Source organism: Trichoderma virens, assembly GCF_000170995.1.
Source record: "Trichoderma virens Gv29-8 chromosome Unknown TRIVIscaffold_87, whole genome shotgun sequence".
Classification (NCBI taxonomy): domain Eukaryota; kingdom Fungi; phylum Ascomycota; class Sordariomycetes; order Hypocreales; family Hypocreaceae; genus Trichoderma; species Trichoderma virens.
Genome location: NW_014013662.1, coordinates 474,367 through 989,012, shown reverse-complemented (window position 1 = coordinate 989,012; position 514,646 = coordinate 474,367). Strand labels below are relative to the sequence as shown.

At 48.3% G+C, this 514,646-nt stretch overlaps 172 protein-coding genes across 172 annotated transcripts; 89 read left to right on the top strand and 83 right to left on the bottom strand.

The window, feature by feature from the left end:
- Window positions 1-5,670: 5,670 nt before the first annotated feature.
- On the bottom strand, window positions 5,671-7,208 carry TRIVIDRAFT_216749 (uncharacterized protein; the record flags this gene model as incomplete). Its single annotated transcript, XM_014096874.1, has 4 exons — window positions 5,671-5,993; window positions 6,305-6,501; window positions 6,610-6,840; window positions 6,906-7,208. 3 exons carry the CDS (start codon window positions 6,826-6,828, stop codon window positions 5,801-5,803), a joined length of 609 nt encoding a protein of 202 aa, XP_013952349.1.
- Window positions 7,209-8,111: 903 nt separating this feature from the next.
- On the bottom strand, window positions 8,112-10,389 carry TRIVIDRAFT_89201 (putative phospholipase C; the record flags this gene model as incomplete). The annotated part of the gene is made up of 1 exon (XM_014096873.1): window positions 8,112-10,389. One exon carries the CDS (start codon window positions 10,169-10,171, stop codon window positions 8,426-8,428), a length of 1,746 nt encoding a protein of 581 aa, XP_013952348.1.
- A 1,013-nt stretch (window positions 10,390-11,402) lies between these two features.
- Window positions 11,403-12,761, bottom strand: TRIVIDRAFT_67355 (uncharacterized protein; the record flags this gene model as incomplete). Its single annotated transcript, XM_014096872.1, has 2 exons — window positions 11,403-12,054; window positions 12,118-12,761. The coding sequence occupies 2 exons, from the start codon at window positions 12,759-12,761 to the stop codon at window positions 11,403-11,405; spliced, it is 1,296 nt and encodes a 431-aa protein (XP_013952347.1).
- A 1,435-nt stretch (window positions 12,762-14,196) lies between these two features.
- Window positions 14,197-15,072, bottom strand: TRIVIDRAFT_67354 (uncharacterized protein; the record flags this gene model as incomplete). Its single annotated transcript, XM_014096871.1, has 1 exon — window positions 14,197-15,072. The coding sequence occupies one exon, from the start codon at window positions 15,070-15,072 to the stop codon at window positions 14,197-14,199; it is 876 nt and encodes a 291-aa protein (XP_013952346.1).
- A 1,978-nt stretch (window positions 15,073-17,050) lies between these two features.
- On the top strand, window positions 17,051-17,859 carry TRIVIDRAFT_226259 (uncharacterized protein; the record flags this gene model as incomplete). The annotated part of the gene is made up of 2 exons (XM_014096870.1): window positions 17,051-17,154; window positions 17,229-17,859. The coding sequence occupies 2 exons, from the start codon at window positions 17,051-17,053 to the stop codon at window positions 17,857-17,859; spliced, it is 735 nt and encodes a 244-aa protein (XP_013952345.1).
- Window positions 17,860-21,039: 3,180 nt separating this feature from the next.
- TRIVIDRAFT_159440 (uncharacterized protein) lies at window positions 21,040-24,286 on the bottom strand (the record flags this gene model as incomplete). Its single annotated transcript, XM_014096869.1, has 2 exons — window positions 21,040-23,138; window positions 23,236-24,286. The coding sequence occupies 2 exons, from the start codon at window positions 24,284-24,286 to the stop codon at window positions 21,040-21,042; spliced, it is 3,150 nt and encodes a 1,049-aa protein (XP_013952344.1).
- Window positions 24,245-26,367, bottom strand: TRIVIDRAFT_123746 (uncharacterized protein; the record flags this gene model as incomplete). The annotated part of the gene is made up of 2 exons (XM_014096868.1): window positions 24,245-25,181; window positions 25,388-26,367. Coding segments are annotated over 2 exons (1,917 nt in total), but the record flags the coding sequence as incomplete, so codon positions are not given.
- A 1,150-nt stretch (window positions 26,368-27,517) lies between these two features.
- Window positions 27,518-29,470, top strand: TRIVIDRAFT_133076 (uncharacterized protein; the record flags this gene model as incomplete). Its single annotated transcript, XM_014096867.1, has 2 exons — window positions 27,518-28,260; window positions 28,330-29,470. Coding segments are annotated over 2 exons (1,884 nt in total), but the record flags the coding sequence as incomplete, so codon positions are not given.
- Window positions 29,471-32,250: 2,780 nt separating this feature from the next.
- Window positions 32,251-32,675, top strand: TRIVIDRAFT_57903 (hydrophobin; the record flags this gene model as incomplete). The annotated part of the gene is made up of 3 exons (XM_014096866.1): window positions 32,251-32,416; window positions 32,481-32,566; window positions 32,634-32,675. 3 exons carry the CDS (start codon window positions 32,251-32,253, stop codon window positions 32,673-32,675), a joined length of 294 nt encoding a protein of 97 aa, XP_013952341.1.
- Window positions 32,676-33,368: 693 nt separating this feature from the next.
- On the top strand, window positions 33,369-34,622 carry TRIVIDRAFT_45169 (uncharacterized protein; the record flags this gene model as incomplete). Its single annotated transcript, XM_014096865.1, has 1 exon — window positions 33,369-34,622. One exon carries the CDS (start codon window positions 33,369-33,371, stop codon window positions 34,620-34,622), a length of 1,254 nt encoding a protein of 417 aa, XP_013952340.1.
- Window positions 34,623-35,332: 710 nt separating this feature from the next.
- TRIVIDRAFT_45218 (uncharacterized protein) lies at window positions 35,333-37,273 on the top strand (the record flags this gene model as incomplete). Its single annotated transcript, XM_014096864.1, has 2 exons — window positions 35,333-36,604; window positions 36,671-37,273. 2 exons carry the CDS (start codon window positions 35,333-35,335, stop codon window positions 37,271-37,273), a joined length of 1,875 nt encoding a protein of 624 aa, XP_013952339.1.
- A 562-nt stretch (window positions 37,274-37,835) lies between these two features.
- TRIVIDRAFT_44478 (uncharacterized protein) lies at window positions 37,836-39,619 on the bottom strand (the record flags this gene model as incomplete). Its single annotated transcript, XM_014096863.1, has 3 exons — window positions 37,836-38,613; window positions 38,673-38,813; window positions 38,874-39,619. The coding sequence occupies 3 exons, from the start codon at window positions 39,617-39,619 to the stop codon at window positions 37,836-37,838; spliced, it is 1,665 nt and encodes a 554-aa protein (XP_013952338.1).
- A 1,229-nt stretch (window positions 39,620-40,848) lies between these two features.
- TRIVIDRAFT_67348 (uncharacterized protein) lies at window positions 40,849-45,162 on the top strand (the record flags this gene model as incomplete). The annotated part of the gene is made up of 7 exons (XM_014096862.1): window positions 40,849-41,284; window positions 41,383-41,477; window positions 41,529-41,836; window positions 41,912-42,573; window positions 42,642-44,313; window positions 44,400-44,446; window positions 44,609-45,162. 7 exons carry the CDS (start codon window positions 40,849-40,851, stop codon window positions 45,160-45,162), a joined length of 3,774 nt encoding a protein of 1,257 aa, XP_013952337.1.
- Window positions 45,163-46,382: 1,220 nt separating this feature from the next.
- TRIVIDRAFT_18969 (uncharacterized protein) lies at window positions 46,383-46,880 on the top strand (the record flags this gene model as incomplete). The annotated part of the gene is made up of 1 exon (XM_014096861.1): window positions 46,383-46,880. A coding segment is annotated over one exon (498 nt), but the record flags the coding sequence as incomplete, so codon positions are not given.
- A 98-nt stretch (window positions 46,881-46,978) lies between these two features.
- Window positions 46,979-48,460, bottom strand: TRIVIDRAFT_172991 (uncharacterized protein; the record flags this gene model as incomplete). Its single annotated transcript, XM_014096860.1, has 2 exons — window positions 46,979-48,192; window positions 48,278-48,460. The coding sequence occupies 2 exons, from the start codon at window positions 48,345-48,347 to the stop codon at window positions 47,075-47,077; spliced, it is 1,188 nt and encodes a 395-aa protein (XP_013952335.1).
- Window positions 48,461-49,944: 1,484 nt separating this feature from the next.
- Window positions 49,945-52,875, bottom strand: TRIVIDRAFT_45143 (glycosyltransferase family 20 protein; the record flags this gene model as incomplete). The annotated part of the gene is made up of 3 exons (XM_014096859.1): window positions 49,945-49,985; window positions 50,049-52,708; window positions 52,853-52,875. 3 exons carry the CDS (start codon window positions 52,873-52,875, stop codon window positions 49,945-49,947), a joined length of 2,724 nt encoding a protein of 907 aa, XP_013952334.1.
- Window positions 52,876-57,806: 4,931 nt separating this feature from the next.
- Window positions 57,807-59,825, bottom strand: TRIVIDRAFT_76530 (uncharacterized protein; the record flags this gene model as incomplete). Its single annotated transcript, XM_014096858.1, has 5 exons — window positions 57,807-58,083; window positions 58,151-58,328; window positions 58,392-58,552; window positions 58,624-59,535; window positions 59,601-59,825. 5 exons carry the CDS (start codon window positions 59,823-59,825, stop codon window positions 58,009-58,011), a joined length of 1,551 nt encoding a protein of 516 aa, XP_013952333.1.
- Window positions 59,826-60,094: 269 nt separating this feature from the next.
- Window positions 60,095-61,143, bottom strand: TRIVIDRAFT_44455 (uncharacterized protein; the record flags this gene model as incomplete). Its single annotated transcript, XM_014096857.1, has 2 exons — window positions 60,095-60,672; window positions 60,732-61,143. The coding sequence occupies 2 exons, from the start codon at window positions 61,141-61,143 to the stop codon at window positions 60,095-60,097; spliced, it is 990 nt and encodes a 329-aa protein (XP_013952332.1).
- Window positions 61,144-61,313: 170 nt separating this feature from the next.
- Window positions 61,314-64,651, top strand: TRIVIDRAFT_194557 (uncharacterized protein; the record flags this gene model as incomplete). Its single annotated transcript, XM_014096856.1, has 7 exons — window positions 61,314-61,363; window positions 61,919-62,405; window positions 62,466-62,787; window positions 62,847-62,887; window positions 62,942-63,299; window positions 63,359-63,759; window positions 63,824-64,651. The coding sequence occupies 7 exons, from the start codon at window positions 61,314-61,316 to the stop codon at window positions 64,649-64,651; spliced, it is 2,487 nt and encodes an 828-aa protein (XP_013952331.1).
- Window positions 64,652-64,872: 221 nt separating this feature from the next.
- Window positions 64,873-66,068, bottom strand: TRIVIDRAFT_205054 (uncharacterized protein; the record flags this gene model as incomplete). Its single annotated transcript, XM_014096855.1, has 2 exons — window positions 64,873-64,915; window positions 65,011-66,068. The coding sequence occupies 2 exons, from the start codon at window positions 66,066-66,068 to the stop codon at window positions 64,873-64,875; spliced, it is 1,101 nt and encodes a 366-aa protein (XP_013952330.1).
- A 2,170-nt stretch (window positions 66,069-68,238) lies between these two features.
- On the top strand, window positions 68,239-69,465 carry TRIVIDRAFT_134565 (uncharacterized protein; the record flags this gene model as incomplete). The annotated part of the gene is made up of 1 exon (XM_014096854.1): window positions 68,239-69,465. A coding segment is annotated over one exon (1,227 nt), but the record flags the coding sequence as incomplete, so codon positions are not given.
- A 2,804-nt stretch (window positions 69,466-72,269) lies between these two features.
- Window positions 72,270-73,355, top strand: TRIVIDRAFT_44914 (uncharacterized protein; the record flags this gene model as incomplete). Its single annotated transcript, XM_014096853.1, has 1 exon — window positions 72,270-73,355. A coding segment is annotated over one exon (1,086 nt), but the record flags the coding sequence as incomplete, so codon positions are not given.
- A 60-nt stretch (window positions 73,356-73,415) lies between these two features.
- Window positions 73,416-76,794, top strand: TRIVIDRAFT_132552 (uncharacterized protein; the record flags this gene model as incomplete). Its single annotated transcript, XM_014096852.1, has 3 exons — window positions 73,416-74,918; window positions 74,980-76,009; window positions 76,376-76,794. Coding segments are annotated over 3 exons (2,952 nt in total), but the record flags the coding sequence as incomplete, so codon positions are not given.
- Window positions 76,795-78,428: 1,634 nt separating this feature from the next.
- Window positions 78,429-81,106, top strand: TRIVIDRAFT_182748 (uncharacterized protein; the record flags this gene model as incomplete). Its single annotated transcript, XM_014096851.1, has 1 exon — window positions 78,429-81,106. The coding sequence occupies one exon, from the start codon at window positions 78,434-78,436 to the stop codon at window positions 80,942-80,944; it is 2,511 nt and encodes an 836-aa protein (XP_013952326.1).
- A 1,971-nt stretch (window positions 81,107-83,077) lies between these two features.
- TRIVIDRAFT_216746 (uncharacterized protein) lies at window positions 83,078-84,435 on the top strand (the record flags this gene model as incomplete). Its single annotated transcript, XM_014096850.1, has 1 exon — window positions 83,078-84,435. One exon carries the CDS (start codon window positions 83,224-83,226, stop codon window positions 84,241-84,243), a length of 1,020 nt encoding a protein of 339 aa, XP_013952325.1.
- A 174-nt stretch (window positions 84,436-84,609) lies between these two features.
- Window positions 84,610-85,873, top strand: TRIVIDRAFT_216745 (uncharacterized protein; the record flags this gene model as incomplete). Its single annotated transcript, XM_014096849.1, has 3 exons — window positions 84,610-84,913; window positions 84,991-85,683; window positions 85,736-85,873. The coding sequence occupies 2 exons, from the start codon at window positions 84,672-84,674 to the stop codon at window positions 85,088-85,090; spliced, it is 342 nt and encodes a 113-aa protein (XP_013952324.1).
- A 406-nt stretch (window positions 85,874-86,279) lies between these two features.
- Window positions 86,280-86,970, bottom strand: TRIVIDRAFT_45183 (uncharacterized protein; the record flags this gene model as incomplete). The annotated part of the gene is made up of 2 exons (XM_014096848.1): window positions 86,280-86,605; window positions 86,667-86,970. The coding sequence occupies 2 exons, from the start codon at window positions 86,968-86,970 to the stop codon at window positions 86,280-86,282; spliced, it is 630 nt and encodes a 209-aa protein (XP_013952323.1).
- Window positions 86,971-87,587: 617 nt separating this feature from the next.
- TRIVIDRAFT_44869 (uncharacterized protein) lies at window positions 87,588-88,509 on the top strand (the record flags this gene model as incomplete). The annotated part of the gene is made up of 2 exons (XM_014096847.1): window positions 87,588-87,610; window positions 87,690-88,509. 2 exons carry the CDS (start codon window positions 87,588-87,590, stop codon window positions 88,507-88,509), a joined length of 843 nt encoding a protein of 280 aa, XP_013952322.1.
- Window positions 88,510-88,683: 174 nt separating this feature from the next.
- TRIVIDRAFT_89180 (uncharacterized protein) lies at window positions 88,684-91,213 on the bottom strand (the record flags this gene model as incomplete). The annotated part of the gene is made up of 9 exons (XM_014096846.1): window positions 88,684-89,146; window positions 89,198-89,322; window positions 89,383-89,744; window positions 89,806-90,169; window positions 90,227-90,345; window positions 90,404-90,503; window positions 90,565-90,720; window positions 90,784-90,849; window positions 90,908-91,213. The coding sequence occupies 9 exons, from the start codon at window positions 91,154-91,156 to the stop codon at window positions 88,864-88,866; spliced, it is 1,824 nt and encodes a 607-aa protein (XP_013952321.1).
- Window positions 91,214-92,098: 885 nt separating this feature from the next.
- Window positions 92,099-93,415, top strand: TRIVIDRAFT_44837 (uncharacterized protein; the record flags this gene model as incomplete). Its single annotated transcript, XM_014096845.1, has 1 exon — window positions 92,099-93,415. The coding sequence occupies one exon, from the start codon at window positions 92,099-92,101 to the stop codon at window positions 93,413-93,415; it is 1,317 nt and encodes a 438-aa protein (XP_013952320.1).
- Window positions 93,416-93,665: 250 nt separating this feature from the next.
- TRIVIDRAFT_172975 (uncharacterized protein) lies at window positions 93,666-95,664 on the bottom strand (the record flags this gene model as incomplete). Its single annotated transcript, XM_014096844.1, has 3 exons — window positions 93,666-94,128; window positions 94,193-95,211; window positions 95,512-95,664. The coding sequence occupies 3 exons, from the start codon at window positions 95,542-95,544 to the stop codon at window positions 94,044-94,046; spliced, it is 1,137 nt and encodes a 378-aa protein (XP_013952319.1).
- A 744-nt stretch (window positions 95,665-96,408) lies between these two features.
- PAK6 (serine/threonine protein kinase, STE family, PAK/STE20-related) lies at window positions 96,409-98,849 on the bottom strand (the record flags this gene model as incomplete). Its single annotated transcript, XM_014096843.1, has 6 exons — window positions 96,409-97,104; window positions 97,180-97,355; window positions 97,404-98,207; window positions 98,272-98,588; window positions 98,673-98,703; window positions 98,768-98,849. The coding sequence occupies 6 exons, from the start codon at window positions 98,847-98,849 to the stop codon at window positions 96,409-96,411; spliced, it is 2,106 nt and encodes a 701-aa protein (XP_013952318.1).
- Window positions 98,850-100,127: 1,278 nt separating this feature from the next.
- Window positions 100,128-102,878, bottom strand: TRIVIDRAFT_210292 (uncharacterized protein; the record flags this gene model as incomplete). Its single annotated transcript, XM_014096842.1, has 6 exons — window positions 100,128-101,158; window positions 101,225-101,754; window positions 101,813-101,912; window positions 102,422-102,428; window positions 102,648-102,671; window positions 102,834-102,878. The coding sequence occupies 6 exons, from the start codon at window positions 102,876-102,878 to the stop codon at window positions 100,128-100,130; spliced, it is 1,737 nt and encodes a 578-aa protein (XP_013952317.1).
- Window positions 102,879-103,452: 574 nt separating this feature from the next.
- On the bottom strand, window positions 103,453-109,056 carry TRIVIDRAFT_45110 (uncharacterized protein; the record flags this gene model as incomplete). The annotated part of the gene is made up of 3 exons (XM_014096841.1): window positions 103,453-108,724; window positions 108,788-108,834; window positions 108,889-109,056. The coding sequence occupies 3 exons, from the start codon at window positions 109,054-109,056 to the stop codon at window positions 103,453-103,455; spliced, it is 5,487 nt and encodes a 1,828-aa protein (XP_013952316.1).
- A 1,718-nt stretch (window positions 109,057-110,774) lies between these two features.
- TRIVIDRAFT_205041 (uncharacterized protein) lies at window positions 110,775-111,286 on the bottom strand (the record flags this gene model as incomplete). Its single annotated transcript, XM_014096840.1, has 2 exons — window positions 110,775-111,142; window positions 111,172-111,286. The coding sequence occupies 2 exons, from the start codon at window positions 111,284-111,286 to the stop codon at window positions 110,775-110,777; spliced, it is 483 nt and encodes a 160-aa protein (XP_013952315.1).
- Window positions 111,287-117,222: 5,936 nt separating this feature from the next.
- On the top strand, window positions 117,223-119,158 carry TRIVIDRAFT_117191 (uncharacterized protein; the record flags this gene model as incomplete). The annotated part of the gene is made up of 5 exons (XM_014096839.1): window positions 117,223-117,377; window positions 117,439-117,546; window positions 117,667-117,807; window positions 118,163-118,429; window positions 118,579-119,158. Coding segments are annotated over 5 exons (1,251 nt in total), but the record flags the coding sequence as incomplete, so codon positions are not given.
- Window positions 119,159-120,745: 1,587 nt separating this feature from the next.
- On the top strand, window positions 120,746-121,509 carry TRIVIDRAFT_231769 (uncharacterized protein; the record flags this gene model as incomplete). Its single annotated transcript, XM_014096838.1, has 1 exon — window positions 120,746-121,509. The coding sequence occupies one exon, from the start codon at window positions 120,746-120,748 to the stop codon at window positions 121,418-121,420; it is 675 nt and encodes a 224-aa protein (XP_013952313.1).
- Window positions 121,510-126,060: 4,551 nt separating this feature from the next.
- TRIVIDRAFT_226229 (uncharacterized protein) lies at window positions 126,061-127,036 on the bottom strand (the record flags this gene model as incomplete). The annotated part of the gene is made up of 2 exons (XM_014096837.1): window positions 126,061-126,228; window positions 126,827-127,036. 2 exons carry the CDS (start codon window positions 127,034-127,036, stop codon window positions 126,061-126,063), a joined length of 378 nt encoding a protein of 125 aa, XP_013952312.1.
- Window positions 127,037-131,870: 4,834 nt separating this feature from the next.
- TRIVIDRAFT_67326 (uncharacterized protein) lies at window positions 131,871-132,843 on the bottom strand (the record flags this gene model as incomplete). The annotated part of the gene is made up of 2 exons (XM_014096970.1): window positions 131,871-132,324; window positions 132,722-132,843. 2 exons carry the CDS (start codon window positions 132,841-132,843, stop codon window positions 131,871-131,873), a joined length of 576 nt encoding a protein of 191 aa, XP_013952445.1.
- Window positions 132,844-133,073: 230 nt separating this feature from the next.
- Window positions 133,074-134,424, bottom strand: TRIVIDRAFT_76510 (uncharacterized protein; the record flags this gene model as incomplete). Its single annotated transcript, XM_014096836.1, has 2 exons — window positions 133,074-134,303; window positions 134,390-134,424. One exon carries the CDS (start codon window positions 134,265-134,267, stop codon window positions 133,335-133,337), a length of 933 nt encoding a protein of 310 aa, XP_013952311.1.
- A 1,989-nt stretch (window positions 134,425-136,413) lies between these two features.
- TRIVIDRAFT_44779 (uncharacterized protein) lies at window positions 136,414-137,179 on the top strand (the record flags this gene model as incomplete). The annotated part of the gene is made up of 2 exons (XM_014096835.1): window positions 136,414-136,655; window positions 136,714-137,179. The coding sequence occupies 2 exons, from the start codon at window positions 136,414-136,416 to the stop codon at window positions 137,177-137,179; spliced, it is 708 nt and encodes a 235-aa protein (XP_013952310.1).
- A 236-nt stretch (window positions 137,180-137,415) lies between these two features.
- On the bottom strand, window positions 137,416-138,693 carry TRIVIDRAFT_182728 (uncharacterized protein; the record flags this gene model as incomplete). The annotated part of the gene is made up of 1 exon (XM_014096834.1): window positions 137,416-138,693. One exon carries the CDS (start codon window positions 138,436-138,438, stop codon window positions 137,416-137,418), a length of 1,023 nt encoding a protein of 340 aa, XP_013952309.1.
- Window positions 138,694-140,775: 2,082 nt separating this feature from the next.
- On the bottom strand, window positions 140,776-141,831 carry TRIVIDRAFT_159843 (uncharacterized protein; the record flags this gene model as incomplete). Its single annotated transcript, XM_014096833.1, has 1 exon — window positions 140,776-141,831. One exon carries the CDS (start codon window positions 141,829-141,831, stop codon window positions 140,776-140,778), a length of 1,056 nt encoding a protein of 351 aa, XP_013952308.1.
- Window positions 141,832-146,596: 4,765 nt separating this feature from the next.
- On the top strand, window positions 146,597-148,440 carry TRIVIDRAFT_67321 (uncharacterized protein; the record flags this gene model as incomplete). Its single annotated transcript, XM_014096832.1, has 5 exons — window positions 146,597-146,610; window positions 146,710-146,937; window positions 147,028-147,429; window positions 147,475-148,055; window positions 148,121-148,440. The coding sequence occupies 5 exons, from the start codon at window positions 146,597-146,599 to the stop codon at window positions 148,438-148,440; spliced, it is 1,545 nt and encodes a 514-aa protein (XP_013952307.1).
- A 425-nt stretch (window positions 148,441-148,865) lies between these two features.
- TRIVIDRAFT_44387 (uncharacterized protein) lies at window positions 148,866-150,688 on the bottom strand (the record flags this gene model as incomplete). Its single annotated transcript, XM_014096831.1, has 2 exons — window positions 148,866-149,421; window positions 149,514-150,688. 2 exons carry the CDS (start codon window positions 150,686-150,688, stop codon window positions 148,866-148,868), a joined length of 1,731 nt encoding a protein of 576 aa, XP_013952306.1.
- Window positions 150,689-154,575: 3,887 nt separating this feature from the next.
- On the top strand, window positions 154,576-155,543 carry TRIVIDRAFT_45138 (uncharacterized protein; the record flags this gene model as incomplete). The annotated part of the gene is made up of 2 exons (XM_014096830.1): window positions 154,576-154,642; window positions 154,705-155,543. The coding sequence occupies 2 exons, from the start codon at window positions 154,576-154,578 to the stop codon at window positions 155,541-155,543; spliced, it is 906 nt and encodes a 301-aa protein (XP_013952305.1).
- A 3,571-nt stretch (window positions 155,544-159,114) lies between these two features.
- Window positions 159,115-159,735, top strand: TRIVIDRAFT_18556 (uncharacterized protein; the record flags this gene model as incomplete). Its single annotated transcript, XM_014096829.1, has 1 exon — window positions 159,115-159,735. A coding segment is annotated over one exon (621 nt), but the record flags the coding sequence as incomplete, so codon positions are not given.
- A 1,069-nt stretch (window positions 159,736-160,804) lies between these two features.
- Window positions 160,805-161,726, bottom strand: TRIVIDRAFT_67317 (uncharacterized protein; the record flags this gene model as incomplete). The annotated part of the gene is made up of 3 exons (XM_014096828.1): window positions 160,805-161,039; window positions 161,152-161,452; window positions 161,615-161,726. The coding sequence occupies 3 exons, from the start codon at window positions 161,724-161,726 to the stop codon at window positions 160,805-160,807; spliced, it is 648 nt and encodes a 215-aa protein (XP_013952303.1).
- Window positions 161,727-163,508: 1,782 nt separating this feature from the next.
- On the top strand, window positions 163,509-163,976 carry TRIVIDRAFT_8237 (uncharacterized protein; the record flags this gene model as incomplete). Its single annotated transcript, XM_014096537.1, has 1 exon — window positions 163,509-163,976. A coding segment is annotated over one exon (468 nt), but the record flags the coding sequence as incomplete, so codon positions are not given.
- Window positions 163,977-165,590: 1,614 nt separating this feature from the next.
- On the top strand, window positions 165,591-166,563 carry TRIVIDRAFT_67316 (uncharacterized protein; the record flags this gene model as incomplete). The annotated part of the gene is made up of 5 exons (XM_014096827.1): window positions 165,591-165,722; window positions 165,931-166,135; window positions 166,236-166,288; window positions 166,368-166,445; window positions 166,543-166,563. 5 exons carry the CDS (start codon window positions 165,591-165,593, stop codon window positions 166,561-166,563), a joined length of 489 nt encoding a protein of 162 aa, XP_013952302.1.
- Window positions 166,564-168,064: 1,501 nt separating this feature from the next.
- TRIVIDRAFT_44763 (uncharacterized protein) lies at window positions 168,065-169,837 on the top strand (the record flags this gene model as incomplete). Its single annotated transcript, XM_014096826.1, has 3 exons — window positions 168,065-168,387; window positions 168,443-169,629; window positions 169,683-169,837. 3 exons carry the CDS (start codon window positions 168,065-168,067, stop codon window positions 169,835-169,837), a joined length of 1,665 nt encoding a protein of 554 aa, XP_013952301.1.
- Window positions 169,838-170,623: 786 nt separating this feature from the next.
- TRIVIDRAFT_226216 (uncharacterized protein) lies at window positions 170,624-173,101 on the top strand (the record flags this gene model as incomplete). The annotated part of the gene is made up of 6 exons (XM_014096825.1): window positions 170,624-170,652; window positions 170,802-171,429; window positions 171,495-171,575; window positions 171,637-172,265; window positions 172,326-172,511; window positions 172,573-173,101. 6 exons carry the CDS (start codon window positions 170,624-170,626, stop codon window positions 173,099-173,101), a joined length of 2,082 nt encoding a protein of 693 aa, XP_013952300.1.
- Window positions 173,102-173,248: 147 nt separating this feature from the next.
- Window positions 173,249-174,155, bottom strand: TRIVIDRAFT_182727 (uncharacterized protein; the record flags this gene model as incomplete). The annotated part of the gene is made up of 4 exons (XM_014096824.1): window positions 173,249-173,522; window positions 173,582-173,703; window positions 173,770-173,831; window positions 173,892-174,155. 4 exons carry the CDS (start codon window positions 174,153-174,155, stop codon window positions 173,431-173,433), a joined length of 540 nt encoding a protein of 179 aa, XP_013952299.1.
- Window positions 174,156-176,444: 2,289 nt separating this feature from the next.
- TRIVIDRAFT_45164 (uncharacterized protein) lies at window positions 176,445-177,703 on the top strand (the record flags this gene model as incomplete). The annotated part of the gene is made up of 5 exons (XM_014096823.1): window positions 176,445-176,534; window positions 176,615-176,923; window positions 176,987-177,283; window positions 177,347-177,415; window positions 177,476-177,703. 5 exons carry the CDS (start codon window positions 176,445-176,447, stop codon window positions 177,701-177,703), a joined length of 993 nt encoding a protein of 330 aa, XP_013952298.1.
- Window positions 177,704-180,601: 2,898 nt separating this feature from the next.
- On the top strand, window positions 180,602-183,349 carry TRIVIDRAFT_194534 (uncharacterized protein; the record flags this gene model as incomplete). Its single annotated transcript, XM_014096822.1, has 2 exons — window positions 180,602-181,218; window positions 181,387-183,349. The coding sequence occupies 2 exons, from the start codon at window positions 180,602-180,604 to the stop codon at window positions 183,347-183,349; spliced, it is 2,580 nt and encodes an 859-aa protein (XP_013952297.1).
- A 2,202-nt stretch (window positions 183,350-185,551) lies between these two features.
- On the bottom strand, window positions 185,552-188,286 carry TRIVIDRAFT_231765 (uncharacterized protein; the record flags this gene model as incomplete). The annotated part of the gene is made up of 1 exon (XM_014096821.1): window positions 185,552-188,286. The coding sequence occupies one exon, from the start codon at window positions 188,284-188,286 to the stop codon at window positions 185,605-185,607; it is 2,682 nt and encodes an 893-aa protein (XP_013952296.1).
- Window positions 188,287-188,786: 500 nt separating this feature from the next.
- On the bottom strand, window positions 188,787-190,286 carry TRIVIDRAFT_172961 (uncharacterized protein; the record flags this gene model as incomplete). The annotated part of the gene is made up of 2 exons (XM_014096820.1): window positions 188,787-189,701; window positions 189,808-190,286. The coding sequence occupies 2 exons, from the start codon at window positions 190,069-190,071 to the stop codon at window positions 189,048-189,050; spliced, it is 918 nt and encodes a 305-aa protein (XP_013952295.1).
- Window positions 190,287-192,253: 1,967 nt separating this feature from the next.
- Window positions 192,254-194,420, top strand: TRIVIDRAFT_205021 (uncharacterized protein; the record flags this gene model as incomplete). Its single annotated transcript, XM_014096819.1, has 3 exons — window positions 192,254-192,643; window positions 192,718-192,885; window positions 192,966-194,420. The coding sequence occupies 3 exons, from the start codon at window positions 192,254-192,256 to the stop codon at window positions 194,418-194,420; spliced, it is 2,013 nt and encodes a 670-aa protein (XP_013952294.1).
- A 1,455-nt stretch (window positions 194,421-195,875) lies between these two features.
- Window positions 195,876-197,576, bottom strand: TRIVIDRAFT_44895 (uncharacterized protein; the record flags this gene model as incomplete). Its single annotated transcript, XM_014096818.1, has 1 exon — window positions 195,876-197,576. One exon carries the CDS (start codon window positions 197,574-197,576, stop codon window positions 195,876-195,878), a length of 1,701 nt encoding a protein of 566 aa, XP_013952293.1.
- Window positions 197,577-198,297: 721 nt separating this feature from the next.
- TRIVIDRAFT_67306 (uncharacterized protein) lies at window positions 198,298-199,139 on the top strand (the record flags this gene model as incomplete). Its single annotated transcript, XM_014096817.1, has 2 exons — window positions 198,298-198,973; window positions 199,036-199,139. The coding sequence occupies 2 exons, from the start codon at window positions 198,298-198,300 to the stop codon at window positions 199,137-199,139; spliced, it is 780 nt and encodes a 259-aa protein (XP_013952292.1).
- Window positions 199,140-199,436: 297 nt separating this feature from the next.
- Window positions 199,437-200,939, bottom strand: TRIVIDRAFT_67305 (uncharacterized protein; the record flags this gene model as incomplete). The annotated part of the gene is made up of 3 exons (XM_014096816.1): window positions 199,437-200,400; window positions 200,459-200,672; window positions 200,729-200,939. The coding sequence occupies 3 exons, from the start codon at window positions 200,937-200,939 to the stop codon at window positions 199,437-199,439; spliced, it is 1,389 nt and encodes a 462-aa protein (XP_013952291.1).
- Window positions 200,940-201,207: 268 nt separating this feature from the next.
- On the top strand, window positions 201,208-201,878 carry TRIVIDRAFT_67304 (uncharacterized protein; the record flags this gene model as incomplete). The annotated part of the gene is made up of 2 exons (XM_014096815.1): window positions 201,208-201,210; window positions 201,270-201,878. 2 exons carry the CDS (start codon window positions 201,208-201,210, stop codon window positions 201,876-201,878), a joined length of 612 nt encoding a protein of 203 aa, XP_013952290.1.
- Window positions 201,879-203,346: 1,468 nt separating this feature from the next.
- On the bottom strand, window positions 203,347-204,325 carry TRIVIDRAFT_194528 (uncharacterized protein; the record flags this gene model as incomplete). Its single annotated transcript, XM_014096814.1, has 3 exons — window positions 203,347-203,392; window positions 203,470-204,134; window positions 204,284-204,325. The coding sequence occupies 3 exons, from the start codon at window positions 204,323-204,325 to the stop codon at window positions 203,347-203,349; spliced, it is 753 nt and encodes a 250-aa protein (XP_013952289.1).
- A 2,808-nt stretch (window positions 204,326-207,133) lies between these two features.
- Window positions 207,134-209,214, bottom strand: TRIVIDRAFT_67302 (uncharacterized protein; the record flags this gene model as incomplete). Its single annotated transcript, XM_014096813.1, has 2 exons — window positions 207,134-207,469; window positions 207,523-209,214. The coding sequence occupies 2 exons, from the start codon at window positions 209,212-209,214 to the stop codon at window positions 207,134-207,136; spliced, it is 2,028 nt and encodes a 675-aa protein (XP_013952288.1).
- Window positions 209,215-209,686: 472 nt separating this feature from the next.
- TRIVIDRAFT_194527 (uncharacterized protein) lies at window positions 209,687-211,253 on the bottom strand (the record flags this gene model as incomplete). The annotated part of the gene is made up of 4 exons (XM_014096812.1): window positions 209,687-209,877; window positions 209,937-210,026; window positions 210,083-211,028; window positions 211,176-211,253. 4 exons carry the CDS (start codon window positions 211,251-211,253, stop codon window positions 209,687-209,689), a joined length of 1,305 nt encoding a protein of 434 aa, XP_013952287.1.
- Window positions 211,254-213,005: 1,752 nt separating this feature from the next.
- TRIVIDRAFT_210285 (uncharacterized protein) lies at window positions 213,006-214,460 on the top strand (the record flags this gene model as incomplete). The annotated part of the gene is made up of 1 exon (XM_014096811.1): window positions 213,006-214,460. The coding sequence occupies one exon, from the start codon at window positions 213,084-213,086 to the stop codon at window positions 214,233-214,235; it is 1,152 nt and encodes a 383-aa protein (XP_013952286.1).
- Window positions 214,461-215,372: 912 nt separating this feature from the next.
- On the top strand, window positions 215,373-216,727 carry TRIVIDRAFT_57880 (uncharacterized protein; the record flags this gene model as incomplete). The annotated part of the gene is made up of 2 exons (XM_014096810.1): window positions 215,373-215,434; window positions 215,509-216,727. The coding sequence occupies 2 exons, from the start codon at window positions 215,373-215,375 to the stop codon at window positions 216,725-216,727; spliced, it is 1,281 nt and encodes a 426-aa protein (XP_013952285.1).
- A 185-nt stretch (window positions 216,728-216,912) lies between these two features.
- On the top strand, window positions 216,913-217,853 carry TRIVIDRAFT_67298 (uncharacterized protein; the record flags this gene model as incomplete). The annotated part of the gene is made up of 3 exons (XM_014096809.1): window positions 216,913-216,961; window positions 217,245-217,373; window positions 217,555-217,853. The coding sequence occupies 3 exons, from the start codon at window positions 216,913-216,915 to the stop codon at window positions 217,851-217,853; spliced, it is 477 nt and encodes a 158-aa protein (XP_013952284.1).
- Window positions 217,854-218,458: 605 nt separating this feature from the next.
- On the bottom strand, window positions 218,459-219,277 carry TRIVIDRAFT_226201 (uncharacterized protein; the record flags this gene model as incomplete). Its single annotated transcript, XM_014096808.1, has 1 exon — window positions 218,459-219,277. The coding sequence occupies one exon, from the start codon at window positions 219,275-219,277 to the stop codon at window positions 218,459-218,461; it is 819 nt and encodes a 272-aa protein (XP_013952283.1).
- Window positions 219,278-219,763: 486 nt separating this feature from the next.
- Window positions 219,764-220,336, top strand: TRIVIDRAFT_226200 (uncharacterized protein; the record flags this gene model as incomplete). Its single annotated transcript, XM_014096807.1, has 1 exon — window positions 219,764-220,336. One exon carries the CDS (start codon window positions 219,764-219,766, stop codon window positions 220,334-220,336), a length of 573 nt encoding a protein of 190 aa, XP_013952282.1.
- A 3,831-nt stretch (window positions 220,337-224,167) lies between these two features.
- On the top strand, window positions 224,168-225,265 carry TRIVIDRAFT_67296 (uncharacterized protein; the record flags this gene model as incomplete). The annotated part of the gene is made up of 2 exons (XM_014096806.1): window positions 224,168-224,239; window positions 224,306-225,265. 2 exons carry the CDS (start codon window positions 224,168-224,170, stop codon window positions 225,263-225,265), a joined length of 1,032 nt encoding a protein of 343 aa, XP_013952281.1.
- Window positions 225,266-226,753: 1,488 nt separating this feature from the next.
- Window positions 226,754-231,764, top strand: TRIVIDRAFT_76499 (glycoside hydrolase family 13 protein; the record flags this gene model as incomplete). The annotated part of the gene is made up of 3 exons (XM_014096805.1): window positions 226,754-226,983; window positions 227,090-231,449; window positions 231,532-231,764. The coding sequence occupies 3 exons, from the start codon at window positions 226,754-226,756 to the stop codon at window positions 231,613-231,615; spliced, it is 4,674 nt and encodes a 1,557-aa protein (XP_013952280.1).
- On the bottom strand, window positions 231,735-233,666 carry TRIVIDRAFT_80784 (uncharacterized protein; the record flags this gene model as incomplete). Its single annotated transcript, XM_014096804.1, has 3 exons — window positions 231,735-232,622; window positions 232,692-233,079; window positions 233,137-233,666. 3 exons carry the CDS (start codon window positions 233,138-233,140, stop codon window positions 232,325-232,327), a joined length of 690 nt encoding a protein of 229 aa, XP_013952279.1.
- Window positions 233,667-239,885: 6,219 nt separating this feature from the next.
- On the top strand, window positions 239,886-242,723 carry TRIVIDRAFT_44505 (uncharacterized protein; the record flags this gene model as incomplete). Its single annotated transcript, XM_014096803.1, has 4 exons — window positions 239,886-240,020; window positions 240,098-240,262; window positions 240,329-242,478; window positions 242,534-242,723. The coding sequence occupies 4 exons, from the start codon at window positions 239,886-239,888 to the stop codon at window positions 242,721-242,723; spliced, it is 2,640 nt and encodes an 879-aa protein (XP_013952278.1).
- Window positions 242,724-243,347: 624 nt separating this feature from the next.
- TRIVIDRAFT_226195 (uncharacterized protein) lies at window positions 243,348-245,756 on the top strand (the record flags this gene model as incomplete). Its single annotated transcript, XM_014096802.1, has 3 exons — window positions 243,348-243,465; window positions 243,523-243,587; window positions 243,675-245,756. The coding sequence occupies 3 exons, from the start codon at window positions 243,348-243,350 to the stop codon at window positions 245,754-245,756; spliced, it is 2,265 nt and encodes a 754-aa protein (XP_013952277.1).
- A 168-nt stretch (window positions 245,757-245,924) lies between these two features.
- On the bottom strand, window positions 245,925-246,344 carry TRIVIDRAFT_44645 (uncharacterized protein; the record flags this gene model as incomplete). The annotated part of the gene is made up of 1 exon (XM_014096801.1): window positions 245,925-246,344. A coding segment is annotated over one exon (420 nt), but the record flags the coding sequence as incomplete, so codon positions are not given.
- A 682-nt stretch (window positions 246,345-247,026) lies between these two features.
- On the top strand, window positions 247,027-248,786 carry TRIVIDRAFT_226194 (uncharacterized protein; the record flags this gene model as incomplete). The annotated part of the gene is made up of 5 exons (XM_014096800.1): window positions 247,027-247,099; window positions 247,166-247,220; window positions 247,288-247,899; window positions 247,960-248,341; window positions 248,397-248,786. 5 exons carry the CDS (start codon window positions 247,027-247,029, stop codon window positions 248,784-248,786), a joined length of 1,512 nt encoding a protein of 503 aa, XP_013952275.1.
- A 1,785-nt stretch (window positions 248,787-250,571) lies between these two features.
- On the bottom strand, window positions 250,572-253,323 carry TRIVIDRAFT_159832 (uncharacterized protein; the record flags this gene model as incomplete). Its single annotated transcript, XM_014096799.1, has 2 exons — window positions 250,572-252,761; window positions 252,823-253,323. Coding segments are annotated over 2 exons (2,691 nt in total), but the record flags the coding sequence as incomplete, so codon positions are not given.
- A 917-nt stretch (window positions 253,324-254,240) lies between these two features.
- TRIVIDRAFT_45190 (uncharacterized protein) lies at window positions 254,241-255,362 on the top strand (the record flags this gene model as incomplete). The annotated part of the gene is made up of 1 exon (XM_014096798.1): window positions 254,241-255,362. One exon carries the CDS (start codon window positions 254,241-254,243, stop codon window positions 255,360-255,362), a length of 1,122 nt encoding a protein of 373 aa, XP_013952273.1.
- A 3,553-nt stretch (window positions 255,363-258,915) lies between these two features.
- On the top strand, window positions 258,916-260,277 carry TRIVIDRAFT_226191 (uncharacterized protein; the record flags this gene model as incomplete). The annotated part of the gene is made up of 3 exons (XM_014096797.1): window positions 258,916-259,758; window positions 259,809-260,163; window positions 260,231-260,277. 3 exons carry the CDS (start codon window positions 258,916-258,918, stop codon window positions 260,275-260,277), a joined length of 1,245 nt encoding a protein of 414 aa, XP_013952272.1.
- Window positions 260,278-260,919: 642 nt separating this feature from the next.
- TRIVIDRAFT_45226 (uncharacterized protein) lies at window positions 260,920-261,363 on the bottom strand (the record flags this gene model as incomplete). The annotated part of the gene is made up of 1 exon (XM_014096796.1): window positions 260,920-261,363. One exon carries the CDS (start codon window positions 261,361-261,363, stop codon window positions 260,920-260,922), a length of 444 nt encoding a protein of 147 aa, XP_013952271.1.
- A 1,081-nt stretch (window positions 261,364-262,444) lies between these two features.
- On the bottom strand, window positions 262,445-262,794 carry TRIVIDRAFT_159689 (uncharacterized protein; the record flags this gene model as incomplete). Its single annotated transcript, XM_014096795.1, has 2 exons — window positions 262,445-262,629; window positions 262,692-262,794. Coding segments are annotated over 2 exons (288 nt in total), but the record flags the coding sequence as incomplete, so codon positions are not given.
- A 1,831-nt stretch (window positions 262,795-264,625) lies between these two features.
- Window positions 264,626-265,567, bottom strand: TRIVIDRAFT_159950 (uncharacterized protein; the record flags this gene model as incomplete). Its single annotated transcript, XM_014096794.1, has 2 exons — window positions 264,626-265,276; window positions 265,349-265,567. The coding sequence occupies 2 exons, from the start codon at window positions 265,565-265,567 to the stop codon at window positions 264,626-264,628; spliced, it is 870 nt and encodes a 289-aa protein (XP_013952269.1).
- A 1,389-nt stretch (window positions 265,568-266,956) lies between these two features.
- Window positions 266,957-268,564, bottom strand: TRIVIDRAFT_45186 (uncharacterized protein; the record flags this gene model as incomplete). Its single annotated transcript, XM_014096793.1, has 4 exons — window positions 266,957-267,794; window positions 267,858-268,001; window positions 268,061-268,408; window positions 268,470-268,564. 4 exons carry the CDS (start codon window positions 268,562-268,564, stop codon window positions 266,957-266,959), a joined length of 1,425 nt encoding a protein of 474 aa, XP_013952268.1.
- Window positions 268,565-272,425: 3,861 nt separating this feature from the next.
- TRIVIDRAFT_44656 (uncharacterized protein) lies at window positions 272,426-273,622 on the top strand (the record flags this gene model as incomplete). Its single annotated transcript, XM_014096792.1, has 1 exon — window positions 272,426-273,622. The coding sequence occupies one exon, from the start codon at window positions 272,426-272,428 to the stop codon at window positions 273,620-273,622; it is 1,197 nt and encodes a 398-aa protein (XP_013952267.1).
- Window positions 273,623-274,301: 679 nt separating this feature from the next.
- Window positions 274,302-275,167, bottom strand: TRIVIDRAFT_67284 (uncharacterized protein; the record flags this gene model as incomplete). Its single annotated transcript, XM_014096791.1, has 3 exons — window positions 274,302-274,396; window positions 274,459-275,004; window positions 275,065-275,167. The coding sequence occupies 3 exons, from the start codon at window positions 275,165-275,167 to the stop codon at window positions 274,302-274,304; spliced, it is 744 nt and encodes a 247-aa protein (XP_013952266.1).
- A 2,714-nt stretch (window positions 275,168-277,881) lies between these two features.
- TRIVIDRAFT_194516 (uncharacterized protein) lies at window positions 277,882-279,668 on the top strand (the record flags this gene model as incomplete). The annotated part of the gene is made up of 2 exons (XM_014096790.1): window positions 277,882-277,983; window positions 278,040-279,668. The coding sequence occupies 2 exons, from the start codon at window positions 277,882-277,884 to the stop codon at window positions 279,666-279,668; spliced, it is 1,731 nt and encodes a 576-aa protein (XP_013952265.1).
- An 899-nt stretch (window positions 279,669-280,567) lies between these two features.
- Window positions 280,568-283,902, top strand: TRIVIDRAFT_194515 (uncharacterized protein; the record flags this gene model as incomplete). Its single annotated transcript, XM_014096789.1, has 7 exons — window positions 280,568-280,849; window positions 281,010-281,115; window positions 281,170-281,641; window positions 281,760-282,334; window positions 282,403-282,514; window positions 282,577-282,855; window positions 283,002-283,902. 7 exons carry the CDS (start codon window positions 280,568-280,570, stop codon window positions 283,900-283,902), a joined length of 2,727 nt encoding a protein of 908 aa, XP_013952264.1.
- A 56-nt stretch (window positions 283,903-283,958) lies between these two features.
- Window positions 283,959-285,816, bottom strand: TRIVIDRAFT_194514 (uncharacterized protein; the record flags this gene model as incomplete). The annotated part of the gene is made up of 2 exons (XM_014096788.1): window positions 283,959-285,457; window positions 285,747-285,816. The coding sequence occupies 2 exons, from the start codon at window positions 285,814-285,816 to the stop codon at window positions 283,959-283,961; spliced, it is 1,569 nt and encodes a 522-aa protein (XP_013952263.1).
- A 1,406-nt stretch (window positions 285,817-287,222) lies between these two features.
- TRIVIDRAFT_44486 (uncharacterized protein) lies at window positions 287,223-290,199 on the top strand (the record flags this gene model as incomplete). The annotated part of the gene is made up of 9 exons (XM_014096787.1): window positions 287,223-287,839; window positions 287,894-287,998; window positions 288,052-288,284; window positions 288,344-288,377; window positions 288,474-288,658; window positions 288,712-289,609; window positions 289,657-289,842; window positions 289,903-290,053; window positions 290,104-290,199. Coding segments are annotated over 9 exons (2,505 nt in total), but the record flags the coding sequence as incomplete, so codon positions are not given.
- Window positions 290,200-290,399: 200 nt separating this feature from the next.
- TRIVIDRAFT_67279 (uncharacterized protein) lies at window positions 290,400-291,533 on the bottom strand (the record flags this gene model as incomplete). Its single annotated transcript, XM_014096786.1, has 5 exons — window positions 290,400-290,537; window positions 290,602-291,003; window positions 291,053-291,141; window positions 291,194-291,453; window positions 291,505-291,533. 5 exons carry the CDS (start codon window positions 291,531-291,533, stop codon window positions 290,400-290,402), a joined length of 918 nt encoding a protein of 305 aa, XP_013952261.1.
- Window positions 291,534-292,426: 893 nt separating this feature from the next.
- Window positions 292,427-293,341, top strand: TRIVIDRAFT_67278 (uncharacterized protein; the record flags this gene model as incomplete). The annotated part of the gene is made up of 1 exon (XM_014096785.1): window positions 292,427-293,341. The coding sequence occupies one exon, from the start codon at window positions 292,427-292,429 to the stop codon at window positions 293,339-293,341; it is 915 nt and encodes a 304-aa protein (XP_013952260.1).
- A 2,870-nt stretch (window positions 293,342-296,211) lies between these two features.
- TRIVIDRAFT_45222 (uncharacterized protein) lies at window positions 296,212-296,914 on the bottom strand (the record flags this gene model as incomplete). Its single annotated transcript, XM_014096784.1, has 2 exons — window positions 296,212-296,471; window positions 296,530-296,914. 2 exons carry the CDS (start codon window positions 296,912-296,914, stop codon window positions 296,212-296,214), a joined length of 645 nt encoding a protein of 214 aa, XP_013952259.1.
- A 1,363-nt stretch (window positions 296,915-298,277) lies between these two features.
- Window positions 298,278-298,814, top strand: TRIVIDRAFT_44903 (uncharacterized protein; the record flags this gene model as incomplete). The annotated part of the gene is made up of 2 exons (XM_014096783.1): window positions 298,278-298,456; window positions 298,535-298,814. 2 exons carry the CDS (start codon window positions 298,278-298,280, stop codon window positions 298,812-298,814), a joined length of 459 nt encoding a protein of 152 aa, XP_013952258.1.
- Window positions 298,815-301,064: 2,250 nt separating this feature from the next.
- Window positions 301,065-302,431, top strand: TRIVIDRAFT_204989 (uncharacterized protein; the record flags this gene model as incomplete). The annotated part of the gene is made up of 3 exons (XM_014096782.1): window positions 301,065-301,267; window positions 301,330-301,708; window positions 301,772-302,431. The coding sequence occupies 3 exons, from the start codon at window positions 301,065-301,067 to the stop codon at window positions 302,429-302,431; spliced, it is 1,242 nt and encodes a 413-aa protein (XP_013952257.1).
- Window positions 302,432-302,779: 348 nt separating this feature from the next.
- TRIVIDRAFT_16209 (uncharacterized protein) lies at window positions 302,780-303,811 on the top strand (the record flags this gene model as incomplete). Its single annotated transcript, XM_014096541.2, has 3 exons — window positions 302,780-302,995; window positions 303,055-303,358; window positions 303,420-303,811. 3 exons carry the CDS (start codon window positions 302,780-302,782, stop codon window positions 303,809-303,811), a joined length of 912 nt encoding a protein of 303 aa, XP_013952016.1.
- A 1,407-nt stretch (window positions 303,812-305,218) lies between these two features.
- Window positions 305,219-307,126, top strand: TRIVIDRAFT_44412 (uncharacterized protein; the record flags this gene model as incomplete). Its single annotated transcript, XM_014096781.1, has 2 exons — window positions 305,219-305,933; window positions 306,126-307,126. The coding sequence occupies 2 exons, from the start codon at window positions 305,219-305,221 to the stop codon at window positions 307,124-307,126; spliced, it is 1,716 nt and encodes a 571-aa protein (XP_013952256.1).
- A 213-nt stretch (window positions 307,127-307,339) lies between these two features.
- Window positions 307,340-308,504, bottom strand: TRIVIDRAFT_44692 (uncharacterized protein; the record flags this gene model as incomplete). Its single annotated transcript, XM_014096780.1, has 3 exons — window positions 307,340-307,975; window positions 308,042-308,064; window positions 308,186-308,504. The coding sequence occupies 3 exons, from the start codon at window positions 308,502-308,504 to the stop codon at window positions 307,340-307,342; spliced, it is 978 nt and encodes a 325-aa protein (XP_013952255.1).
- Window positions 308,505-309,039: 535 nt separating this feature from the next.
- On the bottom strand, window positions 309,040-310,339 carry TRIVIDRAFT_172947 (uncharacterized protein; the record flags this gene model as incomplete). Its single annotated transcript, XM_014096779.1, has 1 exon — window positions 309,040-310,339. The coding sequence occupies one exon, from the start codon at window positions 310,337-310,339 to the stop codon at window positions 309,260-309,262; it is 1,080 nt and encodes a 359-aa protein (XP_013952254.1).
- Window positions 310,340-310,774: 435 nt separating this feature from the next.
- Window positions 310,775-313,679, bottom strand: TRIVIDRAFT_214004 (uncharacterized protein; the record flags this gene model as incomplete). The annotated part of the gene is made up of 3 exons (XM_014096778.1): window positions 310,775-313,313; window positions 313,459-313,484; window positions 313,582-313,679. The coding sequence occupies 3 exons, from the start codon at window positions 313,677-313,679 to the stop codon at window positions 311,251-311,253; spliced, it is 2,187 nt and encodes a 728-aa protein (XP_013952253.1).
- A 1,524-nt stretch (window positions 313,680-315,203) lies between these two features.
- TRIVIDRAFT_231757 (uncharacterized protein) lies at window positions 315,204-322,411 on the bottom strand (the record flags this gene model as incomplete). The annotated part of the gene is made up of 12 exons (XM_014096777.1): window positions 315,204-315,746; window positions 315,810-316,280; window positions 317,240-317,953; window positions 318,019-320,008; window positions 320,070-320,446; window positions 320,509-320,617; window positions 321,657-321,680; window positions 321,735-321,776; window positions 321,889-321,909; window positions 321,970-322,030; window positions 322,082-322,152; window positions 322,221-322,411. 12 exons carry the CDS (start codon window positions 322,343-322,345, stop codon window positions 315,204-315,206), a joined length of 4,548 nt encoding a protein of 1,515 aa, XP_013952252.1.
- A 333-nt stretch (window positions 322,412-322,744) lies between these two features.
- TRIVIDRAFT_159771 (uncharacterized protein) lies at window positions 322,745-327,349 on the bottom strand (the record flags this gene model as incomplete). The annotated part of the gene is made up of 5 exons (XM_014096776.1): window positions 322,745-322,941; window positions 323,752-324,340; window positions 324,608-325,179; window positions 325,234-326,867; window positions 326,955-327,349. The coding sequence occupies 5 exons, from the start codon at window positions 327,347-327,349 to the stop codon at window positions 322,745-322,747; spliced, it is 3,387 nt and encodes a 1,128-aa protein (XP_013952251.1).
- Window positions 327,350-329,046: 1,697 nt separating this feature from the next.
- On the top strand, window positions 329,047-330,267 carry TRIVIDRAFT_57874 (uncharacterized protein; the record flags this gene model as incomplete). Its single annotated transcript, XM_014096775.1, has 1 exon — window positions 329,047-330,267. The coding sequence occupies one exon, from the start codon at window positions 329,047-329,049 to the stop codon at window positions 330,265-330,267; it is 1,221 nt and encodes a 406-aa protein (XP_013952250.1).
- Window positions 330,268-332,232: 1,965 nt separating this feature from the next.
- Window positions 332,233-334,157, top strand: TRIVIDRAFT_76487 (uncharacterized protein; the record flags this gene model as incomplete). The annotated part of the gene is made up of 2 exons (XM_014096774.1): window positions 332,233-333,020; window positions 333,100-334,157. The coding sequence occupies 2 exons, from the start codon at window positions 332,233-332,235 to the stop codon at window positions 333,998-334,000; spliced, it is 1,689 nt and encodes a 562-aa protein (XP_013952249.1).
- A 36-nt stretch (window positions 334,158-334,193) lies between these two features.
- TRIVIDRAFT_26885 (uncharacterized protein) lies at window positions 334,194-334,754 on the bottom strand (the record flags this gene model as incomplete). The annotated part of the gene is made up of 1 exon (XM_014096773.2): window positions 334,194-334,754. A coding segment is annotated over one exon (561 nt), but the record flags the coding sequence as incomplete, so codon positions are not given.
- Window positions 334,755-335,804: 1,050 nt separating this feature from the next.
- TRIVIDRAFT_130872 (uncharacterized protein) lies at window positions 335,805-336,368 on the bottom strand (the record flags this gene model as incomplete). The annotated part of the gene is made up of 1 exon (XM_014096772.1): window positions 335,805-336,368. A coding segment is annotated over one exon (564 nt), but the record flags the coding sequence as incomplete, so codon positions are not given.
- A 2,356-nt stretch (window positions 336,369-338,724) lies between these two features.
- Window positions 338,725-339,778, top strand: TRIVIDRAFT_67261 (uncharacterized protein; the record flags this gene model as incomplete). Its single annotated transcript, XM_014096771.1, has 3 exons — window positions 338,725-338,862; window positions 338,919-339,393; window positions 339,462-339,778. The coding sequence occupies 3 exons, from the start codon at window positions 338,725-338,727 to the stop codon at window positions 339,776-339,778; spliced, it is 930 nt and encodes a 309-aa protein (XP_013952246.1).
- A 747-nt stretch (window positions 339,779-340,525) lies between these two features.
- Window positions 340,526-341,935, top strand: TRIVIDRAFT_57873 (putative G-protein coupled receptor protein; the record flags this gene model as incomplete). The annotated part of the gene is made up of 4 exons (XM_014096770.1): window positions 340,526-340,812; window positions 340,895-341,096; window positions 341,148-341,369; window positions 341,426-341,935. The coding sequence occupies 4 exons, from the start codon at window positions 340,526-340,528 to the stop codon at window positions 341,933-341,935; spliced, it is 1,221 nt and encodes a 406-aa protein (XP_013952245.1).
- Window positions 341,936-342,363: 428 nt separating this feature from the next.
- On the bottom strand, window positions 342,364-343,416 carry TRIVIDRAFT_83099 (uncharacterized protein; the record flags this gene model as incomplete). Its single annotated transcript, XM_014096769.1, has 2 exons — window positions 342,364-342,996; window positions 343,063-343,416. 2 exons carry the CDS (start codon window positions 343,322-343,324, stop codon window positions 342,458-342,460), a joined length of 801 nt encoding a protein of 266 aa, XP_013952244.1.
- Window positions 343,417-344,356: 940 nt separating this feature from the next.
- On the top strand, window positions 344,357-346,717 carry TRIVIDRAFT_57871 (uncharacterized protein; the record flags this gene model as incomplete). The annotated part of the gene is made up of 3 exons (XM_014096768.1): window positions 344,357-344,381; window positions 344,441-345,171; window positions 345,224-346,717. The coding sequence occupies 3 exons, from the start codon at window positions 344,357-344,359 to the stop codon at window positions 346,715-346,717; spliced, it is 2,250 nt and encodes a 749-aa protein (XP_013952243.1).
- Window positions 346,718-348,027: 1,310 nt separating this feature from the next.
- TRIVIDRAFT_226162 (uncharacterized protein) lies at window positions 348,028-349,257 on the top strand (the record flags this gene model as incomplete). Its single annotated transcript, XM_014096767.1, has 1 exon — window positions 348,028-349,257. One exon carries the CDS (start codon window positions 348,028-348,030, stop codon window positions 349,255-349,257), a length of 1,230 nt encoding a protein of 409 aa, XP_013952242.1.
- Window positions 349,258-350,461: 1,204 nt separating this feature from the next.
- Window positions 350,462-351,187, top strand: TRIVIDRAFT_204972 (uncharacterized protein; the record flags this gene model as incomplete). The annotated part of the gene is made up of 2 exons (XM_014096766.1): window positions 350,462-350,897; window positions 350,958-351,187. The coding sequence occupies 2 exons, from the start codon at window positions 350,462-350,464 to the stop codon at window positions 351,185-351,187; spliced, it is 666 nt and encodes a 221-aa protein (XP_013952241.1).
- A 409-nt stretch (window positions 351,188-351,596) lies between these two features.
- TRIVIDRAFT_44769 (uncharacterized protein) lies at window positions 351,597-352,136 on the bottom strand (the record flags this gene model as incomplete). Its single annotated transcript, XM_014096765.1, has 2 exons — window positions 351,597-351,813; window positions 351,880-352,136. 2 exons carry the CDS (start codon window positions 352,134-352,136, stop codon window positions 351,597-351,599), a joined length of 474 nt encoding a protein of 157 aa, XP_013952240.1.
- A 689-nt stretch (window positions 352,137-352,825) lies between these two features.
- TRIVIDRAFT_67255 (uncharacterized protein) lies at window positions 352,826-358,033 on the bottom strand (the record flags this gene model as incomplete). The annotated part of the gene is made up of 7 exons (XM_014096764.1): window positions 352,826-353,014; window positions 353,049-353,067; window positions 353,174-354,810; window positions 354,868-355,920; window positions 355,971-357,293; window positions 357,343-357,382; window positions 357,438-358,033. The coding sequence occupies 7 exons, from the start codon at window positions 358,031-358,033 to the stop codon at window positions 352,826-352,828; spliced, it is 4,857 nt and encodes a 1,618-aa protein (XP_013952239.1).
- Window positions 358,034-359,413: 1,380 nt separating this feature from the next.
- Window positions 359,414-360,292, top strand: TRIVIDRAFT_120623 (uncharacterized protein; the record flags this gene model as incomplete). The annotated part of the gene is made up of 2 exons (XM_014096763.1): window positions 359,414-359,678; window positions 359,964-360,292. Coding segments are annotated over 2 exons (594 nt in total), but the record flags the coding sequence as incomplete, so codon positions are not given.
- A 67-nt stretch (window positions 360,293-360,359) lies between these two features.
- On the bottom strand, window positions 360,360-361,510 carry TRIVIDRAFT_194498 (uncharacterized protein; the record flags this gene model as incomplete). Its single annotated transcript, XM_014096762.1, has 4 exons — window positions 360,360-361,013; window positions 361,077-361,163; window positions 361,223-361,365; window positions 361,420-361,510. The coding sequence occupies 4 exons, from the start codon at window positions 361,508-361,510 to the stop codon at window positions 360,360-360,362; spliced, it is 975 nt and encodes a 324-aa protein (XP_013952237.1).
- Window positions 361,511-362,441: 931 nt separating this feature from the next.
- On the bottom strand, window positions 362,442-363,632 carry TRIVIDRAFT_15210 (uncharacterized protein; the record flags this gene model as incomplete). The annotated part of the gene is made up of 1 exon (XM_014096540.1): window positions 362,442-363,632. A coding segment is annotated over one exon (1,191 nt), but the record flags the coding sequence as incomplete, so codon positions are not given.
- A 918-nt stretch (window positions 363,633-364,550) lies between these two features.
- TRIVIDRAFT_67251 (uncharacterized protein) lies at window positions 364,551-365,808 on the top strand (the record flags this gene model as incomplete). The annotated part of the gene is made up of 2 exons (XM_014096761.1): window positions 364,551-364,625; window positions 364,693-365,808. The coding sequence occupies 2 exons, from the start codon at window positions 364,551-364,553 to the stop codon at window positions 365,806-365,808; spliced, it is 1,191 nt and encodes a 396-aa protein (XP_013952236.1).
- A 146-nt stretch (window positions 365,809-365,954) lies between these two features.
- On the bottom strand, window positions 365,955-368,534 carry TRIVIDRAFT_67250 (glycoside hydrolase family 92 protein; the record flags this gene model as incomplete). The annotated part of the gene is made up of 1 exon (XM_014096760.1): window positions 365,955-368,534. One exon carries the CDS (start codon window positions 368,532-368,534, stop codon window positions 365,955-365,957), a length of 2,580 nt encoding a protein of 859 aa, XP_013952235.1.
- Window positions 368,535-369,388: 854 nt separating this feature from the next.
- Window positions 369,389-370,488, bottom strand: TRIVIDRAFT_172931 (uncharacterized protein; the record flags this gene model as incomplete). The annotated part of the gene is made up of 1 exon (XM_014096759.1): window positions 369,389-370,488. One exon carries the CDS (start codon window positions 370,486-370,488, stop codon window positions 369,466-369,468), a length of 1,023 nt encoding a protein of 340 aa, XP_013952234.1.
- Window positions 370,489-371,660: 1,172 nt separating this feature from the next.
- TRIVIDRAFT_129603 (uncharacterized protein) lies at window positions 371,661-372,578 on the top strand (the record flags this gene model as incomplete). Its single annotated transcript, XM_014096758.1, has 1 exon — window positions 371,661-372,578. A coding segment is annotated over one exon (918 nt), but the record flags the coding sequence as incomplete, so codon positions are not given.
- Window positions 372,579-372,635: 57 nt separating this feature from the next.
- Window positions 372,636-373,849, top strand: TRIVIDRAFT_67248 (uncharacterized protein; the record flags this gene model as incomplete). Its single annotated transcript, XM_014096757.1, has 4 exons — window positions 372,636-372,980; window positions 373,107-373,231; window positions 373,298-373,608; window positions 373,824-373,849. 4 exons carry the CDS (start codon window positions 372,636-372,638, stop codon window positions 373,847-373,849), a joined length of 807 nt encoding a protein of 268 aa, XP_013952232.1.
- Window positions 373,850-374,373: 524 nt separating this feature from the next.
- Window positions 374,374-378,537, bottom strand: TRIVIDRAFT_226151 (ankyrin repeat protein; the record flags this gene model as incomplete). The annotated part of the gene is made up of 2 exons (XM_014096971.1): window positions 374,374-378,082; window positions 378,134-378,537. 2 exons carry the CDS (start codon window positions 378,535-378,537, stop codon window positions 374,374-374,376), a joined length of 4,113 nt encoding a protein of 1,370 aa, XP_013952446.1.
- Window positions 378,538-381,218: 2,681 nt separating this feature from the next.
- On the top strand, window positions 381,219-383,012 carry TRIVIDRAFT_15200 (Ca2+ transporter; the record flags this gene model as incomplete). Its single annotated transcript, XM_014096539.2, has 4 exons — window positions 381,219-381,478; window positions 381,669-381,864; window positions 381,927-382,130; window positions 382,485-383,012. 4 exons carry the CDS (start codon window positions 381,219-381,221, stop codon window positions 383,010-383,012), a joined length of 1,188 nt encoding a protein of 395 aa, XP_013952014.1.
- Window positions 383,013-383,415: 403 nt separating this feature from the next.
- TRIVIDRAFT_182690 (uncharacterized protein) lies at window positions 383,416-384,215 on the top strand (the record flags this gene model as incomplete). The annotated part of the gene is made up of 1 exon (XM_014096756.1): window positions 383,416-384,215. The coding sequence occupies one exon, from the start codon at window positions 383,416-383,418 to the stop codon at window positions 384,124-384,126; it is 711 nt and encodes a 236-aa protein (XP_013952231.1).
- A 559-nt stretch (window positions 384,216-384,774) lies between these two features.
- TRIVIDRAFT_182686 (uncharacterized protein) lies at window positions 384,775-387,645 on the top strand (the record flags this gene model as incomplete). Its single annotated transcript, XM_014096755.1, has 3 exons — window positions 384,775-384,808; window positions 385,123-385,472; window positions 385,534-387,645. The coding sequence occupies 3 exons, from the start codon at window positions 384,775-384,777 to the stop codon at window positions 387,199-387,201; spliced, it is 2,052 nt and encodes a 683-aa protein (XP_013952230.1).
- Window positions 386,906-389,459, bottom strand: TRIVIDRAFT_210272 (uncharacterized protein; the record flags this gene model as incomplete). The annotated part of the gene is made up of 4 exons (XM_014096754.1): window positions 386,906-387,642; window positions 387,699-387,745; window positions 387,873-389,066; window positions 389,126-389,459. The coding sequence occupies 4 exons, from the start codon at window positions 389,457-389,459 to the stop codon at window positions 387,547-387,549; spliced, it is 1,671 nt and encodes a 556-aa protein (XP_013952229.1).
- A 997-nt stretch (window positions 389,460-390,456) lies between these two features.
- On the top strand, window positions 390,457-392,434 carry TRIVIDRAFT_45125 (uncharacterized protein; the record flags this gene model as incomplete). Its single annotated transcript, XM_014096753.1, has 2 exons — window positions 390,457-392,308; window positions 392,367-392,434. The coding sequence occupies 2 exons, from the start codon at window positions 390,457-390,459 to the stop codon at window positions 392,432-392,434; spliced, it is 1,920 nt and encodes a 639-aa protein (XP_013952228.1).
- Window positions 392,435-392,965: 531 nt separating this feature from the next.
- Window positions 392,966-394,013, bottom strand: TRIVIDRAFT_44802 (uncharacterized protein; the record flags this gene model as incomplete). The annotated part of the gene is made up of 2 exons (XM_014096752.1): window positions 392,966-393,795; window positions 393,866-394,013. 2 exons carry the CDS (start codon window positions 394,011-394,013, stop codon window positions 392,966-392,968), a joined length of 978 nt encoding a protein of 325 aa, XP_013952227.1.
- Window positions 394,014-394,276: 263 nt separating this feature from the next.
- Window positions 394,277-395,331, top strand: TRIVIDRAFT_89141 (uncharacterized protein; the record flags this gene model as incomplete). Its single annotated transcript, XM_014096751.1, has 6 exons — window positions 394,277-394,362; window positions 394,486-394,529; window positions 394,670-394,723; window positions 394,969-395,062; window positions 395,113-395,169; window positions 395,229-395,331. The coding sequence occupies 6 exons, from the start codon at window positions 394,351-394,353 to the stop codon at window positions 395,235-395,237; spliced, it is 270 nt and encodes an 89-aa protein (XP_013952226.1).
- A 378-nt stretch (window positions 395,332-395,709) lies between these two features.
- Window positions 395,710-398,558, top strand: TRIVIDRAFT_76479 (glycosyltransferase family 59 protein; the record flags this gene model as incomplete). The annotated part of the gene is made up of 4 exons (XM_014096968.1): window positions 395,710-395,945; window positions 396,000-396,088; window positions 396,143-396,735; window positions 396,790-398,558. The coding sequence occupies 4 exons, from the start codon at window positions 395,724-395,726 to the stop codon at window positions 397,995-397,997; spliced, it is 2,112 nt and encodes a 703-aa protein (XP_013952443.1).
- TRIVIDRAFT_231748 (uncharacterized protein) lies at window positions 397,504-401,558 on the bottom strand (the record flags this gene model as incomplete). Its single annotated transcript, XM_014096750.1, has 2 exons — window positions 397,504-398,919; window positions 400,832-401,558. 2 exons carry the CDS (start codon window positions 401,556-401,558, stop codon window positions 398,402-398,404), a joined length of 1,245 nt encoding a protein of 414 aa, XP_013952225.1.
- A 1,578-nt stretch (window positions 401,559-403,136) lies between these two features.
- On the top strand, window positions 403,137-404,369 carry TRIVIDRAFT_216733 (uncharacterized protein; the record flags this gene model as incomplete). The annotated part of the gene is made up of 1 exon (XM_014096749.1): window positions 403,137-404,369. The coding sequence occupies one exon, from the start codon at window positions 403,172-403,174 to the stop codon at window positions 404,078-404,080; it is 909 nt and encodes a 302-aa protein (XP_013952224.1).
- Window positions 404,358-405,128, bottom strand: TRIVIDRAFT_226140 (uncharacterized protein; the record flags this gene model as incomplete). The annotated part of the gene is made up of 2 exons (XM_014096748.1): window positions 404,358-404,746; window positions 404,840-405,128. The coding sequence occupies 2 exons, from the start codon at window positions 405,126-405,128 to the stop codon at window positions 404,358-404,360; spliced, it is 678 nt and encodes a 225-aa protein (XP_013952223.1).
- A 456-nt stretch (window positions 405,129-405,584) lies between these two features.
- Window positions 405,585-406,768, bottom strand: TRIVIDRAFT_194484 (uncharacterized protein; the record flags this gene model as incomplete). Its single annotated transcript, XM_014096747.1, has 3 exons — window positions 405,585-406,165; window positions 406,265-406,685; window positions 406,748-406,768. The coding sequence occupies 3 exons, from the start codon at window positions 406,766-406,768 to the stop codon at window positions 405,585-405,587; spliced, it is 1,023 nt and encodes a 340-aa protein (XP_013952222.1).
- Window positions 406,769-408,487: 1,719 nt separating this feature from the next.
- TRIVIDRAFT_44652 (uncharacterized protein) lies at window positions 408,488-409,387 on the top strand (the record flags this gene model as incomplete). Its single annotated transcript, XM_014096746.1, has 1 exon — window positions 408,488-409,387. The coding sequence occupies one exon, from the start codon at window positions 408,488-408,490 to the stop codon at window positions 409,385-409,387; it is 900 nt and encodes a 299-aa protein (XP_013952221.1).
- A 626-nt stretch (window positions 409,388-410,013) lies between these two features.
- On the top strand, window positions 410,014-411,129 carry TRIVIDRAFT_44441 (uncharacterized protein; the record flags this gene model as incomplete). Its single annotated transcript, XM_014096745.1, has 1 exon — window positions 410,014-411,129. The coding sequence occupies one exon, from the start codon at window positions 410,014-410,016 to the stop codon at window positions 411,127-411,129; it is 1,116 nt and encodes a 371-aa protein (XP_013952220.1).
- Window positions 411,130-411,979: 850 nt separating this feature from the next.
- Window positions 411,980-413,023, top strand: TRIVIDRAFT_159674 (uncharacterized protein; the record flags this gene model as incomplete). Its single annotated transcript, XM_014096744.1, has 3 exons — window positions 411,980-412,533; window positions 412,591-412,687; window positions 412,742-413,023. Coding segments are annotated over 3 exons (933 nt in total), but the record flags the coding sequence as incomplete, so codon positions are not given.
- Window positions 413,024-413,564: 541 nt separating this feature from the next.
- On the bottom strand, window positions 413,565-414,747 carry TRIVIDRAFT_67231 (uncharacterized protein; the record flags this gene model as incomplete). The annotated part of the gene is made up of 2 exons (XM_014096743.1): window positions 413,565-414,091; window positions 414,150-414,747. 2 exons carry the CDS (start codon window positions 414,745-414,747, stop codon window positions 413,565-413,567), a joined length of 1,125 nt encoding a protein of 374 aa, XP_013952218.1.
- Window positions 414,748-415,792: 1,045 nt separating this feature from the next.
- On the top strand, window positions 415,793-416,644 carry TRIVIDRAFT_137553 (uncharacterized protein; the record flags this gene model as incomplete). Its single annotated transcript, XM_014096742.1, has 3 exons — window positions 415,793-416,033; window positions 416,094-416,507; window positions 416,577-416,644. Coding segments are annotated over 3 exons (723 nt in total), but the record flags the coding sequence as incomplete, so codon positions are not given.
- Window positions 416,645-418,138: 1,494 nt separating this feature from the next.
- Window positions 418,139-418,704, top strand: TRIVIDRAFT_45019 (uncharacterized protein; the record flags this gene model as incomplete). The annotated part of the gene is made up of 4 exons (XM_014096741.1): window positions 418,139-418,229; window positions 418,282-418,362; window positions 418,424-418,586; window positions 418,641-418,704. 4 exons carry the CDS (start codon window positions 418,139-418,141, stop codon window positions 418,702-418,704), a joined length of 399 nt encoding a protein of 132 aa, XP_013952216.1.
- Window positions 418,705-418,902: 198 nt separating this feature from the next.
- On the bottom strand, window positions 418,903-425,338 carry TRIVIDRAFT_45173 (putative ankyrin repeat protein; the record flags this gene model as incomplete). The annotated part of the gene is made up of 2 exons (XM_014096740.1): window positions 418,903-423,493; window positions 423,585-425,338. 2 exons carry the CDS (start codon window positions 425,336-425,338, stop codon window positions 418,903-418,905), a joined length of 6,345 nt encoding a protein of 2,114 aa, XP_013952215.1.
- A 1,552-nt stretch (window positions 425,339-426,890) lies between these two features.
- On the top strand, window positions 426,891-427,990 carry TRIVIDRAFT_204945 (uncharacterized protein; the record flags this gene model as incomplete). Its single annotated transcript, XM_014096739.1, has 2 exons — window positions 426,891-427,008; window positions 427,059-427,990. The coding sequence occupies 2 exons, from the start codon at window positions 426,891-426,893 to the stop codon at window positions 427,988-427,990; spliced, it is 1,050 nt and encodes a 349-aa protein (XP_013952214.1).
- A 930-nt stretch (window positions 427,991-428,920) lies between these two features.
- Window positions 428,921-429,407, bottom strand: TRIVIDRAFT_67227 (uncharacterized protein; the record flags this gene model as incomplete). The annotated part of the gene is made up of 2 exons (XM_014096738.1): window positions 428,921-429,251; window positions 429,310-429,407. The coding sequence occupies 2 exons, from the start codon at window positions 429,405-429,407 to the stop codon at window positions 428,921-428,923; spliced, it is 429 nt and encodes a 142-aa protein (XP_013952213.1).
- A 1,401-nt stretch (window positions 429,408-430,808) lies between these two features.
- On the top strand, window positions 430,809-432,867 carry TRIVIDRAFT_226129 (uncharacterized protein; the record flags this gene model as incomplete). The annotated part of the gene is made up of 11 exons (XM_014096737.1): window positions 430,809-430,861; window positions 430,921-431,046; window positions 431,106-431,202; window positions 431,265-431,397; window positions 431,462-431,543; window positions 431,610-431,843; window positions 431,897-432,039; window positions 432,104-432,192; window positions 432,250-432,333; window positions 432,409-432,475; window positions 432,536-432,867. 11 exons carry the CDS (start codon window positions 430,809-430,811, stop codon window positions 432,865-432,867), a joined length of 1,440 nt encoding a protein of 479 aa, XP_013952212.1.
- Window positions 432,868-433,492: 625 nt separating this feature from the next.
- On the bottom strand, window positions 433,493-435,600 carry TRIVIDRAFT_67224 (uncharacterized protein; the record flags this gene model as incomplete). The annotated part of the gene is made up of 3 exons (XM_014096736.1): window positions 433,493-434,706; window positions 434,785-434,990; window positions 435,059-435,600. 3 exons carry the CDS (start codon window positions 435,598-435,600, stop codon window positions 433,493-433,495), a joined length of 1,962 nt encoding a protein of 653 aa, XP_013952211.1.
- Window positions 435,601-437,228: 1,628 nt separating this feature from the next.
- TRIVIDRAFT_204941 (uncharacterized protein) lies at window positions 437,229-437,773 on the top strand (the record flags this gene model as incomplete). The annotated part of the gene is made up of 2 exons (XM_014096735.1): window positions 437,229-437,270; window positions 437,402-437,773. 2 exons carry the CDS (start codon window positions 437,229-437,231, stop codon window positions 437,771-437,773), a joined length of 414 nt encoding a protein of 137 aa, XP_013952210.1.
- A 1,636-nt stretch (window positions 437,774-439,409) lies between these two features.
- On the top strand, window positions 439,410-440,705 carry TRIVIDRAFT_44621 (uncharacterized protein; the record flags this gene model as incomplete). Its single annotated transcript, XM_014096734.1, has 1 exon — window positions 439,410-440,705. The coding sequence occupies one exon, from the start codon at window positions 439,410-439,412 to the stop codon at window positions 440,703-440,705; it is 1,296 nt and encodes a 431-aa protein (XP_013952209.1).
- Window positions 440,706-440,972: 267 nt separating this feature from the next.
- TRIVIDRAFT_44392 (uncharacterized protein) lies at window positions 440,973-441,866 on the bottom strand (the record flags this gene model as incomplete). The annotated part of the gene is made up of 1 exon (XM_014096733.1): window positions 440,973-441,866. The coding sequence occupies one exon, from the start codon at window positions 441,864-441,866 to the stop codon at window positions 440,973-440,975; it is 894 nt and encodes a 297-aa protein (XP_013952208.1).
- A 2,038-nt stretch (window positions 441,867-443,904) lies between these two features.
- TRIVIDRAFT_57864 (uncharacterized protein) lies at window positions 443,905-444,927 on the top strand (the record flags this gene model as incomplete). The annotated part of the gene is made up of 1 exon (XM_014096732.1): window positions 443,905-444,927. One exon carries the CDS (start codon window positions 443,905-443,907, stop codon window positions 444,925-444,927), a length of 1,023 nt encoding a protein of 340 aa, XP_013952207.1.
- Window positions 444,928-445,902: 975 nt separating this feature from the next.
- On the top strand, window positions 445,903-446,865 carry TRIVIDRAFT_159562 (uncharacterized protein; the record flags this gene model as incomplete). Its single annotated transcript, XM_014096731.1, has 3 exons — window positions 445,903-445,991; window positions 446,060-446,609; window positions 446,692-446,865. The coding sequence occupies 3 exons, from the start codon at window positions 445,903-445,905 to the stop codon at window positions 446,863-446,865; spliced, it is 813 nt and encodes a 270-aa protein (XP_013952206.1).
- An 858-nt stretch (window positions 446,866-447,723) lies between these two features.
- TRIVIDRAFT_89136 (uncharacterized protein) lies at window positions 447,724-449,965 on the bottom strand (the record flags this gene model as incomplete). Its single annotated transcript, XM_014096730.1, has 2 exons — window positions 447,724-448,751; window positions 448,816-449,965. Coding segments are annotated over 2 exons (1,784 nt in total), but the record flags the coding sequence as incomplete, so codon positions are not given.
- A 3,421-nt stretch (window positions 449,966-453,386) lies between these two features.
- TRIVIDRAFT_122489 (uncharacterized protein) lies at window positions 453,387-458,119 on the top strand (the record flags this gene model as incomplete). The annotated part of the gene is made up of 5 exons (XM_014096729.1): window positions 453,387-453,623; window positions 453,685-455,310; window positions 455,379-456,182; window positions 456,206-457,720; window positions 457,805-458,119. Coding segments are annotated over 5 exons (4,497 nt in total), but the record flags the coding sequence as incomplete, so codon positions are not given.
- Window positions 458,120-459,287: 1,168 nt separating this feature from the next.
- On the top strand, window positions 459,288-460,847 carry TRIVIDRAFT_226121 (uncharacterized protein; the record flags this gene model as incomplete). The annotated part of the gene is made up of 3 exons (XM_014096728.1): window positions 459,288-459,947; window positions 460,019-460,421; window positions 460,486-460,847. 3 exons carry the CDS (start codon window positions 459,288-459,290, stop codon window positions 460,845-460,847), a joined length of 1,425 nt encoding a protein of 474 aa, XP_013952203.1.
- Window positions 460,848-461,675: 828 nt separating this feature from the next.
- Window positions 461,676-463,657, bottom strand: TRIVIDRAFT_194477 (uncharacterized protein; the record flags this gene model as incomplete). Its single annotated transcript, XM_014096727.1, has 3 exons — window positions 461,676-462,277; window positions 462,323-463,570; window positions 463,627-463,657. The coding sequence occupies 3 exons, from the start codon at window positions 463,655-463,657 to the stop codon at window positions 461,676-461,678; spliced, it is 1,881 nt and encodes a 626-aa protein (XP_013952202.1).
- A 2,248-nt stretch (window positions 463,658-465,905) lies between these two features.
- Window positions 465,906-467,312, top strand: TRIVIDRAFT_44422 (uncharacterized protein; the record flags this gene model as incomplete). Its single annotated transcript, XM_014096726.1, has 1 exon — window positions 465,906-467,312. One exon carries the CDS (start codon window positions 465,906-465,908, stop codon window positions 467,310-467,312), a length of 1,407 nt encoding a protein of 468 aa, XP_013952201.1.
- Window positions 467,313-467,732: 420 nt separating this feature from the next.
- Window positions 467,733-468,348, bottom strand: TRIVIDRAFT_111593 (uncharacterized protein; the record flags this gene model as incomplete). Its single annotated transcript, XM_014096725.1, has 2 exons — window positions 467,733-468,000; window positions 468,072-468,348. 2 exons carry the CDS (start codon window positions 468,319-468,321, stop codon window positions 467,789-467,791), a joined length of 462 nt encoding a protein of 153 aa, XP_013952200.1.
- A 1,957-nt stretch (window positions 468,349-470,305) lies between these two features.
- On the bottom strand, window positions 470,306-471,186 carry TRIVIDRAFT_67214 (uncharacterized protein; the record flags this gene model as incomplete). Its single annotated transcript, XM_014096724.1, has 2 exons — window positions 470,306-470,480; window positions 470,615-471,186. The coding sequence occupies 2 exons, from the start codon at window positions 471,184-471,186 to the stop codon at window positions 470,306-470,308; spliced, it is 747 nt and encodes a 248-aa protein (XP_013952199.1).
- Window positions 471,187-471,606: 420 nt separating this feature from the next.
- TRIVIDRAFT_67213 (uncharacterized protein) lies at window positions 471,607-472,952 on the bottom strand (the record flags this gene model as incomplete). Its single annotated transcript, XM_014096723.1, has 3 exons — window positions 471,607-471,717; window positions 471,994-472,700; window positions 472,886-472,952. The coding sequence occupies 3 exons, from the start codon at window positions 472,950-472,952 to the stop codon at window positions 471,607-471,609; spliced, it is 885 nt and encodes a 294-aa protein (XP_013952198.1).
- Window positions 472,953-476,064: 3,112 nt separating this feature from the next.
- TRIVIDRAFT_159631 (uncharacterized protein) lies at window positions 476,065-477,405 on the top strand (the record flags this gene model as incomplete). Its single annotated transcript, XM_014096722.1, has 1 exon — window positions 476,065-477,405. A coding segment is annotated over one exon (1,341 nt), but the record flags the coding sequence as incomplete, so codon positions are not given.
- A 1,784-nt stretch (window positions 477,406-479,189) lies between these two features.
- TRIVIDRAFT_44462 (uncharacterized protein) lies at window positions 479,190-480,464 on the bottom strand (the record flags this gene model as incomplete). Its single annotated transcript, XM_014096721.1, has 1 exon — window positions 479,190-480,464. The coding sequence occupies one exon, from the start codon at window positions 480,462-480,464 to the stop codon at window positions 479,190-479,192; it is 1,275 nt and encodes a 424-aa protein (XP_013952196.1).
- An 823-nt stretch (window positions 480,465-481,287) lies between these two features.
- On the bottom strand, window positions 481,288-482,550 carry TRIVIDRAFT_44704 (uncharacterized protein; the record flags this gene model as incomplete). The annotated part of the gene is made up of 1 exon (XM_014096720.1): window positions 481,288-482,550. One exon carries the CDS (start codon window positions 482,548-482,550, stop codon window positions 481,288-481,290), a length of 1,263 nt encoding a protein of 420 aa, XP_013952195.1.
- An 889-nt stretch (window positions 482,551-483,439) lies between these two features.
- Window positions 483,440-484,732, bottom strand: TRIVIDRAFT_67211 (uncharacterized protein; the record flags this gene model as incomplete). Its single annotated transcript, XM_014096719.1, has 2 exons — window positions 483,440-484,094; window positions 484,695-484,732. The coding sequence occupies 2 exons, from the start codon at window positions 484,730-484,732 to the stop codon at window positions 483,440-483,442; spliced, it is 693 nt and encodes a 230-aa protein (XP_013952194.1).
- Window positions 484,733-486,314: 1,582 nt separating this feature from the next.
- TRIVIDRAFT_44823 (uncharacterized protein) lies at window positions 486,315-487,244 on the top strand (the record flags this gene model as incomplete). The annotated part of the gene is made up of 1 exon (XM_014096718.1): window positions 486,315-487,244. A coding segment is annotated over one exon (930 nt), but the record flags the coding sequence as incomplete, so codon positions are not given.
- Window positions 487,245-488,428: 1,184 nt separating this feature from the next.
- On the top strand, window positions 488,429-489,967 carry TRIVIDRAFT_231744 (uncharacterized protein; the record flags this gene model as incomplete). Its single annotated transcript, XM_014096717.1, has 1 exon — window positions 488,429-489,967. One exon carries the CDS (start codon window positions 488,462-488,464, stop codon window positions 489,857-489,859), a length of 1,398 nt encoding a protein of 465 aa, XP_013952192.1.
- Window positions 489,968-490,470: 503 nt separating this feature from the next.
- Window positions 490,471-491,640, top strand: TRIVIDRAFT_57862 (uncharacterized protein; the record flags this gene model as incomplete). The annotated part of the gene is made up of 2 exons (XM_014096716.1): window positions 490,471-490,879; window positions 490,991-491,640. 2 exons carry the CDS (start codon window positions 490,471-490,473, stop codon window positions 491,638-491,640), a joined length of 1,059 nt encoding a protein of 352 aa, XP_013952191.1.
- Window positions 491,641-491,858: 218 nt separating this feature from the next.
- Window positions 491,859-493,534, bottom strand: TRIVIDRAFT_44451 (uncharacterized protein; the record flags this gene model as incomplete). Its single annotated transcript, XM_014096715.1, has 2 exons — window positions 491,859-493,367; window positions 493,439-493,534. The coding sequence occupies 2 exons, from the start codon at window positions 493,532-493,534 to the stop codon at window positions 491,859-491,861; spliced, it is 1,605 nt and encodes a 534-aa protein (XP_013952190.1).
- A 2,237-nt stretch (window positions 493,535-495,771) lies between these two features.
- On the top strand, window positions 495,772-496,581 carry TRIVIDRAFT_137111 (uncharacterized protein; the record flags this gene model as incomplete). Its single annotated transcript, XM_014096714.1, has 1 exon — window positions 495,772-496,581. A coding segment is annotated over one exon (810 nt), but the record flags the coding sequence as incomplete, so codon positions are not given.
- Window positions 496,582-497,386: 805 nt separating this feature from the next.
- TRIVIDRAFT_45059 (uncharacterized protein) lies at window positions 497,387-502,873 on the bottom strand (the record flags this gene model as incomplete). The annotated part of the gene is made up of 3 exons (XM_014096713.1): window positions 497,387-498,038; window positions 498,123-499,221; window positions 499,330-502,873. The coding sequence occupies 3 exons, from the start codon at window positions 502,871-502,873 to the stop codon at window positions 497,387-497,389; spliced, it is 5,295 nt and encodes a 1,764-aa protein (XP_013952188.1).
- A 1,040-nt stretch (window positions 502,874-503,913) lies between these two features.
- Window positions 503,914-505,290, bottom strand: TRIVIDRAFT_3383 (uncharacterized protein; the record flags this gene model as incomplete). Its single annotated transcript, XM_014096535.1, has 1 exon — window positions 503,914-505,290. A coding segment is annotated over one exon (1,377 nt), but the record flags the coding sequence as incomplete, so codon positions are not given.
- Window positions 505,291-509,670: 4,380 nt separating this feature from the next.
- TRIVIDRAFT_128755 (uncharacterized protein) lies at window positions 509,671-510,726 on the top strand (the record flags this gene model as incomplete). The annotated part of the gene is made up of 2 exons (XM_014096712.1): window positions 509,671-510,199; window positions 510,269-510,726. Coding segments are annotated over 2 exons (987 nt in total), but the record flags the coding sequence as incomplete, so codon positions are not given.
- A 453-nt stretch (window positions 510,727-511,179) lies between these two features.
- TRIVIDRAFT_76473 (uncharacterized protein) lies at window positions 511,180-514,103 on the bottom strand (the record flags this gene model as incomplete). Its single annotated transcript, XM_014096711.1, has 2 exons — window positions 511,180-511,791; window positions 511,861-514,103. The coding sequence occupies 2 exons, from the start codon at window positions 514,101-514,103 to the stop codon at window positions 511,497-511,499; spliced, it is 2,538 nt and encodes an 845-aa protein (XP_013952186.1).
- Window positions 514,104-514,646: the final 543 nt, after the last annotated feature.

Here is a 514,646-nt window from a genome sequence, read left to right as displayed (position 1 = left end):
TACAGGTACAGGTATAGGTATGGAGGAGTGAAGGCGAGGCAGAACGGAGGAGTCGACGGCGAGAAAAATCGGGTTGGTGGGCAAAAGGGCGAATGAATCAGGAAAGCCGCGGCCCTTTTAGCGGTCAGCCCCCGAAGACAAGGTGATGATGATCTGCTATAGCGTCGGCGGTGGTACCAGTAGTGCTCAAGTATACCGGCGTGGGTGTCTGTTTAGGCCTGGGCGTCTTTTCTGCGTGTCAGGCAGATCTCCTGGGATGACAGCTAAAGGCAGTAGTCCGGTTTAGTTGGTTGACGATCTGTCAAAGTGTCTTTTCCAGCTCGCGAATCGAGGGAGCAGAGAGGGCGGCGAGGCTAGAAGCAGAAGAACAAAGTCCAGGTTGGCGCTAGCAAGCCAAGGGGGCGTTTTTTGAGTCTCTCTTTTTCTTTTTGAGGGTTTTGTGGTTAATGTTCTTGGGTGGATTGTCTTCTTCTTCCTCTTCTTCTTCTTCTTCTTCTTCTTCTTCTTCCTTTTTTGTTAAACCGTCTTGTCCTGCTTGGGGGTGGGATGGGAGACGGATGGGAGAGGGACGCAAGAGATTGTCGACGTTTGATTGGGGATGCCGCGCTCTCGACAAAAGAAGTATTCGATGTACGTGAGTTGTCTGGGAGCACAGAAGGCAGCAGAGGGAAAAGATTCTCGCAGGCCCGCTCTTAGTGGCCAGGAGCTGACAGGGACGTCCTTGGGAGCGCTACACACACTGTCTGGCAGCGAGACGAATCCAATATCAATATCAGGACGGAGTATATGTAGCAAGCAGAAAGGGGGAGTGTGTCTGTCTGTCTGTCAGATACCTAGGACAAGAGCGGGTACCAGCAGCGCTACGGAGCGAAGCCGCAGTCCTCCGTATTACTGCTACTGTCTGGCTGGCCAGCACAGTTCGCAGAGCAATTCAGGCGGTGAATTGGCAATTGGATTGATTGGGGGTGGGCGACCAGGGTTGACAGCAGAGTTGAGTTGGGACCCAACTTGTGACTCCCATGTCGAGAGGACCCTTTGTGCGAAATGGGTTACGCAAGACGGAGAGTGGTTGTTCTGCCAGTCCCCACGAGTGGGAGAGGTACATGCTGGCGGCGCAGAGACAGGTAGCGGGTACATTCATGTCTACTTCCGCCTAGGTACTGCATGCTAGGTACCATCATTCAAGGCCCTTGAGGACTTGTTTCAAGCAGTAATTAACACTTTCAACAGTACATGTACCACCACCGCTCTCTCTTCTTGGCCCTCATGGGTACAATATCTACGTTGACAGCCAAAGGGTTGCTACAGGTACCGAGCACACACCAAGCATTTCCATGCATGCACGCACTGACACGTACTGACGTCCACAGATACAGTCGATTCTGTCTGGTATGTGCAGATATGCGTCTGCAGCTGCAGTACTGATACGGGCAGCGCGAGTACCGGGTACCTCCTCGCAAGTACACCCCTGCGCACTCCGCCCCCTGTTCGGTTGGTCTGTTCGCAATTCCCGCCAAGACGCCCGTGCGAGAACCTGTCGACAGGTACTGGGTACCGCAACACGTACACACACAGGCCCAAGGACGAGCACAAGGACAAGCACCCACACACATGGAGCTCTGCTTCTTCATACGCCCCCGGAGCTGGCAACCCTCGTGCTGGTTGGGGGCTAGGCAAACGCAGAGCAGCAATAAAAAATAAAAACAAAAATAAGATAAAATCAGAAGGAGAGCAATAAGGGTAAAAACGGGCAGCGAGGGGTGGAGGGAGTGCCAGATCGGTCATGTCCCCTTTCGCTCTCGCAACAGCTTACAGTAGCATGGCTATCCTGGTCCCCTGCTGCCGGGCCCTTTTCTTCTGCCCTCTTCCCCTCCCCACGATAACCCGGCGATGGACGGACGATTCTCAGAAGCACTCCATGCTTGCTGTGCTACTAGACCTGCAGTGCCTTTGTTTACAGAGGCCAGTGTTACCGCGGTGCCGTGCATGTCCCAGGCCGAACAGAGCACACGACGGTGCGACTACCAAGGACTAAGCAATTCCGAGTACAGTAGCGCTGTAGATGTTTAATCCCAGCGTCAGCCACGATAGCGCCATGCAGCCCGAAACTGGCTGAGTGGGCTGCGAGCATTCTGCATGTCCGAGGGAAAGATGGAGAAGTACGAGTAAAGCAGGCCGGAAAAACAAAAAAAAGGGAAAAAGAAAAAAAAGGATATCAGCGCAAGGGCCAGAAGGCAAAGTGGAAACGACACAGGGCTCGTTCGGGTTGCCTCTGTCAACATCTCGGAAGGCTGCATGTCGGCTGCGAAACCTGGCGACTGATTACACGGACAAAAATGGAATATGGGCTACGAATTGATTATGGCATCCATGGATGGCTTATGGGTACCGCGAGATGGAGATGCAGACGGAGCAGCCGCTGGCCAGTCCTGTCCTGACAGCTACTCGTACAGCATTGCTCCAGTATTGGCCATTGTCGACACCACTGTAAGACGGTAGCATCTCCTCTGTTCGGCCGTATACGCCGTGCCATCTGGCGCGTACGGAGTCGCCAAACGAAGCTGTCTAGCTCTGGAGCTCTCACGCGCTCCGCCGGTTGTGTACAATGCGAGGTCGGGTGTCATCAACAACGCTTTTGGCTGAGGCGCCACGCCAGAGCCGCGGCGGCGGGGACTCGCAATTTGGAAAAGACGATCAATGCCAGTGACGCCATAGCAGAGACCCCTTATGAGGTGCCAGCAAAGACACCCGGGCTGTACCTAGTACCAGGTAGCGCTGCTGGGGCGGCCGGCCTGGCACGTGCTACCCCCGGAAAGATAGCTGTCCACACTGTACTTTGCCGCGATATTGTGCACATATACAGTGTGCAACAAAATGTGACAGCACGGTATTGCGGATACCTGCCAGCGGCGACCAGTAGCAGGTACCAGCCAGGCGCTCCTAATCCCTGGACCCCTCCTAAAGCACAATCCATGCCTCTCCGTCACCCGTCGCCAAGGTACCAAGGTACATACTAGAGGCACTTGGCGACCTCTCCCCACTTGCTGCGTGCAGTGCAGTCCGATTTTTTTTCTCTCTTCTCATCCATCCCCCTCTCGGCAGATTAGCTCGCCAGCCTGAGCGAGGGTCATGTCAGAAGATGGTTGGACAGATATGCTGCCACCCATTACGAGCTTCCCAGCGATCAGCGGTGTTTCTGCACCAGCCAAAGTATGCAGCAGCATGACAAGGGCGGCCTCGGCGGTGCTCACTCACCCCAGGAGACCTTGGACCTTGGCAGCCCTGCCCTGATACTGTACTATCTATCTACAGCAGGCTTTGCTGCTCTTCTTTGCCATCACGACAGTTGACTCGACTTCGATTTCCCCGACGTCATGCCCTGACTCATTACTAATCTGCTGCCCAAGGGTCAAGGGTCGATAGCGGATAGCCGCACCAGCTACGCGACTGCTAGCTCCCACGGACTGCTCCGTAGTCTGGCAAATTTTCTCTTCCTCCACTCTGCACGACGCGATAAAAGACACCGGTCAACCGCGGCGTCGCAGCCGGCGATGCTGGTCCATCCCGCGCTGCGTCCGTGAAAGGAAGGGGGTGGGCGGACTGGCATTGAGGCCTCGAGGGAAACGATATGATGGACCGCGAGGCGTCTCTTTCGCTCCTCAACCCCTGCCAGTATCGAGTTGGTGCCTCACCCAACGCTCTCGGAAACGAGCCTTGCCCGGACAGGCAATCTCCCAGAAAATGAGCTTGACGTCGGCCCCGCCTGATGTCATGGATCGGCCGCCTTTGTCCAACAGAAATGCTGGAAGCCACCGCTCCACCACTCCCGCCCCAACCGCTTCATGGAGCGCCAGAGCCTGCGTGACTCGCAAACCCCTCGCTGCCACGAAACTCCCCTGCTTGGTATACAGTGCGCCGTCTGGCCTTTGCACTTGTTTCTGGCGTCACAGGTCTTCTCAGCCACGGAGTTGCGTCCGGAATCGTGAATGCCTTGCCTTGTTGATGCCAGAGATTCAGCTGTTCGCCCCGTCTCAATCGTGTTCGCCTCACTTCAAGGGCTAACATGACTGATGATGGCATGGCAAACGAGATTCGCCACGACCCTCATCATGCGGTTCGTCAGGATTCATGGGTGATGCCGTCTAAGCTGCTGGATGCCTCACACAGCTATGGGTGCGACTCGCACATCAGATGCCCTACCCCCGAGACACCTTCCCAAACCATAACTCAAACTTCTTACCTTACGGGGGGTGTTCTTTTTTTTCTTACTCTTTTATTTTTATCCTTTTTATTTTTCTTTCCTTCTTTTCTTTTTTAAGAAACGATGGGGGCATAAAATGCGCACCTGTTTGATGCCTGACGCTGCGCTTGATTATGCCTCACTCTTCGCCGGCTGCCTGCTTGCCTAGCCGCCAAGCATACAGTAAAGCCGCTGTTACCATTCTCTCCACTGCGTTGCCGTCATGATGAGTGCTGCGGATCTTTTGCTTCGTCTGCCTGTTCGTTCGTGATGCTCAGTTTCGCCTTCTGTTGCCAGCCCTGGTGCCGGTATTTCTCTTTCGTACTAGCCGAGGGCTCTCTCCTGAGCCATGCCGCCGTCACGCTACAGTCCTACCTTTAATCGCGGCTCGCCAAACAGCTGTTCATGGATCGACAAGTTTGTGTGAAGTGCTACTCCTTTGTATCCAATCACACAATCCCGTACGACCAACAACACCCTTTTTTTCCCTCATGGCCTTCTCTGATCGGCCACCTCCACCCACCTCTTTTCACTTTGACAAACTCTCAAACAACAAGCTGCGTGCCATGGTTCGGCTTGCTATTGATCCTCACCGAAAGCACAGCCCTAGTTGTCGTTCCGCCTATCAAACCCTGGACTTCCCCATCATCATACAAACCTAGAGTCGTGCAAGCACAGTATCCTTTCTGCCGGTCCTCGTGACAATGGCCGGTCTATGCGGTGGAACCACACGAGAAAAAGCATTGTTTCAGCGACCTCTCGGCAGCGGCTTTGCCGTCGTCTGGCTTTGCTAATGGCTTACTAAGTCGTCTTGGTGCTTCCATCGTGGACTGGTATTGGCTTCACTGAACTCGTAGGTTCGATCAATTAGACGTACAGCTGTCTGGATAAATCGTTGAACTCGTGGTGCGAATGCCAAGGCTCCTTCGACGCCGGGTTTCCTTGGTCATCTAGTCAAGTAGCAGCACTAGCTGCCGCAAGTTGATGTCCGACTCATTGCCCGTGCGAATGGTGTCCGGGGGCCCGGCTCTCATCTGCCCTGGAGGAGAGCAGAAAAGAGCGGCAAGCTGAAAATCTTATTTGACTGACTGTGTCCAGACTATGGTCCCCGTCTCAGCCACGTCTTTGAGCCATCCCGCCCGCCCTTGCTGGTGATTAGTGTCGCCTGGGATAGGTTAGGTTTAACGTTGTACTACGGGCCGTTTAAATCCATCGTGTAACGCAAAAGCTGTCGTCGGTTCGCAATGAGAGGCCGCCCTCTTAGCTGCTGGAGCACTTTACCAGAGGCTGCCTGCATACGCCCACAGCTCTGCTATCCGCGATTGGCTTACGAGGTTGTGATGGAGGCAGGAAGCATGCACGACGATAACAGTCACACTGTCCAGTCATCATCAAGGGGTCACCAGCAGCAAACCAAGGGGTTCGTAGGTGGGAGGGTTGTCAGCGCATGACAATCGTTGTGGTTCACAGCCGCATGCCGCGGGCCTATCTGAAACGAGAATGTGAAGAGAGAGAGAGGCAGAGAGAGAGAGAGAGATTAGGAGGGTGTTGTGCCGTCCATCACTCCGTCCAGCCATCGCCAGCACCCTTCATCCAGTTTAGACCGACCAGCTGTAGCTGATGCTTCTCGACAAACGTAACTGGATCGAATGAGCGTCGTTGTACAAATTCCTCGCCTCCAACGTCATCTTTCGTAAGAGCCAATCCATGGGGCTCGCGGAAGAGCAAGAACAGGTAACGGTGTGGTTGAGATCTTTGCACGACATCTCTCGCTTAGTAATTTGTACGACAATTCCATACTTGAGAAAAAAAATGTGCAGAGAAGAGAAGAGAAGAGGATATGAATGGAGCCGCACCATTAGTTTTCGGCTAAGGGGAGGGCCGGATACCACATGATAGGGGCAGCAAACAAGAGACAATCCACTCTCCTACATAACCACCCCCTCACGGATACGGACCACGGAGTAGATAGTACATAGGCAGAGAAGCAAGGAGGGGTGGGCTGCAGCATGACATGACGAAGAGCAGACGTGATCTGGAAAGGCAAGAGGAGAAGCGACTTACTCATCCTTGGGGCCCGGGGCGAGATACTCTGTGAGAGCCGCCTTCGTCTGGGCGACAACACCGTCGGCCCCGGCCAATGGTTTCAGTCCTGGCAGAACCCAATGGCGCCAAAAGGCAAACTTGGGGTCATCTGGCGTTGGTGCATCGGGATCGACAAGGAGAAGCATATAAGATGCATCTTCCAACGAATCCCCAACCTATATATGTGATAAAGTCGTCAGGATTCCGGCTCAACTCGATAGGCCAACTCAAACAATTGGAGTAGACGCGAAGACGCCCATCGCCTCGTACGAAGAACTACTGACCTCGGCTTCAAAGGAGACAAAGGGTGCCAGCTTGACCTCGTTGACTCGAAACAGATTACCCAATTCAACCTCCCGTCCGCCGAATGAGATAGCCAGTCGAGTGGCCGGCTTAAAGTCCCGGGGGATGAGTGCTTCTGCAGAGCCAGGCACAAGCTTTGCCTCGGCCAGGGAACTTGATAGCGCTTGCGCAAAGTCGTCGAGGGGTGCTGCTGCCGCCATGGCTAAAGAGGTCTGGCTGGGCTGTAAGCGAGAGAATCCGAAGTCCCCGGAGGGGGCTGGGTTGCACAAGGACAGACAAATAGACCGGGAGGGCACTCAAGGCTCTGGAACGCCGGCCGAACCTAGTAGGATGAGGGGGAAGCAGAGACGATTAGAAAGATATGCGGACGTTGGACGATCCGGAGGAAACGGAAGGGGGGGAGGGTGAAGATGAGAATGTGTTTTTTGCGACTGTTTTGCGCCCCCCGCGATATTAAGTCGACGGAAGGACAATGGGTTTTAGTCTTGATGATCGGCCTTGGCGATATCTGACTGGTGGAATAATTGGCTCTCTTTTTTTATCACACTGCCCGGAGACGCGAATACTAATATTCGAACTGAGCTTCTTTCACAGCGCATTAAAAAAAAAGCCAACGGAAATTTACTACGAGTAGTGAAGAGCTACTGTTATTGGCTATACTGGAACTGACGAGTGCATATTGGGCTGCACATAAGAAACCCCGTGTCAGAGGGGAGGGGTCACCGTTCTTCGAAGGCTCGGGATTTTCATATCACGACTACTTTTTCGAGATGCTCCTCTGGCTTGACGATTTGATAAATCTTAGGATTTTTTTCTTTTATCTGAGTTAGATTAATAGTGTCACCTACCTGTCCCGGGAGATTCTTGGATTCTGTTGACGTTTTACACTCGGGGCACCAGGGGGGGGGGGTTAAAGTTGACAGGTGTCGACTGGGGTGGTCCGGCCTATTAATAGAGCCTATCCCTCGGCGGCAAAGCCTCTTTTTCACATTGGAGGGGGATATAATATACATGTACAGATGATACGAGTAGCACTGCACTCGTCCTCTCCGGATGGCGTCTACCGACACACCCTGAAAGCGGCAAGTCAACAGCATGGGAAAAAAGGGCAGGGGGCAAGCCGAGACCGGGCATGGCTGATTACCGTTGTGTTTTGTCTCAAGTTTGGAGAAAGGAAATCTTACGAAATAGAATGTACATACTACATTGTCCGGGATTTCGTACGGACGTTCCGGCTGGGCTACGAATATGCACGGCGATGTCGTGCACTGGGCACACACAATGGTGCACGCAGGGGCAACGTGGTTGGCTACTGTACGCTTGCTTCTATCTTTTTTTCATCCCGGCCCTTTTAGCCAAACTCGAAGGTGTGTGTTTGGGGTTTTGGTGGTCTGGGGAATCCCGGTCCCCCGGGGTGGGGCCCTTATCTCAAGGAGGGACGGTTGGGGATTTGATCGAGACTCTTTTTGACGATAACGGCATGCATGGGTGGCGTTTTTTCTTCTTGTGATTTAGAATAGTAGTGGCGGGCCGTTGGACTAACGAGGTTTGCTCCACAGAGTTGTCTTGGGGGGAATATGAACAAGACATACCGAGACGGTTGATTCGTTATTGCCCGGGTATACCCCATTTCTGCTACGGACCAAGTATATGTACTGCTATCCGTGTGCGGGTATTTATACATACACTTCCTGTCTTGCCACACAGAGGTAGACATTGTCATCATTATCATGATATTCGTCGTCATCAGTCAACCAGTCATGCAGGCTGGTCCAAGGGCACTGGCCAGCAGCGTCCTCACAAATCCTCAAACTCAAACTTGACAAGCAGCGTGCAGTCCGTCTCCTTGCCCTTTAGGTCCATCATCCTGATAAAGGTCCACCCGGGGAGGGCATACGACAGGCGAACGGCCACGGCGGCGAACTTTGGGTTCCTAGCAAAGCTGTCGTCGCTCTTGATGAGCATTCGCAGAAAGACTAGCTCGTTGTCCTCGTACTCCCACTCCAGCGTCTCGTCCCAGACCGGGTCCGTCGCGTGCGGGTTCTCGCCGCGATGGAGGAACCCCAGCTTGTGGTGCTTGTAGGGCGCCGTCTTTCTCTTGGGGGGCTCCTGGTCGGCGTCGAGTGGGCTGTAGAGCGTACACGTCAGGTACGGCTTGATGGAGTCTCGTTCCCTGTCCTCGTGGAGAGGCACGTCGGTGGCTCCAGCGACGTGGACGCGCAGCCTTGTCATCCGGCCCGTGCCAAGACGGCCGCTGCCGCCGGCGCGCAGAGCGGCGGGCTTGAGGACGTAGCCGGCGGTGCCGTTGAACAGGGCGTCGTTGAGCTGGTTGCTGGTGCTAAACGTCTGCCAGTTGAGGGCGCAGATCTGGGCGCCAATGCCCCAGAACTTGACGGGATGGAGGTTGGACGAGGCGATGCGGGTGCCCTTGGGGAAGACACGCATGAGGTGGTGGGCGTTGTGGTTGGCGATCGGGACCGCGTGATGGGGGAGATGCGACGACAGGCCCGTCTCGGACACGTTGATGAGATGGTGATGCGGGCCGTTGACCAGCTGTCCAGGATCATACCAAGAGTTGTCCTTGGGTTTCACCGACTGAGCGTAGACTCCCAGCTCGGCTAGCTCTGGCACGATGCGAGTGGAGGAGGATGACGCTGCCTGCTTCCTCTCCTTGTACGCCTGGCGGGCCATCCTCTCCTCCTCGTCATCGGACTGGTCGTTGCTGGAGTCGCCGCTGTCTGAGGCCTCATCGGGCAGATGGAACTCGACAATGACAGAAATTTTGGGACCCAGATCCTCCAGCGTCACATGTTCACCGCTTCCCTGCTGCTCGCGGGTGCCTTTGCGTCGAACCGGCTCGCTTATGAGGCGGTGACCAAAGACTTCTCTCATGATCTGGACGAGACGGAGTTGTCCGCGAGGCCCGCAGTGGTTTTCCAGAGACAGCAGGATGGGGGACGCGGGATCGCCAGCCTGGCCCGCGGTGAATGTGCTGGCCGCCTGCTCGCGGTCGTAGACGTCGCGGATCGTCTCGCACACGGCGCGGAACGGGATGTGCGACACGAGCGTGTAGCCATGCGTCACCTTGGGCTCGTCCTCGTTCTCGGCGTCGTCCCACGCGTCGATTTCGATGCACCGCGAGCCCGTCGTCAGCGCTGTCTCGTACGCCGACACGGACGACTTGCCATACAGCTGGTTGGCCAGCAGATACGTGTTGTGGCTGGAGCTGACAAAGTACTCGGGCAGAGGGAACCGCGGGTCGACGAGCTGCGGCGGCGCCTCGAAGTTGCGGCGGCCGAGCAGCTCGCGCAGGGCCGGCGGCGAGTCGCTGCAGTCGAGGCCGGCATCGCGCTCCGAGAGGACGTCGTTGTCGACGAGAAAGGACCGGAGGGCGTGGCTGACTCTCAGCTGGGCCTTGTAGTGGTCCGATTTGCGCGAGAGGTGGCCGGGCTCTGGAGCGATGAAGTCGCCCTTGTCGTCGTCATCATCGAAGTTTTGTTTGAAGGGATTGAGGCCTGCTAGGCGGGCTGCAATGTCGGCCATTTTCTCTTTTATTTACTTGTCGATTCCGTTTCACTGAGTGAGGTCGGGTTGTGAGAGATAAGGTGAGTGAGTATAAGCTGTCGCGTGATTATGAGCTGGGATCCGGCCTGATGCTCGATACAACACTGTATCACCGGTTCAAGAAGACGGCTTTGAGATATTATGCTCCAGACACGTGAAATGTTGTAGATGACTGTAAATCCGAGGATTGTAGCTGTATAAATAAGACTGATGCTGTATCATGAAGGTGTTATGTTGATGTTTGAGCTTTATTGTTGTTTGGCGGGGTAATGGCATTAGCATAGCCACTCTCATCATCAGACCAGCAGATTCAATGCGCCGCCTAGTCATGGAATTTTGACGCTTTGACCGGGTATTCGTCCAGGCAGAATTCCAGAGGGAAGATGTAGCGGACGGAGCACATGAGTATATGAAACTTTGAAAGTAGGTATGCAGGCACAAGATCTTAGATCGGGAATCTGTGGCGTAGGGTAACTCAACATATGGGTGGCCTCGAGAGGTCACATCTCTTATAGCTGACGCAGTATACATGCACATATCATTTCAAAAAAAAAAAAACTGAAATTATTTAAATGAACTGTTAAAAATAAACAGTTCCTGTAGTTCTTTTACAAAATTGAGAGTAAATTGGGCGAAAAAGAAGCAAAAAGATATTTTAGGCCCGGGATTCGAACCCGGATCTTCTGGCCCTTTCGGGCACGGGTCGCCTATACTACTCAGCTATCCCGCGCGTCGCCTCAGATGTGCTACCTTTGCACCAGCCTGGCAGGAATAGAGAGAGTTTACCCTATATCCCCTCGCTCCAAATGAGTTGAAAAAAGTACCTAGGTAGTGGTCATAATGACGATTGCTATAAGTTATATTAAAATAAAAAGCTCTCGTAACGTAATATGTCAAGAGGGATGACGCTTCAGCAGTGGGAGGCGTCACTTCATCTGCCCCTCTGCGCGAGCAAACACCTTTTCAGCTGTGCAACGATTCTACGAGTACAACATCGTTGGCGATGCGATAAAATTAAACGTAGCGATATAAAGGAGTGACTGAAAATATAAAATTTGAAAGTATACAAGCGCAGCATCTAACATCGGGAATCTTTGGTGCTGGGTAACTCAAAACATGGCTCTAATAATAGCTTACACCTCTCTCCTTCGACGGAACAAATACGCGTATAAATCAAATGGTATAACCAACTCAGCAAAACTCTTCAAATCTAAAAGCTGTAAAACACCCAGTTGTCCTCTCCTATAATCCTATGATAGCCGCCTTCTCCCATCGTGCAGATTATCGGCATGGTCAAGTCCTTATTCCCCAGCCAGACCCAGTACCCTACACTCTCGCCAGCGCCCTTGAGTGGCCTCCAGTGTCGCTCAGGCTGACCGCGGTAATCCTGCTCTACCGGGTCATTGTTCTTGAGGGCCCTGTCTCTTTGACTCCTATAGAGCGAGCTTGGGATGCCGAGTGAAAAGTCCCGTCGTACGTCAGGCTTGAGCTTCAAGACGAAGTCGTCCACTGGGTGTAATATTTCGTCGACCCTATCGATGTTGTTATCCCAGCTGGTGGAGCCGTTGACGGTTTTCGTCGGGTATATGCGTCCTTGCAGCGAGATGTGCAGCCTTCTTACGGCGGGAAACGTGGATGGGATGGCGTTGAGGAATGCGTGGAAGCTTGCCATGTCTGAGAGCGGCGGCTTGACGACTTCCGGGTGGATGCTGGGAAACGGCGCAAAGTCCCACAGGAGCTCCACTGATGTGATGCTTGAGAGGCGTTGTGGGAGGAGGATGGAGGTGAGGCTGAGAATCATTTCCTTGCTGGCTGTGTGGATTGTGTTGGTAGAGTATAAGACATCAATGCCCTCGACGTATCTGACGCATGAACACAGTTAATAAGAGGGAAGCATGATATATAAATAATGAGACAAAACTTACGCTTGGCGACAGCTGCAGAGCCATCCCATCGCTCCTATCTGGCACTTCGTTGGAAACTCGCCAGGCCAGCCAAGACACCTTATATGCCATGGTGACTGGCCGAATCGACAGTAGTCTTCCCCAGGTTGGACGCCTTGACCGGGATGACAATGGGCTGGTGAATTTCGATGGCAGACGGAGCTTCGCCAAGCCCATTCCTTTGGTTGCGAGTCGTCCAGCCTGAGGTTCTTCCTATCGCATGTGATCCCATGGTGAAAGTTGACGTTGAAGTTTCCGTGTGGCCGCTGACCCCCATTTTTCCTCAGCGTCTCTTCCGTCTGCTCTTCTGCAGGTTGCGGCGGGTGGTCATAGATGAGATCCATGTGAACCGTCTGGCCGCCAAAGGCTTCTATCAGGATCTTGCGCCGGATCTCGATGGGCAGCTTGGTGAAGAAGGAGCTGTTTGCGGTGGCGGCATTGGAGGCGGCGATGAGGCTCTCGTGAGAGGCAGTGGGAGTGAGACGCCCTCTGCGCTGAGTGGGCAGCTTTGGGTGAGGCGGGATTGGGGGAGCTTCTATTAGCAGCCTCGTTGTGACAGCTCGTTGCTTTCTATTGCTTCTTGCGACGCGTCGGCGCCTGAACCAGCTGATGATGGCGTTTGGCATCGTCGACGATGTTTGTTTTGGTTTGGTTTAATCCAGAGCACTCGCACAGCCTATGATGAAGCATCGGACGTTTAAGTTCGCAGGAAGCACCACCACGGGCTTGCCATGAGGAAATTAGGCATTAGGCTCCCCTGCATCATGCGCAGTTCATGCGATTCGCTTCCGATTAGTCGTCACATGTTTGGTGATTTTGCCGTTCAGCTCGGGTGGCAGGGATTGATTGGGTATTGCGCCGGATTGGCTAGGCGCCTTGGCAATTGCGCGGCTTTAGGGACTGAGATGGCTGTTTTACTATTACTGTTATTATTATTTTCCTCTCTCTTGTTGTTGTTCTTTTTATTTTCATCAACCATTTCTTTTGATACGATACTTCTCTTGACTGGGGCTCTTCGCTCTTGTTTGGGTACCAACACCGACTGACTTACAGCCCAAACCAAACCAAGCAAAACCCACTGGCTGAAATTCTGCCTCGAAACTAAGGCGCCGACGCGACCCACTCTGGACGACCCGCTACCTATTTTAGAAAATTTTTGATGATTGAATCTTTTTTCTCTTTTCTCTTCTTTCTTCTCCATGAACAACGCAAATAACAACGTTCGGGTTCTTCCATCACTTTAAAAGTACCTAGTACGAGGTGCGCTTTCGAGCGTCTGCTCACGACTGCTGGGGACCTGAGGAACGAAAACGGAGAAGAAAGCGAGCAATCTTGGGTGCGGTGCTCCCCTACCAAAATGGAGAGGACCGCAATGATTGAGCGTACATGCATATGTCGTGTTACTACCAGTGATTGATGCTGTAGATGTAGGCTGATGCTTTGTGTAGAACGACGGGAGTTGAACCTGTTGATTCGCATGGAGTTTGCTGTCGAAGCTCGAGTTGTCTATGGCTGAGTGCCGAGTCTCTGCCTATGCGGTCTTGATATTGCATCTTTGCTGGGATTCTACGGAGTACCTCTTATGCATATCGTTGACAGAGTTGATCGACGAGCAAACATAATGCTGCTCTCCCTCTTGCAAGTTGCATATTCTGTTTGCACAACTATCACCGTTCATGCCTGCAGCAAACTTCTCCAAGTGGACGAGTGTCTCAAAAGCTAATTGTACGATTCGTTTTACGACGTATACTAGACTATATTACAACAAGAGAATTCATAACCATCGTATCATACTATGCCGCACTGGCCCATGACCCAGGCCTGAGGTGTTTATACCCAATAATAACGGAATGCGCTTCTTAAAAGAAACGGGTCCCGCCGTTGTTATACCAATTCGTTCCGAGAGAAGTGAAGTAATGCTTCCATGTTTTATGTGTTTTCTTTCTTTCTTTCTTTTTTTGACTGACGATGTAATCGCCGAGTTTCTGGAGACGGCATATTAGCAACTTTTGGGTCAGGATATCGAGTGAGGAGGGAAACCAACATATAGGATCTGGACATTTAGTACATGCCCTCGATAACGCTGCGAGCCCCGTTTTGGATAGCCTCGAGGTTGCGCTTGGCCTTCCAGCAAGGCTGGCCGGTTTGGTAGCACCATGACTTCTCAGAAATCTCCTCGACGCTTCGCTTCTCATCGCCTTCAATGGTGGCACTGAGAACGCCCTTGGCGACATGCTTGGCCTTCCAGCAGGGCTGACCGGGTTTGTAGCACCATCTCTTGTCCTCCTGGATCTCATCGGTTGGCTTGGCCTTCCAGCAGGGCTCACCGGCGCGGTAGCACCATTGCTTCTCCTCCTCGAGATCCTCATATCGCTTGTTCTTCCAGCCGCAAGTCATACCGACGCGGTAGCACCATCGCTTCTCCTCCTGGACTTCGGCATCGCGCTTCTCCTCCTGGACTTCGACATCGCGCTTCTCCTCTTGGATCTCCTCATCTCTCTTCTTCTTCCAGCCGCAAGTCATACCAACGCGGTAGCACCATCGCTTCTCCTCCGGGATCTTCGCAGCTCGCTTCTTCTTCCAGCCGCAAGTCATACCGACGCGGTAGCACCATCGCTTCTCCTCCTGTACCTCGACATCGCGCTTGGCGGTCGAAGTGTCGGTTACGTTCTGGAGAAAGGCAGACGGGTCCTCGGAGGCGTAGAGAAGCAGGCTGGAGAGCTGGTCAAGACCTTGGAGGGCGGACAGAGCAACCTCGTTGGGGATGCCCTGGTGCTCGGTCTCGACGGTGCCGATGGATCGAACTGCGCTAGAGAAAACCTCAGTCGCACGCTTGACCTTCCAACAAGGCTGGCCGATTTGGTTGCACTCAGGCTCGGGGTTGGGGGCAGCCAGAGCTGCAGTGGCGAGGACGGTGACAGTGGCGAGGAACTTCATCTCGAGCAAAAGATGATCAACTTCAGTAAAGGGTAAAGAGAAGAATAAAATCGTGAACTGAAGACAAGTGACTGGCCTGCAGATGGAGAAGAAAAGCGAGTCGAACAAGACGAGAAAATGCGAAGGATATATAGGTTCAAGTTCTCATCTGGAGAAGGCGGTTTTACTCTCTGCATATTTCTGACGAAAGCTCAGATCACCAGAGTTGCAGGTGAAGGAGTCCACTTTCGTTATTGATTCGGGGTTATTGATGGTGTTGTCAATAAGCCTCTCCGCGCCTTGCCTGGTGGACACTTTCTTCAATGCCCACGGGCTTTCCGCGTCCGGTATTCAGCTGGATTTTGGGATGTTGGTGGAAGAGATGCTGTTAGTCTTCAACCACGGTCAATTACGAACTACATATACTGAAGAAAAGTTTGTTATACAGAGGCTTCGCTGTTATAGATGACCAGATCGTGGTTGGGACGTGGCGCGATGGATTATGAGGACAGGGGCCATTACGGTTGGCCATTTCAACAGATCCTTTTTATGGAAATTTGCCAAGAAAATGCCATGAAATCTTCAATTATTCTTCATAGAGGAGATGTGCAATGTGCATTAGATCAGGGACCATCAACAGGTACCGGCGCAGCCTCAGGGGCCCCATTGAGTCCGCAAAGACGGCCGTGCCTGAAGCCCACAAAAATATGAGACGAAGCAAAGTAATTCCATACTAATCCATTCCATACTAATTATCCGAATACGCCCCTAGCGATACAGTCAATACCTTTACTTCAAGGTGAGGCGCGCTTATTTGCGCAGAGACAATCTGGTATTGAGGGCCGGCTTATTGACACCCAAATCCGGTAATTGACTCTGTTGTGACAACACGCCACAATTGACGGAGGCCGCTCTACGCCGCTTGTACACGCAGAAATGACTGGCATCTGAAAAATGAAGATGAAAGATGGGAATAAAGTTATTTACGTATTTAATACAGTGGAAGGCGGAATGGGTGTCGCCGGATGGTTAGATAGGATTACAGTCAAGATCTATTTTCAGGCTGTTGCTTGACACCCCTGTCAAATGTTGCTTGCATACTCCAAAAATACAGTGATGTTTATAATGGGCTTCCTCTTTTAACTCTCTATTAATTTGTTAATATATAGGTCTTAGTTTTAAGGTCCAAGTTAAAAGAAAATATTGTCAGAGGTGAGCAGCGCGGAGTGGCATAGGCGCCTAAGATCCTCGCAAAGATCCTCGCACCTGTCCCGACTGAAGCGCCTTACTTATTACATAGCGAATGCTGGAGACGTCGTTTTTTTCCAGCAATCCTTGGGTCTTTTCCGCGTATCAAAACGTAATTTTTGGTCTCCCTGGAGCTATAACATCTGCGGGGCGTGCCATCTAATGCTGGCATGCGAGTCCAGAGAAGATGGGCCCCTAACTCTTGCAACTGATGTGAGAAAATATGTAGATAGTCCTGCAAGTCTTCTGGGTTGCATAAGCTTCTGTGCCGCTTTCACGAAGCAGGGGCTGAAGCGGTGAGGAGAGGGACCTTATTCGATCTCCTGTTCTTAAGTTTCTTACCTTTCTTCTACACCAGGTTGCTTTCTGGTCGCCTTGCGAGTTACCCATCATGCCGTGTACAGCATACTTATATCTCTGTCGTGAACTTCTTGCGCACATTGTTGATGCTCTGTCGAATTATTGATGTAGTTTTTAAATTTGTCAACTGCGTTACCCGGGCCACTACTATTAATCCTCAGCCAAGCACACCCTGCAAACGCCGTCGTGAATTACATGGCGATTATCCGGTAAGATTTCTTGCTTTCTCATATCAATCCCAAGAGATCCCCTTTACCGGCTGGATTTCTCTCCCCACACTCCACCTCGCGCCTCTCATTGTCCACATCGTTTCAGGCGCGCCGAGGCCTGTCTACCTCTCCCAGATTCGCCCCAGATGACACGATCGGATCTCATATACAACCCCACAACCATGTTATGGCGTTGCTTTGCCATCACGGACAGGCGCATGCGGGCCAAGGCGTGGGGTCCGGCTGACTTAACCGCTTCGAACGCATACTTCTGGACGGCTCAGGGGTGGGACGCACCCGAAGAAATGATTGACCGGAGTCGGGCACATTGTGTAAAGCTCCCTGATCATGCGAGGACAGAATTGGCGTCCGAGACCTCGGCCAAACCCGTTATTGTGACGCTTCAGGGAGTGCAAGCTCTCTATACGATGACGAGAGCGTTGTGAGCAAAACGTTTGCGGGCACTGCCGCCATCGACACCATATTCTTTGGGCTTCTACGAGTGTGGGCGACGTTCTGGTTGACTGATGGTTATTCATATGCCACCGAGAACAGCGGTATCGCACTCATGAAGACTGGCAGCTCGACGTTTAATCTTTCGAGGCCGGGGTCAATATCCCAGCTAGAGGCGCAGCCTATGACCTCCATTGGCCTTCTTGGTATGGGAACGCCGTCATCTGCCCCCGAGAGACGCTTTCATTCAACTAACAGTTGGCGCGGCTGGGTCTTCTGCATCCTTTATATCCTACCAGTAGTCCGTCTTTGGGTCCTCTGCGTCACATACCTGCTCCCTTTCTCCAACAGCGAGAGCCTCACAATCACGACCCTCCTACTTGTTGCATTCTATCTCTTCTTCCTCTCGGCCTCTCTTGTTATTTACACTTTCTACTTCGTACGTGGTCCTTCAATGAGCACCATTATCCCCTGCAAAACCTCACTTTGGTATAAGATCTATACGTCTAAGGCGCCGTATATTAAAGAAAGATTATAACAACAATCACATTTAACCAGTAACATCTCAAACAACAGACACGATATACCTACCAAGAACTTAAGTGTCAAGCCATCCTCAATGCCTAATAAGGTCAAACGCAGCGAAAGAAATATCCAGAATGCCTTAAAAGCTGTCAAAGAAGGCATGTCGCAAAAAAGAAAAAAAAAAAAAAAAAAAAAGCAGCTAGGCAGAATGGTGTTTCTCGATCAATGCTCCAGGGTCGACTAAACGGTACAACCTATCTGAGAAAAGCAAAAGACAGCTTCTAACGTTTCTCTCCGTACCGGGCAAAATCATTGTTGATTGGATCTGGCATATCGAGGAGGATTTGGGCCAGCGACTAATGAATGAACAAATTGTACAGTTCGCATGCAGACTTCTCCCTGGGGAAGATTCGACTCTCGGCCTGAATTGGATATGGCGCTTTCTGCGCCGTAATCTAGAAGTTAATAGGATACTCTCCAAATCGAAGCGTATTGCTTCTGGGTTACCGCATGACAGCAAACTTTCGCGCCACTGGAGCAACGCGCTGCATTTCCAACTTGGCATCTTCGACTTAGCCAAGAGAGATCCCCAGTGGATGTCTACTTCCAAATTTGAATTTCAGGGGGCGACACAAACCTATCAAACTCTTAAATGCGTAATAATGCATTTTAATTATAAAGAAAACACCTAGGGTGGACGAATCCTCAGGACGGCATTTTGGACTCTTGCCGAAGAGTTGTCTGAGGGAAATTTGAATGCCATCCAGGATGTCTGTTCGAACATCCTTGGGGCCCTTGTCCGCTACGACTTTCTCCACATCGGCACTCTAATGCTCCAGCATTGCAAGCATGTATTCAAAATAACCAATAAACGGCGCCTGTATTTCGACTTCTTCGAATCTTGGAAAAGTTTTTGGCGCAGATAATGCTCAATCGGATTACTGCCTTCGTCAACTCACTGAGATTTACGCCAATGAGCGTCAGGAATATCGATGATGCGGCGACCAAAGTGTCATACAAGCAAAACGCCATCATCGCTTCATAGTACGGGATTCTGGGAGGGTAGTTCAACCCGAAGACGCTGATGAAATGATTAAATCTTCTGGGCGCCTTCTGGGATCGGCTATCTCGGAGCTCGGGAGGTTCACTGACAAAACTCTGCGAATCGAAAATGACACTCTGAGGATGTAAAACTACGTCGGCAGATACCAAGACGACTATATGACGAGAGTTGAACAGTCAATGGGTGAGATTGAAAAACATGCGTCTGAACAGGAACATGAACAGGAACCTGCGCCTTTTGAGAAATGGGGCAAGTTGTATCAATCTGCCTTCTTACGCTACTTGGAACGAAAATTCGATTACTATAAGTTCAATAACGAGGTAGATAAAGCAATAGAAGTGGCAGGGTCCATTTTGGAAAGAGAGGGTTACCAGATCGAATGCTGGATTGTGTTCTCTCTTCAGTTCGAGTCTTGGCTCCGGCAGATAGGATACGAGGAATGGTCCTTGTATTATCCGCAAAAGCGGCTAATATTAAGTTATTACCGCGAGTCAGAAGATAGCTTTGCCAAAGAAAAAGAGAGAATGGTTTCTGAGATAGTTGAGATGCAGAGCCTGGAATCAACAAGAGAATACCAATAAAACGTTATTGTTGGTGCAAAGGAAAGGGAGTTAAAGCCAAAGGAAAATAGGGAGGGGAAGGAGCGGGAGGAGTAGATACAAATGATATCAGAATGGACTCATGCATAGACTCCGTGAGCTCGAATTATACTACCAACTACTATTGTCATGTTCCTGTGCGATTCTCTGCTCAGTACACGCAAACCGTTGCTGACTTCTAAGTGGGCGTGCACTGTAATTATGTCCAGCACTTCGGATCACTGCGTCTCTATACAGATTCTCCAGACGGCTCACTCACTGCACAAGTATTCTGAAGCAAGAGATGATCTTGGTCTTGAAGCCTTTAATCACTGGGGGTTTGATTAGTATACACTGTGCGGCACCTAATCGTGGTGCCATGATTGTGGCTTTACTCCGTACAAAAGCGCCGAATCTGGTGGGTAGAGTGAAGAGAGGCATACGGGCTAGATTTCTAGTAGGTTCGCAGCCAATTCTGACCCAGTTAGGAAGCCCATTTCGCCTTTTACTGTACAGACTCTGTACACCAATTGTAAGCGTGAGTGTTGGCCACAAATGGCGAGTCTAAATCCCACGCGGCAGCAAGGAGAAGGCTAGAGGGGAAAAAAAATTAGATCATACTCAATAGACGATAAAGTACATGGTGAACCTACTTGCAAGCTCGCGCGCTTTATTCTATTACGACGTTACCACGTATATTGGCCGAAAGGCTCCCCTCCAACCCAATAAGCCATCTCCACGATGGAAGCCAAGATCTCAGACGTTAGGGCACGTGGTAGCTCGTACTATTCGATCCAGAATAATGGAAAGTACAAAGAGAATAGGATAAGACATAGGGGAGGAGAGGGGAGGTTTCCCCTAGATATATATTATATGGCTCTAAGTACATGTATATCAACAAATTTAGAGTCGGAAGTGTATTTTCTTTTTATCAAAATGAACTAGCTAACGATTACAGCGCACGTTCGTTCGTTTAGCGCATTCTAACATTTGAACAATCAATCTCTTGCATAATCGGCCAAGAGAGTCGACGAATGCCATTGGACGATCATGTAACGCATAGTGTTTGCCTTCTTGGTACTTTATACAGGAGCGGGGAAAATGTATCGTGGTCTAATATAAAGAATTGATACCCAAATGAATTCCACTGTTAAGACGATTGCTGCCGAATCCAAAAAAGTTACTTTCATACTACGCTCAACTTATCGAGTTGGGATTCATCTTACATTTGAGATAGAAAGTTTCCAAGCATAATCATGCCTGATCTGTATAAATAATCCGCAGACCCTTTCTCTTTCCAGTCATCAATAACTTACCCACTCAGGAACCGTCCAGTCCTGCTCTAGGCATGTAATGATAACATTAGATCAAAAGTATAAATTCCTTGGACCCCTTCAACTCATTCTAAACAAAGGTAGTAGAGTAGAAATAAAGAGAATGCAATCACAGTTATGCTATAACCACAGGCAACAGCCCATAGGTTGAAAATCACAAGGTGAAGGGAGCACTATCGTAGCAGACCATATAGCTACTATGTAGATATGGGCAAAATTTACTTACTATCAGCCCTCTTCTCGACCAGCAGCTTTACAATAGCCTCATGCCCATTCTCAGCAGCCTGTAATAGCGGCGTCCGGCCCATGATATCCTTTACCTCAATATCAGCTCCTTTTTCAACCAGCAACTGCATAATAGCCTCATGCCCGCTCTCAATAGCCCATAATAATGGCGTCCGGCCAAATACACCATCCTTTGCCTCAATATCTGCCCCATTTTCGACTAGTAGCTTTACAATAGCCTCATGCCCATTCTCAGCAGCCTGTGATAGCGGCGTCTGGCCAAAGAGATCCTTTGCCTCAATATCAGCTCCCTTTTCAACCAGCAGCTTTACAATAGCCTCATGCCCATTCTCAGCAGCCTGTGATAGCGGCGTCCGGCCCATACTATCCTTTGCCTCAATATCGGCCCCATTCTCGACCAGCACCTTAACAATAGCGTGATGACCATAGTGTGTTGCTATTAAAAGATCCGTAATATGCCCATCAGGGCTTAGATTTTTAGACCGCTGATAAGTTTTAAACCATGCTAAGAAGCTTTTTGAACTGGGATCACAAATTCTTAAGGTCGCAGGTATAATAGCGGCGTTATCAGTAATGTGAGCTTTGTGGAAGTGATAACCCCAATTTTCAGCCGAGTAGTTTAAAAAAGCGTTCCTATCTGTAAAGTAGCTGGGTGTCATATCCATCTCTATAGTAGAGGAATTAAACAAGTTTAGATAGAGGACACAGAGCTCTGCGAGTATAGAATGTGCATGGCGAGTAGTAATAGAATGATGCCAGTATGGTGTTGATGGGATGGATGTTGGATATGCTGCGAGGAGAAATTCGCGAGCAGTTTGGTGGAAGAAGTAAATTTTGCCACGATAGATTGAGATAACCAATCCGCACCAGGACCGTAAACGCGACTTAAAGTCCATTTCGTTCTCTAAATCAAGGTCGTAAAAAGTTTGTGTTGTATCATCTTGTGCCATGTCCTTTATATTCATAGCAATATTCATTTCCGATAGCGTCAGTGGTCGACTGGCAGCTAAGATAATACTTAAGGCTTTCCGAACCATACGCTTTTCCGTAGACTTATTGAGAATTTGCTCATATGCCTCATTAACACTTTTAGGGAGAGTTTGTATGATAGATTCAGCGCCTTGTAACGTCATTTTAAAGTTTCCCTGTTTTATATAGTCGAATATAAGGTATACCCAAAGATAGGTGCGGTGCGGAATTTCCTGCAGTCTTTTCTGAAGGTAAATTTTAATTCCGGCCGATAGTGGTAAATAGCTGACTTGGTATTTAATAAAGTCATCTATCTCCTGACAGATGACTGCTGATTCGTCCTCTCCTGGTATGTGGATATTTGGAAAAGAATTTAATAGCTTGTGGAATTGTGTTATAATTTGCTCGTATGGGCGACATGTGAGAAGATATTTTAGCTTGCTCTTGGTGCCGCTTAACTGATTGCCATTGAATTGACTTTCGATATTCCTCATTAAGTCCATAAACTCAGACTCCGCACATTCATCCAGAGCATCAAGGACTATAATTATAGACCCTGCCTCTGGGTCTCTGGTAACATCTTGTAAAATTGTCCAGAGAGAGTCTGTATGTGTAATTAAATTTTCCCCATTATTACGGAATGATTGCATAGCATGTTTAATTAAAAACGGCATTTGAGAAAATATTTGATGAAGCAGTGCGCAGAGTGCTTGGTGAGAGGTGTCTTGGTCTTCGTCTTTAAAAAAAAAGTAGCAGATATGTGTGGTTGCTGGTCGTGGTAGCCCGTGGTCGATAAGATATTTCGCTAAAACTGATTTCCCGCAGCCAGGATCTGCTGTAACTAGCAGGGGCCCGGACTCTTGTTTTAACCACTTTTGGTAGTGCTCGTTTTGTAGGAGCCAAAGACATGTATTCTCGACTCTCTCATCAATCCGGTCTTTATACCATTCATACGTAGTGTCTTTGCCACCAGATGTAAGGCGGAAAAGCTGGTGACACTCTTGTTCTTCTTTAGATAGCCTCTCATTTGCGAAATCTTCCAGGGATTTAGGCTCTTCCTTTGCAATATCTCGATGGTGTTCTGCAATATCCAGGTGGTTTTCTGCAATATCTCGGTGATCTTCGGCAAGTTCTTGGGGACCTTTATAAAATTAATACCAGGACATATTAAAAGTATGGGTTAAAAGCTTAGTACTGACCAGATAAAACATCACTAATCTTTTTCTGGGCTTCAACTTTAATTGGAGCTATTCGATGGAGAAGATCTTTTGCATATGCTGCAGCTGTCATCGCTGCATAGCCCTGCCACAATGTACTTTTGTGTGAGTCTGAGTAGTCGCAGATTCCACGTATAACCAGACATGGAAAGTGATTCATAAGACCGGCGGCTCCCATTTCAAAGCAAAGGATACCCTCCTTTGCTATAAGTTCATCTCGAACTAAGGCATCCTTCATAAGCATGTTCGCCGAAGCTATCAGACCATAGTGGACGAGCGGGTCATCATCATCTTCCTCCCGTTGGTGCCGCTTGATAAGGCTGGATGGATCGTCACCACAGACTGTCGCACAGGAAGTCCCGCTATTTAGAGGATGAATGACTTGCGACCGATAGAGCCTATCGGTAATTGCTTCAGGTCGCATATAACCTCTCTTTCGTAGTCTCGGATTCTTATTGAGTACGCTATCGACTGCTTCTCTTAGTTGATTCCCCTCAATCTCATACTGTGCCATCAGCCCATTAATAGCTGTTCGTAAAACCGGCGGTGGCTGATTTAAAAATCCTGTCTTGAGGAATTCCTGGCCTTGTATGGCCTTTCTAAAGTCATACTGGAAGACAGCACTTTTTCCATTGTTGGAAACACCCACTATAACATCACCAAGTCGGATGTCATGCGTCAAACTCGGTGCGCCGCCGCCGATTCCAACCAGCAGGCCAATTCTGATGTTGGGAAAACTATGCAGCATGTCTCTTGCAACGCCCGCCGCGGATGACACTCCGTATTTGCCATTTGGAAGCACAGCGATAACGATATTATGCTTTCCGATCCTACCAAGCGTATATTTGTTGTTATCGTTGGGGGGCAAACGATCGGGCCTCTCATATTTTTCATCAAGAAAAACTTGGGCGGCAACATACTCTTTCTCTATGGCGCAGATCCAGCCGATGGTGTAACCCATAGGATCTTGGCGTGCAGGCTCTTCGTGTTCATCTCGCCAAGACTGGTAAGCTCCAGATTCGATTATCTTCATTAAGAAAGTGTCATTCTCAGTTGCTAGGCCATCGTATTGTCTAGGGATATCCTTGAGATCAAACTCTGTGTCGGGGATTGAGATATTATGCTCCACAAAGCCATCATCCAGATCCATAGCATCTCCCGTGTCATCATCGTCGTCCATGTATTTTATAGTGACATCTGCCCTGGAGTCGATTTCTGAAAGTTTTCCTAGGTCGCTGCCCTTCGATACGCTACTTCCGTCATCGATATCGACGGAATTACTCTTGAAATCATCATCCGCCAATGCTCCGTTATCTCCCTGCAAGGCTGCAAAGCGTAAAGTTAAAAGCATTAGCACTTGTAAATGTGCCGCAATGTGCCGGGCTACAGCCTTCGAGTGGTCTTCAGTCTGTTGTGATCTGTGCTGATGAGACTTTTTGTCTGGATTAGAAGAGGTGTCCGAAAAATCAGAGTCCGAACTGTAGTGACCAGGGTGCATCATCTCATAAGTGTTCCTGGCACTTTTGAAAGGTTCTTGCTTTGACAGTGCTTTTTTTCGTTTAGGAAAAACAGCTGTGTTATTATCTCCCTCTTCCACTTTGAAACAACACAAAAGGCAGTTATTCCAAGGCCTTAGCTGCTCTATCTTACTCTGGCGTGAAATAACCTGAAGCTGTTCATTTGTAAAGGTATTACTGTGGGATTCTTTTAAATGTAAATATAGGGCTTGTGGGTTGCTGTAATCGCCTGGGTTAAATTCGCAGATAGTACAGACCCAGGTAGACGATGAATAAATTTGCTGATACCATCGCCGGTTGTGACAACCCATATGGCTGAACCACTCATCAAAGGTCGAATAAGTTGGGTGTGCCTCTGGACATTCCTCTGAGATACAAACGTAGGGTTTGAGATCTCGATCTATGTGTTGACTGGTAGTAAGTTAATATAGGTTATCCCTAGTGTTGAAGTGTATGCCAGTATCCTCAAAAGCCTATAGAAAAACCTTCCATTTGCTGTGCATAGACAGACACTATGAAGCCCTCTGTGGAAATTGAGGGCTTATATGTAAATAACACGTAGATTTATATGAAAACATTGCCAACATTTGTGTGCTTAAAGGGTAAATATTACATACCGCCATTCGCTCTCCGAGAGTGTTTTCTTATTGAGCGGCTCAGAACACCACTCACAAGTGAAAATATCGCTATCCCTGTTTGTGATAGGTAGCTGTGGATAATTACCCTGGTTTACTTGGACTGATGATGTTTTATAAAATTTTGTCGATGCTTCATCAGGCGGTCTGTGGCGGTTCCTAATGCGTTGAATGTTGACAGTAGATAAGTCAGACTGAGAGTGTGTAGTATGTCTTTTTTGGTGATTAGCTATAGCTGATATCTCCTTCGCGGGATGGATAATAGGAACGCTAGTTTGCAACTTTTCAGGTACTTCTGGGATAGGTGATAACCTCATATGTGACTCTCGGGGGGTTTTAAGCTTTGTGTAGCGAGAGTTGTGGTGTAGTATCTTCTTATATCTATTTAACATCGACTCTTGAAGATGATCCTTAAGAGATTGGTGGGCTCCAGGATATAAGGTCTGTATAACGTTTGCACAAAAAAAAGTAAATAATGCTAGATCAAGACCTGCACTAAATTTATTTGCTCTTAAATCGATCTTGTCTTGACTGGACTGGCGAATTGTAACGCCTAAACGGTTGAGTCGAGTGAGCGTAATATCAATTGCTGTGAGAGCTGCTGATGGCATTGGAGAAGCCTCAGGGCGGGATTTATCAGAGCCTATCAGAGCCTGATCTTCTTGACTGTTTATTTCATCCTTATATTGTTGTAAACTGCAGCGGAGGAGATCTAGTAATCGAGCAACAAGGTCTTGAAGGTCTGGGAGGTTTCGCAGTCTTGTATCTAGACATTGGCTTTCCTTAGCAAACACCCCGAGATAGGAAGCCCATATGGAAAATCGTTGCTGCAATTCTGCACATAGCTCGGTAGCAGCCTTTGGCTTTGCTTTTGGAGAGGCTTCCTGTAGTTGATTGAAGAGGTCTTCGCATTTACAAGCAAGCCTGTAGAGAACATCTTCGCCATCAAAGTTTAATTCCATGCTGAGAGATATTTGGAAAACAGTTCAGGTATCGAAAGATAAAGCAGGACACACGACGGTGATTCGGATGGAATATCATCGAGCTTGCTGTTAGGCTATGAAGGGACGAGCGGGGTGGCAGCAGATCCAACTGGTTTTGTGGGTCTTTTTAAGTCGACCCCAAACGACCACCGCTTTCCCAAGCGGGGATTAGTTGTGAACATTTATCTCCGCACATCCACCCGCGGAGCCTCTTCTTCCCCGCCCTCGCGCCATTTCAGGTATTCGAGCAAGCTCTGACGTCCACCGTGGTTGCATAGATGAGACTTGAAAACTAGAATGCCTTACCTCAATGACTCGAATGAATGGCGCTTGCTCGATGAGCTTGGACGCCTGCTGGACCAGAGGAAAGCGCGATACCATGTGCCAGAAGAACCACCCAGTGATCACAAACGAGTGGGGCCCTACCCTCAACTAATTGAAATCGAGCTCCGCTACGTATTTATGGTCAAGCAAATTCCTCAGGATCTGGATCAAGCAGATTTCGGCCAGTGTCAGGCAAAGTTGGAAAGCCTCTGTTTGTTGTTAGATGACCTTGTGTTGTCACCTAACGCTTACGGTGGCCCAGAACATGAAGGTTTGGCCTATCCCCGGTTACGAGCATTGACTAGGCTTCTGGAGTCCACACCCGGGAAAGTTGACCTAGCGTATAGTCCTAATAAGACAATTTTCAAACTTCCTTGCAGGGATGACGAGCTTCGCGAATGCTACAAGGTGATTACAGAATATACCGATGTCCTCCGTCAACTACTTAAAGCCCCCTCGCAAGAACCAGTTATTCGGCCACTCCAAAAGCAACAGAAAAGAAAGATATGGGAGAAAGCTATAATACGGAATCGGGCTAAATTGGTTCTCAAGACTTTATTTAAATATTTTAAATGCGAAGCGCCACACGAAGTGCTATTACAACTTATTGAGAATCCTGATGAAGATTTAATACCGAATCTACAACTTATGCTCTCGCCATGTCTAGAATTACAGTTTTGGCAGGAAGCCCGGTATGATTTCGTTAATCTGTACGTTTGCTAGCCTTAGCGTTAGTGGAGGCCACCTTTTTTTTTTTTTTTATACTTACATGGCTGTTAGACAATCTTCAGTTTCATCTATATCGGACATCTGTATGAATCTCCGTCAGCATACTGGTCAAGGAAAAGCGTTGGTGTTGCATATTAAAGATGTTGAGGAGTTTGATCTACTCGGTACCTGGTCAAGTCCTACTTCCTCTTCAGTGGGCCCATCCTTAAATGAGTCTCTTGACCAACTCATCCGAAAAGGATTTTTCAGGCCTTTTGACATCAACATATGCAACGAGGCGTTACCAGACAGGTTCAGCATTAAAGATAGGCGAGCACTTGCTGTTAAGCTTGGGCTTTGTCTTATGAACTTCTTTGATGCTGACCTGACCTCAAACAGGATCCATTTCCTAGGTCCCAAACCATACCTAGCTTTCAACTCAGAGCTTTCAGTAACAACTAACTCGGAAATTTTCCTGGTAGGTCACCCTGCACTGCTATCTTTTGCAAAGCTATTACTAGAAATGGAATATGGCCAAAATATGGACATCGATATAAGTCCTCATAATAGCGAAAATGGTCAAGCCTGGTTTCAGCTCATGCATCGCCTAGAACTCCTTGAACGAGAGAGAAACGACGTATATGTCGAAGCCATCAGAGGCTGTCTTACCGTTCATTATAAGATAGCGAGTGCGCTGAGGTTACGCGGCTCTGAGCACAAAGATGTGGATTCCATAATAAGAAAAAATCTCTACATGGAGATTGTCTATAAACTCATGATTGGACATGAACACTCTCAGAATGGCTACACGCATGCTCGAAAACGGCGACGACGAGATTCGTTATCTTCATCTTCTTCTGACAGCTGTGACGGGGCTCAAGCTTGTGGCTCTGTAAAAATGGCCGTGAGGCTTGAACGAACAACACCTGAATACAAGAAACGACACATCCCCGAGTCACAGGTACTTCCTGCTGTGTCTGGGTCAAGGATCATGTCCTCTGTGCGACCTTCTCACCGCGACGACTTCGAGATCGCAATCATCTGCGCGCTACAGCTTGAGTACGATGCGGTTTCCTACATTTTCGACGAATTCTGGGACGATCATGGTGACCCGTATGGAAAAGCCGCGGGAGACCACAACATCTATACGACCGGCCGTATGGGCAACTGTAACGTCGTTCTAGCCCTCTTGCCGGAGATAGGGAAGGCCAGCGCAGCCAGCGCGGCAGCTAGTATGCGATCGAGCTATCGATGCTTGCGGCTAGCCATCCTTACAGGAGTATGTGGTAGTGTGCCGCATCGCCAATGTAGAGAAATCTTCCTAGGCGATGTAGTTATCAGCAAGACCGTTCTCCAGCACGATTTTGGCTGGCAATATTCGGACGGGTTCATACGCAAGAACACTGTCGAAGATAATCTTAGCCGGCCAAATAAAGATGTCCGCAACCTGGTCACCATATTTGAGACTGATCGAGGTCGCGATCAACTCGAACAACTAACCACCCAATTCCTCCGACAGCTCCAAGCCAACGCTGCCTGGAAAAAGCGTCCGGGCAAGTACGACTACCCTGGAACAGCGGAAGACAAGCTGTTTGAGTCGACTCATCGCCACAAACATCACGTATCGCCGACCTGTATTTGCCGCAATTGCTTTAACGATTTAGACCCTGTTTGCGATGAGGCGCTTATATCATCATGCGCGGATCTCGGATGCGATGATGAACGTTATATTGCGAGGAAACGGCTCCAGGCAATGCATCAGTTCGAAAATGTCGGGGGCGATAATACTCCGCAGCCTGCAGTGTATGTGGGAGCTGTCGCGTCGGGAGATAAGGTAATAAAGTCGGCAGCGGAACGGGACAAGCTTTCGACAAAAGCAGACGTAATCGCGTTCGAGATGGAGGGCGCCGGGGTCTGGGATGAAGTGCCCTGTATCGTCGTTAAAGGAGTGTGCAACTATGCGGACAGTCACAAGCACGAGAGATGGCAGAATTTTGCGGCGGCGGCGGCGTCGGCGGCAACCAGAGCAATTCTAGCACGCTATATCCGAACTGACAAGCTCTGAAGACATGTCTATATCTAGCTTCGGAGAACGTTTCGTTATTTTGCTTGTTTTGCGGCTGGTTACAAATAGGACAAGCCTCATCACATCCTCCTCCCAACGGCTATTGGCCCTTACCTCTTAGTTTCAGTTGGAAAATGTGGTTCAGAATGTTAGTGACGATAGCACGATAACTCTAATTCGCCTCGTACCGTGGTTATTACAGAATGGTTGACATATACAGTTATGGGCCAAAAGTCTGCGAACGCAAAAAAAATAAAAGTACACCAAGTTTAGGAGGGGGATAGAAAACTAGGTAGTTGCAGCTTTAATCCAAAACAGGTGCTGCAACATGAAATATAACAGGGAGATATTACTAAAATATAAAATGCTTATCGACTATTCTTAGATTTGATTTTTAATTAGTTGCGTATATATTTTGTAGATTTAATTATTAATTTATCGATACCGTAACTTTTGGTGGTATTTAGTACAGCGTTCGCAGACTTTTGTGCCAATACTGTAATTTCCATTCCACATTAATCGTGCCTTAGGTTTGCCCATAATAGCCGCTCTGGCTCCTAGCCAGTGAATGGTATAAATGCCAAGACACTCCTTGCAACTCTCAGATGTCTTCTTAAGATACGTGCTGAGACTCCTCACTATATGAGAAGTTAGAGTCACATTCTTGAGAATCGCCTGCGCTGTTACCTAACCAACTAACTACCTGAATAATCATTTACGGTATCATTCTGATTTACGGTTGCTGGTCTATTTCCAGGTATTGCCTCTTCAACCCTAGACGTGAGCCTGCTCCTTCAGGTTCGGCCAATTATTCAGCAAACTAGTAACAACCGGAGGTGTTGACGTTGTCGCTGCTTGGAGCTTTGGCTGACAGAAGGAAAGAGAAAGGAAAAGGATCGCATAATTCTCCATATACCATAAAAGGGAAGCCAGCTTATTGGGAAAAACCTTATGCTGTTATCCATAAATTCGGCAGTCGGGCCTTAAGAGGTTGTCGGGCAGCGGAAGCTGCAGTTGAAGAGTCCATTAATGCGTGTTACGGGGACCGTGATCTTCGGGCGTTACGTATGTAAATACGAGAGTTACCGGCTTTTGCGACGATCAAATTATGCATTCCCATGCTAACTTGGTCAATCCATCCGATCACTTGAGCTCATGACTCATTATCCAGCATGTTTACGCCACGCCAAAATCACCCCTAGTAGAACAAAGTGCATCCAAGAGATGTCAATCTATTGGCCAAGAGCAATTGTGCGGTGCTGGAAATGCGCCAGAAGCTAGCACGATTGACTAATGATTGGCGTTGGCGGCTTGTATTTGTGTGCATGGCATCGTACCGGACGAAATTACCCTGCAAGAAGCCGGTTTGCTGTGGTTACGACGCTTTTGGTGTCCGCTATCTACATATGACTCTATACCTGGATGCTCAATTTCATGGTAGTAGTCGTGTTTGGTAGAAAGTCTTTTATTCTTAACATCCGCAAACTCGCCAGAGAAGTGGTAGCCATATGCTGTTTATTCGGGTTGCTGCGACAAAGGACCCTGAACTAAAAGAACAAATATATTCACGCAATGGCGCGTCTCTGTCAGAATAATCTAGTCGCGGGATACTGAAGTTACATCCATTGGATATTGACCGTGAAGTGCTAAGCCACAGGATCGACCCGTCATTTCTCATATCCAGGATGAGGTTGGTACCTGCATTACTGTTTGCATCATCGTCTTCACTAAAATAACTCATACTCTAGCGGTCATATTTATTAATAGCAATGGAAGTGGTTCGAGTAATGAAATATAATGATCATACAACAATCGAATTCTTAGGTCATTTGGAGAAGATAAATCTCCGTGTTTCTGACTCCTTGCCCCTGTCTCCGATGCAACAGCTAGGCTGTGGCTGAACTTCCTTAAGGTAGCATGTACTCCGTGGTTGTAGAAAAGCCTGTTTTCTGATAGGAGAGTTGCATAAAATCTATCGACTCATTGGGCAATGCACATTGAGCCGGTCTCCTAATGACCCGCTCAGCTCTCATCTGGAATCGGGCTCTTGCGATGCCCCTGAGGAGTTTGCCACAGAGATCCCAGGACAATGAAGAATCAGTTGGGATGCATATGGTTCAGATTCCGTACGAAACGGAGGCTGCCTATGATAGGCAAATCGATGCGTAAAATTGTTCAATGTCTGCTATCATCTTTGCCGTCCATCAATGTAATGTTGCTGCGATGTGTTCAATCTAACCAAGAGTTCAGTATTCTCATTTGCGACGTCCTTCCAGGAATGTGAACCCGAAGTGGCAAACGGATAAAACTTGAACGCTATCTATAAATAAGTCGCTCGTTGAAGAACGGCCCCCCCCCCCAAAAAAAGCGGTTGCTGGCTTTCAGATCGTCTCTCGCCACCTACCGACCATATCCATGCTCCTAGGGCTACTTTACAACTACAATCCCTGTATGATGATTGATATATGATGACAGAATATTATTATGAGCCCCCTTGACATCCAGTTATTGGTTCAGGTACGGCTCATAGTTCTCATGTTGATTTGATGGATAACGAAACAGGATGCAACCTCTGGTGACATAAAATCCCCCTAGCTTTAGTAGATGGGTTGGTGCTAGGAACGTGAAATTGGATATAAATATCTCTTTCATCTCTTGTCTCCAAATCAAAAAGCAGCTCAGATGACAAACACTGTAACGCACCCGTTCAAACATTCACACGTTCAGCTTTAGCTTTTATTGACAATTCATCCACTCGATTCAAGATGAAGTCCTTTGCTGCTGCTGTTCTATTCATCGCTGGCATCCTCGCTGCCCCTTCGCCCAATGCGAAGGCAATCAGAAGCCCACTTTGTCCCGGCGGTCTCGAATCTAACCCCCAGTGTTGTTCCACTGATGTTCTTGGTATCGCTGACTTGGATTGTGCAAATCGTAAGCAATCTCATGAAAATACATGGTTTATTCCATTTGAAGATACTGACTGCTCAAAAATTAGCCTCCAGCCCTGTCACTGATGTACAGTCTTTCCGGGCTGTTTGCGCTGCTGGAGGCCAACGGGCTCGTTGCTGTGCTATCCCAGTTGTAAGTTGCGATACGTATACCTAAACCACATGAACATACGGATCAGATGCTCACGACTTCCTGACAGGCTGGCCAAGCGCTGCTTTGTGAGAGCCCTGTCGGCATTTAACCAGAACCGGACCACCAGTAACAAAAGTCTCTACCTATACCGACAGAGAACACCGCTTGGCAGAATAGGGACCCAGAGTATAAGAAGCTAGGGCTAGAATGTACACATGTATCAATTGGCCTACAAGATAGTAAATAGTAAACGTTCATATAAGAGATTTGATTTGTTTATAATACGCTCGTATTCGTTTCCTGAATGTCAACTGTAAATATTTGATCAATATATGCAATACTGTTGGGAGATAAACAACTAAATGCCACCGTACCATCGTTACCCGACATATTTGTCTTGTAATCTACATCCAGGGCATTGAACGTAAATATGTGTTCAATGTACATTTATTCAGTATCTCAAAGCAAAAGGAAAAGCGATACCTCTATTTTTGTATACAATGAATGCCTTTTATCTCGCGCAAAACCTGTGTGCCTCTCTTGTGGCTGAACTTGTACAATCTTCAACATTGTTTTTGTGTTCGAAATGATGGCAAGCTAGGCAATTGTTCAGCGTCCACTTGGTTGAACAAAAGATGAAACGAACTCCTTCTTAAGATGCAAACTTATAAGTACTCCAATGTGGCATGAAGTTTAAAAATCACATTCGAATTAACGATTCCAGATATTAACCTGTTCGCAGTGTCCCTGATATCGTTGCAGAGGACCCCTATTTCCCCCCTCGACAATGGCCAACTCCGAGATGATCACCTTTGGCTGGGAACTAGAGCTGATTGTGCACTTACAGGAAGGAGAGCCTGCTGGTCTCGAATTACAGGCCAAAAAATTACGTGAGCTGGCATTAAGCCTTAAATATCAAGCGCCAGATCTGCCCGTGGCCGCTCAATGCTCCCATAACCAACTTTCAACTTGTTGCATCTGTGAGGATGCTCCTCCCGAATTTCGCAGCTTCTGTTTGAGAGTCTTCACACCAGCTGAGCCTATGTTTGAGCCCGGAGGAAACTCAGAAAACCTGTATTTTCACGTCAAAAAAGAATCACTTTGCGTCCCAGAGGATCAACACGGTAACAGGCTGGCTCATGGTTTTGAGATTACTTCACCTATTTTAGACAATGAGGAGCTCAAATCTGGGCTCCCACAGACTGAAAAAATTGTCTCAGCTATTCGAAATAGCCACTTGAGTATTTCGGCGCACGTAAGGTGTGGTCTTCACATCCATGTGGGTGTAAAGAACGGCATGACATTGAATGTCGCCAAGAAAGCAGCTACATTGGTCATGATGCTTGAGCAACCTCTTTTTACAACATTTTCATCCGTTAGCCGTTCTGAGATTCCTGCCTGGTTCAGCCACATTGGTAAGAAATGCTACTTTGCAACCAAGGCTAGTAGAGAATGCTGCTCCATAACGAGAGAAAACACGAGCCGACAGTTACTCGAACATTTGCCTATTCTTCCTTCGCAACTGCAACCGGCTGAGTGGAACGACAGCAATCCCAACAAGTGGTATCTTGCCCTGAATTATATCTGGCTAACAGACAATATGTGGAGGCTCTCAACTGGACTACTAACAGATGGAGGCGCAAAGGCCAGCTTGGCTTTGTGTACTCGCACAAAGCGTGGAAAACCAGCATACGAGAATGATGTTTCTAATCGCAATGGCACGGGCGGACTTAATGGATCGCCATCGACGATAGAGTTTAGGTACCCGCCAACAAGCTTCGATATCGAATTCATCAAGTGCTGGGCCGAGATCTCATGCAAAGTTGTAGAGATTGCTACGCGCGACACTTCGGCTTTTAGTAAAGTGGCTGCAGATTTGCTCCAGGAGTTGCAAAGGGATGAGAAAGAGTCTGCTTTACCTATGTGGGCACGAATTCTCAATGTTCTCGACTTGGGCCATCAGATTGACTTTTGGAAGCAGCAGTTGGAGCGGTTTGAAGCTGGCGAGATCATCCGGTTCCTTGATTCAGACGGTTTTGTGTTGCCGGACTATTAGCCAAGGATAAGGTTTTATTGCTTTTGATCATGTTTGTGTTTCGGGCGCATTTATTTTAGATGGAAGCTCATGTCTTCGGGTGTTGCAGAAGTGTATTTATTCAGCTATTTTAGAGGCGTATTGATCAGGCATCAATTAGCAATTGTCATTTTCGGGTTCTTATCACCTTCTCTTCTCCTCTCTCGCTCCATCTGCATAAGTGTGTATGTGTAAAAGCTTTGTCATTATCCATTACCAATCACAATGAAGTATTACTGGTCATTCCAAGAGCATCACGCACTGGTTGATGCTGGCTGGACTCCTGATTTTATATTGGAAGGATTATCATTTCTTAGGCTAAGTCGGGTGGTCGATGCCGCGATGCCGCAATATCCGACTTTCTCTAAGCGTTCAATTAGATGTCAATTTACGCCCTGAGTCTTTTATAACACCATGCGTTATATGAGTCGTTCTTTTGTATCATTTGATGCGCTATAAAACGATCTTCTTGCCCTTTTGAGAAGCATGGCTTGTTGTGTCGATCAGTCTAATGCAGCACAGCCTCTTCCCCCGCTTTCCCTATCATAGCGTGGCTAATCATGACCGAATTGGAGCAATTACACAAAATTCGACCCTTATATATAAATTTGGTCTCGGTCGACACAATAAACCCTACATCTCGTACTAATATCATTCAATAACCTCATTCGGTCGCATAAGTGAAACTTGATATGGCTCCTCAAACCCCCCAGCCACCACCGGACTTCACCTTAGATCCTGCGTCCATAGTTCAACATACTGAGCTGCTAATAGCGGCATCAGCAAAGGTTTGGGATGCTGTAGCTCAGATCTCTCCCGACGAAGCGACATTTTCCAACGCTATTCTGCCTTTAATATGCGATGAAAATGATAGGATGAGTATCTCCCCCCAACTCGGGTTCCTTCATAACGTGTCTCCCTTAAAGGAGCTCCGCGAGGCTTCCAAGGAGGCTAGGAAAATCCTGAACCGCGATAGCATCGGCAGATTTTCTCGAGCAGATGTTTTTAGAGTTGTTAATGCTGTATGGCAGAAACATGAGTCTCTTGATCCGGAGTCGCGGCTCTATGTGGAGAAGCTGCAAACGCAATTCATCAAAACAGGACAGGGGCTCACTGACGAGGCCGTGAAGGCCAAAGTGAAAGATAATCTTGTGAAGATTAATGAGCTCGAGAATGAGCACATTCGAAATCTCGATTCGGATGTCGGCGGTTTGTGGCTTACACTAGATGAGCTGCAAGGTGTCCCGCAGTCTCACCTTGACCGATGGAAGGCAGAGGGCGATAAGCGGTGGATTGATCACAAGATCCCCAACTATACAGCCGTGATGCAACATGCCTTAAGAGATGACATTCGGCAAAAAGTGTGGCTGGACATGGAAAATCGGGCAAAGGGCCTCAATGGAGCCGGCCTCAAAGAGATTCTTGTGCTTAGAGATGAAGTTGCTCGTGCGCTTGGCTACAAGCATCATGCTGAATTGCGAGAGAGTGACAGAATCTTGAAAACAGATGATGCCGTTCATTTCCTGAATCGCATCCGCGATGTTCTTCAAGAACTAGGCACGTGCGAACTTGAGTCTCTAAAGGCATTGAAAGCCAAAAAGACCCGAGAAGAACAATCTCAAGATGCACCCTTGTCTGAACAATTTTTTCCATGGGATAGACCGTTTTTCCAACGCATAGCAAAGCAGAATTCTTTGCAAGTGGATCAAGACGAGGTTGCCGAGTACTTTCCCTTTGACAGATGCCTTTCGAGAATGCTGTCTATTCTTGGTGCCTTATTTGGGGTGAAGTTTCTAAAGTATTCGCGTGATGCTCCTCAGATTACCACGTGGCATGAGGGAGTAGATGTCTACTCTGTATGGGATGAGGAAGCCCAAGGAGGTCATTTTCTCGGATACCTCTATATGGATGTATTTCCGCGGGATAATAAATATGGCCACAAAGGAATGTTCAAAATGAGACCAGTAAGTCCACAAGTACGGGTATCATACAGAGTAACAGCATTACTAACTGATGTACCTTTGTTTTAGGGATATGAACGGCAGGATGGCTCGCGAAACTACCCTTGTTCTGCTTTCATGACAAACTACTCACCCCCAAGCGCTACTCGCCCAAGCCTCTTGAAGATTGCCGAGGTTGTCTCATGCTTCCATGAGCTTGGACACACACTGCACAACCTTACTTCAAAGACCAAATATGCGCGATTTCATGGGTCTTCGGTTCCACGCGATTTCGTTGAGATTCCAAGTATAATGCTAGAAGAAATATTCTGGAACCCTCACGTCGTGCGCATGATATCTGGCCACTACCTGACAGAGCAAGACTCAGAGACTGAGAAGAAGCTGCCAGAAGACATAATTGAAAGACTTATCGCTGACCAGTTTGCGCATACGGGACTTGGCAATCTCTCGACTCTTCATTTTAGCATGTTTGACCTCCTTATTCACACACCTTCTGATCACCAGGCAATTTGTGACATGAATCTTGCGGTGGAGTTCAACAAGCTGCGTAGGGAAATTTGCCTGGTTAGTGGCCCTGAGGATATTGGCTACGAAGCCGATTTTGTTCACAGTTTCTGTCGTTTTCGTTTTCCTATTGGGTACGATACTGCGTATTATACCTATCTGCTGTAAGTAATTTGCGTCTCCATAACACCCGGGATGGCACTGACCTTGGCGCAGATCTCGCTCCCTCAGCTATGACATCTTCAAGACAAAGTTTGAGCCGCTATTGCCTTCTGAAGCTCTGCCCATCACAAAGTCTAATAATGTGGATGATATTATCTCTCATGAAATTCGTCAAGAGTTCCGACGGTATCGAGATATCATCTTGGTGCCAGGAAGCAATGTGGTGTCTTATATGGGACTGTTAAAGGAGTTTTTGGGTAGAGATGCTAATCATGAGGCATGGATTCAGATGCTGAAAGAGAGGGTCGCTGACCGCGCTGCTCAGATGTGAATTACATGGGAGTAATTCTTCCGCTTAATGGGGGAGACTGCATAGGAACATCAAAAGTTGTTGTTTAGGGAAATGCAAATTTGTTCAGATTATTACTAGATGATGCTATTATATGCCTGTGTATTGGCAACGTATGCCTGCTTCAATCCCAGCTCTTACTTTTAACTCATCTATGTTGATATAAGTGGTCACACCTATCGATATTCCTATCATCTCAAACGTGTGTCAAACCGCCTCTCACCTACTTGACTCGCCATTGTCGGCATCCTCTCCCTGCCAGCCCTCGACTGTATTCTTCTTCATCCTCACAAACAGCAAAGTCAGAACTATGGCTGCTCCTGCAAACCCTATCCCCAGGTAAGCTGCCCCCCGATAACCACCCAACAAGTTTAATCCATCCTTATTGATGTAAATCTCGACCGTCCCAGCAAAGCCCAGGCCTGTACTGAGGCCGTATGTAAAGAGAGTTCCAATTAAGGACCCCGCTGTTCCCTGATGTTTTCTCGTCACAATGCTACTGGCGATGATTTGACCAGCAGCAAATACCATATCTCCCGTACATCCAGCCAAGACCATGGCGGGGAATACCATCGCCCAGTAGATTTGGTGAACAGGCATCGTCGCAATGAGGGTGTTCATCACTATTGCACCCAAAGCACCGATACAAACCACCGTTTCCGCTGGTAGCTTGCGCACAACCCATGCCGCAAAGAAAGCGGCGCCCGTACCGCTGACTGCCATTGGCAAGAATGAACATCCCAGCAAGACAGGATCCCAGTTACGCAAGTTCGCCAAGAAGACGGTCACGTACCAGATGTATATGCCCAAGCTCATAAAGACAAAGAATAACACGAGGATAAGCGCACCAAAGGATGGTATTTTCCAGATGTCAAAAGGAATGATTGGACTGACTGCCCATCTTGATTCCCATAGTAAAAATACGGCAAAGTGGCCAATTGCGACGATGAGCAGTATGTACTCATAGGGATTCTTCCAGCCGACTATAGGAGCTTGGCTAGGTGTCCTCGTATTAGTATTGGAGCATTGACTGGTATAATGGGAGGTTTCGCTTACTTCCAGACAAAATTGAACAATACGAGTCCAGCAACGCCAAGATATGAACCTGTCCAATCAATTTTCCCCTCGGGATCCAATCGTTCGTCATCTGGGACTGCAATAATTGCTGCGCCGTAAACAACAGCCCCTAGGACAGCCCTATGTTCTAACATTAGCTCTATTATTTACGTATTTGACGTATTGTAAAAGAGGCCATACAAGAAGAAGAATAACCACGTCCAGTCTGTCCACTGGAGGAAAAAGCCATTAAACACACATCCGCCAGCGCCGCCAACTGGACCCATCGAAGCGAAGAGCGCCAGTGCCAAGTTTCGTTGTCTACCAGGAGGAAATGTGATTGTTAAAAGAGCTACCGCGTTTGGAACAAGGAGGCCACCTCCTATTCCTGCAAGCGCTCTCATGATGCTGATGCCGACGATGTTGGTCCCATACGCCGTGGCCAGTGTCCAAAAGATCCAAACGGCTGCTCCAAGCGTCAAAATTCTCTTATGGCCAAAGACAGTACCAAGCCGACCGCTGATCAAGACAAATGAGCCTTGGGTGAGCGGATATGCCGCGGCGATCCATGTCGATTGGACGTCCGAAGCTCCCACTGCGTGCCCAACTGTGAATGCACCAATGATACCAGCTCCGTAGGCAAACATTTGCACCGCTTGTGTGAGCACAATTAGTATCATGAAAGTATATGCTCTCTTTTTCGATATAGTTGTGGCTCGCGAGGCGGTGGCGTTGAGTGCAGGTAGTTGTCCGCTTTCCAGGTCGTTTCTCGGTATCTGAGACTTCGAACGTTTGAAAGTATTTGCATCTTGACTTGGAAGACTAGATTTCTTTTCGATGTTTGTAGTATTGGCTGTCTCTTCAGATAATGATGAAGAGTCGTACGGGGTAGTTTCAGAGGGCTCTTGCTTCGAGGAGAGCGTCGCGCTGGTTAGATGCGAAGCCATGTTGGCTGTGTGTAAGTGATAAGATCATACTACATAGGAAGCCGTATTCCATAATGTGCTTCGTACAAGACGCCGTTATAACATATTTTGACATCTAAAACAATCGGCTACTAGTATAAGCGATTTGAAGCATCACATAAGCGGTAGAGACGCCATTCGCATTTGTCATCGAGGTGTCTTGTTGCTTGCCTGAGTTACCTTGGCATGAAGTAACATTTTCATGCTTTTTGACTTATCTGATAGGGAGGCTGGGCCACCTGTTGAGACAAGGCATAAGATGCGTTATGTTATTTCCTATTGAGGAAAACCACCATTTCCTTGCAACAGTTAGCGTGGACATCGACGGTGGGGTGTTTTATTTGCTCCATAAGTGTAAACGTATATCCTGTCCTGCAAGATGGCAGGGGAAGGAGGTTTTGATGCCTGAATGGTAAATTAGTTACTTCATAGCATGCTGCCCGTGAAGCAGGTATCCGCAGGATTGTGAATGACTCTCCAATAGTCTTCTATGCCGGCACCATCTCCGGACCTAAGAGAGTAGTCAGTGGAATGGAAGCTGGAGACAGTGCTAGTCCCTAATAAGTGTGTTTACATAGGAGGCATTTGTTCTCGTCTCTTTTGTTGAACGGGTCAAAGATATATACAACATCTATTGCATCCTACCTAAGAGGTACCAAGTAGCTACCTAGTACATGTAGTCATATGCTGGTACGTAGTGGCCATTGTACCTCCGCGACTCTACGCTCTTTTCTTCAACGCGCTATCTGACATCATCCTCTGGTGGTTGGACATGCATGGCTGCTTGGTTCTTGGTTAGCTTGATAGTTGGAGTTTTTTACATATGTGAATGACCAAGTTGCAATGACCACTACCAAGGTACATCCACAGCATAATCCGAGTGTAATGTCGTAAAAGAGCCAGAGTCAGCCCTGGTGCCTGCGTTTATAGTGCGACTTTCACTTGCTCCTGGCCAAAATCGTTTCTGAGCATGGTCACCTAGCAGGATGGGAGTGAAGCTGGGTTCAGCCTTCTATCTGCGCATTTAAATGAGGTGAGTTGGCAGCTACAAGGCAGTGAGATAGGCAACCAAGAATACAAGTATCACTGCGCCAACCCGTATCCATTAGTTCGTCATCGATGGTTCATCAACATCTGCCGCGTTATCTTCCATTAACATCTCGCTCCCACTTATCTATTTTGCTCCTTTTCTTTATTCAACAACATCCATCATGTCGCTACTTTCGAAGCGCTCGCAGAGTCCGAATCAAGCCTTAGATGAGCAAAGTCCCTCCAAAAGATCAAAACAGGAAGAAAAGGTCGACCTCATTGGCGGACCAGATACAAACAAGCCTTTGTTGATCACAGCCGGATGGAAGCTTGCAACAGGATGGATGGAGGAGTGGTCAATTGGAGAGCCGATCCCAGCGGCACTGATTCCACCCAACTACGTACCTAGTCTTCAGTTTCGCGCGCAGATCCCAACAACAGTCCCAGAGGGTCTGATGAAGGAAGCAGTTGATAACTGGCTTTCGTCAGAGTGCAAGACGCGACCAAAGTTCTCACACTTGCTGTTCTCAGAGTCGCTACAAATAAACTTGCGGTTTTTAGCGGGATACCTTGGATTTAACACATCGAGAGAATTCCATGTCTTTGTGGACTTTGAAGGTAACAATCTATTGGAACCCTCTCCTCTCCCAACATCACAAACTCGGCAATCAATCTATCCACCTCGAGTGAATAACTAATGTTGACATTATCCATAGTGCCAAAAACCATCAAACAGTTCATACGACTACAGTATTCACGGAATGAATTGTGCAACGCTAATACCATGAGCATACTTCCTCAGGCGTCAGAGGTATAGGAACGCTTCGAAATGCTGGAGAAAGATCATGGTTGGCTCAAACAGTCTCTTGATGAAAGCGACTCGCAACAAATATTGATAACTAAGGGATGCCCGGCTGAGCTGGTGACAGAGGGGAGCTCCGTCCGTTTGCAAGACATCGATCTAGTGTTGTCGATTCTCTCTGCCGCGTATAAACTGATCAAAGAAAACCCTGGCCGATTTTGCCAAAGGTATCCCTCTGAATCGAACCAATATACCTGGGATATCCACCATGAAGACTGGATGCGGGCCCATGCGGTGACTGTTTACACGATAACAAGACAAATTGAGATGGCCGAGGCATTCAAAACGCCGATACCTGGAGATGAAAAGTACATAGATCTCTCACTTTTGGGAGAATATGACCCGAAATTGAGGTCTGAAATATATGGCTACACAACCACTAGATGGCTGTGCAGAAATGACAAAAAGAATTTGCTCAGCGAGTATAACACGACTACTTCAATGGACTTTATTCAAGAATTGGACATCCTGGATTGCGAACACGACACGGCTAGGATGAATATGACGTCGCAGCTTGCGGAAACCGATGTAACAGATGCATTAAATACAGGTCGGCGATATCAATCCGAAAACGCAGACGAACGGCGTCCTATTACTGAGGATAATACGTGCACCTTGGCCGAGTCTATCACAGATGCAGTATGTGCAGCACTTGATGCCATCTCCCCTGGAGTGGTTATGGGCAATGAGATATACTCGCCAGACATTCCCCTTACCATGAGGCAGCCTCAGATTACTAAGAACGAGGTAGATGCTCTGCAAGTGATGCTTAAAAGACAAGCGTGTCGGGCACAATTCCGTGAGCCCAGCCCAACGGCCGAAAGCACAGCAAACACCCATCCAGACGCTCTGCAAGAAAAAGGCTCCGGGAAGAGTTCTGCTACAAGATTTCGGGCTCTGGTGAAGATGAGAGCCCAGCTGGGAGATAGTCTGCCGCCGAATCAGGATCTGGAAAGCATATGCAGACACAGGCGTATCGACATGAACACTCTGGCTGTCAACCCACATAACCCATCAACGGTAGCAAAGGCGCCGCAGATCCCAGGTAAACCATTATCCTTTTGCTATACTACTCTATATTCTTGGAGGGTAACCCTAACATAATTTTGGCAGATGCGAATCGATTGGCGGAGCTCTTAGCAGGGCCGTTACGAAACGCCATGTTGCTCAGCGAAGGGGGCACCGACAAGCCGTTCGTCACGCTATTGACATTAAAATTCTTGATAGAAGAAAGAGCTCATCAGTTTAAGAATGATGATCTAATTGTTGAAGAAGATGACCGCATTTTCAAGCCTAGCATTATCTTTGTGCCGTCTGCGGTATTGGACCATGTCTTGGCAGAAGTGACCCATTGCTGGTCGGGGGTGGTTGACATCTGGCTGCTCCATAAGGCCAGAAACAACTGCATGGATCCTGATCGGAAAGTAAACACAATTGAGAAAACTGAGGAGCTCCAGAAGCACATTGACCACTGGGCAACAGAGCATCACGACCCCGCTACTGGGCGTGTTCTCCTTTTGACATCATATGAAACTTGGCTAGAGTTTACTTCTGTCTCAAAAGCCGACCGACCGTTGACTAAAAATGAGAAGATGGATGAAAATGAGGCTGTTCAATGCCATAGCTCGCTGAACGTTGACCATAACCACAGCCAATCTGGAATTCAGCAAGGTGCCAAAGCGCCTGCGAATCAGGAACCGCTGGCCCTCAAAAACGCCATGTGGAATGTTGTAATTCTAGACGAATGCCAGGTTATCCAAAACAAGGCTACCGCCTACAATCAGTTGGTAATGCAGCTTGATCGAGATGCTCTTCTTCTCGTGTCGGCCTATCCACTGGCCGCAATTCGAGACCTGTACGTCTATCTCCAATTAATGTGGGATTCAGCATGGCCGTTCAGTTACTCATTTGAGCTTGAACCGACTTTGCGCGAGACTCTTCATGATTCGGGCACATATGGTGCGTTGCTCAGTATTGGAAAAACCGACAAGGATATCCTATTGAATGTAGTTACCGGCGGAAACACTGTGACCGAAAGGTTGAACTGGCGACAAAGGCAGAGATACGACGAGTACCTCGAATTCGTTCTCGGTGGATATGGTCCAGCATACCTGCTTCATCCGGAGCTTTTCAAGGGCCCTGGGTTTTCTGCAAGATATGTGACGGATTCCTTAGTGGCCGTGGTTAGAACAATCCTGGAAATGGTATCCGTGAGACGAGGCCTGCTCACACCTATGAAGCTTCCCAGCGGTGAAGTTACCTGCCTGGGGAAGGACATTGGTGGTTTGGCCGTCCGAACTGTCGAACTCATACCAACAGCCTCGGTTTTACAGAAGATCCAAGATCATATATTAACGGTAGAGGATTACCTTCGTGATGCTAATGATCCAGAAGCGAATACTGAAGGATGCGCATTAAACAACACACTCCACTGCAGATTGTCGATGATGTCAACAGATGTCAAAAATGTAGCCTTGATGACTCCCACCAGGAGGCTATTGAAGAGGCTGTCACGCCTCCAACAAGGTGCGAACCGTCTCATATCCGAACGGCCAGCAGAGGACGACGACGAAGTAGATGTGCTTGATACCACTGGCGGTCTGCATTGGCTATTTTACAATACGAGAGACTCACAGAGCTATGGATTTCCCACGGACAAGATGAACCAAGTCAGATATGCTGTATGGGACAGTCCGAAATACTGCCACGTGCTATTGAGGGCTTTCGAGGCCCAGCAGCTGGGAGAGAAACTACTGGTACTGGCAAATAATCCATGGACGTGTCGGTAAGTTGGCCTATTTTCATTAATTCTGCTTGCGTCCTGGGCTTGAAGATTGTTTATTAACCAATGCCAATTCTTTTCTCGAATAGGATTATGAATGCACTCCTTGTGGCATGTGGAATAAAGAGCTTGCATTGTACGCCAAGACACTCTCTATCTGAGATTAAGGAAGCCATCGAGGATTGTAATGATGAGCTATCACCGTACACATGCCTCGTGACAACTCTGCAACAGTCGACCCATGGCCTGAATTTGCATGAATCATGTTGTCGAGGCATTATCATGGAACTTCCAATAGATTATGCCACAGTGGCGCACGCAATAAGTCGCCTTTGGCGTATCGGGCAAAGGAACGACGTCAGCTGGGAGATTCTCATCGCGAGACATAGCTTTGACTCTTTCATGGAGACGAAAATGCTGGATCGATACGCTGGTATAATCGAAGTTACAGGACGTATCAATGATGCAATTACTGGTGAAGCGCGAAAAATTTGCGCTTTTGAGATTATGAGGCAGCAGCTCGGACAAGAATGCTCACGATACCCCAGAGTGGGAGTTCCATGGGATCAATTGGACGAGGACAAGATGCGCCAAGAAGGATACTTTTACTCGGCGCTTGCCGAATTCTTTTTCAAGAATCCAACAAAGGCCTATTTAGTACGCCCGGACAACGTTTGCGAGATTGCTCGAGCCTGGAAGTTTGGGATGAAAATCACGACAGCCATGGTAGAGCATCCAATTCCGTTGAAGGATGGAGAGGGTTTGGCGATTCGGAACTTCACAGGCCTAATGAGACCTTGTGTGAGGAAGCAAGAGAGCCGTGAGGAGAAGAGGCCAAGATTCCTGCCATAATGATGGGCAAGGTGCTATACAGCACAACCATGCTAGGCTTCACGGGGCAGGGGGGGAATACATTGCTTTTCTATATGACTTATACTATGTTTAGCTCTAGATTAGCTGACTGGTGTGGATGTGGGGAGAGTACTCCATAGTGTCCGTAGAGTAGTCTTAATACATCGCTTACTTGCGACAAACGGTGCTGGTGATTCTTGCTGGTTATTTGGAGAAAGCCATTGATGGGCTGTAACCCATTCTTCTTATGTTTTCTGCTGAAGCTGTGCGTATTTGTGTCCATTCGTCAATTATTGTGTAACAGTGTAGTTATCCTAGACTAAAAAAGCTGTATACAACACATGCACTCGTCCTCACTAGGATGGTTAATTGTCACATGCCGAAACAAAAACGTCAATCTCCAAACCCGCCAATTCTCGCCAAGCACATGAAAGAGAAGACGTAAAAAAGGAGAAATAAAAGCCAAGAAGCCGCGGCTGCAACAAGTGCCTTTACCCCAGATCTCACCCCACACACCCATTTGATGCTCTCCCCGCTCTTTGCGCCTAAATTACATGGGATGTAATCCCAGCTCTTCCCCGCAAGTTGCATGTGAGTGAGTTGTTCCTGGGGAAAAAAAGAAAAACAAAGTACCGACGGGCTTGAAGGAATAGAGAATTGGAGGGCTTTGCTGGATCGCGGGCTGGGGGGCTTTTCCTTGTCTGGTTTGGTGTGTATGTTGTGGTGGGTTGGGAGCTGCCTGATTTGGGTATGGGTCCGGGGAGAGGGAGTGACGATCAGTCTTGTTTTTGGTGGTGATGGGTGTGTTTGTGAGGTTGTATTATTGTTAATGCAATTACATTATGGTTGAATGGGAGTGGAAGGGACTAGAGCTGATGGATGACATGGATTAGATGACGAGGATTGGGAGGATGAGTGGGAGTGGTTAGTTGGCTGGAGGGGAATACGAGGGTATATAAAGATGGCGGATGACGGCTGTGTTTTTTACAAGAGGAAGAGTTGATGCTGCACTGAGTGTTTACTTGTTGCTTAGCTTTCATAATATTGGGGCTCGAGCTGTGAAAGAGTTGATTCCAACTTGTTCCCTGTCGTTGATCACATATACTCACATCAACAACACAACAAGCCTCCTCCTTGTATATATCATCAACAACATCAACTCTATCACAAACATATACACCTGTCAACAAACCTCCAAAATGCAACTCCGTTTCCTCCCCCTCCTCACTCTCATCACCCCCCTCCTCGCTGCTACAACTCCCGACCCAAACCCCATCCTCACAGCCATCAACACAATCTCCACCGACACAACCGCCCTCAACACCACCGTCGCAAGCTGGGACGGCAACGTCCTCACGCTCCTCGAAATCACAGTCCAATCCGCCAAGCTCCTCGCCGCCATCAACAAGGGTACGAAGACGGCCAACAACGCCGCCAACCTCACCTTTGCGCAGACCCTGGACGTGGCTACCGCGACGCTGAACCTCGCGACGGGCGTCAATCAGACTATTACCACGATTGTGGGCGCGAAACCAAAGTTCGATAAGCTGTTGGTGGTGGATCCGGTGATTTTGCTCAACTTGAAGCTGGAGCAGGATGCGTCGAGGGAGTTTTCGGATGCGGTTGTAGCGAAGGTGCCGGCGGATTTGCAGAGCATTGCGAAGGGGCTGACGCAGGGAATTGACGATAGCTTTTCGGAGGGAATTGCTGTGTATGAAACGTGGTGATGATAATGATTTTTGATGACGATCGTGGTATTAGTTGATTCGTATCTATACAAGTCAGCTCATGAAATGAAAAATGCCACAAGCTGTTTGAAAAAACCATATGCCGTGATTGATATTCAACTGATACATGTATGTACAGCGCCATTGACTCTTTTCTTTCTTCTTCTTTTCTTTTCAGCCTTCTCTTAATCCATCTCATCCACCGTCTGCGCATCCACCTCGTGCGTCTCCGCTCCCGCAACGCCCTTGCCATCAGCCTCCGTAACGGCAAAACGCCAGCCAAACTTATCCTCCTTCTTACCCAGCTGAATGCCCTTCAGATCCGTCAACACCTTGAGGCAGACAGGTCCGGCATCCTCCTGGCCCTCAGGGATGTACGTCACAGTCTCGGCATCGGCCGTCTTCGTCACGTTGGCGCCGGCAGCAAAGCCGCTGGTGCCGCGGCGGGTGATGCTCCGGATGGGCACCAGCGCGGCGGCCGTTCCGGCGGCAAAGACCTCGCTGAAGGACGGCAGCTCGGCGTACTTGATGACGCGCTTCTCGACCTTCCAGCCGTAGCTCTTGGCCAGCGTTAGGACGCTGTTGCTGGTGACGCTGTCGATGACGCACTTGGAGTCGGGCACCACCAGCGTGATGTCGTCACTGCCGCCGCTGCCCGTCTTGACGCCGATGAAGCCGCTGGTGCTGAACTCGTCAATGTCCTCGTGCCTGGTGCTGTCCAGGTGCAGCGTGATTCCGTAGCCCTCGGTCCGCGCCTTGTCGCTCCATCGCAGGACGGGCGCATAGTTGCCGCCGACCTTTGCGTGGCCGGTGCCGTTGGGCGCCGCGCGGTCGAACTCGTCCAGGATCAGCGCCTTGACGGGGTGCGAGCCGTGGTAGACGCCCGTGGGGATGACGAAGACGCAGAAGGTGTATTCCTCGGGCGCAGACAGGCCCAGTTGGGCGCTGGATCCGTAGATCTGGGGGCGGATGTACATGGCGGCGCTCGTCTCGTGCGGTGGCACATAGCCGGCATTGAGCGCCACGGCGGCCTTGACGGCCTGGAGGAACAGCTCGACGGGCACGGGAGGCATGCAGGCAACCTCGGCCGAGTGTTGCATCCTCACGGCGTTGCGGTCCGGGCGGAAGATGGAGATGCTGTCGTTACCAGGCAGGCGGAAGGCTTTGAGGCCCTCGTAGGCCTGCTGGCCGTAGTTGAGCGCCGGCGCCATGCCGTGGATGCGCATGTACGGGTCTGAGACGTACTTGATGGGCGTCCATTTGCCCGTCGTGAGCGAGTAAGTCGATTCGATGTGGCCGTTGACTGGACAAGACGAAGAGACAGCCGGTTAGTCACAGGCAATGCAACAAACGAAGCTACATATCCATCATCGGCTTGGGGAACTAACCTTCGTGGACTCGGAATCCGACATTGGACCAGTCAATGGTGTTGACCGGCGGCGGAGGAAAGGCACCCATGATGGAAAGAAGCTGATTTGTCTCTTGTCGTCAAAGCTGCGACAAGTCTGAATAGTTCAATTGACTCGAAAGCAATTCAAGTCGAGAAAGCTCCGGTGGATCCTGGAATCGGTCAAAACCCAAACAAACTGGAGAACCCAGAATAAAAAAAGAGGAGAGTAAAAAAAGGCGCCACGTCGATCACAGTAAGAACTAAAAAAAAAAAAAACTCACTCTGCTAAAGAAGAAAAAAAGAATAACGTCAGAGTGTACAAGTAAAAGAAAAGCAGCCCAATTGTTGAGACCCAATTGCTATTTTGTTCCCCCCACAACGGGAGTCTTCGATTTCTGTTTGCATCCATTTCCCCGGACAAATAAATGACACCATCAAAGGCAGAGCCGATTTCGCTCGGGCCTCTCCGCTTCCGGCGATTGAGTTGCTTCAGGGCTCCGCAAATGTCCCCAGAAAATTGAATGCCTGGGACCTTCTAAAAAAGGTTCACATGGCAGAAGGAATCACGGCAGCACTAAGTTGTCTTGGGAAGTAGTAGAGCCTATTTGCGTTGGTTCTGCCGAGGAAAAATAAGAGTAAGAAGTCCGTAAGACCCGGTGTCAAGTTAGGCGAGGTATGACGGATGACGCCGCATTCTTTAAGAGCATACTATTCGAATAATACGAATAACCCGCAGCTTGATTGGACAGCTGGCTTGAGCTGTATCAGCTTCATCTAGAGACGCCATGATCCCGTATCACGCCATACATCATCATCATGATCATCTAGCAATATTGTTTACCATTATTTCCAAACAAGAGCCCGTGGCAAGAGCCATGTCCAACGCCCAGTTCTCCACCAGCTCATCCAATCATCCTCCAGATCTGTGTCATGGTGGCCCGTAGCTTCGACACAGCTCTCAGTAGATTAGGAACCAAGTGGCGAATTAGCTTTCTTAGCTACAGAAAAGAGACATATACAATCATCGAGATCACTCCATCGGTATGATTACTAGCCCGTTCAGGCTTGCACAAGAGTGCCGATGCCAAGCGAGCCCAGAGATGTAGAATGCATCTAATGTAAATCCATTGTTGATGCACGCGAGCGCTTATACCTAATAGCTATGTACCGTACGCATGCCTCCCAATTCGTGTCTATGTTGCCGCTCATGCCAGACAGAAAGAAGGAAAAAAAGCTAAGAATACATAGGAGAAGCACGAGGTAGAGGATATAATGTTTGTAGAGTTGAGTCAAATCGAAACACGCAGACCTATTCAAATGGTAATGACAGTTTTCACCCTTGCTTCTCTCTCGACTCAAATACTCCACTAAGTACGTATTGCGAAAGGGGGTGCTCGTGCTATGTATGGACTCATTCATCGTGTAAACGATCTTCATGAAGCCATGTCCAGGTATATAATTCAAACTCCACTCGTATCCATACGCCTCCATTTTCATGTACCTGAGACGCCTTGCACGACAAGAAAACATATATAGAGAGAAAAAAAAAAAGATAAGAAACATGGCCAAGTAAAAAAAAAAAAAAACAATAAAAAAACAGATAGAAAGAAGAGCGGGGGAGGGGTTGGGAATAAGGCGAACCACTGAAGCAATCAACTACGCTTCTCATGAAACAGACGCAAGTCGCTGAAGGCAGTTAAGGACACCTGTGTGAAATATTAGTCTCTCTTGTTTAATCATCCCAATAATTTCAACAGGAGACATCTTACCGCTCACGCCCTGTGTCAGAGTAGCTGTGGCCTCGGTGTTTCGGCTGCCAAGGCTCACTGTAATAACATCCTTGATCTGCTTCTGGCTGCCCAGGCTGTTTGCCCACTTAAACACCTTTTCGTCTTCTCGTCCGTCACCGACAACCATTAAGAAGTCGACGGGCTGCTCGTGTACCTCGTTCGAGTTCATGTGCTCTCCGAGTTGCTCAAACACTCGCTGCGCCGCAGTGCACTTGGTCCAATCCAAAGGCTCGACCAAGATGGCGCCGTCCACTGCCAGGGCATGTACTCGCTGCGACTCGCAGGCATCGTTGACGTGGCTAGCGCAGTCAGATGCCTGGCGAGATGCTGATTCGTAGTCCTCGGCGTTGTTGTAGTGGAAGAGCAGACTGCAGCGTCGCTCCTCGATTTGCGTGCCGGGTGTTCTCTCGAGGTAGTACTGCATGATGGGCTTGACTGATTCCTTCCAGTTAGTGATCTGGCACGCATCGGCCATCTCCACCCATTCATCTTTGCCGCAGTCCTTGAGGAAACAGCCGTTCTCAGCAATCAGGCCCAGGTTCGGCACGCGGCGGAACACTCGATCCAGCTCCTCCGGCCGTCGGCCAGACATGACATAGACAGTGTTTCGTTCGTCCATCAGCAGGTCGTTGAGCACATCCAACGTTCGCTGCGGGCTAACTGGGATGATTTGGTTCACAGGGCCCCAGCTGACAAGTGTGCCTTCATAATCCAGAATAAATAGTCGTCGCTGAGCATTCACGTACTTGGTGGAGACTGAGTTCATCGAGAGCCGGGGCACATAGGTCTGGTCGCGCTTGTGTTGCTCCTCGTATGACCGGTCCAGATGGCTGAGGAACTCGGTAAACCAGTGGGAGCCGGTTTGGTGCACCACGCACTTGTACAGCTTCTCCCAACGGCGTGTCTTTTCTTCCTCACCCATCTCGAGCGCCTGCTTGATTGCGTCGGCGCACTGTCGGTAATCCCAAGGATTTACCGACAACTCGTTCTTACCGAACAACGATGATGTTCCAGTAAACTCGGACAAGATGAGAGAGCCGTGCTTCTTATCGGGGAAGATCTTGCCATCCTGACAAAACAGGTATTCGTGTGAGGTGAGGTTCATGCCTTCACGCTGGCTGGTGATCATGAGTGCGTCGGCAATGGAGAGGAGGGCGAGGTATTGAGCATAGTCAATATCCTGCTTGAGATAGACGACCGGCTGGTAAGCCAGATTTGCCCATGACGAGTTCACGCGCGTAACAATGTCGGAGACGGCAGCATCAAGCTCGGTGGGCTCGCCCGAAGACAGCGCTACTTGGATCAAGACAGTGTTCTCGCGCCATTCCGGATTCTTATTCAGGAACAGCTCGTATGCCAACAACTTTTGCCTGACTCCTCGCACATGGTCGAGCTTGTCTCGTGCGACAATGAGTTTCTTTCCTTGGTAGCGCTCTTGCATGATGGCAAGCCATTTCATCACCTCGGTTTCCTCGCGGTGCTTGTTAAGGCTGACGGGATCAATGCCAATGGCATTGTGCACAACCTCAACGAAGCGGTCTTCTAGCTGCAGGCCTTCCGGTGTTGCTTCGACAGTGAGGATGCGGCTGCAAGTAAGCAAGAAGTGCCGAGTGTATTCCTGAATCTGGAAGCCAATGAGGTTGGCTCCCAGCATACCCTCGAGGAGCTCCTTTCGAACGGCCAGGCAGCGGAAGACTTCGGACGAGGGGAAAGCAACGTGCAAGAAGAAGCCAATTTTGGCCTCGGGCAGCTTCTTGCGGATCATGCCAGGGACAAGCAGCAGGTGGTAGTCGTGGATCCAGATGACATCGCCGCGTTTCCAGTTCTGGACAATCTTGTCGGCAAAGGCCTGGTTGACCTTGACGTAGTACTTCCAAGAGTGGTCCTCGTATGCCTTGCTCTTGGGGTTGTCGGGGATCTGGTAGTGGAAGACGGGCCAGAGCATCTGCTTGCAGAAGTGGCTGTAGTGGCCGTCAAAGTCCTTGTCGGAGCAGAAGACGGCCAGCATGTCGTGCTCAGTGGCTAGTGTGTCTTCAATGTCCTGCTTCTGCTGAGTACCCTCGAGAGCATCGGTGGGCATACCCAGAGTGCCAACCCAAGTGTAGTCGGAAAGCTTTCCATCACGGGCAGCGGCCATGGCAGCGTTGCGGAGCCCTCCATTGCCCTGGTCGGCGTTGACCACACGCCATTGAGCAGAGGCAAAGACCTTGTCGTGACTCTCGCTGCGCATCAGGGCCCTGGGCTTGTCAATGCCTCGACGACCCATCTCCGTTGCCTTTTGCAGGGTGCGGCTGCTCTCGAAGATGTCGGCTGGCGGCGGCGTGCTGGCCCGAGACTTGGGCTGGTCAGCACGACCGCCCCAGGACTTGGAGCCCTTGTCCGCGGGGGAGTTGTCGCTGTGTGGGAATTGAATACGAAAGCCATCTTCGTTGGCAAATGGATCGGGTGAAGTGGGCTCGTCGACCGGGGTGTGAGGCGGGGTGATGTCGGGTCGCGGTGTGAAGAGACTTGGCTGGACGTCGACAGTGGGAATCGCGGGCAGAGGCTTGGGCGGTTCAAAGGCCTTCTGGCGCTTCGAAAGCGTGTGTCGACGGCGAGAGTTGCCCGGCAGATTGAATTGGACCGTCTTGGGGAGAAAGCTGTAGAGGGTGACAAACGACAGATGACGTGCATTAGCCCCAGTAGCGTAGATGTCATTGCAGCTGCCACAAAACAAGGGAGGAGACGGGATGAAAAAAAAAAAAAGTCAAAAGAACCAACTCAATTGCAACCACTCAACTTACAGGGAGCAGATAAAGACTGTCATGATGGGCAATGGCTAGTGTGTAGCTTGAAGCCCAACTGTAAGACAGACAAGAGATTGTTCGTCGTCGATCAAGGTGGCGACGAGGCCGAGCGTGCAAGTCGGTGGTGATGGGCAGCAAAGATGAGGCCGCAAGAAAGCGAACGATGTCGGTCCGTCCGTCTCCGCTGAGATGGCAGGTAAACTAGCTATCGGCTATGGCAGAGACATATGGGCAGAGGGGCTGCTCTCCAAAGTCATCCGTCCAAGGGGAGGGGAGTGTCGTTGATCTTGTGTGTTTGGGTAGAAGGAGGAAGAAGAGGAAGAGAAAGAAGAAGAAGCTTCTGGAGACGAGCAGCCGAAGAGGTAGAAGTACGAGTAGCAGCGTTAGACGCGGGAAGCTGGATGCTGGGCAGCAAAAACGCCGTCCGGTGCTTTTCTTAGCTGGCAAGGGAGCAGCAATGCGGAGCTTTTTTGGAGGCGGGAGGGAAGACAAGAGGTCCACCTGCTTAGGCCTGCGGCTGTGATAGGCTGCGCCTAGGAAAGAGGGTGAGAAATGATATCAAACGGGACAAACTAGGTGAAAAAAGAAGCGATAGAGTTCAAGAGAGGCATGGAGGTGAGCAATAAAAAAAATAGACTGCATTGAGGGAGGCTTTGCTCTTGGTGCCGCAAAAACCAAGGCAGCGGGACTGATCGGGATGCTTTGGATTGGATGCCGTCAAAAAAATGTTTCGGCTGGCCCGCAGGTCGTATCACCATTAGTGATTTCAAGACACGCTGAGCGGGGGTCCCCTTGTCATTTTCTTGGTTTTTTTTTTTTCTCTTGACCTTTTTCTTTGACTCGATTTAGGCGTTTTCTTGCACCCCTCGCGACAGGGATACAGATCCGGTATGAAACGTGCACAGAATTGGAGAAGGACAAGGGTTTGGGATTCAAAGAGGGAAGGGCAAGGGGAGAGAAAAAAAAGAGATGAAGCAAAAAAATTCTACAGACGATGACAATAGACAGAAGAATAGAATCTTGCCACACTTACCTGGTTCAGCGCACGCAAATTCAAAGTGATGAATACAGTAGAATGGATGAGTATTGATGTTGCTGATTGGAATTGGTTTCAAAGGCAAAAAGCAATGCGAATAAGGATGCTCCTTGTTTAAAGGCAGACCGGGCTGCCGTCTCTGACGTAATCGTCTGAAATTACGAAGACGGGCTTGGAGCTGAGCAGAACCGATCCAGGTCGAATTGCTTAAAGCTGACGTCCTCGATGCCGGATAATTGTGGATAGCGTTTGGCCGGCTGGAGAGTTTGGTCCGTTTGCTGGGCCAGGGGCCTGCCAAGCAACGAGGAATGTTGAGATTGCCAGAGCTCTGCTTCTGCTTAGCCTCTTTGGAGCAGCATCATGGAAACGATGGAGAGGGGGGGCGTTGTCTTGTTGGCCAGATATATTACGACACGCCTCACCCACTCCCGTCCCGTCGCGTGGTATTTATACTGTACGGCATTACATAGTACGAGTACGGCCATGCAATCACATGTGCGTATGTGCTTCTGTCTTGTCAACTTTGCATCTATGTATGCCCGTCCGTAGCTTTCTTTTTCACCTGTCGAGTGTTTTCATCATTCGTGTTAGTCGTGCTCTCTAATCTGCCTCACCAGCGTTTTTCCCTCACACGGCACATGGCGCAAAAAAGGCCTCGGCCTACCGGAAGCCAGAATCCAAGCAATTTGACACAAGCCTCATTCTTCAGGGTTGGGTGTGATGACAGGCTTCAGTGTGTGAGAACCACCGCGCTTACACGACTGACTACCCATGACCCTTTTTGGGCCAGCTTGTGCACATCTTTCAGCGTCGTACACGCTCCGTGGCCCCGTACTGGATCGTAATTGGGAATCTCCAGAGTCTTGTGCTTGCTCGGCGCTTTTTCATACGTGCACAGCGCACTGCACTGCAGGCTGAGGGAAATGACAGGCTGGCGGCTGAGGTGAATCACAGGAGGCAGAGGCAGAGGCAGCCCACGACATGCCGTAGCACAGCATGGCATCACCGGTGCTTGCTCGTGCTACTGACTAGTTGCTGCTGGGAGCAATCCCATGTCCCTCGGAAGCTAAGCTTATTCCACATCTCTACGGGCCGATGACTCGGATTCGATTGCCCCGTGCCTCGCCTGCAAGCGCTGCCGCAGTCTTGATCCCGCCGTCGTTTGAAGGATGCCCGTAACATATCATCAAGGCTAAAAAAGAACGCTAGAGCATGACTCTTGGATGATGCTAGCGTCCGTAACAAGGACTGTCGAGGCCATCGAAAGCAAGCAATGCAAGCAAGCATCAAACGTTGGGGCAGTAACAGGGAATCGTCGTGCCGTAAATGTAACGTGCAAGACCCTGTCGGCCGGGTGTTTGCGGCCCGGGAGCGTCGTGAAGGACCAGGGCAGCTCCGGTCTGTGGCCCAAAGAGGGAGGATGGATCATGGATCCCATGAAAACTTGCTTGCAAATACGGAGTACAACAGCAGCGGTTCATCAGAAAAACACTATAGTAAAACAAAAAGAAAATTACAAAATTGCAAAGATAATTATAGTAATCCATTGCGAGTCCCTTTTTACCACATGTAGAATACAACAATGGTCCCTTCCCCCCTGCCTGTCTGTTTGACAACGGCTCCGAACACATTTATTTGCCTACCGCCACAGCCTCTGACCAAACAGAAGAGCCAAAAAGGTACCGCTACGGACAGACACGTGTGAGCGTTTTTTTGCCCTCTGCCTCCGCATCTTGCTCCCATCTGTCAAAAACGTGTCCCGGCCTCCGGGGTAAGTAAAACGCAATGAGATAAAAGCAAAAAAAATAAACCAAATTAGAAACCTTGTTTGTGCCCAACGACTCCCAACCGGCCCCATTCTGATGGAGCTCCTGTTATACCGCTTCCACGTACAGTACCTGCAACTTACCGCCACAGGACGTTCATTCTCGACCCTTCAAATACTCACGCGCCGGCGCCTGGGGTCGTCTTTGGCTGGCTCTATCGCAATGTCTCCTCCCCAAAATCGCTCTCCATCTTGTCTCATCATCTCCTGTTCCGAATCATATGTTTCCTCATCATCATTACCTCGCTCGTGCAACCCCAGAGCGCCTCTTGTTCTTCGTCTTGTCCTCTATTTGCCAATATCAGAACTCGCCCAGCAGAGTTTCAGCTAGGCAAAGCCATCGGCCCATGCCATCAGCAGTAAAGTCTGCCTTTCACCAAAAAGCCTCTTGACCCTAGCCGCTTGGTAGCGGATCGACAGCCCCATCGGCGGGGGTGGAGATGACCCATGCATTGACGTTGTTCTTGTCGTTGCTGCTTGGCCTTTTGTTACATCCAATTGAACAGCCGAGCGAGCTCCGGCCGTGCCTTACGGGCGTGGCAAGGCGCCCTCCCGTTGCGATATTGAGCCGTGAAAACACGGCATGGGAGTAATCAATACTACCTGTGAGATTACAGGCTGTACTTGGCCGTCAGGTATCGTGGAAACAAACAAGCACGGCTCCATACGCGGCTCGATGTACCAAACAGGCCTCCGTTTGTTACCAACGCCCGGGATCAAACGGAGTGCGCTGATCCGTATAAGCCTCATTAGCGATCTGCTCCTGCAATCCCCTGTTCGGCATGGAACAGCCTGCTTGCTTGCATGAATCAATCAATCCATGGCCCTGCTCGTCCCAACAATCACCAACACCAACACCAAAACAAATCTCACTCCAATAGAGATGGCCACACTCCCTCTCTAGGGCCAACATGTGAAGCACACACTTGCATTTGTCCGGCCGTAGCTTTACCGTCCCTCGTTCATCCTGGCCTTTCTAATTCTAGTCCGTCCGATGAGATGGTAGGCAAATGCACAAGGGTATGAAATTCAGGGAGACGAAAGATATCGCACTCAGACCCCGATCCCGCCTCCTTTGGGTCAGTAGCATAATACAAACCAATCTCGATATGATGCGCTGTTTTTGCTACTCCTGGCGGCATCTTTTTTTTCTCCCACGTTGTTATGCCGACATGTATCATTGGCCCTGTCGATCCCTGCATCGCCCTTTGCGGCAAACAGCTCAATCTATCCAAATGTCTTGGATTGGAGATTTGAAAAAAAAAATTGTACCCCTGGCTCACCGTACATCACCGCCTTATCCGGGTATTATGGAATTGTGCTCAAAATCCTACTCTGCTCTGCGACGCTCTGTAACTCGTTGATAGCGCATTATTTAGTACGTGTTCTGTATTATATGACATCTCAGTAAACATGCACTTCGGAGGCAGCTAGTACGTGTCCATGCTGTCCATGCTGTGTAACCTTGGCCGAGGCAAGATCCAGTGGTTGTCACAGCTCCACGCAGATGTCCATCATCCCGACTCGAGTCCAAACTGATGCAACAGGGTGCCAAGCCATGCCAGCGGAGATGCTCCTTCGCCTCTTTGTCATGGCTCAAACTCCGTGATCCGTGCACTTACAGTTTGGCATGTGGGAGATGATCATGCCAATGGACCCCCCTAGCCATATCAATCGCTCGTGATGCCGAAGCAATTTAGTCAGTATAGGCAGGCAATAGTTTAGGTTAGTACCTTGTATACACTCTAAAACAAGGTCGACTAGATGTCACGCCAGGCCATTAACACCACTTGGCGTATGTGAAAGCCTTCGTTGCCACCACTATCACAAAGCTTCTCTGTTTCTTACCCCGCACCTCTATCACAATATTAGGCAAGCAAAACAAGGAAAGCTGCCTGCTTGCCTGGAGGGATCGCCTGCGCCGCAAGAGTGTCAGCAGAGCTCCCCAAATGCCTTTGCTCATCTTATATGCGTCATGTAGGGCGTTGTCTTGATGTATCACAGGGCAGGCTCGGCAGTAATTGGCGCAGGGCTTGGCTCTCCTTGGAAATCCCCTTGGGCTAGCAGTACTCGTATACGACTGGTCCAATAGGCCTTGCACACAAAGTGCTTCATCTAAATTGCATCGACCATGCCCTTAGGCATTGCCACTTTTGCTTTTCTATCATTCGCGAAATGCTGCACAAACAACTCTACAGAGTCTAGACCCAGCGTATACACGTAATCAATCCCCCGACTGGACGCCGATAACACACATGCTATACCGTTTTAGATTCGTTCCCATCATCGTCATCAGTTCATCCAAAGGCGTACAGCCTTGTCTTTTCCTCCGCTGCCTACTCGTTGTCCGTCAGGACTCCAATCAACCTAGCACGCGGTCAGCTATCAATTCAGGGGGTACGAAGCTGGAAGGAGACAGGGGACGCAAACGTACTGCAAAAACTTCATCTTGGTGTCCCGGTAGGTCAACAGCCAGCTTACAGGTAGCCATTGACCACACTTTCAATGTGGTATCCTTGGATGCCGTCACAAGGAGCCGACTATCGGCAGAAAAAGCACACTGGTATATGGGCGCTACATGGCCTCGGAGCGTGTTGATGAATTTGCCGTCCCTATATCGGACATGACATTAGCACGTGCCAGACATATTCCCTTGGTGACCTCGAAACACAAACCTTGCGCTCCAGATTTTGGTGTGATTGTCCCATCCGGCACTCGCAATGAGACTGCCATCAGGGGAAAATGTCACGTGGTTGATGGCCTTTTGGTGTCCCAGGAGCCGTGCAACCGGCTTTGTGCCCTGAGAAGGATCCCAGAGGTACATGGTAAAGTCATCCTGTGGAAACACCAAAGAAGGTTAGAGAAATGAAACAACGTCATATGGATTGTTTGCCAAGTAAAACTTACAGAGGCTGATACAAGACGTTCTGCAATCTTTCCCTGGAATCTGGCTGCCTTTTCAAAACGCTCCTTTGCCTTGTTCCGCCTTTCCTCCTCGCCACTTGGTGTTGGCTGGTGGTCATAGAATGACGTCCGTAGTGCAAAGTCAGTAGACAGAGCTAGGTGATTTACCCAATGGGCATGAGAGGATAGCGTGTGCACCAGTGTTCCCTTCTCAGCGTTCCAGACTCTGACTGTCTTGTCATGGCTGCCTGAGTAGATCAATCCAGTTCCTCCCCACTTGACGCAACTCACGCTGCTCCGGTGACCGGACAAGATATGCTCAGTCCGTCCTGTGTTTACTGCCCAAACACGAATTGTTGTGTCCTTACTCGCACTCGCCAGCCGGGGAGACCCATTCTCCCAAAGATGATAGGGCTCCCAGGCAATGTTGGTAACCCACTTGGAATGCCCTGTTAAAGCTCCACCGCCGGTAGCTTTCCCCGTCGCAGGGTCCCAGAGTCGTACAGATTTGTCCATGCTTCCGGTGGCCAAACGCTTACCATCGGGGGACCAAGCTACACACAGAACCCAGTGCGCATGACCAGACAGGGTAAACTTGGGAGTGCCGGTTGCCGTATCCCATATCCGAGCGGTTTTGTCGCCAGAACCTGTAGCCAATAAACTGCTAGTGGCAGGACTGAACTGAGCAGCCAAGATTGCTTCGCCATGCCCAGGTATTCTATGAGACATCCGCGTGACTGCTTGGACTTTGAAAACCGCCTGGGGCTCGGCACTAAGAGTAACTGTCGTTTCAAATGGATTCTCAATGCCATGGCTGCGCAAGAGTTGGAGTAGGTCGGTCGGGTATTGGTCAACGATAATGTCCGTCTCTGGGATGTGTATTCGGAACCGATACGGGAGGAATTCTTCCCTTTCCTATTGTCGCAACACGTCAGCCAAAGCGCTCCATTGGTATGTCTGCGCAAGTGGTGGAGACAAACCCTAGCAAGAAGTGTATTCAACAGTAATGATAGATTCTTCTCAGATGCATCAGCAAGAGGCACTTCGATGACATCGGCCATCTGCTTTCCGTCGCCGTCGAGAAACCGGGCCTTGAACGAGCCCGCAGGGCCAGCCGCAACGGCGGTGACATCTTGCTGTATCTGCGTTTTTTCCAAGTTTTCGCGCTTTTGGCGCTTGGACGGAGGGGGTAGCACCGTCGCCATGGCAAGTTGAAGAGCTTCCTTGGACTGACGATATTTCGAGAAATGTTGTTCAAAGTTCGCTACAGAATCACAATGGTGGGGCCCAATGGCAAAAAAACTAGGAACTGGACGAAAAATTAAGGCGGTGAGAATGTGGGGTTTCGCCAAGAATGGTAAGCCCACGCCAATACCTCAAGGGCCCCGGTCGAGATCTGTAGTATTAATGGGCCAAAAAAGTTGCATCGGATGGGATATCCGATGCAATTTGAAGATGACTGTCAAGGAATGGCCTAGACGTCTGGCTGCGTCGCCATAGATGGCCGGTGGCCACGAATGCGCTTGGGCGTGCCGCCGAATACTGGAAAGATGGAGGTGGCCGTCATCCCACCAGGGATGGGGACGGGTGTGGCAGTGGGATTCTGGGCAAGCTGAAAATGCGACTCTTGCATCAACGGCTGAAGATGGCTGTTCTGTGCTTCTTGTTGAAGCTGGTGATGCACGGCCTGCTGATCCATATTCTGCTGATGCTGGTGTTGCTGTGATTGATCGTCTTGCCGTCCACGGCGCCTTGCCCGCTGTTTCTGTGCTGACAGCTGCCTGCGGCCTTTTTCCACCAGCAGATGTCGCTTGTCTTGAGCTTCCTGCCTGCGCTGGCGCTGCCAGTCCTCATTCTGCACGGCGTAGATGGCAGCAATTTGCATCTGAAATTGTGCCAGTGCGTTCAGTCGATCTGGCTGTGACATTTTTCGATAATCGGATTTGAGCTGGTGGAAGGTGTCGCCGGTTAAACGAAGTGTTGATTCAGAGATGCCAGCCAGCTGAATGGCCGTTGCTGTCTGCGTGTCGGGTCGTGGGCCGTCGTCGATTTCTATCAAGCACTGATTAGAACTCCAGCCTCGGACGCCATGAAGCCATTCCATCACAAACCTTGAAGCTCAGTAAGTTCATGCTCATCTTCGCTCATCTCAGTGGGTGTTGGTGGCTCTGGGGTCCCGGGAGCATGGTTGTGCTGGTCACAAGAGATGGTCAACACCCAGCCGCCAATGCTCTTGCGATTGACGGCTTTGGCTTTCCAAGGACAGTCCGTCTTTTTGGTGGTGGTCTTGTGCTTGGTTGCCATGCATTTATACGGGCGCCCGCCTCGATCACAGACAAGATCACAGCGAACGATGTCATTGCCAGGGATGTCGGCACCACCCATCCGTGAGCGGTGCGATCTAGCCTTGACAATCTTGTAGCCCTCCTTCTCCATTCGACCATTGAGGTCCTTGATCAGCTCCTCATACGTGCTGAAGACGCCGGCATGGGGCACGGCAACGGCCTCGAGGATCCCAAACATGGCTGTTCTGGTGCGCCGGCGGTTCGCGCTGATATCGCTAGACTGCGTGTGGATTTGAAGTCAAACCTGTGTGTGTCCAATGTGATTCGTGGCGTCACAGCGCGGTCAAGACGTGGAGAAGAAGGTTGTTTTGGGAGAAGTTTCGGGCTAAACCGCGGTCCCTACAAGCCATGACTCAGCTCCCTGGTCCAGGTACCTGGAGGGCTGCAAGAGCTGATTGGTACGTACAAGCAGCCAGTAACATCACATGCTGGCCGAGACAGGAGCTCCTTCCCGCTCGCTGATGTGTAGATAATCGATCTTTCATATCAGATAAGTGAATGGGCAGGTGCAATGATGACTTTATTGCTCCCAATTGTTCAGCTAGGTATATCTTGGCTATACGGTAGATTAATAAAACCATTGGTATCCAATCTTTCTGACTGCTTCATCCACTGTCCTTCAGCAGTCAATCATCAATCCAGACATCAGTGAGCCGTGGGCAACATTTACATGCTCTGCAGTGGCTTAGCAACTGTACCCTCTGCCACGGCAATTTTTTTATCTACCAACTCTACCCAAGTGCCATATCTCCGTCTTCGGCCATGTCGTTTCCCTCTCGAGCCTCGTCTCGCACAACGGGCACGGTTTCTTCGTACTTTTCAAGCTCGCTCCCACCTGATTCTCCCAACTACCAATCTGTTGCCAGCTCCAGCCAAGCCGGCAGACATGTCTTCGAGAGCGAAAACGATCGTCTATCCCGATATTCTCCATCAATCGCAAGCTCCAGACCTAGCACCGCCTACATAACAACGTCGACAACTACTTCTCGTCCCACCACTCCCTCGCGTCGTTCTCGAAATGGAGCCACCCCTTCTATCCTTGGCCAGAGCGACTCGTACGATGTCGTCTGCGCAGTCAGTGAAGCACGGGGCGTCACTCCTACAGTGGGAATAGCTATGGTAAACTTGTCTCTCGGTGAAGTTACTCTCAGCCAAATATGTGACAACCAATCCTACGTGAAGACAATTCACAAGCTTCAGCTAGCATGTCCTTCTCGCATAGTCTTCATGCCGTCGGCATGCTCTCCCAATGAGCCTAGCACATTTTTCTCTCTTGTCCAGAGATTGATACCCGAAGCGGAGATATCCTCTCACGACCGTTCCGCCTGGTCTGAATCTAGCGGCATAGAGTACATAGAGCACCTTGCCCCTGAAGGTGATATTGGACCAATTAAAGTGGCTATTCAAGGCAAATACTATGCCATCTGCTGCTTGTCCGCCGTAAGTTGTTTCTCTGTCTACCTGCTGTTCATTTCGGAGATTCATGTTTCTATACCCTAGGCCATGAAATATATCGATCATCAATTTAACCTCAGCTTCTCTCCTCAATCGCTGCGTATCCGATATCAACCCTCCGAAGACACGATGATGATTGACATATCTGCTATGCAGTCACTCGAAGTAATGAGAAACCTAAAGTCTGCCAAATCGAAAGAATGCCTGTTTGGGTTGTTGGATCACACCCTTACACCGATGGGTTCTCGCGTGCTTCGCAACAATATGCTCCAACCACCTACCGATTTTGATGGGTTCATCAAGACACGGTATGATGCGCTCGAAGAGATGGTCACCAACGAAGAAATGTTTCATGAAATTCGCAAAGGTAGGAAGCGCAACTGGAGTACCAACTAGTGGTCAAATTTGCTGAGTCAATACTCCTAGCACTTGAGCTTTTCCATGATGCTGAGAAAACTCTCACCAAGGCAAGCCTAAACAAGTCAATCTTTCAACATATCGGCGGTCACTGATGAATGCAGCTAGTCATCATTCGGAATACTACCGGAGTATTTGCAGTTGAAGAACAGATCAATCACATCCTCATGATAAAATCTTTTCTTGAATCAGTTCCTGATCTCTATAGAGCCCTTCACCCAGCACAGAGCGATTTGCTTGTCAAGATACGGAATCTGTGCCGACCGGAGACTACGGTTCCAATTCTACTCAACATCAAAAAGGTGATTGAGGCCGATGTTACTTACATGAAATCTCCACTAGACCTGCGCAACCAAAGGGCCTTTGCGGTCAAATCTGGCATTAGCGGCATGTTGGATGTTGCTCGTCAAACTTACAGAGAGCTTAATGAAGTAATTCACATATACTCGGATAAAGTCAGCGGTATGAGCAGTCATCATCGTTTATCTAAGACAAAGGCTATTGACGAAAAACATACACAGAGGACTATCGCGTTGCGGCATCCTTGAAATATGATAATCGGCGCCTGTACTGGTTTCGAATTCCTAGAGTAGGCCTCGACATGGAGGCGATACCACAAGATTTTATCAATGTGATTCCAAAAAAGAGCTACATCGAATGTCAGACTCTTGATCTCGTCAAGTTGAATCAACGGCTCTTGGACACTTCAAACGAGATAATCATGCGAAGCGATGCCGTCATTCGTGGTTTGGTGAAAGAACTGCGACGCCAAGTGTCTCCTCTATTTCGGGTATGCGAATCAATTGCTCTTGTGGATATGATATCGTCCTTTGGTCAAATCACCACCACACGGGACTATGTCAGACCTAATATCGAGGACACATTGGCCTTAAAATCAGCAAGGCACCCAATCCTTGACAAGGTAACGTGCTGCCTTGGAAGTTGGATACCTGTTGCTTTGCGCAGACTGATTGTTATTTCTGTAGAAAATGGTAAGTGAATATGTGCCCAATGATTATTATGCAACTGAGAGATATCGCTTTCACTGTGTCACGGGATGCAACATGAGCGGTAAGAGCACATACATTCGATCAGTAGCTTTGCTTCAAATTATGGCGCAAATCGGATGTTTTGTCCCAGCAGAATTCGCAACCTTTCCCATCATACACAATATCTTTGCTCGAATATCAACCCAAGATAATATAGAGGCAAACCTGTCGAGTTTTGGGGTAGAGATGAGAGAAATGGCCTTCATCTTGAAGAATATTGACAACAAAAGCCTTGCAATCATTGACGAGTTGGGCCGTGGGACAAGCGTCAGAGATGGCATGGCAATTGCAATGGCCATATCCGAAGCTCTGATTGACACAGGGGCATCCATCTGGTTTGCAACCCACTTTGTCGAGCTAGCTCGAGTACTTGCAGACCGCCCCGGGGTCCTGAATCTCCATCTTGCGTCCAACACCTCTGTTGGAGACGGAGGGATACCTCAATTGACAATGCTTTACAAAGCCACCGCGGGCACTGTTGATGACGAGAATCATTATGGAATTGCTTTGGCTCGTGCAATTGGAATGCCGGAGAGCTTCATTAATTGTGCGGAGTCTGTTGCAAATGATTTGAGAAAGAGGCGAGAATCGAACCGACAGAGCTCCGAGTCATATAAAGAAATACACCGACGCAAACTCGTATTGAACCTCTATGAAGCCATTAAGCAAGCCAACAATTCTTCAAACAAGGAAGCTCTCCCTGGCTACCTCAAGCGTCTCCAAGAAGAGTATATTCTGCGTTTGACGGAAATTGAAGAAATGTAATGTTGGGCAATTATTTGAGCCATCTATGGCGCTCGTTCTTTAGTGTGCAAACGGGCGCATTTAACTCTTGTCCCTCGGTCTTATAGCGCAATGTCCACATTCGTTCACTCCTTCGTGTATATATTGGCAGATAACGTCTATTTATAAAGTGGTTTGGCCACAGATCACCTGCTGTCCTTCTATCTTTCTCATAAACGAACAATCGCGAACTAATAAAAAAATCACATGTGAGTACGAATAATATGCTGAGAATCATTACTCGAACTATAGTGCCAGAGCACTTTCGGATGTATTAAGCCGCTTCAAAAGCAATCTTTAGTCTTACAGTCAGGAGAAAGATACTGGATTGGGATACGTACTTTAGCAAGTGTAAAAGCTTGCTGGTATAGCTCAGGCTATTGGTATTCAAATGGAGGTCTCTCTTGAGACTGTTCCATGATTGTGATGCCCTCTTGCCCATTTCTTCTGGAACTGACCGATCTGTATCGGCAAGTCGCCTGTTGAATACTTCAAGACTTAACCAGCCTTTGAATCCTACCCGTGAAATAAGAACCTGAAGTATCTCTCGGATAGGCAGGTAACCTCCGTAATGAGGTTCACCATAGAACAGTCTTGCGTTCCTAGACCAGCTCATACGAGGTGGCTGTTCCGGGTCATAGAACTCGTGGCCTTGCAGGAGTCGCTGTGCGAGTCGCTCCCCATCAGCGACTTGCAAGAGGAATATTCTATCGGCTGGGACAGACTGAACAAGGCGATCCAAAGACTGCGACAAGGTTCGGCCGGCGTCGGGATTGCGGCCGGTTGACATTGTGGGATCAGCATATATGCGGCCTGCAATGTTGAATGTGTCTAGGCAGATGCCAAAGTTTGGCCGGTTTACTTTGCACACAATGTCCCAGCTGGCCTCCCAGGTCTCAACACGAGTTCCCCAACAGAGAGCTTCGTATGCAAAGCGAATGACGGGTGATTCTTGAAGACCCATTTCTGCTATTTCTACCATGTCTTGGATAATACAATCCATGTCCTTGGTGATTTGATCCGGCGGTAGGTTGCTACTTGGCAACATGATAAGGTCGGTACCCAGCACGTGTGCCATTTTGAACCAGAGTCTCATCTCCTCTATGCGGCGATTGTGCAAGTTTCGGTCCACAAGTCCTTCATAGTGCATGAAAGGCTGGAGGCAAATGATTTCGAGGTTACGATCGTCGCAATACCCTTTAATCAAATGAGCAGACGAGATGTGATTTTCCGGAGTGGCTCCGCCAGGCATCTTCTTGGCGAGGTCCAGGAGGTCTTCGTAAAACAACTCTATGCCGGAGAAGCCGTATTTCATGGCCATGTCTAGTTTCTCTGGGAGAGAATGGCCAGCGTAGCATCTGCCCAGAGACATTGTGCATATGCTTGGTTTATACGCCATTTTGGGGACACGGTAAGAGTGAGGCGTTTGTAAAAGAGAAGGGAATTTAATGAGAATGAAACATCTACGATAGTACAGCAAAGAATTAAATAAAAGATCCGCAAAGGGATTCTCGCCCTTTTTCAATGATCTTCAATGAAGAGTCCTCATGGCGCCTCCTGAGTACCCACTCTTAGTACCAAGTGTGGCTGGACGGCGATCTTCGAAAGGGGCATTTGGATGGATGGAAAATCAACCAGGAGTCTCGTACTAGTTCTGCAAGAGTCTTCTATCTTGACTTCCTTCAACAACACTTGGCGGCTGGTCCCTGGTTATCAAGGCCAGTCTCGCCGACGGTCCGCCGTCGACGAACCACAACAAGAGCCAAGGATGATAGTGCGGGCAAAACTCGAGTCGAAGAAAGTGTGAAAAGAGTGAATATTTGCTCTCCTCGGACAGATTCAAATCCCCATGAACGAGAACTCGGGTCAACGATGTCCGAATCTGAATCATAGCGACGGCTCCGGCGAAGCGGCCGAAGAGAAGACGGCGATAGCTCCGCTAGTGGGGCCGTGTCAAGTTCAAGATCCCGTCGGGATAGGCTCGAAAAGACTCTGCCAAGGCTGTGTATATAGTGTGATGTCGCGGATATTTCCAGTTACGTTGTTTTGAGTGCTATAAATGGGCCGGAGAAGGGCCATTTCCCCAGTATCTTGGAGTGGACGATGTGACTGCATTGTGAGGTCTGCATGATAGGCTATCAGCCTATCACGGGGCGATGTCGAGTCCCCAGGTTTGCGGAGAGTAGCTGTTGAAATGGAGACGTGTCTAAAAAGTCTTGATATATATACATCTCGGGAATAGCATTGCTGTTTGCTAATAAAATGTCAATGTCCGTTGTCATAGGCAAATCGGACCGAGTAGCCTTATGACCGGGATTCCGCGATCCCTGTTGTCACAAGTAGGAAGGTGGAGTGCAAACGATTGGGTGCGAGCGACAAATTAAGCATCTTTATAGTCTTGAATAAAGCTGATAGCCGTATGAGATATTTACGAGAATTTCATGGGCACCGTGAATAGTTGGATAAAGAATGGTGAAGGATGGATCTATGAACCCCGTGACATTAGTACTGGGCCGGGATGTCTACAAATAGAATAAATGATTCAATTCGCGCAAGGTTTCAGATATTGCATTATACCATATGCTTGCTCTGAAGAATGTGTAATAAATCATGAGTGAATGGACATGTTGTCAACAGGAACACCTGCAGTTACCATGCTTGCAGTCCCGTTAATTGAAACCACGCGGCAAGTGCCAAATCAAGTTACAATTTCACTGCTCATTACTTGAATTTACCCTGCATCATCTCTTGTTTACTCCAAAGCCTAGGATTCTCTAATATGAAGAATCAAAGCCCGATATGATCGAATGCAAGATGCTGATGAGGAATTGCCACCGGGCGTCAGTTAAGAAGTTTGCAGGGTAGTCTATGTGATCGAGGAGAGCGCCTTGAGTAACGGTTGAGCCAGAGTACATTCAGTCCCGATTGTACACACGGTATGTTTCAAACGATATATTACATATATGATATATATTAACTGCGGCGTTGAGTATATTAGATACCCTTGTACAGTTTGTACTCCATGTGTTGAGAATGCATGATGCACGACGTCAGCTACACGCGTCACTTGAGTCTCCCTGGGCGAGTTATTTCTACGACAATCAAACAAATGGTCTTTTACTCCCATATAAAGGAGTCGTGCTTTAATACAATGTCAGACTCTCCTCACGGCCTCTTCAGTGGCGTGGCACAGCTCGCAAAGAGCATTGTCGCACCAGGCTGCGCTCTGCATTCGCTATATGTATGCACTTTCACATCAAGTGAACAGCCGTCTGCACTATTGTGCCAATCAAGACGTTGATAGGCTCACCTTTCGTGTACATGCACACAGCCTGGTCTGCAGGATGGAATATGGTTGATCCCTGGCCGGCAGGCTGGCAAGGCGTCGATTGGCTTGGCCGGCTGCTCGCACATGAATTTGAAACAGGCATCGTGATCCCAGCCCGACAGCCACAGCGGGGGTTCAGCAGCAGGATTTCAGCTTCACAACAATGGCTACCGAACCTCAATGTCTCGCTGGGCCAAGCGTCGCTGGACCAAGCACAGCAGCCAGCAACAAGTCAGCGCATCAGTATCAACACTTCATTCCTCAGTTCCTCCTCAAGAACTTCTCCCACAAATATGTTGCGCCCGACTACCCTGACGCGGCGAGGGGTAGGAGGCGCGACCCCAGGACAGGGATCTATTCTGGAGAGCCAGTGGTTAACTGCCTTCGCCTCTCTGATGGATTTTCCCTAGAGGAGTGTCCGGCTCGACGAGCTTGCGGCTTGGAAAATATGTACGAGGACACGGAAAATCCTCTGAAAGACTATAGCCATCTCGAGAACAAGTTTGCCGCCTTGGAGAGTACAGCGAGCCTCATTTATCGCAAAATCATCAAGACGTATAAAGATGGCAAGGATGACATTTGGCTGACAAGAGCAGAACAAGATGTCTTGCGCAAGTTCATGTTCTTGCTCACATTGCGTAGCGTGCAATACCACCGAAAGTTCAACCTCGACAGTATACAAGAGTATGAAGGGGAGGACAAGGGGTGGTTGCAAGAGTACATGGAAGGCTGCAGGGTCATTAAGCCGATTGATGTCTGGCTCCAAAGCCTGGAGACAATCATTGATTTGGAGATTGATACAGACGGGAAGTGGGAGAAATTCATCAAAGAGGCGATCTACTTCCCCATTGGCGACATGTTTGTTGATTATATCAACGAAATGTACATGACCATATGCACGCCGGATAACCACGTCGAAGAGTTTATTCTTACAGACAACTGCTGCAACGTAATCGAAGGGCGGACCCCAGCTTACCCCGATACCAATGCCGTGAACCATCTCGACCTGGCTCCCTGCTTTCACAAGTTTGCCCCCATTTCGCCAAAGCTTATGATAGTCTTGCGGTCCACCCTTTTGCCTGAGCCTCTTGACTCTGCGAATTCTGTCGTTACGATGTGGCGGCAAGTCCAGCAGCAGATTTGGATTGACACTCGCTTTGGAAACGGAACTAAATCTTTGCTAGAGGATCTCCCTATTCGAAAGGCAAAGACTACCTACATGGAGGAAGTCAATGGAGAGTTGAAGCCAAGAACGGGACAGAACCATAAGCCAGGCCAGCATGACAACTTCTGTTTCACAATTTTTAAAATACCCAGTCGCCATGTCCGAATAATCAACGGGCTGTTAATTGATCACGCGTTCCATGGCTCAAGGATCATCTTTTTAAAGAAGAAAGCTTTTTTGGACTTGGTAGAATGGTTTCTGGCGGAACCATGTGTGGTCGGAAAAAAGTTGACTGAAAAGTACGGTACTCAGCAGTTGGCCTACATCAAGGGGCTGTCTCAATTCATGGAGCGTGAGGGAAGAGAGGGCACTTGCAAATGGACAATCGCGTCAAGTGGAGGTCACGACCTTGAGCAAACCAATGTTCAGAATGTTGCTGCAGCGAAGTTTTTGGAAGATCCGAACCGTGCAAAGGACGGCACTGGTTTGGACTGTGAAACAATCTATCGGACACTAGGTATTGAAGCTCTACTGGTTTGCTTTGCTGGAGATGCTAATCATGCGTGGCAGGTGGAACAACAGATTCTTTCCAGGAAGATATGGCAGCGGCTGCCATCATGTTGGAGACCTGGACCATGAGCGTCGATTTAAATTATGGCTCCCCCGAATATGAAGCTACCTGCCGAAGAAAACTTGAGCGACTTTTAGCAGGTTATCAAAGACATCCTACTACTCGATTTTGGCTTTTTCTAAAGAAAATGAGACTTGCGCAAACAGTCGCGACCAGAGCCCTCCAGTCTGTACAGAATGTTACTCTGTTTGTCAAAGAAGAGTGCCAAGGATCCGAGGACTTGCTTGCCTACGGTCGGTTTTACCGTTTCTAATGTTCAATGCTCATATTATTAATGTAAGATTCACAGCGCACTCCATCATACCGGATAATGAGATCAATGTGGCCATGTACAAGGCTTTCAATGAGAGCATCGCCGTCGTCAGAGGTGCTGGCTGCGGTCTAGAATCGATGGGGCATTTCTCACTGTTCGGTGACGCGAAATGGAGAATTCCAAACCCCGCTTCTGGACAAGATGAGCCATTCAAAGTTGGTAAAGCGAAAGTGAATGGCAAGAGAGGCAGGAAAGGCAAGAAGACAGTTTGTCCCGCGGCACCTGATGTCGCAATCGGAAAGGTATCAACAGAGTCTCCCGGTCAGAATCAGCAACTTGACGTAAAGGAGAAGATTGATGCTCAGAAGGCAATCTGTTCTTCGCAATCTGGAGCCAATAAGAGGAAAACATCGACAGGTGCAATGAAGCCCTGCGATGATGACAAGACGAAAGAAGAAGCTGGTATAAAGAAAGAAGTCTGTACTGCAGTAAATAAGATCAGGAAGCCAGACTGTCCTTTGTCAAATGGAAACCAGAAGAGGAGATCAACAGGCCCTAACGGACAACAGCCTGCGCTAAGTCATGGCGTCAAGATGGAAGTTGGGCCTGTTACAGGACCGCCAAGCTATCTCTCCCAATTCCTCGCCTGGGGCCGGAAAACGCCTGCAGAGGCCATCGCTCGCAATAAGAAAGCCTATGATGCTCTTTTGCACGATAGGAAAATGATGTACGCCGGTATGACCACTGCATTCTTCCTGGTTGGCTCGCTCGGCCTTTATATAATCGGAGCTGTTGCATATGTTCTTTCGAAGGCTTTTTACGCCCTTGGCTATGTTCTCTCGCATTTGGTTGGCGGTCTTGTGTGGCTGTTGAATAACTTGGCCGCTCTATTGAGTATTCTTCCATTTTCTTGCTTCTTCATGGCTAAATATTTGCTTTTTGCAGCAGTCGTTTTGGCTGTGGTTTGCTTGGGAATTCTCAAGATTCGAAGAATCCTTTAGGGAGAGGGTTTTGAAGATGCTTGTTATTGCTGGACTTACTAGTGGATGGGCCAAGAATGCAACTATTAGTTCAAGCAGGATGGTTGTTACGGAACAATGAGAAGGGCATGTGTGTAGGCATTTCCAGGCATTGCTCTCCAATTCGTGAGTCGAGTTAAAGAGTAGTCAAATGAGCTTTATCCAGGGCAATAACAACATATTTTCTTTTCCATGATGTCGAACTTTTCTTTAACTTACGCTCAATAGATACTTGAAATGCCCAGATATTGTATGTACAATACATTTCCGCCCTTGGCTGATCAAATACGTCTCTCTACCTACCATCAAAATATCCCGCTGAAGCCATCTTATTAGGCATAAAGAACTTGAACACCTCTACTTTCGCCTCTTCAACTTCAACAATCACGCTCTCAACTTCAACTTTGTAGATCCCGTCCTATTGTACTTGTAAGCCTTATTCACGATCATCTGTAATTTGGAAATGCGTTTAGTGATTACTTCGAAGCCTCTGACTATGCCGAATTTGGTCTCTACGTTATGGTTAGAGAATTGGACTGATGTTCCTCTGCGATTCATTAAGAAAAACACCTCGACAGAATAACAATAATTCACAGAATGGTCGCGGTGTATACTTATAAACAATGTGGGGGCGGGCCTAGGACGCTCCGCCGGGGACAGCTGACTCAGGGAGAAAATGGAATTGGTGATTTGTACGATTAACAGATGATTTGTACTCTCTCATGAGTTTGTATGATTTGGTGTGAGTGTGCAAAGGCGAGCGAATAGGAGGTCTTGGTGTAGAGTTGGGCTATCAATAAGAATTGTTGAAGTACTGCAAGGAATATATATACCTTATGAGCTTTCGGCATATGATGCATCTGTAACATCAAGGTAATTTATATATAAATAAGAAGCTAAATTTTAAGATCTGACTAACTTAGGGTGTACTGCGAAGGAATATTCCTAATGCAAGGCCTTTGTCTCGTTCAATCATGAAGAGTGAGGTCCACTTTTGCAGTAGCTCTATTGGTGCCTAATGCTTAATAAGTATCCAAGGACTAGAGAGCCCAAGGCATGATAAATGCCCAAGTCCATTCTATATTAAATCCAAAGAAACCCCAATATTATCTATTAGTCTTGACTTTTGAAACCACTATTCTTTAAAACCTCTTTATCATAACCACTATATCTTAAACATCTTCTGCTTAATTAATTCGTTGGCATGACAAACTCTACAGTATCTCGCCCTGTCAGTCGCGAAGAGTTTGAGATCGCGATTGTGTGTGCCATACCGCTTGAATACGATGCTGTAGTGATTCTTCTAGACCAATGTTGGGATGAAGGATGCGACCCATATGGAAGAGCTAGGGGGGATTATAACACTTATACGACTGGATCTATCGGCAGCTTCAATGTTGTTATACTTCTTCTTCCTGGCACAGGAAAAGCAGAGGCAGCAAGCTCCGCAGCTAGCCTCCGATCGAGCTACCCGGGGGTCAAGCTCCTTTTTTTGAACGGAATATGTGGCGGGGTGCCGAATGTGAAGGGTGAAGAACTCCTTTTGGGCGATGTTATTATCAGCAAAACTGTTGTACAGTACGACATCGGCAACCAGTATCCGGACGTTTTTAAAATCAAAGATACGATTGAGGAAAGGCTCGGTAGAGCAAGCAAGGATATCCGAGGATTCACTACTATTCTAGAGACAGAACTCGAGAGCCACCGTTTGGAGGAGCGAGCTGCTTTTCTCCTTGATGTGATTCAGAGAAAATCCGAAGAGGGACATCAAAGACGCCGAAAGCTATACACATACCCAGGGTCTTCAAATGATAAGTTATTTGAAGCAAGTTATCGTCATAAGCACCGCATTTTGCCGACATGTGAATGTTCAAATGGTTATCAGGAGGAAGGTCCAGTTTGCGAGGACTCCAGAAAGCTTTCATGTAATGAACTGGGCTGTGATTATGCCCGCTTAGTACCGCGCAGTCGTCTTGAGGAGAAAAAGAAATTTGAGATGGACGGAAACATAAAAGACGCTCAAGCACCCTCTATTTTCGTTGGACGAGTTGGTTCAGGGGATACAGTGCTCAGGTCTGGCATTGATCGAGATAGACTCGCTAGAGAGCACGGTATTCTAGCCTTCGAAATGGAGGGATCCGGTATCTGGGATGAATTCCCATGCATTATCGTCAAGGGCATTTGCGATTATGCTGACAGCCATAATAACACAGACTGGCAAAACTTTGCCGCTGCCACTGCGGCGTCAGTTGTCAAAGGACTCATCGAGCGTTACCCCAAAACCGATGAGCCAGACACTTCTTTGCTTGCGAACCTGTCAATTTCTGCAAAAATTGAAGACTCCAAAGAAAATAGAGCATGTTTGAGAGACCTGCACAGTACAGACCCTGAGGACGATAAGAAGCGCATCCAAATGACCAAGGGTGGTCTGCTACGAGACTCATATGCCTGGATTCTGACAAACGATGCGTTCCAGCAATGGCGCAATGACCCCCAATGCCCCCTTCTCTGGATCAGGGGTAATCCTGGAAAAGGGAAGACGATGCTGTTATGCGGCATTGTGGATGAGCTGGAGAAATCCACTGCCTACAACCTCGCTTACTTCTTTTGCCAACAGACCGACTCTCGTATTAACCATTCAGTGGCTATTCTGCGTGGTCTGATATTTATGCTAGTCCGCAAGCAGCCGTCTCTTATGCCACATATCCGAAAAAAATACGACGATGTGGGCAAGGCCGTGTTTGAAGATCAAAATGCTTGGGTTGCTCTTTCTGAAGTTCTGATCAACATGCTTCAAGACCCCGGCCTAAAGGATGCAATCTTGATTATTGATGCGCTGGACGAATGTTCCCAGGGCTTGCATCAGATTCTCGACTTCATAGTGAGGAGCTTGTCTTTATCTGCTCAGGTCAAGATCTTAGTGTCGAGCCGTAACGAGTTAGATATCCAGAAGCGACTAGAAGACGCTGAATGTACGTCAAGTGTGAGCCTTGAGCTCAATTCGACTTCTGTTGTTGCAGCCATTTCCTCCTACATTCAATACAAAGTCTGGGATCTAAGGCTAGACGATGATGTCCAAGCCGAAGTCGAGCAATATCTCACCAAACATGCAAACGGTACCTTTCTCTGGGTGGCTTTGGCCTGCGATAATCTCAAGAGAGTTCCAAGTTTTCAAGTACGCTCCGCATTGGCTTCATTCCCTCCAGGACTTGACCATGTGTATGAGCGAATGTTGGAAAAGATTTTTGGTCCGAATGCGAGCGACCTTGGGAGGCGGATTCTAGCTACTGTTCTCGTTGTCCACCGGCCTCTGACCATTCTGGAACTAAATTCTCTGGTGGGTTTTATTCCAGAAGGGATTGGAGAAAATGAGCAAACACTCTACGCAATTTCCGAACAGGTGATGGGTCTTTGTGGCTCTTTTCTTGTTGTGCAAGACGAAACGGTTTATTTCGTTCATCAATCCGCCAAAGATTTTCTTATCAATAAAGCCGATGACATTTTCCATTTAGGGAATGTCCACCTTCAAATTTTCTCTGCATCTCTCTCAAAGATGAATATGACGCTAAAGAAAGATATATACGGTTTGGTTGAGCCAGGATATTCCATATACGAAATTCCCACTATGAATCCCGATCCACTCGGCGCTGTGCGGTATTCATGTGTTTACTGGATTGACCATTTTCTCAGCTCGTTTCCAAAAGACAGCTTCGGAATCGAATCGAATGACTCATACTACACACCTATCCAAGATTTCTTTCAGGCAAAGTATTTATACTGGTTAGAGGCACTGGTTCTCCTACGCAACATTCCGCAGGGAGTTATTAAAATGCAGAAGCTAGAGAAGCAAGCAGTAAGCTAACCCAGTCTGCACTATCCAACATGTTTGTTTTATTGACCCGAAATGACAGAAGAAGGCAGAACTAGCAGCGCCAATAATAGACCTTATCAACGATGCCTGTCGGTTTATCCAGGAGTTCGCAGAAGCCATACATGAGGCGCCTCTACAAACTTACGTATCGGCTCTGCTTTTCAGCCCGCAAAGCAGCCTCATTCGTCAGCTTTTTGAGAAAGACATGCCGAAGTGGGTTATTGTAGGGCCAAAACTGGAACCAAACTGGCGTCCGCGGATGCTGGAAGGACATCGAGGGCCCATCAATTCAATCGCTATTTCAGGCAAAGGTGACCGGCTAGCGTCCACATCCTGGGATAATACTATAAAGATCTGGGACACTGACTCGGGTATATTTGTGTGCACAATTTTCTGCGATGATGGGTGTGATGGAGCTGTGTTTTCACCTTTGGATAGTAACGAGCTGGCATCTTATAGTCGGATCAGCATAACACTTTGGAATCTTTCGACAAATGGGAATCAAAAAAAGCTTCTGCCACAATGCAACAGTCGTATAGGATCAATCGCGTTCTCTCCTAGAAGGCAAAACATCCTTGCGTTGTGTACTAATGCCGGTGTTGAGCTCTGGAACACTGCTACATGCGAACTTATATGGATGCGTACGGCGTGGTGTGCAATGAATCTCGTCTTTTCAACTGATAACGATTTACTGGCATGGTACTCTCGGAATGCTATGCAGATCCTAGATTTGACTACTGGCGAAATCATCCACAGAAGAGAATCTACAAATATCAAAGGCATTGTATTTTCGTCCAACTGCAACTTCGTTGTGCTCGAAACCTGTGGTTATATCGATCTCTGGGACTCAATGATGAACAGGATGATATTGAGGCTTCAACATGACGAGAAAGATGGTGTCAACAACCTTTGTTTCTCAGCCGACAGCAGTTTATTAGCGGCAAGTATTAAGACTGACATCTGGATATGGGACACTAGTTCAGGAAAATTAGTTCAAAAGATTACCGTTGAGATGTTTCGTCGAATGGCTTTCTCAGCAGACAATGAACAGCTATTTGTTGGCTCTCACTCGGGTCATATCATTGTGCTGGATATTGACGGAGCGAGCCACATAGTTGATACAGAGCTTAAGATACACAAGTTTTACGCGTGGTCAAAATTCTCCCCTAATGGCAATTGCTTCATTACGGCTATGAGGGGTGCAGTTATACTCCGAGATTGCATTTCCCAGACATCTACCCTCATTTTGACAGGATACCCTATTGTTTCGCCGGATTCCACGCGGTTGGCTTTTTCCCAGGGATTGGGCTTACAAATATGGAGCATAAATTCACATCCTCCAAGAATTCTATTTCAAAAAAAATTTGCCGGATTATTCACCCAAGACACCGCAGCCTTGTCTCAAGATTGGAAGCAAATGGCCATTCCGTCCAAAAAAGGCACTATTAATATATGGGATACCTCTTCTGGAAAGCGTTTGTGGAAGCTGAAACAATCTGTGGTAGACAATACGACGTTACTATTCTCACTAGATGGCAAAAGGCTGGCAGCATTTTCTCTCAAGTCAAATAGATTTGAATTATGGGATCTTGTATCTGGCAGACGTACGACAACCAGCTTCCAGGAAATTAGCTCACCAGAGTCATTTCATTCTTTTGTAATGGCCTTCAACACTATTTTTCATCTTAAAGGCTTGCCCAGCCCCAAAGATAGTTTTCGCGACATATTCGACAAGGCAGCGCACGTCTACGGAAATTTAGGTCTCCCGGCCAATGAAAGCAGCTATAGCATTACGGAAGAGAACACTTGGGTGACTTGGAACAATAAAAGAGTTCTTTGGCTTCCGCCAAGGTATAGGCCAGCTAAAAGAAATAACTGGGATGCTAATGGTAGGTGTATTGGCTTGCATACTTACGAATCGTTAATTATTGAATTCTGTTGCGATACGTGCCCAGCAGAACTTAGCAGTAGTTCGAACAAAATATCATGCAAGGAGAACTTCATTGGGAGGTATAGAAACATAGGGAAGACAAAGCGAGTATCCGCTAGTAATTTCAAGACTTTTTTGGGGCCCTTTGGAGATATATTCTCTTAGAATTGAAGGACCAAGAGATTGGCAGAAATCTTACATGAAACATGGATTGATTACATAGCCTTTGAATAAACGAGGTTAGTATTGGTGAGATCAAGTTACACGTACCGAATATTTAAAAAAGAACACGACACTTCTATGGAACACTTGAGTGTTTCTAATACAAAGAGTAAAGCGGAAAGTGCCTTGAGGTTTCAACCACGATTAACCTATGTGTAGTTTGTAGTCAAAAGCAATGCTGTTAACCACGAGACGAAGAAGGTGCATATGGGAAGTTGATCTTATCTAATGAGGCCAAAATTTTATAATACCCAGTAGCGTCAGTTGGCGAAGAGTGATCAAGATGTGTTGTTCATGAGTTAGACGTTCCAGGGGATAAAAAGGATGATATCGATGAATACGAAGCCGAGTTCGACCGTCTCATTAAAGAAGCCCTGGGAAAGAACGTACTTGAATGTACTTCTCCTCAGACATCTCCTTGATAGAAGGTCAACTATCTAGACAATAGGTTTAGTGCCAATTGGTCTTCTATTCGTAATTTTCTTCTGCCCGATAAGGGTAAAAATGACAGGGGCAAGATTATCAGTGGCCGCGCTCGCTACTGTTCTAGCTGCCACACTTCTTCTGGCTATAAAAGCGCATGAAGACTTGACCAAAGATGCAAAGGTAGATAATCGTCTGGAGCAAGCACGAACAATAGGAGGTATGAACAAGGTATTTAAATCACTTGGCCAGCAAAAGCCAGAGGCTGAAAGCACAAGAGGTTTCCAAGCTCCGACCATATATTGTTGATAAAACCGTGCTTCATAAAACTTGATCACAAATGATTAGCGATCTTTCTTTGAAGTAGCGGAAGACGCAAACTAGTAGCTTATCATTTATTTACTACTTTTCTTGCCGACAAGAGTCCATTTAGTCCTGTAGTGGTCAAGCTACTTAAGAGCCAAATCCCGAGAGTGCAAAAAGACTCGTCATCCTGATAACCTGTACTTGGAGGAAGTAGTAGTCGAAGCCTCGGTATAAAATTGCACAGCCACATTAGAGCGCCACAGACAACTTCGCCACACTTATATCCGGCTGCCTGCAAATGTACTCGTAATACGCAGAGTAGCGTACCCATCTCTAGCTCTCCATCCCATAAATCTATTAAATGGCTGCCTCGAGTGAATTCGTACGCAAACGCGTAACTCAGAGGCGAATCCGAAACACTAATAATCTAGCACAGCGGGGAGAGTGGCAAAAGATGGCGTTTAAACCACGCTGAGAGGGCCGTTCACAGCCGCCAAAGTCTGCCTGCAATGGTCGACTTGTTTCTGTATATAAAAAGGCATCGACTTTCTAGCAATTGACAGGAAGCCCTTTGATTAGTAAATCTTCAATTCTTCTACTTTTAACTTGCAAGGTGATGGGATCTATGCTGTTAAACTCTCAATCTGCAAATCCCGCCATGGCCCCAACGCTCGGGTCTTCGCTCGAAGCCCAAGGTCTCGCAGACGAGCAGAGGGGCCTGCTGGATCTCATCGATAAGCTCCAATTCGCTCAGCTGGACAATGTTAAGCTGCCCCAGATTGTCGTCGTCGGCGACCAATCCGCCGGCAAGAGCTCTGTTCTCGAAGCCCTCAGTGGCACCCCTTTTCCTCGAGATGCCGGAGCCTGCACTCGCTTTGCGACAGAGATTCGTCTGCGAAGAGCAAAAGAAACAAATCTCAAAGTATCCATTATTCCAGACAAAAATCGCCCTTATAATGAGCAGGCTCGCTTGCTACAATATGGAGGCGACGTTGGCATCGACACGCCCTTTGACGCCATGATGAGAGAAGCCACAGAACTCATTGCGCCGCGCAGTATACCAGGCCGCTTCGCCGCCCGCGATATCCTCGTGGTCGAAAAGACGGGGCCAGAAATGCCCATGCTAAGTCTTGTTGACCTGCCCGGCCTCGTCCGCGTGGCCAACCGAGACCAGTCCGAGGCGGACATCCAGACCATCGAGGCACTCTCCGATCGATATATGAAGAGCAGCCGGACCATCATTTTGGCTGTTATCGGCGGAAACAATGACTATGTGCAGGCGCCAATCTTGAAGAAAGCTCGCTACTTCGACCCTTCTGGCTCGCGCACTATTGGCGTCTTGACAAAGCCGGACATGACCGAAGGCATTGGCCTCGAGGACAAGTTCATCGAGCTCGTGACGAACAAAGATCGAGAAAACAACTTCAAGCTCGGCTGGTACATTCTGCTCAATCCAGGACCGGGAGAGTACTGGTCGTCTGCGGAAGAACGATCGCGGCGCGAGGCGGATTTCTTCACAAAAGGCAAATGGGCCGCTCTGCCGCCTCACATGTGGGGGATCGAAGCATTGCGACAGAAGCTCAGTTCCCAGCTCCAGCGACACGTGGGAAAGCATGTCAAGTCACTCCGACGACAGATTCAACAGGCCCTTGAGCAATGTGAAACCGAGCTCAAGGCCATGGGCTCTGGAAAAGACACCATTGAGGAGATGCGCTTCGAAATGGGCGAGCTCTTCTCCGCATCAGGCAATCTCGTCACGCCTGCAGTCAACGGTAATTACAAGAACCCAGTCGGAGAGTCCTTTTTCGCGAGAAGATCCAGCCCCAAGGGAACACCTCCACAGAAACTGCGGGCGCGTGTCCGTGAAGAGAGTGAAAGGTTCTCCCGCCTATTCCGCCAACATGGTAGCAAAGTCAACTTTTCCTCTTCTGGTTCTGGCATGAACCTACCAGCAGCAGGAGTTGTCGATGACCAGTCCAAAAAAGAGTTTGCGCAGAGGGAAGTCGAGCCGCTGCTCCGACAGATTCGCGGTAATGAACTGCCCCTTGATTCCAACCCCAGGGCTCCGTATATACTGTTTCAGGATTTTTCTCGAAACTGGCCCATTCTCGCTCAGGAATATAAGGAAAACGTCGGAGTCATTTGCAACGAGTTTCTTGCTGATGTGATTGATCATGTCTGGCCCTTGAGGATGAGAGATCCCCTGCGATTCCATTTCCTGGAGACAAAGATGAAGGAAATGATGGACGAGGCAGAGAAGGAGCTCAAAAGATTGACTGACGATCTTGAGTTGGAAATCCAGCCATATGATCCTGAATACGAACAACGTCTCATCAGATGGCGCTCGGAAGCTACTCAGAATGGCGGCACCTACACCGAGGCCGAGGAAGTGCTCGAGAAGATGCTCATATACTACGACCTCACGGCGCGGATATTCACTCGCAACACCATTACTCAAGTTGTCGAGAGGCACTTGCTTTTGCGAATGCTCGGGCTCTTCAACCCCATTGAGATTTTACGCATGCAGAATGCTACCGTCGAGGCTATTGCGGCGGAGAATAAGGAGACGCGAGACCGCCGGACGGCATTGAAGGCAAGGAAGGCAGCCATTGAAGAGGCACGAAGCATATGTGCCAGCCTGGCGATGAGAAGCGAGCTACGGGCATATGAAGATGAGATGGAAGACGAAGTTGCGACGGACGACGAAGGCCATTCCAGGAATGACTACAGCTCCAAGCGCTTTTCAGTATCGTCAACACATGAAGCCGTCCAGCAGCCTCTCACATCACAAAACCCGCCAGTGCGTCGCAAGAGACGAGAAGAGCGGCCCCGGCCATTAATCAATGTCGACACCACGCAGCAAAGGCCACTGGTTCCTCAACAAAGCCAAGAGGATTCCCAGACCAGCGGAATAACGGCTGCCCAGGAGTGGGATGAATCGTATTACACCACAGCCCAATCGGCACCGCATCATGCGCCCCCACCGCCTCCTCCACGGCCCCAAAAGATAGGATTCGAGGACGGCGAGAGATATGACGCTACTCCAAGAGTTGATCGGAACAAGGAGAGCGCGAGACAGAAGTTGGCTTCGGTGATGAGATTGGGAGCGCAGAATTCGCAGGGATGAGAGGATTGATTGCTTTATCGCGGTATAAATTTGACTCAATTTGAATTGTATATTTTGCAAAGGCAACTGGGTGGATATAAACTGGTAAATAGCTTTTTGGAATGTAAGATTTAGAAGGAATAACATCCTGCTCTCAAAGAATACAAAGACCTTATGACTGCCATTCATTATTGGTGAAGACAATTTGGCCGTCAAACGAGCTTATTGTTGATGTTATTTGCGTGGTACAGTCCTGCTGCCCTGCTAATAGCCCTGAAACTCGATACTGGGCCTCGGTCACATAGAACATGATGCAATATTCGGCCGGGATTTGGAGAGTAATTAACCTTGACACCAGATTTTTTTGCCGAGTTTTGCTATCAATTTCCCCTTCTAGATATGGCTTTTATTGGCATTGTTGGTTGAGCACCGGCTATAGCGGGATCGAAGTCCAGGAACAGCTTGCACTTGATACACGCTAACGCTCGATCCTTCAGGATGCTTGGTACGTGCGATGGCATGCTGAAAGGATGAGCGGTATGTAGATGGGCGCCGATTATTTGCGACTGGTCTGATGCATAATTTCCTTTTCCCAGATGTATCATGGGGGGCGCAGGAATCGAGGAGGGCATCTGCGATCTTTAGCATCCAAAGTACAATGACATGACTTGTCTTTGGCAAATCGTGCTGCTTGACACGCTTGACACGCTTGACGGCGATTCGTTATCCAGACTGCTCCACATTTTTGCAACTTCGGGATCCGCAAGACGACTGCCGGTTTCTTATGGAGCACTGTTGCAAGCGCAAGTGTTGGAAACCACCTCGTTATCGGATAGCCCGTAATAGTAAAGCGAAATATCGAGAGCGACAGTCGATTCATGGCCTTGCAGTCGATTGTACTCCGTAAAGCAAATGGGACAAGTGTCCTCTGAGAGCGCAATGATCGGGTATGATACCCGTCGTCCCTTCATGGGAGGAGATGCCCGTCAAATACCCAGGCAGACAGCAGCTGATGAAGTGGATGCGCAAGCCATATCAACTGTCACCCGGTAACTGACGATAAGGGGAAGACCGACAAGGAAACATGGCCTGTTGAGCATTTTCATTTCGGCATCTCGTCCAATGAGTGAGTGGGTGAGTCATTGCAGAACTGATTGCTTTGCATGACGAGGCATGTCTTGGGTCTCGAGGTCTCGAAGAGTCGAGGGCGTCGTCATCGGGCAGCGCGTCTAGTTGACGAGAAGAAAAAAATCTGCGCTTAGATTCGTTTTTCTTCTAGTCGAATCTCGAGACGGCGCAGATGAAGTACTATGTAATCCAAGGGCGTTGTTGGTCGGCGCTCGGAGGACAAGCTGCCCAGGTTTTAGCATCGCCAAGCTGCAGCCACCAGAGCGCCACGCGGGCAACAATCTACCCGAGCGGCAGCGGCTGGCACCGACATGTGGATGCGCAGAGGTACCTCCCAGGTTCCTCTAATACCGAGAATGATGGCTTGATGCGTGAATAACTGGACCAATTTTGTATGAATTATGCAGCAGAAAAATATACATTATGTTATGATACATTATCTACAATCTAATTAATATTTTTCATAGTTTATTTCTCAGAAATCATCACCATATTGTGACCATGTCCCATGATGTAAATCACCAACATCTACCTCTCCGCTACTCGCAACGGCATCTGTCCCCCAAAGCGCCATAAAATAAGCCACCAGACGCCACAAAACGCCAACCGGCCCAAAGTTCCCCCTCGCTAGTCTCCGTGCCGCCGACACAGACACGCTTCCAAGCTTCTCAAGCCAACCAGGGTCACCAAAAGCACGGAGCACGGAGTTCCACAAGGCTCGACCCTGACTCTCTGATTTCCCCGTCGGGCTGGCGTCTGTTAAGCTTATTGGGGCCTTCGTTCTCGCGATTTCTTAATCCAGCCTGCGCAGCCCATTTCCGAGCAGTCGGGCATGACCTCACTTGCGAACTGCAGCCGTTGTGGCGCATTTTGGGCTGGTCGCGATGTGGTCCGATGGGGTGTCGAAGGATGCGGCGAGACGAAAGAGATGGTCTGCGGTGACGACAGTGGGGAGGGAAGACGTCCAGGGGAAATAAATAGGCCGCGATGCCGCTGTCCAGGGAGATGGAAGAAACAGCTCAGCATCGCAACCAAACAAAGCAATCACAACTCCTCTTCTCTATTATAATACAAATACAACATCTCGCCACCTTTTGACAAAGAGTCTCACCACTTGCACACAAAACCTCAACACCATCATCACCACAATCACTCCACCAACAACTCACACAATGGCCCTCCCCAACCGCAAAGTCGTCATCACCTCCTTCGGCCCTGCCTCCACCAGCCTCGAAATCGTAAACTCCACCATCCAGCCTCCCTCCAAGGGCCAAGTCCAGGTCAAGATCCACTATGCAGGCTTCTCCGGCGCCGACATCAACATGCGCCTCGGCATCTACCCCCTCCAGAAAGCCGCCCCTCTCACTCCCGGCTACTGCTTCGCCGGCCGCGTCTCCGCCAACGGCCCCGGATGCTCCAAGTTCAAGCCCGGCGACATGGTCACGGCTATGACAAAGTACGACTCTGATGCCGAGTACATCAACATCGAGGAGAAGCATCTCATCCCCGTTCCCGAGGGCGTTGATCCCAAGCAGGCCGCCGCCCTTGCCCTTGACTGGACCACCGCCTACGGTATGGTCTACCGCGCTGCAAAGGTCAAGGCTGGCCAGCGCGTCTTCATCCACGGCATCAGCGGTGCTGTCGGCCAAGGCATCATGTACCTCTGCCTTCTCCAGGGCGCAACCGTCTACGGTACTGCCGCAGAGCGAAACCACGCTGCCCTCAAAGAGGCCGGCGCTCACCCCTTCCTCTACACCAACAAGGACTGGATCAGCGCCATGAAGGAGCTTGGCGGCGTCCACGCCGTCTTCGATGCCCTAGGCTTTGAGAGCTTCGACGAGTCCTACTCTATCCTGACCAGCACCGAGAGGAGCATCGTCGTCGCCTACGGCAACAACCTCTCTTCTCTGACTGGCGGCAAGAAGCGCTCTCCCTGGCCCTCTGTGTTCAAGCTGATGGCCAAGGCCCTGTACTTTTGGTCCAACAAAACGACCACCTTCTACTTCATTACGCGTGATCAGAGTACTTTCCAGCCCGAGTTCCGCCTGCTGCTCAACATGGTCAAGGAGGGCACCATTACCGTGCCCATCAAGGCAGTCTGGGACCTTGACGATATCAAGCAGGCTCACGAGGCTTGGGGTAAGGGTGCTGGTATGGGAACTCCGGTTATACGCATTGCCTCTGAAGCTTAAGACATTCGCTTTAATACTGATTTCCTTTGTTGTTGTTGAACATTATATCGAAACGTTGCCTAGATCTACAGTGGCTTTTCATTTGTTTTTTTGTTTTTTCTGTTTTCAATTCCCATATAGACCGATGTTTTCTTTTTCCCTTAGTGATAGCGAATAATAGCAAATAGCAAATACTAATACGCCTCATCTCTCAATCACTCAGAACCACAATTATGCTTACCTAGGTACTGAACCCAAACCTCATCCCACACAAGTGATGTCATACCCCCTTGACGTCAACACCAGATCACCACCCAAGGAGGCAAATCTCCAAATACAGCTTTACATACAACCCCAAAACCACCCAAATCTCAATTCCAATCTTCGCAAAACCGAAATTTCAATTCAATTCAATCCAAACTCATAATAAAATAAAATAAAACAAAACAATGGCTTCATCTCTCCACCTCCGCAAAATCCCCTCCACAAGCTTCATCCGCACCTCCATCCGCCCATTCCACCAAACCGCCCCACGCCTTATTCCCGCCATCAAAAAAGAAGGCGATTCAAAACCACAGCAGCAACCGAAAAACGGGACCGTGCCACAGCCCAAAATCTCCAATCTCAGCATGCCCGGCGTCAACAAGTCGGAGGACCTTACCGAGGAGCAGAAGGAAGAAGTGCGGCAGCAGTAAGGAAAATACCCTCTTACACCAGCACAAACTGTATAAATGAGAGAGGGAAAGGCTCACGAGTTATTGTGATTAGCAACAAGGACTTTGACAAGAAATTCGATCATGGCCACACCGCGCCAGACGACAAGGTAGACAAGAAGTTCTGGGAAGGGAGCGCAGGTAGCAAGGAATGATGCGCATCAACTCAATTTCCGGACATGTATTTTATAGCTGCAAGAGCACAAGAGGGCCGCAAGGATAGTGTAAACGGTGTTACGACATGAACACATAGGCTTTTTTGGGAATTTCCACACATGGCGAAAGGTTGCGACATTTGGTGGCGCTTGCAACCATACACGACAGCACGCCTAGTGCAAGACACGCGTTTGACATTCAATGATGATGATGATGATGGAATTGCCATTACACTCTTTTCGGGCTCAATGGCAGCTCCTTGAGAGCAATGGATAGGTCTAATATCAATAGATATGGGAAATTGTAAACAAATCTCTTGAATATTGGTGACAGATACTCCATATGACAGGTTTATCAGCTCATAGCTGCGTAAATTTTCCAAACATCTGCGGCTAATGCGGTGAGAGAACATGCCGCACGCTATCGCTGACAACCCCCAAACGCGAGCAACGCTCTCTAATGCAACGGGTTCAGTATCAATAGAGCGGTCACTCCTCCATCAGACTTTAGGTTGGTTAGTGCGTCCCACAAGCGGCACGGAATCAAGAGCGGTGATTCTATGCGACTTGTTATATCAACCTCCTAATCCCACCTATAAACATGTTATTAAAAGCTCCAACAGCCTGGAGCCACGGATAACTCACGAATCTATGAAATACAGCCAACACATAACGGACTAGGGAAGAGGTAGACCTCATCAAGTCAGTCTTTTCTTTTGTTGAAGCAATGGGGAGAGCTAGATGCGGTAGCTATAATGCCACTCCTGTTGCCGACGTCGATTCGCTCCGTGAAAGTAATACTACCATCAAGGTAGCTGACATGTATTATTGCCGAAACAAGGCCGGTTTCAGTGCTGGGATAACCACAGCCGGATGTATGCTATTAGCTTGGAAGAGCTTCGGGGTCCAGCCTCGTCTTCCACCAACCAGCCGAAAGTAAACAAACAGAAGGCTGTGCGATTTTCAATATAGGACATGAAACATTGAGGAAATAAGAGAGTGAGACTTTGTCTCCGCCGAGTCGGTCCCTTGCAAAGGAATAGACTTTGGCGATTAAAGCCCATTTATTTCTGTAAGGGTCTTTGTCCCAAAGAGATGTAGCATCCTAGATGCTCGGCGCGGCGCATATCCCAGAGACTCATTCGAAGCAGCGTAACAACTTTCTCCAAGAAATGGAACCATCATGTTCTCATGGCCTGTCCATTCCGGAGCCAGCCATGTCCCCGATCAAGCCGCGAACCCAGTCGACAACGGCCTTGACCATACCCTGAGGTTTACTCTTGCCGTCCATGCTGCGGACGGGCTCCGTGCCCATTGTAGGCAGCACATTGTCGCCCGCAGACAAGCTCACAAACAGTGCAAACGGCACCAGCCAGACACACAAGCCAAAGTATGACGCTATCATGGTGAAGGTAGGAACGTCCACCTGCTCGTAGTACGACGTTCGGTTGTAAGCTCGCGCTTGGCTGTCGGCAAAGTGTCGAAACCACACATAGTGATCAAACAACACCAACACTAGCATCCATATTAGCACATGCCACTCATTCGCGTCAAAGAATCAAGCTGGGCTGCATACCACACGACAGCAGGAACAGCGGGTCACTGAGCTGCACGTAGGGGAACCTCCTCATGTTGCCCAGATAGACGACATGCGACACAATCCCCAGGACGGTCGCCCAGAAGGGAAATCCATCAATTAGCCATAGCACCACCTGCACGCCGATGATGATTTGAATCAGCCGTGTAAGTAGCTTCTTTGCCAAGACGGTGTGTTCCTCCACAAGCTCTGAAAGGTAGTAAAGCCCCGACGCGATGGATAGCGTCAGGAAGCAGAAGCCAAGAATGGCGCCGGCGTAGCCCAGCAGAGGGAGAATCCACATCTTTGTTGAAGCTTATATCGACACGCGCAACGTTTAAAAACAGATGTATAGAAGAATAGAAGCTTTGGGAAAAAAGAAGAGTGGAAGAATAAAGAGAAGAAGAGGTCGTATTAAACAAGGTTAGCTGTGGACACGTTCATGTGCTCGTGAATGGGATGAGCTGCATGGGATCTCGTGGGTCTGTCGTCATACGGAACTAAAGCTTTTCCCGCTCCGAGGCAAGTCGAGAAGAATGCAAACGAAGCGATGCATGCAGCTGTGCGATGGATAATTGCATGAAAACGAAATTATTTATGTCGAATGGCTAAAAAAGATAAGAATTCTGTAAATAATGCCTTAATAATTGCTGTGAGACTGTTCCACTGCTATTGTAATGTAGACCGTCATCACATGTGAGCTTGGCTGTTACGGTATGTAGCATGCAGGTCATGCTTATCGATAACACCCACAAAAAAATGTCACGATGCGCCGCCCCAGCGCAGCCTCGAAGACCCAAAGCAGGAAAAAAATCAAGACAGCCAATACATCTCACACAACCCTTCTCACAGGGCGCATTGGACGGAATTACAAGTAACTACCGCCAATTCCTAGACAAACACACACTATAAACTCCCACAATGTCTCGCCCCGAGGACTCTCTGTAAGTTCCTCCCTTCAACCTTGTTCCCCCGCTATCATCATCATCACTTTCTCCTTCTTCGTTGCTAACTTGATCCCAGCGCGGCCGACGTCCACTATGACGACACCGAAGCCCGCAAATACACAACCAGCTCCCGTATCCAAAACATCCAAGCCTCCATGACCCGCCGCGCCCTCGAGCTGCTCGACCTGAAATCCCCGTCCTTCATCCTCGACATCGGCTGCGGCAGCGGCCTCTCCGGCGAGATCCTCTCCGCCGTCGACCCCGAGGACGGCGGGCCGCACACCTGGATCGGCATGGACGTCTCCCCCTCTATGCTCGACATTGCCCTGCAGCGCGACGTCGAGGGCGACCTCATGCTCGCCGACATTGGTCAGGGCGTGCCCTTCCGCGCGGGCACGTTCGACGCCGCCATTAGCATCTCCGCTATTCAGTGGCTCTGTAGCGCAGAGTCTAGCGAGACCTCGCCTACTGGACAGCTGAATCGCTTCTTCAACGGCCTGTATGCTTCGTTGCGTCGTGGAGGCCGCGCCGTCTGCCAGTTCTATCCCAAAAACGACACCCAGCGAAACATGATTACCCAGGCGGCTGTCAAGGCGGGCTTCGGCGCGGGTATCCTCGAGGACGACCCCGGTACCAAGAATGTCAAGCTGTATCTTGTCCTCACCGTTGGCAACAATGGCGGAGAGGGCGGCAACACGGATATCACCGGTGTCGTGGACGGCATGGACAACGTGGACGTTTTGGATGCCAGGAAGAGGCTCAAGGCGAATAACGCCCAGATGAAAAAGGGAAGCAAGGCATGGATTGTCAAGAAAAAGGAGCAGATGGAACGCAAGGGCAAGATCGTCAAGGCTACATCCAAATACACGGGCCGCAAGCGTCGGGTACAATTTTAAGAGCTGTATGTCGATGTTAGGGGCCGGACTCGTGATGCATGGTATAGGCGTTTGTGGCGCAATTGGCTTTTGGAGATTTTTTAGACATATATGATATATATGAAATTGTTGATACCCTCTATCAATCAGGTCAACTCTATCACTTCACAACCTTGTTAGAGGAATCTAGATTTTACTTCCGAGGAAAGTATTCATTGTTTTTATTCATCACTATGAAGATGCCGTGCTTTATAGAACAACATTCTACTCATATTCGTCAATATTTCATCCTTTTCCGAGATTCCCCTCGTCATGATCCAGTTTTTTTCTTCGTCTTGCTTTTTTTCCCTTTTTTTAAGCTTTAAGGTTCGTCTTCTATGCCTGTGCGCCCTCAGCAGGCTTCTCTGTTGAGCCGCTGGTCTGCTCTGGCTTCATGGTAGGGAAAGCCAGGACTTCTCTAATGCTGTAGTTGTCGGTCAAGAACATCATCATTCGGTCAATACCCATACCCCAGCCACCGGTGGGAGGGAGACCGTGCTCAAGAGCCTTGCAGAAGGTCTCATCAACACCCTGGGCCTCGTCATCTCCCTGGGCCTTCTGTCGGGCCTGCTCCTCGAATCGCTCACGCTGTTCAGCGGCGACGTTCAACTCGGTGTATCTTTACAGATGTTAGCAACTCATAACTACAAAGTATATGTGAGCCACTTACGCGTTGGCAATTTCCTTCTTGCAAACGAAAGCCTCAAATCGCTCGCAAAGGCCGGGGACGCTACGCGAGCTCTTGGCGAGAGGAGACATCATCTTGGGGTGGCCAGTAATGAAGGTTGGGTTAATCTAGACAATGGTGTTAGCCAATTTGGATATTTATAATGCTCGACCGTCAAATCAACTTACGCATTGAGACTCGAGGAACTCTCCAACAAGGGCGTCCAGCATGCGAGCGTTGGTCAGAGGAGGGTTGCACTCAACACCAGTCTTCTTAAGGATTCTTCGGAAGAACTGGTTGGCCTCATCGGTGTGAAGCTCGTCGGCAGGAGGGAACTTCTCGCCGACACATTCTTCAAGGGTGGAGATCATCTCAATTCTGCGCCATGGGCCCTCCCAGTTGATCTCAACCTCCTCACCCTTGATGTTGTGGTACTTGGTCTTGTAAGAGCCGTGGATGTGCTTGACCAGGCCAGTAACGAGCTCCTCAGTCATGTCCATGAGGTCATTGTAATCAGCGTAGGCCATATAGAACTCCAGAGTGGTGAATTCTAGAAAGGGAATAAAAATTAGTTCCATATTAAGCTTAGAAGTGACAAATTCAGAACATACCAGGGTTGTGAGTCAGATCCATGCTCTCATTTCTGAACTGTCGGCCCATCTCATAGACTCGGTTCAATCCACCGACAACGAGCATCTTGAGGTAGAGCTCAGGAGCGATACGGAGGTACATATCCAGGTCCAGATCGTTGTGGTGAGTAATGAACGGCTTGGCAGTGGCACCACCGGCCTGGGCGTTAAGCATGGGGGTCTGGACAGCGATGAAATCCCGGTCATCGAACCAGCGGCGGATGTAGGAGTCGACCTTGGCACGGGTGATGAAGACATTTCGGACGTTGTCGTTCATCATGAGATCGAGGTAGCGCTGGCGGAATCGCTGCTCGGGGTTCTTGAAGCCGTAGTGGTCATCGGGGATCTAAAAAGGAGTCAGAACAATGGAACATGGATGAGTCACGCGATCACAATGGCCTACCTGGTGCAAGCATGGCGACAGAAGAGTGACCTCAACAGCCGCAATAGAGAGCTCACCAGAGAAATCGCCGGTTCCCTGCTTGGTCTTGGGGTTGGTTCGAGTAGGGTAGCCTCGAATGCCTAGATCAAAGCGAGTTAGAGAGGTTCACTGTCAGACAACAAAAGTCAATCTACGAACCGATGATATCACCACGGCGGAGGTTGAGGTGCTGCTCGTCAAAGTCAGGAGTACCCTCCTCACGGTTATCAGCCTGGGCAAGAACTTGAAGTCGAGTGCCCTAATCAATATTAGCTTAAGATTCAACATTTTCAAAAAGCAAGGGCCGTGGTAAGACATACCTCGGAGCGGATATCGTAAAAGTACAGCTTGCTGCCTGCTGAACGGCGGACGTAGACTCGACCAGCGAGAGAAATCATCTTTTCCTTGTTGGTCTCGCCGTTCTTGAGGTTGCAGTACTCCTGGGAGAACTTGCGAATGTCATATGTGACGTGGAACTATGAATTGGTGAGCAACCAGTGCTGTCTTGGCTATTATTGCCAGTATCTTTAGGAGCGTACCTTGTGGGGGTAGGCCTTGCCCTTGGCATGGAGGTCGTTGACGGTTCTTGATCGGATCTCGAAGTACTATCGTCATCCCGAATTAGCATCTTGCTTCGCCGTATCTCGAATTAACACCACATACCTGGTTCGGGGTGAGCTCCTTCTCGGCAGCCTCGGCGTTCTTGCTGCCAGCGGCCTGCGCGGGCTTCTTGTCCTTGTTGGCAGCCTCCTTCTCCTTCTTAGCAGCCTCCTTCTCACGGGCCTTCTGGCGCTTCTTGAGCTCGGTCTTGGAGATCATCTCGCCAGTGACCTCGTCAAGGTGCAGCTTGCCAACAGCGGCAGCGGCAGCATCGACGGCAGCATCGCCGGTAGTGGGTTGATTGTCCGCCATGGTGCGCGATTTCAGTGGTATCTGATGTGGTTTGGCGGAAAATGGGAGGATATCGTGCTTGAGTCGGGTTAAATAAATAAGAAAAAAAAAAATATCACAGTCGCAGAGTCATAGCAGAAATCGGAGTCACCCCGCCATGCGACCAATGGAGGGGTTGGCTGCCAGGGCTTTTTTCCTTAAAATGGACGGGAATTCATTTTCCCCGATCCGGCCAATACTTTTGCACTTTGACTCAGGCTATGCGTCCGATTCTAGCTCCAGCATGCCTGAGGGATGAGAGTAGATATGCTGCATCTATTTTATCAGCAATTTGTGGAAAAATTGCTGGAATGAGATGAATACTACTACTAAATATAGATGGCATTTTTTCTGGTTAGATACAGCCATTGGTACCTTGCCTAGTATATTGAAACACCTCAAGCACTCTGTACCCATTTTGCACCTACCTATGTATCGCCACAGCATCAGCCAGAACCCCGCTATACCACAAGTTACATAGTAATGCATGCAGGTTGTATCAATTGATTATGTCACATCTGCCACTCAGCCGACGAGCCGCTCGGACAAAGACTCACCGAAACGGATGCACCTCCAAGAAAATCAGTTTGAAAGAGTAGACCCTGCGGGAATAAACGTATCAACCCCAAGTCGTAGCTTCAGTTTCTCTCTGTCAATCTCCGTATTGAGGGGCTGGGTCTCGTATCTCGCCGGCTAAATGACTAAAAGGCGGCCCTCAACTAATACCACTATCTACCTATCTCACTCTCACCAAAAACACCACTTATAAGCCCCCTCTCCTTCAACTCCCTTCTATAAACTTTACACAGTGCTCAAATTGTCTCATCTTGTCATCGCATCTGACAGTTTCTCAACAAGAAAAAAAACAGGAACAACATACAAGACACAAACAAGAGGCGCAACCACTTACATCAGCACTTCATCATGGCCCTCTCATCCAGAGCCTTCAAACTCACAACCCCAGATCCCTCTGGCCCCATCCTCTCAAACAACTGGCATCCAACCCTCAATCCATCCGGCTACGTCAACCTCGGCGTCGCAGAAAACTACCTCATGCACAGCTCCCTCCAGGAGCACCTCCACGCCAACCTCAAAGTTCCCACCTCCGCCTTTACCTACGGCGACTTCTTCAAGCGCAGCCGAACCGCCATTGCAAGCTTCCTCACCAAACATCTCGAAGCAGTGCTTCCTATAAAGCCCGAACATGTTGCTGTTGCGAGTGGCTGTACTTCGGCGGTTGAGCATATGGCGTGGGCGTTTGCTGATCCGGGAGACTTGATTCTTCTCGGCCGGCCTTACTATGGTGCCTTTCCCGGCGATGCGACGCTTCGCACGGGGGCAAGGCTCGCGTTTGTCGATTTCGGAGAAGATGACCCCCTGGGAGTGAATTGCGTCAAGAAATACGAGGAGAGGCTCCTCGAGGCACGAGCAAACGGCGAAAAGGTCACCGCTCTCCTCCTGTGCCATCCGCACAACCCTCTTGGAAGATGCTACTCTCGAGACGTCCTCGTGGATCTACTCAAGTTCTGTAACAAATATAAGCTTCACCTCATCAGCGATGAAATCTACGCCCTCTCGATATTCGAAAACAAAATCGACACGAATCCCCCTCCGGCACCATTCTACTCTGTCCTATCTATTGATCCCACGGGACTGATAGACCCAGCTTATGTGCATGTTCTCTGGGGCATGTCCAAGGATTTCGGCGCAAACGGTTTACGATTAGGTGCCATCATTTCTCAGCACAACGTAGATTTGATGACGGCGTTGGGTCCCGCCGTGCTGCTCTCCTCGGTGTCTTCCCTGTCAGAACATGTGTTTGCGAATGCACTTGAAGACGACGTCTGGGTCGAAAACTACATCAAAGAGAACCAACGAAAACTCGCCTCCTACTACGAATACATTGTGAACTGGGCCAAAGCCAACGACATCGTCTACGCCACCGGCGCCAACGCCGGCTTCTTCATCTGGGCCGACCTAGGCAGAACATATCTCAAGCATCAGGACGCCAAACCCGAAGATCTCGACCAGGTTGTCATGGATGCCCTGCTGAAACACAAAGTATTTCTCGCGTCGGGCGTGCGCTTCGGATCAGAGAAGCCGGGCTGGTTCCGCATTGTCTTCTCGCATGATATGGAGTATTTGAACGAGGGCCTTGGGCGGATCGTCGCTGCATTGACGACGCCTGGGCCTTCGAGGGACATGTCGAACTTGTCGATAGATTTGGATGTTGCTTTTTGAACGGATTAGAAAAATTGGTGGCAAAAGAGTATATGGTTTCTATAGATGTACTGGGTTGAATATTTTATACAGGAGGAGAGAAGAAAGAAAATATATCATGTGAGTGTACATGTAATAGCAACTCGATATCAGTCGCATGAAGAATCTAAAATCTGTACAAAACTGCATTGAATAATCACACAGTCGCAAGTCCAATAATTGTGCTAGCAATCCCTTTAGCAACAAATCTGCAGCACTCAAAGATGCAAGTGAAAAAAACAGCAGCAATCATGTACTGTAAAATTCTATGTATTCAGACTCCATACGCTCATTTCAAACATAGGTACACACTCCCTTTTCATTCTCCCACCAACCTCGCTTCTCAATAATATTCGCCGCCCAATAACCATTTTTATCTGGCCCTTTGAACTTTTTTTGCTCTGCCCCATTGTTTCATTTTCCAGCGGCGTCGCTCCGCATCGCCTCGGATTCTAAGGTTGAGGTATCATCTTCCCAAACACGCCGGTCGAGATGTGTGAGAAAGAGGTGTGGTTGTTAATTGGTCGTGTTTGGGGTTAATTTGTTTTGTTTATTTTTCAAGTATTGTTGGTTTTGCCTCTTGTTTTTGCTCAAGGCTTGTTTATGGTATTTAGATGGTCTCCATCTTGTCGAGGATGGCCTTGGTGAACTCGTGTGTTGTGGACTCACCACCCATATCCCGTGTGCGAACCTTGCTATAGAAATTGTCAGTAAAACTCGTACCATCTACAACGCTCTCAAAGGATAAAAGACACTTACCCCTCGGCAATAACGCCGTAGACAGCCTTGGAGATGCGGTTGGCGTGGTCGTCAAGGCCAAGGTGTCTCAGGAGCATGCTGCCGCTGAGAATCATGGCGGTAGGGTTGGCCTGGTCCTTGCCCTTGATATCCAGACCGACGTGACGGCAGCCGGGCTCGAAGACGGCAACCTCACGGCCCATGTTGCAGCCGGGAACAATACCGGGGCCACCAACCAGGGCGGCGCCAATATTGGACAGGATGCCACCGTACAGGTTGGGCATGACCATGACGTCGAACTGCTGGGGGCGGGAGACGGCCTGCATGGAGGCGTTGTCGACAATCATGTCGTTGACCTCGAGGGTAGGGTACTCCTTGGCGGTCTGGTGGAAGGTGCTGCGGAACAGACCGTCGGCCAGCTTCATGATGTTGGCCTTGTGGATACAGGTGACCTTCTTGCGGCCGTTGGCCAGGGCAAAGGCAAAAGCGAACTTGGCAATGCGCTCAGACTTGGCACGGGTGATGATCTTGAGGGACTCGACGACGCCGGGAACGCTCTGGTGCTCGAGGCCAGAGTACTCGCCCTCGGTGTTCTCACGGATGATGCACAGGTCGACGTCCTTGTGGCGAGTCTCGTAGCCGGGGATGTTCTTGATGAGGGAGATGCTGGCATAGATATCCAGCTCCTGGCGCATGGCCACGTTGAAGCTCTGGTGGCCGGAGCGGCTGACGGGAGTGTGCAGGATACCCTTGAGGCCGAGCTTGTTGCGCTTGAGGGAGGCAACGCTCTCGCGGAAAGCCTCCTCAGTTCGCAGCGCGCTCTCCTCCACACCAGAGACCTCGATCTGCTCCCACTCGACAGGCACATTGTCGGCCTTGAAGATGGTCTTGACGGACTCGGCAACCTCTCCTCCGATACCGTCTCCGGGGATCAGGGTAACGGTGTACTTGCCGCCAAACTTGGCAGGCTTGAAGATGTCGGACTGGACGGTGGCGAAGGATCGGCTGAGCTGCTGGGGCTGGGCAGCGGCGCGGAGGACCTGTTGATATCACTGCATGTCAGTTGCTGGTCATGGCTATGCTTTGTCTTTTTATCTTTTGCCTTCCATTCTTCAACAGCATCTTCCAAGAAGCCCCCATCGAGAAAAAAAAAATCTCGCGAGAAAGACCTCGGCTCAGAGGCAGCCCCTCCATCTCTTTCTGCTCTGCCACAAGGCTATCACAGCCCGCAGAGCACATTGCATTCGTTCCACTGCTCTTTTCCTCCCAATCCAACCTGCAACCCATTCCCGACCCTGCCATTGCAAACCACATGCAAAATAAAAAATAGTTGCACATACCTGGGCGGTCCGGAGAGAGCTTCGTGACAGCATCTTGACAAAAGAGACGATTGCTTCAGCCTGATGCTAAACAGTAGGTATTCGCAGGGAGCACGGTCCAAGAAACAAGGAACCTAGTCGAGGAAGAAAAGAGAGGAGAGCAAAGAGTTGTTTAGAAGAAAAGAAGGAAGAGAGGAGAGAAAGTTGTATTTTTTTCCGAACAGGTTTCAAAAAATCGCCCTGGGCCAAATTACCGCAGTGACCGTTTGATAGGCTCGCGCCAATTGAGCCGAGCCTTTCGGCCTGCGCCGGCGCCGCCGCAGCGCATATTATTTTCCGTTTCATTTTTTTTTTTTTCTCTCTCTAGGAGTTCCTTTGCCCCGGTTTTTGGCTGGAAAGTTCGGATCAAGCAGCGGAATGCGACGTCTTTCCGAGCGCAGCTCCGGGCTGGGGCTCTTGCCTTGTTTGGGCCTAGGGCGGCACCATTATCGCCAACTTGGGCAGTTTCTTATCGTAGATTTGCGCTGGGCAGGATGAGGTAAGCATTTTAGGTACCGTATAATAACAAGGACATCATCAATATAGTTCATCAATTCATTCATTGCAAAAACTATCGGAAATTCTATTGCTACTCCTCCGCAGGTATACAACAAAGCAAATTGTAGACTCCCCTCTAACAGTGTGTTCCAGCCCTTTGCCACGCCTGCGTACCCAAATTCCTGTTCCTTCGCTCGTACAATCACATCCACTCACTCATATCCAACATCCTAGTTCTACCATCCTGAGATTGGTCTCTTAGACAGGCCTCCTCTGTCATTGTTTTTCTTTTCCCTTTGTTGCAGCATACTTTACCTTGATTCCCGTTTCCCAAAAACAAAAGCATTAGGCCGTTAGCTCTTCATCATGATGTTATCTGTTCTACACCTCCTCCTCATCCAGCGGTTCAACGCGAACTAGAATCTCCTCAAGCAATCCCTCCAAAAAGTTTCCAACGTCCCTTCCCATGCCTACGGGCTCAGCTTTATCATAGTAGTCAATCTCTTTGCAAACATGTGCCAGCTTATAGACAAGTTTGCGAACTTTCTCATGAGCAGCTTCGGCTCGTTGCTGCTTCGATGACACAGTTGAACCGCTCGGCACAGGCTTGTACATGTGCTGGAGCCGAATCTGCCGTCGCTTAAGGGCCTCTTCAAGCGCAGGAAAGATGACGTCGTTGAGGGCATCGAGCTCTCCGTTGGGGTTCGGAGCAGGAGGGGAAGGAAATGTTTCCAACAGTCCTGGCGAATGACCCTGTGATCTCAACGAGGATACCGATGCCGATGCCGCAGACACGGGTGCATGTGCAGGTGCAGGTGCAGGTGCAGGAGCAGGAGCGGTCACAGGGGCGGGCACAGGGGCGGGAGCCGGAGCCGGTGCAGATGGAGCCGGTAGTCGAGACACTGGAGAAAGCGGCACAACTGGAGCTACCGTTCGCTGCACGGTAGTCTGCGGTTGCGGCAGCGGCTTTGGAGAGGGAGCTCTGAAAGGCGGGATTTCTGGCACGTCGTATCGCGCAATTTTGGAGCTCGTTGATCGTGGCGAAACCCCATGAGCAGGCGGCACCGGCTTTTCGAACTTTTCGAATCCAGGAGGTATCGAAATCTTCTTATGCGCAGGGGCTGGGGGAGGGGGAGGTGAGGGTGTAGGCACGGGGTCGGGTAGGTCTATATTCAGGTTCAGTATTCCCATGTCGCGCTGCAAGTGTTCTTGCAGTTCCCGGTCGTAGTCGGGCGAGGGGGGCTCCGGTGCTTGAGTTATGACCGGTACCGTCACAATCTTTGAAGATCTTGGCGTTGTCTCTTGAAACTCCCAGCTCGTAGTCTTTACTACTACAGGGCTAGGTGGAGGGGGGGCTGCTTTGGATACAAAGCCACGCTGCTGTTGTTGAGTGGGTGTGTGTTTGCGCTGCGGGCTCGCTTGCCGTGATGCCCCCGCGCTGGCCGGGTTCGCAGCTTTGAGAGTATCACTCGGCTGAAGGGCCTGTTCCCGCAGTTTTGTTGGGCTGGATGGCTCACGCCGCCTTTCACCATAATCGGCTGAGTTCCGCGTGGCTCTCGTGTTGGTAGCACTTGCGCCCAGGGGGTTGAGCCTAGGTGGCCGGTTGACTACGCCGCCGCGGTCAGTGACAAGCCTGACGGTGCCGAAATCCCACATGTCCTCGTTGACTCGCGGTCTCTCAGGTGGCACACTCTCGCTGACGTCCCAATTTTCTTCCTCATCCGTCTTGTGCGTCGCCGCCCATCTGGAATGTCGCTCTATCAGCTCGGTAAGATATGTTGTCTTCTTTGCCTTTCGGATAAAGGGGTGTCGCAGGAGGTCTCTGGCTGTCGGTCGTTCCTTGGGATCTCGCTGCAGGCACAGTTCGACAAAATCCTTAAAGGCCTTTGTAAAGTTTCCCTCTAGCCTCGGAGGAGGGTTTTTGGGGATAAGAAAGAGAACCTTCATGGGATGAATGTCGGCGTAAGGAGGCTCGCCATTGGCAAGTTCGAGGGCCGTGATACCGAGTGACCAAATATCAGCCTTGTGATCATATCCAGATTGTTTAATGACCTCTGGTGCCATCCAAAACGGAGTGCCGACGAACGTGTTCTTCTTCGTCATGGTGGCCGAAAGCTGACCCGACACGCCAAAATCAGCCAGCTTGACCTGGCCATTGGCTCCCAAAAGGACATTGGCCGCTAGCAAATAGCATCAGCAAACAGATTGACTCGGGACGCCCATCGAAAGAGCTCCAGCCCTCACCTTTAATGTCCCGGTGCAGTTTCTTGTCCGTGTGGAGATAGTCGAGACCCATCAGCAGCTCCCTTATGATGATGGCAATGTAGTCCTCGCCCATGATGCCCGGCTTCATAAGGTCGGCACAGCTCCCACCCGCGCAAAACTCCATGACAATCCATAGCTCGGCGCCCTTTGCATAGGATCCGTAGTACTTTGTCACATATGGAGACTGCAGCTCGGACAGGATGGCGATTTCCTGGATAATGTCTTCGACCTCGTCCTCGGCATTTTCGACGTCGATGATCTTGATAGCGACGGAGCGACCGCTTCGTTTATCGACCCTAGTAGGATGCAGAGCAGCAAAATGTCAGCGTATCCGCCACAAGCAAACAATCCCAGAGGCACCCGCACAGATCAAGACATACCCCTTGAACACCTTGCCAAAGCTACCACCGCCTGCGAGCACCACAGCATTAGGGACCATCGCCAAGACACCATCTCCCAAGACCAGCAGACTGACCAATGCAGTATTCCTTTGTGTACAGAAGCTCCGGATCCAGGGCCTCATTGGCCTCTTCCGCATACCGATGCGGTTCCGCCATGGCGCTGCTCCGATGCCTCCCTTTGCAGCCGTGACCAAGAAGCGGGAATGCGAGATGCGGCGCGGTGCTCTATGTGCTCGTCCAGGGCCAGCTCTCGTCGTCGCCAATCATAAAGCCATGCGCTCTGCTTGCGGCAAATGCTGATGCTCGCTGCGTATCACAAACCTAAGACAGACTCGCCTGCTCGAAACGAAGACAATGGCGATGCGATGGTGAATGATCAAAAGGCATGTGCTAACATGAATCAAAACCATGGGTTGAGTGTGATGAGCGGCAGTACCTGGGATTGGTGCATCGAGCTGCTGTGGCGGGCGGTGAACCCCACTATGGGCCGCTACGGGTGCCCTGTAACTGGAGGCCATGTTTAGTATTGATTCTGGCTGGCTGCCGTCGCACCGGCAACACGAGCAAGGAGAGGCATCTGATTAGCCAGATGAGCATCAAAGCAACAGCCAACGACGTCACATGGCGACTGCAACTTGTGCATTAGGCGCTCTACCAATCTACGTACTCTAGATCGATTACCGCTACGGAATAGAATAATGTATAATATGTGGACAGTGCAATACACACGAAACCGGCCTAACGTGCCCATTTCGCACCAAACAGGAGAGAGATCTTCATCGTCAAAACAAATCCACTACTGTAGCTGCCCGTTGTTTATCTTTCCACCGTTTCGTGGGGTTTTGCGGGGCAACGCCCATCACAGAGCTAACAAAGTCAAAATACTTGGCATCTCTTGACCTCAATTTTACAGCAAAGAAGGTGAATACTATACTGGGTTAACCACTGTCTAGCAGAGCTTGTTAATACACGATGTAACGTGTCAAAAGCACTTGCATTGTCTACCTGCCCATACTAGCAAAGCACGACGCCGATTGGCGCCTCCACGGTGTAAAAAAAGGATACAGTAGACTAAGAAGAAAAAAAACAGTGAAGTGATGAGGCCTTGAGAGGAGCAAGTATGTGCCCAGTCGTTGAAGCCGAATGCACACACAGTAGGCCCTCCACAGCACACAAGTTCCTCGCACTCCGTAAGCAGTAGGTTCCCCCCATATAGCAGTAGTAGCAAATAAACCAAAGCCAATCGTCATAAGACCGGTTCGCCCGTGATGGGTATTAGTATCCCATGTTGTCTATATCAAGTAGATGCCCTCATCGCCACCCCGGCTACGCCCAATAGGCGTTGGACAAGAGACATGTCGCGCTCCGGCATCACGTATGTCGTCATTCGTCATGCAATGGTTAAGAAAAAGAAAAGAGCCTGCCCCAATGCCATTACTCATCCGTAATGAATTCTATCATCACTGTTCCTTGCTTCAAGCCGGCCTCCTCGATGGTAGAATCGAGCAACTCAATCAAATCTTGGCCCTGGGGCATCCTCTTCAACTCAAACTGGATACCTGCCTTGCCCTCCAAGGGCTCCGCTTTGAGCCATTCATACATCGTTCGGACATCATCCTGCAGGTTGAACCGTCGGATGACACGTCCGTCTGGGTGTCGAAACTGGATACGTGTTGTCGTGGCAGGGTTGTTGGCTGGTTCGGTGTGGGGGTTTGTGCTCGAGATCTGGTCAAATAGACTCTGCTGCTCCTGATCTCCTGATTGCTGAGGCTCCTTGGTCAACGCATCTGGATCATGGACGCTCGGTGTCGACCCCGAGCCCGAGCCACTCGCCTCGGCTCCAGCCAGGCTGTTTTTCAGCGCCATCTCCAGCATCTCCTCCTCCGTCATACGGTCCACATCAATGACCTGAGGCTTCCTAGCCGCAGCCCTGGCGACAGGGTTCTTACTGTTTGCAGCGAGGCTGTATCTGTCCAAGAATTCGGCCACCTCGGCGTGGAACTCCACGGCACTGGGGAATGGCTTCCCGCTCCAGACCTTGACTTGCTCGCCCGTCCGAGGGTCGACGATGGACACATGGGGGTAGTTGTCCGGATTTTCATGCCCCCGGTTAGGGAAATAGAATGTTATGTATTCCTCTGCGTCGGGGTAATCTTTATCCAGCTGCAGGAAGAGAAAATTCTCCTTCACCAGCTCCTGAACCGCTCGGTCCTTCCAAACGTCTCGGTTGAGCATTTGGCAATTGAAATCGCTCATGTCTTGAAGGTTGACCATGATCCACTTCTTATCTTCCTTGCCCAGCGTACGGGCCTCGTCCCATGATAGTCGAGACATGAGTTCGTAGGGCGGTCGGAATAGGTCCTCCAGGCGTCTCGCATGGGCGGATGTGCCGTTCTCGCCCGAGGGCTCGGATCGACCCCCGTCATCTCCCCATATTCGATGACCAAAGGGGCCTCTGCTTGGGGCTATCGCGAGGTTAGTCTCTCCGGTCTCCCTTTCCTTTCCTGCACCCTGATTCTAGGCAGACTTACGAGGCATCTGGCGTCTCCTTCTAAGTTGTTCCAGAATAGCTGAGCTTTCTTCCTCTGACCAAGTAGAATCAGGAGCAACAAGTGTTTCTGTTGTCCGTGCAATGGGCGCCCTAACATCACCGCCAGCATTTCCTGATTCCTGGTACATTTCTGCCTGTAGACGCTTAGCCATGGCAGCATCCTCTTCCTCCTGCGCTAACGCGGCAGCTTGCGCAACAGCAGCTCGCTCGTCTTCATCGTTATCGTCAAAGTCATCGAGATCCATATTGCCATCGTCATCGTCATCGTCACTGATGTGAATCACCCCGCCGGCGTCTTCTCTGCCGATATTGGCTCTCTTGGGTGCAGCGCGAGATGTTGAGGCGGCGGGAGTGCCGTGGGACACGCCAGCTCCAACGAGATCTGGGCTCTCAAAGTAGAGCTCGATGGCACGCTGGTAGTCGCCGCCTGTGATTTCCAGGAAGCCTCGAGCCACATCGAGACTTGCCCCGGTGATGCTAACAAAGTGGTGGATGCTATCGTCCATGGCTCTGTTGCTAAGTGGTTCGTTGGCTGCAGAGGCAGCGGGTGGGATATTGCGTCTGTTACCTTGTTCGACCAGAGCCCTCGGTGTATCGCGTCGGGCCGTGCTCGTTAATCGACGTTTGACTGGTGGTGATTGGGTCGCCGTTGGACGGGATCTGAGAAGCTGCAAGAAATGCCAGTCAGACTCGACTTAGTAGATGGTGCCCCACACTGGCCTGGCTGAATCAGGCGCGATGCGAAGCTGCGTCGGACTCGAGGTGCAGCCGATCGAGGAGCTGGGGATGGATATGGAGGATAGAAATGCACTGAGCTGGGTGAGGCTGCTTCAGATGCCTCTAAAATGCTGAGGTGAAGATATCAACAGGAAGTGAAGTTGGAGGTCCAGGTTGGAGGCAGAATCACCACATCACACTGATAAAATAGCGGGCTTCAGCGCTGTTACGGAGCGCCACAGGCACCGCGGGCATGACGCAACAATTGAAGGACCACCCCGCCATCGACTTTGCGCAGGTACTTCCTGCGGCATCTCTTGCGGGCGGGTACCTGACGACGCGAAGAGCACCGGAACAATCTATCAGCCGGATCATTCCTAGCGCCGCCGTCTTTCGTCAGATGCTGCCCTTTTTGCCTTTCCTTCAAAGGCTGGGCTGTTGATGGATGCAGGTGACTTACCCTGCAGCTGGAACAAGGCAACAATGGGCCTTTCTATTTGCACTTGGGAAGTACAGCATTTCGTTGTGACATGTCACATGAATACTCATCATTTATGCGCAGAATCATCTAGAAGCAAGTGGAAAAAGATCTGTGCGGAAAAGAGTAGCAAGTCTTTGTTGCAAGTCTTTGTTGCAAGTCTTTGTTGCCAGCAACTTGGCCATCTCCAAGACGAAATCCCACTTACCCTTCCTTGTAAGATCATATGCAACTAATATTCATTCAGTTATCCTATTGAAGGCACTTGTACACGAAACCCGTAGATAGCCTCTCCGTAGTAGTATTTCAGAACATTCTGGGAGCATTTCTCCATTCTATGAACCCAAAGTATCCTCCCAACACCTCTCCTGACACTAAAAATGTCATCAATCACCTCCAATATCCCCAGCACCGCCTCCATCACCAATGCCATCACCATCTCATCCCAACAAAGTTGTCTATTCCCACAAACTCAGAGAGGCTCGACCACCAGAAGTGAAAATAAATGCTTCCGTACGCAAATAACCCGTCGTTTTTTCGAGTGTTTGATGGGCGAAGTGTTATCCTTTGTTAGCATACATCTCGTGACTTTCACACGGGCGAGTGAGTTATCACCTTGGTACCTGGTTTGGCCCGCATTGGTCTAGGCCGAGTCTTTGTTTTGGCAAACTTTCATGTTGTGGAGGGGGTGTTGCGAAAGGGATGATGTAAGGGTGCAAGCTTGCAAGAAAAGTCAGGCCGCTTCTGACGTTGCTTGTGGAAAATGTCAATCACTCGGTTCAAGTATGAAACAAACCAGCTCTCCCATTTATATCACCGCAGCCCTTTGATTTCATGTGCATGAATCATTCATTTAAGCGGCTATCTGCCTTGTTCAGCACTATCGGTATCTAATGATACAGGCACCTATGAACCTCAGTAAATCATGAGGACCTCCAAAATATATAATCTTGTAGCAACATTGTTTAAGCTAGAAACAAGCAATTCATTGTTTATTCCTCACACTCCATGTCTCAACCACGAGCTTCCTGCAACTCCGACAGCACTCTTTGCCAAGCTCTCTGCACTTCCGGAACACGCTCTTCCTCCTTGGCTTTAACCACCGCGGCCTCAAATTGCTCCATTTGTACAGTCGACTTTCCGAAGATGCCACTGCTATAAGCTTTGAGAGTCGCGGAAACTGCCTCCACTCTCCTGAGTCTCTGAGACTCAACGCCAACTTCGGCCTTGTCAACATCGAGACTGCCCAGATATGCCTGCAGAATACCGTCCTTATCCAGTGATGTAGGGTCCGCGGGGGGCTCAGATGTCGCAAGATCTTTCATTAGGTCAATGACAGATTCGTACCAAACTTCTCGTTTGATCGCGTTGAATTTGGGGCTTGAGAGGAACGGCTCAAGAGCCTTGATGACTTGGCTGGCAACAGTGTATGCCCGCCTATCCGATGAGCGGCTGTATCCGCGTGCCACGGCCTCGAGTCCATTCTTCGCAGTCTTGATCACAGTGTCTTCTTTGGAGTCCACATCCATTTTGTTATCATCCTTGAGGTCTTCCAAGTGAGAGGACACAATGTCCACAATATCCTGCAAAAGGTCAAAGGTGTCTACCGCTTTCGCAAATCGCCATAGACAACGGAAAGCATGCACACGATATTCGTCATTGTTTCGCTTCGCTTCACGGATGACAATCTTCTTCATTAGGGCTGCAATATCAGAGTTGTATCTCCACAGGGATTGGCCCTTCTCGATAAACTCAGGGAATGCCTCCAATAGCTTCTCCTTCCCGGGGAAAGTCTTCAGAGCAAGAGCCTTTTCAAAGACGGGCCATATGGCTTTCAAGTTGGCTTCTCCAATTGCTCCTGTCGTATCGCTGGCGCTGGCTACATCTGTGACCATAGCAGCAACTGTAAATGCACCAGTGTGTCGAAGCGCCCATTGGGTGGTAGCCAAGCAGCGTTCGATAAGGTCGACAATCTCCGGCACATAACGAACAACAGTTCGATTGCTGCCAGAATGTTGATCCCATACCTCTCGGAATACTTTGCTGGTGTATTCATCAACATCATGAGACCCAAGATAGGCAAATGGCAACAGGATTGTCTCCTGGGTGGTGAAATGATCGGGAGATATCTTCGCGAGAGAGACGATGACGTCCGAAACCTTCTGGCGACGGACCTCATCTTCCGATTGTAGGTAAAGTTTCAACATGCGCTCCGAAAATCGTTGTTTAGCGCTGTCTGAGACCACTCTCATGATATAAGCGGAGGCGCGAGCATACGCTTGGCTGACCTCATCGTTCTTGTCCAGAACCTGCTTGCCAAGTAATTCCAAAAACTGGGTAGAAACAGATTTGATCTCGTTCGTATGACGAGTAAAGAGAGTTGTCAGAACCCTGCTGCAGCCAATCTTGGTTGGCATTCCAATTGCAGTCTTGATAGTTGCCTCAAGGCGCGGGGCCAACTCAACCATGACATCTTCGTCAACGAAGCGTAAGATGTTGTCGATAGCTTCTGAGATGGGGGATTGATTGACCATTTGGGATCGTATCTTATCAATCTTCTCTCGGCTATCCTCCCCAACTTGCTGATAGTAGTAGTTGATGCGATCAGGCTCGATTGTGCTCAGCAGACCTAGAAGTTTCGGGATCACCTCTGGGATAAATGGCTTCAAGTGTTTTCCACCGTGTCGCGCAATCTTGATGATGGTGATGATTGCAAAGACCTGAACCTCTTGGACAGAGCTCTCCGCAGCCTTGTCTGACAGCAAAAAGGGCAGTGCCTTTTGCATCATAGCGTTGGCTGATGCTTCATGAGTTCCCTCTTCGAGCTGTCTGGCAAGAGTATTGGACAGGCTTCGGCAGAGTCTGAAAGCAGCTTCTCTGACACTCCCCTTTACGTCGTCAAAGACCTTTACTGCCTTTGTCCAAATGTCTCCGTAGAATTGCTCATATCGCTCAAACGGAACACCTGTTAAAAGTTCAGAAATGGCAGCGCAGCTGGCTTCTCGCATTCTCCATTCTCGTCCCAGTATGCTCTTGAGCAGCTCTTCCATGATGGCGTCAAAGTGAACGTCCATCACCGTCTTCGGGTCCTTGACCAAGGCCTTCCAAATCTCGTTCATGGATCGTTGGACGTTGGTATTGGGATCGAATCGGTATCTGTAGAGCTTCGGGTATATCTTGGGGTCGACTTCAGCGTCTGAGAGGATGTTTGTGAGACCAAACCGTCCAAAGGCTGATCTAGTTGACCATGTAGCTGCATTAACCGCTAGAGCCATGAACTTGTAGACAAGTCGCTGGTCACCAACTTCATTTGCGAGGCTGACAATGTCCTTGTACGAAGAAATCGAGCTCCCTTCACCAGTTGGTAATGCTCCTGGTTCAAACAACTCTGTGTCTTCATCCACCTTGAGTTGCGTGGCAGATCCGGTAAATGCAGCCACGAGATCTTTCACCAGGGCTGCCTTGAGCTGCTCATCTCCACGCTCATGGACAAGATTGAGGCCACGCGAAGCAGTTTCTTGGACCAGCTCATCCCTCGAACTCAGAAGGCGCATAAATGCTGCTTGTGCCTGGCGGAGGCGAGAGTTTACTTCATGGAGGCTAGAACAATACTGCACGATGCAGAAAAGCCAAATACCAGAAGCTTTCAGAAGAGACGGTTTGGTTGCCTTGCAATCTTCAAAGAGCTTGTCAAGGATGCTTGCAAGTAGTGATTTCCGACACTTGCTCTGGAAGTCACGGCTTCGATATTCGACATCCACCATGAGCTTCACATAGTCCGAGTCCCAACGAGCAGTTGCAATGGTTATGGCATCGCCGACAGTGAACTGAACCTCCACCCGTTTGATTTCATGAAGAGCAAACAACTCCGTCAGGATGGTGCCAACTGGGCCTTCTGACCACGAAGCAGGTGATTCTGGAAGGTCAGTGTCTGGTATACTGGCGGCCAGCATCCCAAGCGTAATAATCGCCTTCTCATTTCCCTTTTTAGCCTTCTCAGACAGCTTTTTGATTACCTTGTCAAGAGAAGTAGCTCCGTCTTTGGGAGGGATGGCAAGTTTTGCTAGCCATAGTTGGGTGAAAGCTTCGACGGCTGCGTCAAACAAGGATGGTGCAACATTCTCTTCGACGAGAATTTGAAGGGGATATTTCCACTCGGCCACGGATGCATGGTTGTACAAAACAGAGCGAGAGCAGAGATACCCATAGGCAGCAAGAGCTCCTTCTGCAGCATTGAGGTCTGGACCAACCGCCGTCGTGGCCTTGTCGAACAAGGAATTGAGAGTCATACCCCAGTTCTGAATCTCATCGACATCCATGGTTGGGTGGGCGGCCAAAATACCCAGGGCTCTGGCGCTCAAGTCCCGTATCTCGCTCTTGTTAGATTTTATAAGAGGCAGCAGATGGCCAACCCTGTGTTTGGTGAATTCCCCCACAATGACTCTGGGGGCGAGAGATGCGATATCGACAAATGAGCGAAGACACTCTTCTGTGATGGGGGCATCCTCGAGAAAAGCGCCAACGAGGCACGCATTGAGGTAGATTGTGAGATAAGAAGGGTTGACATATCGCAGGTAACCTCGGATTTTCTCCCGAGTTTTGATGTTGGTCTTCATTTGTGCGCTGAGCGTCTGCATCCAGTCGGGCTGAACCTTGAAGTCGGGCAACGCTGCGAGAAGTATCATATGCTTGCAATACTGAATGACCAGAGCAAAAGCATTGATGCTTGAGCCTCGGAAATTGTCAAAGGTGTTGTCATTGGGTAGCACTGTTACTCCAGGGCCTGGTTCGACGTCTGCGGGAGGTGCAAGATCAGGGGCGGTGGTAAAGTATTTGAAGACCATCAGTCGCCAATCAGGCATGACAGGAGCTATCTCGCTGTGAGCGGAGTAGGTCCATGGATCCAGGCCCTTTTGCCCTTGCTCAATCACGTCGCTCCTCTCCTTAAGACGACCGGCAACAGCCATGAAATTGATCCATCGAGCATCAATGTTTGTGAATGACAAACACTCATTAGCCCACTTGACTACGGCATGGCGAGTGCTTCGTACAGCAGGCGCCTTTTCAGCTAGAGACATGTAGTTGAGGAGCATCTTCCTCAATTCGGGATCTTCATCAGCAATGTGTTGAGGAACATTTGCTGTTAGACTTGAGAGCGCTCCGTCGATATTGACCACGGCATCATTGGTTGGGTCTTCTGACAAGGCTTGGAAGAGCCAAGAGGCCAGAGCAATACGCTCCTTAAAAGGCATATCGGCGGATCGCGCGAGCATGCCAATAGTCTCGTAACCTCTCGAGCGAAGCTGGACCTCATCGTGCGTGATTTGTTGCACAGGGACAGGCCATCCTTGGGACTCGATATAGCTTTGCATGCTCTTAATAAGGCTCGGCCCAATCGAGAAGTCCTTGCTTGATGGGCCTACTTGAGCGACCCAAGATAGAAACTGGAAAAGAGCCTTGTGCAGCTTTGTCTTCTCTAGGGCGCTCGATGGCTTGAGTGCGTCTGTCGAACCATCTTGCGTAGAACTTGGCAAAAAGTCAAGGCTCACAACGTCTGTGATATTCTGTGACATTGTCGAGGCAATGGTCGATTTGGCAAGGAGTGCAAGGATCCGTGTGCGATAGGCTGCAGGAAGCCGGGAGTGAGCCTCAAAGAGCTTCCTCACCAAGTCTTCTTCTTCTAGGGAGACTGTAGTTCTCTTGATGATCTCCTCTGCTAGGGATGCCACTCTAGTGTCTGGGCTGGAGGAGGCGAATAGCGCAGGGAGGAACTTTTCCTCATCAGTAAAGGCAGCACTGGCCAAGAATGAAACGGCTTTAGCCTTCAACTGCGATATGTTTTGGAAGATTTTATCAGTTCCAGGACCTTCAACAGTGAATATCTTGGTCTCTTGTTCAGAGAAAGTTGGATTTGACTCAGCCACCGTCCGGCTCGGGGTTGGGGGCCTTAGACGTAAGAAAAGGGATAACATGTTGGCGAGATAAATTGCATCAGCCGCATTTTCCAAACCAACAAAAACTCGAAGAGCTTCGTCGTCTTTGGTCCCGCGTGATGGTAGGCGGAGATCAATCAGTAGTTGAAGGATAATGTTGAAAAAGCTGGCAGCCCTTGGTTGGCCTTCATCCTTGGAGCAGCCTTTCAGTGCGGTGGGGACCAAGTCTCGTCTATCGTCTTCATCAAGACGACCAAGACTGTGTTGGATAAGTGGTAAATCTAATTGCTTGATGATAGCACTGTCAGTTGACTTGTACTGATCAAGTAATGCCTTTACAGGCAGGATGACGCTATCGAGAATTAGTAATTCATTTCTATTTGCTATGCCCAAAGGTACAGAAGTATGACTGTACCTTGGAGGCTGGATGAATGTCCTCAGCCGACTCAGCAATGTGATGACCTAAGAAGTGTTAACAAATGGAGCCCTCGGGTAGAAGATACGTAGAGGCTTTACCTTGTTTCTAACAGCTGCGTTGGGGCTCTGTGCCTTTAGAATGATGGGGGCTAAATAGCGCCCCAGGAGCTCACACAGTTTGTCTTCGACATTGGCAACGGCGAGGATTTTAAATTCAACGCTCTCCACCAACTGCAGCTCTCGCTGCTCTGGAGTCACGGCTGCCATGGCTGCAGATATCTGGAGGAGTGGCTGGGCCGAACCAGCGGCTAGTGTAGGGAGATACGGGTGCCCAACAATAGAAATAAGGGAAAAGGAGCACTATCACGACTCAATAGGATGGTAGGACAGGTTTTTGGTAATGCAGAATGCGGGTTGAGGGTTGTGTGATGGAGGAAAGAGGATGCAGAGGGAGTGCGTAGAGATGTCAAGGGGAGATTTGCTTGGGTCGAGGCTTGAGGCTCCCATCAGTGCATCATCACTTTAGGCCAGCACACTGGCGTAATGCCCATAGTAAACAATGACTAAGCAGTCATGCGCTTGCTGTGAGTGGCCACGTGAGATCAGGCGCAAGGGTGGCATCGAGCTCTTGGATATAGGAGACGAGAACATTCTGCGGTAATGATTTTCTGCAATTGGTATCTTGAGAAATATCTACGCCATGGCATGCAAACTGTAGTTATCGTCGTTCAGCAGGCTGTTGGAGGCGCTGACACAAGCCACAGCCTTCCAGGGTTGTTACTGTATTAGATCTGCCCGATCTCCCGAGCCAATCCTGTCAACTTAGTGGCGTGCGGAGAAGCACCTACATAAAGGCGAGCAGCCCCAGGCACTACCACTATGAAGATGAAAGGAATGTTTTATTGTGTAAAAGAGTAGGTAATTGCAGAGTTTACGTAGTGAGTGTATCGATGACTTTTCGCTTAGTAAATTGCTGACTTCTTCCTACTCTGTTTTTGCAAGGAAGTGTGCTAGGATCTGACAATGATACACCATGATTGATTCAATTGCTACCTAGACTGTGAGCAAGTGCAGTATCAATAGACCAGTATCTCTGCAAAGTAATGTTAGAAACGAGGATGCCATGTTATTACCTTTAGAGACAAGACATTCCCTCATGTTGGGTTACGGTGGAATAAGACAGGTACTGTCATAAAGCCCTCAGACATAAATCACCAACGGTGAAATTTGAGTCTTTGACCTCCGATTCGGCGACCTATGTCGGCCATCGTCCTGAGAGCCCCGGTTCCGACACAACAGCGGAACAATCGGGGGGCTAAACCTGACGGAAAAGAAGCGCGGCGGTTTAGTGTGGCGTCCGACGGCGAACCGTGGGACTTCTGGAGGCGATTTTTTTTTTCTTTGTAAAAAGCACTGTCTTGGCCCTCAGTCGAGCTTATACGAAGCAAGCATATAGTTCGTTCGCCCGTCAAATGGCCAGCATTGCAGTAGACTCTATCATATGCATTGTGCATGGGCTGGTCAGGTAAGCTGATGAAAAACCTGTGTGCGTAGGGCAGGACGCCGAGGTTTATTGGATGCCGAGACCCACGATGTCGCCAGTTACGCAAGTGACGGCCCAATGACATTGGTTTGTCCCGTACTACCCATGATGGTCGAGTTCACGATGTGGTGGTGTATGAAAAGCTTTTGCCAAACTAACATCCATTAGGTCATGAGCCCCGCAGTATAATAGAGACACGCCTCACCATTTTGATTGAAAAAAAGCTGCATTTACCACCATGCCGTCTAGGGATTATGCGAGATGGTGGCTGCCTTGTGTGTGGCCGTCACATTCTTTGCATGTCAGGGAAGCTCAGAGACAGCTGATAGTTGACGACATGTCATTGCCCGTCAAAGGGCGGCAAACAAAGAAGAGCGGTGACTTTAAATAACATCCAGAGCTGACAAGACGCATTGGTAGGCCGCTCGAGGGGGTGACCTTTTCAGCTGGATATGGGTGAGAGGAATTGCAGGGGTTGTGGTGGCAGATCCATGCGACCAAGAACAAAAGCTGCGAATCCGCTGACAATGCTAAGCCAAGCTGTCGCGGGCCGTACTCGTACAGGTAGGTATGCAGCGAGCTCGTTTTCTTCTTCTTCTTCTTCTGCTATCCCTGCTGCACTCCATACTCGACGAGTAGAAAACGTGATATTGAGCGATGCGGCTTGCTCGCACTTGGTTATGCTTGTCATAACGGCAGCATTAGAAAGATCTAACTCGCCCTGGCAATGGGGGGGAATCGCTTGAACCTTTTCCGAATTGTTGAAGCTGACTGGCTGAAGCTGTACCCTCCTGGCGGGATAAACCTGGCCTTTACGAGGTAGCAGTCTGCAATCCTACCTTCAAACGGCTGCAGGAGACGACGAGCTCCCATGTCGAAAGCGCACCAACCCAACACCTCTCTCACAAGGTTAACCCACCAGCGGCCATCCAGATACCTGGAAACGTCGCCCATTGGGGGGACTTGGACAGAGGGTGTTGTGCAGGAGCGCCACTCCTCAATGCCGCTCCCCAACCAAAGTCCACCAAAGCCCTGCGGTTCGAGGTAGGCGGACAAGGGAGGGGGTGGTCTCTTTGGCGTGCTGAGAAGCCGGGGGTGAGGAGGGGTAGAAGTGGTGCCCTGTACGATCGTGACGGGTCAGAAACAAGATCCATCCATAGGCGGGATGCACAGGCTGAATACCACATGGCAGACGGGCCTCTTGGATAGGCCTTGAGCTTTGCCCGGGAGCTTCGTTGTGAATCGCGAAGACGTACGAGTAGGAGCTTGGCCCGTGAGAGACGCGGTCAGAAACTCCCTGGCGGAGCATCGGGTACCTGTACTGCGCGTGCTTTGTAGTATACTTCTGCATGCACTCTCCCTTGTCAGCTTTTCGAGGCACATAATCATGCAGGGGGCTTGCTGATAGGACAGATGCTCCCGTGCGCATGTAAGTTTTAAGACACCTGGTGATCGCATTTGTCGCGAATTGCGACGGCAGTCTCAGCGCAAACGAAAATGCCATGGCCGCGCATTAACAAGGATTGGCGCGGGACGCAGCAGCATTTGCCGGGACCAGGTCCAGCAGCCACCTCAACCTCTTTTGTGCGCGTCTGGCGGGCGTGGGAGATGTAACCAAGTGTCGCAATACGCTCGTTGGCTGTTCGATTTGTCTTGTGTAGCATTGCTAGGGCCATCGGCGCAAACAATGGTGTGTCCTTTTTGCCTATTGCTTGTATGTATTTGTTTCGGTGGGAGACTTAATGCAACAGCAATATAGTATACAGGGATGACCGTTGAAAGACACGTTGCTTTTTTCTCTTGGCCTGGTGGTGTTGCGATGATCGGCATGTGCCGAAAATAAGGTGGTGGTTTAGCACCGCCACCATAGCTGTAGGCACCAGAAGTAAAGAAACACCAAAGCAAAGGAGACGAAAACATAATAATAATGAAATAATACTGAATAAGACATGACCTAATTTACCGTTATTATTAAGGCATCAGTTCGGATGTCATCTCTGGAAAGCCACATATAATGCATCCGCATGCAGGGACTGATCCGCTCCAATTTACACAAGCCGCCCTGTCGCGTTACAATATTGAGACGCGGGTGAGCACCCAAGACTTTGTGGCTGGCATTTCGCCTAGGAGATTAGCTCGTGATGTTGCTCTGGTCCGCTCCTTGGTAAATTATGCTGAGACAAAACAAGTTGTCTTCCATCAAATCAGACATGGCGGTTTGGGACATCTGCAGAAATGTCCACCTTCCTGTCCTGGCCACCAGCCAAACCGTTGTGTCTCTTGGAGAGAGGTTGGCGCCGAAAAGCACACTATGCCAAGTAGCAACAGTCTCTGCTGTAGCAGTTCTTCGACTTCGCTTGTACAAGTAGTTCTGTAGACGAGCCCGAGATCCATGATCTAACCGTTTCATCATAGGTGCTCTGCGCTGCCGTGAGTCGATCTGGCAATCAAAGAAGAAACACAGTTGCCTTCCCCACCTGTGACCTGCATAATCGGATCCTACATGACCTTGCCAGTTCCGTGCCTCTCCTTGTTTGTGTCTTCCCCTTCTTTCGGCTTCCAAATGTTGCTACGCAAGACGCAGGTCCACTGACAAGTGCCATGTCCTCCAGCCAGTCAGAGCCGCAAGCGGCGAGATGCCAGAGGCTGCACTGTTTAAATCGCCACATGGAATTGCGCACTAGGAATACAACGAACTGAGAATGGAGCCAACGTTGACAACTAGTGACACGCCGTCGGACAGTCCGCTGGAAGCTTCTGAGGTTTTTGGCCCACCAAGGCAATGGCACGGTATGGGGACAGTGTGTTTTACAGCAGCCGCGTATCGAGACCAGATGTTTCCGGCTCTTGTGCGGAGCTGCTTTCGTGGCTTTGGCACTGAGGAAGACAGTAGGTGCTCCGTGAACGATGACGGTGCGAGCTTCCGCATGCTTGGTGGCCAAGCCGTGTAATAGGCTCAATGGAAAGGTACCTCTTTTCACGGTCTGCTGCGGCAAATAGTTGAAAATTTCGTAGCCCCAACTCATCGGAATCCATCTCCGCGGTCTGACAGGGCGGAGTCCTCTCGGTGCTGCTTGTACTGTAACCGGATGAAGAGCAAGCATCCTTGCCGAGTTTGACGAATTCAAAAATAATTAAGCCGACAGTGGTTTGCCTTGCTGCATTTGCTGCATAGGTACTAGCAGTAAACGCAAATATCTGTGTCAAGTACTCGTACTTGTAAAGCGCAAAGCACGAGACCACATCTGAAGTAAACCTGGCAGGTACATCGGGGTCTGGTTGAGCTTGGAGATGCGCCACCAACGCTCCAACAAGAACCGGCTGCCTTTGTGGTGCCCACCTACTGAGAACTGGCTCTTTTTTCTCCCCTCGAGTCCCCGGTTATTGCAAGGCGAAGAGCCCTGGGCCAGTTGAATTGCCTGAGCCTATTCGCCGTCCTCAGCCAGACAAGGACTTCCGCCATGGCGCGTGGCGCCTCTTGCTCCGTACACGCCCTGAAGCAACGAAAAAAAGCCATGGCTTTCGCTCGAATCTGGCACAGGCCACAAGGTTTTGTACTGTAGCAGGACGAGAGGGCTTGGGGCCTCATTGCTGAGAACGGCGGCAGGCAGCAAGTGAATAATAATACTCACGGGCTCGTCGCTCCCTCCACGAGTTTCTTCTTTCCTTTTTTCCTGTTTCTTCCACAGCGTTATTTACTCTTTCCGTTTGTTGTCGTCTGCGAAGTACACAGGAATTGATTGATTCATCGCCGTGTGATTTGATTGATTGGTTGTGTGTCTCGCTCCGTCATCTTTGCACTCTGTTGTCTAGATCTGACAATTTCCGGCATTTGTTTGGCCAATATTGCTGCAAAGTACCTCTTTTCTTGGCTGCCTGATATATCCCTACCGCTGCTCCTTGTCCCCCATTGCCTCCCTTGCCTCTTGCTGTTTCATTGCAACTGCAGCAAAAGGAAGATCCCGAGCGATAACGCAGCAACGCTTCCTTGAGCAGCAGCGTCATCTGGTGCGACCCCTCTCGTCAAGTCAAGAGCTCCAGCAGCACCAGCAGCACCAGCAGAAGCTACCATCTGGTTTCTTGTCCGTGTGGGTGGAATTTTGACCTTGTGGGCTGTTTCAGCGCCCTTTGAAGCCAACTTGGCCAACCAACGGGCCCGAGATCGAGCAAGAGATCGCCTTTGGCCGCCAAAAACCAGCGCCCACATCGACGTCTCACACCAATACACGCACACCCCCCCCCCCTGGCTGGATCCTGGCCGATTATTCGACACTCGCCCTCGCCTAACCTAAGGCAACTAATCCCCGCGCGACCCGGTCGGTCCAGGCTGTGCAGACTCAACAGTGTGTGAGAGTGTGTGTGTCCACTAGACAAGTCCAAGTCCAACAAGAGGGCCAGTTAGCAGCACCAGCTTTGGACAAGGGAGAGAGAAAAAAAAAGCTCGCCCGCTCTCTGCCGCACAGCGTCCCGCGACTGACTCTTTCTTCCATCACACATTCTTCCTCTTTCATCTCTTTTTTTCTCGTCACGGCTGCTACGGTTCTTCCCTTGCGCGTGTTTCGGACTATCGGCTGAGAGAGTTACGGTTGTTTTTGCCGGCGCCTAAAAGTAAGTTGCACATTTTCCTGCCTGCCTCTTTGAATTTTTTTCTGCTTTTTTTTGTTCGTGTGAAATTTTTCCCCTCTTGTCCGTGCCCCGGTTCGAATAGCGTGTGGTTTGCGCGCGGAGCGATGGATCGAAATTCGAATTGGATGTCGCCTCTGGAGCCGCGGCGACGAAATCGCCAATCTCGACAAGGACCAAGGCCGAAGCAAGTGGCCAAGACAAATGCGCTTGGAGACAAGCTCAACTCGGCGACGCAATCGATCGAGCAACAAGAGAAATACTGCGCTGCGCCCTTGCAGGCGTGGCACATGCGGCGAAATGCGGCGTCGTATTCCCGGTTGCGCCATCGCCATCCGGCCGTGCCCCGAGGCCTCAACACCATTGCCGCGTCCAGATTCTGAGCGTCGCATCGGCCGACTCTTTCGCAAAGCATCGTGATTCCTCTATGCCATTGGATTTTCTCTCCGGGAGCACTTCGGCGTCTCGCGGGGCGATGCACGATCTCCATCCGATTTCACCCCACTTCGCCGGGTCTACCATGTGATTGCGGCAGCCGAAGAATCAAGGACGATAATCGATACGGGAGGGACCGGAAGGGCGTTACAAATCATGGAGAGTTGGTGGATGCGGCCGTATGTTTGGTGTCTTCGTGTCTATCGACGTTGATGTCGCCTGGAGAAAATGCCCGAGACCGCATGGTGGATGTTGGGGATGATGGTTGCTCGTGCTCCGAATAGCTACATCACAATTTTATGCCCGACAAATATGACCAGCGCATCGAGACTCTCTTATCTCGGATCGCGGATAAACGAATCTTTTGCCATTGGCAGACGACTTAGAACTGTGTCCACGACTGGACGGAGATTTCTGAGTGTGGAGTGTGTTGGCGTGCGATTGGCGCGTCGGCCGTTTGCCATTACCAAATTGGTCTTCTTTTATGGGCGCAATGCTTCTCAGGACGACTTGACGACTGTCAACATGGCCAAAACGGTGGATTGATGGATATGGAAAGCAGCCTGCGATATATCTGGTGTATACTTGACTCGGATCGTCCGAATGTCTACTATACAGTCATCTACGAATCTACAAGCACACTGCCACTGAGGACATGCGGCGCATTCGAATACGAAATTTAACACTACAAGAATATACTGAGGAAACCTTGGCGATCGATATCCCGATCAATATCTGGATAATGCGCAGAATGTCTGGTGGAGAAGGGAGAGAAAGATGGAAGTGGCTGTTGTGGATGTGCCACTGGCTTGTTGGCTTAGGCATCTCCGCAGGCATTTTGCGCAACACGTGGGATCGGAGGGCCTTTTTTTTTACTTTTCTTTCATGACTGCACATTGCACCGCTACTAGAAGCTTTGACCTGCATCATAGAGTGCTAATGGTTATATCTAGGTTCTTCTTGATTTCGAGAGCGTTCCAACTGTTTTACCACACTCCTTTAGGATTTTCGGTAGAACATACGATCGGTCCACGATATCATCTTTCGACTCCATCTTAAAGAAAGTCATTATCCGCCTCAAGCATCGCATTTGTCCCCTTGCCATCTTGAACGCGGCGTGACGGCGTATTGAGAATCTCTTATTCATACGGACACTTTTTTTCCTTTGGAGTCCCTTTAGCAAGACTGGATATCGGTCTTCTATTGCTTCGTTCTCGATCTTCGCTTTCGATTCGAACGCTTCATCTCTATTTCGATTCTATTTAGGTACGTGGTTGATTGCCTTTCCATGACATTATGGTGGACAGTGTTGACTGTTTGTCCCTGCATAGTCTTTGAGCATCTTCTTCGGCAAGGAACGAAATCCTGACATCCTGTTTATAATCGAGCTTGAAGCAGATTACAATTTGGTTTGCCAAAACATAAAGTAATTGGTATGTGCTGAGTTTTCCTTTTTTTTCCCCTCCTATGCTTGACCACGGTCACGCCAGCTAGATATACGTCTATATCATCTTGGGCTTGAAGGGGGACATAGTGAGCCAAGCGGCTTTCCCTCTAATTCCCCAAGAAACCTTCCCCAATGACGCCTACATTCGTCCACCTGTACATCCACCATCATCTACATCTTTATCCACCCCAAAAACTCTAAACTGGCTCTGGTGGAACCCATGCGAGATTGAGGGTACGAGATATGAGTAAAAGATGGATCAGTATTTAAGCTGGCACGTCACTCATATGACCCCACTCCTCTTCCCTTCTCTCTCCTTATTTCTATCGCCAATATGCCGGACTTGTTTGAGGTACTCTTTGCTGACGGGCAGCTGCAGATTAGTATGGATCTTAACTCTTCCTTTCCTGGTGCTTCGTCTAACGGCATCTCTTCTGCCAGTCCAATGGCTTTTCAAAACGGAACCCCCCCTGCCACCGACATGTCGGCTGTCCCTCCTCCTGCTGGTCCTACCCAGGATCAGGCCAAGACCACCCTGTGGTAAGATACGACCCAACTGCTGAGCATGCAATGTGTCATTTGTGATTAACAAGAATGATAGGATGGGAGAGCTCGAGCCTTGGATGGACGAGAACTTCATCAAGGGTGTTTTCCTTTCCGCCGCTGGCGAAACCGTCAATGTCAAGGTGATCCGCGACAAGAACTCGGGGTGAGTTTGTCTCCATGCTATGTTGTCTATCGTCCCTCATGACACAAGGGAAAAGATAAAAAGACAACGAACCCCAATCATAAACATCATCACTCGGCTAACTCTACTCTCCCCTCCCAGCAACGCCGGATACTGCTTCGTCGAGTTCGCGACTCCCGATGCTGCCACCAAGGCGCTTGGCCTCAACGGAACTCCCGTGCCTAACAGCTCGCGCCAATTCAAGTTGAACTGGGCGTCTGGAGGCGGTCTGGTTGATCGCCGGTAAGTTTGATTCCTGTTTGAAATTCTGCCATCCTCAGCCTTGCCCTTCTTTTTCTCGCTGCCTTGCACAGGTACCTCTGCTTGTACCTTCCCCACTGCAGCTTCTCATGTACCTGTCCGGGTACCGCGCAGAGTTTGTGGCAGTAACCGTGGCGCCTCGGATTTACTTTCTTCACCACCTTCAGGCGCAACTTCAATCTCCCGCTTCTGCCTTGCCTCGCCCTGTTTCTCTCGCCGCTACAACTTCCCCCATTTCCACTCTTCTCACCTAATTTCTCCCCTTTGTTACTTTCTTTTTCTGGACATCGCCCTCGCTCCTGCTGAATATTTGGTTTCTAATGTCTGCCAACGATAGAGACGATCGCGGCCCCGAGTACAGCATCTTTGTCGGCGACCTTGGCCCCGAGGTCAACGAGTATGTCCTGGTCTCTCTCTTCCAGGCTCGCTTCCCTTCGTGCAAGTCGGCCAAGATCATGACGGATGCCATGTCTGGCCAGAGCCGCGGCTACGGCTTCGTGCGCTTTTCCGATGAAAACGACCAGCAGCGTGCCCTTGTTGAGATGCAGGGAGTCTACTGCGGCAATCGTCCTATGAGGATCTCGACTGCCACTCCCAAGAACCGGTAAGTTGCGCCCGCCATCTTTTGCCCACGCACTTTGCCCGCCCACCTTCTGTCCCTTGCCAACTCTCCACTTATACCTATACACACCCCATCTATCTATTCATCAAACTGAGAACACTGGGCTCTAACATGACCATTTCGCATTATAGTGGCAATCACGGCTTCGGTCACGGACACCAGGGCGGCCCCATGATGGGTGGTGGTATGCCTCAGCAGCAAATGTGGGGAGGAGTGCAAGGATTTCCCTATGGCGGTGGTGCCGGTGCCGGTGGTGGTGGCTTCAACCCAGCTACCCAGATGAACCAGTTCACCGACCCCAACAACACAACTGTTTTCGTCGGCGGCCTTTCAGGATACGTCACTGAGGATGAGCTCCGATCTTTCTTCCAAGGATTTGGAGAAATCACTTACGTCAAGATCCCCCCTGGCAAGGGCTGCGGCTTCGTCCAGTTCGTCCACCGCCACGCCGCCGAGATGGCCATCAACCAGATGCAGGGCTACCCCATTGGCAACTCCCGAGTGCGACTCAGCTGGGGCCGATCTCAGAACAACTCTGGAGTCGGCACTCCCTACCGCCCTGCTCCTCCTCCGCCTCACTACATGGGCATGCCTGGCCCTGCCCACGGTGGCCCCGGTCCCAACCCATACGGTGCTCCCCACCACTTTGGCGGTCCTGCTCCGGGTCCCCAAGGTCCTTCAGGGCCCCCAGGTCCCGCCGTCCCCCCTCAGGTAGGAAATGAACATTGACACTCCCATAGAGAGACAGACCACAGAGAGGCTGACCGCTGATTTTTCGTAGTAAAGTTTGAAGAGACGGCCGGACATTATTGAGACGAGCTGGTCGCTCTGACCAGCCTCGGGGAACTGGACAAGGTTTTGTCGACTCTCATTTGATGCTCTCCTTTCTTATTCTTCACAGCCGATTGATGGGCTGACCTGGGGCAACATTGGGGCGTTGGACTGATTTGCGTCGTTCGGGCACGTCGTCTTTTGTCATTTTTTCTCACGTTGAAATTACCATTGCTCTGCGCTTTGACACGACACTATGCACCCCCCATTTTCTTGAGTCTCAAATCACGACCGGCGTTGGAGATTTCAGTTCTCTGGGGAACTGTCACCAGTCAAATTTGATTACGTGCTTGATTTTATGATTCCCCTAACAAAAAATTGATGCCGTGCTTTGTTTGCGTGTGATTGCCTCATACTTTTGTGATGTGTGCATTTGTTGTGTTGTATTTCCTATGTTCTCCTATGTCCTTGCCTTTCTCTCTCTTCCTTTTCCTTATTATTCTTTCCTTTTTTTCCTTGAGTATTTTTCTTAAATGTTTTCGTTTATCAATTAAATCCAGACTTTGCGCACAGCGGCAACAGAAATTCTCGTCATGAAGAATTTGCGCTGGTCATAAAACACTTTGCCATTATAAAAGCTTTTTTTTTTTTTTTTTTTTGCTTTCTTTCCTTTTCCTTGTGTATTTCTTACCCTTGGCTTTCTCTTGTCTCTTTTCCTAAGCTATCTTTCCTATGTCTTTCTCCTCTTTCTTTGTGCTTCTCGCTTTTCTTTCCCAGTCGTTACCGTTCATTTGTTTGTCTCTTGGACTTGGGGCAACGGTGGATGCTCAATCATTACTGGAGTTTCCTTGGGTATTATTTCTTTTCTCCATATTTCATTTCCTGTGTGCCTCCATCATTCGTTAGGCAACTTGGAATCTTTCCTTGTTCCGATGCATGGAGTCTTGATCCGTCCCTAGAGCTTTCTGCAAGTAGCAGCCGTGGGTGTATCCAGCGAGCTGTCAAGATAGCGCATGGCAAGGGGACTGGCATATATAGCTGCTCTATTACATATAGAGAAGAATATATCGGCGCATTTAGATGGGGAAATTTGGATTGCCTTTGTTGAACCCGTGCATGTCTTGATTGCGGCTGTTGTCTGTGCTTTGCCGCCGTAGGATCAAGAGAACTTTTGTGGTGGTCCGTGCCGAAATCCCGTTACAACGACACTATCATGGGTTATGTTACTCTTCTTAGCCAGAATCAATTGTCGAGCCCACGACTAGTGGTCTGGGGCCAATCACAAGATGGTGCATCGCCGGCGAGGAGTCACCATCTGTCCCACTTATGGCTGCATGCTTTGCGCCAAACTTGCCACGAAATAGTGATGGAAGCTATGGTGAGTTAAAAACCCTCTATAAATAAAGCCTTGATAACCTATCCCGTGGTATGTGTATAGATCTCATGAGCGTGTTTCTACGGCGATTTTGCGGCATCAGTAAAACTCAAAATATTCTACTCCAAATACAGAAAAGAAAATACACGGCCATGTCATCCACACAAAAGAATTTCCGTGTCGAGCCCGCTCGGGAGGAAGACATGCCACGATGCATGCAACTCGTCCTCAATGCCTTTGGACCGTTCCCAAATTTCGATGTCATTGGAGGAGGGCCAGATTCAGAAGAGAATCGGAGGCTGAACGCGGAGCGACACTTGCGCGGCTACAAGGAGCATCTTGAAAAATACCCTTCGGTGTCGCCGGGAGTCAAGTGTGTGTTTACGGATCCTGAGACTGGAGAGGAGAAGATTATTGGGTTTGCGGAGTGGTTTATTTGGGATCGTGAGAGGACTGAAGAGGAGTACATGGTGGAGAACTACATTTTGCGATTGGAGTGGGTTGACGATCTGGTGAAGAGGAAGGTTGTCTTGGATGCTATGGAGCCGGAATTTGCAACGAGGAGAAAACTCATGAAGGGGCGGCCGTTTGGGCTGCTGTGCTTTATGTGTGTTGATCCTGAATACAGGCGACGAGGAGCAGCGACGGCGTGTGTGAAATACGGGATGGATCGGTGTGAGGAGTTGGGCATACCGGCGTATTTGGAGGCGAGTGAGGAGGGTATGAAGACGTACAAGACTCTGGGGTGGGAGGTGTACGAGGGACATGGTGAGGAGTTGACGTTTCCGCCGATGATTTGGTGGCCTCCTAATGTTACGAAGGAGTGAATGGGCTGGGCTTTGTTTCTACTTTGGAGAGGAGCTTGGAAGAATTTGATCGCACTTTGATATAGCGGGTTATAAAATCATTTCGGTTGAGATGCCACAAATATTAGAATAGCAATGTGTATATATAGTCCCAGCGGGTTCAATGAATCTCGGAGCCTTTCGATCGCGTATCTTTCGACGGTTAAACAGCATGGGTAGAAAACCACCTATAGAAAAGAACTGTTAGCACAAGTTCGATAGTATGAAGCCAAATAGAAAGAAATGAGCTGGGCTTGGTAAACATACCACATTATTCCCTAGATTCTTTGAAAGGCCACCTCTGGTATGGTTCCCCTAATAATGGCATCCTGACTTCTCGTGCATGCAAAAGATGTCTTAAAAAAAGAAACATTTGTTCCAGAGGCCATGAGAGTCGTCCTGTAGACTCTGCTCTGATATCAGAAGTCAAGCCAGGATCAAATGCCATAGCGTCTGCGAATTCGAGCGGCCACATGCACAGAAAGATGCCAGAGGTGAATCATCAGCAGCAGGAGATTGAGCCAAAAGGTGACAGTCTCAAATATTTGAAACCACTGTTCTACTGACGACATTTTTCCCGTGGTGAATGGCTTTCGGCTTCGAATTGCTTCAGTGTAACGTTCTTTGGCGCGGATGGGGAAGGTGCTTTTCTGTGGGATAGTTATGTTTGGGGCAACTTTTGTGTCGCAAGCACTCGTGCATGGGTACTAGATAACTACCACTTGAAAGATGGTCCGAGTCAACTCTGCAGCGAGGCCAGCAGCTAGGGACAAAAGCTGACCAAAAGATGAGAAAAAACAAAGCTATTGTTTGCATTTTCCAAGCTATTATTTTCATTTTATTGAGTGCATTTCTTTCGGACAATCATTTTATCCTGCATCTCTCCGGGACTAAATCTCGCCGTTTTCTTTGACCCCTGACGGGTAGCCACCTACCAAGAGTGAATCTGCGAAGTGAAGAATCCTTCACTTACCTAGAGACAAGTAGAATAATAAATTACTGAACCTGCTGATTTTCGAATATTGTAAAGGCTATACTCCAATGCCAGTGAGTGATAGTATGGCTTTTGGTGGCCACGATACACTCGATTTCCTTGCGTATGCAACACGAAGCTACACTACAAACTAATCCTCTCGCCAATTTCGAGACAATTATCACGAAATAATACAGTTTTGAATGTGGACGAAAGAAACAATTACTTAGTTCTAAGAAATATGGTATCTGAATACATGGTTGCTCGAAAAACTACCAATTTACGAGATGTGGAATACAGTCACAAGAACTTCGAGGGCAGCCATCATCACCCACTACTAATATCAAACCTCGTCTGCATTGAAAGCCTCCCATACCACAAGAACTGCAACTCCCTCTCTGCCTACCCCCCAGCTCTCCGTCTCTCAGCCTGCACGCCCAAACGCACGCCCAAACGCCAAAACAATAAACCTCAACGCGGCCCACTTTGATCTGATCTGGGAGCAAAACAGCCGGCCAATGAGAAAAATCGGCGCAGCTGGCAGCTTTTTCGAAAATCATTTTCACAATCAGCAGCCTACCCATTTTCCTAAAATGGAATATGAGGCAGATGCAAAGGTACGTACCTGCTTTTGAAGAGGCAGTGGAACGGGCAGTGGTTGGGGGGAATTGGGAGAGGTGACGAGGGCCCTGGTGATGTCGTGGTGGATGGATTTGGAGAATGTGGTCGAGATGCCAGGACGCTGTACATAAGAGTAAACGTCCACTTGTAGTTCGTAAATCTCTGCTAGTATGTCTAGCTCCTCTAGATTATCTTGTCATCAAAGCAGAGAGTTCTCGTGCCTAGTATCGTAGAAAAATGTGAATCTTTTTTGCCAGTTGTTCCTGACTCTGGTTGCTACGTTTGGATAGCCACCCGGCACTCATTCCAAAATGTCTATGAAAATTCAAAGATCTTCCATATTGAAATACACTGAAAAGATGATGGAGGTTCTTTGGATATGCATTTCGCGCATTTTCTAGGGGAAATGTCTTCCTATGTTTGATCCAAAATGCGAGTTCATCATGCGCGAATCCTTCCACCGCGGCAATTCGGAACAGAGAAGATATTGTATAGTATTGAACAAGCAAAATAAATCTACATAGATCAGAACGTCTTGCCGTAGTGACTCCCCCAAACCCATTCTACATAGCTCATTATCGCAGCCTCTTGCCCCATCATGTCTGCCCGCCGCTAGCCCATGGTAAACCCCTCCGCATGTCTATGGCTTGAGTATTTGCGAAATATGAATGGTGCAAAGCGGGCATGTAGATTATAGGGAAGAGCAATCTCTTCTCGGCTCTCCACGTAGATGTCGTACACTCGTGTTCGATATCGGAGTAGGTTGGGATTTTCGATTTAATTGAATCTGCCTAGCACTTGACATGGTTAGCTGGGGACGTAGATACATCTTGTTGGACAATACCTGCAAATATTATTGGCACATGAGAATTTCGTACTGGGAGACATTGTTGGTAACCAAGAACAAGACAAGAACCTAAGACGCTCTTTTCTTGGAGAATCTATCCAGCCGTGAATGAAAATGACTGAGGATAAATAGGGAATAATGGATAATTGTTCAATCTCCTATTGAAGCGCCGTAAGTTTTGATGCAGTTAATGCGACGGAATCGGTAGAGCAGTTTTGCAGCAGCACCATGGTTTCTGCTCAGAGTCTCTGGGTAAACACAACCCTACGGCAAATTTGAGAGAAGACGAGCATTGGAAATGAACGCTGCTGAAAAAGCAAAAACATTGCATAGGTAGAATTGTTGGAAGAACTATATGGCTAGAGTAACGTGCTTGCGCTCATACCTTAGTTAAATGCTCAAGTGCAGCGGCAATGCACCCAACCGATGCGTTTCTAAAGTTCTCGATTTCTTTGAGCTCTCGACATTGAATCTGGCTCATACTTCATTGACATTATCTTTGCTTCTGATTTTTACGCACTTCTGGTCACTCTCTCTTCCAGAAACCAACCTCTACTGAGTCTCTGTTAAATTTCCCCCCTGACACGACCCTCTAGGGTAACATTGTCCAACTTTCAAATGGATGGATGCCTTCAAGGTATGGATATGAACTTTTTGGATTACCGAGCGCCCTTTGACAACTTTTGATACCAGACTGTTACTGAATTCCCGATAATCCAGTTTCTCCAAGACGACCGACCGAATACCGACACTCGATCCGTAGAACCGATCCAAGAACGAAACCGAAGCCTACCTCCCCGACGCTCGATTCCATTTCTAGGCATTTACTATGTCCAGCGACCGGTGGCTACAGCTTGATACGCATTTGAGGGCGTGGAGGACAAGATTTGTATGTGGATGGGTGTTTGGAGTAGGATACACTGCATGGTTAATGCTTCTGGAACGAGAAATGGTGGACGTTATCGCACATTTATTTCGAATTTCAAGTCTATGAAATATTTGTTCCATATTTTTTGATACAATAATCGGATTCGCTTTCGTGAAGCGACTACTCTCGCAAGCAAATTTGTGTCCATCATGGCTTTCTGACACCGATAAATCTGTCCCATCCTACTCCCATAGACTATCTAGTAGTTTTTTTGCAGCTTTGCAATTCAAAAGCATGGCCAAAACGAGACTGTGAATAGCCCTGTCGCCGTATCTTCTGTTACTTTTTTCAGAGCTCGACTCTGGCTTGGAAGCAGCCCGAGAAAGAGTTTCGTACTACCCCGATTCGAAGCACTGAATGCCCTGTCAATCAAGCAATTGGTTAGCTCGATCGATTACCGTTGGAGATCTAGATTGTGGAGAAAACTAGCAGGGATACACCCTTGGAGCGACGAGTCAAGAAATAGACTACGAACGACCACATCTAGCGTAACCAGATGACGAGAAAACAATTGACGGAAGATACTACGAAATGAATGGTTTTCTAGGTGAACCCAAGTGTATCACTATCTGTCTATTACTCGGCCCACCGTTACTACAGAAGTGTTCTCTGTCTTCTCAATGTGTATCGGTCGCATGAATATGGTTACTTTCGGGGATGGGTAGAATATGCAATCATAGGAAAAATAGGGGTAAACCAAATAACAATTACAGAATCTTTTCCAATGTTTGTGACATCTTTTTCAGCATGGACAGTAACGCAATATGCAACTTGGACAGCAATTGCAGCCGTATGGGACTGGGAATAGCTTCACCTGCACAAGAGTATCGTAGCAGTGCCCTGTACGTAGGCTCCAGGGGGGCTACAGAGGCCAGCAGCACTACACCTGCAATGCGATATATCCAATTCAAACAACTACACAATTACGAATTCCAGATATATGGCACAAATGACAATTGTATGGAAACTTTATTACTACCAATTGCTCTACACATCTACAGCATCATCAAAGCCTTGATACCAACTTGCCCTCCAATATCATCATGCCCATTGACGCCCTCAATTCCCTTGCCAGCAACCTCACATATTGCAACACCAATCCCTCCCTCCTCGAGAACAGGCAACTGCATCACATACGCAGACAATTTCAATATCAATTCACTTTTCTCGCTTGTCCATGCAGAGTCATCCCCTGAATGCCCCTCTCCTCCTCCAAGTCTGCCAATGATCGAGCGAGGAGGCCAACCCAGACTTCACTTCTGCATGAACTTGATACCGGTGGCGTTGACTGTGGAAGCTTCTGGCCAAAACAGCACGCGTTTGCCCTCTCGTTGCCTACGCGACTGCAGTGATCCCGAATTCTCATAGGCCAGAAACGAGGTGCAGGTGTTGATTTTCCAGTTCACTTTTTTTCCCAACACCTGACAGCCAGATCAGTAGGCTCCACTCCTCTGATTCCCACAACTACTTGAACCTCTCCTCCTCCCACTCTCTCTTCCTTTTTTCTTTCCTCCTTTCACCATCCGGATTTCCAGCTGAGTTTTCCCCTTATGTCTTTTTTGAGTTGTGAATTTTGTTGGTACTGCTAACCTCATAAACCCAGCTCCAATTCTTTGGCAGGAAATGATTAGAAAAGGGTTCTTCTGAGAACAACTCTGTCTGCCAGATCAGCAGCCAGAGGAGTTCGTTGACTACACCTTTAATATGATCCTGAAATCTCTTTTTCTTTTTCTTTTTCTTTTTCCCTTTACCCCCTTCCTCTTCCCTCTTCCCTCTTCCCTCTTCCCTATTGCCTCTTCCTTCTCTTCCCTCTTCATTCTCTTCCATTTTCCCTTTTTTCTTTTTGGTCCTTTTTTTGGTCTTTGTCTTTTTTTCTCCATCTCTTTCTTCTTTTCTTTTTCTTTTTGGTCATTTCCTCTTCTACTTCCAGTTCCAATCTCAATCTGAATTCCATTTTCATCTTCCACTTTCGTTTCTCTCCTCTATTTCTAGTCTTCATCTTTGATTTCGATTTCCCACTTCCACTTCTACTGCCACCTCCATCTTCCACTTCCATCTTCCACCTCCATCTTCTACCTCCATCTTCCACCTCCACTTCCACTTCCACTTCCACTTCCACTTCCACTTCCACTTCCACTTCCACTTCCACTTCCACTTCCACTTCCACTTCCACTTCCACTTCCACTTCCACTTCCACTTCCACTTCCATCGTCGACCTCCATCGCCCATCTTCCACTTCTATGTTTCCATTTCCACTTTCCATTCTCGACTTCTCCTTCCACTGTGACCGTCGCTTTCTTTTTCGTCTTCTCTTCAAAGGTATGTCTTCAAACTTTCATTTTTTTCTCTCTCTTTCTTTTCTGTTTTTCTCTTTCTCTTCTGTTTTTCTCTTTCTCTTCTGATTCTCCCTTTCATTTCACTTCCATCTGCCAAGTGATGACAAAAGGGTTCTTTTCCAGCTGCCAGCCAGCAATGGAATCAAATACTCTGTCTGATGGGCAGTCCGACTTCGGTTGTTCGACTTCGGTTGTTCAACTTCGGTTGTTCTGCGTGCGCTTCTCGAGGGTCATTTTCATTTTCATTTTCTTTTTGTTTTCCATCGACTTCTCTCTCGGTAAGTGTCCTCTTTTCCTCACTTTTTTTTTTCGCACTTCTTTTTTCTTTTTTCTGCTTCTTGCTTTCTCTTTGCCACACACAGACACATGGAATGATGACCAAAGGGTTCTGTATTCCAGCTGCTAGCCAGCAATGGAAATAACAAATTTCGTCTGACACTGATTGAATCACTCTGGCCTCTCGCTTGCTGTTGATTCTCTCTTTTTGTGTTTGTGGGTGCTGAAAAGAAAAAGAGAGCAGATTCAAGTTGGTTCTGACTTCAAAATTTTCTCAATTTCTTTTCTTTTCCTTTCCTCTCTTCTTTTTCCTGTTTGCCCCCTACATTTACCTTTCCTCCTTCTCCCTCTCTCCCCTTCCTTTCTTACCACTGCCACTGCCTGTGCTACCTCTACCCAACACACACACATCGAGTGATGACCAAGGGTTCTGTATTCCGCTGCTGGTCAGCAATGGAATAAAAAAATTGTGTCTGACATTGATCGATCCTCCCTAGCCTCTCGCTTGTGGTTGGATCTTTCAATTTGTGCTTGTGTGTTGGAACGAAAAGCACAGTTGCATCCATCCTAGTTTCATCTTTCTCGCGATATTTGTTTTCTTTCTTCATTCCCACCTTTTTGTCACTCCTTCTCTCGTTCATCCTCGTCGCTTCAATCCGTGCACACATCACATAGAGTGATGACTACGGGTTCTATATTCCGACTGCAATTCTGCAATGGAATGAAATTTTTGAGTCTGACGTGATTGAATCTCTCTGGCCTCTCGCTTGTTGTTGATTCCTTCATTTGTGCTTGTGTTCGCTGGAAGAAGCAAATTTGCATTCGCTGTCACTTCACTTCAAATTTCCAACTTTTGCTTTTTCTTTCCTCAATTCTATTCTGTCTTCTCTTTCTTCTTCTCTTCCTCTCTTTTCTTTTTATCTTCTTTTTCTCCCAACACATTCACACTCAGGATGATGACATTGGGTTCTAGTTCCAGCTGCTCGCCAGCAATGGAATAAAATTTACAAGTCTGACGCCGAAATTGACTCACTCTAGCCTCTCGCTTGCAGTTGTTTCTTTTTCACTTGTGCTCTGTGTGTTGGCGAAAAAGATGGTCGACATTTGTCGCTCTGATCTCGTCATCCCTATCTTCTCTCTCGCTTGTCTCCTTCCAACACATACACATTCAGGATGATGACATAGGGTTCTGTTCCAACTGCAAGTCAGCCATGGAATCAAAAATTTGAGTCTGACGCTGAAATTGATTCACTTTGGCCTCTCGCCTTAGCTGGTTCATTTTCTCCTGTGCTCTGTGTGTCGGAAAGGCAACCCATGCCATTCCATGTTCTCATGTTGGCCATTGATGAAAGAAATTGGTCTGCTTTCAATTCTCCCCCCTTCCTAGAGTCGCAATGATGAGCCAAAGGTTCCTTCTGATCTGCCTGGGGCTTATTGGCCACCAGCCAGACTGTGAAGACAAATTCCAATTCTGAGCGACCAAACTCAACTCCCCTTCTACTCCCTTTTTTGCGTGCTGGCTAACTCGACTTTAACAGGTAATTTCAGCATTTGTTTGGTTCGATCATCATCAGTAAGTCTTCATCTTTTCTTTTTTTTCTTTTTCCTTTGGGGTGATTAGACAGAATGATACAATACGATCCATAATGAGGTACAAAGTTATTAGGGTTCTTCTGACCATAGTTTCTTGATCACATTTTCTGACTTCATTGTTCTTGTTCCGACTGCTGATCTCTTTTCTGAAATAGCGCTCGACAACTCTGGTTCAAACAGTTCGGTAAGTGTCCTTCATCCCCCCTCCCTCTGATTCTTCCTTCACTTGATACGTATGGGATGATTACATCATTCCTGGATGATTGCCAATGAGTACTTTGAAATGCTTGAAAGTGTTTCGAGTCGTTGTTCTGACCATACAACTCTTTCCCCATTCTTTTTTGCTGCTACTTTGGAATTTGTTTACTGGCAGTTTTCTAGATCAGGGCTTGACATAAACCCGACATCTCTTCCATTCCTTTGCTCGCCTTTGCTTTTCTGGTAAGTCGCTTTTCTCTTCCACGTCATGGAATGATTACAAAAAAGAACACAATCTCAAATGAGTGCACTGGGACTCTACCAGTGAAACCTGGGTTCTTCTGACCATGGAATTTCTCAACATTATTTTTCTGCTCTCGCGTTTAGATCCGCATGCTAACCACTTTTTGGCCAGGTCTACCCTCATTCATTTCCGGTCGGTTCCCTCTCCTCTCCTCTTCGACGGCATGGGATGGTGACAATAAAGAACACTATATTACATGAGTGCGCTGAGAGGAGAGCCTTAACACGTTCTCCTCTCCAGTGGCAACAGGGTTCTTCTGACCATGAAATTTCCATCTTGGTGTTTTCTGATTTGGAATTATCTTCCTGATGGCTGACCATGTGTCTGGATCAGATCTCGGAAGAAATTTTCAGGTTTGAGATCCTTCTGTTCGAAGCTTTCCGGTAGGTATCTCCTCTCTTTCTCTTTCTCGTTATTTTATGGAGTGATTATACCAACGGCGCCATCATGGGATGGTTGTAGAGATGCCTTTAAAGTATTCTATTATTACAGCTACTGTAGGGTTCTTCTGACCATAGTTTGTTGCTGCTCTTTTTTCTATTTTAATCTTTTGTATTCAGAGGCTAACAACTTCCTAGCACGTTGATCAGAAGAAACCTGAACATGCACGTTTTCCAAGTCAATCAACTATGGTGAGTTTTCTTTTCACTTATTTTTCTCAACCGTAGGATGATGACAATCACGTAACTGGATTTCCAATGAGTGAGCTGCAAGACAGTGTCCATTGGATCTCCTCTGACTATCGCTTCTCTTAATGTTAATGTTTGACTTCAACTTCAATTTTCCGATTGCTGACTTCTCTTACCTAGGACACACGTAATTCAGGTAGTCAAAATGTAGAATAGACATAAAAAAAGAATATGTTTGGAAACAATCTCTTGCCCCTGACCCCGATCACGTGTGACACTTTGCTCTAGAATTGGTAACTAAATTTATTCTCTAAGCACGGCGGTAGAAGCTGAAACTTGTGATTTGCATCGAGACTTGACAGCAAAGTTCAGTGCCAGCGGATATTTCGCCTAGACGTTCGGCCTGCTCGATTGGAAAACGGCTCTGATTTGAATGCAGAGTTCTGCCTAAGCAGGAATTACGGCTTTCCCACTCTTAGGCGGAATCAATTTGGTCAAGGCAAAGCAAAGATGTTCCATATTTCATTCAGGCGAGGTTGAGAAGCTGACTACCTCTAGTGTCTGCGCTTAGAGAACATGCAAAACGAAGACAAACTAACAACAAGCGATGCCCCAACAAACGACATAGGCGAAAATCATACAGTGAAAAGGCCGATCAAGAATCGAGTAGAGCGCCTTGGATGGAGCGACAAGGCTGGGGCGACAAGGCTGGGGCACAAATACAGAGATGCTACGCGTATGTGCATTAGGGGGACGCAAAGAGCTTTTGGTATGGCACACATGATTGCTCCCAACTATGACGAACTGATAGCTAACGAATCTAATCTCTAGGCTACAGGGTACGGAATTGAATCGAAAATCGAGAATTCAAACTGCAAGCTAGAAACACGACAGAAACACGGAGAAAATACAACGAATGGTTACAGGCAGCCGTAAAACGAGCGAGCGCACACAAGGCCCTGTGTTCAAGGGGCCATATGGCAAGAGTTGGAAAATATAAACAAACAATTAGCTGGATGATAGTCAATCATCATGGGCGCAAAGAAAGTGATAAATTTGCAGTAGAGGGCAGGTCAAGAGAATTCTCAGGAGCAAAAGTTGCATAGACATGGGATGAGTTGCTACGAAGCTACGCACGCGGCAGAAGTCAATCTCGAAGAGACCATAATATAGAGAATACAGGCTATCAAGTGCAATTATCACAGAAGCAGCGGTAAATGGGACCTTTGTAGCAAAGAATGGGAAGATGGGATAAGCATCATACATCGGAAGAAAGAACAAGAATGCAAAACTACAAAACAAGACATCGAATAGACATCATAAGGGAGATATCTCTACAGTTCAATAAATAAAAAAAGAAATGACAGTATTTGAATTCCATTTTGTTTGGTGACAACAGAGATATCATTAAAGAAGAATAACGGAAAGAAAGAAAGAAGGCCCACAATCATGATTGAAACGAAACTCCAGCGCCGGTATCGGTCATCCTGGAGGAACACCAAGAGAGAATCCCCAAAGAAAGTCGAAAGGGATTGACAGCAGTGAAAATATTTTGGTAATGAACGACAGAAGAAGATTACAACGAAATACAACAAGGGACACAAAGGCATGCACATGTTTAATCACAAAGAGACCGAATAAAAAGTAGAAACTGCGTTTAACCCTCGCAGTTGAATTCCATTTAACCCTTAGCAAATATTTGATTTAGATTCCATCCTTGAGTTCCATTACTCGCAGCTGACGTAGTTGACTACAACCTGACAGAAGAGGTAGAGTAAAGCGGCTCCGGAGAGACACTGGAACCAAGTTCCTTTAGGATATATTATGAGGACGGTGAAAACACTGATGAACGAGCAGAAGATAAAAGAAACAGTCCAGAACTCGAGATCCGTGGGTGGATGCCGCATGCCGTTACGGTAGTACTCGAGCTCCTCAGTTCGGTTGGCGAAAAACATGGTTGCTTGATGAAGAGATGCTTGGTATAACTGAAAGTAAATTTGTTCTTTGGAGATGGTTAGCTCGCAAGGTCTCGAAGATGAGGAGATGAGTATATGGGTTTGTACGAACCAAGTTTTGCGGTTGCAGTAGAATGCAGCGGCTGGCTTAGAAATATCGCGAGAATGCTTGATGAACGATGCGAATGTGAACTTTTGGCTCAGCGAAGTGAACGCTCTTTGTTCCCTTGCTGTGGATAGAAAGGGGTGGTTAGAAACCTAGATGGAGGCGCAGGACTTGGTAAAGAAAGTAGAGAATGATCAAGAAGCACATGGGGATGGCAACGACAAGTAGGACGGAGAAGAGGAAAATATTGAGAAAGAAGGTTAAAACTTTGATGAGATAGACGAGGAACATGTTGGAATGGAAGAAGGTTGTCTTGCTTGAAGCTTGAAGAGGGTTATCTTGCTTGATGTTTGAAGAAGGTTGTCTTGCTTGAGGAAAGATATCTTTGGTTGAAGAAGGGAAGATGCCGCCCGAGGATTCCACGAGAGAAGAAGGAAAATATCCTCAAGGAAGGTCACAGAAGTGAGAAGAAGGTGAAAGACAGAAGCACAAAGCACAATACTGAAACAAGACTCACCTCTTGCGCTGGCGATGACGACGGAAAGGTTGAAAGCGGCTCTTGAGGAACTCGTAGAACTTGAAGAATTTGGGGAATCCGAGCTTGATGCAGAGAAGAATGAAAAGCATGACCACTCGCATTGTGAAGTTGTGTTGAGTAAACAAAGGGGAAAAAGGTAAACCTGGGCATTGTGGCCTGCGTGGGTAGAAGTGCGGCCAGCTGGCAGCGGGCAGCTTTGCCTCCCCTCCCTTTTACGGGCTGTTATTTTCAGAACTTCAATTTTCTAAAGAAACCCAACCCTGACCCAACGAGATGATTGAAATATCAACTACTTGTAGATGTATTATGTCACAATGGGGGAAAGAGGTGTATAAAAAAGTAAATGAAGATTTCGTGCTATGCTGTATATCCTCACTGTGTTACATATCCTAACAGCATTCTCAGAATTTTGATGTTCAGCATGCTAAGTGCCACCCAAAGCGACAAAAGTCCACAACGCCAAGTCCAACAGTAGAATAAGATACATTTTTGAGGCCCTGTGCCAGTCTTTTCCTCCTCTGTCTCTTCTTTTCATATCCCATATTTGCTTTTCCTCCTCTTTTTTTCCCTTGCTAAATCATATACATGCTGCTTACCAGCCGCGGCCGGCAAGCTTCTCCTCGGGCTTCATGGTGTCGCAGTTGATGCCGACCATGGCCTCACCGAGTCCGGTGCTGCACTCGGCAAGGACCTTGGGGTCACGGAAGTGGGTGACAGCGCGGACGATGGCCTTGGCTCGCTTGGCAGGGTCGCCAGACTTGAAGATGCCGCTGCCGACGAAGACACCGTCACAGCCCAGCTGCATCATGAGAGCAGCATCGGCAGGGGTGGCAACACCACCGGCGGCGAAGTTGACGACGGGGAGACGGCCCAGCTCGGCAGTCTGGCGCAGCAGCTCAACGTCAACCTCGAGCTTACGAGCAAGCTCGCGGAGACGAACAATGCCGCCCTCGGCAAGAGCAGCCTTGGCCTGGGCAATGTCCCTGTTGACAGTCTTCATGTGGCGGACAGCCTCGACAACGTCACCGGTGCCGGCCTCGCCCTTGGTTCGGATCATGGCAGCGCCCTCAGCAATACGGCGCAGGGCCTCGCCCAGGTTGCGGCAGCCGCAGACAAAGGGCACGCCAAAGGGGCTCTTCTCGACGTGGCTCTCGTCATCAGCGGGTGTCAGGACCTCGGACTCGTCGATGTAGTCCACGCCCAGGGCCTCGAGGATCTGACACTCGACGAAGTGGCCGATACGGGCCTTGGCCATGACGGGGATGGTGACGGCGTCCTGGATCTCCTTGATCATGGCAGGGTCGGACATGCGAGCAACGCCGCCGTCCTTGCGGATATCAGCGGGGACTCGCTCGAGGGCCATGACGGCGCAAGCACCAGCTTCTTCGGCGATGCGGGCCTGCTCGGCGTTGGTGACGTCCATGATGACGCCGCCCTTGAGCATCTGGGCGAGACCAGCCTTGAGGGCAAAGGTGGTCGCGGGAGCGGCAGCAGAGCCGTTGGTGGTGGAGGCGTCGTTGGTCATGGTGATGGTAGTAGTGGGAGGATGTGGATGGAGAACCTGGGGCAGCAGAGAGGAGAGATGGTTAGCACAACAGAACAAGCAGTCTCTCAGAGGGTTATCGGCATGTATGGAATTGCACACACAAGTATAGAGTTGTCCCAAGGGTATCAAGGAATCGAATTGAGTGGTTTGCAAGTCTGGACACGAAGTTGCTTCCGGTTGGCGATGCCTTCAATATATGAGGGGCAGTCCGGGCACTGGCGGCAGTGGGGAAAAGGCCAACCGCGGGGCACAAGCAACAGGTTGAGTCAATTTATTCAACTAAGAAGAATCTTACGGACCAACCCAAGAAAAATTTCAATACAGATTACGAAGGTACCTCGCCCTACGTCTCGCTCTTACTTGCTTCTAGCGTAGGTACACGCGGAGTACATCGGCACATGCGCTCCTCGTTTGTCCTTGGCACATGCTTTTGAAGGTACCGCTAGACTAACTTGGAACTTGTAACTTGCATGGCGGAGGCGGGCGCCGCGCATTCCTCTGCGGAGCAAGCGAAAACGGAGCCGAGATGGGGACTTTTTTGGGGTCTCTTTTGTTGCTATTGTTCGTACCGGTACAGTGACAGGCCGCATATGCACTCTGGATGCCGGCCGTAGCCTTGGGACCGCCTGTCGACGACGTTGCACCAGGGCGGGGGAAGACGAGGCAGAGAGATGAGGGCGAGGATACTGTACATAAGTGAATGGTTACAGGGGGTGGGACATGGCTGGTGGGCGTGGCGGCAAGCATCGGGAATTCAAATTGTACGAGTTGCTGTAGGTTTTTGCAATTACTAACTCACATCTCAATAGAACGTATTGGAGCTGAAAGAGGTACTCCAGCAGTAGTCGAAATGTCGTCGGGAGGGCGAAACACCACAGAAGCTCGCAGATGGCAACGCTCGCGGGCTTGCAGGCCCATCACGTAACAGGCGGGACATCTATTAACCACCGTCTAGAAGCCTGTCCGAGAGCCGTCAGAGCCCTAGCGGCGCGCCATTGACCCCTCGAGATCTCACTTGCTAGTCACAAATCAAAGATGGCCGCAGGAGTAGGCAGTGGATTCGAATCCGGACCACCGGACTGGCCTTGGGCTGGACGCGCTGCAGCTGGGCTTGGCCTCTTTGGGCGACTCCGTTGACGCCTCATGCAGGTGTAGCGCGGGTTTTGCATTTTGCATTTTGCATTTTGCACTTGCAGCTTGCATCTGCATCCTGCGGAGTGAATCTTCATCTCCGGAGCTGCGTTCTATGTACATGTATGTGCTTGTCATGCAAGGCGGAGGCAATTCAATGCCTCTTCCTCTACGGTACTCCGTACTACTGCTCGGATTATCAAGCAGACGCAACAAACATGGCAAAATCAGGCAATCCCGCTCCCAGAAATGCCCCCGAAACATCCCGATGGCGGAGCTGTATATTACTACATAGTAGTATGTACTCGTACATGCACACGCCCAACTCCTTACAGCAAGACAGAGCAGAGCCCCATCAGTGCATGTACCGGCGCCCTTTAGACCAGCAGAGATGCAGAGCTAGCGACGAGTGACATGGCGTGTAATATTATCGATCCCAGGCCCAGGCCATGCACTGCATGACTCTTCGGTGCTTTTCGATGCTAGACCCTGGCTTGTGCCATTCTTCTTTCAACGTCATGTACCTGTTGTGTAGCCAGACGCGGCCACCAGTTCCTATTGCCGTCGATAGCCTGCCCTTGGCCAATTGATAGCCGCAGCATCCAGATTCCGACCATGCGCAACTCATGACAACAGGTATTGCTTATTTCGACTTAGACTGTGCATTACAACACTATACCTAGTATCCTCCTTACGTACTACAGTATAATACTTGTGTACAAACAAGGTACTTACTTGTACTGGACCCCAATCCAATACCTGGGGTTCACGCCACCATTCATCTTTGTCAACCCCGCCACCACCAAAAAATTCATTCGCCAGTCCGGCTACCGGCGCCTCTTATCAGTCCTCAACTCACCTCGTCAGCCGGGCGATAAAAGATACCAGAGACTTTGCCTTGAAAACAAGCAACAGTCACCAAAACAACTTCCCATGCTGCATGCATAACGCCTTGCATCTCCCATATCGTCATCAACATCATCCTCGTCCGAAAATGATGGCCCTTACAGTCGGTGTCTTGGCCCTCCAGGGCGGCTTCATCGAGCACATCGAGCTGCTGAACAAGGCCGCCTCCTCCATCTTCTCCCAGGACTTTGCTTTTGAAGCCGTCGAGGTGCGCACCGCCCAGGAGCTCGCTAGATGCGATGCCTTGGTGATTCCCGGTGGCGAGAGCACCACTATATCGTTTGTTGCTCAACAGTCAGGCCTGTTGGAGCCGCTGCGTGATTTCGTCAAGTAAGATTGCCCTCCATCTTCGTTATATATATGACATCATACTAATCAGGATACGCAGGGTCCAGAAGAAACCCGTCTGGGGAACCTGCGCTGGCCTCATCCTCCTCTGCGACGAAGCCAATGGCACCAAGAAGGGAGGCCAGGCCCTCATCGGCGGTCTCAGCGTCCGCGTCCACCGCAACCACTTTGGTCGTCAAATGGAGAGCTTCGCTACGCCCGTCGATTTGCCCTTCCTCGCCGGTGAAGGCAACTCCGAGCAGTTCCCGGGCATCTTCATTCGTGCTCCAGTCGTGGAGGAGGTCCTCCCTCATGGTGACGGCCCAGAGGTGGAGGTCTTGGCTAGACTTGCGAACCGAGTCGAGAGGGCGAAGGCTGGTCTTTCGCTGGCTGTCACGAAGGGTGATGCCGGAGATATCATTGCGGTTCGCCAGGGCTCGATTATGGGTACGAGCTTTCACCCTGAACTGACCAGCGATGCACGTATCCATTCGTGGTGGTTGAAGCAAGTGATTCGTGGATTGTAAACTGAGCATCAGGGCGGCATTTTTTTTGGTTATTTTTTCCCCCTCGTCTTTCCGCGTTCAAATTTCGATTTACTAGAAAGATCAAGCATAGCTTTCATATAGATGCATAATTACGGTAGAATACGGCGTTCAAAGAGATACAAATAAAGAAATGATATAATACGCTATGCTATTCCAATTCTAAAACAAAGCCTTCGCTTGACCAAACCCAATGAAAATATTCCTCTGATTGTAATTTACTGTTGGATCTTCATGGCAGTATCGTAGTTTGGAGGATCTCCCTCAATGGGAGCCGGCATCCCCAGCGCCTCATAGACCTCTGCCTTGGCCAATGCCCTTGCAACATCCTGCACCTCTGGCACATTTACATCGGCGCCAGCTTCCCGTAGCAGACGCACCATATCAAGGTCCTGCTTCACAAGTGCCTGAACGAGAGGCTTTACACCATTCTCCCCAACACTGTAGTTTGGGTCAGCCCCATAGTGGAGGAGCGCCTCAGTGAGATCCTTTCGTCCCTGGTCGATGGCATACTTGAGTAGAGAATCGCCGTTCTGCATTGTCGCCGTCGTCTTGGCCCCGCTCTGTAGCATGAGGGAGATGATCTCCGAGATGCCAGCTTCAACAGCATAGCAGATTGCGGGAGTCTTGCTGAAAGCATCCACCACGTCTCCGTTGGCCCCCTTGGCGAAAAGTTGGCGAACAATGTCGATCTTTTCCTCGGCGGCTATCTTGGAGTTCTTGATCGCCAGGATCAACACTGGCTGTGAATGCCAGTCTTTGGTGTTGGGATCTGCGCCCCATTCGAGAAGTAGTTTGGCCGTCTTGAGTCGCCTATTGTTGATCTCATCTGCCAGCAATGGCATCCCAGAGATGGTGGTGGCATTGGGCTTCGCACCCTTCTTTAGAAGCAGCTCTGCCATCTCGTACTCCTTCTTGTTGAGAGCCACTGCCAGGAGATTTTGGCCAGAGATGTCTGTAGAAGTGATGCTTGCTCCAAATTCGAAAAGCAGCTCCACGAGTGCCATCTGCTTCTTCCGCACGGCGTTCGCAATGACGGCTTCGCCGCTTATGTTCTTGGTATTCGCGCTACAGCCTTGCTCAAGAAGGAACCGAATGCCTTCCAAGTTGCCAGACGAAACAACATCGACAAAGTAAGATTGTCCAGACGTGCTCTTTTCGTCGATGCTCGCTCCTTTACCAAGAAACATCCTGGCCGAATTAAGACTGCCTACCGAGGCCGCAAGAAACAACGGCGGCATGCCTGACCACCCAGAGCCAGAAGTGCTCGCTCCCGACGCCAGAAGCAGGCGAGCAGCATCTTCTTGGTCAGCCAATATGGCGCACTGCAGAGCATTCTTGCCGTTCTCGTTGCGGCCGTTAATGTTGGCGCCTTGGGTGAGGAAGCCTGCGATTTGCTGGATGTCGCCAATTGAAGCGGCTTGACACAGTGCTGAGACGAAAGGGCCTGGTTGTGGCACAAGGGAATTTGCTATCGCCTTGAATGAATTTTTGAAAACTGCGCCCCATGAGAATCCGGAGGGTTGAGGATTTGAGGAAGAAGCTGCGGCTGCGGTTTCAGTTTCGGCTTCGGCTTCGGCCTCCACTTCAGCGGAATATGGAGGTGGCTCAGCGGCTTCGTCGTCTTGCTGGGCATTGTTTGATGAATGTGGAGTGCTGTTGATTCCAGGTGTGCTGCTGCTTCCAGGTGTACTGTTGCTTCCAGGTGTACTGTTGCTTCCAGGTGTGCTGCTGTTCCCAGATGTGCTGCTGCTTCCAGGTGTTGTATTACTTTCAGGTGTAGTGTTGCTTCCGGATGCTTGTGATTCCCCCGCATCCAGCAAGATGCTCTTTTGGCTTGCTGATGTCTCGGTAACAGTCTCTACCACTACCAAGAGGTCGTTGGCCTGCAATCGTGAAAACTTGTCTTCCTGCTCGATTTTGTCCTCTCTGCCAACAGTCAGCCCAAAAATACACTTACGTCTTCTCTCCGCGGGATTCAACATACGTCTGGACAACATCAACCATGGATTCCAAAAGGTTGCTATTCGCCTTGATCGTTTGGTAGTACGCCACCAAAAAGTCGATGTTGATTCTCTCGACATTGTCCGCCTGTAGACGCATCAATTGCTTGTGCAGCACCGTCATTGTCCCATCGCAACTAGTCAAAAGGTCCTTGAAAGCATCCTGCACCAGGATGGCCACCGTCGAGGCGACAAGGCAAGCATCCAACTTGGTGGCCCATTGATTGAGCTCTTCCAGCGCGCTGGCCAGCGACGACAGCAGCGGCGAGATGTCTTGCCGGCTTGAATCCAGCGGCTGGACTAGAGATTGGATTTCATTGGCGCCTGAGATTGCTCGCTGCGATATCCCGGAGCATAGCGTTGTGAGGGAGCTGATTGAGCGGCCGTCCATGATGTGGTGATTGATAGATATGCGGCCGAGTGCAGTTTTTTTTTTCTTGTCGTCGCGGGGTAGTATTAGAGGGGAGAGGAGGCCTCTAGTGAAGCGTGTTCTATTGCCTGTCGTTATGCTCTCCCTCTCCAATTGTCGGAACGTCGATTTCCTTCACTATTCACAGCGGAAAAACACGCACAGAGTCTCCCAATGATATATATGCCACTCAATCAACAATTTTCTTCTTCCTTCTCCAAGCAAGATGAAGAGGCCCGTTGTCTTTATCGCATCTTTCAGGCGCGGCTGAAGTGGGCTCGGCCTCGTAGGCGATGACGCAGCCTGTCGTTTGCGTGCGTAACAGCGCCAGGGTAGTGTTTTTCCTCTAGCCAATGTTAGCCCTGCGACGGTAGATATGGAGGATTCTGTCAACGCATGTATATCTAATCATGCCGGCTGCGATCTTGTGATTCCCTTTGGGGTGGTTTGGCGAGAGGCAACCCGTCGATTGAATGTGCACAGAGAGGGTTAGGGTTGACAGAACTGTTTGTTGAATCGAGGCAAACAGACATTTGAAGCATCACCAAGCAGCACCTAGCAGTTTCCTTGCAGTACTGTTTCGAAATCACGCTTTCTGCCAGGCTGTAGTAGAAGATTGCTTCTATGCTTAATCACCATCGGCTGCCTCGCATTAATTTGGCAGGTTGTTTCCCCAGCCATGCGCATGTTTCGCAGACGACCCACCCTCTTTATTATTTGCTCTAGGTGAATGAAACTCTCGTGGTTTAATACCACCCTTGCATCGAGCTCAGCCCTTCACAGCCACACTTGACAAAATCATACTCGTATTTCGCGCCCGGGTTTGCTCGAGAGAGAAGAGATAGGCTCTATTTATAGATACTACATCTCTGTACCCCGTACTCCGTAGGTACGTGCACGAGGGATATTGTTCCCCACCAAATAGGAGCAGAATAACCTGAACAGAGCGCGTTGTGGAACTCTCACAGTTCGGCCTCTGGTTTCTCTCTGTTCTACAATCGACAGTATTCATGTCCATTTCCACTCGTAAAAAATATGCGCTATAGTTTGTAAATGGAATTTAAGCGAATGAGGATACAGCACTATGTATAACCGTAGAACAACACAACCTATCCAAAACACATTACCGCGTCTCCTCCATATATCCAAAAGAAACCTGTTCTCTATTAATCATCCTTCGCATCTTTCCACATATCTTCAATTGTCTTTTTCTCTTCGAAAAGATCACAGCCACCATCACCCCATTTATGTCTAAAGAGCTTCCGTCCGTCCTCTGCCATTTCCCACCAGGCAACTTGGAAACCAGCGGGGTCATATGTCCATGGCTCCCCCTTTCCTCCCTTTTGCATGTTCTGCCATGTATTACGGCCCTTCGAATCGCTGTTTTTCGCGTCTTGGATTTTCTGTAGCTCCTCTCGTAAAGCCTGGAACCTCGCAGAGTTCGGTGCATTGTCTTCGGAGGTGTGGTTGGCAGAGTCTTTATCCTTTTCCAACGATGGCTGAGACGCAGGCGGGAAGAACCTTGATTCGGGGTCGTCTACAAAGTTATTAACATCCCATATGTGTCCAGCATGGACGCCATCAATGGAATAGCCCAGCATCTTGACTCGCCCATAGGCATCGCAGTCTGTAGCGTAGTAGGGAATAAACACGTCCCATGTGCCAATGTGTCTCCATGCCTCGACGTTGATCAGAGTGAGGTAGTCAAAGTTGAAAAACTTGGCAGCCCACTTTTTTCCTGAGATTCGAGATGACTCGGCTTCGTCGAGGACTTTGAGAATGCGTTCGTAAAACGACGTGTAGGGTGTCTCTTCTTCGTGGCTCAGGATGCCGACATCCATGTGACTCCAGAAGTAGTATGGCCAGTGACGAGCCATGGCTACCCTCATCAAAAAGTTTTGTATTTGGGCAAAGTTGAGAAGCACAGACGTCTGTAATATCGAAACACCGTATCTGTATCGAAACAAATCATAGTCGAGGAAAAAGGGGTTGTCATGCGAAAGGAGCTTAAGGTTATTGGCATCGGCTGTGCCGCTGTTATCGACGATGATGATATCTTCTCTTGGCCATCCACTCGCGATGTATCCAAGAACGGTTTGTCGCATCATGGCGTTGTTTCTTGTAAAGGGGATGAAGAGCGGTGTTTTCGGTCGGTGTCGGGGAGGCTCGTTGTACGACGCGACAAGGGGGAAGAAGTTGTTTCCCTGTGCAGGAAAATACATTCCAAAGTCAAAAAACGACTCTCCCAACACGGGTGTGCCTTCAGTTTCTTTGTTTGATCCCCACATTGGGACAATAGAGGACGAGTATGATATTTGGGGATGGGTGAGGCTTTTGAGGCGAGCGGGATCGAAGAGCTTCGCGAAGACAACCGTAGCAGTGATTACTCCTATGAGTAGGAAAATCAGCCTAAAGTTTATATGGCATCGTGACTTGGAGGGCCGGCCCAAGTTTTCCTCGTCGCCATCTTCCTCGTTGCTAGGAAATCGATGGAGTCGAAGAGAATCGGCGTGCGCAGCAATCCAGCCTGGCCTGCGGGCGAAATTTGGAAATTTCGAAAAGACAGCGCTAATAAACGAAAGCAAGCCCATTTGAAATGTTTTGAGCAAAACAATTAGGATATTATAAAGTGATAATTCCAACTTTTCGAATGGAAGAAAACGAAGAGAGATGTTGAACGTAAGGAGAGTGTGCTGAGATGGGGAAAAAAAAAAGTAAGAGTGTCCAGAATCTCGTTAACCAATTTATTACCTCAGAAAGTATCTGCACAACCTTTTGGACCTATCGTTCAAGGCTCTCTAAAATTGGTTACAAGTCCGCTCTTCGGTTTTATCTCCATGGACGAAATATTATCCCGTGTTCTCTCGTATTGAACGGCCTAACGTGGGTAAGGTAGTAGAAACGGGTCTGATTCGCATTCGCCTCCCGGCATGCGGCTCGCAGTAACTCCTATGAGCAATAGGTAACCTAGTCTAGTTGTTTATTCCGTTTGAAGCCAAATTGTGGCTTAGACTATGCGTAGATAGAATGGTTGGACAGGACTTCCTTAGGCGCACCATATCGAGACGATAGATATTTGACCCATCTATTCGATTCTTCAATAGGAGCACATAGTCAATCTTAGCTACAGAAACCTGTCATATACGCGTAGATTTGAGTCTCTTGCTTTAAGTTCTGGCTTTCAACGTTAGCAATTCACCCACAGAACGAGAACAGTTAGAATTGGAATTGCTATTTGTGACACAAATCACCCCAGACTCCTCGTGAAACGCTCATTTCTCGTGTTTCGTTCAACAACCATGGCATGGAAGAGTCCCAGATCATTCATGCCGGTCATCCATATGGTATTACGGCCATTTGTATAGGGCTTCCAGGCACGGGGTTTCAAGGCCCTTGGCATCCAGGAGTAGGTAATCCCAGCGAAGTTGTCCATCGAGCCTTGTCAAAGTGCCCTGAAAGAGTTGCCTAGATTTTCTTGATCATCTAATCATCTGCTCTATGGGAGCTTCCAAGTCGGTGTAGATGCGGCAGAGCTTAGTGCGACGTGCCTGTAATCATGACATGATGCAGATTACGTAGGCTGTTGTGGACGAAGCATAGAAACGAGTCATTTGTTTGGTTGCATGAGCACCAGAGCGTCATGTCTATCAATGCCGTTTAAAATTCTCGTATTAAGTTTCCTTCGTTGTAACTGCAACGAATGGCAGGTCTCGCAGCCACATGCGTCTTCAAAACGGCCGCTTACAATCCACATCACTCCGTCCTGTAACAAATCATATGGTGTAATTACGAGTGCTGCAAACACAGAGTAGCAGTTTCGGGGCAAGTCGCCTGTCTCTCTTTAGCCGCTTCACTATGGAGCAAGTTTTGCAAGGATCTGGAGTAAAGTGGCCCTACCTAGCATATACCCAGCTTAGCATGGACACAAGTTTCTCCTTTTCTGGTCAACATTTCACATGGTGCATCTTATCTCCATTTTCTGTTTGTCCATCGAGGTGGCTTGGCGGCAGGGGACGTCATCTGCTGGCACATGGCTGTGCAGAATACGAGATCACGGCCCCATATCTTTCGATTTTGAGCTAGAATTACTGTTTCATCTACACAATAGCGTACGAGCGTAAGAACCCAAAACTCTCTACCCAATAGATGTAGTCCACTTCAACAAACACCGCTTCTTGCAAGATGCAGAGGCGCTTGCAAGGCAATAAGCCGCTGTTTGTCGGCTGCAGGACACGGGCTGCGGGTTGGGAGTAAGCCCGACACCCTGGATGACAGACCAAGATGGAGATGGGTGAATTAATTTTCCGGCATTCAGCTTGCACGGTGTTGCGCTATCCATATTCGCCTTTTTTTCCCACTTGCGGGCTCAAGGCTTGTACGTTTGTTGCCCGTGTTCTCGCATTAGTCTCCTCCACTCTTTTGAAACACACATCATCGAGCCCCGCTATCTCTTGTCCTCGCAGTTTCCCGAACAATCGAGAGTTACGATATCGGGCTAAAGACGGCAATGCTGTCTGACAGCCGTCAGAGCCTGGTGCCGGAAAGTGCCATGTTTCTCCATCAAGAGAACCCTTAAGCATGGCTCGCTCATCTAATGTCGTCTACAGCGTACTTTGATACCTCGCTGCCACGCTTTTCTAATGTGAATAACAGTCCTTTGGACCTCCTGAGTCATAAGGCTGTTCTTCCTTAACATGTTAAGCAGCTATAAGGGTTGCGCCCTCTGACGGATTCTTCTTCTTCGAGCATAGCCTTTCTCGGATCCGCATCCGCAAGCTATACTGCTTCTTTTCAAGTCCAGCACTCTCAGCTAAGCTTCAAAACTAATGTGGTAAGGTGCTCGGCCCGACCTCCCGATGTTTCCCTTGCACCAAAAAAGACATCGATGCTAACCGAAGGCAACTGTAGACTGTCGACCCGTTTTTTTGTTCTAAGCCATCCCCACAGGATGGGTTGTCTTCGATGTCTAAAGAAAGAAACAGTTCTCCACATCCTAATCGACAGGGCGTCAAGTCCCCCGAACGTTGAAAAAGAGTTGTTTAGTCGAAGGACCTCGGTAATAGCAAGAGCTTTAAACGGTTAATGGCCAGTAGTCTGCAAGATGACGTCCCCGGGGTGAACCAATCAGCCCTGTTGGTTATGTCGTATTCTACAAGGGGTACGTAATCACTCTAAAGGATCAAGGTTGTTGTTAACATTCATTCTTAGTCTACTCGTATGTGACTTGATGGATTTTCCACACCATGGATAGTCCCATATCAATCAATGTTTTGACCTGGACATGGCTCTTTGGAATCACCAGTCTACACTCTCAGCCTCAACAGGCTAGCTCAGTGATACATTGAGCATGCGAAATTGCCGTCTTTTCCGGGTCTAGATACCAGACACATGGGTGGCAGTCGAGGGGGGTTGTCTCTAGCGCTGGTTCTAGACAAAGAGGGGACGATGGACCAATTAACGGCTACCAACAGACACAACAGCGGGATGCTGCAGAGATTGAAGCAGAGGTTATTTGCTATCCTCTAGAAAATTGCAAAGGAGTTTCGGGTAAACAATTCATTTGGCTCTATTTGTAACGCATGAGATGTTTCCTTGGGTCCCTCTTTTTTTTCCATCTTGGTATACTGCTCATCACATTGTCTATCAAACTTGTCCGCTACCAGTCTTTTCAAATCTCCTCATGGTGAGTAAAAACTAAGGCATATTTGACAAAGAATACCTCCCAAGTAGGTTGCTCTAACTATAACTCCTTCGTTTTATCAGGGAGAATGCCGTAGCCACCCGAGAGAGAGGATCGATATTTATTTCTGATAATATTTACTAACGATGAATATACCTATAGATTTCTATACAGGAATTGATAAAGATAAAACCAACGGTCGATGTTACGTTACATGTGACGACAACGCATCATGCTGAAATGGCCACCACATGAAGCAGGATCATAATAGCCACGAGCAATGATCTAGGCCAAGTCTTGACGATAAAATGGACAATTTGACATTGCACTACGAGATTTGGAATCAAGAGTTCATAGGCATTGCTTTGCCACTACTCCCATCGTTGGACTCGTCTCTGGTGCCGGAGTCCATGACGTCGCTGCCTCGTCGAGACATGGCAATACCACATTAGCATGACTGAGGCTGCGATTAAGCTGAAGAGTCATGCGGATTCTACACTGGATAAATCGTTGGATAGATAGCCGTTAGATGTGCGGCCATTGCTACGAGCTTCATAGTTAACCGGACGAGTATGTGGTCACATCACAGTGGGATTATTAGGCATGCAGGAGGCTGATCATCCAACATAGGTTTGAACTTGTCAATACAGTGATATCAATCAGATCCTATATTTCAGGTAGAGTCATCTACATATCTGAAAACATTGAAGGCTCTACGCGGGCTTTAGCTACAGAACAGTTCAAGCTCACGAGGCTGCTGGAAAGAAAAATAGGCGCTGGAATCTACCTCGAACTTGCCTACAGCAATTAATTCAATGATTAATACCTAGTACCTAGTACCTATGTAGGGGGTGCCATGGAGGTCAGGTGGTTCAGCGATTAGATAAGGGCTGGGCAGTTCAGATGAAGTTTCGATCAGCTGCGGTCAATGTTTTGGGCAAGTCGAGTCAAAGCTTCCCTCCCACAGAAATTTCCTTCCAAACAACGCAACAAGTTTCCTCGTTACCGAGTGCCTTCTTCATATGGAAGGCAGTCTGATTTTCTTCCATCTGCTGAGGTATGTCTTTTCACTTTCATATCACTTCTCGCAGCCGCCTCGTCGAGGCGTAGCTACGTTGGAGGCGTCGGGAGAAATTCTTACTCTTTATTTCATCTACAGGGCCCAGCTCTCCCATCTCTTCTGAGCAACGATCGTTTCCAAAGACTTAGCACCGGAGCCAAGGCTTCGCTTCCGTATCAATATCTTCACGTCCATCCACTCTCAACTCCTCCCAGCTTGCCATTTGCGTAATTGCAGACTTGGCATTATGTTTGGTGACATGTGAGTAGCTCTGAGGGACCAAGAAATTTCGGCCCATCAGGATACCTACCTCTGCTCGTATTTCTTGCTTCCTGTTGCTGATACACTATCATTCGTCAGATCTATCAAGGTCAAAGGGGCCGACTGCGGCTTCGACGCCCTGTTCCTTGCCGTCATCACCTCGATTGGCGGCTTCCTTTTCGGTTACGATATCGGCCAGATCTCCGGCACAATCCTCTTCAACAATTTCGTCGAGCGGTTCCTTAGCGATGGCTCACCCACTATCAAATCTCTTCTTGTCTCTTTCTTCAGCATTGGCTGTCTTGTTGGTGCTCTGAGCGGCGCGTAGTAAGCTAACTCTATCTCTCTTCCTTTTTCTTTTCTTTTCTTTTCTTTTCTCCTTCTTTTTTCAAAGCAGATGTCTAACCAGTACTCTAGTATGTCGGACTGGTTTGGACGACGAATCAGCATCGCTATTGGGGTGTTCATCTTCTTCATGGGAGATGTCATTCAGGTTACCGCAACTAAGAGCTGGGTCCATCTCACCATGGGCAGATTTGTTGCAGGCCTCGGGATCGGCAACCTTTCTGTTGGTGTTCCCATGTTCCAATCTGAGTGCGCTCCACGTGAGATTCGAGGAGCCGTCGTCGCTTCATACCAGCTCCTAATCACCATTGGTATACTGTTTGGTAACGTTGTCTGCTATTTCATGCGCCCCCATCAAGATGAAAACGACTCATGGCGCCTCGTCATCGGCCTGGGAGCCTTCTATTCGATTCCTCTTGGAATTGGCATTTTCTTTGCTCCAGAATCACCAAGATGGCTTGCTGGCAGGGACAAGTAGGAAAAAGCCCGCCAATCGCTGTCACGTCTTCGAGGCAAGAGCAAAGATCCTGGCAATGTCCTTGTTGAGAACGACATGCACGAAATGAAGGAAGTTTTGGCGTTGGAACGCCAGAGCGGCAGTGCCTCGTGGATTGAGTGCTTCTCGCTCAAGTCAAAGGTTCCCAAGACCCGATATCGTACCCTCCTGGGTATGGGCCTTCATTTCCTGCAGCAATGGACCGGCATCAATTACTTCTTCTATTACGGTACTACCATCTTCTCAACTGCCGACATCAAAGATCCATTCCTGGTGCAGCTTATTCTCGGCGCCGTCAATGTTGCCACCACTCTTTTCGCCGTCTATCTAGTTGACAAGCTTGGTCGCCGATGGCCTCTGATTCTCGGCGCATTATGGCAAGCTTTTTGGATGACGATTTTTGCCTCTATTGGCACCGCGACCAACCATTCCGCACCTTCGAATACCTTGGGTGTCGTCATGATCCTGTCAGCCTGTATGTTCATTGCTTCGTTCGCGGCTACCTGGGGTCCCATTGCCTGGGTTGTCATGGGCGAGACGTTTGCTCTACGCACGCGTGCAAAGCAGGCCTCATTGGCCACAGCAGCCAATTGGCTTGGTAACTGTAAGATTTGCCCTCCCCATACCATGCCATGGACATGAGACCGATGTGACTGACAAGTATTGCAGTTTTGATCGGGTTCCTCACCCCGCATGCCGATAAAGGCTTGTCGTACGCGTTTGGGTTCATCCTAGCCAGCGCCAATCTCGCCGCTGCCGCCATAGTTTGGATGTACTTGTACGAGTCATCGCTCCTCAGTCTAGAGAGCGTGGACATCATGTACAGCATGCACGACCTTGCGCCATGGGAGAGTGCCCGCTGGGTACCCCCCGGATACGTCACACGCCAGGAGCGAGATGAGCAGCATTTCCGCAGATTGAGCATACAAGAAATGGTGGAGATGGCGAACAGGGAGTCCAGTGCCAAGTCGGACGAGAATACCGCCTGAGCAAGATCTGATGATGAGGTTGGAGATTGGGGTGAGCCATGTATCGCAACCTAAGCATGGTGTTGCTTAGGTACACTTTGCACTGCTTCTTGCGTGTTGGTAGTTTTACAAATAGTCATTAGGGAATAATGATTAGGAATTAGGCATTAGTATCGCCTGTCAACTTTGTTACAGGCATTGATAGCAAAAACGAACAAGTAGACCAATATGTTGACCCCTTTCCCAAGGACACCATTTCGAATTATAAACGTGTGGCGAGTTCTTCTATAGTTCGTAACTACAAACAAATTGATATCATTACCGCTTTATGCCTCCGCTTGTATGCCAAAAGTGAGGTTGCCCGCTATCTATTACAATGTTTCCCAAAACAATGCTCATAAAAATCAAGATGCCATGATCACCATTTTTTTAACCCTTCTCTTTAATCAAACAGCTTCTTCTGACTTCACCTTCTCGGTAGAAGCAGATGCTTCTGTGTGTTCGCCGGCTTCTTCTCGCTTGTGTCCGGCATGTTTCTCATCGGTCTTCTTCTCTCCGCTCTCATCTCCAGCCACAGTGCTGGCGCCGGAGTCGGACTCGGAATCTTCTGATTCGCCTTCGTCGGGGTCCTCCAGGACGACACCTGCGGGGGCGGCCTCTACGTCCTTGGTGGGGGGCTTGAAGCCCTTGGGGTTGAAGCGACTGCGGGCGCGGATGGCGGCGCCGTATTTGTAGAACATGAATGGGATGATGGCGAGGACAGCGGCGACACCACCGACGAGAGAACCACCGCCGCCGACGCCCAGGGCGTGGAACATTTGGACGGTGAAGAGGGGGGCGGCGGCACCGCAGGCGGATCGCATGATGGTGTTGGCGGCGATGGCGGAGGCGGCGTACATGAGGTAGGCGTCGACGAGGTAGTTGAGGAAGCCGACGAAGAGTAGCAGGAGGGCGGTGGAAAGGAAGCCTCCGGCAATGGTGGGAACGATCCAGTGGACGGAGCTGTGAAAAGAGGGTTGTTAGTCTACCTAGTCTTTGTACGTTTTGCCATGTTCATGACATGACTTGAAGGGAGGGGGGGGGGGGGGACATACTTAAAGTTAGCTGACCAAGCGAACCAGAACATGGCCACTGCAAAGGTGATGCCGCCAGTGATAGCCAGGGGAAGACGATCCTCGGGAGTCATCTCGTGCATTTGTTTCATGCCGGTGTCGATCTTCTTTTGCTGACGGCGTGTATCAAAGATGACGATGACGCCGCCAAACATGGCACCCAAAACTGTGCCAAGCAATGGGAGCTCGCCAACTCCTGCATTCCAGCCACGTTTCTCCTGGAAGACGATGGGGTAAATAGTGAAAAGCATGTAGAGCAGAGTGTAAACGACCGAGAGATAGATGGCGATGAGGAAGGAGATGGGGTCGAAGAGGATGATCCATGGCCGAGTGAGAGCAACCTTGTAGACGCCAACGAAGCTTTGGTTGCTGTCTTCGATCTGAGCCTTGACATTCTCATAACCAGGAATCTTGGCCTTGCGGATGCGCTTAGCCTTGTGGCGCAAGACAGTTGGGGCATGGGTCTCGGGGATAGTCAGCATGAAGAGGGCTGAGGCGCCACCAAGCATGAGGAGGACATAGAAGGTCCATTGCCAGTCTTTCTTGAGTTCCAGGAAACCTGCGATAATAGGACCAAGCGAGGGTCCAATCCAAAGCATGGCTGCGAAGCCGCCCATGGCATTTGCACGCTGGATAGGGTTCCACAGATCAGCCAAGACACCGGGTCCATTACTGAGTGGCGCAGAGACAAAGGTGCCTGAAAGGAAACGGCCAACGAGGAGACTGCCAAAGTTGGGCGCAAAGGCGCAGAGGAAGTTAAAAGCCAGGTAGAGTGTGAAGGTAGAGTAGAAGATCCAGCGACGGCCATAGAGTTCGCTCAAGGGGGCGAAGATGAGCGGGCCAGCACAATATCCAAGCAAGAAGAGAGTAATTGTCAGGCCAGCAGCCTCCATAGAAACATCGAAGGATTCCGCAATGGACGGGAAGCAGCCACTGGGGGCGCTGGAAGCAAAAGTGGCGTTCATGACGAGGAAGACGGTCGCGGCGGTGATGAAAAACCGTCTGGCCATTGACCAGTTTCTCGGGTTCTCGACATCTCCGGGGGCGAAGTCGATGTAGCCTTGTTCGTTTATGAAGGGGGGTTCATTGGAGTGAAGGTCTTTTGTGCGGTACGGTTTATTAACCGGCCGCGAGAGAATACGGGTGATGGCACCCATCGTGGATAGATGGTGGCGTCAACAGCCAAGACTCTTATTTTCTTCGAGTTTCCTTGGGATATAAGTCCGTAGTTGATGAGAATGGTCCTCTTGGAATGTTTTGATTACCGGTTTATCGAGAATATTCTGCTTCCACGTATCATTTCGCCTCTGAGCTGTATTTGAAGACTGTAAACAGTCACACAAGAGAGCTTCTTCTGAAGTCTCCTTTTTTATTCTCCAAACTCGTGTAAGTTCGATATGCCCGTTACTACTCGTTCCCGAAGCTCGTCGAGATGGAGAGGGCGGCAGTGATGCTTCGGTTACCACAAGGCGAAAGAAAGCCAGGGTGACTGGGTACGAACGAGCGCCACAGCCGTTATTTAACAAAGAGGCCGGACAGATAATTAATCATTTCCTTTTTTTCTTTTCCCACGTTGTTGGCGCTCTAGCACTAGTCGCTCCATCCCTCGCGCGTCGGGTTTAATGGGCCCCCGGCCGTGGGCTAAGGTGCTGCTAGTAAGTCGTTCAGTTCGGATATAAGACGACGGAGTCGGCACTGGGTCACCAGCGGCTCCGTTATCCATATGCAGGATATTAGTATTATGGAGCGTGGCTAAAAGATGGATAGATGTGATTCTTTCCGGTAGAGGTGCTTGGAGAAGGAAGACGAAACGACGTCGGATGATGGCTTTCAACTGGGGTATCAAACAGCTCATAAACTTGTGATATGGTCCCCGAACCCAGCGGCTCGTTTCTCCCCAGAGTCTGCCTCCAGCTGAATACGCGAGGCTGCCATGGGTTGCTACGTGATATCGTGCGGGGAGCAGCCAAGTAGCAGTGCAGATTGGGCATATTACCAGGCCGTGGCACGTTGCCACCTTGTTGATTCCACACTGTTCCTTCACACCATAGTGCCGAGCGACCGAAGTGCACCACGGTGTGGCTGCCGACAAACTGCATGCTGATCCGTGCCAAGTGTAGTCTAACAGAGGGCCGATTGCTCCATTCGTCATATGGTGGGACTGATATTGTCTGTGCCCGAGCTCTGAATCGGAGATAGAAATCTGCGCCTCATTGCCCATCCGTGTGTTGCTCCTCTATGGCTAGCACAACCGGACGGCGTCTTAGCTGGCCGAAGATCCACCCACTTGTTTTTTTTTTTTTTTTTTTTTTTTTGCCGAGGAATTATCTGGTTGTTTGAGAGACGCTTGGCACCCCATCCAGACGCGTATCTATCTTGGTGTCATGACAAGATCTCGTTGAGATCTCCCCCAGTGCTTGGGTCAAGTATACGGAGTAGGTATTGCGTCTATTGTTTCTTCGCTTGTGTCTCGCCTCCTTTGTTCCGTCAAGGGTACTGCACATAGTAGACGGCATAGTCGAACGATGTCGTGTGTAATTCCGACGCTCCACACCCCTATAGTGGTGCTCCGGATGTTGTCTCCAGCTGATCGAGCCATTAGGCTGATCCTGCGCCGAATGACTCCCAAACAGTCCTCCGATTAATCAGCAAAACTCGCTGATTTCAAACATGATGTTCGCACAATTCATCTGGAACCCTCGGATACTTTGCTTCCCACAGTACTCGGTTTCTCGCAGTCCGAGGAAGTACGAGCAGGATCGAGCAGGACCAGTTTCCATGGACGGTGCGAAGGCATCAGGGCGGCAAGGGCCTCGGTTCATGATTAGGCGCCGCGCCGGTCAGCGGATCGCGCTTGGCACGTAATACGTTTATCGAGCGTCGTATTTCGAGTGATGAATAAGAAGCAGCGAGCTTTGGTAATGCGTGTGTGGCGCTTGTTGGTGATGCGGCCTGCCCACTTGAGGAAAAGGTCACCGGGGATAATCTTAAAGGGTGGATTCTGTCATTGCAGCTTCGGCTGGGCTGTTGTTCCGCACGTGCGGCCAAGAGATTTAGCACCGGGTTAGCAGCTGTTAGGGGCAAACACGGGGGGCAGAAAACACCAAGTATCATTGATCTCATCTGGTGTAGATGTGATGTGATGCCTCTTCTCAGCTGCTTGTATTGTTGGAGGCCCATGTGCGTAATACCGCGCTTCGTCCTTACTGTAGCAGGGCCATGCAAATTACCTACTACTCCGGAAGCCCAGCCCATGCTATTGATGCTACGCTGTTACCAGCAGGTTGGTGCTACTGACAGCACGACGGCCGCCGATATGCAGCATTGCATCCTACTACATACTCCATACCTACCTGGCAGATTGCAGGGCTCCTCGCTATCGCTATCACTACCATATCCCGTGCTAAGATCACAACCCGCGTCTCCGCCTTCATCAGGCATCGCTCTTCTGCTAAAATACGAAGCGTCCTATCCGAAGACATTTCCGCCATCCCATCCCACCGGGACTTGCCAGTCCTGCAGATGCTGACAAAACATGCTCAACGCTATAATCGATCCCTTACGGAGCAGAGATGCCGTGGTTGCTCCATGGTGGTACCTCGCGTAGCACGGCTCGCCATCATTTGTGTGAGATACGCTGCAGTTTCCGCCCTCCAGCATTTAGCCGAACTCATTACTAGACGTACCTGTTCGGATTTTACGTTTGAGTCAGATATCAACTCCAGCGCCGCCTACTTGTACTTGTCGTTCGGTACGCCCTTCTAGTGGCATCTCAGCCCACACGTGAATCCGCAACGCTAAATTCGGCTCGTTCTCGCGAAGGTTTAGTATTATGCCCAAAGAGAGAAAGTTTTTTTTTTTTTCGTTCAATTCTTCTCTTTTTTTCCCACGCGACCATAGCTGGGTTAATTAGTCTGGTGACGCTGTTGCTGACTGTTCTCTGAACCAAAATGGCCTTAAGGCATCGATGATGTAAGGACGCCAACCGCTTACTAACATTGATCTCGTTTGGGATTGTGGAGATAAACGTGAATCTTATCGAGGCCTCTTATCGTAGCCTCTTATCGTACCCTGTACAGGGAAACCTTAGAAATACATACCAGTAGGTATCTTCTCTTCATCTACTGCTTCTGGAAGAAAAAATAAGCATGTCTTAGTTCGGCTCGGATTCCTTCGAGACTCTCTCTCATTGGTTACTTTTCCAGCTGGGTTGAGGGCGTTACCATACTCTGTAGATCGATGAGGCCTGAGTGAAAACTAGTGAGAAACAACGCGGTAAAGCAATCATCTCTACAATTAAAATCCATCGCTTCCATTTCAATTACCGAGTTAAATCATACGATCCAGTCTAGATGGTTCACACACGAATAAATAAACGAATCATATTTCCTCCAATGCAGAAACGGCGGGTAGTATTCAACAGCTAGCTTCGGAATCTCGTCCGCCTTCCCCTCCAACAGTGGGCATGCTTACCACATCAACTGCCATAATCAATCATCAAAAGAGCCAAAATAGGAGTCAAAAGAAGATATAGAACGGAAATTTAGGTCTTACTCATAAAGACTGGTGAAAAGATCTCATAAGCCAACTGAACGAGGCGGCTAAATAGAGTTAAGGGTATTTGGAATTGTCTCTTAAGGCACTTTTTGTGCGTTTTTGAAAGCTATCACCATGCCAGCCTTGTCGTGGGTGGAAACTGTAGTAACCGGTACAGTAAGCACTTGATATCTCCATGACCAAATATATAACAATGGTGCGGCTTTCTTCCTCCCAATTCGCCAAATCTCCTCGGAAAAGCTTAAACAGAGCCCGGGGATAGTTATGCCAAGCTGGCCACTTAGCGACTTAAACGGCTATAGTTCAGCCACTCAGATACATAGCCTATCAGCTGCAGTTCAATGTCAGCAGTAAGTGTTGGTATGTAGTCTCTATATTCAAGTATAAATAAAACATTCAATTGAAACAACTTCCCAAACATTATTTTCCAACAACGTTCATTTCCTTCATCCTCCTTTATCCAAAAATTATTGAAACAACCGTCACAATGCTTCATCTCGATTTGATCAGCACCCTCAAGGACCTTTTTGGGCGATTTGACAATGTTAGACCGTGTATGTTTATTCCAAAACTGGCGAGCAGAACCACATCTGATAGCAATGCTTTTCCCGTATAGCCCATGCCAAAGGTATCTTCGTTACAGGCTCCTTTACTCCAACAGACGAGGCCAAGGAATGGTCCACCGCACCCCATTTCAGCTCTCCCTCGACACCAGTTCTAGCTAGATTTTCTCTCTTCACTGGTATTCCGAACTTGCCTTCAAACGACCCCAACGCAACTCCTCATGGCTTCGCTGTGAGATTCCTGATCGGGGATGGCGCCAAGACCGATATTGTCTGTCAATCATCAACCTTTTTCCCCGCTGGTACGCCGGAAAATGTTCTTGCGTTCTTCAAAAGTTTCAGAGACGGCACTGTAGAGGAATATGTCAAGGACCATCCCGAGGCCGCCCCTTTCGTGCTGGAAGAAAAGAAAACCGCAAAGAACTTTGGCACCCAGTCGTTTTACTCCATCAACGCTTTCAAGTTTGTCAATGCTGCCGGTAAATCTGCCATTATCCGATATCGCTGGATCCCATTGTCAGGGAGACACTTTTTGACACAGAGCGAGCTCGAGGCCAAGGGGCCGAATTTTCTCTTCGATGAGCTACCTGATATCTTTGCCCAGGGGCCAATTAGCTTCAAGTTGGTAGCGCAGGTCGCCGGGGAGGATGACATTACAGATGACTGCACCAAAATATGGCCGGAAGACCGTAAGCTGGTGGAGCTTGGTGTGCTCAGCTTGACCAAGGTTACCGATAAAGAAGATCTTCCTCCTCAGAAGAACACTATCGTCTATAATGTCGACCCTGGCGTGCAAGGTATTGAGCCGTCAGCTGATCCTATAATCGCTGCTCGTTCGCGGGTATACGCGACGAGTGGGCAAACTCGCAGGGAGGCTGAGCCAGAAGCTTAGTCGCAAGCTAGTAATGAGGTGTTGAGCGGCGACTCACGACGAATGCAGGAGGAGACTGATTCTGAGATCTCCGCGGCATAAGCATGCTAGTATCTGAGATCAAATTTTAGTTAGTCATTCTAGGAGATATCCAGAACAACATTGTTGGAGTGTAGCTGTTATTTGTGGAGATTGTACTCACCATGTTTGGCTCTACGGAGAATTGATTATGTATAAAAATAGAATGTGCTTTTTAAGACAAACATTATTTGCCGCTTTTTTCGTTAACCGAACTCGATAGATGGTTGAGAATCCTCTTGCAGTCTCGCCGATTTTGTCTACCTGCCAGTTCATTTAGTTTAATGTGAATGGGTGAGATAAAGTGTTCTCCATGCCGTCGTTGCTAAGATCTCTGCTGGTACCGCGAAGTTCCTCCCCATCTCTCTCTGCCTCCTTGACACACCTGCGTTTAGTATGAGCTTGGAATTATTACAGCTGCTGCCTCCACCCGAATGCGTGCGCTTCAAAGCATTGAATCATAATTTTTAATTCTGTTTCGGTAGGCTGGGTATATGGTCTATGAAATGTCGCAGTGAATGTTAGAAGCTGTGCGTGTTTACCTGAGAGGGGAACTTGCAGATGCTTAGTGTCAAAAGAGTCCTACCTTTTGTTTGTACCCACCATCACAGTGACTATCCATATTCTATGTATTTACTTTACTCCTTTGAGTGATAGATGGGAAAACAAGAATACAAGATGGGTGATCAGTGACTCTGCTGATGGGTAGATTCGGGGACAACTGACAAAAGTATATGCCCGAAGGCACCACCACCCTCCACTTCCGCTCCTCTCAAATATCTCTGTTTCATGGCATCAATAGGCAATGATGTGACCTGCTGGGCTTGATGAATGGGTATACTAGAAGAAATTTATCAGTGTTTGAATTGATCAGTATGAATAGAAAGAACATGGAAGCTTGCTTAAGAAAAAACGAAAAGGTGCCAGCATCCTCCGCGTCCGCGCCGCTTGTTTATACATCTCTGACCCTCTTGGGTTTCGGTTCGTTCGTTCTTTAAAATTGACTAAATTTGTTTTTAGTAGGAACTCTCCGCAATGCTAGATAAGAATGGTTACCTTCTTCGTATATCGGCCGGTGGGTTGCATTGTCCATTCGTTGGCCTGTACTGTTGTCGACGAACAGTTGCTTGGTCTCATAGTATCCTCGATCGTACGAATTACCTGGAGAAAGAAGAAAAGTAAGCAAGGGTCCACATAAGCATTGACGTCTGTGGACAGTTAGCATATTGTCTGTAAAAAGGACATGGTGACTTAGCTGAATTGCGAGGAGCCCGTCGATTGCAGGAACTATCTAAAGTCAGTGACGAGTGCTTCTTTCATTGTTTGGGCAGGGAGACTTAGAATTGGTCTGGGGGGATGAAGACGTCCACCCACCCACCCGCATGAGATAGGGGAGGTTTCTTGTGAAGAATTAGCTGCTTGTTTATGGAGAGAAGGGAATTGGAAGTAATGATGAAACTCAGAGAGCTGCGAGATGATAAAGTGATGGTGGAAAACGATGGGTCACTGGATGATTTGTCGTTGCTGCCACAAGCCATTAGTAGAAGACAAAAGAAACCGACAAAGAGAAGTTTACTTGGATGAGAGAGAATGAACTTGAACGCTACTTCCTCCCTGATAACGTATCGAAAGCAAGCGAAGCCTAAAAGGATATCCTGAGTCTTATTTCGTTATCAATGTTATTAGATCTGGCCACGAGAGGACTGGGGGAAGAGAAACTTAACAACAGAGCACAAATGGGGGAAAAGGTTGTCAATGAAGGTCTACAGAACGTTATTATTTGACTAGATCAAAACAAGCAGAGGAACTTAGCCGATATAGAAAAGCAGAAGACTGAGCGAAAGAGAAGGGGATTCATCAAACGGGCACCTGTTGAGTGTCATTATCTGTGAGTAGAAGAGAGGGTTTTACTCAAGTTAATAAGTCTTGTAACAGCGCTGAAGTACCAGCTGAACAGAGACGACAGAGGCCGTAGAATTATCTGCTTCGTCTGTAGGAATCGATCTTAAATCGCAGCATCCTCAGGGCTAAAATCTAGTGTCACTACAGATGAAATCAAGCTTCTTGGAACAAAGAAATCAAAAACTTAACGCAGAGACTGGAACTTGGGACCATATCGCAAAGGAATGGAAGAATGCGTCTCTTGTGTTGAGCGAGAGAAGGAGGCGATGTGAGCAACCTAGGACAACACCAACATCATCAGGGGTTTTCGAGAAGAACGGGGAGAGGAAACAAGAAATTGAAAAAGACAATTAATCTGCAGAAGTGCTTGGATGTTGAACAGGTGAATGCCTGAATGTTTGGTGATTGATGTAGCTTTGTTTGCACGTTGAGATGCTGAAAAGAAGAAGTTGTGTTTGTGCAAGTGGAAAATTTGTGGGAACTAAATGTGCCAAAGAGCTAGAGAGTTAGCAGGTTGCAGCCAATGTTTCACTTTCCCTTCAGATTTATATCAACTGCCTTAAATCGTAGTTTTAAAAGAGTGGGAAATGAAATAGGATGCAGATAATGGCATGGAGGATGAAGCAAGACTTCAATAGCTGAGCTGTAAATATCGAGCACAATCAAGTTGCTTTGTTGGTCCTTGTGTCTCTATGGCTTTCATTGCTATGTGCTGAGTGCTTTGGATTTTGTCTTCCTGTTGGACTGTGAATCATAGGTATTCGCGGCAAAAGTTGATCCGCTGACCGGCCCCCTCTCCCATGAAAAGTGACCTGGCGGCCAACTGTTTGCCCAATCACTCAACTTAATTATCAATTTTTTTCAGTTGTTTACCAACCGCTGAATTGGTAACTGTTAAATTCCTTCTATTCTTTCTCTCTGAAGTTTCCACACCCTGGAACATCCATCACCAGTCATCACCAACATTAACAAACGCCTGGTTATCGAAAAGAAGCGACTCTCAATAGTCATCACCATGCCTAAATATCAAGAGGAAGATACTCCTGTCTCCAACATGGTATCTGATCATGACAAAGAGACCTTCATTGTACCGATGCCTGAGAATCAAGAGCAAGATACTTCTATCATCGGAAACATGCTCGCCGATCAGGACGAAATAACTTCTACTATCAGCATGATGCTCATCAGTGAAGAAGAGACCTCTACCGCCGCTCCAATGTCTCGTCAGGAATCTCTCATCACGTCGATGCTTGAGCAACCAAGAGCTAGTCCTTCCAATCATGAAGAAGCCATAGAGAATGCCATCCAGCAAGACGCTTCTCTCACAACCACCATCACAGTTGTCGAGGCTCTTCTTCTGTCCGGGCTAAAGGTCTCGGTTAAGAACATTATTGAGGCACTCCAACTCGTCGAAGCGCTGGTAGAAACTGTGTCTTCTAACCAGACTCCTCCCTTCCTCAAGATCATCAAACACAACGTTGACACAAACGCCTACGCCAAGCTCTCCAAGAGGAAGAAGGCATCTCACTCTGGTGGCCGAGATGGCTCTCCTGAGAAAATTGCTCCCCACGCTGCATGTGCCCGATGCCAACATAATCCTGCCGTCAACGAGCCAGCGTTGACTCTTCGATCCTGCCTTAACTGCGAATCTGTGGAATACTGCAGCATCGAATGCCAGCTCACAGACTGGATGGCTCACAGGAACTTGTTTTGTGTGAATCCAACGGACATTCCTCTCGCCACTTTGGCAAAGCCTCACCGTGTGCCGTTTCTCAAGACATACATCACCAACCCGTTCGCTCGCCTCGCCAAAGGCATCTGGCTACACGATCGACACAAGCAAGACGTGTATGTCTTGCTCATCGACTCCTTCCGGCTCCGAGAGGCCGATGACTTCACCTACGGCGGCATGACAAACAACGACAGCGTTTACAGCGGTCGAGTGAGCTCGTGCCCGGCGTTCCGTCGCTTCCTGTACCAAGCGGAAGCCAAGGGCTTGATGCCCCCCTGGTGGTCTGACCAGAAGCGTGTCGAGTGCCTCACCAAGGGCATCGACAAGCGGCCCGACAACTACCACGACCTCCACGCCATGACCCGGGACATCGAGATTGTGGTCGTCTACGAGGATGCCATCATGACAATGCAGCTTCGGATGTTTGCTGAGTCGGTTTTGGGAAAGGGAGCCGCGGGATCGGATGGGCAGCTGATGCTGCAGAAGATGGTGGTGGCGGAGGAGGCGGCCCGAGTTTCGTCGTAATTTTTTGTAGTCAATTTTTTTTTTCTTTTTCCCAGCTTTCATTTTCTTTGCTTTTCTTTTCTTTTTTTTAAGGATGGACTCTGGTTTTTTTTGTCATTGTAGTTCAGTAATAAATTTGCTCTTGTGTTCCGATTACTACATATATATGTGACTTGGGTCATCTGTGTTACTTGAATTGTCCCTTGACAATTCACTTGTAGCCAAAAACCTTCACGTACGCCTACTTAAAATTCTTTCACCCCCCGCTACTGCAAAAGATTCTTTTCTGCCAAATTTCCAGGTTATGACAACGCCTCATCCTGCCATCGTTTCGTCCCCATCAAGAACCAAAAGACTATCATATTCGTCCAGAATCAGTCTAATTATCTTACACATGGCTATCTTTATAACTTTGAAAGATATTTTCTCAATTTCGACATGGACCAACTAATTATCAAGACCCCGCAAACCCAGGTTTCTTCCAACTTTCCCCCTGCAAAATCAGCAGCAACTAATCCCTGTTCTGGTTTCTGTGTTTCGTTACTGCGAGGCCAGATCAGCAAGAGCTGTTTTAAAGGGGAACCGGAAGGGGAAAATATACTAAAGGACTTATTTGGGAACACTGATGGCACGTGCATTAAGAAAATTTATTTCTAATGCGTAGTTGCTCTAGTCTCTCACCAAGTCGTGGTGCTCAACTGTATATTTCTCAGACCGTATATTCGGCAACGAATTTTCCCATAAGAACTAAACGATTTCGCGAAGCGAAACATTCTGAGCATAGCCAGATGTCACAAGCGCAGATACGTTAGTCTGATCTTCTAAAGCATTTGATCAATTTTAATATGCTAATATACCCAAGTTTGCTTTCTTTAAATACTGCCAAGGCAGTAAGTGTATGCTAATTTTCTCTTGTTCTGGGAAGCGATTAGTTGATCTTAGCATCATCTCCTTGCGATGTGTCTTTCGTATGTATATTTATCATCATAAGCCAAAATCTATCGCAAGAGACTGGGCACATAAAGGCTTGGGGGAGTGTACACTCCACTAGCAGCTATTCTATATTCTATCCAACGACCACAATTTCTCCAAACAGCTTCTCCCTCTTTATCGCAGCAGTGGAAACCATAATCACCGCTCCAGCCATAATAACCAAGATGAACGGAGCCTGCATACCTCCCATGATTGCAAGAATGACATTCAGCTTCATATTGTCATTCAGCTGTTCGAATAGTGCACTCTGGGCTCCGGCAATAACGGCGCGAATCTGCTCATCTGAGAAACCTTGACCACCAGTACTCCTGCAACATTGCGTACTGCAGCAGACTCCATACAAATCCAACACCATTAATATAAGTTCCTCTTTCTTCACGAGTGGTAAATGCGGAGATGTGGTTCAGAACACCGTGATACATTCCCATCCCATCCATTCCAGCGATGACACGCCCGACGATGAGCGCACTCATGGAAGGTGCAACGCCGCATAGTACAGAACCAAGCTCGAATACGGTTATCCCTCCGATGTAGAGATACTTCAAAGAGAACTTGCTGTACAGTGCTCCATATGGTAAGATGACTGCCACGGAGCCCAGAGCAAACCCAGCACCAAGCCATGCGAGTTGTGTAATGTCTTCGAATGCCTCAATCACCGCGCTTTGGACATCGGCCGCGATAGTGGTATCAAGCCCGTATAATAGGGCAGTGGTGTATAAGGCTGAACAGAGAAGGGCCAATCTGAAGCCGGTAATCTTTCAGACATTGTCGCGAGCTGAAGTCTTATCATCGTGACAACGAGAATCCAATGCAACCATATCTTCTATGGAAGCAGACTGCGGTCGCCGGCTTTCTTCAATGCGTCCTTCTCATGGTTGCAGACCTGATTGGCTCTGATATAGTTTCGATTCGGGCGATTCTGCATTTGTTGTACCCTTCTTGAACTGAGGAATAGAGGATAAGTCGGAGACTTCCGCTGTCGATATCTGAGTCATTTGTGCGATGTATAGTCGATACTCGGAAGCAATTCAGAAAGATACACGATGAGGGAGGTGTGAAATAACATATAGTATAAGATTTGGATTGCCAGATCGACTGGTTTCCAGTATGCCAGTGGTCATGTGTAACTTGAGACAACGTCAGCATCTCGAAGGCTTCTTATCTGCTACTCCTAGGTTACTTTGGCGCCTACCTCAAATATAAGTGCTTCTAAAGCTCTTCCTCGTTAAGTGTATTCTATAACATATGATTTGGAATCGAATCAGAATATATGTCTTCCATTTTGTCTTGATAGTGGGGGGAGAAATTGGGAGCCAGGTAGCTCATCATGGATAACCATCCCAAATCGAGCGACCGATGGGACCCTGATCTAGCCATCTCGTTTGACATATGAGATAGTATCCCAAGTACTCCAATCATGTACCTTCTCATCTAGTTACTCTCTCATAAATGAGGATTGTCCGCAAATGTGCGTCTTACGGCATTATTAGTGCGCACCTTCCTAAATATAGATCAGCTGCAACGTCTCGTACTGTCATTATTTATTATCTACTTTTGTTTACTAGATATTGGTAACAAATCATGATGACATGGGTGCATGTATGTAATCACCTACCCATTTATTCTAACTTTATTCTTTCGGGTATCTTTAGGTTATTCACGGTTTAGTATGGATAAATTTTAGCAATAGCAACGACCGTAAACCGAAATACCTTGTTGAGGTAATTTCCTGTTGATGTATTTGACTGTTTATGGTGCAATCCCTGTTTACCCTGCAAGCTGTAAGCAGAGTGTCAGACTACCAATGTACATGGTTTAGGAATAGTTCCATCTACAGCCTGGGGTATTCTATTAGTTTGCTGGGCTTGACTACTCTACGGTGGGACTACACAATGTGGAAGTATTCGCTTGGAGATGCTAATTTGGATCTAAGTAAGCCTTGAATATGAAGATATAACTGTATCAGATGACATGTTGTCATCTTACTTCTATTTTCAGTTTCTCTTTTCAGCAACGTTACATTTGTGTGCCGAAGCGTTGAAAATGATGACTGAAGAACATCTCAAGCTATTGCTATCCCTATCCTAACCATATACTGAAGGTAACCAGCATAACTTGATCATGTCTAGTGTTCGGCTGTCGCTAGTTATTGAATGCTGTATTGACTTTAGCGTTTACTAAACGCACCTATAACTACCAATCGGCTTGACTTCTCATTGTCGTCGGAGCTTTTGTGCATTCTCTATGTCGGAGATTTTTTTTTATTACATCCTCTTTGCATTATTTATAATTGAACGCCCTCTGTCGGCGCATATTTGTTGGCAGGTTTGTGGGTCCAGCTGCTATAAATTGTCCAAGCATAGCCCTCATCCAGTTTCACCCGTTTCATTTGTTGGAGGGGATCTTCGTTAAATATCGGTGAAAGCATCATATGAGCTATGATCTAGAGGAACCCAGCCGGAGACCTCGGGGCACCTTACAACTTTGCCATACTCATGGTAGCCGAGAACTGGGCACTTGATGGGCCAACGATTAAAACATGGCTGACGGCTAATGTTGTACCAATCTTCTACACTTGGTATGGCGCTGTGCTATTGGCCTTGGTCATCTTCAGCCTCAAACGGCTGCCTTTTTTATGTACACCACGGACGAGTTGTTATTTCAACATCGGGGTTCGAAACCAGCGACAACACCTAGTTGCACCACATGTTGGAGATGAAAGCAACATCGGCCTGATTAGTCAAGAAAGGGCAGCAGATTTGATCAAACAGCACCCCTTGTTCCAACCAGTGGTCGTTAACACAAACGAACCCCAGTTGGAGACCGACTTGAATCTCTACCAGTCGGCTTCAACATTCTTCTCTGACCTCGAAGTATCCAGAGCCAAGTTAATGGCACAAATTATCGCACCTGTATGGCCAATGGATGACATGGAGATTGAGCATAAAGGCAGAGACGGTAGGGAAACAAAGGGAAAGGTAAATGGTCGGCCTGCTCTCCTTCTCGGAGCCACTCAGACCTCTTTCAAACGCGAAATTAGGCCTCATACGGCGTACACCATCAAATCACGAATTCTGGGCTGGGATTCGCGTTGGATATATGTCGGATCTTGGATCCACAATGAAGCTTCATTGACAAAGAAGATTTATGCAACTAGTCTGTCGAAATACATTATCAAGAAGGGACGCATAACTGTTCGCCCGGAGCAGTTCTTTATGGAGTGTGGGTGGATCTCTGCCCAAGATATACATGGCCACGAAGAGGAAGAAATGACAAGCCATGAGAAAGTCTTGCTGTGGTCAGCCTTTGCAACCCATAAAGATAAGAACATGAAGATTGTTCGGACGTGGGGGGAAGCAATTTTGCTCATGGAACAGGAATACGAAGATTGAACATTATAACGGAAAGGGATGGACAAACAGCGAGGCAAATGCGATTTTGGGGAAATTATGACATAGAATGTATGTTTGGGTTATATCAGTTTTACGACATAGTGATTGTTCTGCTGGATGCTACGGAGTTTGTAAAGATCGAGTAGATTCTTGTGAATGCTATCTCTAGCTCGCTGCCTAGTTTACCATGTGAATGGCCACACCATTCAAAAAGACTATTAGCATGTGGGTTTAGAATAACGCCCCCAAGGCCGGTATATACATCCATTTGACCCAAGGATTGATAGTGTGTGAGGATATCGCGTTATGATCCGGCTGGTGGCATACCTCATGCCCCAGACAAACGGTCCTGCATGAGCAAACAACAACAACCGAGTGCTCCAACATTTTTACTCTCAAGACAAACCAGACAGCCGACGATATCATCGTTACCTGCATATAATTTACCTGAAATCAGAATATCTAGGTCATGAATGGGCACTGAGCGTTTGGGGATTGAAAACGGGTAGAGCTGCTGACTGCAAACTTGCGGTCTACTGAGCCAATGTTCTGTACTCGACGTTCGACTACGCGCTCCTCTCCTGACTCATTTCAATCTGGCCAAAAAAACGGTCTTATTGGCTAAGCTTCACCTGTAGTGCGGAATTCATCTTGTAGAAGTTCGTCAAGTTGTTGGTTCGAAGTTGAAGATTTACGCATGTACTGCTGAGCCTATGGATACCTTTGAGCGTTACCGGCATTCCAGCATACTGACCTTGCACCTCTCTGACCGCATTGACTTTGCCCTGCTCTATGCAGTTTAGCGTATACCCTTCAAGTGTGGACACTCCCATAAGCACAACCCTGGCGTTTGAGGTTACTTCTCTAGTTGCATGTCCTGGACTATTATTCAGCCCCTGGTGCATCGATCAATTTGACGGCAGGGTGAATGCTGAAATCAACAATCCAATCAAGAACTTTCTGCTCTATAAGTATTTGTTTTCCCTCGATCTCGTCTAAAGTCCCCAATGTGCAAACAAAAAGCTGTCAAGCTTCTTCCTTTTCATCTTCAGACAGGAAAGGGCATAAAGCACCAAGAAGAGAACACTGGAAGTGTGTACAGTCTACCACGATAGCATCAAATTCCAGTGATGTCAATTTCTGCGTCATGCCTGGATGATCTGGAATCTTTTGGGCCCTGGGCGGGTCCTCGGTGCCGCGGTGGATTCGACTTTACTCTACTTTTTGAAGAGACGATTCTTTCCATTCTGCTTTCCAGCGTCTTCCTTTTCCTCTCTCCATCACGAATCTTTGCGCTCCCCACAGCGTCTAGAAAAGTCAAGTCGAATTCTTTAGAGTGGGCAAAAAGGGTGAGATTCGTCATTCCTCGAATGGTGGAAATGGACTGTGCTAGATCAAATAGCATCACATTCCGTTTGCCTCTGTTTTTGTATGGCTAACGAACGCATTTGCTAAGATAACCTCAGCATGCTTCATACCGTTCAGAACTGCCCTTGTCGGCCTCTGGGCGATGAATTCGAGCAAATCATCACGTTCAACCCTCACACACACCCATACCACGATCGCAAGTTCCGCACTTACCCTCGTCCTTTCCCTTCTGTACGCTCCTTTGTCTAGTCTCCACCATCGATCATCAATCCGTTCATCGTTTCTACTCTCAATATACCTGGCTCTCTCAATTCACTTCGACGCAGCGCGTGCTCGCACGATATGGATGTTGCCAAACGCTGGTAGCAGTGCAATTCCCGCTGTCTTCACGGCGAGCCTGGCTTTGCGGACTGTAATGCTGTTGCTTGAGTCAATAAAGAAACCGTCTATACTATTGGATGAGTACAGCAATGTGTCAGAAGAAAGTGTCAGCGGACGATATAATCTGGGCGTCTTCTACTGGCTTAGCTCTCTGTTCTTTGCTGGCTATCGAAAGGTCTTGAAGCACGAGGATCTATATCCTCTTGACAATGAATTACGGTCTGAACTACTGGCTAAGAAAAAGTCAGACGCTTGGGAAAAAGGTATGTGTCACAGCCAATTTGCCGCTTCTATCCTTTCTTGGCAATCCTCACTCTGTGATTAGTTTGAAATGCTCAGAGCAATGACTGATTTGACTTCTAGTGCCCGGCAAGAGAAGGCCTGGTGCACTTTTTAGTTCCTGGATGGGCGCTTTTGTTGGTCCCTTGATGATGCCTGTCATTCCTCGAATCTTTCAGATTGGCTTCAATTATGCCCAGCCTTTCTTAATTACAGTGTATTGATCTTCTGGTTACGCCACAAACACAACAGTTCGATAACAATGACTATGGGCTCATCGGTGCTTATATTCTTGTATGTACTGGCATTGCTGTACGGACCTGCTATTCCTTTTCACTTGAGGGTTGGACACTGGCGTGGGTTTTGCAATTGGTACATGCTTTCTGTTTAGCATCACTATGCCCAATCGTGAAAGGCATTGCTAACACATCGTTCTGATGTCAGTCGTTATGCTTGGCTCCAGTATCTTGGCCTCACTAAATTCTCGGCTACGACAAGGTTGACCTATTAGAAGCTGGAAGACTCGTTGAGTTTGACCCGCCGCGAACGCTATTATCCCAGGATGGTTCCATTTTCAGAGACTTGTACCTCTTGTCAACTAGCCAATTACCTGTCGCTCCAAACTTGGCACCAGTAGCACGAAACTTTTCGGCGCTGGTTGACGAAGGAAGATGAATCAAAGTCTTCACTACTGCGGCATTATAAGGCCGACTACTCCTACAACATGACAATAATCTTCACTCATTTCTTTCTGCTACATATCTTGTATATAAGGATGCCGATATTAAATCTCTTTGGCAGAGAGTTCTCCTTAAGAATACAAAGGTTTTCTCCATGGTCGACCAGTAAGATTCTTGTTGTTGGCTGTCTCAGTACACAGTGGATATTATAGGTGGGTAAGTCTCTGTTCTCGTCTAAGACGCCGATTAGTATTACTCATCAACAAGATCAATGTAACATCGAAAAATACGGTCAATAGGTGACTTGTAAAGCAGACGTGTTTTCCTATTCATCGGCCTATAAGCTTCTTTTCTTATAATACGTATGTGTTGGATCAATGGCTGGCTTCTTATAAGACTGGGAGAAAAATACAGTGTACTATTAAATTGTCTCACCACGGGTATAGCTTCTATTTCCGGTCATTCTACCCAGCCGAGAGCATTTCCCGCCCTTCCAGTCATCCCCGCAAGCTACGCGTAACGGATCCCGCCCGAAAGCACATTTATTCCTTGTACGAAGATAAGTTGACGGCATGAATTGTCGGAACAGGGAGCCGATCCCACTAAATGGGGGTGCTAGTCTCGCCGAAGCCATTTTATCCATTCAACCACATCCAGCGTCCCGCAATCCCAACCAATGCCCAGCCGTGTGAGCAAGAGATGGGCCAAGAGCACGTTAAAAGGATCCGTCATTGCGAGATAACGGCCAGGGACTAAATCGCGGCCCTTGTCTACCAGAGCCCTTGTGATGCCGCCTTCATCTCAGCGCTGCGAAGGAAAAAGAAGCATTTGAATCAGATTGGGAGAGTATTTACAACCTATTGTCCATCTAGCATGCGAAATGACAATTACTGTACTGAAAGTAATATTCAGTTCTCTTACATGGACTGAATGCATAACGAAACGCTTACCTCTTGTACTGCAGGTCTCATGTCCCCAATTATATTCAGAAACAGGCAAGGTACTTTTTCCGCGACCCCAATTCGGGCTACACTAAAACGTAATTATGCAAGGGCCTGATTGTGGTGGCGGGGATGTGCAGCTCGGCTTGAAGCTCTTCGGAGCACTGATAAACCGAGCTCGATCCCGTTTTCTCTTTGGTCCTTTCTTTCTTCTGTCCCTGTTCTTCTTTCGAAATCAGCGAAACACTGGGTGCTGATTCGCATCTTCACAATGGCAATGGCTAAGCTGTCTATGCTCCTAGCTGGAGTCGCCGGTGTCTCTGGCTTTATCGCGGCCCCGGCTAGACTCTATGGCCAAGCGCCGCTAAGCTCCATCACGCCGTCCAGGTTCAAGTGCGAACTGCCTCCGATTCTCGATCCGTCAGGCGATGGATTGCCTTCTGCCAACGAGCTCTTCTCCTCCAAATCAGCACGCGAGCAGCAGATTAAGCGCCTTCAGGCTATCGTACGAGTCCCATCCGTCTCCTACGACGACCTAGGCGAGGTTGGTGAAGATGAGCGCTGGTCGCCTTTTTACAAACTTCACGATGTTTTGGAAGAGACATTCCCTACTGTGTGAGCAGGATTTCGGCTCTTAATCGTTTCTAACGAAGCTTCTAACAGCCAGTAGGCACAAGCGGGCTAAGCTAGAGAAAGTCAACACTCTCGGCCTTCTGTACACTATCAAAGGTTCAGACGAGTCTCTCAAGCCAGTACTATTGATGGCCCACCAAGATATCGTCCCGGTTGCTGATGAATCGACATGGACATACCCTCCCTTTGATGCCGTGTACGACGGCGAGTATATCTGGGGACGAGGAGTTTCAGACGATAAGAACAGTCTCACAGCAGTTCTGTCAGCATTTGAGGCACTCCTGTCCAACAGCGACTGGGTACCGAAGCGCAGTTTCGTGCTTGCGTTTGGATTCGACGAAGAGTGCTCTGGCTTCCGCGGCGCTGGCAAGATTGCCCCTCTCCTCAAAGAGCGATATGGCAAGGACAGTTTCGCCGCTATCCTGGATGAAGGAGGTCTCGGCTTGCAGGAGGTTGGCAACGCGCTATACGTTCTCCCTGGTGTGTCGGAAAAGGGCCACATCAACATCTTCTTCGAACTGGACGTTGTCGGCGGCCACAGCTCGATTCCCTTCCCTCACACAGGCATTGGCATCATTGCAGAAATCATCACCGAGCTCGAATCCCATCCGTTCAAGGCTGAATTGATTGAGGATGGCCCTGTACACAACCACCTTCAGTGCCAGGCGCGTTACTCGCCGGAGGCGTTCCCGGATCTCACAAAACTGATTCAAAGGGATGATTTGGAGGGCATCACGCATTGGCTAGTCAGGAGAAGCCGAGACACGCAATACATTGTCCAGACCTCACAGGCTGCCGACATAATTAATGGTGGACAAAAGATCAACGCCATGCCGGAGAAGACTCTTCTCGGTGTCAACTACCGAGTTGCTCACCACAACAGCCTTGCCGAGGTTCAGCACAATGCTGTTCGACGCATCAGCAAGATTGTCAAGAAGTACGGCCTGACGCTCAAGCCATACGAGGGCGACGACGACTACGACAAATACGTTGCCGGCTTGGAATCTGAAGATGAAGTCGAGTCGGAAGAGGTCATCGATTACAAGGGCACTTTGGTTCTTTCAACCCAAGGCAAATCACACCCCAGCCCCATTTCTCCCACCAGCGGCGAGGCATGGGACGTCTTCGCTGGCACCATTCGACACACCTTTGCGTATGACAATGGAACCGTGGTCCCAACCGGAGAGATTATGACGGGTAACACCGATACTCGCCACTACATTGGTAAGTTATGCTTTAATCTGGGAGAAGTTGAGTTTATTAACACGTGATGACAGGCCTTTCGGACAACATTTGGCGTTTCACTCCTGATCGATTCCATGCCCAGAACAACATCCACACAATCGATGAGCATGCCCGTGTTGATGGACACATTGAGATGCTCAAGTTTTACTACAACTTTGTGCGCAACTTTGATGCCGCCAAGTTCTAAATATCTGAAAGAGGTAATTGGACACAATAAATGAGATTTGTAGATATATGTTACGCTGTTGTGAAGAAGAAAATTGCAAAATGCTACTGCATACCCGTATATTCCGAATTTGGCGTATGTCTCTAAAATGAAGCTTATGTTCAATAAGGCCCAGCCAATGCACGATTAAACTTGCACAAGTGCATTCTTCTAAATATATACAATGCCCAAAACGATTACAAAGACTCCATCACAGAGAGTTCTCCTATTTCTCCTATTTCCTTACCTAAGGCTCCACGCAATACTCCAGATTTTTACTCCAGATTCACATGAAATCCGGGGTGGGAGGCAAAGATACTTTGGTACTTCCTTATCCAGCTTATCGAAATTGACCGAGGGTAAATCGCGCGACTCCGATTCGCCAGAAATGCCGGAGAACCTCTCGATTCCCCACACACTGCCGAAGACGCCCTTCAAAGTCCCCATAAGCCGAAGCCGAAGATGATTAACAGAAGCAGGAAAAATATCTGGGAGACTCTGGATTGTATTTTCCCCACGATTCTCTGGCTCGCACGGCACGAATCAAGAATCTTAATCTCAAATATCAGATCTGAAATCCACACAAGGCTGCCCCCCGCATAAAGACAGAGGCAACCAACAATCTTCAGCCAGAGAAGCCGGCAACACAAAAGTGCCCTTATCAACCACAATCCGGAAGCCAAGTGGAGGCAATGGGCTCGTCCAAGTCGGATGAAGAGGCCTCAGGTGCCGGCTCCCCGCTATCGCGGACTCGGCTGCGGGCAAGTCATGCTTGTACCGTCTGTAGGATACGCAAAGTAAGGTGTGATGTGGTGGTGACTGGCTTTCCCTGCACAAACTGTCGGTTGGATTCGGCCAATTGTAAAGTGACACCGCGGAAGCGGAAGTGGTAAGTTGTCGTTACATGTGGAGAGCGTATCACATATACTAATCCGTCTTGTGAAAGGGAGCAACGGGTAAAGCGGGTAATAGAGCAAGAGGAAAAGGAGCGCAGGGACCAGTCCAGGCTGTTGGCTGAGGAGAAGCTCAAGCCTTCACGTCACATTCACTCAGCTCCAACAGCACAAACAGAAATAAAGAGTGATGATACAACATCCTCGTCTTCCAGCCCGCCATCAAGGGCTACGGCATCTACAATACCGGTATTTCAGCAAGACGACTCAGATTCTCAAAATGGAGCCTCAAAACACAACTTTCCCTTCAATGATGGCACCATTGACCCAAGCCAAATCGGCAGGCGTCCCAGCCACGATGCTGGTGCAAGTCCCTGGGGGCTTGGATACGACAAAACCACCATCTTCGGGTTGCAACCACCCACACGTTCCGTGCCATACTCCAACTACAACTTTGTCGATGCTGGTTACCTCAATCAACTTAGCCATATCGATGTCAAGTACTTGACAGAAAAAGGCTGTCTCACCCTACCATCGGACTCACTGCTGGAAGAGTTCTTCCACCAGTACTTCTCACATATCCACCCCATCATCCCTCTACTTAGCGAGGCGGAATTCTGGGCAGCAGATGCTCGCATTCCTCTTCTCTTGATTCGGGCCATATTGTTCATCTCATCTCCCGTAAGCCCATCGAAACCTTCATTCCGTCTTCAATTTTAGTGAATTCGTGGTTAACATATTCATAGTATGTATCGGCATCAACGCTCCTCAGCCTGGGGTATAGCAGCGTCCAAGCAGCTCACACTGAACTTTACACGTTAGCAAAGGTTAGCGAAGCTACATCTCACTCATATACAACTATTTCTAATGATCCCTGGCTACATACAGACCATGACGCAATTTGATATCCACAGAAACAATGTCGTCAATGCCCAAGTAGCCGTCATGCTCACCTACCACTCACCCGCACCCAGCGACATGACAAACACATACTGGATGGTAAACGCAGTTCATTTCGCCCGATGTGCTCGAGCAGACCAGTATTATACACTCAGCGATGATAACCCCACAAAGCTCATCCTCAAGCGACTCTGGTGGTCCTGCATATTGCGAGACAGAGTCATGTCTTTGAGCTTACGACGGCCATTGAACATTGGGTGCGACGAATTCGACTTTAGTCTCCCAGGACTCAATCTCGCCGACTTCTCGGATGAATTGGGAGTCTCCACTGTATACGATAGGCCAACGAGGCAGATTTTAGCGCACATGATGTCAGCGTTCTGTGAACTCATCATTCCTTTGAACAAAGCTCTTACCATACTCTACCCTGCTGCTGGCCCCAAGATTGTCACCTCAGACGCGGACATTCAGAAGGAATCAGACGCTTGCGTTGAAACTCTACAGCTTTTGGATGTTTGGTTCCGCAAAACAAGGGAACGATTCGAGATCTCCACACCATCGATCGGCGTCCACAAGTCATTGACGATGTTTACAAAGATGACTTTTATCTATTATTAGTAAGTCTAGCAGATGCTCTTGACAACAGGAGACAGGTTGTGTACTGACATCGTTAAAAGTTCTGCAAGAGCGAGTTTATGTTATCATATGATGTTATTATCCGTATCCAGTCCCGGCCATGCTTCGGATGCGCAGAAGAATGATCTACAAGTGCAAGCAGAGATGGATTCTGCTTTGAAGGGCATTACCGGAGTATTCATGCACTTGGCCCGCCTAGGCCTTGTCCAGTACTTGCCAAACACATTGTAAGCAAGCCGCCTGATTTTGTCTTTCCTCACTTGGGATTTCGTGCTGACTTGATTATAGTGTTACTTTCTCAGCGATTCCTCTCATCTGGCAAGTTCTGGATGCAAAGATACTCAATACCGGAACACTCGCCGCAGACAACAAGCGCGACCTAATGGTCTACACAAACGTTATGAACAAATTCCGAAGCCTTCATGAAAATGCCAACAACGTCCTAAAATTCATCAAACAAATCATCGCACACATCCAAACAACAGAATCTGTCGAAATCGCCCAACAGGAGCAGCTCACAGACACATGCTTCCCGCCCGAACTTCTATCCAGCTTCCCACCTGGAGGCAAAATGCAGGAGATGGACAAGGGACCGAAAAATAAATGGGCCCAGTTGTTCGCCGGATCGCCGCGGACTTATCTTCGAATTGCGTTGACGATTCAGCATTCTCTTTCGAGCGGTCACTTTCCGTCGGAGGAAGACTTTCCCAAGGCGCTGCAGATGGTCAAATTTGCGGAGGAGACGATGGATAACGGGGTTGATGTTGGGCTGTACAAGTATTTGCAGCATATGGAAGACTTCCTACTGTCTGCGTAATTGTAAGAATCTGGCGGGATATCCTTTTTTTTTTTTTCTCGCAATTCCATTTCTGTTAGCGATACGACTGAAAGTAATCCTTAGTATAATGATGTAATTTAGATCTGGCACAGATTATTGTTTCGAAGATGTAAAAAGAGCGTTGAGCCATGCCGAACCAATTTTGGTATTTATTGCTAAAGAAAAGTCCTCGTATATGCCCAAAGCCTCACCATTCCACAAGCCAGATTTTTTGGGCTTACCGTGCCATTGTCTAATCAATTTTTATATCCAAGAAGAAAATATTATATGAGTATTTGCCTTGCCAAAGAGACATTATCCGACAACATCTAGTTTCTCAATTCTCCTCCAGACTGGATTTCATCCTTCTTGTAGCCAGCTGCAGTCAATGATTCACCATTAATGTTAACGGGTTTGGCAGCTATTAGCCCATCAGCTTCTCTTGTCATTTCATGGCGGATGCAATTAAGACTGCCTTACCTGATAAGATGAAGTAGACGCGAGCAGGCTTGTCTGTACTGTTGGTCCATCCGTGGATTGTGCCGCGCTGGACGCAGACGTCGCCTGCCTTCATGTGTATCTCGACATCATCATCGAGATGGCTGAACAAAGATATCAGCAATTGATTCAAATCTCTAATCTCACATAGATGCATCATGTAAACTTACCAGATAACTTCTCCACTAAATAGAATGCCGAAGTCCAGTGATTCAGTTCGATGGAACAACATCTGCCAACATTCTCAGCATCAACATCTGAAACTACCCCACCAATCTCAGGTTAACCATACCCCTGCCTTCTCCACATTTGGTGGGATGTCTACGACTCGGAGTACGATTCCCTTGCCATTTGCCAAATCCGTGGTCCGGACTTTAGTTGGGTCAACCCATTCATCGTTGGAGACGGGAAACTCATGAGTCTCATACAACACAGCGAAGTTGGCTCCTATGGGGGTCGGAAGACATGGAATAGTGCTATCGGCAACGACAATGGCCTTGCCCTCTGAGTTGTGGCCGGTAACGATTCGTCTCGGGTCGGGGAACCAGGAAGTCATGATGAATGTGTGAGTGTGGGAGTTATGTGTATCAAGAACGGTGAGCACAAGAGACAGCACGGGGAAAGTCTCTGAGTTATAGATTGAAGTTATTGAATACGCTCAATACGACTTGCCAAATCACATGACGTCTAAGACAGTCAACGTGTCATTTGGCTACGGGCATGCCGCGTCGCTGCAGAAACTTGGCGTTCCCGAGTCTGTTTGCAGAGGGAATTTGCGCGAGATGTGGATGGAAAGGCGGTAGAAGGCAAGATGCATGCGGTCTAGAGATGACCATCTAGTACAAGTCCAGTATGGAGCCCGGCCGACCCATAATCCCTAATGCCGCTTTTGTCAGTAATGCTGATTTGTTGAGGTCTCACTGCCGGGCCTATCCATGCGGGGAGATGTTGGGAGCGGGAATTGTAAGAAACTAGAGCAGAATGAGGATGGATTTACTGGGATGAAACCAGCGACTATCCGAGAACTAGTGGAAGAAGGGGCTAGTGTTGATTTTCATGGTATTACACCGATAGGGTAGAGCCAATGGATAGAGAATCAGCTGTTGTGTAATCTCCTTGGCGAATCATCTGGGCATTCTGGGCATTTTGTCTGAGACAACTCAAATCCGTCCCAACAACTTTCTGCGATGCATATGCGTATATATATGTTTGTGTACTCCGTATACAGAGTATTTCAGCTCACGATGCGTAAATCTGCGTGACACGATCGGCGCTTTCTTTCTGTCAGTTGGCACGGTTAGCTCTGTCAAGCACTCCGTCCAACATCTCAAATGAAGTCATACGTACGTACATGGAGCCACGATATGATTGACACATGACACATGACACCTGGTAAAAGCAACACTAAAACGCCATAATCAAAGCCTGTAGCTCTAAATGACGGCAATTGAGCATCCGTTGAAACCTAGAAACATGCATTATCCGTTATGAGTCCTGAGTGAAGGAGGCGCGCAGTCTTCTTATACCCAACTAGCGCTCGGCACTTAGCTTTCTAATTGCCGCTGTACTAGAGTCCAAAAAAAGATATGAAATCCAAACTCACGGGATCCTGTGGAGCATATGGTACACAAAGTAAGCGGTAAGCGACAATGAAGAGTACGGCACTGGCCATCTTATGCTTATTTCGTCCAACGGGCGGAGCCGTGCCAAGCAAGCGGCCTACTACCCGTTATCCGGAGCCTTAGTTGGGTGTGTTCCTGTTAAGATGGTTTGCATGTGAAACATGATCCTATAACACTTGACAACAAGATCATTCGATCCGCCCGCGTTCTATAGGCATGCAGGGATTAGAATAGACGCCGGTAACATCAGATATAGGTGATTAATGCGTATTCCCGAGAGGTGATTAGCCTAAATCGCATTGCGAGGTTGAAAGAATTCCTATCGCCGCAAGATCGGGCGGAGTTATGCCATATCATCCGTCAGCGTCTTCTTGTTGTCAACTGAACCCTTTGCTTATCATTGACTATTTGCAACAGATGGCAGGAAGCATTATCTCTTCAGGGCTAGACCTGTGTAATCACCGTCACACAAGCAAGCATCGTGAGGGTGATGACAGAAGTGTAGCTGTCTTGGGCAAAGCTCAAGCTAGCCCACGGGCCAATCAAACTGCGCAAAAAGCGAGCCGGCCTCTCAGAGATCGTGGGCAACTATTCCGCCGTTTGATTGTGAATCTGGCGCGTTTTCGGTTTCCTATTGCCGGGGAGTAGAGTGGGGCAGCTGGAAGTCCGCTTGAATATAGTCTGGGGCGGATGATATTGAGCCCGGAGGAGAGGCAGCTTTCGGCCGTGAGTCCATTTCAGTAATGGTGCAAGGAGCAAGACTTTTCTTGCGCGATCAGTTGGCATGACACGAGATGGAAGCCGTGATCGAACATCAACATGGATAAACATCTATTGGTGCTATAATAGCTGAGAGAAGCACTATCGAACTCGAAGATTGTCATCACAAAGTTGCCATCCAGATAGAACCCCTCAAAACGAATTTGTGATCAGGGATAGTATCGTCCGTACAGCTCAGAGCTAAGCTGCCATGGATTGCATGGGTGGCTGCCCACGTTCTGAACTAGACATCGAAACGCCGCGAATGAGTGGAGTTTTGGAGCAAATTGGATGCGACTTGACTAATTGATCAATAGCGTAATATAAAACCTTCAGAGAGGTGCTGTTCTTTCAGCTCTCTTCCCATCTTCATCTTCTTCTCAAAACAAGCCTGAGAAATCCAGTTGAGCGCTTTTCGTCAACTTTCTATATCACACCATTCAGCAGCCAGACATTTTGCGACCATGTTCCAAGGCCTTCGTAGCCTCTTAACCCAGGGCTGGCCTCCGAAGCCTACCTTTACTGAGAAGGAATTGGGAGACCTCTCCGGAAAGGTCAGCGAAACCGCCACAATACTCTCTTTTATCGCATAAACTTCAAATCAGCCTATTAACATCGATTTCCTGTGTGGCAGGTTGTTATTGTAACTGGTGGATACTCTGGCGTGGGATACCAGCTTGCAAAGATCCTGTATGCGAAAAACGCAGTCGTTTACATCGCCGGTCGTCGTGAGGATGCCGGCCAAGACGCAATCAAAACGATAAAGGCAGCTCATTCCGATTCCAAGGGGAGATTGGAGTTCCTGCAGCTTGATCTGGCTGATCTATCATCCATCAAGGCCAGCGCAGATGCTTTCCTTACAAAAGAGACTCGGCTTGACAATCTTTGGAACAATGCAGGAATCATGCGACTGCCCAAGAATTCACCCACCAAATCGAAACAGGTATGTCGCATTTACTTGTCATCAGCGCGGCGTAATGTGAGGTATCTGACAATCATCACCCAGGATTATGAATTGATGCTCGCTGTCAACTGTCTTGGTCCCTTCCTCTTCACAAAGTTGCTCCACCCCCTTCTTGAATCAACAGCCAAATCTTCACCAGTAGGAAGCGTTCGTGTGGTTTGGCTGGGATCACTCATGATCCAACTCATGGCGCCCAAGGGTGGCATAGATCTTGACAATCTCGATTATAAGAAGAAGTTCCCAGACATCAATGTGAGATACGCAGTTAGCAAGACGGGCAATCTCTTCATTTGCAGCGAATGGGCCAAGCGAGATGCTGAGAACGGAATTTTCCACTTGGTAAGAGAACATACACCTACATCTCAACGGTTTCATTATACTGACTACTTCTCTACTGCAAAGGCTGCCAACCCCGGCAACCTCAAGACGCCTCTGCAGCGCGACATGCCTGCATGGGAATATTATCCTATTGTAAGTAGTTTTCATCTCACAGCGCAAGCCAAATGTAAGTTCTGCTAACACTCAAGCCAGATTCCGCTCCTTCACGACCCCATCTATGGTGCTTACACGGAATTGTTCGCCGGCCTGTCCCCAGATGTCAAGCCGGAGGATAGTGGACGATTTGTTATTCCCTGGGGTCGATTTGGCTCGACCCGTCCAGACATTGACGAAAATTTGGCTTCGAAACAAGGAGAAGAGCCTACGAAGGCAACGAAATTCTTTGAGTATTGTGAGAGCCAAACCAGCGCTTACGCGTAAGAGCTACGGTGGATGTAGGAGAGGGAGAACTTGTGTGTGCGGCTTTGCGTCTGATCACAAAAAGTGCGATCGTCAAGAACGATGATTATTATTCTGAAATGATACCTATTCAAGTTATGCTAGCGTTATCTTCATTCCTTCACAACATAACAATTCTGGTACTATTGCGTTCAAATGTGAGAACTAGGACGGCTGCTGTGGATGACGAAAGTGATTATTGTCACCACTTGGCGCTGCCCGTATCGAACCTTTCTGGAGTCTCAGTCATCGAAACTGCTTCAAGTATCTTTAAAGGGGGGGTGAAATAGAAAAGAAACAGTCCCCCTGACGATCAGCCAAGGCAAGATGAGATTTGTTGATCATTGGAATTGGTAGATCCTGATTTCGCTACAGGCTACCCGCCATGATAAATCACCGATCAATGAGAGAGCAAGACATCCGAGAATGAAACAAATGCAAACGAGCGCACCGTCAAGGAAAATATGTAACACAGAGGTACGACGTATATGTGGGCCAAATTAGACAAGATCGCCATTGTGTTGACTCTCAAGCAGGTTTCAGGAACAGACACAGGAAACATTGTATCAATCAAATGAGGATGACGTTTACAGATCCAGGTATGTCTAACAATACCGTATCATTGATGCAGTTGTGAGAGATTAGATTTGTCGTGAATTGGCATGGAGTAGCGGTATTGGAAATGATCGTTGATATGGTGTTCATCCAAAACCTTGGCACGAAAGGGCCACATCGCAACGAACGTACTTATTCCGTACCTGAAGAGACGCAAAAGACTCATCAACTCCATGCATGGCAACTGGGCTGCTCGTATCAGAATGTTTCAGGCTCACAGGCAAATCTATTTACATGAAACGGATTGTCTGTACAGTAAAAGGGTACAGCCGAGACCTTGACATGAATCGTCAAGCTCCCGTCCTGTTCAGAAATACTCCACAACCTTGAGCTCCCACTCAAACTACAGTACCTAGCTCAAGCATCTCTCAATACGAGCTCCCTAGCAGCCGTTAGGGGATGAATAAACTCCGATAAACTTTATAGCGGTTACTATTAATATATCGATAAAGTGCACGCGCAAGCTTGTTGGCTTAGCAGCGTGACGGTCCAGTTGAGGCGAGATGCCCTATCTGCTTCAAGCCGCCAACGTGGGCCCTTGTGGGCTCATTCTGTGATGTGCTTTGTGCTAAGCTTTCCGGCCTCGGTCCGTCAAGGGCCCCTGAGGGAGCTTGGGCCGGGATCAGCGAAGTGCTATTTTCCTGTTCCTTGCGTTTGGGCTCGTCTGAGCTGAGAGCTGTCTGTTAGGCAGCAATCAGGATGTCAAAGTGCGAGCCATAAACTCAACAGCCGTCGCATGCTGACTCGTCGACAGTCCATAGTCAGGGGATTCGGTGAGAGCGAAGCATGACAATGCTCCTGATATCTGGGCACTAACAGCCACAGATAAGCTTCAGGGTATAATCCGATAGGTGGATTCCCGTCTGAAGATGCAAGATGGGACCATTCGAGAAGAGATTCTGGGACGCCATAAGGAACTGATAGGCGTATGCTGGCGTCCCATGTGGCGGTTCCTGTTAGGGCCCCTGGCGGATTCTTATCGAAGGAGCTAACAATGCGTAGCAGGCTAAGTAAAATTAGTGAATCGCTGCAGAAGATTCAAGCCAAGGCGTTTGTGTTGCTAGTGCACATGTACCTGACAGGGCTGGCTGAAGAAAAAAAAAAAAATAGAAAAAGTGGTGCAGGTTGCGCAAACGAAGGTCATCCTCGCCACCACAAAGCAGATGGCGTTTGCCGTTCCTGATATAAGCTGGGCATGTCACGGAACCCGATATTTCTTCTACGTGGAGATGACGTGTAGATGATAGACTATGATACAAGTAGGTAGTGAGTGTGAGATGGGACTTGTCAATTCGTTAAGCAAAGCATACTGTGACATCCAGGTGAAAGATTTTCCATCTCATGGCTCCGGAGTATCGATGGAGAAATTATTTCGCCTCTCGCCTGAAGCTTCTGCACGTGCGATAAGCCGGCGCCGGCTATTCCAAACAGGCAATCCGAAGGCGTCCCTTGTCGTCTAATCGCCAACAATCTTGACCTCGAGAACCGCTTTTCTGATCCACCTGCAAAACTTCTCTTCATCACGCCCTCGCTGGCCCGCTGTGGATTTCGTATTATTGCTATTTATGCGCCCGATGGCCGGCGGCGGCGTTCAAACTACCGATTGACTAACTCGGCGGCTTGCAGCCAAGATTCCATGCCGCCAAGGGACTTGGGATAAGCTGATGGGATGAAGCATGTGGCAACAACCCAAACGATCAGATGAAGAACCACCGATGATCACGGAAGGCGAGCCGATCATGACGGGCAAGCTCTGCTGGCAACTATGGCGAGCATAGAGTCATGGCACGGGCAGATGGAGAGCAAGGCGGGAAAAAAACCGGGGATGGGGAGACGGCCGCCGCCCATGTTCCTGGACTCTGCAAAGCCGCTTTTTTTACCTTTGGCATGCTGCCGGACGTTGGATTCCTCTCCGGCATCCCCCCACCCCCCATATCGCCATCGTGGCTGTAATTGCAAATCTAACTGGGTCCGGGACCCAGACAAGCTTTGCTCGCTGACACGGTACCCAACTGCTATCAAGGATGGATCACCACGCCCCAGGGGGGACGACATTCCAGACCTGCCAGAGATCCGACCCTCCTCGAGCGGCCATTACTCATCTCCAAGCTTTTCTACCTTATTTACATGTGGCCACACAGCCGTGGTAGCCGTCTCCTTCAAAACTATGCTACCTCATCTCCCTTTTCTCTGGCTCGAAGCCCCTCCCTAAACCCTGAGACAGGTCTCAGAGCCGACCATACTGGCAGTCGGCACCCCAGAACAATGTCAACAGACCCCAAGGATTACGCAGAACTTGGCGATATCCCTACACCAGGCCGCAAAGGCAAGAAGCGCGTCGTCTGGAGCGAAGATGAATCGAGACGGGAGTCGGAAAGGTCATCAGCAAACCTCTCAGCTGGTCCTATTGGTATTGGCAGACCAGTTGCCTCTCCAAACAGCGGCGACTGGCTCTTGAGTGCAAGCTCGCCTGGATATATGGATCATTCACCCCAGGCATCGCCAAGTCTGCAGTTCACTCCCCCCGGCGCCCCGGGTGCCCAGGAATTAAGACTCGCCTTAAACAAAGTGCTGCTGACGGAAGAGGAGCAACAAGTCCACGGGCTGCAGACGTCACCGGTCCTGACGCCGATGAAGTCTGGAGAACCTCCCTCAGCCCCAAGAATACCGAGGCCAGTTCTGAGACGTAATACGAGCTACAATGTACCCCAGGAACAAGAGGAAGCAGACAAGGCGGAGAAGCATGCCTCAGAGCGGCAGCTTCGATCCATGACTGACGCACGGCAACGGGCGGATCGATTGGCTGTATCAGTGGGTTCGTTTTACTCACAATCTGCCCCGGGATCAAGACGAAACTCCATCGAACTTGAAAGAGCATTCCAGTCCGTCCTTGACGTCTCAGACGATCATGATCCAGACCTAGATATTACCACGACTAGTAGCAGCAGCACTGCTACTCTCAAGGAGTTTTCCTCCATCAATTTACACACCACCACTTATCGTACCCCCCATAGCTCCCGTTTGTACCCGCCACATGAAGAACACGACAGAGCGGAGATGCTGGTCAACTCTCATGCTAAAAACCACCTCTTCCACCCACAATTCTCCGCGTCTGGAACGTCAACTCCAGTCATAATGCAAGACTACGCCCAAGACTACGTTCCCAGACCCTCTACCTATCGTGGAGGTATCCTCTCTTCCCTACTCAAGCTTTACCGCGACGACAGTGGCGCCGACCACGGCCAAGGCAGCAGCGGGTTCACTACTCCTACAACACCTACAACTCCCATCATGTCTCCGCATCCCTCGCCGCCGAATTCTAGACGTCCATCAACCGTCAGCACTGTCCGATCTCGATCGTCTAGTCGGCTGAGAGGCTACCACAGGTCTCGGAACTCGAGCTCTTCGGTTACTTTGGGTGAGCTGCTAAAGTCTTCATCCATGTTTACCGCCCCTGGCTCCAGCGAAATATCTGATCGTCTCGCAGAGAAGATCAAGAAGGAAAAGTTTGGAAAGCCAAAGAAGGAGCAGATTCGAATCACGGTTCACATTGCCGGTATCATGGCGCGCCATAGGTACTTGTTGAAGCTATGCCGCGCCCTCATGATGTATGGCGCTCCAACGCATCGCCTCGAAGAGTACATGAACATGTCCTCGCGTGTTCTCGAAATTGAGGGCCAATTCTTATACATGCCATCGTGCATGATCATCAGCTTCGACGACAGCTCAACCCACACAGCAGAAGTCAAGGTAGTCCGAGTCCCACAGGGAGTTGACCTTGGCCGCCTACGAGATGTCCATAACATCTACAAGGATGTCGTCCACGACAAGCTTGGTGTCGAGGAAGCGACCCGACGCCTTGACGAGGTCATAGATCGGAAAGCCAAGTTTTCGACTTGGTTTCGTGTTTTCATGTATGGCCTTGCCTCAGTTTGTGTTGCTCCATTTGCTTTTCAAGGCCGCTTTATCGATCTGCCTATTGCCTTTTTGCTTGGTTGCTTGGTTGGGCTTCTTCAGCTCGTCTTTGCCCCTAGCAACGAGCTCTACGCTCACGTCTTTGAAGTTTCTGCTGCTGTCATTACGACCTTTATAGCTCGCGGTTTTGGGTCTATCCAAGGCGGGAAGCTGTTTTGCTTTAGTGCTTTGGCTCAGAGCAGCATTGCCTTGATCCTGCCCGGTTACATGGTGCTCTGCGGATCTTTGGAGCTTCAAAGCCATAATATCGTCGCTGGCAGCGTCCGCATGGTGCACGCCGTCATCTACACTCTCTTCCTAGGATACGGTATCACTATTGGAGCTTCTTTGTATGGCATGCTCGACAGTCAAGCTGCTAGTGCGACGACCTGCGAGAATCCTCTCAGCCTCAACCGTGGATGGTCCTTTCTCTTCGTTCCGGGCTTCACGCTTTGCCTGTGCATCATCAATCAAGCCCAGTGGAAACAGACACCTGTCATGACTATCATGTCTCTTGCTGGCTTCTGCGTCAACAGCTATTCGAGCCAATACTTTGAAAGCAACAGCCAGATCTCCAACATGCTCGGCGCGCTGACCATTGGTATCCTGGCTAACCTGTACTCGCGACTTGGACGACACGTACAAAACGCCTGGCTGGATCTCGTAGAGTGGTGGCAGGCGCGAGTTCAGCCCCGATTTTCCAAGAAGAAGCAAGCCATGGCCGACGAAGAATCCAGCACAGGAACGCCTGCAGATCAACCACAGCGACTACCAAGGAAAGTCGGATATAGCCTTGCTGCTGCAGCCATGCTCCCGGCTATCTTTGTCCAGGTGCCTTCTGGTCTAGCTGCGAGCGGCTCCCTGTTGGCTGGCATCAACTCGGCAAATCTACTAAACAAGAACGCATCCTCTTCCAGCAGTTCTCAGATCGATGGTACCGCCTTCACCGTGCTATTGAGCGTTATCCAAGTCGCAATCGGCATCAGCGTGGGTCTCTTCATGAGTGCCTTGATTGTGTACCCGCTTGGCAAGAGACGAAGCGGACTATTCAGTTTCTAATCCATAATGACGATAATAATTTCTTCAGATTTGTTTTCTTGTTCCTTTTTTTTTCTTTGCTTTTTTTTTCAGCGTTTGCGAGCAAATATGTTTAGAGTTGGCGCCAGGAGCAACAGACTCATTTACAATATGGCAAGATTTCAGCGTTTCAATTTACTTTTATTTTTATTTTGGAGTACAGCAGACTTAAAGATCACTGTGTTGCGATCCACATATTACAAGATCTATTATAAAGAGATGGACAACAGAGCAATGACTTTAGAGAGTATTACAACTCGCAGAGTACGGTTTAATACGCAGTGCTGTCGGCACCAATACAATAGGACAAGTGGCTCCAATTCTTTGGCTTTATTCAATTTTGAGAAGTATAGCATGCTGGTTTTTTTCACTTTCTTATGGTGGGAGTCTACAGGGGCGTTTGTTTCTTTTTGAGTTTTAGATGTTTCACGCATTCAAACACAACAAAATATGCAGCGGAATGATTTTTTAGGGTGATTATATGAAGGCGATACATGCAGGGGATAGATATACACGGGCCTAGATAGCGTTTTGGAGTTAGAAATCTTGAATCAAGAGAATCCACTACCTGATGATCTCAGAATGTTTCGTGCACACTTGAGAAGACACATATGAGACTGTATCGTGATGAAACGCGAGGCACTGTCCTTCAATTAGCGTATTACCACTTCGTATTAACTTTACGTATCTTCCTTCCTATACACCCTTCTTCCTGTCACGGTGGCTAATCAACTCACACCCTGCCCTATACATGATCTCAAGGGAGATTGCGGAATGAACCAACTGAGACGGTATCACTGCCACGTGCTTTCGATAATCAGCTGGTTCTACGGCAGAGATTTCGAGAGGTCAGAGCCTAAAGTGTGGCTTGGGGGAAGAATGCCTGAGGTCTGGGTTGAATATGCGGGGGAGAGACATGTGATGCTTTGAGTATAGAACGGAAGCTTGAGAGAGAAGAGGTAGTTCAATTCAGTTTTACGCTGATGAGGTCCAAGGATAAGGACTACGCAAGAAACTGGGTTTGTGTATATGTGATAAAAGCTACACTCACCAAGATGTAGCAAGAGAAAAAGTAGCAGGTAGAAGTTGCAAGGTATAGGTATACCTAGCATGACTGCTTAGACATTTTGAAGCGCCGTATCTGAAACCCTCGAAACAAGGAATTGACATGTGTCAGTCTGATATCATGTGCAGAAGTGACCATCACGGCCCCGTTTCCATGTCTTGTCCATTGAGCTAGGGTATCACTCACGATGTGATCCAGCTACAAATTACGTTATGCCATGCCTTTGCTGGAATTCCACTTTTCGAGCTTTCTGATCCGGTGACGTCTCGGTATGCTCCATGTAAACTTGTATATTCCTGTAGCCCTCTTCAGAATTGCCAATCCTGAGCTCAACGCTACCTTAGCTGTAGAATGTTCACGATCTTAGTAAGATTACTTTAGGTACTTGGACTGATTCAGTAGCCACCATAAGGCGGAATATTCACACCACAGCTAATCTAACAAATTTTTTTTTTTCATGCAAATTATAGAATATCATTCAAGTGCTTTATCCCCCAGCCCATGATCTGTATAGCTGGGTTACCCGGTATATTCTTCAATAGCGATTGTGCATCATGGGTTTACGCTTACCCTGGATTAGCTCACTTAAAATAGTCGCATCAACGCATGACGGTCGGTGCAGCGATTCGCTTGCACAGCCAACTGAAGAAAAAAAACCATCATGCAGATTCCAAATGCACTCCCTATCATCACATCATGAAAAGAAATCTCAATATTAACCAAAACACTTGTTTTCAAGCCCTTTATCCCCAGTCTAGGCCCAATGCGTTGTAAATGTCTTAGCGTTTATAAAGTGCTTCTATGAAGCTTATTCCCGTCAAAGTCATCGGCCAAATGGTCTAGTGGTATGATTCTTGCTTTGGGTTACCAACTCAACTGCAAGAGGTCCCGTGTTCAATCCACGGTTTGGCCCCAGACATTTCTTTTGACTTTTTGCTCTATTAATACTTCATTAATTCCAAGAAGTTGCTTACATGTTTGATAAACAGATTTTTTTTTGGTGAGAGAGAGACTCGTCGGTCAATGAGTGTTGATCTGTGTAAGAGCTGTTTGTTCATGACAATGATGCCTACTAAACGGCTGTAATATTCACATGCGTATCATACACTTCGTTGGTTGATATCATAATGTGGAATTAATATTGATTGCATTGAGATATTTTAACATCTGCTTAATCCAGTATTCGTAGCATATCATACGCCTTGTGAGAAATCGCCTTCTTCACCACTGCCAATGGGTTCGTCTTCGCCTTTTTCGCGGGCTGCTTAGCTGTAATCTCCACCATATCCTCATCCTCGTCTTCATCTTGCACTTCCACTTTCTTACTCTCCTCCTCCTCCTCCTCCTCCTCTTCCTCCACATCAAACATTCCATTATCCATAAACACCTTCAACATGCCCTGCGAATACCCGCTCACCAACGCCGTGCCCGCCTCGCCCGCAAGCACCGGCTTCGGCGCAGTCTCATCGCCACCAGTACCATGATAACCTGCTCTTCCACCCGCAAGATTCCAAAACACGAGCTCCGGCAGTTCGTACCCGTGCTCCTCGTACTTCTTCTTAATCCTCTCATAGGAAGAAGACCACCTCACTCGACTTTCAGGCGGTTCGTAGTAGTCGTAGCCAGTCTGCGCCGCGTCAAACTGCATGTCGCTAAACACAAACACGCGCTTCACCATGTCCTCCTGCTTCAGCCCCTTTTCAATGGCCATGGGGAGAATCAGATTTTCGAAAACAGCCACGAAATTCGTGTTCATGCCCCAACTCGACCCCATGATATCTCGAACTTTCTCGTGAAGGGTTTTGCTCAGGTCCACAGACTTCATCTCGGGATGCGAGTGGAACGTTATAAACTTGCCGCCAAACGGCTGCTCAGTCACCTCTGCGACTAGAAGAGACAATCCAACCGCAGAGTGCATGGGCGTAGTACCGTCTTTGAAGACGGGACTGCTCATGCTTCCGGACACATCGCATATCGCAATGCACGAAGACAGAGTGCCCGAGTCCTTTATCCGCTGAACAAGCGTCTTCCACTGGCCATCTGCAACTTTTGCCTCAATCTCCTTGACGGTGCGATTGATTAGCTCCTGTTGACTGAGATGTTTCAGATCGGATGCGGGAGCAATGGCGGTCGATACACTCTGCACCAGCGTAGAAGGCAACAAAACAGCCCCCGAGATGCTGGCCTTTCCGCCTGCAACCTTGGTAATGTAATCTTGGAAGCGATCGAAATCCTTGCTGATGAAGAGCCTGGTGTAGTTCTTCATCGCAACAGACGGCACACGCTCATACTTGATCTTCTCAAACGTACTGGCGCTGATATTCCGCTCCACAACCTCGAGGTGCTTTCTCAGGGCAGACACGTCCTTGCGATACTGTTCCCGTGCGTGGCGGAGATATACCTCCCGGTTGTCTGACGCCGAGACAGCGCTGCTGAGCGACTCTCTGGGATACAGGATCTCAGCGATGGAGCTGATGATGCAAGTATGTCTGTCGTGGAAGTTGCCATGTGATGGAGCCCACTTTGCACAGAGCGAGATGCCCCTTTTGGCTTTGGGATCAGAATCCCGAAGGGCCGCTAGGTCAGAGTGAAGCTGCTCAGCAAAGAGCCGCGCAACGGTAACATGCAAGGTTCGGTAAACGGCATTGGTGTTGAACCTATCCATGGAAGCCTCATGACGGTCGTCCCGTTCCCGATGCCTGGCCAACTTGAGGTTCCCAATATGCACCATTTTCTCCTCCAGGGCATGTGTCGTCTGCGTAGCTTTTAGTTCTCGCTTCTCCGCTCTATGTAGAGCAGCCTCAGCCCTTGCCTGGGCCTCCTCAAAAGCTGCGACTTGCTGGGCGAATTCGGGGTTTCCAATGCGCACGGTTGGCTCTTCCAGGACGTGTCTGTTCGGCTTCCCTCGCATCTCCTTGGCTTTTGCCCGTTGTCGAGCGGCCTCGATAGCTGCTGCTCGCCTTGCTGAGATGGTTGCTCGACCACCACGGCCACGAGCACCCCTTGCTCCCCGCGTCGAAGGGCTCACACCACCACGCTTCTTTTGTCGTCTTGCCAGAACTGCGTTCTTGATATCCTCGTTTTCTACATTCAGAACATCCTTGGGATTCTCAAGCACATCCAGCTTCTTCTCCATCGCCAAAACAAGGATATTCAGCAAGTCCTTCCAGTAGCCATGCGAAACACCATACCGAACATCATACCGATCCACCGCATTCTCATCCCCTTCACGCTTTTCCACCTTGATAAACCCTTCATCGGAGTCATTCTCACCTTCCTTCCTGGCCTTCTTCTCGATAATCGGTCGGCTGAGCCATCTCAGGTTGCCGACCAGTGTGAGAGGGTGGTTCGTTGCCAGCCATCCAGCGGCACGGTAGAAGACGTTCTTTGAGCTCTTGCCCAGGTGTATTGAGCGCGCATTGAAGATGATTTTCAGAGTAATGAGTGGATGCACGGCCCAGGCAGCGTCGAGCAGCTCCTTCAGCCGAGGGCCAGACACGACGTCTTCCAGCTCAAAAAAGAGGTCGACCAGTGCGTTTTGGGTAGATCGAAAGGCGACGTCCGCGTTCTCCGTCAACATGCGGTTCAGAAACTCTTCGTCATCCTTTTTCCGATCGGTTTTGGATGGTTCCTTATCTTCGCCGGCCAGAGTGATGCCGTCCATCGAGTCTTCCATTTCCAGGGACTCTAGCGACATTACCCCATATTCGCCCCGCAGTTCATCGGAAAGATAGCTGTCGAAGGCGGCTGGCGATTTGAACAGGGCATCGTGGGAGGGGAAAAGGACAGGGTATGATGTTTTTAAGAACCAGGGCTCCTCGCGGGCCTGGGCCTGATCTTCGGTTGCAGCCATGGTGAGTGTGGCCGTAACTACTGGAGGATGAAGATGCAGGAAGAAATTGAGAATAGAGAGCGCATACCTTTAAGATATATATGTGTGTACTGTATATATGTCTACGTGAATATGCTTTCATTTCTTGCCGGGCTGTTAGTCATGCGGCGCGAATCCTACAGAGTTCAAAAGAGGCTCGCCGATGTGACTCAGACGGCATGCAGGCAGAAGCCGCGTTGATCAAATGGGGAACAAGCGCGCAGCCTCAGCTTGGACGGAGCAAGCATCATGATTGGATCACTGGCCGAAAGTAGAAAATGTCAGATAACAAGTGGCTCGGCAAAGCAATTCGCTCGATTCTGGTGTCTCGCATACTTGCAAAGCTGCGAGGCAGACTGCTAGGCTCAAGCCGCATAGCCCCCAACTCTAGCGTGTGCGACTTGACTTGCCCAAACTTCAAGATCGATCTTAGCGGCAAATATGGCGATCAACGACGACAGAATAGGCAGAAAGGTAACGGTGAGAACAAGAGTTTTCATATACTGTATTTTGCTTTTGATAGAAGAAAGAGAAAGAAACTATATATGGTATCTCATAAGTCGCCAAGGCAGACATCATTAATTAGTGTAAAATAGTACTCGTGGGTAAAACGCCATGCTTCGTGATGGATGCATCAACTGGCCAACAAAAATGCATGAGTAAGTCGTCGAGCGGCGTCACAGCTTAGCCCTCCGCCATGTGACGCCGATGCTGATGTGGTTGTAGTATGTGGAAATATTCGTTTAGAGACGTTTGCATATCGTTTCCAGATACTGCTGCTCTTCCTGGGTGAGGTAGACGTGCTCGGGCACAATGACTTGTCCCGGCTTGATGATGATATCAGCAGCATGGATGGTATCTTCCTTTTCCAGCTCATTCTCGGTAGCGGCATTGGCCTCCACATCCGAGACGTATCTTGCATCCCCGCTGCTCGCATCCTCAGGCTTGGTCGCAGCTTCTTCAGCCTTCTTCTTGGATGTTCGGCGGCGAAACATGGAATTGGGCTGTCTCAAATCTTCGGGAGCCCACCAATAGACGGGAAACTGGCGCTCGATGTTGTTAATAAGAAGCGCAGCACCGAGCATCAAACTGCAACCCAACAACATGACGGGGATCAGAAACCATCCGACTTGGATAAGAGTTGGATCAACAACAGCCAATAACGCAGTTGCGCCAGCCGGAGGGTGCACGGTCTTGGTCAGTGCCATGAGAGCGGTAGCAGAAGCGCAAGCCAAGGCGCCGCCGAGCCATTTGATGTCTTCGAAGTTGTCACTGAGGAGGAAAAGTTTGCCCACAGCACAGCCAATGATGGCGGAGATGACTTGTCCACCGATGGCATTTCGCGGTTGGGCAAGAGGTGATTCAATTGCGTAGAACTCGAGGACAGCTGCAGCACCCTGAACGCAGCATAAACAGTTAGTTGCAACAATTATAAAATGTGCATATATGCTTAGGTAGGGATACACGTATCCATGTACCCATGCATCCCAGGGATCAGCTTACAAAACTGCCCACGATCAGAGGCACGTGGTGGGGTGGGAACGAGGCGACATGCTTGCCTACAGCCTCAATCATGGCAATAGCACCAAAGATGCCGAGGAAGGCCCAGAAGATGGGCATCAAGTTGCCCGTTCCCTGAGGCTTTGTCTTGCGGTAGCCAAACCAGTAGGCGATTGGGTAGGGGATGTGGTTCCATGGCGGAGGTGGGATGAATGGATTAAGGAACCGGTCGATGTTGAAATTCCAGGAGTGGTGGATGGGAGCCATCGTGTCGGTTTGTCGCAGCTGATGCTGGTATAGTACGTGCCAATGATGGTTATTTCAGATAATACCAAGTAGATTTGGTCGTCGATTTGAGCAAGTGCTGTTGGCGAGAAGGTGATGCTCAAGGTGAGGCGAGTTGTTCACAGCTGGAAGAAGGTATGAGACTGATCATCAAGACTCGCCAAGGCTACGCGGGAGCTGGCCGCATAATATACAACATCGGCTTCGGGACAAAGAGAGGAAAGAAAAAATCGAGAAGAAAAAGAAGAAGCGGCCGAAGAGATGACGAAGAAGAACACACAAGGGATGTTGTGCCGCGGAGATTTGTCGAGCTGCACTCAAGATGAGGAGAAAGAAAACGACCGGGCTAATAGGCGACAAGTACACCGCATGTATCCCGGACCTGGCGAGACTGGCGAAGCGCAGGGACAGAAGCTGGAGAGAAAGTACCGAGTACAGCGCGTGTACGAGGCAAAGAAAGAAGCAAGAATGCCGGCTCCCATCTGTGCGGAAATGGCTTGCTCTTGGAGTGGCCAGTCAGAGGGAAAGCTGGTACGTAAGAAATGCAACGGTTTAGGAAGCCGTAGCCCTGCCGACCCCTGCCGCCGCCTGTAGCCCCACGGCTTTCCCTTTTTGCGGGAGTCGGGGGCTGCTAAAGAAGTGGGGATTACAGAAGGTACCCCCAAGTACCATCTATGTTTTGGGATTGGAGCTGAATTGTGCCATATGCGTTGGCGATGCTGGCATTGATGGTGCCTTGAATCAGTCCAGCCCCAAGCCAATAATATCATCACTGGTATATAATGCTACTGCCCAATCCGATATCTCTCACCGCATCACACGTCCAGCTCTTCGTAATACATTAGTTCAGGTAATTACATACAAGGTGCTAAGCAGTAATCCACCAACAGCTTTTCCCCGGGTACTTGGTGGTACAAGCGTTCGGGTTTGGCTCGGCATGCAGCACTCCGGAATACAGCCGGTGCAGCGCCAAAACAGCAAATCGGGCAGGGCGAGTCGCTAAAATCTGCTACGGCAGCTTGTCGCGGGAATGCCTTTGCATTGTGATTATGGAATTATTTTTGTTCTAGCACTGCATATGATGTCTTCTAGGGGACTTTATTCTCCGATCTAGCTGCATTGGGTCCCCGTTCATCCGGACGTGTCGCCATCCTCAATGGGCTTTTCTGCTTTACCATCTTCTTTTCTTGTTTTTTTTCTTCAACAAGCCCTGCAAATATGACGTTCCAAGATCCCGGCAGTCCCACTTGGCCGACATAAAATCGACGCCCAGCCGATTCGCTTCACCGCAGCCTTGCATCCGTTTCTTTAGCTTGCTTACGTAGCACTCGCAGAAACTTTCTCAAAAGGGAAATGCTCTGCCTCTAAAATCGAGCCGTTGACGCTGCCGACAACCGATCAGTCAGATGCAAGCTATTTCTTGCAGTGAATCATCCCTCTTGATGGATGCCGTCTTTTAGTGATGCCGACACGAGATGAGTGTTTTTTTTTTTGCATCGTGATATCGGCAACTGATTCGGCAGATGAAGATGCGGCATAAGATGACTTTGCTCTCACCTTTGTTTACTCATCTTTCCATGGATGCTCTGATGGCAAAGATGTCACATCTCTTTACTCCGGCGACGGACCTATACTGCACCGATCTTTTGCCAGGATGCCGACGACACTGATAAGATATGCTGCTATATACCTCCCTCTTTATCTTAGGCACTCATATAGTCGCACCCATACAGTCTTGCACCACGGCGAGCTCAGATGGCCATATAGCTAGAAATCGATCCCCTCAACAATTCGTCCCAACTACCTGGATGAAACGGCCGCTAATGCAGCAAACTCTCCCTCCGAGTTTCGCCAGCTGCGCCTCTTGTAGATATGCATTTGTCTGTGATTCACTGCCATCTTGACCCTGTGTTTTCCTCAGGCACCTACAAGGCTGTGAGGATGAAGCAAATGTCCAGTGAGGGCATTCTGCCGGTGTTAGTGATGGCAGCCCGCGCTGTATCAATTCCAGTACAGCAAAGTGCAGCTCACCGCCCAGGGCCTCTGCACTTCCTCGAATTCAGCTTCTTCTTCCATCTTGCAGCCTTCCTCTGCCTCCATCTTCTCTCGTCATCCCCCCTGCCACAACTTCAGAGCACACAGCCTTATTCTCGTCTTCACCACAATGGCTGTGCGAATCACGGATAGGCTAATCAATCTTACACCTCCTCCATCCAGCATGGTTTCCCCCACCACCTTCAGTCCAATGTCTGCCCATCATGAAGAGCAGGGCGATAACATCGTGTCTGCTGACCCAGGAGGCCAACGTGCAACCCCAAATGGGCTTGGCCAGTCGAATGTTTCCTCGTCTCAGTCGTTTGTCACTGCTCCGAGACGTGGATGTGGCTTACGAACCGAAGCAAACAACTCCAACGACAGCAACCAAACCAAAGGGGACCAGAATGAGTATCAGCGAAACTATAAGAAGCGAGCTGAATGTCTTGAAATTTTTCAAGATATCCAGGATGCTTTGTGGCAACAATTTCATCAGATGCAAACTATTGTATTTGACTCCGTATGTCGATAACTGATATCCATCACTTACACAAATGGCGAATGCAGATGGGCTAACATGAGGTATCCCAACAGAAAGAAATTGAATGCACGCTTCAAGAATTGTCGATCGAGGAATTCGATATCGAGCTAATTCGCGCCCTCCGTACATTGGGCAATTCTCTCACCGGAGTTCGGCATATCTTAAAGGGAAACATCGTTATGATGGAAGAAGCAAAGGCTGCTCCAAGCCCCTCCAGTTCTGTATGTGTGAGAAGATTATATCCGACAGTCATCTGTACATGTTGTAAGACGAGTGACATACTAATTGGATTGTGTGCTAGGTTGTTAGCAGTTCAACTCCACAGTCTGACGAACACGGAATGACAAACAGCAGAGTAGGATCGCCAGATACCGTCGAAACTGAGCCCGATCTTTTGCTAGATGATGTGACTTTCGATTTGGAAATCACCGGCACTTCTGATGTCGATGGGGATCGGCCAATCGACAACTGGAACATAGCATTGACAGAAGGAGATGACCCTTTTGTTGATGCCTCAGGAGAAGATGCCACTATTCCATTGGATTTGAACTATAAACCAGATGCAGCAGACATCCATATGCCTGCTTCACACACCGGAATGCGGAGTCGTCGCGTCATACTCAAGAACTTGCCGCCCGACGCAACGCTGCCATTGATCACACGAGGCATTCGATGCCATGGAGGGCTCGTCAGTATGATGATGATCAACACTGCTCCCATTTTTGGCGATAACACCAAAACGGCCATTCTAGAATTTATGCACCATCAGTCGGCGGTCCAGTTCACAAACGCCACCAATAAATCCCCTCTCTTGTACAAGGCCAAAAACGGTGACGTCTACAGCGCCGACCCATGGCTGGTCCCATCTTCCTCCTATGGCTTCGGCAGAATTGACCGAGGACTTATTGACAACAAGTGTACTCGTGTTCTTCTCCTTAAAGGATTTCCAAAAGAGTGCATATGGTACTTCATTAACGCTGTTGGAATGAACAACATCGCTTATGCTGACTATGATCAGAGCCTCGATGGATTCACAGTTGCATTTACGAGTCTATTCCAAGCAAACAAAGCTGATCGGCTCATCTTTCAAGGAAGGTTTTCTGACTTTTACACTATCAACCCGCAAGATGCAAAGTTTCGCATCTTCCTGCAGGATTCGACGCATGTGGTGGAGAGATCCAGAGTCAATGCTCGGCAGCTCGAAACTCCAATCATACACCGCTCAGGAGACGATTTTGAAGAGCAATGGAATCGTTATCCCTATAACGATTACCTGCCTCCTCACCTTCGAAAGGCGGCTGCTCAATCTGGCCCAACGCGGCTCTCTCTCAAGACACGCTTAGCCTTGCAGTACGACATTGACGAAAGCGAGGTCGACGACTATCTTGATGATCTCGAGAAGTACAAGGACACCGAATACCGCCTCATAGGCAGTTCCATCACCTTGAAGCGACGAAAATGGGGCTGGAGCATATCGGCTGAGGACGAGAACAAGCTCTTCCTGGCAAACACGCTCCACGAACCCGAATGGGCAGAGCACTGGGACGAACACTTTAAGTCGTGTGGTGAGATCAACCGCCGCAAATGGGAGCACTACGGCATGGTTGCCAAGCACCGCCGTGAGAAGGCCGCAGAACAGGGCCTCAGCCTGGACTCGGTACCAAAGTGCCCAAAGGGTTGTGAGATGGGATGCCGTGATATCAAGACAGTGCCCGCGGCGCCTGTTGTGAAGAAATTCTTTGAAAAAAGATACTGAGCTCATACGAAATTGGCATCGGATGGAGTTTGGGGGAAGGGAACACATTTGCTTATAAGGGATCTAAAATCGACTCGAACTGGTTATGGCTTTTATTTTACGGATTTCAAAGGGAAAAAGGTTTAGGGGCTTTCTTTTTCTCTTTCTTTTGTTTTCAGCTTCAGGCAGGTTTCATTTCACCTACTAGCTCTAAGTCCATCATGGGATCAGAGCATACGCCTTGCTACAGAGCATATTCTCAAAAGTTATTACATCAAAGTGTCAATATTGACGCTACGTTTCTAGCTAGCCGCTCTTCTTCCATAAGTTTGAAGATGAATCGTACATTCAGACTCTTTTACATATCATATTGCCCGTATTAAGCCACTTCCACGTCCCCATACAATCGTCTTAGCGCAGCTGCAGGTTTGCAGCTCGCCATAGCTCAAAACCAGGGGCGTGATGCCATACAGATGCCTATCTACTGTAGAGACTGAGGTCTACTATTAACCAATAAGCATCTCTCAAACCCCATCAATAGGATCAAACAAGCTGCTAGTGGCCAGATGAGATGATACTAAGAATCGTAGTTCGACATCGTTTCAACGCTTACGACTACTACTGGCTCCCCAAACTTCTACCAACTCGACAGCATACGGGCGTAGTTGCTTGGAGTACACAGTAGAAGCTAGGCATATTGTCAGACACCTTGATTGGACGAGATATCAGCAGTCAAACATATTTCAGGAATCATGACCACTCACGCTCACCACTGAATGATGCCAACACAAAAGTACAAATCACCCCAAGAACCTCCTCTTATCCCATCCCATCATCCACCTCATCAGCACCAAAAAAAAAAAAAAAAAAAAAACTACCCTCCTCCACCATGAACTTCTCGGGTGCTCCGGCCGGACTGACCATCCAAGAAATTGACGTGACATTTGCTTATTGAACGGTTTGTTGAGTCACATCATGTCTGCTTAATATGGTGGCAGAGGGAATAGCCATGAGTAATTTTGAACCGAAGTGAAGGTTCTTGTATTGTAGCTCCTGGTCAACCGTAGACAGACGACGAGAATCGAGGAGCCTACATAACGAAATGACAATATAAACTTTTCGTTAGTCATACCACGCCGAGTACATGTATATTCGACCCATTCAGTCATCAGAACCATCTGGCTCCAAGAAAAAAATACATGTTAAAAAGGGACAAGGCTGCTGCTTGTTTTCGCTTCTAACCCCAAGTGTGTAACCCGCCAACAATAGCAACACCAAATATGTATCAAAATTCCCTACGCCATTGTGCCATTCGCCTGCCCCCCCATAAAGACTCAAATCGAGTTCCAGCTAATATCATGATATCCATCGCACCGCCCTCCCTTCTGCGGGAAATAAAAAGTAAGAGTAAGAAAAATAAAAGTAAGCCAAATAAAATAAACCGCGTTCTAAGCCAAATGTGTTTGTTGGAAACAGTCATGAAAACCCCTGAAATACGCCAAGTGCAGTTGAGAGAGTGCTGGCGGTTGGCCAGAGACTCTGGCTTTGCAGCTCATCCTCACCACCTTCTGTGACGACGAAGAATTCGTCCTGTCCATCTCCAGTGAGCTCATCTTCCTCGCCATCGTAACCTTCGTCCATCATTTCAGGGCTGTCCTGGTCTCCAGCAAAAGCCTCACTAACGCTTCGATATTTTCTGTCAACTCCAGGCCATATCAGTTTTGATTGCTTCGAGGAACCTTGTTTGTGGGTGCTCTGCTTGGAAATGCCATTCTTGGGGCCAGTCTGTTTGGGCTTGCTCAACCCCTTGGCGGGATTAGCCTGTTTGCTTGTCCCCGATTCGGCCAGGGTTTTCCTTCTACTCTTGGATATTTTGAAAAAGTTCCGCACAAGGTTTGCCGGGATGTTTTCTTCAGGCTCCCAAGTCTTCTTTTGGTCCGGCGGCCAGTCGCCCTCCCAACTGACCCTAAAATACCTTACCAGGCCACGGCCATCCACCTCGTAATACTCGACGTCTTCTATCCTCTCCACTACCCAATCATTCTCTCCTTGAGGCTCCGACTTTGGGGTTCCGTCTTCAGACCTCGGCCGTTTCCTCGATTTCTTTGGCTTGGCTTCTGTCGGATTGCTTTCAACTGCCTTGCCTTCTTCTTCACTGACGACTACATTCTGGGGCTTCGGTCTCTTAATATGTGCCAGAGGTATGAATGACGACAACTCCAACTCTTGCTGGGTCTGATTGGTTTGTTTGGCGGATGATGTTGGCTGCGGTAAGCTTTGCGCTTTGGTTGACGTCCGCTCCTCGCTGCTCAACTTTGCTGGTTTCCTGGACTTCATCATTGAGTCCAGTATGGAAGGACCCAACAGCTTTTTTGGCTTCGTAGGTATAGTGGTTGCTTGTAGGCCATCTCGCATGGCCTGGGGTGGCTCGCTGGGTAAAGAGCTTTCTGTGTCTTCAGACATCTCGTCCTCCGCGGGTAGGTAGCCATGCAAGCTCTGAAACTGCTCCTGAGCAATCTGCCGCGATGGGCTTCCTTCTTCGTCTGACAGCCATTCAAACTCTTCCAGTCTGGCCTTTTTGGGCGTCGAAAGGCTCATGGCACCCTTCTTATGCCGTGACTTTGCTTGGGCAGCGGTTTCAGGCTCGGCTACAACTGCAGACTCTATCTGGCTGTGTGCCGGTGGCCTTCCCCTCTTCTTCTTCTTTTGTGGTGCCACTAGGTCTGATTTACGCTCTGCTTCCAGTTTCTCCTTTTCGTCGTCCAAGTCCTGCTCCAGCCGTGCTTCAAAGTCTTCGAGGGTTCGGGGGGAGACGTAGTCTAGAACTTGCATGGCCGGAACCAGCTTGCTCGCAGCTGGAAGGTCGGGCCACCCAATCAAGTACATCATTCGTTTTGGCAGAGGTCGACCATTAGGCGCAAGTCCCGGCGAGGGGAGCAGGAGGCGCTCGATGATGTAGGCGGTCGAGTCGCCCGGAAGAAGCAGCGATATCGGCTGTACCGGCGGCCCGCTGCCCGGTACATAGTCGGCAGGTTTCGAGGCGAGAGGAATAACAATTCGCGATCTTGTCGAGGGGCTTTCGAGACTTGGCTTGCGCTTCGGATCGGCTGGTCGAGACAACGGCGCGATGCCTCGACCAGCCAGGCGGCGATCCCGGAACTCGGGATCGAAGCGCATCATGAAAGGGTGCTGCGGGGGAGACGGGCGAGCGAGCAGCCAACGGGTCTATTCATCGTCTGCATCTACGGTCTAATCGGCGCGGCCTCGACTGGTGCCGCGAGCGGTTGGGAATCGGTGAGCTGCTGAGGTGAAGTTGGACTGGACAAATGAATATTGCAGACACGCGAAGTCGAGACGAAGAGATAAGGATGACTAAGCTGGCTGCTCTTTGTTCCTCGTTCTTTGTTGCTTGATCTCTTTGAACTGCCTGTCACGCTCCATCTGCCACATCCACTGCTGACGGCACTGTACTGTTATATTCATCAATAATGGTAGCATCTAAATCTCATTGAATTGGCATCCTTCTCCCCCGACCAGCTCGTATTCCACCTTCTCCAGCGTGCATTTGATCCCATGTGAATGGCAAAAGTACCCGCTTCCTCTATGCCTTAGTGCCCCCATTCCCTCGTTTAGGCGTTAAGCTCGCTGTAGCTCAGCGCAATCCGGTGGGGAACCCTTGTCACAAGCTGCTAAAGCACCACTAAAGCCGAAGCAGAGAGCAACCGCAACTCTACATCTCAAATCCTCAACCCTGGCAAAAAAAAAAAAGTGCCCGTCCAAAAAAAAGTCCGCGATACAACAGAAAGGCAATTGTCCTCGCACTCTCGCCGGCTCCTCCTCGCCGATTCTCCTCTCAACAGTCAGATTCTCCAATTGGCGAACGCCCCTCGCACTCGCCATGTCGTCGCCGCTCAAAACGCTGTGCATGCGCATCCCCGCAGCGCCGAGCAGCCTCGTTCGATGCTGCCCTAGAGCTTCGTTTTCGCCCTCGCAGCTCTCTGCGCGCGCCCAGCCCGGCGCCTTTGCGCTGACCAAGTCCTTTGCGCGCGCGAACCACAGCCTGTCCGTCTCAAGCTCCCTCTCAAAACCCAGCTCCAGCGCCGCCTCAAGCCCGCGGCCGTCCATCGTCAGCCTCGTCGCAAGAGGCTCCTCCCCCACCTCATCGTCATCGGTCCGGCTCTACTCCAGCTCGCCCTCCACGACCGGCTCCTCCTCCTCCCCGGCCCTCGACTGGAACTCCTTCTTCAAGCTCCGCCTCCGCCGCCGGCGCATCCAGCTGCTCTTCTCCGTCGTCACGGGCCTCATCGGCGGCGCGGCTGGCACCATCGTTTTAGCCGAGGGCTTTGCCGAGCCGCTGATTGCGCAGATCCCGCTCGATCCCTTCTTCACCCTGGGCATCATGACCATGGCCTGCGCCGGCTTGGGCTGGCTGATTGGACCGACGCTGGGCAACCAGGTGTTTTACATCATCAACCGACGCTTCAAGACGCAGATGATGCAGAAGGAGGGCGAGTTCTTTGCGCGTGTTAAGAGGCACCGCGCTGACCCTACAAACTCGAGCGCGGGCAACCCAGGTATGCGATTCGGTTCAATGATATTTGTATACGTATGGCATTTCTAACACTCATACTCGCAGTGCCCGATTTCTATGGCGAAAAGATCCAGAGCGTGGCCGGATACCGAAGGTGGCTCAAGGACCAGCGAGCATTCAACAAGAAGAAGTCGGCCTCCTTTGTCTAAGCCGGGAACGCATACGACTGGGACGAAGACGAAATGGAAGCAATGAAAATTTGTGGATTAGCAACTGTATTGTGTAAGAAGAAAATCTCTCTCTCTTTTCCTCCTTTCTGTTTTGTGACAGCATGCTCCTTTGACGCTGCTTGGATGGATCTAAAGGAGGAGAAAAACTGGACCCCGTTCCCTCGCTGCAGCAGACAGATGGCTTGGGAATGTGGGCGTGTAGTATGTACGTGTATTATGTATAATGAGAAACTCTCGTGTTCGCATCTATTCATTGGTGGCCTCCATCTATTTGTACTATATGAAAGGCAAACTCGGATCAACGGCAGCTTTCCAAGCCTTTAACCCACCCAAGATATCCCCAATGAAACGCTCCCCATTACGATCTACCCCCAAGTCTTTCAACTTTTTCGTCGCAATCTGCGAATCATTGCCCACTCGGCACACAATGTATATCGGTGCATCAGGGGGCACATCCCCTGGTATCAAATCAGACAGCTCTGATCCTTCTCCGCGATGAGCTGTAAACCGTCCAATGGGAATGTTGATGGAGCCCCGAATGTTGGACAAGCCGAAATGCTCCTTTTCTCTCACATCGAGCAAGAGATGAGTCTTGCTCTCCCGTGATATCCGCTCGTACTCGACCACTGAAATGCGCTCCTCTGGCTGAAGCAGCTTGACGGGCTGATTGACGCCGCAAAACTGGATATAATCCATCGAAGTCTTGAGCTCATTCAGCGTCAAAGCCGAATCATCCCCTGCACAAGCAAAGCATCCTTTCCTCTTACCCCTCATCCTGACCGTCCGGAACGGAACATCGCCCATGGCACTGAAGAGTAGCATCCCAACCTGTTTCACGGCTTCTTCATCCCCAGCACGACTCTTCAAGTGATCCCCCCGTACAAGCAATTTGATCGCTTCCAGTGCCTGCAATACACCCATGACACCCACCACAGGCCCTATGATCCCCCCCTCGCCACAGCCAATGACGCTCTCCGGGGGAGGAGGCTTTGGGAAGACGCAGCGGTAGCAGGGGCCCTTTCCGGGAGGATTGTTGAGCACAATGAGCTGGCCCGAGGTCTGGAATGCAGAGGCAGAGATGAGTGGTTTGGAGAGAAGAACGCAAATGTCGGAGATGAGATAGCGTGAGGTGGGATGATCTGTGCAGTCGAGAACAAGGTCATACTGAGAGACGATTTCCTCGGCGTTTTGAGGCGTGAGATGTGTAGCATGAGCACGATACGTAATTGTAGGATTCAATCTAGGCACAGAGTTAATATCCGTCGTGTCCATCTTCATCGTCATAAGAGAAAACTCACCCCTTCAAATACGTCACGGCGCTGTCAACCTTCATCATCCCAACCCTGTCCGTCGAATGCGCAACCTGCCGATGCAGATTCGACGCCTCAACCGCATCGCCATCCACAAGACCCAGCGTCCCAACACCAGCACCAGCGAGATACGCCGCCGCAGGACACCCCAGGCCACCTGCGCCGACAAGGAGGACCTTGGCGTGCTTGATATTTAGCTGACCTGAATTTCATTCAATCAGCAGGCAATTCATCTCTGTCCAGTGATGGAGCAAATACCTTGGAGGCCAAAGTTGGGCACAATCATCTGTCTGCTATACCTCTCATAATCGCTCTCCGCAAGCGGCCACTTCCACTCTCCCTCGCCTTCATCCTTGTCATTTTCAATCCCAGCGCTCAGCTTTTCAGCGTCGACAAGCTGCGCTCGCAACTGCACCAGCTCCGCCTCCTTTTCCGCAATCTCTCTTCGCAGCTGCTCTATTTTATCCATATCTTCACCGAAAACATACGCTCTGTTTTCTCCCTGGAATCGTAAAAAAAATGATAACAAAAGTCTAAAGTTTGGTTGGCTTATAAGAAGTTTCGCCCACATCTTAGCACATACCAGGCACTACACCGGTTACCCCACCCACACCTCGGTCAGCCCCCCCTCTCACCGAACTCGATTCTCCACCAAAAAATCATCCATCACCAACTTTTTCTCTTATCTCATATCCTCACATGTGACACCCAGCAAAATCCCCCTCCTCTCCCTCAAAATGGTATGCATTCTCTCCAATCCCAATTTTTAACCTCCAGCTAACACACTCAACCCTCACAGGCCCCCCAAAAACCATCCGCCACCGCCCTCCGCCACGCCCGCATCACAAACTCCATCCACCCGCTCGCCCCCCAAAAGACGTTCCGCGCAAACGCCTCAACAACAGACTCCTTCCTCTCCTCCAAGCGCGACAAGCGCACCATCAAGCACTCCTCCTTCGTCTCCCGCATCTCCTCCACAGCCCGCATCTCCAAATCCGCAAAGCCCCGCCGCCGCGCAAAGAAGAACGCCACCCTCAGCTCCCTCGACAGTCTCGCCGATGCGCTGCCCGAGCTCGCCGACGGGGAGGGCGCCGCCGAGATCCTTGATGGCAAGATTAAGCACCAGAGCTTGCGCAGCAAGAAGGGTGCTTTGAAGAGGAAGGAGAGGCTGTTGAAGGGCGAGATGGCGAGGTTTGGTGTGAGCATGGCGCAGCTGTCGCATTTGCCTGCGCAGCAGCAGCAGAATGCGATTCCACAGCCTGAGAAGTCTTCGTTGCCTCCGTTGACGATATCTAGCGGGACAGCTACCTCGGCGCCAGCTCCGGCGGCGTCGAATAGATGGGCTGCGCTGAGGGGATATATTTCTGCCACCATGGAGCAGAATCCGGCATTTGTGAACAAGGATTAGGATTGATATGGGAAAATCTACATGTGGAAAGGGGAATCTGCGCTGCTGATATTCAAATCAGGAGCGGTTGCAATGGCATTTCGAGAGTCAAAGACAAGATGTGGCAGAGGCGGAACAAAATATCCACGGATTCAGCACGGGTGATGCTTGAACAATCAATATACGGCTATATAAAATGGTAGAGTTGGGAGTTTTGGAGCTCGGGTTTTAATTCAATCATCCATTTATTGATCAGTACTTGCAATTCAAATGCTCTGATAAAAGAAATGCTATGCCTAAAGACGTCCCTCCCGTCTTTGTTGAGTCAAATCCTCATCTGCCTCGACATTGCGTCGATGGCTGTAAATGCCATGCCCGGTAGCGCCATGTCCCCCCCCTTTTGCTCTGAAGCCGTCATGGTCATATCTCGTAGCGAAAAATGAAAATAACAGAAAATTGGTATCGTCTCGTTCCTCAGTCATCTCTCCTTCTGTCGGCATACCTTGCCGCTGTACAATCATCAAGCTCATTCAAAGTCTTTGATTTCCTCCCCGATCCTGCGGTATGTTGTCTGCCTCCACATTATCATACCCTATCCAACGCCAATGATGCAACAATAGCTTATCAAAACACTCAAGACCAAACTCGCTATGAAAAGCGACATGTTGGTTGTTCAACAAGAACAGAAAAGAAAAGAAAAGCAGAAATAAAGTAAAACACGATGCGATCAAACAGAATGGCTCGGTGAGCCATCGCTCGTTGGCTTGATTTTGCGCAAGCACCAGCCGAAAATCTATTCCAAGGCTGCTTTGAGACCACGGTCCTTGATTGGCATGGCTTTGGCGGGTTTGGCCGTGACAGCGGGTGGCTTGGGACTGGGGCTGGGGTTAGACTTTTTAAGCCCCTTGTTGGACGCAAACTTCAACTCAAGCATGGTCGGCTTGTTGGGATCGCGAGGCGGCTGAACAATCCTGAGCATGCGGACAGGGGTCGGAGTGCTCTGCGAGCTCCGTGGGGACTTGGTGGGAGTTCTTGGAGATTTGGTGACGCCTGGAGAGCTGCTCTTTGGAGACTGACTGGACTTGGTAAAGCGCTTAGCAGAAGATGGCGATGGCAACTGCCCCTTGCCAGCTGTTGTTGCTCTCGTCGTAGGTCGTTGGGTTTGCGCGACTGTCTTGGAAGCGCTAGTTTTTGGTGAGTTTGTTTTTGGAGTGATCGCCTTTGCGACAGTCGTCTTTGAGTTGCTTGTTTTCGGGTCCTTTGTCTTCACATCCTTTGTCTTCGAGCCCCTTGTCTTCATGGCGCCTGTTTTGGAATCTTCAAGCTTCGCATCAACAGCCTTTGACTTGGCCACCTTTGGCCCAACTGCCTTTGGCTTGTCCACCTTTGCATCGTCGGGAAGAACAGGTAGCTGCTTAAATCCGCCGCCTCCGCGTTGCTCAGCCAAAATCTTCTCGAATTCTTCCCAAGAGCCGTAGCGAGCAGCTTTCTATTCAATTCGCGGGGGAGTCTTGGTTGAGGTAAAGGGACTCGCACTTCTCCTTGCACCTCTGTTAGCCATCGCATATCAACAGAAAGAATAAAAACGGGAACTTGAACAGGAGACACTCACGATCGGCGACGCTCTCCCTCTTTGCGCAAGTTTTCAATAATCTTGAGCATCTCTTTCCGGCCACCGTTGCTATCGACCATCTTTCCAGCCATGCTCATGGATACCTTTTCCCGCGCATTGGCCACCAGCAGGCGCTTGACAAGCAGGTGCCGCATCAAAAGACAGACAAACACGCCGCAGTCGCTGCCGTTTTCCTGCTGAGGCGAGTCCTCCAGATTGATGAATCGAATTTGCCGTCCGACAATGCTGCCCAGCTTTCGCGTCGCAAGGGCGGCCTCTGCATAGTTGGCGCCACCAAGTGAGTCGTAGTGAAAGGCAATGCCGTCGAGAACAGAGACCAGGAGCAGTGACCAGTGGCTTCCGCCTTCGGCCATGGCAACATTGCGATTGTCGTTGATGGGCAGGAAGACGTGGGTGACCTTGGAAAAGTCGGGCAGGGCAGCCTGGACATGGCGCATATCGGGCTCCTTCATGAGCAGAAAGGTCATGCTGGGACGCAGCAGGATGATGCGGGCCTGGGGAAAGCGCGGAAGCGTCTCGTGCTCGAGATACTCTTCCCAGAAGGCAATGTTGTTGTCGGTCAGCCAATCATTTTTCAGCGATTTGATGTCTTCGACGGTGAGGAGGACATCATAGTAGCTGAGGTAGGCCTTTTCGGGGGAGAGCTGCCGATCCATGACGTTAGTTTGTAAACGGGGACAAGAAGGGCGTGTAAATGGGAAGCAAGAGGAGCATCGGTAGAGGGAGAAGAGGGTGCAAGTTGTTATCAAATCAAAAATGCAAATAAAAGGAAAAAGAAAAGACATTGCCATACAGAATCGCCAAAATGGCGGGCCATGCGCTGTCGGAACGGCATCCTGTGCTTGCGCCTCTTCCTCTTGCTATGCGAATCGTCGCGCGGCGTCGACGCTCGGCTGCTGGCCCAAGGACGGATTGACTCGGACGAGCTTGTGCTGCTGCCGGAGCTTGACTCGCGGCTTCGGTAGATGAAGGAAAAGCCGGTGAAATGACTGCTAGAGAGGCGGAACAAGAGCAGACAGATGAGGATCAGATATTTTGCAGACGAATTAAAGAGTAGAAGTAGAAGAAAAGAGGAAAGAAGAAAAAAAAAAGTGTGTGTAAGGCGAGAGAGAGGCGGCAGATTAAGAAAACGGGCTTGAAAAAATAAATGCGGGGCTTTGGGGTCGGTCCAGGTTTTGGATCCGGCTTTCTGAAGCGAATCTCAAAATGCGATGAAACGGGCGATGACGGAGGGTGACAGGGTGATGTCAAGGTGAAGGGCGAAAAAGTGAGAGATGAAGATTTGATGTGAAGGAAGAGTGAGTCGTGATGTTTGTGTGTGCCTCTTAACAAAGGTATCCTGCAGATGCAACAAAGAATCGCAGCAGCATGCAGATAAAAAAAAAAAGAGGTAGCCAACGGGAATGACGAGCGGCCACCAAGCAATTAATTAAGAGGCATGATATGCATGCACGCACAAGGCAAGCAATCAATCAAAAGTCAGGTGGGCGTCGCGACACAACGTGAAGCCAAAAGTATAAGCCGTTTCCTCTCTCTTCTGTTGACCCCCCCTCAAAAACGCCCGGAGACACCGGCACAAGTGAGAGCGTGTGGGCTGTGCCTTGCACTTGCGTCACTGCAGTTGAGGCGTCGAGCTGAGCCTAGCAGCGTTTTTAGGTAGAAGAGAAAAAAAAAACATGCGATGAATCAGAATGGGCAGATGACTCTCTCCCCTTGACGGGTAAACCGGGTATGGTTGACGCCAAGCCAGGTAGGTAGTGGTGAGATAGGTAGATAGATCATAGCCAGGTATAAGATAGTAGGAGATTTCAGCTCTCACCTCCAGTGTCCGGTGGGCGAGGACGACGCCGACGATGACCTTGAACCTTGAGAACGCATGTTGTGTTTTTGTTTTTGTGTTTGACTTCAATCTCTCACAGTTTCGTCTTCAATCTCGTTTGTTGGTGTCGTCGCCCCGTGGGTTTTTATCCTCCTCCCCGCAAGGTTAGGCACCAAAAACGAAGCACGGCAAACCACCAAGCAAGAACCGCTTCTCGCCAATCCCAACTGCCGTCGCCTCGATGCAGCCAATCGTCAAGCACTCGCTGGAATCAAATCAATCAATCGCAGGCCAACAACGCAGCAAACAATCCGGAACCAAGCCAGAAAGGAACAAAAAAGAAAAAAGAGAGCGTCCCCAGGCCCAAAAGATATACTCCTCGCCTGTCTGCCAACCAGCCAACCACTTACAAACCACCCCCCATCTCGCCATCTCCATCTCCGTCTCCTCCTCGGCCCCCATCCTCCCTTGTTTTCTTTCCTCATGCCCACCGCCGCCTTTTCGTTTGCAATTGTTTGAGCCTCTCGCTTCTCTTCATTTGCCCAGGCCTGCGCTCCCTCATGCCCGTTTCAGCTACCCGCTGGCATGCACGTCACGTCACCTTTGGGTCGGGAACCCGGGCTTGTCTGTAACCATCATCCACCACAGACCCCCTTTTTTCCTTCTGTCTTCTCCTTCTTTTCCCTTTTTCCCGTTGCCTCTCCATGTCCTGCTGCGGCCTCTCTTCTCCTCCATCTCACCAACATACTGGGTAGTATCTATCTGTATTTCTCCGTATCCACACAAGCAGCAATGCATCTCCATACCTACCTAGTCTATCCTTCACAACCACTACCACACCACACCCACTCCTACTCCCACCTAATACTATACTACTACTAATGTGTACCCTCGGCATCGTCACACCCATCGTAGGCATGCATCCTGTGCCCCCCAACGCTCTGTCTTACTCCCATTTCTCGCCGCCTCACATGCCAACTCTGCCGCTACCCCACAAGCCCTGCGTCTTACAAGTGCTCGCTGGCAACTTGGCATCCCCAGCCGCTCACCCGCTCACCCGCTAGCTGCATTGCGTCCTTCGTGGTCCCTACCAGCAATGCCAACTGACATCAATCCATGACACCAGTCTTTGGCCTTGCTTGAGGCTGATACTACTACCAACTCACCTAGCACCCATTAGGTACCTGTATCTACCTGCCTATCTACACTACTTCTACCGGGCGCATAGATGGGTGCTACTGTAGGTACATGACATACATGGAGCGATGGAGATCCCGGTATCGCAACAACAACAGCTTCTCTCACCGCCGGCTCTCCCTGTCATCCTCCCCTCTTTGCGAGCCTCGTGTCATCCGGCACTTATAATCTAGGTAGGCAGGTTAGATTAATAAATAGTAGAATTCCCTACACCTCCGTAATGCCCGGTTTGAGACAGCAAAACGCCCTGTCTCAGACCAAAGCTTGCATCATGATTCCAGGCCCCCAAGATGCTCCAGCTCCTCATTGGCTGCAACCCACATCACATCATGCATCATGCAGCTCTACTAATACATGCTAGCAGTACTCAGTACCTCGGGCTAATTCGCCTATTCCACGAGATACAGAGTCATGATTCACGCGTTTGACAATTGGGCTCATCTATCTCTGCATTCATTATTCATTTGGCTTGCATTAATTACTAGATTCCGGATTGCTACAGCACAAACGGCAATCAACAACACCAAACAGTACTATACGCTGGCCTCTTGCAAGTAGATACAGGCATCACTGGGACCAAATACACAGCCACAGCCTTTCATCTCGCTGAACCCCCCACGTCTCTCTTCAGAACATAACACTGTTGTCCCCGGTCACCGCATCCCGGATGGCCCGTAGGCTTAGGCGTGCTTGACTGTATGATCGATGTCGAGATGCCATCACATTATCCAAGTCCACTGCCGCTTTTTCTCTGCTTGAGCTGTGGTCTTCAACTGTCTTTGTAGCCGCCTGCAGCTTCTTGCCAAACAGTCCACTATCTCTTCGAAATGTAGTCTCCAAATTGCTACTATCTTGTACACACTGCTGCTTCAAGTGTGCTACACTATCGTAGCCTCTGTTGCGATACGTCTCTGCAACATTGATGACGGCTGCCTTTTTGTCGTCTAAGCGGGCAATTAATTGCTAATGAGCGGTCAGCGGCTGTCTCCTTAAACAAGGAGATGATTGCTACTCACGTCAACTACCCGGCGCATCTGAGTTTCTGCATGATTGGGAACCACAGTACAGGCCGGTTTGCCTCCACTAGGCTCCTGAGCCGTCTCATCATGTCCAAGGAAACTCTTCATAATCTCATCGTGCAGTTTCTTTCCCATGCTAGATTTGTGTTTTGGGGCCGGTTCCCTATCGCTCACACGCCGCAGCCATTGGGACGAAGATCTGCCTTCAATGTCTCTGAAAGCACCACCATGCTGTTGCTCAATATGTCTATCCTTCGATTCGCTCCTCAAAAATGATGAAGATTGCACCTCAGCGGGCTGCTCTGGACGACTGGTCATGGGAGGATGCGGTTTGGCAGGCACAGACTCAACATTCTCTGGATGTATTGTATCGTTAATAACAACAGGACTGCCCTTTTCTGATACGCTAAACTGCCGAGAAAGTCTTTTTCTCTTCGCCACGTTCTCTTCCACAGGCGCTCTCCTGGATTCATTCAGATTATTGATCCGCTTGTCAATAGCCGCTGGTAGACAGAGTCGTTGTTGCCCTGGTTCCTGCATTTCATTAATGAAGTCGCCATTGCTGGCAGAATGAATCCTTATGGGTTCGTCACACTCGACGGTGTTTGCCAGGTCATCCAGGCATTCTGAGGGAGTTTCAACCAGTGGCTGGACTGATTTGCCGATGAAGGCGGCAAGGTCTTTACCTCTGGCTGGGGGTGGATTGTTTGGAGCTGGCTGAATCTCTGGTTTGGCCTTTTTATGTTGTCGGGGCCGTTTCGGTCTCGGCTTTGGCTTTTGAGAGACTGGCACCGGCGAGCTTGAGTCCTTTGCTGCTTCTTGCAAGGCTCTGACGATCGGTAGTCTTGTAGCTACTGGTTTTTTCTTGCTGACAGAAACAGTGACGATTTCTTGAGTATATGGGTCAAATCTTATCGGGTCTTTCGCTCTTTGTCGACTTTTCTTCACTTTTGTCTGAGGAACCGCCTTGGCTGACCGGCCTTGAATGTCTCTGCTGGCTGTTGGCTCGTCGGCATTCAACTCAGCGGCGGGCTGTGTAGGTGCCACGACTTTTCTCGGAGTGGAGTCGTATAGCTCTTCAGCAGGTAAATGGGCCGGCGAAGAAGGTGGTACATCTTCGGAAATGTTATGAGACGGGCTTCTACCCGGGGGGCTGTCATCGAAGTTCCATATATCTTTGTATCCGCTGCTAACCCCAAAAGGAGAGCTGCGGCGAGCAGTCGATGCTGTCTCTGAAAAGTCAACTTGCTTTTCTGGCGTTGATGACTGATCTGCTCCTTTTGAGTTGACAAGTGGCATCGTATCTGGAAGCTTATTCTTTTCCGAGGTAGGACTTGAAAAGGGTGCGATGGACTCTTCGAAATCCCAATCATCGTCTGCGAAGAGTTCCCCAAGATCTGCGGGTGAACTTCGTTTGGTGTTATTTGCGGTCGATCCGGCATCTGACCATGAAAATGGCTTCACAGTGTGCAGGTCTCCATCATGAACGGGGTTTCCATCTTCTGAATCGCCAAAGGAGCATCCACTTGCATTTTGTTGTGAAGATTGGGGGATGTCAGTCTCTTTTGCTGCGGGGTGGCTTGATTTATCTCCAGGTCTGCTCGGAGTGACCTCAAGTTCGTTGAACTTTGTGGCCACTCTTTGCATCCGGGCATGCGTGTTGGGCTTTGGGCGTAATTGAGGAGCCATCTCAGAAGTATCACGACGGGGGAAAAGGGAAGAGTTTCAAAGATGAAGAACGAAGAAGCTTGATGAATGGAAGAAAAAGAAGAAGAGGGGGAAATGGTTGGGGGATTTCTTCTATGTAGGCTGTCACCAAAAGGTAAAGAGCACCTGTAAAATGGGAAGGAGTGCCTCCCATCTCTTCAACCCTGAGGCACCAAGAGTTGGCTCCTGAGAATCCAGGTGCAAACAACACAGTGAATCAAGGTATCTGTGTACTTGTAGATATGTCGAGAAGAGTAAATAAAAAAAAATCTGAATTGAACTGAGAATCAAAATCATGATACATGCATAGCTTCATATCCCCCAGATGTGCGTGACATTAGCAGCCACCAAGGGGCAGCTTCAAGTAGCCATTCAGGCTATACCAAGATGGGATTCCACCATCGTATCAATTGTCCAAACAAAAAAGCACATAGACGCATACTCCTAGCTGGCATTACAGCAAATTCTTCCATCCAGCCTCGCGACATTTCTTGACGAGTGATTTCACCTCTTGCGAACGAGCTCTAGTCGTTACCATGAGCGCATCAGGGGCGTCCACGATGACAATGTCGTCGACACCAAGACACGTAATCAGTCGGCCAGATACGGGTACAACAATTCCTCCAGCAGTTTGTTCGGATACAACTACAAAAGCCTGTCAGTAGAGTCTTCTTGGAAATAGTGAGGATAAAGGAGTGGCTTACCCAGTCTCTGGTCGCCAAGCACACGCGGCTTGTTCGACTCAGCTGGAAGCATCTCGGCCAAAGATGAAAAGTCACCGACATCGTCCCAACCTAGGTACGCAAGTCAGCAAGAGTAATTATAGAAACTTCAATCAAGAGCGACTCACCGAATGTCGATGGGATAACAGCCACCTTTCCTTGAGCAGCAGCGGGCTCAGCAACCGCGTTATCGATGGGAATCTTTTCCAGAGTCGGCCAAACTTCTTCCAACGCAACCTTGCGTGCGGCCTCATCGTCCCATACCGCAGAAATGTTCATCAAGCCTTCATGGAGAGCGGGGCAGTGCTCCTTCAACAGCTCCATGAGGAGAGAGGCTTTGGTGACGAACATGCCTGCATTCCATCGGTACTGACCCGTGGCAAGGTATTTGGCAGCGGTGTGAGCATCAGGCTTCTCCTTGAAGGAGCTTACCAGTCGTGAATGAGGCGCTGATTTAAGTCCAAGGCGGTCGCCCAGTCGGATGTAACCAAATCCAGTGGCAGGGTGAGAGGGCGCGATACCAATTGTGACCAGGTAGCCTTCCTTGGCCACTTCAACTGCCTCAGTAACGGCACCAAGGAATGCTTCCTCTCCAGAAATCATATGATCAGCCGCAAACGATCCAATCACGGCATCGGGGTCGCGTCTAAGCAAGATGGCTGCAGCCAAGCCGATGGCGGCCATGGAATCTTTAGGGCCAGGCTCAGTGAACAGGTTCGAGGGGGCCAGATTGGGCAGCTGGCCCAAGATACCCTCAGAGTGAGCGGGTCCCGCGACGACAGTCATTCGTGAGGGACCAGCGAGGGGAAGTAGTCGTTCCCAAGTCGACTGCAGCAAGCTGTTGCCGCAGAGATTGACATCGAGGAGGAACTTGGGGTGGTTCTCGCGAGAAAGAGGCCACAGGCGGGTACCAGCACCGCCTGCGGGGATCACGACGTAGAACCCGGGGACCTCGCGATCCGGGAAAGGATAAGATTGAGTGGTGACATCGCGAGTGGGCGATGTGATTAAGACATTCGAAGGACCAGCCTGGGCGGTTACGGAATGGCGAGGCAAGAAAGGTGAACGGGCTCGCTCACGGCCGATGCTCGGAGAGAGGCCTGGAGGGCTATGGCTGCGTCCTTGCTGCTGCTGACATTGTGAGAATCAGAACAAGATGAAGGAAGACATCGGATGTTGCTTGATGCCGGGATTGCACAGCAGAAGGGGATGGTGGCGTACAGCAATGTTCTGGAGCATAATCTCCATGCTCTTGTTGGACGTACGAAGATCTGAGCATTCTTTTCGCAGCTCGGCCATTTCTAGGTTCTACATGGCCGCATTAGACTCACTATCACATCGTCGATGCATCTGGTTGATGGACCCGAGATTGCCGCCAGCAAAGTACACGGCCTCGAACTTCAACCACAGAGTCCCCTCACCTGTTTCTCCATTGCACCCATGATGCGCTCCAGCATCATCTCAATGCCCGTCTTGGGCGCCTCCGAAAGAGTCGTCGCCATGATTCTCAAGAACAAAAAGGATAATAACGAGTGGATGGCAGAGGAACGTTGCCAGATTTACGTGAAGTCCTGCAAAATTCCCAGGAAAGCTAAGGGTAAGCCGAAAGTTCAAAGGCGCAGCGCAAACACTAAAACTCACTTTGATCTCAGACTTTTCTCGACTCACACGGTCAGCATCACAAGACACGCACGAAGTCGACTGTGAAAGAGAGAAGGAGAAGTCGTCAAGTGAGATTCACTGACTGTTGGATCGACATCACTCGAAAAAAAAAAAGGACACGACGCAATCAACCACTTTTTTTCCACTTTGTCCCCCCTTTCGACACTTTCTTCCCGTTGCTCCAGTGTTTCCATCTAAGACACTTTTCCTAAAGTGAGGCTAGCATTGCTACCAAACCACACCGAAGCACGCTCGATCCAGCCGCCGGCGTCACAAAAGCAGAGCAGGATAGGGCTTTTAGAGCATGTGCTAAGGATTCGCAGTGGGCCTGGTCGAGCGCTATGTGAGGCTGACGAGGACACTGCCCATTTGGGAGGCGCTCGAGCGTCTCATTCGCCTTTGGGGAGGGTCTTTGCAAGTTGGTTCCATGTGTACTTGGCGGATTCTGGCCGGCACACGGACTTGACTCGGTCGTTTAAAGGAGGCGGGTCAGGATGAATGTCACGGATCGGAGTATTGATTAATAGTCGGTGGATACTTGAAGATGCGTGGTTTGACGGATTTTTTTCAATTTTTGCAGGTCTATTTCTGTCATTCCCGGAAGCACCAAGCGTTGGAGATCATTTAGGCTTAGAACGCACCCCTTCAATTATGCGTATGAGTACTACGACTGAACTTCCCCATATTCTACCTTCGACAAGGCCATTATAGGCAAATGAGGTCGTAGATAACCGTCATCGCTTCTTGTTGATAATACAATCAGCATTGTTTGCGGGTCCGTACCTCTTGAGCTACTGCTGTCAAATACGAGATTCATTCTCCGCACCGTATTCTAGAATCAAGACAGGCACAGCTCAGCTTACGCCCGCTCACTCATGCAGTCACCGTATCATGTTCCTCTCAGGACAAGTTAGGGCCGCATCGCACCACGTCTCGGCCCGCCTTACGTACCATCTCCATGTTGCTGAGCACTGCAGCCATTGGCCTCGAAAACAGCCAACTAATCATAATTCCGACCAAATTACCAATTCATTCCCTTTTGCGTGCGGAGTTTCCCCTGCGTCCCAGGGATACGAGTTGCTGGTCGCCGAGTTGATGTCACGACTGGTGATTATTCAGCCGTTGCAATGCTGCCATAGGTCGGATCATCGGTATTCGCAAACTGGCACAGGTCCGACGCTCCGCACGGCTTTGGATTCCGCAGGTTAGCAAGTTCTTTAGTCACGACGGAGAGAAAAAATTAGGAGCGGCCTGCAGGTCTGGCAGCGCAGAAATGCCGAAGAGGGCGTCTGAAGGATCGATCGTTGCACCATTAGTGATAAATAGCCCCCTAGCCGCGTTTCATGCGTGTGTGTCGTCTGCCTGAATGCCGCCCATAAGTAGTGTAGTTGAGCCGCCGTGGAAGAGCGTTTAATTCTGGCACCAGCTGGTTATCGTACCCGGATTGCTCACCTGCATCTGCCCCTCATGAAGCAAACAGACGCCATCTCCCCTGCGGTGGCCGCGCTGGAAAAGGCCGAGAACGCACAACAGCATCCCACGAAAGGCTCATATCCGCCGATATCTTCTATTCCGAACACCTCGCCCGAGCGCCTCGCGCAAGCCGCCGAAGATGCCCCCAAAGATGTCGCGCAAGCTGCCAAGACCGTCCTTTACCTCGCCTACGGCTCCAACATGTCGGCGGAAACATTCTTGGGGAAGCGAAAGATACGGCCTCTGTCTCAGATGAATGTCTCCGTCCCGATCCTGCGACTGACGTTTGACCTGCCCGGGCTACCCTACCGAGAGCCGTGTTTTGCGAATGTCGGATACCGAAAACTCCCTGAAAAGCCCAAGCTGCCCGACCCCCTTCACCCACCAATCGTCCCGCCGCTGAACCCGCCGCTGAACCCGCCAAGGACGGAGCAGGAGTGGGATGGTGGCCTCATGGGAGTCGTATACGAAGTGACGCAGGAGGATTGGCGAAATATTATGAGGACCGAAGGCGGTGGCTCAGGCTACCAGGAAATCATGGTTCCGTGTCTGCCAATGCCCAACTATGTTGGCATCCCCGAGAAGCCAGTGTTTCCTCCGGTGCCCACGCTGCCAAAGCCTTTCCTCGCAACAACGCTCTATGCGCCTTACATCCCGCTCGATCCAGGCTCAGACAAGAAAAACTGGTGGACCAGATTCATCGTTGGCCCTCATAGGCCAAAGCCCGACTATGCCCAGCCGAGCGCCCGATATCTGAAGCTCTTGCAAGACGGTGCACGAGAGCACGATCTTCCTCAAGTCTACCAAGACTATCTGGCCTCGATGCAGCCATACACCGCGACGACGCTCCGGCAGAAGATTGGACAGAACCTATTCGTCCTCCTCTGGGCACCGATGATGCTATATTTCTTCGCCATGACGACCGTTTTGGCAGACGAGAGGGGCAAGGTCCCGCGGTGGTGCGCGAACACGATATCGGGCCTGTTTAGCGTCATGTGGTATAGCTACGACAAGCTATTCATCTTCATCTTCGGCGATGGCGAGCGAACGGCGGATTCGAAGCAGGACTCGAAGAGGCGAAAGTCGATTTCGGTCGGAACAGACGAGGAAAAGGTTTCATTGATGCAGGAGGGCGAAGAAGAGTGAAAAGAGGGGATTTTTGTTTTGTTGGGTTTTTGGGTTTTTGTTTGTCTGACACTGGCGCTGACGTTAGCTGCCTTGTATCATTGCTTCAGCGAAGAGCGAGTTTGCCGCCATTTTGTCTCGTATTGCATTAGTGCTTTCATACTGGGTACATGGAGGCTGATCTACGGAGTACGAGTACTTCCAGCAACCATGCTACCACTTTAGTACCTATCATTATCATCTTCGAGTATCTGTAAATGGGTGCATCTTTCTATACCTAGGTAGATGCCGCATGTCAATAAGATTAGGATGTTGGAGACAAGATAGGGGGTGCTGGCCAGAGCCCACTCCTTGATACATTGTGTCGTGATAAGAAGAAGAAGAAGAAGAAAGTTAAAAAGGAACACGTGCTGTCTACAGAGTAAATGGCTGCATTTCGTTTCAGCTGCTGCATTGCATTGCATAAGCATACATACTACTCGTACATGGCGTTGTCCTCCATGTGTCCCAACATGCCGTGATCCGTCCTGGCAGCAGTCCTCGGCCCAAGCCGCCATGATCGTGATCCTCCCGAGCCACCAGCTGCACTCAATCTAATTTTAACCAGATATCACGACAGTCAAATCATCAGACACGCAGCTCAGCATGCCTTATCGCTGGCATGTGAAAGGCCAATTCAGGCCAATTCAGGCCAGGGGGGCACGACATTGCATGCTGCACGCCAGCTTTGCATGTGATTCTGATGGGGTTCCCTCGCATCTCGGCGAAAAACGGTTGGCGCGTGCTTCGGCGCTCAACCAGGCTTGCCAGGGCCCCAGCAAATCGGTTGGGGTGCGCGCCCGATGCGGCAGGCGGTGAGCCCGTCTACAAGGCGGCACCAGACCCTATTGCGCTGCGTCATTGGCACAGCGAGCTTGGCACACGAGCTGCAGGCCTTTTCCCTCTTTTTCGCCTGCTGCAATTTCCTTGCTTCTGGCACGAGGCAAAAACAGGTATATATACACTTGCCGGGCTCTCGATTGCATGCTTCGCCTCTGTAGTTCCCGCCTCAGTTCCAGCCTTGGAGCCAATCTCTGCTTGTACCGATACGGCGTCTCGCTCAAGCACAGCTGCTCTTACAGTTACTCCACCCTCAACATCCTCAACAAAACCGACAAGATGGCTCTCCTGGGCGGCGCCGAGAAGAAGCACAAGGTCACCATTGTGGGATCTGGCAACTGGTATGAGAAGAACAATCCAACGCTCTTTACTCATCTCATATTATCAGCTTCTAATTCCATCCATTGTGTAATAGGGGATCCACCATTGCAAAGATCATTGCCGAGAATACGCGAGCCAACAAGGAGCTCTTTGAGGAGGATGTCCAGATGTGGGTGTATGAGGAGAACGTCAGCATCCCCAAGACGTCACCGCACTACGACGAGTCCATCGGCGAGGCTCCTCAAAAGCTCACCCACATCATCAACAAATACCACGAAAACGTCAAGTACTTGCCTGGCATCGCCCTCCCATCCAACATCATCGCCAACCCCTCCCTCGTCGACGCCGTCCAAAACTCCACTATCCTCATCTTCAACCTTCCTCACCAGTTTATCCACAATGTCTGCGACCAGATCCGCGGCAAGATCCTGCCCTTTGCTCGTGGCATCAGCTGCATCAAGGGCGTCAACGTGTCGGACGATGGCGTCAGCCTGTTCAGCGAGTGGATTGGTGACGGCCTCAACATTTACGTTGGTGCTCTTAGCGGGGCCAACATCGCCAGCGAGATTGCCGCGGAGAAGTGGTCTGAGACGACCATTGCCTACGACCCGCCGCCAATGGACAACAGCAGGGCGCCAACGCCGCGATCCCAGAGCCCCAACCTGACCATGACCGTCACAGAGCCTGCTGACATGCAACATCGCGATGCCAGGGGCCGCAAGTCCAAGACCAAGCTTACTCCTGTCCCTGCAGAGTACCCGCCGCTCGACCACGACTGCTTCCGCACCCTCTTCCACCGACCTTACTTCCATGTCCAATTGGTCTCTGACGTCGCTGGTGTGTCGCTGGGCGGCGCGCTGAAGAACATTGTGGCTTTGGCCGCTGGTTTCGTGGACGGTCGTGGCTGGGGTGACAATGCCAAGGCCGCCGTTATGCGAATCGGCTTGATGGAGATGGTCAAGTTCGGCAAGGAGTTCTTTGGGGAGACAGTGCATACCGCCACCTTTACGGAGTCGTCTGCCGGTGTTGCTGATCTGATCACCTCGTGCTCCGGAGGTCGTAACTTCCGATGCGCGAAGAAGGCTGTTGAAAAGGGCATCACTGTCGACGAGGTCGAGAAGCAAGATCTCAACGGACAGAAGCTTCAGGGTACCAGCACTGCGTTTGAGGTGAACAGCTTCCTCAAGGCCCGAGGACTCGAGAAGGACTATCCTCTGTTGACGGCTGTCAATGCCATTCTGCTAGGCAGGGCAAGCGTCGACGACATTCCCAGACTGGTTTCCGAGACTGAGCGAACACAACCAACTTTGTAAATTACAAAAAAAGCAAGCGTTAGAAAGCATGCAGTGTTGAAGCATACGGCAGCGATGACAGGGGTATGAGTGACTGGGAGGGCGTTTCAGGATACATGTCATATAGCGGTAGATCCGGCTGGGCATTGCTACACCTTTTTTGGTTACAGTACTTATGAATTGTTTAATACAATGTTAGTTTGATCATGGTTTCTTCACCTCGACCCCCTATTCCCCCATCACTTCTCTTCCACAGTAAGGGAGAGGCAATGCAGCTCGTGTTCGACTCCTTTGTCGTACGCCATCACGGGTTTTCTGTTTTCTTTGAACTTTGTGCCGTAGTAGAGTTCTGTTCAGCCGGAATAAGAGTATCACAATTAAAAATCACCATACATGCAACGTCTCTCCCATATGTCCCACTATACATGTATTCAACCTAGTTACCAAGAGGCCATGGACCTTTCTATCAAACACACAAATTTCCGAACAAATGATGTCATTGATTCACAACAATGAGTAGATACACAATATTTTCTAGGTGGTATGTGGAATCCACGCCAAACTGCCGGGTCTGTGGACGATCCGGCATGGGGAGCCGTGAAGCTCCTGCTCATCGTCATCAAGCTGAGATATAACGACTATTTCCGCTACACCATTGAAGATCATGGTTAGCCAGTTCTGTCTCATTAACGGGAAGGAATCCTTGCTGGCTGATGTGCAGTTTAGTTTCGCAGATCACGCAGTCTCGCGTCGTCCTCGGAGAAAAACATGAACCACGTCGATCAAACGCTGCAGAACGATTTTAGTGTCAGTCATGTTGTGCATATATCTTTCTAGCACCTTTCTAGGCCATTTACCATTCTCATATAAAGGCAAAGTCAAAAACAAGCTTAAAAATCTCCAAGCCAGCCAACGCTTCCAGAGTTCTCGCCCCAAAAAGCCCCTTTCCGACGCCATCACCACCCTCCCGGACTCGGGAACAACCCTTGTAAGCCCATCTCTTTCGCCAAGAAACCTATTCTGCACGGCCAGCCTTGTTAAATCCCCGTACGGCCCCCTTATACGGCAGGCAGAGCGCCGATCGCTCGTGTCCGCGTCCATGGCCGTGGGCCTTGCGATCGGCGGGCTGGAGCTGGTGAGAAACTAGGGATGCGGCATGACATACATGGCAGACATGTCAACTGTGCATATTCGACTTCACATCTCTCTTTCGGGCCCATCTGGTGTGGCCAACGATGGTTTTGTTGAGGCTGTGGAAGTAGTTTGCTGGGTACTGGGAGAGCCAGGAGTCTCATTACGGGTATAAATTTGTATTTCCACCCGTATTTAATAGTATTTACATGTTTAGGAAGCTTATTTAATGGTTTACATGGAGTTTTGACTGGTAGGTTTAGACAACGGAGAGAGTCGATGAAGCTGTGGTGCTGCAATTTGCAAGCGGCGAGAGCCACTTACACGTTCATTTCACCACCAATAGACATATGCCAACTTTAAATAGCTATCAATAAAATAAATACTTATTACTTTCGATAATAAATAATAACATATCCAAAGTTTCCACATTGCCACCGTGAGTGTCCGTGCATTTGTCTGATGCGAGTGTCAATTCAATTGTGAATAGCATCACCATTCCGTAAGCGGACATGGTCAACTATTGCGGTGGCAAACAAAGAATATTAAAATAAAATATAACAAGCGTGCAGCAAACGTACAAATGCGCTTAATTCTTCTCTTTATTACATTATAAACTAGTCAGGCTGCTTCTACATTAATAGACTGTGATTCTACCTGCTTCACCCATCGCACCGCGCTGTCTCGCAAATAGCCCTCAATTAATTCGCACCCACAGCTTCCATGCTCCAGCAGCATATTCTTCAGGACAATCCGCTCTGCCACCAGGTCCTTCAAAATCTGCGAAAGCTGCCGATTTTCATCTTCCAAGGCATCGTGCCTTGAGCTTAGCTTTTCGACCGCGACTCGTTGTCTGCCACGGCACTTGTCCGCGGCGACGCGATTCTTCTCCCGAATGCGCGCGCGGCTTGCTGCTTGTTCTTCAGGTGACTTGGTCCGGCGAGGCCTTTTTGTGACGCCTCCCTCTTCAACTGATGATTTTCGAGTCTTTTTTGGCTTCGTGCACGTTGAAGGCTCATTGAATGAATGTAGTGATGAAGGTTTGATGGTTGTGAGATGGTCGGATGTTGAGCTTGCTGTTGTTGAAGGGCTGTATTCACGGCCCTGTGGGAGTTGGTCGTTCTGATAGTCCCATATCATACCGGCGCTTAGAGAGCTTTCGCTTCTAGACGTAACGCTTTCAGCGGGAGGGCTATTGGAGCTTGGATCGGGATATTTGAGAAAGCCCTGTGAAATATCCCATTCGGCATTTTGCCAGGGTAAGGTAGGCAAGAAGACATTTGAGTGTTCTAGACCTGTCGAGCTGTGGCACAGGTTGGGCCAGATCGTGGTCGAGGTGCCCTCCCGATCAGCTGGCGGGAACGGGAGCGAAGTGTGACCTGCATTGGCGAAGTCTGGACCGCAGTCCATGTATGGGGAAGCTTCGGCAATGCCTGCCATGTTGCCTTTGCGAGATCTTGGCTTCTTGAAAACGATATCTACACACAATGATGGGCCTGGATTACAGTTCCAGGAATGTTCACAAGTCTAGGAGAGCCACGATAAACAGATCGACAGCGAAAAAAGTAAAGGATACTCTCTTGCAATGAGGCGGAAACGTCATTGCTAAATATATTCTTGGCCATGATAGCCAGATCGCCGTTCGGCTGGGGCCTTGGACCGTATTGGTATTACCGCAAGCAAAGGTGAATTGAGGACATTACCCCTGGCACCGTTGGGCTAGCACAGTCGTATTAGCGCATCCAAGCCATGCCTCAGACTGTTTGAAGCATCTTGGACAGGCAGGCAGGGAGGGTACACAAGGTTCAAACTAGGAAATTGATCTGAGCATTGATGGTCACTGTATGCGGGATGGTGCACACAGCACAAAACCGCTGTGGAGACGGCGTCACGTAGGTGGCCCAGCGGGTCGCGCAAAATACCATGATGCCATGGGTAAAGTATGATGGCCTGGTGCAATGGCATAGCTGGTCATCGGTGTGGTGTCCCGAGGCCAAGTCCTGGGCACACTCCCATCAAAAGAAGAAGCCGGCCCCCGTTCCGGATGGGGCCAGCCAGGCCGGTTCCAAGGCCAAGTTTCTTAAACCGGCGCCAAGGAGGAGTCGACCAAGTCAGCTCCACGATGCCCCGGCGCTGCTTCTTTTGGCGGGGCTCCAATATCAACATTCGAAGAGAAAGGTGGCGTGCTTGTACGAACTACAGTGTTCGGCTGCTCAAAGGTCAGCAAGAATTAAGGGAAATGTCAGATTGGCATCAACCATCAAAGACCAACATGCACCCGTACGTGTCAACCAAGACACAGCTTTGGGACTGCTATCCTCGAGGCTTCCAGCAATTCTCAAGACCAACACCCACACCGAAGCAGAAACAGACGGACCTTTAGGCTCGAAATCCCTGCAAAAGGGAAGCCTCTGTCTATCCCCTGCCCAAGGCCCTTCTGGCAGGCTAACAGAGGGTTGGGCTGGGTCTCCCCGACAGTTGCAGCAGTTCTTGACATGAAGAAGGCCGCTATCCAATTGGCAATCTTATCTGAGCCCCCAAGGAAGAGCACTAACGGCTGTGGATAGCGTAGTGGAGGGCAAGGGGCCGTCTGAAGCCCAGTCGTTGTCGTCACCATCTCGATCCCGATTCTTCGTGAGGTCAAAGTGCTGTTGTTGAACATGAGACGGAGGAAATGCTCCGGAGAAAACGCTCCGGGCCCGCATTGCAAACGATAGGGACGCCTCCATTCGCTGGCGACCCACCAGAAACAGGGAGAAAACAAGGTTGGAATAACTTCTGTTTGACCAATTCTGGCTGTTGGGGACAGATGACTCCATTCTGGGTTGAACAGGTGTAATGATCTGATCCATCCGAGAGAGCAATCTCGATGACAGTCGAAGATTTTGGGGGCCTGAAACAGTAAAGAATAGTCACGTGAATTATCACGTGATATCTAATTCCCCCGTGCATCTGGCTTGGGAAAAAGCCCGCCTCGGCTAAATCCCCATCTGTCAAAGGCTCAACCCGCTCAATTTCTCCACAAGGTTGCCAACAACCGGTTTTTTTGCAAGCCACTGCATCGCGCTCCGTAGCATCTACGGAGCTACCACGGAGGACTCATGGAAACGGCAAGTCCCTTTTTTTTGGGCTTATATTTTTGTTTTATTTTTTTCTCAGGAGATTCTGCCCCGGAAAGGCCTCCAGCTGCTACTCTCGGCAACTTGGACACTCAGGGACCAAAGCTTCTTCACGCAAAGCGGCTCGTAGGACAGCTCAAACTGAGTATAAATACGAAGGACAGCCCCAGGAATTGCGTCACATACGAGTACCAAGGTTCTGTACATAACTTGTTTAGCAGGGAACGCAGAACCAGCAACGCCTTCGTTTCGGCTGGGGCTTGTAAAATTAGATTTGAAGAGCGGATTGCGCCGGCCATTCAACCTGCAAAGTCTAATGCACGTAAGCGACCCAAGTGTCGTATGGGTTGGCGGGCTATGAGTATTAGTATAGCTTCCTCATCAAAAACGAGGCTATCCACGAATAGCACGGCCCTAGGGGGACGAAACTCCCTTCCGCCGCCAACTAATCTAATCATTCGTCTGTGCACTTCTTTGCTCAAGCCCATACGAGTATGAGTATAGCAAGGTACAGCATTCTACCTAAATCCCAGCTCATCAACCACCAAGGCGTCAATAGACGAGACTCGTTCACATGAAGGAACATTGTCAATAGGCATTCCATACTTGCATACCTAGGTAGTTCCACACACCTCTGCAGCGGCTGAGCACTTGTACAGTACCGTATCTCAGGAGGAGGTTTAATCTAGCGGAATGGCTCCAGCAAATTAAGAAATGGGGCTGACAGTCGTTCCACCATGATCCATGCTCATGCTACATGCCACTTCTGCCCCCAAAAGAACCAATGTCGTCATCAGTTATCCAATTTACGCCAAGGACTCCGCAAGAACATGAGGTTGTGCCAAGACATAGCTGGCCTTAGCGAATCGCGGGAGCGGCTCCTAGCCGTTGTCTAACACACTCTGTCGAGCAGCAGCATTAGCAGCACCAAATGCGCTCCATATGTAACCACACGGCTCAGATCCATGATACAGCTAACGCTGCACTGAAACTGTAAAAGAGTCTACAGAAGGACCTTTATCACGTGCGCTTGTCTGGATTCAAGGCGCCCAAAACCACTCTAATATGGCGGTGCCTCGGCGCTGAGTACGCAACAGCGCTCATCGATTCCTTGGATGTACAATCTATCTTACTCACCCGCGAAGTTCTCTTCCCAATGAGCAGCAACTTGATCGATAGCCGAGGGTTCACAAGAGGAAGTTCCTCAACGATTTGCCCAGTCATTTGGTAATGTGCTATTGTCCCTTGAGCCTCGGGGCGAGTTAAAAATAAATGCTATCAAGACAACTTTCTCTTAGGCCTTTGGGCGGGGCCAAGAATGCTGTGAAGAAGGGTCGGAAGAGATGGGTTCAATGGCCAGCTTCGGGACATCTGATCTACCGAGGTCTTGGGAGAGGCTAGAATTGCTGTGAAGAGGCTCATCGGACGAGAACTGTCTCCCAGAACCTTTTTTTTCCCCAGGCCTTGAGAGGGGTTAAAATTGCTGTGAAGTACCAGGTGAAACCCATAGATATCAGTCTCAGCCATAAGCTCTTCTCGGGCCTTGGGAGGGGCTAAAATTACTGTAAAGGTACATACAGGTCGACGAATCCTACATTTATACCAGTCTGATCCACTTTCGCTTGTTTAACCAAGCTTACGCCATATGAGACAGAAAAATATAGAAGAATCTGCTGATTTTGTTTGGGTGACATGTATATTAAAGTCGATAGTTTTAGCCAGAGAACTAACAGGAAATCCGTGCAAATCCCCGAGAGCTATGATAAGGACACTGCTAGTATCTCAAAGCTCAGCAATCCTTTGGTGGTTTGCGTGCGCGGTAGCAACGTAGCTCTCATTAGATGTTTAATGGACTATTTGGTCGAGTACATATGGATTTGCGGCCTGATTTGGAAAGTTGGGAAAAGCAGGTGGTAGAAGGTAGACACGCTCTCATTGTAGTATAACTCCCATCGTAGCACTCAGTCAATCCGGAATATATGTGGGCAATATGATAGGCGGTAAAAAGGTCATCAAAGTCAATATGAATATAATACGCGGCTCCACCACATTCTGCAAACAGAATGTAAGTATTTTCCCTGAATGTTTTTGCTGCTTTAAAAAAGTCTCAACGCCGAATATTTTGAGGAGAGGAGAAAACTGACTATAAAATCACTCTCTAGGTTAACCTCTGCCATAACAACCCCAAACAGATGGTGCAGACGCTTGATGGACGTGTCATGGTGCAGGGTATGTATAAGCATCAGCACACTAAGCGGTTGGTGTTTTCGCACCACTTCATTAACAGCCAGACAGTGGTACATTAAGAAAAAAAAAACCCCCTTTTAATTTAATGAAAATCCGGCTTCTTATTTTGAAGAACACTAAGAGTGTAATCGAAAGCTGGAAATATTACATCACAAATATCATAAAAGGTTGTGAACAGCTACTGCTGAAGACAACGGTTTCCCCTTGCACTTAGACACAATTCTCCACACACCACCAAAATATAAGGCCCTTCAACGTCAAATACATACGAGTATAGGGGCTGAGAAATGCACAAAGGGGCTCAATAGTTTTTTTTCTCTCCCATGTCTGTTGTTGGCGGACTATTCCTGGCCGCTTTCATCTTATCATGCTCGTGTCCCGCTTATTGTCAACGTTAACAGCTCGCTTGAGCCCCTACCAAGACCAAGAAGACAAGGTTCAAATAAAGCACGGCATTTCAGGAAATCCGAGCAAGACCGAGCATCATGCCACCGGCGTGATAGGATTTGCGAATACCGCCAAAGTTTATGTTTCAAATGGCCGTCAAGTTCTCTCAAAGTGGATTATATAAGCATCGAGACCCGGAGATTAGTGAGTGTTGTCGCCGGTGTTCAGGTGGACTAACCTTGTTTCGTATTTGATCGATCAGTGATTCGGTGGGCTGCCGGCAGCTAATTGACAACGGCCCCGGTAGTGCGATCCAATTGCTGTTTTGGGTAATGCAAAGTCCGGTCGGTTCGTTGTTCTGGAGATCTGATCTGTGAGGGCCGGGGATAGGGTCTATCAGCGAGGAGGGAGAATGTTGCCGACAATGAAGGAAGAAGAAGAAAGGGAGGAATTGAGAGTGTTGGGAAATGTATATAAAGAAGAGGAATATCGTCCTTGTTGACAAAAAAGAATATACCAAGTCAACAGAGCAAAGACAAACAGCCCTTTACATCACCAAGATCAGGAACTCGCCATCATGTCGATCAAGTACGCTAAAGATCAGCCCGCAGGCTTCACCAACCGCATCGAGAATGTGGCCATTGTGGGAGTAAGCATTATAGTCAAACCTTACCTTTTATTCTGTTGTCTGATTGCTGACCATCTTTTCGATTAGGCTGGAGGTCAAGTTGGCAAACACATTGCTGAAGAGCTGCTCAAGACCGGAAAGCACAACGTTACCGCCATCACTCGCTTTGGAAGCGACAGTGAGCTTGCTGCAGGAGTCAAGGTCGTCCAGGTCGACTATGATGATGAGCAGACCATTGTCGACGCACTCAAGGGCCAGCAGTTCCTCTTCATCTCCCTTGCCGTGACCGCTCCCAAAGACACCCAGGCCAAACTCATCGCTGCAGCAGCCAAGGCTGGCGTGTCGTGGATCATGCCCAACTCGTACGGCCTCGACCTTGCCAACAAGGAAGTGATGAAGGACACCTTGGGTGCTCCCGCTGCCGAAGCTGGTGTCGCTGCCGTGGAAAAGGCCGGCCTGTCCTGGGTCTACATGACATGCAGCTTCTGGTATGAGTACTCTCTTTCCATGGGAGACTCATGGTATGGCTTCGACATCCCTAACAAGAAGGTCACCTTTTTCGATGACGGCAAGACACGAATCAACACATCGACCTGGCGGCAATGTGGCAGGGCTGCAGCACATCTTCTCAGCCTAAAGGAGCTACCTGATGATGAGAATGACCAATCACCCACCGTCTCTCAGTGGCGGAACAAGGGCCTGTACATCTCCAGCTTCCTTGCCTCTCAGAGAGATATGCTCGACAGCTTGAACCGCGTACTAGGCACAACTGACGGCGACTGGCAGATTGAGTACGAGCCATCAGATGTCCGATACAAGCGAGGCCTGCAGATATTCCAGACCGGCAACCTCGTGGGCTTTGCTTTGGCCTTGTACTCGCGCGCATTCTATCCCAATGGCGATGGCAACTATGAAGCCAAGCAAGGCCTAGCTAACAAGGCACTGGGGCTGCCAGAGGAAGACTTTGATGAGGCCACAAAGCTTGCAGTCGAGATGGCCGAGGAGGGATTTGCGGCTCGCCGGGCCGCGACGCTTACGAAGCACTAAGCAAACAGTTATCCGACGAGAGCGGCTAAGGGGAGAGTGGAAAGGCTATGGAGACATGTATTTATTTATCTATTGGTAGGCAGTTGGGCACCAAGGAGCAGAGAGATGCGATTGATTGGCGGCGTCGATTGCATGTAGAGGGGCTCTCGGATGTTGAATGTGGCCTTTGGTAAGATGATGCCCTAGACGTTATGTGAATATATACTACTCCGTATACTTGATGTATCAAGTCAAGCAACAATCTCCATTGCAATGAATCGTGGAACTCAATTGATTGATCTCTCGGATGACACGGAGCGGTTTTATACAAACTCACTAGTGAAATGGATCTTGGAGACGAGTAGGCTACTAGTCATTGCTTAGGGAGGAATTGCAAAGCTATCGCAGTTGAGGCAGTATCGGCAAATGCCATGGTGACGTCATGACTTTTGGTAGCGGGGTGGATGATGGAGGAGCTTCAACGAGTCCTCGAGATGAGGAGGGAGAAGCTGCATCGCCGCAGTAATCTGTAGGGGGTTGAGGATGGTAAAATGAGAAACTTGGATGCGAATTGGATCGATATCAAGTGATTTGCAGCGGAAATAGGGCTTGGGTTGCAGCTCGACAGAGGCGAAAGCTTATTGTAGGTTGAGCTTTTAGCTAGGTACCGAGTTCCGGGGCCGCCGCCCGATTGTGACTTGCAGCCACCGCGTGGGAATGGGAAATTATTTCTGCCGCCGGGCGTTTTCTGTGGATGGAATCAATGCTGTGACACGGTGCTAATGGGCGTATGTCAGCTGTATAGCGTCGTTTGCTGCGTTTGTTGCGTGGGTTGGACTGCATCTTCAGTAATCTTCATGGCATCATGATTGCATGGGCATGACATCCATGTCGTGATACAGCAGCAGCATCCTCGATTGATACCCTGCATTTTGCGCAATGCACGACAGACAGGCTCCATTTGGCCCGGAATTACTTCAACATGGAACAAAACAAAAGAGCCCGTCAGCAGAAATGGCCGGCTTTTCCTTGATTCCCTGGTGGTTCCTGGTGCCTTGGAATGGCTCGACCAGCGCCACTCAACCAGCGCCTGCACCGTCTTGGGCCAAGTCATTTCGACCATGACATGACACCAAATCTGCCGGCCAACCAGCAGCGCCTCTGGCTCGCTTGCGGGAAAAAAAGCAGCTAGAAGCAGAGGCAGTTGATTCGCGTCTGAATCCTTCTTCGTGTTCCGCCCATCGCCGCCCAAAAAGGGAGAGCTCGCAAACTGAGCATCGCATCTTTGTCTGTCCTTGATCTCCCTACCACCATCCCTAGGTACTATTTGGTAGGTACCTGGACACATTTCGCCACTCGCCCGCTGCCCGTACTAACAGCTCCAGCAGCTTAGCTGATCGCCTCGATCCCTGCCAAAAAAGCTCCCAGCACTGCTTAGGTACGCTAAGGCCGCTGTAGCTACAAAACCAGCCGCGGGGCACAGGCTTTGGGCCCCTCTCCTTTTCCATCATGAGCCCAGGAATCATGACGACCACGGAGGTTTATCTGCTGCCGCTCAACGACGACGGCTCGCCCCAGGTTGCGGGAGAGTACATCTACCTCGATCCCACCGGTGATGACCCCATCACCATCAGATTTGCCATTGAGGGCACCTCGTCCATCTGCCGCAATGGAAGCCTTTGGGTCAACATTCCGGAGCAGGGGGCCGAGTTTAGGCGGGACAAGTTCCGAGAGTACAAGTAAGCTCAGAGTCGATGCCCAAGCAGCTCCAAGCTCGACATGTCTAAGACAGACGGATCTGCTTCGAAGATTGAGCTGAGCCTGGCTAACAAACATCGACCGCAGGCTAACGCCCGACTTCAACCGCACCCTCGAAATCTCCATCCCCATCTACGAGTCCGGCGTCTTTGCCTTCTACACCACCTATGCCGAGCTGCCCAACCTCGATGCAGACGATGCTCCAAAGTCCACAAACGGCCACGAGGCTCTCAAGAAGACTCCGGTATACTACATCGATGTTGCTCCCCGCCTTAAGCTGGATGGCCGGCCATTGCCTCTGCCGGCGTTGTCGCTCTTCTCCATCATCAGCAAGCTCATGGGCCGCTTCCCTGGTGATTGGGAGCGACACCTGCGGGGCATCAGCGAGAGGGGATACAACATGATACACTTTACCCCTCTGCAGATCCGTGGCAGCTCAAACTCGCCGTACAGTCTGTATGACCAATTGGGCTGGGATCCCGCCTGTTTTCCCCGGGGCGAGAAGGACATTGAGCAGCTGGTCGAGAGTCTCGAGCAAAAGTACTCATTGCTGAGCTTGACAGACATTGTCCTCAACCACACTGCACACAACACAGAGTGGTTACAGGAGCATCCAGAGGCCGGTTACAATTTGAAAACGGCTCCATGGCTGCAGTCTGCGTATGAGCTTGATACGAAGCTGCTGGAGCTTGGCGGTCAGCTTGAGAAGCTGGGACTGCCCGTTGATATCAAGACCACAGAGGATCTCTTGGAGCTCATGGAAGGAATCAAAAAACACGTCATTCTCGAGCTCCAGCTATGGGAATATTATGCCATCAATGTCGAGCGAGACGCTGACAGCATCATCGAGGCTTGGGTTGGCGGCAAGGCCATCCCTCCCCAGAACGGCGTTGCTACGTTAAGCGATTTCGAGCATCTCAAGACGGCAGAGCTCAAGGAGCAAGCAGAATTCATTAAGAAATTTGCTCTCCAGGGAACGGATCGCCTAGGAGAGCGGTTCCGCCGACGTGTCGAGCCCAATGTCGCCGCTACCTTGCTGTCGTTTTCTCTTGGCCGATACGAGGGCGAAAGCACACAGTCAGCCGACAAGGCGGCCGCTAAAGCCAAGTTGGTTGAGGTTCTGGATGCCATAAACGTTGCTTTCTATGAAGAGTACGACAAGGATCTTAACCAGATTCTGGAGCAACTCTTCAACCGTATCAAGTACGTTCGCATCGATGACCACGGACCCAAGCTAGGTCCGATTAATGCAGCCAACCCTATTATTGAGACATACTTTTCCCGACTTCCAGTCAATGAAAAAACGTCGAAGCTTTCTCCTGGGGAGAGAGCGCTGGCTAATAATGGCTGGGTATGGGGTGGCAACGCGTTGGTGGACAACGCTGGGCCCGACTCTCGTGTGTACCTGAAGCGAGAAGTTATTGTCTGGGGCGACTGCGTCAAGTTGCGATACGGCTCTCGCCGGGAAGATAGCCCGTGGCTGTGGGATCATATGACAAAGTACGCCCAGATGCTGGCCAAGTACTTTGCCGGCTTCCGTATCGACAACTGCCATTCCACCCCAATCCATGTCGCGGAGCACATCTTGGACGAGGCAAGAAGAGTTCGACCAAATCTCTATGTTGTCGCCGAGCTCTTTACCGGGTCCGAGGAGATGGACTATGTCTTTGTGAAACGGCTTGGAATCAGTTCACTCATCCGCGAAGCCATGCAAGCATGGAGCACGGGAGAGCTGAGCAGACTTGTTCATCGACATGGCGGTCGTCCTATTGGCAGCTTTGAGGTTGACGACGTCTCTAAGTCGGATGTTACTATACCCTCGGGTTCAAAGGGCAGCATGGATCTTAAGAGGGAGATCATCCGGAGGATACGGCCCTCGCCAGTTCACGCCTTGTTCATGGACTGCACACATGACAACGAGCCACCCACCCAGAAGCGTGACGCGCGAGACACGCTACCCAACGCTGCCCTTGTCAACATGTGCTCCAGTGCTACGGGAAGCGTTATGGGCTATGACGAAATTTATCCCAAGTTGGTTGATCTTGTGAATGAGAAACGTTTGTACACATCTGAAGCGTCGAGGACCTCGTCGATCAAGATAGGGAGAGGCAAGGGCGGCATTGCTAGCATCAAGAAGCTCTTGAACCAGATTCATACTCTCATGGGCAAGGATGGCTACAACGAAACTCACATTCACCACGAAGGAGAGTACATTACCGTGCACAGAGTGCATCCCGAATCCAGAAAGGGCTACTTCCTAATTGCTCACACTGCGTTTCCCGGGTATGGCAATGGAAGAGGAGAATTCAATCCAGTGCTTCTAACAGGAACTCGAGCCAATCACCTTGGCAGCTGGATGCTCGAGGTCGATGACAGGGAAGAAACCATCAAGACCGTCGAGACCGACACCAAGTTCCTTCGAGGCATTCCCAGCCAGGTCGTGGATGTGCCTGGAATCAAGATGGACTATCAAGGCCAAGACACCATAATCTCCGTTCGGGATAAGTTCCCGCCCGGTAGCATTGCGCTTTTCGAGACTTGGATTCCCACTGCAGAACACTCCACGGGCTTGGACAACTACGTTACCTCTAGCGCAAAGGCAGCTTGGGCCAATTTGAATCTCATCGATCTCAACTTCTTGCTGTATCGGTGTGAGGCAGAGGAGAGAGACGCCAGTAACGGACAGGACGGGGTTTATGATATTCCCGGCCACGGAAAGCTCGTCTATGCAGGCCTGCAAGGATGGTGGAGTATCCTCGAAGGGGTCATCCGCGACAACAACCTTGGACACCCCATCTGTCAAAACCTGCGAGACGGCCCCTGGGCACTAGACTACATCGTAGGTCGAATCCAAAAGCAAAGCCACACGCCTGGCAGTGAGGGTCTTGCCGGACCTGCAGCCTGGCTCCGAGAGCGGTTTGAAGCCATTAGGGCTATTCCAAGCTTCCTGCTGCCTAGGTACTTTGCACTCGCCATCCGCACCGCGTACCGAGCCAGCGTTGAACGAGCCCTGGAGCTGATGAACGATCATGTTGCCAAGGGCCAGTGGTTCCTCGGAAGTCTTGCCATGGTCAGCGTGCAGCAAACCGGGCTGGTCAAATCCGCTTCTCTCTGGCCAGACAAGCAGGTGCCGTCTATTGCTGCTGGCCTACCGCACTTTGCAGTGCAGTGGGCTCGATGCTGGGGCCGAGACGTCTTCATCTCTATTCGTGGACTCTATCTCGGCACTAGCCGTTTTGCTGAGGCAAAGGAGCACATCCTTGCATTTGCCAGCGTTCTGAAGCACGGCATGATACCCAATCTCTTGAGCAGCGGCGCCGCTCCTCGGTACAACTCGAGAGATTCGGTGTGGTTTTTCCTTCAGACGATCCAAGATTACACCCACTTTGCGCCTGAGGGACTTGATCTGCTCAAGACAAAGGTCAGGCGTCGTTTCCTTCCGTATGACGATACTTGGTTCCCAGTGGACGATGCACGGACATACTCTAAGGAGAGCACAATCGAAGAAATCATACAGGAGGCTCTCCAGAGACACGCCTCAGGAATGAAGTATCGTGAGGCGAATGCTGGACCCCAGATCGACTCGCAGATGAAAGATGAAGGCTTCAACCAAGAGATCAAGGTCGACTGGAGTAATGGACTTATTTTCGGCGGCAACCAGTTCAACTGTGGCACTTGGATGGACAAGATGGGAGAGAGCGACAAGGCCGGATCAAAGGGCGTCCCCGGAACTCCACGCGATGGTGCCGCCGTCGAAATCACCGGTATGCTCTACAGCACACTGAGATGGGTAGAACAGCTCCACAAGCAAGGAAAGTTTGCTCAGCCGGGCGTCAAGACTGCAGAAGACAAGGCCGTCTCGTGGACGGAGTGGGCTGATCTCATCAAGGCCAACTTTGAGAAATGCTACTACGTGCCGCTGTCTGCTGAAGAAGATGCCAAGTATGACGTTAACCCTAGCGTTATCGCTCGCCGAGGCATGTATAAGGATCTGTACAAGTCTGGAAAGGAACATGAAGACTACCAGCTGCGACCAAACTTTACCATCGCCATGACGGTGGCAACTGACCTGTTCGACCCCGAGCATGCCTGGCAGGCTCTATGTCTTGCAGATTCGACGATCCGCGGACCCACTGGCATGGCAACTCTGGACCCTGCAGACAAGGACTACCGACCATTCTACCGAAACAGCGAGGACAGCCACGACTTTGCCACAAGCAAAGGCCGAAACTACCACCAGGGACCTGAGTGGCTGTGGCCAACGGGCTTCTTCCTCCGCGCGCTGCTGAAATTCGACCTTCAGCGGAGAAAGACGGCTGAGGGCAGGACGGAAGCATTCCAGCAGGTGACTAGAAGGCTGGCGGAGTGCAAACGAGCCATTCGCGAGAGCCCGTGGGCGGGTCTTACTGAGCTTACGCAGAAGAATGGAGAGTTTTGTGGCGATTCTGTGAGTTTTTCCTCTTCTTCTTTTCTTTTAAACCTGTGTTTTATCCAGCCTTTTAATAATATGCTAATCTGCCCGTCTCCAGAGCCCAACTCAGGCATGGTCTGCTGGCTGTCTCATTGATCTGTACATGGACGCCATGGAGGAGCAGGAGAGCTTGAAGAAATGAGAGATGCTTTACGTACGCGACATGACAATTCACGAGTAAATGATATTAGCATGATGTAAAGGGAAAGCATTTTCGGGGGAGAAGGGCGTATTACACATGTGTTACTTTGCAAGCTGAATGAAGAAGAAAAAAAAGAAGGTGTTTTATTGTTTCTCTCGAGCCCCAAGGAATGCACCACCCCCTTTTTGCTCTAAAGAAAAAAAAATATGGTAGAGCCACCGTGACAAATGATATGACATGTCTCCTGTTGCCTCGTCCACACACCCATGCTTCCCTTTCCCAAAAGAAATTCGATGTCGGAAAAAATGATGCTACTTTCGCGTTTGCCCAAAATCTCTAATTCTCTCCCCTCCCTCCATTCTTGTTTAAAAAAGTAACAAGAAATATCCCAGCATAAAAAAAAACAGAGCCAACGCCAGAATCCAAAAGAAGGGACTTAATAGTGATATAAAAAAAAATTGTATAATGGAAAAAAAAAGATGTCGACAAGGAGCGCCTGTTGATGAGGATGCGTGGTAGCGAGGATGGAGAGTGGTCGTTTCGATCAACATGGTTTCTGGAAAAGAGAGGGCGGCATCTTTTAAAGGTGTGAAGATGAAAAAAAGGTCGTAGTGCTCGTCTTAATTAGGCTCTTAGTATATTTCCAATCGCTCTTTTTCTTCCTTCTCTTTTCTTCGTATTTCCTTGGGGGGCATTATCTTTGTTTCTCTCATGACCGGGAAAAGGGCCACAGCTTGGTCGTCGTGTTGCGCTTCTCCGAGGTTGACGTAAAGTTGGGCAGGTCGGGCGTTGCGTTGGCCTTGTCCTGGTAGGTCATGGGAATGCCGCCAGCGTTTTCGGAGGGCGGGACGCCGGAGCCCCAGGAGTCGGTGTTGCCGCCGGCCTGTCGACGAAGTTCCCGTCTGCGGACGTAGCGACGACGCCAGATGCAGGCGCCGACCCAGATGCCCGTGATGCCGACGATGAGAATGACGAGCATGATGACCCATTGGTAGTGGGTGGAGATCCTGCACGAAAGAGTTAGTGTCAGATAGAAACCCCAAAATTGTCTCTAATGAGGCCGGGAAATCGCCTACCAAGAGCCGTTGGGCGGGTTCGTCCGCTGAGGGCTGTTGGAGCCTGAAGGAGCGCCGCTAGACGTGGAGGAGACGGTAGAAGTACTCGACGGCGCAACTACGTTCTTAATGTTGCAGACGCTGTGATACCAGTTGGTAATGGAAGCAAGGCCGTTGGGCTCGGCGGTACAGGCATTGTCGCAAACGCCGGCAGTCGTGGTGGAAAAGGGCGCAAGGCGAGGGTCGAAGCAGAAGCATGACGTGTAGACGGCGGGACTGTTGGTGGGAATGGCGGGAGGAACACAGGCGCCATTGGCATCGTAGAGATGGCCACAAGCCGCCGCACAAGCTGGAAGCAGGGCGCGGTTGCCAAAGGGCACGATGGTGGTGATGGGCGCTTGCGCTTGAGCTGCGAATTGTCAGATTGCGGACCGCTCGGAAGAGGCATCCTGAGAGAGAGGCTTACCCATTGTGACGTCTTAGAGAGGGGGATTAAGGTGCAGAGGTGAGAGAAGGAGTAGTTCAAAGTATGTACGTAAAGCCCGTAACGGCGGCGAAGAAGAAGGAGTCGCTGGGGAGAATCTTGACGGCCAGCGCCAAACCAGAAGCAATAGAAGCGAGAGTAGGTGTCGATATTTCTGGTGGTTTCAGAAACGGCGCTTGTTCAAACAACCGTGGGTCAGGTGCTGGTGCGAGATGCGAGGCGAGCGATGGGGAGCGAAAGAGAAGTTCCGGAAAAGAGTCGTCGGGTCAGGCGATGGCCAGGCGAGTCGTATTGTCGTCTTCTGATTTTCCTTTCTTTTTTCACTTTCGTTCCGTCTTCGTCTCTAATCCGAGTCGCCGGTGAATTTGCGAGAGCGGCTGACTTAAGCGAGTGGAGAGGAGTTGGAAGGGTTGCGCAGGTAATTTGGTGGCACCGGCTGAGGCGGATCGAGAGCACGGAGAAAATATCGACAGAGTAGCGAGAGGAAGTCCGACGCGAAAGGGCCAGGCGATGGACGCGGGTTGGTGTTTTGGGCGAGAAGAGAGAAGTCGTGAGATGGTCGAAGGGGAGGAAGAAAAGAGTGGAGGGAAACTGGACTGGGCTCTGGAATGGAATGGAGCGTGTGCAGGAGGGACGCTGCGCTGAGAGGCCTTAGCGCTGCCGGATTAGCGGCGCTGCAGCGCTTCCAGGGCTCCGTTTCGCGCAACTGACACAGCCCTCGAGCGCTAAGAGGCGCCCCATCAGGAGCAACGAGGGCCTGTAGAATCCCGTATTCAGCGAGTCGACTGGGGGCGTCAGCGGGAATACGGCCTGAGCCCTGAAGAGGGATGGCGCCAGCGCTGGCAGACTGGGGGGTGGGTTGATTGAATGAATGAAAACGGGAGGGGGGAAGGCGAAAGCGGTTAGAGGGCGGGAAGAAGAGAGAGAGAGTTGAGGGAAAAGGGTTTTGGCCAGTGAGAAAGGTTAACGGAAACAAGGATTTCGTAGTGGAAGTATCATTGATCTGTAAACAAAAGTTGGAGTTGTAGTAGTACGTATGTAGAGATGACGCCGGAAGTGGATCAGAGTGATCAATGCATCTGAAGAGGTCAAGCAGCAAGTACCAGTACCAGTACAAGCACAAGTACAGTATCAGCTTGAAGGTACGAGTAGAAGCCATTCCCAGCGGCAACCAACGAAACGGGAGCACGGACGGCGCATTGAATTGTCTGCAGCGTCGAGGCCTCACTAACAGTTTTTGGTAGCTGCTTGCGCTTGCGGGTACTCCTAAGGTACAACGGTGAAGACGACGTACGTATTCCGATGGCTTGATGTGGAGGGGCGGGTAAATGCGCAAAAGTCCAGGTCGCGGCCACAGGGTCTTTGGTAGCATGCACTCGTACTATGTACTCGTACACGTGTAGCGGTCGATACGAGATACTGTACGCCTACAAGCTCGGCGGCATCATGGATGGCTTCGGCAACAGAGACAGCAAAAAAAGCACACAGATTGGCAATTCGCCAATCTAGAAATAAAAAATCCTACATATCGATAAGGCATCAACACTAATAATATCCTCCAACCATTTGCCGCAGCCCCGTCGCTGGTAACAAACAGCAAAACACAGATCCATTGTTTCGTCCTTCTTCCCCCTAAATCCCCCGTACGTCATCTCTGCGCAGTACCGGTACGCCGTGCCGTGTACCGAGTACATGCAACCTGTCAAGGCACCGCCCCAGGATTTAGAGCCGTAACATGCAGCTCATACCAGATGGAGCGCCCATCACCCCCCAAAGGAAAAAAAAAAAAAGTGTCTCACCTTGCCCTCTTCAACCTCGACTCGACTCCAAAACAAAGCCGTGCGATTTCACTACTCACTACTACTCACTACTAGTTCTTGGTCATCATCACCACTGAGCCAATTGCATCCCGCGCCTCGCACTGTACCAGCGACCGTCTCTTTACCCCTGCACCATCTTGATCTCCGAAACAGGGGCTCAGCAATGATTGGATCCGTCATCTAAATTCTGCTTCTAGCCCCGTGCTCGTGTTCGCGCCGCCGCTTCCCGCCGGTGCCCTGTTCAGCTAGCTGGGCAACTGGGCAACTGGGGAAACAAAATCGATCACCAGACGTCTGTTCCAAATTGCTTCTACTGCGACGCTACAGTACGCTGGCTCGTCTCGTGGCCGTCCATCGGGCGTATCTCGTACAAACTTGGCCGGCTGCTGTCAAGACTGCGGGGAAGCAGAGGCCATCACCATCATGGGCCGATCCAGTCCCGTCTCGGGGCAATGCTCGGCCTTGCGCAGATCAACAACGCCTGGCTGACAGGCTCTGGACTGGCGGCCACTCATGATACTACCTATTCCGTAATCATCACGGGCACTATGCATACACGAGGCTATGCCAAGCAAGAGGACGCGTACTCCGTACTCAACACCTGTTTGTACATGGCTACTACCTACTACTCCGAGATGAACGAAGGCGGTGTTTTTTAATCTCCTACTCGTGTTTCGCCAATGCTCCGCCTCAGTCCAGTACTGTATCTGCAGAGCTGCACTCAGTCCCTCTCTGACTTGTCCCGTCCCCGATTCGCCATGTCACATAATAACGACCATGGAGCCTGCCTCGAAGAATCATCAGGACACAAGGAGGATGATTCCCTTCGAATAGCCTCGTGATTTTCAGCCCCCTTGCACGCACGTATTCGTCGTGCCCCTCGCGATCCCAGACATACATCCCCCTGGAGCCTTAAGAGGCAGAGTTACACCACCACAGTTATATCAAGGCTACTTTCCAGAGCCTTGGGTAGCCACGGTCGACCTGTCATCGTCATCCCTCGCTCTGTTGTTCTGTCGCTCACCCTGGCTGCTCTTGACAATGCCGACAACTACCCCAGGCGCATGCCAGGGATCGCACTCGGTCGTGAATCTTTGGATCCCGTATGGCACCTGAGAGGTAGCTATGCTCAATTCCGTTAGTTCTTCCTCTCTCGACCGGAGATTGCCATGCCATGCCTGTCTTGGACAATGACCCACTGGGCTTATTCATCCCTTGTGGCTTTGAGGCCGAGTTGTCTTGGGGCATCTTGTATTAATCGAGTTGGATCGGTATACTATAATGATACTGGCTTTATCTCAGTTGCAACAGATGATCAGCTGGTGCTGTTTGGCATATCACTGAATCTGAGCAGGCTGAGGACACGACGGCTTCGCATCGGAACATCGGCTCGCTTTATACTCGTCCATTCCGCTTCTTGGTTCAGCAACCAGTCAACGGCCCGTCTTCTGCAGAAGCTTCTTGCTGGCCAATCCCAACATGTCACATACTGCTCAGCCCACCGCACGGCCCATTGTGTACATGTGTGCAAAATCACACTGTCAAAACAGTCATCTATTGGCAGCAAGTCTGCATCTCCGTGAGGCTGGCGTGCATTTCGGTCCTTATCAGACAGCCCTACAGATGCACAGCATGGATGGCTGCGCCTACGCTATGCTGCTATACCGGGATCATGCGGGATCGGAACATCACAATGTCTCGGGCGTGCATTGTATCGGCCAGACAAACGCCCAAGTAAAGCCGTTTGTGTGAGGGAGCTGGCACAGATGGCATCGGCGTCAACCTAGACGTGAAAGTCACTAGGAGCTAGCCTGGTGTCTCAGAGCTTGATTCCAGCGAAAATCCCAAGGGGCTTTGATCTTTGTGTGAAACTTTCAAGCCACCCATACACAGACCTTGACTCGACATGTCCTCACGCATGGCCGTTCTTCTTTCAAACATGCTATTCCCGGCGTCAGGCACTCTATTCTACCATGTGAATGGACAGACGCCAAGGAGATGGCCTCTTGGGATGTCTTATACGTTACCTCTGTGCCAGGTACTTCTCAGTGACGTGTTTGGGCGAGCATAATCTTGAGACATGCTGCAACGGGCGGCTGCAGCGTGCGACAGAAGCAACGAGTTTACATGGGAGATGCTGTCAGCTCATAACTTGTCCAACTCCCGTTTACACCGCTTCTTGCTCTCGTTCTAAATGGGAAGGGCTTCAACTTGCCTCCCTTCTGACTGTAGTTGCCAATTATCGAGCGATGAGCCCTAGCATTGCGATATCCGCGTACTATTTGAAACGAAACGACTCTTCTTAGTCTTTCTCATGTAGAGTCATGTGAAGCTAACATGTCCACATATTGTCTCATCAGATAGAAATAACGTTTGGTCGTGTGGTGTCATGTTTCTTCCCCACATTCTTAAATTCTTCTCCAGCAACCCCGAGGCATCAGACCCACGAAATGCCGATCCTCTAGGACACTAGACTGTCGACCATATTTCTGAGGACGTGGAACATGGAAGACAGCAGTAGGCCTATGGAACCTTTAGCCGATGGAGCCCACCTTCCGATAGGGCAATTGTTCACGTAGCATTCATCATGCTGAGGAATGTCAGCGTCATATGGGATACAGCATCTGACAAAGATCTTTTTCTCGCAAACGTTCCTCTAGAAACTCACTCGCAGAATCTCTTGGACTCTAGGTGGTCGTACTGCACTAACGCAGGGGCACTCAACGTTAAGCCACATCATCCAGTCAGACCACAATTTCGAATCTTGCTTCCGAATCTTGCCTATCCGACGATATTGTGCTTATATCGGATATGCGTGGTCTTGGTGGTAAGTTTTGACCATTTAAGAATCGAAGCCACGCCAGAAGCAGATACACCGCTCTCGTATTGTGATTGGGTATCCATACGTTGAAGCACGTCGATACGTCTCTCGATTCCACGAATGTACTTGTTCACAACCCGATTCAGCTGGATGAAGTGGGCCATGTTCATCTCCCGAGTCCATATAGCAAGCATCCTCTATAATGAGGTCATTTCCCCAGAGAGGCAGCCCTAAACGAAATAGAACTCTCATATAACAGGGATTGCGTGGCCATCATAGGAGCCCACTGTAGATGGTTGAAACATTCAGTAAGCTTGAGCTGGTTCTTTATCTAGTGAAACAACGCAGGGCTGGCGGAAGTTACCCGGGTCTTACACAGTCTCAAAATCTCAAACACATGATCAAGGCTGATAATGTGAATTTGAAGTTAATGCCTTAATCGGTGAGCTCATGAAACCAAGTGTTACACTCCCTGGTGGTTTTTTTGGTCAATATTGCGCTTGTTCACGTATTACAGACCATCCAAAATGCCCATCTTTTTATCCAGCAACCCAACGGCGCACTGAACAAGCCTGTTTACGATTCTTATATCGTGGACAGGGGTCTGAGCATTCCGAGACTTGAAGTCTCTCAAACGATCTCCATATGCTGTGGTACCTCAGCCACATGCTTCTGACATTGTGCTTGACCAATTGACGTAGGAGTTTAGGAGCTGAGCAATTGGCATGCCACCGACTCTGTTCACCGATGTAGGACTTTTGGAGGACGACAAATCTTTCGTTACTAAGGCATGAGGTTATCCCTCGGCAATAACAGGGGAGGGTGGAGATGTATTTGGAATGTGTCACGAAATGGATTTCGTGTTGCGGTGTGTTTTTGACGCTCTTGGGCTCTAATCTTGACGGCTGTATTCGCACTGCCCTTCGGCTTTGAATGATGGGCAAGTTGCGTCTTGCCGAGGCAACGTTACGGTAGCCGTAGAAGTCAGGTATGAGGCGGCGTAAGCCAGCAGTGAGAGAATCGGCCGTGGTACACTGGCTGTTTTTCTGGAACAGTCGCGTTTCATGCTGTCAGTAGAGAAAATCCTGCCAACGTTTGGCACAAGTACAGATGTAGGACTTTGGGGCTGATGACGCCATGTGGTCTTGAGCTCCAACAAAGTCTTGATGGATGCCTTGTGAAAGTGTCTGTGAGTCACTGGTCGGTACTACGGCTTTGAAGAGACATTGAGCTGTCACAGTGCACATAGTGAGCTAAAATGAGATGGCTCTATGTTGATACGATGGCTTTATTTTCTAACAGCCTCCAATGATGGTAAAAGCGCGCGCCATGTATTGGTTGATATGGGATCATCCATCAGCACATGTGCATGTCTGTGGATACATGTCAGGGATCACGAGATCCGGGACTCAAGCCAACGGTTCTCGACTCTTGCATGTTATTCTCCAATTACCCATTACCCCCACAGAAATCACCCGGATAATGGGGTACCTACAGAGGCTATTATGCCACATGTTTACATATCGATCGCAGCTGTATCCATCTACTTGCCTAGACGGGACGTTGGGTGCTAATGGTTGCTGTTTAGGCACAGAGATAGGAGCCTAACACTAGACTAGCCTACCTATACAATAACACCAGGCCACGTCAAATGAGGAGCCACAGCCCTGCATGGATGGACTAAGGCATATGGATTGTGGTTTGACAGCGGGTTATTCTGGATTGCCGATTTTTCAACACTGCCTGCTTGATAATTTTACTTCTTTGTATGATATTAGATTGATATGTTAATAATTTGCAATTACTCACATCACCAATTCCAAGCTCTAGGTTAAGGGACATGAGCAAATACCAAATTTAGTGACGTGTCTGCCCAATCGGTGGCTGTGGTGGCGGTGTGATCGTCATGCATTCAGTGCATTTTGCCACCAAGCGGTTCGCCTAAGGTGCTAACCACGCTGTATCCTAGCACCGTCGTAGTGCATAAATCATGCACCAAGCTAAAGCTACGTCACAAGACTTTTCAACATGCAACTCTCGTCGTCTCCTTTGTCTTTCTTCCCCTTTCTCGCTCGAGGAGATGAGGCATCATGTTCGGGGACAACACGACAGACAAGTGCGACGGCAAGGACATCATTCCGCCGGCCTCCAAGACGGTGCGCGATCTTGAGGTGCAGCTGGTCCTGTCCTTGATCCTGGGCGTTGGCGCCTTGATCGCATTCTGCGTGAGTTGCTCAAGCTGTTGATCGCATCGCGTGATGCTGCGACGAGACCTGTGCTAATTGCTGCTGGGATGCTGTAGATTCTGCGCCCGCGATGGCCGACCCTATATGCTGCGCGCAAGAGGCGCCTTGATCCGAATATTGGCCTGCCGGCCCTGACCGACTCTTTCTTTGGATGGATCCCCACGCTCTACAAGGTGTCTGAGCAGCAGGTTCTGGCGTCGGCTGGACTCGATGCGTTTGTTGTATGTTGCCAGCGCTTCGATTATATTCTCGGGAGGCGGGAGCGGAACTAACGTGGTTTGTGGCAGTTCTTGACCTTTTTCAAAATGGCCACCCGCATCTTCGCCATCATGACCTTTTTTGCCGTCGTTGTCCTGTGGCCGATCAACTACAGTTATCGAAACTTTCAACCCTTGTGGGGAGGTAACGATGACACGCCTGGCGATGATAACGACGATCTTTACAAGCCCATTGGCTTGCCTTATGGCTCTCTCTCTCTGGGCATAGGTATGGCAGGAGATGGGCCTGAAAAAGATAGGAGCCGAGAGAGAACATTTCTATGGGCTTACGTCTTTTTCACCTACTTTTTCGTCGGATTGACGATTTATTTTATCAACAAGGAGACGTTCCGCATCATTGGCTACAGGCAAGACTACCTGGGGTCGCAGTCTACCATTACAGACCGAACGTTTCGCCTCACTGGCGTTCCAGTTTCCTTCAGAACCGAAGCGCGTATCCGCACGCTCATTGAGAAGCTGGGCATCGGCAAGGTCGAGAACGTGTCGATATGTCGAGACTGGAAGGCGCTTGATAAGACCGTGGAGGAAAGAAACGAAGTTCTTCACAAGCTTGAAGAATCTTGGGCGCGTTACCGAAAGCAACAGCGATATTCAGCCGCGAATGATCGCTACAACCGAAATGGTGGCGCGAATTCCTCTCGAAACGATTCACATATCAGCCAGGGTGATGAGGAGACGGGCGAGGACTGGCGGCTCCTGGGAGACGACTCTGACCAAGCCCACGTCACCGAAGGCGATCGACCGCAGATTTCACTACGATACGGAATTTTTGGGCTCCGAAGTCGCAGGATCGATGCCATTGACTATTATGAGGAGAAGCTTCGAAAGATGGATGACAAGGTCATTGAGGCTCGGAAGAAGGACTACAATACTACGGACATGGTACTTGTCACCATGGACTCTGTCATGTCCTGCCAAATGGTCGTCCAGGCTCGGATTGACCCACGGCCTGGCCGGTTCCTGACCAAGGCTGCGCCTTCGCCTTCTGATATTGTATGGAAGAACACGTACGAACCTCGTGGGGTGCGTCGAATCAAGGCGTGGACGATTACTCTATTCATCACGATCCTCACCCTGGTCTGGATTTTCCCAACAGCATTTCTTGCTTCGTGGCTTAGCATATGCACCATCCAGAAGGTCCTGCCCCCCTTCTCCGAGTGGCTCAAGGACCATGCCGTCATTCACTCGCTATTCCGAAACGGTCTGCCCACGGTCGTGGTTTCGTTGCTCAACGTTGCTGTCCCCTACCTCTATGAATACTTATCCAATCGCCAGGGAATGATATCGCACGTCGATGTGGAGCTCTCGCTCATCTCCAAGAACTTTTTCTTCACCTTCTTCAATACCTTTTTCGTCTTTGCTGTTTCGAGAACGGCATTTGAATTTTGGAGCGTGCTTCAGGATTTTCTCAAAGATACAAGCAAGATCCCTAGAGCTATCGCGGCTAATGTGGAAGATTTATCCGTCTTCTATATCAGTTTCATCATACTACAAGGTGTTGGCCTGATGCCTTTTCGAATTTTGGAAGTCGGAAGCGTCTTCCTCTTCCCAATTAACCGTTTCCTGGCCAAGACTCCGCGAGACTATGCGGCGCTTAAGAAGCCGCCAGTATTCCAATATGGGTTCTATCTGCCTACCTCGCTGCTTATTTTCAACCTTTGCGTCATCTACAGTGTCTTGAGATGGGGCTTTGCCATCCTGATCTTTGGAACACTCTATTTCTCGATTGGGTATTTCACATTCAAGCACATGCTCTTATATGCCATGGACCAGCCGCAACATGCAACCGGAGGCGCGTGGCAGATTATCTGCTATCGCATTGTCATCGGGCTAATTGTATTTGAGGTTGTCATGATTGGGCAGATTGCATCTCTTGCGGCCTTTGTCCAGTCAGTGGCCGTTATGCCTCTTATTCCCTTTTCGATTTGGTATACCTATTATTTCAAGAGGCGATATATGCCTCTTATGAAGTACATTGCCCTGCGAGCCATCAGACCCGAGGAAGGCTCTGGCGAGGGTGAGGCTGTTGTGGATGAAGAGGAGTCTGATGATGCTAGCCCGGACCGCTTACGATCGCGAGAAATGCTGCGTAGAGGTAGCACATTGGATGAACTTAAAGAGAGAGACTTGACATTTACCAACCCAAGTCTCGTCATGCCGTGAGTAATGCTGTATATTACTTGTATGATTTCCAAGCTAACATGATCAAATTAGTCTCCAGCAACCCTGGGTTTACACCGACCCGCCTCCAATTGTGATGACCGACGAGGATTCAGAAGATGGCTCAGCAGAAGGCTCTGAAGACCAGCCGAGAGTACTGCTGCCTAATGCAGATAGCTCTTTGGGCATCGGAGAAGACAACGTGTGGTTGAATACTGCAGGACGAGATCGAGAACGAAGATGAAATGCGAAATTGACTTGAGGCGCGCTGTGTAGTGAATGGGTGTATTTGGGTATGCGAATACGGTGGTCGCTCTGATGGGGTGTCAGAATCTGCTCTTTTCTTATTGTTTTCCATTCTCATACCATGGCGTTATTGACTCATGACTGATTGTTACGCGACATATCCACTGCAATACGTTGGCTGCAATTCCATGCTGTGCTTTTTGCCGCTTATACATATGGCAAGAACGATACCAATGACTATTTAGATAGCCCCTTTCTTTGTATTGCTACTTGAAGGAGCGATGAGGAATGACGAAGGAGAGTTCAAGGTGGAGGTAATTTAAGTCAATCAGAATGTCACTATTGACCGTATCGCCATTTCCCACCCCGTGTGATGCTGCGCTTATTTACTTCTACCTTTACTTCACCTCTGAACGACCGTCCTAAGAATCATCACACACTCTTTCAATAACTATAGATTCTCATATTATCGAAAATTAAAAAAGACAAGAACGGCCTCCTGTCCAGGAGGTCAACCTGCAACACGTCCTCACAAATATTTGTCTCGAGGGGCGTTGCCGGAGCTCGGTCGACGAGATCGAGAGGGACTTCGCAGCGGCCCGCGAGCACGCCTGGCGAGACAATGGCTGTTGTTGCGTTGGTGACGAGCGGCGACCGGAGGATCTATGCACTTCCTGGGCAGCTGGCTGATGTGGAGAAGGTATACGGGGGCGAATATGGGGATGAAGAGGATGAGGATGGTGGGTGACGCTCGTCTTGTTCTTGTCATTTTATAAAGGTATTGACGTGATAAATAGACGTTCCTGGCTCTATGCGACTCCCCAACGAACTGCTCCAACAAATATATCGCAAGTTATCTCCCGTGGACTTTAACTCGGCGAGACACGCATGTCGGACATAGTATTTGGCATCCTTGGACCGCGAGCTGCTTACCAGCATGCTGAAGCAGGGAGGATGGTGGAGCAGCATGTTGGCCATCCTATCACCTATGAGAACGGTACCGGCATCGAACCTAAGTCGCGAGGATATCATGAGCAAGTGGATTGCGAGAGAATGCAACCTCCTAAACTGGCAAAAGTCTGCCTTCGTGGAAGTTGGCCATACAGACTTCAGTGCCATAGTGCCCGGATCAGTGCCCGGAGACTTGCGGGGGGCGATGAGCTTTACTGTGAGCTTGTGTGGAAAGTTCTTGATGGCTGTGTATGGCCGAGTTGTCTACATATACGAGCTGAATCATGTGTGCTTTCCGGAGCGGTTGCTTTGGGCGCTGCCGTTTCGTCGGAGACAGGGGATGCCGTTGGGGCTGCTGAGGCCTGTGACGAGGGTTCTGTGTCCCCGAAGGGTTATCTCTTGCAGTATGGATACTTCGGCGGAGAGATATTCTGCGGCATTTTTGATGGAGGGGAGGGTTGGTATGGTGTGTGATATTACGACTGAGAGAACGGGCACGTCGAGTTCTGCATCGACGCCTCAAACGGAAGCGCCTGCTACCGGATCTGGATCTGGTGTATCTTCCGCATCGGCATCTTCATCGTTTTCAGTGCAGCGTGTTTGCAATCAGCATCTGTCGAGTCTCCCAGTGCCGCCGGAAGAAGGCCCGAGATCGGTTTATCGCAATATCTGCCATCCAGATGACCCTCCCCGATCGGTAGCCATCTGTCCTCAGAGGAAATGCGTGGCCTTTGGATGCTCTGCTAGAATCGAATTGCATTGGGTTGATGCCATGACTGGCCAAGATCTCAGCAGATGGTTCCCACTTACGTCTCCGAGTGACTTTCTTTACTTCCTACCGCCACGGAGGGGAGTTGACACGCCGCGGAAGCTGAGGTTGATTAGCTCCGCTGCTGGTCTGGGCAACCCCATGGAGCTGCTTGATGGCATTATTCATGGCTTCAGCACTTCACTTTTGGGATCTGGGAGCACGGCGACGGTGTCTTGCTTTGATACGGATCCTTGGTACATGAGGCATGGCCGAAGGTCGAGTCGAGATGCCGATGCCGTCAATAATGAAAGTCTACTTAGCCGAAATGTGCCGCAAGATAGTCCTCTTCGGAGGCTTGTTGCTGCCAGCGCAGATCACTTTCGGGCAGTACCGCTGAGTGACGGGCATCATATCTTGTTTACTGATCCTCGTACGGGAAGCCTTTGTCTGGGAACGGATGCTCCTGTGGGTTCACTTACCCGTCTGCTTCGCAAGGTCTGGTTTCGGCCCCCTTCACAGACATACTCCCCCATGCCTCTGTTGTACATTGTCGGATCTGATACAAGACATGGCGTTCGCGTTGTCGCGACATTTGCTGCTAGGCCACAAAATGAGGTGATAGCATTGGATGAGCGCAGATTTTCTGGCGCAAGTGCTGCAACTCTTAATGGTACAGATTCCAGCCAGCAACTTATTGTGTTTTACACAGTGCCACCGGATGTGTTCCATGATATACGCCGGGTCGATGCTGAGGCTAGATCTCCTGGATATCGCCCCCCTGAAAGCCGCAGGTTTGGGCATTATGAGCCGAGACACGGGCCGATTGACCTATGGAGCGACCCCTTTGGACAAGATTCGCATTATCCAATCGAGATACATGGACAAGTGGTGGCAACGTGTGGAAATCTCACAGAAATTGCGTTGAACTCGTCTCCGGACTTGATCATCTGGGCCTTTGCTGCCGGTGGGTGGGCCAAGACCTGGGCATTGGACACTGGGAGAAATGAGCCACTTATAGCCTCTGCCGCTCAACGAGATGGGAGTGTTCGACAGGTTGATATTGATGACGATGTTGTCACGGCCGGGCCTGCGCCGCAATCAGAGTCGTCTTCAGAATTGAGCTCGCTGGATTTTAATCTCTTTGATGGCGCACCAATCAGCAGCTTAGACCGAGAGCTACCAGTTCAAGAACCGTATTGCCGTGGCAAGAGATGGCATGTGCGGGGAGAGATTTGGGATATGCAAGGGGATGAGGGCGATGCTCTAAGCATAGACCTTGTGGAGGAAATGGGGAGTATTACGAGGATTAACGTTGAGCTCTTGTCCTAATGATTCTTGTGGGTGATTATAATAATAATATGCTTAGGCGTTAGATTAAAACATAGGGTTATAATGAAAGAGATTGCATCATATGTAATTGGCCTGTTTGAAGAGACCTTATGATCTAATATGGCTCACCATTCTGTGATTGAAGTCCATATTTGGGATCTTATTTCTCTATGTTTGGTAACGAAGTGAAATACCACTGCGTAAAAACCTAGTAGAGCAAGTAATGAGAAAGCAGATTGCAAGACAGCTACCGCAAAATATTTGGACGCCGAGGTAGCTGTTTGTGCTTGTGAGGATTGCGCCGCCAATTGGTGTTCCAATCAGCAATGCTATCGATGCAACTGCAAAGAACATGCCGAGACGAGTGCCCAAGTCTCGGAGATCTTTGGTTAAAGCTGTCATGACGACTGGAGGAAGGGACACGAAGCCGTAAGAAAAGGATCCGTAAAAGATGCAAAGGACAGTGATACCTGCTGTTGAATCGACGGCAATCCAGTAGTACGCCAACAGAGCTGTGATGCCTGCTGCGGGAGCGAGCGTGTTGAGAGGGCCGACGTGGTCGGCTAGGAAATCTGGCGTGACGCAGCCTTGAGCTCATTGCATTGTCTATGATTACGGTATGATACTCTTCCAATTGAATTAATGGTCGTCTCGTTTTTTTTGTTTCCACAATAACTAATCAATGGCAAATTATAGAGTGCTCATACGGCCAGATAACGAAGCGCAGTCGGAGTGAACCCTCTTACTAGGTACGTAAAAGCATTAGAGGCTCAGCTTCGCAGAGCAGAAATCGTTGTTCGAATCGCGGCACCCAATGTGAATCTGAATGATCCTCGTCTAGACACGGCGGGTCCTGCACAAATAGTAGGCATCTCCCCAGGGTTCCTTGTGATCTCGACCGACTCCAAACTCCAGTCTGGATGAAACGATACCTCTCGAAGATTCCCATGAATCTTTTCTTGAAATGAGGATGGAATATTTTGGGTTTCTGGACCTTGACGATCGTGGGCACTGGGATTACTAGGGGCATTCTTCGAGGAGCATTTTCACGCAGCGCTTGCAAAACCAATTTGGAAACTTGATCATCCCGCCTCGGTCATTAACCAATTCAAAGCCAAGATCCAAATCCCGGAAACAAAGTGATCATCAAATAGGAAAAACTAACGATGTAATCAAGGACAGCACGAGCACCACTACAGCTTCTAGTTTGCCTTTGGAAGAGATTGCTCGAAAGCTCTGTCAAATCTGTTTTGACCATGCCTGCGTACTTATGCGCTTTACTCACGAGCCGTCCTTTTGGAAGTCCTTTGATCGTATCTACGCAACCTCATGGGATCAATTTAGTGATGAGGAGCATACATTTCTACCTTAGTTATATATCGTCTTGGCTGTTGGCTGCCTCTTTCTAGACGATGTTAAGCCTCCCATAGAAGTTACAGATTATGAGGTTCTTATTGACCAAGGGTAAGGTTACATGTTTTACCACCGATATGGTTCTCATACATATACTGACAAATTACGCGTATACCAGATATCGATACTTTGAGCTATCTCAAGAATTGGTTGACATGACAGACTGCCGAGACCTAATCACCTTACAAACAACAGGGTTTATGATTTTGTTCCTTCAGTCGTCTGAGAAACTAAGCACATGCTATTCTTATATTGGAATTGCCCAGCGAGCAGCCGTTTGCCTGTGGCTTCATAGATATGAGTCAGGAAGCTTCAATGCTCTTGAACGCGAGCTCAGAAAACGCATCTTTTGGGCTATTCGGAGTATGGACATCTATGTCAGCACTCTTCTTGGTTTGCCACTGCTGGTGAGCACCGGCGACATTGATCAAGAATACCCCCTGGAAGTAGACGATGAGTACATCACTTCGACCGGCGTCTTGCCAATACCCGTGGGTCGAACATCGTTAATGATGGGTGTAAATGCCCATACCCGATTAGTGGACATTATTGTCAAGATGGCCAAATACGTTTATCCAGTCCGGCATGCCTCACACTTGGCACCATTCAATCACACATATGTGGTCCGCCATTCTAGATTACGAGGCATTGAGAAGGATTTAGAATCTTGGATGAAGAATCTACCCGAGGCTCTAGCATCACGAAATGATGCTTCCCCTAAATTGGCACGGTAAGCTCCTTTTGCATAGCATTAACCCATCGTGGTTTTCATAATAATTATTCCACATAGCATGCAACAAATGCTACGGATAGGTTATGCTCACGTTCAATGGGTCATGTATAGACCATTCCTACACTCCATCTCGAACGATCTTCAGCCTCAGGACATAGACAGGCGATCCTATAGATGCGCTACCGCCTGCATCAGTGTCTCCAGAAATATAATTCACATAACTACGGAGATGTATAACAAACGTATTCTTAATGGCTCCTCTTGGTTTGCGGTGCACACCATTTACTACGCCGTCCTCACATTTGCCTACTTTTTGCTTGAGAATTCTGGCCCTCCAGTAACCAAAGACAGGGTTCTGAAAGACACATTGGAGGGGAAAAATACACTGGCAGGATTGGCTAACAACGGCGTGGCCGTTGGGGGATGTGCCTGTCTCTATGTAGGGTGACATGATTTTTTTATCCTCACACATGTGCTGACGACGGCGAATTTAGTCTCTTATAGAGCATCTCCCAGAGAGACTAAATAAGCACAAAAGTCCAACTATTCAGCCTACGAATCATGAAACCTCCGCAAAGCTAGAATCAGCCTCCAGTTTGAGAAGATGGCACTCAACGTCCCCCGATTTATCGCGGTCCTCACCACCCAAGTGGTTAAATGCTTACGCCCTGAATGGATCCATCAATTCAGCTTCTAGCAACGCCTCTTCGATGGAACTATCTGTCAATGAACATTATGACTTATTGCAACAGCTTGGCCCTATACATGCGCCACCAGAACGAATGCTTTTACGATTTCCATCGGATGATCCGTTTGCTTGCCCGACTCAGCCTCTGTCTTCCTTTGATAATGATGCTTTTCTAAACGTGCAGTCGACAGTATAGGTGCAGTTTAGTTACGATCCAGGATTGCAAATTTATTCTGTCTTGTCTGACGAATACGCTTTTGAGAACGAAACGATTCCATTTGATAATAATTTCTTTGAAGAAAAGGTTTGAGGTGATTTATGCTATAATCCAAATACACCATCTATGTATCAGAAATCTGCATTTGCAAGATTGGTCCAACGTGGAGGCATTTTCGGTGCCCTGTTCGAAACTAACACTGTTTATTTTCCAGTTCGATGCCAGAAAGACCCAAGGGCTCTTTTGAGTCTCCCGTTGTGGTAGCTTATGCGTCCGCTCCACCTCGTAACTATGTCTATATTACAATTAGCCTTGTACATCACTACCTAATTTTCAATGATTTTAGTCAACATGAAATCACCTTGTCTTTTTTGTCGCAGAGCCAGCACCTCATCCCGATCATCCGCATCACTCCTTTCATTTGCATCATCCGCATCATCCCCATTGCGACACCGCATTTCTCGGACAAACGTAATAACATCTTTTGTGACTGTAACCTCTTGCCCACGCCTATCAAGTAGCAGAAACATAATTCCCGTTGCATTTTCAATCGCGATTGCAGCCTTGATGATGTCTTCTGCAACGGTAATCCCCATGTCCGCATCTATCAAGCAGCAGAGATATAATTCTCACTGCATTTTCATTTGCCATTGCAGCCTTAATTATGTCTTCTGTGACAGTAATCTCATGTCCACGCCTGTCAAGCAGCAGAGACATAATTTCAACTGCGCACGATTTACGAGCCACTGCAGCCATAACAACGTCTTCTGTAATTGTAATCTCATGTCCACGCCTGTTAAGTAGCAGAGACATAATTTCAACTGCATCCCGTGTATTAGCCACTGAAGCCTTAAAAACGTCTTCTGTAACTGTTATCTCATGTCCACGCCTGTTAAGTAGCAGAGATATAAATTCAACTGTATTGCATGCCACTGCAGCTTTAACAACGTCTTCTGTAATTATTATCTCATGTCCACGCCTGTCAAGCAGAAGAGACATAAGCTTAACTGCATTCCATGAATCAGCCACCGGAGCCTTACGCTTGGCCCTTCTGAAAGTGCGTTCCATCCAACATGCTGCATTGGCTGCCGCGGCTTTGACGATGCCTTCCGTGATTGTAATCTCATGCCCACGCCTGTCAAGGAGTAGAGACATTATTCCCTCCGCATGCAACTTATTGGCTACTGCAGCCTTGACGATGCCTTCTGTGATTGCAATCTCATGCCCACGCCTGTCAAGCAGTAATTGCATTATATCTGCATGACTGTCTGCTGCGGCTTGAACCACTTTCTCTGTAATTTTGGTTCCGCTGCAATGGTCTAAGAGTAAACTCAAAGTTTCAGGATAAGATGTCCTCATTGCCCCAATGAGCACTGCTTCTGTTATGTTAACCTCGTGGCCACGCCGCTCGAGAAGTAGAGCAAGCATATCTCTCTTATTGCGTGTCGCAGCTATCGCGACATCTTGTGTAATGGTGAACTCGTTGCCACGCTCATCCAGGAGCAGAGACATGGCGTCAACTGATGCCCATTTAGCTGTCTGTTGGACCAGGTAATTTGTGATTTCGATTTCATCGCCATGCCTCTTGAGCAACAATGCCAAAACTGCTGCCCAAACTGCTGGCCCACACCTCCCGTTTTGTGCTGCCCCATCTAGAGCCGCTTCTGTAATCGCGGTCCAGCTGCCACGCTGATCAATCTTGTCAAGAAGCAGAGTCACCATCGCTCCTGCTTGTGAGTCCCATTCTGCCGCTTCTCTAATATCATACTTTCCCACATTCGCCCCGTGATCTAAGAGCACTTGCATCACCTCTAAATGGCGGTTTATTATGGCAAAATGAAGTGGCGGGCTGGTATTTCTGATGTCTAGTGAGGAAAATGTCTCCACGTTCACATCGGCATGTTCATGCACGATGACGTCATATACAACTGCAGGTAGGCCCAACACAGCCGCAAAATGTAAATCTGACGATTTCTCGATGTCGTACCAGGGAATTATAGAAACAGGACCACGTTGCCTGAAACAAAATTCTGCCTGTGGTGAAGATATACGACAAAGCTCCCGTGCAGGCTTTCGAAGCAATTCGGTAGAGGCTGCATCTTGTGAACGAAAATGCAAACACCAATTGGCAGCGGCGTAGTAGAAGAGGGGGTACTCGTTTCTAGGGGATTCGCACTTGGGATCAAGTATCTGTAGATAATTGATGCACGCTCTGGACAAGACGCCATGTGATTTTGGCAAGCTTAACCGACCTTTCCATTTCTCTGGTCCTGGTTGCTCATGGGAGACTAAGAATTCTCTCGCTGTCTGGTGGATGAACCACAGCTTGGAGTCGTGGATGCTGATGAAAAGGCCGCACAGATTCTGCACTGTCGTCTTGAAAGTATTCTGTGGCCATAGCTTTCCTTGTAGCGTTGCATACGCCGAGAATCCTCCCTCTTCCACGGCAAGTGCGAGAGCATTGTTGGCCTCTTCTAGAGTCAGCGGGCGTGTCGCAGCCAAAACAATTTGCAGCAAAGCCTCGACTTTCCTTTCATGTTGACTTCTTGAAAGGATTTTCTCATACGCACCAGCCACGTTAGGTGGTAGCTCGCATAAAAGCTCTTCTATATCCGAACTTCTGCTATATGCGCTCCTCTTCTTCTCGATGATGTCTAATGTTAGGTGTAGCCAGAGATATGTCCGGTTCTCCATGCTTTTGAGACGTTTCGAAATCATGTCTCGGTCCTCTTCTGAAAAGGGCGCTGCAAAATGTTGTACCTTGGTATCAATAACAAGGTTTATTTCTTCACCAATTTGTCCGGACTTCTCATCCCCGTCAAAATGCAAATATGTTGCGACGGATAAAAGTCTGTCGAATGACCATTTCAAATCATCATACGGCCGGCTGGTGATCAAAAACTTTAATTTCGAGGACCCAAACAGCTCACCCTGCTGAGAAGATGAGCTCTCAATCATGCCCAGTAATCGCTGAGCACTGTCTCCTCTGCACTCGTCCAGAGCATCGAGTACGCAAATAATGTCCGCTGAGGAAAACTTTGCACAATCAACCAATATTTGCCACAGAACGTCCATTTTATTTGTTAGAGTTTTTTGATGTGTCCTGTGGCTCGGAAGCGCGTAGGCGATAAGATTGGAAGTCAAAGGGTGCTTGAACAGCTCGTGTAAGATTGCACAGAACGCCTGAGTGCCGTCTATTTGTTCCGCATTCCCGTCTTTGAAGAAGAAGTAGCAGATGACAGATGGTCTTTGGGAAGCCCTAATAACTGGCGGCTGAATGGTAATTGTAGAATTAGGTGTCAGATGGCCTTCGTCGATTAGACATCTCGATAGGACTGATTTTCCACATCCAGGACCTGCCGAGACCCACAGAAGCGCTCCAGCTTGCCTATCCCGCCAATTGCAAAACCTCTCGTCCCTCAAAAACCACTCACAAGTTCCAGGGACTCTCTTTGGGTTGATATCCTTATTCCTCGCGTAGTTTCCTGACGCTTCTGCTAGGTTGCCGAAGAGGTTCTGTTCCATATCGTCCTGTTTGCCTTTTTTCATATCTTGAAGTATCTCGTCTTGGAGAATCACCTGTTTCCGAATTGCCTCCAGCTGGATTTTGCTGTTGTTGTAGATATCGGCTTTTTGCCATTCAGTGATGTGATGGAGGCAGTTCTGTTCTAAATTTTGGATTGGCCGCATCATCTCAGTCCAATCGTCCGACCCAATCACGCACTCAAAAGTGCGGGAAATCGGCGGTTTAGCGACGTGACATATCGCTCGAGCCTGGTATTCGATTATAAAGGAGTATAGCTCTGCCATGGGTTCTCTTAAATGGTAAAGAGGCTTTGAATTCGATGATGTGAGATGTGTCTCTTCGCAAGCTTTCCAAAATACTTGCATGTCGATGAGTTTATTAAAGCCTTTCAACATTTCTTTATTGTAAACTGAGATATCTGAGAGAAGCTACGACAGTAAGTAAATATTCACGGTATAACTTCAACATTTACCTCCACAAATCACTTACCGAGAGAAATATTGAGACGCTAGACCACGCCAAGGCAACATACGGTTGAGTTTTCGATGCTGCCCTGACAACCTCGTCAGACCATATTAAAGATTTCGCGAGTTTCTCAATTTCCTCTTGTATCTCGGTGTTGGCCCTGGGCATTATGACTTGAATTTTCTTCGTTTCTCGAATGTTCATCAATTGATTCACAGTAGAGTCGATATAGACAGGATCCAAGAGGTCTCCATCTGTGATCGAATCACCGACTGCCTGCAAATCGTTCAGATGCTTCATGTAGCTTTTCATCAGCTTGGCTTCCCGCTTTTGGACCGCCCCGTAGGCACGAGTCCAGAGGTCAGTGTCGTCATCGAAAGACAGATTGTCTAGAGGTACCGCTACGGATGCTCTAAGTGAATCTGTGACAGAATTGACATAGTAGTTCTCTCTGTTAAAAAGACGAGTATGAACGCTAATATTATTCTGCTTAGATCCGCCTGACGCATTGTTGTTGGAAGCCATATCTGTTCGATATGCCAACTTGGGACTTGAATACTGATTGTTCCATAAAACTGTATAAATTTGATGAATATGCTCGTTCTAGATGCCAGCCTAAGAGCTACGGTTGTAACAAGTAACGTTGTTACAAAGTTCACATCTGCTCTCCCCTCACATGGACCTAGAATTATTGTGGAGTCCATGCAACAGAGCCTCATCCATAGCTCAACCGCATACACTATTAATGCCCAAATAACTGCCTAACTGCATTGCTTTGTTGGCAAGGCGCCATATAAAGTGGGATATGCCTCGTCGGCCAATGAGGGGTGATTGACTTGCATATTGAAATCTGTCAAACAATAGCAATCATTAATTCGAGCCACGTATTTGAAAGGAAAACAAAAAGGCTGGGAGTGACGTGGCTAACCATCTCATGTTGCAGGCAGATACTGCCGTACCCAGTCATCTGAGCGATGAAAGCACATGATCCTATAGCATCTATATCATAATCTCCCAACTGCTGTATCGGGTGAGAGAGTAAAGGAAGGCATTTGTGAAACCATTTAAAATATACTTCAACACATACCTATGTAAGGGTAAAAGCTGTGGCGCCCCCAATAATTAGTATCCAAATATCTCTCCGTTAGAAACTGTATCAAATATCTATAAATAGTATGTAACAAATATGAACTCTCATAACCTTTCGTTTGCTGTAATTATGTATAAATCTAGGCATTGTATTAAATATACACATCCTTGAGGTCTTGTTTCCCTTACATAACCATTTCTGACATACCCAGCAACTCAATACCTTATTACCTTTATTGAACTCTTGAATCGACTTGACTCTTGATACTTAGTAACATAAATAAAGACATGTCGAACCTTGTTTTACATTCTAAACTGAATGCTGTCATCGACATTCACGAGGCCGCTTAGCAATGCCTTGCCAAGGACCGTCCGGACGCGAAGATTTCGAGATCGCCCTAGTTTGCGCTTTAGAAACGGAATTCGAAGCAGCATGCTTGGTTGTTGAACAATTCTGGGACGGGGGTGAAGATTTCTATGGGAAAGCGGCGGGAGACATGAACAGCTACCGAACCGGGCGCATTGGTAGGCACAATATTGTGCTATTGTTGCTGTCTGGAATGGGAAAGGTTCGTGCCGCTCATGCGGCAGCAAATCTACACTCGAGCTTTACAAGGTTGCGCCTGGTACTATTGGTTGGAGGTTGTGCAGCGACACCTCGAGTCGATGATGCTGAAATCTTGCTCGGCGATGTCATCATCAGCACAGGTGTGGTGCAATATGACTTTGGGAGAAAGTATCCAGGTGGCTTTGTGAGAAAAGATTCTGCGAGAGATAATCTGAGCAAACCATGCAAAGAAGTGGAAAATATTTTGGCTGCGCTTCAAGTGTCTAATATGAAGAGCTTGCTCGCTGAAAGAACAGCTGGGCTACTTCTACGCTTACAAAATACAACCGCTAAACATGGCTATGGGATAAAGTACCAGTATCCAGGAATTCGTGAAGACAAGCTTTATGAAGCGACCTATCGTCATAAACACCATGTCGCAATCACAGATTGCAGCGTCTGCAGTCAATCGGACAATATCGTGTGCGACGCAGCGCTGCAAACTCCCTGTGAGGATCTTGGGTGTGAAAAAAGTCACTTAGTATACCGCAAGAGGCTCGAGGAAAAATTGCAAATATGCCAAAGCGGGGATATTTCACACCAAAACCCGGCCATCTTCTTTGGGATATTTGGCTCTGGTGACATGGTGATGCGGTCTGGCGAGGACCGGGACGCCCTTGCTGATAGAGAGAAAGTGATAGCCTTCGAGATGGAGGCTGCTGGAATATGGGAAGAAGTTCCTAGTATAATTATCAAGGGAGCATTCGACTATGGCGACTCGCACAAAAACAAACGATGGCAAGCCTTTGCCTCCGCGACGGCTGCTTGTGCCGCCAGGGCAGTTATTGAACAGCTCGCATGGACAGACAGAGGAGAGTCTAGGCTGCTTTCTCGAGGTATAGGTATGGAAATACCTTTCATTTCTTAACCTAAATTAGTGATCTCACTAACAAACGATTCAGCCATTGAGGAGAATCGGGCGATGGCTTACGCTCAACAGACGAACGTGATTAAAAATGCCACTCCAAATACATCTGGACGGATCAAGGGAAACTCTGCTATCGGAAATAGCAAGCAGTCGAATAAAATACAATTTTCAAGGTAAGCTATTGATCGAACTAAGTAACAAAACGCCTATTCTAACTAGAATATAGGTGGAAAATACGTGGGCTTAAGCTCTTGAGCGCTCTATTCGGCCGGAGAAGATTCAGGGACCGGAGCGTACATCATGAAGTCAAATGAGCAGAATATCAACAGACCGGCTGCGCAAAAATCCCCCACATTCAGAATTATTCCATCTCAATATGAAGCGGCTTACATTACTAGGCAAGCCTTGTTTTTCTGCCTCGTGTCCTTCCCCCACGCCCTGTTGCGTGTAACCTTTGCGCCTGGTGCACCTGCTACATTGCTCTGCATAGCACCGTCGCTCGCATCATTGTATTCTACAACGACGTCCATGTTTCTTTGTGTCGGATCTATTTTGTGACCATCCATATATCTAGCCATTAAGGCTGCAGCCATGCTTTCGTCCGAGTCGTAGGGTGTTGCTCTATGGGAGGATGTAGGCCTGACAATTGCCAATCGTTGTAACGTATTATTATTATTATATGATCGGTGGGTGTGTCGAGAATCGCTTCTCTCGTAGGTCTTTGGTTGTGATTGCATCGCGCAGTGGTACTACACGAAGGATTCTGTTAGCGAATAATAAATGCCACGAAGCTCTTTGCCAAGCAGAAGTAGTATGCTAAGCCAACAAAATAACAAATGACTAATACTTACAGTTTTATTTCGAATAAAATCTTGTATACGATATCAATGCATCGAATATTACTCCTGAGACAAGTAACAATTCAGTCTCAGCGACACGAATATTATGCCAGTTAGGCTGCGGGCAACAGTTGGCCAGTGTAATCCTGAGGCCTTGCATTTATATACATGAGTATACTTTGCTTGAATATTCCATGGAACTCTGATGATATAGCCGCCCGTAAGCACTTGATATCTTTGCTTCGTGTTGATGCCCGAATATCTTTGATAATGCCCTCTTGGAGGCGTGTACGCGCTACTACTACCCCGCAGAGTGCCTGAGCTGCGGCTATACAAATAGCTGAGGTGTGCTGAACTAGTAATGCAGGGGGGCAGGGCATGCATAGCAGCAACTACGTGTACCCCATTAGCTGGCAGTTGTAGATTTGGTGTGCTGACTGCACCAACAGGTGGCTAAAGGATAGCTACTTTTATAAATCTCCTTGCCGGTGAACCTTTCCAGTACATGCCATGTGCTGTATCTGATTGCGGGTTTGATAGGCCAATGTAGTGGCTTCGATAAGTCAGATTGCATGTCCCTACCAACAAGTACAAAGTATGTCAATGCTCAGCTCAATGTGTTACCACGCAGTAACCAGTTATAATTACGACTTTGGCAGGGTTGCAAATTGAACTACATTGCGTTGGTTCTCGATTGTGAAGTTGCCTGCTTGTACGCATGCTTTGATTCGCGACCTCGTACTGTTGTGTCGACTCATTGGTTGCCTCTTCAGGGGTCTGTTTCAATTGTGACAGCATAAATGGAGTGATTGGTCTGGCGATGCCCATCTTCAGGTGTGGCTGAACAGCACCAATTCGTGTCGCTCGCGGCTGTTGTTGATTGGGTCTCTCATTGGTGAGCTGTTTCCGATTTTGCCACTCTGATAGCGTTGGAATCACAATGCAAAGCGCCCATGGTCCTTGGCGATTTTTATTTGACAATCGATGTTTAGCGCTGATTAGTTCAGCAACAGCTAGTGTAAACATGTGGGCCACAACAATAACAGGCTAATGTTGTGTAGGTTCCGGAGTCTACATTTCATACTGAATGTTTCAAGCTTCTCATTAGTGGAATTTTGGGCACTTGAAGCTTATCTCGACGTCAAGAAAGGATGGGACAAGAATACATGGCGTTCAAGAACCTGATATTTAAGAGCTAATTCTTTAGCTATGATTGATAAAGCTTTATTCCCGCTTAGTGTTGTTTTTTCCACAGCCCTTCAAGTATTGATCGTCTCTTGTCTGCGTAACAAACTGTTTCACGACAAAAGACTGAATGGTTTCTCCTTAGAGGTATATATCAACAGTTTGTACATTCAAAATAAATGGTCAATATACTTGAAAGAGAATCTTTCCCATTTTTATCGCGTGAATCTTCAGGTTCACATCTCAAGATTACATCAAAGAATGTGTAGACTATCCAAATTATACCCGCGCCGCGCTATATACTCTAACTGCGGGATGAGCCTAGCTCCCGCCTACTAACCGCAATCAGGAATCCTGATAAAGTGGATATTTAACAAGAAGTAATGTCATCATAGGTTCTGGCTTGATGATATAGATTATCTTATGAGCTGGAATATTCTTGGAGTTGCCGTGCCATTGTGTACATATTGTAGGTATTTGAATGCTCCTCGTACAAGAAGAAAACACTATAAGCCGGCCTACAATATTCTACATTCTCGAATGTCGCTGTAGGCTCAAAATGCTCAGTGAAAATTCTATAATGAGCAGTTCAGAATAGCCTTGAGTGGTTCAAGGGACTGTTATGAGCGGCTTTTCCCAATCAAAGTCGTATAATTATACCACCTTATTCTTATCATCGCCTTCCGACAGTTAATGCAACTAAGCAAAATTGACTGGGGCACCCGAGTCCATTGATTCAGTAGGTGCTTTTCCATCTCCGAGATGTGGAGAAACCCTTTTGTAGGATCAAAATATGTTAGTAGTCATTTCATAACAAATAATCTCGGCACCTTATAATGAATGTGTAATTCTCGGGCGTTGAGAGGTGAGATATACCAGAGTTATTCCAATTCATTATTTATACCCATGGAGTTACCTTGCCAAGTATCTCAAGATACCGCGTATTCGAGAACAAACTATTTAATATTTACAGCAAACATAAGGTAGTAGGCACATGGTGATAGGGAATCTATTGTTAGTATGAAAGTTATTGCAGTCAAATTCTGAGCATGTGCTCCTTACAGATGAGACTTGCCGATGAGTTACAAGCAACAGCACACGGTACAAGTGAATATGTGTACATGGGCGCGAGATACGTAGGTAATACAGCCTTGCACAACTTCCGTAGCTGAAAACCGGATCTTCTTCTTTACTTCATCTTACCGCTGTGGCGTCCACGCTAGCCACTGTTGCTATAATGGCCACCGCCAAACATAGAATATTGAGCAATTAGACTTGTGTAACAGTTGCTCTGTGCCGGGCTACATAGGCCAAGACCCCTTCATGGCCAATCATTCCTAACCCCCTTCATGTTGCCTAGGACATTCTGCGCTTGCGTAGGGATTTGCGATCGCCAATGATTGTGTCGTTTCGTGCACGAGCCTCTCCCATCCCGGTATATTTAACTCGGCTACTGGGACCCCCAACAATTGAGGTTGGCATCGATAGATCTCAGAGTACAGCCTTGTTGGTGTGGAACACAACTAATCATGGCAGAGCCCTTCGACGAGACTGGACATAGAGTGATCTCGTTAGAACAACGAGCACCGGTTGGGCTAATCCCTATAAGGAAATGGTATACGTACATTTCACTCGGCCCAAGTCTTTTTGAGTATGAAAATATCCTCGAACAGAAGAATCCATGTGTCCGATCTCAACTAGCACATGTGTCGTTTAAAGCTCAAGCAGGCATGCATATTTCGAATGTTATTAACTTCGACATATCACATTCAATTGAAGTCATGAGATATCCGTATCCGATTTCATTCCGAAAGTTACTTCGAGAGCAATCCCAGGACTCGCCACAGCCGCGGCCACAGCAGTCACAGCGCGGCGCACAGATTTTATTGCCCATATTCGATCTCTCAATATTTTTACCAGTACTCAACTTTCTTGGTGTTTCCATTGGTGGTATGACTGACAGGCCCGCCGGATTTTCCATAGCTAGGGTTATCACTCCTATCCCGCCAAACGAGGCCGGCGAAGAGACTCGAGCTGGCAATTTGGCGGACAACGGGCTACTTGGACAGGATTCTTTGGCGCAACAAGAAGCTGGACTCAATGGGGAACGATCTGAGTGGCAATGGGGATATACCTCTTCCTTCTGTGGCATCATTCGCTCATCTGCCATTGAGTCCAGGAACCCGATCCAACCCGCGTATGTGGTCTTGGGTATATTCCCTAGTGGCCATTTTAACCCAAAAGAGCGGATTGCGTTTGTCCATGACCCAGAAAAGCTTTTCAGGGAGCTACGATGGACCATTTTTCGTCTACGCGGGTGGAGAAGCAGCCTCTTATCTTTGAGAGGAGTGAAAAGATTCAGGCTGTTTAAAGTACGTGCTTTTGTTGGAGAGCCTATTAATTTTTCTAACAGATACTATAGTGCAATGCCGAGGACGGTACTCACGAACGTATTCATCTCGACAAAAATGGGGACGCAGATTTACAGCTTCTTTTGAATATGTACAAGAGATGGTATGTCTCTCGACATATCGCACTGGCTTGGACGAATTGGATCCATCATACGCTAAATAACGGCTCGCTTGACGTGCTCAATGGAACGTATGCCATTGAGCTTGTGTTGGATTGGTCCGCGACTCGAATCTCGATTGTAGTACTCCTTCCGTTGCTAGCGAGCTTAATAACCGGCATCTGTCTTAACAAAGGCGCTTGGACGGATCTTGCAACTATACAGACCGCTTGGGGTACTGCGTCGTATGTTGTAACAGCTGGAGGTTGTAAGTATTCCATATCAATGCAACCTTTGGTACAGATTATCATATATTGGGAACTGACAGATCACAGTGCTTGCTGCTTTACTGGCAATTGTAAGCAGTATTGCTGAAAGGTAACGTTACAGATTGCATTTTGTACCCTGGGCAGATTCTGAGGAACAAGAAGTTATTCAAATGTCGTCAATTTGTGGAATAGCAGTCTTTGGCCAGGCCATTGGACTTTGGATTTCAAGAACAGAGAGCAAAGAGCTCCACTTAATAGACGAAGATAACGCCACAAACATATTTGCCCAATGAATATGATTATTCAAATCAACCCACTTCAACATGGTGTCATTGCATGCTCGTTTTCGTAAAGTAGACTTTGAGGCAGATATATCGTCAAAGAGAGTATTAATTTATCTCTATCACAACGATTCCGAGTATGCCTCCAGCGCCACCAGCTCATGACAAGGGTACTCGTATTCTGTTATTCTCCATACATGCTGGAGTGGCCCCTGGCAATCCCGAATAATTCCCAGTGGACATTATAGCGAAATAATTAGTTACTTGGAAGGCTGTGCTGAATCACGCTATGTCCAACTAGGTGTCACTAATACATAATTCACGGGCAAGATGAGGCATATGAGAAAGATATGATGATGTTTGATCTAAGCAATTCCTATAACCAGGTACCTCATAAATGAAACTTGGGTACCTCTCTTCCATAGCTAATGTCTTTCCCAAACGTTCAGCTCTCAGATAGTTATCGTTATACCCTTAGCCACCACCACTCTGGCCGTTTGAAATGACAAGGCGGATAACTCCGTCAGTGCTGATCAAGATAGGGCTGCCAAAGCCACCAGAGGTAGCAAGACATTGAGAAATGAAGCCGGGGAACGCCTGTTGCACCGAATCCTCGTTGAAAGTGACGGCTTTTCCGTCTGCAAAGGCACCAATGAAGACTTCACACTTCCCGACCAATACAGAGATAGCCGACTCCAAGGCACCGCCTGTTGCGGCCGGGATGCTGCAAACACCTCCAGAACAGTGTGCTGCTAGCAATTGAGGAATCGCCGTGTTGCAGTCCGCGGCATTGATGTTGTTCAGTTTGCCACTACCACATTGAGGTGATCCAAATGACAATTCCCCCAAAGATGTCTGGGCGGTTGAGGTGTTTGCCAAAAGGCCGGCGACCAGAGCGATGGCTGCCCGCGCCTTCATTGTGGGCGAATTTAGTGACGAAAGTAAAATAGAACTGCTTGATATTGATACTTTGTGATATTGCCAGTGAGATTGATGAGGATGAGATTTTTGAAATGAAGAGGAAAGCATTTAGTATTTATATCTATGAACTATATAGGTTCAGACATTCTCTATCTCCGCACTTTGCATATATTAAACTAATGTTTTGTCATCTCTCATCCAGCGTGAGAACTTGTGAACAATACTCACGTGTGCTGCAGAATGGCAACTCCTGTCTTCGTGAAACTTGCTCTTTCCAGCGAGTTGATGGACTGTAAGCGCGGAATGTTGTCCGCTACAACCCCACGATAGCGTTGGCGATCATGCTCTGCCCCTGCTAGCATCGGCATAACTTCGATCCCCTGGTCTGCTCCCAGATTTAGTGCCGATGAGCTTGACTACGCCCGTTCCGCTGTGGGTAAGCGGGGGATTTGTTATCCCGCAGCAGCATTGATCAGATAGGATCCTGTAAGCACTGAGATTATAGAGTACAGTATTCGGGTGTATCATTCTCTCCTTCTCGAGCACGGGAGTTGGTATGTTGGCGCATCAAATAGGACTAAATCTTCGAAGGGCCTTTCGCTAGACCCGCCGTCAGAAACATTCTATGCTCTCACTCAAGCTTGACAAGGCCCTGTCATACAAAAGTACATGGTTCCTATTCCCTTGAGTTTACGTTCATCTTTGAAGATGACATATCATCGCAATTCACCCGGTAATTCAACCGAGTTTGCAAGAAAGACAAACTCCGTTCTATTCTTAACGCTCTTGCAATCCGCACATACACCGTTCTTACCCATGACAGTGCGATATGTGCATTCAGTTTATGGCCAATTGTAACGTACCATCACTTGCAATGATGGTTTAGAGCCCAGCTGTGCGTAAACATAATGAGAGTTAGGACTAAACGACTACTAATCGGACTGATAGGCTACATTCCGTGTCTCAACGTGGCTCATACAGATGCAACATTTTTGGCAAGATGCAACCTTCCAGGGTATAATCACCTGGGGGTACAGTAGACTGGCAATATAACACCCCGGATTAAGATGCGCTCAACTCATGGCCTACCAATACCCAAGACCCATACAATTATTGCTGCTCCTGTGGCAATCACAGCAGCCAATATAGCGGCAGCTGGCATCAAGGTGCCCAACATTGCCATGCTAGTCAGCGTCGCGAAGATTCCCCCAGCTGGAGTAAAAGCTCCATACATGTAGGATTGGAATGCAGCAGCAAGTGTTCCTTGGAGTCTATTAGCTGACTGTACTCTGCATCCTATCCTTGGAGGAGAGATGACCACATACCTGCACCAATCCCAACTGGTCCGAAGCCTAAGCAGAGTATCAAGGTACACATTGCCGTAAACGTTATGGCCCATGCCATAATAATGGCAAGTATTTCTTTTGTTTATTCCCCATTAGTAACCTATTGGGCGAGGGTCCGTTGGCACTCACGAGGCTGAGAGAGCCATTCGATCATGGTATCAAACAGGTGGGCCAAACTCTGTAAGCCATGACTCGAGTCGAGGGGGAAAGGCGCCATTGCTGATTCGATTGATAGAAGACTATTCTTCACGTAGGACTCGGCTCGCGGAAAGTAATGGAAATGATTCCTGATGGAAGGCTTGGGTGATGCAAAGTATGGGTGCACACTGGAGCCAAACGACTGACGCTGGTTGCTGCCCAAATGTCTAAATGCAAAAATTAGGGCTTTAGTAAGAATTGAGGCTACGGTTGGATGCATGTATGCGAGCCAATCAAGTTGTATGCCATATCTGTTTTTCCGATGCAAGGGAGAGCCTCGTGTTACGTCGATGTATTCTTACAGGTTGCGAGCTGGGTCTCAGTGCATCATCACCATAACCAGGTGAATAACATAATGGTGGGAGTATTGCCGACAATCTATGATTGAGAAATTTTGGTGACCAACAAACTTGTTGTGCCTATTGAACAGATATACTCAGGCGAATGAATGCGCGCATACGGTCAATTAACTTACATGTATCCGTAGCTACATACCTTGTATCACTGCTGCGCGTATCGAGCGCGTATCGACGGTTGTCAAGTCATAGTCATCGATTATACATGTGATACCAAACCCGTCTCATCTAACACTTCTCGACATTTTCATAAATGGATTTACAATGGATTTCCAATATATTCAGTTTTTTGCCGACTTTTTGTCAATTACAGTCTCAGCGGTCCGGTAGTGGCGACTAAAGCCTCACGGGCCTACCCTATTTCTCTTCGCTTTGCAATAGAACGACGAAACTCGAAGGCTACTTTGAAAGTGAATCTGAACTCTTGATAAACGAGAGATTAAGAGTTTGAAGGTAATATCAGCGTGGCAGCGACCGGAGAGCGCCTTCGGATAGTAATTATGAAATATGTTAGAATGGATAAACCTAAATGAGATGTCATGGGGTTCGCAAGTGTCTGTAGGAATAAACTAGGCCTTACGGCTCCTTCGGCGGTATTCGGAACGGTTACAAACGGCCCAGCGCTATTTACTAAAACACACATGTATCTTGGGCTGCTGTATCACGCGACCCTGGAGGAAATAAGCATCTCCATTGTTCGGGAATATAGACCCCATTATAATAGCCTCCTGATTCGCGATGCGTTATATTAAAGAACGGGGCAGTGTAAGGTATCGGGTACTTTACATTGGGTTGTGTAGTTTTGGTGGGGAAGAACGCCTCCTAATACGGGAGTATTAATATTTCACTCTGCAGTTGTAATGGAGTGAGTTCAAACGTGAATATATATGTATAGCTAGGTAACTTTAAATTTAAACATAAAGATAGATAATATAGCCAACGTGCGTTTGTTATGTTTGACGACGTTGTATTTAAGTGATGTTGCACTGAGTGATGGTAGTCTCGCATTCATGGCAAAATTGTAATGACTCCATGGCCGCGGGCACTGAAATGTAAATTCTGGCTGCGAATCGCTTCGACTTGGCAATTTTCTCCCTCGCAATCGAACGGTTGGGGGATTTTGGCTGCCCGTCGCTTTTGTTACTCTGTGAAACACTGAAAAAGTCCGACATCGGCCAGTTCTGTATGTACATGTAGCTATAGACCACCACAGCCATAAGGCCCAATTAAAACAGGTGCATGGTACAATGGAATAGGTGCCTGATGTGCCATCCTTGGATTTAAAATGGAGATATGTTTTTATAAATAAAGAGAAAAACTCTTTCTATTACATATATTTGACTCATTCGGCGTACAAATTTACTTGAGAGCGGCAAAGTTGCTCCACCAACCCTCCAAGGCCAGCTGCAGCTGTCCCGGATTCGCCGCGATTTTCTCCTTGGCGGCAATCAATCCTTCCACGTCCCAGTTGGCCCATAGGAAACGACCGGCAAGGAAGTCTGATTCGGGACTTGCAAGCCAGACCGCAAAGTTGGCCATCAACTCCGGTGAATCCGTTGGCGGGTATTGCGGCGCATTGGCCTTGACGCTCATCTCGCTCTGAACCGTGCCGGGACTGACGTTAAACGCCTTGATGTTGGGATTCTCAACCTGGAGAAACTCTACCACCGAAGCAGTAGCCATCTTGGAGGATACGTAGCCGCTCATTGGACTAGAAACCTTTGGAGGGACGTTGATTGCGCCAGTGTTCACGCCGACAAAAACAGGCTTCCCTCTAACTGGCTGAGACTGGTTGACGAAATATTTGCCGAGAAGATAGGTACCCAGGACATTAATTTCGTAACCCTTCCACCAGTCGCTTGTGTCACTCGTGGCAATTGCCTCAGGCGTAGGCAAGTACGCAGCATTGGCCACCAAAATGTCGAGAAAGCTGACTTTGTTGATCGTTTGGATGAGAGCCTTGACTTCATTTTCTTTGGAGATGTCAGTTTGGATGGCGTGGAATTTGGTCTGCGGGTACGCTTTTGAGAGCTGTGACGAATTAGTTTAGAGCGTAAAGGGGAATATTGAGGTGCTAATGACCCTTTGTTCAACCTCGAGAAGAAGGTTGAGTCGTCTTCCAACGAAAAAGACGTGGTCTGCCTTGGCTTTTGCAAAGGCTTCAACAGTCGCAGAACCAATTGCCGTTCCACCTCCTGTGACGAGAACAGTTTTGCCTGCTACCGAAAGGTGTTTTTGTGTAGGATCGATCACAGGAGCGGGAGTGTTATGATATACGGCGGTAGGGTTTGGGAAGCTCATTGTGATCAGGCGTTTAGATGTGATTGTAATACAGCTGTGAAATGTGTTTAGCCAAGGTTCTATTTTGAAATTGAGATGAGAGAATTGCTAGGCAGCTGAGGAGAGGTTGCGAAAGTAGGGGACTTATATTCTTCGAGATACTCAGGATACGTACTTCTCTCTACCCACATCATGCATAGTAAAAGGCGCATCTCTCTATCCTTCATACTTTCATATACAGAACTATTCCCAATTTGTCAGCTTGCTAAAATGTTTATTTCCTTGATCGCCTCCCAGCCAACAAAGGATGCGGAGGGTGAATTCCGCCAAGGCTGCTCCACCCAGCGGCTTTCCATCACGGGACATTGTGTTTCCTTGATTTCAAATCGGGATATGTAAATGCATCGCCAATTCGGAATTGGAGTGCCATTATATTTGTTGCTGCGGAATAAGAGGCACTCAATCAACAAAGGTTGGAGATCAACATGCAGAAACGCTTCAGAGCTGGACGGAGCACACTGGAGCCTGATCTCTGTTCAGCCGCTTTGTGGGGAGCCGATTTGCAGCTTGTGGAGTTGATTGGTCTATCTTGCTCACCGGCAACAAAACGCGAATAATTATCAAGCATCAATGTATTTTTAAAATATGGGGCGCATGGCTGCCTTCAACACTTGCTAGAATCACAACAACTGAATATCTCTAGAACAATTTCTTTGTGATTTATCAGCATGATTTCAAACATAACCCTTTAATTTTAGGAGCTCATGTAAGTAACCAACCTCATTCAAGTTGGCGACTTAACCCTACAGCCAATTACAGTGGAGTTTCCAACAACATGCCATGCCTGGGAAATATTTCCAATAACTTCGTGGTATGAGTATTGTAGTTGTTCATTTGACTAATATTTTACTTTAATCAGCTACTGTATGGGTATTATATCTTTTTTTTGTTTTAGTTAAGGGTAATACCGTGTTGCGGGAATGAAACTTTGGTATCGTAGAGTGGCCGCTTATGCCGTGTACACCAGGGCATTGTTCATTGCAGCTTTAACTTACTCTTTGCATGTGACTGGGTGTTTTGATTTGATGTATTGTCAATATGGTTATTAACTATGTTTGAATCAGGTATTCCTACGATGCCACTTTGAGCAGGACAACTCCTTGAAACAATTAGCTAGCCCAAACAGATTCAAGAAGATGTTTCTTGTTGACGGAAGTAGAAAGAATATGTTACCTCATTCAAGGTCTCCAACTTTACAGATGGATAGTATACTATTAGCAGTCGTCCTGCCACATTTAATTAAAAGCATGCAACTATACAAAGTATGAGACGAAAATGATGATGATCAAAATAGAGTGGTTGTAGTAGTTGTAGAAACAGTAGCCGAAATTATTCCTGCTACGATTCCTATTACTGCAACTGCTTACTCTGAGAATCAACGATCACATCAGTTGTGGTCTGTTCACCTTGATCCGACAGATCTCCCACAACAGTTTGCTCCTCATCAGCCCACCCATCGCGGGTATCTTTGGGTATACGAATAAAGCATACAGCGATAATGATTGACAATCCAGCGAGTCCGATTCCAAGATACAATGCATGGCGATATCCGTCTCCGATATTGGCGCCATGATTATTGGTATAAGCCTCGACAGTTCCGGCGAACCCAATACCCGTGCTCTGCCCGTAAGCAACAATTGTACCAATCAGTGAACCTGCAATTCCCTGTTGGTGCTTCTTTACAGTATTGCTTGCGATGATCTGCGATGCTGCGAAGAGGAAGTCAGGCCCGTAGCTGAGAACTGTAATTGCCGGAAACATCTGAGGCCAGTATTGCTGCTTGTCCGGCATCGTTGCGATGAGAATACATGCAACCATGGTGCAGGCGCTGCCAATCACGAGGATATACTGGGCGTCTAAGAGTGGTACAACTAATCCACTGACTATGGCAGCCGTAGATCCTCCAATTGCTAGTGGAACAAAGGTAGCAGCACAGAGCAAAGTCGAGTATCCTCGTAATGTGACATTCCATGTATTGCAGTACCATATAAAGATGCCGACCGCCATGAAAGAAATGAATGATGCCAATAACATTGGACTGATGGATTGTGCCGTCCATATATCGAGAGGTAAGATTGGATCGGCTGCATAACGCGCTTCCCAGAGAATGAATGCGGCAAGATGGACAACCGCAGCGATTAGCAGTGCGTATTCATATGGCTCCTGCCAACCTACGAATGGCGCTTGGCTGTTGTGTGTCAGCTCATAACCAGGTAAAAAACACGAGGGATAGTGGGAGATGGAGACAGACTTCCAAACAAGATTGAAGAGGATTAACCCAGCGACTCCAAGGTAGCAGCCGACGTAGTCGACCCGTCCTTGTTTATCTAAAGGTTCAGTCTCACCAGGGACAACAAGTGCAACGAGTATTATTACAAGAACACCCAGAATAGCACTAGTATAGCAAAAGTTAGATCACAATCAAGGTTAATGAGGAATCGCAATCGTACTTACAAAGCAAAGAACATGTATTTCCACGGTGTCAGTTGAGCTAAGAGTCCGGCAAATACGCAGCCGATAGACGCCCCAACCGGGGCCATGGCTCCAAAGAAACCTACACTTAGATTTCGGAGCTTCCCAGGAGGGAAATTGATGGTTAATAGTGAAATGGCATTTGGTACCATGAAAGCACCTCCAATTCCCGTCAATGCTCGGAGAGCAATCAGCGCGACAATGTTGTGAGCAAAGCCTGAGCCCAGTGAGAATATCGACCACCATAAGCATGCTGCGACAAGCACATTCTTATGACCATAAATAGCGCCAATACGACCGCCTATCAAGACGAAAGCACCCTGCGTCAATCTGAGAATAATATTAATCGGCAAATGACATTAATAAGTCCGTCACGTTAGGTTAGACGCACGGGTACGAAGCCGCGATCCAGCTTGCCTTATTTGTCGCGTTGAGGTCGTTTGCAATGATGTTCGAGGCGAGAATGCCGGCGCCAAAAGGAATCATCTATGAATTATTTTAGTCGTAACGTCAAGGTGGGATCACTCGATAGTTTTCAGTCCACGCGAACCTGCACAAGCTGTGTAGCGATGATGGATGCAGAGATCGCTATCGCTCTTGTCGAACTCATCTTGGCCATTTTGCTGGCATCCATATCATCAACATAGAGTATTCTCTAAGAGATTAATATGAGAAAGTTTAGTGGCCCTGGATGTTGGACGAGAAGAAACTGACTCGAAATACCTAGAAAAATTGCCGCAGTAGAAGGGCTGCACTAAGAGCAGCAATATCTGTTGTAGAATTACGAGCCAGAATTCCTTTCAATCTCGCGTCTTATGTTTCATCCTTGTTAATGTGGAATCGTTGCTCACAGGATTAGAGAACGTATTATTAATTCACGAATTGATAAGAAAAGTACCCAGGCTAAAGGGGTCTTGGCCGAATTCGCCAATGGCGTCCGGATTGGAGTGATCATATGGGTGTCTCCACGCTGGTGTTGTTTCGGTAAATACTTTCATATTTATTTCCAGGCTAGATTTGTTTTTGGGAATCATGGGAATATTTGTTCGATGGCCTCTTATTTAGCCAAATAGTATTTTTTAATATTTAATCTAGAACTAAACATCTCGTGGTGGAAAACTACATATGTTGACGGCTCTAGGCTATCAATTTCATTAAAAGAAACTACCAACGCAAGATTGATAGCTTCTTGTAACAACTCCTAGTCCTCAAATCTCGCTTTACAACTGTTGATAGTAGTATTTATATGCTCCTCTCTCTGGGTATTATTTTGGTTGCTGATACGACTGAAGTTTGTGAATGCCACGCAAGTTTCCATTTTCGCACCCAACCCTTGGAAAAGCAAATAATCGCTTAAGTATTCGGAAAGTTAATAAATCTTCATTAATAGATAGAAGATACGATTCATTAGCACACACTGGGCTTTTTCCCAGGAGGATTATGTCTAGCCCCCTAATAGACTCTAGAGTGTTGCTTCGCAAGTAAGAGGCTCCCCCGAAGAATGGCGGCTGACCACCCCGCTGAAAGTCTGACAAACTGGAAAGAAATTGCTTGGTCCGCAACATTTGTCATCTCAAGTATGCTATCTAGCTCGATCAGGCTAGTAGAGGAGGTAATAGTTGCCATAATTTTCGAATTCACCACTCAAATCATGTAATTTTCTTTCCTAAATTTACATACACGAGCGGATGCTGCTAACATGACCAATCTTCGAGCAACTCCTTAGCACTTACTGAGTCGCCCAGGCTTCACAACACGTAAATATGGAATTTTCCCCTCACCCTATTACAGTAACCAATTAGTATATATTATGTCAAATAGAGCATACATTGTCACGCCATCTCGTTGCAAACCTGTGAACTCATCGAGCAGCTCATCATCCAGGTTATTGAGACATGGAGTTCGTTATATAACACATCCAAATGCCCACAGTTTCAGCGATCATTTGATACATGAATAGATTTTCTCCCTATTGGGCGCCTCGTTATATTTCGTTATTTAATTATTCTATCCTGGATACTTAGAAGTTACTGGCATCCAGCCACAGGGACAGGCTGTGCTTGATTGCCTTCAAATGGTCTTACTATTAAGTTCCCATACTTCATATCCCTAGCATACCTAGTAAATGAATGAACGAAAACATTTAATAGGCACATCAATGTCAACCTCAGAATCTACCGGCCCGTGATAGTCTTCAATCATGATCTCATTCATATAATCCCTATTCCAACTCGGCCGGAATCTGTCAATGTTGCCATATCTATCCCGTACTTCAAAGTAACAAGCTTCCTTCGAGAAACCTCCTATAAAAACTTTTATGTTATGGCCCCACGTCATAAGCGTAAGAACCCGTGGCGATGCTTCTTTGGCTGATTTAGATCTTGGCAATTTCTTCGCCGAAAGCTAACATCACCGTGCAAGCGTTTAGTAGGCCCATTGGCCAAACGTAGTGCGCGTGCTCGTAGATGACCGTGCTAGAGACCTAATTAGCCTAAACGTTGCAAATAGTACAGGCCTGGGTTGCCATATTTCCATGTATCGTATGGTGCAGCCTTTCAGAAATCGTAACCTAGGATGTGACAGACTATTGCTTACATTCTGGGCAGACGTTCGCGCATAAAGTTCGTACTGATGTCTAAGATACTTTTGCCTAGGACAAGCTCGACAGGCTTCTCAAAGCCACGATAGCCCTAGGAACGCCCTATGAGATGGTGCGCTAACAGGAGTATGATAGCCTTGAAGATGGGCGTGGGAGCCGCTTGGTGGTGACGGTTTGGGACGGCTCTGCGAGTTTAAGAAGCAGGACAGAGACCATCCCTCCAGGACCAATGCAGATGTCTTTCGCGAGGTGCAAGAACGCAAATACAATACCCAGAACCAGTGTATTGAAACGATTGAGATCGACTGGTTGCGAACAGATGGCGGTCCACTGGAGCAGAGAAGTAGCCAAGTGCTTGCGTACGACGGCTGGGGCGAGGTCTACAGAACAACCGAAAGCACTTGGGTCGTGACTATATTCGCGACAAACCCGATTAGCTTGAGTGAGTTTGAAGGCATTGAGGGTCAAGGTTTTACTAAGATAGGGGCGAGTATCGCCGTTGGGGCTGTGGTAAGCTGGATGAGGTGCTGTGACCGACGCAATTGATGGTAATTCCATAACCTTCGGATCGGTCTTGGGTGATTTCGTGATTGGGGTAATCACTGGTGGTCTTACGGAGATTGGTGTAAAGGGTCTGACCGGGAACTCAAGGCCCCCTTTAAACAGGTTGTTAAAGACGCCACCAAGAGCGCTTTCCAAGGGGTCGCGTTCTCCAGGATGATCACCGCTCCCATCATGGCACCAATAACAGGCTCCTGACCATTGGTTGAATCATTGGTACCAACCAAGACGACATGGACTGGTCCAGTAAATCAGACTTGGGCAATGGAAGGTCTTCAACGGCTAGAGACGCGATCCGGTCCGCGCTCAAGAACGGCGGCGGTAACGCCAAAGGGGGCCTCCCGTTGACGGAACCTGTTTCCAACTCCTTACTGAGCTCCGGCGGGGGACACGGAGTCGCTAGTGTACTGAATCTAGAGCTCAGATGCAGATTCCTCTCAGCGGGCTCGACGCAGCACAAGCAGCAAAACTCAGGTAACAGTTCTCTTGCCATCAATGAACAAATGAAAATCATTCGTAGTCTCTAAGGCTGGACATACGGGCGCTGGGTCCTTCAGATTCAAACATCATACGTAAGTACCTAGTTAGCTTCCAGTCTCATCATCAATTGGAATTGATGATGATTTCGTGCGTTTTCTAGTCATCCAAAAAGTACTATGTCATGCGATTCTGAATCCCAACCTGATTGTTAGTAACAATGGCAATGCTAAACACATAGCTCTTACTACATGCATAGTCCAAATAGCTGGGTAACCAAAATTGAGATTTGTCCCAAAGAGGACCGTAAAGGATGAAAGGATTCCAGTGCTTATAGGTTCCACGTAGCAGAGGGTGATGCTTTGCCCCGTTATTCTAGCGTATAGAGCGTATAGCGTACTCCTTAGAGCGTATAGCGTACAGACCGCCATACTGAGAGGGCGTTTAACTTCAATTGGTGTATTACGGCTCCATGCCTGAAGTTCTGTAAGATTTGCAATTGAGATTGGCTTTGGCGATATGCGTATTCTGCAAAGACTCTGATATATGGCTGATCAAATTTTTATTTATATACTCGCTTTTCCGGCCTTCTTGGTTTGTGAATCGACTTGCAAATCAGAGACACTTTTCTCACTATAAACTCTGTGAATTACCAACTGAACTTGTTTACCATCAACGTTGTACTCAATTTACGTCTCCCTGCCGAGACAATGGTGTCGACACTGTTCCTTGGTGCTCTATTGATTCTTCCGGGCATTTCTGTTTCAGCGAGTGCTTGTCTTGAACGGCCTCATGGATACTGCAAGCAGCTGGATATTCCAGTGCCTATCACCGCAAACACTGCAATTTACGATATACCGAGAGTAGACAACGATATTGAAGCAGTAGCTTGGGCAATCTACGATGCCACTCGGACTACTATTCACGGTCCCAAGAACATCATCAAGAATACCACGACTTCCGAGACTTTCAACATCCATGCTCAGCTGTGTATTCCCAAGTCTAACAAGAATGGCAAGCACAATACGTTGCAGATTGCCACACATGGAGTGCATTACGACTCCAGATACTGGGATTCGGAATACAAGCCGGAGAATCACTCTTATGTGGAAGCATCACTTAAAGCAGGATATTCGATTCTCACATACGACCGTCTGGGAGTTGGTCAATCTGATAAACCGGATGCATACGATGTGGTCCAAGCCCCTGTTGAGCTCGAAATCCTCCGCCAACTGACCCTGATGGCCCGCAATGGTAGCCTGTATGAGTTTGCGAGTCATGCAAAGCCCTCTAATCCTTCTTTCAAAGCATTGGAAACCCCACACAAGGTCGTCCATATCGGGCACAGTTTCGGATCCTTCCTTACCTCCGCCTTCATTGCCAACTACGGCCCTCTTAGTGACGGAGCTATCATCACGGGCTACTTGTACACCGAGAATCTTGCAAGCGCCGGCTCAACATCGTTCAGCGTTGAATATGCAGCTACGGGGTCGCCTCCTTTCAACCGGTCAAGCGGCTATGTTGTGTGCCAGAGGGATGGCATCCAGAACATCTTCTTTGGGGGTAATCCCAAAACCGCTTTCACGGAAGAATTGCTTGAGTATGGTATTAGTATCAAGCAGCCCGTCCCAATTGGAGAGTTCGCCTCGGCTTTCTCGCTACTTGAGAACCCTGGGCCATCTTTTAGAGCACCTGTGCAATTCCTATTGCCAGAGTTTGACTTTTATATCTGTCGAGGCGACTGCCATGATTTGTTCAATTTGACAGCGTTGAATCAAACCTACCCGCACGCAACCAAAATTGAGGTGGCTCTTCAGCCCAACACTGGCCATGCGCTGCCACTCCACAACAATGCCACTGCAGGTTTCCAACTCATGTTCGATTTCTTTTCTAGAAATGGACTATAATGGCTGGCACGGTTAACGCGCTATTCCTAGTGGCGTACGGAATCAATCATCCTGGACACCCGGCTAGACTATGTACTCACAGATACTAGTAGGCTTCTTTTTGTACATAGAACGATATTGGGCTAGCCGATTATTGAATTAGAAATTGGAGTTTATACTTATTCATCATTCTATATGCTTCGTAGTCGACAGCTCAATGGCCTAAGAGTCCGTGACGGATCACGCTGGAGATGCGCTGCAGCGAGATCAAATAATGAAGAAATATTTAAGCTGAATATGTATTGAGATCTCGAACCCTTCTCCACCTCTCTCCTTACTTCCTTTTTTTTTTTTTTGGCTATGTGTATCTGCGTAGTCAATGGATACATGCACTATGGGCTGCTGCAAAGGCAATGGAACCAAGAAACTTGGATTTGAATCTTACTGTCAACTGTGAATAAAACGAAAATTAAGTACTACCAATTAAAATTTTAATATTTAAAGAAAAATCTCTAAGATGTAGCTACTATCTATTTCCTCCCAATATATTCTACAGTCTTAAAATATCTGACTGTGAACCTCTATTAACATTGGATGCTACTGAAAAGTGGGGAAAAGCATCCTTGTACATATTCCTAACGCCTGGTTTGCTCCAGAATAATCCAAAAAAGGCCTTGTTAGTCATTTAAATAACCGGGATTTAGACCTTCACTGCCTGAACTCTTTGAAACATTGCATTAATGTCATCGTTGGTCTTTTGTTTTAAAGGCCTTGTAAAGGGGAGTCGCTCCCATTCTGTAACATGATTAACAGAGCTCTCTCATACAGCACACAAAGTAGACAGTCAGAAAACTTACCGAAAAATGATTTGATCCACTCCTTCGGAGCAGCTCCCACAGCATCATCCCACAGTGTGACCAAGTATAAGGCTGTCGTTCCGGGACTTCCCAACATCTCGTTCTCCGATGCATTGAATTTACGATTGGCCTTCATTGCGTCTGCGACGCGAGCAGCCCTCGCTTTAGCAGCCTGCTCGACGGTGACGTACTTGGATAATGGATCATGCGAGACGTGATCTAGGCCTAATCTCTTCGCTGTTGTCGCCCAGATTCTTGGGTTAAAGTGTAAGTCATCTCCAAGATAGAAGTCGTTTCGTGATAATGATCCATCAAACTCGATACAATCATGTTTTGCAAGATCGGCAAGATTGAACGTCGAAGAGTTGCCTGTGGTTGTTAGATTGCAGGCTTGTGCTTGTTTAAACGCTCCATCGAAGGTATCAGGATCATAGTTGTATGCGCCCGAGACGGCGACTTGAAGAGTTGGCAGGTCGATATTCTTTCCGGAGCGAGGAAGCCAACCGTGATTGGCAAGGACATTCAAGCCAGGACAAGGAGATCGGCCTGTTGTCTTCTATTAGTCTTGTATGTATGTAAGTCACGAGTGGTAATTCAATAACTCACTGTCTCTCGGCCCTGCAGGAAGCCATTGATGCCCCTTTACGTGATAGTTGGGCAGTCCCGTGGCGAAGCTGTACAATGCCACGGTGAAAAGTAGACTTCGCATATTGGCTGATTAGACAGTGTTTTGGTCTGTTGGTGTAGCTCTAATAGACAAAGTAGTGATGTTTTGACATTGTTTACATCCAAACCATAATATGTTAGGTATTTATACAATTGTTAGCCTATTGACTCGCATTTTCTCACATCCTCAAGCGTCTTAGCACGACAATCATATTCAGGCACGTTAATTTACAAGGCTGTACTAGGATCTGTCCGCCAAGGAGCGTATTCGCTACGCGGGGATTTTCAGGCTCAGCCTTCATGTAGACGGAACCTCGGAGCAATGCCGTAGCTCTCCTGTAGGCTCAGCCTCAAACTAATCCTCTTACAGTTAAAGTGCATAGCTCATCCCTGTGAATTTTTTTGTTAACCGGGTATTAATTCGGACCCTTGTATAGGAATGCGCTCTGTGGGGATACGCTTGGAGGAATACGCTTTGTGGCTTGTAGGATGGGTCTAAGGAACGTGGGAATACGCTTGATGAATTCTACCTCGCAAGTGGCTATTGTCAGCGCAAACTTGTCCCATGGATTCGCGTTGATGATGGCATTGCAGTGTATATTTGATTACCACACTGAACCTACTTCCAGTACCCACTATCAATGCAACTCTTGGCAAATATTAGGTGTGTGGGTGTTGAATGTATTGTAAAGTTTCTAAGCGAGCAAACACCACTTAACATACGCGGTATCATCATAGTGGAATCGTAGATACCTTCAGTGATTTATGTATTTTTATGAAAATATTAGCGTATATCTGTAAATGTCGGAACCTACGACGTTATTTACAATCTCCAAACTGCTGAGGAAACTTTTGTACTTGACGTTGGACAGCACTCGCGAAGCATTCCATGCTGAAGCCACCATACTTTCCGCGCATTTGACGCAACGGCACTCGTTGAATAGTAAATATCAACTCTATCAATCTATTAATTTCCAATTGTATCACAAACTGTGTTTCTATTGAATCGGAAAAGTTCAGACAGCCAAGTCCCAACTACTAATATAAAGAAGTTCTGGCCCCAAACCTTGGCATGTGCAGTCTACACACATATTCACAAGCGGGAGTCTGTCTCATCATTTTATAATATTATACCGAGGATTCTGAGAAGCGCAACAATATTGGATGGATCATCTTGCCTCTCTTGTTTTGGCCATATCGTAACTGTTCCTAAACTCCTTGTGTCATGAAACTATGGGCCTTTCAGTCTTAGGGCCCACACGCCGGTGCTACGATCAACTTCTGATCAGCGTTACTATAAGTAACTGATACGTATGCAAGGGCATCTAAGCGCCTACGATCTTCATGCATGGCGCTGTCGATAAAGCTTGTTTTCTCATGGGACCTTAACGCTCCACCTTGTTCCTAGGCAACGTTCTTATGTTCTTAAGCAGCATTTATTAAATTTCATAGAAGTCATTTAGCACAGTTATATAGCCGAGCCTAAAACTCCGTTGTGGGATCAGCAGGTTGCCACTCAAAGGGATTGGTTTCATCCAAGTCGCCGGCTCGGAAGCTGGTGGGTGGCCTCGAGTTTATAAATTCTGTTTCCACTGGGTTAGAAGTCATATTTACGAGTCTTAAACTATATGTAAGCCGATTTGAACAAGAAACTGCCGCCAAATGCTTCGAAGGCTTGAGCGCCTCTGGGCGAATAACCGGTTGCGCTATTAGCTTCCCCTAGTTTAATTACTATGCCATTCGTCTCCTCAAGTATATCCATATGGTTCGATGGCCCACAATTTGCGATGGTTCTCACATAAGAGATATAAGATATTATCAGTTTTAAGTCCTTGTACCTTATAAGCGATATGACTTGAATGGTCGAGAATAGGTCATGTTATCTAATAGACAAGACTCATGCTTAACAGTTGCATATTAATACCAGGAACATGCATGAAATAATTTCACCATTTGTGACATAGTCTCTAGAAAGGGAGACACAATCAGGTACACTAGGACTTGCGTCGGAACCTCTTAACTACTTTTTAAGACCCATAACTAGCCACAAACTATATCGCCGCAATTCTCGTTGAGACACTAACACGCAATCAAGTCTGTTCGTAACTAGAAAATTTTTTTTGGATCAATTGATTCAGATAAATAATGTTTGCTAGTCACGTTGTGCATAGCCAACCAAAGATCTCCATGCCAGCGATAGGTCTGTCGGGATGTTATGAGGTGCTCGCTTGTAAAACGCTGAAAAGAATCCTAGAGGGTTTGGTAGCTCGGAAATACCGGGGAGGCTGGCGGAAAATGGTGCGTTTGGCGGTTAATAGTTGCCACTTACAGGTACCGCTAGTTCAGCTGGAACCAAGCTAGTCTGCACAGCCTTCTCTCTTTGCCCGTTACCAAGTTGACAAATAACTTCAATTGGGATCTTGGGATAAAGGTCAGGAGTCATTTTAAGGCTGGACCCATCATAATATATGATGGCTGAGTATCGTTTCGGCATTCGTCACCGCATTCATAGAGAAACAAGCCGGTGAGGAACAAGGCTGAAGAGTGAGAAGCCAACCTTGTGCGTGGCTGCCTTGGATTCTGACGAGTACTCAATTCCAAATAGCAAGCCGAAACACAAGATGGTGTATTACTTGCATGCTTGAATAGCGTCATCGCCTGGTTAGCGCAACTCTTAAAATTACGTTTAAATATGCTTTCACACGTCGACTCGTTCAAGAGATCAGTTAATACAACTTAAAGAATACTATTCCAAGCATGTCTGCAGTTCTAATACATCCTGGCAAGGAGTTTAAGCAGCGCCGATCGCATGAAAAGTCTAGAAAGGGTTGCATACGGTGCAAGAAGCAGAGAAAGAAGGTTCGTTGTACTCTTCAAGTTGATATACTAAAGGCGTTTACTGACAGCAAAACCAGTGCGATGAGGCCCGCCCTACATGTTCTCGCTGTCAGAAGCGGAATCATTGTTGCCAATATACTGTGCCAGACGAGCGCTATGCTTCAGAATCGATACATCCTAGCCCTGGACAAGCTTCAGAATCGATACATCTCAGCCCTGGACAAGATGATATGATACCAGAAATTCCAGATTTGGGATATTTAGATTTCGCTGAGGCCAGCCCAAGCAGCTCTGAGGCACAATCTGAGGATATCCGTTCCGGAGATTCGAGCATAATCCGCGCAGTACCATATGACCCCTCTGTAGCTCCAGAGGGGCCCCAGGCGTCTTTTTCTTTGAACTCTGAAGAGCTAGAGCTTTTAAGCCACTACATCACGCACACAAGTCGCATCATTCCCTTCAATGCCGAAGAGCTGCATGCACTTCACGTAGGGATCCCGAATCTTGCGTTTGGAAGCAGACCAGTCATGGGCTCAATACTGGCACTCTCCGCAGTTTGCAAGTGTTACGACATCGTGAGGCACTCTCCAGCGCCTCTGGAGAGAATAGAAGATATCAAAAGGCTTCTTTTTCTAGCAGATGAACATCACAGAAGTTCACTCGGCCAGATACAGGCAGCGATCTACGGCGATCATGTTGACACAGTTTTGGCTAATGCTGCGCTGATGGTACTGTATGCATTGTCTGGTCATTGTGTCCGGGTATTGTTAGCCAAGAAAGCAATGCGAGGAGGGAGAACATTATCTAATGAGATATTGCCATTGCAGTCTCAGTGGATAACCTCCATTCGTGCCGCATATGTCGCATATGTTGGTCTACAAAACAGTGCATCCCAAGACTTGATAGACGACTTGTCCAGCCCACCCGCAGCTACAAGTGATGATGCTGTTTTGCACAAAACCACCCTGCTAGGCGATGACTTATACACCCCCGAAGATGGTCCATCAGAAGGTACGAGGAATTTACTGCTGCCGATCGTATCGGCCACATACAGGACTGCCTTGGAAAAACTCAATGCACAGGCTCGAATTGTCTGGATTGACCAATGCGATTCGAACTTCCAGGCACCAAAAGTCGTCGATTCTGGGCTTCAAGCATGCCTTACGTCTCTTGAACTTTTGGAGGAGCTTTTCAATAAAGTATTTGCCAGCCACCAGCCAAGTCCTGAGCCCTCTCAATCGGAATTTGCTTCATCGGCCTTTCACCTAGGCAAACTTGAAAGAGCCTCTCCATGGCTGCGGAAATACTTGGCTAACGTCACCTCTGCCATACCATCTAAACTGTGGAGACGGACAATTACGGCTTTCCTGAATCACGTACCACTTGAGTATCTGCAGCTCGTTCAATCAGCCCTTGATCATATGCCAGTGGCGGTAAATCAAGCTGATTCCACTTCAACCGACAAGAGTGCGTTGCTTGGTACAACACAACAGCTAGCAATAAATATCTTTGCCCACTGGCTGGTCCTTGTTATGCTTTTAGATGGCGTGTGGTGGATCGGTGGTATCGGACAGTGGGAGCTGGGGCGAATACTGTCATTTACAGAGGCTCAAGGGTGGATTACCGAATATAGAGGCACAGGCGAGACATGGTGGCCAGAAAGCATGTTTGCTGTTCAAAAAGCGATTGCGGAACCTATAGAGTAATTATAATGATTATTATTTTACATAGAGCAAATAGATTAGAAACATTGGGGGGGATAGAGCCATAGGAGTAATCATCTTTAGATATTAGGAGCAATCTTAATGCCATTCACGCTTACTATATCCATTGCAGCCAAACATTTAACTTACAAACCATTACGTCGTGTGGTAGACTATTGCGCAGGATTGGATGAGGTTCCACCAGTAGCCTGTAGACAAAATCTCTCGCCTATGATTCCTGCATTCAGAAGCCCCCATAGAGGTGTATGCACAATCGCGTTTTTGTTCTGGTGTTGTTGCTGCCTTGAATCCTACAGCACAGCCTCAACCAGGCACTCTGTTTTCTGGGCCAGTTGCTTCTCCACTCGGCGTTTCACAGCATTTTAACCCCTTCCCAGGCCTTCACCAAGGGAAATTATATATTCGAAGAAAGGAGATGGAAACAAACATTCGGCCTTTTCTTGCACTCTAAATTACACAGACCATGAAGTGAAAGGGGTTTAATATTGGATGCATACAAAGGTAATTAACTAATCGCATGCAGAATTCATTGGACTTTCTCAGCTTCGTATTTGTTGGGGATAATCGCTGTTTTCAAATGGGCTACAATGGTGGTAGAAGCGGGAATTTGGAAATCCATCCAATGAAAAGAGGAAATGGCAAGGCGCATGCATATTTGTATATACATGTTCACATGCGCAGTGCGCGTCCATCTCCTGTCGCTGCCTAGTTGCGGCGTATTCAGCCTGACACTGATTTGCTGCCCAACTTCAATCGCTGAACAAATTACCGCTTCTCATATTTCGAAAGATTTCTTAAATCAACGTACACCAAATCGATTACGTCTAGGTTGATTGTGTATTCAATGAGCAACGCTTTTGTCGGAAAATTTAGTCTCGAAAATGGACGAAAATGAGTTGCTTCCTATTATTGACAAATTCCTTTCGGACACCAATACTTCTGAGAGGGAGTTATTTCAATCCAGTAGCTACGATGATGTACTACAGGACATCAATACAATTCAGTCAATCCGGGAATCGACGAAAAACATGATGAACATGAAGCGAATACATTCATTTCTCACTGGTATGGCGCATTTTGAGAACGTGCTAATCAAAATTGAGTTTCAACATGTTACAAAGGTCATGGCATGCGTTTGGGGCCCGCTTCGATATCTTTTAGAGGTATAAAGAAATATGGAATAAATTGTTGGCTTCTACAAACGAATATTGCTGACACCGTGCACTATAGTTCACAAATCGTACAGATCGAGAATTGGACAGCTTACTAGACGTTTACGAAAAGATCGGAGATAAACTTCCATTACTGTACGAGTATATGCAGCTTTTTATTGCAATACCGGATTGCGCAACATTTTTGACACACATATACCAAGATGTTCTTACGTTTCATCAACTTGCGTACAAGCTTTTCTCTCTCCGGCCTACATGTAAGATCAATTATCAGGTAGTAATATGATGACAAAGTCTAACCTATTCTATAGTATTCCAAAAGATATATAAATCCATCTGGAAAGCTTTGAACAATACTTTTGATCACCTAGCAGGTTCCTTGGAAAGCCACAGGAAATTTATCATAAAGAACGGATTGTCCTTTCGGAACCCTCAAGCTACATTAGATCTGGACGCCGATTTAGCACCTGCAGGGTCTTGGCCGGACAATGAGACAAACGTGGAAAATGTCAGAAGGATGTTTTTAGAATATCCTCAAAGCGTGAAGAAATGCCGTGACGATTTCAAAGAGAAGGAGGCGAGCGAGAGGAGCAAGACCAAAAATAGAGTTCTGGCTTGGATATCAGCCTCAAAGAAGACGCAATTGCTGCACAAGAAATTCCAGGACGCGAGAATATGTCCAGATACTGGCCGTTGGCTGTTCAAGAAATATAGCGAAGTCAGCGATTGGATGACTGAAGATCCGCCACCCGATTCTGCCATTTGGCTACAGGGCAGTAGAGGGTTTGGTAATAATACCTCTTGGCAGATAGACATAAGACATCATGGGCTAACAAAATCTAGGTAAAACTATACTTTCATCTCTGCTAATAGATGAATTGAGAGACCTACGGACCGAAAGGAAGAAGTGCGCGATTCCTCAAGGAGGCAAAATATGCTACTTCTATTGCCAAGAAGAAGACTCTGATCATCGTACCTATCTTGACATTCTGAAAGGAGTTCTTCATCAGATGGTCGAATCTACTGAATACCTCTTACCTCTCTGCAAGGAAAATATTGACTCAAGCGGGAATCTAACAGACATACCAACAGCGGAGGCTCTCCTCAAGGCTTTCTTTGAGTATAATACAAGGCAATATATCGTCATTGATGGAATTGACGAGTGCGAAATGGTTGAAATGCGCAAAATTGCAAGCTTCTTCATGGAACAGGTTGAAAAGTGCGACAACATCAAGCAAGGCCGATTGAGGGTCCTATTTATGAGTCAGTCAATTCCAGACCTGACCAAAGCCAAAATTATGCCAGAGGATGATGCATGCGTGCAACTTAAGGCAACCGACAATGCAGAAGACATCAGGTCTTATGTGAAGAAGAGGATTCCAGACTTTTCTGAAGGACGCGCGACAAGCAGTGGCTTTAACCTTTCTGAAAGCGACAAAGAGGAAATTGAGAGTATTATATGTCGCCGAAGTGAAGGTCAGTCTCTTATGCACACTGCAATGCATGAAATTCATTATAATAGCTGATACTGATAGTAAATGCAGAAATGTTTCTATATGCCCATCTGGCGATTGAGTATCTTCTACAGCAACCAACGAAAGAGAAATTGAAAGAGAAAATAAAAGAAGAAATGGCGCCTAAGGAACTCTCACAGATGTAAGTTCGCAGTCGAACAACACCTACCACGGATATGATAGATGAACTAATGTTATATATAGATACGAAAAGCTTGTGGGGATTGTCAAAACCGAGTTATTGAAGCTAGCCGAAGGGGAAGCCCACTGGAAGATGGCAAGGCAACTTCTAGGCTGGTTGATCTGCGCCAAGCGTCCCCTCAAATGGCATGAAATGCAATCAATTCTGTCTTATGTCCCCGAACAACAAAAAGTTGATTTTGATAACAAGATGTTGAGGCAACATTCTAGCAAATATCTTGGATCTCTGGTGCATGTCCTTGAAGGCGGCCACATCCGGATTGTTCATTCTACAGCGCGGAGGTAGGCAAATAATCTATACACTAACTGACACTTTATAGTATCAAACTGACAATAGCTAGGTATATCATCCAAAACAAGTACATAAATGAACAAGCTGTGCATTGTGACCTTGCGGTACGCTGTCTAAGATACCTTTGTCTAATAAGCGCCTCTAAAACGTATGAGGAAAATGAGCGGCTAGAAAAAGTCAAGCTTGGCTGGTTTTCTTTTCAGGATTATGCCTGCTCTCAATGGCATAGTCACATTAGTACGGTGATTTCGAATTGCGGAGACCTCTTTCATGACGGTGATGATAGTCAGAGCTATCAAGAGGATTTTGGATCTGCACTGCAGGAGTTTGTGGACCAAAATGGTGGGGATCTCACGAAAGAGACTCACAAGCACTTTGAAGATAAGTGGCCAAATGAATTCGACAGATTCTCAGAACTCCCGTTCTATGAAAACCTTTGCACCTTGTGGAATCATATTTACACTCATCAGAGAGAGAAATTCGAAATCCGTAACACAGTTGGTATTGCGGGAATCGAGAAGGCTATGCTCGATAATAGAGCCTCGTTAGAGACCAACTTCGTTCCTAGCGGAAAAACCTGCCTCAATGATACGATAGCGGATTACTATGGCCCCAATCTCTTCAAATGCAATCGCCTCTTGTGCGATTTTTTTCATGTAGGCTATGACAACAAAGAAGATCGCGAAGCCCACAACAACCGTCATGACAGACCATATCAGTGTGCCTCGCGGTGTAATGCAGCTCCAATCGGATTCACCTCCAAGAAGGATCTGGACAGGCATATGCGTTCTTATCACCCTGATTCAACCAATGGACCGGCTACATTCGAATCATTACGTCCCAGGACTGGCACGAGAGAATTCCCTTGCAGCATATGTGGCAAGAAGTTTACAAGGAAGATTACCCAGACCGGCCACGAGAGAAGCCATTTTGGAGAGCGCCCGTACAAGTGTCCACATATGGGTTGCGATAAGGCTTTTACGAGAGCGAGCGATTGCCAAAGACACCAAAGGATTCATTCAAGAAGAGCAGGATAATGATCTAAATGCTTATTGCTATAGGAATTAGCGATTAATATTTGCAAGTTTTTGTCTTACTTGTCTATCCTCGGCTCGAGTGTAATCTCTTGGCGATTTATGCCTTCCCATACCCTCATATCCATAAACCTAACCAGTCCAACTCTTCGATAAAGCCGTCCGCCAACGTCAACCACAAGCAACCCGACGCCTTCCTCACTGCCTGCACCTGTTTGCACTGTCCCCAGTAATAAGTATTCTAGATCGTCAATCCCCAATCCCATTTGCTGAAGTTCAGCAAAAGGATCAATAAGATCTAGACCCTCCAGTATCTTGTCAATCTTATCATAGGCTACGTCACTTACTTTCATCATACGACATGCCAATACCACAGCTTGGATAGTCAACAATTTGACGACGGCATCTTCAGTGGATACGGACCCTTCATAGCGGATGACACCATCCAAGGAAGCCCATGACCAACTCGGTGCTCGTTTGAGATGTCGACTTTCTTCCCTTTCAATATCGGGTTTATGCCATGCCAGAAGATCGATAAACCATTTTTTCCAGAGTCCATAGATGCTTGTGTCGCGCCATAGTGTTTCAAGCTCCGATGTTATGCCCATGACTGCTCTAAGCTTATCCTCTGAGTTTGTGAGCTGACGATCGGTGTATTGTTGCACAATGGTCTTCCAAAGGTAAAGCTTATCGTATTCTAGATTTCCAAAATAGGGCTCGGCGCCATTGTCAAAAACTGTCCAAGGAAGGCTTTCTAATGGTTGTAGATACTCGAGTCCTCGTGTAGAAACGCTCCGAAGATCCACTTCTTTGCATTGCCATAAAAGTTCGTAATCAGAGAATATCAACATCCTTGACGACAGCATGAACTCTTGCAATGTCCATCCTCTCTTGTCTAGGGGATGATCTGGCTCATAGGGTCCTGCTGAAAGATACACTGTACCCAGAGCTTTATTTGCCATGCGCATATGAACCTCATAGTCTGGGCAGTAAGACTGTATTTTATGGGCAAGAAACCCATGGGCTGCATTTTCTGACGTGGATGCCGCAATCGTTACGGAAGCGTTTTTGTAGATAGATGCCATTCGCGAAATTTCGGTACGTTTATCTTCATCGCAGTCTTGGATAATGCAGAGGGCGTCAACCCAAAGATACCGAAAGCCGAGCTTTCGAGTAGCAGAGACAGCATCCCGTATAGATTGCTGAAGACTCTCCAGTTTGATACCATCCACCAGTTGTTTGAGGTTGTCTCTCTGCAGATGAAGTGGTTTTGCAGCAGAATCGAGTGGCTTTCCCCAGCAATAACTTAAGGCGAGGTATTGGGCACGGGTGTCTGTATCGTTGACCACGAGTTTTACTGTGGGATGACGGTCGTCTGGCTTGCCAACATCGAGAACTCGCAGGGGAAGGACGGTATCTCGGGAGTATTGGCAATGTTTATGAGGGTTCTTGGAATTCATACATTCTTGGATGAGGGCCCTTGCTTGGGCAAACACTCTGTTGCTTCCGACATTTCTGTAAAGGGGCCTTTGGTGTACAATATCTGCGATGGGATTACCTGTGATTTGTGAGATTATAAGATTTACAAACTTTATGGACTGAGAACTTACCCCTTCTAGCAAATACCTGGATTGTAGCGATAGATTTCGTTGGCTCGGATTCAATGGCGGCTTGCAGCCCATATATACCTATCGGGTCATCATTTGAAGCTGTGAGCAAAGTTCGAGGAACACGATTGTTTCGGAATATGAGGCGTTGTTCATTTGCCCAATCTTCGTCATGTTCTTCGCAAACAATGAATAAGATCAATTTGCACATTCCACAGCCTGCATTAGCAGCAGCCTCACAGTCAGCCCGGTTCCGATGCCAGAAGCCATCATGCGAATTGAGAGACTCAAGGCTTGCGTGAGAGAACATCCGCGTGCAGACCTCACAGGAGAGGTTTTCTAAGCGCCGCCGAGATCTTCTGGATTGAGAACCATTCTGTCGGTCAGTACTGTTCTCGGACTCAGATCGAGGCCTTTTTTGTCTGACCCGCTTAGCCATTATCGGTCTCAAAGGAAGCGTCGTTGATTCCATGAATATTTGTAGGGAAAATAAGATAAAAGTCGTCCACTGTTGCAGTGAGCTGTGTAGGAACCAGTGTATGGTAGGTAACTTTGCCAACTTGTAGAGAACACCCGCTTTGCTTGTCGAATTACTGCATACGAAGGTACGTGTTTGAGAAGCCAGATAAATTAGACTAAATTATTTGGTTAACGTTCAAATAGGCCGATGAATGAATTCGGCCTTACTGCCCAAGGCCTTCTGACGGCCTGGCCTGAGCAAGACAGGATTGGCGGTTGCATTTATGATGAGGCTGACACATATGCAGCATGTGTGTCTAAGCCACGTTCAACAAACATGATTCGCGGACTGCGGCAAATAGGCAACACGGAATAGAGATGCATCGAACTGCCTTGCCGACGCGTTCCGCCAGTCAAGTGGCGCGAACCAGCTTCAGCCTCATTTTCGGTGATGGAACGCGTCCACCCCATCATTCGAGAATCCGCCTCGTAATTGCCTACCAAGACGAAACCCACCGCTTTTCTTGGCCATGTCAATACTATTCCTCTTATTAGAAACGACTATGGAAAGAAGAAATTCTATTTAGAAATTCCAAGACTTTTCCCCAATACTCATAGGCCACCAAGCAATCACAATGTCTAATCCACTGAAGCGACGATTTGACCCCGTCAGAGAGCTAGATGATGAGACCTTTTTCACTTCTAGCGACGCATCCAGCGTGGAGCCGCAGCAGCCTTATGATCAAGGACCGCTTGATTATGGTGGATATCATGATTCAATGAGACAGAGCCAATACCATGGGCCAAGTTACATGAATCCAATGAGGTACGTGAATCAAGCATTGCTTCGCGAGCGTTACTAATTGTCTTAGTGACATTCCTATTATCCAACAGGTAGACTCCATGCCAGAAGTGTTTGGCAACATCCTACTTGATCCGAGCGCAAATCAAACACCACCACTGGACTTCAATGGGATGGATTTCAACTTGGACGATGCGCTCACGGATTGGAGTAATGAAATGTTGTTGTCCGATTCTGATTTATCTCCATTCATGCCACTCTCGTCACAAGAGGTTTCACACTCGCCGTCTGTCGCATCTCAATCAAGTCCATCCAGATCGGAGGATATTGTCTCAGTATTTAACAACGAATTACTTAGCAGCGAAATAATATGCTATGGAATGGTAAGTCACCGCAATCCTTATCTTAAGATTACAACGACATCTAATTTGAGAGGCAACGTCCACCTGCAATAGCTGCATAATGTCGATGTCAAACTCTTAGGCGACATGCAAATGATTTACGCTAAGCTGGACAAGCGTGAGGCGGGATTCGAGCGTTTCAAACTCGAGACGCGTGAAAATCACATTATCCTATGTTTCAATGATACTGGCGAAGATTTTGGCCAGGTGCGCTCCAACGTTGGCATGACGCTTTCATCGCTAGTAGACAAGTCCTCCAATGTCGACTTTGAACCCATCGTGTCTATATCTTATTTAATGGACATAATAGGACGCGCCAACAGGCCAGCTGAAGCCATTGTCAAAGTTGATATCAATGTTTACGGGCCACAATCAATTGGAGTACCTGTTGGCAATGAACTGTCATCTGGAAAGCTGTGGCTGCAGAAGCCTACTCACGAGAGAGATGGAATAGTATACGACAATCCGCATTTCTTAAAGCTCAAGACAAATGGTACTCAGCTCCCACGGAAGCAGCCAATGAAACAGGTCATCAGCGAGGGGGCTTCCAACAGGAGAAAACGAGAAGAAAGATTGCGAAAGATGGTCGAAGACGTATACAAATCTATTGATCGTACCAGGCACCTTGAGGCAGTAGATGGTGGAGACAGAGTCGTGCGAAAACTGTTGAAGTAAATCTCTATCTTTATGATCAGTTTTAGTTGATGCTGACATACAATTTCTAGACATCAGGAAGAGGCACTAGGTTTCATGTTAGAAAGAGAATCTGGTCATATCAATGACAGGTATAGGCTCTGGGAGACTATTGAACTAGAAGGGGGGAATAAAGAGTAAGCTATCTCCAGTACAGTTTTGAAACAGTTTTTAACTTTTATTGTGCCAGATATCGCCATCGAATTACTAGAGCAAAGATCAGGACCGGTATAAGACCAAACGAAAGAGGAGGCGGGATTCTAGCTGATGAGATGGGTATGGGCAAGTCCTTGTCCATACTTGCGCTAATAATGAAGACTCTTGATGACGGAAAAGAGTGGGCTCGACAGCAAGAAAACAGTCCCAAAGTCGAGGAGGCGATTAGACGCTCGCGCTCAACACTTGTAATTGTCCCGTCTGCCCGTTCGTTGCTCCAATACCTCCTCTGTTTGACAAGATATGTGAAAGACTGACCCTGTTAGTACTCATATATAATTGGATAAATGAGATAAAAGAGTGAGTTCATTTTTTTTTTTAAAAAAAAAGAAAAAAGACATAAAATAATATAACATAGCACGTATCAGTTATCATGACTATTGACTAACTTCATAGGCACTTGAAAGATGGGGTCAAAGTAATCAAGTACCACAGCTCCGATAGACCGAAAAGTCTTGATGAAATCGCAGATTCTGATATTGTAGTAACTACATACAGCACTCTAACTGCTGAGTTTCAAATCAAATCAAGCCCGTCACTCCTTCATTGTATCGACTGGTACAGAATCGTCCTCGATGAAGGTAAGTCATCATCTCCTCTTTCCCATTCCTTCAGAATATCCAACAGCCGATAGCACATATTATTCGCCGCCGAGCTACAGCCTTCTACCGTGCCTGTGACGATATTCACGCCAATTCAAGATGGTGTCTCACCGGAACACCCATTCAAAACAAGCTCGCCGACATTGGCACTCTTTTCGCCTTCATTCGTGCTGAACCTTTTACCAAGGCAGCTACGTTTCGGAAGTACATAGAAGTTCCTTTTGATCAGAGCAGCGAAGAAAATCCGACATTAGCCAAAGACCGTCTCCTTATACTCATCGAGTCGCTCTGTCTACGTCGCACAAGGGATATCATCCAACTGCCTCAATTACGACAAAGGGTACGCAAACTGAGTTTCTCTGAAGCCGAGAGCAAACAATACAATAATACAAAGGAGATTCTACTGCGAATGATCCGCCATCGTGTTGGTGAGGCCGAGCAGAGCTCCAAATTCGGGATCTTCCAGGTCAACTTGCAGATGCGTCTTCTGTGCAACCACGGAACGTTTCAGCAGCCTTTCTCTTGGCATCGGCGCAGTTACCGAGACGAACGCGAGGCAATTGCCTCAGCTCTTGGTCAGAGTAGCGAGATTACGTGTGCCGGCTGCCAAATGCCAATGCCAATTATCGGGTCCAGCGGGTTGGGCGATGGCTTTTATAAACAATGCGCCCATGTCCTATGCTCTGAGTGCATCGAGCAGTCGAATACCTCGAGTGATGGCGAACAAACTCAGCATTGCCCCGTGTGCATACGATGGTTAAGACCTATGGTGGATAGTGACCAGATGACAGACGATGATGATATGGCAAACTGCCCGTCCAACAATAAGCTCGGAGATGATGATGCTTACTATTTTAACGACGAGGGGCATTCTACGAAGATGAACGCATTAATTGAAGATGTCCAGCGTGACATGTGGACAACGAAGAGGTAAATCTCCCTACGACTTACAACTGATATCGGTCTAACATGAGTAGTATAATATTTTCATGCTGGACTAGGACGCTGCAACTTCTTTCGAGATATCTCGACGCTGCCAAGATTCCATATGTCCACATTGATGGCAGCTGCCCTCTTAAACAGCGACAGATCAAACTCGATACATTTGCCAAAGACGATGAGACACCAGTGCTCATCATGACAACCGGAACTGGCGGGTTTGGGTATGTCAAACGTCTCTCCTATGCTTTTTAATATTGCTCATAATACTAAATAACCTCTAGGCTAAACATAACATGTGCTAATCGCATCTTCATTGTTGAGTTGCAGTGGAACCCCGCTGTAGAGAGCCAGGCCATCGCGCGCGCAATACGACTTGGACAGAAAAACAAGGTATACGTGACGCGCTATATAATCAAGGACACAGTTGAAGAAGTTTGTTACTTCTTATCATTCTCATCTCACTTCTTACTAACCTCAATTAGGAAATGCAGTCCCAGCAGCTGTCTAAAAAGCAGCTCGCTAACTTAGGATTTGATGAGGATTTGGATGCAGGAGATGGAGGAGGTTGGTTTGAGTAGGAGCAACAATGTGGATAGTAACAGTGGACTAAAACAACTACGTTCTGAATAAGCCAATGCAGAGTTGAATGCTATCACTATTGCGTCCGGCATCATTTATCCCCCTCATAGATTGCATCGAGAAATTATGCGAGCATATTGAATCGGGCCTATATTACTAAAAGAATAGTTCCATCATCTCTGTGGGTTCATTTTCCACACTATTCTCGTAATTTGGCCCATTCTATCACATGTCTCGTGTACTCTGACGCTCTTATGCCCATTAAGCCCTCCTTGAGAAAGGCAATGTGACCGACAGTTTGATCCACATGAATGTCGACGCGGCCTTGATGCTTATTCTGCGTTTTGTTAGTCCCATTGCTCAGTGACACGGAACATCTGAGTAGTAAATTAATTTCTCACCTTTATTATTTGAGCGAGTTTGGCGATATCTTCTTCGAAGATCTCCAATCCACCCGAGACAACTGTAATCCCCCCAGCTGGCAGTGTTTCATACCAGTCCTCACGCATCACGGACAGTGGAGCGAACCATGGGTTGATGAGCTCAACGTCAGGGTCATGATTACTCTGGATAACGTTCCACATTTGGGCCACTTCATCCACGCCAACCAAATCGCGGCCAATGTTTTTGCTCGTAGCCATCGCTGGCGTAACCATCGGCGTGGTAGGAGATATCATCAAGATTTTTCCAAGACGATGGCCAGAAGGGATGGAGAGTGGAAGAATTTTGGGGTGCGGATGCATAACATGGAGGAGGAGAGAGAGAATAAGCATTCCCCCGGCACTGTCTCCGTACAGGTCGATCTACAGACTGCGTTAGCTGACGCAAAGAGCATGACTGGCAAAGACTAACATCTTTCGTGTCTCGCCCATGCATAAGATGAGTGACGAATGCGATCAGTTGGCGTAACTGAGTTGGATAGGGTGCATTCGGGCAGATATCTGAGGAGTTAGAAAGCCAGGAGAGAAACACCAAGATATTTCGAATACTCACCATAAGCAAGCACAGCCAACGCAACATCATCCCCGCCGGCAGTCGCTGTTTTATACATTTCGTAGGCCAGGCCAAAATGAAAAGTAGACGCATGCATGACTAGCCCACCACCATGCATGTGTCCTATCACTCTCTTGGCTGAAGGCGAGCCAAACCACAATGCCGAGCCACCTCCTGTGATTTCTTGTCGCACAGGCGGGATACCATGCTCCTGAACAAATTTATCATATTGGTCGGCCGTACGAACTGTGAAGCATTGCCTGAAAAGCAAGTTAGGGGAAGTAAAATGTACGTATGATCAGTGAACATACTGCATCAAATCTTCCACTGTCATGGACATCTTTACGGTGTTGAAGTTATTCCTTAGAGAACTGGTTATGTGTTTATGATGCTCATTTATAAAATCTGAACCGATGAAGAGTGCGAACCCAACGATTTATATATCTCGTTCGACTCATAGTTTGTAAATGCTGTTCAGGCGCCATGGCATTTTGGACAAGAGCATTGCTCTACCGCGGCTTGGCTTGATGGAGGGCTCTCAAGAATCATCACAGTTGACTCATATCATCAAGGAGCTCTCCATTCGCCGCGACTTCTACTTTTGGGCTGATTAGAATTATAGCGGTACGTGATTGCTGGCACTTGAATGCACAGTCGGCGACATGGGGATCTACTACACTCAGCCAACGTAGCAGCATGTCCCCACTGATTCGAGCACAATGTGGTGAACTGGAAAGAATAGTTCGGCATGTTTCTCGCCGGAGTTGTGGGACACTACCAGCGCCAGTACTAATTTAGAAATAGCAGCGAAGTCAACACGACACGTTTCCTGGGAGAGTTAAAGTTGTCTTAACCTAATCTTGCCATGCTTTCAAATCAGAGCCACCTCATCATACAAAGTGGCTAGTCTTGAAATGGCAGTAACGACGAGGTTTCGAAATTGCGGGCCTTTCTTTTATATGGCATGCCTTGAGATTGTCAACTTTGGAAACCATATATTAGTGATTGTGTGAAGTTGCTTGCTGGGGAATTAATATTTAGTTTACTAAACGTAACGGATTCATGTTGGTTTGTAAGAATGCGATCTAATGTACAGTATATAGTCTGTAGAATATCCGAAATACTACATAAGTCGACCCTGAGACGGTCCAACGCAGTGTAATATACATTGTGCAGTTCGGCATCTAACCAAGTACTACCTCAATTAAGAAAGCACTTCTCTCTTTTTTTATCATGACCGGAATCACAAATACAATCTCAGGGGAGTTTACCTTTGAGAAGAAGACAGCAGAGGTCTTAGGTTCTCAAATGGCATATGTTGATGTGGGAACCTCCGATCCAAAGTCAGCGGTCACCGTTTTCCTACACGGAGTCCCCACGTCCTCATACCTGTGGCGAAATATTATCCCATATGCAGCTGCAAAAAGTCGTTGCATTGCCCCAGACCTTATTGGGTTCGGAGATTCCGACAAAGTTCCAGGGGCGTATTATTTCGAAGACCATCAGAGGTACATAGACGCCTTTCTAGATGCTGTCTTACCGACTCAGGCAATAAATCTTGTCATTCACGACTGGGGATCCGCCCTTGGATTTAACTGGGCTCGTCGAAATGAACATCGTGTAGCTGGTATCGCATTCATGGAATTTATTCACCCCATAGCGAACTGGAACGACTTACCACCTATTATGGTGGAGAACTGGAAAAAGTTTCGAGATCCAGATACCCAAGTCGGTAGAAGCTTATTGATTGATCAGAACGTCTTTGTCGAACATATTCTCGACGGCGGGGTGGCACGATCATTGACAAACGAGGAAATGGATGCATATCGCAAGCCATTTCGACAACCTGAGTGGCGTGAGGCAATCTATCGGTTCCCGAACGAGCTTCCTATAGAGAATCAGCCCGGAAATACATGGATATGTGCAGAAAAATATATGGAGTGGTTATTCGCCAGTGAGAAGCCGAAGCTATTCTTCTGGGCCAAGCCCGGAGGGCTTGTCTGGGAAACAAAAGCAGAGGAGTTTCGGCAAAAGTTGAAGAACACAAGGGTCGTGTATCTAGGAGAGGCGATTCATTATGTACAAGAGGACCACCCACATACAATTGGCCGTGAATTGGCTGACTGGCTCCCTCTATCTTTGAACTAGGTGTAAAGTTAGTTGGTATGACAAGGTACATGATTAAGAATGATAATTATATACCTGTACATAACCCCAGCCTATGGTCAAGATGTCTCTACGTTACAATCGTATCAGCCAAAACATAAAGCATAGTCGTAATGTTAAAAAGATAAATATCTATTGCTGTATGCTATCCGTGCTAACGATATTAATAAGTATTAATGGTTGGAAATATTGTATCCAAAAACGTGGCAAGGGAACCACGAGTGCTTCACATATTCTACAAGTATTTACCCTTTCTCATGTTTAATATTCATCATATATTATTGAACGCAGATAGACAATTTAGGCTTCGATGTTAACGAGGTATTTGGTAAAATTTAATTCCCATCTATCGGTTGTACATATCATACTCTAACAGTGCTTCGCAGAATATCCAGCCCCTTCTTGCACAGCTGTAAGCCTTTGTAAGCTTTTTCTTTATTTGTCAAATACTCAGAATCATCCTGTAAAAGACTTTTATGACCGCTGGAGAGTAGACGTGTGAAATACTGTTCCGCTAATTCTGCAGGAACATGCGACATTGTGCATCCTTCCAGGGTTGAGCTCAGGTGAATCACAGTCTGGCAGATATGTACCGCGAACTCATTCAAAGTTTCAAGACGCATAAACAAGGATGGTGAATCGGCACTCAGCACTCCGAGGCAGGATGGATAGGGCGAATTGTGATTGAGCAATTGGCGCAGCTCGAGGATTACTGTTGAAAGCTCCAGTAAGCCGGACCAGTAGTAGATTATTACCCCTGGGATCCAAGAGCTGGAGAAATGTATTTTTGAAGAGTAAATATCCTCGCTTGTTCCTTTGGACTGACGTTGGCAATTTTGATCCGGATTTGTCTCGCCTGAATACCACCAAACGCATCTTCCTTCGGATTTTTCTAGCGATTGTAGCCAACGATAAAGTTTCCGAATTACCGAATCGCAGTCTCCGAAATAATCAATAAGTTGAAGGCATCGAGCGTTCTGGTGGCAGTCGTTACCCATTTGACAGAGGTTCGTAGAATCCTCCAGCTTTAGCTGGTCACCTCGTTCCAAGAGGCCAGGTATATGCGCAACGATGTCCATTAACAATTGCCGATGGTTTTTAATTGGCAATCTGTTGGTGATTGCAAGCCACTGATCTGAAGCAAGAAATGTCGCTTTACGATTTTTTAATGCTTCTCCTAACTGCGCGTTGAGAGTATCAGTATCTGTCAGAGCATAGCTGAGCTGTCTCGCGTTTTTAACTTACGGCTCCGCACCGAAGATCTGTATATGCCGCCTTCGTAATGGAGGACTCCAAAGCTTCTGGCCCTGAATTTTTTATAAGGTCAAGAGCTCCATTGAGATGAAAGCGATATCCCTCCCCTTTCGAGCCATTAGCTAGCCACTGGGCCATTGTCAGTATATGGGTAGAAGTAAGATCTTGGCTATGGAGAGTCTTGGGCATTATGACGCATACCTCAAAGAATAGTAAAGTTAGTGCAATCGCAATTGCACGGATCTTTCTATTTGTTTGGTCTGTCTTGGGCCCAAAGCCCAGCGCGAGCTCGGATCGAAATCGACTGAGTGCTGGAGGATATGCTGCTAAGGCAAGGCCTTGCAATTTAGCATCCCTCCTTAGCTTTCCCATGAACATCGTTGCGACTGCGAAAATCGCAGAATCCAGGGTTTTGCTTCCGAATGCAAGTGGGAGTATCACTCGAGCACTGCTTGCCATTGGTGATTCGACATTTTGATCTGTAGAAATGGTATTCGGATGGCACGTCACAATCCAGAGATCAGCCACAGCAGAACGATATAGATCCATAGAACAGTTCAAAGGGGAAGGTATTGAGGGAGAGGTTGTCAAATTCTTAGATACAGGATCCACATGCACTCCTTTGACGGCTATTGTGGTTTGTGTTGTGGTGTCCATGTATTGGTTTTGGAATGCGTTACTCAGCATTTTCCTATCTGACACCCGGTGGATATTATTCCCATCCCGATGAACAAATATTGAGCCTGCCCTTGGGCCGCTACACTTGATGCCACTTCTAAGACATCTTGTGCAACTCGGTTGCCCGAGATCACACTTGTGCACATTAATCGTCAGTACAATTGAAATGTACATCTGTGACTGTTTTGGTGTATTTCTGGTGGTTTAACGCACCTTAACTCGGCGCACGCTGCACTGCTTGCAACGTTTAGAAGTGCCCGGAATGTTAACCATGGCCAAGAGAAAACAGCCAATATGAATTGAACAGGTTGGCTAGATGATCTAGCATGTGTATAAAGTAGTTCTAAATGGGATAAGTTAGGACAGATTGCTCAGTATCTCAAAAGAGTTCATAAATCACATCTCAAAGTTCATTTAGTTAGCGGTGACGTGAATATTCTAGCGCTTATATTCGTAAATAGGAGGCGTCAGGCATATTTGTCAAACAGGCATAGCCTTTTTCGGCAGGGATTAACATTTCCCCTGGGCTAACAAGAACAGTATAATTTGTATCAGTAAGAATGAAAGTAACGAGCATAAAATGCGTATAATAGACTGGATGTTAATCAAGTAACGTGTCAGTATGTATTACGAAGCAGAACTCCTTGCTTATAATGAGACATAGTGGCTACAAAACCTGAGAATACCACAATTTACCTTTTCTTCATGTCACAATCATCAGGGTAGGGTTAAAGTCTAATGAGGGGAGTATTGCTATATCGCCAGCGTAAACATGCAATTGTGTTGGAGAAAAGACATTGATAATGTGAGTGTTCATATGATATCAGCTTTTACTTGCGTTAACATCTCTCCATTACCTACATAAATTAAAGCTCAAAGTTTATATCTAGTCATAATTATAATAGCATCTGCTTGCTTGATTACACCTCTGACTTCGTCGGCTGCTCGTAGATCATAAAACGAACACCGTAGTTGCCGTCACCTCCGTACATAGAGTCATCTTGGATAAGTTCTTGCTCAACACGAAATCCAGCCCGACTATATACTCCCCATCCACGCCTAAATGCGAGAACAAAGATATCCAAACCCAACTTTTCTGCTTCCTTCATGCCACTTTGTATTAACAAAGTACCAATTCCTTTGCCTTGATTCTCTGGATGAACAGCCAAATATTCGAGCACTGTTAATCGTAACGGTTTAGTATCTCTGTATTGACTAAATTCTCCATATTTACTCACATAAGTACGTCTTTTTTGCCAGAAGTTCTTTTTTTATTTTGGAAATGTTGTTATCCAGCGGGTCTGATGAGTTGTCCGGATTCCATGGGGTCGCTTCAGCAATTCGCTTGATTTCTTCTTCTTCTTCCGGTCCTACCAATGGACCCAGAGCCTCCGGCCAAGTTGGTTCACCCTCTGAAGTAGTAGCATATGAATCGGGTAGAACCCAGCGAGCATAGCCCAAGAGTCGTCCAGTTTGAGGATCAATCGCCTTCTGATGCCGTGAAGTTGCACGGTCACTTATCAGTCTGCGTGGATAACGTCTGGCAGTTGTCTCAATATGTTTTTCCAGAGTAGTGTTGCGCCATGCTAGGACCCAATTAGGATCTTCCCAAAAAGCCGACATATTGTTCCGACTCAACGCTTCGCTGTCGGTGATGCTAACTGGGGCAAGAGTATAGGTAGCCATCTTCAACGAAATATGTAGTGCTTCTAAAAAAAAAAAACCTACTTGTAAAGTAAGTTTGTAAATATTGCTGTATATATACTCGACGACGATGTTGCCACCTATATGTGGATGGCGATATTGCAATCTGTTCTCAATCCTTGGACGCGTGTTACACTCGCTATCAGTAGAAGGATTGAGAGAACCCCGCAGCCTAGTCCGGTATTAGCTCCACACGAAATTCGAAAGTTGGATGAGATGATGAGTGTTGAAAACCCATGTTCTCATTCTAAGCTCGAAATAGGTAAAGCCGAAATGGCATGTTTTCTCGCTGACTCTGAGATGCTATTATATAAGATTTCGGAAAGCTAACCGAGTTCTTCTATATGACTTAGCTTCTTAAAGCCCAGTGGAGTGTTTCTTTGTGAGGATGTGTTCTACTAACTGCGATAATTAAATCACCACAGATATTTATATTCCTCATTTCAGACTGTGCGTAGTCAATATACGGCAAGTATACACTAGGCCTGCCTCTTCCACATTATGCAAGATCTTAGACGTTTTGCAAATGCTGAAACCACAATATTGTACTATCATTTTTAGGAGAGACTAGGTACCTGCTATTCCCGCTATAGACGATAATCTTTACTTCAAATATTCATCAGAAACGTCCATCATGTTGGAAGAGTGGATTTACAGTAAAGCAAAAAATCTTCTGGTTCTGGCATATTTTTTTTTTAAAAAAAAGAATATAGTTTCAGTTACTGGCAGACTCACGCTAAGCCATGCTAAACTTAAGATTACAAATACCACCAAGTCGCAACAAAACCACAACAAAGATAGACAAAAAAAAAACAATTACATAGAGATTGGAAGAAAAACATGACCATGCTTCCATTATGGTTACTAATGAAGGCATTTTATATCGTGATTCGACCCCTTATTTTAAATCTGCTCCTTGTCTATGTAGACTATGTTTTACTATTGGCCTGTCTATTCCGCATCATGCAATCCCTCACGATTAGAGAATAATGTGGTAGCTCTCTAGCTTATCTTTGTTGAGAAATTTGGTGCTACTTAGTTTTTCTAGTTGCGGGCCAGCAAACCAACCCTCTTTGGAGGCGCATTAAATAAGCTTCGCTTGTGTATTGGGACATGAGAATATTGTCAGCTTAAGTGGATTGGGCAGGCAAAGGGGTATCAGATGTCTCTTGTATGTATTGCCTTTTCTGGTAATTTAACTCCTGCAGCTAACGGCCATGTACCAATGCCTGTTTATGCTGTTCGGCATTTATACCACACCTTGTCACCCTTTTATATCATCATGATTTCTTGCCAACAATTATTACAATATATATATATAACCCCAACTTCCCAGGAAAGCGAAAATAGCGCACTGTTTAAGTGGCTATCAGAATATTGGCACCAATTCCTGTTTCAACCAGATGATGAGCTTGCAGTCAATATTTTTGAGAGCTGTATGGCAAAAGATGTAACTGTCAAGTAAGTCGTATTAATTCTCTTCTCTGGTGCTACATTCATGTAATTCCTAAATAGTGGCTAATTTATACGGTATATCAGAATCAATCATGATCATGTCCCTCGCGAAGTATACTTTGGTTACATCACAAGCACTCGTGCTGCCCATGACTTGACCCTCCTCAACCAGGAGAAGCTCAAAGTGTGGGAAGCTCCTGGAGGGGGACGCTCGATTGTATACAAAGGAGAACTTATGTACAGCGACAAAAAAACTGGAGGAAAACAAAACGGTGTTGTTGTTATGATTGCAGATATACGCAAGGGAGAGGCTGGCAATTTCACAATTGTACAATCTACAGAAGTGGTCACCCGAAGCGGTTAATAGCTTTAAGGGCTAGATATACTGGAACAAACAGCATCTGGGCATCATTTAGAATGGTTACAATAAATAGAAATTTCTCCAGTAATGGACATATGATCCGGTTTGTTCAGCGACTGAAGACTTGGTATGATGTGTCCGAGTTCCATACACTAGGTAGGCTGACCATTCAAACCCATTATTAAATTCATAATTATTTCTCTCATGGTTCTCAAGTATTCTGACCCCTTCATGATACGTATCCTCCCTTCGCGGTACGATCAATGCGGTTGTTCCACCCCAATCAATGGCCGTCTTATCGGCGCTTTTGTGAAGAGGTGATGGTGACCCTGAATAGCAGCATTAATCAATGGTGATTTATCAAACATATCCTTGATAATTCAAACTCTTCGATTGAGAAATTTTGTCCAACTTTATCATAACCGCTTCATACAGCAGCCATTATTAGTGGAGTTCTTCCACCATCATTTATCTCATTACTATCGGCTCTTCTATCCAGGAGCAGCTTTGGTCTTATTGGATGCTCCACAGACACTGATAGAAGAGGCGTACATGCATGCAAATACAGAGCCTGCTTCTCACCTGCTGCTAATCTACATGTAGCTGCAGCAATGCCGCGAGCCTTCCATCAGGCATTTGTCATTGATGCATCTAACACGAAGTGCGTGTAGGTAGTAATCAGAAGATCCGTAGTATTGAGTTGAACACGGCCACAGTCACTTGATTCCAGAGTATTTCATGCACTATAATGACAGATGCAGGCAAGGGTTATCAGTTGTACTTCACTAAGTAAACGTGTTCCCAATTTTTGTCGTGCTCGAAGTACATCCCCCCATCAGAATATAGAGTAAGAGGCAAGGTTTTGGGCAGGATTAAAAATGCTGTGAAAAACTAGCTGGGTCTGGCAGCCAATCGTTTTATTCGACTTTCATGTCTCGATCTTTCTGCGGGGTACGAGTGGTATTGTCGAAAGCCCTGGGAGGGCTTAAGAATGCTGTGAATGACTCTGGAGTATGCATATGCATATGACCCCTCCACAATCAACACGGGCCGGTCATCATCGGCCCGTGAATTGGTTTATCCGATGAACACATATATAAATCTGCATTTTGGAAAGGCCGAGTTAAGAAACGCTGTAAATGTCTGCTAAAGATGAGTCATCTTCGCTTGAAAATGCTCAAAGTGAAATTTGGACAGCAGACAAGCATCCTGAAAGATCAGACTTAAGATCTTAAACCCCAAGTCAAGCACTATTGCAAAATTTCATAATGCATCTTGAGCGACTAATTGAACTGCAGAGATTAGCGGTCCAAGATTTTGGACGCCCAGTGGCCGCTGCACACATATGGACATGAAGTTTATCACAGCTCAGTACCCAAACCACAATTCGGCATTCAGACTGTTGGATTCAGGACATCGTAACCTCGGCTTTGTGGATATCAAGACAGACAGGCTTAAGTAAAGGCAAAATGGCTCGATTTCCAGACCGCGACAGACCTTGGGTGGGTTCACAAGTGATGTGGATATTGCTGACCCCATTACTCTTACAATTGAATAATGCAGGGTCATATGAAGAAGCTCCAAATATACTCATACTGTATACGGTTCATTAGAATAAGGAAGCATTGCTAAGGTTATGATACGAGATCGTCTCCAGTGAGGGAAATACATGTAATGGGCTTGACGTGTACAATCTTTTCCTATGCTGGACAAGAATGCGGCAGCGGCTTGAAGTTAGAATTCTTTATTATCCCAACGGCCAGCCTAATTATTCAACACCCAAACATCATGGCTAATTCCGAGATTGCATCTCCACTTCCGCGCGAGTAGATCTCGATCTATTGGCCGACAATGATGCTTACATCGTACGCCTCGACAGGCCCAAGAATTGGGACGAGCTGAAGAAAACTAGTGCCCGCTAGTTCAAATAGTTTGTGGCGCTATTAAGGGGCATTGACAACAAAATGGATCTTATCCAGGGTTTTGCAGGGGTCCTCTCCTAACATATTCGATCGAACAGTTGCTCTTGTCGCAATTTTAGGCCAGCTACTCCGTACTCTTGCCTGATCAAATAGAGCCATGGAGCCCAAGGTCGGGGCTAGACTGCAGGGGTTGGGAGCTAGTATCTCTTATTATAAGATAATTATCAGTGGTATGCCGATACAAACTCTTCTGCCCAAGGTTCATGAGTGATCTCTCATTCATCGAGCCCCCGACATTCTTTTAAGTTTCTTTCTACTTCAAACTGCAGAAATGATGAACAAGATCATTGTTGGCGCGCTTGGCCTCGTCGCCAGCGTTGCTGCAACTCCATTGGAGCTTGCCGAGCGAAGCTCGTGCAGGGACGACAGTCTTTACAAGTGCTTCGCTGATAGAGAATACTCTCACTCGGCATCTGCGTATTGCTCTGCTCTCACTCCGGTTACGCAGACGGTCTCCGTTACGAAGCCTACGGTGTGAGTCAATTTTTGATGTACTTGGTTTGGGAGGCAAGGCCTTAACGTCGGCCTGGATATAGAACAAAGACAGTATGGGTCACCAGCACCGCCCCGGCTTCAACAGACTTCATCAGCTCTACTACTACTGTTTACACCGCAACGGTCCCTTCTTCCACAGAAACAGCAACATCAACAGCCACGGAAACAGTGACGACGACAACAACTGTAACCGGCGCTCAGCCGCCGCCGCAAACGCAGGCGCCACCTCCGCCTATCACGACTACAATGATACCAGAAAAGCGTGTTGTTCAAGGAGGAAACCCAGAGCCACCAAAGTGTATGCTCACCAAGTGCTTCGTATACTCTCCTGAGCGCATCACTGCGGGCTGCAGCTGCATCGGTGTGCCGCCCAAGACAGTCACAGTCTCTCAGACAGCGCCTTGCTCAACTATAACAGTGGTATGACTACGTCTCCAATAATTATCGCATATTGTCCAAAAGGGATGATACTAACTAGGGCAGACTTCGACTTCGACGACGACTCCTCAAGTCACAGCAACTGCTTGGCAAACCGTCGTGACGGAGCTCGCTAACGGTGTCTCAACTACCACTACGACTGTCACCGCGACTGCTACCACCACCACGATCGTCACCGCCACTCCTCCAGCACAAAACCTCATCCCTAACGGCGACTTCTCTTCTGGTGTGACAGGATGGACCGTAATCAACACTTCGCCAGCTTCATGGATAAACGCGGGTGTGACGACAAACAATAGTCCAGACGGCACATCAAAGAGTTTCCAGGTCACCAACGTCATCGCAAATGGACAGTTTTTCCTTGCCAGCCCAATCTTTGGACTAAAAGTAACCTCCTCATATTCATTGTCCTTCTTCATCGCAACTACCTCGACCAATAGGGCCGTGGTGAACAGTGCCCAAGCTCAGGTCAACTGCGGCTCGATTACCGTTGCATCGGTGACTTTGTCCCGAGCAACTCAAGGTCCAGGCTCGTACTTGATTAGCACGACGGCGTTCAACACTCCCATTTCATCCGATCCAAACGTTATCAGCCAGCTGAATAGGTGTCAGCTGCAGATTCTCCTCCCTAGTGCTACACCGTCGCCAATAACGTGGTTCCTTGCCGATATTTCTCTTACATCTGGCGGTGCGCTTTCTCCGTAGTAAATGCGGAAGGTGTGCATGTGATAGACGCTGAATATTGAGGACGGAATAGCGTGCAAAACCAATTATACACATTCATTTAGACTATTTTATCACATACATATATATAATGACAATTCACGCCCCTCTCGTTGTGCTGCTCGTACTTGTGTAGGTGCTTGACTCTCATTTGTTGCATGTGATTGAGGCTCGAACCAGGGCTACCGTATAAATAAATTAAATGACATCAGCCCAGGTTTTGGCCCGACTCTCCAACCTCAACCTCAACAATCTCCTCGCAACATTCCAAGAAGACAATAACATCCTCCTTGAAGAAAAAAAATCACAAACCCCTGTGACAACAATATAATGACGTCTATTAAGCCCTTTGAGCCAACACTCAGCGATGTCTTGGTCGTGCGCGCTATGCTGTCTCAATCGGTGATTCTTCCCGAACTTGTGGCTACAATCCTGGACTATGCGGAATATTGGGCTCGATCATCTACCAGAGCCCACGTGGATCTCGCCATCCGGGCAAAACAAGTCGGTAATGGTGAATTTGATTTCCAAGGGTCGAGATTCTTGGTGAGTATCTTTTTTGGAGATGTCAAAGCCGTTGAACTAATGAGGCTGTGTCCATGTAGCTTCGATCTTATCCAGTCGGGCTTACAGAGAACGCGGTTGAGGATGAGGATACTGGTAGTAAGGTTTTATATGAGACGAAACAAATTGATGCTTTGCCTGTCGAAAGAGAATACGAGCGGGGATTTTTCCAAGATTTAATCACAAACAGTTCTATACACAACAACCCTGTACGGAAGATTGTCTTTCGCATCCGCAGTCATGACCAAGGATGGACTACAGACGAGAGGCCGGGCCCGTTCATCGCTGCCAAAACTTGGTTCGAGGCTGGCATCGAGAGATTCAACGCCGGCCATGAGTGTGAGTGTAGCTTCCGATGAGGAACAAACAAGATGCTTTTTGGATTTACTAATGCCTCTTGGAATAGGTGAACAATGCCAGGACATAAGACTGCTGCCCCTTTGCAAGCTGGCAGCGGTCGAGCCAAGGCCGGAAAGCACAGTTAGCCGCAGTGGTGTTACCGAGTATCGCTATGGGCACTCGCCGTGGAAAGGTCCACGGGAAATCCTGCGTAACAAAATGGCTTCTTCTGAATGGACAGACTACGAGGTGACTTGGACATGCTGGGATGTCGTCGCTCCAAACTCGAAAGAAGCGCAACAAGCGATGGAGGAGGGCAAGGGGAAAATGGATGGCGACGGCCATTTTGTGCGAAGTCTCAAGCTGGGCGATGTGATTACGGTGTGGGGAAGAGCGATGCATCGCGGGTGGGTGAATGTGGTTGATACTGTCGAGATGGACGTCTACTGGGCGCTTTAGATGGAATCGGAATCCAAGACAAGTAGAGCCGATTCCTTGCTTATGATACGCAGTATAAAGTACTGAGCCGTGAATGACAATACAGACAAGTGCCGACGGAAAACACGCCCCTCAGTTGAACATCTGTATATGTGGTGGTTGTGAATATGCATGGCTTCAAGGTTGAATAGCTGCCTAATCTCGTCTTACACACATGCAAGTTCAACGCAGTCCCTTTTCCGCGGAGGATGCTTTTCCTTTTCAGACTCAGACCGAGACATGGATTCAGCTTCATTCGATGCCGGTTTCCTGCCTACCGGGCAATTCACCACGACACGAGGCCTCTCGTTGAGTGACGCTACTCAGAGTCGGGCAGCCAATCACCTGGAGAGCCATCGCGTCTGGATCCAAGGAACTGCAGCATACATTTTCAATTGGTTCAAGATACGCGTGGTTTACCAGATAAATCAAGACACGTAGTAATCACGTGTGGCCGTTAATTTGACGTATATTTGCATGTTCCAGCATAGTATCAATGCAATTCAAGTGAAAAGTTATGCAGCAAGGCATCCCATTGCGCCCTATCGCCTATTCTGTCAAATAGTATCTCGATGCATCCAAGGCAGCAAATGGGGTTACCTTTGCCAGTAACTATCCGTAAATTCCAGAGTGAGTCAACGCCGACGCAGGGAATCTGCGCCTTCAACTCTCATTTGCGATGCACTATCCGTCAATAGAGCTGAGTTTAGGCTTCAGTGCCACCAAGATAGTGATCTATCAATTGAAACTCGAGACAATAAGATCAGATCGCAATAGAAACAGCTGGAATACACGCACAGTTCGAGCCTGAGATTTGTTTCATGGCTGTACGACAATCTGACTGGCCGGAAACGCGATGGCTGCCTAGCATGCCACGGCCCTACTCGGCTTGTGGCAGGCTGAACTGCCATCCTCTCCACTAATTCCTGTCTATTATCCGTGATGGATATCCGTGTAATACAGTAGAGTAAATGTCTTAAAGTTACTGAAGGATATAAAAACTTGATGAATTCGCTGGTTAAAAGTTGTTCGGTATCAACATCCACAACTCCAATTCACTTGAAGCTGGGAGCCCAACCTTCTCAGATTCAACTCACTACCCTTTCCAAATCATAAATCTTTCCACTTCCTTCTTCCATTTTTGGCAAAGTATTTGCCAAATTCCCTTGTATTTTTTTTTTTAAAAAAAAAAAACTTGTCAATCAGAGAGACCAAAAATAATTCGCCATATTCACAATGTCATCCGCCGACGCAGCAATGGTCTTGGTTGTCCCAGACAGCGAACCCTCTTCCGTGGTCACGAAGCTCTACCAGCAAGGCTTCATCCACTGGTCGCAGTTTGACTCGGAGGAGAAGCAAGAAGTTGCGCTGGAGAAGCAGATGGCCGAAATGCCCATCGTCCAGCGCTTTATCCACTGCGGTACTTCTTGGAACACCGAGTCCTTCACCATCAACAGTCCCTTTATGCGCAAGATCCTTCTGGAAGTCCTTGAGAACTACCAAGACCTCGACTTGGATTGCGAAAACTGGACTTTTCGTCCACCTTACATACCCCTCGTTCATCGGTGGCAGCGACTACAGGACTTTTGCCAGAGAACTTTGGACCCGGCGTTGAGCAAAGCTGGTCAGGAGCTGATCGAATTTTTGCTTCCCATCGTTGGTCCCTCGGTCAATTCTCTTGTGCAGACTCGCCTCACGGGCAAAGTCGAATTCGACCACCTCTGGCAAATCTTTCCTCCTGGTGAGCTTGTCATGACCAAGATGTACGGCCAGGACGCCATCTGCCGCGTTCTCAAGCACCACTTGGTTGAAAAGTCTTTCTCCTGCCCTGCCTATTGGGTCATTGATATGGAGTATGTCGATTGGAATGGCGACCGATGCGGTTACTCGACCATGAAGACCAAGATTGCTGGCTACGATGGCTATCGCCGGGCTCGTCTGCTGCCCACTTGGCCAATATCGTTTGACGCCGACCCAGACGCGATCAAGGCCAAGATGACTGCTCGCGGTCGTCAGTTTGAGGAATTGAGGACCTATCACTTTATGCAGTACGAAGGTCGGAAGATTGTCACAAAAGGCAATACAAAGGAGGAAGAGCCGGTAAGTCCTTTGAATCCATGCCTCACAATAATGCCCACACCTAACATTTCATAACCATAGGCTTCCGGCCGAGTCGTCGTCGATGCTTTTGCCTACTACGCCAGCTGCAAGGTCGTCAAGCCAAACCTTCGCCCACTTGAATCCGAAGAAAAGCTCAAGTCCGACGATTCCAGCGAAGATGACGATGGTTATAAAGTCCAACGCCGCCGCCGCTCCGACGCGAGCAACAGCAGCTTGTCCTCCGAAGAGTCCATCGCTATTGAAGAGCTCAAACTCACCGTCAAGAGTTCTGAGACAAAGTTCGAACGCAAGGAAGATCTCACTCCTCTCACCGACGATCAGTGCCTCCTCTGCACGCCGTGGGTTAACGGTTTCGATCTCAAGGCCAAGGAGTGGGGATTGTTCCTCGTCGAGGAGATGAAGGAGATCGTCTGGAATGACGATACTTTTTCGAACTTGGTTCTTCCTGGAGATGAGAAGGAGCTTGCCTGGTCGTTTATCGACAACAAGAACTTTGCAAACTCGGACTTCGATGACTTTGTCACTGACAAGGGTCGTGGCATCATCATTCTCATGTTCGGTCCTCCAGGTGTGGGAAAGACGTATACCGCTGAAGCAGTGGCAGAGAAGGGCCGAGTCCCCCTCTATGCCATGAGTGCCGGTGCTTTGGGAACCAAGCCAAACGAAGTCGAAGCAGCGCTCGATCGCGCTCTCGAACTCTGCCGTCTCTGGAACGCCATGCTTCTCCTCGACGAAGCCGACGTGTTTCTAAGCGCCCGAAAGGAAGATACTCTCGCACGCAACGAGCTTGTCTCCATTTTCCTTACCAAACTCGAGTACTACCAGGGCATTCTCTTCCTGACCACGAACCGCGCCGCCAGTCTCGACCATGCGTTCCAGTCCCGCGTCGATCTCTTCCTCCCATACAGCGACCTCACCACGGCCGCCCGTCGCCAAGTCTGGCAGAACTTCATCAAGCGCGCCGGTGGCGATTTGCGATTCAAGGTCGCCGAACAAGACTACGACCGGCTTGCGGAGTTGAAGCTGAATGGTCGCGAAATCAAAAACTTGATCAAGAGCGCTCGACTGCTGAACATGAAGAGCGGACAACCCGTGACGACTGCGAGACTTGCCCAGTTAGCGGAGAAGAGGATCATGGCTATGGATATGTTGAATGGTGGAGAGGACTTTGTTTGAGGGAGGTCGTCAGATTGATTGATTTATGACTTTTTATGAAGAATGACTTGTGAGGATTTTTTGGAGTTTCGTTTCGCATAGTAGTATTGCTACGCATTCATTGACAAACAGGCATTTTATTGACCTCTTAAGAGGTAGCTATCAACGTAACAATCATCATGAGCAATTGACTATTTAGACTCTGAAAAAAGAAAGAAAAAAAAGTCTCTAGACCTAAAACCAGGACGTATGATCGACATAATCGTCCCGAGTCTCCCAGCTCCGCGCAAGGCCAGAGATGGCCGCAAGTCGAACCATGACCCACTGAACGTCAATCATGACTTTCATGTTAAATGCTTGTTCCGGGCTCATGGAAATTTCAAACGTCTGCCCGGTCTCCAATGGACGGCTGGAACCCCGTCGAGTGTCTCCAATGATGGCACCGTGTGGCTCGGGCATCGTAAACATCATCGCCTCAATATCGCGCCGAAGTGGCTCGGCTGGTGCATGGGGGTTGACTTTGTTTCTAGGCATCCAGTGGAACTGGAGCCGAATCTTGGCATTGTACTCGTCGATTGTCGTGACGGCAATGCACTTGAGTGCGAAAAGGCACTGCCTCCACCAAGAATACAGAGTCGGGGTGAGGCAGATCATGTTCCAGCTCTTGTCGGAACAGCCTGCTTCAGGAGTCAAGAGCCGGTACAATCGTTCTCTGGTGAAAGAATCTGACATGAGGCCTGGGATATCCAAGCAGGACATGGAATATGCAGCATTTGCTCGGCTGGAATTGACGGCGAATGGTATGATGTGGCACACCTCTGGATATGCAGCTCCCGTGAGAACGCAGGTGTATCTATCTCTGACAAGACACTATATGCAAGAGTCAGCACGTATTTTCTTTGTAATGTTTAAGCTTATGTGAAGACATCGTCATACCTCGTCCTTCTCCATAAGGTTCTCTGGAATACAATATGGGCTCTCGGGGTTTAGTATGTGGCCTCGAGGCATCCAACCTCTCACCACTTCAAAGACAAAGGTTAGCGCAAGTTTACCAGTCAAAGAGCATATAGCAGTACTTACTGAAAGAGATTTTGTGCTCCTTGTGCTTGATGCGTAGACACCAATAACGGTCTTCGAATTCGAACTCAGGAAGATCCGATGCGGGTATCAAGGAAAGATACGCCAATTGCAGGAAGTTGAGTTGGTATCGCTGTCCAGGAATCGAGGCAATTTGTCGAGTAGTTTCGATGAGTTCGAGCCTAGTCTGCATCTCATCCAAGGGGATGATTGTATCAGGGGTTGCGAAGGCTGGATCAGCTTGGAGGAATCGCATCAACTGATTAACTGCATCATGGCTGGTGCTACGGCGATTGAGGAATTCCCACAAGGCGGTCACCATGCTCACTTCGACGTCGTTTCCCATGCTTTCATCGTCAATAGGTGAAGAGGAATCCATCTTCACAGCAGGATCAGTCGATCCAAGAAACAGAACAAGTAGGATAACAGAGTGGCGAGATCGAAAGGAAGAAGGCAACGGCTTCAAGTCGTTGAATGAAGGAATATGATTTAGAAAAGAAGAATACGAAACTCAGAGAAAATCGAGGATCAAATTGGGGGAGTAAAGCAGCCCAATTTGAAAAATGGAAAAGTGAGTTGGAAGTGAAGGAATTCTGAGGGTGGTGGAGATTTGAAAAAGGAGGTGGGCGAAATCATGCAAACGCCCATCAGTTGTCAGTCTGGAGGAAAAAAAGCCCAGCATTTTCGGAAAGTCTCCGAGAATTTTTCAAATTGTATACCAGCTATTCAAATGATTAACAGAGACAATTGATTATTGACAGCTGCAGCATCTTTCTTGAGGATCAACCCAACAGCTTTCGGGTGCACCATAGGTAGTATTGATGAACTATCAATTATATTTCCAGATACTTGAAAAGCAGTATTAATATTGTTGATTAAGCTCAAATATTCGAATTACCAAGCTGATAAAACTTGACCTGTTCCAATAGAAACAAAATGGCCAAGGTTATCCCCACCCCTTTTACTATGATTCATCCCACAAGCCTCAACATCACCACCAAAAGTACGCAAAAGCTATCAATACTCAACACTGGCATCTGCTAACAAATACGTCTCCAGTATAATAGAAGAAACCAATCATACACCCCGAACTGGCAACGAATCCCGCTTCACCAACTTCAAATCCTTCGTCAACGAATTCTTACACGTCCCCGTCACCACAAACTCATCGATATTCCTCAACGTGCAATCCGCAATCTCCATCAATGCCTCCTCCGTGAAAAACGCCTGGTGCCCCGTCACAATCACATTGTGGAACGTCATCAGCCGCATCAACACATCGTCGTGGATAATCTCCCCCGAGTGGTCGTCGTAAAACAGCGAGCCTTCGCCTTCGTACACGTCCAGCGCCACGCCGCCTAGATGCTGTGCCTTGAGAGCCCGAATCACAGCCTTTGTATCGACAAGGCCGCCTCGAGAAGTGTTGATCAGCAACGCGCCGGGCTTCATCTTGGCGATTGCCTCTTCGTTGATAATCCTCCTCGTGCTATCCATCAGAGGACAGTGCAAGCTTATAATATTCGACTCGGCAAGAACCTCATCAAGACCTTTATACTCCCCAATGCCCTCAAACGCCGGCGTGGGAAACGGATCATACGCCAAAATCCGACACCCAAACCCCTTCATAATCTTCGCCGTCGCCACCCCAATCTTGCCTGTCCCAATAAACCCGACCGTCTTCCCAAACAGTGTCTGTCCCATCAGCCCATCCAAAGCGAAATTCCCCTCTCGCGCCCGATTATACGCACGATGAGTCTTTCGATTCAGCGTCTGAATCAATGCAACCGCAAACTCTGCCACCGCCTCTGGCGAATACGACGGCACATTGGCAACCATGATTCCAGCCTTCTCAGCCGCCACAAGATCGACGTGGTTGAAGCCGGCGCAGCGCAACAGAATCGCCTTGATGCCCTCCCGCGCCAGCGCCTCAATCACAGGCGCCGAAAGAGAGTCATTGACAAAGGCACAAATGGCATCAGCGCCCTTTGCAAGAATCACCGTGTCTTCCTCCAACGCAAACTCATGAAAAACAATGTCGATATCCGCAGACGCAGGGCGAGCCGCAGGAGACGCAGCACCTCTGGCAGCCGCAGCGCTACGAGCCGCCTCAATGTAGCGTTTGTCGTAAGGCTTGGAGCTAAACACGGCGAGCTTCATTTTGTGAATTGTGATGAAATCGGTGATTTCCGGGATGAGAAAGAGAAGAGAAGTAAAGAGGAGTGACTGCGGGCGTACTTCCCGGTACTACCTAAATGGCTTGGCAGTAGTGAGGAGGTTTAGGCACTCATACGATTGAATAAGGTTTCCATCGTCCGTGGCTGGTGATTCGTCAATACGAGCACTCTAGCTGCATGCAACCAGACACTTTGCAATTGCGCGTGGTGTGAACTACGATAGCCTCGGTTGCTTGATTAACATTTACTTGAGGTACGGATTTTGTACAATTATGTATTTGTTGGCAAACGAATATTAATGGGCTTCTACAGTGACAGATTTCGGACAAGTCGGGCAGTTTCGATGCATGGAGACAGAAATGGCTACAACAAGATACCATCGGAGGAGATTCAACAGCGAAAAGCACCATCTCGAGTCCTCAGCAATAGAACTGATCATATCAGCTGTAACTACAACATTACTACTTTCCTTCATGATACTTTACGAGGAGGCATCCTTTGGTCAGTATCAATCAAGAGCATCACCACATCGTCTGTGTATCAACAAGGCTCCATTTGCAACATATTTTCATTCTCATCGCCCGCATTACATCTGTTCTCCCTATATCTGGCAGTCCGTGCACTTGTGAGCCTCGCCTCGTCACCGAGACTACTTCCCCCGTGAGCATTTCCCAGGACAAAATCATATGACATTGCAAGCAAAGAGCGGTCGTTGGAACCCATAACCCCTTGGGTCCTATAAACTCGGCCTTCATAGCTCCAAAAAAAAGTCATACTAGTGATAATAATAAAAATGTGATTTAATTCGACTGCACAAGTTACAACACGGAATGCCGCTCTGCTTTCTGATAGTTGAGATTTCCCGTTAGAAGCAGATTTCAAGATTATGTCCGCCTATGGCCGGCCAAAGGCGGCACCCCGACCAGCGGCGCCCGGAGGCATGCCACGGGCCTCAAAGGGAGATCCACCAAAAGCCTCTGGTGGTCCCGGGGGTCCATTGAATCCACCGAGTCCAGGAGGCATGAACCCATGGGGCGGTGCGCTGAAGAAGCCAGGAGGCGGAGGAGGCATGTTGCGTGGAGGCATGCCAGCCATGGCATCTGGAGGCGGCATGCCACCAGGAGGGAAATTGGGAGGAAACATGTGAGGCATGGGAACGTTGCGGTTCAGGCCACCAGGCAATCCAGGAGGAGGCATCATGGGGCCTCGCTGCTGAGGTGGCGGTATCTGGCCTCCGCTCGTCATCCAGCTAGGTGGCATCTGGTCCAACCCAGGAGGAGGCGGAGGTCGCTGCAAAATCTGAGTGGGTTGTCCGAGACGCGCATCGCGTTCGGCATTGTGGAAAGATTCTTCCATTGGGAAGCCAGGAGGTGGCTGCGGGCGCATCTGGCGTTGCTGGACTCCTCGATTCTCTCTTGGCGAAAAGTCCGACTCTTGCATCGGCATTTGCTTCTGCGGCTGAGGTTGGGACTGAGGCATGCTTAGCGGAGCATTGGGCCCCATTCTCATGAGATTCATCAAAAACTCGGTGTTGTTGTTGTTGCGAGCCTGGTCAGGGATCCCTGAGCTCTGGCTAGAAATACGCTGGTGGTGTCCCGCGAGATCTTGAAGAAGTTGGTCTGGCCGAGCAGACTGTTGCTGAGGTCGAGGTGCGAGAATCTCTTGAACGTGCTGGGGCGGGGGCGGACGGCCAATGCCGCCGTTAATTCTGTCTCCACCGTATTGTTGAAATGGCTCTGGGGACGCCAGATTACTCTTCTTCGCCATGTCGGGAAGGTTCGCCTGAGGTGGCGGGGCAAACGGGGAGTGTGCCGGAGGAGTGGCACTCAGGCTCTGCTTCTGGAGCTTCAGAAGTAGCTGCTGGAAGGCCTGTTTCTCTTCTTCGGGAGGAGGGGCGCCCATCGTCGGGAGCGGTCCCAGCCCCGGGGGGAAATGAGAAGTCACGGGTGGCACGCTCGTTGACTGCTCTACTCTGCCTCGTGGTTCCTCCTGGGGTTGGTGGAAGAAGGACGTGAACCTTGACGACTTGCCCACAGTCTTGGGCCTGGCGGCAGTTTCGTTTACTTCGCTAGGAGGGGAATTGGGCTCCAGAGGTCCCTGTGCCTGCATACCACCAAAGGCAAGGAAGAATTTGTCAGGGGCAGCCTCAGCAGCAGAGGGTTGAGGAGGAGGTTGAAACCTCTCAGCCTCGGCAGCAGGTTCAGGAGCCGCAGCTGTTGCCGCAGGCCGCTCCGGAGCATCACCACCTCCTTTGCCTTTCTTCATCTGCTCCATCCATTTCTGGAAGTCTTGCTGGGTGTGTGCTTCGCGGAGTGCATCAGCAGGCTCATCAAACCATTCGGGCTCACGCTCAACGCGCTGTTCGCGGTCGCGGGCCCAACGCCTGTCAGGTGCCCTGCCATTGGCACGATCATCCGCAGTTTCAGTAGTGTCTCGGTCTCTCCAGCTCTTGGTTCGGTCTCGTTCTTTTCGCTCGGCTGCAGGGGACTCTGTCGGCATTGACTCTGCCTTGTGCCAAGAGTCCACTTTGCTCCTGCCGGCACCGTTGCGTGCTCGAGTGTCATTTTCGGTTTCCTTGTTGTCTCGAGCGAAGGCATCAAAGGCTCTTGTTGGGCGGTCACGAGTGGCATCGCGATCGTTTTCTCGCAGGGGCTTCTTCTCATCTCGAAAGTTGCCACCCATGCGGCCGTGGAAACGCTCGGCGCCTTCAGCACCAAAGCTCTTGCGGGGTTTGACCGTGCTCCAGCCATCGCTATCCAAATCGTTTTCTCCGCGGCGACGAACAGCGTTGGGTGCGCGCAGGCGGTCACCGTCGGCTTCGCTGTTTCGATTGCGCAAGGCGAAACGACCCGCGGGGTCAGCGTCTTTGGTCGGTTTTTCACCATCAAGCGTCTTGCTACCTCGGCCAGAAGAAGCAAATGCCATTCGAGGAGGGGCAAAGACAATGTCATCAGGGTCTTGAATGGTCACATTTGTTAGCACCAGGGATCTATCCATGCCACGAGTGTTTTGGGATGGAACCAACTTGTACTGGTCCGCGAGGTATGGTGATTGATGCCAGTGCGGCGATTGGTCTGCTCAAGAAGGGGATTGTCCAGGGACCGAGGTCGATCGTTGACCGGTTTGTTCTGCGCTCGAGTCTGGTCTGGGGGAGCCCTGTATTGCATCAACATTAGTACAAAGCAATCACACTGAAGCTTCCAGCTGGCGTCGAGTTGTGCTCACCCCATCCATTCCTCCGCCGGAGGAAGTTTCTCAGGTTTGACACATAGCGGCGAATCCCTCAAGAAGAGCAGATGCTCTGCGGTGTATCGAATGGCCATAGCAAGGCGGCGAGTGCGCGACGCTCATCCGGCGAATGTCTCGACAAAATCACCGGACAAAGTGGTTGAACCCTTTAGCTAGTCGGCCGAGAGCCGGAAGGGGGGAAAGAGATTAGAGCCTAAGCGTCGACGAGGGTTATTGAGTAGTTCGATTTGGTGGGGTGATGCAACGTGCGTCAATCGACGAGCTCTGCAAAGGTCGCAAGTTGTGATTGCCGCACACGAGCAGAGGCTTGGTGGCCAAGGGAGCTTTTATGATTGTTAGGCGTAGGCAGTGACCATAAAGGACGCGTTGCAATTTCGAGGAGGGAGAGCCGACCACGGAGCTTGCGAGCAGCTGGCGCCAACCCAGAGGCAAGACAAAGGAAGAGATTGAACGAGGAGAGAAAAAGGCGTTGCTGAAAAAGGAGGAACAAGAAAAAACGACTTGGCAGATAATAACAGTAGAAGGGACGAAAGACGAGAGGAGGAGAAGGGAAAAGGGTCAATTATGAGTGTAGCTTCAGCTGTGCGTGTGCGTGTGCGTGTGCGTGCGCGGGGAAGATTGGGCGGCCGGGCGGGAAAAAGAAGACGGTGGATCACGAGGGCCAAGCCGGATGGTTTGAGAGATTGATTTCGTGCGGGCGAGTATCGAGATTCGGGACGGTTCGAGAGTCGTGGCGGGCGAGAGAGGATTTGAAAGGCGGTCGGTTGGGAGGAGGTGGAAATTGGCGATGGTGATGGGAGCAGATTGCGTTTTTGGTGGGGACCTGATTGGGAGAAGAGGCCTGGGAATTGTTCGGTAGGTGGTCAACGAGATTACGGGGCGGTTAGCAGCGTCTTTCAGTGGCACCACAGGGCTTTCAGTGGAGGGGCGGCAAGCGAGCAGCCGTCAGGTCAGGCTGCCTGGGATTTGAAGCCCAAAGTCGCACGTCTGCCGCAGCCGCAGCCGCAGCACCAGCACGATTGCGATTTGGTATTGGATGGGCAAATGGCGCACGGATATTTGGGACAAACAATGAACGGGCGAGTAAATGGAATAGATTGGAAACTGGCAGGCAGGCAAGCAAACATCCAACAATGAAACACGCGCAACGTTGCTTGGCTCTTTGTGCTGGAGAGCGCTTATCAACAGGTGGCTTGAGTTAGAAGAGGATTTACTGGGGGACAAACAGCCTTTTCCATCCTCATCCACTGTCACAATTAAAGAGAACCACCAGTCGTTGGAAAGAGATATAGACAAAACTTCACTTTTTGTTAGCCACATTTGACTACCTATTCATAACCATCGTGATATTTTGCTGTGCAAGGCAAAGCCCAATCCAAGCATCCTAGGGTAAGGTAACCTCTCTCTCTCTCATCATCACCACCAGTCCCCTCCATAAATCCCTGGCATCCAATGAAAAAGCAACCCCAACACCCTCCCACACCAATTTTTCCCTCGCACTCGCACTCACAACTCAACTAATGAGTTACACGAGAAACTTCCCCCAATAGCCCCCTCCCACATGCCCCCTCCAACTCGGCCTCCCCTCCCTAAAAACTCTACATTCTCGCCACCGCCGCAGGCACCTCCTCCTCCAGCGGCAAAATGTGCGGCAGCGGCCCGACAGGCGTGATGCTGAGGGGGTTGATCTGCGTATGGCTGCGCGTGTAATGCCACTTGATGTGGTCAAACTGCGTCGTGTCCTTGAACGCGGGCAGGTTCCAGTACAGGTTGCGCATCCACTTGTGAAGGTGAGGGTAGCCGCTGCGAATGTCGCGGATGTTGCACTTGAAGTGCTGCACATAGACCGGGTCGAAGCGGACCAGCGTCACGTACAGCCGGATGTCTGCCTCGGTGATGTTCTTGCCAAAGTAGTAGGGGCCTTCGGTTTGCGAGGCCAGATGCTTCTCTGCGCGGTCGAGAGCCTCGAAGAGGGCCACGACGGCTGTCTCGTAGGCCTGGGAGCTGGTGGCGAAGCCGGACCTGTAGACGCCGTTGTTGATGAGGCTGTATGTCCACTCGTTTGTCTCCTCAATCTGGTTTCTGAGGTTCTCTGGGTAGAGAACAATGGAGCGATACTTTTCTTCAATCAAGTCGTCAAACTGGAAATTGAATTGTTAGTCACGTCGATTTGCTTGTCTATCCTCGGAGATGCGGCAACTTACCTCTGTTCCGAGCATTCGAATAATCTCGCTGCTCTCATTACTGACAATCTGTCTCGTCTTCTTGTCATACAGAACGGGTACTGTGAATCGTCCAGTGTAGTCTTTGTTCGACTCAAAGTACACCTCCCGGATATGCGTAAAGCCCTCGTGCAGAGGGTCAGGAATGACATTCTCGCCAGGGATGTCCTTGTCCTCCTTGGTGGCAAACCGCCATCCCTTCTGCTCCAGATGCCAGTGCACCACGGAGAAGGAAATAATGTCCTCCAGGCCCTTGAGCTTTCTGGTGATCAATGTTCGGTGCGCCCATGGACAGGCATAGCTGACGTAGAGGTGATACCTCCCTTTCTCAGGAGGAAACTCAGCACCGGCCTCGCGGGAGATCCAGTTGCGGAACGAGCTGACTTGACGCTTGAACTCGCCAGAGGTGTCGCCGGGCTTGACCCAGTCGGTGATTTTGCCCTCGTTGGAAGCCTGCAATTATCGGATACACGTGTTAAGATACATGATTCAAAATACTCAATTCTTGGAGGGGATCACACGGTACTAACCATCCTGATTTGAGTTGGAAACTGTGATGATAATAAAGGTCGTGTAATACTAGTATTGTTTGTTTTGCGTAGACTTTCCCCAGTTGCACTACCAGAAAATGTCGAATATGTCAAACTTGTTGCAAATTGCTTGTGATTGTTCTTGAACAAAACCTCAAAAGATCTGGTTCTCAACGGCCGAATTGCTCTCATTTAATGACTGAAATGCCTTCTCCTCACTCACCACCCGGGAGCTAGAAGGCCTATATATACTCAAACCACTCTACAATGTATCCTCTACAACGCCAATTGCCCCCTCACAAGCCCACAACGCGAGATCCTTCAGCTTAGCCCTTTAGCGTTCCAGTGGTTACGATAGCCTATGTGACTGTGTTCTGACTTAAGCATTGCTAAAGCTTCGGGCGACGCTTCCATGTTAATAATCCACACACCCATTATTCCAAATTGCCCTTTGTCGAAACTAACTTAGCGCGCTTTCTAATTGTGACGTAACAGCGCTCACAAGCGTTAGCGCCTTTCATCACTCAGCCATCTGCGTCTTTAGTCATCACCACAATTGTCTCACTCGCATCCCTGCTATTCAAGGGAACAGAGTACGTAAAGCATACTGAGAGGATCTAATTCTACAGAGATGCAGTGATATTTTTACATAGAAGTACTGTAAATAGAACTGCTACTACAATGGCGTCTGAGATTGATAGAAGCGTTGCCATGACATACCGATGCAAAGGGTGACAAGGCAGAGAGAATACATAGCACCAAGACGGGACTGATTTGTCAATAAAGGTCATTCTTTTCTGTTCCAAATATCTACTTATGTAGTGACTACTTATGAACCGCGCCGAGTCTATTGAATTCAAATCAAACTAATCAAATATTAACCTTGATGTACGGAACCTCCACGTCCTCTTCGTCCAGATCCTCAGCCACCATCTCAAAGATCAGCTCCTTCTGGTGGGAGGGAATGGGCTTCTTGGAAATGGTCTCCACTAGTTCACTAAGCTTGAGTGTGTAGCGGTCCTTGAGCTTGGACGGAGGGAAGAAGCTTGCATACAGCAGGCTGACGCCAGAGCTCAACATGCTGATGCTAAGACCCTTCTTCTCAAAGTAGTCGAGAAGCTCCTTGAGCGTAATGTTGCCGACCTCGAATCGGTCCCAGATCTTGTCCAGCTTGACTTTGCCCTCGGGTCCCTTGTATTCGACCTTGGGGCTGGAAATGGGCTCGCTGAACCCAAAGAAGGGCAGAGCCAGGTTGATGAAGCCGTTCTTGAACTGCTCGATATCATCCTTGCCGTCGATGATCTTGTACAGCTCAAGGACGACCAGGCCAGTGACAAGAGCTGTTGTCGTGGCAATGGCTGGGATGATCTTGCCTGCGATGAACTTGGTCTTGTGTCTATCGGCAGCCTCAATCTTGTAGTTTTCGGCTCTCAGGTTGCTGCAAGCAGTGATGAAGTCGATGTGGTGGTTGGTGTCATCGTCCTTTTCGAACTCGACGGGCTGCAGCTGGAAGCCTGCAAGAGTGCTTGCCGAGGGAAGGCTGGAAGAGAGAGCTGTGAGCTCATCAGTGTCGTCGAAGCTGCTGGCGTTGGGATCCTAAATACAGAGTCAGCATCACTGCGATCTATTATAGCCAAACTTTTCAATCAAGGTAGACTTACAGGTTCCTTGTCATCCGCCTGGATCTTGACGTTTGAGTCAGGGGTGAAATCAGGCACAATGACATTCTCAAGTTCCTTCAAGTAGATGGCCCTATCAGTGCCGGGAGACTTGATGTTGAAATTGAACGCATGCAGGTTCGCGGCAGCCACGATGAATCCAAAGTGAGTCTCGTTGTTGGGGTCGAACTTGAGCGCGTCCGGAGCTCTCTTCGGGCCGGACCAGAAGGGAGTGCCACCCGAGGTCACCGAATCCTTGGGGAAGTTGAACAAGAGCTGTTGGACCTTGTTTGCAAACTCCGTTTCAAAGAGCAGGCGAGCCCAGGCAATGCAGTCCTCAAAGGTCCGGGGTCGCTCGGTGGTAAGGTAGTTGCGGATCGTCTCCAGAGTTTCCTTGTGGTTGCCGCCCTGCTTCAGAGTGGCCTCGATGAAGTTGGGCTGAGTCAGGTAAAGGTTCACGGTCTGGGGAGCCTTGACAAAGCACTTCTCAAACATGTACTCCTTGGCCCAGGCAATGGTGTGCTCGATCTTGTTGGGGAAGCTTCGGATTGTGCACATGGGGAACTCCTTCTCGGGGGGATCCTGGGAGGAAGAGTAAGACTCTGTCAGGTGGGGCAGGACAACCTGCGTGTTGCCCTTGGTGCCCAGAGTTCCGCTCTCCAGCAACGGCTTGCGGAAGAAGACGCATCTCCGGTCAACGTAGGTTCTCGCTTCGACATTGTCCAGGGCGTTGGTGACTCCATCAAGGCTTCGCCAGAACTCCTCATTGAAGACATGCTCAGTCTCGGGGCTAACGCGCTCTCGCAGAGTCTCAATGTGGCCTTCTAGCTCTGGGTTCATTCGCTGCACGGCCTTGGCGGCGCAGTCGCTCTTCATGCTGCCGACATCAGCGGCTCGGAAAAGGAACTGTCGGTTGAGGTTGCTCTTTTCGATGGAATCCATGTCAGTGACATAAATCTTGCCCTTGGGTCCCGTGCCCAAGCCAATCATGGCCCAGTTCTTGAGCATCTCGCAGCCAATGGCGCCGGCACCAACGAGGAACTGCTTGAGGTTGGCAATCTTCTCCTGGTACTCGGTTCCAAAGACAGCAATCTGGCCATCGTAACGGCTGCCGATGGGCTTGCAAAGCTCGGGGCTTCGCTTGGTAGTAGTGGGAAGGGACTCGAGGGAATCAAAGTACATCCATTGCTGGATGGGGTTGAATTTGCCAGACACGGCCTTGAGGACCTCCTGAGCAGCGATACCACCAAAGAGTGCTGCCATGGGGCTAAGGTCACCAAGGGCCTGGAAACTCAATTCTTTCAAGAGCTTCTCGTCAATATCAATCTCGAGCTTCTCATCGGCGGCAAACGTCTTGGCGGCCTCGAGAACCACAATAGCATCTTTCTCGTCCATGGGGTTGGGCAGTCGTCCATTGGCGACTTGGAATGCATGGAGAGCCTGGAATCCGAGATGAAGCTGCTGGGGTCGGTCGAATTTGGCGTAGTCGGAAATGAGGAACTCAGGCTCCTTGAGGGCGGCTGTGAAGCTTTTGAAGTCGACAACCTTGGGCATCTTGACCTGCTGGTAAATTCCCCCACGCTGGTACTGTCCAAGACCTGACACATCGCCGATGGAGAAGGTGTACGGGCCCTTAACCGTAATCTTACGCGGCTCACAGCCGTTCAGCCCCTCCATGCCCTCAACTTCGGAAAATGTGACGTAGTCTCCATCTTCCAAACCGTGTCGAGTCTCGTCGAGTGCCGAGACTAGACCCTCCTCATCCACACCAGCAACAATGCCGCTCAAGGGAGCCTCGCCGGTCTGATCGATAATGGTAAACTTATCGCCAAAGTCGCAGAAAATGGAGCCAAACAGGCCAAATGTGTCGACTATGACAACGTAGATGCCCTTGGAGTGGCAGTAGTCGCCAACAGCCTTTTGTGTCGAGATTGGGGCATTTGTCAGCACCACAACTTGGTACTTGTCAAACTGGGCAAAGTTGTCCTCGATGCTAAAATTTGCTGTTAGCAATGCTCCCCCAAGCGTCTAAATCTGTGAATCTGTTGTCGTACCTAGGAGATTGGTGGACCTTAACGGGGGTATAGGCGTTGAGTTCTGCGACACGCGGGGCCGTAACTTCATCTCTGGGCTTGCCAACATCCTCAGGAGTCAAGAAGAACTGAGCAGAGAGATCGGCAATCTGGACCGGGGCAGGGTCGTAGACGGTCAAACTTTTGACACCGGCCAAGGCAATGTTCTTTGCAATCTCAACACCCAGACCCTTGAGACCAACGACGAGGACGTTGGAGGCGCCCATGCGGCGCATGGCTTCGTGGCCTAGGACATAGAGCTGTCGACTGTATAGGGACTCATCGATCTCTGTGGTTCCGACGACGGAGTCATCGACTTGCATTCGGGTTGCAAGATCGACCTCGGGAAGCTTGGCAGCCTGGTGGATGGAGGCCGTGGTCAGTTTCGCGCAGTCTTTGGAGGGGTCATACAACAACTCACGGCCATGGTTCTCTTGAGGTTCTGTTGAGACTCCCCTTCAGAGAGCCTTCGCTTCGCCAGCGTTCCGGGGCTGGGCTGTGACGAAATCTTGGATATGGTGATCCAGCACCTAGGTCGAGCGTGACCTCACCCAGATGCTGCTGATAACGAGGAAGAGGGCGGCTTGAGGAGAAGCCTGTTGTGGTTTTTGGCGGTGCCAGAGAAGACTCGTCGTTCGATTTGATGGAGGAAAACAGTGATCTTCTTGCCGGAAAAGACAAGAAAAGGGCGTTGCAACAGATGTGAAGTTGGTTTGTAATGGACAGGATTCAGAGGCCAGGCGCTGGTCTGCACTGGTCTGCACTGCATTGGACAGGCTCCAGTTCTTTGTGATGAGGTAATGTGGCTAATCGTGCCACTGACAGCCGCTGAAGGAGTCGCCAGTCGCCTGAGTCGAGTCTCGCTTGCGCTGCTGACAGGCGGTACAAGGCAGTACAAGAGTACGAGGCAGAAGTACCGAGAAGAGGGGCAGGAGAAGCTGAGGCAACGCATGCGGGGCAACAAGGCGGGGCATTGCGGCTGTGATTGGCTGGAGGGCGCAGCTCTTAGAAATAGCTTGAGGAGCAGCCCAGGTACCTGCTTTGGAACCGGTCAGAGCGCCATGGAAGCTCGACGCGCTGATTTTTTCAGGGACAGAAGCTTGATGGGTTTTTGATATGGATGGGGGGAAGAATCGGGATTTCTGAAATGCGACAATTCAGTGGTAGATTTGCATACAGAGCTTTCCGATGGGTCCGGCAGCTTGGAGGTGCCTTGGAATGCTGTACGGGAGAGGAGCTGTCAGTTCAGCCTCTCAGGTGGGCGGAGTAGCTCAAATCAGAGCTGCTGGGATGGAATCCAAGATTCAATCAGAACATCTACGTTATTCTCTTGCTGCTTGGGTTAACATGTTATTACGGCGTAATTACAAGCTCGGGCGATTCAAAAAGAGCACTAAATCACACGAAATACCAAGAAAAGTTATTCATTTCTCCCGGATGACACAAGTAGTCCTCAATTCTCAAGGATACACTATTTCATCATCTATATATCCAAAACGTTGCATCGGGGCTCTGTTGATCCCGTATTTTGTGTATCCAATCCCTTTATCGTTGTTTTACTGTATTTACCTAATCTGGATAAGGTGAACATCGCTACCGAAACAGTTAGTTTTAGCTGTGATACGGCTTGAATACAGGTAGGCTTACAAGATGAGGTCAGAGTTGGCGGGGATGACGCCAGGGATGGCCCTATCCAAATGTTAGAAGGCGTTTCATTTCTCTTGTAAAACTTCTTTCGTCTCAAATCCTAATAGGGCGATTTGTATGCAAACTTGGGCGGTAGGAGTCTCAGTTGGCTTACCTGGCACCGTAGGCGAAATCGCTATAACAGACTTTTGTTAGCTGACTCTCACGAGGCATAGAGACCAAGAGTGGACAGTACCTGGAAATGTCGAGTCTAGCCTTCTCGCCAACCTTCATGGTCACAACGGCTTCGTCCCATCCTGTAGAGCACAATCAATATATAAGCCATCCTGCGTATTCGGTAAACGCACCCTTGATGACCCGTTGAACACCGATTGCGGTCTCGAATGTCGGGGGGCTTCGATCGTATGAAGAGTCGAACCTAGTACGACTTGATTAGTACAATGCCGATGGGAAAACAATCCTTATAGAACCTGTCAATCCACGTACTTCTTTCCCTTGTTATCGGGCTGGGAGGTGTCCTTGAGCCAGCCGGTGTAACCCATAACGACGGTCTGTCCCTTTTGAGGCTCAGGGCCAGTGCCCTCTTCAAGAATAGTCTTTTCAACACCCATGATGTCTTGGTTTAAACTTTGGAAAGATTCGATTCTAATAAAATGCAGTTACGTGTTTGAGGAATGAGAGAATTTCGCAGCTTCGAAACGACGAGCTGACCCCTATATCTACAGAAACACGAAAACTTATTCCGGCGGGGTAATCCGTACTTGTTCCTTCGGCTTCTCCATGATGACGACTTTGGCGCAGGGATATGAGGGGAGGGTGCCACGTTGCTATCCCCAAATTGTCTTACTTGCCTGCGGCTGGCGGACTCGCCCCGCTTCAGCATGAAAGCATGCAGCTCTCCTCGACATTGAGCTGAAAAGTCTCGTCCGCAAGCGTTCGAAATGGTGTGACTTGTGCTAGTTCGAATCTGCCCGTGTAGCGCCGGCAAGGTGAGCTTCTGTGCCTAGGAGCTAATGTGAATCCGGGACTGCTGAGGGGTCAATTCCTATTAAGAGTAGCCGCCCGACGCGAGTCCCAAGAGCAATCGTAGATGCCGCTATGTCTGATGCTGACACTCGGTATGGAGGTGGTAGCCACAGCATTTTCTGAGAATTCCATGTGATCCACTCCGCGTCGTTGCTGAGGCCGATGCCCGTCATACTGGGTTCTCGGCTGCCGCTGGAGAAGGATGAATCGCTAGGCATTGCGGCTCCTTTGTCAGATTTGCCGGGAGGGTCAAAGGTAAAAGTGCCGACATTGGTGATTAGACTGGACCCGATGGAGTCAAATTCCATGTGATTGGCCAGTCCGCAAATACTCAACTCATCAACGCAGTGTCCTGTAGCCGCGTCAAAAACGTCTACCTTGATCTTTCCCTCCTCATAGAGTATAGCAAGGTGTTGACTGTCGGGCGAAAATTGAATTTGACTTATATCCCTTGTCCAATTGAAAGGCTCTGCTGGGTAACTGCGTTTAGCCACACAAGCTACGGTGTCCATATCCCAGATTTTTACCATTGACTTAGACGAGGCGGCTATCTTGGAGCCATCTGCTGAAATCGCAACCAGAAGCGCTGGCTCTGTAAAAGAATCGCCCATTTCTTTAAGATCCTTTGTTGCCAGTTGACATAGACGTATGACTCCATCATTGCAAGCGAGAATAAGATGTGTGCCATCTGGAGAATATGTAGAGGAAGATACCCCATAAGTTTCGTCTCCAAAGGAATAAAGGAGTTTTCGGGACTTTATATCCCAGCAAATTAGTTTGCTCTCCCTCGTGGTCACAGATAGTGTTACATCATCTGATGAAAATGTAATTGATCGTATAACAGACTCCGCTCCTTGCAGTAAGAGTTCGTAGTGACCAGTCGATGCGTTCCAAAGTCGGAGATCCATACCGCCTTCGATTGAACCGGCAGAAACTAACATTGAACTGTTCGAAGAAAACGTGACGGACCTTGGGAAACCAAATAGACCACGGCGGTTCATGAGATAGTCAAATGGAGCGGAGAGCATATCCAGAGGGATCAACAAGGGTGCCCAGGCAAAAAGTTGGTGATCATCACCCGTCCCTATGCATTCTCCATTGGCGGCAGTCCAAAGCTTTAGGACACGATCCCCAGATGTAGTTGCGATTTTCTTCTTATCTGAAGAAAATACAACTTCTAGGATCGCACTCTCATGGCCTTCGACTTTTGCAGATTGAGTTCCTACAGCAAGATCCCAAACCTTAATATTAATCTCATAGTCTGCTGATATGAGGAATTTCTCGTCATATGAGAAGGTAATACTAGCAACTTGCTTGTCGTGACCCTTATATACCGCGATACAAGCACCTGTGAATGCATCCCATATTCTTATGTCCTTATCATAGGAAGTAGAAGCAATTCTGCCTTCATCCTTCGACAGGATGACATCAGAGATCGCAGCGCGGTGGCCTTCTAGGAGAGACTCGCATTTGGCGGTTGAAGTATTCCAAATACCGATAGCATGGCCTTTCATAGGGCTGATGAGTCGGCTGCTATTAGAGAAGAATACTAGGTCCACTGATGCTATCAGATCAGCTCCCTTAGCCACCAATCTAGCGCCAGAAACTATGTTGCTAAACATGAGAGTGCCTCCGTCATCGACCGATGCCAATAATTGACTGTTTGGAGAAATGACTGCTGATTTGATAGCACTCTTGTGCCCATCACTGAGCACCATCTTGATGTAAGTTTGTCTTGTGTGTAAAAGTTTGACAGTGTCGAGATTAGAAATTATAATGAAAGCCAATCCGTCAGGAGAAAACCCAACAATTCGGTCAGTCCCGTGGGCGTAATTATAAGTCGCGACGGGCTTGTCAAAGTTTCTGTCCCATATCCTTAGAGTTCCGTCTCTTGATACTGAAGCAAATTGTTGGCCGTCCATGGAAAACATGGCACTTGTAACCTTGTCGGTATGGCCTCTATATTCCCCAACGCAATTTCTTGTTGTGGCGTCTATGATTTGGAGAACTTTGTCCCCAGAGATGTAGAGCAGTTCTGTGCCATCAGATGATATTCTAATAGAATCGCGCAAAACCTCTTTGTGTGTTGCAACGCAACATGCTGTTTTTGTATCCCAAATTTTGATTGCACCTTTATTTGGGAGAATAGAAAGAAATCTATCACCAGTTGGAAGTGCCAAAACACTTGTGTCCTTCATATCGTGATCTTCAATTGTTGCTATGCAAGGATCCCAGTGAGATTGCATTACTGGCAAGGTACTGAGCCACGATGGAATGCTCGATTTGAACAAGCACTTGATAGTGCTCATTTCTGGAGCAAAAATTAGAGCGGATGAATGGATTTGGAGCGGCGCTTTGTCTAATGTGGCCATATTAGCCACAACAAATCGCCTCGCATCATGCAAAAAGCTCCCGATGACTTGTGAATTCATTTTCTTTTCATTCTTTTGTTAGTCACGCCCAGAATTGATACAGATAGTGAATATATCGAGACTTACATCAAGCTTCTGCAACAAGATGTCCAACATGTAGGCGCCCTCTGTGCTTCGCCCCAGAAGGCTCAGGGCCTCAAGCCAATTAAGTAAGTAGCTCGACAAGAATTTGTGCGTCTCATCATCATCCCGTATCGTTCGATTACTTTGACTTAAATGGTGGACCCAATGGATGCAAGCATATTGGATTGCATTGGGTAGACATGAATCGATGACCTTTTGGCTTATATCAGATCGCAGTGTACCCGGAGATTGAAGGGAACAAATGTCTTCTCTGAGAACGCCACCTGCAGACAGCAACTTTATGCACTGTGAGAATAATTTCGAATGAGCAATTTGCTCATCGACCCAGAAAGGATATTTGATGGGATCAACTTTCTTTTCAGGGTCAACCAGGAAATCTCGGAAAGAAAGATGCAACAGTCTCACAGGGGTATCCAAGTCAATAGGAACGCCTAGTACTGAATGTAAAAGGTCAAGCTGATCTTCGACGACGTCGGTAGTGACATCGAGGAGATGAGCAAGGCTGCGTATGGATAAAGGTTGAGCTAGGGTAATTATTGAGCCAACCAAGTATCGGAATCTAGTCAACACCTCTTGCCTAGCAGATAGCGAAAGGTCAACAACAAGGCCGTCCAAGGTCGGGAGATACGTCATATCAAGACCGGATGTCTCTATTTTGTGATACTCGAGAATCTTCCGTAGCTGATGATGAGGGCCTCCTAGTCTTCTATCTCTGAGGAAGCGGCATATTGTTGCGGCGACAATGAATAGCGGGACTGCTGAGACGACAAGTTTTTGCACTATATCGTCTCCGGGCCAGTCAGGAGATATTTTGCGATGCTCCGTGACAGACTTGTTGTAATCTGCTTTGATCGTATGAAGCTGATGTCTCATGAATAGCTCTATGTCATGCTCAATAGTGGTAGACGACACTGCGGCAAGGAGTAGATTGTCATATTTCCCACTAATTTCTTCGAACCCTAGTCGGATAGGCAACTCTGGTCTGCTTGTGAGAAATATTTTGAGCCGTGGATTATTTCTTTGTTTAGCTTTTGACAAGATGCCAACAAGTGTCCTCATACTTTCTTCATGACCACATTCATCGAGAGCGTCAATCACAATAAGCAGATTTGGCGACCAACATCCCGGATTCCTTCCCAGTGGATCCAAAATCAGCTTCTGAAACTGATCACTTAGAGGTTTTTCGTGAATTTGAGGATCGCCGTCAAGAACTTCGCGGATTCGTGGAGCAAGGGAAGGAATTCGACGGACCAGCTGGGCGGCGATTGTGGTGATGAGAAAACTTGTTCTGCCGCGATCTCCTTCGCCCCTCTTGAAGAAAAAGCTAGCACCTAGTATGCTCTCATTGGCAAACGATTGAGCGATTGTTCGTGAAATGGTAGACTTTCCAGTCCCTGCCATGCCATTGAGCCAGAAGATGGACTGGGCATCGGGGCTGGCGCTCCACTTCTGTATTTGCTCAATGATGTGATTCCGCGTGCCTTGAAGGCAGAAAGATTCCTCTCCGTCTACACTGGAGTCGTAGGTAGCTCCTTCTGCAACTCGTAGCTTGGATAGAACGATTTCTTGATGGACATCTAGAAGGATCGCCCTGGAGGTGTTAGGACTGAGAGCCAAGATGGCCAGGATAGCCGGAGTAGTCATAGTAACCATTGGTTAGAGGAGGTGGATATCTTACGTTTGCTCAATATTGACATGCAACAAAATATTAGCTTTCTGTCTCTCGATTGCCACAAAGAACTCATGAATTTCCCTCTTTTTGAAAGGCCAAACTGCTCTGACATTTTTGGCGCCCAAGTCAAGCTTTGCAACTAACTCGGCTAGCAGCCTGCGAAGGTCGAAAACTGCCTGACGGAGGCTTGATGATTCTAATTTGGAGGATCCCTTCGGGCTCTGAAGTAAAAGCTCGAGCTCTTTGATGACCGCTGTCAGACGGTCAACCTCTTTCAATAGCTTTCGCACATCTTGAGGTGCTCTTTTCACGTCCACACAGTAGATGGAGCACATGACACCGATCTTGACGAGGAGGTCAATGACCTGCGATATGTTGGATAAAAGCCCTAGGACATCCATAATGACGACATTGGAAGGCTATGCATAAAGGCAGACTCGGTAAAACATGAAAAGTGACAGCAGCAGTAGAAGTGTTGGGCAGAATAGAAGCGATAGAGAAAGTAGCGCTAGTAGAAAGAAGCCCAGAGCAATGCACGAGAAAGCGAATAGCGACAGTTGAAAGAGCGGTAGTGACGGGAAGAATAGGAAACATAGAAGAGAGTGGAAATTAGAAGAACGGAATTGTAGAAAATGTGAATTTGATCAATAGGCAGAAAGGGCCGTAGCCTTGAAACCAGGCGGGGTTTGTGAGGCCCATTGGCAGTGGCAGGGGATCAAAGATACAATTCAATCAGGTATATCGCATTGGATCCATTTGCAACTAACCGAGGCGATATGACCAGCCCGCAACTGCAGCTACCCTTGACATTCGTCAGCGCCTTGTTACTGTATCAATACAGAGGTAGACACTGAATATAATAAGCGCCGACCCGAAGCGCCGGGATGTGAAAATCAGAGGAGGGCGGCGGCTATTTCTCGAAACTAAGGATTGCAGACGAAACTGATTGGGGGCACAGAGCAAAAGTACACAGATTATTCAATAGATGAATATAAGTATTTGTGCGATTACTAGGCTGGATCCTCAATCCGGAATAATTCTACGCGCCCCTCTTGTACGGACATGGCACATGCATGTATTGTTGCCCGTACATGTGTTTTCAGAAGGGAGCAACTTAGAGGGATTTTTGTTCCAGTAGCATTATAAACACTCGTGGAAGAGCATTGTGTGTGCTATTGTGGTTTGCGTCATAATATTGCTTGCGAATATGCCTTGGTGGCAGATAGAATCCCAGTCGCATATTACTGCTCAATCTGTTCAATACCAGCATCAACTGGTTTGTAACCTTGGTATAATTGGAGACAATAGTGAATTTAGTTGAAACAAACGACTATAATCACTCGTGTGAAAATCATGAGGCCGATGTATTCAAATCTTGTTGATAGTGGCGCTGCATACATGTACGGAAAAAGCGAGAAGCTTTCCCACCAACAACTGAGCAGGCGCAACCGTGATATCACAGCAACGGGGGAAAACCAAACGTGTGCTAAGCAACGGAAAGTTGAACAAAAATTGGTTGTCGTCATGATTTCCTCTATTCGAACCCTGTTGTGTTTTATTCCTGAGGCCCTTCTCCCACGGCACTCCCAAGAATCTCCCCCCTAAACCACAACAGCATGTCATCGCCACCCCTCTGGATATTGTTGACTAGAATCTTGCATAATACAGCCTCACTCTTTTATTTCAAATAACTCGCTCATTACAAAAAGCATTAGGCAGCCCGGGAGTGTACTGTGAGCGAGTGTCCAGCGACTAGCCTCGAGTGTCAACCAGGGGTTAGGTCTGCAGAAACTGGCAGCCCAAACTCCTGCCAGCTGGCTGCCACTCATCAACAATAACGCGTTGGCTATAAAGAAGAATCTCTGCTCGCCGCGTAAACATTGAAACGAAATTTCCCTTCACCACACGCGTTTGTTGGATCACGTCGAGTTCAACACACGCTTCCAGCTTCTGAGGCTCAACTGCACTTGAAATACAACGACGTGAGTGGTATCATCAGTTGATAAACATTCTCGTCACTATATCCTGACGCTAATCATATTAAATAGCTTCAGCTCCGTGCTCTCTCGCCAGCTTGTGGCGGGCACCATCTCTCAGGATGACTATTCTTCATGAACACAACCGAAGCCGCAGCTTGGAGGCGCTCCGTGGAGACTTCCTTCACGCCATTACCAACACTACTGAGGGTGTTCATTTCGCTTCTACCACCCTTCTCGAAGACAAGGATGTCGAGAAAGAAGTTCTTGCTGCGCTTTGCCCCGCCAAGGCGAACAAGGCTACTGATGTTGCAATTACCCATTTGAGCAAGCTCTTTGTCCAGTGCAACAAATGGCTTCCTGTCCTTGAGCAGCGTGGCCCAGACATGTACTGGATCGTGGTTTCTTCCACCACCTCGCAGATGCAGGGCATCACCTTGTCGGCCACTCAGGCTAAAGCGGTGGCCTTTTCTCTTCTCCGAGCCAGACAGCGCTGGATCATTCGCCAGATCAACCCTAAGTCTGCCAGCACCAACGTCAAGTCGCACCTCATCGCTGGCATTCAGCGTCTCCTCCAACGTTTTGAGGAAAAGGATGAGTATCCCGGCGCCGTCAACTGGCAGAAGGAACGAGAGTGGAAGCTGACTCAGAGAGAAATCCGTGATGCTAACTCGCGTCTCATGGGCCCGGGTGGCCAGCTGTCTCGAGGCCGGATTGGCCTTTCGTTCCACTCGCCTCATAACTTATACCCCATCGGCCAGCTTTCTAGTGCGCCCATGTTGGAGAGAAACGCTCTGGGCTTGCTTGATAGCTGCGTGGAGAAGATCACCCCGGCCGAAGCTGTGCAGGCTTTGCTCTCTCATCAGACTCAGGAGGCTGCCGTTGCTGAGCAGCTAGCTTCTGCGGAGAATGCCAAGAAGGGACATGAAGCTACCTCAAGCTTTACCCCAGGAAAAGCTACTCAGGACGACGACGCACGCAGCGTCTCCAGCAAGTCCCCAAGCAGCCTCATCGGCCGCGTCATTCCTACCGCTCTGAAGACCAAGTTCAAGCCGAACTGGATGAAGGGTCCCAGCTCCCGCAAGGACTCTGGTCAGAGCATTGCTGAACGTCCCAAGCGAGCTCAAACTGCCGACGCTCCGCCCCAGGTCAACTCCTCGTCTACCAAGAAACGCTTCTTGAGCGAGGACACTGCTGCCCCAGCCAAGAAGCAAGTTGTGGCCAAGGGAAAAGCTCGATCTGTTTCGAACCCCGTCGTCAGCCAGGCATCGCTCACACCAGCCAAACCGGCTCAGGTTGCTCGCTCGGTCTCTCTACAGATTCCCAAGTCGTCCAAGAAGTAAAGGCTACGTGCTTGGACATGCATCGAATACTGTTGCAAGTGTCTTACGAATTGGCTTGAATCAGAGTCGTGGATATGGCTTTTGAAGGCTGGATGGAATATGATGAATGTCACAGGGCTGGATGGGTGGGCTGACATTATTGATGAGTTGACATGGAATGGGCTTATAGGTTGAGGGATTAGGGAATACGTGTATGAGTTAGCAATCTATAGCCCAGAGGTATCCAAAAATCAACTCCAAGTATTGACTCGAATGGTATGGAATTATAGATGATGTGAAGATGTGAAGATGTGAAGATATGAGGATGTGAGGATGTGAGGATGTGAGGAAGTTCTTTTCAGTGCAGAAGTGATTGCTTGCAGCTCGGAATAGCCGTGCGCAGCCACCTATGCGTTCCTACATTAGCGGCCGCACTACATAAGGTGGCATTTCACAGCATTTTTAAACCCTCCCGGAAGCTTGATTTTTAACCAGCGCTGTAAAATGTTGCCTAAGGCGAAATTTATTCTAATTCAGAGCACCCAAATTCGAATAAACAGAATGCTTGTAATGTGTCTGTTTATTACACGTTCCAATATAATAGGGTAAATGATTGTAAATTCACATTTTAGTATTTATACATATCTTTCAAATGCCTCTCTTGGCGACTTCAGGTCAATACTTTTCATGTAACACAATCTTGGCAAAATGGCGGTGCAGAGCCTTGGCAGGAGTCTGGAGGTTTAGATGCTGTGGGTTATGATACAATATCGGGCCGTAGTCCTGTAAGATTGTTACTCAGTTGTGCTAATATTATGGATATAATGGAAAAGTAAGAGAGTTGTTTATTTATTCCTTCTTGTGATACTCCTACAGCCTTGTGTTGCCTTTAATATACTGGCGGCGACTGATGAGTACCAAAATAGCAGCAGCTCCAGACTCCTCTCGGATATCGCCGTTGCACCCCCCAATGTTTTAGGTAGTTTAGGTGACAGCTCTGCCAAGACAAACGCCCTAGCGCCCTGCGGATAGACGCTGACTTGGCATTCTTTAGTGTGCACATCACCCCTTTAGCGCAGTTGCTTGGCCCTTGTATTGATCTCGTGCAGCTGGGATGGAGCTTACCTGTGTCCATACGGAGTCCAGTAGTATAAGAACATTTGAATATTGGAAGATAAGAGGCAGCAAGGACGTACTCAGTACTGTACATGTCAAGTACAGGCAGATCAATGACATCAGCTTTGGGACATAATTTTCGGAGAGTAGATTCCTTCCGATGCCCTAGCAGTATGAAACCGGCCACAAAGAAAACATCGAGATGTATCTTGTAAAGAAAAAAAGCCCTGTTACGAATCTGTTGCAACATTCTCGGATAATCGGCAAGGCGTCGTGACGTAAGTGGACGAGTTCCCTGTCGATGATCTTGGCAAGACAGACAAAGGGAATGACTGCAGGAAAAATGGAGTTGAGGCACTAGAATGGACGCCGTTCTAGATCTGGGTGCTGGGCTGCAGCGGTTCGCATATTGGCCAAGCAGGTGACAAAGGCGATGCGCAAGGCGTTTTTTCCCGTCAAAGGACATGTATCTTCTCAGCCCCCATTGCGATGACAGGCACCTCTGCGATTCCTATTTTTGACCCTTGCACATCCCGTTTCTGGTGATAATTTTGGGCACTTCAGTGTTTTATTTTATGGCTTAGATTGGGAATGCTGCTGACTCTGGCTGGTTCACCTCACTTGGCCTAGCTCTGTTTATATCGCTTGATTTCCTGGTGGCTCGTTGGAGGCCTTTCCCGACGACTGATCCGGCTCTAGCCCTACAAGTAGCTACAAAACCGCCAGCGACCCCTCACAACGTCATTTCGCCTTTTCGGGAGGCTGAGCACGGACAATCGAGTCTTGGCAGCCTTGCTCCTCACGATACGCCCGCCTGAGGCTTCATTATATCCATCTTATACTTGGTGCTTGATCGTCTGTTTGTTCATTATGCCGGGAAACATCACAACTCACCACGACGACACCACGCCCGAGTCGAGCGACGGTGATCAGCATGAACGTGACCATGAAGAACACGAAGGAGAACACAAGGGACCTCCCGGTGGCTTTGACAAGACTCCCCTTCCTGATGCCCCCCAAGGATACACTATTCGCTTCGTCTTTCACGCCGCGTCCAACATCCCGGTTGCGGATTTCCACACGGGATCCTCAGATCCCTTCTTAGTAGCAACGCTCAAGGGAACGCAGCCGAAGCGTCACAAGGAAGACCCCGATTTGAAATACCGAACGAGAACCTTGCACCGAACTACGGAGCCGAAGTGGGAGGAAGAATGGGTTGTGTCCAACGTACCTCCTACCGGCTTCACCCTCAAGTGCAGAATGTACGATGAGGATGTTGCAGACAAGGACGACAGGCTCGGCAATGTTACCATCAACGTGGGCTCCATCTCTGACGACTGGGCAGGAATTCCTCCCCCAGGCCAGGAGTTTGAGGCCAAGAAGCGTGTCATGAGCAAGAGAGCTTTCATCCTCAAAGGAATCACCAGCGCCATCGTACATGGAACCCATCTCGCCCCTCGGCTGCGAATCAGCATGGAAGTCCTGGGCAAGTCTGAGCCTCCGTTTGCGCAAATGTGCACGCTGGCTCCGACGAGATGGATCAAGCACAACAGTCCCATGATTGGCCGCCTAATCGGCACAAAGGTGAATGCAAACGAGAGTGACGACGAGAAGGGGCATGACGGGAGCGACGATACCCCCAAGTCTCAGAAATATGAGTAAGTCAATATGCTACTGCAAGATACCTGCATCAAGCCGGCGCATCAAATGACTGCCAGACTAACGTTTGATATTTAGCTTCCAAGCCAACGAGTTACAGCTTCAGGGCCCTGTTCCTTCGGTCCTTTACCACCGCTACGTGGAATTCAGGCCAGTTATCGGCTCGCTCTTTTCATCCACTGGCATCCGTGGAACCATATTAAACAAGGCTCTGCACAAGCAGCACCACAGGATTTACAATTACAGCAGTTCCACTGAATACGGTAACTTTGAGCCATGCTCTAAGCAAGCATCGCTTCAGTTCCTCAGGATGGCGCACTTTGACGAAGGCGGCCGTATCTTTACGTACGTGCTTACTCTGGACGGACTGCTTCGCTTCACCGAGACGGGCAAGGAATTCGGCATCGACTTCCTGAGCAAGCATACCATGCACGCAGATGCCGAGAAATACATTGCTTGCTCAGGAGAGTTCTTCATCCGCAGGCTGCAGCATCCAGATTCCAACGACAGCCCCGAGCCTAACGAGAAAACGCACCCGTCCGAGCCTATCCCCGGTGGTCCGCCAACCCAACCGCCACCTCCCAATCCTGCATTCTATCAGCTCTACATTGACAACGAATCTGGAACATATCGCCCTGACAAGTCCATTTTGCCAGATCTCAAGGGCTTCTTGGAGAAGAACTTCCCCGGCTTAGGTATCGTCATCATGAACGTTGAAGATGAACGCCTGCAGAAGCTCAAGGAAGAGCAGCGGGCTATCAAGAAAAGCGAGGGCAAAATCATGCAGGTAGTCATGAACAGTAGCACCGAAAGCCTCAGCTCTGTGGAGAGCGAGCTGGACGAACGGAACGAGAACTGGGAGTCGGGAAGAAAGAGCAAGCTGGAGGCGGCGCATTCGGCGTTGAGGAACCCCGATGCGGAACATATCAAGGCGGCTGTGGAAGTGATGCTGCCACACCGCGAGAAAAAGGAGGAATAAGCAAAAAGAGGAGGAGGGGGGGGGAGGGGGATTAAAGAGTTGTCCGAGAATCTCTATGACTGTATGGATATGATATGATACCACTCTTTCCTTCGATTTGTTGTATTACCGTTGTTGTTGCTGATAATGTAATGTTCGAATCCAACGATTTCTTGATACTGCCTTTCCTTGCCCTGCGTGACCTCGTGAAGATTCACATCCTGGGCCTGACTGAGACCCACGTACTCGAGCATCGTGCCAGCTCAACTCCATTTCCATTTCTCACTTCGCACTTTATCTTTGTTTTCCTGCCGTCCACGCTGTCCACCCACGCGTTCACCAACACCGTCTCATTAATCGGCCCCGGCTTCAAAAACTTGATATCAAGCCCAGCCGTCACGCTAGCAGACGCAAAGATCTCGCCAGTCTTGCCCAGCGCAAGATTAATCTCGTGCAGCACTCCCATCGCCTCATCCACCATGGTCATCATCATGCCCCCGTGCAAAACGCCTTCATACCCAGAAAGCCCCTGTCCCAGCGCAAAAAGAGAGCTCACGTGCATAATTGGACGCTCGTGATCTTGCAAATGCGCTTCATCCTCGGTGTGAAAGAAGCAGAGCATGTGCTGCAGTCCTCGAGGGCCGGCAAGCGTGGCGCCGACGAGCTGGTCGTGGGATGAGCTCTGGGGATTGAAGCATTGCGGGATGAAGGGGATTGTGTTTGGCGTCTGTATGAGGCATGCGCACCAGGGAATGGAGAGGAAGTGGGAGACGGAGGAGGCGTAGAGGCGAGGAGGCGTGTTGGGGGGGATGAGGCCTAAGGGAGGGCTGAGGACGCGATTGAGGGGCGTCAAGGAGAGGGGAGTGGCTGTTGTTTCGTTTGGTTGCGGCATTTTTGGAAGATGGAACAAGGACAAGAGATGTCGCGATATCACATTGAGCGTTGAATCCGTATATGCAGATGTAGTTTGTAGACCGCGATGGTGATATCAATGTTGGTGTTTTGAATGGACGAAACAGGATCCAAATGCCCAATTCGGGATGCCGAGGTCGTCCACTTTTACCCGAGATTGGAGCTGTACAGTACAAGGAGAGACAAAGTAGCACTGCGCGAACACCCCAAAAGAAGATGAATACAACGTGCGAGTAACGAAAGTAGATACATGTAAACAACAGCAATCGCCACCCGTTCTCGAGAAGCATCTCCAACACTCGAGACATGTCATCTGTCCAAAAAAGAAGCAGGGCAAAATAGCCCAGAGCAGCAAAAGATGGGGCTTCACCGGGATTCGAACCCGGGGCCTCCTGCAAAGGCGATTCTAGAGAACCGGGGACTCCAGGTTTGTTTTCCCGAAGCAGGAATCATACCACTAGACCATGAAGCCTGTGTTTCTGGTGTGGTTGGCGATGAGGCGATTGGTAGGAGGATCAAGAAGGATTGAGCTGGTCAGAGGATGGAGGCGTGCATATTTCGTGAGAGTTTCAACAGGTATCTAGCAATTACCACAATGGATCCATCAGGAATAAAGTGAATGGAGTTTATTAATCATCTTATGCTATTGTTTAGGGCATTTGCCTGGGTCTGGCATATCCATGCAGCTTTCCTTTGCGCGTGATTCACATCGACTGGCTGATCCATACCAAAGTGACTAGAATCTTCTGTGCTTCTGAAACTGGAATGTCTGTATTATCACCAATTTACATTCCAAAGAATCTAGTCACTGTCGCTAACCAGCCAATCTATCTGTTCTTGCAATTTGCCCGTCTTGATTCTAGTGTCACGTACACTCTCAAACCACCACCAGCACAGCCAGCGCCAGCGCCATGATCAGGACGCCAACATTCGTTCCCACCGTAGCCCCCGCTCCAAACTGCGTCCAGTTATCGCAGTCATAATCGTCGCCCTCGTCTCCAGTGTTGTAGATGGCAAAGCTTCCAATAGGATATGCTGCTGATTTACAAAGGCCGTCCTCGCTGGTTTGGCAGCTGACCCAGGAGAACGGCACATCATCGCTGTCTTCATGGCCAATCCGGACATCTCGACAGTCAGGGAGTGTGTATTGATAGTAGCGCCACAAACTTCTCTTGCCATCTTGGTTGACGGTAGGCTTCCTCATCCTGAGCCAAGTGTGCGTGTAATTTGCCCTCTCATCGTACAGGTCTTGGTTGAATAGTTCCCAAGCAATGCCGTTGGTGTGGTCCTTCAACTTCCAAAATCTCTGATCCTGGGTCATTTGGAAGCCTGTACTGCTATTCATGGTGAAGATGTCGCTCATGTTGAAGCAGGTGTATGCTGATGGGATAGTATACGTGGTAAGTGTTATGGCTTTGCTGATATCCTTGGCTTGGCAAGAATCGCCCTGGCTCTCTGGGAAAAAAGCGACCGTGAGCTTGCTATTGAGACTTCTACAAAGAGACATGCAATTAGCGAGGAGTTGCTTGCAAAGACCAGCGGGCAAGCTTGTTGTTGATGGTATCATACTTATCTCCAGCTTCAATAGCCCAGACACTGGAGAATAATGCGAAGAAAATGATCAAAGCTTTCGTGTCTATCATGGTTCTTGAAAAGTATGTCAAATTAATGTCGAGTTGGAAAAAGTTGAGCGAAGTTGAGCGGGAGAAGGCGGGAGTGTACACACAACGGCAGCGCACCCTTTTATTATTTCGACATGACATGGTCAATGCGATTGGGGCGACGACGTCATTAAGTCACGCAGCCAACACGGTGGATTAATCGACCAGATGGATACTAATTACATTCTTTGTGTACATATAGCAGGTACGTGCATCGCGAAATTCGTCTCCAGCGATGCAAGTTTGCGCCACTCACCAGGCAAGATGTCAGGCACCTTGTCAAGCCCCTAACAGCTCTGTATCGTTTTATCTTTGCCACAAGATGAAGGTTTTCAAATTTTATTTCTCAAATCTACCTTCTACAGTGTTTTGCTAATACGTGAGAGAGTTCTATATTGGCCCTCTACTAGTAATAGGTTAAGATAACAGCTCTGGCAAGCAGCTTACTGCTTGCTTCATTTCCCTGCGTTCATTTTGATCACTCAGTTATTGTTCCTAGCCATGGTAGATCCATACATAGGTATTTTATAAAATTGACTTACTACGACAGAAGTATTTTCCCTTGATGAAACGAGAACGGGAGCATCTGCCTTTGCAGATACCGCCCTTGTTGTCGCCATCTGCCTGCTCTTTCAGGTAACAATTTGCCATACAGTCGTTAACTAGAGAAGTAAAAACACTCATGTTAGTACATTAGCCGATTGTTTTTATCACATACCTCGGGGTGTTTGGGGAAGTTTCACATTTAGACCATCCACCGCTTGGGCCATCTGTGCCAAGCACGCAACGAGAAACATCGTTTTGTCTCTTGCTCGACTCTGGAGCAGCCATGACTGCAGCAGCGGCGAGGCTAAGAGTGCAAGCATTAATAATCGCGCACAGCTTCATTTCGAGTAAGTAGTGAATATGTAATGACAAAATTGCTCTCTAGAAATAATATGTGGGTAAACTGGGAGTATATAATGTATGTATCTGAGCATGATGTTCGGGGTAACGGTATTTGTAGAAGCGGTTTTCCTTCAAGTTATCTAGGTATATTTTGCTTCTGCTATCCATTCAAGCCATTTCTGACCGCCAATCTGAGCACTTGATATTGCTTGTCATACCTGTGAAACCTACCTGGTAGAAGAAAACCTGTTTTCGAATCAAGGCAACGAGGCGGAGCTGTATTGAGCCGGAGTGAGCCCAACATCTGCCTGAGCCAAGGCGGCTGCCAGCAGAAAATCCCATCAAAAAATACGACCATGCGCTGGCAATAAGCGCGCAAGTAACACCTGGTGGTGCTTTTTCCCTTCTATTTTCGGTCGGGCCATCAAGGTGTTTCACGATAAGTACTACCTAGTCTCCTTTTCTTACGGGGTACACAAACTTATCATGGTTGCTATACATGTGATGTTTGCGAATGCACTCCGTATCTGTATGCACTCTACCGCTGCGGAGCTGCGCCACGTTTCTCGTACAATCCCATTTTAAAATGAATACGACAGCATTATGCAGTTTGCCTCGCATTTCCAGTAGCACCATTGTGGGTACGCTTTAAGCGCTGCCGCGAGTCGTCGATGGTCTGACTCTCTCTTACATATCATTTGGTCACAAGTTAGAGGTAAATATTTACTATAGTAGAGCTACGCAAAATCCGAGATCTAGCCAAGGGCATTAATGAGACTTGTGAAACACGATTAGGGGGCAGAGAATGTAAATGAACCCAGGATAGTCTGTTCTAATTGCTAAAAGTCCACCTCAACGCACTGACACTATTACCCAACCTCCTCATCCTACACGGTTAAGAAACATGATAAATTTTTATTGTCATGATGATATCATCAACATCACAATAGATGCAGGTATCCATAGAAGTAGCACAGAGAAGGCAGCACTCTAAGCTAAAGGAATGGGATCCTTCCCAGTCCAGAGGGCGAGGCTCAACGTGGATTGATCCAGCTGGTAGCAGGACCAAAATCAAACATCAAGAATACAGGAGCAACTGTGGTATGAAATATGTCCCCAAATATTAAATATAAGAAGAAGGCCCATCGAGAGTTTAATTTCCGATAGCACGACATCATTTACCAATCTATTCAAATATCTTCCATTGCCATGCTGATTCCACTACCTACCAATTAACTCGGATCTTTTTCAATTTCAGAACATTGAACCACTCCAACAATACCAATGGATGCCATCGGCCTCGTCTCCGGTATTCTGGGCATAGTGGATTTCTTCCAGAGCAACTTCAAACCTGGAGAGGTTAAAGGCAATCTCATCCGAATCAAGGCCGGTTTGGCCCAGGGTGACGATGAAGTCGATATCGTAAGTCATTGTCGACGCACACATGGCATAAAAATATAGCTACTTACCACACTCAGGAGGGGAATATCGCTGCCGTGTACGCTTGGGATCAAAGCCACAACTACATGGGAAAATCCAATGGAGGCCAGTATATTAAGGAAGGCGACTTCGGTGATTTTGTGATGGACCAGTTCGTTGACGGAAAACGGATCGGGTATGCTGCGGTAACAGCAGACAAGGATGCAGTGTGTATTGCTTGGATCACCATCACAATGAATGATGGAACCCCAAAAGGTGCATGGACTGGAGACATAGGTTCCGATTGTGGACAGGCGTGGTATCCTTCCAACGAAATTGCTGGAACCCTCAAAGACAGCAACGAATCCTACTTCCCGCGATGCACATGGTTGGACGGGGATCGCAGTGGTGATGCCACGGTTGCCGCGATGAAGTTTTCCGTCGCTGCCTATGGCAACGAGGTCCAGAAAACCGTCGAGTACAAGAATCAGTGTCATTTTACCCTATGGAGGCCTGTAACTGGAGCCATCGCAGGTAAGTTATTTTCCCCATCCCAGCACCCTGCTATGAATTCCAAAGTCTAACAAAAAGAAACCTGAAAGGGAAACCTGGGAAACGCTCGGATATGCCAAGGAAAGCCTGGATGGAAAACCGCCTCGTTGTTTCGGAAATACCCCAGCACAAGGCTTCAGACCTGTGTAACTCCACCACCTCTTGGGGTCCGGACTTTGTTGGAAGCGATGGCATGTTCTGCGACATGCACACCAAGACTTTGTCTCCTGTCTGCTCATTCCACGATACCGATGGCTGCATTGAAGTGGACGTTGATGAGAAGACGATCGCGAAGCGATTCACTGTGGCAAAGCGACAAGTGGTAGAGAAGCACAAGTCGTACGGCAAAGTCAGCCAGTGGTCGTGAATATTGACATCACGGACGACAACTTCTGCAGATAGGTTATTGCCCCTTGGACTAGAAGCATCGCATTATAGCGTATCAGATTTTCAATAGGCCTACATAAACGCATAGGTGTTATGTTTTTTACATATACTTTGACTGCGGTAACTACAGTGCTTTTACTCACTGATCCAACGTGATAAGGGAGGAAACTCTTAATCTTGATTAAGAACATTTGTTTTCCATATCCTACTATGTATTTACAAGTTGCAAGAATTCTCCAATTATTCGTACCAAAGACCTGAATTACGGTGTGAGTCTATTGTAATTGCGGATCAAGGTGCTACAGGACGAATGCAAGAAATGGCCAAATGGCCATTGGTACATCTCTGACAGTAATTTAGGAATAAAGCCCTGGAACAGGAACTCTTCTAGTGTCTGGAGTTGAATCAGTACGAATACGAGTACAGCAAGCCTGATTTGCAGCTCACCTGCAGCTCACCCCCGAGCTCGACCTTGGCAGCTGCCACAACCAAGACGCCTTCCCTACGAAAAATTACTCCATGACTCACAGTCGATATTTTCTCTAAGAAATCAGGCCATCCCCTCCCGAGAAGATTTTTTGCCTGTCGCAAACCTTCTTCCATCGCCATTGTTTCTCCGCACTGGCATCTTCACAGTCATTCATCCCTCCATATCAAAACCTAGAACCAAACCAAACACACGCATCTTCATTAGTGCTATGAACTAGAGCAGTTGATACTCTTCATGATGCATCTTCCTCCCAACGATACCAGCGGATCGGAGCTGAGCCCTCGAGAGATCGAGGTCCTCATTACCATCGAGCGGACTGGTGCAGGTCTCTCGATGGTGGCAATCACGCTCACTTTGCTGTCTTTCTCCATATTCAAGAAGCTTCGAACCACTCCTAACATATTCATCGTCCTGGCTTCCATTGCCAACGCTGGCGCGAGCATCGCTTCCATGATTGGCTACGATGGCCTCGACAGGGGCGAAAGGTCTGCTCTCTGCCAGGGACAAGGTTTCATCTTCGAATGGTGAGTTCTTTGGGCTTCCAGCTTTAACATCACGTTCCTTTTCTTCTAGCTCGAGAGAATCTAAAACTGATTTGTTGGTTAGGTTCATGCAATCGGACCCTTGGTGGTCATTTGCCATGGCTTTCAATGTCTTTCTCGTCTTCTTCTACAACGCCAGCCCTGCTACCTTTCGGAAGCGCATCTGGATCTACTGCATCATCTGCTTCGGTGGTCCCTTGGTGCCCGCCGTCGTCTTGGTTTCTATTCACGACGATGCAAAAGGTCCTGTCTTTGGGAATGCATCGGTAAGCCGCCCAAATCTAACACCCACCGTTTAAATATTGACACTCGGCCAGCTTTGGTGCTGGGTTGACTCAAACTGGAGCCTAGTACGCCTTTATGCGTATTACATCCCCATTTGGATCTGCATTTTTGGATCCATCGTCATCTACGTAGCTGTGGGATATCACGTATTCCGCAACAGGAACCGTCTTCGCAACTTTGCAGTCCATATCCAACCAAGAACTAAGAGGATTGAGTCGGGTGGAGCCAGCGAAGCTGGAGACTCTACTGACGAGGTATGAATTGGTACCTTCTTGATGCCCAGTTTGCGGAATACTGACTGGTTGGCCAGAGCCTCACTCGGAGACAAGACTACTATGGCACTGCAACCACCGAAGTCCAGATCACATCTAATACTCCCGACAATGATGACTTTTCTCTCCCCATGATTCCTCCTGCCATTTATTCACATGGTCCCGCCGTTGCGTCATGCGGCCGATCATGGGCAGTACCTCAAACAGGGGGTTACTATTCTCGAAATATTGAGAGAATTTCCCGACAGAATGCAGCTCTTCCCTCTACACAGCCAAATCCAGCACTTACAGTGTTTTCCTACTTGAGGACTGTAAAGTCAAATGCTTCCTTGAAACTGAAGCGACTTGATCCCGTCAAGATGGCCTACTTACGCACCAGCTTCATCTTCGGTTTTGCCATTTTGATCACCTGGATCCCAAGTTCTGTCAACCGGCTCTACAGCCTCACATATCATGGCCGTGTTAACTTCCAGCTCAGTATTGCTAGCGGGTGTGTGTTGCCGTTGCAGGGAGTTTGGAACGCCCTAATCTACTTCACCACGAGCTAGGGCACCGTTTGTGAAGAGTTGAAGGCCTTCAAAGACAAGATTTGGCCAAGCGCTCGCCGAGGCTATCGAAATACCGTTCGAATGGACGGCAGATTGGATACCGTGGCGTACGGTGATCGGAACACGATCGAGCTGCCTGCGATGGCACGACTCAAAGCCTCGCGGGCTTACGATGACGACGACCTGGAGCTTTCAGGGCGCTTCCATCGAAGCAGCTCCATCTAGCTGAGGCTTTGACGAAAGCATCTTCTGGAGATAATCTTTCCGGACAGTGAAGATAAGACTGTGCTAGGTGCATATCTTTCTTTCTTTTTCCACGTCTCATCGGCGCGGAAGTGGTTATGGATGCTTGTAAGGGAAATATAGGTTGGCGAGATGAGATCCCCTCTCCACTCAGATTTCACAATGCTTGGTAGGTTCAAAATATTGAACTAGCAGATAGGAAGCCATGTGCAATAATATTAATAATGTTACAATTTGATCAAATGTTTTGAGCTTTTTCTCTATTTGACTGCGCACAGTCTACGCGTACTTTGCATAAATATCTTCACCCTCAGCAGCATCAACGCTATCACGAACCACGGCAGCAACGGCTTCGTCAATATCGTCGTCACCCTGCAGCAAGTCTATCCACCCGCTCTTGACTCCCTCTGCAGCAAGAATAGCATCCGTAACGTAGGCTACCGTTTCCCTAGAGACGTTTCCCCGGACATTCTTGTTCTTTCCCAGTGTGACATTCCCCTTGGGAGCCTCTGTCAATGTGCCAGGACGGAGGTCAATGCCTACTAAAGTCGGGCTCTGCTTGGATACTTCGTATAGGACCTCGTCGGCAGCGATCTTGGCTTGGTAGTAGGTCGCTAATACGCCAAAGTTGATATTCTTGTGGTAGTCTTCCCATTCGCTGGCGGTCCACCAAGGAGCTCCCTTGCGCCGGGAACCATTGTAGGAGATGAGGAGGAAGCGACTGATGGATGGTTTGGCTGCGGCTGCGTTGATGAAGTTGATTGCGGCGTCGCGGTCGATGCGGTATGTACCTTCAGCACCGTATTTACCTCCAGCACCTAGGAGAAATACATGTCAGAACCGTGAATAGCTGGGGGGAAAACAGAGAAGCCAAATCCGCATACCTGCGCTCCATGCGACATAGTCTGGGTTGACCTCGTCCAAGATGCTCGCTGCCTTCTCCTGGCTATCGACGTCTTCAATGCTTCGGACAAGCACGCTGAGCCTGCCTGGCAATCCGGCGCCGAGCTTTTCGACGGTGGGCACTTGTTCTTGTTTGCGGATTACGCTGGTGACGGTCCAGGCGCGCTTGAGCAGCAGTGGTGTGAGCAGCTGGGCGATTTTGCCGTGGCCACCGAGGATAAGGACGTGGTGTGGTGAAGCCATTCTAGGAGGATAATGGTTGCTCGTTCTATTGTAATGTACAAGTGACGATTTACGGCAAAAGGCAGTTGATTACAGTAACTGAAATGATCTACTAGAGCTGCAACTAGAAAGCAAACACATTACACACAGCTCCGGAAGCGCTGCTGAGCTTAAATAGAGGATGCACATGCGGAAGCACCACGGCTCGGATAGCTTCAGGAAGCTATCCGAATGGAATCACGCAAGGGAGGGGCATGACGACACTTTTGGGCGAGGGGGCGGGGCAGACGCAGCAGGGATTGTTAAAGCCGAATGAGGATATAGAAAGCTACTGGAAGGGGTCTGACATGGGCGGAGATAAAAGTCTGTTTTTAGATGCCGAGGTGTTAAAAAGATGATGTTGTTGACATGGTAGGGCAGATGAGGCAAAGTTTGATTTATAATGCTAGTGGTGAAATACAGGAGCAAGATGATGACTGAAAATTGATTGCTTGGCATCAGGATTGCTACATGTAGATACCTTAGACAAACGAAGGGAGATTGTCTAGGTTAGATCTTGACATTCCAGTCCAAGTCATCGCATCAAAGCGTCATATATGAGGTGGCAACGACAAACCTCTGCAGTGCAACAGCATTGAATCGGCTCCAGCATCACATTGAGCATGGCCCAACCGTCTTATGTCAGCAAGCAGCCTCTGATCTCAGCGGCATTCTGACAATGGAGCCGCTGATCGGCACTATCGAGAGTTTGAAGCTTGATTTTGTTTCTTTTGTGTAACCGTCAATCTCACGAGACACGCCGGATCTGCAGTTCCTCAGCGCTACAAACAGACACAGGATTTCTCCTCATTATTCGTATACTTTTTTCTTCATTATAAAAGAATCCAATCCACAGCTGCCTCTTTGGCAACATATTTCCCAGATTTCCATCGGGTGGGTGCTTTCTTTTACAGGGCTTCAGCTGCCCCTCATTCTCACCCTAGACTCGTTCTCTCTTTTTTCAAAATACGTACGTACATGACCTCCAGCTTCTACAGGGGCCTCAGTCGCGTCATGTCCAAGTCTGTTTGCATTGTCGGTTAGTTGCATGAGAAACCAAGAGCTCCGATTCAACGAGTCCCTTCTAACCGCTTCCAGGCGCCGGACCTTCTGGCCTTGTGGCGGCAAAGACGCTTCTTCACAATGCACCCAAGGGACACTTCAAAGTCAGCATCTTTGACAGCCAACCTGCCATTGGAGGGCTGTGGCCGACTTCAAAGACCGATTCAGGGCGTCTGGTCCATCCATTGATGGTTGCGAACCAGAGCAGACACACGGTTCAGTTCAGCGACTTGGCCTGGGAAGACGATGCGCCGCAATTTCCGCGCGCATGGCAGGTTGGCAAGTATCTGGAGCAGTATCAGAGCAGATACCTCAATGGCAACCCGGATTTTGAGCTCCAATTGAAGAGCCGTGTGGCAAAGGCAGAGAAGCGAAATGACGGTACAGAAGGCTGGAAGATACACATTCAATCGGGAGACAGCGAGGAGGCGAGGGATTTTGACTATTTGGTCATTGCCTCTGGATACTTTGGCAAGCCCATCATCCCTGAATGCTTCCAAAACGCAAAGACCTCGGTTCCAATCATTCACAGCAGCCAATACCGAGACCTGAAGGGGCTTTTGGGAGAGGGCAAGCAAAAGGGAGGCAAGATTCTCATTGTTGGAGGCCAAATGTCCGGCGTCGAGATTGCGGGCACCATCGCGAGCCATCTCTCATCCGCCATCAACTCTCTGGAGCAATCAGACATCACCGGAATCGACAAATACTCCATTTACCATGCAATCCAGCGCCCTATATGGGTGTTTCCTCTGTATACCACCCCCGAGGTAAGCTGGTTTTCTCCATAGTTCCTCTTGCAAAGTTACTCACCTGTATTAGCCTACATTTGCTGCAGCTCCCTTTGCGCCTTTAGATTTGGGCTCCTATAACATCAACAACCGGCCCAGACCACTGGAGAACACGCAGGGCCATATCAGCCAAGAACATGCAAATATGGTCCATACCATCTTTGAGTCGTCGCTCGGTGACCAAGAACAATTCTCCCCTCTAATGATGCCCAATGAGCAGGAGAGAGACCAACCGGCATACTTGGCCGTCAGTGACTGGTACAGCGAGTTCGTAAGATCTGGCATGATCACTTTATCGTTTGGCAAAGTTCTCTCTCTGGAGGGTGATCTTGTCACTTTGGATGATCATGGCGCTCAGATCGATGATATCGCTGCTGTGGTCCTTGCAACAGGCTTTGATCCCTCTCCCTGTGTCAATTTCCTGCCAAAGCAGATTCTCGAGACGCTTCAGCACTCTCCGCGACACTACAGCCAAGCACTCGCCTTGGCATTCCACGGTACCCATCACCCAGAGGTTCCAAATCTCGGGTTTGTTGGCTTCTACCGGTCCCCATATTGGGGCATCATGCAGATGCATGCCCGATTCATTGCTGATTTGTGGTCTGGCCAAACCGGCTCGAAATCAGAAGCCCTTGAGCGGAAACTTCAAACTGATGATTCTATCAAGCGAACACTTAACCTACGAGACGATCCTAGGCTTTCACAGTTCCCCATGGGCGATTACATGTACTTGATGCAAGAGTTTTCCGAAGCGCTTTCAATACCTATGCACGAATCTATTATGCCAAAGACTCCGACAACTTCCCGAAATAACCTTCCTCTCGATACGCTTACGCCTGCTCGATATCCCTCACCTAGCGATAGCCCCGAAGCAAAGGCCGAAGCCGAGAAATCCTTGAAACAGACTCGCGACATTGCTGTCGAATGCCTTACAACTCCTCGTTTCGTCGCGCGAGGCGTTTTTAGAAGTCTCCTTGGAACATGGAGGCTCGAACGAGACCTGAACAGTCGTCTTCCTTCCCACCCTAGCGGCAAGTTTGTCGGCACAGCTCAGTTTCTGCTCCGCGAACGAACTTCGGAGGGCCTCCAGTGCGTCTCTGACCCAAACAGCATTGACACCTGCGATGAGAATGGCGGCGGAGAGGATCTGGAATATCTGTACATTGAAGACGGCGAATTCAAAACATCGTCTGGTTTCGGATTCAAAGCGACTCGTCGATACATTTGGCGCTACGACTCAAAGAAGGACACCATCAGCGTTTGGTTCGCTAAGCCAGACGATCAAAAACGCGCAGACTACCTCTTCCACGAAATCGAGTTCGAGGCGCCGCCCTTGGATGATAACAAGAAACGCGAAAAGGGGGGCTGGGCGGCAAAGGCTGGACATCTTTGCATTGACGATTACTACAATGTCAAGTACAACTTTGCGTTTAAGGCTGTGAATTTGGAGAAATGGAGCATAGAGTACACTGTCAACGGTCCAAAGAAGGATTACACCATTCATGGCACGTATGAGCGGATCTGAGCGTTTCACATTTTTGCGCCGCAGCATACATGGACAAAGCTAGATACAAGTGCGAACATTTAATACACCACTATCGGATGATCAAATTTGCACTGCAAGACAACGTGTTTAACCTCCATGTCAACTCATTCGCAGCATCCCGAACACTTTGCATGGCCTGAGATCCTTCGTAGATGTGTGTTCCAACTTGTCGGTACTTGGGAAAAGCAGCCGGATACTTGGCGAGGGATTGAAGGCGACCTGTAGCTGTTCTACATAGTCATGTGGTGCTACATTGCCCAGACTTATGGCCATGCGTCATCTTCCTGTGAACGCTGGTGACCCAGGTTGTACATCACGATATCGAGAACAATGGGCAGTAAACAAGGATCTCAAAGAGCGCCAATGATCATCGTCTTTCTTGTTAGACTTGTGGGCAGCGCGTAGTTTGGGTGGCCATGAGATTGGCCATTTGGGCTTTTAAGTGGGTTCACGCTGGGCTACGTGTTGGGCTTTGAGCATGGAATGAAGGCTTTGGAGTGTCATTTCGGATTCCTGCAACTCTTTCACAGCAAAAGGAACATGCGCGTCTATTGGTTGGAATGGGAGTGCTGAAGAGATCCGGAAACGGAGATCTTTGTTGCGATTGGTGGATTGGCTACCTTTGGGAAATTTGAGATGGAACAAGATTCACGTGGCGGCAAGTTTTCCTTTGAATCGATAGAGAAATGCTCGAAGGAAAGGACGCAATTAACGCCGCAGTGCTGTGTGGGGTCCAAGCTGGAGGCCGGATCTGGTGAGAAGACATGATGTGTGAGATTTGATAGGTTGATGAGACAGAATGGACAAGATGCGAGATTACGACTGGTCTAAATAGCTTGTTGAAAGAATGGTTGGATTGATGAATGAACAGTAAAGGGGGCCTTTGTCTATGTTGTTCTCCATAATTGGGGCTTGGCCTGAACATTGATGGTTCAAGCCGTTTGGAGTGCACGTTGAAAGAGCATCGATGTATCCCAATTCGTTTATCTAGTTTTTTATAGGCCAATTAATAAGTACAAGTGGTCTGACGAATTCTTCCATTAAGAGGAGACTTCCACGCATGTGACCCATCCTTTGACGTTTCAAAGTGAACTCTGGATTATGGCAGAGCACGTGTTGAGCAACAAGCAAAAGAATTTAGAACAGGAACTAAAGGTATATATTTGCTCTCCAGCACCGCTAATTTTGAGAATTCCCCTGCCAAACATTATCAATGAGACAGTAGGCTCATAACTTTACTCTATGTATCAATTGTTTGATCGCCGCAAACCTCAAAAATAGCGTCGGCCATGTCAGCAGAAGCTCATGATGTCAACTCAAAAACCCGAGAGGCTCTCCTTAGCGAGCTGACAAGCACTTTGGGTCCATACGTTTATGAGGCGTCAGCTGTCCACAGATCCGGCGAGTATAACCGCGAGAAGTTGGAATACTATCACACCCCCATTTCCTGCCTGGCATTATTCGAGGGCCACGGAGACCCTTCGAGGAGAGCGGACGAGATCAAAAAAGCCACTGAACTGGAACTCGAAAACATAAAACTTTTTCACGAAAATATTGTTCAGCCATTGGTTCCGTGTTTTAAAAATTGGGCCAGTGAAAATTTTGACAATTTGGTCAGCCAACTCGGATTGTCAGAAATGTCCCAGTTGAGATGTACGAACCCCAATAGGTTCATAACGGAACTCTCTGTCGTGGAGAATGCCCGCGTTTACCGCGCATTTTATCGCTTTCAGTTTAGCTCCAACTTGTACCGCGTTATCAGAACACATACTCCACATGATATCTTGAACCAACAATCCCATATCGACAATTTCTTTAAAATGTTTGAGCGCTGGGAGATAGAAGAGGTATTGACCGTCAGTCGCTTTGCAATGCGTCGGTGTGCGGACTTTTTACCCAACGGGGTATCTTTTACGAACAGACTCCCGAATGCAATTTTTCTCGGCAACGGAATTCCAGTGACAAGAGAGGAGATCGACAAGGGCAACATCATGCGTGGCCTCGTTATTCTGAAACGCTTCTGCCTTGAAGGGAAACACGATGAAATAAGAAAGCTTGTTTCTGGGCTTAATAATGTTGTGGATAACCGGTGGCTTGGAAATGGCGAGGAAGCTCGTCGTAAGTTATTGATACCTAGTTTAACGTACTCTCAGGGTGGAGAGATCGATGACAAGGAATTGATCGGGCTTACCTCATTAAATCTGAGTGCTCATAGTAGTGAGGATTGGAAGTTCATGGAATTCCTGGAGAACCTCTATGATCCATATTATTTTAGGGTTCTGGGTTGTACAGAGGAGGCTAACCGATTCAAAGGCGACCGCATCCCCGACGATTTTACGAAAGACAAATTTCCTTCGTTTTCGTGGTGTCTTTCATGTAAAGCGAGACAATGGTCGTCCGATGAAACGGAGATATCCTCGTTGATTAATACGGGATATGTATTTTGGGACGAGACTAGGTTTGGGCCCGATGAAGTGGCTGCACTTTTGGGCCGTCGTCGGGGAAACGGTCGCCTTTGAATCGGGTAGCCCCATATGTAAAAATAGAAGGAATAATAATATTCTCTGTCGAACTGTCTGTTCATTTCCTACTCATACAGGATCACTCTCAAATATAAAGGTGGTGTACGGGGCCCTCCTTGATATTCCTCCCCCTTGCCTAGAACGAAGCGTAATTGGAATAGGTTGCTCCTCTGAATGGATTTTATTGATCAAATTAAATATTACTAGATTAGTTCTGAGGATAATGGGCGCGATAGTGCGCTGGAATGAATTTGTGATAATTTGAGTACATATGATATTTTCATTGTCTGTCGAGCGTATATATTCTCTTCTCATAAGATTGCAACATTAAATATGAGGTATATGTGTATGCGGTACGGCCAGCGACCCAGCGCAACGTCTCCAGCAGCAGCCGTTAATTTATTGAGATGGTGTAGACCCATCTGTACACAACAAGGGCAAGTAGAGCGAGCAATACCTACCGCAACTCGATGGAGAACTTAGTTTTGAGATACTGACTGACTGGTCTATTGAAAGAGTGATTAGATGGATGAATGAACAATAAGGGGCCCTTTGTTCATCTCCGTAACCGGCGCTTGGCTTAGATGTTGATAGTTTAAGCCAATTGGAGTGTATGATGAAAGAATTTTAATGTTTCTTCATCCGGACATCTAGTTTTAAATTGGTCAAGGATTGATCACAAGTGGTTATAGGGAATCTTTCTTTGAGAGAAGACTTCGACCATGTGACCTACCCTTTGATGGCTTAAATGGAAATCTGGATTATGATAGAGCATGCAATGAGCAAATAGCAGATGAGCAATTTTGTACGTGATAGCTAATGGAAGTGATGGTATACAAAGGCATATATATTTGTTCTTTTCCATCGCTTGTTCTAGGGACCCTTCTTCTGCGAAGCATCATTGATTCGACAGCTGAGTTCAGCTCCGCTCTATACACACCTACCTGTTTGATCATTGCTCATCTTTGTCCAAGCATTAGCTATGTCGGCGACAGCACCCAAAGCGACTCACAAAAAACCTTTTGACACTTTATTAAAAGATTTAGGTGGGGAGGGTTTGTACGAGGCGGTAATCGTCTATAAGGCCGGTAAATATAATCTGGAGCACTGGGAGAGCCAGAGATTATTCAACAATCGCCGAATTTATTTCGAACGTGCGCGCGTATTTAACGAGATCAATGAAACCCAACTCAAGGAAATGATGTGTTTTCACAGGGAAATCGTTCAGCCATTGGTCCAGAGTTTCCTGAATTCAGGTATCAAGGGCCTCGACGAATGGGAATCTCCACCGTATCGGCGTTATACCAAAGAGGCTGGTCCCACCTCTGATAAGGAGACGCCTTACCCAGCCCCTGACGAGCAAATACGCCGCTTGTATATGGCATTTTATCGCTACGAGTACGCATGCAGAATATTCCCCCAGTATATCTCCAATAAGAGCGGCCCTATGGGTGACTGTCACGTTACAGCCATGAGAGCCATGATTCTCGAGTTCCTTAGGGCGTTTACACTGGAGGAGAAGCGAGATCTTAAGAAAGTCACTGACTGGGTGACGAATTTATATCGCGAACTTATGAAAAAAGCAAGGAAAGCACACGAAGAAGACTCGAACCCGGAAAAGGGTGCAGCAGTGTTCGGTAAGTCGAAAATGATGTTCTCACCTTTCTATCAATTCATTCTCACCAGTAAAATCCCAGTAAGAGACAATTATCTTGAACTCGATCTCATCATGCGTGGTCTCGCTTATTTGAACGGCTGCCTTCCCCAAGAGAAATTCGACATGAAAAAGATGAGAGAGATTCAATGCCACTATGATAAACTTGCGGACTCTTGGGGGTCTAGCTACCTGACTTTCCTGGAGGACGCCTATGATTTCGCATCTGATTTCACAGAATGGAGACCCATGACTTCGGAACAGCCTTATTGATATTACCTGCCCCTTGGTGTTCAGTGGAGGCTGCATTTCAACTGGTTCACGGGGAAGAATGTTTCCTTCGCTTTCGTGACTACTCCGGTGGAAGAACTACACGCGAGTGATTTTGGGTAAAATTTGTCACTCTCTAGTTTATAGCATGCACGAGATATATTTTGGGGCGAGGCTCAATTTGGGTACTCCAGAGTGGTTGCATTTATTCCCAATCTTGATGAGAATGGAGGTGGTAGTCCGGTAGAACAAATGTGCGATATTTACGTGCGGATTATATTTTTGTTTTTGTAAATCAATTTACTATGTTCCCTCGCTATGCAGTTGTGACATTAAACATTATGTTCGTGTAATTGTATCCGGTATAGTCAGTGATCCAGCGATCCAGCGCAACATCTCCGCCAGCCCGCAGTTAATTTAACAAGATTGTGCAAACCCAGCTGCACAAAGCAACAAGCAAAGCCAGCAGCACCCACCGCAGCTCGATTGTGAATTTTGTTTCTAGCCATCGTTGCCATGCCTTCATGCGTCGTCGACGATTGGGACAAGTTGGTGTTCCGTAGATTATGCATCCCAAGCCAGGCCGTGATTCGCATTCAATGTGTTCTCGTCGGCGCTTCATCAGTAGCCTGTTTCAGATCAACATCTGCTTATAAATACGGCAGCGATTCAATGGTGAAATGAGTGTGACTTACGCTACACTGCCTCTGCAGAACCGCAAATCAGTGCCCAAATCACAGCGCTTGTTGTTTGGACATTCTAGGTGAAGACGGCGGCGCTCAACGAGCCACTCCACTTTCAGGTTGATACCGGTATCGACGAAGCTGTGGAAATACCGGTTGGTGTATTTGAGAGAGAGTGCATCGGGATATATCAGCAGTTTTGAGATTTGTAGATGGATTTCTGTGGGCAAGCTGAGGAATGAAGCCCGCGGCTCGTGTTTGCTTTTCATCATGTCGGTTTCCATTTCCGGGTCGCCGCGGTCAATGTCGGAGCTGCAATTCGTGATGGTGGAGCTCATTGCGGAAGAGTCGGAGGAGAAAGGAAGAATTTTACCAGCGTTATTATTTTTTCGTTTTAGAAGGAATGAGGAATAGAGCAAGATCGGGAGAGATTGAATGTAAATGTATATTGTTTGCCTTTAATAAACTGAATCATCTTTGTTTTGTTTTTGTACACGATGGCTGCCTCCACCATAAAGTATTATTAGTGAATGCCTTGGTCTAAGCCAGGGCGGCACGCCACCAAAACTAAGAGACAAGAACTAATAATGCCAGGCCCCAAAATACGAGCCGCCTCAGGTGACGGCAGCCGAAACAACGGATCGCTGATCGGGCTGTGCAGGACGCGAAACAACTGCACAAGGTCAAACGTGTTCAAACCTGCAAGGCAGCACCATTTGCAAGGGCTTGGGTGGCTGGCATCGAGCCCTTTAGTGGAGGCGTTGCTCAATTTGACACTTGCTGCCGCTAGGTCAGGCAGCGATCGAGACTTGCGGGTGCCTGTTGATCCCTGTAGCTGCTCAAGTGATGGCTGTAGATCCCGTGAGGTATGATTTGTTTACATGGATGTGGTGTGATTGATTGGCTTGAAGTCACGATTCAACTCGGCTACTACGGAGGGGGAAAACGTGGCTTCGTGCTAGATGATCTGGCTGCTTTTAGCACCAGGCACACAAAGTAACCAGGTCGACTCGACTTCAATAGATGCGTGGAATGGCCCTATGGAGGACTCGTAGGTCCTGTTGATATGATAGACGCTTAGGGACTCATCTCCGCTAGCTGCGGCTGAATACCCACGCCACATGGCAGGACACAATGCTTGCCATTTCTATTTTTGCAACAAGTTTGCGACCCAAACTGACCCGAGAAATATCGTATTCACTATAAACACTCGAGTTAACAAAAGTGTAGACATAATATTTCGAGCCCTGCATGAGAGAATCCCATCAAACTATTGGCGTCCATTACAGAGAACCATCTCACCTACACCTCCCCATTGCCACTACTGTGCTTCAAAAGAGTCAAGCTATTGAGAGTTTCCTCTCTTTCCAAGGGAGGAATCCCGTCCCGTTGCTGTTCGTTTCCATCATCGCCCTCATTATTGTGTGGCTGTTTTCTCGACTTGGACCTTCTTTGATGCGCAGCTCGTCGAGGCTTCTTGGTAGTAGGCAGACAGGTCACATCACACGTATACATCTTATCCCCTCCCCCATCGCCTCCTCCATCAACTGGTAGTCGCGAATTGTTATTTTTCGGACATTGAGATTGCTGGATCACCCAATCACGGATTTCATCGCCTTTATACCCGTAAATGCATGCCATTGTCAGCACGAAGATGGTGACTGGTATTCCGGTAGCCCAAAAAAGTCCCTGCTTGTGATTCATATTTCTCACATCAGCTGTGTTCATGCCCATGAAGCTCGACACAAATGATAGAGGTAGGAAAAATAGCGTTACAATTGTAAACACTCTGATGGCTTTTCCATGATCTTCCTCCATTATCTCAATTGTCTGCTTCACTTGTTCCTTTAAAAATCTCGATCTTGTCTTCATATTCTGTATCTCTTGTGTTCGTATGTCAAGCTGCTGGGTGTGGTTGTCTTTGTACGCACTTTCGACTTTACCTTGAGCAACTCGTGTCATGGTAGTAAGTCGGAGCGTATCGGGAGATATGGATTTGGCGAATTTACGCAGGCAATCTCTTTGGTGGCTCAGCAGAGTGTCCAAAGCGTCAAGCTCTTCTTCGAGATCGCGAATATCCAGAAAGACTCGTTTTTGAGGGCGCTGATTGGCCTGCAAGTGAAGCTCGGAGGTATAATGCTTATACAACTCCAAAGTGTTCTCGTTGTGGTGTGAAGTCGAGGCCTTGGGCTCGAACAGCAGATTATGGCCCTTGCAAATGAAAGCCAGGGCCAATAATTCGGCTCCAACTCTCTGAAGCTGGGGCCTCCCCGTGTCACTAGAGGTATTGCCGGATAGAAAGATATCTCTTTTAGCGTCGTCCAGTAACTCCAATATTCTTTTTTGAGCACTTTCCTCAAATCGTTTCAACTCGTTGATCTTGGCCGAAATCTCCGATAGTTCAACTCCAGAAGATCTTTTGCTTCTCGTCATAAACGAGAGTGTTTTTGAGCGAAGGACAAACACTTGGACAATCTTTTGGAACACATGAAGTATCTCTTTCGGTAAAGGCGGTCTTACTGCCAAATCACCCATTGATTCATCTTCCCTAGATGTCACCATGGCATGTAGTTCATTGATATGGGCTAAAATTCCGGAGAGCTCTTTTACAAACTCTTGTACGTTGCGAAGCAGGTCATTACGTTCGTTTCGAACAGGATAATTCGAATGCCAAATGCGATGTAGCCATGCATAGCATGGATCATCGTATGGTCTTTGGCATTTGTGGTGACATTCGAGATGTTCATCGTGTAGATGGTCCAGTGCCTCTTTCGCTGAAGAGTAATGCTTCCCACCTTTACAGGCCGCGCACTTAGACAAAAGAGTCTTTTGGGAGTTTGGAGAATGTTTTCTGCCTGCTCTTTGAAGAATGGCAGAAAAATCGCGAATGATATAAGTTGGCACATCATGCGGTTCACGCTCACTTTCCTCCCACATGAGTTGCTATGCATTGATTTTGTTAATAATTATGAAGCGTATCATGAGAAAGTATAGTCTTACCAGGCGTATTATATCCAGGCAACCCCAGAAGCGTTTTAAAAGAGTATGCACGGTGGAACTTCCCGTCTTTGGTGTAAAGGACCGCAAAATCTGTCGGCTAATCTCGACGAGTTGTTCCATAAGCTCCTTGTCGGGGCTCAAAATTCCCAACGATCGCACTTGATTCAATGCTATATCGTCTCGTACCGTAGAGGAATTCTTCCTTTCTGGTCCAGTATTGTTCTGCTTGACTCCTTCCGTGGGGTTTAGCTGTTCTTGGTGCATTTGGACGTTTTTGTTAACTTGGACAGTATTGGGTGCGCTATTCACTGAACCTTGGCCTTTTACTGAGTTATCGACTGTCATCGGACCGGTATGCTGATGAGTAGGGCGCTCTCTCTTAATACTGAGATCGCCAGGTGAGGATCCGTTCGAAACGTCTTGTCTATACAGGAAATCCTCCTCTGTGAGTTCAGGAATTTTCCCATAATAGTAAATCCCTAATTGGCTAGTAGAAATAGCCTTGTCTGCTTCATTAAGAAGTTTGATCATGTCTGCCTCCTTCGCACTTCGCAATGTGGTGGAGCTCATTGGAATGCAAGGCCCCCATAAGAAAAATGGAACGGTTCTTGAAATTCTCGATTCCTGAAGCTTAACGGTATTTTGTTTGTCGTTTGTCCAGTCTCTCATACTATTAGTTGGTGCCTGTTTAGCAAAAACATCTCGCTTCTCATGGTGTGAATGAGGTTCGGCACCCCACATTCTGTTACCAGTATTTGGTGCATTTCCCTGGTCTACCTTTTTGCCATTATTTGCGAAATCCCGTCTTCGGGGATATTCGGCGGTGGCATTGGCGATAATGCTTGATTCCAATGATTGATGTCGGGGGCCACCGCGTTGATGTGCATAGTAAAACAGCGTATCGTCGCGATTAGAGTATACGTATCCCGCATCTTCCTTTGAGAATTGGTTTGAGATGAGAGAAGACGTCGATGCCTGGCTTTGGCGATGCTTATTGTTGAACTGTTGTTTGGGAAAAATTTCTCTGCTTGCAGCACGGTCATCCTCTTGTACCTAAGATATGTAAGCCAAGCTTCGTTAAGAGCGGAGGGGCAACAGCTTACAGAAGAGAAGGTTTCAACTGATATTTCGGAACCTGGCTCAACTTGTATGCTCCGTGTTCTCCCGATATTCTGTTGAGATTTATTCGTCTCTGTCAGATCAATTATTTCGTCAATATCTGATGTATTACTTGTAACATCGTCTTTGGAATAGGCCGGATTCGCAACGTAAGAAGGCTGGGGCGATTCTCTGTTATTTGGAGAGATGTTGATGCCCAGTGGTGTTTTTATACCGTCATCTATAATCACTTCTTTCTTTTGTAATGTTGATGTGTCCTGCAGAAGATCTCCACTAGTAGGGCAAATATCTCCCGATTCTTGGGGATCTGGAGACGACATAATGATACCAGGTCCATCCTGACCTAGCAATGTTGGGCTGGAAACGACGTTTATTGAACCTTGATCTTTCGGTGGGTGAATATTAGATCCTCTCCTGGAATAAGTCACAGAGCCGAAAGATGTGCCACTGCGTCGGTCCCTTGTTGGAGACTTATCCGTTGTGCCAGAAGTATCGGGACGGCCATTCTCCAGTAAACGCATATGCATCAATTTATCCGAATTGCTCAATCTCCGAGTGAGATAGAAAGTATAGCACTTGAGTTTCTGTGAGTTTGGTGATTTTGCAATCTCAATCCACCTTTCAGCAGTCAAGATCACCCTCTTATCATCTCTCAAATCATAGTCGTGATAACTGGTTTTCTCTTTATGAACGGCGTCCATAGTAATGTTGAAAAGGTCAACCCACGTCGTGTTGGATGAGATGGCAATATCATAATATTTATTGCTATCGCCATCAATGATCTTAATTTTGATCGGCGTTTCATGGCTCAAGATTCTTTTTCCAATTGTTCCGTCCAGAAGCTCTCTCGTTGTATGATCCGACATGGTGATCAAGATGGTGGAGCCAATCAGAAGACACCACATCTGGTTCACATGAAACACATCATCCAAATGTGAACCGTCGCCTATTTTTCGAACAATTTGAGTTCCATCGCGATTTGGAATAATATCAAATCCATAGAGATTCTGCAAAAGTGTGCGAGGACGGTGGTCATCCTTTTTAGCCGAGTTTCGGTGTGCGCTCAAAGGACCCAACCTCAGGTATGGCGAGGCACCAAAAACAACGGGAATGGTTGGTCGATACTTTTGTGAAAGGGAACCAGAGCTTGGCTTAGGGTAAATACCGACACCCCTTAACACAGCGCCGGGCTCGATATAAGGCCCAGTTTCAGAGTGTCGTACGAACTTTTCTCCAACTTTCTTCATAAGTGTCATGGTAACAGCTCTTACATCGTCGCCAATCAAGTGGCATTCCATAATGTGTTTCTGTATCATTATTAGTAATGGCCGCTTATGTCGCCAGTTTGCATCTTACCACCATAACATTAAGATTCATCGTGGGACCCTGCAGATGACTAAATATTAAATTTATTAGTGCATATCAGAATATTCGGAGAGTGTATTTCTTACAGCCATTTTACTTCCATCGGATTGCGAGTTTCATTGTTCTTCGGTGGCCCCGAAGTCAAAATCTCCCCTTGTCCTACATCGTTGACAGAATATTCCAAATTCTCAAACGACTGAAGGTGCGTTGCAAACCCATGAATAGCGGCATCTCCCTCTTTCCAGTAAGGGGGGTGAGAAACACTATTGGTTGAGTCTCTGGATTCTCTGTCGTTTAATAGATGTATGTTCATTGAAAGGCCCTCATTTTCGACATCTAGGGCCAAGTGGCCTTGATAGAATGTTTCAGTGGATTGTCCATTGGCATCATTCGACTGTAAGAAGACATTGAGGTTATCGTCAAAAGGCGACAACGACCGCGGCGTTTCGTCGAGAGGATCGGCGGGCGTACGTTGACCGTGACCCGGGGCTCCTCCTCCAGAATCAAAACGATATTCCCCGCTGTCATCCTCGGTATTCTGTACATGTCGCATATTTTCGTTTTCCTGCTGTAAAAAAATGCTGTCTGGGCTATTGACACGATTTTCCTCGCTCGGAGCAGGCTCAAAATCGTGATTTTTCATAGTTTGCGTATAAATGTCGTTAGCAGAGCGATGTTCCATGTTGTGGACGATTTGATGCGTTTATCATACAACAAGTGTCAAAAGATTTGTAAAGAGTAATACAGTATCTCGAATACGAAGCAAACTTGCTCATCGCATACATCATGGAGAGCGGAAACTACGATATATTTATACTAAGATGAAACCACGCGGAGAAGTAAGATTACGTCGATATCTCATCGTGTTGATAATGCAACCATGGAGCTATGCAGTACCATTAAGGAAGGCTACATGAGCTGAGAAGGAGCCGAACAGTCTGACCAATCGTTACGAGCCGGGTACATCCCATGCTCGTGTATCTAGAGAAGGCTGGCCGGGGTTCGTGTATGTACAGTAATCCAGGTGCATGGTGTGGCTGGAAATGCCATAAGCACACAAGATTCGCCAACTACGACTTCCGAGATACTCTGAGCAAAAATTCAGGGTATTGTACAGCCTCAGTGGCGACTGTGTTGGGCGGGGAAGACAGTTGCATTTCTGCAATGCAGGCCATCTGTTTGAACGCAAGTGAATCAGGCTGTGCTCTGTACAGTGCATGGTAGCCCACACACCGACTTTTAGGCACTTTTCGTTATTCTTTCCTATTGGATGCGTTGCCACTGATATATGATATCGGTAAAGCTATTGGTCACTGTCACGGTGCAGGGAGGTTCGTCCACTTTTTCCCACAGAAGCCGGTCAAATAGCATTCTACCTGAACCTTGAAGCTGAATGGCATTGCATTCGGCGCTATGCAGGATTTTATTTATATGTCTCTGGTGGCAATCCATAGGTCAGTCATATCTGATGTGCGAAAAGAGGTATGTTTGATGAGCTCACTGCCATATAAGGCTGAGGAGGCGACTTTTTACCCCAAAAGAGCTTTCATGAAGCTAACGCAAAGATAAATCCATTCGGCTAGGAGAAATTCTACCGAAATAAGGTCCGGAGTGACATCAGAGCTCATCGGTGCAACGGTTTACTTGCCAACGGTCGACGCAATTGCGCGGCTCTTTTTGAGGCGGCCTCTAGTCTTGTTCCGTGGCTATGCGGAGTCTACATCCACGTCCTTTTGTGGAGATTCAGAGCGCCACTTTCAATGTGAAACTATTGGGCCGTTGTGAAGTGACAAGTCAAATTTCGTCTCGCGCCACACGTAATTTAGTGCACTTACACTCTTCTCTATCACCGCTTAACAACGCTCCATCCTTTTGTTCCTCGAGATGCTCCTCAGGCCGGCTGTGGCGAGCCTCAGCGGAAGGTAATTGCTCTACTTTGGAGTCGTGTTATTATCTAGAGAAAGAACGCGAGTTACACCGCAGCAATGCCTCGAAAGGTGTGTCTTCCGTCTCTACCCAGGCCAACCTGTTCTAGTCAAGTTAATTCCGCTTTCAGTTCATCACGCAAGAGGTCAAAGACCAGAATCGTGAGAGCCAACGGCGATCGCGAGCCCGTCGCACTGAGTTGATCAATGATCTCAAGAAGCAAGTACAAGATTATCAGCGGCAAGGCGCATCCGCGTCTTTGGAAATGCAGAGAATGGCTCAAGCAGTTACATTTGAGAACCAGCGTTTACGAAGCTTGCTCAGCGCTCATGGCGTATCGCAGGAAGAGATCCACCGATATATCTCATCTCCTCCAGCTCTTTCGCCTGAATCACCCGGTGGTTTTCGTGAATCCGGTACTTTGAAGTGCAAGACATGCGGGAGCACATCCATGATATTAGAGAATCCACCTGCGGTATTGTTACCACGACAGCATCAAAATTATCAAACCCCGCCACAAATTGCGGCTAATTATGCCCTGCCTTCACCTTCTGCATCATGCGAAACTATTGAGCGTTCAAAAGTGGAAAATAACATCGACATGGTGGTTGATCCACCATTATTTACTCTTCCACCAGCGGCAACCCAAACTGTTCCCAGTGAGCCTTGCATTGGAAATACCCAAGAAAGGGTAAAGCCGCAGCCACCACAATCTCAAGAAGGCAATAAATCTCAATGCTGTGGATCTCGCTCAAATGAAAACGACCACAAATGTAGCGAAAAGTCCTCGGATGTTAAACCCAATCTCACGACAACACATCCTCTTCCAAAGCATATAGCACCCGAAGCTACTAGCCCTACCGACTCTATGGAAACATCCTGCGATACAGCAGCATCTATTCTCGTGGATCTTCATCACCACATGGATACTGAACAGGCTCGTGCTGCCCTTGGTTGCAGAGGATCAGAGAGCTGCAACGTCAGCAACATCAAGATCTTTCAGCTCTTGGAGAAAATCGACTAGTTCATTCGTCTCTCTACTGGATCATTAAAATTCATCAACTCAGAATACCATATCCGATTTATTTCCAGCCCCATCTATTAGCAACCCATCGAAGAGCATATACCAAACCTAGCAAAACGGGCACTTCAATCAAAGGCCCGACAGTGGATGCCAACGCTTCATCGCTGTCCGGACCAAATGTCGCAACGGCTACGGCAATGGCCAACTCAAAGTTATTACTTGCCGCTGTGAAACTTTGCGTGACAAGAAACTGGTATTCAAACCCAAGCACCCGACAAATTCCCACGGTGGTGAAAAAGACAATCGCGAAGTATACCACAAGTGGAGCGGCGACACGAAGGACTGAAACAATCTGATGCACCACTTGATGGCCTTGGGCAGCAAATAATACAAGAATGGTGTATAAAAGTCCAATAAGAGACCACGGCGAGACGAAGCGGATGAATACACGGTCATACCAGGCTGACCCTGCGATGAATCGGAGACCGAACCTCGTTATTATGGCTGCGCCTAGGGGAATGCCTAGAAACGCTGCCACACTCGTTGCGACGACGGAGTACGGGATAGGAACGATGTCATTCTCATCGCTGATGACATTAAGGAAGAAGATGGCAAGCGGCGCAAAGAGAACTATCTGCAGTATGGAGTTGACTGCGACCAGGATGGCGCAATAATCGTTGTTGCCACCGGCTAGGGCATTCCAGATTAAGACCTTGTTGCGTTGTCAGCATGTGATGATAATACGATTTCACCAAAGTGACCGTCGAAAACATACCATGGCGATGCATCTGCCGAGGCCGACGAGTATAAGACCAATGCGGAGGTGGCTCTTGTCTGGAAGGAATGCCCAAGAAAGCCCAAGCTATGGAGTTCTACCGTTAGCGGTTTTAAGAACAAAACTGACGAAAATCAGTATCTCACCATTAGAAAAGGAGCTATAATCCAATTCACGACGATGCTGAAGCCGATTTGTTTCCATAGCTCCTTTTTAGTCAGGAGTTTGTGAAGCGATTCATACTGGACCTTGCACAGAATAGGATACATCATCACCAACAATCCAATGGCTAATAAATGTTATTGAACAAATCATTAAACTCTCTCAATGTTGACCAACTTGCCTATTGGGACAGATACTCCAACGAATGTACCCCTTTCCAGAGCTGGTGACATTGATGGAACAAAGTTACCAAGGATAATTCCCACAGCCATGGCTAAGAAGATCCATACTGCCAGAAGGCGATCTAGCAGGCCTAAAGATGCGAACGCAGACAGATTGCGCTTCTGTTGTGCATTATTGCTATCGATATGATGCGCATGATCGCTACCCGTTTGCTGAGCTTCTATGTCGGTCGATGGTTTTTCTTGTGCTATTTCTGGCTCTGAAGCCTCTTGTGCTTCAGCTGCTTTAGGCTCGGACATGACCGGGGTGCGTGGATGCGAGCTTTTTGGGAAATGTCGAGGTTGATAATGATGAAGCAGATTGTGGTCAAATGTAAGAACTAAATCGCGAAGTGCTGTGAATTTATTTGGACACTCCAACGGCCAAGAGAAGGTTCAGACCATAGAAGCATATGAACAATGACTTCAACTGTTCCCTTTAACAGCAATACCACCGAGGCGGATTGAAAAAAAAATGGGCCATTGCGAAGACTCGACCAATGGGATGAAGGGCATGACACACTCCCGACTCTTGAAATACTAGCATTCAGCTAGGAGATTGAAACTCATTCGTCTTCGAATTATGTTGCCAGGTTTAAAAAAATCACACACATATACACAGATGTAAGATGGAGCAGATTTAGCATTAATAATTATTTCAGAACTGCATGACGACTTAAGTACCAAGAAAGTGACGAAACTTAAACTATTAATCAATCTATCAGGCATGTCGCATGTTAAAAAACAGGAAGAGGTCAAACGTCTCAAATTACATGAAGAGATACATCATAGCTCCAACTTGGAAGCTCATCAGAGAAGCCCAGCTCAATGCAATAGCTTTTCCAGCACCGTTTCCCTTGCCGTCCCCAGAACCAGAGCCCGATCCCGAACCAGATGGTGTCCCATTGTTGGTGATATTAGCCGGAGGATTCGACAGCCCAGTGCTGTTGGCAACATCTTTGTACTCAATGCCTCCAACCCATACCTTGGCAATATCCCTTGTGTTGGAGATGTTGGTCAATGGGTTGCTGTTGAGCAGAATCAGGTCAGCCCTCATGCCAGGTGCAATCCTTCCTCGATCAGTCAGCTTGTGGTGCTGGGCGGCGAGGTCAGTTGCTGCTCGAAGGGCCTCCACTGTGGTTAGTCCTGCTTCAACAAGGTTCTCCAGTTCAAAATGCAGCGTCAGTCCGAATGGCACGGAGATGTTGGCGTTGATAACCCCGACGGCATCAGTGCCTGCCAAGATGGGGATGCCGGCAGCGTGAATAGCCTTGACATTCTCGTACACGTTCTCGTAGCTGTCTGGCCCACCGATTTGGTGACCGGTAAATGTCAACAATACAGGATTGGAAAAGGCATATCGAGCAATATTCATAGTCGGGGTGCTCCAAGTGTTGGGAGACCTGCGGACCGTCAGAATATTGGAGGCGTTGATACGTCCGTTCGTGGGGATATGTTGGATGCCGTCCGTGCCCGAGATGGCGGCTTGTGCCCAGGCATTAAGGTCAGCAGCATGTGTCATGGACTGCTTGCCAAGGTTGTGGACAGCCTCAACTAGAGAGTTTTGCAAACTCTGGCTAGGGCCATTGGTCTCAGCCGTGATCTTATAAAAGTCGGAACCGTTGCCGAAAGTGTAAGAAACAACTTCAGTGGCATTCGCGTCGGGATAAATGAGATACGGCGCAGAGAGATTGAAAGTTCGAGAGTGCTGGCTGCCAGGTCCGGTGGCAGGAATACCGGCCGAGACAAACGATGCTACACCTTCCAAGTTGCGAAGCGGTGCACATTGTGTGTAGTTTCGACAAGACATGACCATAGCGGTAGTGACGCCATATGAAGTCAGAGTCTCTAGGCCAGCAACATCGGAAATGTGGACGTGGCAGTCGATCAAGCCAGGAATCAAAACACCGCCGTTACCATCGACTGTGGTCTCAATGTTGCTGGTGTCGTTGCTGATATTCTCTCCATCGATGATGATGGTTTGGAGACCAGTGAGTTTGGTACCATCAAAAACTCGGACGTTCTTGATAGCTGTCTTAGTTCTTGGAGCAGGTTCTTGTCTGCGGACCATGTCTTTGGGGTCTGGAGTCCGCTCTTGCAGCAGATGCTCAACGCACGCCAAGGCGCCTTGTGACAGCACTGCGCCCAGCGTGAGAAGTTGAACTGGCTTCATTTTGGGCTATAAGGTGAATAAAGCAATAGAAAGAAAGAGAAAATATCAATTCAATAGGTGTAAAGAGCGTCTAGAAGTGTAAATTTGCGCTCTTCCGCCGTGAAGCTTGTCTTGAATCTATAATAGTATAGGCAAGAGGGATATCTCAAATTTATATGCTCTATCACTGTTTTCTCGACGTCACCCTGCTTGTTCCCATTTGCAACCCAACTCTGCCACATGGACAATTTTCATCGTGCATTTTCGTACACTAAGCTACTACCAGATACAACAGAGAAACATGCAGGGCTTTTTCATATTCCTTAGGGCTGATGCATTAATCAAACATGAAGCAGTGCCTGGGATCAATCAGCCCATGGGGCTGTGGCAGGATTGAACGAGCAAAGCTTGGACATTCTAATCAAACAGATCTGGCACGTATTCAGTCAAGCGTACGAAGGCAATCTCAGTTAATTGGGCTTCCTTGTGAAAGGGTCGCGTTGTTGCAGAAAGATGCATATTGTGATGCATGGACAAGCCCATGTCTGATTGGACAGGACAGCGCTGCTCATCAGGATGCTAGGCTAGCAGGGGTCAGACTCGTACACTAAGTCAGAGAGGGATAGCTCAGGGGAGCCATTGACAGGCATTTGCTATCAATTCCGGGGCAGATCTCGAGCTGCTATTCTCGTGTAGCCTCGTGGACTGCGCTAGAGTGGCGTAACTCTGACATGCACTTCGCCTGTGCGCCTCCTCTGACTTTGCCTCATCGCCCACAACGGCCTCCAGCGGTCTGTTGTCTCCATCTCGGTTTGCAAATTCCATCCCCCATGCCCCATAAATGCAACGGCCTGAGCGCCACTTGAATGCGGAGCAAGCCAGAAAGACCAAACGAGAATAATCAAACGCAGCCCTCGTTTGCACAAAAAGGTGCCAAAGATGGCTGGTGGCTCGCGAACATTCCACCACAAGTCCAGAAATGGCTGTAGCCGCTGCAAGAAGCGGCGTGTCAGGGTCCGTATGCCTGCTATCCCGTCCGTAACTCTTGGCAGTCATGCTTATACATACGCAACGTCTGTAGTGTAATCTGCAAGCCCCGAGTTGCGCCAACTGTACGAGGCGTGGCGAGCTTTGTGACTATCGATTTCTCGGCAGAGACAGCCCGCAGATGCCATCGTCTAGTCATGCTGCATATATGAAAAGAAGAAGACACCACTCGGGTGGCTCCTCATCCCCGGAGGCGCCACTAGGGCCCGTGCTATCCTCCATGCCTCCCGCTTCCCACCATCAGTCAGGCGTCAATGCTGAGCCTATAAGAGGCGCATCTCAACCTACCATTGATGACCTGGCCCTGTGTCTACTTCGAGACGACGAGAGTCATCTAATATCCAATGAGCTCGTCGACCAAGCAGACGCGAGTGAATTCCTTGAGCACAACATGGCTGTCATCTCAGCACTTCACGACAAGTCCACCGATCCGCTACTCCAGCCAAATGGCAACAATACCAAATCAGATCTAGTTGCGTATCAGCATCAAATTGCAGCGTCTAGCAAGTTCCGCAAGTCAGTAGGCGCCATCAGCGACCGTAACTGGTTCACCGTCCTCATCTTTGCCATCTCGGTCCTCATCTTCCACTTCGACATCCACAGAAGAGCAAAGCGCGGGCTTGCAGACGATGAATTCCTAGAACCCCTCATGGCTCTACGTGGAGCCGCGCTTCTGGGTATGGAGTTGGGGCCGTGGCTCTTGAAGAGCAAATTGCTCGCCGCTGCGAGACGGCGCCTTGCGGCTGAAAACCCGCCCTGGGATGACCTTGCCGAACAGGCTATTTCAAACCTCGAGCTACTAAACGAGACGGCGTCACCACTTCGAAGCCGCGCTATCTGCAAAGATGCCCTGAACAAGCTACAGTTCTGGCTTCGACTTACGCAATCTAAGCCGCGCACATGGCTCCACTTCGTGTGGTGGCCGGGGGCCGTCGATCAAGAATATCTGGATCTGCTGGGGGCAAGAGATCCAATGGCGCTGGTGATTCTGGTGCACTGGTGTGCAGTGATGAAGTCTTCGCCGAGAAAGTGGTTCATGGAGGGATGGGCCGAGAATGTTGCCCGACCGGCGATTGCGCAGATTGGACCTGAATGGAACGATACTTTGGAGTGGCCATTATCGAGGATAAAACCGGGTGGTAGTAGATGATTTAATGGCGGTTTGAGAGAACTTGTTTTAATATTATTGACTTGTTATTAACCCCATGTTGCAATCGCAATGAGAGCGTTAAAAATGCGCATGTTTCATATAAAAAAAAATTGAGGACTTGAGAAAATGCATGTATTGTATTCAAGTTACACTGTTCCCTCCTGTCCCCAGCTTGTTGGTTCATCGCTCATCTCAAACTCAATCCTGCTCGCCTTTACAATCTGCCCATGCTTCAACGTTGGCCTGTGAACCTTTTCGCCGTCGACCTTTAAACTCTTCACATATGCCTTGCCATCAGAACCCGCTCCTGGCGCCGAGATGACCAGTGTGTGGTCTTTTCCATCATCACCAGGACCAGAAGGCAGCAGAATCTCTACCTCATCAAAGAATGGTGTTGCGACCACATACTCATCACTCGCTGGATTCACGGGATAGAACCCGAGTGCCGACAAGACATACCAGGCGCTCATCTGCCCCAAATCTTCGTTGCCGCTCAGCCCTGAGGCCGTGGCGTTGTAATTCTCCCAGGCAAGCTCACGGATCTGTCGTGCGGCATCGGCAGGATAGCCTATGGCAGAGTACAGATACGGGGCGTGATGCGACGGTTCGTTGCTGTGCATGTTATGGCCTCCCGCGAAATATTCATCCATACGAGCCTTCATGGCTTTCTTCCCGCCTTTAAAAAGCGAGGCTAAGCCGCCTACATCGTGCATCACGTTCAGCGTGTAAATCCACTTGTCTCCTTCAGTCCATCCCCAAGAGTCATTCGCCCACGTCCCGTTTGCATTGCGGGCTTGCATAAACTCCGTCTCTGGGTTCCAGAGCTTCCTGTAATTTTGCGATCGTTCTCGAAGTTCCTTTGCATGCTCGACATCCCCTGCATGTTCAGCTACCACGGCAGCCGCATAGTCGTCGAAGGAATAGTCCAGCGTGCGGCTGGCGGATTCTGCCCACCGATCATTGTCGACCCATCCATGCTCGAGGTAGCTCGTTAACCCAGCTCGACACTCGTATGGAGTACTGGGCTCTCGAGAATAGTATAGAAGGTCGGTGTCGTTTTCAGGAGGCACGTAAGCATCGACATAGACAGCATCCCAAGCTTTTGCCACGTCAAAGTTCTCGAACCCTCTGACGAGTGCGTTTGCAATCACAGCATCAACATGGGTCGCAATCATTTCGTTGTTCTCAATCATGTTATTCCACAACGGCAACCTGCCAGACCAGTCAAATATGCGCAGGAGAGAGCGCATCATGGAATCGACGCGTTCCGGGGCAAAGATGGTGAGCAGCGAATGCTCTGCCCTGTAAGTATCCCAGATTGACCACGACTGGTAATATGAATCGTTTGCCTCGTGAACGCTGTCCGTATAGCCACTATAAAAGCGTCGCAGGCCACCTTCAGATGAAGCGGTGGGTTCGGAATAGTCACTCGGATACTGGAGGGCGTGAAATAAGCCTGTGTAAAAGATGGTCCGGGGATCATGATCTGGGTCGGTTTCGTTGACTCCGGAGATTTTGATCCTCCCTAATCTTTCTAGCCAGGCCGATTTGACATTGTCCACTGTGGTTTCAAATGTTGTTCCGTCCGGTATATCAATATCGAGATTCTTCCTGGCCTGCTCTACACTGACATACGACACTCCAGTTCTCACCTCGACCCTCTTGACTGACTCGTCAAACGTAACATACGCACCAACAAACTTGTCTTCGATATATCTTTTACCCTTGTATAACTTATCCGCACGGCTGACTCCGTAGGAGGTAAAGGGCTCGGAAAAGCGCGACACAAAGTAGAGCCTAAAAGATTCGGGTTTGTCGGGGCCCAACAAATACTCTTGCCGCTGGGAATTACTACCCGACACCTCTTGAGTTTCGGGATCAATCTCGACATGGCCTGTCCAGTTGAGACGACTGGCTTGGATGATGAAATAAGGCTGTCGTGCCTTTGTATCTTGGAAATCGACGCGAAGATGGCCGACATGCGCCGACGCGCTCATTGCTACTTGTATGGAATTCTCATACCTGCTTCCATCAAGATGCTCTGAAGAATTTGCAGACGGACTTTGCACGGCGAATTGATTCTCTGGCTCAAACACATAGTCTCGCCGTCTCACACGGCCATTGGCACCCTCAGTCACATCCTTGTTAGGCACAAAAGCAGCGCCGCCCGGGCATGGAGGACAAGCATCGCCAAGGAGCTCCGACGTCGCCTGTTCAGTAAGATTCCATCCGAATTCGCCTACTGAATCCGCGTCCAGCGTTACTTCATACACGTACGGCGTGCTTCTCTCATCTTCTTTTCTGAATGACAGGCCACGGTGCTGGAATAGCGGTCGAACCTCATCTCCAAGTCCGGGCATAAGCGCCACATGGCCGTTTTCGCCAATCCATATCGCGGGTTGATGCGTTGCCTGGAAGCCGTGCATGCGACGGTCGCGGTCATTGTAGGGGACTTGGGAGATGAAGTTTTCGCGCGTCTGCGGAGTCCATCGCGTCATCCCAAATGGCGGCGATACAGAGGGAATCATGCCACCGAGATCATTAGGATCGTAGCCTCTGGTGCCGATGAGGGGATTGACATATTGCAAGACGCCCGCGTTGGCGTGGTAATCATTGTTTACGGTGTCTGTAGATGACGACGACTCGAATGCGGGGTCCTGATGGGAAGACAGAGCTGCCGTGGTTGAGGCTAGAGAGAGAATGAAGCGTATCGATAGGCGTTTCATTGTTGGATACGAGATATAGTGGTGCGTTTATTGGTGATGATCACATTTGAAAGAAGTGCGATGACCAGAGAGGAACAAGAGAAGAGGAACGAGGAAGCCACAGTCAGCCACTGTTTACATACGACAAAAGAGTGTTTCTCAAATAGCAGGGAGCTGGAATTGGCCACCTGACTGCCAGACAAGGAGCTGTATCATCCAGAAGCCGCCCAAATTGGAGTCGCACGTAATGCTGGCTACAACTCTGGAGTATGAAAAAGTCACCGCCCAAAGTGAAAGTCGTGATATTTATTCCGACTGCATGTCAGCCACTTTTCGGCCCATTCCGGCGGCACCGGCGTCGATCGTCCACTTTTTGCGGGGTACAGCTTGAGATGTATGCATCAGATGATGTGAATGGATGATTTGGCGATTTATTGTTTATTGCCGTGGTGATACAGGCATTGGATTTGTGCCATTGTCTATCTATATGTTCATGGTTGCAGTCTTAGCCAATGCGCAAATATGCCTATACAGGAATACAGTTGATGCTGAGACGCAAAACATGCCAAGACATAGATCCAGCCACAGCTCATCTGGCTAACGACCAAATGAAAAGCCACGCCTGAGAAAGATGTCATCAATAGCGCAAACATTCTCGTATTCACTCGATATTGAGCACCAATATCGGCTGGCGTGGGTATTCCCAACACGAGCATCCCGATGGTCAGCCTTCGACTAACCGGCCATCCCTTCACAAGTAAGCTGGGGGCAGGTATAAAAGAAGTCGAATGACCGCACATATCCTCCTCAAATTGCTACCAGCTCTCATCTTCACACGTTAATTCATCTCACTCATTTCGATCTTCATAAAAAGTCAATCAGACGTTATTTCATCATTCAAGTAGCTACATGATCAATATTTTCATCACTATCATCGTTTTATCTTCTTCACTTAAATGTCAACTTTAATGACAACCTTGCCCTTTGCCTTCTTCTGCTCGACCTTGTCATAAGCTTCCTGGAACTGCTCAAACTCAACCACGCTATCAATCTGGGGTTTCAGTCCGCGCGCATCAATAAAGTCGGCAATCTCCTTCAGGTCCTCGCCCTTGCAGTCCATGAGGAACCAGGTGCTCTTGGCCAGCTTCTTTGTCACGGACTCTGGCTTTAGTTCATCTGGTCCACCGACAACACTCAACAAGGTACCATTCTCCTTGACCGCAGACCAGCATGAAGCCAGAGTCGGTCCACCAAGGCAGTCCAGGATGAGGTCCACCTCACGAGAGGGGTCTTCCTTAGCCCACTCGTCAATGGACTGCTTCTTGTAATCGATGATTTCTGTGGCTCCGGCCTTCTTGGCCGCCTCGATATTTGCGCCACTGCATTGGGCAACGACAGAGCCGGCACCTGCAGCTGCGGCAAACTGAACTGCCCAGGTTCCGACGCTGCCTCCGGCGCCAGTGATCAGGACTCTCAGCTTGCTGTTATAAGCCCTTGCATCGGCATCACCTCGAATGCCGTGCTTGTTGAGAGTTCCTTGAGTAAACACTCCTTGCCACGCAGTCAATGTGCTGAGTGGCGTTGCGGTGGACTCAACCCAGTCGAGCGACTTGGGCTTCAATGCCAGCTCCTCAGTATGAGCAATTGTGTATTCTCGCAGACATCCTGGGAATCTAGCATGAAGACGGAAGTACACTTCATCGCCAGGCTTAAAAGGACTAGACTCTGGTGAAGTAGCGACAATGCCAGCAGCCTCAGTTCCGGGAACACGCTCTCGGTTCGGCGGGAAAATCGATGGGTAGTTGATTTCCCAACCTAGTTCACCGAGGCAAGGTGCTGTGGCTTTGATCTTGATGAGATGGTCATCGGGACCAGAAGGCTTGGGGAGGGGAGTTTGCTGGAGTTTGAGAGTTGTGAGTTTGGGGTCGATCTGATAAACAGCCCGGATAGTGGTTGGGAGGTTCGCAGAAGCCATTTTGACGAATTGATTGGCAGTTGACAACAGGTTTGGCATTATTTAGACACAGGCAATGTGCAGACAAGAGAAAAAGCTTGCTTCAACAAATAGAACTGATTCATCTCATCTGAATCTCCCAGGCATTTTATACTTTTTCCCCGCGCAATCATCCCCATCAATGATGCCTATATTGCGAATCCGGTAACCCCCATCAATGGGTAGCCTTCCCGCCTATCAACCGGGTACCCAATCTTTTCAGCTGCCAAGCATCGAATCGCCGACTCGTCCAGCTTCCAGAGACGGCAGCAAAAACCTTAAAAATACTCTAACCTAAAGTGCAGCCAGGGGCTGGAGAGGCGCCGCCCGGTAAACATGGGCCAGTGAGGAACTTGTTATGACATAGTGTTAGACGATGGGGATTCAGGCACTGCCGGCAATCAAGTAGATCGGGCACCGTTACTGGTATGAGGCTTTTCTCTAATTATACCCACTCCAAAAGGCTACCGCTTACCCTTATTGCCAAGAATGGATACACATAGAGAGCTCTACTGCCTAACAATACAAACCAGATCCCTGCCTTTGTGATTCGGAGCTGCTTCCAGAGTCTTTCGCTCTGCTCCGTGTCCCTCCCGGTCTCCACTACCCCGGATCCGCTACCAAAGTGTCCCAAAGTGGCAGCATATCCCGCCTCGGCAGATGGAAAACTGACTCGAGCGACAGTTTATATCATCTGATGATGCTGCAGATGGATTTGAAGTGAAGCTGCGTATTGTATCCATTTTGGTAAATCACTACATTTCTTATAGAACGTGCAATATGCTGCATCTGCCGTGATTGCAACCGCCCGGTACGAGTGAGGGATTAAAGCTGTCAGCAATCTCACATACGCAAATTCTTGCTGTCTTGACTGTCCATGTTGCACAACCGGCTTCTACTAATCAAAGTTTCAGAATGCTGTCTTACTTGTATCACATCTGCTATTCGCCCTCTTCAAAGTACACCTGAATATCATTAACTAGCTCAGATACATACTATGATGAGCCCTTCATTCACGCCCATATATGGGCAAATTTGCCCACAGGTTCAGGCCACCACCTGATCCCACCTATCAAAGCCCACTCGGACCCTCCATAGCCTCCTCATGAGCTCCGCATCTTCACCAACACGCCTTCTCGGCCCTTCATCTCACCATGCGTCTCATCAACACACAGACCCTCGACCTAGAGGAGTTCTTCGACATCTATGTGCCCGAATATGCCATCCTCTCCCACACGTGGGCCGATGGCGAAATCTCCCTCCAAGAATGGGCCGACCGCAAGAACCGCCGCTTCAAGCCCGGCTATCAGAAGATTATGTGGACCTGCGAAGAAGCCATCAGGGACAATCTGCAATATGTTTGGGTCGACACCAACTGCATTGACAAAACCAGCTCCGCGGAGCTTTCCGAAGCCATCAACTCCATGTTCAAATGGTATCGCCGGGCGCGCATATGCTATGCCTATCTTGAAGATGTGCCACACATGAGTGTCGCGGAATGCGAAGACCAGGGCAGCGCTTTTCGAGCAGCGAAGTGGTTTACCAGAGGTTGGACCCTGCAGGAACTCATTGCACCTCCAGAAGTCAAGTTCTTCTCACAAGATTGGCGACCCATTGGGACAAAAGCCGACCTAGCACTTTGTATTTCTGAAATTACCGGCATCGCATGGACATGCTTGCTAAAGCCCAAATTCTCCAAATCTAATCCACTTCGAGGATATAGCGTTGCTCAACGTCTCTCGTGGGCTTCGCGTAGATCAACAACTCGCATCGAGGACCAAGCCTACTCTTTAATAGGCCTCTTTGACATTACGATGCCGCTTTTATATGGAGAGGGTCACGAGGCATTTACGCGATTCCTGGGGGAGATTATTGGCAAATATCCCGACCACAGCTTCTTCGCCTCGCAACTCCGGTACGTCGACTTTCTTCCGCGATCGCCAAAGGAATTTTGCGACTCCCGCAACGTGGTGATTGGCAACTCGCCCCAGCTACAGAAACATTACACGCCAGTGTCTCACTCGTATCCATTTCAGTTGACAAACACGGGCTTACAGATCACGCTGCCTATTGTGCCTACACTTGTGCCGCATTTTGTGTTCGGTGTTTTGGACTGCTGGGAGTATGACATGGGCAGTACGCAGGCTACCCGTTCGGTGTCGCGGATATGGATTCCTCTAATGCAGAAAGATCACCCTGGCTTAAGACATTATTCACGGCTACTGTGGCCAGAGGTCTTTTGTCCAGTGAGGCTTATCCGCAAACATAGATTTATGCAAGTTGCGCAAGCTAGTGAAGATGAAGAGCATGGCGAACAAGTAACGGCCACCGATCCGGCTTCGCTACTTGACGTCGTCCAGCATGTTGACATTGTATCCATGGACATACACGAGAGTATACTGATCAAAAACCCCTATGCAACTACGGTGAATGCTCCCCGTTGGCAGCCCCGCTTGGCTGGCAGTCCTTTTTTGGTGTGTTTTCCTAGAGGCACGGGGGACTATCGTTTATTAGGTATATATCCCAGCGAAACTGAGGCATATGAGACATCTTGGTCTGCCCATAAACCACCACTACTACCTCTTGTGATGCCACGAAAGATACCACGAAAAAGGAGAATTGACACTACGGGTGATGGAAGCGAGACACCAAACGGCGACGACATACAAAACGAGTTATATGGTGTAGTTGTCGTCTTCAAGAAGAGGAAATGTAAGCCCGCAAGGTGTGTAGCGATTCATTTGGCCAATATACCAGAAACAACCAATGGCTGCACGATATTCCGACCAAGCTGCAAAATCATTCGCGCCTGGAACTCTTCGCAGCAGAAAGACCTGCACCAAGACGACTTTCAAGATATGACTGATATCGATGCCAAGGACAACGTTTTCGTGGCCGTACAAAAGCTTCCCTGCCCTTCAAAAGACAATACAGAGGGATTAGAGCCACGGTTTTTAGGCCTAGTTCAAGTTGTCTTCGATAAAACTGACATGATGGATGAATTGTGCTTATCTTCGAATGGGGGCGTCCGGGCAGCGGAAGGAATCTTACAATATTTCGGCGTCGAGAACTCGGATGAAGAAATCGGGAGCATGAGCATGGGTTTGTAGACAAGTTTCCGCAGATAGGCTGGGGATAGAACACAGGCAATAATTAGGATATAGTTCTCATAAAATCAATGAGAATGTTCACGTTATTAACTACCATTGCTTACTCGTCATTGTCAGGACTCACGGAGCACTGATATTGAAGAGTGATGTGGCCAAAGAAGCGAACAAGTAGTGAATTATCCACAGATAGCTATACAATAAGAACAGCATTTATCTCTGAGCCCATTCAATAAAGGGACAGCCTCTCTTCTATATCGTATTGTTCAGGCCACGAAGCCTAGTTTGACCCTATATGCATTCTTATCCAGTTTCTAGTCTCCCAGCACCCATATTGGTTATCATCGTGCCAACTCGGCCCCTTTTGGTATGATGTTAAACAGGCAGCACAAGTACAATGCTAGAAGTAATTCCAAACTTTCAATATGTAAGAGTGGCAATAAAACACATAAATTACCTAAGAACTCATAACAGGCAGTAGGTAGGTAGCTGCCATAAGATCTCAAGAACAAATAGGTAATCGAAATTTAACATTGACAACCGATTATATTGAGAAGCTGCAATCAGAAGCACTGAAAGAAAACCAATGTTTAGTAAACCAAAAGCATGAGGTAGTGCATAGAGGCGTCACTAAAGGTGCAGGATCGTAGGGGTTTGTGAACTTTTGATATATCAGAACTGTCTAAATCATAAGGTGGACCGTAGCCTAGGTAAATATACATTGGATGACATTAAGAAACAGTATAGCTGACCAAGAAGACTATTCCTCTTCAGAATAAAACTCCCCATCAGAATGCGACTCCCCATCAGAATGCGACTCCCCATCAGAATGCGACTCCCCATCAGAATGCGACTCCCCATCAGAATGCGACTCTACATTAATACGCGACCTTCCATTAAAGTACTCCTCCATCTCATAAAACAGCTCATCAGAGCGAAACACCTTAGCCCAAGTAAGGAAATCCTTGGCGATCCAAAAGGGCTTATCAAACATACGCTCAATGCCCATTATGTGCCTTGCTTCCCTAAAATGTCTACCGGAAGCGAACAAATCTCGGGGAGTGCGGCCGTTGATATCTTTTGTAGAGGTTTGCGCTCCAGCTTTCAAGAGAAGTTTGATAATAATATTCCCTATTCGAATGTTTAATTTCTGAGAATGATCATTAGGTGAAGATGATATTCCGCTGGCCACGGAGTGGAGTGGCGTTTGCTGATATTTATCCAAAGAATTAACATCAGCTTTCCATGCGATGAGGAGTCTGACAAGGACCGTGTTTAAACTCTGCGCAGCGACATGCAGAGGACTTGCGCCATCACAACCTCTGCAGGGGGCATTAGGGTCAATGTTGCATTGAGCTAGCAAATATTTCACAGCTGATACACAGCCTCGTCGTATAGCGAGAGACAAAGGCGTCTCATTGCAGAAATCTTCCGTATGCAACTTATCATAAAGGTTCTCCGCTTTAGGCGTTCGAGATTGCGGATCAACCCCAATTTCTTTAATAAGAAACTGTAACATTTTCTTGATTTCTCTCTTGGCTGTCCAATATGTCGAACTATCTCTTTGAATAACGAGGTGTATTGCACTCCATGTGCAGTTTTCGTCGGCCTCTGGCAGCGAGATATTGGGTTCCTTCAGCATGCGCCTTGCAACGGCTGTTTGAAGGTATAGGAGTGCCATTTGCAATGAGCTGAACCCCCGTTTATTCACCAATTTGGGGTCAATGCTGGGTTGCGTCAAGAGTAGATCGACAGCATCGAGGTGGCCCTCCTCAGCCGCCAAGTGGAGAGGTGTGTTTCCATCCTCGTCCCGACAATTCAAATCAAGGCTCCATTTTGGGTCTAAAAGAAAGTGCATTGCAGGCAGATTTCGACCTCTGCATGCCATGTGGAGAGCTGAGGTTTTCCCAAAACCAACCTTTTCCCGAAACTGAGCAGGCGCAGTGCAACCACGCTGAGCCCAAAGCTCCAAGAATGGCATCAATACTGCGGGACAGGCGCAAAGCTCCTCCCCCACCGGCGTCAATCCGTCGCCATCGTGGATGCGATGGTCGGCCCCTCGTTCAAGCAGCAGCTTCACTAGCTCGGGTCTCCCAGAAGGAATCGCCTGGGCCAAAGGAGAGTATCTCGGATCTGCGGAATTGACGCTTGCACCGCACGTAAGCAGATACTCGGCTACTTCGAGCCAACCCCGTCGCATAGCGGCACCCAGGGGGCTTCCACACGGCTCACAGATGGTATCAACGTGCGCTCCTCTTTTTATAAGCATCTTGACAATAGGAAGATGCCCTCGGTATGCAGCTTCATGAAGTGGAGTCTTACCCAATATATCTGTGCTGTGAATATTCGCATCATTTTTAACTAGCATCTCAACGATAGAGAGGTATCCTTCCCCGGCTGCCATGTGAAGTGGCGTCTTACCCGACGTATCAGTGCCGTGAATATCCGCATCATTTTTAAAAAGCATCTCGACGATAGATAGGTGTCCATTCTCAGCTGCCATGTGAAGTGGCGTCCTACCACATATATCTGTGCTGTGAATACCCGCATCATTTTGAATAAGCATCTCGACGATGGATAGGTGTCCTCCCATAGCGGCTAAGGAAAGAGGGGTTTTTCTATCGTCATCTTTAGCATTTACTTTCGCCTTATTCTTTATGAGCATCTCGACGATGTGGAGGTGTCCATCCTCGGCTGCCTGGTGAAGAGCCGTGCTGCCGCATTCATCTCTGGCATTGACATTCATCTTATTGGTAAGCATCTCAACAATTGGGAGGTGTCCATTGCGAACGGCTAATTGAAGAAGCCTGCCTGATTTGGCGAATTTGTTCTTCAAATATAGCCAAGTGCCTTGTTCTTTGATAATTCGCTGCATGAGAGTTGTCAACCCAAGCCTAGCCGCTATCTCCTCCAGTTTAAATCCTTTATAATAACTCATTCGAGTCCATGCTTTCCATACTTCAGATTTGTTAGAAAAGAAGTCTGGATATTCGTCTAGTACCTTGTTGCCTTGCTCACCGGAACGGCTAAAATGATCGGCCCAATAATATCTTGCGTAGCTGAAAAAGGGCATTGTTTTTTCAATCAAGTATGAGTATTCAGCGTCTGTATTGTTGGAATACGCGTGGTGAAGATAGGCGATGCATGCCGATGCCAATTTCGAGTGCTCTGCTTCAACCTGACATAATGAAAACCAAGGAATGGATTTAGGGTTCGAAAATGGGATTGTCAAAAAATCATAAGCACTTTGGTGCACTAAGGTTACAGTGCCGTTCGCTGTGTTTAGAAAATGGCCGAGGTATGCCAGCTTTCCTCGTAGGGCCGTTGCTCTATCTAGGAACTCGGTTGGTTGGATCCCTAGAGCTGCAGCAAGTTCATCAAGTTCGAGTGGTTGAAATGCAAATGTACACCATCGGAGGATCTCTAAGCTTGAACTTCGGCGGGTTGGTTCGATCTGTTCAAGGATTCTTTGGTATAGAGCATCCAGTCCCTGTGGAAGTTGTTCTAGGCTCTCTTCCACCTCAGATACCTCCATGGTTTGCAGATCCTTAACAACGAAGCTGACCCATAGATAGGTACCAGCAGATTTATCCTTGAGGACTTCCTTAACATAGTTTGACAGCGTATCCGGGTAATCCTTGCTTCTGGATAACTCCGCAACGCGCGTCGAGATGTACTGGTCTAGCCCATCACTGACTTCTGTCTTTGCATCTGGATCTAGCCGAATTCTCGAAAATTGGCCTAATGAATGTTTAATACATTGAGGATACTCCCGACTTAGAATTATCATTTTCAGTCGAGGTGACATGCTTGTGATTTTGCTGAGTTTTATGAGCAGGGGCTCTAGTGATTTTGGGTCACACTCGTCCAACCCATCAATAATGCAAGTCACTTGTGAGATTCTGAGACTGTTTACCATATTGAGGAAATATTTCCAAAGGGCTTCAAAGGATTTCTGCTCAAATAATTGATCCTTCTGAATTTGATACGTCGGAAGGATATGCTGTAGAAATTCCTGTTTTCGCTGCACTAGTTGGAAAAGAAGTCCCCTGAGGATAGCAACAGCGTTATTTCTAGTACTTTCTTTCGCATCGCAGAAAAAATAGGTTGAATAGTGACTTTCCTCATCGTCGTGGGAGCGAAAACAGCTTGAGAGGTACTCCGTAAGGTAAATCGAAAGCATAGTTTTGCCAAGCCCAGGGCCACCTGATACCCAGAGCAATCCACCATCCGATGCTCTCCATTCGATAAAATCTTTCTTCTGGGTAATCCAGTCGCAAGTGCCATATACTAGCTCTCCTTTGGAAGTGATAAGTCTGGCGCGATCAATAGCGGGGTCCGTGATGAAGAGAGCCCGAAGACATTTCTCAGAGTCTGTGCCGGAGTCAACGGCTTGTGCCATGGTGTTGGTTGTAGCCTTAATCGAATCACTTCCAGCTTCATTACTTCTATTGGCTGTCAAGTTGTAACTAACAACACAGATTAATGAGTTATTATCACATCAAGAGTCTTTTACTTACAGATTGATGTAGGTGTTGAGTATGGTGTACTCTTGATCCAGCGAAATAAATAGACTCTCAACATTTTCGTCTTCTTTCAGACTGATGATAGCTTTCCATGTCTTTTCTCTTAGCGGGTCATTACGATCGAACGCGAGTTTCTGCAGAAGACTTCGCAATGATTCTACATGACTTTCGCACCGAGCTAATATCATCCGAATGTCATCAGTTTGCAAGGCATTTGTGCTTTGTATTTGTTTGCTAAGAGAAACAAAGCTTTCGAGGCGTCCAATTTGTCGTCGCGTTTGGTCCGGAGCATCTTGGATCTGATCAACCACGGATTTGACCAGTTTGATAGTCTTGAACAACACTTCGGCAAATTGTTCAGAAGCAGCCGCAACGCCAATGATCTCAGCACCAGACATGTTAAAGAATGGGTGGCCTGGGTGAAAAAAAAAATTAAGTGCTTTCGAAGAATCTATTGTAAAACTCTGAAAGGGAAGCTTTCTATATATCAATGCGAATGAGCCGCGATAGAGCGAACAGAGCAGATACGTGTTGTTGTTGGATTGGTTCAACTCCGCAACAACACATCATCGGTTACACAAGACGTTTTAATCGCTCACCCTTAACAACCCCATTCCTCAATTGGCTGTATCTACGAAACTCATGCTGATGCTCCGAATTTCGGATGCGCCACGTAGTGCAGGGGCAGAAATACATTGACAAGAGTAATTCGATGTTTTGACCACCATTGAGAATTTGGTCACCCTCCCTCTCTATGGCTAGGGGTCTTACAAGCATCGATCCCCTACAACACGATGAGTGAAGGGGCAAAATTACTACGATACGGACAGGTATGACTTGCTTGATTGCTTGCTTCTCTAGATGTGATGCTGGTGTTGATGTGATGCTGATGTTGATGTTAGGAAGTAGATTCCAACTTATAGGGTAGGATTGACTACATGTACATTTAACATGTCTCGGCGCTTGTGGTTGGGGGACAATACTTACATGTACATGTACCTAGCAGACGCACTTATCGTCCGATTTTAATTAAGACAATTAGATCGAAAAGAATACGGAGTAATAACCAACATGTTATGCCTTCGCACTTGAAATCCGACTCCGTCCTGATTTATATATAATAAATTTACTGAGCCGTCAAGTTATTGCTTTGAACGATAGTAACGTTATAGAAATAGAATATTATGGGTTTGAGTGCCTATTTATCGGCACCAGGACTCCGTCTTCCGTAGCATCATGCTCATTGTCAATACTACTTCAAGGGTAGGTAGACCTACGTGGCTAGAGATCTCGCTTGCAGCCCCAAGTGCAGGGTCTTGGACCGATCTCCAAGAAAAGACCAGTGCTGTGGGGAAGAGCTGCAAAACCCCTGAAAAGGGTGCACGGATTCCCACTTGATGTGCCTCCGTGATGGTACTCGTATATAGTCTAGATGCCAGACTAGAAAGGAAATAAAGAAGTATAAGATGGTTGAGTAATTGGTTGTCTCTTGTTTGAGAAGCACGGCTTCATCTCTTGTCCAGCCTCCGTACAGCACGAACGGAAACACCAAAAAGTGCTCGCAACCCCGGGCTTCTTCAGCACACCGGTTCTCCGCCAATGCCTTATGCGCATCGCCGGTCGTCACCGCTAAACTGCGGCGCCAAGATATTTAGAATCAGGATGAATCGGCAGCCATTTCGCATCAAATATTGCAGTCGGGGGATTTCGACGCCGCTAAGATTGGCAGACCCCATCGCCCACGTAATGGCATGCAAAGGACATGGAGCGGCTTTTTTTACACCCTCTCTACCCGTAGGCACATGTATGTTCACATCCACCGGCTTGCATTTGGCTAAACGCCACGGGAGGCCGCACCGATACCCTTTTGTGATTAACATGTCAGATCGCCTTGAGAGTTTATGAAGCATAGTTCCATGCATGTAGGTATATGGCTCAGTCCATTTCGTCATGACTGAGCTTGTTCTCTCTCTGGAGACGAATTGAGCAGTATCCCAAAGAGGAAGCTATCGATCAATCCCTCCAAAAGGACCAATTGAAGGCTTGATGCATCATCATCGTTCAAAACTCAACTACCTCTCAGCTACGGTGCATCGTCGTCATCCTGTTCCGGTAGGCACGTACGCATACACACCCCCTACTACTACTTCTTCATCCCGCAGCCCTGTAACGGGGGTTTGCAGCAACTTGTACGGAGTAGATTGACGGCAACAATGCGCTGACTTGCAACTTTGCCCGTTTCCAGCTAGTCTCACAGCTGCAATGCCGGGACTGGAGCCTCATTCACCAACTAGCCGCTGAAAGTTGCAGTAGTCTCATCAGAAACACTCAACGAAATGAAGCGCGCCTCTCCCTAATTTTCTCTCTTCTCTTCGCCGTCCTCGCTACTTGCGCCTTTTATTTTTATTTAGCCTTTTCTCCTCATCGATGCCATCAGCTCGTTCGTCATTGCTCACCCGTCAGCAGCCTCTCAGCGTGAGAGATTTGTTTTGCCTGCCCTCTGCTGCTTCTCCCCCGAAAACCCGAAACCTCACGATGCCACCAGACCAGACCACTGATATTCTTACCCTGCAACTTTGGCTCCCCCGAATAAGTGGCGCCAGGTCCCGGATCCCCGTTCAAAGGGTGGGCCTCTGTCTTGGGCTTCATTTAGCCCCTGTTTCCTCTTCTTTTTTTCCCGTTTGCCCCCTATGCATATGACCAGCTTCTTCTTCTTCTTCGCCGGCATGACGATGGCCTGCCCCCAGTCTTGCTATCCCTCTTCATCGTGAGATTCGCCGCTTCTGCTTCCCACAAGCGGTCGCGTGCGCCTGACGCAGTTTGACCATTTTTCGCTCTTTTTTCTTTTCTTCTTCTCTTCCCTTGTTAAACACCACACCACGACATTTACTTCATTATTTCATTTCACGTCCATTCCAAGGTACAGACAGATTCCACACGTGCTCCCTGCCTGCTTCCCACAGCCCACCTTGTACGACCCGACGTAGATAAAGTCTGGTAGTACGAATAATTCGTATCTTTTGATTCTCGACAAGACCCGCGGCCTGGCTGGAGCGGCAGAGCCTGGTCCGATACCTAGATGGCTCTGATTGTGGATATTGTGCGATCGGTCTTGTGCACTTCATGGCTTAACCTTTTGCTTGTCTTTGTGCCCATCGGCTATGTGGCCTATTTTGTCAACATCAATTCTACCCTCATCTTCATCTTCAACGCTCTCGCTATTGTGCCTTTATCTTCCCTACTTACGGATGTCACGGAGAAGATTGCCAGCGATGCCGGCGACACGGTTGGCGCTATTCTCAACATCAGCCTCGGCAACCTCGTCGAGCTGATCTTATTGTGAGTCGAACACCTTTGTTGTTCTCTTCGTTGAAGCTTGATATGTTCCAGCTTCCTCCGTCATTGCCCCTCCATGCTAACCTGAGTCATCTGCTTATAGTATGTAAGTCGAACCAACCTCACGCGAGCAACAACGATGCCGGCGATCCGGCCTGCCATTATACATTACCCGCGATACTAACTCGACCAGTGTTGCCCTTAAGAATGACCAGATCCGCGTCGTCCAGGCGTCTATTCTCGGATCTATCCTTGTAAACTTGCTTCTGATTCTCGGGTCTGCGCTTCTTACAACAAAGCTTCCTGACCAGGAGTTTATGCACGATGCTGCTGGCACGCAACTTCTCGGATCCCTTCTCTTTGTATCGGTCTTTACCTTTCTTATGCCTGTAAGCTATCGCCGCTCTCGCCTGCTGCTATGCCAGAGTACACGTGCTGATACCTTATATAGACTGCTTTCGACCACACCTTCAAAGGAACCGAGGGCGCCGAGAGCATGAGTCTCAAGATGAGCAGGATATCTGCCGTCATGATTCTGCTCATTTACATCCTATACTTCTTCCACGAAATCAAGTCTCGAACCCCACCCCACGACGTCGAAGCCATACCCCACGATGAAGAAAACGACGATGCCACGCTATTCGACCACGACCACGTCCCTCTGCGGCCCATGCCCCTCTCTTCAGATGCGCTAAATGGCTCTCAAGCCGCTCCCCGAACCGTTCGATTTGTCGACGTCAGCCCTACATCGGAACATGCGCCTCTCAAGGAGGGCGAGCGGGACAGCTTGGACGGATTGGATCCTGCCGACAGTGGATTGGACAATGAGGACTACCTAGAGAATGGAGAGCCCAAGGAAGAACCCAGTGAAAGTCTTCTCCAATCGTCTCGACGAGGCAAGACGCGGGCTCGCTCGCTATCGCTTGGCTCAAGCAGGGGAGCGATGAGCGAGACATCAGAGGGAGGAGACCGGACAGAGCTGATGGCGCCCTATCTTACGACGAGGCAGATCCTCCGAGACAGCCACGTCAATCTCGACCGCATTGTTGCCAAACCGAAACATGTCTCGTTCGGAGCCAGGACGGATCGCATCATCTCCTATGTGATGCTCATCCTGACCTCGACCTTCATGTCCGTCTCGGCCGAGTTTCTGGCCAGCGCCATCGACGATGTGATTCGCCAGGGTCATCTTTCCGAGTCTCTGATTGGTCTCATCATCATGCCCATCGTCGGCAACGTCGCCGAATACGCAACTGTGGTTGTTGTCGCTGCCAGAGACAACATGGGACTTGCGCTGGCAGTTTCAGTTGGCTCATCTATCCAAATTGCGCTTTGCGTGACTCCTTTGACGGTCATTGCGGGCTGGATCATGGACCGTCCGCTGATGCTGACATTCAATCTCTTTGAGATTGCCACTCTGTTTGGATCGGTTCTGTTGGTGAACTTTTTGATTCTTGGTGAGGGAGTGAGTGGCCCGCTGCGATCCAGTGGCCTGAAGGGCGGATTAATGTGTGCATGCTATGTGATAATCGGGTGAGTCTGAATCTGAACCCGTATCTGTCGATAACTCGTATGGACACCATTTTGCTGACATTTGATACAGACTTGGAGCTTATCTGTCTCCCTAACACAGATGGAATTAATGCACGTATTTTGTATACATAGAATTTCTGCATTCTGCGTTAAAAGCGGTACCAAATAATTAGACATGCATCTAATAGAACTAATCATAATGAACAAATTCAAGAAGAGCTTCCCCAATATTTGGTGGCGGCAGCTTTCTCCATGACAATTGCGTGCCTTACATAATCACATATCTTGCTACGGAGCTTTTAGTGTTGCCTAACTTCAACTCACAACTGTAAACTTGATCATGTTGCAATACAGTATTAAGGTCACATAGTTGATCTCCTTTCCCCTCTTTTCTCGATTACACGGTCATGCGGCGTGAGAGGGATGGCTCAGACGATGAGGATATTCCGCTGCATCACAAACGCCCGTTTGGCGCTGGGCTGAAGCGCAAGAAGATTGAGTTTGTCAAAGCCACAGATGCCGACGCAAGCAACACGATCAAGAACCTGGGCAAAGAGACTGCGTCTATCGGAGATGTCTACGCCAGCATAGTCTTGGGCAGTAGCTCTAGGGAATCTTCATCTAAACTAGAAGTCACCAGCGATGAAAAGGACAACCAAAAGGAGGATGCTACTGAAAAAGAGTTGGAACCGCCAATATGTCCCGTCTGCTCTCTCCCCATCACAACGACGCTGCAGCAACACGAGGCCTCGCTTGCCCATCAAGTCAGCCTGGAGCACTCCCATCCTCCATCTGCACTAGATCGATCGCGCATGGGTTTGCGAGCCCTGGAGTCTCAGGGCTGGGACCCCGATTCCCGTCTTGGCCTGGGCCGAGACGGCGAGGGCACCCGGTTCCCGATCAAGGCGACCCGGAAAGAGGATACGCTGGGGCTTGGAGCTACCCGTGCGCAGCCCAAGCAGGAAGTGAAAGAGAAGCCTCGGGCTCTGACAGGCAAGGAAATGCGAGCACTGGCGGACAAGGAGAGAAGAAAGGGGGAGAGGCTGCAGGCTGAGCTGTATGGACGGGTGGATGTGGAGAAGTATCTCAGGGGGAATGGAGGTGAAGATGGCTTATGAGAGCTGCAAAAAGAGACGAATAATACGAATAATACTCCATAGATGGGTATAGATGTGGTTGGAGGAAACAAATCAAGTTGCAGCATGGTCGTGTGATGTTGACCATGCCCATACATGCCCGTACATGCCCGTACATGCCTGTATCCATGCCCCCTGGCATTTTCACTGAACCACCACTCAAAGAGTGGGTGGCATGATTCCATATCGAGCTCCGAGACCCTTGGAGTCGCTAAAGGGAATAAAGATGAATCCTTCAGCGCAGCGTCCTAGTGACCTCATCGCCCCGCGGCTCTGGACCAGCCACCGCTAGCGCTAAAGTTAGGGGCCAGGCACTAATGGCCGAGCCTGAAGCAGCCTGGGGTCGCCCAGAGTTTCAGCCTGTGCGCACCAACCCCGCCAAAACCGACCTTCCTCTCAGCTTTGGTGATGCTTCACAAAGCAAACTTGGTCTCCCTCAGCCTCGACCGCATTTGAGCTCCCAGCTGTTACGCACGCCTCTGATTTGTGCGCCACCAAGAGAAGCTACTATTTGTACTCGAGTACATTGTCGCAAGCCAATCCTCCGCCTATTTCTCTTTGTCTCTCCAGCCTGTCCTTGACTTTTGGCCATCACCGCCTGACGGGACAGCTCCGTTGAACTCCGTCACAATGGGGTTGTCCGTCCTCGAGGAGCAGCACAATGGTACGATCTCAAATGTTGTACTGTACAAAACGGCCTGTATCGCATTGCTGACACGGATTATAGTTATTCTGCAAGAAATCAAAAACATCACGCAGAACGATGTACGAGACCGCCTGCCCCTGTTTATCCCTTACCGATCGACCGCGATACTGACCTCTCGCAGTGGAAATGCTTGGTAGTGGACGAGACCTCTAAGAAGATTGTCGATAATGTTGTCAAGTCGGACGATATCCTCAACAGCAATATTGCTAGTCAGTCATGCCCCCGTCGCCTGCTGTTGTGAGGCTCGCCATACTGACAAGACCGTTCTGCAGCCATCGAGCTCATCGAAGCTCGTCGCGAGCCCAACCCCGAGATGGACGCCATCTACCTCCTCTCCCCCGAACCGCACATTGTCGAATGCCTCTTGGCCGACTTCCAGGTCCGGCGCTACCGAAGAGGATTTCTGGTATGGACGAACCTGCTGGACCCGGCGCTGCGAAGAAAAATCGACGAGTTTCCCGGCGTGCGTCAGCTGCGCGCGAGTTCTCGGACGCTCTTTGTCGACTTTTACCCTCGAGAAACCCACTTGGTGACGTTTCGAGACCCCTGGAGCTTCCCGATGCTCTATCACCCGGCGTGTAATGCTCTCGTCCCGAAGCATATGCAGCTCCTTGCGCAAAGAGTAAGCTTGGATCGGTCATGGTATGCACTATAGAGCGAGGACACTGATGATGCGTGGTCAGATTGCGGGAATATGCATTACTCTAGGAGAGTATCCAAAGGTAAGATACTACCGGCCGAAGAATGCCATTCACGAGGCTTCCGTCTTGTGCACACACCTGGCGAGATTCGTACAAGAAGAACTAGACGGCTATGCCCAATGGGACTCCAACTTCCCGCCTCCATCAACCAGGCCACAGTCAACCCTGCTTATTACAGACCGATCGATGGACCTGATGGCACCGCTGGTACACGAATTCACCTACCAAGCCATGGCGCACGATCTGCTCCCCATCAAGGACGGCGACAAGGTTACTTTTCATACGACGATCAACGAAGGAACGCCTGATGCACAGGAGAAGGATATGGAGCTGGCCGAAAAGGACAAGATTTGGGTCGAAAACCGCCATCGTCACATGAAGGACACAATCGACAAGCTCATGGGTGATTTCCAGAGGTTTTTGGACCAGAATCCCCATTTCACAAAGGAAAATCCCGATACGACGAGTCTGAGCGCCATTCGAGACATGATGGCTGGGTTGCCCCAGTTCCAGGAGATGAAGGAAGCCTATTCTTTACATCTCACCATGGCCCAGGAGTGCATGAATATTTTCCAGCATCATAAATTGTCTGACACTGCAGCGATTGAGCAGACCCTGGCCACAGGACTGGATGAGGATTACAAGAAGCCGAAAAATATCCTGGATTCAGTAGCTCGATTGTTGGATGACGATGCGGTATCTCCTGGAGACCGGCTCCGACTAATTACGCTATATGCGTTATACCGTGACGGCATGATTTTGGATGATATCAAAAAATTGCTCGCGCACTCAGGTCTGCCCATTCAAGACACGGAAACTCTTATCAATCTTGAACACATTGGAGCGAGACCCATCAAACAGTTAAAGGAACAACGGCAGGCAATTCCTCCACTTTTCCCCCCTGATAATAAGAATTCGCAAGAAGAGGACGATTACACTCTTTCCCGTTTTGAGCCCGTTCTAAAACAGGTCCTGGACGGACTGACTAAAGGAACTCTGGATCAAACCCTTTTCCCGTACGTCAAGCCACCACTGGATCCCAACGAAGACATTGTTGCGGCTCAAGCAGGATCTCTTCGTGCTGCTGGACGACCAAACTGGGCAGCGGCAGGTCGACGACCACCCGAAAATCGCCAGAGACTGATTATCTTCATGGCTGGCGGCGCTACATACAGCGAAAGCAGGACATGCTACGAAGTTGGCAACGAGCGAAGCCGTGACATTATTCTGGCGACTTCACACATGCTCACCCCCCAGCTCTTCCTTCGCCAAGTTGGAGATCTGAGCCGCGACAAACGACAGTTGGATCTTCCCATTGAGCGCAAGAAACATGCACCCGCACATCTCTTCGAGCGTCCAGCGCCGCCACCTCAGCCTGTCCAGGCCCGACCACCGCAACAACAGCCCATGGCTCCCGGAGCACCTCGACCTGGTGCTGCTCCGCATCAACAGATGGCTCGCCCAGGTGGTCTCCCGAGTCGGCCAACTCCTAGTGGTGCTTCCAGCGCCGGCTCCGTGCCAACACAAGCCATGGCGAACATGCACATCAACTCAAGCGGACACAGGCCTACGACCTCGAACAGCTCATACGACGACGGAAAAGCACACAAGGAGAAGAAGAAGAGGAATTTCTTGGGCCTAAAGAAATAGGGTTCTTTTCGAGAGAGGTCTTTTTCTTCCAGCTCCACGGCGTCAGGCGGCGGGAACAAGATCAAGAAGCTGCAAGCTTGAATTTATCTTTTGAGAAAGAAAGGTATCTATTTATTGATGGCAGAAGAATACTTGTTTTTCATTTTCACTACGAGGAGACGTCTTTTTTTGTACTCGTATTTTTCTTTTCTTTTCTTTTCTTTTTTCCTTTTTTGTCCAAAACTTTTGGGTACTACATTTTTCTGTTTCCCTAAAAGCGTGGCGTGGAGAATTGAGATTGAGCGATAGTGTTATTTGTGGGGGGGCGAATGAATGAATCCATGTATGGCTGAGATGTCTTAATATTCATGAGGCGAAGTGAGAGGTAGTAGAAGCACTATAATTCTTATTTTTCTTCTTCTTCTTAAGGTATACGGTGGTGGAGGTAATAAATTGCATTGTCTTAAGAACAGTGAATATCCATGTCTTATGCTAAAATGTGAGATGATGGTATATACCAAATGAAGAGGCCCCTCCCCGCTCTGCGATACGAAAACAGATATACCTGATGAAGAACATAACAAAACTCCTTGCAAACCATCAAAAACGTATCTCAACCGCCTTCTTCGCCTGATTAACTCTCTCCTGGGTCCTCTTTACCCGCTCCAGGTCCATATTGCGCCTCCACTTACAGTTCGCCGCAAACTCGCACGACGTGCACTTGAACGACTCCTCGATCGTCACACCAGCAGGCCTCCTCTCGCCGCGCCACCAGCTCATGTCCCCAGCAAGATAGGCATCCAAAGCCTGCGGTGAAACAGGAAAGTCATGCGTCGTAAGTTCGCGGCCGTCATCCCGGAAGACGTACTGTACACGGAGTATAGGACCAACCGAATCCGCGCCGCGGGGGAAAGTGAGCCGAATTTCGTCCCTAACGAGGGTGACGAGTTCGCGGAGGGTTCCGTATTTGAGGAGGTCGGGGACACCGGGGGATAAGGGTTCAGGTACGACGGTGCTGTTGTCATCTTGGACGTCTTTTCCTTTGGCGGAGCTCCTCGGTAGTTCAGCGTATTCTTCTGCAGAACTGGTCGGGGTATCGAAGAAGATTTCGTCGTGGAGCTCTCCTAGTTGCGACATGAATGTGTCCGAGAAGCGTTCGTCGGGATCCAGCCCGTATCGCCGAAACACTTTGAAGAAGTCTAGCTTGCCAGCAGCCATGTTGGACAGGAAGCGGTGGTACAGCAGCAATTGAATCTTTGCGGGGCGAATCGCAGCTGCTGATATAGGTTTCTCAGTACCCCGTGTTTTGACATCCGAAAGATAAACCCGGCGGTCATTGCCCTTGGATTTGCTGGGCTTGATGGGTGGGAAGTAGTCAGATATTGTTGGCTGGCGCTGACTGACGAGCTCTTCCTCAAACTCTGGATTAGGGTTGTCGTAGCTCAGAGCATCAATAACACCGTTGACGAGGTTGCCGTCCACCGTGCCCCAAACCTCTAGTTCCCTAGTCAAGCCCGTATCCCGCAGCGTTCTTAACCCCTGGACTACGTTCCATAGTCTCAGTCCAAATCCGTCCTCTTTGTGCAAGATCTCAATCTTGACCGTTGTATGGACCTCGTCTTCAAGCTTCTTATGCACTTTGGACCCTTGCTGCATCGCCGGTGTTCGAGTTTTCCGCCCACCAGGCAGCCGTGTGAGTGTATACCAGTACTGAAGCTCGCACCATGCTCCGGCAGTCAGGTCGCTCACTGTTAGCGGCCTCCTTGGGTATGAGCGAAACCTCTTTAATGGAGACCGATCGTCCTCGAATTCAGCCTCATCATCGTCACTAATTTCTGTTGGCGGTGGTGACTGAATGGGCTCAATAGCTTGTAGGGCATTGGTTACTGTATCGAAATTTAAATGCTTGTCCAAGAAAGGGTGAGGGTATCGTATTCTCACTCACGATCGGGATATGCGACGGTCTCACTGACTGGGGAAGGAGATGAGATGGTCCGTTTTTGATCCGTCGTTGATGTCGATGTCTCTACTTTTGTGACAAAGCCATTTGACGGTGATGCATCGCTGCGGTAGACATATGTCTGGGACGTCTTGACCTCTCTCGAGGCTTCAAAACTTGAATTTGTCTTCTTGGCAGTGCTTGAAGCTGTGACAAGAGCTACAGGATCCGTCGACTGCTTGAGCGGCGGCGAGTGATTGGAAGCAAGTTGAATCAAAAGCTCTTCATCGTCGGATTCAAAGTCGTAGCCAAACTCATCGTCGCTGGTTTGCACGGCCATGATTATCGCCGCAAACGGGTCATGGCGGTGTTCTCGCCATGCGTGAATGCGATGGCGGGGTGAATGAACGTGCCTATTGAAGCTGGCCAGCGGCTGGAGATGCACCAAAGCAACGCGGAGTCACGTGAGCCAGGCATCTCTTCAGTGCTGGACAAGTTGGGAATATCTCCGACGTCTGCCTAGAAATAGAAAGATGGGAGCATTGATGGATTGATTGAGTATAGTGTGGCTATTGCTGATTTAGTCATGATTATAGTGATAATTTTAACCATATTCGTTGATGTTGTAGCGGCTGGTGGTAATTGGATGATTACAACCCACCTACTCATTTCATGTAAGTGGGCACACAACATATTACATTAGGTACCTATGGTGCTTCGAGTAAGACAACCCAGACAGATACGTGTATCTCTTACCGCAAGGACGATAGCATCTGTCTCTTCAATTCGCGGAATAATGCTCTCTCTCTCGTGTTCCCCCAGCCTAGCAGCAAGCAATACGATGCGACTTCGTATATGCACACGTTAGTTTGCACCTGTCACTGGTGTTTTCGGCGTAGCTTAGCCTCTTCTACCCCAAGACGGCAAGTGGGCGCAACTCCAGCGACGCAATTCAGTGACTGCATCTGACTAAGCAACGGATGCGACCGTGGGTGGATGAACAGCTGGCTACCTACGCGGGTACAAGCTCCTGAAGTGAAGCTGCGCCTCCCGACTTCGAATTCGCCAATCTGCCGTTCCAGACCCGCGGCATTCCTGCATCGTCCATTGCTGCGTCAGTGGAAGAAGCTCTATCGCTCGCCTGCATTCTGACGTCAATTGCGAGCAGACGCCTGGAGCACGCCTGGCTGCGTCACCCCTCGACCGCTAAGCCCCCCCGAATTGGCCTGAGCTCCGAGGCGATAGACTAGACAGTTGCGTTGCCTTGCGCTGCGAAACGAACACCTCACCCTCTTCGACTTCGACAAACCTGCGTGGCATGATATAGCCCTCACACAATGTATCTGCGAAATAGTGCGCCCACGGCGCTTCTGGCGCTGCTCGCGCCGCTGGCATCTGCCTTCTATCTGCCCGGAATGGCTCCAGCCTCATACGAGCCCGGCATGAAGGTCCCTCTATTCGTCAACAGCATCAAGCCCGTAGCGGCGCCGCAAGATGCTCGATTACACTCGGTCGTGTCGTACGATTACTACCATCCCTTCTTTCAATTCTGCAAGCCCGATGGCGGACCGCAGTATGTGCCGGAGAGTCTGGGCAGCATCCTGTTTGGCGACAGGATAATGACCTCCGCCTTCGACCTCAGGATGAAGCACAACGAAACATGCAAGGCGCTCTGCTCTGTAAAATACCAGGAGAAGTCGGTTGATTTTGTGTCGGAGAGGATTGAACAGGGCTACAGCCTGAATTGGCTTGTCGATGGTCTTCCTGCTGGCCAGCAGATCCAGGACCAGCTGACGGGCACAACATTCTACAGCCCTGGGTTTTTACTGGGACAGGACGATGAAGCTGGAAACATCCTCTTCAACAACCACTACGACATTTGGGTGGAATACCACGAAGTTGGCGGAAACGCGAATCAGCTCCGAGTTGTCGGTGTCGTTGTCCAGCCCACCTCCAAAAAGTACGATGGGGAGGCTGATTGTGGCGACAACTACCCGTCGCTCGTCTTTGCCAAGGGCTCGGGACCACAGGAGGTCAAATTCAGCTACAGTGTCTACTGGATCAAGTCACCTACCGCTTGGGCTACCCGCTGGGACAAGTACCTGCACGTCTTTGATCCCAAGATCCACTGGTTCTGGCTTGTCGACACCGCCATCATCGTCGTCATCCTCGTTCTCACCGTCATGTCCATCCTGATCCGAACTCTGAAGAAGGACATTGCGCGTTACAACCGCCTTGATCAGATCAACTTGGATGACCTGAGCGGAACCTCGGTGCTCGAGGACGGTGTCCAGGAAGACTCGGGCTGGAAGCTGGTCCACGGCGACGTCTTCCGAACTCCATCGCGCCCACTGCTGCTGTCCATCCTTTTGGGCAACGGAGCTCAGCTCTTCGTCATGACTGGATTTACCATTGTTTTTGCACTTCTGGGTTTCTTGTCGCCTTCTAACCGTGGCTCCCTGGGCACCATCATGATCATTCTCTACACTGTTCTCGGCATTGTTGGAGGATACACTTCGGCTAGAGCGTACAAGGCCATGCAGGGTGAGCAGTGGAAGCTCAACATTGCCTTGACTCCTCTGCTGGTCCCCGGTATCGTCTTCTCCGCCTTCTTCCTGCTGGATCTATTCCTGTGGGCCAAGGAGTCTTCCGGCGCCGTGCCCTTTACCACAATGCTGGTCATCATCGGCATTTGGTTCGTCATCTCAATTCCCCTCTCATTTACGGGCTCTTGGCTTGGCTTCAAGGCCGCTCAGATTGAAAACCCCGTCCGCACCAACCAGATTCCTCGCCAGATCCCCCCCGTCACCACGTACCTCCAGCCCATCCCCAGCATGCTCATTGTTGGTCTTTTGCCCTTTGGCGCCATCTTTGTCGAGTTGTACTTTATCATGAGCTCCATCTGGTTCAGCCGCATCTACTACATGTTTGGTTTCCTGTTCCTCTGCTACGGCCTTATGATTGCCGTCTGCGGTGCAGTTACCATTCTGATGACATACTTCCTCCTGTGTGCCGAGAACTACAACTGGCAGTGGAGGTCTTTCCTGGCAGCGGGCATGAGCGGTGGCTACGTCTTCCTCAACTGCCTCCTCTATCTGGTCACCAAAGTCAAGCTTGGCGGCCTTGCGGGAACAGTCCTGTACATTGGCTACAGTGCCCTGATTTCCTTCTTGTTCTTTATTCTTTCCGGTATGTGTTCAATCGTCTTCCCTGTCTCATAGCGACAATGTCTAACGTGTGAAACTAGGCACCATCGGCTACTTCGCCTCCTGGTGGTTCGTAAGAAAGATTTACTCTTCCATCAAGATTGACTAAAACAAAAGGAGTGTGGTTACGCGCGTGGCTGCGATTTGTTTCGGTTTGACACCATCGCGGCTCAGAAAAAAAAGGGGGATCTTTGAAAACTACCTAGCAAACTTGTAAAGTACATGTACGACCATGGTGTGTACGGCGGTATCACTGTGACGGGGAGGGGGCAAAACGCAGCGATTCCCCCCTTTTTTTGCACATTTAAGTCACCGATTTTTTATTTATATTTTTAGGTGCAATTATGGAGGGGATGAGACTGGGACAGGCGGAAAAGAGCGTTGCGGGATAGACATGTTAAATTGAAGACTTTTTTTGCAACTTGTGTGAGATCAATTTGGCTATCTGGATATAATCCCTAGCCCCTTGCCTAAGATTCTTCTGGTTGAATTAAGTTGTATAGCTCGCACTGATTCCCTGTAGTAATATGAATAGAATAATAGTTTTATGGATGGTCTTGTTAAATGCTTCGCTCTATTGAACCCGTTTGTTCCAAATAACTCGCTGCTATTATCAATGCCCTTCAGTTGAATGAGATGACTAGTCTTCATCGTCGTCGTCATCCAAATCATCCAAGTTAGTAAACTGGAACTGCTTCTTTTCCGCCTTTGCACTCGGGGGTGCGGCAACGGCTGCGTCTCCGGAGGCACCGACCGCAGTGCTCGCTCTTCGCCATTCTGCTTGCTGTTTTTCAATCTGTCGCTGTCTCTCTTGGCGATGGCGTTCCGCCTCCTTCTCGCGCTCGGCACGCTCTTGCTTCTCCTTTTCTTCCTTCTCTTTGCGTTCCTCTTCTTCCTTGCGTTTGCGCTCTTCTTCTGCGACAGGATCGTAGCCTCTAGGGTCGATGCCTTGCTCCAGGAGGATCTGATTGGACGCCAGTGCTCCGGAACGGATTTTGTCTTCAAGCGGCCAGGGAAAGAATAGCTGTCCCGACAGAGGATTAAGGAACTGATTCATATTGTCGGGAAGAGTCGTGTGCAAGGAGGCCTGGGCTTGCTGGGCGGATTGTTCGATGATGCCGTTTGTAGGAGCAGGACTCTGCATAGGATTCGGAGTTTGCGCGGAGGGCGTCATGGCTGATTGGGCCTGGGAGTCGGGCAACGGTGTTTGACTCTCTTGAGTTGCGGCCATGGCATTTAGAATGGCAGCGGGTGGCATAGACGTCTTGCTGATGCGACGGGCATGACCGAGAAGCTCTTCGTATAGGATCGGGAAGTTTGGTTCGGAAGGGTAGATGGTGACTTGGGTATTGACAATGTCTTTTCGCGTCGTTGCAAGTGAGCTGAGCGTCTCGCGGATCTGCGCATCTAGAGACGTGGATAGCTGGCGAAGCTGCAGGATCTTGAGGTGGTTGTTCTGATGTATTTCCACTGATGAGCTGCATTAGCGATTTCTGTCACGCAATGAGAGGTAGACACCGGATGCATCTTTCTGGCATACCTTGTTCGAGCCCTTTGCAGAGTTCATTGTCAGCAGCCTTGAGCTCCTCTGCCTGAATTGCCGAGGGATGATATTTCGTGACCGAGTCAATCAGCGTCGCAAGAGCCTTTTCCAGGCGCTCAAACCGGCCGTCAATGTACGTGTCCATGATTGTGCACAGCTCAGCTATACAGCTATACAGCGACACAGCGGCGCGAGGCTGCAAAAAAGCGGAATCGAGAGTTGAAAGACCAAGCGGCGAGGCTGATTTTAATCGGAAACGAGGCACGTTGGCTCGATAACAAGCTGGTGTGGGGCCTTTCCGGGCCGATCATTCGATTGGCCCAGCAAATTCGAGATGTGCTTAGTCAGAGCCTCAGGCCAAAACCTTGGCCGAGAATCGCCGGCATCGACAAACTCGCGCACTTTGAGTGACGGCATTTCCGACGACGAATTGACGAGCAATTGATCGATACACGCGGTTCCCGCTGCAAGAACTAGTCAAGATGGTTTCTCAGGTACGTTCCACGAGTGTGTTTCCTGCTGGGCGGGACATTCGCATCCCGAGGCTGGTGAAAACGGGCAGTTGAAGAAATGCGGCCGGCAGAGAGCAGAGAGCTAACTTTTTTCGCTGCGAATAGACTCCCTTCCGCGCTGCGGAATTCAAGAGCGCTTTCGGCCCCAAGTACGTTCGAACTATATGGTCTTGATGGTTGAACATTTTGCGATTTGAGGAGCTGCATATCTGGAAGGGGGAGGGCTTCAGAGAAAAGCTTTCCACCTGCAGCAGCAGTTTGATGGAGTATGGACTAACTTTTCGCAAAGGTACGCTTTCCAGCCCAACTACCGCGGCATCACCGTCCAGACTGCCACTCGATAGTAAGTCTCTTCTTTCTTTATTTTGTTTGTGGTATCCTTGGAGGAAATTCTGGGAAGCTGTTGAGCCAGGTATGCGATTGGAGGGGTAGTGGTGTGATCGAGAGGTGCTCTGAAAATCCCATCAAACAACCGAACTCGCTATAGAATGCCGCCAAACTTCTCGACAATACCGTTCGACTATGCACTTGGAATTCAGCTCTTCGTACGGATATACAGAGTCTTCAAGCCTGCTAACATGTTGATAGTGGCTTCCGTGCTGCCACCATTGGCGGTGGTCTCGGCGTTGCTCTGATGCTCTACGCCTCCAGCCTGCCCCGTTTCCGCGCTGACGTCCTCTCAGTAAGTGCTCAGTTCCAGTTGATGGAAGATATATGCTTACAGTTTTCTAGAAATTCCCCATCGTTGGCGGTCTCTTTGAGAAGCAGGAGATCCACCCTGCCGACAACGTAAGCTCCCTCTTGATGAGTAACTATTCTCAAAGCGTATGGATACTGATTGACTATAGCCCTTCTAAATGCACTCGCGAGATGGAGTTTGTAAAATTGTAACAAGGCTTTGCGCGGCATGCCTTTGTATAAGAGATACACAATAGACTTTTCCTAAACCATACCTGTCTACCTATGCAACGCCTGCTCTGTCTTGTGAAATACCTAGGATAACATCATCTATGACCTAAAGTTCCTTTTTGTAAGATTAATTGTATGTATTTCAACCAGTACAATAAAGATAATAGCGGTGCTCGTGTATTACTTCGTCTCCCAGCTAGATCAATTACAGTGCTGTTTGCACTATCCATACTGTCCGCTTCTCATTCATCTTGACAGCTCATCTCATTTCGACCTCTCTCCCCTTCAACAACATGACATACCTCGGCCTGTGAAATCTCATACAAAAAAATGATACGCTCGTTATAATTCCCACCGTTTTATTCTGCAGATGCGCACATCTGCGCTTTATTTTAAATTTTGTTTAATTGGTTTCAAGATCCTCATTTGCCAACATGGCATCAAACGCCCCTGATGCCATTGCCATTGCAGGGAAATTCCAATTCGCAACATGGGCCGCCGGCGCTGTCCCGATTGCTTTCGTTCTTCATCTTCTTCTCGTTAGGAGCAGTGGAAGTGACTCTGGAGGATTAGGCCTTTTGTTCACCGTTTTCCTTGCCGCAGCGGCGTTTCTTTGGCTGGGCGTGGTGTCTGAAATCGTTCCCGAGCCGTATCTGGTGAGACTACAAACGAGCAACACATTGTGCGGTATGCTCATGGTTCATGAATAGGATGAAGTATTTCATATTCCTCAAGCTCAGAAATACTGTGAGGGGAAGTTCTTAGAATGGGACGATAAAATCACGACTCCTCCAGGACTGTAAGTGACTGAACTCTCAATCTTGACTCTAGGGATGGCCTCTAATGTGGCCAGGTACTGGTTATCCATCTTGATCCCACAAGCAGCAAAAAGCAGTGGTCTCATCGCCTCTTACGCATGTGATCCCAAGACTCTGCGGGCTACCAATGCAATCGGCGTCATTGTTCTGAGTTACATAGCCTTGCTATGTCGGAAAGAGATCGAGGCACGTTTGCACCAAGCACATTCATCCGTCAGTATCAAAGCTGTATCCCAATATGCGATGCACACAGCCTTTAACATTGCTCTGTTCCCTTTGCTCTTCTTCTTTTCAGGGCTATACTACACCGATGTCGTTTCTACTGCTGTTGTTCTTACGGCGTTTCTGAACCATTTGCATCGTGTTGGACGAGCTCACAGCTCCTTTTTAAGCGACATTGTTACTGTTGGTCTAGGGCTGTGGACTCTTACCATGAGGCAGACCAACGTTTTCTGGGTTGTCGTTTTTATGGGAGGGCTCGAGGCTGTTCATTCTGTGAAGAGTTTGCGGCCACAGTCTGTTGCTCAGCCGTCCATGACGACGTTATCGGAGCAGTTGCTGTTCTTTATCAAGAGATGGTCGGTTGGACATGTGCATGACTTGCCATTGCATATGGCATATCCCGAAGGTGATACGAAGCATACCCCAGATTGTAAACTCTACAGCTGACCCATTGAACTAGATATGTTATTCACCGCCGTGAGTCTAATCGTAGCAGCCCTCTGCAACCCCATCCGAGTTGTCAGACAAATATGGCCCTATGTCACCATCCTGGGTGCGTTTGCAGGATTCGTAGCATGGAACGGCGGCGTTGTCCTTGGCGACAAGTCCAACCATGTTGCCACCATCCATCTCCCACAGATGCTCTACATCTGGGCGTTTTTCGGCTTCTTCTCCCTGCCGCTCTTTGTCCCATATGTGGTGTTCGCGATGGATGCTTTGCGAAGCGTCTTCATCTCACAAAAGAACGGAGCAGGAAAGGAATCCGGGTCTGCATCTACGAAGGCGAAGTCCGAAACACCAAACGCTTCTTCAAACTCGGCCACTCAGCCCGTGCTCTCACTCCCGCTGAAATTCTTCAGCGCTATTTTCAACAATCGCCTGCTTTGGCCGCTATACTTAGTCGCGACTTTTGTCCTATCCACCCTCATCGTCCGCTTCAACACCATCATCCACCCCTTTACTCTGGCCGACAACCGCCACTACATGTTTTACGTCTTTAGATACACCATCCGCCGCGCCCCTTGGATCCGTTACTTCCTCATTCTGCCTTATACCGTCAGTCGCTGGTTTGTCTGGGGCACTCTATCCGGCTGCACGAATTGGACCCCGACACCTTATAAAGATGATTGTTCAGCGTACTATCACTCATCCAGCCCATCGCCATTTACCTGCGATCCATTTGTAGTAGCAGATGCCACCCACAAAACCACCACCGGTGAATCTCAAGGCGCGCAAGCACAGACACAGAAAGAATTGCAGCAGAGATATATTCAAGACCCCCTCTTATTCTCAACAGAGCCTGTATCGACGTCCACAGGACTCATCTTCCTCCTAGCCACCACCCTCTCGCTAATCACCGCACCGCTCGTCGAGCCTCGCTACTTCATCATCCCCTGGGTCGTCTGGAGACTCCTGGTCCCCGCTTGGAGATTGCACGATCACCAGACAGCAGCGAATAGTTTGTTCGATGGCGCTACCCCAACATCCGCCTGGGGTAGATTTGTGAATTTTTGCCGCTCTTACGACGTGAGGCTTATCCTCGAGACAGTCTGGTTCATCGCAATCAACTTCATCACCGGATATATATTCCTCACCAAGCCTTATGTTTGGAAGGCTGAAGATGGAAGCATCCTTGACGAAGGAAGACTACAGCGGTTCATGTGGTAAAAGAAAAAAAAATTACGTCTTTCAAGTGAAACACCGTCGTTAAGATAGATGTTGTATTTGTCAAGAGGTCCTTGAGCAGCCTCATTCTTCTTATGCTAGATCAAATAGAATACGAATGCCAAAATTCATTCGTCAAAAGACTCCCAACTCAATAGCCAAACGCCGCGCCCATGTCTCGAATCCCAAACCATAAGTCCCAAATGAATGCCTTCCCGTTGGCGTTGTTTTGATGTTTTGCAGCCTTGTTGCCCAAATTCCAAAAGTCGCTCTAATCATGTATATATACGTTTTTTCTCATTGCTGATGGCCAAGCAGGAAGAAGTGAGAAGGAGAGGATGATAAAATAAATCCCAGAACCAGTCATTCTTGTGGGAATCTCGAATCATTAGTTGATGTGATATCAACTATAAACTTAGACGATCGAGACTCAGGCCATCGTTACTCCTTACTCGTCGAATCACGCCCAGCTTGAAGAACTTTTCCTCTCCAGCTGCTGTCCTGCCGCCGATATACCACTTGTCGGCGCCGAGGGCATCGCGAAAGCCTTCACTACTGCTATCGCTGCCTCTTCTGCGTGCGCCAGGAATGGGGATGGCGCCGCCAGGAGATCCACGGGGCGTGTGGATGGCGACGTTGGTGGATGATGTCGCAGCAGCGTTTGTGGAGATTGCGCGAGCGGTGGAGGCCGGCGAAGAAGCTGCGGCGGCGGCGGCAGTTGTGGAGGCGACGGCAGATGCAGATGCAGCTTGAGTGGTGTGTTTGCTGGCTTGCTGGGTGAGGGAGGGCGCTTGTTGGCGGAAGGAGTTGAAGAAGGAGGAGAGGAAGAAGGGACGTTGTGACGGCATCGTTGTGCCTGGTTTCTCTTTGATGCGAGGGTTGTTTGGCGGTGTTACGGTTGTGTATGTGCTTGGCTTCGCCTCGTCTGATGCAGGTTGTTGACGATTATTATGCGTTGATGTAGATTTTCAGCTGCCTGTGCGAGTGCGTGCGTTTCGTGTGCCGCGGTAGGGTTGAACGAGGGAGAGGTCCCAATATTCCGCCTATGGGGGCGTCCCGGGCTTGCAGATTTATGCGAAATGGCTGCAGCTGCTCGCGGGCTATCGAATGAGGGCCGTCGTCGCGGCTGGGCCGTGATGCGGTGAGGCCTGGCGGTTTTTGCGGAGCCGGAAGCGCAGAGTGAGATTCAAGTCGAGAGGCCGTGTCGTGTTTTCTCGGCGATCAAGAGGGAGGCCCAAGGGAGACGCAGAGAGTCGGAGAGAGGGAGAGCAGAAGGGGGATAATCTCGCGATGATGAACTGAGCAAGGGCAGAAGCAGGATTCGCGCAGGAGAGATGCAGAGCGGTTAATGAAGATGAAGCTGAGCCGAGCGCAAGGGCCGTTGGTCCGAAGATGGATCGAGCAAGGCAAGTTTTACGGTCCGAGATTCTGACGTCGAAGAGTCGGCAAAACTCGGGCAGTCGGGCCAGTACCCAGTACGAAGGAGTGCTAATGGAGGGGCTGCGATAGGCTGGAATTGTGGAAATACAGCACCTGGATGGCCTGGGGCGGCGTCACGGACCACCTGCAAGTCACACTGTGCATGTACTGCTACAAGGGCCTTGGCGCACCTCCATCGGGCTTCTGTTTTTGTTCCGCGGGCAATCAATCAATGAGAGTTGAGCTACTGCTGTACAGCGTCACTCGGGTCGTTATCTAGATGGAGGTTGACGCAAGATGCAGAGGGGATGCATATGATATGGATGGGCTGATGTTTGCGGGGAAACGATGGAGGCAACCAAGGGTCTTTCAGTAGCAAGGAACAACACCCAACGACGACGATAATAATAGAGTCCAATAATCAGATCGGACCGCCTCTCACAAACGGGGCGTCGTCCGGCGCGCAACTCGAACAGCCTCGACTAAGAAGTGGCGTGAGCTTTTGCACCGGCCATATGGACGGCCTGGTTTTCTCTCCCTTCGTTCTTCATCTAGCAGCGGCCAAAGTCTGGGGTAACCCGTGTGAACGAACCATGGCGCTTCTGTTGTGCCGCTGGCCGGATTGATGGGGCATAGCCTCTGCCAATAATGCATCTTCTCCGCATTCATCTCACGAACCATGGTTGCATTTGCATTCAAAGTGCCCAGAAAACGCCCGTCAAGTGATCCGAGTTGTTTTCTTGCGATAGGTATTGTATCATGACAAGGGATCGGAGAGTGGAAGCGAAATATGGAGTCATGTGCTCTTCGGAAGGGGAAAAGGAGAGGAAGTTGGCTCACAGCTGCGGGTTAAGGTTAAGGGGAAGAGTACTGAAGAGTAGACTAAAGGGTTGCTCCTACAGTAGTCGAGGAGCTCAGCCGTTTGCCCAAGGAACTGCTGCAGGTTTCGAAGACTCATCATCTTTTGCTTAAATCCATGCACTGTACTCCGTAGAGTGGAATGATTCAAGGGATCTTCTTTCATGCGTTCCATTCTACCAGGCAGTCAGAGTGCACTAACCCAAAGCAGGATGCATCTAACGGGGATGCCGCTGAATCGAAAATGGCCTAGCGCATCGGCTTCCCTCGGGAGGTACGTACCCCGTGTTACGCGCATCAACTGGAGCTTGACGTTTGGCCAAAGGGGGTCAAGCGTGGAAATGGGGAAAACGGAGTGTATTTTCGAGCAGAGGTAGGCAGCATGTGAAATTGATTAAACAAATGGATTCAATAATTCAATAATTCAATAAAACAATTCTAATGTAATGCTAACAATATCTATCCATCTATCTCTCTACTTGTGCTCATCAAGAATCATTCCTCTATTTTTATACTGCAGAAAACGCCCTCAAATGCTTCCATCCATTACACCATCGCACCGCCATTCACCAGCACCGTCTGGCCCACAACCCATGAGCTCTCGCCGCTGGCCAGAAACTTGATCGTGTTGGCGATTTCCTCAGGCTCGCCCAGTCGGTTGAAGGGACTCCAGCTCTTGATAGAATTCACCAGAGCCTCGGGCTTGCCCTTGTAGAAGAGATCCGTGCCCGTTGGTCCAGGAGCCACGGCGTTGACGACGATGCCCTTGGCAGCCAGCCCCTTGGCCATGACACGGGTCATCTGCTCGATGGCGCCCTTTGTTGCTGCGTAGAGGAGATACTTGGCCGGTGCAAATGAAAAGTGGCAGATTCCCGTAGAGATGAAGATGATGCGCGAGCCAGGCGGCATGTGAGGAAGCGCCTTTTGGACCAAGAAGTAAGGGCCCTTGACGTTGAGGTCGAAGCACTTTGCGAAGTCGTCCTCAGTGGTGTCCTCAACATCCCGCATCGGCATCATGCCTGCACTGGCCACAATCGTATCAACACGGCCGAATTTGGCCACGGCAGCGTCGACCAGGCGGCCCAGATCATCAATGTTGCCAGCGTTAGCCTGGACGGCAATGGCGCGGTCTGGGCCGAAGGACTCGACCATGGCGTTTGCTGAGGCGGCGTCGCTGAGGTAGTTGATGACAATCCGGGCGCCTTCTTTGTAGAGGCGCTCGGCGCAAGCCTTGCCGATGCCGTTGGAGGCGCCGGTGATGAGGATGACTTTGTCTTGAAGAGACATGATTAATCCCGTTTAATATCTAGTTGAAAGTTTAAACAGTAGCTGGTGAAAGGTGTTGATTCGGCGTTGCTAAAGTGTATAAGTGCTTATTGCTGTGTTTGTTGATGCTATTGAAGCTGTGGTTGTTGGAGCTGTGGATGATGAGACAGATTCGACAACATCACGAACGAAACAGTCTATTATATATTTACATCTTCATCCCCTGTCAAACATGAATGAAGTCCGAGAATTGCGCGAGTTGCCTTCCATTATTCCATCGTTCGTCATCCGAAACTCTCATCCGTTGCTGCCCCGAAGCAACGGATTTGATGCCAATGGAAATAAATCCAGAGCAGTAAAATCGAGCTTCTGGTGGCCCCGCTGTGTCTGCCGGGTTTGGGCATCGGGCGAGGGACAACAAGGGGAGTGATAAATCCGATGATGGCGTCACTGGCTCGCTCTTCGCGCGAAGAACGGGGGGAATGGATGCGCGAAGCCGTAACTGAAACGGGATTTTTTTTTTTTTTTCTGTTTATCTTTTGTTTTTCTTTTTTTGATACCACATTTTCTACAGAGTGAAACTGTTCCATTATGCACCTATGGGTTTTGTGATTATGAATTCACTAACCCGACAGAAGCGGCTCAAAGGCCGAGTTCCGCAGACCCACGGAGACCCCAGCATCCAGAGATGTTGATGAATTCGGAAGACGAGAGAGCCTCGCCCTTATTGATTTATTGGGGCAAATTTGGATATAGAGCGTTCAGATTGTTTTTGACTTGTCGAATGAGTGTGCTTTTGTACCAAGCAGCTGTTTACAATATTGCCTTGATCTTGATCTTGGTCTTGTGCCACTAGAATCTCACGCCTACATCTACCTATGTTCACATGGAAGTTAGGTACGGTTTAATCACTGCACCAATGCACAGAGCCCCTTTGAAGCCAATAATGCCAAAGGGAATCAAAAGGACATGTAAATTCAATTGTGGCTCATATACCATGGCTCGCGGTAGAATCGGTTTACTTCAATAGGTGCAGGGTAGACCTGAGATGCATGCTACAACACTCAGATGAGTGCTTAGTACATGTGCGGTTCTCTATAATCCCTCAAGTGTAAGTGATCGCCGAAATATTGCTCATGTGCATTACTGCCATACACGGCCAAGCATTCTCAGCATCTGTATTTGTCTTTACTTGCATCATGTGCGTTCCCACGTTACACGCACATGCTCAGCTGGCCCCTCACTTAACTGCAGCCCGACATTAAACGCTCCACTCTGACAGCGATGACATGCATCTTGCAGCTTCATCTATACGGAGTGCATCCACTGTGTTGGTTGTGATGATGCAGTTGTAGAGAAGAGAAGCAAACAAGATGGAAAATTACCAACAACAAAGACCAAAACAAGACGCATGGTAATCCAAAAATCAGAGGTAAGCCGCCCACGCAATGATTATTCCATAGCGGAGCAGATCAGAGCTACGACTGGGAATAACCGCCCGTGTAATATCACTAATTGGGCAAAGTATAAAAGGGACGGGAATCACATGTCCTCAGCTTATTCACTCATCCGGCCTCAATTTTACACCAGACTTCAAGTATTTACGAACAAATAATCTCGAGATAACCTCTCAAATGGCCAGCTGGCAGGCATATGTCGCTTCGTGGATGGTATGGTGGCGATTCAAGGGCTCTCTTCAAACCATCGAGGCTCTTCGCCAGCGCATCGAAACTGATCGCCAGACCAAGAGTACTCGACCTCCAGCGCATCTGGAAAAGCAGTTCACCATTGAGGAACGCCATCTCGGAGGCTGCACTCTCTATGATGTAGCGCCCAAGTCTGAGATGCCTAACCAGGCCAGGATTCTTTACCTCCATGGCGGCTGTTTTCTGTTTGAGATTGATGTGGCACATTGGCAAATGGTGGCAGCACTGGCAGAAAGTCTGCGAGCCGTGGTGACAGTAGCGATATTCCCGCTGGCGCCAGAACATACCCTGATGGAGATTTTTGATGCGGTAAGGCCGGTATATGACGACCTTGCTTTGCCATCCCAGGACAAGACGCCCTTCTTTGTGGTGGGAGATTCAACGGGTGGCAGCATGGGCATCTCACTCACCCAGGAGGCGCTTAAAGCAGGACGGCCAACGGCATCTCGGCTCGCCTTCATGTCTCCCTGCGTCGAGTTTACCTTTCATAACCCCGAGGTGCGGCAGGTCGCCCAGACTGATCCGTGGCTGGATGTCCCGGGCTTTGAAGAGGCAGTACGGTATCTTTGCCCAGATGTCTTGCCGGATGATGCGCGAGTGAGCCCTCTTTATGGAGACGCTAGCAAGCTGCCTCCGACCATGATATTCGCCGGATCAACAGAGATGTTGACGCCGGATATCAGAAAATTTGTGGCCAAGGTGGTGGAACGGGGCCGAGAAATTGAGTATGTCGAGGGAGAGGGCATGATGCATGTTTGGCCCTTGGTGCAGTTTCTTCCAGAGGCGAGGGAGGCCGTGGATAAGCTGGTGCACTGGCTGGAGTGTGGGAAGAATTGATGATGGGGGCTATGAGAATGAGGATCCCATATTGTCGTGATATTGACGACTGAGGTAAGTGAATGATCAAAAGAAGCGGGCTGGCGTTTGTGTTTTCTTGTGCCGCATACGAGACTTTGGTTATGAGATGGATATACCTACATATAGAATGATTCACAGCTGTTTGGATGTTGACAGAAGAATGGAAGGCAACACTGTTACATGTTGAAGTGGACAAGAAGAAGATGCGGTTGGTGATTTAATTACATGTATATACCACATAAAGCTGATTCAACACTCATTTACTCACATCCAACTTCATCACTGCAAAATCTACCGTCCCAACCTCCATCCACATCTTGGCTTCGAATTCGTGCGCCTTAAACGTTTCCACCAACGACCTCTCAACACCAGCCCAATACTGCACTCCATCTGCCTGACACTGCTTACGACCAACATCAACCAGCTTCTTCCACACATCTTCCGCTTCCAATCGCGGAAGAGCTGGATCGACAAAGAACTCGACAATCATCCAGTGATGGCTGTCTTCGCCAGTCAACACCGTCTTGCGTACTTCCGGCATGGCGACTTGTCGAAAATAATCCAGGCGCGCGTTTCGTACTGCGCGGTTGGGACGGATCTTTTCTAGGATGCTATCATGGTGGCGGTAGAATCTCCGGAGGCGCTCTTCACGGACTCGTAGGTTAGTGATTTAACTCACAATCTGTTGTTTCCAACCAGACAAGCATTGAAGGTTAGAAAGGATGTAGTTTTACTCACTCTCGCGAGGCGAGCTTTTACTAAGATCCAATCCTGCTGGCGGTGGATTGTCTCCGGGAACTAATGTCACCCAGCCTAGTATCTTGGAGTCCTCTTCAAGCACGTAGACGTAGACGCCCGGCTTGAGCACCAAGTTGCGCACGTATTGAGTCCACCACCTCCTATATGCAAAGGGATGTTCCCACTTGCCAGGGAAGAAGTACTTGTGAAAACCATCCTGCCAAGTCAATTCGACTACGTAGTCCATGACTTTTGGGACATCGTCAACGGTCATGAGTCGGATCGCCATGCTTGCTTTGGTGATGATGCAGCGAAAGAAAAGCTATTGAGAGCGAGTTAATATCCCCAATGCAGTTGTAAAGTCTAGAGTTATGAAGCGCGTTCCATCATAATTGTAGAAGTAGTAATCTGGGCGGGATCGGCAACAAGGGCCCAGGCACTACGCGTCTTACCTCAGATTCTTTCGCAGTTAATGCAAATGGCGAGACGCGATTTGCCTACTTGGGTGAGACCTAAGCACTACCTTGTTGTCATTTTAACTTCTCACGTTCAACATTAGTTGAACGAAGTAGATGCGGTATGCGAACTTCGGACGTTCAGTTGTGAATTGCAGAGAAACTTGTAACGAACGGCATTTGCGACTCAAAGTAATTGAGAGGATATTCTTAAAACTTATTTCCTTTATGTTTGCTAGATCTTGTCCTCTATAAAAAAGCCTCTAAAGATATCGCCCACTGATTACCCTCTAGTTCTTACCCAACAGCTCCAAGTAGTGGCCCACAACAGACTGAACCTGCTCCTCAAAAGTCTTGAACTTGAACCCGAAAAGCTTCTCTGCCTTGGTGCTATCTACCTTTGAATCGAGTGTCACTACCTTTTCAACAGCCTCCAATTTGAACAAACCATCAGCGGCCGCCTGAGGGAAATGCTTCCTGATGAACTTTGGCGACTCGTTCCACTCAAACTTCTCAAGAGGGTGCGACGCAGCCAAGAAGTCCTCATTGCCCTCCACCTTGGGATCCAAAGCAAGGACATGTAGTCGGGCAACATCATCAACGTGAACGGAGCCACCAGGGATGGGCGGTCGCTGTGAACCAAGAAGCGGGCCCATGAGCATGTTGTTGGTTCCCTTGACAATCTGCTCGGCGGTCGTGACGGTATCATCCCGTCCGAGAACGTAGACGGGGAATATGTGATGAACGCCAAATGAAGGCTTTCTCTCTGCAATGAACTCTTTGGTCTTGTTAAATGCTGTAGCTTTGGAGGCGGAGTAGGCTTGAATGACGTTCTCGAAAGGGCCGTGAGGAGTTGGGGTTCGCGTTTCCTCTGTGTCATGTTAATATCGTGTAATTTATTGAGGAAATATTACCGAGACTGGTATCTCGCTGGGGGTGACAGAAGAATTCACGAGCTCAATAAACTTACCATTAATATATGTACCTGAGCCTAAGGTCTGTGGTGTGCCTAAGGAGAGGATAGATCCGGTAATGACAACTTTCTTTATTCCGGTTGCCTTTGTTGCTGACTCAAGGATGCCTATGGTGCCCTGGATAGCTGGCTGAATCATGTAGGTCTCATAGTCGATTCCTGGAGGAGCGTTGCTCGCCAGAGGAGAAGCAATATGCACGATATACTCGACGCCTTTGACGGCTTCATCGTAAGCTCCAGGGACAGTAATGTCCGGCACAATGACGCTGGTCAACTGCGAGGCATATGGAGTAACGGGCTTGAGTTGTGAGATCTTGTCAAAACCAGCTTGGTTTCGCACAGCGGCGCGGACCTTGTAGCCTGCTTCAAGAAGGAAGACCAAGGTTCGGAAGCCGATCATGCCAGTGGCTCCGGTGATCTGTAAATCGTTAGCTATTAGAACTGTTTATATGAACGAAAGTAGTGATGGAGAAAACAAACAAGAACAAGTTCGCCAGCCATGATGATTGATGTGAATATGACTTGGAGTGAGGTGAAAGTGTCTGTTGGATCGGGGTTCAAGATGGTATATATATAAAGCAGAAGCAATTAAAGCCAAAGAAAAATCCGATAATGTTCTTGGTGTTGGGACTGAGAGCTACTGATGCCACTGAATCTATTTATGCAAGAATCCAGGCGAAGGATCGATCCTGATGGCTGGAAACACCGCACTAACTAAGCCCAACGGCGTTGTTGGATCCGGTTATTCCCCTCTTTGTCCATCGCCTTCGCTCCTCCGACAAGCCTGAGAGTCCCTGCTTTGCAAGAAACATCGATGCATGATTTGTCATATAGAGACTAACGGTTCACGTCGTAACATTGGTTCCCTAATCGAGATCAAACCTCGGATGCATTCCATAGTCGCGCCATAGAGAAGCGGGTTTATGGAAGATCGAGTGGGTTCCTTAGTGAGCTATGAGACGGGGACTAGCGGAGAAAAGCGCTTCTACAGGAAATGCCGCTCTGTCCGCTAATCTTCTAGGGGTTATGTTAGCCTTAGAGGGCTGATTAGTATTCGGACTTTGGTGATGGGACGCGATTAATAATCTTCGAAGAGCGCTGGACTGATTCAGAATGGACGTGAGTGACGCTAGCGTCTTAGCATTACTTTCCCTGTTGGGATAATGGTATACCTATGGTTTGTTGGCTGTGAGGAATCAATTCTTCAACTCGTGTCCACATTATGGGATATACCATAATGAGAGTTGTAGAATGTAAAGATTTCACCAGGAACTATCGGGCATGTAAAGTCCGATAGCATACTCCTGGTTCTGGTGACTAATGTTGACGACGATTGCATGTATAAGCATGGCTACATTGAATGTAGTTCCGGCAATTGAGTTAACGACGCTTTGTCATGTGTTAATGGCCTATGGGGGTAGTATTCCTATTCTTGTTAACCCTTGGATGTCTGGCTCTGATTTATCATCCCAAATGACAATGTCTAGAGTCTCTGCATAAGCCGACCAACGACGACACGTCGGCAGTGTATCTGGATTGGTTCTTGCGATTGCCGAGGCACCAGAATGATGTCAAGAGAGATTATTCAGATTGAATATCCAACTGAATCAATTTTCATAATCATAATCTCTGAGAACAAACCTTTCCAGGATTATTGACTTCCAAAGTACATACCTGACTTTCAAACCGTCAGTCACATAGTTAACAGCATGAACGATGATCTTGCCTACTCAACGAATTAGGGAACCAAAAAAAAAAAGATATCTCATCTATAGAAAAATTAAGGACTAAAATTCAGTCATTCAGTCAGTATGATGGGGATAGAAGGAGTCATTCGAGTTGTTTGCTTAGTAAAGTCAACTCAAGCAAGACTCTGGCGATACTCAGAGCGGCCTGGTGAATCACCGACAAATTGACAATTGTACGTCAATTGCTTTATAACGGAATGAATATTATCCTCAATCACAGTTAAAATAATTAATATGAGTTTTAATTACTCCGAAGTGCAGTGCGAATAGTTCTGAACCACAAAACACATCTGAAGCCAGATCGTGTAACGCGCCTAATATTTCTGCCGATGCTAAAAGATATAGCCAAAACGACTATGTAAGCCAACCATGGATGAGCGCAACAGCTTTTAAGCTTCCAATGCTGACGTCAAGTATTATTGTTTTCGCAGATGAATTTTCTGTTTCCAAGAATTCCGCTGAAACGCTCATAATGTTGGAAGGCTTCGATACATTCACTATCACAACCCAGGATGAGCCGCACGTATCAATATTCGGCATCAAGAGTGGCGATGCCTCGTCATCGAAGCGGCCGCCGTTGTTACTCCTCCACGGATTCCCACAATCGCATCGCATCTGGCGCCGGGTTGCAGCACAGGTACAGGACAAATACAATATCGTCATAATCGACTTGCGCGGATACGGAAACTCATCCAAGCCGGCCGATATATCGCAGTATGTGAAAAGCTTTATGGCTCTCGATTGCATCAAAGTGATGGATGAGCTGGGCATCACAGAACCATTCTTCGTCTGCGCCCATGATCGGGGTGCAAGAGTGGCTCACAAATTATGTGTCGACTATCCAGACCGCGTGCGCAAGGCCATATTTCTGGATATATGTCCTACGCTTGCAATGTATTCAGTCGAGAATCCCAACTTTGCAAAGACTTACTGGCATTGGTTCTTCTTGATCCAGAAAGAGCCACTGCCGGAGACGCTCATATCTGCAAGCGCCCGGCAATTTGCGGAATTATTTATGGGAGGTCGACAGAAGAGTGGGCTGGCTATTTTCGAAAAGGAGAGTCTGGATAGTTACGTTGAGAATCTCGAGGACCCGGCGACAATACATTCTATGTGCCAGGACTATCGCGCAAGCGCTACAATAGACTTGGATGAGGCGCGGGAGGATGCAAAGCAAGGGAAACTACTTCAAAGCCCATTGAGGGTCATATGGGCTAGACATGGCGTCATTGGCAAATGTTTTGATGCCGTTCAGGAATGGAAGACTGCTAGCAACGCTTGGGTAGATGGTCATGACGTTGATTCGGGGCATTACATCCCGGAGGACGTGCCAGATGAAGTTGTATCTAATATCCTGGATTTTCTACAATAAAGAGCCTATTTTCAGATGTATGCGCAAAAAATTCTGCACCTTTACTTTACCAATAATTGCTTATACAAGCTTTGATCCATGCTAAACTGTGACAGGTTTGTGATTGAAGTTGAAGTGCGCTCTACTTGCAGCGGCATGAAATTACCCGAATAGGAATCTGTAGCTCTGGTGAGCTCCCCAAGCTTCTTCCTTGCTACGGTCAACTGCTGGGCAATATTTTCTCCCGTATAGCACATTGATGAAGTCGGCAAAAATATGTGATAAACAGGGTCGGAAAGAGAGCATGTTAATGTGAGAGTTAACGTGGCAGAGATTGTAGCCGGATTCTATTAAGCTCATCCGATATACTTCAACTGGCAACACTATACCCCGCCCAGTGATCGGCTACTTCTGTATGCGAAACAACTTGAACTGTGCGGGAGAAAGAACAAGCGTGCGCATGCCGATCCTTTGCTGCATCATGCATCTGCTGCCTTTTCTTTTTCCTCCCGTTTCATGTGTTTTTCATATTTCGTATCCGTCGCTTTTTCTTAGATTTATTGGGTCATCACTTCATCTAGTTCTATTATTGCTTCCTGTCGCCATTCTGCAATTCTGCCCCTCACTACCACCACCCAGAGGCCAAGATGCCGGCTCGCAAGTCTCTCAGAATCGCCGTCATCCCTGGCGATGGCATCGGAAAAGAAGTGATGGAACTGGGTGTCTTGTGTCTGGAGACCATCGCCACAATCTACAAGATCCAGCTGGAGTTTGAACACTTCGATTTTGCGAGCTGTGACTACTACAAAGAGCATGGCGAAATGATGCCCCCGGACTGGAAGGAGAAGCTTCTCCAGTTTGACGCTATATATTTTGGGGCCGTGGGCATGCCTGATCTCGTCCCGGACGATGTATCTCTCTGGGGAAGCCTGCTTAAGTTTCGCCGCGAGTTTGACCAGTATATCAACCTGCGTCCTTGCCGCCTAATGCCTGGAGTTCCGAGTCCGTTGGCCAACCGCAAGCCGGGAGATATTGACTTTTGGATTGTGCGAGAGAACACTGAGGGAGAGTACAGCAGCATTGGAGGAAAGATGTTTGAGGGGACGGACCGTGAGATTGTGATTCAAGAAACAGTCATGACGAGAACAGGAGTTGATCGCGTACTCCGATACGCGTTTGATCTTGCGCAGAGCCGACCGCGCAAGATATTGACCAGTGCAACCAAGAGTAATGGCATTAGCATCACAATGCCTTACTGGGACTCCAGGGTTCAGGAGATGGCCACAAAATATCCAGACGTCACCGTTGAAAAGTACCACATCGACATCTTGACAGCTCATTTTGTGCAGAGACCCAAGAAATTCGACGTGGTGGTCGGTAGCAACCTATTCGGAGATATTCTGTCAGATCTCGGCCCTGCATGCACTGGCACCATTGGCATCGCTCCGTCAGCAAACATCAACCCCGAGGGCAAGTTCCCAAGCCTCTTCGAACCGGTCCATGGAAGCGCTCCGGACATTGCAGGACAAGGAATTGCGAATCCAGTGGGCATGATCTGGGCTGGTCAGATGATGCTGCATCATTTTGAACATCGAGAGGCGGCGGATGCGTTGCTCCAAGCGATAGAGAAAGTCATGGCTCGGGCTCAAAAAGATGTTATTACGCCGGACATGGGTGGCAAGGGGACGACTAAAAAGTTTGGAGAGGCCATTAAGGATGAGATTTGGCGGATGGCAATAGAAGCCGGGAAGTGGTCGCCCTGAACAATGCCTAGGTCCATTGTTAGATATGAGTGTGCCCTGCATTCACTTTGCCATGCCTAATACTATTTGAGGAGTAAAAAGGTCCAATTCATCAGCACATTAATAATGCTGTATTCAGTGGAATATGATAAAGGAGCTGTATGAATCTTCAACTTTAGAGTCTCACCAAGATCAAGTCCATGTTTATTATTAGAAATGCCATCTTGATCTTATCAGATTTACATCGTTGCCACATCTCAGCCCATCACTAGGTACGTGAGATTGACCTCGGCATTCCCATCCATGCCAAATTTGTCAGCATGCCTTTCCCACCTAAACCGGGCTATCCGCACTTGAGCGGTGATATCTGCCTGCATCTGTCCGCAATATCCCGCAGATCAACTAACAACCTGCCATCGCGACGCCCAACCACAGCTATTGAGGGCTGAATCCGATATAGTGCATTTGCCTATTCCATCATGGAGCGGCGTTATGAGACTCTGGCCACGACGCCCGCACCATTCGCGTGCTTAGCATGCCGCGACTCTAAACGGCGTTGTGACCGCGCCATTCCCCAGTGCAAAGGCTGTCTCCAGTAGGGCTCCGATTACATACTCACGCACTCTTCAGTGCTCTATACTAATCAGCGACCCCCTATAGGAAGCGGATTGTGTGCGACTATCCCTACCGTCGCAAGAAGCGAGAGCGAAAGTCACCAACCACGGCTGCAGTTGTGTCTCCCACTTCCGGCTTACTTACTGATCAGGTTTCGACCGCAGCTTCAGCCGAGACCTCACACGCGAGCCCGGACTATGATAGCTTCCATCTCGTGTCCTCTCATTTTTCTGGTGCTAATTTTCTTACTGAACGATTTCTTGATCCTGAAGCGTTTACCAGTGCTCAGCTCAAGGTACCGGAGCCCGATATTGGTCACCTTATTACAAAAGATGTATCTGAGTGTGTCGGCGACGTTGCCAACATCAAGGCGATATCCGACAAGTTCTTCACTTCTGTCCATGAATGGATGCCAATCATATCGAAAATCCAGTTTCTGACCAACTTGGTCAGTTGGTTGACCCATAAACGTGCTGAACTCTACTTTCTCATCCTTGCCATGAAATTGTCCTGCGAGCAAGTTTCGGGACCGAGAACACCGCTTTATCAAATCACAAAGTACTTGCAGTTTCGAATTGAGAATTCCGGAGCTTTATCTCTTCAAGTAATTCAGGGCTCGGTTCTCATAGCCATTTATGAGATGGGGCATGGCATCTATCCGTCGGCATACTTATCTATTGCGGGGTGTGCTCGTTATGCTACCGCTCTGGGGATTGATAAGTCAATTCTCTGTCGAGATTTAGACGGTGTCCCGAGGAACGAGCTGGAGGAACGTCGCCGAGTGTGGTGGTCAATACTTGTGTTAGATAGGTAAGTATCGCCATTCCTTCCCTTCACTGCCACGCACCAAACTAACTGCAGTGTCAGATTTCTGAACTTGTCGGATCCAAGTCGCCATCTAGTAACGGCGGACCCAATCTTGGAGAATTGGCTTCCGGTTGACGATGCTGCATTTAATAATGGAGTGAGTTGCACCACACGATGTGGCGATGGATCTAATTTAACATAATATCCCTAGACCATCCGGCCTGAAGATGCCTATACACTCGGTTCGGCCACCGCCCTTGATCTAGGCCGATTTGCCCGATTTGCGCAGGCTGCTCATTTGATCGGCCAAGTTCTGCGTCATGTTGCCGAAGGATCAAGTGAGAGCGAGACGGCACAGCTGAGACGCACCATATTTTCTCTAGTCAGCGTTTCAAAGCTTGAAGCGCACCTAAGGCAACTGGAGTTCTGCTCCCAAACGGCTGTGTGCTACTGGTATGTGTGCTTCAACGAATCTATTCGTCTCGCTCGCTAACAGTTACAAGTGGAATACTGCTACTGGATTGCTCTCAATCGAGGAATAAGGACAGCGCAGACTCATCTGGCACACCACTCGACCAGCTATCTACAGAAACCAACCTGATTTCTCAAACAGCTCTGCAGATGTCCATGTACATCACACAGCGAGCCTATACGGAATTGTTTGGCCGCTCATCCCCGTTCCTGTTGCATATGCTGTACAAAGTGGCGTTGATCTACTTGGAAGCGTCGCGATCTACCCATGGCGATACTATTGCTGATAAGTTGCATATTATTAAGCAGGCGCTGGAGATTCTCGGACGCCGATGGCAGATTGGGAGTACGTATTGCCACCGCGCTTTTTCTTTGGGAATGTTCTAACTTGGTATGCAGATTCATATCTTTCTTTGTTATCACGGCACGAAATTATGCAAGCAATGAAGTAGAAGAGTGCCACAATTCTTCAATTCTTTTTTTTATATTTAAGCGACGACGCTCATGTGCTGAAAACGGCACCGAACATAAACCACAAAAGGTCTCTGTGGTATGAATCTACTTTACATATATCCAGCATCCTTTGCGATCCTATCCAAAAGTTTATGCAGCTTGACAGCCTTTTCGAAATCGGAATAGCAATCATTGTTGAGCGCGTATGCCTCAAATAATCTTGCGGTATTCACTCCAGGCGGAGCAACATTCTTGATATGGCTGGGCTCATCTTGTTCCCAGCCAATTGTTTTCACTTCCCCATCTTTTGTAATAAGACGCAGATTCCTCGCATTCGAGCCCGTCTGATAACCTCTGCCGCGGGTCGTGAGCTCGATTTCTCCTTCGGTGCCGGAAATGAGCCAACGCAGACCGTGTCTATCGATTGACCTGGGGGGTGTGCGAGTGGTGATGCTCACAACAGCACCACTTTCTAGCGTGCCCTGGACAAAGATGTGATCTGGAGAAGTTCTTTTCCTCTCGGGATCAATAACTTCTCCAGTCTTGCTGCTGATGAGCTTTACAATTGGATGTTGGACAGCCAAAATCGATTTGACACTGGCGAAATCACCAAGCACATGGACGAAGCCACTCAGGACTAGTTACGGATGCAAGTCAGTTTAAAGATCATCAACACATATGAGAAAAGCACTCACAATGGGCAAATATGATGTGGAATTCGTCCCCGCCACTCTCAAAATCCAGATAAAACTCAGCTTCTGCTGTCCAAGTATGAATTGGTCCAGTGGGAGGAGCAATCTGAACGTCGGAGCTGGTTACTCTACCAATTGCTCCGCTCTCAATTAACAGTTTAGCTTTTGCAAGCCATGGATCTGCGCAGAACTGTGTCCCGACTATGGTCTTTAAATTGGCCTCTTTAGCCAGTTGAAGCATCTCCTCAGCTTGCGCCGTGCTAGCACCTAGAGGCCATTCCACAAAGACTTGCTTCTTGGCCAACAGGGCAGGTTTGGCGGCGAGCAAATGTCTCGAAACAACAATGGACACATCAATGAGGTCAATATCGGGATCGTTGGCTAGGTCCTCTACACTGCCGTATGCCTTGACAGAGGAAGGTAGCTCGTGATATTCGATGGACCGGCGGGCTGATTCAACAGACGAGTTGCATATGGCGACGATTTCGTAATGAGGAGAAGGACGGAGGGAGGCGAGGTGTGCGGAAACACCCCATTTGCCTTGGCCAGCACCGGCTGGCTCGGCGCTGAGCCCAATAAGACCGACACGGATGGGAGACATTATGAATAAGTATGAACGATTGTAAGTTTGAAGAGGCGTGATTGAGGAGGAAAGAGAACAGAAATTGGGAGAGCCGGATGCTCTGCAATTTATACCTCGATCCCATTCGTTTTCTGTTTGCCTTCGGGGCCGAATCGGCCGGAAATTGACTGAATTATGCTGTGAAATATGAGTATTTAACAAATATAACCAGTTAAGAGGCTCCAATAGCAGTATTCGTGATATATCTTCATATATGCCATTTATAAAAGCACCAATACTATTGCATCCAGTTCCGGGACCCGCTTCAACTCCGACCAAAGTTGGTCCAAGACCCACCAGAACTCCGGCTGCCACTACACTTTGCTCCACTTGAATCCCGTTGCTGATGGCAATAATTCATATAAGTTGCTGGATTCATGTATAAAAGACGGGTTTCATAATGGCTGTAATAAATCGCAACTTGTTTTGGAAGCTGCCCAAATCCGGATTCGGATTTCTATGCATTTGGTGGCCGTTGTGTGCTAGACCTTAAGTTGTGCGGCGCCAAATATGCCGGGGTTGATTTTTACCCCCCTGTGATGAGAAGCTTCAATTTGACATGGACAGCGGTTGCGATGATAACACCCGGTGTTAGAATCTAAGTCGCTTGAATGGTAAATCTGAAGACAGATAATTGCATCAAATCTGCTTTTTTCGCAAATTGCTCGTCATGGGAGTACGTTCTCTAACTGGCAGATATAAACCCTGTACCACAAGCTTGGTTGGCATTGCTACGCTGAATGAACTAATTTACACGGAGAAACTTCTACTTGACTTATTCAAAACTGTGACCGCAGCATATAACTGATTCATTTCACAAAGAAACATACCAATGGCCAAAGTTGTCAGCGAATCTCCGTTTAACAGAGCAGATGCACTCGATCATAGTCGTCTTAGAGAATCTCATGAACAAATCCGTGGCGCAGCTTATCCCACTTCAGCGTATACCCCGCAGCAAAAATTCGATCCTACCATTGACCATATTCCGGGAGAACCAACGATATCATTAGCTGAGAGTAGCGAATTTTTGCATAGAGAGCTTGCTACACCGATACTGGACGAACTTTACAACGTACTTCACCTGTTTGCCAGAAAGCTTAGCAGCAATGTTGATGCCCTCCATGCGCAAATTTTCAAGGGCAGAAGTATTGTAGCAGTTGAGGATCCCAGGTTTCATCTCGTGCGGCAGGAAAGGAGCGTCTTCATAAAGCCGATGCCCGTTTGTTTGCTTAATTACGACTTCTGGATGCACTGCCTGGCTTCAAGTTTACATGCTGCAACAGTACCACTTTCGCATAGTCCAGACAAGCCATTGTGTGTACCAGATTCCTATCGGGCAATGGCTATGGGATTTATGAGATCGTATTCTCATCTCATTCAACATCAATCAGACCTCCGAATTGCGAAAGACCGTGGTCTCGTCCCAGAGGATATCACTTGGACCAGATGGTCCAAGTTCATCCGTGGTTTTCGTCTTATTCATGATGAAGAAGTAGCAAGGCGATATCACTATGGCCAGCTTCGGCTTACGCGCTTAAATTGGGCCATCTTCATATTTCGACCCAAAAGTGCAGGTAACAGTCTGCGCTTTTACTACCAGTCTCCATGGTCGGCGTCAGTCTTCATTCAGTATGCCGCGGTGCCACTGGCATTCATATTTGCCAGCGTGTCTCTCATTCTATCTTCGATGCAAGTCATGCTCACGGTACCCGATGACTCGCTTCTCTCTGGAGGGATTGGTGAAAGGGGGCTTAAAACGGTGCAGCGTATCTTTTGGTGGTTTTCTGTCGTAACATTGCTATTTACAGCCTTATCCTCGGTGTTGCTAGTCTTTATTCCGCTTCTTATCATTGTATATCAGGTATCTTGGGGAATCTGGCAATATCGAGGGAAGTAGAGGAGCTGGATGTTTGCCGATGTTGTGAGATAGAACCTAGCCAAAACTAGATGACATGTTTAGGCTTTGGTGTACAGGTTGTAATTAAGATCATTCGGCTCTTATACAGCCGTACCTTGCATGCTTCTTATTGGGTTATCTCAAATGCAATGCAATTACTCTATTTACCAATTGACGGTAGCCACGTCGTGCGTTTAATGGTCAATTTCGGTGTGCAATTGCCGCGGATCCTTGCATTTAATCTTTTGATTCACTTTAGTGATTGATTTACTCTCCCGCACATATCTTCTTCAAGCTTTTTGCCCAAAGTAACTGTCCCGCTCATTATTACGGCAAGAAAGTGATGGCATAGTTGGTCCGCAAAATGACTAGACAATTGAAACCTATCCCGCCCACGTTCACCATCCAATATCCGTGCAAAATGCTGAAGTAAGCCTGTTGCAAGACATTTATGCATGTCTTTCATCTTACATGTAGGTGGCAAATTGTGGTATATGCGTGCCGCATTATGTACCACCATACCTGACAATGCATTGGAATATCTTTTAATTACCACAAATGACATGTATGACATGTGGCTGTATGATCTTGCCCAGCCTGTTTGCTATACAGCAGAAGGTCGAATTGTATCTTTCTTTCGGCTACCTGAATATAGAACGTAAGGTAGGTGTTTAGTTGTTGCAACGGCGAGTTTCTAGAGGGTTTTGGACTCGGCGCCCTGTAAGCCGTTGAGGAATGTTGTAGAGAACTTTAACTATGAAGTGACTTCAGTCTTGTGTTACATGCTTATGCGTGTGCTCCGTACTCACTGTCAGCCCGCCACATTTTGAGACTTGCTTTCAGAGGTTTTCATATTTGCGGGCTAGTGAGACATAGCAGCCCTCGGTGATCCTATTACCCTCCCATAGATCATACTCACATCAAAGCCTCAGCCAGCCACTCACGATTTACTGATGTCAGCCTTCCCATAATTTCGTATGATCAATTTCCCCTAAGACCTGGTGCCTACTAATTCCAAGTAATCGCCGTTTCTCGAACTGTCATCACAAATTACTACCAGTGGCCGACTTCCAAGACACTTTCGGTGAGATGGTAGGAGAACCAACCAACAAGTAAGACAAATGTTGCCAAGCGGGTACCTCTATCACGGTAAGACTAGAGCACAACAAACGTTCTTGTATAATTGCCAAGTGGTGAATGCGATAGTTATGAATTTCGACGGGTATGTTCTTCTGCAAGCCATCGGAGAATATGAGACCAACTGGGGCCTATTAGGCATTTTGTGATCTATCTAGTGGAACAAGTGATGTAATTGTATATAATTCGACTCCGCTCAACATGGTGGAACGTCTATATTTCAAGGTATAAATATTCGACATGCCTCCCCGGAATCCGAGCCAAGCTTTATCCTATTCATCCAAGCTTTCCCTAAATTACTACTTGCTTATAGCTTGCTTCCTTAACTATTTCCAAATGAAGCCTCTTTCGTTCTTCACCGTGCTTCTAGCCGCCTCGGAAGTCAATGCCAAGGTGACTAATGTTCCTAAGAAAGATGTAAAGTGCAGTAAGCTATCTAACTCTCTGAGAAAATAAACACTATTTAATTCTTTTTCTAGGTGGTATCGGCCGTGCCTTTACTCCGTCGGATGTTACAAACGCCGGAAACGGTGCACTTCAGCACAAAGATAAGCCTATTGGTAAACATCATCATAATTTCTCCTTTTGCAATGTTCTAGATGATTGACTCTCTATGCTCAGGAGAACGGAAATACCCCCATGTTTACCACTTTGACCGCTCTGACTGCGGTAGCCCTCTCTGGGGATTCCCGCTCATTTGGACGATCCCCTACAGTGGAGGAGATCCTGGACTGGCTAGGGCTACGTTCACCTTTGTGGAGGAAGGAGATGAGTTAGTGGCGAGGTAAGCTTGACAAAACACGCAACTCGAATTATATGAATACTAATAACCTCTAAGATACTGCGGTACTTACGCCCACAAAACGAGACCCGGCGACAATGACTTTTATCGGTGCGACTGATTCTGGCAAACTGCTGATTGCTTTGCATGAGAAAGAGCAGTTTCCATATTGATACATCTCTATGAATAGTATCACATTGAATTCTAATAGTCAAATCTTGCCAATTATTGAACCCCATGTAGGATGTGCACCGCCGCTACATAATGAGGGACCAGACTCCAGATGGACATACTTCGTCAAAGATAATGCCTGCCTCTTTTACTCCTTCTCAAATAGCTCTAAAATAGCCCTGTTTCCACACGCGGCAGCTGCATCAATAGCCGTCTGCTGAGCGTTATCCTCCATCATGGGATCGAGCCCCATATCCCTAAGCTCCTGAAATCGTTCAACATCTCCGGCCGCAGCAGCATGTAGCAGACCTCGGCCTTTGTTATCTATAGCAAAGAAGTCGCCACCCAAGGCTTCCAGCATTGGCTTGACAAGTTCTGCCGAAGGTCTGTCCTCGTCACTGTAATAAAACCAAGACTCCGTCTTGGGGCAACTATAGAATGAAAACAAGGCCGTCTCACCACGGTTGTTGCGAGCATTTATATCAATACCTCGATCAACTAAGACCTGGAAGAAATTGCGTAAAGCTGCAATAGAAATGCTTTGTGCCAATATATGCAGCAAAGTCTCGCCCTTTTTGTTGACCACTGTAGGATCTGCTCCGGCTGCTAATACCATCTCTAAATCATCGGTGGTATGCTCGTCGGTAGCTCGTCTCACGGCATAGTGAAATGGAGTATCACCGCTTCCATCGGCTTGATTTAATAAACTCGGAGCCTTTTCGATGGCATAGGCCAAGAACTTTTTGTATGTGGTGAAATAAGAGTGCACTCTTCCGGCAAGCATATAATGAACGACATTTTGACCAAAGTTATCTGTAGCCTCTAATTCTGCACCGAGAGACAAGAGCTGTTGAAATGAGGAAACACGCTCCGCCAGTGAAGTACCACCATCTTTCACACATGATCCAATAATATGATCAGGGCCACCGCCATCGGGGCCACCCTTATTCTCGCATATCATATGGAGAAGAGTGCGGCCTTTGGTATCTCGATGGTTGACGTCGAGATTTGGAAGCTGGAGAAATGCGTCTGCTATTATGTCCAAATGTAGCGCTTCATGTATAACAGTGCATTCTCTATAGCCTTTCGGTACCTCGATAGTAGTGACTTGCAGCTCTGGGGAATCGGGCTCGACCACGGTCCCTGTGTCCCATTTTAGGAATTTTGCGAACGGATTGGCTCCATACTGAACAAGTGTCCTAATGATTTCCATTCTGACGGCAATTTCTTGATAATAACTCTCCGATGGATCCCAGGGCATGCTTAGTTTCATGGCAGCATAATGCAGTGGAAACTCTTCATGTGCCTCTACTTCATCTTTCTTTATATTCTTCTCGCCTGACTCCTCGAGTGGCTTGTCTCGACGTGTATTTGGGTCTATGCCGCTAGACAGAAGTGCTTGTAGAACTTGGACATTGCCAGAGTCAATTGCGCCAAAAACCGAATTCACTGTGACTGTCGCTCCGTGCTTGATGAGAAAATTGATCATGTCCACGTTGTGCCGCGCACTGGCGAGGCAGCTCTGACCCTTGTCATCAATCGCATTCACATCTGCTCCCCTTTCGATCAATATTTTAGCTGCGTCCCAGTTAAAGGGGCCTGGCCGATTATCGTCTGCTTCGAGAGCCATGTGAAGTGGTGTTTGCCCCACGGCATTGCGCATATGAATGTCAGCACCAGCATCAAGTAGATATGGCAGCGCCTGGTGAACTTGCCACCAGTGGTTGCCTCGGACGACGTAAAAGAGAGCAGACTCCATGGAATTGTCAGCCTCATTAATATTTACCGCATATTTCTCAACAAGCAATCGAACCATGTCCATGTTGGGCAACTCTCGCTGAACTGCGGTAACGATGAGTGGCTTAACGTAAGAGAGTGGATCGTTGCTCTTTGAGAAAAATAGACCTGGTTTTAATTTATCGCCGAAAGCGTGCCACTCTCCCTCTGCTAACCTTGTTTCTGTCTCAATAGATGCTATTTTGTCAACAAGCGTTGTGAAGCCAAGTGATATAAGATGCGTTAGGGTGCAGCTTTCGTCTGGATTAGGCTCGGAATTTTCAGTAGGCTTAGGAAGAAAGGTCACCCCTAGCCGAACAAGTTCTTCTAGAACGTGATATTCCCTCCGAATCAAAAACCGAATGACAAAACTTAACGGCACAACTTGATTTTGATCTCCGGGATGAATAAGGTTTGACGATGTCAAGGCCTGAACTGCAGCTTCGTGCGCATGGCGATATGCAACTTCGGAGAACTTTGTAAGTTCATTCAGTTCTTCCCCAGCGTCTGTGCCAAGTGACTTTTGAGCAAGCCTTAAGCATGCAGCTGTATAATCCCGTCGTTTCTTGACAGCTGTGTTGATGAAGCCCTCGTCCCGTATCCCAGGGCGATTTACAAGACGAGAAGTATCAGCCCCATGTTCAACAAGCATATCGACAATCTCCTCAAGCCTTGTTGTATCGCTTGAACCTATACCTCGAACTCCACTAGTCCATAGGTCATATCTATTCTTACGGTATGTATCGGCCAGCTTTACGGGGGCCATGTATTGATATTGGCTGTCATCCTGTTGTGGGTAAGGACGTTTCCATAGGTAGCATTCTTCTTCAAATTCAAGACAACCCTGGAAGATGTTCTTAGATTTGACATTTGCTCCGGCTTCCAGCAGAAGCGACACCGTTTCCAGTCTTCCTGACCTACAGGCGTAGTAAAGCGGTGTCTCAGTATCAGCGAAATGATCACGTGTGGCTTTTGCATCCACGCCCATTATTGCTCGACGTTTAATCGCATTCTTGTCCAAAGTTGCACCGTTGGGGCTGCCTGGTTGTATCGTGCTGTCATCAACATTTGGTACGTTCTGTTGTTGTTTCCTCAACGCATCTAACAGCAGGCCGACATTGTTGCTAGCTCTGCACCGGGCAGCAAGGTGGAGAGGAGTCAGTCCTTCGTGAGTATAAACCAGAGGGTTCGCGCCGGCATCAATCAGCTTCTTGGCATAGAGCTCCCCACAAGTCACTGCTATGTGAAGAGGAGTGATTCCATCATTATCGGAGACGTTGAGATTTTTCACTCGTGAAAGAATGAAATCAATGGGCATGATTTTCCCCGGCTCCATGCGTAGTGAACGGGTATGAGCTACACATAAAAGGTGCAGTGGCGTGCGCCCGGCATGATTTTTCTGCTCCAAGTCCAAACCCAGACCAACGAACCTTTCCCAGAGTCCTAGTATTCGCGACCCATGATAAGAGTCGTGATTTTTAATCTCCATGGCAATTGTGTGAAGGATGCTATTTCCATTATTGTCAACAGCATTCACATCGAGATTTAAACTAATCAAGAAGTCAAGTCTCGTCATGGGATTAGTCGCGTTACTTCTAGATTCGTAGGCATAGGGATGCGTCACTGCGTGGTGAAGAGCTGTTTCGCCCTGGAAATTGCGCTGGAAAGGTGAAAGTCCCCGATCAATGAGACATTTGATGTCTCGGTGCGGGTCTTCTTCATTCATAAACAAGAAAGGGGAGAGGGAACGAAATATCAGATTGTTTCCGTCGTTGTCAACCGCGTTGATGTCGGCACCCGACGCGAGAAAGACGTCCAGAGTCGCAGTCCGATTTCCGCTAACCTGACCCCAAAGTAATAAGGGGGTGAGGCCACTGTGATTTCGCGCATTTGGATCCGCCCCTCTGTCGAGCAGAGCCTTGACAAGCTCTGTGTTTTGGCCTTGGTGTTGCATGAGAATATGTAATGGAGTGTTGCCCTTATTGTCGACTGCATTGCAATTTGGCCCGTACTCCAAGAACCTCATCGCGGTGGTCGGGTCGGCTCTGGATATAAGACCGTGAAGGGGTGTTTCACCATTTTCCTTTGCGGCGTTGACATCAGCGTGTCCCTGCTCAACGAGGAGTGCTATAGACGAGGACACCGATTCCATAGCCGCACGAATAGAGTGAAGCGGGGTTGCTCCGTCGATATCAGTAGCATTGGCATCCAGCCCAGCCTCTAGTAGTAACTTGATGAGGACTGGGCATCGCGATGCGGTATGCAGTGCAGTTTCACCTGAGGGGGTGCGGTAGTGAATATCAACTCCGGCGTCGATCAGCAGTGGAAATATAGCTTGAACTCTGCTGTCAGAATATTCACTGGCTTCTCTATTGCAAAGGGCAAAGAAGCAGTTTAGCCTGGGGGGTCCCTCTTGCAGATGAGCCCATCGCCAACTTGCATTGTCGCCGGGATTGCATCCAATGTTAGCATCTGCTCCAGCCTGCAAAAGCATTGTTACCATGGCTTCATCAGCCTTCTCACAGGCTCTATAGAGCGGGGTTTGGCCATCAACGGTTGCGTTGATATCCACGCCAGGTTGCTGAAGCAGCATATCAACGCAATTTGATGATCCTGAACTGGCCGCCCATGCTATGGAGCGGTGCATCAAATCCAGATCGTCTCTTATGAACGGCAGAAACGCTTCCAATGCATCCAAATGACCATCACAGGCATACATGAGCGGCGTGTTACCAATAGTTGAAGGGATATTGCCACACCTTACCCAAGGATCCTCGAGAGTCTTCTCTGTTAAAGGGTTGACGCCGGCTTTCAACAATGCTGCTATAGCCGCAGGGTGTTCGTTGCTAGCTGCTACATGCAGAGGCTTGACTCCTGTATAACTGTCAGGTCGATCCAGGTCGGCACCGCCTTCGATCAACGTCGAAAGAACTTCCGCGTGCCCCTCAGAAGCAGCCCACCAACTAGATATTATGTTAGCTATATAACTAGAGAATGAAATCCAGCCACTATCTCGGTAGTTGTCGGTCTAGAGCGGAGAAAATCACTGCTTACAGAGGAGTTCTATCATAGATATCGGGCACATTGATGTCAAAATTCCCGAGTAGTTCTTTAACATATGATACCAGGCCTGCTTTGGCAGCGATATGAAGTTTCGTGACATTTCTGGCGCCCAGACTAGACTCTGGCCATCTCATCTGGAGCCATGCTTCCATATTGTTGTCGAGTTCAAATAGCTCATTAAGCTTTGCGTTGATCTCCGTTTGATCCTGACCGGCAGCTTCGGATTTTACAATATGCTGGTACCAATTACTGGCGGCATACTCAAAAAATGGGTATTGAAATCTGATTTGGACCTCGACGTCTTTTATTCTGCGCTTATACTTTCCCCTGCCACCGCCGAAATACCAGTTTCTATATGGCATGTCGTCCATGTTTTCGTCCGTTTCGAAGCCAACAGAAGCCAAGCATCCAGATTTCAGGTAAAGAATACACTGTAGGGCAAGTTGAGCATGCGTCGGACCCATCTGAAGGACTGGATATCCAGTCTGCTGACCCCCATCTAACCGCGTAGACCCTTTGAGGTATTCTGTGAAAGAGTGGTGGATTACTGAAACTGTTTCATCAGGTAGGATTTCCAATAATGGACCACATGCAGCTCTGATGAGTTCTTTGGTGGACTTGATATCGCGCTCAGAATCCTCAGAAAAACTGACTCTGATCATCTCTGCCAGCTCAAGTAGCCTCAATGGACGGGTGGCATGAGTGACTGATTGCAGAATGAGATGCTGGATACTGTCTGGCACACCGGATCTTTTCGCATGTTCGCTTAATAGATCAGTATATAGAGCATTTAAATCCGTTGGAAGCTTCAAAAGAACTGCCTTGATATCGACATTGGGCTCGAGGAACGCGTCCATAGCTAGCTTGGCGTAAAGGAATAAACCGTTGGCACGACCGGGGACTGCGTCTGCGATAACTTGCCAATCGCTCTCTGGGATATTGGATCTTGATAAAGCAAAATGGACATAGGTCGAAATGTCCATATCAACCAAAGCTTCTTGCAGACGAATGTGTAGACAAGGAGTCTTTCTCAGAGGTATTTCGACACTTGCGACGGGGCGACTGGTGATCAAGATCTTGACTGTCTTTGGTCGCCACTGGCCAATCTCTCCAAGAGTTCGGAGAAACTCCTCGTTGCCTCGGTCCATCTCATCGAGTGCATCAGCAACACAAAAGACTTTTCCAGGAAGGCTAGCAAAGGCTAGTCGCAGTTGATTCCACATCGTTTCAGACGACATGCTCTCAAGAGATCGATGAGCATCTACATAAGCTTTCAGTTGCTTCTGTAGAGGAGGGCTATAGCTGAGTATTTGGTCCATCCAATCTCGCAGTAGAGCCCGGGGCTCGTGATTGGCGTCAATGATCTGGCGGAAAAAGAAGTATAACACTGGGGTGCCTGGGTTCGACTTGGCAATTTCATCAATTATACTGGCCGCCATCACCGACTTTCCAGATCCCGGAATGCCTTTGATCCAGAGAAGTCCATGCTCGTCGTTCTGAAGCCATTTTTGATATTGATCACTTGAAGTGAGCCAATTTCCTGTGCCCGCAACATGGGATGACTGGTGCCTGCGGAACTCTCCCCCCGCAATGTCGTAGGCAGTTGGCTGCAGCCAAGATCGAATCTTTTCTATGACCTCCGCAGGCTGGGGCAGCAATTGCTCTGGATTGTAATCACTGACATCGTCTCGGCCAATAAACACAGCATCAACATCTTCATCGCTGGTCTGGCTTCCTAATCCCATGATGCTGGCGTGGATCCAAAATTTGAGTTGCTAAGTGCTGCCACGGCAATCGAACAACACGATCAACTTATCTTGTGAAATAAAATAATTGAGAAGTAAAATAAGCAGGATTGTAGCAGCAGCTGAGTATAAATTGAAATATTAACATCCAGGCTGAAAAATGGAAGCCTATTGCTGTGCCTGTGACATTACGTTGTCCCCCTTGGTGCTCACTTTGACCGCCCAAGCCCAAGATCTACAGTGGATGAGCTGATGCTTGCTGCCTAGGTCTAATGCATAGTGAGTCAGACAAGTTTGTATGCACTTCATGTAAGCGCTTCAGCTTTGGTGATTGGATGCTCTTGCTCGCCTAATGGTTAGCCTAGGACTTCAGGATTCTGTTTATATATAGAAGTGCAACCAAGAAAGTAGGTAATCCACGACAAATATGCCCTGAACCCCACAGATTGTAGAGCTGGCCACTGGACCCAATCACAACCTATCGATGTACCCAGACAGAAGCTTAATGGATGTGCATTCACTTGTAAGGTCCACGATGAAAGCAAAAGACGATTAAGCCGATGCGCCTTGCTTTTGCTATATAAATATCAGCTTGGGTAAGAAACAATTTTCTCGCTTCTGTCTAGCAAATGTCACCGCCAAAGCTTAGCTCGATGCGATTACCGCCGTTAGGTAACTCTTGGGATAACAGCCAGCAAGCTTAGATGGGAGAGATTGCGAGAATAGCATGCATAGGATATAGAGAAGGCAAGAAACATCCTAAAGACAGGGCCAGGATAGCATTTTATATAAGATTGGTTTCCTCTTGAACGATCAAGGCATATGTGGACCAATCTAAGGCCTGCGAGATTTGGAGATGCAATATGGTCAGAAATTAAGAGGGCCAAGACGCTCATTTTAGCTCTATAGCCGCGGGGTTAAAGCGCCACATCAACAGATACGGAGTGGCAGACTAATAGCCCTACAAATCATCTATTCTCCGGGCCCTGCCGGAGCGTATGCGCCAGCCCATTCATTGCTTACAATTTGTGCTTAGTAAATAGTAAATGGCCGAAACATTCGAAACTTTGTCATGAAACTCAAGACGAGTATTGCTCGACGGAAAGAGTTGCTTTGAAATCGTGAGCTTGCCAAGTAGGGTAGTAAGATCAGGCTAGGTTGCGTGAGACTAGGATTAAAGCGGAAGTATGCTTTATGAGATGCCGAACTGTATATTAATCTGAATTACTACTCTGATTATTAAATGGCAATCCAGCAACATGATGTGCTGAACTGCAGGTAACTTTGTTTCAGCATTAGCACTGATACCTTGCTAAACCACATGTGGAATCAGAAGAAAAATGATTCCAACGTCCAGCTCTTGATTAATAACATGCAAATAAACATCGATTGAAACAAAGAACTCACAGCTAGACAATTGAAGAAATGGCAGTATAAATATGTCTCTCAAAGCCCATCTCTGGTCGAGAGAATTTCATCTATCAATCAATCACCTACATCCATCTATCTTATCATTGAAGAAGAAAATCTCAATTCAATAACATTTGCAGCCATGGCAGAACAAAAAGCAGTAATGATCACTGGGCGTGGCGAACGACTTGTCCTAGGAACTAGACCCATACCGACTCCTGGACCCAATGAAGTCTTAGTGAAGATTAGCATCGCGGGATGTTAGTATCATGATGCTCTACGGCCTTGCTAGCATGACTGACCAAAATAGTGAACCCACATGACCAGTATGTTCGTGATCTGGGGTACTTTATCGGCGATAACGTGCCCTCCCCATTTGGCATTGATATTGTCGGTGTTGTACATGCTCTCGGAAAAGGCGTCGACAAGTTTCAGGTTGGCGATTTGGTCTTTGGGAATGGAGATCCATTCATTGGAGATTACATGGGCACCCAAGAGTACGCCATTATGGATGTCGGTTTCATGGGCCGAGTCCCTTCTTCAATCACACAGGATGAGGCTGCGACATTGCCCTTGAATGTGCTTACCATGTACATTGCTCTGTTCCACTCATCTACTCACGCCATCCCATCTCCTTTGGCTCCTGAAGGACAATCCTTTGATTATAAGAATACACCTCTCGCCATCATTGGAGGTGGCTCCAATTGCGGCAAATTTGCCATTCAGCTTGCTAAGTGGGCTGGGTTTGGTACCATTATCGCGATCGCAGGCAAGGCTAACTCCAACCTTCTTCGTGACCATGGAGCTACCCACGTCATCGACAGAACACTGAGTAACGACGACATTGAGGCTCAGGTGCGAAGTATTGTGGGAGATAACCTTCTGCATGTGTGCACTGCAGTCGCTACAAAGGACCTAACGCTAGGTGCCAGGATTCTATCAAATAGCAAAAAGGGAATACTAGTTCCACTGACAGCTGGCGAAGTCGACGACACTAAGCTCAACAAACAGGCAGGATACCAATTGCGCCGTTTCCTCTGTCGTCCACATGAAGATGACAGGCGAGAGCTCTCAACCGTCTTTTGGAAGTCTTTCCCAGATCTTGTTGATAAGGGAGTTTTCAAGCCGACTCCATTTGAGATTGTTAAGGGGTTAGATGCAGACAAGATCAACGAAATCCTTGATCAGTATGGGGCTGCTAAAAACCCAACCAGACCGAATGTACACGTCACTGAGGTCTAGATAGGCTAGCGAATAGAGATATTGAAGGTAGTCATTCATTATCCTCAAAACTAAAATAAGACATTTGTGTCTTGCATAGTTACCGTGAGCTTGTAGTCAGTCTGAATTTAGTAGGTGGCAGGTCTCTTCAGGTAGTTACGAGCCGAACTTGAAATGTTGTGATAGTTGCCTTTCTTACGCCGCAGTATAACCGTTTCTTATACTCATTCTAGAGGCTTTACCTCTCTAATTGGTAGCTTGCCCTAGAGTCACAATCCCATACAATGACTATAATTATGACTGTTACCTTCATAAACTATAGTTGTATACGTATACCTGCCACCGCTCTTAGCGGTGTTGACTTTATAAAAGGCTTTCAGCAGAGGATTACTTGTACATAGCCCCTAAAGCCCTCCTTGGGTTAGGCTACATAGAGCCAACAAATGTGTGAGAGCTAGAGAAGATTTATTTTACTCTTAGACTTCCGAACCTGCTCAATTGCTTGTATAATCCAACGTAAAAAGCGGCATACGACTTTTATTTTAGATATAAATACGAGCTGCTATTACCACATGAGAAAAACGAATACAGGTTCATGTAGGTCAATTCAGTCATTATCTACGTGGTATTTTCACAGAAATTTCAGCGTCAGTTAAGGTGTTTACTTGCATTCAAGAAACAAATAGTAAAGTGCCGGATGGTCTATCATTAAACTTACAGCTACTACTGAGGAGTGCAATAATCATTAACGGCGCGTTTATTATGGAGAGTTTCAAGGAAAAGCGGTGGTAAATGATAAACACATTGATGAAGCATTGAAAAAAAAAAAAATCCTCTGCATTCGCCAAAGAATATGGGGAATCCCATTAAAGAGGGTAACAACCTATATCGCGGTTACTCAAAGATAAACTATACTTATGAATAAGACATATTCACTATCTAGATGCTATCTTATGTTGCCATTAAAGCAATCGTAATGTTAACATCTCCCAAGGCTCCAGGGCCATGATTCCAGGGCTCAACCGTCATTGCATATGGAGAAGATACGGGATCATAGCCTGTAGTTTTGAAGGAGTTGCTAGTCGAGAAGTAAGGAGACTCCCAGTAGAGACTGCAGATTTTCGTCTTCCCGTCATAAAGATCCATGGTACCTTCAACACCGGTCGAGGTACTCTTACGACCGCATGATTGGGCAATCTCCATTGAACCAGGAGAGACAACAATTTTGTCGATGTCGCTGGCAGGGATCTCATGCGATTCATCGCCCAAGTAGAACTTGCCCCTAAGGACTATTATAAGAACCAGAACTCGAATAGATGTATTATAGGCCATTCACTTACCACTCAAGCTTGGCGTTTTCGAAAGAGATGCTGTTGTTCCTCATCCGATTATGGACACGAATGTTAGCGATTTGCGCTATATCGTCTGTCTCAGACATATTGAATAGGACGTGTATAAAGAGTAGATTGGCTGTGACTGCAATTTTCTGATGTCAACTTTGTCATTCAAGAATTGACAGGGGGGGACGCCATTGTTCCTTTATAATCACAGTATTAACCTGACTTATAATACTAGGTTTCTTCTTAATCTCTACATAAAAACTCCTCCGCCGACTGACGTGCTTGGCGTTATTTACATAACTATTGCCAAACTCAAATATCTCACTTTCAGCCAGCCCTGGGCAGTGGCAAGAAGAACCCCAGAAGAGCATTCTCTGGGCAGTAAGATGATAGAATTTGCTACTTGATTTTTTTTCTCATTAGCCTCGAGCCTCGAAAACACTGAGACTGACACAGTTCATCTCAAGGGAGTCCGAGACAAAAGGAAAGACAATTGGGCCATCCCCGCGGCAGGTTTCACAAACTCCCTTCAAAGATGCTCGAAAAAGGCATACATCAGCTCACGGTTGGTGTTTGTGGCTTTCTTTGCTACGTAAGTGACGTCCGAGTGGAATGTGGCTTTATTGATGGCTAGCTGAGCTGGTAACCCTGCGTGCAAAAAATTGTGCCTCTGGGGTTTTCGTTTTCCTAACAGTCCCTTACCGCGGACTACCAGTAATGAGTTACGTTAGGATGCCCCATGAGGGGTATACAAGTCAGATAACGTGAAGTCTTAATTATGAGAAGGGAAAAATCGCCGTAGATTAATACAAAATAACAGAGTGATATGAACTTCCGCGTAATATATGACAATGAAGCCTCTAGTAATAGTGGGGTGTTTCATTACAGCTACTTGGATTCTGCATAGGTGCTTCAAGCCACATTCCTTCTTAAATGTTACCGTTTTTGGTGCTGAGCCATCATCTGAATTACAGAAATATGCTGGGACAAGGCGTAATATTATTCTTATGCTTCAGTGTAAACCAGTCATGGGACAATACCTTTTTCTTCTCTGGCTCCCCTGATACTCGTGATATAGGTATTGGTAACAATACAAGTCCATTAGGTTACATAAATGTATTATAGAAACTCGAAATTGCGTTAGAGAGCATCTGTTGTCCAAAGCTCTTAATCCCCATAAGAGAAACCTGGGGTATGCCGTTATCAGGATACATCACGTAGGCAAGTATCAAGACAGTGATGCCTCAGAAATTCAAGCCATTGACGCCATGCCTGTTCTTTGCCTTTGGAAGCCTCATTGTGGGTTAAATGCTAAGTGGAGAGGGCGATTTCGCATGGCAATTGCTTTCAAAGCTAGTGGGTAGAGCAGGCGTCATATGTAAAATATAAGTATCTAGCATGTTCCACAGTCAACAAGTAATGTTCACATATCAGGTTTATTCAGACTATCACGAAGAAATCTTGTTCTATTCTCTTCATATTACGACTTCCCATACAAGATGCCCAGCCAAGATCGTGTTCCTTACGTTGATGGTCTTACTGAAGGCCAAGGGTAATTTACTCCAAAGGCGATCTGGCCATGACTTTATAGAGCCCTAATCAGTATTCCAGTTACAACACCTTTCTCCAAAATGGCTGTATGCATGGGGCTGTGTCTATAAAAAGAAAACAGAACCAGGCAGAAACAGTCACTCCTGTTGAAGTTACATACGAAGCTGACCTGGTCACTGATTATGAGTGATTTATTCAATTAATCTTATATCTCTACTCGTATTGTTTCTAACAATTAATTGCAGGAAACTTGTCGACACTCTTGGCATTAGCGCTGGCGCGGGTATCTCCAAGATGGAGATTGGGGGGGAGATTGATGCCAAGTTTCTTGATCGTACAGAAGTATAATATTAGCACATTGTCGAATGAGTGGATTCAAGATACTGACTACAAGATTAAATTAGATGGAAGCGAGTTTCCTGACATATCTGGTCAGGGTGGACGTTCGACAACAGCCAGGTACCTCTTCTGAGTATAGCTTCAACTGGACATCGCCAGCAAACCCACATGACGTTTATGGGGATCGCTTCATCAGCGGTAATGCTAAATATTTCCTACCTATATCTGATAAAATTATCATGTAGTACTAATTGAAGCTTAGATTTTGTAAAGGGCGGTGCACTCTTCGCCCGAGTTTCCATCATCACCAAAGACACCAGTGTGCACAAAGAGATCGAGGAAGCGTAAATGTCCCATCCCGATCATCCCATCTCATGACTTCACAGCAATTCGATAACAATTTTAAGCAGTGCCAAAGTTACATTCCCGGTTTATGGAATCGATGTCAAAGTAACAGAAGAAATTAAACAAAGCATTGACAAGATCCACAAACACTCAGAAGTGAATATATATCTACATTATGTTGGAACTCCTCCGCATTACTTTGTCACACTTGCGGCGGGTGACGATGAAAATTTGCTAGCACTCAAGCAAACAGCAGACAAGTTTCTTAAAGATGCAGAAAGTCATGAGTGGAAGCGATTGTAAGTATCGCCAACCATTTACTGCTCTCTCTTCCTTCGCTGACTTCTTGAAGCGCAATGCTCGAGAAATATAACAATATTCCCGATTGGGGACAGAAGTTTACTCCTTTGAACTATTCCCAGGCAATGGACTTGAGCTGGTCGGTTTTTGATGATTTTACTCAGTATTTTGCCATACAAAAAACTATCCGCCAAAGTACGATTCCGTATCGCACTGACGATACTGTTTTTATGCGCAGATCTAACAAGATCGTTAATAGTCAACCCGGAGCATTACAAAGGCGGCAGGGAGCAGCGAGATAAACTGGACCAGCACTCAAGTGCCGTCATTGGAGGTTATAGAAGCTGGGTAATTTTATGTTGTAACGCGATTTGATGCATGTGCTCTGCTCACCGCTGATGATAGGTTGTGGATGTCAGTGCAGACCCCGAAAAAGCTAAGGAAAAGCCGCCGTTCGACTATCCAAAAGTCTTTCTCCAAGAAGTGTTGGTAGGTTTTTTTTTCCGCTTAAGAAATACATAAATTTCTTCCTTTGGTTTGGTACTGACTTGATGAAACTCAAAGGCTGCAGTTCAGAGCACACACTTTATCGCTCAGAGCCTTCACTTCTCTTCTGGCAAAAGGACTCACTGTACGATTGACCCAGATTATGCTCTCCTACTAGATACCTGCTAACAAGTATGCCACATAGTCATTGACGATCACCTTCACCCCAATGCTAAAAAGCTATTCGACGTAGAAGCATATAGCTTTGGGGACGTCATTGGCATAACTAACGTCATATTTGCAAAGAAGAATTCAGAGGATACATTCATATGCCTGATTGGTCGTGGAATATCTCCTGGATACGAAGAAATGAGTCGCTTATGGGTTTCCGAAAACAGAGTCGAGGGAGTATTCGACCAAAAGATAAATGTTTACGGTGCGGATGGAGCAGGATATATTGAGCTTGAGTTGGAGGAAGTAGAAGGCCAAAACTCTAGTGACCTTCTCTTCAGTTTCTATGCCAGAAAGGCTAACTGATATATGCGGTCCAACTTTGGGTTTACTACTTCAGTTTGGAAATATAACCCATAGCTTTAGGTATATCTTGGTGGTTGAAGTTTGGCATCTCAATAACACTATTACACGTTGTGATGGACTGAATACTTGACTTATTTAGTCTAAATGAGCTATAGAGCTAGATAAATACGGTATGCGATTGAATTTTATGATTTTTTAAGCACTTGAATGTGGCTATGGTACATGAAATGCATGGAGGTGAGCACATGCTACCATCTCAGTCTATTATTATACCACAGGTCTACTCAGAAAATAGTCCAGTGGCCAATAAAACATATGCAAACAAACTAAAACGCCATTGGAATATTAAAGATTATTGATATTGACGATTTTACAATATAAACACTACATGTAACTTGGATTCATCTTACCAGTCGTTCTTATCCTGCTCTTCACTCGGAGTAGGCAAAATTCAACAATCATTATCTCAATTTCAGAATTATTTCTAAGATCCGTGCAGTATTTTTTTTTTTTAAAAAAAACGAATGATGTATGTCTCTTTCGTATATCTGTTTAGTAGGCCATTTCCCCTTTGAGCATCTCCTTACCAGGTTTCTTACAGAATGTTCGATGCCACCTGAAATGCTCACAAACTATCGATGCGGCAGGTCTCGAGCACTCTCTCTGTACGCTTGGTACGTTCATGCTCTTGCCCAAAGAAAGCTCGGGATAGTAAAAGAGCGCGCTCAAACCAAGGACGGCTTCGCTCACATGTAGATCTCTTGTGGAGCCGAAATGCCGTCGAGATGAGAAAATCATGGAGCTGCATGCCGTAAACATTACCTGCCTCAGAGATGTTTGCGGCAGCGACAGCTTCCACCTCCTCTAGTAGTTTAACACATTGATCCGGGTCGTCCGCTTCAAGGAATGTAAAAGCAACGCGCTGAGCTAATTTGAGCGTCGAGGGCTCTAATGGGTACTCAGTAGCAACCTGTTGTCTTAAGAGATCACCACCTTGTCTTAGGATGCCCTTAGCTCTCTCAAACTGAGCGTCTTTGACCCATATGTTCGCCAAAATACATCTGGATCGGATAGTCAGTTTCCCATTTGCCTTTTTGTCGCAAGTTTCTATATATCGAGGTAATAGACCTCGGAGTAGTTCGTGGTTGTTAGAATCGCTGACCAAAAGTTCCAAAATGTCTTGCATGGCGGCGAGCTTTTCTGGTTCACTGGAAGATAACAGATCCTCAACAATCTTATTTGACATCGAATAAGGCCCTGAAGAGCTTTGTAGGATGAAATGACGTTCCTCCAGATGCGTATGGCTTTCTAAAAGACGGTAAGTAAGTATATCAGCCTCTTCAGTCCTTCGCCAGAAGCGAAGCAAAGCTATTATGTAACGCAAGTGAGTTGTAATTCTTAAGTTGCAAGCCTCAGAGCCTCTGACGTGCTTGCGAGTCATCCAATTAAGAATGTCATCAGCATCATCCATGCGTCCCCTGTTGCCGTAAAAGGAGGCAAGCAAATAGCCAATTTTAAGCGTTTCGCTGTGGGTAGGCGATAGCAGGTGGCTGGAACAGGACAATGCATTTCTGAGAGCTGATTCTGCCTCTTCCTGATCATGTTCTTTGCCAGCATCCAGAGCTGATTGGACGACACTGCGCACTTCGGCAACAGACTTTATATGGAAAGGCCCTTCATCGATAGACTTATACGGCTTTTTGGTGGTATCAGGGCTGTTTTCGTCAACAGGCTCAAGGCTACTATTTTTTTCTTGTAGTATATCGAGAGAGTTTGGGTTGTCGGTGATGTCGGGAAGTCTTGGTGTCTCACAGGTTACACCTGGCGGCGTGGGACAATCTTATACATGAAGTTAACTTGTACTCTGTACAGTGCTTGGCTTTTGTTTCAAACTGATCAACGGAGCGATTGACTTACCCTCTGGTATATGGAGGTCCTCATCACTAGCACATCTGGCATATGATATCATGATCCGCTTAATTGGCCACGCTTGGTTGTTCCAATGGAAGATAGTCTCCTTCGGATGCCTCCGGTTGGCCTTGCTAAGCATGCCAATAGCTACGTCTCTTGGCAGATTCTTGGACCACTTCCATTGCTTGAACTTGTCCTTGTACATTTTCTTTCTAGACGTCAGTTAGATTGGCTCTCGCGATTCTCCCTGGAATATATATAGGAATTATCTGGCACTCACGATGCGCAAAACTGGTAGACTTCTTCCATTTTCTTTATAGTAGTCTCTAGAGAAAAGTTTTGTTTGAGATAGAAGTCATGAATGGAATCCTTGTGACGCTCCCATTCCTGAGAGCCCGGCTGTCGTAGACGGGCTTTGCGTTGGGTGTTAGATCTTGCTAGGGCAACTGGACTTGGGAGAGCAGATGACGAAGCCTCCTGGCTTCTCTCGGTGGTCGAGAGTATTAGCCCGGGTGAAAAATAGCATGTATTCGAGCTTTGTTCGTTACCAAACGGACCATCAACTCCAGCAAGACATCCAGCGACCTCGGCCTGGTGGTTTGGATATTGAGCCGATATGTGCAGGGAATCCTCTGTAGATGATGCCACATCGTTCGGATTCAACTCCTCGCTTCTAGAAGCAGGGTAATGTTGGTGGAGAAAGGGTACGGCCGCACCATATTCAGCAAGTGATTGAGCTGTGGAATCTGCTCCCCAGCCAGTCTGCGACAGAGCAGCAATAAAATCATTGCACTGGTCATTATTTGGGTCTTGCCAGGCCATTGTGGAGTGGTCTCTGAACATACTTTGAAGACGAAAATAATTGATGAGGGTGAGGGGTGGATAAGATTTAAATAGCTACAAATATTTGGCTATTTAGAGTACCAGTTCAGTGAGGTTATGCGTCCGCTTCGCGACAAGACTACATGTACATGTAGGTAATAAGCCCAGAAGCGTGTCCACGCAGACAGTCGGGCAGACTCTGTCGCCATTGGGCCGCCATGGCCGCCATGACCCAGATCAATCTTCCTAAAAAGACAAAGAGGATAATATTCTGGGGCAATCGGAGGCTTCCGTATATATTAGCATCGCCCTTTGTGCTTAGCGAGGAAACCAGCATGCGATGAAGAGCTTTCTGGACAAGAGGATTCGGACTGGCTGCCATATGCCGGTTTCAAATACCCCACCCCCTTATGTAACCGGGATGCGGCTGATTAGAAGTGGAACCATGTGGGAAGGAAGAAGGAAAGAAACGACGAGGGGGTCGTTTCGCAAATGAAAATATGTGCCATGTGCCTATCCATCATAGATAATACATAGGGTCTGGCAAAATACAAAAGCATGCAAGATTGATCGCCCATTTTGGTCTTTTGAATTGGCAATTATTCATGTTTGAAGCTGTATTCGCTTTAGATCCGGATTTGTTCTCTCTCCTCGAGCTGACATGGTCTGGGCGTTGTCTTTACTCCAGGTTGGAAATCTTGCTGTAGCCTTATCGGAGATCGCGACGTAAACCCCTTGCTACCAGTAAACCTCTAGCTGGGTTATAACGATGTAGGTCAGCATATCTTCTGCTATCATCATATCAAGGTTATCGCTTCAATAACACGCTCAATTAGGAAGGCAGCCCAATTTTGTTAAGGATTATTTTTGGGGTTTCTTACCCAGGGTCATTAGAGCTACACCATACACCATTTTTAGGTTAATCTTAAGGGGCGTATGTGAGGTTTTTTGGTGGGTGTGTACCGTTATATCCAGGTACCAGTGTGGCAAAATCGGTATAGCCGTACATACAAACTGGTGCATTAACAACAAATTTGTATGCGAGAAATCTGCGTTGGGCCTCTGGTATCGTTACAGCCCGATTATCGCCTTAGGTGGGGTTCGTTATATCCGGTCCTCATAGGAAGTACTATGTAGTGCTTCGTATTCTGGCAAGCCACGCGCCGCCATCCATAGAATGGTCAAGACAATTATGTCGAGCGCCTGCAGGGCGATGACTGGCGGAAGGGCGCCGCAGAGCAGAGCAAGGTGAAAAAGTCTGAATACAGCAACAAGTTCAGTCCATGTGACTCCATTTTTCCTGGAACAAAAGATCTTGGCCCAAGTAGAAAGTTCCGGCAGCAATAGAGTGGGCAGGAGTATACATGAATATGACGTGTATTATCATACAAAACTTTTGTAAAACGTTCCAATATGCATTGCGTAGCGCCCAACTAGTATTCTGTCAAGAGCCGTGTATTTGCCAAGGTTAGTCGATGAAGCTGCCAGTCCTGATAGGTTTCATTTGTATAAATATCGCGGAAAGATATCGAGCTGACGAGTTTGTAAATACTTTATCATGAAATTGAAGCTCTATCGACTCCTACCTTTTTCATCTTTCCATTTTTGAATATCTTACTCTTAGCAAAATGACAAGCGGCCCTCCATCCAATGAGAGCATGAGTACTCCAGTAAGTATGTTAAAACCCCAGCCCCGTGCAGCATATGTCTTGGATGGACCGCGATCTCTATTCACGCTGTTGTTTTGCGAATTCAGCATGGAACACATAGATTGAGCTACCAGTAGTGCTTTTGCATTCAGATAACCATCTATAAGAAGCTAACCAGCACCTCATTCAAGCCTCCCTGCCGCAACTCCCCTGGGCCACTCGGTGCACAAGCACAGGGGCAACTGATTTCAAGAACGGGAAATAGCCAACGGGGCAATTTCCAGCCGCCGAGCTGGAGTGGGCACAATGGGCCAAGTCCAAAGTGGTCTTTTGCTCTCGAACAATGGCTGAAGGAGTCGAGACGAGATGGCCCGTTTAACGCTGTGGCGTCAGCTAAGCCTGGCTCCCCTGGTTCGGACCAAGCCGATAGCGCTGCTCCAGCTTTAAGCGGCAGGGTTAGCGTGAAGCGTTATGCTGGCACTTCGGCTGGGCTCCTGGACGCGGATAAAGCACCTGGTCTCTAGTCACCGCCATTTTAGACCTTTGTGGCGTCAACATATTTGTCTATGAAGGCAGAGCATATAGAACCAATATGAGAACGTGGAGTAGAAGGAAAATGAGCACCTACATGTATCTATCAGGAGTTTGCGTCGTCAGTGGGGGGGGAAAAGTGCCAGCACGAGAGCCCCTGTCAAGCTGCGCAGTTGTTTCCCCAGCCGTGCTGAAATTAGCGAACGCCCAGGTATTACATGGGCGCTTAATACGGACCGGATTTCCGCTCATCTTATATTTTAGCGACCTGTCACCCTCTTCCTAAAGCAGCAGTCGATGTGGAACTTGAAACTCATTACCAGGCTCCTACTATCTATACTACCCATATCAATACAGGCAATATTACGCTTGTTCTCCCCCGTATCCTTGCTCACACTAATTCTAGCTACCGCGCCACAAGATCTCCGTCGGTTCACGGTTCCATATCCTCTCCGATCTCGTATTTTGTCAACAGGGTTTACACAGCCCATGAACCTGCTTACGGGAATACTGAGAATAAATGTCAATACATGGAGTAGCTGAACACAAAGCCTCTTTCGTAGCCTTTCACGGAGTATCATGAACCCCGACTGGGTGCTGCGTCTTTGTATCTCCAGTACCTGGTAGGTGCATAGGTACATATACTGTATACATGCAGGCAGCCTTTCGCCCGTCAATCCGTATCTCTGATAAATCGTCAACCAAGAATTTCCTTGCACCCATTAGACAAGCTAGTAGAGGTTACATTAAAAACTTTGCCCAATGACTGTCTTATATGTCCGCTATTTTTAGAAGTACCCTGTGCCCCGTGGGGTATTTTGGCCAGAAATTCATCTTTTGGCCCTCGCCTAACTCGTTTACAGATCATCAATACCTCTTCTCAGCCTCAGGAGACGGATGCTATGATAGAGAGTGGAGGTACTCAATATGTGAGATCCAATGAACGCAATGATAAAGAACAGCACACAATTCTTATATTCGACTCTATCGAACAAATAGGCATGTGCTGGCTTTGGGGGCTTTAGATCGTGAATGATCTTCATTTGTGCAAGTACACTGATAGTATATTCCCACAATGCATCATATAACACTAATGAAGAGGAAAATAGTGAATATAAGGAAATTCCATGTTTTCGTTTCGGCATAGGGTTGTTATTGCAATAATTCCGACATACCTATAATCATGATGATTTCATGACAAATCATCTACCCAATCAGAGCAAGCTGCCCACCATCGATATGCCAATGTCCGTAAGACCTAGCAGTGGCGCTGGATCCAACAACAGGAATCGATGTAATGAGTTATGGCTGTGCTAATCACAGCCCTATAAATCTCCATTACGATCAAAATAGAACTATTTTCAGCTCAAATTCGGTTTCATGACAATTGATGGAGATAGAGCTTGCAATATAAAGATCGCATACGCCGAGCATGATAGCCTTAGATTCCATCACTAACTTCCCATTCTGCCATAACACATACAATTCTATCACCACTCAGCAGATTTTCAAATCTTTCCCTTTCAATCTCAATCAGCATTTCACATTGCCACCATGAAGACAGCACTCCCATGGTCGGTACTGATACAGGCCTTTTTAGCCGCTTCTAGTCCCCTACTACCACGAAGCATGCCAACAACTCAAACCGAGTCCTTGCTGCAAACGAGATCTCCCGCTCCATTCCAGGATCCAAGCCCAAATACTTTTACTCCCCACACAATCCGGCTCAGTCGCACTAATGCTCGATCATCCGCTGTACATGAGGTATCAGGGATTCTCTCCCGTAGCAATCCGTCTAGTTCGTCCATCTTTCAAAAATTCGGCCAGGGCGTCCTTGCCCCAGTGTTTCAGAGCACAGAGCTGGTTGGAGAAGTTACAGTTGGAAACCAGACGTTGAAGCTCATTTTTGATACTGGTTCAAGTGATCTCTGGGTGCCGGGTGAGGATTACCGCTGCGTCACAGCAAATCTCACAGTTCAAAGCAACACGGTTTGCAATTTTACTACCACACTCAAGGGCACATATTCAGGAGGCGAAATACCCGACCAACACTTTGACATCAACTATGCTGGCGGTCAATTTGTTGCCGGCACTTTGGGATACGAGTCCATATCTGTGGCTGGTATTACTATCCCCGACCAGGAGATTTCTATTGCCAATCTCATCAACTTCCAAGCTCAAGGAGAAGTCGACGGCTTGGTCGGCCTGGCTTATCCTCAAGTCACAACCGCGTTTCCTGGCAATGAAACTCTCATTGGTCAAGATAGCCCTAACGCTACACTTCCGTACAACAACCTGTTTACAAACATCTTCCGGAGAAACCTTACGGCACCTTTGTTTAGTATCGCCATGGAGCGTGGCAGTGGAGGAACTTTCGCCATAGGAGGGCTGCCGTCGGTCCCGATCAAGCCCAGTTTTGCCAGCACTCCTATCTTGATTGCCGACATTGCAAATTCTGGTATCCCTGGTACAAGGACAAACTTTACCTACTACACTATTGTTGTAGAAAACTATGTCATTGGTGATTCTAAAAGGGACGAAGAAAGGGTTCCTGGGGCTGGTCTCTTTGCTATTGTCGACAGCGGCACATTCCTGACACGACTGGCACCAGCCGTGACTAAAGCCCTTTATGAGAAATTTGACGAGAAACCAGTCTCTCCTCCTGACACCCAAGGCGCTTATCTTGTATCCTGCAACGCTACTGCTCCTGAGTTTGGCATCGAGATCGCAGACCAGACATTCTACATGTCGCCAGAGGATCTCATCCTCCAGGATATGAGGCTTGATGATATGTGTCTCCTTGGTGTGCAGCCTACAACTAACAATACGCCGTCTATTATTGGTGCGACATGGCTGCATAATGTACTGGCCGTGTTTGACGTTGGTGCTTCGCAAATGCGATTTGCTCCTCGGCTTCCGTACTAATCAGGATCATCTACGACACCCTTAGCCAAGCTTGCGATCTAAACATCGAATTATAGATGAGATGGATGCATTTTCCATGCAAAGGGATATTATTTAGAGAATTTGGTTAAAATATTAAGCCACTATGTTAATAGAGGGATGTATAGATAGGCTTCTACAAGTCATTATTTGCTCATAGACTAACATAGAAAGATTGGCTGTTGCTCTTATAAATACATAAATAGCCCGAAATTCGGGGATTCAGCATGATTAATCTAGAAAGAAATCTCACAACTGAACCTTCAGATACTTTTCCATCTTCATCCGGCGATAAAAGTTGACTTTGTTATTGTCAATCACCATCGCACCGACGTCTCCACCGTCGCCAACAGGATCAGCAAACATTCTGAATGGCTTCTTCCCCCTCGGGATGTCTGACAGCTCTGCTAATGTATCTGCGACCATAGACGGATCGGCATCTGGCGGTGGCAGGCTTGCCGTGCCGCTCATTGTCTCCTCACTTATGCCTTTGGTGGGGCCAGCTTCGTACTCGGCCGCGATCTCGGGATATGCAGGATTTGCAGCATCCGTAAAGTGACTTGTGCCCTTTGTGAAGACTCCCGGTGATACTAGAGTTGACTCAATCCCCCAAGGCATCAGCTCATGAGCAACAGACTGTGCGAGGGCGTCCTGTGCGGCCTTGGCAGCGAAATAAGGGCCCAGCATGGGAGACTTTGCACCATATGTTGAGCTGCTGCAGATCCAAATCAAATGTCCAGATCGAGCCTTTCGCATATGTGGGAGTACCGCCTTGTTCAGCCTTTGGCAACCAACCACGTTAACGTCGTAAAGCTGAAGCAATTGCTTTGCACTAAAACTCTCGGTCGGGCCCCAGCTCATGTGGCCAGCGTTGTGGATCACGGCATCGATCCGGCCAGTCGATCCGACAACACTATTCACAGCCGCATCAACGGAGTTTTGGGACAGGAGATCAAGGGGAACAGCCCGTAGGTCCACTTTGTGTTCTTTGGCGTATTTTGAAATGGCATCTTCGTACTCTTTAGTGTTTCCGCTGTGTGAGTACATGCCCGCGAAAACGGTATGGCCTCTTTTTGCAATGGCTCGAGCCGCCAGGGCGCCAAAGCCAGTGGATGCTCCTGAAATAAGGTACACTTGGGACATGTCGAGGAGTTGGTTGTAAGTTGTCAGGAAGTATAAAGATACAGTCCGCGAATGACGTAAGGTAGAGATCTATCTGCGAATGCTTGACAGTGGTGATAGTTTATTAAATTGATTAATGCTAAGAAAAGTCTCGATTCTCCCTGTTGGCAAAACGATGTTTATATATTTCACTTTTCTTTTAAATGTTATTCCCTTGCTTACTGCTCCGGAATGTCAAGCAAGATTTCCGTTGAGATGAACGAAGCAAGAAGTGTATTGCCGAGTGGAGTCGATCGGGATAAGGCCTTGTCGGGTTTACGATCACATCGCAACCTGCATTCCCGAACCCTGTCGTGCCCAGTAGAGCCAGCACTATGTTAGCACGGCTCGCGCATCGGAAGTAAGAGTTGCCAGCACGTGAGAGAGAGCAGACTTAAGACGACAACGTCATGCCGGGGATAACACGGCTCAGCAAAGACGATTGGCTTGTCAATTCATTTTGGCAAAGATTATTTGAAGCAGAAGACGATCTGTTCAACAGCTGAAGCAGCTCATCTACGGAGCACGCAGTGCGGTCAATACATAAGTGAGACCCACTTTCCCAAATGGCGAGATTTTGAAAGCAGTGTGCACTCCAACCTTTACGAAATTTACCAGTCACTCTACAAATGAGGCAATCATACTCCCGTAGACTGCATAGTTGTCTAATGCCCATCATGTGAATGACGGGTTAAGCTATAATTGTTCGATCCTCCGTACTCTTGCATCGTGAAAAGAAAGGAATATGTAGTTGTCAAGGGTAAGCTTAACACAGAGATCACAACAACCAGACTTATTGTAGATGTAGAATATGCGTCTAGTTTTTCAAGAGGAGGTGTCATATTATTTCATTGTAATTAAGCTTGTCTATAACTCAAGTCTCATCAGATGCATTTGCAACCAAATCTCCAGATAATTATGCGGCCGTTGAGACTAGTCGAAGCTTATTTGGGTACAGTCTTTGCAAAATAGGTAATACGTACTCCGTAGTTCATACAAAACTGCCACTCTTCACATAAGCATCTAAAGTCGAGTATTACCCTTCTATCAAACCAGCATTTGTCCAAAATAAAAAAAAGAGAGGGTTGCTTGGATAGCGAATCAATCTATATATGTTTATTTATCTAGATAGTTACTCGTATTTATTTATTTTTGTTGTTCATTTTTTACCACTCATCTGAAAGCATCAGGTAGCTCGCGTCCGGAGTTAAGAATCTCCACACCAGGCATTGGATGAAGTTGGGGGAAAGCTGAGAACGCACCAAAGCAGTCCATTAAACGCAATATTATGTTATTATTATACTATGGAAAACATTGAATTTAATGAGTATCCAAGACTATTGACTGTGCTATAAGTGCATGGCGATTCTATGGTGGTATGCGCAGCATCACCAAAGCTCTACTGATGCTTTGCTAGAAGGCAATGATAAACTCATCCATTCACAGAAACACATGTATAAACACAAGGCCCAAAAAAGAGTTACGTTATTATTAGCTCCGATCCAAATTGGGGCGCACAGGCACAAGGCATGGTCTTCATACTTTCAGCCCGGACTTTTCGCGCTTGGCAACCCACCTAAACGATCTCAAACTCCGAGTTTTGCTACAAGAGGCCCTGCAGCTAGCGCTACTGCATAGTCGCTCGGGAATATTGATATTGAAACAGTGCCTCGATTGAACTAGAAGATCATTGAGCGTTTAATTTTTCCTTTTTCTTAAGACATTGGGGAATTTTGGCAGATTTTATCGGAATTGATGTGCTTGCAATAAATCCATCTCCGATGCTTTGTCAAGTCTGGAAAGAAAGCGGCCTTTTGTGTATAAATGCAAGAGACATCATGATATTCACACACACATATATATATCGACTAGCTGCTATCTGTCAAAATGATGATCAGACTCAACAATCAGCAACATTACAATCTACAGGATCCTCATCTGAGTGATACACTACTCTTCAAGTACGACAATTTCTTATAACAAAAGACATCACTACAAAGACATCACGGTAAACATCAACATGTCTCTCCCCAAGACTTACAAGGCCATGGTCACCCTCGAGGCCAATGCCCCTTTCACCCTCCAGGAGCGCGAGCTCAAAACGCCCGGCCCCGGCCAAGTCCTCGTCAAGGTCCTCGCCTGCGGTGTCTGTTCATCAGACGTCTCCGTCATCACCGGCCATGTGGGCCCCATCTTCCCCCGAGTCACCGGCCACGAGCTTGTCGGCGACATTGTTGCCGTTGGCGAAAACGTAACCCGCCTCACAGTCGGCCAGCGAGTCGGCGGCCCCTGGCACGGCGGCCACGATGGAACTTGCCGCCAGTGCCAGCGCTCCCAATTCCAGTATTGCGAGAAACAGGCAATCAACGGTGTCAGCTTCGACGGTGGCTATGCTGAATACGTTCTATTGAGGGATGAGGCCGCTGTGCGCGTGCCTAAGGAGGTTGATGCGGCAGAGATTGCGCCATTCCTGTGTGCTGGAGTCACTGTCTTTAACGGAATCCGCAAGTTGCATGTCGAGCAGGGAGGAAATGTCGTTGTCAATGGCCTTGGTGGACTGGGTCATCTTGCTGTTCAATTCGCCAACAAGATGGGCTATGAAGTCATCGCCCTCTCATCGGGAGATGACAAGGCTGCCTTTGCCAAAGAACTCGGCGCCCACCACTACATCAACACCAAGACCTCTGATGCCACCGCCGAGATCCTCAAGCTGGGCGGTGCCGACATCATTGTGCAAACGGCTCCTAACCCCGAGATGGTCAGCGCCCTCGTCAAGGCGCTGGCACCAGGTGGAAAGCTTCTCAACCTTTGCCTTCTCGGACCTGTTCCCATCGACACTGTGTCTCTTGTTATGAAAGGATCGAGCGTTCACGGCTGGGCGAGTGGCCACGCCATTGACAGCGAGGAGGCGATTCAGTTTGCCGTCAGACACGGGATCCGCTGCTTGATCCAGCGATACCCTCTGACGGAAGCACAGAAGGCGGTGGATGACTTGATTGCGGGAAAGCCTCGATTCAGGAACGTGTTGGTGATGGACCAGTGAGGGGGGGGGAGTTGCAGTGATAGATGAGTTGGAGTACCTTACATGTGTTTACTTTGTAGCCATTGTTAGTATGTGAGAGCATTGACAGATCAATGATTGAATTGTCTGAGGTTCAGCTCCGACTCTATTGAAACAAGCACTAATACTGTCGGTCCGTGTGTCAGCTAACTTGAAGATTCTCCACCTCTTCTACATCCGCATTCCAGTTGACGATACGGACGTAGTACATGTAGACTGTCTCAACTTCATACAAGCATCAAACCAAGCAAAACCAGTCAAGGATACTCTGTATATAGTACCTGTGATTTCCAGCACCCGCATCATATCATCACTGCTTCAAGCATCTCGCAATCTGCAAACATGAGCTCCCCCAACTGTCAAATCCTTCTCGAATGTTCCATCTCCCCGTCATTAGAAATCTCTCCCCCCCAAAAACTCCGCTGCGGTGCGGGCCCCCGCCACAGCCGATGCAGATTCAGGGTCCATTACCGCTTTCTGCCAAAGTGGCATCTGATGCAATTCGGACATGCGAAATAATATCTACGGAGCCAATCCAACCTGCTCCTTTTTTTAACTCTACCGCCTCTCTTTGTCCGTCACGCGATATCTTGCGACAAAGCAGATAACTGGCCATTTTTAGCCGTCTGTTCAGCGCGTATCTTATCAATGCCTCGGTGAAGACAAAACGTCCGCCTACCAGTCTCGCCGTTCATTCCCACTACGCGGCTGTGGCACCACCTATTTGCAGAGTTCCGGTGATACAAAGACACGCACGGCATATAAGAGCGCATACGGAGCTCGAATCGTGGAGCCTTGGCTGGCGGAGCAGCGTAATCGAATCCGGTTCCGTGGGCATGACTTTGTCCCGCCATTGGGCATAATATTCCCTCCTTCATTCTTCCTCGAGTTCAATCCATTCATGCCATTTCTTCTTCGGCATCTACCTTAATATAGTAATAAAATATCGCCTCCAACATGTCTAAATCGCTGCAGCTCAAAGAGGAGGGCAACCGCCACTTCCAGGCCGGCGACTACATCGGCGCCGACGGCCTCTACTCCAAGGCGTAAGTCCCCAACATTGAATCCCGAACGAAGCTCCCCCCCAATCTCACAGCATCTCCCCCCCGCTCAGCATCATCGCCGACGCCAAAAACCCGGCGCTCTACACCAACCGCGCCATGGCCCGCCTCAAGCTCGGCCACTGGGAATCCGTCATCGCCGACTGCCAGACCTGCCTCGCCCTCTCGCCCCAGAACATGAAAGCCCACTACTACCTCGCCCAGGCCCAGCTCTCCATCTGCGACTACGACAGCGCTCTCGAAAACGCCCTCGCGGCGCACAAGCTCTGTGCGACCACAAACGACAAGTCGCTCGGCGCAGTCACCACTATGGTCCTGCGGTGCAAGAAGGATCGCTGGGGGGATCGCGAGAAGAAGCGTCTGCGCATGGAACGTGAGGTGGAGGACCGGATGCTCGCTTTGCTGAGAAAGGATCGCGACGACATGCTTGCGACTGAGGGCGATGAGACTGAACGCAGCATCATTGAAGAGGAGACAAACCAACATATGGCTCTCCTCAGTAGCGTCTTCGAGGCCGCAAGGGCGCAGAATCAGAAGAAGCGCGAGGTTCCGGACTGGGCCATTGACGACATTAGCTTTGACATTATGGTCGACCCCGTCATTGTAAGTGCTCCCTTTCAAGATCCAATTATATCCATTTATATCCAAGACTATAAAACAGCATTCTTACAACGCCTCTCCACAGACAAAAACAGGCAAATCCTACGAACGCGCCACCATCATGGAGCATCTCCGCCGCCACCCCTCCGATCCCCTCACCCGCGAGCCTCTCTCCGCCGCAGACCTCCGCCCTAACTTGGCCTTGCGACAGGCGTGCGAGGAGTTCCTGGATCAGAATGGCTGGGCTGCTGATTGGTAGTGTCTCTTCTTCGTATTCAACAACCATGCTTTTCTTCCTTTCAACCTTTGCGTTCGTTTCAATTGGATTGTAGCGGGCGGTGCAAAATCCTGGCTTCTTCTTCCTCTTCCTCTTTTGTTTTGTGTCGAATTTTGGTACTATATGGGATAGGATATAGCAGTTGGTGTGATAAAAGGCATCGCATGGCGTTAACGGTCTTCGTTTCTAGCAGGTAGCGTTTGTATTTCTAGCTGTAAATGTCTTCCAACATTTCTTACTACCAACTAAGATACTGGATTAGCACTTTGTCAAGGTTCAAAACCATATTATCAGGAATTATAGTTGTCTCAGTCATGTACATCATGTATTGCTAGTCCAAGCACAAGCTCGTCATGAGTTATCCTGTTCTATACCCCATATACAAAAGACATTGCCCCCTTCCAGACCGTCATTTGTGTTTGCACAAAAGTACGAAGCCGCCTTTTTTTTTTTCTCCATACGCCCAGAGCTAAACGCATATATGTTCGATTCCTTCACTTTGACTTTGCTTGCACGCGATGAGGGTATCCATCATGTCATGATTGTCCGTCCCAGCCCAAATCAACAGCAGCTCTCGTCTTTATATCGCCAACCGTTGAGGAGAGAGGCAGACAGGTAAAAAAACAAAACAAGGAAACGCAGCAAATCACAGATAAATACAAAATGTGCAACGTCGTAGCTTGGAAACCCCAAGACGCACGCTCATCAAATGACACCCAAAAACGCCGCCAGAATGCAGTATGTCATCATCGCTTCCCTGGTTGTGCCCTCCACTTTCTAACCTAGATGAAAGCTGGGGGTGGAGGCTGCCCTCCTCCACCTGGTGGCCCTGGTGGTCTTCTACCGTCGCCACTGTTTTCTTTGACAAGCCCGACCTGTTCCTCTTCAGAAGGTTGGGGCGTTCGTCGGAAGACTTTGTTGAAGGAGAACTGGCGCCGAGTCCCAGGGCCATGGGGTGGCGGCGTCGGACCAAGAAGCTGAGGGTTGGCAAGACCGGCGGCGCCATGGTACTCGGTGTCGGCTCCTTCGTTGGAGAAGTACGCCTGCTCGCGGGTCGGGCCATAATAAGCGCCGGCTTCGTCATCGGGCTTCTGCTGGGGCACGGCAATGTGGGTGAGGGGGAGCGGATGCATCGGGCTGCGGACTTTGTCGATGCCATACTGGGCCTCTTCGTCATCCTCCTCATCCTGCTCGTTGACCACCAAGACATGATGATGAGGATTGCGGGACCGGCGGCCGCGGATTGTACCCGCTAGGCTGGAAAACATGCTGGTACGGTCATGCTCTGCGAGCTCCTCTTCTGTTGGGAAATGCGACATGCCCAGAGGCGGGTGAGGAGTAGGTGGTGCGGGAGAAACGGGTATCGGGGTGGAAAGCCTAGTCGATCTGGTGTGCATACTAGACGCAATGGTTCGTCTTCGCCTCAAACCATCCCACTCGTACATTGGCTGCCCATCCTCGCTGATGGGAGCCATGGCCTCGGCCATTTTCTCTTCATGAAGGCGCTTCAGCTCTTCGGCTTCCATCCTTAGTCGCGCGTTCGAAATGCGCCTGACAATAGCAGCTGCGCCTCGGATTGCGTCTGCCTTTGGTTCCGTCTCGGATTGTGCTTGTTCGGCAATCGTATGAATCTGGTCTAGGTCGCCGTTGAACACGGCAGCATCAGGAACATCCTTGGCCGACTTGGAGAGTTGCAATAGCACAACGCCAGAACATATCGTCAGGAAGCCCAGAACGACAGTGACGATGGATTGGGCCGTTCCCTTGAAGCCCTGGAATAAGACTGCAGATGTGATGATGGTGGTACTAGTGAAATAAACATAATAGGTGGGTGTCACGATGGCGGCATTGAAGAGGTTGAGAGCTTTCTGCAAGGGGGACATGTGTTAATTTCACTCGGTTGTCTTGAGGAGGTGGCATGGGCAGACTCACGTTGAGGAAGATGATTTCAGTCAGCAAGGTGCCAATAACAAAGACAAAGAGCACCCATAAGAACCACTCCTTATACTGCGGCTTTCCACTAGCCCATGCAATGATGGCGGCACCCAAGCCTTGGGTCGACACAACACTCAAGCCTCCGATCCAGCTGCAGATTGAGATGTAGACCAGCATATTCTTCTTACCATACTTGGGTCCAACGAAAAAGGCAACGATGACGGATCCGACGAGAATGACGCCCGTATACGACAGAAACCCCGGCGTTATGACGTAGTGTTGCATCTGCTGTATGTCGGCGACAGAAGACTCTTGCGGCGCGTTCATGACGATGACGACGGAGCCCACGATGCAGAGAAAACAGGCGACTTTTCCAACTAGACTCAGCCGTTCCTTGAGGAAAATGGCCGACAGGATTGTTGTAATGACGACGGACAGGGCGCCAAGGGGCGTGACCAAAATGGCATCGGTAAAAGCATAGGCGACAAAGTTGCACACTTCGCCAATAATCATGAGAATCATGCCACCCCACCAGAAAGCATTCTTGAGGTAGCCATAGCCTTCGCCAGCAACTTCGTTATATTTTGCGTTTGCCCTCAGCAGGCCAACCTTTTTGAGGACGAATGACGTTCCAATAAAAAGACCCGATCCTATGGCCAGGCCAATGCCGATGGCCTTGTAATATCCTGGTCGCACGGAGCCATCACCTCCCGGCACGATTCCAGATCGCGCAAAGAGAAGATCATCGTCCATGGCGGGTTCGATCAACAGGCCCAGGCAGGGCGAGTTGAGGAGCGTAGGAGGAAGAAGCGTAAGAGGAAAGGAAATAAAGAGGAGGGAGGAGAGGAGAGATGAGAATCGGTTTCAAATTCGAGCCGGATCACATGGGAGAGAGTCGCGGGATCGACGGAAGACAAGATTCGATGTGGCTATGTGCGGTGCGGACAGGCGATGCGTCGAAGTGGCGGTAAATCGAGGGCGGCTGCGACGATGAATGCGATGAAGAGCGCCGGTTCTAGGTTCGAATCGAGACGACGCGCGTAACAGATGAAGAAAAGGGGTGAAGAAGGAGAGAATCCCGCGAATAGCAAGAGGATTGTTTTGGTATTATGCAAGGGATCAAGGTTGAATATACAGTAGAAGTAGTAGGAAAGTTTGAAGAGATTAAGCTGCAATGGCTATTGGAGATGCGCATGTGGCTTGAAGGGGGTTTATGGCTGCAAGGTGCGCTAGCCGGAAGGCAAGGCGGGGGGACGACAGTTAGGTGAGGAGCTGCAGCACAAGAAGCTCCAGGTCCCTGCCAGGGCTGGGTTTGGCGCTATAAGGGGGCCCCTAGCCAAGCCTAGCAGGAGATGGAGAGTGGATGGCGACCTAGCGAGAGAGAGAGAGAGAGAGAGAGGTGGCGCAGTGGGAGGGTGAAGTTGCCTTAGCCTTGGTTGCTTGGGTGTGCACCACCCACTGTTAGGGCCGAGATAACGCTATGTGCTGATGGCTGGTTGATTTAGTGGACTTGACGTGAACGAGATTGAGATTGATCGATTAGTATGGATGGATGTTATTGATGATGATGATGATGTGATGGATTCAGCTGCAGGGCCAGCGGTTAACAGGTCGCCCGTCTGGGGCCGTCCGCGTCCGTCTCTGTCCCTGCAGCAGGATCGGCCTGGAGGAGGAGATGATGCATCAACGTCCATCAATGCCCTCAACTTGTTTTGTTGGCCTTGATGCTATTGCTGCGACTATTACTGCATGCAGTAAGTGGTTGGCCGTTGGGCAGGCGTTAGTGCTGCTGCCATGCATCTCGAGTCCCCAGAAGGCTAACACATAGCAAAGTCACGACTCGCCACAGATGATACCGAGGCGTACATGCATAGAGTACAGTAGATTAGGTAGACTATCTGTATAATCCATAGGTACTATAAATAACCCGTGGACGTGCATTTTTATGGATGAAAAAGTTGGGCGTTGTGTGCACATCGCGGCCCCGTCCATACGCGTACCAAACCGGCACATCTCCAATACGAACTTTGAAGCCCTACTGTACGCTCAACCATTGCCCAGCTCAGCCCAATACAGTATTACTCGTGCGCCCTCAGCATTCCTGACACTTGTTTGCACTTCGTATGCAGGTAAACCTCGGCCTTCCGAATACGACGAGGGTCCCCCTGCTGCTGGGGCTCTTTATCGAACCAACCCCCAGCCCCCCCCTAAGCCAGATTCTATGCTAACGTGGGCGGTTTCTGGCATGCACTCCGTAACGCACACATGGGAAAACCTGCATGGGCAGAGCCGCCACAGATCAGCAGCTGACGCAACGGCTACGGAATTGAGCGATGCAATTGAACACAGCCTCCTTTGTGGCTTTCCCTCGTAACGGCAGCTGAAAGACAAGCAAAAGAAGAAGAAAAAACCAACCTTGCCAAGCTTTTTGCCTGCCCGCCATCGGCTAGGCCATCCAACGTCGAGTGTTTCGAGTGCGTCCTTTTGTCGGTTTTCAATTCATCTCCATTCAATCTGGTTTCTCCAATTGCTGCTAATTTTATCAAATTTAAGCCCTAGCCTAGCGCATCAACCCCCTGCATGGCACCCATCTGGATGCTACGTATCGTCTTCCCAGTCCCAAGGCAAAGGTCTTTTTCTTCTGCCAAGCCTGTCCTGTCGCATCCCAACCTCCCTCTCCACCTCTCGACAAGCGCAAGTCGATGAGATTTGGCGCCATTGGATCGATGGGCACATGCAATATAGTACGAGCACTCAGCATTCACATGGCTACATACTATTCACATAGTCAACAATAATTTTCCGCGGCCATTGCCCGTAGCAACCGGGGTGGGTTCAGCCAAGAGCTGAGTGCTGACTACATATGTCGCTAGCCAGCCACCATTGAGCTGGAATCACGAAATCCTTTGGCTTGCAGGCATTGTCCAAAATGGAATCAACATCTGTCATGCTTTGGAATGGATTTCTCTGTCTCTCTCTGGTCCGCCCTCAGCCCCGAAAATCCGGTCAACAATGGGACCACTTTCCACGTTCAAAAATGAACACATTAACCTACATGTACAGTATTAATGTCACATAAACTCATTGATCCAAATTCGGAGCCAAAACTGGCGCTTCTTCCAAAACTCCTGAAGCAACACCCAACCCCCCCGTCCGCCTTGTTTGGCCCCCCCGCAGTGGTTCTCCGGCGCTTCGTGGCCTCTAAAACACCACCAGACTCAACTCTCTGACACTTATACTGCGTGCGCCGTTTCACATTTCATCACTGTGCATCTCAAACAAGTCGGCCGATCGAACGCGTCAACGAGCACTTTTTGATTCGCTTAGAACAACTGTGATTCATCCTTGTGCCCGGCGGTTGGTTGTGAAACCTGGCTTCAATTTTCACAACTGGCCGATCTTCGTTGTTCTTGGGACCATCACTTTTCGTCATCGATTCTCCTCAAACACCGTGCCAATTTTCCTGAATTTGCATCCTGTAGCCGTGACTGTGTGACGGGCTGAGCTACCTGGGTACATGAACTTCCGCTTACATCGCAATTAATGTGGTGCTTATGCAGGGGAAGCCATATTCTATTCTGATCGATGAACTGACTTTAGACAATAGATTGTCCTAATGTTGGCCTGGGATGATTGTCAGATTAAACCCGAAAGATATCCGCGATTTGGGTGGAAGTGACTATTTGGTCCTTTAAATAGATGCCCAGGTAAGCTCGTATAGGACGTGAGCTCAAATCATGTGCAGATACAAGCATGCACCCGGCAATTAAGCACACAACTTGTAAAAAACCTCGAGTTGTAGACCTATTTGATCCATCTATCTAACACCTTTTTTACTATCTGTTACCAAGTGTTATACACACATGCAGGTAAATGCTCACACGACTTTTGGTCATGAAAACCGCTATTAGAAAGACTCGTCCCAACGCTGCACATGTGGTTACGTAACCCGATTAACTCTTCGAAACCTGCGGGGGTTGACCGAAACTGGCATTGTTGTGTGCCATTGATTGAATATGTCGGTTAATTGATTCAAATCAACCGCAGCAAGACACAACACATGTGTCTTCCCTTCTTTCGCGGAAGGCCTTATGTCAACCATCCGTACTGATCTTTTTAACACTTGTCTTTTGTTCGCGTCTTCATCAATTTATTCATTTGTCTTTATGTTGACAGCTAGATATTAATTTAAATCTCATGTCTTCCGCGGGGTTAGGAGATTTCGCAACGGTTATCCAGTGACTGTCATGTGCTGTGAGGCCTGGGGTTAATTATTTCGCTAGTCGAGGTAGGATCGAGTTGTTGTGCACAGCCATACTCATCGTATTTTGATAGCCGCAAAACAGTGATCCACCAATCAACACATGAGGGGATTTTCCAGCAGTTCTCACTTGATCTTATATAGTCTGCCTACTTGTCTGCCTAGTTCTCCTCTCTACTCTTTGTCTTTATAAAATTTGGAAATAAGACGCAAGAATAAATATCCTACAATTTTTTATTTATTTTCTTTTAAAATAAGCCCTTGACTGCTAATAGCCGGGGCCGATTCCGCAGCGATGGCGGAACTCAGCATTCGAGGCATGTGGGACGAAGCTGGGAAGCGATTCCTGGCCCGCACGCAAAAGTCTCTCGATTTGAAGCCCCCCAAAAATATAGACGACATTCGGGAGATGATAGAACGCCGATACGATCCCTCATCTCCAGCAGACTCAGACGGAAGCCATGAACGAGCTAAGCGGATCGGTCTAAACATCTTGTCGTGTTTGAAGCTCCTAGGCGGAGTAGCAGCTCAAGGTGCCGAGCTGGTAAATTCGCACAAACGGCTTTGATACTTGGGCGTAATTTTTTTTTTCTAATGGCAATAAGGTGTTCCAACCCGCGGGTGTTTGCTTTAACGCCATCTCTCTGCTACTCGATGTACCACAGTCGATCCACGAGTTTCACGGTACAATTGACGCCGTCTTTGGGATTGTTGGCCCAACCCTTAGCCAGTTCAAGATTTACGAGAGGATCGAATTGTTCAATACTATCGATCCGGAGCTAAATACTGCCATTCACAAGGTTATGATCAGTTTTGTCGACATCTGTGCTCTCTCAATAGTACTTCAGAAGGGTAGCCGGTGGAAGAGGATCAAGGCAGCAACGAAGCAGGCCTTGCTGAACGACGACTCTGGCCTGAAAGATGAGATTGACCAATTTGAGAAGCTTGTGCAGGGGCAGCAGAATGTTCAAGCAACCTTGACTTTGGAGGTGGCTCTAAGCAACAAAGCAGACCTTGCTACCATCTTGGGCAAAGCCTCTGAGACGGGCAAGAGGATCGATGACATTGCGATTGGCATCCTCGACTTGAAAGAGGCGGAGACGAGTCGTAGCATGGAGAAATCGAGGCAAGAAAACCTCACAAAGATCCGAACCAAGTTTGCCATTGATGAGAAAAACATCAAAGCCTCCAAAGATGTCTGCGAGAAGATATGGCAAAGGTGCATAACAGACAGTGGAAGCTGGCTCCGGGATATGGATGAGTACAAGAAGTGGTCCGATAAGACTGTTATCGATGCAAACCCATTGTTGCTGCTGACTGGTGAAGCGCACTCGGGAAAGTCAAGCGCCATGTCGAACATAGTCCACGATCTCAAGGCTGCCCATGAGTCCCAGGGTCAATCGACTGTCAGGGCCCTGGTTGCGTATTATTTCTTTCCCTTCTTCTCTCGAAAAGTAGACGATGACAAGCGACCGGCTACCACTGCGGTGAAGCACATTGCGTTCCAACTTGCCGAGCAAGACTCTGGCACTGCCAAAAGCATGGCCGCCTTTTGCGACGACAAACACAATGAATCATACTTTCGAGACTCGAGTTGCAAAGATCTCTGGCGCGAGCTGAAGATTGGGACTCCGAAACCGGGAACCATGCACTTCATCATTATTGATGGCCTGGATGGATTGTACGAAGGGCATCCTGAAGCCGCGACTCACTTTCTAGATATTTTCGAAACGATTCAGAGCCAGACATCAACGAGCACCGACGGAACCCGAGTACGACTGATTGTGAGTGGAAAAAGCGATAACTTTCAAAGAGAGTCTCTTCAGTCGGCTCCAAATATCGAGATTGAGAAGTACAACGGTCCAGATATCACGTCGTATATCTACGAAGAGTTGAGAAAGACAAATCTTCTACAAGGAGAAGAGTCTGAAACAACTCGCCTTCGAACAAAAGTTCACGATCGCCTACTAGAAGAGGCCAAGGGGAACTTTCTTAAAGTACAGACTGCGCTGGAGAAGATCAAAGACTTGATCATGTCGGATGGTTCAGAAGCAGAGATGGACACCATTCTGAACGAATCTAACCAGGATAAGAGGACAATCTCCGAAAACGTAGTCAGCGAACTACAACAGTCTCTTAAGCCGCAGTCCATAGAGGAACTCAACGAGCTTCTTATATGGGTCATATTTGGCTTTGAATACTTCGACGCCACTGAGCTGGAAGCTGCACGGGTAAGCGATATTGTATCTCTGCGAAAGATCAGATGGTATCAGGTATATTAATGTCTTATTGTCATCAGTTCCTTCGCTTTGGAACTGTCTCCCTGCAGAAACTCGATGACAAGCTGAAAGGCATGTATTCCAAGATCTTCTTTTCTTTCTACGGAAAGGTGGCGATATTACCATCGATTGAGCCCCTCATTACCAAAGAAAGGGACCGCCCAAGGATCAGCGAAGATGCGCCCAAAATTTCCCTTAACCTCACCATCTCTAATGGCGACATTACAACTGTGCAAAACTTTCTCTGGAGTCTCTTTCAAAAATCCATGGTTGACAAATTCGACTTTGAACCCATGTCTGGCCCGACGCATTCTGCTGCTCGGGAAATCCAGGTCAATGCGTATGATGCTCATCTTGCTATAGTGAAACAAAGCTTGCGATTCCTCACATCCCCACCAGATGTTAGAACGGGGCCTTTAGGCTCATATATGGTTAGAGAACTTCCTAGACATTTGGAAATGTTAAATCAAGCTGTTGGCTACGACGAAATCCTTGCATCGGACAAGAAGGATATTGGAGACGGTCTTTTTGCTTTGTTTGTCTCTGGCGATGTATATGAGAAACACTGGGGCCGCTTTTACGGAATCACTTGGTTCGGCGAAGGCGAAAAAATTGAAATATTCCGAAAGTGGCTCAAGGACCCGGACGCAATCGGTCACCTTGGCAGACTCGACAAAGACTGGCTCAGAACGGTGAATACAAGTCAGAGGCCAAACCGACAACTTCTAACCCCTATGATGAAGACAATTGCGCAGCACTGGCTACAGGATAGAGAGTGGGATGCTCAGGAATGCTTCAGTGCTTTGCGCCTCTTTTTGCAACTGGTAAGATATAGTACAAGAACAAGCATGGATTTTGTGCTCAAGTTCTACAGGATCCGCTAGATGAGCAGTCATCTAAAGAAGAATCAGGTAATACGATGACTGCCGTGGAAGAGCTGGAGAGAGCCGAAAAATGGTGTGAAGAGATCCTGTCTCCAAAGACCCTCGACTCTCTCTGGTACGAACGAGCGGGAGAAGCTGCCAGATGGCAGCATGAATACGACTTGGCAATCTCAAAGTTCACGAAAGCTGGCGAGTGCGCCAACCCAAGCCTAAGCTGCTTCAAGGGCCTGGCCGAATCATACTTCGAAAACGATGAGCTTCTCTCCGCATGCTCGTCCATGGAAAAGGTACTCAATATGGTCAAGGAAGCCGAGCCACTGGATAAAGACGAGTTGATAAGCATCTACCTACGCCTGGCATATTGGTATAGCCAACTGCAGCAACCAGAGCGTGCTATAACGCATTACCAACAGGTATTGGAGATGGACCCAGCTAATCAAGATGCTCTCAGTGGCGTATTAACCACCACTATCACATCAAGCGCCGAGCAAGCGACTCATGAGCTGATACTTAGTATGAGCAAGCTAAACTCCAAAGAGCCAGGCCTTTATCAACTGGCATCGACTCTGCTCAATCAAGGCCTCGATTTCAGCTACAGTGCACCGCTGCGCAATCTGGTCCAGATTTGCCGTTCAAGTGAGGATTGTGTGGCCGCCTTGATTGAAGGAATGGATCAAGCAATTGAGGCAGCGCGAAAACAGAATTTAAAGATTGAGCTTCTCGTGTTGCTGCTGCACCGCGGCTTGGCTACTCTTTATAATGACTGGCAAAAATATCGGCCACGGTCAGAAGCATTAGTTTTCTGGATTGAGAGCTATACTATCACAGACCAGTATCTTAGGAAGGAGGACGACGAGGATGATCTGAAATGGAGATATCAGGCCTTCTACGACACTATTGTAAGCCACCTGAGCGAGTTTTATTTTGAGCAGACCAAAAAGCTCCTGCCTTCTTATGATTATTACTCCAAGTTGGAAAATTTAAGGCAGGGTTTCCGCTTCTCTGGCATTGAAGGGATAACTGCAGCTGACACATTCGTCGCTGTATACCACACTCTTCATGGCGATAAAGCTACAGCTAGAGAAGTGGTGAAGCAGTACATGCGGATTTGCATCGACAGCTTGTCTGATGACACTGACGAGAATGACTACTGGGCCGCGTACACTCAATTTAAGTGTCTTTTGGCCTGCGGAGACTACCTGAACGCATTGACGGCTTGGTCCCTGCTTGAACCTATTGAAACGGATATAATAGCAAGAACACTCAATCATGACACAGGGATACAACAAGCGCTTATTGACGAGATGATTTTATTAGTCAAGGCAAAATGTCCACTGGGAGCCACACAGATTGATAGGGTGAATACAGTCAAGGCCGAACTGGAGGCACGACTGGCCGCAGCGCGCGAAGAAGGAGATCAATCTGAGAATTCGGAAGCACAAGCGGAGATAAAGAAGGCACTGGCGGTTTTAGAGTCGGTTCAAGTGCCGGAAACAAACGCGATAGGCGAAACTGCTGAACCAGCAACCATCTCGCCCTTGGAAAGCAAAGATATTGCTAAGGAGTTTGGCTATGCATGTGACGGCACATGCGGTGGTACCCCGTGGAACTTTAATAATGCTTTGCATATATGCAAGTACTGCTGGGATATAGGTTTCTGTGATGACTGCGTGTCTCTATTGAAGGCCAACAAACTGAAGAAGATCGTGTGCAGCCCCAGTCATGACTGGTTGGCAATCCCCAAGTGCAATCCTAGGGGTAACACGGCAGCTCGGGATGGTACGGTTCAGGTACGGGGTGAATTGATTGACGGTGTACGTGTCGGGGGTGAGACTGTGACGGTGAAGGAGTGGTTAGCTTCACTGAAGAAAGAGTGGGAAATATAGAAAAGCGGCCAAACGACCGTGTTAGTGGTCTCTCTGCTATTTCATCACAGGTACTGCCATTTCAACTTGAGAGACAGTTTACCTTCGACAGGATTGAAAGCCTTATATCAAAATGGTTAGTTGAGGCGCAGTACTTGATGACAGCTCTCCTTGGGCGGACATAGTCCCACGAAATACTCATCTCTACTCAGAAGTCATTTGTATTCTAGGTCCTGCCTTAACATATCAACATGTAGCTTGAACTATGATATATTATTCCCCTTGTATAATATCAGCAATACTATTGACCTTTCGTTTAGTCCCAAGTTACTTTATTTTATCTGTACACCATTCGATTGTTACTCATAAACTGCTAGAATTGTACATTATATTGAATCTAGCAACACACTAACGCTTCACTACAAGTCTATACGTAGGCATTTATTTATTCGTTGGCCATGTTACGGCAGAACTGTCTTTCATACGAGACACCAACAGATGCGGGGAATTTCTCTGCATGGTTTCTTGGGGTCTCAAAGAAGTGGTCTCTCCGATTATTAAACAGTGATAGTGCGTTTGCTAGGATGACTCTTCTGGCAAGGATGGCTAAGCCTAAGGGCAAAGTCACAAGGCTGCAAAGGTTTCTACGGAATGCAATTCGGCTATCCCACTCTGAGTTGATTGGCAATTATGATCAACTCGTCTATCGCGGCTCTCGAGATTCTGCGCCTCTCTTGGAACCACCGTTCCCACCCCTTTCCACGGAGAGGGTAGTTCTGAATGTCGCTATGAGGCTCTGCTATAACCTGCGCTATTCTTGGCCATTTATAGATTTTATGTTAGTACCTGGGAAGCGCTATTGGATTTTGAGCCATGCCTCTCCCCACGCACAGCCTCGCCATTCGTTCTTGCGGCAATCCCACTGAATCCTTCAATGTCAAGCGCCAGGGTCCTGCCGCATAGCCGATCGCCTTGTCGCGATTAGGCTGGTGATAATGGCTTGTAGGAATGCCAAGCTTTGGGCTAATCTGCCTCGCTATCCCATCAGGCCAATTTTATCCCTTTAAGCTTCTCAACTTCACGAGAAATCTCACGATGCGGCGAGACAAGTTCCCTTCAATTCCAACAGCGTCTTCATCTCCGTTTCTCATCTACGAGTACTAGCCCAGACTGGAACGTAATGAGCACGATATTCGACCGTGATACTTCTGGATTAGAGGTACGACCACCTGATGTTGGCGGGCTAGAGGTGCGCACACCTGATATTGGAGGGCTAGAAGTCTCGACCAAAGCGCAACTCGCACAAGGGTTGGAAGTATTCCGCGGCTACGACGGCTTAGAGGTGATAAACAACGGCGCAGATGGCAATAGCGGAATCAAGACTGAGGGTCTTATTGAGGAAACTGAGCGGAAACCACGAAAAAAGAAGCTGTGGTTCATCCTAGCGGGAGTTGCTCTGCTGCTTGTGATCGTGGGAGCCGTGTTGGGTGGCGTTTTTGGATCTCGACGCAATCACAAGACTCCCGTGGAAACGCCAGGAGCTTCCGCTACACCAGAAGCTTCCGCCACTCCTCCGGCTTCTTCAGGACCTCTGAATGCAATTTATGCTGGCTCGGGCATTGGAGTCACGGGATGGTGGACGGGCTCGTCAAGCTTCACCATCCGTCTCATCTACCAGGGACAGGACGGCAATTTGCGCCTCATGCGGTATCACTCAGGCGATGGCAAGTGGTCGACACTGGCTACCCTGACAGATACAAAGGCCAAGCTAGGCACCCCGATTACGGCATCATGCTTCAATATTCCTTTCTTTTTCTTCACTCCCGTGACGAGCAGTAATGTGAGCCTTGTTTCCCATAATCTTCATGATTCATATGCTGCAACTAATGCGAGCCGAGCTCAATCACATAGAACTTTACACAGGTCGAAATATTCTATCTCAACGATGCAAATGAGATCCAGGAATTTTACTTCAGAGAACAGGATTCACCATCACCTTCGGCGCAAACATTTAATGGAAGTGGAATCATGTCTTCCAAGGGTTGGAAGGCAGCGGGAGATTCGAAAATCGCAACATACTGGCCGAGTGTCATTTTTCAGGATGGCAGTGGTCAAATGCAAGAAGCTTATTATGCCAACCTCACCTGGGCACAAACTGCAGTGGGCCTCAAATGTCAGAATAACTCGGCATTTGCAGAAGTGCCCTATTCCGTAATCGCAGGGAGATTCGGAGGTGAGAGGCTTATCTATCAGCGGGATGATCAGAAACTCCTTGTTGAGGAAAGAAATAACTCAACCAATAAATTGAGTATTGGTGAGTGTCCAACTCTCTCTTATACTCTTTGTATCTCCAAATTCTCACACTTTGGTCAACTCAGGCGCACCGTCAATCACAATTCCAGCCAACGCAGCCATGGGAGCGTTTACCGTTCCTCGAGATGCCAACTCGGCTGATGGTGCCATGAATACCTATATTCTTTGGCAAGATAGTACAGGCGCCCTTCAGATGACCTGGGAGGATGATGATACTGGGTGGCGAACCTCATCGACGCCCACTTCCCTTGGCAGTCCTGATAAAGGCACAGGCATATCTTGCCTCACGCCGACGCTTTGGGCTGTGGCCTCTTTGCTCTCAGACTACGGTATGGCTCGTTGCTATTACTTGGTAGATGGCCAAATAAGAGAAGTGCAATACGATGGCTCAAATTGGTCCGTGATTGGAAATGTGCAGTTAGATTAGGGAGTTTGGGAGTTTGCTAGTATACATGGTAAAGTGAAAAGTTGGTTAGACTAGGTTGTATTGAATTGCATAGTTGGAAACTATTAGTAGAGTAATAGCAATAGAGTAAGTCACTTTTATTTAATCACAATCAATTTACGATCCTCTTAACTCTCGGCCTGTTTATTAGAGTTGATATCCATTTAAGCCGCCTCTGAGAGATCGTCAAGTACATGTACTTATGCAGGCTAGTATTTCTATTTGAGCGGACAGATAGGTCTCGAAATTCTCAGAATGAACTTGTCAAATTTAGAATAGATCAAGTGCTGAAGAATTTAGAAATATAAGCAAAGTGGCATCGCTACAGTTGGAGTAAATTACTTCAAATAGGTAGATTAATCTGAGATTCAAAATCTGAGGCTTAAAAACATGAAGCTTTTGTTAGATGATAATGGATGAAAATCTGGAATTTTCATCTGCTATAGAGAGAAGGTGAGTCGGCCACGGCTTGGTGTTCTCAAAGCTTGAGCGAAAAGCGGCCGCATCAACCAATTTTTCGACAATGGCGGCCAGATATAAATCGCGAAGGTACAAAAGAATAATTCGTTCAGGCTATTAACCAACTACGCATATCGTGATGAGCTATCACTCGGATCCCTGTTTACATACATGTTACAGGATGGACCAGCAAGGCGTCGTTAATGGGGCTTAGAAGGGAAATACGATTTTATGGTCCCCTCGATACGAATTGAACAGTGAATTATTTTGTTAGTCAGCTTAGCAATATTTGTTGGCATATTCGACCACCTGCATAATTGTCTTCTAACTACAGCTATCAGTCGTGTTTATTCACAATTCGTATCTGCTTGGTTCCTCTTCAGAAGACATACGTTCCTTAAATGAAGCAGACTCCCACCAGCCATAGGCTGGGAGGCGGACTGTGTTGGTACCACAATGAACTTCGCCACCTCCCTCATGATGCGAGTACCAGTCATCAATATAAATAACGTCCATGCCAGCTTTGCCGTACACTTTGTCTGTTGCTTGTGCCATGATGTCTATGCCATCAATCACTGGCCCCCAAGGATTCGGCGATAAGTATTGAGAATCGCTAAGAACAACACCATTCAAAACACCAGGATATAAAGCTACAGCATGTTCAGAGCTGCAGTTTCTTTCTGGCAACACTCCTTCGTCTGGAGGGAAACAAAATCCGGTTTCAAAGACCATTGGTACATGGTGGATATATTCTTTTGGAATTCCGGTTTCGCGTTCCAAAATCTTTTGGACTTTGGAAATACTCATGGCAAATTCTTTATTTTCTTCAATTAACCGGTCGGTCAATATGTCATTGATGGTCACATCCGGTATGCTTCTCATGGGGATATTAGAACGTGAGTACGATCGAAGCTTCCCATAATTGTCGCCCAGCAGTCTTTCCATTAATACGCCTGCCATATCGCCTGCGATTGAATCAGAATGAGGGCCGAGGGTGCCGCTTGGACGGGAGAATGCAGGTAAATGTCCATAGCCATCCTTCTTGGCTTGTTCAAGGATATTAATGCCCCCAATCGGGTCGGCGATATAAAGTGCCCAGCCATATGGACTGCTCTCGAATGGAATAAATTGGACAATTTCATCGACGTGTCCAACAGCAAGCCAATCCACATCTAAGATGATGGGAGATTGGATCTCCTGTGCCTTGAGGTAGTCGTATAGGTGCGGGAGGGATTTGCCGTGAGAACCTTGAATAATGCGTCCGGCCGGATAGGACTTTTCTCCATAGCTGTATGGAGGAATAGTCTCAACGTTGCCGGTTGAGTCGATTTCATCTCTTATTCCACCAGTTGTATAGATGGCTCCTCGCGTGCCGTTCCTCAAATATTCGAAAACTTGTCTCCCAGCAACGCGCGAGCCCTGAGGTGAACGAATCATGATTTCGAGAATTATTGGCCCCTGAGGGCTAGGCATGCTGGTATATGCAGGTTCCAGAATATCTTGAGCCCAAATATCATCAGAGTGATCAAATGTGAAGAGCGGTTTCCTCATATCAGGTCGGTCAAGTATCTGTCGCAAATCTGACACGAATTGCTCTTGAAAAGGTGTCTCCGATTTGTTTCCGTTAGTGACAAACACCTGTGAAACAGGCATGAGATGGTGGAAAGTGATAACTGGAGCCACGCGTAGACGGACGGCATCAGAATCAGAAGCCTTTCCATCATGAATGTCAAAGCGTACTTCGACTTTTCCATCCCAGCCACTAGGTCGCCTTGTATCTCGGGCGTCTATGCCGAGCTCAAAGCCATTTTTCAATTCATTTGCAGGGAACCTGTCGTCATTTGTTACGATGCTCCAGCCACTTCCATCTCGCCGAAATATGCGAACATTCTTTCGAGCAATTTCTGTATGTACTCCAACAGTTCCCCACCCATCATCACTAATGTCAGGAATCGGCAATGTTCTGAGCGAGGCCAGATATTGAGGCGAGCGTTGGACATCATCAGAGGCATCATTGCAAGCCGCAAGCACTTCTTGGGAAGGCGGATTTTGGAGAGCAAGTTTTGAGCAGCGACGGCTGGTGTCGCCAATATTCGCCAAGAATATGGCACCAGCTGAATTGGACCATTCTAACTTATGAGCAAGATCGCTTGTGCCTTGGGTGTCGACAAAGCCATCGCGATTACTGTCAGCCCTAATTTCAGCCTTCAAGGCAAATGTAGGACTGATAATAAAAATCCCAAGAGCTATACAAGAATACGTTAGAATTATGGACGTGCTATTTTGAGTTAGAGATCCTTACCTAAACCCTTGAGTATGCTTAAATGCCCCATGTGATTATGAGATAGGTATGTTGAGCCTCCTCAAGGATGAGTTATAGACGTTATCAATGAATGAATGAGATATATAATCGGGCAATTTTTAGGTGATCATTTTTTCAAAGTATATTAGTTAATCGAGCTAACTTTATATTCAAATATAGCACTTCATTTACACCTATATGGCATTGTACCCCATCATATCGAATAAAATTATGTGACTATCACCTCTCTGAGACAAAGGCTAGAAGAGTCGAACTACACAAACATACTGACGACTCAATGTTGCGGTCAACTTCGTCTGGACCCTTTCCGAAATTCGGATAATAACTCATGGATGATTACACATTTGCGCAGTTTCTCTAGCACACTTGACGTAACCCAGCAGTGATGAGTCTTGATTTGCATCCACGTGTCTCGCATAATTCGCTGTTGGAAGTTTTCAATATTGCTTGCAGGTGTATATTTCAGAATTATTGCCACAGCTTCAGCATTTGTGTCGTGTCTAGAGCTCATTCGCCTGTCTTCTTGTCCTACATATGTATGATTCAATAGTGTACTCGGATCTGGGCTTGGCTCGCAGGACTGCCTCTCTGTGGTTCAACTATGGACGGCTCGAGATTGCATATCCATGTTCCAGACCTTTCGGATAGGACGTGCATATGCACTTCCTGTATTAGTACTGCGAAATGCTCCTCACTCTCACCGAGCCTCGCCATCATTCGTCCCTTGATGGTGCACATCATATACACATCTGTGATCTCTTGAACCAAATTACGTGAGTCTGCGTTTCACTCCGTAACAATTTTGAACCTTGACGCCTCATGAGTGCTTTCGCCAACGACATTGAGCAGAGTGGAGCATAACTAAATGAATATTATGAGCTGACCTGCATGCCCCTCTCGGAAGCAGTATGCCTACCCAATGACTTACGTGAAAATGGTTGGGCAGATCAGCCATCCTTGCAAGAGCAGCGTGTACAAGTCCCCGCATTTTATTTTCCTATTTTCCATATATGCATGTATCTTCTGAGCTGCTAAGCTTGCGCACAAACACTATTGCTCTATACATGATCCGCAAGGGACTAGAATAGAATCCCATATTAGCATGAGCCCTAGAAACGACTCTAGAACAAAAGTTTTTTCTAGAGAATTTGTATCGACTTTTATGTGTATTTCTTCTCAGATACGCAAATGGATGAACCTAGCCGATCTTACAGGCGCTCTTCTTGGCAAGATATGTCTAAAGTGCTACCACAGATCGGATCGACGAATGGTTACACTGCTCCATACGAGCGGGGAAGCCACTTCACATTGGCCGACAATGATAGATGCTTGCCACCACATATATGACCTAATAAGGCCATGCATGAAATTATATGCATTACTATTTGCTATTTAGGAGGCAGTGGTGCTGAACCATACACCGCTACATAGGTCCCCAGTCGCGACAGAAGATGAGAAATGGTCAGACACCGCTCTATTATAATACAAAAATTCACTCATATTGTACACAACACGCGATATGTCTGTGTCTTAATGCTCAAAGGCGTAACAACAACTCAAAAAATTAACAGCACATCTCGCCGAAACGCTTTATTCAACTGGCCTGTTGAAAGGAGGGGCAAGTACAGAGTACATGCAGGTTTCATCCATGATATGCAGTCTCAAACACGCTAGAATATTTGTTTCCGACGTGTACGAAAATCTTTTGTCTTGGTGGGTAAGATATATTAAAGTATTTCCACTGTAAACAATAGTTTCGGCTGGACACAACGTGTGTCAGCCAGCCATTGGGGCTCCGTGTATGCGTACACTGCCTGAATTGGAAGATATGCAGAGTACAGATATGTCATACATTCCTGTATCAACCTACCTTTTCAGGCATCTGTAGTCTCATTCGGCAATAATCACCACAGAGTCTCTATCTATGCAGAGTATTACTGTGACACACCATAACAAAGTGCGGAGATGATTTCTATATATATAATTGCGGTGAGTTATGGTTACGACGCTATGACGTATACCTAAATAACCGTTGATAATGATACTCATAATATCACGTCTTGAGATACAGCTGAAGAGCATAGGGAGTAGCAGATCCAGAATCGCGCACACATACACCGGGTATATATATGCCAACAGAACCCGTTGAAACTTTATAATTCTGTTTTCTCATCACCAAAATTCTCATTATCAATGACATTATTTTGATAAACTTTTCAGATTAATTTCAATTGACTTTCATCATCTCAGAAATCGCAATGGCAACCAAGACACCACTCCCTATTCGTCAACCACCATTCCGCAGGATTGGTCATTGGCTACCTGAGAATAACGATGTTGTGGTAGACTGGCTCCGCAATCTGCTTAAAGAAATTGAAAAAGACAAAAAGAAAGCCAAGGGTCCGATAAAACTCAGTGCTGAGGTGCAAGATTTAAAAGACCACATTGAAAGCTCTGCTGAGCTTCGCATGCTGGCCCAATCTATGCTGGATGAAGTTCCCGACAAGCCTCCCTACAATGAAGACCCTGTTGGAAACCAGCAGATCAAGTCTCTTGAAGACCTATACCTTTGCTTCAACAAAGTTATGACTTCAAAGGCTCCTATATGGAGAAAGATTGAATACGATGTCGGGCTAGTTGGATTTCCATTCAACGCCGTTTTGGACTGGCCCATGGCCACTCCCAGTGGATATGCCTTTTTCCTCAAGCCTGATATCAATGAAAAGTTCAAAGCTATCCTCGATACTTGGAAGGTGGATTTTTTACAGACACTGGCATCTGCAAAAGTCCTCCTACCCAAACCGGGTGACGGAATCCCCTTGGACGAAGCGTGGCTGAGCCCAGAATCAAGGGAATACATTGAAAAAGACACCAATCGTGAAGGTGAAAACTACAAATTCGAGGAGCTCTTTGTGTGCGACCCAGAAAAAGACTACTGGAACTTCAAATCTTGGGACGATTTCTTCATCCGAAAGTTCAGAGAATATGACACCATCCGCCCCATTGCGTATGAGAACAATGACGACTGGATCATCAATTCTTGTGAATCCAAGCCATTCTCTTTGCAGGCCAAAGTCAAAGATTACGACAAGTTTTGGCTAAAGGGTCAGCCATACTCTGTTCTTGACATGCTGAACGATAACAAAGATTACGCACCCGATTTTGTCGGGGGCACGGTGTACCAGGCTTTCCTAAGTGCCACCTCTTATCATCGCTGGGATTCGCCAGTCAACGGCACAGTCCTCCATGCTGAAGTCATCCCAGGCACTTACTTTGCGGCTCCTTCTGTCACGGGATTTTTAAACCCTGACGGCCCTGATCCAGCTTCTCCAGACCTTGCTCAAGGCTATATCACCCATTTTGCCACCCGAGCTGTCTTCTACATTGACGCGAAGAAAATCGGCTTGATTGCTCTACTCTACGTCGGTATGGCTGATGTCTCGTCCTGTGAAATTGTTGCTCCTTTCAACGATCTTCCTGCAGGAGGAGCACCTGTTAAGAAAGGAGAGGAACTTGGAATGTTCCATCACGGGGGCTCGACTTACTGTCTACTGCTACCAGAGGGAACAAAGGCGACTTTCATCCCCGAGGCCACTCCTCGAGAGGGACAGAAGAATATCCCTATTCGAAGTGCGCTGGCTCGCATCTATAATGACGATGCCTAGACTTCATTGGAAAAATGACATAGTGGCCTGCAGATTTGGCAGTCAATATGCCTAGTTAAACAGTCTTTACATATCAGTATTCATTGGGATGGAGCATTCACCTATTATGAGAGATAGTATGCAATAGTGGACAATCCTTTGGTGTTATAATTACGTCTATACACTCCTTAAGTACAGTCTAAATACAGTCATTCGTTAAATCACTGTAGGGTTCCTCGCACGACAATGTTATATCATTGTGACCATATCTAGAGTTGACAATAGCATAACTTACCCCAACCTCAGGAATTAACTCGCTGTGTAGGTCAATGTAAATAGATAATCACAACTAATGTACATAGACGACACGTGACCAACGGCCGTTTGCATAATCCCATTAATACAAGCAGATTTCTCATTCAGATGAACGGCGATAGTATTCGAAGCGGTATAAATGCACTTTTCATTTACGTATCATGATTTCTAGTGTCGCCAACTCATTGAAGAACGCCGACTATTTCAGCCGGAACTAACGTCGTACTGGTGGCTGCTCCAAGAGTGACATTGGCAGACCAAGAAACAACTTCCATATATGTTGTCACTCCGAAAGTCGACAGAATACCGATTCTCAGAGTCCCATTGTTATAACCCTCGACCATCGGAGATGGCAGAGGTGGTAGAGTTAGATTGAACACGGCCGGCCGAATGTCTGCGTGTTGGAAATAAAGTGTGAGCATTTAATCAGGCTGAGACGCGATTGAGATGAAGAACTGGTCATACTTGTAATATCCAGGGCGCCAACGAAATGGCCAAGCTGACTATAACCGACTGGCTGGGATGCAGGATCATAGAAATCAAATCCAATCGCCATTGTTAGCTGCGGGCCAGTGCCCTGCTCAATGTTATTGAAGATGGTAGCGTTGAAAGGCTCGCCGGCTTTGATGGTTTCCGGCACTGAGATGGTGAGGATAAGACCTTGGGCCAAAGTCGCAGCGCCACAAAGGAAGGAAAAGACAGAAGAGGCACGCATGTTGGGCTTGTTTTGATGAGAATGGGGGATTTGAATGACGACAAAAGGCAAAAGTATCCCAATGTTGCTGTAGCCGGGTTAGCTTAATATACTTGTATCCTACACTTACTCGACACCAAATATCCGAGATCCCTCGGGTAACGTTGTCTTGAGGTCATGAATTGATGCTGTTAGTACTATCGTGGACCCACGCCGATGCGTGTTGGTTATGTCTGGATCCATGCCGATGCATGTTGGTAGTACATATCGTCAAAAGTTCCGGGTGTTGGTTATGCCTCATGACTAAAAGAACTTACGATATCAGCCTTTATAGCGAACTCAAGGCAGGCAGACATAACGCAACTGCTTGTCAATTTATATAAATAATGCAAAGTCTTGGTGATCTGTGCATCGCCAACTTCCGACTCTGCAAGATATTGTTATTTCACACGTATGACATGCTACTGTAAAACGCTGTTGTCGAAGCCGCTGGCTCCGCTCAAGAGCCGGGACCCCTTGAACCATCTACTGCAAGGGCCGCGCTTTCAGCGCTAGTAATATTCCCGAATTGTCAGCCGATGCTACAGGAAAATCCTCCCAACTGTCTAAAATCCACTCTCTTGCGCGCCAGGGTGCGGATTGCAGCCAAGTAGAGGTTTTCCAGGGTTGAAAGCTTGTAAAATGATCCAATATTTATCTCGCCTAGAGCTTTTATGGGAAAACAGCCCGATACTTTGTGCCGAAATACCGCCATTAACCCAAAAAATATTACGATTATGGAGAATACTGCTCGTTAAGCATATGAGCCTGATTACTGCGGCATAGCAAACTTCTTGGTCATAGCTGGATCCTTGTTGAAAGGAGTGAATCCAACACGACGCTTTCACAAACATCTTTGGCATTCGAGGCCAATCTGAAAAAAAAAAAAAAAAAAAAAAAAAAAAAAAAAAAGAACTATACAATGTAACGTTGGCAGAGTTTTCTGTACCGGCGCAATCATCTCCGCCGACAAGTTCGTAGGACCTTGTGCAATAAGTCAAGATCCCTTACTAAGAAGTCGGTGTGGTGACGCTATTTCTCATTAATATTGTCTCTTTGGGAGACTTTAAGGGACACTAATATAATTGACAATGGCACTGAAAACCAAAATGTGGTTTTGTTATTGCTCGCTTTCGGAGCGGATATCAACCTTGCACAGCCTTTTTTAACGACGGGACGACGGCAACATTCCACCCGAGTATTAGTCTATACTCCGTACATGTATCCAGATTAATTCCGGTTTTGGGTCATTAGCGTAGGCAGCCGCAGCAAAACAAGGTAATAGCATGCAATCACTAAGAAGGAATGGCCAATAGAGGCAATTTAGATTAGGCACATTTCTACAGCCCTCGCTCTTCCATCCACAAACTATGCCTGAGCTAATGAAATGGTGCTCCTTGTTGTAATGGTTGTACTCGGTTAGCAAGCCCAAATCCCACCCTTTGTATTCTTTCCCGACTACCGGTCATTGCTTCAGCGACCTGCAGGATTTCGAGTCGAAGTTCCATCGTCCGTACGGGATCTTTTAGCGGCATAGCCATTGAGATCCCGTCTGTCAATCTGTCTAGCCAATCATTTCTCGTTGGCATGAAGGCGGAAAAAAGAAACTTGGTGGCCAATAACATTCTCAAACAAGGCGACACCTCCAATGGTCAATGCAATTAAGGTAGCAGAAAACGCGACGGTATACGCGACAACGAGAACCCTTCAGTTATAAGAGTAGATGTTGAAGTTATATGAGATGCTGACCATTGCCTTGACTCGAACTCTGCAAGTGTCAATAACTATGAGAATAACTCGCATATCGTGACAATGGATACTGACCAACTCATAAAAATATTCCGGCTTACAGTATTTCATTGACGCTGAATAAGCTCATTGTAACGTTTCTCAAAAGCTCTGCGATGAGTTCACCCACTATCTTGCTCCGTGCCAAAGACTTCACTTCCAGTCATGGCAACCCTGTTCAACGACGGGAACCATCATGAGGATCCTCATCGCCAGTTGGGGCCGGGTAGACTTTGAGAGGATCAAAGATGGCCGTTTCTGCAACGTGTGTTTCGACAGGCATAAAAAGTTGAGAAGATATGCGAATAACACCGCCCAAAAGTGATCCCAGCGCATCAGCGATGCGAAAATAACTATTGTGTATACATATACCTTCCAGTCCACGCGAAGCTATATTATATGGACCCCGAAGTAGAAACAAGTTCGTGGAACTTGTTGGCATGATTATCTTCATTTCCCCTCCCATTCTTGCTCAAGAATAGAGTACATTACAGTGTCAAACCATTTGCGTTGAAACCACACACTCTCACGCTTCCGTCCTTCCAACTGAAGCCCAATCTTTTCCCAGACCCTTATGGCTGCTTCATTATAGCTGAATGACCAAAGTTCAATATGGTGCACTCCCGCGTAATTGAACGCCCAATCCACTGCCCACTTTGTGGCTTCAGTACCATAGCCTTTGCCACGGTATTCTTCCGAGAGCCAAATAGCAAAACTGGTAGATCGGTGATCTTCTTTGGACTCGAGTGATGGCGGGGTCATGTTCAGAGATCCAATTGGCTTGCCGGCTGTGGGCTGCCCGCTCTCCGACCACTCTTTCACACATATGAAGACAAAGATCAAGGCCTTCTTCTGGTACATCTCAAGAAACTCGTCCATTGATCTCTGGATTGGTGGTCGAGGGATCAAGGAATGACCAAGCTCCATGCACCCAGGCTTGCTAATGATTGCGTAAAAAGTATATTTGTCCGTAATTTGCACACTACGGTACACCAGCCTTTCAGACACGAACAGTAAGGTTACAGGGCGCGGTAAAGTAGGCATGATGGCCTGAGTCATGGTAAAGTGCGGTGTATCAGAAGGTAATGATAATGGTATGTTGAGTGAAGGGAAATTTAGGCCGTTATGACATGCGCAACATCCGGGCTATATAGCCGCATGTATCGTTGCTATTACAAGTGTGACTTCCAAACCAATTAGGCTATCAATCTATAAATCTCACTTCTAAATGCAATCGTAGTCTGCTTACGATAATAGTAATTGTTTAAGACGATTGGAAGGGACTCAACCCGCTCGTAGCGTGGAACCAGGCGATCTCGGGGCAAATATGGGTCTAAGCTAGCGTTAAGCCCAGTTAAGGAATTAAATATGGCATCTCTTAGCTGTACTCAGCAAAGTGCTACCATCACAAGGCCACTTGAGAACTCTATCGGCAATGACGCCCGTTAATGTTTTGAAGCAGCGACAAATATATCACAGCTAATAATCGGTGAAATAGTCAATGTGGCAATAGATTTGGCTATCTGGCTCAATATTGAGGCACCAGGGGAGATAGAACAGATAAATAGAAATGATGTAGAGGTAAATATACTTGATGCATCCATTATAGTGAAGTTACATATACACGGAGTACTCTGCCCGTTTTTAGGTCATCTAGTAATTGTACGAGTAAATAAACAAAGGCGCTAGTCAGCCCTGTCATCTCCGGAGACGCCATAAGTAATCTCGCATATCAGGTCCTGGTGGTGAGAAAAGCGCCTGTTTCTAAAGGAAAAGACTTTGGGACCGGGAAAGATAAAGCTTTCCAGTTGACTCATTTGCAAATCATGAAAATTGCACACATCAGGACCTCAAAAGTAATCTTACCTCTTCTTTACGTGCTGAACCAATGAGTGGAACTGCCCGACGTCGAACACAGTAAGCTCTGTGTAGTTCAGCTTCCGGGTGTCTTCGACCATATTCAGCCGCAACCCTCCATTTCCATTGACAGAAATCCCACAAGTATTTAGGTATAGGTTGAAAATTGCGGGTGCTCCACATGGGATCCAATTTCCGTTGTGTGTCTACCCAGACATCAAGGTTCACTACAAATGACTGCGAAACTTCGATCTGGCTATCCTTTTCGCCGAATTCAACCTCGCACTCTCTGACCCTCTCATCTTCTAGATACGCCTCAGACGCTGCCGTAATTTGACCCAAACTCTTTTGGTCACACTCATCTAGGCCAATTCCGTTGAGACCTTTGCTAATGTTAAACCGGAAGTACCGACCACCAATACCGAAGCTTGTACTATTCTTAAGGAGCGTTGCTCCGTTTTTTTCGATTTCAATAGAGATGGCCTTGAGGGTACCAAAAACCTCCTTCAGATTATCACCGAAGTCTTTGGGGTTGGGAATTCCAGTTCCAATACTGACCAAACACTGTACCCTTGGGGCCGCGTCTTTCCAGATCCTTCTGACTTCTTCTAGGACAAGCTCTACCGGATTATTATATCCATTTGCCCCATCAACATATTCTTGCAGGCCAATTGTGATTGGGTCGAAGAAGGTCGCCGCAGCAGATGTAGCTCGAGCTGCCTCTCAAATCTTGCATTCCTGGGTTGAGAGTCGGTCTAGATGCATCATTGGTTTCATAGGAGCGTAACAGCACAGGTACATTCAGGGACTTAGTAAAGTCGCAAACAAAACTATTTGGACATCGTCCGTCAGCGAGGAATTAGACGCATAATATTGTAGTGCGTGATGAAATCGTACTTACACTTTGCAAGAACCATTAACCTCAAGAAGTGGTGCACTTTCGTCACCTTCAATGAGACGTGCTGCATCTCTAAATTGAGAGGTCAGACCTTCCGCGCTGTAGGCGCCTCGGACTTTCCAGAGGCGTTTGGATTTTCCAATTATGTTTGCTCGAGATTTCTAATGACTGAAGATTACTGAGGAAAGCTGCATATAGTTGTTAATGCAAGTGTCAATATCCATTCTCAGCTACATGTACCTGAGAATTAGCGTTATGAGTCTAAAAACATGAAGATTAGAGCTTGGCGTACATATATGAGTGAGTGCCAAAGACTAACCTACCCTCCAGTGCTAGTTCCAGCTATCAAGTCAAAGTAGTCTCATGGTTTTGGGGGATTCTTGTTGTTAATTCTCTTCATAAGATATTTAAGAATAATTAGCGTGGATACCCACGTATTCCTCCCCTAGTTACGATAAGTGTTAGCATTAAGCCTGTCCTACCCGATAAATGTGTATTCCACAAACTAAGAGATAGAGTTTTAATGCAACACTATGAGTTTAAGGATGTCATTGTCACTGTTCTTCCTCGAGACTACCTAGTAGGTATGGAAGCTAAAAGGGACAGAGAGAAAAGAGAAGATATACAGTGGAGGTGATGGTTAGATGCCGAAGAAATAAAAACAATTGGTATTTGAGTTAAAAGGAGAGCGTCTCGTGATACCGAACAAGGGGCTACCCAACATGAGGGACTTCTGTGTTGCCTGATTACTGGTAATGTTCAATCAAACCAAGATACTACTGTCCTATGCGCCCAGGTAGTTCGTGTCTTACGTTCATTCGTCAAACGAATGACATTTTCATGCACTTAAGTACAATCGGGCCTTGATCTAAAGTACATTCCTTGTCTGATCGAGTCTCCCAAAATATAGCTCTTCCCCACCTATGCTTTCTATGCCACGACTCCACCAGTCTAATACATAATTAGTCGAATCTTACATTTACCATTCAAATTATAAAAGTTCTACTTTCAGTGAACAAACAAGTAATTGTATAGAGTATGTACATGTATATATCAAGGCTGAAAATTGGGGGGGAAACCCACTGCGAGCAAAATTTATATCGCAAAGCATGCAGAAAAATTTAAAAGACACACTTTTTTCGCACCATCATCGCACAAGTGAATTCAGATATGTAGAAGCATCAAGGGTATTAGTAATAGGCTCATTACGAATATTAAAAAGTTGGAAGACGACATGGTCACTGAAGTGTTTGCCCACAACAAAAAGCTGAATGATGCGAACATAAATTCAGATCCCCAACGTTTAAGAGATACAGTAGCTAAGGATGTTCCAGTTTGGCTGCAGATTTTGGCACCTTTAGAAGAACGTTCCCTCAACAAGAGCCGCATCGGGATAGTGCAGGTGGTGGTCTCTAAAGCGATGGCAATGCAAAATGAGACGCAGGACGAAGCCGATAATGTTTTAGCCGAAACCAGTTACGGCATTGCGTTAACAGAAGTATCTGGTGAAAAAGGTGTGGACAGCAATGACTCGAATAAAACTCGAGAAAAATGTATACCATGGAGAAAAGACACTCTTGCGTTGTCTCTTCTTTGTTAGCGAGTTCGCGGGCGCAAACCAGTTTGGATCCAGTTTGGATTGGGGAATGGCGAGATGCAAGCACCATTAAATACATGTAAGCTGGAATTGCTTCTTATCTCGCATAGGGGTCATCATAGAGCGAAACGGTGGCAGAACGGCAAGGTGGCTTACATGGGTAAGAGGGCCACGTATGCCATTTTCAAATTACGATCCGGCTCGTGGGCTTCGGGTTGGGCCAGTTGCATGAGCCATGACAGGCACCACGGAAATACGGAAGAATTCAGAACAACTGGTTTATATTAAGTAACGTGCACCATGTGAATACCCATGTATCAAGTTGCGTGATTATATCTGTACCCGCAGCTCCGTTTCAGGGGGTCACAGCCGCGGCAATTAGATCATATGATTCCCTGACTTATTCTCGCGCCGTGGCTTTATTGCGGTCCGACAGGCGAAGTTTCTGTTGTTTTGTTTGCTGTTACTCCAGTTTAAAGGTGCTTTCCCCAGCTGTAAAACAAAGTGCTGACGAGGCTATAAAGTGCAGGGGTTATTGTATTAGTATGGGCCCTTGCTAGCTTCTTAGAATCCTTGCTAGCTTGCATGTATCTTCCTCGAATCTACTTCGTATAAGCGCTAAAGTGATAAGTGGGATCTGCTTTTGGAGTGCATATTGCATGGAGTTTACAGGGTCGAAAATGATTTGGGACAAAATGCCTTATAGTCAACCGTAATACCCGGTTGGGCTGTTTGGCAATAAGAGCCTCAATTTCATCTCTAGTGCCGCTTACTGAAGTTCCCCCCTTCAAGGTTGAAATACCCTCATCCTGTTGATTCCGACTCTGCACGCCCTTCATTCATGGATGCCATCTCAGCGCTTGGTGTCGCGGGCGACATCCTCACTGTCACAGCGTTCAGTGTACAGTGGCTCTCGGCCTCCGATGCATCCAATGCTTCCTCGACGCTCGAAAAAAAAGACGAGACTTCCATACTCGAAGGTTTTAGAAAATCCAGGCTGGCACTCTCCAACAAGCGTACTTCATTGGAACAGCGACTGCTAAAGAGTCCATCACCGCCACCAGAGGATGAGCTGGCACTGCTAGAACTGGCCGCTTCTTCACTGGAAAGCTCTGGGGCGCTAATTGAGGCTATCAGAAATGCACCCAAAGACGTTTCAGGAAGTAGATCTCAATCATGGAAGGCAGAAATAAGAGCCTGGGCGGGTTCCGAGCTGGGAAGGAAACTCAGCCCAGAGAACGTAGAGCGGCTGTCCCACGCAGTAACGCGTCATTCCGGGTCCATTCTTAGGTGAGCAACGCGGTCCTCAGATGCACCTAATCGTTTAGAAGATTCTGACGTCTATGCCAGCTCTCGAATATCTGAGCTCAAGACGACCATCGAATCGTTCGACGATGTGAAACGACATTTCAGACCAGAGCACGAGTCCCGCATTGACTCTATTTCTCAGGACGTAGAGAATCTGAGATTGGATATTCAAAGACGATCAGTGAATTCGGATACAGGTGGCTCTATGGCCTTTACGGGTACCGATATCAGACTATTCAACAACCGACTGGCTAGCCTAATCGAGGCTGAGGATAGCATGTTCGCGGAGAGAATCGTCTCCAGTCTGAACTACGCCAGTCGACCAGTTCGCCACGATTCTGTACCACAGGCACACAAAAACACATTTCAGTGGGCTTTCGACTCGCGTCTATCGAAGTGGTTTAACTCTGGAAGCGGCACCTTCTGGATTTCAGGCAAACCGGGGTCTGGGAAATCGACCTTCATGAAATTCATCGCAAAACACTCCCAGACAAAGGACTTACTTACGCGTTGGGCGGGCTCAGCAGACACTCTCGCTGTAGCGGTGCATTTCTTCTGGATTGCGGGGACGCCGATACAGAAATCATGGCAGGGACTGCTCCAGTCTCTGCTCTTCGATGTCTGTCACAAACATCCTTCAGTCGTCCCACTGATCTGCCCCAGCCGTTGGGAAGCTGCGAAAGCCGGACGCTGGCAGACTGCCGCAGAACCGTGGTCCGTTCCTGAGCTTACGGCCGCGCTTCGGGCACTAGCATCAGCGGACAACATACCACTGAAGATATGCTTCTTCATCGATGGGCTCGACGAGTACGACAGCGACCATGCTGAGCTCTGCAAGGTTCTCTGCGATATGGCAGATTCTCTCCATATTAAAATGTGTGTGTCAAGTCGTCCGTGGGCTGTATTCGAAAGGAGCTTTGGTGGCGAAAGCAAGGAACGACTAGATATCCACGAATTGACCCGGAACGACATCCGGGAGTTTGTAGGTGATCAGCTCCGGACCCATCCTAAGTGGGCTATGATCGAGTCTGAAACAGTAACCTCCGAGAAATCTGGGCTTATAGAGCAGATCGTGAGAAAGGCTGATGGCGTGTTTCTCTGGGCTTTCTTCGTAACACGATCACTACGGGAAAGTCTATCCAACGGCGACAGAATTAGAGATCTGAGCCAATGCCTAAGTGGGTTACCGACTGATCTAGAGCAGTTGTTCAAACATATGTTGGAAAGCGTGGATCCAGCCGACTACGCCAAGATGGCGGGTATACTGCAAGCCGCCTCCCACGCATTGGAGCCTCTCCATATCGACCTCTATTGGCAGTTGGAAAGGGAGTTTGAAGAATCCGACTATGCCTATCGATGCCCGATAGGATCCGGACCACCAGAGCAAATTTCACAACAGAGAGAGCAGACAAGTCGCAGTATAAACGAAAAGACAAAGGGCCTACTCAAGCTTGTAAATCTACGGGTTGAGTTTCTTCATAGGACAGTGAAGGACTTTGTCATGACGAAAGATTTGGAGGGGTATTTGCGTGACAAGCTTCCAGATAACTACAACGGCTTTATCTCCATCGCAACTGCATACCTCGGCTTTCTCAAAACGACATGCCAGGACACCTCACTTGTTGCAGGGATCATGAGGCATGGGAGGGGACTAAACAGCGGACCATTCATCTCGCATCTAAACCAGTCCTTGGTTTACGCATCGGAAGCGCTAAAAGCAGATCAGTTCACCCCCCATCATTACCAACGGACGACGACACTTCTGGATAGATACGAAGTAGCCATTGAGGCTATGGTGCGTACAGGGCACGTCACCATCAGGGGAGTCAACTCCGAGACTTGTCACCCCAGGCTGCCTTACCGCGAGGAGTTACTCAAGCACAACCTAACATCATACATCAACAAGAAAGTTCGCGAGCAGCCTGATTTCTTCGATATCTTCGACGAATCACCACTTTTCGCTGCTCTCACCCCCATGTCGCTCAACAGTGGCGAGAGCCCAGCCCCGGTGGCTGGGACCCTCGACATCCTCCTCCAGCGCGGGGAGGATCCGAACGTGCTGCCGCGGGTTATAACCCCATATCTCAACGAGGCTCCATCGCCTTGGGTTATTTTCGCTCGCGGCACCATGTCCGTCTTTAACATGCTCTCAGGGCCCCTCATGTTTCCCGCTCTGCGATGGAACGATTCTCTGGACAATGCCCTCTTCGACCTTCTGATGTCCCACGGTGCAGATCCCAACAAAGCCCTCCTGGACCGGACAGGTGCGCACACCGTCTTCTCGCATTTCTTGAAAATAGCTACATCGCGATTCCTCGGTGAGGAGTGCTTTATCGGCTATCTTAGAGCACTGGACGCCTTCTTCAGGGCGGGAGCCAGTCTCGGTGTTCCGCCTATCGGAGTTGTTGACCCAGACGCCCAGGCTGCTTTTGGGAACCTTGCAAGATCGCGCCCGGAGGAATCGGTTCTGGCTTCCTATTGTACTGAATTAAAGGCGCTTACGACGACATTGGCAGCTGATCCGGGGCGAGCTCGGTTCCTCTCATCTGTGACTGAGAAGCTTATTGTGTCTTGTTCCAACAAGGAGGAATACTTGGAAAGACTATCATTAGCGATATCTGAAGATCTCCCGCAGTATGCCGCCGAGCCTTTGTTGCAGTTAGTTGACAGCAAGCTGGAAATGGGTAAGAAAAGAGGAGGCTCGCGGAAGAGACATCGGGAAAGTTGGGATGATTCCCCATATGGTGCTAATGCAAAGCAAATGAGAGGGGACTAAGATGACTGCTGCCGAATTTCTAGGGGAAAACAGCCACTCAAACGCCAAGGTATTGACATAGAAAAATATCTTGTGTACAGGTGTATTACCTACATATGTACTCTAGATCCGTAGCTAGATCGAAAATATCCACAGCCGCATGTACTGCTCCAAAGACCCCATTTCACTTGGTACGATAGATTAGAGGCGAAGCTACATTAAGAAGCTGGGCAGCGGTATTAATTAGTGATCATATGATCTCAAATTCGGCGATTAAACTAATAAAAGCCTACAAAGTCATGAATCGGGCCGTCCATCATTCACTCGGTGCTACAATCACCACATCGGAAGCGCATACGACTTTGTTATCTTAAGCGGGTCGGTAGCAAGTCTTCACATTGCCTACTCGCTTTTAAGAAAATTGGGCTAGAATTAGGGAAGCCGGATAAGTTCTATCATCACACATATCTCTTTCATTGATTGCTGTATTTTGTCTGGAAAACTAGCTTATCATACTCTCTGAAGTCGGTCATCTTCGATATCCACCCAAAACAGGAAATATCGACGTTATAAGATACACATTCGTACATCCACGTCAGAGAAAATAATATTGCGCTGCGATTCACCAACTACTACTTGCATTCATCTCAGTCGAAACGGCACTGCACTTCATCCACATACGTATTGTCCTCTTGCCACGTTTGCCGGGCAAACCCACGATGAGATTCCAGGAATTGAGACCTTACAGGTGTCTGGGCTCTTTCAAATCCAATTAGATCACTAACAAAAACCTCGCCCAAGTTCCCCACAAGGTATTCCCAAAACTTCTCTTGTGGAGACCGACACGATCCAAGGCAGTGATACGTGCTAAGCCTAAAGTTCCATTCCTTGTTCCCCTGATTTTGATGGAGTATAATGTCGTAATCCGTACTGCATAGCTGGCACGAGCCACTTTCCGGGTCGAATTTGGGTGGCTGCGAATTTCTTTGCCTAGTTCGTGTGCGTGGAGCAATAGATACGTAAGCGCCTGGGTTCGATTGCTGCATGAAACCGTAATGTAAATCACAGAATAATAGCCTGGAATCTGCTGAACATTGTAAATGGCAACAAATTTCTGGTGAAAAACTACTAAGCAGTCTTGCCATACAGCTCCATGGCACCCATGGTCCGACTATCGTGTAGAATCGAGCCAAATAGAGTTTGTCATCGACAATCTTGGGAATCATCCGGAATGAAACCCTCCAGGCAGTCTTTTTTCGGGGAGGCTCTTCTTCTTTCCGCTCATAAAGACGATACTCAAGACCTGGAGGATTTCGGAACCTCTGATTGACTTCGTCTTGAAGAGCTGTACTATGCTGGCAATTATGGAGCTCGAAATGGTCTTGGAACGACACATAGCGTTCAAGGCTCTCAAGAGGTAGGCCATGGGAGGAACCAAGAAAATGGCTGTTCATGACCAAATACGCGTCCATAAAATCAACGTAGAAATGGTCTTTAAACGATGAAAAATAGTATGGAGCTGGTATATGCCAAGTAGTGTGTGAAGTGATATGCCACGTTGGATTTTGAAAGAGGCCAATATTCCATCTGTGATCATGGCTCGCCCAATCCATGCCTGGTATCAGTTGGCGTAATTTTTGACAACAGAAGCATAAATATGCTCCAGGTATATCTTTTTGCAATAATGAAAGTAGTGCAATAAGATCTTCCTCGGCGAGTCGTGGCAGAATATTTTCGGGAAATAGGGTTTCCATCAAGGATTTGCAGGTTAAAGCTAGGCATATGCGTGCAGAGACCGGTAGCCAGCGCAATATCAAGAGGAAAATTTCTGTCGGGAGGGCCTGAAGACCAACTGATGGATATTCTCGATCAATGATAAAGGGCTGTCGTGGCCACTGGTCAGGTGGACGATGTTTGCGCATGTCGTTTTCAGGGGCTCGGAATATTTGGAGGAAAGTTAGGCGCAATCACAATTTATCTAGAAAGGCGCAATGCGATTACTTATAGAAGCCTTCTGTACCATTAAACTAATTATTCAATCTAATAATTTGCATTTAAGGGAAAGAGAAAATCGTGGTATATCGTGTTAAAGTTTTAGGGAAGATTTCGTGGCTCGATCTATCTAAGTACATACTCCGTTCGAACAAAACACACCAGAGTAACCATATAGATGGCCTCAGCTCCTCCAAAACTCATGCGTTTCAAAAATTTATAAATAACTCCACATAAAAATCAGGAATTGAAAATTTCCTTTTAATTAAAACGATAGTTCCTATTTATTCTTCAACAGAGTTTGAGTCATTTAATTGTTGTCTTTCTGGAGCTGTGGGGGGAGGGAGAAGTTAGCAGAAATTGCCTCCATACAAATTTTAGGGGGATTCGATTTTTATGTGGTCGCAGACTTTTGGCCACACACTGCAACTCGGCTCTATTTATATGTACATAGGTATGAGCAGAGGTATAATTGCAATGTACGAAGTGTCATTGTCCATATACATTCCATATATGTCATGATAGTCTGCTGGACCTTCCTGCCCTATATTTCCACGATAGCCTTACATTTCCCAACATCTTTTGGCTCCCACCCAGGACTGAGCCCACATTCGCTTCCAGATCATGGCGGTCATTGATGTATGGATGAAGTCTCCATTAACATCTTCGTCTTCATTAACATCTTCGCACCCCTGAAATTGCCGCAATACCGCCACTCGCCCAATCCGCTATTCGCAACATGAAAGTAAAAGGCTATTCTGAACACATTGTATCGCGCCATTTTCGTCGGTTACACCCGCGGCCTAAGTCTTGAGCACGAGATTTGAGTTCTCGGCCCTGACGGCTATCCTCGAAAGTAGGACATGGGGTGGAACCTGCGAAGTAGCCCCAAAGCTTGTTGGCTGGAGTCCGACATGCTCCAAGGCAATGATAAATGCTAATGTTGATGTTTGTTTCGTTATTGGTTTCCCGGTCGAGTGAAATATCGTAATCTGTACTGCATAGCAAGCATGAATCATGCTCCGGATCGAATTCGATCGCTTTTCTATCATCCTTACAATAAGGCACTATGTAAGGACAAGAGCGCAAGTAGCGTTTTGGCAAGCTGCTCATAAGATAGCAGCATAATGGATTCGCCGAGAAAGTGAGGTGGCCGCAGAGTGGTATCGAAATACTATTGAGAAATTTTTTAAGATTCTCCTCAGTTACACATGGTCCGACTATCGTGTAAAATCTGGCAATATAGAGCATGTTATCGATGATTTTGGGGCTAGACCGAAAGGAAAATCTCCAGGCATTTTGTTTCCTTGGTAAACTTTTCAGATTTTGTTTGGGAAGCTGAATTTCAGTATCGACGTCTTCCTGGATGGCACGACGACACCTTCTAGAGATTTGGCGGAACCTGCCAAATCTGATGCATTTACCTAGTTCAATAACATCCTCAAACGACTCGTCTCGTGCTAGACTATCAAGAGATCTACCATGAGAGGGGCCGTGGAAATACCTACTCATAACTGAGTTTGCTTCCATGAATGAAATCTTAGAACGTAACATGAAGGGGCGAAAAATATCCGGAAGCCTGATGTGTGTGTCGTCATATGAATTAGACCACCAGTTTGAATGCCAGAAAGCACCAGCGGTCTCTGAAAGGGCTTCACTTTTCCAATTGCGCTTCGAATCAAGCGGACACAACTTGTTGCAACAGTAACAGAAGTGCAAGTCGGGAATATCTCTTTGCAGCGTTGAAAGAAACTCAATGAGATCCCTCCCTTCAAGGCGTGGCATGGTGCTTTGATGAGTTAATTCTGAGAAAAATTTGCAGGTTAAAGCTAAAGAAAACTGCCATAATGATGGCAAGTAAGTTATCACCAGCAAGAGGATTTCGACGGGAAGTGTCAATATGGTCGCATGAATGAACTCATTTGGACAATGAAGCCTTTTTTTAGATGTCCTGGCCTCAATAAGTCGCTGGCTTCGGCGGTTGCGCGATGAGAGTTGTCCATCGCCCCGATACATTTTGTGTTCCAGAAAGCAAAATACATGCTTTTAATCACAGGGATCAAAATAAATTCGACGGTGGAAACGGAATGGCTTTTATATAGTTCAAGACAATGACCCAATGTACGCAGAGTGCCAGTCACACGTACACTCAGGTTGCATGTGACAAGGGTTGGACAGCACATCTATCCACTTTGATACTCCATGGCGCAAATAGACTTTTGAGGCACACAATAAAATAATAGCCATTCATTCTTGTGATGAAGCAGGCCATGGCCCACTCACTGTGTACCACAATCATAACTTGTTGCTTTAGGCAGCTGAGCGGCTTACCAGAGTATTACTTGCTTGATTTTATGGGGGAATCGCTATCCATCACCACGCGTTAGCTATTCAGCATCCCGTTTTCGAATTTCAAGTGGCCTGGGTAGTAATTATAGCAGGTGTTATAAAAAAAATATACGGATAGTAGCAGAAATAGCTATTGTAGCAGAAAATAGCGATAGTTGCAAAACATAGCTGTAGTTCAGGAAGTAGTGAGAATATTAGATACTCCAGGATTTTTGTATCTTTAAGTAATGATAATGGAAGAATCTTTATTCTGCATGGTTGCATTCGGAACTCTTCTTAGTCGCTGAGGTGCGGGATCGACGTTCCTTTTTTTCAAGTGTTCGTACCTATATATTAAGCCAAAATTATAGAAGTTGGACAAGAGCTATTACTATGTATATGTCTTTGGTAGCTTCATTTATTTGTTCGCTTTTAAGAGACGATATCACCATACACAAAAGCATTCGTTTTGAAAAGAACATACCTCACATCGACGTAAATCAACATATGAGAGTATTTTTCTACATGCACATATACAGTCTTCTATGTTAAGGTTAAAGGAGTAAATTCATTCCATTCATGTTGCCTCTTGCCATGTTCGCCGGGCTCCTCCACGATCTAGCTTTAGATGGCGAGATTTCAGTTCTTCCAGCTGGGCGTTGGCCCTTGCCTCCAGAGGCTGGCTGTAATCGAAGCCGAAGCTGGTATGAGGGAATGTACTGGTAAAATAAGCCCATAATTCGTCGTCTGGTGTCCGGTACGACCCAAGACAGTGATACGTGTTAAGGGTAAAGGTCCACTCCTTCTTCGCATTATCTCGCTTGAGCGACATATCGTAATCGGTAGCGCACAATAAGCATGATCCTTCTTCCGGGTCAAATTCGTCAGGCTCGAGGCCATCCCAAAGGCGCTTCCATCCCCCAATAAATGATTTAATAAATAGACGGCGATCCACAGGTGCTTTTGATGTGCGGCCGGAATGGCGACACAATCGTCGTGGCGACGCGGAACACATCAAGTGTTTGCATATCAAGGGTTGTATACACTCAATCAACCTTGCAACATGTTCCCATCGCACCAACGGCCCAACTATTGCAAAAAATCGGGCGATATAAAGCTTTTTGTCCACAATCTTAGGTACAGACTGACTGGAAAATCTCCAAGCTTTCTCTTCCCTTGGGCCCATATCTAAAGACAACTTGAAAATTCCTTTCTCAAGTTCACAAGCCGGGCTATTAAAAGGATAAGTGTGGTAGTCACAGCAGTTGAATATGAGATTGTCCTCGTAAGTTGCGGAATGCTCCAGGCTTTGAAGTGGTATACCGTGAGAGCGCCCATGTAAATGGCCATTCATTACCAGATATGCATTCATGAAGGAAATATCGGAAAGGCTCATAAGGTCGAAATAAAATGGCGAGAGCTTGGAACGTCCAAATAGAAAAATGTCGCTTGTCCAAAGCGAATTTTTTATTTTTCCAATGGTCCATCTGTGATTCTGCCCGTCCCAACTGACGTTGGAATCCAATGGTCGTAATTTGTTGCAACAGAAACAGAAATAGACGTTAGGTATATCTTTTGACAACGTTGGCAAGAATTCGGCCAGATCTTGCTTTTTTAAATGAGGCAGAGTGCCTTTGGGGAGCAGAGCCGCCTTGAACCCTTTGCAGGTCAATGCCAAAGATAGTTGCCATGGTACTGCTAGGTGATTCTTTATGTAGAGCAAGATTTCGCTTGGAAGAGCCAGAATAAAAGATGGCGATGCCTCTTGTATTGCGCCAAAGGAATCATTTGCTAACCGTAATCTTTTTTGGCGTGCCTTTACCTCGACTAACCTTGCACTTCGTCGCTTATGTGGATAGTGTGTACCCATTGTCGTTTTCGGTAGACTCCCGTGTTTGAAGAAGAAATGCTGTTAATACTCTTACTGCTCACCGGGTAGGGCTCTCTTCGTTTTTATAGCCCCTTTCTGTGACACCATACAAACAACATAACCAACAACATCATGCAAACCTTTACTTTTAAGGGGAAAAATGTACATTTTGATAAAAGTCTAAATATTATGATTAGCCACACATACTTTATGACGTATGATAAGCTTTGAGGCACCGATAAGATGCATTCGTAGCTGTAATACATTCACGGACTAGGCCCCATTAAGGGGGCAGAGTAGAAGTGTCTTCGGTATTTTTTGTTCCATTTATCCAGCCAAAAGATATATTTACACTACCAAGAAAAAAAGATTATTGAGACGATTCGAGAAGATACGATTGAGGAAGCAGTATTCACGGATACTGAGAAGTGCTTCTATATAGGACATACCTCTACAGAGGCATGTGAGTCCGCTGGCGTAAGAGGAGATGGGCGGCGCATCCTCTCGAACTATAGTGTAAACTTTAGATTCAATCAAGAGGTCTAGATCTCATTATTTCCTGGGATTTCCGATCAAGATTTTATTCACAAATACAACACTACATTCCGTTGGGACATGGATTGAATAGGCCTTGACAGATATTAAAGAGCGAGCAATTCACTTACACTTTAAAGTGAATTTTGGATTTCAAGCGAATAATTAGTATATATAGCACTAACAATGAGTGCATATATGAAAACTGAAGTATCAAAAAGACAGCATAAATTCATATAGACAAATGGCTCGTTTCTTTGGGCAAGAGTATCAGCCAGAACTGAGGTGAATGTCTTCATATTAATACGATTTGGGCAGAAACTGCTGGAGACACCAGAAGCATTACGTTACCGATTCTAACGATCACTCTAGTTAGGCACCATTTATAGCCTGTTCGTCAGCATCGCTGCCTAACGCATCTGCCAATTCTTTTCTTTGACAATGCGCCCAAAACACATGTTTCTTCATAAATTAAATCTATTTTTTTGGAGTTTTACTGATACTCTAGAGATTCCTTGGTGTTCAATATCCCATGACAACTTCAAATTTCCTGAGAGGTGGCTACAAAAAGGAGCCAAGTTTGCAACAGAACAGTGGCAGGAGTCCGGATGCGGTGATAAAGATTACTAAACAATCACAGTCACCGTCTTTTATTGCTCTCGATCCTGTCATTCTCCGGATAATTTTGCAATCACGCACAATATTTACCAGCCGGCTTTAACATCTTTCGAGCCGTTCGGCGCCAATCTTTTTCACTATGCAGTCTCTAGTCACTACTAAGGAGTACTTATGTGAAAAGTGTCATGAACTATTGAAAGAAAGTCATTCTTCAACTCTAGCGGAAGATGGCGATAGTTTAATTCGCCACTATGAACTCCCAGCCGACCTCCAAGCCTCGGCAGACGGGGGTTGCCGAGGCTGTCAAATTTTGTGGACGCACATAATATATCGTACAGAATACTATGGAAAATCAAAACGCGAGATTAAGAAAATAGACCCTATCTTACTATCTATGGTAGAGTCTGGGGATGTTCATGTTACATTCTGGATGTCATGGCAAGCACATGATGGTCTGGAATTTGGCCACTCAGCGTCCATCACGCGTATCAGCGAACAGAGGCCTTATCGGGAAATACCTCCTATCCTGCGTACGAAATTTCACCTTTGCAGTCATAGTTCAGAAGATACTTACACATTGCTAGGACTAACAAAGGAAAAAATAAATGACGAAGTTACAGCTCTCCTACAAAATACCACTCGAGATTGGATGATCAACTGCAGTCAAAATCACGAGAAATGCCAATTAGCCCAGCACTTCAAAGAAAAATCTGATTCTATACCAACTCGATTGATAGATGTTCAATCCGACAACGGAGACACAGTCAGGCTTGTCGATACGAAGGAAGAGTTAGCCGGCACAATGCAACCCGTGTATCTTATTTTGAGTTATTGTTGGGGAGCAGGAAACGAAGCGGCAAAAACAACACAGAATAATTATCGCCAAAGAAAGCATCAAATTGTGGTCCGAAATTTACCAAAAACAATTCGCGACGCTATTGCTGTGACAAGGATCATGGGGATCCGATATCTCTGGGTTGACGCACTCTGCATCATCCAACCGGCTGACGACGACTTTCTTGATGACTGGAATATCGAAGCAGCCCAAATGGGGAGCTACTATTCCAACGCTCAGTTATGCATCTCTGCTTTATCCACATCAGATAGCTCGGATGGATTCCTTAGAGAGAGACACTCAGCTCGATATCCCTGGAGAGAAGGAGAATACCTCCAACATGGAGAAAACTTCTTTTCTATCAAACCACCTGAAGAAATAACGCCAGAACCGAACATCAAATTTATGCCGCTAATGAAACGGGCGTGGGCCCTGCAAGAAAGGATTTTATCCATCCGAAGATTACACTGGAGCATGGCCGGCCTGTTATGGGAGTGTGACAGTGGTATGTTCCAGGAGAATCAACCACTCCAGAATGTGCACCATCAGCTCAATGAGACTTATATACGCACACCAGTGGACAATTCTATACGACAGATCTTCAATCTGCCCAAAGCAGAGGCTCTAGGGGAAGCTTGGGTTCATGTACTAGAACAATATTCGTATATGAGGTTGACGAACCAAACAGACCGCCTCGTTGCCATCCATGGAGTAGCCCGCCGTCTCTCCTTACAGCACGATGCGAAATATTTTGGTGGCATTTTCAGCGAATACTGTTCCACAGCTCTGATTTGGGCGTGTCGATACGTGAATGGTGGGAAATATATGGGAGAGGATTTCCCTAGTTGGTCTTGGGCTTCGGTTGAGATCTTTTATTTCAGAACCGAGGATTTGTCAAGACAAAATTCTCTACGAGTCAAACATTTCGCTCGATGCACCAACTCAGAACAGTTTCCCTCTCCTGACGAAGTCACAGACTTCAAAGATCATTCCAAACGGAAATTATGCTTGGAGGCTCCTGTGGTTTCGTTAGGGATTGGAGAGAGCGAACTGTATCTATCGGGCGATTCAATGTTGGACAGTGAGTCGATAAGGAGTTATTGGAATGAATTGGATTGTAAGATCGAAGGTCCTGTTTGGCAAGGGCAGATAATATATATGGTAATGGATCGTCCGAAGGAACCCCCACCAAAAACAGTTACGCTACTTATTTGTGCTGGGGAATATCCTGTGGAGAAGGCGATAACAGCACCGGGCACGGAAGTTCGGTACAAGGGTTTATTGGTGAAAAGGTCAGAGAGAGAAGACCATGAGGCGTTTGTGCGGGTGGGCTATTTTGAAGTCACTTTGCCTTGGTCTCAAGAGGAGGAGGATGCCAATTATATAAGGAACTGGAAAACTGATATCAGTCTATTTTAGTGTAGTAAAGGGATGAACGGGGTGAGATATTCCTAGGCTATATTCTAGTATTTTACTCCAAATATCACTTAGGTAGGGAACTAGTACAATACATTGCTTGTATGGGTGCTTCTTCATCTATATAAATGGCCTCCATACTATTGCGTACAGTGCGCATATATATCGTCACAGTACGGACAGCCTCTCGGAGCATTTGCCCGATCTCCCGACTTCACCCAGATCCACAATATATTCATCATATCATATCATATCAGATCGTGCTCGACTCACCAAAAGCGAAACTCGAGCAATTGGGAGCCGACACGGCGGTTCCTGCGCCAATCATGTCTGCCTCACTACTTCGGTCGCGTCTCGCCGCTACAGGCCTCAAGTCTGTTCCTCGATCGACATGCCCCTCGCAAAACCCTCTCAAAACCTCGGTCCCTCGTCGCTATAACTCGAGCTCAGCCGGCAGCTCTAGCAGCGGATTCAAGGTCGCGGCGTATAGCAGTGCGCTGGCAGCTGCTCTCTACGTCTCATACTACTATGCGACCGACACGCGAGCATTCGTCCACCGATATGTCGTCCCGCCGCTGCTGCGAACCGTCGTCCCTGATGCCGAAGATGCGCACCATTTGGGAGTGTCTGCGCTGAAGCTGCTCTACGAAGTCGGCCTGAACCCGCGCGAACGAGACGCCACTGTCGACAGCCCCAGCCTCTCTGCGTCCGTCTTCGAGCACCAATTGGCGAACCCGATCGGCATCTCAGCTGGTCTGGACAAGGACGGCGAGATTCCCGATGCGCTGTTTGCGCTGGGAGCTGGTGTCGTTGAAGTTGGTGGCTGCACCCCTCTGCCGCAGGAGGGAAATCCCAAGCCTCGTGTCTTTCGCGTGCCGATTCTCGACGGAATGGTTAACAGATATGGTCTCAACTCAAAGGGAGCCGACGACATGGCGATCCGCCTGCGCGACCGACTTCGACGATTTGCGCGCTCAATAGGGGTCACCGAGGAGGAAATCATCAGTGGAGAGGCCGGTGTTCCTGTGGGAAGCTTGAAGCCTGGACGGATCCTTGCTGTACAAATCGCAAAGAACAAGGAGACGAACGAAAAGGACGAGCAAGCCATCGCCGCCGACTACGTCTACTGCACACGGCGGTTGGCCCGCTATGCCGATGTTCTGGTCGTCAACGTCAGCAGCCCCAACACTCCAGGTCTTCGGGATCTCCAAGCTACAGAGCCTCTGACCCGGCTCCTCGCCGCGGTTGTCGACGAGGCATCCCAAACAGATCGAAAAGTCCGCCCCAAGGTCATGGTCAAGGTTTCCCCTGATGAGGACGAGGATTCGCAAATGGAGGGTATTGTGCAAGCCGTCCAGAAGAGTGGTGTTGACGGCATTATCGTTGGAAACACCACAAAGCGAAGAACCGGCCTCAACCCCAAAGGAGCCAAGCTCTCGATCAGGGAGCAAAAGGCGCTGATGGAGACGGGAGGCTACTCTGGTCCCGCCATGTTTGACCGAACCTTGGATCTCGTCGGCCGCTATCGTAAGTTGCTCGACTCACAGCCCGTTGGCAAGGGTGAGCAAAAGGTTCTTTTTGCGACTGGAGGTATCACAAATGGAGAGCAGGCGTTGAAGGTTCTGAATGCTGGTGCAAGCGTAGCGATGGTGTATACTGGTTTGGTTTATGGAGGCGTTGGAACGATTACGAGGATGAAAAAGGAGATGCACGAGGCTCTATAGAGGCGTGATTTGAAGAGGTCAATGGTTTTGATGACATGGGAAGCTTTCCATGAGTGTCTTAGAGGTGTTGGAGGGAGATATATGATATACTACTACCTTTGTATTTATAACTAAAAAGTCGGATAGCAACGTTGTGTCGATGCCGGTGTATAGAGATATTGAATATTTTACAATATTACTTTCATATGAGTCTATGATAATTTCCCATCTTCTTTCATGCTCTAGAAATGTGTGTTCTCTAGGTACTTGCAAGAAAGTATATGTGATGTTTATAGTAGTAAATACAGATACTGTGAGATAATCATCAAGTCCCCAACTATATAACAAGTTAATCTTTTAATAGATCTATTATTAGGTAGTTACGAAGGAATTTATTCATCTTGCTTTACCATTATTCCCTCTTTTCACTTCAATTACCTATAATCAAACTCTGATCAACAAATTGCAGGGTAAACGAAAGAGCAGCGCTAGCCCCCAAATAGGCAAGGCACAGGCACAGCAAAAGATACGCCACATGCCCCACTAAAAAGTTCAATCGATATCGATTTCTCCAGGCCTTCGAATTTTACCATCTCCAACCAAAACCGCCAGCTGCAGCTGATCAGCCCATCATGGCCGCCGCAACGACTCTGCCCGCCTTGTTGGCATCGCTAACACAGTCGCTGACTCTCGCACAAGAGGGAACCTCCAAAATCTCAACCATTGAGCATCCCAAGGACGGAATCTCGCTCCTCGACGTCAAGAACGAGCTGCTGCTCTCATACCTGCAGAACCTAGTCTTTCTCATTCTCGTCAAGTTACGAAACGCAAAGTCAGAGGGAAAAGACGCATCAAAAGAGAAGGACGAAGATCTGGACGAAGCCGTGCGAACCAAGCTTGTCGAACTACGCTTGTTTCTCGAAAAGGGCGCCCGGCCGCTGGAAGAGAAGCTGCGGTTCTCCATCGACAGATTCCTTCGAACGGCAGAAGATGCACAGCGACGCGAGAAGATGAAGGAGGCCAAGGCCAGCGGAAAGACTGGTTCCAGCACGGACGAATCAGCCTCAGGCTCTGAAGATGATGATGACGAGGACGAGGAAGAAGGCGACTCCGAGGCCGAAGACGGCCACTCCAGACCCCAGCCCAAACGAGGCAACCTTTCTGCCGCACCCAACATGGGCTCTCTCATGGATGACGTCGCCATCCGTCCCGCGAAGCGCGATCAAGATGATAATGCTCCCGCCGGTGTATACAGACCCCCTCGTCGCGAGCGTCAAGTCATGGAGACGACCCACACCCGCGAAAAGGCCGCCCGCCGCCCCATGCGCTCACACACCATGGAGGAATTCGTTGCCTCTGAGCTTTCATCCGCACCCATTGCCGAGCCCAGCATCGGTACAACCATTGTACAGGGCGGCCGCAGAATGAAGACGCAGCAGGAGCGCAAGGACGAGCAGGAGCGCACCGAGTACGAAGAAACGAACTTTACCCGCCTCCCCAAGGAGAGCAAGAAGGAGCGCGCCAAGAAGGCCAAGCAAGCCGGCCGCAGCGGCCGGATGCAGTTTGGTGGCGAGGAGTGGCATAATCTCGGCGAGGGTGTTGATCGCATCGATCGGCTGACCAAGCGAAAGGAGGGCGGCGCAGGATCTGGCGTCAGAGCCATGCTGGAGAAGAGCCGGAAGCGCGGAGCGGATACGGAGGATGGACCGAGAGGGAGCGGACACCAGATGGGAGAGAGGTTTCACAAGAAGGCCAGGCTGCTGGAGATTGGACGTGGAAGCAGAGGCAAGGGAAGGAAATAGATTTTGGAATAGCATACTGCTGGTTTGCGCTCATATACGGCGTTTTGGCTTGTTAAAAGTTGTATACAGTGATATTGTATTATAATTAAGCACATATAAATGATATCTTGAATAAAATGTACAGTGAATAAATATCCAGAAGTGAAGCATGTCACAACGCCCAAACACCTCTCATGCAAACATAACACATTCCCTCATCTCGTCTTCATACAGCCCCCCTAGTTCCCCTTTTCATTTCGAAACAACTCCTTCTCAAGGAACTTGGGACAAATCCGCTCCCACTGCTCCATCGTCCCCCGATCTGTCGGAATGCCCTCTGCCAACTGAGGGATGCCCTCTTTGCGCCTCTCCTCAAACAGCGGCTTCGCTCTTCTGTACCACCACGTCTGACTCCATTGCCTCTCCCGCTGGTACTTTTCCACCGAGTTGTGGTGAATCATGACAGGGACTGTGTTGATACATATCTCTGTGTAGAGCGGCATTGTATCCCACATATCCGGCACGCTTCCTCTCATCCATGGGAGAGGCTGGCCGCCGGGCAAGTCGTTTGGCAGAGACAGCATGTCGGTTTTGGGAACACAGTCGAATTTGCCTACTTTGCCGAGTTGCTGTTTCACCGGGAGACCATGTCGAATATACCGCGCGTCAGTAACTGCGTTGGAAGTCTGATGGCCCAGCAGAGACCAGTAATCCAGCGCAATACCGAATTCATAGGGTTTACCAGGGAGATGCGTCTTGTTATACTGCTGGTGGGTGAAAGCCGGTTCCAAACGATCAAGCACAGGCACCTGTTGGATATCCGTAGGAGGCGGCTTTGATCCAGCTCGTCCTGGAATGACTTTATCAAGCATGTCGTCAACACGAGTGCGATGATGCCGCCTCATGACTTCGCGATAATACTCCTGCTCGCCAAACATCTCGACGAAAATGCTCTGGTCACTCCCACGGTAACACGCATCCGACGCTCCCGTTCCATCATCAAACGAAGCACCTTTCCGGTTCTGACATTCCTCCAGTTTCTCCAAAGCTCGCTCCAGCACGCGACGCACTTCTCCTACTGGTCCAATGATGTATCCTGAGTTAAGGTATCGAGTCCGGTAGCTGCTCCATTGATTGGTTCCAACAAAAGTATCCGTGTTTCCGCCGTAAATGTCGTTTGGAAGGGGTGACTCTGGAACGGGATAGCAGGCCACGGAGGTAAGAATATTTGGCGCACAGCGTTTGCCTGCTCCGAAGACGACCCGTGAGTTGATGCCCTCCTGGGTAAAAGCTCGGCCCATGCGGTGAGCAACACGGGCGTTCTCTTCCTCGAGAATAGCGTGGTACCGAGATAAGAGCACATCAACAGGGAGCTGGAACCAAATGTCGTAGGCATCGAGCATCATGACGAGTTCTTCGTCGAAGCCGGGCTGGCTGCGGCGCTTAGGGTCATTGATGTAATCCAGAGTCCGAGTAATTTTGGCAAAGTGCGAGCCGCCTCCAAGAAGTCCACTGGCCCGGTCTTGGTCTGCCCAAGCGATAATCGTCGGGTTGGGATAGCCTAGGAGGATCATGGTAAGGAGCGTCTTGCAGAAATTGATGTTGCTTCTTGTGGCGGGCAGAAGAATGTGCAACTTTTTATCCGCGGCTGGAGAGATGGTTGTAGTTTGGTTGTTCGGCGGCTTGTAAATGCGACTGGTGGTCCATGGTTGTTTGAGAATCTCCGAAGTTTGTTGCTGGACGGTGTACTTTTCCCAGAGTGAGCAAACTATCTACATAGAGTTGTCGTGACCATGACTTGATTGTTGAATCCACTTACTGGCGCAATTATGTACAAGGCTAAAGTGCTAAAGACAAAGGCGATTCCAACAAGCGAAATGGGGCGCCGGACACGATTTGAAAAGAGTTGGAACATGATAGAGAATGTCGAATGTAGCCCAGGAAAATGAAGGAGAGTAAAGGGCACAGTTGATTAATTAATTAAATGCAGATTGATGTAGTTTGGGTAAGAATGAGTGACAGTGTTTAACGAGAAGAGAGAGAGGTGCGCGTCTTGGTCGCTCTAGTTGACAGCTTTACCCCTGATTCTAGAGCGCAAGAGCAAGACCTCAATCAACACTCTCGCAACTCAACAAACAAAACAGAAAAAGAGTGTGATGAAATGAGAAGGAAAGAGAACTAAGATAAGAGAGAAGAGAAAAGAAGAATAGGCGATCATTATCTCGCAAGAATGCCCAGCACGCGTCCCCACATGATTAACTTGCTTGGTGTTGCGGCTATGAATGGGTAGCGCAGGGGCGCGTTCAGCCGCAGCTGCACATCCTCCTTTTTCCAGGAACAAAGAAAGATGTTTAGTCTGATGAGCTAAAGGAGCCGGTATTGCCGCTGCCAAGATATTAGTCAATTGATGGTTTACTTTTTCGTTTTGAGGGCTGCCAAGTCTTCACTCCCGACGCACGGATTGATAACTTTGACAGAATAGGTTATATGTGGTGAGTTTCCCTAGATCAGACCCATGAGTGTCAGTGAGCCATCTATCACCATTTCATACAAGTGCCGCTGCGGCTGTCAGAATTTAGTCCAATATACCCCATGTATGCTTGTGTTTGATGGATCAGGACGAGCAAGAAGAAAAAGGAAAGAAAATTCGGCGTGCGCCATTGGCTACTTGGTGTTGTGATGCCCCTGTCGGATTATTGAACAGACATGGCACCATGGCTTTTGGCGTGGCCCAAATCGGGGCTTTAATTTACCTTAACTTTGCTAGGCGTTTTTGGTATCAATATTCAACAAGCGAAGAAAGCCGGCGGACTTTCAATTCTGGCGGCTGTTTAATTTGTACTTTTGGTGGTTCTGTCATTTAACCCCATGTACTCCGTAGGCTCCATACCGATCTGTATACTTAAACTAAAATCCACTTACCCATTCCCCGTTCTATGTAATCAAAATAGGTAGCACTCTGGGTTAACGAGAGGTGTGAGACTGAGAAAAACTACTGGAGCCAGTGAAGATAAAAAGGGAACCGCTATTAGTTACCTAGGTACCGAGTTATTATCCTCCATATTCGTCACACAACTACATAGCATTGCATTAAGTTTCAACAAGGATGGCTGATATGAGGAGAGTCATACCAAAACTCAATTTCTTCATTCCTTGCTGCGGTAGGCTGTTTAAGGTAAAACTGCTGCGAAAAGTAGGCACAAATAAAATGATGCGGCTCTGAGGCTCTGCTACTTTCACACCTGAGGCCTTGGGGTGGTAGTTACATGCAGGTATCTGTTGGGTCATTTCCAGATGAGTCTTCACAGCATACCTGTAGCCAACCCTAACCCGAGACCTGGGGTCGGGCAGGGGGGGGGCCAAAACTTTGCTCAGTGGATATTTCCGAATTGGTCTTTCACAGCATTTTTAACCTCACCCGAGACCTTGAGGGGGGAAATGGATGTCAGTTGAGCTATATCCTTGACAAAATTGCGCCCTGGGTGTTTCCGAATTGGTCTTTCGCAGCATTTTTAACCTCACCCGAGCCCAGCAGAGCAGAGACTTAGCTCCAACGCCTTGTATCCAAAACACAAATTATGGCTTTTACAAAATGACGTGTAGGCGAGTACTCTGGAATGATAACCTCTGACGTCTGTAAGCCATGTATCGCGGTATTAGTCCTTTTTCCTATCTTCATTCACTGTAAATCTATTCCATTTCCCAAATAGATGGCATTTAGTTCCCGACATTTGGTCAGGCTATCTACTATTAGAATGTGGTGAAGCACAGGCTCAAGGCACCCTGGACCGCTGAGATGGAGAAGGACATCGACAGGATGGGTGGTGAGAGTGAGAAACCTTTGAATATTGGACAACATGATCTTGGCAATGTGAATCCCAGCTAATAATGAGTTGATTGTTCAATAAATAAAAGCATGCTAGTGCCGGATCTCACTTGTAAAGATGGATGAGCGATTGAGTGCCACAGTTTTAGACTGCATATGAACCGCCCTCTCCGCTGCCTTGCCCACTACGAGTGCTACATACAAGTACATGTAGTTACTAATCTTAGCTCAGGTACTTATGATGTGAAACTAAACACTAAGTTGCTCAATCATATACTTTACTTACATCGCCTACTATGTCTATATTGTATGTCTTTGCCGCTGTTGGGGCAATCACAGTTGCCGCCTTCGCAATCAACGCCGTCAGCGTGATTAAAGTCTATCTCCTTCCATCAAAGCTCAAGCGATATGCGCATGTCTCAGCAGATGGCCGCCCTGCATGGGCATTGGTCACTGGCGCTTCAGACGGTATTGGTTATGCCTTTGCTTCAGAACTTGCGCTGCGAGGCTTCAACGTGGTTCTACACGGCCGTAACCAAGCCAAACTTGACGTGGTCCAATCTCAGCTACAAAAGAAACACCCAAATACCTCGTTTCGGACTCTAATTGCAGACGCCAGCACGGTGCAATGCGTGAATTGTCTGCAGGCTGGAGAGAAACGGTCTCACCCAGCGCTGGACTTCAACGCTATCAAGGCCGCGCTTCAGGATTTGCACCTCACAGTCTTGGTCAACAATGCGGGCGCTGGTACCAGGGATCCCATCTACCTGCCGCTGGGCGGGAGTTCTGAGCAGCGCCTCACCGAAAACGTCAACGTGAATGCATTATTTCCCATGCATCTTATGCGTGTCCTCATCCCACATCTGGCGCAAGGTTCGCCCGCGCTAATTATGAACATCAGCTCTATGGCCGACGCAGGGTTTCCCTTGTTAGCGTCTTACAGCGCAAGCAAGCAATTCCTGATGACCTTGACGCGAGCACTTCGCCTGGAGATGGCACTCCTGGGCCAAACAAACGTTGAGTGTTTGGGCATCCGCGTGGGTAAAGTCACAGCGGTATCGCACAACAAAGAGGCCCCGTCACTTTTCACGCCAACAGCCGATACTATGGCTCGGGCTGCGCTGGACCGGGCTGGCCACGGGCATGTGGTTGTAATCGGTTACTGGGCGCACGCACTGCAACAGGCCAGTCTTATGTTTATGCCTACGTCTATAGTAGACAAAATCATGATTAATGTTATCCGTGAGAGGAGGGACGCCGAGTCTAAGTCGAGTTAAGAAGAACATAGTTATGTAGTATCCGAAGACTAGGTTTCCATTTACATAGCCGGCTCAACAAGATGCAATTTAGCTGAAGGAACAGTATTGTTATCAAAATTTGGCGTCTTACAGCGGATTTGGTATAGGCATACGTCAAACAACCATTTTGCAACCCGGTAATCAGTAAGATCCTCGATAAAATGTACATATAGTCTCTATAGTCTCTCTCGGAGTTTGCATTTTGAGCTTCGCTACTCGGTATATTATGTGCTTAACTAGAATCTCTGCCAGGTTGGACTTACCTCTCTATTTAATAAAAGTCGCATAGGACTGTGGTCTTGGATCAGCCGGTGCTTGTAAGACCTCCTTGAATATAGCCTCGAGGAGCACCGCGCTGGCATTACAAGACTTAAGTAAAGTCGTTCCAGCTTGAGGCATCTCCGTGAATGGTTGGGCCTTTGCTACGCTTAGGGCCACGCCTATCAGAAGAGGCCTACAGTTGGCCTCGTGGAACGTCTCTCCAAGCTGTACAGTCTCCCTGACTATATCGTAATCGGTTCTGGTGCACTGCGTGTCTGCCCGACATAGTGCTAGCTTCAGTAGCTCTCATTCTCTGAATAAACACAAAAAGGAGACGATATGGCTGTCATCAAAAGCAATTTTATTAGAGCGTATGTAAACTTTAGTTAAAAGCTGGGTTATCAATAACATATTCTGTGACTTGTAGCCCTCCATAAATGTCATTTGCAGCAGCCATGACAACAAGTGCGATTCCACGAGAGTCTGGTTCTTCATCGTTAACAGCAAAAGCATAAGCCAAACGTGACACGTATGACGCGATGCTAGACACTTCCTCTACAATGGCAACACTTCGTGTAGCACCGCTTGGCTTCTGTGCTAGTTCATAAAAATGCCATAGGGTCACCACCATGGCAGGAATAACGAGAACACCGTCCAGCATGGCTCCAATTCCACGGGCATCTTCAAAGATCATAGGGCCGAAATTGCACTTCTTAAATGCCCACTGACCTACACCTGAGAAGGTAACTTTAGAGTGAACAACCAAGAGCCCTGTTATCGCAGAAAGAATTCTAATGGGCAAACTTTCGACAGCATCCATCGGTACCAGAGAATTGCCTACAAAGTTGAATGCGGCATCCATAATGCCTACAACTGTTGCAGGAATACCAATAAGACTGCTGCCAGTGTCATCGTACGCCTCTAATGCAAGCTGAGGGTTTCCTACTAAACGGAGAATACCCGAAATCATGTGGCAGCATTCGAAAGTAGCTTTCTGTAAAGATACCGACATGGGTATCGGGCCCTGGTGTTGGCTTGCGTTGGAGACGACAGAGGCGTGAGAAACAGATGAAGATGAAAATGATGATATAATCCCTTTAGTACTTTGTTGTCCGAACATCCCGCATAATTCATCCCAGCTTCTAGCAGCCGTGATTGATTTCACGGAACGGTCATCTTTGGGGAAAGGGGCATGGCCTTCGATGGTCTTGTAGCCAACAGTCACGGCGAACGCGCCGATCCAGGCAAAGACGTCTAGGAAAGAAATATCCTTAAAGCCGGCGAGGTTGAGAAGATCCGAGAGAACTGGTATGTGAATTTTGGCTTCCATAATCTTAATAGCTGACTGAGCGAGTGTGTACAACACGTTCAAAAGAGCATCCAGCACTACCTGCACAGATGATAGAACGCCATCAGCTACGATTGCTAGTATCTTTTTAAGGATATCCTCAATCGTCAGTGAAGCGAATTGTTGGATTAAATCCTGGAGCTGGTTAAACACTGCCCCGAGCACATGTGCTTCATTTGTGACAGCAGCTAGGAGATCATTAAGGAGATCCTCCGCGGGATTTATCGTTGGCGTGTTCCCTATGATGCTCAATTGACCGCCGTGATCTCTAAACATATCCATCAGCAACCTTGAGCTGGGAGTTAAGCTCTTAGACCAACTGCCGGAGATACTACTCGATGCGGGTTTCTTTGTCGTATTCGCGAGCGACGGTGACCAGCCGCTAACGCCGGCGAAATCGTTCAAAGTTTTCTCAGCCTGTGTAATGCCCTTATCCAACGTGTCCCGTGCTAGAGGGATAAGGTCCACCTGATCTTGCAGCCATAGTTTGGCCATATTGACCATTACGTCCTTTGTGCGGGTAATGTCGCCCCATTCAAACAAGGCTTCGACGAATTTAACCAGTGTCTTCCATGCTGTCTTGGCCGCATTATATAGCCATTCCACACCTTTCGCTAATGCGTGGAAGCCGTCGAGAGCAGCATGGTATATTTTCTCCCCTACCTTTACAAAAAAATGCACTGCCTTGGAGCCCATGTCGTAAAAAAGCTGGCCCATGGCATCCAATCCATGCTTCGCCATCTGGAAGAGATCCCCGACCCCGACGGCAATTGCGTGTCCAAAGGACTCTAAAATATCGTCGACATCTCCAAAGAAAGTCTTAACTCCATTAAAAAGATCCCCAAGGATGTTGAATTTCGCTACCATGCCTGATAGAGAACCTGCAGATTGTCCTCCTCGATGACTCGGAACCAATGCGATGGAAGAAGAGGCGGACTGGGCTGCCCCAGATGGTGCATTTTTTCCATCCCCTGTACTCTGAAATGTGGCATATCTTCCTCTAAGGACACCAAGGCTTTCTACCATAGACTTCAAGTCGTCTTGGCTCATTGAGGGTTCCATGAGAGGCACATAGACCGTCTCATCCATCACACCGCCCGCGACCGTCTCCCTTGGTAATTGTGCACTGCGCAATTCATCAACTGAGTTCATTGACGAGAGTTTATAAAACCCCTGATTCATGGGATTTATGGTAATCTTCATGTTGTCAATAGAAGCCGTTAAAATAGCCCCGTTCATGCTATCGATTTGCTCAATAATGGTAATTGAACCCGTCGAATCGGCGGTGACTTGAATCGCATCGGGTGAGATGATATAATAAAGTCCATTAATGTATACTGGAGTGCGAGTATGGGTAGATATATTGACAACTGCATTCGGTATTGCGATATCTGTATCTTCATGTGTGACATTAATCGATGTGGTGTACGATTTGAAATCAGTCACTTTTTCCTTGACCTGGGTTGCGATCGCGATGGGTTGAGAGCGCCACATTTTCCCAGTATTAGCTGAGGTTTGGACAAGCTTTTGAAACTGTCCTTTACCTGAGACGAAAACTGTATTTCCACCGTCGCAACAATTCATATAGCATGAGATTCGCTCCGCATCTGAGAGGATGCATACGGGTTCAACCCAAGAAGAAGGCTCGTATACACGGCCAACTGGACAGGTGAGATAGTATACTTGATAATTTTCGTTTCTCCCCCAAAGTGTAACTACACCATTGTGCGTCATAGCTTTTAGTGTATCCGTCCCGGACAGGAGCTTGTTTGTGAATAAAGAAATCGGCCCAGCGCCATCTTCTTGGGAATCAGAAGGAAATACATGTAAAGTTGAACCGCTAACAACATAAAGATCAGAGGAGCCATCATCGATATCGCGAATGATGGCAATAGCTGAGGGAATTGCGTTTCCGGGCATGTTCAATCTGTGTGGCGCCACCGGGCCACTGCCGTAATAATTGAAAATGGGCTCATAAACAAGCTGACCCAAATCTCCGGTAGAGCCAGCAGTATAGATACCATCTATAGGTTTCCCACTCACCCGACCTACAGCACTCTGATATTTACCGGCTGCAATATCGACTGAGACATCATGCTTAACCCAGAAACGACCCTCTGCTAAAGTTGGATCAATATGGTAGCGGGTGACGTGTGGGTTAGCTTTAGTTCCCCGATCAATATCCGTAATTAAATATTGCTTCCCGTCTTGAGTCTCTGCAAAAAACACGTTGGCAACGGTAATACCCTGGGAAGATTGTTCGCCGACTGCATCGAAGGGCACCATGTGCCAAGTCGGGCTTGCCACCCATGATGTGTCGCTGGTGGAATTGTCCAACGAAACAAATACCTGTTCGTTTCCGTCATCCAGGCTGACGGCCATCATAAGATTAATGCCGTTGCTTGAGACGCTTTGACTGACATCAAATGTACGCACCACTGCCTTTGATGTTTGGGTAGGGAATTGGGATTGAATAACGGCACTGGATAAGTCGTGAACTTGCCATCCAGTGTGGGAAGTTCCATGCTGTTCCTCAATAGCATGGAAGATGCCAGAGGAATCAACGGCAAAGAGGAGACTATGACCAACGCTGCTCTGAAGCGCCTCGAATTTACCCGTGGGCAAGGCAATCTCTCCACGAATATAATTTTGCATTAATTCTGTAGACGCTGTCAATTTCCCGACAGTAGTCGTAGGAGGAGGTTGGGGGCCGGGGTTTGTATATTCAACGGCTGACTGATCAGCTTGGGGCTTGGGGCTGGGGCTAACCTCGTTATTCTCAACGTATGTTATCTCACATACGAGGTCTTGGTTATCGGAGAAGAAAGGATTTTTGTATGTGAACGTTTTTCCACCAGGGAAGATGAAGGTGTGAAGCTGACTGATTTCCAGCCCATGGATCTCGACAGACTTCCACTCCGGAACTCTCTTTAACCATTCCTGAACGAAAGGTGTAACGCTCGCAGTATCAAAATCTGGGTTAATATAATTATCAGAAAACTTTGATGTTGAAGATGCCGAGTTGGCACCCTTGGTCAGCTGCAGGGCTCCATTTTGATTGACCGAGAGATCGTAAGCCTGAGAGGAGGCGCTTGTGTCAATATACCTCCACTCGTATTTATCAGGTTCTACGATAATCTCCGGCCCGGGTGCATTTCCATCTGGGTCCATCACAAACGCAGATATACAGTCGAGATTCTTCTCAATTTCCTGATTGACATTAATGCTCTGCCCGGAAAACGTGATATCGCAGGTATATTTGGTCTGAAGTCGCATATTGCAGAACCATTCACCTGTATCTACGCTGATGTCATCACAATTGTCGCTGTATTCCACATGTATGACATTACTGCCAGATGAGGCAATTGTGATAGTTGGGGTCCCCCCAGGGGACATGGTAATATTATCATCTCCAAGTGCGAATTGTATTTTATAACACGACGCTGGAGCTGCCTCTTTCACTTTGTCGGAGATGGACTGAAGCAGTACATTGCGATTGATGGCCATCATGCCGCTCCGTTCATTGACTTCATCAGGCCGGACCCAATTCCAGTTGAGGTTGGTAATATAAGGGAGCTGGTGATTGTTGACTGCGCAGAGGTAGTTCAACGTAGTTGCTGACTGTTGAGCTTTATCCCCGTGCTCTATCGGCATACCATTGCCGTCCTTGAGTAGCATGATAAATCTCTCCATTGCGGTAATCTGCAGCTCGGACTCATCCCTGGGCTGTGCGACGGCCGAAACTGAAAGGAGCGGCAAGCCGTGTTCCTTGGCAGAAGTCTGGTACCTATTAACGAAGTACTCCCCCAGTACATACGCGGCATCGGATTTCGGATCTAACGTAGGGAACGTTGGAAGAGTCTGCAGTGAGGCGCTGTCCAAGTTGTACATGAGCTGCTGGAGGCTAAAAGCAGTCCCGGAGAGATTCTGAAGATTTTTCTTAATCTGTTGCTTGACCTTTGGATGGTTATTGAGGTAAGGAGTGTTAAGCTCATCATCGAGATCTTTAGCAAGGAGATCAACCCGTATTTGGGCAGTCCACGGTTGGCCAGAGGGCTGACTCCAGACGCCCCAATAGCCCCCATCGCCATAGTAGTCTGGTGGAGTGTTGTCAATGACGGTGAGCTGCGAACAGTACAGGTTGAAAAGGGCGGTTTTGGCATTTCCGTCTTCGAAATTGACAATGGTCAGATCTCTAGGCGTGACGCCAGGTGGTAATCCCATTTGCATCTTGATTCCGACTTTGAATCCAGCCTTAGAGAGAGCCTTGAGACGTGGGTCATCATAGCTAGTCCCGTCAGGAATATAGAACGGGTCGATGCCGCCCGTCAGTTCCTTCAGCTTCTCTAGAGATATTTGCTCAGAGGGGATGCCTGATTTGTCCCTTAAAAAACAGATATACTCGATTGGTTGAGTTGCCTCTGCTAAATACTCCAACATGCCGGAATTGATACTGGCTTGAGTGGTGGCCACAACAAAATCACAGCCAAGGCTGGAAAGATTTGAAGATTTGCTATCCATGGCTAGAACTGGTAGAAAGCAAAAGAAGGAGATGTAAAATTTAGAGTCGAGATGAAGTGGTAGCCCAATTGAAGTTTGTTAAGAAGATTAATGACTCGTAGGAAAGATGCTCATAGCCTTAATATACCTGATTTTGCTTGCGGTCATACAAAATGCCAGGCGAATTTTTTCCCCTTCGAGCGTGGAGTAAGGCCGGGGAATGGCATCAGTAATCTTGTTTCTGTTCTACATCATTGAGCCCAGAACACCTTTTTTCCGTTATTTGTGTATGCATGGTATGCAGTTGTAAATTCTTGGCAATCCGCATGCAAGCTGAAACCCTCGTAGACGACACAGAGACTGCCTATAGGAAAGCTCATGGAATGACACTCTTCTCTGTTAATGGGAGCTTGTGCGAATATGGTCAAGCGCATAATTGAACTATGATCTTATTTGTTGGACAAAGTCGTATCTATGCCAGTGGAGAGCTGAAATCCTTCTGCAACCCCTCCTTTCATGTTCAGCTGGGCTCTGTCTCGGAAACAATCCCAAATAGAGACGTAACCCCTCACCTATGCATCTTGTTAATTAGCAGAGGGGGAGAGAGGGAAATAAACCAGAGATTTCCAATGTTTACTAAATAACACATTAGCCACGAGCAACGGTCTATTAATATAGTCTCGTCGATAGGGCAAAGAGCAGGTTAATAATTGTAATTGCAACAATTATTCTGACAAAAAAAGCCGCTTAAAGTGATTGGCTTGTGTGGTAAACTAGGTTATAATACTATATTATAAATTTCATCTAAAAGGAGAAGCAAAACTCATTCTCATTCATATATAGTCTTCCAGGTAGCTAATTGTTATCTATCCTGGACTGAATAGGTATACAAACTGCGGGGGAAAAGGTCTTTGCTAATATAAATCATCAATAACAGGCGGCTTCCAGCCTATAAAACCACCTCCTCCGTGCGTCTTATTGAAATCATCGTGAGTGTGAATCTCGGTCCAATACTGAAGTTCGCCCAAATTCTTGCCATCAAACGCTGCCTCAAGCATGCCGTCATAAATGGGAATCAAAGACTCCACTTCCAGCTTGTTCTGGCAATTTGCGCAGCCTGCAATATTCCGGCGGCTTAGCACAGGCTCGTGGCCGATCTCGACCTTGTCTTCTTCGCTCGTGCCAACAAAGGTGCGGATAACGAAAGAGCCCAAATATTCGGCGCGGCTGATGTTATGCACACGCTTCATCTTCACGATGCGGCTCGAAATCTCAGGCAGTTCACCTAGCGGTGCGCGGGAGACATATTCTAGAGATCCGGGTTCGTAGTCATAGCCGAGCTCAGCAATATTGGTGACATCGTGAGAGGAGTAGTAAGTTTCATCAGGCTTGCGGAACGGATACAGCGAAGTGTCCATGCTTAGTTTGGTTCCAGGCGGGAGAAAGGGGCTGGCCTCATTATCAGGCACGATGGTGCCGGGATAGTACGGAATAACTTCCAGGGCGCCCCTCTCAGTCTTCTCATGGAACTTCTGCCATACCCAGAAGGCGTAGTCGATGAAGCAGTGGTGAAAGTAGAATATAGGGTCGAAGCTGGCGGTTTCGTTATCTCCCATATCGCCGTTCGCCCCAATGATGGGGTCAGCATTATACTTGTCCTTTTGGTAGAAGCCGCCAAGGGCGAGGTGCATTGCATTATGGGGAGACTCGAGAGAAACAACATAGTGCTTATCCTTGGGCTTGAAGTCCTTGATCCACTGGTTCTGAGAGGTGGTATTGGAAAAGACAGTGTAGTTGGGTGCTCCAAGGCTGATCTGGAACCGGCGATGAATGGAGTAAGTATCCGGAATACTAGCCCTGCTACCGTCATCAGGGATTCTGACCGTCCCGTTGAGCCAGGCCGCTACGTTTTTGTTCAATATCTTTGTGTTGTCGCCTGGGTTTGGGTACTTGGTATTATGTATGACTGTTTGTCCCTCGTCCTCGGGATTGCCAACAAGGCCGGAGAGCGGGTAACGAACAGTAGCATATCCCTTTTTCTTAGTGTAGCGCCCATTTGCTCCCTTGACATTGTGTACAAGCGTTTCTTGCAAAGTGTACGAGCAGAGAGGGTTCGGTTTGCCCTCAAATTCGGGGTCTGTGAAGATGGACGGAATGGGCTTCTCGCCGGAAACGAGCGTCTCATCCCAGTATGGCATCGTCAAATCCTCGCAACCAGGAGCAGATCTGAGAGCATTTTCCAGGCGCAAGATATAAGCGCGGTGCCAGGTCGGGAACAGGACATTGCCGTGGTTGCAATAGCCTCCCCACCAGTTAGCATCCGTTACGCCTGGACCGCGAAAGGGCTCGCCGTGAAAGCCGGCGATGCAAAAAAAAGAGTTGGGGTCATGAGAGGGCAAGTCCTTGATCCATTGCCACGCCTTGACTAGGTTCTGGAGCGTAACCTTGTCTGTTCCCTCCAGATAGTCCTGCTCGATGCGTTGGATGGAGCGACGTTGACGAGGCGCAGCCATTGCAAAAGCAATTGGAGATTTATGGAAGAAGAAAAAAAGGGTAGTTTCAAGCTATTGTATTGGAGCTGCGGGAGAAGATTTGATGGTGATGGTTCTGGCAGCGAGACGAGCTTTTATATTCGTGAGTACCCTCACTACATGTATATAATGCCCCTTGAAGGTATATCCAAGTGCGGAATTAGACGAATCCACATTTTCACCGATAATATAGACAATACTACCCATTGACACCTCAAAATAAATAAATGCACATCTCTTTTCTCGAGTTCCCGCTCTCTCTGAACACGATAGGGTATCCATGTCTTGCATTGGCCAGAGAAAGAGTCACGATAGTTGTGGGGTTGTTGCGTGTATCATTAATATTGGACAAGAGTCAAATAGGTGGACGCAGCCCGTCTTCGTGGCTGGCTGAATAAATCAATATTCGCATGTAGCGACTGTGGCTGGCTGAGCAAAATCGATAATATGAAGCAGGAAACAACTAGTCTATGACACGTCAATTCTGGCAAGGCCCCGCATTCGATCTATTGGCAAGTGTATCGCACCTCGATGTATTTATCACTTAAATGCTTGGCCATTGATAGTAGACCTGTTTTTGATGTTGCCTCGCAAATACGATCAATTATCCCAATTATCCCAAATAATTGAAAGCGGAAGTAATAATCTTTAAAATTCTTGTATTTACATGACATATATAAATGACTATCATCTTCAATCGAAATTAATATGTTGGAAAGAATTTTACTAAATGCTTCACTTCTGGCAAGGTATTTCTCAGAGAGGAGCCATCTTCACCATTAATTCGACGCACACTGTCTTGCTGAGAACATTTTTTTCACTTACAAAGCTGAGAACACCTGGATTCCAGTCTGACCGTGTATGCGGATTAAAGCGAATCGAATGTTCTCACATTTTCCTTTTCTTTAAAAGAACCAACAACAGATACGATGATGGCTTCAATTTTGACCTCTAATAATCAGTCGTTCTAAGCTATTTATATAGCTCTGTAACCCCTTTTCAACTACATATCACCATTCAACGCTAGCCCAGGGAGACCATGAGGAGTATCGGGTTCCTTGAAGATGCCAAGCGGAGCGGGCTTCCTGGATCATGTCGCACAGAATAGGACCGGTGCCATTGTTAAGTTTCTTCTCCATGCTTAACTGGAGAGGCACGTATTTTGATGATGGGCGTACGATCCTTGACATCAAACTGACCAATGAAAGCCCAACTGTATGATTAGTCCCTTTCTTCTGAGGACTTATTTCTTACTGATATCCAGTTTTCCGCTATACCCTTACTTCTATGTGGATTCAGTGTTACCGCCCATTGTCTTAAACAGGAAGCAAAGCGCATGCCAAGCATACACAGATATGCAATAAGACATGCGCCTCGTAATCCAGCATCTACATCATGACCAATGGAGATTTTATGTGACGAAGTCTCCAAGGCGGCTACTAGTGCGGGTAAAGAATAAATATAGGGAGTGACTACATACAGGTATTCAGCACCCACGTTCGCTATCCAGCATCCCATTCTTAAATTTAAAGCTGCCTGGGTAGTATTGAATAGATATTAGAGGAATATATGGATAGTAGCCGAAACTAGCGATAGTAGCAGATACTCTAGGAACTGTGTAATATCTACAGGTATCTAAGTAACAGTGATGAAAGAACTTTATTATACGTTGTTACTCTATTCGGAACTCCTCTTAGTCGCTGGCGTGCTGGATAGCCAGCTTGGGGTGCTGAATAGCCCTTCCCTAGATATAGGTCTGACAAGTCTGAAAGCCCCTTTTTGTCTTTACCATGGCATCTCCCAAAGCGTGCTTGGCATTGACAGCCATTTTTCTAATTCTCAACCAAAATATATGGCATTGCCTCGCTGCCAGATGCTAGATTCCTGACATTTGTTAGCAGTGGTTCTGGAACCTGTTGAAGGGATAGAAGCTTCACCTTCGTCAACGAGACTCCTTCGATACTATTTATCGATGGTCCAGCTTGAAGGGTCATTCTCAAAGACAAGATATAGTATTGCCTGCGTAGCCGATAAAGGTGTCTCTGATTCAAATTACTATCGCCATCATCTAACAACAATTTATTCAGAATTACAAACTCAAGATGCCTCTTAGTATTTCTCTGTAGAATAACACGTCTCGAGCCATTAGCCATTACACTCGGGCAGCTCACCCAGCACCCGTGGAGAGGCAGCGCCCTGGGTCCATAGCTTGTAAGCATAGCAGTTCATATTATACGTATGTACTTGACTTATAAATTCACAACTCCTCTACAGGCACTTGATCGATCAAAAGTGAGAAATTATGCATCATATAAATTTCTGATCAACGCACAGCAGGCCTGCGTGATTGGTGGTAAGACGTAGTCTCTTTTGAAACTCTGGTTGCCTTTGGTCACCGACATACTGCTTGTTAGGGGCACTTGCATATATAAGTTCGCAGACACTCTTGAATTCGCCACTTTCGGACAATTAAGCTGCTCTCGAATAGGACATGAAACCTATTTATTGAAATCTAGTGTAGAATCCCTATAGGATAAGGAATGCATTTAGATAAGCACAATCTTGTAAAGTAAAACCCCTTAGAACATCAGTTTATCTAACAACAGCTGAAGTCTTTTAGCCGAAAGCAGACTATCAGATTAAAAAATTCCGTCAGAGTACTTGTATATGAGTACTGACAAAAACGTATTTTTTGCTTATATCTTGGTACTTTCTATTGCGCTAGTATGCAGCTATAGCTTAAAATTACAGCCGAAAGGGCACTTCAATTACATAGGTAATCTGCTATTCAGATTTAAGCTGGAGTCAATGGCTAATCAACTAGAAGGTCTGGACTTGGAAGGAAATGCTTATTTTACGGTTTGACTACTACGGTACCTATGATGGAAGCTGGAAGTTGGAAAGTTTTCGCAAAATTCATATCAACATAAAGGAAGGTCTGCGCAAGTACATGTAGTGACATTAGGCTTCAGGGCACTAGGTGCTGTAAGCTTAGCGCTGCTGGGCGCTATAAGATCGAAACGGCGCATAAGTGTTCATGTTGTTGTTTACTTACGCGGGATTGGTGGCATACCAGCAACCGAGCCAGAATCGTGAACAGAAGTTGCACAGCATTTTTAGCCCCTCCCAAGGCCTGGAGAGTAAAGAATATTTGTTTTTGTAAGCCAACTACGATGCAAAGTCTCTCTGTTACCCTTTCAACCTTTGATTTACAAGCTTTCAAAATACTTTTCTTAGGGCCGCCGAATACACAATCGTAATCATTTGTCCTCAACTTGCTACGATAAAATAGCTACCCCAAGTGATTAACTATACACAGCGTCTGTAATTCAAACAAAAATCTAAAAATTAAAAAATAAAAAAATTAACTACAAAGCCCTGCACAGCATAAAGTAGTAGATATACTAAATGCTGCTATCCTCCTTAATTTTTGAAGTACTAAGGCGTATACAGTTGCAAAAATGTCTAGTTAAATAAGTTTATATTGCTCACATATTTATCTATCTTCGCTTATACTACCCATACTGCTTTGTAAGTACTTTAGTTAGTAGTGTTATACACTCCTTATATACAAATGTATTTTATTCAATAATATAGCTTGTTTTGAAGGTACATACTTGTTATCATACTGGTATACAATAACATAAATATATTTTTGTACTATTCTTGCTGTCAGTAATTGCTTGTAGCTGAGCAGGTGTAGTATGTTTAGCAGTGATTTTTATGCACCTGCATCTACCTGACTTTTACAGTTCATACCGGCCTACGACAGTTCCCATACAAAGTAGCAATAAGCAATCATGGTTCGCTCCTTCATGGCATTTTGAATTCACTTTGATTGAAATTTGCCCGAGCTAGTGTTATATTCCTCTTCTTAAGGTCAGCTTTCGAAGATACATATAATTCTGCCGGAGTAACTTTGGAATTCAACTGCTCGTCATTGCATTCCTCAAGTCCTCACACACTTCACAGCAATTTTAGCCCCTCTCGAGAGGCTAGGTAACACAAGCTAGTCCCGATTCTCCAGCACACAGAATGCAGGGCCTCCGATAAGCGCCGATAAGAGCTGCGGCAAGGAAATTTCTCCAAGGCACCCCACCTGCAATTCGCAGCCAACGACTCATCACCAGCTATTTCCATGCTTTAATACAGCTTCATTTTCTCCTACTGTATCCCTGCTTGTGATAAATATCCAATTCCACAATCCTCATATCATATCTACACACAAACCCACCCAATTGAACCCCCAAAAAACCACCCACCATGTCCAACATCGACCCCGACCTCATGGACATTGTCAACGACAACCCCAAACTCGACCACGATGCCGCTGCCGCCGACAACAGCAATAACAACGACGACGACGACCCCATCACCGCCAGCTACCAAGTCTTCCTCAACCCAGCCCTCCCCCTCGGCCGCCGCCTGCTCGTCCTGCAGCACCCCAACCGCACCGACAACACGCCTCGCCCGCCCCCCACGGAGCTGCGCCTCAAGGAACACTCCGGCATGGTGGAAATCGACATGCCCATGGACAACACCACCGCGTACGATCGCGAAAAGGGCCTTCGATGGGGCCGCACGCTGCAAAACTCCATGGCTGTCAAGAGTGGTGGGAGCCACGGTCTGGCGGGAGGCTTTGGTGTCGGTGCCGTGCAGCAGCGCGCCCCCAGGAAGAAGGGTGATGTCGAAGAAGATGAAAACCTCGATTGGAACGACGCCGTGCGCCAGGGCAAAGTCCTCAGCACGCAGACTCTAGGCGGCCAGTATCCCGACACCGACGAAGTCCAGTACATGGTCGGCGTCTTCCAGGGCAGTACGTCGAATCCTCCCATCACATCTACCCAACATAGATTTCACTTGACTAACACATCCTTATTCACAGAGGACCTCCATCTCACCCCCGTCTCCAACCTCATCCACCTCCGCCCTCAACTCCACCACCTCGACGCCGCCACCGCGCAAGAGCGCCAATCCTCCGCCGCCGCCTCCAAGGACGGAGCCGCCCCTGCCGCCCCTACCGCCCGCGCAATCCACATGAGCATCAAGACCACCGCCGACGGCGCAGACGGCGTCTCCACGGAAACAATGGCCGACCGCCTGCGCTCCGTCCAGACCGAGCCCTGGCGCAAGATGCGCTACACCGATGAGAACGAGGAGACTGCCTGGGAGGTCTACAACGAGAGCTTGTTCCTCAGGCCAAGATCTGATCCTAACGGCGAGCAGGCTGCTCCTGCTGCCGACACGGATAGAGACCTTGAGGAGCTCGTCCCAACGCTGGGCAACAAGTGGGACGACAAGCAGTTCCTTGAATCCATCAGCGGCATCAAGAAGCCCGATCCCGTCCCAGAGCCCGTTGAGAAGAAGCCAGAGCCTGTTGCCGCTGTTGCTGCGCCGCCAGTCGAGGAGCAGCGCCAACCACCGAGAGCGACTCGTCCCAGAGCCGGTGCGGCCGCAGCGTTGGCTGCTCGAAGAGGTGGGCGAGCAAGAGGCGCGTGAGAATAGAATCGAGACGTAATCTTTTGCATGGAATCCGGTGTTTCGTGGAGTTTTGGTTGATTATTGTTGAATACTTGTTTTCATATACACTTTGTAGTTGGGTGGCTGGATCTACATAAAATACGATACCGTTCATACCCATCACTTAAAACAACTTGAACCCATTTCCTACACATGCCAAATAATCATTCAAGAAAAAAAAAAAATTGCATTATCCTCATATGGAGGATCGACATTCGAGCTTAACGACCACAACCCGTAATCACACCTCTCCCATCGTGGTTCGGTATCCTCCTCGCCTCCCCGTCCACTCGTTGGTATAGTAGTAGTACAACTGACAAGATCAAACGATAATATCCCGCTCATTTGCCCACGAACTAGCAACCCTTGCAGCACTACAGCTCCCTTTTTGAATAAAATGCAAAACGACAAGTTTCCCTCCATGTCGTCCAGATTTCCTTTCCATCCCATAGCACGAGCACAATAATTGCTAGTCCAATCCTTCCAACTTGCTTTACCCACTGCAGTAATTTCTAACGAAAAATAAGTAATTTTGTTGTAGAGTATCTCCATCATGTCATGTAAAGACCAGTCCCGGGTCCTGTTGTCCCTTTTTACTGTCCCATCAGCATGTCCACATCCAAGCCAATCGAGTGGAGGAACAAGTTGACGCTGCTGAGGCGCTCCGCAGCCATTGTCGGAGGAAGCGTCTTTGCAAGGGAGATGGTGCCAATGACACGATCCTTGACGGCCAGGACCAACCGAGTCTGTTGGTCGTTGCTGGCACTGACACCAAGAGCAGCGAGGAGCTGCCACACGTACACGTCTGATCCCGTGTTGATGCTGCCGGGGAACATGTAGGGGAGCGACATCTCAAGTCGGCTAAAGAAGGTTTCATATGTTTGATCCCTAAGTGAAAAACGATTAGTCAACATGTACTTGCAACTATCGCCAGAGTAGATTAGTTGAACAACTTACCACTTCTCCCACTGCTCAGGGTTACCGCCACCAGTCTGCTTGAGAAGCACGGCACGGCTCAGAATCAGTGTGAGCATAGAAACCCCAACCCTGGTCTTGGCGATGTGGTCAACGTTTAGATTGGTGGCAATCAGATTCAGTACGCCATCCACAATATCCAGTCCTGTATCGTTAAAGTACTGCATCAACGATGGCATGACAGTGGACAAGAACAGATCAATGTTTTCTCGCATTCTCGCGTTGAGGATAGTCTCGTCGTCGGTCACGGCCGCACCATTCACCACATCCAGCTGGTCGAGGTGGTAGACAATCATGGTCATGATGGTGGTACGCTGTTCGAAGCTCAGGTGGGGAAAGATTCGAGGGATAGCCTTCTTTCCTTTGGCGCAAGACAAAAAGGCAATGAACGGGTGAGGAACAATGACTCCAATGGGCTCATGCACCTTGAGCTCTTCCCAGAGCCGGGCGTTGAGAGCTTCCAATGTCACTGCCCACTCTCGATGCTTCTCCTGCACCTCCTGGTCGGCTTGGTTTGTGACGGGAGGTGGCATGAGGCGAACGTGGTCCTCGATTTTCATCAGCGTGACGTAGACCCGCTCGGCATTTCGCAGAATCGTCTTGCGGTCAAGGCCGCTGGCAGGCGACTTCTTTCCGCTTCCAGCTCGGGTGTGATGGGGTTCGTTTTCTGCTGCACGCTTGATGTTAAGCAAGGGCTTTGGGGTCTTGGCATTGCTGAAGGATATCTTGCCCAAGCTACCGGCGATGACGAGCTGGGGATTCTTGGGCTTGTTCTTGGCGGCCTCAACAGCTCGCTGCACTTGCTGCTCCATGCGCTGAATATGATTCTCCGCAGGCCTTCCGTGGCGGCGCATGTGTCCATGACGACCGCCAGTCTGGAAGAGATAGGTCTGAGCAAAGTTGCTCAGAGGCTGGCTGGGGTTTTGGCGCTGACCGGCACGAATGTGGCTAAAGACTTGATAGTAAAAGTCCTCGGAGAGAGAAGCGTCAGATCCCTGTTCGACGGGGTTACCCGTGGCAGAGACAAGCTGTTGGAGCTGAATGCGGGTGATGAAGTTCTTGTCCTGGGGGGTCATCACACCGTTGTCCTTGGAAAGCAGCCAGATCTTGTGGTTGCGTTTGGCCCGCTTAGTCTCTTGATCCAAAAACGCAGCCTTTTCCTCCTCGGACATGTGAGCCAGCTGAGGATGAGCGCTCAACTGCGCCAGTTTTGAAGCATCCTGGTTAGCAGCAGCGATGCGCGCCTCAGTAGACATGCGCTTGGGATTTTGAAGAATCTGCACAGGCTGAACTGCGGGAGCGGGCTGCTGCTGAAGGTTGTGGTATTGCTCCTGCTGCCCAGGAGGGGTGGGCAACTTAGGGGCGAGAGAGGGTGAAGCCTTTGCTTGTGAACCTTGGGGTCGCTGCAGGATGGTAACAGGTTGTGGCTGGCCGTGCTGAGGGAGAGGAGACGCATGCTGAGCAGGCGGATAACCAGCAGAGGCTTGTTGATACGAAGCAAGCTCGGAGACAGCTGGCTGCGGCGAGGGCTTGACTTGGGCGCGCATGGCCGCCTCAACCTCTTCCAGGCTCATCACTTTTCTTCCAACACTGGAAGATAGGGCGGGCTGAGGAGAAGGCTTGGGGATTGGGATAGCCGCTGCCTTGGAGGGGCCAATGCCCCAGATGCTCTGGTCGACATGCAGATCCGGGAGAGGCTCGGGCTCGTTGTACTTTTCGTAGCCGGTCCGAACAGGTCGTGTCACCACGGGTTCCGCATAGTAAGACTGGTGCTGTGCATAAGGCTGCTGGGCGTAGGGTTGCTGTGCGTAGGGTTGCTGCGCATAGGGCTGCTGCGTATACGACTGGGACGGGATACCGATGGGCTGGGCCTGGCTCTGGGAAGCATTGGCTCGTGCGGTTGGCTGAAGTCGGTTGAAGCGAAGATGCTCCTCCTCGATGGCATCGGCAACCTTGGCCGTCTGACCAAAGAAGTCAAAGTCCTTGCCAACCTTTGCAGCACCAGAATCGGCCGCACCGCCGCCAAAGGTATCGTCATTGAACGCATCATCGGCATCGTCTAACTGATCTCCAAGGCCGTCGTAGGTGTCTTCGAAGTCGAGGGCATCGCCGCCGTCATCGTGGTGACCAGAGAGGCCAGCGAACGGATCATGCGGTTGGGAAAAGCCTGGGGCGGCCGTATTATGCATGCTACGGCCGCTGGTGTCGAAGCCGAAGAAAGACATGTTGGATTGTTTGACGAGGAATTATATGTTTAACATACTAGCAATGATATTGTTAGTCTGGTGGTGGACGAAGCGGTTTGTATAATGGCAGTTTCGAGAAGCAGAGAAAGTGTGGCGAGGCTTGCTTTGAGTTATAAGCTGCCAGGAGCGGTAAATTCCGCCCAAACCAAGGCTGTGGTGAGCTGGATTGATTGTTGAGCCCCCAAGTGGCCCCGCAATTCTGCGCGCGATGTGTTGTCTTGCCCATCTGGCAAGGCTGAGAGCTCGAATATCGGGCGCAGCCTTCCCTCTCCAATCGCTCTCCACCACAGCTTTGAGGGGGAATGGTTCCGGTGATGGCAGAAAACAAGACAGAAGCAGCAGAAGACAACGTACCGCTAAGATAGTGAAGGGATGGCGAGGACTTGAAAAGCGCACAAACCTATCATGGTGTCTTCCCGCTGCGACGCCGAGGATGTCCAAGAGCACAAGCAGCAAGCTGACCAAACGCGGAGCTCCTTGTCAAAACGCGGCCTGTCCAACAAGGCGCAGCCGAAGGGGCGA